We start from the raw sequence: 576,716 nt of genomic DNA, 5'->3' as shown, positions 1-576,716 counted from the left end.
CAAGGCAACTCGGTCCAGGGTGCCTAAACCCCCTCCCACACCCCTGTGGTAACCCAGACAGAATGGCACCACTTTGGAGGGTCTCTGTACAGAGCCTGCCAAAAGTGGAACAAAGGGCTCGACCTTTGGTTTAGGAGTTACAGAGACAAACACAGACGCCATTTTACAAACCGAGTTCTGGCAGAAAATACCATCCGGTAATCTTATTTAAGATAAGTAGATCGGTGGTACGTTAGAGATTAACGAGAAAAAGTATCAATCTCCAACAATGGGACGAATACCATAGAGTTAGGTTCGGGGTCGAACATAACAAGTAGTTTCCACTGCCACCAGCCAAAACTCGACGAGGGGCGACGGGACAGTGCCCCCTTGAGTAACAGATCCAGGAGTAATCGAATTACCCCTACTAGCACGATCACAATAAGATGGTTTGTACTAGTTCTGTTAGTAAATTTAGGTCTAGTAAAGCCAATGGTGACTTTACATGCCCGGGGAGACAGTAGTCAGTCCCCGGGTATGGAGTCTATGGTGGAGGTCCGCTAGGACATCCCCGTGTTACGGCACATAGGGTGCGGTGTAACACACATAGAAAAACATATGAGACCCTATGGAGTAAAAGACCCCATAGCCCATAGAACACATTGGCCCTCATTACGACCCTGGCGGAAAGTGACTGACCTGACCGCCATAGCGTAAATAGCGTTTCCGCCATTGCACGACGGAGCAAAGTGCGTCTAATTCCGACCCATCGGGCACGAGCACTACGCCATGGCGGAAGTGCAAAGTCCGCGATGGCGGAAATGTCCCCAAAACGGCCCTCACCGCCGCCGTATGGCGCCCTAGGTGCAATTCCGCCACCCATCTTAGCGGTCACCGCAATGAGCGGCAATCGGAAAGTACGGTGACCGTAAATATACGGAAACGGAAGTAAAAACATGGTCCCGGAACGGGAAACAGCACGCCGTACACCTATAAAATCACAATTTCCACACAACCATTAAAAATACTACCCTGAGACTCATCCCAACCCGTCATCCACCCTAGTGAAAGCAACAAAAATGGGAAAAGTAGCGAAAAAAGCGTGCGACCGCAAGCGGCAGGTCCACTTCTCCCGTGAGGAACTCACCGTGCTCACAGAGACCGTCCAGGAGAATGCTGCCGTCGTCTTCTCGACGCAAATGACCAGGACGGCACTTGCGAACAAGAAGGCCATATGGGCCCTGGTGGCACAGCGGGTAAGTGCGGTGGGGACCGCACCCCGCAACCCACAGCAATGCAGAAAGCGATGGGACGACTTGCGGATACGCGTACGGAGCATACTATCCGCCAACCGTAACATTGCCACAGCTACCGGGGGAGGATCGGAATCACCCATCAAGTTGACCCCCTGGGAAGAAATCTGTGCCTCCACCATTGGAATGGAGAGTATAGAGGGAGTCGGAGGGATGGAGAAAGGAGTGCAGACATCCGAAGAATCAGGTAGGTGGGCCAAATAAAACAATGCTAAATCCACAATGTCCAATCATGTGAAGTACCATGTGTCCACATAGTGCAACAGTAACACATGTCCAGGAGAACGTCCACATACATTGGCCTGATAGCGCACTTTAAAAGTCACATTAAATACATAAATAATTAAAAATCCTAAAAACACCCTCTACACGTGCAGCAGGCACACCCTAACTGCAGGCTGCAAAACAACTGCATCCTCAATCCACACAAAAATGAAACCACCTCCAAGGCCCCAACCCAAATCACCCTCAGGTACCACCCCAATGCATGTGATACATTGCCATTCCAATTTCCACAGACCCATTAATAACGCTGGCACTCCTTTACTCCACCACAGGGTCCGATTCAAACGACGAGCTCCAGGACACCCCTACCAGCACACCTGCAAAGAGGGCCAAGACCAACGGCCAAAGACCCTCCCCACCTCAGCTGCATGGATCAAGACACGGCAGCAGCACAAATCAAGTGGCAGCACACAGGAGGGAACTTCAACAGGCACCCCAGCAGCCAGCATGCCCACAACAGCACCACCACAGGTCCCCCCAATGGATGCCATAGAAGGCACTGCTTCTGGTGGCAGCAGCACCATAGGTGACACTGCATTAATGGCAGCATGCTCCGACACAGAAAACGGGGATGTCGAAGTAAGATCCATCCATGACCTGTCTCAATCCCCCTGTTTGTTCCATCCCGTACACCATGAGGATACCACGCAGGGGCACCCACAAGACGACGACTGGCCATCCCCCACAAGCCCTGTGGCAAGGCAACATGAGGTGACCAGCCCCTCTGTGACACCACCGCAAATGGCCATGGCACAGCAGAGGCAACAGTCCCTCGACCAGGTGATCGTGCAACAGCAGCAACTGGCCACGCTCCTCAAGGACCATGCTGATGAATGTGGGGGTACTAAGGCAGCCATAGAAACATCAACTGAGACACTTAGGGCAGAAATGGAGAGAAGTACAGAGACACTAAGGGCACAAATGGAGAGAAGCACCGAGAGCCTGAGAGTACAAATGGAGAGAAGCACCGAGAGCCTGAGAGTACAAATGGAGAGAAGCACCGAGAGCCTGAGGGGGGAACTGCATGCGACGTCCAAAGACGTATGTGCTTAACTTGCCGCTGTGCGCCGTGTGCTCACTGAGCTCTCACAAACCCTTAGGGACATGCATGGACGTGAGCAGGCAGAGACATCATCCGTTGCAAGTTCCGTCCAGGGCAGCCCCCAACGTAGATCTGGGAGGAACCTGCGCTCCACAGGCAGGGGTGCCCCTGATACCCGGAGAGGGGGCTTGCAATAGCGTCTGCCCACTGACAATGAGCATCTTCGGACACTAGTGTTCGGGGGGGAGGTAGGAGGGTGGAGGGGGTGTGTTGGGCTCACTTGGGTGGCGGGTCGATGGGGTGTGTAACATAATTTCACATATGCTATAAACAATGCACGATCATCCAATGAGATGTGTGGACATTGATCTTTGTGTACGAGGCCTTTATAGGCGTAAAGTCCATATTGTGCATGTTCCAGACACACACAGTGCCACAAGTCCCGTGTCCATGTATCAGCCACCAGGCGTGAGTGCTAGAAGCATGCATCTATGATATGCTGACGAATGTCACGGCCCTCCTGTGCCTCGCGGACTCCTTGAGGTGCTGCCACATCCCCATCCTCATCATGACCATCTTCAGGTGCTTGCAGTTCTGCGTCAGGGGGCATGGGCACATTTCTACGTACGCACATGTTGTGTAGCATGACACATGCCATTACCATCTTTGCAACCTTCTCATGGCGGTACAGGAGTGCCCCGCCAGACCTGCTGAAGCAGCGGAAACGAGTCTTCAGTAGGCCGATTGCCTGTTCTATGACTACACGGGTACGTGAGTGGGCATGGTTGTAGTCCTCCTCATGCTGGTTCTGTGGGTTCCGGAGTGTTGTAAGGAGCCATCTCTTCAGTGGATACCCGGCATCACCTGTATGTGGACAATAAAGGATGTTTGTGGAATGACATTGCTACGTACGCACCCCCCCCCTTCCTGCCAGGTCATTGCCGCATCACATACCCCACATTATCATGCATGAAATGAGACTCACCGAGTAGCCAGGATCTGTTCCCTGCGTGTCGCTCCATGTAGCGTGGTATTGTAGAGTTCCTCAAGACCATAGAATCATGGGTTGATCCAGGAAATCGGGCACAACAATGTGTAATGATCCTGTTGGAGTCACACACCATTTGTACATTAAGAGAATGAAATTGTTTTCGGTTGCGGTACTGGGCCTCCATGGCATGTGGGACGACCAATTCCACATGGGTGCAGTCGATGGCACCAATGCAACCCGGTATGCCGCCAAGTGCATGGAATCCCACTTTTGTGTTCGTAATTTCCTGCTCCGAGCGTGGTAGAGAGATGTAGTCGTCTGCGTGCTTCAGGAGGGCATCGAGCACTTGCAATAGTGTCCGTGAGAACACTGGCTGTGAAATGCCATGCAACTGTCCGACTGTGTGCTGGTAGGTGCCTGTGGCCAGGAAGTGGAGTACAGACACCAACTTCAGTAGGGGTGGGATGGCGGTTGGGCTATCTATCATGCTGACAAGGTCAGCCTGTGTCATGTCCACAATGGCGGTTATGGTGTCCCGGTCCAAACGGTAGAGGGTGTGGATCTGCTCAGCAGTGAGGTTGAACGGATGTGCTCGGAGGCGTGGGATTGCGGGCTGCCTGTGTGGTGGTAGTGGCTGTGCTGGCAGCCCTTGCTGGCCCTGCCTTGCCCTCCTCCTCCTCCTGCGTCTCCTCTGTGCGGCCGGTTGTTGTAGTAGTTGGTGTTCGTCTTCTTCTTGAAGTTGGAGTACTTGCAGTGCTATCAGGTCCCCCAGGGCCAACATCGCTAGTCCTGCCGGTAGCATTTTGGAGTGGGTGTGGTTGTGGGAGGGGGTTGGGTGTGCAATTTATGTGTTTTCAGGCTGTATAGCCTCCACCTGTGGTGATTCATTCCACCTGTGCAAGCTGCAATCCCCTTTGGGCGAGCACGTCCCGCACACAACGCTGCAATTCGACGAATGGCATCTTGCTATTACAATCATGTATTTGTTCCCGATGGCAGTGAAATATTGGTTCATATGTTCATTCTGCTATGGTCCCATTGTTTTACATACTATCTTTGCAGTCGCGAACAAACTTGTGAAGGCTCAGTGGAATGTAGTACTCGATTAACGGTGGACCCTCATGCAGCACTGTACCGAGGTTCACCGACGGGCGGGGCGTCCCATTTGTGAGTGAAGCCAGTTGCCATTTTCACACACTGCCGCACTACATGGATGAATTTGTGATTTCAAGCGGTCACAGATGCCTTTTCGACGTGATGTTGCAAATGAGGAATTCGAAGGACGGCGCTTTCGGTTTTCAGCTAGCGGCGAGGAGATGCCCACAGGTCTGACTGCAAATATAACGTTCTATTGTTCAATGTCCTTGGGACAGGGGCCATGGCGAGAATGCAATGATTGATATGAATAGTATGGGATGCGCAATAGCGTAGTGGACGATGAGGCCGGACGTTCCCAAATACATGTTACTTCACAACACTGGAATTACGGGCTGGAGCACAGTGGATTTTGCAGACTGCATAACGCACAGACTCAATGGAAATTTCACATGTTATGTGAGTATAAAATCAGGCGTTTTCATACCGGGATGAGGGAATGATGTATGGATGCATGGACAGATGATTTAATAGAGAGTTTGCCATGTACAGGGCTTTTTGGAATCTATCCACCTCCCCTGCGCTATGTGATGCAGAGCTGCCATAGTGGGACCATCGTCTATCTGCCCTTGTTGAACCCTCCCTGTCTCGACGCGCCTTCAAACACTTGTGTCTATGCACGTTATTAATCCCATCTAATGGATTCTGTTTTAACAGACGCATGCACACAAACACTCGTTTGTAATAGTGTTTTCACCTCGATTTATATAGTTATGATTCGCAAGTGGTTTTTGGGTGGAAATAATCCTTTGGAGTGGGCTAGCATGCATATGGCTGTGGATTTAGTGTGATCATTGAAGTGAGTAATTCAAATGAAGTTCTGATGCCCATACTATTCTTTTTCATTTCATTTGGGTGACAGGTATCTCCTCCCCTTTTGCCACTGCCATCTGTATGCCACTCCTGCAGATGGATTTTACTCCCGACACCTGCTGCTTCGTGTTAATTAGTGGAGCACCATTATGATCTTATGGGACGATCGCCAATGGGCCACATGCCCTTACGCAGTACTAGTGGCTAGGAGCAACATATCGGCCTTTCCGCTGGACTAGTGCCTACCTAATGGGACGGCCCTGCGGTTCTAGGCGCTTCCATGTTGCCTTTTTGAACGTGAATGTAGCCCCTGTGTACCATGAAGGAACAGGGCGTCACACAAGAAGAAGCTGGTCATTTATTGCGGATGCAGCCCACAATAATGAAATATATTTTGGAGTTCATGACCTAATGGCTGTATGGGCTTGGTGATTTTGTTGTGCATTAAATTTCTATTCTGATATTAACCGTGTAGCGTTCTTCTTTGCAAGTGATGTAGCATATTCCTATTTGTGGAGCGATGTATTGTGAGGAGATCTGCATTGGGTTCCAGCTTCGGAGTATAGTTGCGTGGTACTGTACTGGGCGCGTTTGCCTACGAAGCCCAGTGAGGTCAGGGATAGGGGCTGCCATTATGACTGTTTTAATGTTGTCATGCTCAGGGGCGGGGGATTAGCTTTTGTGTAACAGATGCCGGTCAGCCAGGTGGATTGGTGGAATGATGTGATTATCAGAATATGGCTGGTCACAGGTGCCTGTGTTTGCGTGCGTTTCTTGGAGGGAGACTGAGGTCATGTCCATTTGAATAGCTTCTGTATTCGTGCCATCTGTGCCCTGCAGCTCCCATTGGCCCCTCTTGAGATGAGCCTGGCTGCTCAGTCACTCTGCCAACTTGTGTGGTACATGCTTATGCTGATGGTTGGTTTGTTTACTGGCAGGAGTACAGGGCTGGTGCAGTCTCACTCAGGATACTGCTTTGAATGTTGCCTTACACTGGTGTCAGTCGATGGGGGGGCCTGTTTTTGTTTGTCTCATTTTTCTGTTCATGTTGCTGGACTTGACCCTTCACATGCCTGTGCTGCATCAGTGCGGCAATGGTGCCATGGCAAATATGGATGGCCACTCACAAGGCACTTGGAGCCCCTAGATTCATTTGTTCGTTGGCATGCATGGGTGACTTGTACATTTCACTGGTTGCATTGTGTGACTTCATTGCACCTACGAGGAGTTGTGCAATGTGGCCAGGGAGTGGTGTCCAGGCACTCAGTAGGGCCGTTTACGGTTGGTTCGCGATGCCGTACTTCTCACCATGGCGGAATGGTACTTTCCACCATGCTTGATGGCGTTAGGTACATGTCCGCTAGGGTCAGAATTCGCGTACCGTTGCGCCATGGTGGTAATTACGGTTTGGCATGGCGCGCGTACTTTGTGCAGTTAGCGTTGGCGTTCACTACGGTGACGGGTCATAATCGCACCGAGCGCTATTCGATGGCGGTATTGCATTTCCGCCATCGTTTTTCGATTTCCGCCAGGGTCGTAATGAGGGCCATTGACATTCAAAGGACTTACACACATTCATGTCCAAGAGTGGGAGGAAAACAGTCTCACTCTTGGCAGGATGGAAAAAAACAAACTCCAGAAATCCAGCAAAGCTGCTGGGGGACTCACTAGGTTAGGAAATTCAGCCTAAACAGAGAATTCTCCCTAACAAGCCTCAGCTGCCCCTGCAGCCTCCCCAGCCTGCCTACGCGGGGCAGCAGATGACCTAGCTGCCCCTGATCCACGTGGCCTGATGACACCAACGTTCACCGGCGCACGTGGCCTAGACCTGCTGACCTGGAAGTCAGCCATGGAGTCACCCTGTGCCAGGTCTGGTTCCACAGTGGGCTGGTCCAACAAGGGCTGAGCATGGATGGTGTCAGCCACGTTAACCTCAACGAGGGGGGGGGCATGGGTGTCCATGACTGCTCCTCCACACATGGGGGGCTAGGGGCACCCTGCAAGTCACAGCCACATCCGCTACCAGATCCACCACGGCCACCACTTGGGGCTCAGCCACCTTTGCCACCCTTACGGCTTGTTCGCCTCCCAGCCATGGCACTGATGTTATTGTGTGTATGGGAGTCGATGTGAACTATTGTCCTGGGCAATTGGGGGTCAAAGGGGTGGGGAAAGATGATGGGTCACGCAACGCACAGGCACCCCAAAAAAGGGAAGTAAGGTGCATGCAACCCCTCCTAGACCACGTGCCTGGAAAAATAAACCTGCACTACGCTGTGGCACCCAGAAACACAAGAATGAACGTATGCGTGTCACACGCAGCCTAGAATGACCTCTGAAGGGGTACGCGACACACAGGGCAAGCACAGATGTTAAATACGTGCGCGACTCACCGTCTGCCAGGAACAAAAGCGTGAAAAATATGCGCGTGTGTGCGTTGGCAACACCCCCGCCAAAAGAAGAATTGTACGCTGTCTGATGAGACAGGACAACAGTAGAAGGGAACGCTGTTTGAGGAAACAGGCCCAGGAAAAAAAGGAAAAGAGAAAAAGCTGTCAGAGGTAACAGGGAGTACGAACTGGAAACGTGAAGTAAATCGCGTGTGAACCGACAAGAAGTACAGATTTCACCCACTTGCTCTCCACGAAAAGCACGTACAAGGAAATGGCGTTCTACACGTACCTTTTATACACACGTCACAGACGCGCATACGCGGTGAGGCCATTTCCACCAATTACACGCTTTGACACTCAGACGTGTATCTCTTTTTTTTTACATGCGCCATTCTCAACAGCCATGCACGTGACGTCACAGCTGCGTGCATGGGGGCCTTTGGGCCAATGAAATCGCGTGTGCGTACAGACGCGCTTACGCGCTAGGGGCCTTCCCTCGAATTACATGCAGACGTGCAGGATTTTCACGTGCTAAATCACTCCGTATCAAGCTGGCCACGCGTAAGCACATGGAAGACCACGCTCCTGCCCAGAAAGCCGATTTACTGCCCCCCAGAGCCCCGAGCACGCTCTCACCTGCCACCTGCTGCTGCCTGACTGCCTGCTGCCCACGTGCCCTGCCATTTGCTGCCTGCACATCAGCCAGGGGTGCTGTTGCTGTGACCACCCCTGCTGGAACCGAAGACTCCCGAATGGGATTCCATCGCTCCACAGCCCAGCCTCAGGACCCAGTTGCCCACCCACTCCTGCCTCTGGGGTTGTCATGTCGGGCACTGCAACATCTGGCACCACTGACAACCCCCGGCCAGAGAGGCAGAGGGGCAACAGCTTCAGTTCCAGGGAAGTTGGTGTCCTGGCGGAGCAAGTCCTGGGGCAGTATGATGCCCTCTACGGAAGTGTGCGCGCCGACAAGGAAGGACGGACTCGGATCTGGACGGACATCGTGACTGCCATCAACGCGGAGGGGGTGGCAGTCCGCGACTTCCAACATGTCAAGAAGCGCTGGGAGGACTTCAGGTCCAGGACCCTGAACAAGGCCCGGCGCCTCTTGAAGGCAGCGGATGCCAAGGGGCACCGGGGCCACTTGTCGGAAGATCAGATGAGGGTCCTGGAACGCATATCCCCAGCGCTCCATGTCCAGGTCCTTGAGAGGCAGACCCGTCTGGAGTCGAGCGGTCAGTGTACATGCATCATGATTGTAAGCTGTGCGTGTGGTGATGTGCCAGTAGTGTGGCGGTTGCACATCTGTTTGTATGGGGCCGAGTATGGGTGGGGGTGTACAGGACCGTGAGGCTAACACATGCGAGCGCTGTCATGTGTGAGACATGGATGGTGCTTGTGTGTGTAGGCTTGCATGCCAAATGCGGTTGTGTGGGCACACATGTTTGTATGAATGTGTATGTAAGTAGTCATTTTCGTGATGTCACTCATGTATGTTGTTTTCAGCTGCATGTATCAGCACTGTGTACATGTACATGTGTGTGTATTTGACAAGGGTGCAACAGTGATGCAACATGGATGCATGTGACAGCGGGATGTGGAAGCCTGATTGGCAGATGTGACATGGATGCCCATCGGAACACTGCGACAGTTGGTTGAGGTGTACACATGCATGCAAGTGTGGTGGTGTGGTGCATGTGTAGTGCACTCCCTGTGTTGCATGTGATGTCTGGCTCACCTTTGCCTGCTCATGCTGTTGTATGTGTATGGATGGTGCTGGCAGTTGCGATGTGGCTGTGGTATGGCTCATGTGTGCATGTAGAAATGACATGTGTGTTGCCAATTGTGAAGCCATGTCTGAGGTTTGCCAATGCCACTCATGTGCAACTGTCATGTGTGTATGTGTCCATTGTACAGTGCCCTGATGCCTGTGTTTTATTTCTCCCTGTCTGCAGCGTCGACTGATGAAGAGGGCGGAGAAGGTGCTGTGGAGCACAGCGGCGGGGATCGCACCGCCAGCCGGAGACGCAAGGCCCGGCTCCCCTCCCAGGTTGTGATCTCGTCGGGGAGTGAGGAGTCCGGTGCCGCGTCCCAGGCCGCAGCTGCCGGGGGGAGGTCCAAGATGCAGAGGTTGGAGTTGGACTCTTCAGCAGCAGAAGGGGCAGCTGGGACCCCACAGGCCCAACGGGGGAAGATGGCACGGAGTCATCCAGGTTGGTGGGGGGTTTGGTGGAGGAGGAGGCCATGCAAGCAACAGAGACGGGGTCTGGAGGTGGGGATTCCACTGGTGCTAGTGGTGCAGTGCAGGACCAGGGACAGGAGGCAGCACAGGTCACCGCGGAGGTGCCTGTGTGCAATCCTTTCCCTGATCCTGTCACTGCATCATCTTGCACCAGCAGGGATGCCTACGTCCAGACCTGTTTTCAGGCAGGGGATGAGCTCACGACAACTGGCCTTCCCCTGCCTGCGGACATGGCTATCCGGGTCCAGGTTGAGCCTGTCCTGACAGGTGTGGCGTTGCGTCAACGGGCCATGCTAGGTGACCTGCAGTCTTTTCATGAGGAGACTTCATGTCATCTCGAATGACTCGTTGACCGCGTCGGCCTACTGGGACAGGTCACCCAGGCCGGATTCCTCAGTTTGATGGGGCTTGCTCAGACCCCCTCCTCAACTAAACCCCCTATGCGCCAGTCATCCTTCGTGCCATCTTCCCACCCATCAGTCACCTGGGTGCCCTGTGGAGCTGCCTCTGACGGTGCGGCCAGGCTGGTGGAGGAGGCATCCCTGCCACAGCCGGGAGTCGGACGTCCAGCAGGGGTGGCCACATCAACGACTGCACCCCAGCCAGCGGAGGATGTGCAGGCAGCAGGAGGCAGTGCACGGGCAGAGGCGCAGCAGCAGCAGCAACGTGGTGGGAGCCATGATGGCTCGGGGCCTTCGACATCGGAGGGGCAGGCATCGGCCGGAGGGCAGGAGGACCCAGGAAGGGAAGTGTCTTCCATTTGGCAGCGGTTGGGCCACGCCATAGATGCGGAGAGGCAGCGGGCGGAAGAGGCACGGCTCACGATGGTCAGGGCGGAGAACTCCATGCGGAGGGCCCTGAGGCGGGCCGAGTGCCTTGAGGCAATCCGCAGGGAGTTTGGGGGGAACATGTGGACGGCCCTGCCGACCCTCGGGGCCATGGAGGAGGAGCGCCTCCGGGACATTGAGCGGGAGTTCGATGATGCCCTGGCCCGGAACATCCCAAAGTGAGCCGTCGGACTAGCCCGCTGCCCTTATAAATAGTTCTGTAGTTAGTGTTAGGTTTCCTTTGGTTTAGCATTTTTTTTGGACCTTTTGGACAATGGGCCACATTTTTGTATATAGGTTTTTTTTTTAGGTAGTGTTATTCGATAGGTTTCATTTCTTCGTTTGGGATCATGGACCCTGGATTGTTTATCTGTATATAGTTGACTTTTGTATTTTCATTTTTTTTAATGATTTCACCATGGAGCAATTTCCATTGGATTTACTTTTGTGGACTATGACTTTGGACACCTTTCGTTTGCATTATGATTTGTGGTTTTGCATTATTTCACGTACCTGCTGTTTTTTTTAAAAAAAATCCATTATTGTTTGTTTATTTTTGATTCAATTTATGTTGCGTTTAATACATAATTTTTCTTCAAACTTCAATGTGTAGTATCATCTCATTGGTTTCATGCATATCATGATATGAGTTTTGACATTCACTGACACCCATTGGGTGTATGTGAGGGACATGTGTTAATTTCCAAACTTGCAATTGGGGTTCTATCATGTTTTTGCCATTTCTAAGTGGGTGGATGCAATACTCAGGTGGGTGTTTGGCATTTGGAGGCTGCCCATAAGGGCCAGGGATCTAGATTGTGGTGACATGTTGGCTGGGGTACATGAGTGGGGGCTTGGTGGAGGCTGACCCTGGTGGCAGTGGGGTGGGGGTGATGGGAGACATGAGTGGGGGCCTGGTGGAGGCTGCCCCTGCAATGCTGGGGGATGGTGGTGAAGGGAGACATGAGTGGGGGCCTGGTGGAGGCTGCCCCTGCACTACTGGGGAGTGGGGGTGGTGGGAGACATGAGTGGGGGCCTGGTGGAGGCTGGCCCTGCACTGCTGGGGGGTGGGGGTGATAGGGGACATGAGTGGGGGCCTGGTGGAGTCTTCCCCTGCAATGCTGGGGGGTGGGGGTGATGGGAGACATGAGTGGGGGCCTGGTGGAGGGTGCTCCTGCACTGCTGGGGGGTGGGGGTGATGGGAGACATGAGTGGGGGCCTGGTGGAGGCTGCCCCTGCACTGCTGGGGGGTGGGGGTGGTGGGAGACATGAGTGGGGGCCTGGTGGAGGCTGCCCCTGCAATGCTGGGGGGTGGGAGTGAAGGGAGACATGAGTGGGGGCCTGGTGGAGGCTGCCCCTGGTGGCAGTGGGGTGGTGGTGGTGGGAGACATGGGTGGGGGCCTGGTGGAGGCTGCCCCTGGTAGCAGTGGGGTGGGGGTGATGGGAGACATGAGTGGGGGCCTGGTGGAGGCTGCCCCTGCACTGCTGGGGGTGGGGGTGGTGGGAGACATGAGTAGGGGCCTGGTGGAGGCTGGCCCTGCACTGCTTGGGGGTGGGGGTGATGGGAGACATGAGTGGGGGCCTGGTGGAGGGTGCCCCTGCACTGCTGGGGTGGTGGGGCTGGTGGGAGACATGAGCGGGGGCCTGGTGGAGGCTGGCCCTGCACTGCTGGGGGCTGGGGGTGATAGGGGACATGAGTGGGGGCCTGGTGGAGTCTGCTCCTGCAATGCTGGGGGGTGGGGGTGATGGGAGACATGAGTGGGGGCCTTGTGGAGGCGGCCCCTGGTGGCTGGGGGGTGGGGGTGGTGGGAGACATGAGTGGGGGCCTGGTGGAGGCTGCCCCTGCACTGCTGGGGGGTGGGGGTGATAGGGGACATGAGTGGGGGCCTGGTGGAGTCTGCCCCTGCACTGCTGGGGGGTGGGGGTGATGGGAGACATGAGTGGGGGCCTGGTGGAGGCTGCCCCTGGTGGCAGTGAGGTGGTGGTGGGAGACATGAGTGGGGGCCTGGTGGAGGCTGCCCCTGGTGGCAGTGGGGTGGGGTGATGGGAGACATGAGTGGGGGCCTGGTGGAGGCTGCACCTGCACTGCTGGGGGTGGGGGTGGTGGGAGACATGAGTGGGGGCCTGGTGGAGTCGGCCCCTGCAATGCTGGGGGGTGGGGGTGATGGGAGATATGAGTGGGGGCCTGGTGGCGGCTGCCCTTGTGGCTGGGGGGTGGGGTGGTGTGAGACATGAGTGGGGGCCTGGTGGAGGCTGCCCCTGCACTGCTGGGGGGTGGGGGTGATAGGGGATATGAGTGGGGGCCTGGTGGAGTCTGCCCCTGCACTGCTGGGGGGTGGGGGTGATGGGAGACATGAGTGGGGTCCTGGTGGAGGCTGCCCCTGGTGGCAGTGGGGTGGTGGTGGTGGGAGACATGAGTGGGGGCCTGGTGGAGGCTGCCCCTGGTGGCAGTGGGGTGGGGTGATGGGAGACATGAGTGGGGGCGTGGTGGAGGCTGCCCCTGCACTGCTGGGGGGTGGGGGTGATGGGAGACATGAGTGGGGGCCTGGTGGAGGCTGGCCCTGCACTGCTGGGGGGTGGGGGTGATAGGGGACATGAGTGGGGGCCTGGTGGAGTCTACCCCTGCAATGCTGGGGGGTGGGGGTGATGGGAGACATGAGTGGGGGCCTGGTGGAGGCTGCCCCTGGTGGCTGGGGGTGGGGGTGGTGGGAGACATGAGTGGGGGCCTGGTGGAGGCTGCCCCTGCACTGCTTGGGGGTGGGGGTGATAGGGGACATGAGTGGGGGCCTGGTGGAGTCTGCCCCTGCACTGCTAGGGGGTGGGGGTGATGGGAGACATGAGTGGGGGCCTGGTGGAGGGTGCCCCTGCACTGCTGGGGGGTGGGGGTGATGGGAGACATGAGTGGGGGCGTGGTGGAGGCTGACCCTGCACTGCTGGGGGGTGGGGGTGGTGGGAGACAAGAGTGGGGGCCTGGTGGAGGCTGCCCCTGCAATGCTGAGGGGTGGGAGTAAAGGGAGACATGAGTGGGGGCCTGGTGGCGGCTGCCCCTGGTGGCAGTGGGGTGGTGGTGGTGGGAGACATGAGTGGGGGCCTGGTGGAGGCTGCCCCTGGTAGCAGTGGGGTGGGGGTGATGGGAGACATGAGTGGGGGCCTGGTGGAGGCTGCCCCTGCACTGCTGGGGGTGGGGGTGGTGGGAGACATGAGTGGGGGCCTGGTGGAGGCTGGCCCTGCACTGCTTGGGGGTGGGGGTGATGGGAGACATGAGTGGGGGCCTGGTGGAGGGTGCCCCTGCACTGCTGGGGGGGTGGGGGTGGTGGGAGACATGAGCGGGGGCCTGGTGGAGGCTGGCCCTGCACTGCTGGAGGCTGGGGGTGATAGGGGACATGAGTGGGGGCCTGGTGGAGTCTGCCCCTGCAATGCTGCGGGGTGGGGGTGATGGGAGACATGAGTGGAGGCGGCCCCTGGTGGCTGGTGGGTGGGGGTGGTGGGAGACATGAGTGGGGGCCTGGTGGAGGCTGCCCCTGCACTGCTGGGGGGTGGGGGTGATAGGGGACATGAGTGGGGGCCTGGTGGAATCTGCCCCTGCACTGCTGGGGGGTGGGGGTGATGGGAGACATGAGTGGGGGCCTGGTGGAGGCTGCCCCTGGTGGCAGTGAGGTGGTGGTGGTGGGAGACATGAGTGGGGGCCTGGTGGAGGCTGCCCCTGGTGGCAGTGGGGTGGGGGTGATGGGAGACATGAATGGGGGCCTGGTGGAGGCTGCACCTGCACTGCTGGGGGGTGGGGGTGGTGGGAGACATGAGTGGGGGCCTGGTGGAGTCTGCCCCTGCAATGCTGGGCGTGATGGGAGACATGAGTGGGGGCCTGGTGGCAGCTGCCCTTGTGGCTGGGGGGTGGGGGTGGTGGGAGACATGAGTGGGGGCCTGGTGGAGGCTGCCCCTGCACTGCTGGGGGTTGGGGGTGATAGGGGATATGAGTGGGGGCCTGGTGGAGTCTGCCCCTGCACTGCTGGGGGGTGGGGGTGATGGGAGACATGAGTGGGGGCCTGGTGGAGGCTGCCCCTGGTGGCAGCGGGGTGGTGGTGGTGGGAGACATGAGTGGGGGCCTGGTGGAGGCTGCCCCTGGTGGCAGTGGGGTGGGGGTGATGGGAGACATGAGTGGGGGCCTGGTGGAGGCTGCCCCTGCACTGCTGGGGGGTGGGGGTGATGGGAGACATGAGTGGGGGCCTGGTGGAGGCTGGCCCTGCACTGCTGGGGGGTGGGGGTGATAGGGGACATGAGTGGGGGCCTGGTGGAGTCTGCCCCTGCAATGCTGGGGGGTGGGGGTGATGGGAGACATGAGTGGGGGCCTGGTGGAGGCTGCCCCTGGTGGCTGGGGGTGGGGGTGGTGAGAGACATGAGTGGGGGCCTGGTGGAGGCTGCCCCTGCACTGCTGGGGGGTGGGGGTGATAGGGGACATGAGTGGGGGCCTGGTGGAGTCTGCCCCTGCACTGTTGGGGGTGGGGGTGATGGGAAACATGAGTGGGGGCCTGGTGGAGGCTGCCCCTGGTGGCAGTGGGGTCATGGTGGTGGGAGACATGAGTGGGGGCCTGGTGGAGGCTGCCCCTGGTGGCAGTGGGGTGGGGGTGATGGGCGACATGAGTGGGGGCCTGGTGTAGGCTGCCCCTGCACTGCTGGGGTGTGGGGGTGATGGGAGACATGAGTGGGGCCCTGGTGGAGGCTGGCCCTGCACTGCTGGGGGGTGGGGGTGATAGGGGACATGAGTGGGGGCCTGGTGGAGTCTACCCCTGCAATGCTGGGGGGTGGGGGTGATGGGAGACATGAGTGGGGGCCTGGTGGAGGCTGCCCCTGGTGGCTGGGGGTGGGGGTGGTGGGAGACATGAGTGGGGGCCTGGTGGAGGCTGCCCCTGCACTGCTTGGGGGTGGGGGTGATAGGGGACATGAGTGGGGGCCTGGTGGAGTCTGCCCCTGCACTGCTAGGGGGTGGGGGTGATGGGAGACATGAGTGGGGGCCTGGTGGAGGGTGCCCCTGCACTGCTGGGGGGTGGGGGTGATGGGAGACATGAGTGGGGGCGTGGTGGAGGCTGACCCTGCACTGCTGGGGGGTGGGGGTGGTGGGAGACAAGAGTGGGGGCCTGGTGGAGGCTGCCCCTGCAATGCTGGGGGGTGGGAGTAAAGGGAGACATGAGTGGGGGCCTGGTGGAGGCTGCCCCTGGTGGCAGTGGGGTGGTGGTGGTGGGAGACATGAGTGGGGGCCTGGTGGAGGCTGCCCCTGGTAGCAGTGGGGTGGGGGTGATGGGAGACATGAGTGGGGGCCTGGTGGAGGCTGCCCCTGCACTGCTGGGGGTGGGGGTGGTGGGAGACATGAGTGGGGGGCTGGTGGAGGCTGGCCCTGCACTGCTTGGGGGTGGGGGTGGTGGGAGACATGAGTGGGGGCCTGGTGGAGGGTGCCCCTGCACTGCTGGGGGGGTGGGGGTGGTGGGAGACATGAGCGGGGGCCTGGTGGAGGCTGGCCCTGCACTGCTGGAGGCTGGGGGTGATAGGGGACATGAGTGGGGGCCTGGTGGAGTCTGCCCCTGCAATGCTGCGGGGTGGGGGTGATGGGAGACATGAGTGGGGGCCTTGTGGAGGCGGCCCCTGGTGGCTGGTGGGTGGGGGTGGTGGGAGACATGAGTGGGGGCCTGGTGGAGGCTGCCCCTGCACTGCTGGGGGGTGGGGGTGATAGGGGACATGAGTGGGGGCCTGGTGGAATCTGCCCCTGCACTGCTGGGGGGTGGGGGTGATGGGAGACATGAGTGGGGGCCTGGTGGAGGCTGCCCCTGGTGGCAGTGAGGTGGTGGTGGTGGGAGACATGAGTGGGGGCCTGGTGGAGGCTGCCCCTGGTGGCAGTGGGGTGGGGGTGATGGGAGACATGAATGGGGGCCTGGTGGAGGCTGCACCTGCACTGCTGGGGGGTGGGGGTGGTGGGAGACATGAGTGGGGGCCTGGTGGAGTCTGCCCCTGCAATGCTGGGGGTGATGGGAGACATGAGTGGGGGCCTGGTGGCAGCTGCCCTTGTGGCTGGGGGGTGGGGGTGGTGGGAGACATGAGTGGGGGCCTGGTGGAGGCTGCCCCTGCACTGCTGGGGGTTGGGGGTGATAGGGGATATGAGTGGGGGCCTGGTGGAGTCTGCCCCTGCACTGCTGGGGGGTGGGGGTGATGGGAGACATGAGTGGGGGCCTGGTGGAGGCTGCCCCTGGTGGCAGTGGGGTGGTGGTGGTGGGAGACATGAGTGGGGGCCTGGTGGAGGCTGCCCCTGGTGGCAGTGGGGTGGGGGTGATGGGAGACATGAGTGGGGGCCTGGTGGAGGCTGCCCCTGCACTGCTGGGGGGTGGGGGTGATGGGAGACATGAGTGGGGGCCTGGTGGAGGCTGGCCCTGCACTGCTGGGGGGTGGGGGTGATAGGGGACATGAGTGGGGGCCTGGTGGAGTCTGCCCCTGCAATGCTGGGGGGTGGGGGTGATGGGAGACATGAGTGGGGGCCTGGTGGAGGCTGCCCCTGGTGGCTGGGGGTGGGGGTGGTGAGAGACATGAGTGGGGGCCTGGTGGAGGCTGCCTCTGCACTGCTGGGGGGTGGGGGTGATAGGGGACATGAGTGGGGGCCTGGTGGAGTCTGCCCCTGCACTGCTGGGGGGTGGGGGTGATGGGAAACATGAGTGGGGGCCTGGTGGAGGCTGCCCCTGGTGGCAGTGGGGTCATGGTGGTGGGAGACATGAGTGGGGGCCTGGTGGAGGCTGCCCCTGGTGGCAGTGGGGTGGGGGTGATGGGCGACATGAGTGGGGGCCTGGTGTAGGCTGCCCCTGCACTGCTGGGGTGTGGGGGTGATGGGAGACATGAGTGGGGCCCTGGTGGAGGCTGCCCCTGCACTGCTGGGGGGTGGGGGTGGTGGGAGACATGAGTGGGGGCCTGGTGGAGGCTGGCCCTGCACTGCTGGGGGATAGGGGTGATGTGAGACATGAGTGGGGGCCTGGTGGAGGCTGCCCCTGGTGGCAGTGGGGTGGGGGTGGTGGGAGACATGAGTGGGGGCCTGGTGGAGGCTGCCCCTGGTGGCTGGGGGGTGGGGGTGGTGTGAGACATGAGTGGGGGCCTGGTGGAGGTTGCCCCTGCAATGCTGGGGGGTGGGGGTGAAGGGAGACATGAGTGGGTGCCTGGTGGAGGGGGCCCCTGCACTGCTTTGGGGTGGGGGCGATGGGAGACATGAGTGGGGGCCTGGTGGAGGCTGCCCCTGCACTGCGCTGGGGGGTGGGGGTGATGGGAGACATGAGTGGGGGCCTGGTGGAGGCTACCCCTGGTGGCTGGGGGGTGGGGTGGTGGGAGACATGAGTGGGGGCCTGGTGGAGGCTGCCCCTGGTGGCTGGGGGGTGGGGGTGATGGGAGACATGAGTGGGGGCCTGGTGGAGGGTGCCCCTGCACTGCTGGGGGGTGGGGGTGATGGGAGACATGAGTGGGGGCCTGGTGGAGGCTGCCCCTGCACTGCTGGGCGAGTGGGGTGATAGGGGACATGAGTGGGGGCCTGGTGGAGGCTGCCCCTGGTGGCTGGGGGGTGGGGGTGATGGGAGACATGAGTGGGGGCCTGGTGGAGGCTGCCCCTGGTGGCTGGGGGTGCAGGGGGACATGCGTTGGTGGGCAGTAGTGCAAGGTGACATGTGGGTTGGCTGGGGGCAAGGCCATGGTGGATGGGGTGCCTGCAGGACATGTGCAGGGTAGGCCCTTGTGGTGTGGCCCACCTGCAGGGGCCGTGGAGGGTGTAGAGGGAACACCTGGGAGGACCCACACGTGCAATTCACGTGTGGTGCTCCCCACGCACCCCTGTAATGCACGTACCCTGATGGAATCGCGTGTGATACTTCCTGCGCACCCCTGAAATACAAGTACCCTGCTGTTTTAGCGTGTGATACTTCCCGCGCACCCCTGGAATACAAGTACCCTGATGGAATCGTGTGTGATACTTTCCACGCACCCCTGGGATACACGTACCCTGCTGATTTTGCGTGTGATACTTCCCGCGCACCCCTGAAATACACGTACCCTGCTGCTTTTGCGTGTGATACTTCCCGTGCACCCCTGAGATACACGTACCCTGCTGCTTTTGCGTGTGATACTTCCCGCGCACCCCTGAAATACATTTACCCTCCTGCAATTGCATGTGATACTTCCCGCGCACCCCTGGAATACACGTACCCTGCTGTTTTTGTGTGTGTTACTTCCCACGCACCCCTAATGTACACGTACCCAGGACAATCGCGTGTGGAACTTCCTGCGAACCACTGAAATACACGTTCCCCGCTTGGCGTTTGCTGTTTGCCAGCCCTGCGAACTGGTTCAGGGTTAGCGCAGCCCTTTGCGATGATTTGGGGATTTTGAAGGCTTTTCCTTGCGCGAGGGCGTTCTTGGGGGCGTAACTGGCGCTGCTGCAGAGTCGCTGAGCCACTCTGCGCCACGGCTAGTTTCGGAGTGAAAAATCCATGAATACGCTGTGCGATGAAAAGGATTTTTTCGCACGCGGCTGGCGCAGTGTATCGCACGGGGACACTGTGCGCCAGCCGCGTGCACCATTTTTGTGCAAATTTCTATGAATTACCCTGTTAATGTCCGCGGACATTATGAGTGTTCTTAGAACACTTTCAACTTGCCAGCGAACAATACGGACAGCGTTTTCAGGACACCCCCTACAAACATTTCAGAACAACGCGATAGTTCTTACAACACTTTCAACTTGACAACGAACAATACGGACAGTGTCCTCAGGACACCCCCATTTTGTTTATTTGCGAACATTTCAGGACACTGTGAGTGTTCTTAGAACACATTCAACTTGCCAGCGAACAATACGGACTACGCCGTCAGGACACCCCCTACGAACATTCCAGGACACTGCGAGTGTTCTTAGAAACGTCTTCAGAACACCCCCATTTTGTTTATTTGCGAACATTTCAGGACACCGCGAGTGTTCTTAGAACACATTCAACTTGACAGAGAACAATACGGAAAGCGTCCTCAGGACACCCCCTACGAACATTCCCCAACACTGCGAGTGTTCTTAGAAGCTTCTTCAGAACACCACCATCTTGTTTATTTTGCGAACATTTCAGGACACTGCGAGTGTTCTTAGAACACATTCAACTTGACAACGAACAATAAGGACAGTGTCCTCAGAACACCCCCATTTTGTTTATCTGCGAACATTTCAGGACACCATGAGTGTGCTAAGAACACATTCAACTTGACAGAGAACAATATGAACAGCATCTTCAGGACACCCCCTACGAACATGTCAGAACAACGCGAGAGTTCTTAGAACACATTTAACTTGACATAGAACAATACGGACAGCGTCCTCAGGACACCCCCATTTTGTTTATTTGCGAACATTTCAGGACACTGCGAGTGTTCTTAGAACACATTCAACTTGCCAGCGAACAATACGGACTACGCCTTCAGGACACCCCCTGCGAACATTCCAGGACACCGGGAGTGTTCTTAGAAACGTCTTCAGAACACCCCCATGTTGTTTATTTGCAAACATTTCAGGACACCGCGAGTGTTCTTAGAACACATTCAACTTGACAGAGAACAATACGGACAGCGTCTTCAGGACACCCCCTACGAACATTCCCCGGACACCGCGAGTGTTCTTAGAAGTGTCGTCAGAACACCACCATCTTGTTTATTTGCGAACATTTCAGGACACCGCGAGTTTTCATAGAACACATTCAACTTGACAGAGAACAATACGGACAGCGTCCTCGGGACACCCCCATTTTGTTTATTTGCGAACATTTCAGGACACCGCGAGTGTTCTTAGAACACATTCAACTTGTCAGCCACAACCCCCATTCATATTTGCGAACATTTCAGGACACAGCGAGTGTTCGACAACGTCTTCAGAACACCCCCATTTTGTGTATTTGCGAACATTTCAGGACGCTGCGAGTGTTCTTAGAACATATTCAACTTGACAATGAACAATACGGACAGCGTCCTCAGGACACCCCCATTTTGTTTATTTGCGAACATTTCAGGACACTGCGAGTGTTCTTAGAACAGTTTCAGTTTGCTTGCGAACAAAACGGACACATATTGAGTCCTCAGAACACCCCCATTCAGTTTATTTAGAACATTTCAGAACACCCGTGATGTCCGCAGACAAATCGAACACAAAAAGAACGTCTAACACATAAAAAACACAACTTTCATCCTATCTCATACACTCCCACCCTCCACAAACACTCCTACACACCAACACACTCTACTAAATACAAATTTTGAACAAAGTTTCACCGCGCTGTCCGCGGATGACCGCAAATCCAAGATGGCGGGCGCTACCGAAAATCTGACGCGCTTCACGCTCCACGCCGTCCAATCAGCCAACACGTTGCATGTCCGCGAACGTCACGCATGCCGATTGGCCAATCAGGACACTGTCCACGGAGCGAACAGGGAAGTGTGTCCGCGGACCAAACACAGATATCACTAATTTTTTTTACCTACTTTTTGGTCATTTAAAAAAAAACCTACGGACGAATTTTCACCAAATTTGCAAAAGCACGCTTACGGGACCATGCCGCTGCTCCTGGTCCAAATTTGGTGAAAATCCGTCCAGCGGTTTGGGCTGTAGACGCGAGCAAAAAAAATTTCCCATTCTGTCTATGGGAAAAAAATAAGTTTTGGGACCCCCCCTATAACTTTGCCCCCCCTGGACGAATCCTCACCAAACTTTGCAAATCAAAAAAATTCAGAGTGACCCAAATACTTACGGTAGTGGCCATGTAGTTATGGTTAAGTTGCTGTTTCCATAGGAGGAGCACTTTTTGGGCGGCTTATAACTTCGCTCTCCCTGGACGGATCCTTACCAAACTTTGCAAAAAAAGTAGTTGGGTCACTCTGAATTTTTTTGCAAAGTTTGGTGAGGATTCGTCCGGGGGGGAAAAATTATAGGGGGGGTCCCAAAACTTTTTTTTTCCCCATAGACTGAATGGGAAAAAACTTTGCGCACGGCTACAGTCCGAACCGCTGGACGGATTTACACCAAATTTGCGGCAGGAGCGGCGGCCTGGTCCCAAAAGCGTGCATTTGTAAATTTGGTGTAAATCTGTCCAGTAGTTTTTTTAAAAATGACCAAAATGTAAGGCAAACAAATTCGTGATATCTGCGTTCGCTTCGCGGACGGACTTCCCTGTTCGCTCCGCGGACAGCACCCCGATTGGCCCATGGGCTTGCGTCATGTCCGCGGACATGTGACGTGTTCGCTGATTGGACGGCGAGGGGCGTGGAGCGCGTCAGATTTTCTGTGGCGCCCGCCATCTTGTATTCGCAGTCGACCACGTACAGCGCAGTGAAACGTGGATAAAAAATTGTATTTAGTGCAGTGTGTTGGTGTGTAAGAGTGTTTGGGGAGGGTTGGGGAGTATGAGATAGGTTCAATGATTCGTTTTTTTATGTGCTAGACCTTTTTGTTGCGTTCGATTTGTCCGCGGAGAACACGGCTGTTCTGACATTTTGTAAATAAACTAAATGGTCGGGTGTTTAACGGAGTATGTGTCATTTTTGTTCGCAAGCAAGGTAAAAATGAGCTATTAACACTCGCGGTGTACTTAATTGTTCGTAAATACACAAACTGGGGGTGTCCTCAGGACGCTGTCCGTATTGTAATCTGTCTAGTTGAAGGTGTTCTAAGAACACTCGCAGTGTCCCGAAATGGTTGCAATTACACAAAATGGGGGTGTTCTGAGAACGTTGTTTGTATTGTTCATTGTCAGGGTGTAAGTGTTTTAAGAGCACTCCTATTGTTCGCTAATAGTACAATTTCCTAGGGGCGTCAACCGACTTTTTGTCCACTAAAGAAACGATAAATCCGGCTGTTGTGCGTCGACATTATGTGATAATCCTATGACTGGCGCTATTGAACTGGCTGACTTGCTTTTGCGACACTAAATCATATCTCCCGCCCCTAAACCTGATATTATCAAAGCATTCATATTCCCCGTCTTTCTCCGTGACGTTACAGGGTGCGTAATGAAATGCGCCCAGTCGTCTCCAGTACTACGCGACTTTACACAGAACCCGGAAGACAACACACATTATCTCACAACACAGCGCGCCACAATTAAGAATATGAAACTGTGATTTAAAAGCAAAGAGCAAGATTGTAAATGTTGTAAAGTACATTTATTTGACATCAAATGTTTAGAGAATATTCAGCAATTTGCTATTGTCTCTGCTGTCGATCAGCAAAAGTTCATGTTGAGACACGCGTTGTTCCTTTGCGGTAGATAGGCTGTTGGTTTATGATAAAAGCAGTAAATGGTCTCTCTGATAATAGGAAGGTTGCTAAAACAACGAGCCATTAGACCACTGTATTGGTTGGTATGTTGTTTGTAGCCGCTAGTACTGCGTAAGGGCATATTGGTCCTTGGCGATTGTCCCATAAAATGGTGAGGGTCATGAAGTTGCATATTTGGACTTGCACCTGGCAGTTGAAGACCCCATCCGCTGGAGTCTGTAAATCGTGACATAGACAAAATGGGGCCACGTACCTGTTTTAAAAAACATAAATTAGTCTCACCAGCCGATCTTCATTAAAAATCATCATTTTATTTATTAGGGCGTGAAACTATTTGCTATCGAAGATAGTGCAACAGAGTATGTTAATAATAAAATAATAATATTTTCCCATTCATATAGCGCTAAGAACTGTGAGGTATGTAAGCGGTGCTTATTATTAACCACAGTGTGTGGTGCTCATTTATCGACCATGGAAGGATGAAAGGCTGAGTTTCGCCTTGCCGGGATTCGAACTTGCGTTAGGAAGCTGTGCACGGATGTCAAAGCGAGCGCTGTACTCACTGTGCCACTTGACAGGCTACAGTGAAGTGGCACAGCGAGTAGAGCGTTTGACCGCCTATAGACCGGTTAAATTATTTATATGAACCCACTCTGTATCGTCTGCCTTTTTCAGAGCCCTCTAAACGACAGGGGATCAATTCGGCGGTGATAGTGCACGGTAGAAAACATTATGCCACTTTCAACGAACAAGTTCAAATTCAGCTGTCTTTAATGCTACGCTATTGTAATTATATTTGGTATAAAGTAATCTAAAGGGTTACTTACAGTACAATTGCAATTTCCATTGTCTACGAGTGGTGCAGTCCCAAAATACGACTCTGCGTGTGCCAACGATCTTTCGCATAGTGATATAATATGTAAAAGTGGTTTCGTTTCAGAAATTTCATCTTTATCTTATTTTACGTTTTAGCAATACTCCTTCAAGAGAAGTCTTTCATCACAATCTCTGTCTGTCAAGGTCAAAACACAATACAACCTTATAGTCTGCTTCGTGAGCCTCTCCGGGGCCCGAGAAAAAAATGGAAGCAGCTGACCTTCACTGTGAACGAGCATAAATTCTTACTTTGCAACATTCTGTGTAAAGCCATCTGTAGAAGTTGGTTTTTGCACGCCATGTTTGTATATTTTTTGCGTGATATTAAAAAAAGTTTGTTTAAAGGACATTATGGTTCTAAGTACAGCCGAAAGACCCCTGAAAATAGCAAGTTATGGTAAGCTATGAAAAATAACTTGCGCCAACACCATGCACTGCTAAGACTAACACCCAGGACATCAAAGATGACATCGCAAATGTCATTGATGAAATCACTGATGACATCACATGTGTATGTACTTTTCATGGAATTTGTGTACTAGGTATTTTTATTATAATGTTCCGAAAAAAGTGTCAAGGATATTGCAATAAATATCATACTGTTATTAGTGCTTTGAACGATGCATTTATATCAATAAATAGCATTGTATTATGGGATTCTATGTAGTATACTGAGCTACTAATGGAGAAAGATAGCATTGTGTGCAGAGAACAAGATAAAAGTATAATATTTGTAATGTTAATATGTAGAATAATGAAATGATAATTGTCCTGTATGCTCATATTTGTATACATTATACTCACTCTCCATAGAGTGAATGGGAAAAACATTTTGCTCGCGTCTACAGCCCAAACCGCTGGACGGATTTCCACCAAATTTGGACCAGGAGCAGCGGCTTGGTCCCGAAAGCGTGCTTTTGCAAATTTGGTGAAAATTCGTCCAGTAGTTTTTTTTTGGCCATGCACCCAAGACTCTATGCCCTGGCAGCAACCACCGCAGCATATCACATTCATATTTGTTTGTAACTTTGGGTGAAAAACAAATGTATAAGGAACAAAGGTATTAGATACTATGGATGTGATGTGCTGCTATGGTTGTCCTTATTATTGTATACTTACTGTTTGGTCTAGTAATGGGAGTCCATGTTTTTCTTCTTCATTTCTGTGATAAAAGAAAATAGCATGTTAGTATTAGTATTTTGTAATGACTTATTACATTGTATAAGCAATATGTTTTTATTTTGTTTCGACCCTCATATTTAGTAGAGTACAAATCAGAGTACTGTGCAATTTGCTCAGTTTCTGTATTTGTTGCTAAAATCATTGGGTCTGTGGGAGAAAAAAAAATCCATGTTGGATTTAAAAAAAAACCTTTTTCTGTTATGCTACAGTTTATTTGTTTGTTTGTTTTCAGTGTTCACTTGTTGTTTCTGGCTAATGCTTTATACTTTGCTTTGTTGTATTTTTTTTGGAACAGTAACAGATTCTTCATTTGTTTTGATATTATAAAATTTTGGAGCAGTTAGATACCAATTGGCGTATTCTAACTGTCTATTTTTTAATATATTTTAGTGGTTTTCATTTACCTATTTGGATATTGTTAAATTTTGGGACAGTTAGATACCAATTGGCGTATTCTAACTGTGTATTTATTAGCCTAATTTAGTGGTATTCATTTATCTGATTAGTTGTTGTAGAATATTTGAGCTGTTAGATAGCTTTTGGAGTATTCTAACAGTTTATATTATTTTAACACATATTTATAATTTTGGGACAGTTAGATACCAATTGGGGTAGTCTAACTGTGTATTTTTTGGTCTAATTTAGTGGTATTCATGTATCTGATTAGTTGTTGTAGAATCTTTGAGCAGTTAGATAGCTTTTGGAGTAATCTAACAGTTTATATTTTTGTAACACAAATTTACTTAAAGGTTTAAATACAGTTTATTTATCAAATTTTGGTTTTAAGAACATCAAATAAGCATTTGTAAGATTTGCTGGTAATCTCTGCTTTAGAGTAATGGTACTATCATTACATTCAAACCATCCACATTTCTTTTTTATGTATGCAGTGTAGTGCCTTGAATTGGTTGTGGCTCCTGCCTGGTAGATTATACCTATTGTTGTGAAGGTTTTCTTACCAAGTGATATTTGACCATGTGTGAATCCAGTCAGCTTGCAGTTGTTTTTGGTACCATCTGCATTGTAACGTAGAAGCATTAGTATTACGTATTTACTATGTGTTTGTATTACTAACGTGGAGCGATTATCTGAATTGCAGGTAGAGCATAATCTACCATTGTTTGCATTTTGTACAAGTTGCTGAAATGGAATGGATTCACAATTTGGTATTGATATATATATGAAGCGTTCATTGGGGATTTCTTCTTGTGTCACATTGTTGCAGAGAGTGCATGTATGTTTCCACATGTATGAAATCTGAAAGAGTTCATTTATAGGTATGTTTTTGTTTTCCAGTACTTGTAGTAAGTACATTAGAAATTCTTGTGGATCTTCCTGTGAGTTTATAGTGAATTTCACCATTCCAGCACAGTAGTCCAATTGTCGTCTTATTCCAAAAACACTACATGTGTTGTCAGGATTGTTTGCTGCATTTCTGTGAAGTACTAACATTTGCAAACACAATGGGTCTGTACTGTGTGAGTAAATGTTGTCAACAATTGGTGGTAATTGAAATAGAATATTCATTGCTACATTTGCATAGCAACTTACACCAACTATATTTGAGAATTTAAATGGTCCAGGTAGTTCTGTATCTAACTGCTTTTTTTGGAGTTTGTCTTCCTTCTTTAAAGAAGTACCTGGTTTACTTTCTCTAATTGATTCTTTTTTGTTTGTGGTACTTGATGAAGTATTAGTTTCTTTTACTCTCTTTGGAGGATTTGCAGTGACGTCCTGTTGCATTTCTGTTTGATTTAGTTTTCTTTTACAACGTTTTAGTTTTTGTGGAACAGAATATGTGTTTAGATGGGGAGTGTATAGTGAGCGAAATCTATTATATTCTAAAATGCAAGGAATATCAGCGTTTACTTTACTTGCATCAAAGTTGATTAGAAATAGACCGTCAAGTGTACGTAAGCGTGATAGTGCTACGTAGCTCATGCCTTCTTTAAAGACTGTGTTACCAATATCTATCATTGCTTTGTCTAGGGTAAGACCTTGTGATTTATGAATTGTGACTGCGTATGCAAGAGTTAGAGAAAATTGTTCTCTGCGTACATACATATCTTTGAAGAGAAGGAATCTAGCTGTTGAGCGTCCTATCCGTTTTACTTCTGAAAGTTTGTCAAAGAGTATATTGACAAACTGAATTTTGTTGTCACGTGGGTATGTTTGAAAGCCAACAACTGTACCCAGTGCTCCATTAACTAGTCCTTGGTCCACGTCAAGGTTACGTTTAAGCATTACTCTGCAATTTAAGGATAATTTTAACATCTTTTCTAAGCCTGCTGTGTTTGAGATTGATTTTTCTAAATTATTTAGTCTTGTTGTGGCTTGGTCACACATGGGTAGTGTCATACCATGTACATCTAGTTTGTCTGTGGCGCTAATTTCCATTATTGGTTGCCTTTCTTTACTTAGCATGATTTCATTGAATTTGAAACAGCTTGCAAGATTTGGCATTAAGGCCATATAATTGACATTTTTGTGGGCTAATTGTTCCATAACAACTGTAGCACATGCATTATCGCCATAAAGTGCATTAATGTGCCGGGTTTTCAATGTTGCTTCTGCTTCTTTAGAAATTATACCAACTCTCAAACTTTTTAAAATGTTGGCATAAGTTAGATCTGCAGATTGGCGCATGTTTTCTGTTAATTCTCTGTATTGGAAATGTTGCCAAAGGTTGACATTTCCAATGCTGCCAACAGTTTTACGGCAGAGTTTGTGCCCTAATGTTTTAAAAATAGGTTCACCTTTTACTGGTGTTAATTGAAGCAGATCTCCAAAAACAATAATGTGTTTTCCTGCAAAGAGCTCTTCATAGTCTGTTTTGAGTACTTCTTGTAATCTGAGGTGAATCAAAGCTAACATCAGGTTGGAGACCATGCTCACTTCATCTATTAGTAGCATTTTCATTTGTTTCAATACTCTGCGTAATTCCATTGCAGCTTCTGCAGAAAGTTTGTTATAGTCTAATTTGTTCTGGTGTTCTACTGGTAATAGTAGTAATCGGTGTAATGTAACACCACCTATGTTGTAGGCAGCTACACCTGTGGGGGCAGTGACAACAGCTGACAGTTTGTGGTTTGTCAATTGTTGAAGGAACTTACTAATGATTTTGATTAGGAATGTTTTGCCAGAACCAGCTTCACCACTGACGTACAGTAGTATAGGTTTATAATTATGGCAGGAACATTCTTTATTTTCATTTTTTACACCATGTGCAATTTGTTTTGTTACTTCTTGAAAAATGCTACTTTGCTCATTGTTTAGTTTTGATTGTAGTATAGTTAAGTCTTCCTTATCTTCATACTGACACATGGTGTTTTCTACTTCTATCATAGCTAATTCTGCCTCATTTGTTATTAGTGGTTCTCCCAGTGGTTCTTGGCTTCCTGTTACAGAAGGTTGACTACTGTCAGGAGTATCCTTATCTATTTGAGCTTGGAGTTCTTCTTCATGTTGCTGTTCATTGTGCAACATTGTTTTGTACTGTGTAAAGTTTACATCAGTTATAGTGCTTTCATTTGCTTTGAAAGCATCCTCATATGAGTCATAGTTATCTAGTAATTGTTCTTCTTTTCTCCATGGTTTGAAGAGTTGTAGCAGGGTCATCTAATATACTTCTTTATGTTGAGGAGTCTTCAATGACAATTTGATATGATTAATTAAATTTGGTTTAGTGAGTTTAACTAAGCTGCCTTCACAGTTTGTCACTCTATATTTACCTTTTTTTTCATCGGGTTTCATATTATGTGTGAATGTGTAGTTTTGGGCTATTTGGTATAGACACATGTTTTCCAAAGTATTACTTCTGTTTGGGTAGTATGTGTCCAATTAATTGTTTTTTAAAATGTCTTGGATGTTGGGATCATGTTTGGCTATTGTTTCTATATCTTCATATGATTTTAGAACTCTTTTTCTAGATTTAGCTGGACCAAGACTTAGCCATACTATATTTTCAGATTTACCATACAATGAAGTACCAGTTAAAGGATCAGATGCTTCATAAGATCCACATTCTCTATGGGTGAGCATTTTTATGCCCAAGCTGTATCATTTCTGAGATACTGTTTTATCTGATGACAGGTCATTCCAGAGGTCTTGGAGCTATGTCTTTTCTGCTTTAGTTAAGTATGCTGTGACATATCGTGCAACTGCAGTAGAATTGTCTGCAATGCACTGCACATCTATGTTTGAATTCCATAAGTGGGCAATGATTGCATTATAATCATTGATATATTTTTCTTCTTCTTTTCTTTTTATGTAATATGTATTTTTAGGTGACTTTCCTTTAACAGTATGTCTAACTGAAGACATGAGGTTGTTTACTTGATCTGTATTTGTAACTGGTCTAGGGAAACCAAATCGGCATTTGGTGTAGTATTTGCCTTTGTTTTTGTATTTGCGAAGACAATATTTTCCACATTTGTGTCATTGAAATTGTAAAATTTGTGCACAAAGATCACTATTTGTGGCTTCTGATGGAATTTGACAAGTGACATATTTTTCAATAAACTGTAAAACAGTGGCATCACTGTCTTGACCAAATTTAGGAGCATCTTTAATCCATAAAAGCATGTGGATATGTGGTGCTCCTCTGGCTTGGTATTCTTTTCTCCAAAAGAAGTGTTGCACTTCTCCAAGGGGAGGAACAGTTTTATAACAAATAAAGTGTAGCATAGCAATGAAGCGATGGTGAAAATATCTTGAAACATTAACAGGATCCAAAGAACAAAGTTCTCCAGGTGTTAGAATATCTATGTTTGTTTTGTTTTTATTTGATATGCGTAGGAAATCATGTAAATCTTCCCATGCATATTCTGCACAACTTAATGTAACAAACCAAGTGGGTGGGCCAAGGTTTCTGATCATACAACGTACATCTCCATGACGTCGAAACCAGCACTCTTTAGTACCACGCATATTTGCTAATAGATTTGTAATATTTGATTGTAAAACCTCATCCTTTTGTTGCACTTTCTCTAATAATTGTGTAGCTGTCATATTTTGAAAGTGTGATCCTGATTTTAATATGTGTGCAACTCCGTAACATAAAGTTGCTAGTTCACTTTCAAAGAGTAAGTGGAATATGTATTCCACATTTTGTCTAAATCTGGGATCTTCAGAATACATCCGTAATGAGCGGTATTCTGAAGCTGATATTTGAATAGGTCTATCATCCTACCTTCCTCCTTTGCCAGTTGGAAAGAGTAGAGGAAAAGCACGTGCTTCTATACTTTTTTCCCATATACTGATTGGCGATCCTTTTGTTTGACGCATTTGGTAAGTTTCCAGTACATCTTGTACGGTGTCATTACAGTGCAAAGGATGAATTGTATACTGGTCTAAAGTATTTGATATTGTAGCAGGATCTAGTCGCTCAAATTGACCAGCTTCTTGTGTTTCTTGAATTATTTCAGTTGTATCTTTCAAGTTTTCTTCAATATTAATTTCTTTGTAAAATTCATTATTCTCTTTAAGATATTGGAAGGCTTGTCTAACTTTATATAAATCTACCAGCTGTTGCCATATTTTTTTTGTCTTTTGTAGGTACTCCATTTACTAATATAATTAAAGATTGCTGCATTGGACGTTGCACTCCTAGAGTATGCACATTTTCTTTTAGATTTAATGGTAAATAAACTACTTTTCCATGAATGGCTTTTACCAATTCAGAGGGAGGTAATTTTGCTGTTTTTGGTTGAAGGCGTATTATTGCTTGAAATGGGTGCACTGTTTGAATTATGATGCTCTCATATAAATTAAGTTGTTGTAGAGGTTTTGGTACTGGGTATAATTCCAAATTATTTGTGATAGAACGTGAAGGAGTTTGGTTGTTGTCAAGTTGTGTAGTGCAATAACTGCAAAGTATTAAGGGCTCAGATATTTCATATTTGTTTTCTGCTAGAAGGTAGAGAGCTAATTCAAACCATTTAGAATCTTCATTGTCTTCTATTTTGTATGATAGGTCCACAGTTTTTGTGTTACTTTTATAAAAAAATTCTACGGCAACATACACATACATGGTTTGGTACTTCAGCTGATGTACTTTTAAATTTTAGTATTTCTTTTTTGTATGTGTTTAGCAAAAGGTTGCCCTGTGTAGAATTGTTGCTTAATTGGTTTAAAGCTATTTCATTCTGTAAATGGCTTTCACTTCCAAAATATTTTTTCTGGATATAGTGAATTTCTTCAAGTAGGTCTTTTGCTGTACCATGTAGAAGGATGTTATTTAACTTTGCTAGTGCTAAAGCAGGACTTCTAGCATAGTACAGTTTATAGACTTACAGGGTAATTCATAGAATTTCGCAGAAAAGTGTCGCAAGCGGCTGGCGCAGAGTGTCCGCGTGCGATTGACTGCGCCAGGCACGTGCGCTAAAACCGATTTCCGCGCACAGCGTATTCATGGATTTCAGGCTCCCAAACCAGCCGTGGCGCAGAGTATCGCAGCGACCCTGCAGCAGCGCCAGTAACGCCCCCAAGAACGCCCTCGCGCAAGGAAAAGCCATCAAAATCGCTAAATCATCGCAAAGGGCAGCGCTAACCCTGGACCAGTCCACAGGGCTGCCAAACAAGGAACGCAAAGCGGGTAACGTGCATATCAGGGGTACGCGTGAAGTTTTACACGCGATTAGCCAGGGCACGTGTATCACAGGGGTACGCAGGAATTATCACACGCGATTTGGCTGGGTACGTATATTACAGGGGTGCGCGGGAATTATCACACGCGATTTGGCTGGGTACGTGTATTCCAGGGGTGCGCGGGAATTATCACACGCGATTTGGCTGGGTACGTGTATTCCAGGGGTGCGCGGGAATTATCACACGCGATTTGGCTGGGTAGGTGTATTACAGGGGTACACGGGAAGTTCTACACGCGATTCGGCTGGGTACGTGTATTACAGGGGTGCGCGGGAATTCTCACATGCGATTTGGCCAGGTACGTGTATTACAGGGGTGCGTGGGAATTATCACACGCGATTTGGCTTGGTACGTGTATTACAGGGGTGCGTGGGAAGTTGTACACGCGATTGGCCAGGGTACGTGTATTACAGGGGTATGTGGGAATTATCACACGCGATTTGGCTGGGTACGTGTATTACAGGGGTACACGGGAAGTTCTACACGCGATTCGGCTGGGTACGTGTATTACAGGGGTGCGCGGGAATTCTCACATGCGATTTGGCCAGGTACGTGTATTACAGGGGTGCGTGGGAATTATCACACGCGATTTGGCTTGGTACGTGTATTACAGGGGTGCGTGGGAAGTTCTACACGCGATTGGCCAGGGTACGTGTATTACAGGGGTATGTGGGAATGATCACACGCGATTTGGCTGGGTACGTGTATTACAGGGGTACACGGGAAGTTCTACACGCGATTCGGCTGGGTACGTGTATTACAGGGGTGCGCGGGAATTCTCACATGCGATTTGGCCAGGTACGTGTATTACAGGGGTGTGCGGGAATTATCACACGCAATTAGGCTGGGTGGGTCCTCACAGGTGTTCCCTGTACACCCTCCACAGCCCCTGCAGGCAGCCCACAAAACAGGGGACTACCCTGCACACCTGCTCATGTCCCCCTGCACCCCCACCCCCCAGCCACCAGGGTCACCCTCCACCAGGCCCCCACTCATGTCACCCACCACCCCCACCCCCCAGCCACCAGGGTCACCCTCCACCAGGCCCCCACTCATGTCTCCCACCACCCCCACCCCCCAGCCACCAGGGTCACCCTCCACCAGGCCCCCACTCATGTCACCCACCACCCCCACCCCCCAGCCACCAGGGTCACCCTCCACCAGGCCCCCACTCATGTCTCCCACCACCCCCACCCCCCAGCCACCAGGGTCACCCTCCACCAGGCCCCCACTCATGTCACCCACCACCCCCACCCCCCAGCCACCAGGGTCACCCTCCACCAGGCCCCCACTCATGTCTCCCACCACCCCCACCCCCCAGCCACCAGGGTCACCCTCCACCAGGCCCCCACTCATGTCACCCACCACCCCCACCCCCCAGCCACCAGGGTCACCCTCCACCAGGCCCCCACTCATGTCTCCCACCACCCCCACCCCCCAGCAGTGCAGGGGCAGCCTCCACCAGGCCCCCACTCATGTCACCCACCACCCCCACCCCCCAGCCACCAGGGTCACCCTCCACCAGGCCCCCACTCATGTCACCCACCACCCCCACCCCCCAGCCACCAGGGGCACCCTCCACCAGGCCCCCACTCATGTCTCCCACCACCCCCACCCCCCAGCAGTGCAGGGGCACCCTCCACCAGGCCCCCACTCATGTCTACCACCACCCCCACCCCCCAGCAGTGCAGGGGCAGCCTCCACCAGGCCCCCACTCATGTCACCCACCACCCCCACCCCCCAGCCACCAGGGTCACCCTCCACCAGGCCCCCACTCATGTCTCCCACCACCCCCACCCCCCAGCAGTGCAGGGGCAGCCTCCACCAGGCCCCCACTCATGTCTCCCACCACCCCCACCCCCCAGCCACCAGGGTCACCCTCCACCAGGCCCCCACTCATATCACCCACCACCCCCACCCCCCAGCCACCAGGGTCACCTTCCACCAGGCCCCCACTCATGTCTCCCACCACCCCCACCCCCCAGCAGTGCAGGGGCAGCCTCCACCAGGCCCCCACTCATGTCACCCACCACCCCCACCCCCCAGCCACCAGGGTCACCCTCCACCAGGCCCCCACTCATGTCACCCACCACCCCCACCCCCCAGCCACCAGGGTCACCCTCCACCAGGCCCCCACTCATGTCTCCCACCACCCCCACCCCCCAGCAGTGCAGGGTCACCCTCCACCAGGCCCCCACTCATGTCACCCACCACCCCCACCCCCCAGCCACCAGGGTCACCCTCCACCAGGCCCCCACTCATGTCACCCACCACCCCCACCCCCCAGCCACCAGGGTCACCCTCCACCAGGCCCCCACTCATGTCTCCCACCACCCCCACCCCCCAGCAGTGCAGGGGCAGCCTCCACCAGGCCCCCACTCATGTCACCCACCACCCCCACCCCCCAGCCACCAGGGTCACCCTCCACCAGGCCCCCACTCATGTCACCCACCACCCCCACCCCCCAGCCACCAGGGTCACCCTCCACCAGGCCCCCACTCATGTCTCCCACCACCCCCACCCCCCAGCCACCAGGGTCACCCTCCACCAGGCCCCCACTCATGTCTCCCACCACCCCCACCCCCCAGCCACCAGGGTCACCCTCCACCAGGCTCCCACTCATGTCTCCCACCACCCCCACCCCCCAGCCACCAGGGTCACCCTCCACCAGGCCCCCACTCATGTCTCCCACCACCCCCACCCCCCAGCCACCAGGGTCACCCTCCACCAGGCCCCCACTCATGTCTCCCACCACCCCCACCCCCCAGCCACCAGGGTCACCCTCCACCAGGCCCCCACTCATGTCAACCACCACCCCCACCCCCCAGCAGTGCAGGGGCAGCCTCCACCAGGCCCCCACTCATGTCCCCTATCACCCCCACCCCCCCGCCACCAGGGGCACCCTCCACCAGGCCCCCACTCATGTCTCCCACCACCCCCACCCCCCAGCAGTGCAGGGGCAGCCTCCACCAGGCCCCCACTCATGTCCCCTATCACCCCCACCCCCCCGCCACCAGGGGCACCCTCCACCAGGCCCCCACTCATGTCTCCCACCACCCCCACCCCCCAGCCACCAGGGTCACCCTCCACCAGGCCCCCGCTCAGGTCACCCACCACCCCCACCCCCCAGCCACCAGGGTCACCCTCCACCAGGCCCCCACTCATGTCTCCCACCACCCCCACCCCCCAGCCACCAGGGTCACCCTCCACCAGGCCCCCACTCATGTCTCCCACCACCCCCACCCCCCAGCCACCAGGGTCACCCTCCACCAGGCCCCCACTCATGTCTCCCACCACCCCCACCCCCCAGCAGTGCAGGGGCAGCCTCCACCAGGCCCCCACTCATGTCTCCCACCACCCCCACCCCCCAGCAGTGCAGGGGCAGCCTCCACCAGGCCCCCACTCATGTCTCCCACCACCCCCACCCCCCAGCAGTGCAGGGGCAGCCTCCACCAGGCCCCCACTCATGTCACCCACCACCCCCACCCCCCAGCCACCAGGGTCACCCTCCACCAGGCCCCCACTCATGTCACCCACCACCCCCACCCCCCAGCCACCAGGGTCACCCTCCACCAGGCCCCCACTCATGTCTCCCACCACCCCCACCCCCCAGCCACCAGGGTCACCCTCCACCAGGCCCCCACTCATGTCTCCCACCACCCCCACCCCCAAGCAGTGCAGGGGCAGCCTCCACCAGGCCCCCACTCATGTCTCCCACCACCCCCACCCCCCAGCAGTGCAGGGGCAGCCTCCACCAGGCCCCCACTCATGTCTCCCACCACCCCCACCCCCCAGCCACCAGGGTCACCCTCCACCAGGCCCCCACTCATGTCACCCACCACCCCCACCCCCCAGCCACCAGGATCACCCTCCACCAGGTCCCCACTCATGTCTCCCACCACCCCCACCCCCCAGCAGTGCAGGGGCAGCCTCCACCAGGCCCCCACTTATGTCACCCACCACCCCCACCCCCCAGCCACCAGGGTCACCCTCCACCAGGCCCCCACTCATGTCACCCACCACCCCCACCCCCCAGCCACCAGGGGCACCCTCCACCAGGCCCCCACTCATGTCTCCCACCACCCCCACCCCCCTCCCACCATGTGCAGCCCCCACCAGGTCCTCACAATGTGCGTATTGGTCAGCCTCCACAGCCAAAAAGCCCTACCAAGTAACCCATTCACCCACATGGAAATGGAAATCACATGTTACACCCCCAATGTTCATGAAGCAAATGAACCCATGTCCGTCACACACATATTTTCCAATTGAATGGGAAAACACACAACATGACATGCATGAAACCAATGAGATGAAACCACACAGTGAACAATATAAAAAAAAATGTATTAGAAAAAAATACGAATGCTAAAGAAAGAAAACTAACTACAATGTAAATGTGAAAAAAGAAGCTGCATGTCCGCATAAAAACACAAAACTAGAAAATCTAATCCAAAAAATTTTGTCCAAAGTCAAATGTCAAAACTCTCCGTGCAACAAAGAACTATGTACAAAAATAACAAGGGTCCATCATCACAACAGAACTAAGGAAACCTCCTAAAAAACCTACCTAAATATCAACTATATACAAAAAGTGGAGCAGTGTCCGTCGACTCCAAATCATAAGAAAAAACAAAGGAAACCTAAAACTAAAGAACTATATACAAAGGCGGCGGGCAAGTCCAGCGGCTCACTCTGTGGTGTTCCGGGCCAGGGCATCATCGAACTCCTGTTCGATGTCCCGGAGGCGGTCCAGTTCCATGGCCCCGAGGGTACGCAGGGACGACGCCGTGTCCTCCTCCAACCCCCTGCGGATAGCCTCGAGGCACTCGGCCCGCCTCAGGGCCCTCCGCATGGAGTTCTCCGCCCTGACCATTGTGAGCCGCGCCTCTTCCGCCCGCCGCCGCTCCGCACCTATGGCGTGGCCCAACCGCTGCCACACGGAAGACACTCTCTGTCCTGGGTCCTCCTGCCCTCCGGCCGATGCCTGCCCCTCCGATGTCGAAGGCCCCGAGCCTTCATGGCTCCCACCATCTTGCTGCTGCTGCTGCTCTGCCTCTGCCCGTGCACTGCCTCCTGCTGCCTGCACATCCTCCGCCGGCTGGGGTGCACCTGTTGATGTGGCCACCCCTGCTGGACGTCCGACTCCCGACTGTGGCAGGGATGCCTCCTCCACCAGCCTGGCCGCACTGTCAGAGGCAGCTCCACAGGGCACCCAGGTGACTGATGGGTGGGAAGATGGCACAGAGGACGACTGGCGCGTAGGGGGTCCAGTTGAGGAGGGGGTCGGAACAAGCCCCATCAGACGGAGGAATCCGGTCTGGGTGACCTGTCCCAGCAGGCTGACGTGGTCAACGAGCCATTCGAGATGACGTGCAGTCTCTCCATGAAAAGACTGCAGGTCACCTCGCATGGCCCGTTGACGCAACGCCACACCAGCCAGGACAGGCTCAACCCGGACCTGGATAGCCACGTCCGCAGGCAGAGGAAGGCCAGTTGACGTCAGCTCATCCCCTGCCTGAAAACGGGTCTGGACGTAGGCATCCCTGCTGGTGCAAGATGATGCAGGGACAGGATCGGGGACAGGATTGCACACAGGCACCTCCGCGGCCGCCTGTGCTGCCTCCTGTCCCTGGTCCTGGACTGCACCACTAGCACCAGTGGGATCCCCACCTCCAGACCCCGTCTCTGGTGCTTGCACGGCCTCCTCCTCCACCAGACCCCCCACCAACCTGGATGACTCCGTGCCATCTTCCCCTGTTGGGCCCTGTGGGGTCCCAGCTGCCCCTTCTGCTGCCGAGGAGTCCAACTGCAACCTCCGCCTCTTGGACCTCCCCCTGGCAGCTGCGGCCTGGGACGCGGCACCGGACTCCTCACTCCCCGACGAGATGACAACACGGGAGGGGAGCCGGGCCTTGCGTCTCCGGCTGGCGGTCGGATCCCCGCCGCTGTGCTCCACAGCACCTTCTCCGCCCTCTTCATCAGTTGACGCTGCAGACAGGGAGAAACAAAACACAGGCATCAGGGCACTGTACAATGGACACATACACGCATGACAGTTTCACATGAGTGGCATTGGCAAACCTCAGACATGTCATCACAATCCCCAACACACATGTCATTGCAACTGGCACACATGAGCCATACCACAGCCATATCGCAACTGCCACCACCATCCCTACACATACAACAGCATCAGCAGCCAAAGGGGAGCCATACATCACATGCAACACAGGAAGTGCACCACACATGTACACACACCACCACACTTGCATGCATGTCTACACCTCTGCCAAGTGTCGCACTGTTCAGACGGGCATCCATGTCACATCTGCCAATCAGGCTTCCACATACCGCTGTCACATGCATCCATGTAGCATCACTGTTGCACCTTTGACAAATACACACACATGCACATGTACACAGTGCTCATACATGCAGCCGAAAACAACATACATGCCTGACATCACGGACATGTCTACTTACATACACATTCATCCAAACATGTGTGCACGCACAACTGCATTTGCCATGCAAGCCCACACACACAAGCACCATCCATGTCTCACACATTACAGCCCTCGCATGTGTCAGCCCCACGGCCCTGTACACCCCCACCCATACTCCACCCCATACAAACAGATGTGCAACCGGCACAATGGGGAATGATCACCACACGCCCTGCTCACAACCAGGATGCATGTACACTCACCGCTCGACTCCAGACGGCTCTGCTTCTCTAGGACCTGGACGTGGAGCGCTGGGGATATGCGTTCCAGGACCCCCATCTGTTCTTCCGACAAGTGGCCCCGGCGCCCCTTGGCATCCGCTGCCTTCAAGAGGCGCCGGGCCTTGTTCAGGGTCCTGGACCTGAAGTCCTCCCAGCGCTTCCTGACATGTTGTAAGTCCCGGACTGCCACCCCCTCCGCGTTGATGGCAGTCACGATGTCAGTCCAGATCCGAGTCCGTCCTTCCTTGTCGGCGCGGGAACTTCCAAAGAGGGCATCATACTGCCCCAGGACTTGCTCCACCAGGACACCAACTTCGGTGGCACTGAAGCTGGTGCCCCTCTGCCTCTCTGGCCGGGGGTTGTCAGTGGTCGCAGATGGTGTTAGCCCCGACATGACAACCCCAGAGGCAGGAGTGGGTGGGCAACTGGGTCCTGGGGCTGGGCTGTGGAGCGATGGAATTCCAGTCGGGAGTCTTCTGTTCCAGCAGGGGTGGTCACAGCAACAGCACCCCTGGCTGATGTGCAGGCAGCAAATGGCAGTGCACGTGGGCAGCAGGCAGTCAGGCAGCAGCAGATAGCAGGTGGGAGCGTGCTCGGGGCTCTGGGGGGCAGTAATTCGGCCTTCTGGGCAGGAGCGTGGTCTCCCGTGTGCTCACGCGTGGCCAGCTTGGTACGGAGTGAATTGGCACATGAAAATCCTGCACGTCAGCGTGAAAACCGAGGAAAGGCCCTTAGCGCGTAAGCGCGTCAGCACGCATACGCGATTCCATTGGACCAAAGGCCCTCAGCGCGTAGGCGCGTCTGTGACGTGACCCGCACGGGTGTTTCCCACACAGCACGTGATGACAGCACACGTGGAAAGACTGCACGTCAGAGTCTCATTGCGTGTGATTGGTGGAAATGGCCGTACACCGGGATACAGGTGCGCTGACGTACTTGCGTGTGTAAGTGTCCGCGCACACCTCATATACACGTACATAGGCCAATCGCGTGTACACGCACTTTTGTCCAATTACACGCGATGAGACTCTGACGTGCAGTCTTTCCACGTGTGCTCTGTCATCACGTGCTGTGTGGGAAACACCCGTGCGGGTCACGTCACAGACGCGCCTACGCGCTGAGGGCCTTTGGTCCAATGGAATCGCGTATGCGTGCTGACGCGCTTACGCGCTAAGGGCCTTTCCTCGGTTTTCACGCTGACGTGCAGGATTTTCACGTGCCAATTCACTCCGTACCAAGCTGGCCACGCGTGAGCACACGGGAGACCACGCTCCTGCCCAGAAGGCCGAATTACTGCCCCCCAGAGCCCCGAGCACGCTCCCACCTGCTATCTGCTGCTGCCTGACTGCCTGACTGCCTGCTGCCCACGTGCACTGCCATTTGCTGCCTGCACATCAGCCAGGGGTGCTGTTGCTGTGACCACCCCTGCTGGAACAGAAGACTCCCGACTGGAATTCCATCGCTCCACAGCCCAGCCCCAGGACCCAGTTGCCCACCCACTCCTGCCTCTGGGGTTGTCATGTCGGGGCTAACACCATCTGTGACCACTGACAACCCCCGGCCAGAGAGGCAGAGGGGCACCAGCTTCAGTGCCACCGAAGTTGGTGTCCTGGTGGAGCAAGTCCTGGGGCAGTATGATGCCCTCTTTGGAAGTTCCCGCGCCGACAAGGAAGGACGGACTCGGATCTGGACTGACATCGTGACTGCCATCAACGCGGAGGGGGTGGCAGTCCGGGACTTACAACATGTCAGGAAGCGCTGGGAGGACTTCAGGTCCAGGACCCTGAACAAGGCCCGGCGCCTCTTGAAGGCAGCGGATGCCAAGGGGCGCCGGGGCCACTTGTCGGAAGAACAGATGGGGGTCCTGGAACGCATATCCCCAGCGCTCCACGTCCAGGTCCTAGAGAAGCAGAGCCGTCTGGAGTCGAGCGGTGAGTGTACATGCATCCTGGTTGTGAGCAGGGCGTGTGGTGATCATTCCCCATTGTGCCGGTTGCACATCTGTTTGTATGGGGTGGAGTATGGGTGGGGGTGTACAGGGCCGTGGGGCTGACACATGTGAGGGCTGTAATGTGTGAGACATGGATGGTGCTTGTGTGTGTGGGCTTGCATGGCAAATGCAGTTGTGCGTGCACACATGTTTGGATGAATGTGTATGTAAGTAGACATGTCCGTGATGTCAGGCATGTATGTTGTTTTCGGCTGCATGTATGAGCACTGTGTACATGTGCATGTGTGTGTATTTGTCAAAGGTGCAACAGTGATGCTACATGGATGCATGTGACAGCGGTATGTGGAAGCCTGATTGGCAGATGTGACATGGATGCCCGTCTGAACAGTGCGACACTTGGCAGAGGTGTAGACATGCATGCAAGTGTGGTGGTGTGTGTACATGTGTGGTGCACTTCCTGTGTTGCATGTGATGTATGGCTCCCCTTTGGCTGCTGATGCTGTTGTATGTGTAGGGATGGTGGTGGCAGTTGCGATATGGCTGTGGTATGGCTCATGTGTGCCAGTTGCAATGACATGTGTGTTGGGGATTGTGATGACATGTCTGAGGTTTGCCAATGCCACTCATGTGCAACTGTCGTGCGTGTATGTGTCCATTGTACAGTGCCCTGATGCCTGTGTTTTGTTTCTCCCTGTCTGCAGCGTCAACTGATGAAGAGGGCGGAGAAGGTGCTGTGGAGCACAGCGGCGGGGATCCGACCGCCAGCCGGAGACGCAAGGCCCGGCTCCCCTCCCGTGTTGTCATCTCGTCGGGGAGTGAGGAGTCCGGTGCCGCGTCCCAGGCCGCAGCTGCCGGGGGGAGGTCCAAGAGGCGGAGGTTGCAGTTGGACTCCTCGGCAACAGAAGGGGCAGCTGGGACCCCACAGGGCCCAACAGGGGAAGATGGCACGGAGTCATCCAGGTTGGTGGGGGGTTTGGTGGAGGAGGGGGCCGCGCAAGCACCAGAGACAGGGTCTGGAGGTGGGGATCCCACTGGTGCTAGTGGTGCAGTGCAGGACCAGGGACAGGAGGCAGCACAGGCGGCCGCGGAGGTGCCTGTGTGCAATCCTGTCCCCGATCCTGTCCCTGCATCATCTTGCACCAGCAGGGATGCCTACGTCCAGACCCGTTTTCAGGCAGGGGATGAGCTGACGTCAACTGGCCTTCCTCTGCCTGCGGACGTGGCCATCCAGGTCCGGGTTGAGCCTGTCCTGGCTGGTGTGGCGTTGCGTCAACGGGCCATGCGAGGTGACCTGCAGTCTTTTCATGGAGAGACTGCACGTCATCTCGAATGGCTCGTTGACCACGTCAGCCTGCTGGGACAGGTCACCCAGGCCGGATTCCGCTGTCTGATGGGGCTTGCTCCGACCCCCTCCTCAACTGGACCCCCTACGCGCCAGTCGTCCTCTGTGCCATCTTCCCACCCATCAGTCACCTGGGTGCCCTGTGGAGCTGCCTCTGACAGTGCGGCCAGGCTGGTGGAGGAGGCATCCCTGCCACAGTCGGGAGTCGGACGTCCAGCAGGGGTGGCCACATCAACAGGTGCACCCCAGCCGGCGGAGGATGTGCAGGCAGCAGGAGGCAGTGCACGGGCAGAGGCAGAGCAGCAGCAGCAGCAAGATGGTGGGAGCCATGAAGGCTCGGGGCCTTCGACATCGGAGGGGCAGGCATCGGCCGGAGGGCAGGAGGACCCAGGACAGAGAGTGTCTTCCGTGTGGCAGCGGTTGGGCCACGCCATAGGTGCGGAGCGGCGGCGGGCGGAAGAGGCGCGGCTCACAATGGTCAGGGCGGAGAACTCCATGCGGAGGGCCCTGAGGCGGGCCGAGTGCCTCGAGGCAATCCGCAGGGGGTTGGAGGAGGACACGGCGTCGTCCCTGCGGACCCTCGGGGCCATGGAACTGGACCGCCTCCGGGACATCGAACAGGAGTTCGATGATGCCCTGGCCCGGAACACCACAGAGTGAGCCGCTGGACTTGCCCGCCGCCTTTGTATATAGTTCTTTAGTTTTAGGTTTCCTTTCGTTCTTATTATTATTTGGAGTCGACGGACACTGCTCCACTTTTTGTATATAGTTGATATTTAGGTAGGTTTTTTAGGAGGTTTCCTTAGTTCAGTTGTGATGATGGACCCTTGTTATTTTTGTACATAGTTCTTTGTTGCATGGAGAGTTTTTACATTTCACTTTGGACATAATTTTTTTGATTTGATTTTCTAGTTTTGTGTTATTATGCGGACATGCAGCTTATTTTTTCACATTTACATTGTAGTTAGTTTTCTTTCTTTGGCATTTGTATTTTTTTCAATACATTTTTTTTTCCATTGTTCACTGTGTGGTTTCATCTCATTGGTTTCATGCATGTCATGTTGTGTGTTTTCCCATTCAATTTGAAAATATGTGTGTGACGGACATGGGTTCATTTGCTTCATGTACATTGGGGGTGTAACATGTGATTTCCATTTCCATGTGGGTGAATGGGTTACTTGGTAGGGCTTTTTGGCTGTGGAGGCTGACCATTACGCACATAATTGGGGATTGTGAGGACCTGGTGGGGGCTGCACATGGTGGCAGGGGGGTGGGGGTGCAGGGGGACATGAGTGGGGGCCTGGTGGAGGTTGAGCCTGCACTGCTGGGGGGTGGGGGTGGTGGGAGACATGAGTGGGGGCCTGGTGGAGGCTGCCCCTGGTGGCTGGGGGGTGGGGGTGGTGGGTGACATGAGTGGGGGCCTGGTGGAGGGTGCCCCTGGTGGCTGGGGGGTGGGGGTGGTGGGAGACATGAGTGGGGGCCTGGTGGAGGGTGACCCTGCACTGCTGCGGTGTGGGGGTGATGGGAGACATGAGTGGGGGCCTGGTGGAGGGTGACCCTGGTGGCTGGGGGTGATAGGGGACATGAGTGGGGGCCTGGTGGAGGGTGACCCTGGTGGCTGGGGGGTGGGGGTGGTGGTAGACATGAGTGGGGGCCTGGTGGAGGGTGACCCTGCACTGCTGGGGTGTGGGGGTGGTGGGAGACATGAGTGGGGCCCTGGTGGAGGGTGACCCTGCACTGCTGGGGGATGGGGGTGGTGGTAGACATGAGTGGGGGCCTGCTGGAGGGTGACCCTGCACTGCTGGGGTGTGGGGGTGGTGGGTGACATGAGTTGGAAAAGGGTTGGGGGCCTGCTGGCAGGTGCCCCACAGTGCTGGGTGGTGGGGGTGGTGGGAGACATGAGTTGGACATGGGTGGGGGCCTACTGGCAGGTGCCCCACAGTGCTGGGGGGTGGGGGTGGTGGGGGACATGAGTTGGACATGGGTGGGGGCCTACTGGCAGGTGCCCCACAGTGCTGGGGGGTGGGGGTGGTGGGGGACATGAGTTGGACATGGGTGGGGGACTGCTGGCAGGTGCCCCACAGTGCTGGGGGGTGGGGGTGGTGGGAGACATGAGTTGGACATGGGTGGGGGCCTGCTGGCAGGTGCCCCACAGTGCTGGGGGGTGGGGGTGGTGGGAGACATGAGTGGGGCCCTGGTGGAGGGTGACCCTGGTGGCTGGGGGGTGGGGGTGGTGGGAGACATGAGTTGGACATGGGTGGGGGCCTGCTGGCAGGTGCCCCACAGTGCTGGGGGGTGGGGGTGGTGGGAGACATGAGTGGGGCCCTGGTGGAGGGTGACCCTGGTGGCTGGGGGGTGGGGGTGGTGGGAGACATGAGTTGGACATGGGTGGGGGCCTACTGGCAGGTGCCCCACAGTGCTGGGGGGTGGGGGTGGTGGGAGACATGAGTTGGACATGGGTGGGGGCCTGCTGGCAGGTGCCCCACAGTGCTGGGGGGTGGGGGTGGTGGGAGACATGAGTGGGGCCCTGGTGGAGGGTGACCCTGGTGGCTGGGGGGTGGGGGTGGTGGGAGACATGAGTTGGACATGGGTGGGGGCCTACTGGCAGGTGCCCCACAGTGCTGGGGGGTGGGGGTGGTGGGAGACATGAGTTGGACATGGGTGGGGGCCTGCTGGCAGGTGCCCCACAGTGCTGGGGGGTGGGGGTGGTGGGAGACATGAGTGGGGCCCTGGTGGAGGGTGACCCTGGTGGCTGGGGGGTGGGGGTGGTGGGAGACATGAGTTGGACATGGGTGGGGGCCTACTGGCAGGTGCCCCACAGTGCTGGGGGGTGGGGGTGGTGGGGGACATGAGTTGGACATGGGTGGGGGACTGCTGGCATGTGCCCCACAGTGCTGGGGGGTGGGGGTGCAAGGGGACATGTGTTGGTGTTCATTAGTTCAAGGAGACATGTGCCTTTGCTGGGGGGCATGCCCATGTTGGGTGGGCTGCCTGCGGGACATGACCAGGGATGCAGGGTAGTCCCCTGTGGTGTGGGCTGCCTGCAGGGGCCGTGGAGGGTGTACAGGGTACACCTGGGAGGACCCACACTGTCAAATCACATGTGGGACTCCCCGGCACCCCTGAAATACACATACCGTGCAGAAATCGCGTGTAAAACTTCCCGCGCACCCCTGAAATACACGCGCCCAGGCTATTCGCGTGTAAAACTTCCCGCGCACCCCTGAAATACACGCGCCCAGGCTATTCGCGTGTAAAACTTCCCGCGCACCCCTGAAATACACGCGCCCAGGCTATTCGCGTGTGGAACTTCCCGCGCACCCCTGAAATGCACGGGCCCAGGCTATTCGCGTGTGGAACTCCCCGCGCACCCCTGAAATACACGCGCCCAGGCTATTCGCGTGTGGAACTTCCCGCGCACCCCTGAAATACACGCGCCCAGGCTATTCGCGTGTGGAACTTCCCGCGCACCCCTGAAATACACGCGCCCAGGCTATTCGCGTGTGGAACTTCCCGCGCACCCCTCAAATTCACGCGCCCAGGCTATTCGCGTGTGGAACTTCCCGCGAACCCCTGAAATACACGCGCCCAGGCTATTCGCGTGTGGAACTTCCCGCGCACCCCTGAAATACACGCGCCCAGGCTATTCGCGTGTGGAACTTCCCGCGCACCCCTGAAATACACGCGCCCAGGCTATTCGCGTGTGGAACTTCCCGCGAACCCCTGAAATACATGCGCCCAGGCTATTCGCGTGTGGAACTTCCCGCGAACCCCTGTAATACACGTAGCCCGCTCCCCCAGGCCCGATCGCGTGAGGAACTTCCCGCGCACCCCTCAAATTCACGCGCCCAGGCTATTCGCGTGTGAAACTTCACGTGAACCCCTGAAATACACGTAGCACGCTCCCCCAGGCCCGATCGCGTGAGGAACTTCACGCGAACCCCTGTAATACACGTAGCCTGCTCCCCCAGGCCCGATCGCGTGTGGAACTTCCCGCGCACCCCTCAAATTCACGCGCCCAGGCTATTCGCGTGTGAAACTTCACGCGAACCCCTGAAATACACGTAGCACGCTCCCCCAGGCCCGATCGCGTGAGGAACTTCACGCGAACCCCTGTAATACACGTAGCCCGCTCCCCCAGGCCCGATCGCGTGTGGAACTTCACGCGAACCCCTGAAATACACGTAGCCCGCTCCCCCAGGCCCGATCGCGTGAGGAACTTCACGCGAACCCCTGTAATACACGTAGCCCGCTCCCCCAGGCCCGATCGCGTGTGGAACTTCCCGCGCACCCCTCAAATTCACGTCCCCAGGCTATTCGCGTGTGAAACTTCACGCGAACCCCTGAAATACACGTAGCACGCTCCCCCAGGCCCGATCGCGTGAGGAACTTCACGCGAACCCCTGTAATACACGTAGCCCGCTCCCCCAGGCCCGATCGCGTGTGGAACTTCACGCGAACCCCTGAAATACACGTAGCCTGCTCCCCCAGGCCCGATCGCGTGAGGAACTTCACGCGAACCCCTGTAATACACGTAGCCCGCTCCCCCAGGCCCGATCGCGTGAGGAACTTCACGCGAACCCCTGAAATACACGTAGCCCGCTCCCCCAGGCCCGATCGCGTGAGGAACTTCACGCGAACCCCTGTAATACACGTAGCCCGCTCCCCCAGGCCCGATCGCGTGTGGAACTTCCCGCGCACCCCTCAAATTCACGTCCCCAGGCTATTCGCGTGTGAAACTTCACGCGAACCCCTGAAATACACGTAGCACGCTCCCCCAGGCCCGATCGCGTGAGGAACTTCACGCGAACCCCTGTAATACACGTAGCCCGCTCCCCCAGGCCCGATCGCGTGTGGAACTTCACGCGAACCCCTGAAATACACGTAGCCCGCTCCCCCAGGCCCGATCGCGTGAGGAACTTCACGCGAACCCCTGTAATACACGTAGCCAGCTCCCCCAGGCCCGATCGCGTGAGGAACTTCACGCGAACCCCTGTAATACACGTAGCCCGCTCCCCCAGGCCCGATCGCGTGAATAACTTCAAGCAAACCCCTGTGATGCACGTACCCTGCAAATCGCGTGTGACACTTCCCGCGCACCCCGGTATACATGCACACGTATTTTTTGTCAGCGGGTGTCCGTGTTTGTGGGTACCCCTTTGCACGTCATGCACGTCATTTTTCCTGGAGGGCCACAGTATGGGACATTCATCATGGCAGTATATAGGTGCTATTTGTTGGAGCACCTTTTGGCGCACATTTCTTACAGCCGCAGAGACGCTACCGCCTCCTTTCTTGTGGCGGTCGTGTTTGTGCCTGTGCGCTGGTTTGAGCGTGCGCTTTTTTCCCCTATTCTATTCCATGAATACGTGTTGTAGGCGAGCGTGTGGGCGTTCCGCGCACTTGTGCCCTGTACTTCCCCCGTGACGCCCACGTTTTGGCAAGTTGTTCCCCATTCCGAGTGTTACGCCCGTGTTCCGCCTACTTTTATTGCGTGCGCTGCGCTATGTGCGAATTTCGCTGTGGCCTGTGCGATTTTCGCTGTGACCTGGCGCACGCTGTTAGATGGCCTGTGCGCCAACGTGCGCCAACGTGCGCCGCGCACTTTTTTATCGCACATCCGCTGGTTTTCTCGCGCACGGCCTTCCATGAATCGACGTGCGCTGCTTTTCGTGCGATTTTCGCACTTGCACTGCGATTTTCGCTATTCCACTGCGATTCGCACGTTTTTGCCCACTTGCGCCGCGCTAATTATTCCATGAATCGGCCTCTAGATTTCTTATAGTTGAATGATGTGTTGATATCCTTTTGATATCATGGAAAGTGGTTTTACAAGTAGGTCCTGTAATGCAGGCCAATGAATGTCCTTGTAGTCCTGTGTACTTGCGCACTGGACAGGTATCTATATTTTGCAGTAATTTAATTTTGATTTTGTCTTTGCTTTTTACATATTTATTGAGGAATTGGTGTAAAGATTTGAAACATTGTTTGGGAATGTTACACATTGACGTGCATGGCCATTTGTACACTAGACGTTCTGATTCAGTTGAATGGAGGGGTAATTCTAAGTTTTCAGGGCATATTTTTGTAAGGAGTACTTCTTGTTCAATTATGGTATTATTCACTTTTTCATAACCTCGACCACTGCTATTTATGGCAATTGTATTCGTTTGCTTTTGTTTGTACGCGTCTTCATTAAAATATGGTTCTGTGCTCGTAGTGTGATTCCATTCACCTCCGCAGATACTTAAGAAGTTCTTTCTGTTGACATTTCGCTTATTGAGAAGCCTTTTTTGTAATTTAGTTATTAGTTTTGTTAGTGGTTTCATTTTGTTTAACAGTAAAATAAATACATTTCTTTTGAGAAGAATTGCACTGTCCATCAATGCTTCTAAGATTAATTTCCTACGATAGGTTTTAAGCTTTGAACCTGATTTCTCTCCTGTTTTTATAAGATTTTGAAGGACTTTGTGACAGTATATTTTGGCTAAAATACTTTTCTTGGTATGCTTACTTTGCACTATATTAAAATTTGAAGAAGTAGTTTTATCTGTACTGATAGGTGATTTTCTGGTAATTGTTTTTTGGTTTGTTTTACATTTTGATAGAGGAAGTGAAGTTGTTGTACTTGAAACTTCTTGCGTTTCACTAAATGATTGTATTAGCTGTTTTGTTTCAACTTTTTTTACAAATTCTGCTAGAGATGGATGCTTATGTTGGACACCTTTATTTTCATTTGCTCTAATTTTGCGTTGCTTTCTACGGAGTTGTCTTTTGGTAGGCATTCTTTAGGGTCTGTTGAAAAAAATAAAGAAGATATGGGTTGGGGTGTTCTGGAATGTATGTGTGCTGTGTGCATGAGTGTTTCAGTAAGATGATAAAGATGTATGTAATGGTGTGTGATTGTGCATTGGGAACTAAAACTAGTAGTGGTAGGTATTCTTGAATTTATGTGTCACTAAATTGGGGTTCAGATGACAAAAAAAAAGTAAGCTATTGGTGTGGAAAAGTACAAATAGTAAATGTAATGTATACAATTAAAACAGTTGTTTGTTCTATAATATGAAAATTGTAGTGGTTCAGTTGGCTAATTTTTGTGTCCAAAAATAGAAATTTGTGGGCCATTCTGGTTGTAAATCGCTGTTTACGACATGGAAATTTTTGGACAAAATGGTACAAAATCTCTATTTTAAGAAACCAAAATAGCTGGTATTAAGGTTATAGTATATTTGATTAATAATATAAATAATATGGTGATATTTTACTTACTTTTTTTTTAAATTAACAGGTAACTTCTTAGTTTTTCTTTCTTCTTCGAATTCGGCTGCTTCTTTTCAGGAAACTGGTCTTCACTGCAACTGTGAAAGCTTCAAATTAGTAACTTTGTTTGTATATATTAGTGAATACCACTATTTCTGTAAGTAAACTGTTCTAGGTAATAGCGCCTCAATGTCATGTCTAATTTAAAGTAATTAAGTAAATAAATAAATAAAAACAAAAAATATGAAATTGTATAAGTATTTTTATAAAGGTTTAAACATAGATTGTGTTTGCATGCAATTTTGTTTGAATATATGTAGTCTATATATTTCATTTAAAAAATGTTAGTTTAACATGATTTGAGTGTGTGTGTATAAAGAAAGTAAAAAGTATAAAGGTGTATAAGTGGTAGTTGATTTTAGGAAATTGAAAAAAGTACAGTAAATTCATTTTACAGATCTACCATAGCTCTCAACTCACACACTTTTGGCGGGTGTCACACGCCTTGTAAAGGGCAGACTCACCCGCCAAGCCTCCTGCACGCCCATTCATTCCAATGGGCGTCTCACCCGCTAAAAACAAAATCGGGTGATTTCACCCGCCTGTAAAACAAAAATGGTTGAGAGCTATGTCATGTACTATACAGAAAATATGCATACCTGAAGTTTGTGTTCATTCATATGGATATGCATGGAGCTGCAAGTAGAAATCTTGAAGACTTGTCCAGTATTTGTGGTAGATGCTGCTTGCCAATGATATGACACTTGTACTCAGAGAGATTCAGAGTACATTTGCAGTGCTGATCTATGATGATGCAGTTAGATGTAGAGGTCTTGAATGTGATTGGTGCATGGTCATGTGATTTTTGAGGTACATCCAATGAGGGAATGGCAGAGAGAGTGTAGTGGAAATGGTAGAAGGGCTGTTCATGTTACGATATGTCCGCGGACATGGCGGTAGTTCCAGGACATCGGCAGTTACATCCGGGGATTTTTGGGTTCAGAAGTCATGCAAATGAGAATAAGCACTGAAAGGGATTGGTCAGGAAAGTTTGGTGGGTGTGTTGTGCCAGGAGAGATTTTCTGAGATACTCTTTTTGCTGAGAGAACAAAAGATAGCTATGGCTGTGTGTTTCAGAAAACAGATTGTTTGGATTTTAGGAGATTCGTGGATACATTGGTTGAAGGTGCATGCAGAAAGCTGTGGAGTAGCTGTAGATCTTGGATTCCCACATGTGGAAGTACACTGGCATGGAGTACGTGGAATGAAGTAGTTGGATTTGCTACCTCTCTGTGCTACTTTGGAGACAGAGCAACATCCAGACATAATTGTAATTCATTGTGGAGGGAACAGTTTAGGGCATGTGACTGGAATTCTTTTGCAATTTGCTATGAAAGAAGGACTGAGGAAGGTTATGGACATGTTTCCTAATTCGCAAGTGATATTTTCACGGATTGCGCAGAGACAAATGTGGCTTCGTTCTTCTTCATTTGGTCCACAAATGGAAAAAGCAAGGTGCAATGTTAATAAGGCTGTTTGTGGCTTTCTAAGAGATTTTGGCATGTCTTCTTTTCACAATGAAAATATTATGTTTTGTAGTACATACATTTTTCGCAGAGTTGGAGTCCATCTTACTTATGCTGGCAATCAGATTTTTCTGAGAAATGTACAAAATGCATTGCGACCTTTTTTGGAATTACAACAACGATTTTGAAGTAGATGTTAAGCATTTACAATTTTTGACTTACAAACACCACCCAAAGGCTCTTTTCAGAGCCACCACTTCTTTCCAGAGAAAATTACAATGTTTGTGATGGAGTAGTAACCCAATTTTTTTAATGTTCGCGAACTGTTCGCGGACTTCTAAAAAATACAAAGAGCCCTGCTTCATTTATTTTCACTTGTATTTTTTAACTGGGAAAGGCGGCTCTGAAAAGAGCCTTTTTTTTTTTGATTTTTGTAATTTTGTATTTTTTTTGTTTTATCAGACACGACACACTAGGAGAGGAGGGTAAAGGAGGGTAAAGGGGGGGACACCAACCACAGGGATAAGAAAGGGCGAGCTGAGAGAGGAAGATGTAGGGTGGGTTTTATTTGGGTAGTGAGCAGGTCTTCTCGTGCTCTGAGACGAAAGTCTCAAAAGCACTCCGAAGTCGCTCCCCCCTGCAGAGTACTGTGTCACAGTACATACATACAACTGTGACCCTCGAAAGGTAAGGGTCATCAGCATTCTGTATGGCCTGTGAGGCAGCTTGAGAAAGACGCTGTCCCACAGAGGTGGTCCTTGTGGTGACAGGATCAGAAACAGAGATGAAGTAGAGGAAATCAACCTGCTATGTTCTTCGCAAGGTACAACCCTGCGAATAGCCCCAGAGTGAAATGACCTCAGGTGTCGCTTCATAGTAGTGGTCCCAAAGCTGTAGTTACCGTGCTTCCCGCGACTGAGTATCATTTTGCACTCATTGCAGGTAACATGGTTCGCACGAGCCTTAGGACCATTCCCATGAATGGTAAATAACCGCCACACCCAAGACTCACGCCTAGTGCGGGTAGTAGGGATTTCCTCTACCTCATTCTCATCATCCTCTTCTTCCTCCTCCGCATCCTCAGTCCTGTTCCCCTCTTCAGGCCCTTGGGGAGGTGGTGGTGGTGGAGGGGGTGGTGGTGGTGCTGAAGCAGGTGCAGCACCAAGTGGCAGTTCAGCAGCCAAGGATGCCATGTCGATGATGGTGTAGTCTGCAGGTGGCAGCAAAAATCACTGTGTTCTGAAGAATAGCCAGCAACACAATGGGAATAAGCTCTTGGACGTGTTTTTTTATAGGGGTGCTTGTGCGCGGTCCGCGGACATGCGCACTGTGCGCGGACAGATCGAACACAAAAAAAGGATCGGAAAGTTTCAAAAGGTATATAGAAACTCAAGATTGCTATGTGGGACTTGTGGCATGGTGAGATTTTATTGAAAAATATTATGGATTAACTGAAAATGTACTTTTAAATTGTTTGTGGACACGAACAGTGTCCGCATTTCAGGACACACGATGAGCGTGGGCGCGGTGATATGATCTGTTTGCGAACTAGTCTGCGAAGGAAGCGCCTGTCCGCAGGACACCAAGTGCACGGAGATTGGTTAGAGCATGCGCATTGATGTCCTATGGACACTGTTCGGGTTCTGAAGTAATTAAAAGTTCTTAGAACAGTTTAAACTTGGTAGCGAACAGTAAGGACAGATATAGTGTTCTTCAGGACATGTGTAATTTAGTTTATGTACGAACATTTCAGGACACCAATTGTGTTCTTAGAACACTTTCAATTGGGTAGCGAACACTACGAACAGTTGTACTGTTGTTTAGGGCACATCATTTTCGTTTATTTACGAACATTTCAGGACACCAATTGTGTTTTTAGGACAGTTTTAAGTTGATAGCGAACATTACGGACAGATATAGTGTTCTTTAGAACACTTTAATTTTTGTTTCTTTACGAACATTTCAGGACACTACGAGTGTTCTTAGAACATTTTCAACTTGCATGAGAACATTACGGACAGATGTAGTGTCCTCAGGACAGTTACATTTTCGTTTCTTTACGAACATTTTCGAACAACCGCGGTGTGCGTGGACACCTAAATTGGTTTTATTACAAGGAAGTGAAAGTAATTACAACACAATATAAGAAAAGTAATTTTATTTCATATATATATACAATTATGACTGGGAAGGTGGGGCAGAAACGGAAACAAAAACAGGAGAATTAGGGATTTCTAGATAACTGGGATCAGGTGAAGAAGGGAAGGAAATGTCATCGAAACGCTTTGGTCCATAGACAGGGTTTGGGGTTAACTGCGTGGGATAGGGTGAGGGGGGACAAGTGCAGGTTGGACAATGGTGTGCTGTTGGGGGTTTCACATAATTTTCCACAAAGTTTTTCAAATCCATAAATTTTTGCATAAGGTCGTCCATTTTTTGATGAATCTGCTGTAGAGTGATATCCTCTGATTGTTGTTGTGAGATGCTTGGAATTTTTGTATGGTCTGTAATAAAAAAAAATGTATATGTTAAATGTATACAAAATAATATTTATTAATTGGTTTATATAGTAAAGTGTGTACCATTAGGTGGACTATTTTCTAACATGTCCTTTTGTGGGAAATGCTCCTCTAGCCAGTCGAGAGTACTACACATTTCTGTGAGAAAACAAAAAAGTAATATGTTTTTTTTTCTAATATAGAAAGTTTATAAATATATGAGTAGAAAGAAGTGCACTTACTATGTCTGGTGAGATATGCAATCAGTAGTGTATACGTCTGGTCTTGCTGTTGGTTGTGGAGCGTCTGTGAGGTAATTATGGTGGAAGCCACTTTATCTTCTTTTGGTATATTCCTTTTTAAAACATATTGTATTTACATGAATGGTTAGTGTGTTACATATATGGGTAACATTTTTTAAGTATTACTACATATACTTTGTATGTGTGCTGCTTTGTGAATTTGTTAAATGTTCCTATGTTATGATATAACTATTACACATACCTCCCCAGAGTTTTTAGGTGGTGGTACTGTTCTCCGAACATGTCCGCGAACATTAAATAAGTTCGCGGACATCAAGTTCATAAGAAGATATCTAGTCAGTTCCATATGACATGTATATAAAGTCAAAGTCATTATTGTTAAGTTGTGCTATTAAAAAACTATGAAATTCAGTGAAAAAACTTTGTTAAAGGGACGTTATGGTTAAGTTGCGCTACTAAAAACCTATGAAATTCAGTGAAAAAAACTTTGTTAAAGGGACGTTATGGTTAAGTTGCGCTACTAAAAACCTATGTAATTCAGTGAAAAAACTTTGTTAAAGGGACGTTATGGTTCCAAGTAAAACCGAAAAATCCTTGATATTCGCCAGTTATGGTAAGCTAAGCAACCATAACTCGCGCCACCACCGTGCACTGCTAAGACTAACACCCAGGACATCAAAGATGACATCACAAATGTCATTGATGACATCACTGATGACATCACATGTCTGGCTCACTATTTTTTCTTTTGCTGACATATCTAGGCCACATGGTTTTCTTCAGTAACAGTCAGAAACTAAGAATTTTATTTTATTTGTAGACGTATCCTTCTAGGAGGTTCTTACAGTAATTCCCTTAGAGTACAGTCACATCATATGAAACATATACATATGGGAAAACACAAGCTTGAAAGACAGCAATCCGTTTTGTGCATAAAGATAATCACTAGACTTATGAGCACCTTCTGATAGTTCTGTTTTTTTTTTATGGCTGTACTTTCCCTGTATATGGTCATATTTGTATACATTGTACTCACACTACTTTCCTTAGGGTACAATCACATCAAGTGATACATCTACATAGGGTAAATAGCAGCTTTGAATCAGAGCAATCATTTATTTGCATGAAACTAATCAGTTTAGTTATGAATTGTTTCTGCTACTACTTGTGCTTTTTTGCTAACTTCACTTTCCCTGTATATACCCATATTGGTATGTGTTCTTGTCTCTTTGTGTTTTGTCTATAGTAATGTAATTATGTAATACATGGGTTTTATTAGCTACTTATACATATTTCACAGTACACAAAAATCTATTAAGAAAACAATTATCATTTCATTATTTAACATATTAACATTACGAATAGTATACCTTCATCTTCTACGGTGCACACAATGCTATGTTTCTGCATGAGTAGCTTAGTGTACTAGATAGAATCCCATAATAGAATGCTATTTATATCAATGCATCGTTCAATGCACTAATTAGGGTATGATATTTATTGCAATGATCCTTGACACTTTTTTCGCAACATTATAATAAGAATCCCTAGTACTCATATTTGATGAAAAGTACATACACATGTGATGTCATCAGTGATGTCATCAATGACATTTGTGATGTCATCTTTGATGTCCTGGGTGTTAGTCTTAGCAGTGCACGGTGGTGGCGCGAGTTATGGTTGCTTAGCTTACCATAACTGGCGAATTTCAAGGGTTTTTCGGTTTTACTTGGAACTATAACGTCCCTTTAACAAAGTTTTTTCACTGAATTTCATAGGTTTTTAGTAGCGCAACTTAACCATAACGTCCCTTTAACAAAGTTTTTTTCACTGAATATATATATATATATATGTATATATATATATATATATATATATATATATATATATACATATATATATATCTGTGTGTGTGTGTGTTGCATATTCTTTTTTTTCAGCTTGATGCAAAATTTGTGCATTTTAATAAATTGCTGTAGCCCACATATATATATATCTGTGTGTGTGTGTGTTGCATATTCTTTTTTTTCAGCTTGATGCAAAATTTGTGCATTTTAATAAATTGCTGTAGCCCAAACAATGATGTTGGCAACTAAAACATAACCCGCATATTGAACTGGGGGAACCTCCACCAGTGATGGTTCCACCGTAGCAGTAAAGATTATTGAAGGATCAAAAAAGTCCTAACGTTTTTATGTCATCATGCACCATATTTATAACGGTTGCTCCTTTGTCATAAATACTTGAGACAGAGATCAAATTTCGGACATGCAAGTCCAACTCAGAAATACATAATAAGAAACCTTTCCTTATGCAGTAATTCTTTGAACTGTGCAAAACAGGTTCTGGTGATCATCTTACAAATATGCTCCAGCAGTTACTGTCGGTGCTTCTAGCGTAAGGTTCAAGACTGCCTTTGAGACTGGGCATTTGACAGGGAGGAACTTTGGTTCTCGATGGCCATGGCGATTGGGGGCTCGGGGACACAGCGGATCATCTGTTAGCTGATGCTCCCTAGTGCGTGCATTGACAGAACAATGCAGAACTATAGAGAGTATTCACAGTACCCATTTGTTTTTTGTTTTTGTTTTTTCACTCAGACCTTTTGTATTCCAGACGTGTGGATTTCCAGCTTGCATGTGCCATGTTCACAGATGTGGTGAATGTGACTTATGAGATCAAATGGAGCTTACCTTCCTTCCTGCATGTTGAAATACGTGTTTTTGTCTCCTCTCTAATAAATCTTTTCTTCATTAACCAGCTGCCTCGAACTTCTATCACCTGCCTGTAACACTGGAGCTTATTTGCCTTCAGAGCTGCTCTCCGGGTTGATGTCAACATACCTCTGGGCAGTTCTATGGCACATTGTCTCTGTACACACCAAGAAGGTAACCATGTAATGCTGTCCGTCTACTCGTCTTTTTTGTCTCCAGGTGGGTGGAAATGGGTTAAGTAATTGATATTTTATTCGGTTTGCTTATTATATGGGGGGTACTGATTCTGTATATTCCTGTTTATTCTTACAGCTAGGGAAGGTGTTTGTTTACACTCCCACCCACCCTTTCACCTTACCATTTGGGGGAAAGATGCTGCTGCTCTCCCTTCCCCCAAAAAGTCTAGGTGAAAACTCACATTGCTTTCTTGAAGGACCCCCAAGGTTGGTTGACTCAAAACTACTGTAGTTGTACTTGCATAGGTGCACAGCGATGAGTACTAGATTAAAGCATGTGTCAATAATTTTGTTGATAAGTAAAGGCTACGATGGCAAGGAGCACCTCAGATTTGCACTTGATACATTATACCTGATTCAAAAAGCCTAAAACTAGAGATGTTCCGGAATCTATGAGATGCTCATGTGCAATTGTGGTTCAACACAATTTGGTCTAGGAAATCTAAGAGATTCTCCATTCTGATCTAGATTTGCTACGGTGTCAGAATTTGTGAATTCTGAAGAAGGTAGCAAGTGCAAATATTAGATATTCCTGGGCATATGAACATTTTCTCTAGTACAAATCTTAGAAGTAAGACTCAAAGGGTCTGATTTACACAAGTCTTTTACAATGGTGTAATCCCATTTGAAATCATTTGTGCAATTATGCCCAAGAGAGGACAGGAAATGTGTACTCTCTAGAGAGGATATTAGGTGCAGGGACCCTGCAACAACTGTGCTCTTCTAGGAACCTGCTCGATGGGCTAGCCCCTTTGACCCTCTTCTTCCTGCCACCCTGTACAGCTGTACCCTTCCTTTCTGCCCCTCTGTATCCCACCCCCGCTGTATATCTGTTCTGTTATTACCTGTAAAGTGCTCTGTAATGTAGCAGTATTGTTGCATACCTGTGTAAACTCTACATTGCTTCTCGAAACTAGGTCTGCACTCAATAAATAGCACAATAATAATTACTATAATAATAAAAGGAAACCTTAGAAAAGTAAGTTCCCTAATTTGGTAACTTGCGTCTCCTGCACACTATCACTGGCACAATTACTAAGCCCAACGTTCTAGGAAATTTTACCTCAGTATAAGATTGCTAATAAGTAATTCAATATGTTTTTGATCACCAGTATATTGCATAATGTTCAATTTGCAATAGTGCCCCAAAAATTCACATCCAAGTCGCTTGTCTTCAATTCAAGTCATTTTATTGCCCAACGCGTTTCGAAACTGTCTATCTCTTCTTCAGGGGCTATAATGACAGGTATTTACTCAATTCAAGATATTTGTACAATTTCGGAATAACATAGCTGCATTTTTAGATGAATAAAACTAGACCGCATTTACTCATTGTTCCAGTAAAAATCCAGAGTGGGAGCTTTCAACAGCAAGACAATGGGCCTCATTACGAGTCCGCCGGTCTGGAGTTAACGTAACCATACCGTCACTGTTTACCGGATCAGTGTATTCTAACCTTCGAACCCAGAAATACCACCACCAGAAACAGCCAACGTGCAGTCAACGCACCCGAAAACTGCGTCGGCACAGAAACCCCCCGTTACCGGCAATACGTAACACTGTACGCATTACAAGTAGCACGGACATGGAAACTCTGCCATAAAAATGGTGGAAACTCCATGGACACAGTGGCGGTATCGGCGCCACCACAGACATGACGTTAAACAGTGCCTGGTGAGCTGAATCAGTCCACAGGTGGACCCAGCAGGCCACTGGGAGTTTACATAGGGGCCACACCCACACCCAGGCCAACTCAAAACACAACTATGCAGGCAGCTGCAGTAGCAGCATTGGGACTGGGTCTATTGAACCTACAGGCAGCACTGCACATGGTGGCAGTGATGGTGCAGGGGAGGAGGAAGCGGAGGAGGAGGAGGCGCAGGCGGCAGCTAGCAAACCCTGCACCCATGCCAAACCCAATTGTGCAGGGGGCACGGCCCTGCAGGCAGCCTGCAATACCCTGCATCAGGGCCTCACCGTGGAACCTGACTCGAGGAGAGATCCACACATTATACCGGCTGGACTGTCCAACAATCATGTACATCACCACCATGATTGAGGATGACATCAGCAGCTGCATTGGCATTTCGACCACAACCCCCCTTCTGAAGGTGGTGTCGGTACTGCATTTTCTTGGCACTGTAACATATCAGCACACTGTTGGTGAGCTGCACGGGCTCTCACAACCCTGTTTTTCAAGAATACTGGGCCAGGTACTGGATGCCCTGCTGCGCCATGTGTCGGAACACATCACCTTACCCCGTACCCTTCCACAGGTCATTGCCACCAGTTGGCCTTCCATGCCGTTGCAGCCATGCCAAATTGCATTGGTGCAGTAGACTGCACCCACATAGAGTTCACAGTACCACATGCAATGGAGATGGTGTACCGCAATAGGAAACTGTACCACTCACTGAATGTACAGATGGTATGTGACGCTGGACACGTGATAACACATTGCTGCACACATTTCCTGGGGTCAACACATGACTCAATGGTCTTGCGGAATTCGGCATTGCCACGGTACATGGAACGCTATGCTGGACAATGCACATGGCTATTGGGTGAGTACAACTGCCAATGCACGGGGCCTGTGAAAGGGGGGTGCCCAGGGCAATGGCCTGTGTGACTGGCCTGCTACAACTGCAAATGCATCACCCCCTGTCCCATGCAGTGGACAGTCACCACAACCCACACATCACAAAGCTAGACATGACAGGTAGCCACAGTGTGCCCGTACACACCCTGACAAAGGAGATGCACAACCAAGACTAGTACAAGCTCATACAACTTGAGCCACTTGATAGAGCCACCCACACTATGCACCACTGCCCCCCAATGCACATGATGTGTGCACATGAGACATACTGCATCTACCACTTCATCACAGTCTATTGACTGACTCCTCCATGTGTGTACATCACTGCACAATGCCTTACCCGCCAACCACTACTGGGCGCAAGGGCAACTCCATATGCACAGCAAGTTGTTGGGAAAGTCCAAAAGCCAATGTGGACAACCATGAACCATTAATGGTAATCACACCACTGGTCAGACCACTGCTTGGATGATTGACAAATGACAAATGATTGCACTGCATCTGTTAAAGACATGTATACCACAGACACTGACATGTCCCCTCCATTTACATCCCATGAAGGTGATGCAGGATATTCACTCATGCCATGGCTGATGACACCCGTACAGAGGTCAAGGAACAGGCATTAGGAGGCATACAATAGGGCACACGTCTGCACACGTGGCATGATCGAAAGGACATTTGGACTACTGAAGGCCAGGTTCCGCTGCTTGAGCAGATCTGGTGGATCACTGCTGTACAACCCAGTGAAGATGGGTAAAATAGTGCTTGTGTGTGCCATGCTGCACAATCTGCACATGCACAGGAACATTCCGATGCCCCCAGACACAGAGGATGATGATGGAGTTGATGATGAAGATGGGGATGGAGATGGGTATGGGGATGGGATGGCTGCACACCCTCGTGTGGGGGGCACAAGATGGACAACATGCACAGGATACACTCATACGCATTTACTTTTGAGAGACTGCACATGAACAGCATTGCATGTATATGAAGATGCAGGTAAAAAAATGGATTGATTGCAAATTACATTACAGATGTCCACTCATGAAAGTGTTTTCAAAGGTGATTTATTTTTAACAAAGCAGGAAAGAAGGTGAATTGGATAGGAAAGCTGTACACCCATGCCCACCCACCACCCAAACGTACCCACCCCCAAAACACTAACCCCATAATGGACCTCCCCCATCACCCAAAAATACCCACCCCCAACCAGGCCCCAAAACACTAACACTAACCCCATAATGGACCTCTGCCACCACCCAAACGTACCCACCCGCATACACCCATTGTGTCCCTGAATGTCTTCTGGACAGCCATTCCCACATGACACTATTTCCGGGGGCGCTTGTGCGCATGAGCATCCTTGCCGGAGGATCCAGTCAGCCGAATAGAGCGCCTCCGTGGGCTGGCAGTGGTGGAGCTTGATGAGGTGGTGCTACTGTTGGCACACGTCCATGAAAGGCCTGCTGGGCAACCAACATGGACTCTGCAATGGTGAATGTGACATTGTTGCCTTCCCGGACATGGCAGTTCAAGGTGACAATGGTGGTGGCGAAACGACCAATGGCCCTAGAGAGCCAACGCACCGATGTGGCATTGCTCTCTCGCTGCAGCCTCACCTCCACCCACTGCAGTCTTTCCTCCTCCAGCTGCTGCCTGGCCTCCTCCAGCTGCTATTCCACACGCTGAGTTAGGGTGGCCTGCTGTTCCTCCATATGCTGCATGCGGGCACTTAGCTTTGCCATGGAGGGCATTGGTGACCTCATGGGACTGTGCATTGAGAGGGGGCTGATCTCTAGGTTGTAGAGGGATGCCAGGTCATTCATGTTGTCCCCCTCCCCCTGCCCCCCTACTTCAGCCTGCATGGCTGGGGCACTGTCATCAGTGGATTCAGCTTCCTCCGCAGTGCAGATGGTCTGCAGGATGGGATCTTTGGCCGTGGTGGGTGTGTGATCCACTTGTGTGACTGCAGGCTGCATGGGATGGTGGCAGCGGCTGGTCCATCCGTGCCAGATGCAGCTGGTGACTGTGTTCCAGAGCAACTTACCTCATCCTCCTGGGCAGGAGTGCTGCGTTGGCTACGTGCAGGTGGACGTTGCGTTGCCTGTTGGGCATTGCCGCTGTCACTTGACACGGCTGTGGGGATACAGAGGGCATGTTGTTAGTTGTGTGGTGGTAGTTGATGGGTCCATCACATGCATCAAACTGGACAATCTTTGAGCACTTGCATGTACACACATATGACTGTTGATGCACTCAGGTGTATGTGTCTCAGCTTGTACTCAGTCACGCACTGTGTGCATGTCCAGGGGCCATGTATTGGGGGTGTGTTACTTCTCATCTGGGTTATGAGTGGGTCCATTGGGTCACTCCTGTCCTGGCTGGGGGGGTGGTTATCAGTGGGTCCACTGGGTCACTCCTGCCCTGGCTGGGGGGGGGGGTTATCAGAGGGTCCATTGGGTCACTCCTGCACTGGCTGGGTGGGGGGTTTATCAGTGGGTCCATTGGGTCACTCCTGCCCTGATGGGGGAGTTATCAGTGGGTCCATTGGGTCATTCCTGCCCTGGCTGGGGGGGTTATCAGTGGGTCCATTGGGTCACTACTGCCCTCGCTGGGGGGGTTTTCAGTGGGTCCATTGGGTCATTCCTGCCCTTGCTGGATGGGGGTTATCAGTGGGTCCATTGGGTTACTCCTGCCCTGGCTGGGGGGGTATCAGTGGGTCCATTGGGTCACTCCTGGGTTCCATACACACTCATGGCTTTGTACTCTGTGCACTTACCGGCATCTACAGGTGGGCTCACTCCTGCCTCTGCGTCGCCAATGCTGTGTATGCCCTCAGGGTGGAGGACACTGCTGCAGCGCTCCTCCCATGACTCCAGTTTCAGTGGGGATACAGGGCCTCCACCAGTGCCAGTGCTGTGCTGGCAGTGTGCAGCAATGAGGTTGTGCACTCTGAGCCTGAGGTCATCCCACCTCTTGCGGCAGTCCTTTATGCTGCGTGTTGTCGCCCCTACTGCTGTGCACTTGCATGCTGCTTCAGCCCACACCTCCTTACAGCGTTGCTGGGTGGCACGCTGCTGGTCTGTGCTGAAAAGCATTTCCGCATGCTGCACTATATGGTCCACAAGCACTGTCAGATTTGCTTCACTGAAGCGCTGCTTATGCTGTCTTCGTGCTGGGATCCTGGATGCCATGGTGGTTGATGGTTTTTGCTGCTCAGGGAGGTGATCTGGCCTGTGTTGTCTGAGGATGGCAGTGGATTGTGGTTTAAATAATGGCCACCTCTCTGTTTCCGGTTGTCATGGTCATGGTATTTCCGCTTCCGATGATTCCGTTTCCGTCGGGGGTGGCCACGGGTTTTGCAGTGCTTTTTGTGGCAGAATGTCCGTTTGCGTGGGTGTTTACGTAACGAGGGTGACACCGTTTCCACATTGGTGTCGTGTGCGTGACCAACAAGCCGTAATAGGCTGTTCACTCCGCAACCTTGCGGACGTGAAAACTGTGTCACCGTCGTCACGGAATCACTGCATTCTGGACCGGCGAACTCGTAATGAGGCCCAATGTGTGTCTTTCCTGCACCACATTACAGTCAAGGAAATACCATTGGGCAAAGAGAAGTACAGTATAATTGATGGGAGTAATGACAGTGTATTACAAGGGTGATCTTGTGCAGTACACTCACTGACCCATCCTACCCCATGCATTTATTAGAAACACGTATAAGACACTGAAAGGAAACTTGTGTTTCTTTGCAGATGCTACTTAAATTCTGCAGTGGAGTTGACAGCAATGAAGACGTTGAAAAAATGAAAGATTTTAATGTATGTTTTAATTGATTCTTCTGCAAATATTTTACATATTCCATATTATAAAGTCAAATCAACACCTGTAAACCTGTAAAAGTAATAGGAAGTAACAAACACATTAATTAAGCTTGTTTCATGCTATGTAGATTTTTCCTGAAATAGCTGACATCATAATGAAAGGTGAATGCTAGACTACAATTTACACTTCTATTTTTTGTTTCGTGAAAATTGAGAGAATAAAAATAACAAACATATTTCTTTTTTTTAAGCATGTCTAATGAGAAATTCAAAAAAAACAAACTGACTTATGTATCAATTTGGAGTTGTTAGGTAAGATTTTCATAGCAATGATAAATCTTCCTGAGTGGTGTCAACCCCAGAACTTTTTGCTTTTACTGGTGGATTATTTCTCCTTATACCTCTGTGAGTAGCAACCTTTTTCCACCCTGAGAGAATATTTTACACTTTGTATTGGTGTCATTTTTAAAACTTTCAATAGTGTCTTTTAAAAGTTATCATCTTTGACAACTTTTTGGCAAAGGTGCCTATTGTTGCTGGGTTGCCCTAGGGGCTCCCCTTTTAACGTTCTCTGCCTAACCTTGTGCGAACTACAGTTCCCAAAAGTAGAAAGAATCTTTGGATCCCTTTTACATTTTATTAAGTGAGATCAGCACCCCCCCCCCCACCTTATGTGGAGTGCTGGGGAGATACTAAGTATCCCCTTTCTCATTTTAAATGTAACATTTATGTTACAAGGACAAACAATGGTGACAGTGAATCTTTTTATTAATTCGGTGCACCTTTACCGCATGCTGTTTGCACAGCCCCAGTAAAGGCACCATTGGGTGATCCTTTTTATCAAAATGGCCCCTGTCTTATTTTTTCACCATTTTAGTATGCTTTTCCTTTCTTGGTCCTTCCCCTGACACCCAGGGTGGGAAATTCCTTTGTGTGATTTTTATCTTCGGCAAGAGTCCTGTGGATTCCCCATCCAGGCTCCAGAGTGTCTTTGAAGGCAGGAAGCAAGGGTTCTGTAGCCCTTTGTCTTCCAGCCTGATTACAAGATTCCAGTTCAAACTAGGAGGCTGGCTGTGCGGAAAGGATTTTCAACCCACCAAGTTTGAATGTTGCAAGGCTGGTTGATTGGCTTGGTTTCTGCAAACAAGTCTGATCCGGGAAGCTGAAGAGGTAGTAGACCACTGGAACAAAAAAAGAAGAGGAAGATGAAAAATGTGAGATGAAACGATTTGCAGCGACTGGAGAGCCTGCTGTGTAACCAGAGCCTGTTGTGGGCCTACCTCCCAATCAACCTGGGGACTCTCACAATGACTGAGAGCCTAATGAGACCTACCAGACTCAAGAAGACCTGCATTTTGAGCTATCCCTTACCATGCTGTATCCTTGTTGGGCAGCAATACCCCAAAACCCTGGGACCTCATGCCATTGTGCTTTGCAGAGTCTTCTGAATCTGAATCTCACTGAACATTTGTGAGAATCCTGCTGAATCTCCAGAGGCATGATTATAGTCTGAAAATTCCCTTTACCAGAGTAACAGACCTTGCAAACAATGCAAATCAACCAACGATATTCTGTCTTCTTCTGTGCTCCTGAAAAAGGCAGCAAATCCACAGAGCCACATCCAGCTATGATGAAAACCTTGCCTAGAGTTTTTCCTGAGATCCTTTCTGTAAAAGTCTGTCCAGTGTCATGCCTTCTGTCTTCTTGATGAAGGAATTCAACAGCCAGTGTTTTGCCTTCAGATCTTGAAGTCCTCCTGCTGCAAAATCTTCTGTGCTGAGGTACTGTGTTGGCTTGGGTATTTACTTACCTTAGTCTCTTCTGATTCCTGTGTAGTTTTGGGGTGTTTTCTGTGATTGGGAGGCCTCTCATCCAGTTCACCCATGCCCATTGCTGGAATCCTCCTAGAGAGTCTTCTGTGAAGCCCCTGGACCATCAACTAACTCTAAAGTAAAGTAATTACTTGTTCTAATGACCCCCCTAGTAGCCACCCTTCTGCCACTGAGAACACTCATGCTTCAAGAATAATGGAAAGACTTCTAATGATTGGGCCTTTTGCCTAGGAAAGAGAATATGGGCCTCATTACGACCCTGGCGGTCCCGTAATGAAGGGTGCCGATACGGGACCCGCACCCTTCATTACGGGAGCGCCTATTATGAGGTTCCCTTTGCGGACCCGGAACAGACGTCTGGTAAAACCAGACGTCCTTTCTGGGTCCCGCGAGGGGAAGAGGGAGCTAATAACGGTCCATTTGTAATGTGCCCGTTATTACCTCCCTCCCCATTCCATTCAGCCCTATGGGAGCTCAAATGGGAATGGGGAATGGTTCCTTCAAGGAAGAATTACCGGGTCCTCCAATGTTGGAATGATCCAGTAATTCCCCATTGAAGGGTCCGGGTATTGGAGCCGGTATGGAGGCAGCCATGGCGGTAATAGCACCATGGCTACCTCCATACTCGTTATGAGGCCCTATGTGTTTTAAAGTTACATACTTGCAAAATAAGTTGGTTGGTAACTGTAACTCCGAGAGTGTGACAGTTTTAAAAGTGATTATTTACCTTAGAAATGTTCTGCCTTTCTGAAAAGTATATATAATATTGTTTTACTTGCCTTAGAAATGTTTTGCCATTCTGAAAAGTATGTTTAACATCTTTCTTTCCTTAGAAACTGTTTTTCCATTCTAACAGAAAGGTTCTATTATTCACCTGTGATTTGGTTGTGCCTCTTCTCAAAAGTAATGCTATTCATGTTAGGATAAATGTATGAGTGTCAGCCAACTGGGTCTTGCTTCCCCAGACATGTTGTTAGCCTCTCCAGAATAAGCCTGCATTAGGTTTTACCTACCTAGAATAACTTTGAGTCATTCATAAAGTTTAACACTGGGTTTTGGTTTTCCTGGTCTGTTGTAGACACACACAAAAACAGTCTTAGGTTTATACCTGCCTCTAAGTTGCTTATAGCTCCTGTAAAAAGTGCACCGGTTTTATTTACCTTGAGTATACCTGTGTTATCCTTAAATAAGTTATAGTTATTGCTTCCCTTAGTCTGTGAACTGTATTAAACTGTAATTGAATATTACACCCAAAGGTCCAACTCCCCTAGAATAACGGTGTTATCCTGAATCAGAGTTATAGGTTTATACTGTTCCTAGAATCTGTGTTTCACCAGATCAGAAAAGTATATTGTCCTGTTGATATTACTATGTGATTTCTTGCTGAGCATCATAGTACAACTAATAGGGTCTACTACCCTGGTATTACTAAAAGTAATCTATTAGTAACTATTGGTTTGACTTCCCTAGAACTCCTGTTAGGTGTTCCCAATAAGGTTATATGCTTTGGTCTGTGTACCTTCAAGCATAGTGTTGTGTTTTTATAATTGTGGTTATATATAATGTGACAGTACTTCTTTCCCCCAAGATTTATCTGGGCCTACTTGTATTTAAATCAACTATTTATTTTTACAATACATACGGTCCGATTCATGGAATTATTTGCATGGAAAATAGGGGACTTGTACACGAAATCACGCGCAAGCACCCATTTGTCAATTCATGGAACTGAATGTGCTGGGTTTACCAGGGATTTGCTAGGAATCTGTGCCAGTCCAACATGTTACTGCGACACCACGAATGCCTTGCGCGAGACTCCAAGCGAAGGCACGCCCATGTCTGCTCAGTCACCTAAAAAGGGGGCAGAACACGTGGAATGGGGAACAACAAGAAAAAATATGGGCAAACGAGGGAAGTACCACAGTAAAATCCACGCAACGCCCATATGTGCGCTAAAAATGCATATTCATGGAATTGAACAGGGCTCGCTGGCATGCAAAAAATAAGTGCAAATCCTGAAACACGTACGCCACGCGATAGCTGGCGTAAACGTCACCCCGCACAAAAGCAAATGCATAAAAAGCCCACGTGATCAACCAATGCACGCATACAGCTGCAATGAATGTACCATTTGTTGCAGCAGTGATCGTGGGACACCGCAGGAGGAGAAGGATGCCCAGGGCCCAGATTTTTCTACCTAGCACCAGTCTTTTTGGGATGCCTGATGACCAGGTCCATGGCAGGTATAGGTTTCCACCTCATATCATGGTAGACCTGGTCACGTGGGAAAATGACCTTACATCACACACTCTGTGCTCTGAAGCACTGAGCCTCTTGGAAAAAGTGCTCAATGTACTGCATTTTTTGGCCACAGGGTCATTTCAGCAGACAACTGCCATAGTTGTGGATATTTCACAGCCCACGCATTCACACTGCCTAAACCAGGTGTTGGCAATAATGACTGCACGCCCCTCAGTCTGCAGGCACATCTATATGCCGTAACACCTGCAGAAAGGCAGGCGTGGTCCAGGACTTTTATGTGGTGGCGCAATTCCCTAAAGTGCTTGGTGCCATTGATTGCACCCATGTTGCTCTACGTCCACCTAGGGCTACAGAGCACATATATCGCAATCACAAGCACTCACATTCCATCAGCGTACAAGTTGTATCTGATGCCAAGAGCAACATTACTTCTGTATATGCGAACTATCCAGGTCCAGCCATGATAGTTTCATATTTAGAATGTCACCCCTATACCGGGCCCTGGTAGGCATGGGAACACCTGGCTCATTGGTGAGTATAAATGGCCCTGCACATGCATGCATGTCACACACAGACGAATACACACCAGTGACAAATATTATCACCTCTACAGGGGACAGTGCCTACCCTCTGAACACGTACATGATGATGCCAATACGGAACCCTGCCACACCGCCCCAAGTAAGATACAACGCAGCCCATATTGCAACTTGGGCCATAGTGGATTGCACATTGAGAGTGCTCAAGTCACGTTTCTGCTCCCTTGACCACTCTGGTGGTGAGTTGCTATATTAACCACCACTAGTGTGCAGGATCATTGTGGCAGCATGTGTCTTGCACAATTTTGCAGTACAGCGTGGAGTACCTGTGGACATTGTGGTGCCCCCACATCCCCAACCACATGCACGCTGATTGCGCATGGCAGGTCAAAGGGCATGTGGTGAGGCTGCCCATAACCAGCTTGTGGCTACATTTTTCACCTAAAATCCAATCCCTGTGGAGTAAACATTCCAGGTGCCATTCAATGATGACAAAGGGCCAATCATCTGTGCCCACCAAACCATCCTGGGAATGTGTCCCTGAAAGTGCAACTTTGTGTGCATCCCTTAACTACATTCATTTTGGGTTTCCAAAAGAAACACATAGATGAGGGAGTATGCTACTAACACCATGCCAAACTAGACATCAAATCGCCTGTCTGTCACATAAACCGTCCCATATGTGATGTAAAATTATCACCAGACTGTGCCATGTTATGTAATGTCAAAGGAGATAGATAAATGGGCAATACATAATACACATGTCTTAAAGCGCTCAACAGTGCATGGAACAAGAACAAAAATAACACCTGCTGATATACATCCATAATATTCAGAACAGGAACAGTAATTGCATACTGTACGATTAGCAGTGGATGTAACAGTGAATCTGTCGGACAGAGATTCATCATATTTTCACAAGTGCATCAATGTGCCATCATGCAGGGACCGAGGACAAGGTGGAATAGACAGACACCATACCTGCCTGGTTGCAATCAGAAGGAGCAAGTGCACAGATGTTCAGAGGGGTATGGTATTCGGAGGGTGGCAACAAGTTCAGGGGTGGTTCAAGTACAACAAGTCAGTGGCTGCTCGATTAAGTGCAGAAAAATGCAACTCTCTCTGGTCATTCTCCAAGTGCAGTGATGATTACACTAGTCCAGGTCACGGAGGCAACTGCCCCACAAATTGCTGGGGTTGACAGGGGCAAGTGTGACCTTGAGGCACATCAAGCAGACAGACATCAAGCAGCAAGGACAAAAGGAATGGAGAGAGTGAGAGGGATTGCTTAGCAGGGAAGAGGGAGAGAGAAGGAAGAGTAGAAGATGAAACAGAGAAAGTAATAAAATGAGTCCCCAAACAGAGGGCGGCAGGATGGGTATCCCAGAGGCTGGCTCCTGCTGACGATAAAGATCCCCTGGAAAAAATATCCATCAATAACTGCCTCACCAGAAGAAGGTTGGAGTAACATGATGAAATGGCTCTGGAGGGACAGCATTGAGGACTGAACATTAGCAGATAGGGAGCAAGCAGGCCTCACAAATCACAGTGCACAATGCATACTTCCTATGACTCAACACTGTCTGCCACAGCTAGCCAGTGGAGGAAAATCAGTGGCAGACAGATGTGGTCCCATCGCCTTGACGTCAAGCATACAACTTGCAGTCTTCTTCTGAATGAATTAGAAGCATGGAGTTGGTGCAATAGGCAGTAGCAGTAGTGTAGCCTGGAGAGTAACACAGCACGTGTAACATTGCACCACTTTGTGATGTTGTGGAAGTGTACATTAACTGTGTGCATCAAGACCGGCAAGTCGGACTCCTTCACAATCACACAAATATGTGGCAGTAATGGAAGGGGGTAGTTGAACATTAAGGCAACATTCCCGCCCTGGAATGAGTGTGCGGGAGTGAGAACATATAGGAAGGACTTAGTCAATGGCAGAAGTAGGCTGCAGTGGAGTCAATAGGGACATGCACATTTGTATATGGCGCACATCCAAGGTCATTTTGAGGGCACCAGTCCAGGATGGCTGTGTGGCAGACATGGTGAACAAGGGTGAAAGTGTGTCACTAGGAGCAGTGCTGAAGAGTACTCTCTCCTCATCATAGCACATTCATCATAATGAAAATTGTCCAAATATGCGTTGCAGCAGGTAAACGTATATGTCAATGATGCATAGAAAAGGAATGGACACCTGCATGATGCCACAGGTGGCAGCTGAAGTACGGCAGAAGAAAGGACACAGTATGGAGTTTTCATTGAGTATGTTTTCATGAATAAAATAAGCAAGTACACTGTCCGTTCATGGATCATCAAAAGGGGGATGGAATGCATCACTGTGAAAATCAAATTAAACATCAAGCATGATGAGGACAGCAGGGCATTACGAATGGAGGGGTGCCACCATTCATCATGTGACCCTAGTGGCTGTTGCTCCGGACTGTTAAAAGGCACACTGATGTTGAGCAACATCCACAAGAATGCCTTAATGGGCGTACATTTGTGTGTGGACCAACTTCTCTAGCAGTTTCTCCCAGAAGACTATCAAGCTATTCACCAGTATGTTGGTGGTCAGGAAGGCTGTGCATATGTCATATTAGCAATGTTGTGCAGAAGTGAGTGCCTGATGGAGGATTGAAACTAAACACCAGTAAAGGAGAATATGCATAAACCAGAAAGATCATTAGACCTAGAGAAGTTTGCAATGACGGTTCTGTAGGAGCAGCTGTACACCAATAGGGATAACACCTTCATGTACTTGTCAACTTGGTTGAGTACCTCAGGGGAGATGTGAGTGAATGAGGAGAATGAATAATGATGAGGGTGAGTGTCAGGGTGCATCGAGGTGTGGAGGGTTGTGTATGAAGTGTCTGTCAGTAGGTGGTTCATTCAGTCATGTGTATTATCAAGACATATGTGGTGCGTGCGCATAACAAAGGTACTGTGAAGGTTGTCTAGGAGAATATACAGTGGATGTCTTCACAATAAATCAGCCACTCACCTCTTGCTCCTCCGCCAGAACCCTGCTTGATTGAACAAAGTACATCTGCACACGGATGGAGCCTCAAGGGAAGACATAAGCCAACAACAACAAGCAAACATATACAATCCTAAACATTCAAATAATAGTAAAAGTACACAGTAAACCATCAGAACATGGCCAATGCAGACTTCATTGTCACTGCATACCAACAGTGTAATGCTGCATCTATTCCAATGCTGCGCCACCATGCACCTAGATGCCTTGCACTAGAAGCTGCATACACCATGTTGCCTCATGCCGGAGAAAAGGAAGAAAACCCACTAACAATACGAAATCTGATGTGCTGTAAAACCAAATAGCTTACATACCAGCAGACATAGCAACAAGTTTGTGGATTCACAATGCAAGAGCACACACTAATAGCTGAATAATAAAATTGACCCGGCAAATGTGAGTAACATCCCTAATCCCACAATGCCTGATAGGGATCAGATATGTCCCTCATTCGCCTGATAAAATTTGAATGAGGCACACCTTAGCACAAACATCTGCACCTGCCACAGTCCACAAACTGTCGACAATGCTACACACTCCCAAACTACCATGAAAGCCAGACACACAGTTAGAAAGCACAGTTATCATAATCAGTGAACATTGGACCCAGCACTCCATCTGATTAACATGACCATAACCATCATAGGAATCACCCCTGAGTGATCAATTCCACCCTCGAGCAATAGTGATAGAGGCCAAGGTAAGTAAATCCAGAGTGAACACACACAGTGCCCGCTCCCATTCAAACACCACCAAAGTGTCAGAAAATGCCATGCACTCACCTGTCTTGGAACTCACCTGCCTTGCATACGATGCACACCATCGGGAGACACTTTACCTAAATTGAATGCAATGCAGAGTAACAGCACAAACTACAAGCATATACATGATCATAATTGTTCATCGAAAGAAAATATGCATAGAACACAGATTGCAGGAGCAACACAGGGTGAATGATTATAGAAATGGATTTGTACAGGAGTACAGTGTACCACCCCAGAGAGAGGGAGAGAGAGAGTGACACAGGGAGTGAATACCAATTAAATTACAGATCAAGGAGTTCATGGCCTGGTTTTACGATATACAATGACATGCTGTACAGCACAGTCGGTGCACCCATTGAGGTATCCACGTAGGTAGTTTACACAGTGACATGAGCTCTGATTGAAGTACCACAACGCCATATGAGCATGAAAATGACATGTAAGACAACCGAAACATGCAGCAAAGATGCACAAATATGAAGCATGCCCAACATGCTAGAAAGTGCAAATTACTGTGTCTGCATATTGTAAATCCCACATGATCTTCACCAGTAAGTGTGTTTCCTATTTCGTCAGAGGAAGGACAGTGTCTGGTGAAGAGCATGAGGAGTGTTGACTTTGAATGGTGCAGTATATCTCACCCGGGACAGCAGTCACCGCCACATCACGGATTACTGGAACAACATGGGAGAACATATTAAAACACCCATTGTGCAGTATCATTGACACAGCACACACATGCCATGGAACAACACACCTATAATTACCTGCACGTGCCATCCTGTGCACCGCCATGGAAACATGCTAGATGACTTCACTAGGCATGCCTGGACATACACCACTGCACATGGATAGTCCATCAGGAGTTAATGGCATACCTCAAGGGCAATCAATACAAAAATTAACAAAGAACACAATCAGGAAAGGGCAAAACAAAATATGATATGCCAACATCTGGCCAGAGGGGTGGAAAAAAATATGTCCATCTTGGATCCGGATGTGGGTGGGGTGCACCACCCAGGAGGGCTGAGGGGCAGGGGGCGTGTCAACTCCCACATGGGTGGATGTTGAAAAAAAACAATTCCCTCCATGGGCTCATGGACCGCATGCCTATCTTGGTTTGGGAGGGCTGTCACTGCTGTGGCCACCTTCCTGTGTAGAATCCGAAGAAGGTAGTGGCAAGGAAGGGTGACCATGTAGAGCCCTGGCCTGGTCCTCAATGACATCGGCCAGGCGGGACGTCGATGAATGCATCTGCAACATGAAGCCTCGGAGGTCTGCATGGAACACCTCGGAGGTCCGGATGGATGGAGTTCCTCCGAGATGGTATGACTCAACAGTTGCATCTGATGTTGGTACTGTTTACTGCGGGCTGCCTCTAGAACTTCCATTGAAGCTCTGAGAGCCAGAAAATCTTACCTCAGGGATTCCCTGTGGGCCCGACCCTCTTTAAGCAGGGATGGCTGCAGAGACCTCAGTTAGGCCCGTCGTCCCCTGCTGCTGGCCTCTATGTACAGCCTATGTGAGTGGCATGTGAACCGCAATGCCTGCAGCTGGTGTTCTACCTGTGTTGCTGGGGGGATTATGGAATTGGCCACCCTATACATGCCCTGAGCCAACATCTCATAGGAAGCACCTTGTTGTTGTGCAATACTATACATGGACTTCTCCCACACTGTCTCCCCAGCCGCAACACGTCAACAACTTGTGCAGGCCCCACACCTGCCTGAGCCAAGGGAGCATGGCCTTTGATGTGATACCGCTGTCTTTGGCTGCAGGACTGCATCCCTCCCTTTGGTCATCTGTCCCAGGACCAGAAACCAAGACTGTGGACCATGACCCTGCCGCCGTAACTACCACAGATGGACGATACAACACTGGCTGGCCCTGTGAGGGGACGTGATCCCCTTCAGACGCACTTGCTACAGCTGCTCCAACACTTGATGCACTCACCTCCGACAACATTGAGTAATGGACATCCAGTTCACCATCAGAGTTACTGGCTTCATCTGAGTCAGATACATACTGAGACATGCCCCAGATGGCCTGTAGCACCAGTGGATTTTCAGGGGATGCCACAACACATGCTCCACTGGTGCTCTGTGCCGGCTCAGGTTCCCGTTCCTCCCCAACCTCCTCCCCTGCATCTAGTGCTTCATCACATGCACATTGACACATAAAGACATGAAGAATCATGTTAAATGTTAATCATGTTTCCATCGACTACATACATAGGTATCACAATACTGTCCTGCAACACATTGCCATGCATGTTACCATGCCATTATTTGCATACACACACTATGTACAGTAGAGTGTAACATGCTACTTGTGATTCATCAAGTGGATATGCAACATGCCATTAAGGTACATGAAAACATGTCCACACATAATCACAGCCAAGTACACTACAATTACATCTAACTCCAGTGTACCACTGGCACAGCAAGGGCACACAATGTGGAAATTCCCCAAGTGTGGAGTCCCAGGTGTGTGATATGGAGAGAGTAATGACATGTGCTGGGAGATAGGAAGAGGGGACAGTGACACACAAGAGTGACAGGGTGATGGACCCATGAAGTGTGTGTTGAGTGTGGCAGGTCAACAGGGATGACTCCTGACAAATATTTCACAAGGGGATCACTGCCACAGCTGTGGCTGGGATTTGCACAGTGTAGCAAAATGCTATGTCCCTCTTGGCACAATGTCATGGCTGCTGCCAGTGTTCATGGAACACATCGGTAGCATGAAATCACTTTCGGACATGTGTGGATGGACCCTCTACTACATGCAGTGCATGATGTGTGGCACATGCTTCACATACAACCATTTGACTGGCATAGCTAAGTCACTGACATCACTGATGTAAATACCTAGATGCCACATTGTCTTGGCATGCCGGAAATGTCTTTACGTATCTGACGGTTGTTGATTACTACTGTCCCAAAGCCATGTTCAACAGATGTGCAGCTCATGGCTTGTACGCACTCTGTAGTACGCCAAGCACGGGCCAGTACACCATGACATGGTTCACCCATGACAGTCATACAAATGCAGGCAGAAGTTCTACACAATCATCCCAATTAATTTAATCTGTATATACATGTTCAGGATGCACACGCTTGATCACTCACCGGACATTTCCTCATAATCTGGCTGGCCTCCCACACCTTGCACCTGATCCACATGAATCAACTCACCCATGGCCTCTTCATGTGGTGTGAGCTCCTGCTCCTGTGCTGATCCACCTCCAGTCACCAGAGCAGAGGCGAGGTTGGCACCCAGTTTATGTTTGGTTTGACGGTGGAGGTCATTCCACTGCTTCATGACCTCACAAGCGGTGCGCCTCTCATTCCCCAAGGCATTGATGATGCGTGACTCGCTGCCAGTGTACCATACGCTGAGCAGGCGTATGTGTGCTCCCTGGCTGCGTGCACATGTCATGGTGGTGTTCGCACATGTACTGCACGAGGATTTGAAGTTCTTCATCATTGAAGCTCCTCTTCCTCGATGTGGTGGTGTCCTGTGCCGTGCTTAGGGATTCAGTCTTTCCCTGTTCTGCACGCTTTTGCCTCTTGTCATGAGGTGCACACCCTGTGTGGCTGGGACCACTCAGGGCAGCAGGGGCTGGACTACTAGTGGCCTGGGCCATGCCATCACCCATTGCTATTGGGTCAGTTACTGGCCCTGCAGGTCCCTCAATATGGGAGCTCGGGGCAGGGCCTTTACCCGGATGTCCATTACCCTTTGGGGCATGGGCAGCATCTGCCTCTGCATGTCCATGTACCTAGGCTGGGACGACTACAGCTATCACAGAAGATCCCTGACCCGGGGTGTTGGGGACAGCAGCTGCATCTGCAGGTGCCTAACCCTGGGTGGTGGGAAGAGCAGATGACCCTGCAGCTACCTGACCCTGGGTGTTGGGGAGAGCAGATGATCCTGCAGCTCCCTGACCCTGTTGGGGTTGGGGCAGAGCTCTCTCTGCATGTCCCCGACCCCGGCCACCTCTGGCACCTTTCCCTCTTGTGGCCTTCCCACTCATGGTACAGATGGATTTGTACAATGGAAGGCACACCAAGCAATTGTCCTGGGCAATCGGAGTGAGGGGGCAGGGTATGTGATGTAAAATGTACTAGTGTGGTCCAGCAAGGCTCAATATTACCCCTGGTGAAAATAAGAATGGGACGCATAATGCACAGGCACCCCAAATATCAAAAATGCCTTTACCCGACCTCTTGGTAGCTCCCTTGAAAAGAAAAAGCATTATGCGGTACGCTGTGGCACACAGCAACACAAAAAATGTGTATGCAAAGCCCAGGAAAGCAACAGTGATGTTAATAATGGGGGTACGCGATACACAGGGGCACCCAGAGTATGAATAATGTGTACGCAACTCACTGTTAGCCTGTGCGCTGAGGCAAATCCCCCACCAAAATAAGAAGTTTGCACTGTCACAGTAGTGAAAATATTATGTGGCACTCCAAAAATCCCTGAAGTCCACACGTCCGTCCGCTCCAATTCATATGTGCGGTTTAATGTTCTCTGTACTCCTTTATCCTGAATCTGAACGCCAACGCCCAGCGGGTGTCACGTGTACGCACTAAATTCAAACGCGCATAGTAACTGTCACTCTGTTTCCCGCTGCCCACACGAGAGACATGTAAGATCCCCGCTTCTGCCTATGAGCCTTTTCTACCTGCCTCCCACTGCCCTGAGCTGCCTTCTATGAGCCATCTGATACTGCCTGCCCACTGTGTGTGCCTGCTGCCCACCTTCCATTCAATTTGAGTGCCTGCTGTCCAGCTCTTGCTAAGGCTCCTGTCCTTGGCCCTGTGACCACCGCCACTGATTCCAGAGACTCCCGATGTGCCATTCCATCACCACTGCTCCACAGCCCAGCCCCAGGATCATCTTGCCCAGCCACACCTGCCTCAGGGGTTTCCATGTCTCAAGCAACATCTTCTGAGGTGAGTGGCAAACCAACAGTAGCGAGGCAGAGGGCTGTCAACTTGATTGCCAGGGAAGTTCACATCCTAGTGGAGCATGTCCTGCATGTCATGGAAGCTGATCTGGGACCGGATTGTGGATGCCATAAATGCAGAGGTGGTGGCATCCCATGACTACCACCATGTGCAGATGCTCTGGGAGGACCTGAAATCCAGGACCCACAGGGGCTGAAATAACCACACCGACATGTGAGTCCTGGAGAAGTTCTACCCAGCGCTGCACACTGAAGTGAGTGTCCCCCAAAAAGGCATTTAACACTCCACAATGAGAGTCAGTGATGGACACACCCCAGGTGTGAATGAGACCAAGACCAAGTGTGGGTGAAGTCAAAAAGTAAAAGTTTATCTAAATCAATATAGGGCAAGCAGAGAACTCTGCAAACGCTGACAGTGCTCTGCCAAACAACTGCAAACATTCACATTTATTACAAAGTTGCATCATAGATGATGTAAGGTATCGGGGGCACATAAATTGTGGGGATTGGGTGATAAAGACTAGACACTATGTAATCTTTAGACCTGGTGCTCCTGGATTGGCGGAGGTCCACGTGGTGCCAGCATGATGCTTGCAGGTCATCTGGGCTCATCGGGGTGGGGCTCTGGTCTTCATTAATTTTGATGGTTGATTGATACATCTTGACTATTCTAACATTTGCACTTGCGGCCACACATACTTATTGATTGGTAATTGTAAATCACTATGCCCAGTAAAATCCTACAAATCGTTATTCTAACATCACAAGAAAAAATGACACGTAACCTGAAGGCAAGCATTTCATTGTTTTAGAGACAAATTACTATTTGAGGGGTGAGCAAAAGGTGGGTTTAGGTCACTTGTAATGGGGCACATTCCAGGAATCCATCTGTTATTTTCCTTACGTTAGATCTAGCAGATGGACATCTTTATAGTATGTTAGTATAAGAGTGAATATATGGCAATCAGTCGAGGTTGGGGTGAACTGGACTGCTTTCCAGTCAGAGAGGCGGTGGGATGAGAAGGGCCTGGGGGCCCAGGAGGGCAACTACCTAGTGCTGAATGCAGGGGGTGGGGGGTTGAGGGATTACAATCATAGCATTGCATCGCCAGTAGGCCCAAGGCTTCACATCTCAGCCTGGCCAGATGGGGAGAGGGGTGGGGGCTGGTATGCAGCACTGCTACAGAGGGGAGAAGAGGCCTTATATTGTTGCTGGCCGTGCCTTGTTTAGTTGGGCAGGGAACATATATACACACACACACACACAAAAACACACACACACACACACCATATGCATGAGGTAGGAACAGGTTAATTTGTGTGTAAGTGCAATAACAGGGTGTACAATGTTACATGATTCAATTCTCAGCAAATATATATATATATATATATTCAGTGAAAAAACTTTGTTAAGGGGAAGTCATGGTTAAGTTGTGCTGATAAAAACCTATGAAATTCAGTGCAAAAACGTTGTCAAAGGGACGTTATGGTTCCAAGTAAAACCGAAAAACCCTTGAAATTCGCCAGTTATGGTAAGCTAAGCAACCATAACTCGCGCCACCACCGTGCACTGCTAAGACTAACACCCAGGACATCAAAGATGACATCACAAATGTCATTGATGACATCACTGATGACATCACATGTGTATGTACTTTTCATGAAATATGTGTACAAGGGATTCTTATTATAGTGTTGCGAAACAAGTGTCAAGGATCATTGCAATAAATATCATACCCTAATTAGTGCATTGAACGATGCATTGATATAAATAGCATTCTATTATGGGGTTCTATCTAGTGTACTAAGCAACTCATACAGAAACATAACATTGTGTGCAGTGTACAAGATGAAGGTATAATATTCGTAATGTTAATATGTTGAATAATGATATGATAATTGTTTTCTTAATAGATTTTTGTCTACTGTGAAATATGTAATAAGTAGCTAATAAAACACATGTATTTCATAATTGCATTACTATAGACAAAACACAAAGACACAAGAACACATACCAATATGGGTATATACAGGGAAAGTGAAGTTAGCAAAAAAGCACAAGTAGTAGCAGAAGCAATTCATAATTTTACTGATTATTTTCATGCAAATAAATGATTGCTCTGTTTCAAAGCTGCTATTTACCCTATGTATATGTATCACTTGATGTGATTGGACCCTAAGGAAAGTAGTGTGAGTACAATGAATACAAATATGACCATGTACAGGGAAAGTACAGCCATAAAAAAAAACAATAGAACTATCAGAAAGTGCTCATAAGTCTATTGATTATCTTTATGCACAAAAAGGATTGCTGTCTTTCAAGCTTGTGTCTTCCCGTATGTATATGTTTCATATGATGTGACTGGACTCTAAGGGAATTACTGTAAGAACCTACTTGAAGGATATGTCTACAAATATAATAACATTTTTAGTTTCTGACTGTTACTGAAGAAAACCATGTGGCCTAGATATCTCAGCAAAAGAAAAAAGAGTGAGCCAGACATGTGATGTCATCAGTGATGTCATCAATGACATTTGTGATGTCATCTTTGATGTCCTGGGTGTTAGTCTTAGCAGTGCACAGGGGTGGCGTGAGTTCTGGTTGCTTAGCTTACCATAACTTGCGAATTTCAAGGGTTTTTCGGTTTTACTTGGAACCATAATGTCCCTTTGACAAAGTTTTTGCACTGAATTTCATAGGTTTTCATCAGCGCAAATTAACCATAACGTCCCTTTAACGAAGTTTTTTCACTGAATTTCAAGGGTTTTAGCAGCGCAACTTAACCATAACGTCCCTTTAACAAAGTTTTTTCACTGAATTTCATAGGATTTTAACAGCGCAATTTAACCATAACGTCCCTTTAACAACGTTTTTTCACTGAATTTCTTAGGTTTTTAGTAGTGCAACTTAACCATAACATTCATTTAAGAAAGTTTTTTCACTGAATTTCATAGGATTTTAGTAGTGCAACTTAACAATAATGACTTTGACCTTATATACATATCATATGGAACTGACTGAATCTCTTCTACTGTACTTGATGTTCGCAAACTCATTTAATGTTCGCGGACATGTTCGAAGAACAGTACCACTACCTAAAAACTCTGGGGGGGTATGTTTGATTGTTATATCATAACATAGGAACATTTAACACATTCAAAAAGAAGCACACAAACACATTATATGTACTAATACATAAGAAAAGTAACCCATATATACAACACACTAACCATTCATTTAAATGCACTATGTTCTAAAATGGAATATACCACAAGAAAATAAATTGGCTTCCAACATAATTACCTCACAAACACGACAGAACTGAGAACAAGAGCAGACCCACTGAGTACATAGGACATATCTTACCTGAAATAGTAAGTGTACTTAATTGTATTCATATATTTATAAACTTAAGTATGTCGATTATACAATGTAATAAGTCATTACAAAATACTAATACTGACATGCTATTTTCTTTTATCACAGAAGTTAACAAGAAATACATGTACTTCGGTTACTAGACCAAACAGTAAGTATACAATAATAAGGAGAACCATAGCAGCATATGACATCCATAGTATCTAATACCTTTGTTCATTGTATATTTGTTTTTCACCCAAAGTTATAAGCAAATATGAATGTGATATGCTGCAGTGGTTGTTGCCAGGGCATAGAGTCTTGGGTGCATGGCCAAATGGCCAAATGGCCATGCACCCAAGACTCTATGCCCTGGCAACAACCACCGCAGCGTATCACATCCATAGAGTCAAACATTTCAACTATGGTCTATGGAAGCTTTTAATGTCCGCGGACATTCTGACTGTTCTTAGAACACTTTCAACTTGCCAGCGAACAATACGGACAGCGTTTTCAGGACACCCCCTACGAACATTTCAGAACAATGCGATAGTTCTTAGAACACTTTCAACTTGACAACGAACAATACGGACAGTGTCCTCAGAACACCCCCATTTCGTTTATTTGTGGACATTTCAGGACACCATGAGTGTTCTAAGAACACATTCAACTTGCCATCGAACAATATGAACAGCATCTTCAGGACACCCCCTACGAACATTTCAGAACAACGCGAGAGTTCTTAAAACACTTTAAACTTGACAAAGAGCAATACGGACAGCGTCCTCAGGACACCCCCATTTTGTTTATTTGCGAACATTTCAGTACACCGCGAGTGTTCTTAGAACACATTCAACTTTCCAGCGAACAATACAGACTACGCCTTCAGGACACCCCCTACGAACATTCCAGGACACCGCAAGTGTTCTTAGAAACGTCTTCAGAACACCCCCATTTTGTTTATTTGCGAACATTTCAGGACACCGCGAGTGTTCTTAGAACACATTCAACTTGACAGAGAACAATACGGACAGCGTCCTCAGGACGCCCCCATTTTGTTTATTTGCGAACATTTCAGGACACCGCGAGTGTTCTTAGAAGCGTCTCAAAACACCACCATCTTGTTTATTTTCGAACATTTCAGGACACCGCGAGTGTTCTTAGAACACATTCAACTTGACAGAGAACAATACGGACGGCGTCCTCAGGACACCCCCATTTTGTTTATTTGCGAACATTTCAGGACACCGCGAGAGTTCTTAGAACACATTCAACTTGCCAGCCACAACCCCCATTCATATTTGCAAACATTTCAGGTCACAGCGAGTGTTCGACAACGTCTTCAGAACACCCCCATTTTGTGTACTTGCGAACATTTCAGGACACCGCGAGTGTTCTTAGAACACATTCAACTTAACAGAGAACAATACGGAGAGCGTCCTCAGGACACCCCCTACGAACATTCCCCGGACACCGCGAGTGTTCTTAGAAACGTCTTCAGAACACCCCCATTTTGTTTATTTGCGAACATTTCAGGACACCGCGGGTGTTCTTAGAAGACATTCAACTTGCAAGCCACAACCCCCATTCACATTTGCGAACATTTCAGGACACAGCGAGTGTTCGACATCGTCTTCAGAACACCCCCATTTTGTGCATTTGCAAACATTTCAGGACACGGCGAGTGTTCTTAGAACACACTCAACTTGACAGAGAACAATACGAACAGCGTCCTCAGGACAACCCCTACGAACATTCCCCGGACACCGCGAGTGTTCTTAGAAGCATCTTCAGAACACCACCATCTTGTTTATTTGCGACCATTTCAGGACACCGCGAGTGTTCTTAGTACACATTCAACTTGACAGAGAACAATACAGACAGCGTCCTAAGGACACCCCTATTTTGTTTATTTGCGAACATTTCAGGACACCGCGAGTGTTCTTAGAACACATTCAACTTGCCAGCCACAACCCCCCATTCATATTTGCGAACATTTCAGGACACAGCGAGTGTTTAACAACAGCTTCAGAACACCCCATTTTGTGCATTTGCGAACATTTCAGGACACCGCAAGTGTTCTTAGAACATATTCAACTTGACAACGAACAATACGGACAGCGTCCTCAGGACACCCCCATTTTGTTTATTTGCGAACATTTCAGGACACTGCGAGTGTTCTTAGAAAAGTTTCAGTTTGCTTGCGAACAAAACGGACACATATTGAGTCCTCAGAACACCCCCCATTCAGTTTATTTAGAACATTTCAGAACACCCGTTTTGTCCGCAGACAAATCGAACTCAAAAAGAACGTCTAACACATAAAAAACACAACTTTCATCTCATACACTCCCACCCTCCCCAAACACTCCTAAACACCAACACACTCGTCCGCGGACGACCGCAAATCCAGGATGGCGGGCGCTATCAAAAATCTGACGTGCTTCACGCTCCACGCCATCCAATCAGCGAACACGTTGCATGTCCGCGAACATCACGCAAGCCGATTGGCCAATCAGGACGCTGTCCGCGGAGCGAACAGGGAAGTGTGTCTGCGGACCGAACACAGATATCACTAATTTTTTTTACCTACTTTTTGGTCATTTAAAAAAAAACTACTGGACGGATTTTCACCAAATTTGCAAAAGCACGCTTTCGGGACCAAGCCGCTGCTCCTGGTCCAAATTTGGTGAAAATCCATCCAGCGGTTTGGGCTGTAGATGCGAGCAAAATTTTGTTCCCATTCAGTCTATGGGAAAAAAAAAAGTTTTGGGACCCCCCCTATAACTTTGCTCCCCCGGACGAATCCTCACCAAACTTTGCAAAAAAATTCAGAGTGACCCAAATACTTTTTTTTGCAAAGTTTGGTGAGGATTCGTCCAGGGAGAGCAAAGTTATAAGCCGCCCAAAAAGTGCTCTTCCTATGGAAACACCAACTTAACCATAACTACATGGCCACTACCGTGGCCATGTAATATATATATATATTCAGTGAAAAAAACTTTGTTAAAGGGACGTTATGGTTAAGTTGCGCTACTAAAAACCTATGAAATTCAGTGAAAAAACTTTGTTAAAGGGACGTTATGGTTCCAAGTAAAACCGAAAAACCCTTGAAATTCGGCAGTTATGGTAAGCTAAGCAACCATAACTCGCGCTGCCACCGTGCACTGCTAAGACTAACACCCAGGACATCAAAGATAACATCACAAATGTCATTGATGACATCACTGATGACATCACATGTCTGGCTCACTATTTTATCTTTTGCTGACATATCTAGGCCACATGGTTTTCTTCAGTAACAGTCAGAAACTAAGAATTTTATTTTATTTGTAGACATATCCTTCTAGTAGGTTCTTACAGTAATTCCCTTAGAGTACAGTCACATCATATGAAACATATACATATGGGAAAAAAAAAGTTTGAAAGACAGCAATCCTTTTTGTGCGTAAAGATAATCACTCGACTTATGAGCACTTTCTGATGGTTCTGTTGTTTTTTTTATGGCTGTACTTTCCCTGTATATGGTCATATTTGTATACATTGTACTCACACTACTTTCCTTAGGGTCCAATCACATCAAGTGATACATATACATAGGGTAAATAGCAGCTTTGAAACAGAGCAATCATTTATTTGCATGAAACTAATCAGTTAAGTTATAAATTGTTTCTGCTACTACTTGTGCTTTTTTGCTAACTTCACTTTCCCTGTATATATCCATATTGGTATGTGTTCTTGTGTCTTTGTGTTTTGTCTATAGTAATGCAATTATGTAATACATGGGTTTTTTTAGCTACTTATTACATATTTCACAGTACACAAAAATCTGTTAAGAAAACAATTATCATTTCATTATTCAACATATTAACATTACGAATATCATACCTTCATCTTGTACGCTGCACACAATGTTATGTTTCTGTATGAGTAGCTTAGTATACTAGATAGAACCCCATAATAGGATGCTATTTATATCAATGCATCGTTCAATGCACTTATTAGGGTATATTTCTTCCAATGATTCTTGACACTTTTTTCGCAACATAATAAGAATCCCTTCTACACATATTTCATGAGAAGTACATACACATGTGATGTCATCAGTGATGTCATCAATGACATTTGTGATGTCATCTTTGATGTCCTGGGTGTTAGTCTTAGCAGTGCACGGTGGCGGCGCAAGTTATGGTTGCTTAGCTTACCATAACTGCCGAATTTCAAGGGTTTTTCGGTTTTACTTGGAACCATAACGTCCCTTTAACAAAGTTTTTTCACTGAATTTCATAGGATTTTAGTAGCGCAACTTAACCACAACGTCCCTTTAACAAAGTTTTTTTCACTGAATTTCATAGGTTTTTAGTAGCGCAACTTAACCATAACGTCCCTTTAACAAAGTTTTTTTCACTGAATTTCATAGGTTTTTAGTAGCAAAACTTAACAATAATGACTTTGACTTTATATACATGTCATATGGAACTGACTAGATCTCTTCTTATGAACTTGATGTCCGCGAACTTATTTAATGTTCGCGGACATGTTTGGAGAACAGTACCACTACCTAAAAACTGTGGGGGGGGTTGGGGGGGTATGTTTGATTGTTATATCATAATATAAGAACAATTAACAAATTCAAAAAGCAGCACACAAGCACATTATATATAGTAATACATAAGAAATGTAACCCATATATGTAACACACTAACCATTCATTTAAATACAATATGTTCTGAAATGGAATATACCACAAGAACATAAATTGGCTTCCAACATAATTACCTCACAGACACAACAGAACTGAGAACAAGACCAGACCCACTGAATACATAGGACTTATCTTACCAGAAATAGTAAGTGTACTTCATTTTACTCATATATTTATAAACTTTCTGTATTAGATTAAAAAATATATTATCTTTTCTTTTTTTTTCTCACAGAAATGTCTAGTACTCTGGAATGGCTAGAGGACAATTTCCCACATGAAGAAATGTCACAAGATAGTGAAACTAATGGTAAACACTTTATAATATAAACCATTTAAATATTATTATTTTGTATACATTTAACATATATATATATTTTTTTTTATACAGAGCATAACAAAATAGAAACTACCTCTGAAGAAGCTGTTATGGAAAACACGCTTGACAACATAAAAGAAAAAATTGATTTACTGTTGACCAATTTTAATAATTTGAAAACTTTTGTTGAAGATCATTTTAAAACAAAAACGTCATACCATTGCCCCACATGTACTTGTCTCCTCACCATATCCCAGTCAATTATCCCCAAACCCGCTCCATAATCCAAAACGTTTTGATGAGATTTCCATCCCTTCCTCACCTAATACCAATCATGTTGAAACCCCAAATTCTCCCGTTTTTGTTTCTGTTTCTGCCTCACCTGTCATAAATTATGAATATATGTTAAATAAAGTTTAATTTTTATATTGTATTGTGAATAGTTTCTGTTTTTTTTTTTAAAAAACAATATAAGTGCCCGCGGACAGTGCGAGTGTTCTGAAATGTTCGTACATAAACGAAAATGGAGGTGTCCTGAAGAACACCACACCTGTTCGTACTGTTCGCTAGCAAGTTGAAACTGTTCTAAGAACACACGTGCTGTCCTGAAATGTTCGTAAAGAAACAAAAATTAAAGTGTTCTAAGGAACGCTATATCTGTCCGTAATGTTCGCTATCAACTTAAAACTGTCCTAAGAACACAACTGGTGTCCTGAAATGTTCGTAAATAAACAAAAATGATGTGTCCTGAACAACAGTACAACTGTTCGTAGTGTTCGCTACCCAATTGAAAGTGTTCTAAGAACACAATTGGTGTCCTGAAATGTTCATACATAAACTAAATTACACGTGTCCTGAAGAACACTATATCTGTCCTTACTGTTCGCTACCAAGTTTAAACTATTCTAAGAACACACGCGGTGTCCTGAAATGTTCGTTTCACGTGTGACGCACTTTTAATTACTTCAGAACCCGAACAGTGTCCGTAGGACATCAATGCGCATGCGCTAACCAATCTCCGTGCACTTGGTGTCCTGCAGACAGGCGCTTCCTTCGCAGACTAGTTCGCAAACAGATCATATGTCCGCGCCCACGCTCATCGTGTGTCCTGAAATGCGGACACTGTTTGTGTCTCCGAACAATTTAAAAGTACATTTTCAGTTAATCCATAATATTTGTCAATAAAATCTCACCATGCCACAAGTCCCACATAGCAATCTTGAGTTTCTATATACCTTTTGAAACTTTCCGATCCTTTTTTTGTGTTCGATCTGTCCGCGCACAGTGCGCATGTCCGCGGACCGCGTACAAGCACCCCTATAAAAGACCACGCCCAAGAGCTTATTCCCATTGTGTTTCTGGCTATTCTTCATAACACAGTGATTTTTGCTGCGACCTGCAGACTACACCATCATTGACATGGCATCCTTGGCTGCTGAACTGCCACTTGGTGCTGCACCTGCTTCAGCACCACCACCACCTCCCCAAGGGCCTGAAGAGGGGAACAGGACTGAGGATGCGGAGGAGGAAGAAGAGGATGATGAGAATGAGGTAGAGGAAATCCCTACTACCCGCACTAGGCGTGAGTCTTGGGTGTGGCGGTTATTTACCATTCATGGGAATGGACCTAAGGCTTGTGCGAACCATGTTACCTGCAATGAGTGCAAAATGATACTCAGTCGCAGGAAGCACGGTAACTACAGCTTTGGGACCACTACTATGAAGCGACACCTGAGGTCATTTCACTCTGGGGCTATTCGCAGGGTTGTACCTTGCGAAGAACGTAGCAGGTTGATTTCCTCTACTTCATCCTCTGTTTCTGATCCTGTCACCACAAGGACCACCTCTGTGGGACAGCGTCTTTCTCAAGCTGCCTCACAGGCCATACAGAATGCTGATGACCCTTACCTTTCGAGGGTCACAGTTGTATGTATGTACTGTGACACAGTACTCTGCAGGGGGAGCGACTTCTGAGTGCTTTTGAGACTATCGTCTCAGAGCACGAGAAGACCTGCTCACTACCCAAATAAAACCCACTCTACATCTTCCTCTCTCAGCTCGCCCTTTCTTATCCCTGTGGTTGGTGTCCCCCCTTTACCCTCCTTTACCCTCCTCTCCTAGTGTGTCGTGTCTGAAAAACCAAAAAAAATACAAAATTACAAAAATCAAAAAAAAATAAGGCTCTTTTCAGAGCCGCCTTTCCCAGTTAAAAAATAGAAGTGAAAATAAATGAAGCAGGGCTCTTTGTATTTTTTAGAAGTCCGCGAACAGTTCACGAACATTAAAAAAATTGGGTTACTACTCCATCACAAACATTGTAATTTTCTCTGGAAAGAAGTGGTGGCTCTGAAAAGAGCCTTTGGTTGGTGTTTGTAAGTCAAAAATTGTAAATGCTTAACATCTACTTCAAAATCGTTGTTGTAATTCCAAAAAAGGTCGCAATGCATTTTGTACATTTCTCAGAAAAATCTGATTGCCAGCATAAGTAAGATGGACTCCATCTCTGCGAAAAATGTATGTACTACAAAACATAATATTTTCATTGTGAAAAGAAGACATGCCAAAATCTCTTAGAAAGCCACAAACAGCCTTATTAACATTGCGCCTTGCTTTTTCCATTTGTGGACCAAATGAAGAAGAACGAAGCCACATTTGTCTCTGCGCAATCCGTGAAAATATCACTTGAGAATTAGGAAACATGTCCATAACCTTCCTCAGTCCTTCTTTCATAGCAAATTGCAAAAAAATTCCAGTCACATGCCCTAAACTGTTCCCTCCACAATGAATTACAATTATGTCTGGATGTTGCTCTGTCTCCAAAGTAGCACAGAGATAGCAAATCCAACCACTTCATTCCACGTACTCCATGCCAGTGTACTTCCACATGTGGGAATCCAAGATCTACAGCTACTCCACAGCTTTCTGCATGCACCTTCAACCAATGTATCTACGAATCTCCTAAATTCCAAACAATCTGTTTTCTGAAATACACAGCCATAGCTATCTTTTGTTCTCTCAGCAAAAAGAGTATCTCAGAAAATCTCTCCTGGCACAACACACCCACCAAACTTTCCTGACCAATCCCTTTCAGTACTTATTCTCATTTGCATGACTTCTGAACCCAAAAATCCCCGGATGTAACTCCCGATGTCCGGGAACTACCGCCATGTCCGCGGAGATATCGTAACATGAACAGCCCTTCTACCATTTCCACTACACTCTCTCTGCCATTCCCTCATTGGATGTACCTCAAAAATCACATGACCATGCACCAATCACATTCAAGACCTCTACATCTAACTGCATCATCATAGATCAGCACTGCAAATGTACTCTGAATCTCTCTGAGTACAAGTGTCATATCATTGGCAAGCAGCATCTACCACAAATACTGTACAAGTCTTCAAGATTTCTACTTGCAGCTCCATGCATATCCATATGCATGAACACAAACTTCAGGTATGCATATTTTCTGTATAGTAGATGACATAGCTCTCAACCATTTTTGTTTTACAGGCGGGTGAAATCACCCGGTTTTGTTTTTAGCGGGTGAGACGCCCATTGGAATGAATGGGCGTGCAGGAGGCTTGGCGGGTGAGTCTGCCCTTTACAAGGCGTGTGACACCCGCCAAAAGCGTGTGAGTTGAGAGCTATGGTAGATGAACACATTTTCAAACAGACTTTTACCTTGTAAAATCTGTAAAATGAATTTACTGTACTTTTTTCAATTTCCTAAAATCAACTACCACTTATACACCTTTATACGTTTTACTTTCTTTATACACACACACTCAAATCATGTTAAACTAACATTTTTTAAATGAAATATATAGACTACATATATTCAAACAAAATTGCATGCAAACACAATCTATGTTTAAACCTTTATAAAAATACTTATACAATTTCATATTTTTTGTTTTTATTTATTTATTTACTTAATTACTTTAAATTAGACATGACATTGAGGCGCTATTACCTAGAACAGTTTACTTACAGAAATAGTGGTATTCACTAATATATTATAAATTTCACAAGACATAGTAAAGATATTTTATTTTTGCTACAGTTAGTCATTCAATACAATTTGTTCATTAAGAACATATCATATGTACTGAACTGATGCAATGTATCTTATGTAAATAAATTAGTTTAATGGTTTTACAGAAGGCACTGAGGATTTCAATTAAAAAAATCAATATCTAAATTAAAAACAGTGCTATATACAAACAGAGTTACTAATTTGAAGCTTTTACAGTTGCAGTGAAGACCAGTTTCCTGAAAAGAAGCAGCCGAATTCGAAGAAGAAAGAAAAACTAAGAAGTTACCTGTTAATTTTAAAAAAAAAGTAAGTAAAATATCACCATATTATTTATATTATTAATCAAATATACTATAACATTAATACCAGCTATTTTGGTTTCTTAAAATAGAGATTTTGTACCATTTTGTCCAAAAATGTCCATGTCGTAAACAGCGATTTACAACCAGAATGGCCCACAAATTTCTATTTTTGGACACACAAATTAGCCCACTGAACCACTACAATTTTCATATTATAGAACAAACAACTGTTTTAATTGTATACATTACATTTAGTATTTGTACTTTTCCACACCACTAGCTTACTTTTTTTGTCATCTGAACCCTAGTTTAGTGACACATAAATTCAAGAATACCTATCCCTACTAGTTTTAGTTCCCAATGCACAATCACACACCATTACATACATCTTTATCATCTTACTCAAACACTCATACACACAGCACACATACATTCCCGAACACCCCAACCCATATCTTCTTTATTTTTTTCAACAGAGCCTAAAGAATGCCTACCAAAAGACAACTCCGTAGAAAGCAACGCAAAATTAGAGCAAATGAAAATAAAGGTGTCCAACATAAGCATCCATCTCTAGCAGAATTTGTAAAAAAAGTTGAAACAAAACAGCTAATAAAATCATTTAGTGAAACACAAGAAGTTTCAAGTACAACAACTTTGCTTCCTCTATCAAAATGTAAAACAAACCAAAAAACAATTAACAGAAAATCAGCTATCAGTACAGATAAAACTACTTCTTCAAATTTTAATATAGTGCAAAGTAAGCATACCAAGAAAAGTATTTTAGCCAAAATATACCGTCAGAAAGTCTTTCAAAATCTTATAAAAACAGGAGAGAAATCAGGTTCAAAGCTTAAAACCTATCGTAGGAAATTAATCTTAGAAGCATTGATGGACAGTGCAATTCTTCTCAAAAGAAATGTATTTATTTTACTGTTAAACAAAATGAAACCACTAACAAAACTAATAACTAAATTACAAAAAAGACTTCTCAATAAGCGAAATGTCAACAGAAAGAACTTCTTAAGTATCTGCGGAGGTGAATGGAATCACACTACGAGCACAGAACCATACTTTTATGAAGAAGCGTACAAACAAAAACAAACAAATACAATTGCCATAAATAGCAGTGGTTGAGGTTATGAAAAAGTGAATAATACCATAATGGAACAAGAAGTACTCCTTACAAAAATATGCAATGAAAACTTAGAATTACCCCTCCATTCAACTGAATCAGAACGTCTAGTGTACAAATGGCCATGCACGTCAATGTGTAACATTCCCAAACAATGTTTCAAATCTTTACACCAATTCCTCAATAAATATGTAAAAAGCAAAGACAAAATCAAAATTAAATTACTGCAAAATATAGATACCTGTCCAGTGCGCAAGTACACAGGACTACAAGGACATTCATTGGCCTGCATTACAGGACCTACTTGTAAAACCACTTTCCATGATATCAAAAGGATATCAACACATCATTCAACTATAAGAAATCTAGTCTATAAACTGTACTATGCTAAAAGTCCTGCTTTAGCACTAGCAAAGTTAAATAACATCCTTCTACATGGTACAGCAAAAGACCTACTTGAAGAAATTCACTATATCCAGAAAAATTATTTTGGAAGTGAAAGCCATTTACAGAATGAAATAGCTTTAAACCAATTAAGCAACAATTCTACACATGGCAACCTTTTGCTAAACACATATAAAAAAGAAATACTAAAATTTAAAAGTACATCAGCTGAAGTACCAAACCATGTATGTGTATGTTGCCGTAGAATTTTTTATAAAAGTAACACAAAAACTGTGGACCTATCATACAAAATAGAAGACAATGAAGATTCTAAATGGTTTGAATTAGCTCTCTACCTTCTAGCAGAAAACAAATATGAAATAATTGAGCCCTTAATACTTTGCAGTTATTGCACTACAAAACTTGACAACAACTAAACTCCTTCACGTTCTATCACAAATAATTTGTAATTATACCGAGTACCAAAACCTCTACAACAACTTAATTTATACGAGAGCATCATAATTCAAACAGTACACCCATTTCAAGCAATAATATGCCTTCAACCAAAAACAGCAAAATTACCTCCCTCTGAATTTGTAAAAGGCATTCGTGGAAAAGTAGTTTATTTACCATTAAATCTAAAAGAAAATGTGCATACTCTAGGAGTGCAACGTCCAATGCAGCAATCGTTAATGATATTAGTAAATGGAGTACCTACAAAAGACAAAAAAATATGGCAACAGCTGGTAGATTTATATAAAGTTAGACAAGCCTTCCAATATCTTAAAGAGAATAATGAATATTGCAAAGAAATTAATATTGAAGAAAACTTGAAAGATACAACTGAAATAATTCAAGAAATACATGAAGCTTGTCAATTTGAGCTACTAGATCCTGCTACAATATCAAATACTTTAGACCAGTATACAATTCATCCTTTGCACTGTAATGACACCGTACAAGATGTACTGGAAACTTACCAAATGCGTCAAACAAAAGGATCGCCAATCAGTATATGGGAAAAAAGTATAGAAGCACGTGCTTTTCCTCTACTCTTTCCAAATGGCAAAGGAGGAAGGTATGATGATAGACCTATTCAAATATCAGCTTCAGAATACCGCTCATTACGGATGTATTCTGAAGCTCCCAGATTTAGACAAAATGTGGAATACATATTCCACCTACTCTTTGAAAGTGAACTAGCAACTTTATGTTACGGAGTTGCACACATATTAAAATCAGGATCACACTTTCAAAATATGACAGCTACACAATTATTAGAGAAAGTGCAACAAAAGGATGAGGTTTTACAATCAAATATTACAAATCTATTAGCAAATATGCGTTGTACTAAAGAGTACTGGTTTCAACGTCATGGAGATGTACGTTGTATGATCAGAAACCTTGGCCCACCCACTTGGTTTGTTACATTAAGTTGTGCAGAATATGCATGGGAAGATTTACATGATTTCCTATGCATATCAAATAAAAACAAAACAAACAGAGATATTCTAACACCTGGAGAACTTTGTTCTTTGGATCCTGTTAATGTTTCAAGATATTTTCACCATCGCTTCATTCCTATGCTACATTTTATTTGTAATAAAACTGTTCCTCCCCTTGGAGAAGTGCAACACTTCTTTTGGAGAAAAGAATACCAAGCCAGAGGAGCACCACATATCCACATGCTTTTATGGATTAAAGATGCTCCTAAATTTGGTCAAGACAGTGATGTCACTGTTTTACAGTTTATTGAAAAATATGTCACTTGTGAAATTCCATCAGAAGCCACAAATAGTGATCTTTGTGCACAAATTTTACAATTTCAAAGACACAAATGTGGAAAATATTGTCGTTGCAAATACAAAAATAAAGGCAAATACTACACCAAAAGCGGATTTGGTTTCCCTAGACCAGTTACAAATACAGGTCAAGTAAACAACCTCATGTCTTCAGTTAGACATACTGTTAAAGGAAAGTCACCTAAAAATACATATTACATAAAAAGAAAAGAAGAAGAAAAATATATCAATGATTATAATGCAATCATTGCCCACTTATGGAATGCAAACATAGATGTGCAGTACATTGCAGACAATTCTACTGCAGTTGCACGATATGTCACAGCATACTTAACTAAAGCAGAAAAGACAGAGCTCCAAGACCTCTGGAATGACCTGTCATCAGATAAAACAGTATTTCATAAATTATACAGCTTGCGCATAAAAATGCTCACCCCTAGAGAATGTGGATCTTATGAAGCAGCTGATCGTTTAACTGGTACTTCATTGTATGGTAAATCTGAAAATATAGTATGGCTAAGTCTTGGTCCAGCTAAATCTAGAAAAAGAGTTTGAAAATCATATGAAGATATAGAAACAATAGCCAAACATGATCCCAACAGCCAAGACATTTTAAAAAACAATTTATTGGACACATACTACCCAAACAGAAGTAATACTTTGGAAAACATGTGTCTATACCAAATAGCCCAAAACTACACATACAAAAATAATATGAAACCCGATGAAAAAAAAGGTAAATATAGAGTGACAGACTGTGAAGGCAGCTTAGTTAAACTCACTAAACCAAATTTAATTAATCATATCAAATTGTCATTGAAGACTCCTCAACATAAAGAAGTATATTACATGTCCCTGCAACAACTCTTCAAACCATGGAGAAAAGAAGAACAATTACTAGATAACTATGACTCATATGAGGATGCTTTCAAAGCAAATGAAAGCACTATAACTGATGTAAACTTTACACAGTACAAAACAATGTTGCACAATGAACAGCAACATGAAGAAGAACTCCAAGCTCAACTAGATAAGGATACTCCTGACAGTAGTCAACCTTCTGTAACAGGAAGCCAAGAACCACTGGGAGAACCACTAATAACAAATGAGGCAGAATTAGCTATGATAGAAGTAGAAAACACCATGTGTCAGTATGAAGATAAGGAAGACTTAACTATACTACAATGAAAACTAAACAATGAGCAAAGTAGCATTTTTCAAGAAGTAACAAAACAAATTGCACATGGTGTAAAACATGAAAATAAAGAATGTTCCTGCCATAATTTTAAACCTATACTACTGTACGTCAGTGGTGAAGCTGGTTCTGGCAAAACATTCCTAATCAAAATCATTAGTAAGTTCCTTCAACAATTGACAAACAACAAACTGTCAGCTGTTGTCACTGCCCCCACAGGTTTAGCTGCCTACAACATAGGTGGTGTTACATTACACTGATTACTACTATTACCAGTAGAACACCAGAACAGATTAGACTATTACAAACTTTCTGCAGAAGCTGCAATGGAATTACGCAGAGTATTTAAAAAAATTAAAATGCTACTAATAGATGAAGTGAGCATGGTCTCCAACCTGATGTTAGCTTTGATTCACCTCAGATTACAAGAAGTACGCAAAACAAACTATGAAGAGCTCTTTGCAGGAAAACACATTATTGTTTTTGGAGATCTGCTTCAATTAACACCAGTAAAAGGTGAACGTATTTTTAAAACATTAGGGCACAAACTCTGCCGTAAAACTGTTGGCAGCATTGGAAATGTCAACCTTTGGCAACATTTCCAATACAGAGAATTAACAGAAAAAATGCGCCAATCTGCAGATCTAACTTATGCCAACATTTTAAAAAGTTTGAGAGTTGGTATACTTTCTAAAGAAGCAGAAGCAACATTGAAAACCCGGCACATTAATGCACTTTATGGCGATAATGCATGTGCTACAGATGTTATGGAACAATTAGCCCACAAAAATTTCAATTGTATGGCCTTAATGCCAACTCTTGCAAGCTGTTTCAAATTCAATGAAATCATGCTAAGTAAAGAAATGCAACCAATAATTGAAATTAGCGCCACAGACAAACTAGATGTACATGGTATGACACTACCCATGTGTGACCAAGCCACAACAAGACTAAATAATTTAGAAAAATCAATCTCAAACACAGCAGGCTTAGAAAAGATGTCAAAATTATCCTTAAATTGCAGAGTAATGCTTAAACGTAACCTTGACGTGGACCAAGGACTAGTTAATGGAGCACTGGGTACAGTTGTTGGCTTTCAAACATACCCATGTGACAACAAAATTCAGTTTGTCAATATACTCTTTGACAAACTTTCAGAAATAAAACGGATAGGACGCTCAACAGCTAGATTCCTTCTCTTCAAAGATATGTATGTACGCAGAGAACAATTTTCTCTAACTCTTGCATACGCAGTCACAATTCATAAATCACAAGGTCTTACCCTAGACAAAGCAATGATAGATATTGGTAACACAGTCTTTAAAGAAGGCATGAGCTACGTAGCACTATCACGCTTACGTACACTTGACGGTCTATTTCTAATCAACTTAGATGCAAGTAAAGTAAACGCTGATATTCCTTGCATTTTAGAATATAATAGACTTTGCTCACTATACACTCCCCATCTAAACACATATTCTGTTCGACAAAAACTAAAACGTTGTAAAAGAAAACTAAATCAAACAGAAATGCAACAGTACGTCACTGCAAATCCTCCAAAGAGAGTAAAAGAAACTAATACTTCATCAAGTACCACAAACAAAAAAGAATCAATTAGAGAAAGTAAACCAGGTACTTCTTTAAAGAAGGAAGACAAACTCCAAAAAAAGCAGTTAGATACAGAACTACCTGGACCATTTAAATTCTCAAATATAGTTGGTGTAAGTTGCTATGCAAATGTAGCAATGAATATTCTATTTCAATTACCACCAATTGTTGACAACATTTACTCACACAGTACAGACCCATTGTGTTTGCAAATGTTAGTACTTCACAGAAATGCAGCAAACAATCCTGACAACACATGTAGTGTTTTTGGAATAAGACGACAATTGGACTACTGTGCTGGAATGGTGAAATTCACTATAAACTCACAGGAAGATCCACAAGAATTTCTAATGTACTTACTACAAGTACTGGAAAACAAAAACATACCTATAAATGAAATCTTTCAGATTTCATACATCTGGAAACATACATGCTCTCTCTGCAACAATGTGACACAAGAAGAAATCCCCAATGAACGCTTCATATATATATATCAATACCAAATTGTGAATCCATTCCATTTCAGCAACTTGTACAAAATGCAAACCATGGTAGATTATGCTCTACCTGCAATTCAGATAATCGCTCCACCTTAGTAATACAAACACATAGTAAATACGTAATACTAATGCTTCTACGTTACAATGCAGATGGTACCAAAAACAACTGCAAGCTGACTGGATTCACACATGGTCAAATATCACTTGGTAAGAAAACCTTCACAACAATAGGTATAATCTACCACGCAGGAGCCACAACCAATTCAGGGCACTACACTGCATACATAAAAAAGAAATGTGGATGGTTTGAATGTAATGATAGTACCATTACTCTAAAGCAGAGATTACCAGCAAATCTTACAAACGCTTATTTGATGTTCTTAAAACCAAAATTTGATAAATAACTGTATTTAAACCTTTAAGTAAATTTGTGTTACAAAAATATAAACTGTTAGAAAACTCCAAAAGCTATCTAACTGCTCAAAGATTCTACAACAACTAATCAGATACATGAATACCACTAAATTAGACCAAAAAATACACAGTTAGAATACCCCAATTGGTATCTAACTGTCCCAAAATTATAAATTTGTGTTAAAATAATATAAACTGTTAGAATACTCCAAAAGCTATCTAACAGCTCAAAGATTCTACAACAACTAATCAGATAAATGAATACCACTAAATTAGGCCAAAAAATACACAGTTAGAATACGCCAATTGGTATCTAACTGTCCCAAAATTTAACAATATCCAAATAGGTAAATGAAAACCACTAAAATATATTAAAATAATAGACAGTTAGAATACGCCAATTGGTATCTAACTGCTCCAAAATTTTATAATATCAAAACAAATGAAGAATCTGTTACTGTTCCAAAAAAAATACAACAAAGCAAAGTATAAAGCATTAGCCAGAAACAACAAGTGAACACTGAAAACAAACAAACAAATAAACTGTAGCATAACAGAAAAAGGGTTTTTTTTAAAATCCAACATGGATTTGTTTTTCTCCCACAGACCCAATGATTTTAGCAACAAATACAGAAACTGAGCAAATTGCACAGTACTCTGATTTGTACTCTACTAAATATGAGGGTCGAAAAAAAATAAAAGTATATTGCTTATACAATGTAATAAGTCATTACAAAATACTAATACTAACATGCTATTTTCTTTTATCACAGACATGAAGAAGAAAAACATGGACTCCCATTACTAGACCAAACAGTAAGTATACAATAATAAGGACAACCATAGCAGCACATCACATCCATAGTATCTAATACCTTTGTTCCTTATACATTTGTTTTTCACCGAAAGTTATAAACAAATATGAATGTGATATGCTGCGGTGGTTGTTGCCAGGGCATAGAGTCTTGGGTGCATGGCCAAATGGCCATGCACCCAAGACTCTATGCCCTGGCAACAACCACCGCAGCATATCACATCCATAGAGTCAAACATTTCAACTATGATCTATGGCAAACTTTTAATGTCCGCGAACAATATGAGTGTTCTTAGAACACTTTGAACTTGCCAGCGAACAATACGGACACCGTTTTCAGGACACCCCCTACGAACATTTCAGAACAACGCGATAGTTCTTAGAACACTTTCAACTTAACAACGAACAATACAGACAGCGTCCTAAGGACACCCCCTACGAACATTCCAGGACACCGGGAGTGTTCTCAAAAACGTCTTCAGAACACCTCATCTTGTTTATTTGCGAACATTTCAGGACACCGCGAGTGTTCTTAGGACACATTCAACTTGACAAAGAACAATACGGACAGCGTCCTCAGGACACCCCCTACGAACACTGCCCGGACACCGGGAGTGTTCTTAGAAGCGTCTTCAGAACACCACCATCTTGTTTATTTGCAAACATTTCAGGACACCGCGAGTGTTCTTAGGACACATTCAACTTGACAAAGAACAATACGGACAGCGTCCTCAGGACACCCCCTATGAACACTCCCCGGACACTGCGAGTGTTCTTAGAAGCGTCTTCAGAACACCCCCATTTTGTTTATTTGCAAACATTTCAGGACACCACGAGTGTTCTTAGGCAGACTCAACTTGACAGAGAACAATACGGAGAACGTCCTCAGGACACCCGCTACGAACACTCCCCGGACACCGCAAGTGTTCTTAGAAGCGTCTTTAGAACACCCCCATTTTGTTTATTTGCGAACATTTCAGGACACCGTGCGTGTTCTTAGAACACATTCAACTTGACAGAAAACAATACGGACAGCGTCCTCAGGACACCACCTATGAACACTCCCCGGACACCGCAAGTGTTCTTAGAACAGTTTCACTTTGCTTGCGAACAAAACGGACACATATTGACTCCTTAGAACACCCCCTAGTCAGTTTATTTAGAAAATTTCAGAACACCCCTGATGTCCGCAAACAAATCGAACACAAAAAGAACGTCTAACACATAAAAAACACAACTTTCATCCTATCTCACACACTCCCACCCTCCCCAAACACTCCTACACACCAACACACTCTACAAAATACACATTTTGAAAAAAAGTTTCACCGCGCTGTCCGGGGACGTCTGCAAATCCAATATGGCGGGCGCTACCGAAAAATCTGACGCGCTTCACGCTCCACGCCGTCCAATCAGCGAACACTTTGCATGTCCGCGAACATCACGCAAGACGATTGGCCAATCAGGACACTTTCCGCAGAGCGAACAGGGAAGTGTATCCGCAAACCGAACACAGATATCACTATTTTTTTTTTACCTACTTTTTGGTCATTTTAAAAAAAAACTACTGGACGGATTTTCACCAAATTTGCAAAAGCACGCTTTCGGGACCAAGCCGCTGCGCCTGGTCCAAATTTGGTGAAAATCCGTCCAGCGGTTTGGGCTGTAGACGCGAGCAAAATTTTTTTCCCATTCACTCTATGGAGAGTGAGTATAATGTATACAAATATGAGCATTTAGAGGGAAGGTAGAGTAATAAAAATAAAACTATGACAAAGTGCTGATAACCATAATGATTATCTTCATGCACAGAAAGGATTGCTCTCTTTCAAGCCTGTATCTTCCGCTATGTACATGTTTCATATGATGTGACATGACCCCAAGTCTACAAATATAGTACCTTTTCAATTTTTACTTCCTGACTGTTACTGTAGAAAACTATGTGGCTTCGATATGTCAGTAAAGGATAAAAAGGGAGAGCCAGCCATGTGATGTCATCAGTTATGTCATCAATGACATTTGTGATGTCATCTTTGATGTCCTGGGTGTTAGTGTTAGCAGTGCACGGTGGCACGAGTTATGGTTGCTTTTGTTACCATAACTGGCGAATTTCAAGGGTTTTTTGGTTTTACTTGGAACCATAATGTCCCTTTAACAAAGTTTTTTCACTGAATTTCATAGGTTTTTAGTAGCACAACTTAACCATAATATCCCTGACATGTAACATAGAACATACTAACCCCCTCGTAGAGATTTTCATGTCCGCGGACTACCGCCATGTCCGCGGACACATCGAAAATCTGAGCGTGGTGAATGTAAATTTAAATAGTGTGCCCCATTTCCCCTTTGAAGTTAGCTCTGAAAAGAGCCGTTTTTTTTTTTTTACAGATGCTTGACAGACACCTGTTATTTTATATTTTTTTTCTTGTTTTTTTTTCTTACTTTACTCCTAAAATCTTCACATAACCTTCTCCAAAGCAACCCTTGCATTCCAAAATAGAAAGGCATTTCCGGTAAAAGATAAAGAAATGCCATCTTCTTTAAAATTAACAGCATTACTGGCATCAATATTCTCATTGTTACAGAAGAACATACCAGCTCTAAGCATGAAGGCACACATGCCTCGGTTGATGACACACCTAGCAAAGTTTTGCTGAGGACAAAAAACTGAACTATTGTCCCATATTGCCCTAGGTAGTAATCCAGAAAAAATTACTTTCGCATTTGGAAGGATCTTCATTACGGCTTGAACCAAGCGCTCCAAATCAGCCAACAAAGTAGGGGCACTGACGTTGCCCAAATGGAAAGCAACATAGTGCAAAACTACCACATGCGGACTGTTCATCGTGGCCATATCCGCACAAACTTGTACAATTCTCTGTACATTGCAATCAGACACAGTGCTCCACACCACCTCCACACCTTTCACATCAAAGTTCTTTGCAACATGCCTGCATTCAGCGTACTGCTGTAAACCATGCACAAACATATCTCCGAGCACCAACACCCTGACTTTCTCCATTTCTGCCATCTTCACCACACACAGTCTCTTTCACACAAATCCACAACCTCGACATCTGATTGGCTGATCCGTACAGTCTTCTTTCCATGTTGGATTTCCTGGAAAAACCCGGATTTACCACGCCCTGTCCACGAACAGCCGTGGTGTCCGCGGACGGCGTCCACTTTACTCTCTGTACCATTCCCTCATTGCATACAGCTAAGCAATCACACAATACGAATAACGTCCTCAGAACACCCCCATTTTGTGAATTTTCGAACATTTCAGGACAATTATCATTTCATTATTCTACATATTAACATTACAAATATTATACTTTTATCTTGTACTCTGCACACAATGCTATCTTTCTCCATTAGTAGCTCAGTATACTACATAGAATCCCATAATACAATGCTATTTATTGATATAAATGCATCGTTCAAAGCACTAATAACGGTATGATATTTATTGCAATATCCTTGACACTTTTTTCGGAACATTACAATAAAAATCCCTAGTACACAAATTCCATGAAAAGTACATACACATGTGATGTCATCAGTGATTTCATCAATGACATTTGCGATGTCATCTTTGATGTCCTGGGTGTTAGTCTTAGCAGTGCATGGTGTTGGCGCAAGTTATTTTTCATAGCTTACCATAACTTGCTATTTTCAGGGGTCTTTCGGCTGTACTTAGAACCATAACGTCCTTTAAACAAACTTTTTTTAATATCACGCAAACAATATACAAACATGGCGTGCAAAAACCAACTTCTACAGATGGCTTTACACAGAATGTTGCAAAGTAAGAATTTATGCTCGTTCACAGTGAAGGTCAACTGCTTCCATTTTTTTCTCGGGCCCCGGAGAGGCTCACGAAGCAGACGATAAGGTTGTATTGTGTTTTGACCTTGACAGACAGAGATTGTGATGAAAGACTTCTCTTGAAGGAGTGTTGCTAAAACGTAAGAGAAGATAAAGATGAAATTTCTGAAACGAAACCACTTTTACATATTATATCACTATGCGAAAGATCGTTGGCACACGCAGAGTCGTATTTTGGGACTGCACCACTCGTACACAATGGAAATTGCAATTGTACTGTAAGTAACCCTTTAGATTACTTTATACCAAATATAATTACAATAGCGTAGCATTAAAGACCGCTGAAGTTGAACGTGTTCGTTGAAAGTGGCATAATGTTTTCTACCGCGCACTATCACCGCAGAATTGATCCCCTGTCAATTAGAGGGCTCTGAAGAAGGCAGACGACACAGAGTGGGTTAATATAAATAATTTAACCGGTCTATAGGCGGTCAAGCGCTCTACTCGCTGTGCCACTTCACTGTAGCCTGTCAAGCGGCACAGCGAGTACAGCGCTCGCTTTGACATCCGTGCACAGCTTGCTAACGCAAGTTCGAATCCCGGCAAGGCAAAACTCAGCCTTTCATCCTTCCGTGGTCGATAAATGAGCACCACACACCGTGGTTAATAATAAGCACCGCTTACATACCTCACAGTTATTAGCGCTATATGAATGGGAAAATATTATTATTTTATTATTAACATACTCTGTTGCACTATCTTCGATAGCAAATAGTTTCACGCCCTAATAAATAAAATGATGATTTTTAATGAAGATTGGCTGGTGAAACTAATTTATGTTTTTTAAAACAGGTACGTGGCTCCATTTTGTCTATGTCACGATTTACAGACTCCAGCGGATGGGGTCTTCAACTGCCAGGTGCAAGTCCAAATATGCAACTTCATGACCCTCACCATTTTATGGGACAATCGCCAAGGACCAATATGCCCTTACGCAGTACTAGCGGCTACAAACAACATACCAACCAATACGGTGGTCTAATGGCTTGTTGTTGGAGCAACCTTCCGATTATCAGAGAGACCATTTACTGCTTTTATCATAAACCAACAGCCTATCTACCGCAAAGGAACAACGCGTGGCTCCAAATAAACTTTTGCTGATCGACAGCAGAGACAATAGCAAATCGCTGAATATTCACTAAACATCTCATGTGAAATAAATGTACTTTACCAAATGTACAATCCTGCTGTTTACTTTTAAATCACAGTTTCAGATTCCGAATTGTGGTGCACTGAGTTGTAAGCTGATCTAACACTCTCTGTACCGCAAAGGAACATTGTGTGTCTCAACATGAACTTTTGCGGATCGACAACAAAGACAAATGCAAATTGCTGAATATTCTCTAAACATTTGATGTCAAATAAATGTACTTTACAACATTTACAATCTTGCTCTTTGCTTTTAAATCACAGTTTCATATTCTGAATTGTGGCGTGCTGTGTTGTGACATAATGTGTGTTGTCTTCCGGGTTCTGTGTAAAGTCGCGTAGTACTGGAGACGACTGGGCACGTTTCATTACGCACCCTGTAACGTCACGGAGAAAGGCGGGGAATATGAATGCTTTGATAATATCAGGCTTAGGGGCGGGAGATATGATTTAGTGTCGCAAAAGCAAGTCAGCCAGGTGAATAGCGCCAGTCATAGGATTATCACATAATGTCGACTCACACCAGCCGGATTTATCGTTTCTTTAGTGGACAAAAAGTCGGTTGACGCCCCTAGGAAATTGTACTATTAGCGAACAAAAGGAGTGCTCTTAAAACACTTTCACCCTGACAACGAACAATACAAACAACGTTCTCAGAACAGCCCCATTTTGTGTAATTGCAACCATTTCGGGAGACTGCGAGTTTTCTTAGAACACATTCAACTAGACAGATTACAATACAGACAGCGTCCTGAGGACACCCCCAGTTTGTGTATTTACGAACAATTAAGTACACCGCGAGTGTTCATAGCTCATTTTTACCTTCCTTGCGAACAAAAATGACACATACTCCGTTAAACACCCCACCATTTAGTTTATTTACAAAATGTCAGAACAGCCGTGTTCTCCGTGGACAAATCGAACGCAACAAAAAGGTCTAGCACATAAAAAAACGAAGCATTGAACCTATCTCATACTCCCCAACCCTCCCCAAACACTCTTACACACCAACACACGGCACTAAATACAATTTTTTATCCATGTTTCACTGCGCTGTACGCGGTCGACTGCGAATACAAGATGGCGGGTGCCACAGAAAATCTGACGCGCTCCACGCCCCTCGCCATCCAATAAGCGAACACGTCGCATGTCCGCAGACATGACGCAAGCCCATGGGCCAATCGGGGTGCTGTCCGCGGAGCGAACAGGGAAGTCCGTCCGCAAAGAGAACGCAGATATCACTAATTTATTTGCCTTAGATTTTGGTCATTTTTAAAAAAACTACTGGACAGATTTATACCAAATTTACAAAAGCACGCTTTTGGGACCAGGCCGCCGCTCCTGCCGCAAATTTGGTGTAAATCCGTCCAGCGGTTCGGGCTGTAGCCGTGCGCAAAGTTTTTTCCCATTCAGTCTATGGGAAAAAAAAAGTTTTGGGACCCCCCCTATAACTTTTCCCCCCCTGGACGAATCCTCACCAAACTTTGCAAAAAAATTCAGAGTGACCCAACTACTTTTAGGCAAAGTTTGGTGAGGATCCGTCCAGGGAGAGCGAAGTTATAAGCCGCCCAAAAAGTGCTCTTCCTATGGAAACAGCAACTTAACCATAACTACATGGCCACTACCGTGGCCATGTAATATATATATATATATATATATATATATATATATATATATATATTACATGGACGGATTTACACCAAATTTGCGTTGCGGCAGGAGCGGGGGCTTGGTCCCGAAAGCGTGCTTTTGCAAATTTGGTGTAAATCCGTCCAGTAGTTTTTTTTAAAATGACCAAAATGTAAGGCAAAAAAATGTGTCATATCTCCGTTCGCTTTGCGGATGGACTTCCCTGTTCGCTCCACGGACAGTGTCCTGATTGGCCGAGCGGCTTATATCCGACGTGTTCGCTGTTTGGACGGCGTGGTGCGTGAAGCGCGTCAGATTTTCTGTGGCGCCCGCCATCTTGCATTTGCAGATGACTGCGGACAGCGAGGTGAAACTTGGTTTAAAAATTGTATTTAGTGGAGTGTGTTGGTGTGCAAGAGTGTTTGGGGAGGGTAGGGGAATATGAGATAGGTGCAATGTTGTATTTTTTTTATGTGCCAGACGCTTTTGTTGTGTTCGATTTGTCTGCGGACAACACGGCTGTTCTGAAATGTTCGTAAATAAACAGAATGGAATCGGTGTCAAGTTGAAAGTGTTCTAAGAAGATGCGTGAGGTCCTGGAATTTTCGCAGGGAGTGTCCTGAAGACGTTGTCTGTATTGTTCGTTGTCAAGCTAAAAGTGTTCTAAGAACACTCACTGTGTCCTGAAATGTTCGTACATAAAGAAAATGAGGGTGTCCTGATGATGCTGTCCGTATCGTCCTCTGGCAAGTTGAATGTGTTCTAGGAACTTCCTTGTGTCCGCGGACATTAAAATGGTTCAAATGCTTGAATCTATGGGTGTGATATGCTGCGGTGGTTGTGGCCAGGGTATAGAATGTTGGGTGCATGGCCATTCGGCCATGCACCCAAGACTCTATGCCCTGGCCACAACCACCGCAGCATATCACACTCATATGCCATGCACCCAAGAGTCTATGTCCTGGCCACAAGCACCGCAGCATATCACACTCATAGTGGCTTATAAGTTTGGGTCAAAATCAAATTTATAAGGAACAATGTTATAAGCCAGTATGGGTGTGATATGCTGCGATGGTTGTATTTATCATGTTATACTTACTATTTGGTTTAGTAACGGGAGTCCATGTTTTTCTTGTTTATTTCTGTGAGAAAAGAACATAGTATGTTAGTATTAGTATTTTATAAAGACTTATTACATTGTACAATCACAATTATTTCTTTTTTTTTACCCTCATATTTAGTAGATGACAAACCAGAGTACTGTGCAATTTGCTCAGTTTCTGTGTTTGTTGCTAAAATCATTGGGTCTGTGGGAGAAAAATAATCCATGCTGGATTTAAAAAAAACCTTTTTCTGTTATGCAACAGTTTATTTTTTGTTTGTTTTCAGTGTTTACTTTTTGTTTCTGGCTAATGCTTTATACATTGGGTTGTTCCAGTTTTTGGGAGCAGTAAGATATTAGGTATTTGTTTGGATATTGAAAAATTTTGGAGCAGTTAGATACCAGTAGGCGTATTGTAACTGTTTATTTTTTTATATAATTTTGTGGTATTGCTTTATCTATTTAGATATTTCTAAATTTTGGGACAGTTAGATACCAATTGGTGTATTCTAACTATCAATTTTTTGCTCTTATTTGGATATTTCTAAAGTTTGGGACAGTTAGATACCAATTGGCGTATTCTAACTGTCTATTTTTTGCTCTATTTGAGTGGTATTAATTTATCTGATTAGTTGTAGCATCTTTGGGCAGTTAGATAGCTTTTGGAATATTGTGACAGTTTATATTATTTTGCTACAAGTGTACTTAAGGTTTAAGTACAGTTTAGTTATCAAATTTTGGTTTTAAGAACATTAAATAAGCGTTTGTAAGATTTGCTGGTAATCTCTGCTTTAGAGTAACGGTACTATCATTACATTCAAACCATCCACATTTCTTTTTGATATATGCAGTTTAGTGCCCTGAGTTGTTTGTGGCTCCTTCGTGGTAGATTATACCTATTGTTGTGAAGGTTTTCCTACCAAGTGATATTTGACCATGTGTGAATCCAGTCAGCTTGCAGTTCTTTTTGGTACCATCTGTATTGTAACCTAGAAGCATTAGTATTACGTATTTACTATGTGTTTGTATTACTAACGTGGAGCGATTATCTGAATTGCAGGTCGAACATAATCTACCGTGGTTTGCATTTTGTACAAGTTGCTGAAATGGAACGGATTCACAATTAGGTATTGATATATACACAAAGCGCTCATTGGGGATTTGTTCTTGTGTCACACTGTTGCAGAGAGTGCATGTATGTTTCCACATGTATGAAATCTGGAAGATTTCAATTATAGGTATGTTTTTGTTTTCCAGTACTAATAGTAAGTACATTAGAAATTCTTGTGGATCTTCCTGTGAGGTTATAGTGAATTTCACCATTCCAGCACAGTAGTCCAATTGTTGTCTTATTCCATAAACACTATACGTGTTGTCAGGATTGTTTGCTGCATTTCTGTGAAGTACTAACATTTGCAAACACAATGGGTCTGTACTGTGTAAGTAAATGTTCTCAACAATTGGTGGTAATTGAAATAGAATATTCATTGCTACATTTGCATAGCAACTTACACCAACTATATTTGAGAGTTTAAATGGTCCAGGTAGTTCTGTATCTGACGGCTTTTTTTGGAGTGTGTCTTCCTTCTTTGAAGAAGTACCTGGTTTACTTTCCCTAATTGATTCTTTTTTGCTTGTGGCACTTGATGAAGTATTACTTTCTTTTACTCTCTTTGGAGGATTTGCAGTGACATCCTGTTGCTTTTCTGTTTGATTTATTTTTCTTTTATAATGTTTTACTTTTTGTGGAACAGAATATGTGTTTAGATGGGGAGTGTATAGTGAACGAAGTCTATTGTATTCTAAAATGCAAGGAATATCAGCGTTTATTTTACTTGCATCAAAGTTGATTAGAAATAGACCCTCAAGTGTACGTAAGCGGGATAGTGCTACGTAGCTCATGCCTTCTTTAAAGACTGTGTTCCCAATGTCTATCATTGCTTTGTCTAGGGTAAGGCCTTGTGATTTATGAATGGTGACTGCATATGCAAGAGTTAGAGAAAATTGTTCTCTGCTTACATACATGTCTTTGAAGAGAAGGAATCGAGCTGTCGAGCATCCTATTCTTTTTACTTCTGAAAGTTTGTCAAAGAGAATATTGACAAACTGAATTTTGTTGTCATGTGGGTATGTTTGAAAGCCAACAACTGTACCCACTGCTCCATTAACAAGCCCTTGGTCCACGTCAAGGTTATGTTTCAGCATTACTCTGCAATTTAAGGTTAATTTTAATATCTTTTCCAAGCCTGCTGTGTTTGAGATTGATTTTTCTAAACTATTTAGTCTTGTTGTGGCTTGGTCACACATGGGTAGTGTCATTCCATGTACATCTAGTTTGTCTGTGGTGCTAATTTCCATTATTGTTTGCATTTCATTACTTAACATTATTTCATTGAATTTGAAACAGCTTGCAAGAGTTGGCATTAAGGCCATACAATTGACATTTTTGTGGGTTAATTGTTCCATAACATCTGTAGCACATGCATTATCACCATGAAGTGCATGAATGTGCCGGGTTTTCAATATTGCTTCTGCATCTTTAGAAAGTATACCAACTCTAATACTTTTTAAGATGTTGGCATAAGTGAGATCTGCAGATTGGCGCATGTTTTCTGTTAATTCTCTGTATTGGAAATGTTGCCAAAGGTTGACATTTCCAATGCTGCCAACAGTTTTACGGCAGAGTTTGTGTCCTAATGTTTTAAAAATAGGCTCACCTTTTAATGGTGTCAATTGAAGAAGATCTCCGAAAACAATAATGTGTTTTCCTGCAAAGAGCTCTTCATAGTTTGTTTTGAGTACTTCTTGTAATCTGAGGTGAATCAAAACCAACATTAGGTTGGACACCATGCTCACTTCATCTATTATTAGCATTTTCATGTGTATCAATACTCTGCATAGTTCCATTGTAGCTTCTGCAGAAAGTGTGTAATAATCTGATTTGTTTTGGTGTTCTACTGGCAGGGGTAGTAATCGGTGTAAAGTGACACCACCTATGTTGTAGGCAGCTAAACCTTTGGGGGCAGTGACAACAGCTGACAGTTTGTTGTTTGTCAATTGTTGAATGAACTTACTGATGATTTTGATTAGGAATGTTTTGCCAGAACCAGCTTCACCACTGACATACAATAGTATAGGTTTGTAATTTTGACAGGTGCATTCTTTGTTTTCATGTTGTACACCATGTGCAATTTCTTTTTTTACTTCTTGAAAAATGCTAAATTGCTCATTGTTTAGCTTCGATTGTAGTATAGTTAAGTCTTCTTTTTCCTCATACTGAAACGTGGTGTTTTCTACTTCTATCATAGCTAATTCTGCCTCATTTGTTATTAGTGGGTCTCCCAGTGGTTCTTGGCTTCCTGTGATAGAAGGTTGACTACTGTCAGGAGTGTCCTTATCTAGTTGGGCCTGGAGTTCTTCTTCGTGTTGCTGTTCATTGTGCAACATTGTTTTGTACTGTGCAAAGTTTACATCAGTTATACTGCTTTCATTTGCTTTGAAAGCATCTTCATATGAGTCATAGTTATCTAGTATTTCTTCTTCTTTCCTCCATGGTTTAAAGAGTTGTAGCAGGGACATGTGATATACTTCTTTATGTTGAGGAGTCTTAAATGACAATTTGATATGATTATTTAAATTTGGTTTGGTGAGTTTTACTAAGCTGCCTTCACAGTTTGTCACTTTGTAGTTACGGTTTTGTTCATCAGGTTTTATATTATTTTTGTATGTGTAGTTTTGGGCTATGTGGTATAGGCTCATGGTTTCCAAAGTGGTACTCCTGTTTGGGTAGTATGTGTCCAATAAATTGTTTTTTAAAATGTCTTGGCTGTTGGGATCTTGTTTGGCTATTGTTTCTATATCTTCATATGATTTTAGAACTTTTTTTCTAGATTTAGCTGAACCAAGACTTAGCCATACTATATTTGCAGATTTACCATACAATGCAATACCAGTTAATCGATCGTCTGCTTCATAGGATCCACATTCTCTATGGGACAGCATTTTTATGCCCAAGCTGTATAATTTCTGAGACACTGTTTTATCTGATGACAGGTCATTGCAGAGGTCTTGGGGCTCTGTCTTTTCTGATTTGGTTAAGTATGCTGTGACATATCGTGCAACTGCAGTATAATTGTCTGCAATGTACTGCACATCTATGTTTGCATTCCATAAGTGGGCAATGATTGCATTGTAATCATTGATATATTTTTCTTCTTCTTTTCTTTTTATGCAATATGTATTTTTAGGTGACGTACCTTTAACACTATGTCTAACTGAAGACATGAGGTTGTTCACTTGACCTGTATTTGTAACTGGTCTAGGGAAACCAAATCGGCATTTGGTGTAGTATTTCCCTTTGTTTTTGTTTTTGTATTTGTGACGACAATATTTTCCACCTTTGTTTCTTTGAATTGTAAAATGTGTGCATGAAGATCACTATTTGTGGCTTCTGATGGAATTTCACAAGTGACATATTTTTCAATAAACTGTAAAATAGTGGCATCACTGTCTAGACCAAATTTAGGAGCATCTTTAATCCATAAAAGCATGTGGACATGTGGTGCTCCTCTGGCTTGGTATTCTTTTCTCCAAAAGAAGTGTTGCACTTCTCCAAGGGGAGGAACAGGTTTGTTACAAATAAAATGTAGCATAGCAATGAAGCGATGGTGAAAATATCTTGAAACATTAACAGGATCCTGTGAACAAAGTTCTCCAGGTGTTAGTATATCTATGTTTGATTTGTTTTCATTTGATATGCGTAGGAAAGCATGTAAATCTTCCCATGCATATTCTGCACAACTTAATGTAACAAACCAAGTGGGTGGGCCAAGGTTTCTGATCATACAACGTACATCTCCATGGCGTCGAAACCAGTACTCTTTAGTACCACATATATTTGCTAATATATTTGTAAGATTTTCTTGTAAAACATCATCTTTGTGTTGAACTTTTTGTAATAATTGTGTAGCTGTCATATTTTGAAATGTGATCCTGATTTTAATATGTGTGCAACTCCGTAACATAAAGTTGCTAGTTCACTTTCAAAGAGTAGGTGGAATATGTATTCCACATTTTGTCGAAATCTAGGATCTTCAGAATACATTCGTAATGAACGATATTCTGATGCTGATATTTGAATAGGTCTATCATAGTATCTTCCTCCTTTGCCAGTAGGAAAGAGTAGAGGAAAAGCACGTGCTTCTATACTTTTTTCCCATATGCTGATTGGTGATCCTTTTGTTTGACGCATTTGGTACGTTTCCAGTGCATCTTCTATGGTGTCATTAGAGTGCAATGGATGAATTGTATAATGGTCTAAAGTTTTTGATATTGTTGCAGGATCTAGGAGCTCAAATTGACCAGCTTCTTGTGTCTCTTGAATTATTTCAGTTGTATCTTTCAAGTTTTCTTCAATATGAATTTCTTTGTAATATTCATTATTCTCTTTAAGATATTGCAGGGCTTCTCTAACTTTATGTAAATCTACCAGTTGTTGCCAAATTTTTCTGTCTTTTGTAGGTACTCCATTTACCAAGATAATTAAAGATTGCTGCTCTGGATGTTGCACTCCTAGAGTGTGCACATTTTCTTTTAGATCTAATGGTAAATACACTACTTTTCCACGAATACCTTTTACTAATTCAGAGAGAGGTAATTTTGCAGTTTTTGGTTGAAGGCGTATTATTGCTTGAAATGGGTGCACTGTTTGAATTATGATGCTCTCATATAAATTAAGTTGTTGAAGGGGTTTTGGTAGTGGATATAATTCCAAGTTATTTGTGATAGCACGTGAAGGAGTTTGGTTGTTGTCAAGTTTTGTAGTGCAGTAACTGCAAAGTATTATGGGGTCAGTTTTTTCTTATTTGTTTTCTGCTATACGGTAGAGAGCTAATTCAAACCATTTAGAATCTTCATTGTCTTCTAATTTGTATGATAGGACTACAGTTTTTGTGTTACTTTTATAAAAAATTCTGCGGCAACATACACACACGTGGTTTGGTACTTCAGCTGAAGTACTTTCAAATTTTAGTATTTCTTTTTTGTATGTGTGTAGTGAAAGGTTGCCATGTGCAGATTTGTTTCGAAGTTCTTTTACAGCTAATTCATCTTGTAAGTGGGTTTCACTTCCAAAATATTTTGTCTGGATATAGTCGATTTCTTCTAGCAGGTCTTTTGCTGTACCATGTAGAAGAATGTTATTTAAATTGGCTAGTGCTAAAGCAGGACTTTTAGCATAGTACAGTTTATAAACTAAATTTCTTATACTTCCATGATGTGTTGATATCCTTTTGATATCATGGAAGGGTGTTTTGCAAGTAGGTCCTGTAATGCAGGCCAATGAATGTCCTTGTAGTCCTGTGTACTTGCGTACTGGACAAGCATCCATATTTTGCAGTAGTTTAATTTTGATTTTATCTTTGCTTTTCACATATTAATTGAGGAATTGGCGTAAAGACTTGAACATTTTTTTGGGAATGTTACACATTGACGTGCATGGCCATTTGTACACTAGATGTTATGATTCAGTTGAATGGAGGGGTAAATCTACGTTTTCAGGGCATATTTTTGTAAGGAGTACTTCTTGTTCCATTATGGTTTTATTAACTTTTTCATAACCTCGAACACTGCTATGTATGGCAATTGTATTTGTTTGCTTTTGTTTGTAGGCGTCTTCATTAAAGTATGGTTCTGTGCTTGTAGTGTGACTCCATTCACCTCCACAGATATATAAGAAGTTATTTCTGTTGACATTTAGTTTCTTTCGAAGTCTTTTTTGTAATTTAGTTATTAGTTTTGTTAGTGGTTTCATTCTGTTTAACACTAAAATAAATAACTTTCTTTTAAGAAGAAGTGCACTGTCTATCAACGCTTCTAAGATTACTTTCAAACGATAGGTTTGAAGTGTTGAACCTGGTTTCTCTCCTGGTTTTATAAGATTTTGAAGGACTTTGTGACGGAACATTTTGGCTAAAATACTTTTCTTGGTATGCTTACTTTGTACTATATCAAGATTTATAGAAGAAGGTTTATTTGTAGTGATAGTTGATTTTCTGTTAATTGTTTTTTGGGTTGTTTTACTTTTTGATAGAGGAGGCAAAGTTTTTGTACTAGAAACTTCTTCTGTTTCACTACATGACTGTATTAGCTGTTGTGTTTCAACTTTTTTTTACAAATTCTGCTGTAGATGGATGTTTATGTTGGAGACTAGACTTTTCTTTTCATTTTCTCTACTTATGCGTTCCTTTCTACGGAGTTGCTTTTTGGTAGGCATGCTTTAGGGTCTGTTGAAAAAAATACAGAAGGTATGGGTTGGGGTGTTCTGCAATGCATGTGTGTTGTGTGCATGAGTGTTTGAGTGAGATGATAAAGATGGTGTGTGATTGTGCATTGGCAAGTACAACTGCTAGGGATGGGTATTCTTGAATTAATGTGTTAATAAACTGGGGTTCAGATGACAGAATAAAGTAAGCCAGTGGTGTGGAGAAGTATAAATAGTATATCTAAAGCTATACAATTAAAACAGTTGTTTCTTCTACAACATCTAAATTCTAGTGGCTGAGTTGGGTCATTTGTGTGGCTAAAAATAGGAATTTGTGGGCCATTCTGCCAGTAAATCACTGTTTAAGACGGGAGGATTTTTGGTCAGAATGGTGCAGAAGCTCTATTTTTAGACACAGAAGTAGCATGAATTAACATTAGAGTGTGTTTGAGTAATAATTCAAATATTATGGTAACAATATACTTAGTTTTTTCTAAAATGAGCAGTTTGCTTCTTAGTTGTTCTTTGTAATTCAAATTCGGCTGCTTATTTTCAGGAGAATGGTCTTCACTGCAATTGTAAAAAAAAGAAATTAATAATAAATAAAAATAATTCGGTGTGTATATAGCACTGTTTTTAATTTAGACAGATTTTTTTAAATTGAAATGCTCAGCGCCTTCTTCAAAACCATTAAAACTATCTTATGACTATCTGTAGGAAAGTAAATATCTTTACTATGGCTTGTCAAAATCATAATGTACCACTGTATACCACTATTCCTGTAACTAAGCTTTTCCACGTAATAGTGAGTCCATGTGAAAGCCTGCTTTTCCACGTAAGAGGGAGTCAATGTCATAGCCTGCTTGTCCTATATAAATGTAAGTAATTATATAAACTAAAAAAATTAAAACCAAGTATGTGTTTGTACAAATATTATTCTTTGAGATTTGATGATAGAGTGTGCATGTAATTTTGTTTGATCAAATGTAGTCTATATATTTTATTTCAAAAATGTTAGTTTAACATTATTTGCGTGTGTGTGTGTGTACGAAGAAATTAAACGGTATAATGGACTGTAAGCCACAGTTCATTTTAGGAGAATTGTAGATTCATCTTACAGATTATACAAGGTAAAAGTCGTTTAGAAAATGTGTTTGTGTACTGTATAGAAAATATGCATACCTGTAGTTTGTGTTCATGCATATGGATATGGACGAAGCTGCAAGTAGAAATCTTGGAAACTTGTCTAGTATTTCTCGTAGATCGTGCTTGCCAATGGTATGAGACTTGTAGTCCGAGAGTTTCACCGTACATTTGCAGTGCTGATCTATGATGATGCAGTTACATGTAGAGGTCTTGGATTTGATTGGTGGATGGGCATGTGATTTCGTAGCTACATCCAATGAGAGAATGGCACAGAGAGTGAAGTGGAAATGATAGAATGGCTGTCCATGTTATGATATGTTCGCGGATATGGCGGTAGTTCTAGGACACCGTGTATTACATCCGGGGAATTTGGGGATGGGAGGCATGCAAATGAGATTGAATGTAGCAAGGGATTGATCAGTAAAGTTTAGTGAGTGTGTTGTGCTAGGAGAGGTTTTCTCAGATATTCTTTTTGCTGAGAGAAGAACAGATAGCTATGGCTGAGTGTTTTAAAACACAGATTGTGTGGATTTTGGGAGACTCGTGGATGTATTGGTTGAAGGTGCATGCAGAAAGCTGTGGAGTATCTATAGATCTTGGATTCCCACATGTGGAAGTGCACTGGCATGGAGTCCGTGGAATGAAGTGGCTGGACTTGCTGCCTCTCTGTGCAACTTTGAAGATAGAGGAACATCCAGACATAATTGTAGTTCATTGTGGAGGGAACAGTTTAGGACATGTGTCTGGAATTTCTTTGCAATTTGCAATGAAAGAAGGACTTCAGAAGATCATGGACATGTTTCCAAACTCCAAAGTAATTTTTTCACGGATTGCGCAGAGACAAATGTGGCTTCGTTCTTTCTCATATGGTTCACAAATGGAGAAAGCAAGGCGTAATGTCAATAAGGCTGTTTGTGCCTTCCTAAGAGATTTTGGCATGTCCTCTTTTCACAATGAAAATATTATGTTTCGTAGTACATACATTTTTAGCAGAGATGGTGTCCATCTTGCCTTTTCCTACAATCAGATTTTTCTGAGAAATGTACAAAATGCATTGCAACCTTTTTTTAGAAATGCAGCATGCATTTCGAAGTAGGTGTTATGTATTTATAATTTTTGACATACAAACACCTCCCAAAGGCTCTTTTCATAGCCACCACTTCCTCCCAGAGAAAAATGCAATGGTTACAATAGGGTAGCATCCCAATTTTTTTTTTATGTTCGCGAACTGTCCGCGGACTTTCAAGAAATAGAAAGGGCCCTGCGTTATTTATCTTTACTTCTGTTTTTTAACTGTGAAAGGCGGCTCTGAAAAGAGCCTTATTTTTTTTTTGATTTTTGTTATTTTGTATTTTTTTGGGTTTTTTACACACGACACACTAGGAGAGGAGGGGAAAGGAGGGTAAAAGGGGGGACACCAACCACAGGGATAAGAAAGGGCGAGCTGAGAGAGGAAGATGTAGAGTGTGTTTTATTTGGGTAGTGAGCAGGTCTTCTCGTTCTCTGAGACCATAGTCTCAAAAGCACTGCGAAGTCGCTCCCCCCTGCAGAGTACTGTGTCACAGTACATACATACAACTGTGACCCTCGAAAGGTAAGGGTCATCAGAATTCTGTATGGCCTGTGAGGCAGCTTGAGGAAGATGCTGTCCCAGAGAGGTGTTCCTTGTGGTGACAGGATCAAAAACGGAGAATGAAGTAGAGGCATTCAACCTACTACGCTCTTCGCAAGGTACAACCTTGCGAATGACCCCAGTGTGGAATGAGTTCAGGTGTTGCTTCATGGTCGTAGTCCCAAAGCTATACGAACCATGCCTCCCGTGACTGAGTACCATTTTGCACTCATTGCAGGTGACACGGTTCGCACGAGCCTTAGGACCATTCCCATGAACGGTAAACAACCGCCACACCCAAGAATCACGCCGAGGGCGGGTAGCAGGGTTTTCCTCTACCTCATTCTCGTCATCCTCTTCTTCCTCCTCTGTATCCTCACTCCTGCTCCCCTCTTCAGGCCCTTGGGAAGGTGGTGTTGGTGGAAAGGGTGGGGGTGGTGCTGAGGCAGATACAGCACCAGGTGGCAGCATTGGAGCCACAGAAGCCATCAGGTTGAAGATGGAAATCTGCAGGTTGCAGCAAAAATCTCTGTGCTCTGTAGAATAGCCAGAAACACAATGAGAATGAGCTCTAGGGCGTGGTCTTTTAAAGGGGTGCTTGTGCGCAGTTCGCGGACATGTGCGCCGTCCGCAAGGTAGATCGAACACCAAAAAAGGTTCAAAAAGTCGCAAAAACTATGTGGAAATTTAGGATTAGTATATGGGATTTGTGGTATGTTGAGTTTTTAATGAGAAATATTGTGGATTACTTGGAAATGTACTTTTAAAGTGTTCGGGGAAATGAACAGTGTCCGCATTCACATGATTGTTTCATGAGCATGTTCGCTAAGGTAGCAGCTGTCCGCAGGACACCCAATGTACGGACATTTTTTTGCGTATGCGTGTTGATGTTCTACGGACAGTGTTCAGGTCCTGAACTAATTAAAAGTGTGTCACACGTAAAACGAACAGTTACGGACAGCCGTTTGTTCTTAGCACAGTTTAATTTACTTGTGCACAATACGGACAGACATAGCGTCTCAAGAACACCTCCATTTTCGTTAATTTAGGAACAATTCAGGACACTACAAGTGTTCTTAGAACAGTTTCAACTTGTTAGCTAACACTATGAACAGGCATAGTGTTCTTAAGGACATCTCCATTTTTGTTTATTTACGAACATTTCCGAACAACCGCGCTGTCCGTGAACACCTAAATTGGTTTTACCACAAAGAACTGAAAGTAATTACAACACAATATAAAAAAGTAACTTTATATAACATTTTAATATTAACATATATAAACAATTTATGACTGAGAAGGTGGGGCATAAACGGAAACAAAAACAGGAGAATTAGGGTTTTCAATATAAGTGGGATCAGGTGAAGAAGGGATGGAAATCTCATCAGGTGGGACAATGGTATGTTGTTGGTGGTTTTAGGTGATCTTCCACAAAGTTCTTTAAATCCATAAAATTTGCCATAAGTTGGTCCATTTTGTGGATAATGTGTTCAAGAGTGTTATCCACTGCTTCTTTTTCTTTGGAAGTTGCAATTTTTGTAGGGTCTTTAAAACAAAAAAAATGTATATGTTGAATGTATACAAAATAATATTTATTAATTGGTTTATATAGTAATGTGTGTACCATTAGGTGGACTATCTTCTAACATTTTATCTCGTGGGAGATGGTCCTCTAGCCAGTCCAGAGTACTACACATTTCTGTGAGAAAACAAAGAAGTAATATGTTTTTTTTTTTCTAATATAGAAAGTTTATAAATATATGAGTAAAATGAAGTGCACTTACTATTTCTGGTAAGATATGTAATCAATAGTCTATACGTCTGGTCTTGCTGTTAGTTGTGGAGGGTCTGTGAGGTAATTATGTTGGAAGCTACTTTATCTTCTTTTGGTATATTCCATTTTAGAACATATTGTATTTAAATGAATGGTTAGTGTGTTACATATATGGGTTACATTTCTTAAGTATTACTACATATACTTTGTATGTGTGCTGCTTTGTGAATTTGTTAAATGTTCCTATGTTATGATATGACAATTACACATACCCCTCCCAGAGTTTTTAGGTGCTGGTACTGTTGTCCGAAAATGTCCGCGGAACGTCAAATTCAGTAGAAAGGGTTCAATATGTTCCATATTACATGTACATAAAGTCAAAGTTATTATTGTTAAGTTGTGCTACTAAAAAACTATGAAATTCAGTAAAAAAACTTTGTTAAAGGGACGTTATGGTTAAGTTGCGCTACTAAAAACCTATGAAATTCAGTGAAAAAACGTTGTTAAAAGGGACGTTATGGTTCAAAGTAAAACCGAAAAACCCCTGAAATTCGGCAGTTATGGTAAGATAAGCAACCATAACTCGCGCCACCGTGCACTGATAACACTAACACCCAGGACATCAAAGATGACATCACAAATGTCATTGATGACATCACTGATGACATCACATGTGCATTTACTTTTCATGAAAAGTCTGTAGGAGGGATTCTTATAATGTTGACCAAAAAGTGTGAAGGATCATTTGAATAAATATCATGAGCTAATTAGTGCATTAAGCAATGCATTGATATAAATAGCATTCTATTATGAAGTTCTATCCAATATACTAAGCGACTCATGCAGAAACTTAGGCAGTGTGTGCAGTATACATGAAGGTGCGATATTCATAATCTTGCCATGTAGAATAGTGAAATGATAACTGCTTTCTTAGTAGAGTTTTGCGTACTGTGAAACATGTAATAAGTAGCTAATAAAACCCACTTAATACATAATAACACTTAATACAGACAACACACAAAGAGACAACAACACATACAAATATGAGTATATACAGGGACAGAGAATTAAGTTAAAAAGCAGAAGTAGTAGCAGAAAGAGTTCATAACCTAACTGATTATCTTTATGCAGAGAAATGGCTGCTCTGTTTCAAAGCTGCTACTTACTGTATGTATGTGTATCAAATGATGTCAGTGAACCCTAAGGAAAGGAGTGTGAGTACAATGTATACAAATATGAACATATACAGGGAAGGTATAGTAATAAAAATAAAACTATGAGAAAGTGCTGATAACTCTAATGATTATCTTCATGCACAGAAAGGATTGCTCTCTTTCAAGCCTGTGTCTTCCGCTATATATATGTTCCATATGATATGACTTGACCCTAAGTCTACAAATATAGTACCTTTTCAATTTTTACTTCCTGACTGTTACTGAAGAAAACTATGTGGCTTAGATATGTCAGTAAAGGAAAGGAAAAAAAGGGAGAGCCAGCCATGTGATGTCATCAGTGATGTCATCAATGACATTTGTGATGTCATCTTTGATGTCCTGGGTGTTAGTGTTAGCAGTGCACAGTGGCGCGAGTTATGGTTGCTTATCTTACCATAACTGCCGAATTTCAGGGGTTTTTCGGTTTTACTTTGAACCATAACGTCCCTTTAACATAGTCTGAATGCTTGGCGAGAATGGAGGGGGGTATGAAGACCTTTCCTCCCATACAACACCCAGGTCACCAATTTGCAGCAACGTCTGGAGTCGTCAGGTTAGTGCCCATGTGTTGCTGGTCTCCACAGTGCATGTGCATGATCGTGTATGGTGTGAGTGTGCACCTGGGGTTTACAGCAAGTATGCCTCTTGTATGGATGTCTGTATGCATGTCCCAGACAGTGCTCTACATGTGTTCAGTGAACCATGTGTGATTACAATGGTCTTACATTATTTATTTATTCGCATTTGTTTAGCGCACAGGCAGCCCAATGGGCATCGTGGCGCTTGTTACAGAAATGAAAATGACTTGTTTTACATACATTGAAGTCATTACTTAGTTGCAAGAGAAGAAACAGAAGATATGAAGAGGACTAGTTGTACATACATTGAAATACTTTCTTAGTTGCAATCAAGAGAAGAGAAGTAGCTACAGGAGAGGAGGAGGAGAGAGGAGAGGAGGAGGAGAGAGTAAACAACATGAGGAGAGGGAGTTAGTTAAACAAGGTGGTTTTCAGCTTTTTTCAGAAGGCAGAGAGAGAGGTTTCTGCTCTAGGTGTGCTAGGTAGTGCGTTCCATAGCTCAGGGGCAATGTAGAGGAAACTTATTCCACCTGCTCTAGCTCGATTGATGCGTGGGACCTTCCGTTGGTTGGAGTGGCATTGCCTAGTTGGTCTGGTGGAGAGAGAATTGGTTAGCGTATCAGACAGGTATGATGGTGCGGACAGGTTGATACATTTGTGTGCAGTGGTAAGTATTTTGAATGTAATGCGCTCTTTGACAGGAAGCCAGTGTGCTGCCTTTCTGGCTTGCGCAATGTGGTCCCTTTTAGGTATATTGAGGGCTTCTCTTAGAGCATTATTCTGTGTGGTTTGGAGTTTATTGAGATTGGAGTTGGAGGTGCCAGCCAGTAGCGCATTACAGTAATCTAGTTTGGCTCCAATGGTGGCTCTGGCAATAGAAAGGCAATTATCTTTGGTTAGGAAAGGTTTGATGGCATTAATGAGCTTAGGGCTCAAGGTGGAGGCTGAAAAAATGTAGTTCACTTGTTTGTCCATAGAAAGAGAGGCGTCGATGTGGACTCCTAGTGTTTTTACAGGAGGTAGAACTGGGATGACACAATTGTCTATGCAGAAATTGGTGTAAAGTGGGTCGAGGTTAGTGAGAGTGGATTTTTGCCCCAGGATGAGAATTTCAGTCTTGTCTCCGTTGAGACATAGGCCGTTAGTGGCCATCCATGCTTGCGTATATGTTCTGGAGGGTGGCTGCATCCTGATGGTATAGTCCTGTGAGCGGGAGGAGTACTTGGGTATCGTCCGCGTAGTTGGTGTATGCGATCCCAAGAGCGTCCAGTTTGTCAAAGAGTGGCTTGGTAAACAGATTATAAAAGGTAGGAGCCGTACATGAGTCCTGAGGGACTCCATACCTGATGGTCGTAGGCTCTGCATTAGCTATATTAGAGAACACTTTCATTACTCTTCCTTCGAGGAAGGAGGTGATCCAGTTTGTGGCTTGTTTGGAGAAATGTGCGGCCTGAGTGAGATGGTTCGTAAGGGTGGCATGATCGACTAAATCAAATGGCGCCGAGAGGTCTAGGAGGAGCAGAAGGGCCGGCTTGCATTTGTCTAGAATTAGGGTAATTTGGTTCTTCAGATCTAGTAGAGCGGTTTCAGTGCCATGACCTTTGCGGAATCCAGACTGCCTTTTACCTAGGATAGAGTTGTTTTCCAGGTAGGACTGTATCTGCATGTGTGCTGCTTTATCTAGGATTTTCAAAAGAAATGGGACCGTAGTAATGGGCCGGTAGTTGTTAGGTTGGGTAGGATCCAGGGTTGGTTTCTTTAAGAGCGGACGCACCCATGCCTCTTTAATGCTGTCAGGGACTAAGCCCGTCTTGAATGAGGCATTGATGAAAGCTGTGATGATCGGTGTGAGGGGTGCCGCACACTCTTTAATGATGTTGGGGGGGCATATATCGCCTTTGCCTTGAGATGGTTTGAGCTGTATGAGGATGTGGAGAGCATCTGCTTCGGTGATTGGAGAAAAATTGAATTGGGGGGTGTTCTTACCTTTAGCGGTATTGGCGGAGTGGGTCTGTTGGGGGTGCAGAGCCTTAAAGTGTTCTGCTATTTTGTTTTGAAGAAGGTCTATTTTATTTAACATCGCTGTTTGGATGCTATTACACCAGGCTTCATCCTTAACAATCTCATCTGCACAGATTGGGGGGACGGTGAGCTCTTTACAGATGGTGAAAAGCTCTTTTGAGTGGGAGTTAGCTTCCAGGATACGTTTATTGTAGGTTTCTGACTTGGCCTTAAATATGGCACTTTTGCATTTTTTAGAAATGCAAAGAAAGTCTACTTTGGTGGCATCACAGGGATTGGCCTGCCATGTTTTGAGGGCTAGGCGCTTACATTGGCGTAGCTTTAATAGGTCCTCAGTGAACCATGAGTTGGAATGAAACGATTTTTTTTCTTTTTTGTTTTCAAGAGGAGCTGCAGAGTTGATGGCATGGGTGAGAGTGTCTTTAAAGATATCTGCTAGAATGTTGGGGTCAGAGGAGAAAGGAGGTGCTAGGCATGGGTTGTTGAGAAGGGGACGTATATTGTCTGCTGTAAGTTTTTTGGCACTTCTGGCTAACTTGGCCAGTACGGATATAAGTGTTTTGGAGTATACGGATATGGGGATGCAGAATTGAAGGCAGTTGTGATCAGACCATGGGAGGGATGTGTTGGAGTTGAGGGTGGAGCCACAGTTGTGATCTGCCGCCCAATCTAAGATACAGCCTTTATTATGGGTAGGGGCAGTAACTAACTATCAGAATCCTAGATCTGTGAGATTTCTGGCGAGAGTGGTAGCTGCTTTGTCAAGTTTATCATTGTATCCAAGGTTTAGGTCTCCTAGAAGCAGAGTTCTGGAAGTTTGTTTGATGTTTTTACCAAGGAGATGGTTGACTATGCCTGTGAAGTTATTGACAGGGCCTGGGGGTCTATATATGACATGAATGTTAACTGTATCTTTAGGGGAGAGGGTGAGTTTGGCTGAGAGGATGTCAGTAGTGTCTTCCCCGGTAGTGGGAGTCTGTCCTAGTGCTAGGGAGTCTTTGAAAATTAGTGCAACCCCACCTCCAGTTTTAGCAATTCTGTCCTGTCTTAAGATAGAGTAACCTGGCGGTACAGCTAGGCTGATAGTAGGGCCAGAAGCGGAATGCAACCAAGTTTCAGTTATGGCTAACAAATCTAGGTCTTGGCTGGTAATAGTATCATTGACTTCTAAAGCGTTAGCATTGTGTGTTGTACTGCAGCATTTCACAACGTGAACATGGTTTGTTACATGTGTCTGAGACGTGTCCATGTGAGAGGTGTGACAGATAAAATGGTGTTGTCAACTTCATGTGCATGCATGGTGTTCACGTGTATCTGTCTAAGATGTGACTCTATGACTGGCCATCACTCCTGGAAGGAGGTAACTGGTGTTTTTCGATGTGCTACCTAGTTATGTTGTGTGATTGTTGTTTAGGGGACTCTTATGTGATTGCTCAGTGCACTGCTTGAGGACTGTCAGGTGATGTGTGTGCATGACATGTGTATGAGCCCATGATGTATGTGTGTGTAGCATGCACAATTGATAGGTTGTGACAGTGCCATGTCCATGGACGTGATTGTCTGTTGTGAAGGACATACATGTATGTGTATGAAGGTACATTGCATGTACCTGTGTGTTGTGGAGGGTGATGATGGTTGCACCCTTTATCAGGGTACTTAATGCAAATGTATTTTGATGTGAAGCACACATTGGTGCAATAGCCTGAGGTTTGTGTGCTATGTCTCCTTATCTGCAGTTTCTTTGGAAGATGAGGGCGGATACAGTGCTCTTAACTCAGGCAGAAGAGATGCTCCTACCAGGCATAGTTGCAAGGCCCAGCCACACTCCCTGGACACAACATCATCGGGGAGCAAGGTGGCTGGTGCCGCGTCTGGACGATCGACCACAGCTTCTGTGGGAAAGTCCAAGAGGGCAAAGGTGGACATGGACTCCTCGGCAGTGGAGGGCACAGGTGAGCAGACACAGGGACCTTCCACTGCGGAATACACTTGGGAGGCATCCAGGATGGCGAGTAAGAAGGAGGAGGATGGGGCCATTGTAACCCAGTCCATGCAGTCAGGCGGGGGTGGTGAGGTGGGTGTGACTGCTGCAGTCCTGACTCAGGGGCATGTGGCTGTGCAGGTCACCATGGAGGTGCCTCTGCTAAATCCTGTCCCTGTGTCAGCACCTGCAGCAGTATGCACCTGCCGGTATGTCGCTTCCCGGACCCAGCACCAGGTATTGAATGCTTCCACCCAAACCGACACCCCAATGCCGGCGGATGTTGCCATTCGAGACAAAGTGGTACCTCAGCTGGTCGGTATTGGTAGGCGTACCAGCGACATACGTGATGAGGTGTGGGCTTCCTGTTGAGTGCTTGCACATCATCACAATGACGTCTGGCGTCTAGTCAACTGGCTAGCAGCATTCCTGGTCTCGAGTGAGCTGCGTGGGCTGAACACTGTTGCAACCCCCTCCTTGTCTTGCTCCTCTGTACTCCAGCTGTCCACCAAGCGCCTTCGGGCCCAGATTCCACCAGTGCCCCCTGTGCACCAGTCCCACCCATGTTGGCCTGTCTGGTGGGAAAAAAATCCCTGCATGAGTTGACAGTCGACAGTGGATCAGCTGAGGTGGTCACCATGCCGATCCAGGCAATGACAGTAGCAATGGCAATGGTGTGAGAGCAGGCAACCAGGAGCAGTGCACGGGCCAGAAAACCCCGGATAGTGTCATCAGGCTAAAGGGTGTCCATACGAAGCAGGAACCAGGCGCTATGGCAGCACCAGGCTTTGAGGAGGAAGCTTATGTACTCAGGGCATACCATCCTAAGAGAGCAGGTATCCGGCGTCAGGCAGTATGCAAATGTGGACCTCAGATCGAGGATGTCTTTCGTGTTTGTGCGATATGGGCAGCAAATCGGGGCAGAGAGGCATCAGGCTCAGGAGGCGTTGGGCAAGGAGGTGGGCTGCCTCCCTCGAGGAGAGCATGGAGGCCCGCCTGGGGGAAGTGGATGCAGTGCTCGATGATGCCCTGGCCCAGACATTGAGTGAGATTGGTGAGGAGGAGTATTAGCCTCTGCCTGTGAGCATAGTTTTTTAGATGTAGGTTTCAGTTGATTTTTTTATTAATTGGAGCTTGGATTTTTACTCCATTTTTTTTTAACGTAGCTATTTATGTGTAGGCTTCTTTTTATTTATGTTTTTATTTGGAGTGGACACTGGACTATCCTCCTTGTTTATTTTGTATATAGTTTTTTAGTGTGTTTTTTATTGATCCTGTTCACCATGCATTATTGGTATTTATTATTTTATTGTATAGTAAATATTTTTATACACATGAACATCTTTATATTTATAATTTTTACATGGACATTTTTGAAATTTTGATTTACAGTCTGTATGTAAGTAATAAAACTGTTAAATATATTTATTTTTTTCTCTCACGGTCATTGTTTGTCACAGTTCTTTTTGCAGTGTGCCGGTTTGTTAGTCCATTTAGTAGCCCAGATAATGACCATTACTAGTCAAGTGTGTGGTTCCTTACATGCATGTGTCTTGTTCAGGGTTTATTTGTGGCATGAGTATACACATATGGCTGGCCAGTTGTGGTGTGCGGAGTGGGAGTTTGGGTGTGCATGGTCTAATGGCATTTCCTTTCACATGTACAGCATCACTGTGTACTAACCCTCACTGTGTTTGTGAGAGAGGTGGGTGGGGTGACTGTGGGAGTGTTACATGTTCAGGATATTGCCACATGATTTGCTTGATGCTGTGTAACACACATGCAGTGCTTTCCCCTTCACCAGCATTTGTTTGTTCACTTATCATTATCTCTGGTGTTGGTCGACCTCTTGCACTGGCATACAATATTGGTATTTCTTTGTACTTACACATTGGCTGCCCAATGCAGCTGTCTCTGTGCGTGGTGCATTTTCTGATTGCCATGTCCTTCACACATGGGTGAACCAGTGATGCATTTATTAGGAAATCTCTTTTAGAAATAGCAGCTCAATGAGGGTCAGGCTCTGACACACCTGGCCAGTGTTTGTTAATGTGGCACACATTGAGGGTGGTTTTAATTGTTATTGTAGGACTATTTGTCCCTGAGGATTGATGACATGACATTATTACATGGCCAGCAGGGCCTCACTATAACATTAATTTGTTACATGTGTATGTTGGGAGATGGTTGCGGACAGCCATTGTGTTTGAGCATCTGCAACACTCAGGAATGTGGCCCAGGTAAATGCATTAATTATGGTTTTCAGGATACATGTGCCGGTGGATATTCTGGGTGGTGTCACAACACGGCAGTCAAGGTGCACTACACACAATCGATGGACTGATGATGTATCACTATGTCAGGGTACAGCATGCATGTGATGGACCATCTGGAGGGGGCTGCCTGCAGGGTGAGGTCACAAATGATTGGGGCTGGGGTGTCTGGTCTGGAGGGGGCTGCCTGCAGGGTGGGGTCACGGGTGATGGGGTGGGGTGTCCCATCTGGTGGGGGCTGACTGCAGGGTGTTTTCATGGGTGATGGGTCTAGGGGTGTCCCATCTGGAGGGGGCTGCCTGCAGGGTTTGGTCACGGGTGATGGGGGTGGGGATGTCCTGTCTGGAGGGGGCTGCCTGCAGGGGGGGGTCATGTGTGATGGGGGCTGGGGCATCCCATGTGGAGGGGGCTGCCTGCAGGGTGGGGTCACGGGTGATGGGGGGTGGGCTGCCTGCAGGGTGTGGTCACGGGTAAGGGGGGCTGGGGTGGGGGTGTACCACCTGGTGTGGGCTGCCAGCAGGGTGTGGTCATGGGAGATGGAGGCTGGGGTCCTCTATTATTCTGCTGTTTATTACTACGGGCACCACACAGGACTCAGTCTGCATTTGGCAGCAGAGGGATCCACCCGGATGGCCATCGTACACACATTTTTTCTGATAAGTTGAATTAGGATTTGTTCACTTAAGATAAGCCTCCTGTTTTGTCGGAGGTACAGCTGGGTGACACAGCATACTAGACGCTATTGCTGGTGCCGAACAGCCGACTTCTCTTGTCAAATGAACTCTCTATGAATGCTCTTCCAGACCTGCTACCTAAGGTAGTTTCTCGCTCTGCACCATGCAGTGAGCTAGCCGACAACCTTTTAGAGCTTTTGTTGTCATCCTTATCTAATACATCCTCATTGACTGATGACATGAAAAGAACATTTACTAAACTAATCTCGGAGAGCGGTCAACTCGACCCAACAGTTGAACAAACCGGTGAATCGTGCAGTGAATATTTTGCCCTAGAGACCACGAAGTCAGTCTGAAATAACTAATACAGAAAATTCTGTTCATACTGTACCTAGGGCAAATCGAGATAATTGTATCGCCAACTTTCCTCATCATGACAGTGCAAACATCAGGACTATTATAGACGTGCTTCTGAACACTAGGTCTTTGAACAAACACGCTATAGATGTTTACAATCACACACAGGAATACAACATTGCCTTACTATGCCTGTCAGAGACCTGGCACAAAGATTGTGGTGGGGCTAAAATTAACCTGGCAACACCTGAGGGATACGACTTCTTCCAGAACTGAAAACATGGTAACAGGGAGGTGTTGCTATCCTGGCAAGGAAAGGATATCATCTTTGTGTAGCCCCAATCGTTTGCAATGACTGTGACAATCGTCACCTTAAATTAAACCCTACTTTCAATAGCTGCATTAATATCATCCTTCTTTATCGAACCCCAGAGGAAATGCCTAATTTCAATAACGATATTGCACAAATGCTAGGGCCTTTAAATGGAACCAATTGCGCAACCCTTCTTTTGGGAGATCTAAATTGCTGGCGTGGCAACGCCGTTGATAAGGATGCCATAAACCTGGAACAAAATCTTAACAACATTAGGCCTCATTCCGAGGTTGGCTGTAAGGGGTTAACGGCACCGGTAAGGGTGCCGGTGCCGATAACCCCTTACTGCCGCATTACGAGGTCCTTTAGCGGGTCCCGCTAAGGGCTGCTAGTTTTACCAGGCTCCCTTAGTGGGAGCCGCTAAAGGACCAGTGAGCTAATAACGGGCCCGTTATTAATGGGCCTGTTGTTAGCTCCCTCCCCATTCCCATTGAGCCCTATGGGGGCTCGAATGGGAATGGGGATGGATTCCCTGAATGGGGAAATAGTGGGTCCTCCAAGGTTGGAATGGCCCGGTATTTCCCCATTCAGGGAACCCGGACCCAGTATGCGGTATGGGGGTAGCCGTGGCGCTAATAGCACCATGGCTACCTCCATACTCGTAATGACCCCCATTGAGTTTCAAGTTTGCAATAGTGAACCCATGTATAACAAAGGGAACATCTTAGATTGTGTCAATGTATAACAAAGGGAAGATCTTAGATTGGTTTGTATCGCAAAACCTTAACATTGACATAATCACTACTAGACCATGTATTCGGTCTGACCACTCCTTTGTTGAGTTCCACATGCTGCTCCAGGACAACCCACTAAAGCAAGCTAACATTCCCAAAAGTGTTATCAGTCAGAGGTACAAGATAATTCACACCTTGGCCCTCCAGGAATGTATATACAAGCTTCTGGAGTCCACCTCGGACTCTGATTCTCCATGCACTTTGGCAGCTGTGTATAGAATTCACATGACACACATGCTAGATGGTATTGCCCCCATACAGAAAAAAAGGATTAAGGGATGGTACTCAACACACCGCTTGAATCACATCAAATCTCTGTACTCTTAAAAAGAAAGAGAGGTAGGTGGAATGCAACCAGCAGAAAACCAACTCAGGACACTCAAAACTGTATGTTACAACTAAGAAGCTTAGAGAAACTGTTTTAATGAACACATGTATATGACCGGGAACAACACTAAACATCTTTTCGAGATATTAAAAATGTTGGAAAAACCTTAAGCACAAATACAGCTTTTCAGTCTAACTAACTAACTTATAGCCAGGAATCAACAAGCATTTTTTGACAAAATTATCACTGCCCGTGATAAAATGAAAACACATCTGGCGGCTGATTCTCACACTAGCGAGCGTTTCTCTTTTGTTGATTCACAATATCACCCTCAAGATTCTAAGTAAAACTCAAACTCCCTGACTTTCAGATCTAGGTCCATTATGTTGGCTGAAATGGAAAGAGCCTTGAGTGAAATGTATCCAACCCCCTGTTTTGACCGGCCGTAGAAATAAAGAGCATCTTTTCAACTTATCTTGTGAGGTTTGTAAATGCATCCTTTAACCATGACTGCGTCCTGGACTCCATAAAAGTGGTCACAGTCACCTCACAGTCACCTCATTTTTAAAAAAGCATGATTAAATCATGAATAAGCAACACACCTCAGGCCTGTCACCAACACCTACTTTTTGCTAAAACAATAAGAGACAAAATAGCAACAGCTCAATTTCAAGAACATATTTCAAGAACATCTAGACTCCACATCTAAGCTTCACATAGGACAATCAGGCTTTCACTCATGCCATAGTACTGAGAGTGTTCTGCTAGTCCTACAGATGCACACGTTTGGTATTCTGGATAATGGCAAAACTGGGCTGCTGGTATTACTGGATCTACCGGCAGCCTTTGACCTCCTAGACCATGAGTGCCTCCTAAACACTCTTACCTTTGTGGGTAATTCTTCACAAAGCACTGTGTTCTGGATTTGTTCTTTTTAAAGCAACCAGGGGCCCACGGTTCATGGATGAGATGACACCTCAGATTCTGCCCCCACATCATGTGTAGTACCCCAGGGTGCATGTATGTCACCAGCATTGTTCAACATCTATATAAAGCCACTCTGCAACCGTCTAACTGAGATGGGTGTACAGTTTACCAATTACGCTGATGACACACAATTGCTACTTGAATTTCATGAAGTCTACGAAACAGATGCTACTAACCTCATGCATATTTACAAGTTCATCAAACAATGGATGTCGACTCATTGGATGTGCCTTAACAGCTCAAAGACACAGTTATTCATCTTTGTTTCAGCCCAGGTCAGAGCCAAACTAGATCTCATATGCTCTAGCTATACCATTGAGGACGGTAACATCTAAAAACTTGAACAAGTAAAAACGCTCGGGGGTCGATTCATGGAGCAAACGTGCGCCGAAAATCCCAGCGCAAGCAGGCGCAAGGTGGCGCAAGCGTGAGAAACCCAGGGCACGCGTGCGATTCAAGGAAGACGCTGCGCGTGTTTCCCCCTGTCCGTGCGCAAAATCCTGCCATGGCGCACGCGGGCACACACGACATGCGCTACGCGCACAGCAAAAGCGCACATAGCGCGGCGCACACAACCAAAGTGGGCGGAACAGTGGGCGTAACACGCGGAATGGGGAATAACGCGTGAAAAAGAAGGCGTAACTTGGGAAGTACTGCAGGGAACTACACGGAACGCCCACACGCACGTGAATAACCCGTATTAATGGATTGAAATATGGGAAACCCGCGCACGGCAAAAGACGCACACAGGCGTCAACGCGTCCGCCACATGAAGGCAAGTGGAAGCGTCCCCGCGCACAGTATAAAAGTGTGCGCAAACAACAAACACGTATATACAGCTACGATTAATGCCCCATTTGTCGCAGCACTGATCGTGGGACACCGCAGGAGGAGGAGAATTGCCAGGGCACGCATTTTCGCACCACGGACAAGCCTTTTTGGGATGCCTGACGACCAGGTCTACAGCAGGTATAGGTTTCCACCCCATATCATCCTAGACCTGGTCAGGGAGTGGGAAGATGACCTTACATCCCCCACCCTTTGCTCCCAAGCAATGAGCCCCTTGGAGAAGGTGCTCAATGTCCTGCATTTCTTGGCCACTGGGTCATTTCAGCGGACTACTGCCATAGTGGGGGGGGGTCTCACAGGCCACGCAGTCACGCTGCCTACACCAGGTACTGGCAATCATGACAGCGCGCCCCTCGGTCCGCAGGCACATATACATGCCCAGAACACCCGCAGAAAGGCAGGCCGTTGTCCTGGATTTTTTCAGGGTGGCACACTTCCCCAAAGTGCTTGGTGCCATAGATTGCACCCATGTGGCCCTACGTCCACCTAGGGCCACTGAGCACATCTACCGAAACCGCAAGCACTGGCTTTCCATCAATGTACAGGTGGAATGCGATGCAAAGGGAATCATCACCTCTGTCTATGCAAACTACCCTGGCTACACCCATGACAGTTTCATATACAGAATGTCCGCCCTGAGCCGGGCCCTGGAAGCATGGCAACACCTGGCTCCTAGGTGAGTACAAATGCATTACAAAAGTTGTAGATGTAACATAACAATGAAAGCCTGTCTACATGCACATTGTGCATTGCAAAATCAACACTGCAGCTTCTGTGTGCTGTGTCCAACTCCTGCAACACACTGCTCAGCGCACAGCACAGTGAACAGCCATTGTGTGCGATGCACACCCTGAGCATCACATCTAAGCGACAAACCACATCAAAAAGCAAATTAGGCATGTACAGTATCCATAATTGGTCACAGAACATGTGCTGCAGGGACACAGTGGGCACCAGAAGGCAAACAGAGTGTACACGTGGATATCCAAGGGTGGTTGTACATGTAGTGCATCATAGTGCAAGTGTGTGAGTCAGTAAGGACTTGCACTCAACATATGCATGTGCAAGTAAGTGACCATCAGTGTCCTCTACACATCACATGTGAACATTCACCATGTGTACACCCCAGCATGTCAAACCACAACTATCCCCTCACACCTGAAAGGTAAACAAAACACATGAACAGGCATTGATCAGCAGAACACAACATGTACATAGGATACCACCATTACACAGGGTTCCCATCACACTGCAGGACAAGGCAACTATCAACAACAACCCCCCTCCCTCACAAATGACCATGACCCACTGAACAACTGCACCTGGGTCATGGAGTCTTCAACCCTCAATTTCACCTGGCCACAGGATCACCCTTCCCCTTCGTCACCATCTCCCACCTTGTGTGTAAAAAGGTGCCTGCAACCTCAGAGTCCACCCTCATTTGCAAAATCACAAAATCCAAGCCAGAAAAACGAACCAGAACACCCTCCAGTAGATGACTTGACGTAGCAGTACCTCACAAAGGCCAAGTACTATCACAATGATGTAACAACCAAGGTAGCACAGTTAAACAATGTCACAACAGGATGTGAACCATGTGTGGTACATAACATAGAATGATGCACCATGAATGGATGTGTACTATCACAGGTCCCGTGTACAGGGGCAGGAGTGGCACGAAACAACCACCCCCACCGTGGCACGGGTGCCTGCAAGGTCAAACTCACACAGGCCTCTGAGACCCTGGTGGGGAAGGAGGGTCAGGGATATGCAGTCGGGGCAGGTGTTGGCACACTGGATAACTGGAATGAGTGGCAGGAGAGGGGAGGAGGAATGACACATGAAAGTAGGGAAAGCACGAAAATGTACTACCTGCATGAACAAATACACAATCCGAACAAACTTGGACATCATTGTCATGGCCTTCTGTAGTCCAGGCTTAGGAATGGCACGAACCAACCACCCCCTCTAGGGTTTTGGCGCCTGCAAGTTTGGGGCTTATACAGGCATCCGCAACCCCAGCGGGGAAAGAGGGTTAGGGAACGTTGCTTGGATAGGTACGGGAAGCAGGAACACCGGGTAGAGGGTACAGGTTTTAAAATTGGATAGGACTCCGGGTGATTAGGGGAAAACAAACATACCAAATCGAATTACACATTCATCCATGCATTAGTGCACCCCCCAGCAAGCCTATGCAGAGCAGTTTGAAAGAAAAACAACAAGACACTTAGCTCTGGTTTTGAGTGCTGGCCTCCTGCCTGTGCACTCTCAGGTCCGGTTACAGGAGCACTGCAATGCTGCAAAGAGAGCCACAGTTAATAATCTGTCCGTGCCCATAACACAAAAACACACCACCAAATATGCCCCATAGCAACAAACTACTCTACAAACAGACAATCTGGTGTAGATGCTTCGTACCCATATGTAACATTACCCCTGTGATGGGTCATACACAGTCAATGCATTAAGTCAGCCGCCGGTGGGTGCGTGGCAAATGGAACACCAATGTGTCACAATTCACAAAACATGCAATGTTCCCTGGGTAAGCAGACAGACCCATATAGCAAGGCATGACTTCAGAACAAGTTGTGTTCCACCATGACCGAAACAAAGTAGGCAGTGCATGTATGAAAATGTACATGGAAATGAAATGCACTGCACCCGAGTATGTCCCTTGCTGTATGTCCCTGTGAGCTGCCCCTTTCCATGTCTCGGAAGGCTACATGGTTGATACAAGTGCCTCGATGGACCTTGTTGTACCTGAGGGTATGTGCCACTGCCCCTGCAGGTGTCCCAGACAACCTTACAATCAACAGCCATCAGTCCACCAACACATCTAAGCTGCATTGTGTGCTTCAACACCAATATTAGTCCAGGCACACCCTCAGTGCTGTTACTAAGCCTGCATGTGCAACTCGCCTGGTGCAAGCTTTGCTGTGTTGTGGCCCCCCTGTGCTGCTCACCTTGCCTCGAGTTCCTTGGAACACGTCAGCAGTTCTAGGATGTAAGTCTGCAATCCCTGTGCCTCTGCTTGTGCACACATGTGCATGTGGGCACCAACAAATGTGTCCAGAATTCAGATGTCCAATGGGCCATGTCTGCTGGCAAAGGTGGTCTGGAGGCTCATCCCCCTGCAGAAAGGGCATGAAACACATGATTAATGCTTTAAAGTCATCTGTGTGTGTCTCTTCAGGCATCCCATTACTGGACCATGTCAGAGACTTGCATCAGAAATCACACCATCAGTCCATCTTTCACATCCAAAGTGTGGAACACACTATCTACGGCATGAATTGCAACAAGCACGTGTACAGTAAATATAAGAAACATACTACACAATGCATAGCAATGAATGTACACATTAATCATGAAACACCCCATCTAGCAAAAGCTGAACAGTGGACAATAACAACGCAATCATCCCCACTAGAGGTGTCAACACAAGTCACACAGCACCAGACATGCCACAGATATGACAGTCCAAAGCCCTTGTGTAATAGGCTGTCATACCGAACCATCCTTGCGAGCCGATGGATAAGGGAGGCAGGAGTGGCATATGTGAGTCAAGGACCCCAAGCAGCAAACACATACACAAGACAAGCCTGAAGGGCCCAGATGGAACAGACAGTAGATGCCTTCAAAAGCCACAAAGCACCGCACGTCACATGAAAGCACAATAGACAAGCAATTTAAACTATATTAACTAATTACACTAACTATGAAAAACCTACATTACCTAATTAAACTAACTATCAAACATAAACTTAACTAACTAAACTAAAAGAAAAATCAAAAATGGCCACATATGACCCGGGGGGAGGGGAGGCACCCAGGAGGGGGGAGGTACAGGTTGCTGCTCAACACCCACATGCGATGATGCTGAGCCAAAAAAAAACCTCCATGGGCTCAACGCCTGCACAGCCCGACCTATGTGGGAGGTAGATGGTCGTCCGAGTCTGGCTCATCCTGGAAAGGAGGACGTGGCACAGTAGCCTGGCCACGCCTAGCCGCAGCTTGCCCCTCATCGGCAGCAAGTCTGCCAGACGGGTGAGCCTGGTTCTGTGTGGCGATGTGACGTAGGTCTGCATGCAGAACCTCACGTGATACACGTGCTTCCTCTTGCAAGGTAGCACGTGTAACACGCAGTTCCTCCTGCAAGGCCTGGCTGGACAACCGCTGCACCTCCCGGCAAGCCTGTAGCTCAGCCGAGATGGTACGCTCAAGTTGTGCAAACCTCTCCTCTGCCCGTTGCCTCTGGGACATCATAAGGACACCCAGAGTGGATTTGAGGGAAGCATACTCCTCCCTCAGGGCATCCATGTGCGCCTCTGTATGAGCAGCAATTGCTTGACGCAGAGACGACATTTCAGCCTGGCGTGCCCTGTCTGAGGCCACCATGCCCAGCCTGAGCGAGCGGGCCGTGGACCGTGCCGCCTGCTGCTGGAGAAGCACCTGCCTAGCAGGGGGGAGCACAGATCGGGCCACACACTCCATGCTCTCAGCGATGTTCTCCATTGCTGCCCCCTGCCGTTCTGAATTGGCAGTCATGTCTTGCTCCCACTCAGTATACTGCGGTTGCGCGCGGCGATTGCGTTGCCGGGCTTGACCCCTGCGGGACCCAAGAACCGGGGGTCCACGCTGTGTTGGCACCGCCTGCGGCTGCACGACTACATGCCCCTGTCGACGTGATGTCCCAGGCACTTCAGTGACTGGTGTGGAGGGTGACCCTGCGTCCCGATCCACCACGGGCAGAGGAACCAAGACTGTCTGATCCCTCAGTGCAGGTTTCGCGGACAGAGGAGTGTCCACATCAGAATCACTCACCCCTGACACATGGACTTGATGCTCATCCAACTCAACATGGACGTCAGAGTCGTCATCAAGGCTGGACTCATAGGCAGCCAGAGACAAGATGGACTGTAGCACTTGGGGGTTTTCGTGGCCTACCACCCCACGACCCCCACTTGTGCCGGGTTGATGTAGTGGTAACAACCCTGTGTCTGGCATGACAACACCATCCCCCGCCTCCATTGCGTCATCACCTGAAAAATAGAGAGAAAAAAGGTCACTGCACATGTCAGAAGCAAACAACACACACCGACAACAAACGCATCAGGCAGACATGTGACATACAACATATAACCTGGCATGCATGCTGGGTCAACTTTGAATTGCTTCTGTGATCAGACCTGTTGAATGGTGGCAGTTTCCATGGAAGTGGGTCTATGCAGTGCAGAAAATGTGTACGCCACTCACAACCTACATGTACAAGGACTCCATGGTGTGTGTCAGGAAATGTGAAGGCAGTGCAATGTCAAAATCAGGCATCACTTGCATTGTGCATTCAATGTGTACCATATCTAGAAGCCAAGCACCCCTCCACCCAAATACAAAAGCAGGGATTCCTAGCATGGTATCAAAAGTCTGACCATACACCTGTGTATTGACAGGCAGTGTTGACTGGCATCAACAGCTCAATGTGATTCAAGGGACAACACTGCAAATGATGATGGGACAGTAAGCAGGACACATGATGAAAACTCTGGAGGCCGACCACGTGTGAAGAAGACACAACAACAGTTGGACAGAGTCATTGGCCATTAAACAGGCTGAGGCCTGTGAGCTACACAGATTGTCAGACCCTAAACATGTGTGCAATGCAGTACTGACCCACAGTTGACATGGGAAGGCTGATGAGATGCCATGCAATGTATGTCACCCAGGACTTGTATTACAGTGATCATCCAGTCAAGGACACATAGGGGCATGCGTGCAATGCACATGGAGCATGAATGGGCACTCATGTCCCTGCGGGACATCTGACCTATGCACAGTACAAGTGAGATACCCTGCATCAAGTACTAAGGCTCTACCACACGGCATATGTCTGGCAGATTGTACGCTGGAAGTTAGCATCTACACAGGACGCATGAACAGGAAAGTACACATTGGCAAGATTGAAGCAGACCAGTGCAAAGGTGGAACTGGGGTGCAGAGTGGCGGAGGAGGGGCAAGGGAGCATGCCTACAAAGAGTCCCCGCATGCAGGCAGAGGAGACATGCACGTCAGTCGTGCAATGACATTGTGCCTGGGCTGAGAGGAAGGTCACCCCACGCCACATGCAGAAGGGCCAGTGAGCTGGAACATGGACCGGAGGGGCATACTTGTAACCAGCATGTCAGTAGGCTGCAATAGTGGTGATGCGGACAGTCCCCGTCTGCTCCACATGTCCACCATCCAGCAGAGCAGACATGCATCACGGAAGCATTGCATTGCTTACACATCAGAACCATGTACACGTCACATGTAGTGGCAATCATGCACAACACATCCCAGAAGTGAAACACACGCGTCCTCAACAAACACGCATCAACACTCACTGGACTGGGCATCAAAGTACAGCATCTCTCCCACTCCTTCGACCAATTCAGGTAGTATGAACTTCGCAACGAGTGCCTCATGCAGAGTGAGCTCTTCCTCCTCTGGTGCAGGCCCACCGCCAGTCACCAGAGTCAAGTTGTAATTAGAGGCACGCTTAGCCTTAGTGCTGCGTTTGATGTCATTCCAACGCTTTTTGCACTCTTGCGCCATGCGCACCTCATGGACCGAATGAACTGACATGTTCCGCAACATGCTTCCATTGGTAGTCTGACTATTGGCACCCACTAGCATGTCACGGCTGTGGCCCTTCACGTAGCCCACGAGGAAGTCAAGTTCCTGCTTGCAGAAAGGCTTTTTCCTCGACGTGCAGGAGGTCGTGGCTGTGTGTGGGGTCCCAGCATGTGCTACAGGTGCAACCTTCCTCCTCTTGGACTGTGGCGCAGACCCTGGCTGGCTAATGCCGCCCTGACCAGTATGGCCAGTGGGTTCGGTGGATTGAGCCAAGGGAGTGGCAGGTGGAGGGACGACCAAAGGCCTGACTTGTGTCAGTGGCAGCTGGGTTCCTTCTAATGGACCCTGCGCAGCAACATCAGCTGTGACAGGGTCATTGACCGCAACGGTCCTGGTTGGCAGATCACAACCAGGGTGTTGTTGGGTGCATCTGCCCCTGCACTTGCCAACACCCGGCTGTTCGGGGCAGCAGATGACATAAAGATGTTAACAGCCCCCATGCACCTGCAAGGCTGTATGTGACCCCGGTGATGTAGTGACGGGTCACGCAACGCTCAGGCACCCCAAAACTGCAGTAAAACCGTGCACGCAACCCTGCAGCCTATGTGCGTGGAATCAACCACCCGCAGTACGCGGTAGCACCCAGTAACACGAATAACGCATACGCGTGGGACACGCAGGCTACTATGACATCGAAAATAGGTGCGATACACAGGGGCACCCGCAGTGGGAAAAATAGCATGTGCGACTCACCGTCTGACTAGAGGGATGCAGAAAAACACGCGTAGCCAATACCCCTGCCAAAAGAAGAGATACGACCTTGATAGCTGTGCAGTTGTGATGGCGCGCGAAACAACAGGAAGCAGCAACACACGACGGTCTCCACGAAAGGCACGTACAGCGAACTGCTGGCCCCGCTCACCTTTAACCCGTGCTGAGGGAAACGCCCGCGTGCATCACGTCACTTACACGCATGGGCCATTTCCTCGGATTATACGCGGACGTGTAGTTTTTCACGCGCGCGGAAACGCCCATGCACGCCTGCGCGCGTCACATCACAGAGGCACTTGCGCTTGAAGGGCCTTCTGTCCAATGAAATTGCGTATGCGTGCAGATGCGCTTACGCGCTAAGGGCCTTTCCTCGAATTACAGGCTGATGTGCAGAATTTTCACGTGCCAAATCACTCTGTATCAAGCTGGCCATGCGTAAGGACACGAAGACGACGCTCCTGCCAAAAGGCTGAATTACTGCCCCCCAGAGCCCTGAGCAGCCTCCCACGAGCCATCTGCTGCTGCCTGCCTGCCTGCCTGCCTGCCTGCTGCCACCATGCCCTGCCATTTGGTGCCTGCACATCAGCCATCTGCAGGGGTTCAGTTGCTGTGTCCACCCCTGCTGGAACAGAAGACTCCCGACTGGGATACCATCGCTCCACAGCCCAGCCCCAGGACCCAGTTGCCCACCCACGCCTGCCTCGGGGGTGGCCATGTCGGGGCAAACACCATCCGAGACCACTGGCGACCCCCAGCCAGAGGGGCAGAGGGCCACCAGCTTCGGTCAGAAGGAAGTTGGTGTCCTGGTGGAGCATGTCCTGGGGCATTATGATGCCCTCTTCGGATCATCATGCACCGACAAGGATGGACGGGACAGGATCTGGACAGACATCGTGACTGCCATCAACGCGGAGGGGGTGGCAGTCCGCGACTTCCGATATGTCAAGAAGCGCTGGGAGGTCTTCAGGTCCAGGACCCTCAACAAGGCCCGGCGCCTCTTGAAGGCAGCGGATGCTAAGGGGTGCCGGGGCCACTTGTCGGAAGATCAGATGAGGGTCCTGGAACGCATATCCCCAGTGCTCCACGTCCAGGTCCTTGAGAGGCAGACCCGTCTGGAGTCGAGCAGTAAGTAGCCAGGCATTGCTGTGTGAGACAGGGCATGTTGTAGTGTGCTGGTTGTCTGATACTTGCCTGTATGTGTGACATAGGCCAGGTACGCATGTGTGTGTGCAGGGACATCATGGTCATGCATGTGAGACCAGTAATGTGTGAAGCACATGGTTGGTGTATGTGTTTAAATGCTACATGGGGAGCACTATGCGGAATGGACACATGAGAGCATGCCAGTCTCTGTTCCTGGACATGGGTGGGGGTGAGGGATGGGTGATGATGCCATGTACATATGTGGTTTCCATGTCTGTGTGTCTGACCTGCGTGTCTGTGACTTGTGAATGCCATGGATGCATGACACATGTCTGTGTGAATGTTCAGATCCACTGATGCAGCCTAGCGATCCTTGCATCCACTGTGTCTGGGGTGTACGAGTCCAGATGGATGAAAGTACAGTGAAGTGTGTGAATGTGATAGGCATGACCCATGATGCATGTGAGTTCAAAAACAACATTGTATGTTTCAAGAGTCCCTTGGACATGTTTGCTTATGTCCATAGCATGCGCCATGCCTGTTACTGCATGTGTTTTGCCTGCACTGACCCATGTGTTGTGGAGGGACATGATGGAAGTGATCTTTGACAGTGCCACTCATCTGCTATTGCTTGCTTCCTGTCTAGGGGACCATTGTACAGTACCCTGATGCTTGTGTTCTATGTCTCCCTCTACGCAGCGCAAAGTGAAGAAGAGGGCGGAGACGGCGCTGTGGAGCCAAGCGGCGGGGATGCCCCACGGCTGCAGCAGAAGGGGTGGGTGAGCCCCCACAGGGGCTTGCTACGGCGGAAGACGGTGTGGAGCCATCCAGGTTGGTGGTTTCCACAGAGGAGGAGGAGGCCGCTACTGAGCCGCACATGGGGCCTTGTGGGGGCAACCCTGCTGGTGCAAGTGGTGCAGTCCAGGGGCAGGGGCAGGAGGCAGCACAGGTTGCCGTGGAGGTGCATGTGCATGTCACTGTCGCTGACACTGTGACTGCACCACCATGCACCAGCAGCGATGCCCCATCCCAGGCCCGTCCGCAGGTAGGGGGGATGTCCATGTCATCTGACTCCCCTCCACCTGCGGACGAGGGGACCCCTGGCCGTATGGAGAAGGTCCTGATTGGTGTCGCGTTGCGCACGGGTGTCATTCGTGATGAGGTGCTTGCTTCCCGGGGGGAGCACGCACGTCATCACGAAGAGCACCGTGCCAACGTGGCCCAGTCGGGAGCGGTCGTGGTCGGGGGTCTCATACATGTGTCGGGCACTTTGGCGACCCTCTCCTCCTCTGTGGAGGCTATGCGCCAGTCGTTCTCCATGCCGTCTTCCAGCCCAGATGCCACCAGGGCCCCCTGTGGACCTACCCCGACAATGCAGCCAACTCGGTGGGGATCCCATCCCTGCCACAGTCGGGAGTCGGAGGTCCAGCAGGGGTGGACACACCAGCAACTGGACCCCAGCAGACGGAGGATGTGACGGCATCATCGGGCAGGGCACGTGCACAACGTTGTCAGTGGATTCCATCAGCCTGGATGCCGTCGTGCTGGCACAAGCAGTTGCTAAGAGGCAGCGGCAGGCTCGACGTGGGAGGCATCATGGCTCGGGCCATCAACATCAGGGTTGCAAGCATCGGCCGGAGGGCAGGAGAACCCTGGAATGGGAGTGGCTTCCGTGTGGGAGCGGTTGGGCCAGCAGATAGGTGCGGAGCGGCAACGGGCAGAGGAGGAACGGCTCACAATGGTCAGGGCGGAGAACTCCATGCGGAGGGCGCTGAGGCGGGCTGAGTGCCTCAAGGGTCTTCGCAGGGAGTTGGAGCTGGACACTGCTTTATCCCTGCGAGACCTCGGGCCAGGGAACATGCCCGCCTCCAAGCCATTGAACAGGAGTTCGATGATGCCCTGGCCCATGACAACATCCAGTGAGCCGTTGGACTAGCCCGCTGCCCTTGTAAACAGTTAGGTAGTTAGTGTTAGGTTTCCTTTGCTTTTTTCTTGATTTTGGACCTTTTGGACAATGGCCAACATTTTTGTATATAGTTTTTTTATTACGTAGTATTTTTAGATAGGTTTCATTTCTTCAGTTGGGATCATGGACCCTGGATTGTTTATCTGTATATAGTTGACTGTTGGATTATGGATTTTTTTTTTGATTTACCCATGGAGCAATGGTTTTTGGTTTTGTTTTTCCCTTGGATGTACTTTTTTGAACTGTGACTTTGGACACCTTTCCTTTGGATTATGATTTGTGGTTTTTCATTATTTTACAAACATGCTGCTTTTTTATTTTAATTCCCATTGGCATTTGTTTATTTTTAATCCCATTTATGTTGCTTTTAATACATTTTTTCCATCAAACTTCAATGTGTAGTATCATATCATTGGTTTCATGCATGTCATGATATGGGTTTTGACATTCACTTACACCCATTGTGTGTATGTGAGGGACATGTGTTCATTTACATACTTGCCATTGGGGTTGTATCATGTAATTGGCAATTCTGAGTGGGTGGATGCAATACTTGGGTGGGTGTTTGGCATGTGGAGGCTGCCCATAAGGGCCAGGGATCAAGATTGTGATGACGTGTTGGCTGGGGGACATGTGTCAGGGCCTGCTGGCAGGTGCCTCGCAATGGTGGGGGTGCAGGGAGACAGGAGTGGGGGCTTGGTGGAGGGTGCCTCGCAATGCTGGGGTTTGGGGGTGCAGAGGGACATGAGTGGGACATGAGTGGGGGCCTGCTGGCAGGTGCCTCGCAATGGTGGGGGGTGGGGGTGCAGGGGGACATGAGTGGGACATGAGTGGGGGCTTGCTGGCAGGTGCCTCGCAATGGTGGGGGTGGGGGTGCAGGGGTACATGAGTGGGACATGAGTGGGGGCCTGCTGGCAGGTGCCTCGCAATGCTGGGGGGTGGGGGTGCAGGGGGACATGAGTGGGGGCCTGCTGGCAGGTGCCTCGCAATGCTGGGGGGTGGGCGTGCAGGGGGACATGAGTGGGACATGATTGGGGGCCTGCTGGCAGGTGCCTCGTAATGCTGGGAGGTGGGGGTGCAGGGGAACATGAGTGGGACATGAGTGGGGGCCTGCTGGCAGGTGCCTCGCAATGCTGGGGGGTGGGGGTGCAGGGGGGCATGAGTGGGACATGTGTGGGGGCCTGGTGGAGGGTGCCCCTGACTGGTGGGGGGTGGGGGTGCTGGGAGACAGGAGTGGGGGCCTGGTGGAGGGTGCCCCTGACTGGTGGGGGGTGGGGGTGCAGGGAGACAGGAGTGGAGGCCTGGTGGAGGGTGCCCCTGACTGGTGGGGGGTGGTGGTGCTGGGAGACAGGAGTGGGGGCCTGCTGGCAGGTGCCTCACAATGCTGGGGGGTGGGGGTCCTGAGAGACATGTGTGGGGGCCTGGTGGATGGTACCCCTGACTGGTGGGGGGTGGGGGTGCAGGGAGACAGGAGTGGGGGCCTGGTGGAGGGTGCCCCTGACTGGTGGGGTATGGGGGTGCAGTGAGACAGGAGTGGGGGCCTGGTGGAGGGTGCCCCTGACTGGCGGGGGGTGGGGTACTGGGAGACAGGAGTGGGGGCCTGGTGGAGGGTGCCCCTGACTGGTGGGGTGTGGGGGTGCTGGGAGACATGTGTGGGGGGCCTGGTGGAGGGTGCCCCTGACTGGTGGGGGTGGGGGTGCAGGGAGACAGGAGTGGGGGCCTGGTGGAGGGTGCCCCTGACTGGTGGGGCGTGGGGGTGCTGGGAGACAGGAGTGGGGGCCTGCTGGCAGGTGCCTCGCAATGCTGGGGGGTGGCGGTGCTGGGAGACATGTGTGGCGGCCTGGTGGAGGGTGCCCCTGACTGGTGGGGGGTGGGGGTGCAGGGAGACAGGAGTGGGGGCCTGGTGGAGGGTGTCCCTGACTGGTGGGGGGTGGGGGTGGGGAGACAGGAGTGGGGACCTGGTGGAGGGTGCCCCTGACTGGTGGGGGTGGGGGTTCTGGGAGACATGTGTGGGGGCCTGGTGGAGGGTGCCCCTGACTGGTGGGAGGGTGGGGGTGCTGGGAGACAGGAGTGGGGGCCTGGTGGAGGATGCCCCTGACTGGTGGGGGGTGGGGGTGCTGGGAGAAAGGAGTGGGGGCCTGCTGGCAGATGCCCTGCACTGCTGGGGGGTGGGGGTGCTGGGAGACATGCATTGTTTATCAGTAGTGCAAGGTGACATGTGGGTTGGCTGGGGGGCATGCCCGTGGTCGATGGGCTGCATGCGGGACATGAGCAGGGGTGCAGGGTAGTCCCCCGTGGTGTGGAACCCCTGAAATACACGTACCCTGCTGAAAAACGCGTGTGAGACGTCCCGGGCACCCCGCAATACATGTACCCTGCTGAATTTGCATGTGAGACTTCCCGCGCACCCCTGAAATACACGTACCCTGCTGAATTTGCTTGTGAGACTTCCCGCGCACCCCTGAAATACACGTACCCTGCTGAATTTGCTTGTGAAACTTCCCGCACACCCCAGGAATACACGTACCCAGGACATTCGCATGTGGAACTTCCCGCGCACCCCTGAAATACACGTACCCTGCTGAATTTGCGTGTGAAACTTCCTGCGCACCCCGAAATACACGTACACAGGACATTCGCGTGTGGAACTTCCCGCACACCCCTGAAATACACACACCCTGCTGAATTCGCGTGTGAAACTTCCTGCGCACCCCAAAATACACGTACCCAGGACATTCACGTGTGGAACTTCCCGCGGAACCCTGAAATACACGTACCCAGCTGAAATCGCCTGTGGAACTTCCCGCGGACCCCTGAAATACACATACCCTGCTGAATTTGCGTGTGAAACTTCCCGCGCACCCCGAAATACACGTACCCAGGACATTCGCGTGTGGAACTTCCTGCGCACCCCTGAAATACACGTACCCTGCTGAATTTACGTGTGAAACTTCCCGCACACCCCGAAATACACGTACCCAGGACATTCGCATGTGGAACTTCCCGTGCACCCCTGAAATACACGTACCCTGCTGAAATCGCGTGTGGAACTTTCCGCGCACCCCTGATATACACGTACCCTGATGGAATCGCATGTGGAACTTCCCGCGCACCCCTGAAATACACGTACCCTGATGGAATCACGTGTGAAACTTCCCGCACACCCCGAAATACACGTACCCAGGACATTCGCGTGTGGAACTTCCCGCGCACCCCTGAAATACATGTACCCTGCTGAAATCGCGTGTGGAACTTCCCACGCACCCCTGAAATACACGTACACTGATGGAATCGCGTGTGAAACTTCCCGCGCACCCCTGAAATACACCTACCCTGCTTAATTTGCGTGTGAAACTTCCCGCGCACCCCAGTAATACACGTACCCCGCTTGCACAGGGCCAATCACGTGTGAAACTTCCTGCGCACCCCAATAATACATGTACCCAGCTGAAATCACGTGAGAAACTTCCCGCGCACCCCAGTGATACACGTACCCCGCTTGCCGTGCTGGTACAGGGTTAGCGCAGCCCTTTGCGCTGGATTGGGGATTTTGATGGCTTTTCCCTGCGCAAGGGGCGTTCTTGTGGGCCTAACTGGTGCTGCTGCAGGGTCGCTGCGCCACTGTGCGCCACGGCTGGTTTTGGTGGCTGGAATCCATGAATACGCTGTGCGCGGAAATTTATTTTAGCGCACGAGGCTGGCGCAGGGATTCGCACGCGCACACTGTGCACCAGCCGCATGCGCCACTTGTGCGCTGAATTCTATGAATTACCCCCTCAGTGTTTTCACTTGGTGCTGACACACATATTAATTACGTGGATAACAAATTATTATTATTGTTGTTTTTCGATACTAAAGATCTTTACAACAGTCTTTAAAAATATTTTATACAGTGACATTATTTACTTTTAAAAACAACATACCAGCTAAAATAAAAAAAAAACTAATACATGCAAAGGAAAACTACCAGACAGTAATAATTTACACATCACTCCTTGGAATCATAGTGCTATCAGAAGCATGATTTGCCACATCACAACACATTAGCACCTATTCCGATATGATATGGAATGCTATGAATGAGTTAAAATCGATAATTCCCCAATCTGGGTAAGGAATAATTCTTATACTTTCATTCTTTTGCTTAATACATTATCACCTCATCTGCCGATCCCACTAGGCAAACTTTCTTACAACTTAAGTTCGTTTCAATGACATCTAATAAATGGGCCAAATCAATGATCAAAGGAATTCTAAACCCCCACATACATTGTATCCAGAACATTTCACATTTCTAACCAGTTGTTTCATTTAGGTATTTCGTCAAGTTACTTTGCCGAAAAAAACACAATATACCACAAGATGTTTCAATGTTTCTTTTTGTAGATTTTTACAGAATCTACATCCATCTACTGCCAAAGCTAAACTGTTAGACCATTTCTTGATGCGCTCTAGTGTTGGAAAGAGGTTGAATTTAAACCTCATATAAAGGGTGCACATTTTATACCCAGGACACTGTCTAAGATATGGCAATAAGAGTATCTGTTTGTGACGCAATTTTGAATACTCTTTTAATGAGGTATATGACCCAATTTTATACGAATTCACTGCCCAGTCATATTGCATTAACTTCAACTTGACGATTGAGGACGTTTTATTAAATCGTCACTGTCCATTGCTAACTATTCTAGCTTTTCTTCACAACTTTTTCCTGCCTCAACCACCGATGTTGGGACACCCTTCTTTAACATGTTTCCAAAATCTTCATAAAGGGAATTTGGCAATGGATCTGACATTTTTGCATGGGAAGAGAGCTTACGCCATAGATATTTAGTGGCCAAGGATGTAAGTCCCAATTCATGTATAATGACGGAATTAGGGAGCGATGTAGGTAAATGTGGTACTTTCTTCCATACTTTACGTTGGATTTTATTAAGCATGTGACCAATTTCCAAGCAGCACAGGTCTAATCCATATATAATGATTGCTTCTACTTTAAGAGTGTAGAAGTCAATCAAAGGCATCAAAGAGAAATGGCAAACTTTTGAGTAGATTAGTTTCATTTGGGCAATCAGAGGCATAACTTTGGTAGAGATTTCTACCTGCCATTTATCGATCGAATCCGAGTTATTCAAATTATACCCCAATTAAATCATACCCAAAGCATGTGGAATCGGCAATCCATTGATGTTCCATTGATATCTAATAATCTTTGTCTTATTTGTGAACACCAAGATATGTGATTTCTTTGGGTTTAGCTGCAAGTTGCGATTCTCACAAAATTCTACTAGGCGTTCTAGTTTATTTTGGAGCCCAAAAGGCGTAAGATCAAATAATATCAAATCATCCGCGAAGGCCAACCAGTCGAAACAGAGATCGCGCAGTTTAATCGCAAAAGAATTACAAGTTGACCAAAGTGTAGCGATCTCAGATAAATACAGGTTGAACAATGTGGCTGCAAGGTTACAGCCTTGCTTTACTCCTATATAGGTGGAAATAGGAGGTGTCAAAGAGCCTACCTCGTCGATCTTAATCCTGTAATTTGTGTTGGTATGTAGCATTATAATCATTGCTATAAGATAAGGTGGAATTAGAAGATCTTGCATCCTTTGCCATAATAACTGTCTGATTACAGAATCAAATGCCCCAGATATGTCCACTAGAGCCATGTATATAGGTCCATGTCCTTTCTTCCTAGCAGATTTTAATAGATGTGCCAACAGGGTTGCATTCAATTGTGTGCCCATTCCTTTACGGAAGCCAGTTTGATACCGTGAGATGATTTTATGTTTTATGATGAAGGCATTTAGATCTTTTAATATTAAAGTAACAAAAATCTTTGGTGAGACATCAATTAACGCTATGGGTCTAAAGTTGGTGGGGTCGTTCAGCGGACCCTTTTTGTGTAATGGTATTACAATCGCGGTTACCCACGACTGGGGTACTTTCTTAGAATGGAATAGACATTCCAACCGCTTTAATATGAATTTTGCCCATAGCAACGGGTCATCTTTTATGACACACAGTGGAATGCCATCTGGCCCAGCAGCCTTTGAGGGTTTTAATTTCGCTATTATGAGAATAATGTCATTCAAATCCCAGGGACATTTCACTGGAAGCCTAGTAACCATATCCAAGGTTTGTAACCCACTGAATTTCTGTGGCAAAGCATACTTCTTCTTATAAAAATCACTCCAGGCTTCGCCGCTTACTGCAGAGCATAAAGCCGGCTGTCCTTTTAAGAGAGGATCTTTCAGTATTAACCAAATTTCTCTGGAGTTTTTTTGATAAAATTCAGGATCATTTTTTGATTAGTTTTCGATAATCATTTGTTTAACATCATTTTTATAGCTTGTAAGAATTTTTTTTTCTGAATCGCATAACCACGTGTCTCATTAGATGATTTGAGCAGATTACGAATTTCGTTATTTTTTTGCAATTTCCACATTACAGCTGATCTTATAGTTATTCTGCTTAACCATTAGTCGTTGCTTTGCCAAGTTATCAATATGACCACGTATCATGCACTCATTCTAGCCTTTCCCAGGCAGTAAGGACGGCCCTAGACATCATTTCTGCATTTATTTTTACAGTGTCACTATTGACCAAATAATTTAGTTGCCTGTATAAATTGGTATTCCACCTGATGGAAAGTGCTTTTCGGTCTATCTCCATCAAAGACAATGCCGGCATGGCTTCATACATCGGTAAGTTACAAGACAACTGACACTCCAATATGCAGTGATCACTTAGGTGTGATTGTATAATATTGCAGCTTGTTGTAAATGCAACTAATGGCTCCGAGATCACCAGATAGTCAATCGTTGAAAATTTCATCCCACGAGACCAAGTGTATGTATGATCTTTTTGCACGAAAGGTACTACATGCATATCCCATTCATTAAGGAAGTTTCTCCATAATTGCCCCCTTTCAAAGGCTGATATTTCGTACAGGTTGGTCCCTGTGTCCGTCCCCACCAGTTTTGTGTTAAGATTCAAATTAAAATCTCCACCCATAATGATTTGTGCATTTGGAGCGTCTATTGCAACCTGTAGGAATACAGAGTTCACTTTTTCAATGATCGTCTCTACAGATATTATCATTGGATTCCAATACATTGCAATTAATATCATGTGAGAATGCAATCGATCTTTTGTTGTCACTTCTACAACTAATATATCTGAGGCAGAATAAACTTGACACACCTTAGCAAAATAAAAATGTCTCACAAAAATGGCAAGACCACCGAATGGACGCCCTTGTGTACCTCTTGTCGCATGAGCACAAAAGACCAAATAGCCTTCTAAATAAATATCTTGGATTGCCATGGTTTCCTGTAATATAATTATTGCTGGTAATTGGGCAAGTGAAGTATTCTGAAACCATTGCTCAAGGTTGTTAAATCCACAGCAATTCCAAGAATTTATAACCACTACATTATTTTATTGTTTTTTTTTTAGCTGGAGTATCACCAATTAGTGTTTTCATGAGTGGTTCAAGCCATGCCAGGCTTGTGGCAATTTGCGCAACTGTTTCATATTGTATTCTGATTTTTTCTTGCAAAGATGCAAACTGAGTATCACGATCTTCTGTGACATTATTATTTTGTGGCATTGTGGCCTGATTTTCCACAAAATGAGTAGCATTTTCCAACGAGTTATTCATAGATAACTCATAACCGAGCAATTGAAAATCTTTTACGTGTTGCCATATTAAAGTAGCAATAATAGTGTTTTGATATTTAAATAACATCCGACCATTGGACACATACGGTAAACAAATCCAGTCAATGTCGTTAGAGACCAAATTGCACAATGCTGGTATTTGATGGAACACTTTCATCAGTGATGCTCGATTTAAATTGGGTTTGTCTACTTTCATTGGATCCAACGTCCAACCCATTACCAATTTCATTTCAGGTCCCAAAGCATTGTAATATGTCCATCTATCAGCTCTCTCGCCATCCAAAGACGAAGTGGGTGCCATAGACTGCCATTTTTGCTGTACCTCTGAGACCCCCTGCATAGCCTGCAAATTAACAAGCTCATCCTCCTGAATACATGCAAAATCGTTCTCATCCTGGCTTGTTTGTTTGGGAATACTTCTATTCATGAATGTGTTCGGGACACATGGATTAGCGAGGGGGTCTGCCACATTTTGTGGGTTTTGGGCTAAAGAAGTTATTTTTTTATCCATTTTTTCAAAAAAGCGCTGTAAATGTGTTTGTATGAGAATGGGGGTCGATAACACATTATCCTCTTTTACAGTTTCCACATTTTGTTTCATAGCCCCATCTTCAAGAATTTTTTTTGTATTCTTCTCTACGCTTGATGGAACAATATTTATTGGCGTAGCCTCAGTTATTCCTAGTACAGCTTGACTTTCAATGTTAAGTTGCGTTATGTCAATGTTAGTTTCATCCTTTAATGTGCTGTTATTATTATTTTTTTGTTCCCTTTTTTCTGTCTGTTGCACCATCAACATTGACTTTTTATTTTTTTCATTTTGCTTTGTGTTGTGTAGGACACTAATTGAGTGGAAGAATTTTGCGAAACAGCATTTTTTTGCCTTTTCGGAGCTTTCGCATGTAATTTTTTAGCTTTGCGAGATATGAAGAAGATACTCTGATTTCCATTGCCTGCCTCAGCTAAGGTGTCAATACAAGCATGTCCCTTCTGGGCAAAATCTGTATTTCGATCAATCAGATCTGTAAGCGCAGAGGGGCTATCAGGAGTACGTTTTGATGGAAAGAGATTTAACTCTTCGCCTGATGTGAGGACCTCAGCCATCCTCTCTTCCGATATTAAGTTTGTCGCAAAAATTATCTTTTCTAGGGCCAATATTTTTCGTGTTGGAGTTTAGCAATCTCCGCATATGGTGGAATCTGATTTGAGTTCTCGGCCTTAGTGCCGTTCATTGTGTTTATTTACATAAGTTCAACTTTTTCTACGTTATCAGTTTGAGAAGACACCACAGATTTCCTTATCCACCTTGACTCACTAACAAACATCCAGGAGAACGACATACTTTTTTCTTTTGACGTACAAAGTCTCTATACATCAATTCCGCATCAGGATGGATTAGAGGCCCTAGAGTGGGCACTTTTGAATAACAACTGTGAAGCCAACAAAACTTTCATATTGGAATTGAGTAAAATCATATTGGTTAACAATTACTTCAGGAATAAATCACAATTCTACCTCCAAGCATCAGGAACATCGATGGGCTCATCGATGGCCCCAGCCTACGCTAACTTATTTATGTTTTACCTAGAGAGCAAACACATATTGAACGAACAAAGATGGCAACAAAACTTGATAACATGGAAGAGATACATAGATGATATTTTTGTCATCTGGAGAGGATCAAAAGAAGACCTGGGAACCTTTCTTGATTACATCAATAACGTGCACAATCAGATTAAGTTTACAATAGAGGTGGGAGAACCTGAATTACACTTCTTAGATGTTGAACTAAGGATTGGACCTGAAGGAAAGGTAATTACGAGTATTTACCACAAACCTACAGATGTGAACAATGCATTACATTATCTGAGTCATCATCCAGATCATTTGAAAAATAATTTACCTTATAGCCAATTTCTACGGCTCAAAAGGATAACGTCAGATAGAACAAAATTACAATCAGCGAATCAAGCACTATCAGACAAATACAACAAAAGAGGTTATCCTAGTGACATTATTGCAAAGGCTAAAACCAAAGTGGATGAACTGGAAAGAAAGGATCTTCTCATTAATAAGAACAAATCTAAGGACATTCCGTTCCTCCATACATTGAGATACTCTTCCCAAAGTCACCATATCACCAGGATCATCAAGAAAAATTGGAACATCATTAAAATGGATCCAAAACTAGATAGGTGGTTCCCAAAACCACCCCTCATTGCATACAAAAGGGGTAGAAATTTTAAAGATTAATTGGTGAAAGCAGAAAAAACAAAACAAGATAAACAACAGACCTTGTAGAAGAGAAAGACAGGCACATTCCCGTGCCTAAATTGTTGCAATTGCAACAATGTGATGAGAGGGAATAATGTGAGACACCCCAATAGTGGACATAAAATCTGTCTGAATGATTACACCACTTGTGATACGAAATCAGTGATTTATGGCCTGAGTTGCCCCGTGGCATCTTTTATGTGGGACAAACGATCAGAAAGGCGAAAGAAAGTTGGAACGAACATAAAACTAACATCCATACCAACAGTGTAAAATCTCCTGTTGCTGGGGATTTTGCCCAAAATAAACACACCATAGCCCAACTCAAAGTAATTATCCTCAAAGAGGTAAAAAAATCACCAAGATGGGGTGATCACAGCAGACATATGAGTCAGAGAGAATTATACTGGATTGAGAAACTGAATAGCCTCTCCCCCAATGGAATGAATGAAGAGAATAATCTGGGCGTTTTCTTATAACGGTGAGAACTAGTTAAACAGTACAAGTTACCAAATGCCTAACAATGTGGGACAATTAAGGTGCTCAAAGCTGTTTAAACCATGGTTGATAAGTGTGGGCATTGCAAATAGAATGGAGAAGGTTGATGAATTGGGAGTAAATTGATATGCATTGAGTAATGAAGAGATACATTACTTTGAATAACTAGGTGGACACTTATATGTCAATTTTAAGGCTGGCTGGGTACGTGTATTTCGGTGTTGCGGGGGAATGCTACACGTGATATGGCCATGTGGGTCCCCCCAGGTGTTCCCTCTACACCCTCCACGGCCCCTGCAGGCAGCCCACAGCACAGGGTACTACCCTGCACCCCTGCTCATGTCCCACAGGCAACCCATCCACCATGGCCATGCCCACCAGCCAACCCACATGTCACCTTGCACCACTGATCACCAACACATGTCTCCCACCACCCCACCCCCCAGCCACCAGGGGCAGCCTCCACCAGGTCCCCACTCATGTCTCCCACCACCCCCACCCCCCAGCCACCAGGGGCAGCCTCCACCAGGCCCCCACTCATGTCCCCTATTACCCCCACCCCCCCACAGTGCAGGGGCACTCTTCACCAGGCCCCCACTCATGTCTCCCACCACCCCCACCCCCCGGCAGTCAGGGGCAGCCTCCACCAGGCCCCCACTCATGTCTCCCACCACCCCCAGCCACCAGGGGCACCCTCCTCCAGGCCCCCACCCATGTCTCCCACCACCCCCACCCCCCCAGCCACCAGGGGCACCCTCCACCAGGCCCCCACCCATGTCTCCCACCACCCCTACCCCCCAGCAGTCAGGGGCAGCCTCCACCAGGCCCCCACTCATGTCTCCCACCACCCCCCACCCCCCAGCCACCAGGGGCACCCTCTACCAGGCCCCCACTCATGTCTCCCACCACCCCCCAGCCGCCAGGGGCACCCTCTACCAGGCCCCCACCCATGTCTCCCACCACCCCCTACCCCCCAGCAGTCAGGGGCAGCCTCCACCAGGACCCCACCCATGTCTCCCACCACCCCCTACCCCCCAGCAGTCAGGGGCAGCCTCCACCAGGCCCCCACTCATGTCTCCCACCACCCCCACCCCCCAGCCACCAGGGGCAGCCTCCACCAGGCCCCCACTCATGTCCCCTATTACCCCCACCCCCACGCAGTGCAGGGGCACCCTCCACCAGGCCCCCACTCATGTCTCCCATTACCCCCACCTCCCAGCCACCAGGGGCACCCACCACCAGGCCCCCACCCATGTCTCCCACCACCCCCACCCCCCAGCAGTCAGGGGCAGCCTCCACCAGGCCCCCACTCATGTCTCCGACCACCCCCACCCCCCAGCCACCAGGGGCACCCTCCACCAGGCCCCCACCAATGTCTCCCACCACCCCCTACCCCCCAGCAGTCAGGGGCAGCCTCCACCAGGCCCCCACTCATATCTCCCACCACCCCCACCCCCCAGCCACCAGGGGCAGCCTCCACCAGGCCCCCACTCATGTTCCCTATTACCCCTACCCCCCGCAGTGCAGGGGCACCCTCCACCAGGCCCCCACTCATGTCTCCCACCACCCCTACCCCCCAGCCACCAGGGGCAGCCTCCAACAGGCCCCCGCTCATGTCCTCTATTGCCCCCACCCCCCAGCAGTGCAGGGGCAGCCTCCAACAGGCCCCCACTCATGTCCCCTATTACCCCCACCCCCCAGCAGTGCAGGGGCAGCCTCCAACAGGCCCCCACTCATGTCCCCTATTACCCCACCCCCCAGCAGTGCAGGGGCAGCCTCCAACAGGCCCCCACTCATGTCTCCTATTATCCCCACCCCCCAGCAGTGCAGGGGCAGTCTCCAACAGGCCCCCACTCATGTCCCCTATTACCCCCACCCCCCCGCAGTGCAGGGGCACCCTCCACCAGGCCCCCACTCATGTCTCCCACCACCCCCACCCCCCAGCAGTCAGGGGCAGCCTCCACCAGGCCCCCACTCATGTCTCCCACCACCCCCATCCCCCAGCCACCATGGGCAGCCTCCACCAGGCCCCCACTCATGTATCCGACCACCGCCCAACCCCCAGCCACCAGGGGCACCCTCCACCAGGCCCCCACTCATGTCTGCCACCACCCCCACCCCCCAGCCACCAGGGGCAGCCTCCACCAGGCCCCCACTCATGTCCCCTATTACCCCCACCCCCCGCAGTGCAGGGGCACCCTCCACCAGGCCCCCACTCATGTCTCCCACCACCCCCAACCCCCAGCAGTCAGGGGCACCCTCCACCAGGCCCCCACCCATGTCTCCCACCACCCCCTACCCCCCAGCAGTCAGGGGCAGCCTCCACCAGGCCCCCACCCATGTCTCCCACCACCCCCTACCCCCCAGCAGTCAGGGACAGCCTCCACCAGGCCCCCACTCATGTCTCCCACCACCCCCACCCCCCAGCCACCAGGGGCAGCCTCCACCAGGCCCCCACTCATGTCTCCCACCACCCCCACCCCCCAGCCACCAGGGGCACACTCCGCCAGGCCACCACCCATGTCTCCCACCACCCCCTACTCCCCAGCAGTCAGGGGCAGCCTCCACCAGGCCCCCACCCATGTCTCCCACCACCCCCTACCCCCCAGCAGTCAGGGGCAGCCTCCACCAGGCCCCCACTCATGTCTCCCACCAGCCCCACCCCCCAGCTACCAGGGGCAGCCTCCACCAGGCCCCCACTCATGTCTCCTATTACCCCCACCCCCCGCAGTGCAGGGGCACCCTCCACCAGGCCGCCACTCATGTCTCCCACCACCCCCACCCCCCCAGCCACCAGGGGCAGCCTCCACCAGGCCCCCACTCATGTCTCCCACCACCCCCACCCCCCAGCCACCAGGGGCAGCCTCCACCAGGCCCCCACTCATGTCCCCTATTACCCCCACCCCCCCGCAGTGCAGGGGAAGCCTCCAACAGGCCCCCACTCATGTCCCCTATTACCCCCACCCCCCAGCAGTGCAGGGGCAGCCTCCAACAGGCCCCCACTCATGTCCCCTATTACCCGCACCCCCAGCAGTGCAGGGGCAGCCTCCAACAGGCCCCCACTCATGTCTCCCACCACCCCCACCCCCCAGCAGTGCAGGGGCAGCCTCCACCAGGCCCCCACTCATGTCTCCCACCACCCCCACACCCCAGCCACCAGGGGCACCCTCCACCAGGCCCCCACTCATGTCTCCCACCACCCCCACCCCCCAGCCACCAGGGACACCCTCCACCAGGCCCCCACCCATGTCTCCCACCACCCCAACCCCCCAGCCACCAGGGGCACCCTCCACCAGGCCCCCACTCATGTCTCCCACCACCCCCACCCCCCAGCCACCAGGGGCAGCCTCCACCAGGCCCCCACTCATGTCCTCTATTACCCCCACCCCCCGCAGTGCAGGGGCAGCCTCCACCATGCCCCCACCCATATCTCCCACCACCCCCTACCCCCCAGCAGTCAGGGGCAGCCTCCACCAGGCCCCCACCCATGTCTCCAACCACCCCCACCCCCCAGCCGTGCAATTTGCCTGGGTACGTGTACTTTGTGGTGCACGTGAAGTTCCACACGCGATTGTACGTGTACTTCGGGGTGAGCGTGAACTTCCACACGCGATTTGCCTGATTACGTGTATTACTGGGGGTGCGCGCGAACTTCCACACGCGATTTGCCTGGGTACGTGTATTACTGGGAGTGCGCGTGAACTTCCACACGCGATTTGCCTGGGTACGTGTATTACTGGGGGTGCGCGTGAACTTCCACACGCGGTTTACCTGGGTACGTGTACTTCGGGGTGTGCGTGAACTTCCAAGCGCGATTGGGCCTGTGAGAGTGGGTCACATGTATTCCAGGGGTGGGCGGGAATATTTACCTGCGACGGTGCCTGTGAGAGTGTGCTACGTGTATTCCTGGTGTGGGCGGGAAGATTCACACGTTCGCCTACGATGTGCGGAAAAAGGGTCCAATCCTGACACACGTACGCCAGCATGAAGCAGGCGTACGTCGACCCGCGCAGCATAAAAGTGCGCGAAAACCACAAACAAGCTCATACGCCAGGATGAATATACCATTCCTAGCAGCAGTGGCCGTGGGTTACCAAAGGAGGAGGAGGAGGATAGTGAGGGCCCGAATTTTCACTCCCAGAACAAGCCTTTTTGGGATGCCTGATGACCAGGTGTATGGGAGGTAGAGGTTTCCCCCACACATAATACTGGACCTGGTCAGTGAGTGGGAGGATGACCTCACATCACCCACCCTGTGCTCCCAAGCACTCAGCCCACTGGAGAAGGTCCTCAATGTACTGCACTTCTTGGCCACAGGATCATTTCAGCGGACAAGTGCTATAGTGGGTGGGGTGTCGCAGGCCACGCAGTCACGCTGCCTACACCAGGTCTTGAACATCATCACTGCACGCCCATCAGTCCGTAGGCACATATACCTGCCCAGGACACCTGCAGAAAGGCAGGCTGCCACCCTCGATTTCTACGGTGTGGCACAATTTCCAAAAGTGCTAGGTGCCATTTACTGCACCCATGTGGCACTACGTCCCCCCACGGCATCTGAGCACATCTATAGGAACCGCAAGCACTGGCATTCCATCAACGTGCAGGTAGTATGTAATGCTAAGGGAATCATCACCTCAGTATATGCCAACTATCCAGGGTCCACCCACGACAGCTTCATTTACCGAATGTCTACCCTAAACCGGGACCTCGAAGCTGGGCTGCATGGTGATACATGGCTGCTTGGTGAGTATGAATGCCACTGCACATGCATGCATGTCAGATGCAGAGTTATGTCACTACCCCACTAATGATACCCATCACCTCCTCACCAGGGGACAGTGCCTACCCTCTGAGCACCCACATGATGACGCCAATTCTGTAACGCTCACCTGATTCTCGCAGAGGCGCCGGTCTTGACTGGGCGACTACCGTATCTTCAAAGGTGATGTGTAGCACCCGGTTGGCTCTTTGGGCTGGACCTCTGTGCACTGTATGCCTGACGTGTAGAGTAAGATGTCTGCAGATAGAAAATATGGGGTTAATGAACTGGGGTTATTGGGGTGTCCCTATCTCTTTCCTCTTCTCCTCTCCTGTAGACCCCCAAAGGTTAACGCTCTCACCTTAGGTAAGTGAATGCCGAGCTCTCCATCTGCCTCGGGGCAGGGTGCTGTAACCAGTTTCTTCACTGGATAGGTAGCACAGGCCTCTTGACTTCAGAGGACTGCTGTCTGTCGTTTACTGCACGAACGGTAAGTTTCGAGTCATTCAAATGTCTTTAAAGTCTTTAGTAATGATGTCTCTTGTTTTGCAGGGTTCCGGCGATGGCGGATGACGGGCTGAAGTGAGTTGAAGATGGAGCCCGTGTGATGAATAGAAGCGCCTGGAAGCACGTAAGTAAGCGCTTGTTGCCTGCTTCACTATGCGCTCTAACTGTCTTTTTATTTTGCAGGTACGAGTTCGGAGCGGCTGCAGGGTGCCGGAATACCCACTGGATTAGATGTGGAAAAGAGTAATGGCACGTGAGTATTAAAGTTCCCCAATGTCTTTAAACGCACCTTGTTTTGTCTTTCAGATGCGGGATGCAGCGCCGAAGGCCTCCGGAGCGTGCGAGGAGTTGGTAAACTTTTGTCTTTCAGATGCCGGAATGCAGTGTGAAGACCTCCGGAGCGCACAAAGAGTAGGTAAGCCTTTGCCTTTCAGATGCCGGAATGCTAACCTGTTCTTTCTTGTCTTTATAGGTGTTGCTGAAGACTGGATTCAGGATGGTAAGCCTTTGCCTTTCAGATGCCGGAATGCTAACCTGTTCTTTCTTGTCTTTATAGGTGTTGCTAAAGACTGGATTCAGGATGGTAAGCCTTTTTCCTTAGGCCCAGGACCAGATGCAGAAGACACGATGAGCGTTCTGCTGCAGAGGTTGCAGAATAACGCAAAGCAAGATTCATCCACGGGGTGTGGTTTAAATAGCCTCCTGTAGTGCTTATGTGTCTCCTTCCACAGCCACGCCTAAGTAAGAAAAGAATTCCTGATAAGAAAAGAGTTCCTGCCTTCCATAAGAGTTCCAGTGTTCAGAATCTAGGGAGTGGCTCCAGCCCCACCCAACAGGAAAAGTAGTTCCAAACAGAAGAGGATCAGAGGCTCAACTGGCAGGCAAGTAAGCAGCATGGTCTGCTGAAGGTAAGTCCACCCAAGCATTATGAGCCCGGCGCTTCCAGCGCTGGGACTGGGCATATTTATGAGCCTGGTGCCACTGGCGCCAGGACTGGGTCCAAAAGGTCCCAATTGGGACTGGTTGGCACTCGGAACCTGGGTTATGGATCTGCTTCCAAGGGAGTTGGGAAAACCCTGACCTTTTGGAAGCAGAGATCATGACAGTACCCCCCCTCAAGGCCCCTCCCAAACCGGGCTTCTCCGGGGGTTTTGGCTCGTCAGGAAATGTTCGGTGAAATCTTTTGATTAGGCGAGGAGCGTGGACATATTCAGCAGGTTCCCAGGATCTCTCTTGGGGGCCGTAGCCTTTCCAGTCAATTAGGTAGAATAGTTTAGATTTGGAGATCTTGGAGTCCAGAATGCTTTTGACTTCAAACTCGAGTTCTCCATCCACTAGGATAGGTTTTGGAGATTTGGTTAGTCGGGTTTGAGGTTGCACGGGTTTTAATAGAGAGACGTGGAAGACCGGATGTATCTTCATGTGCGGGGGCAAGTCCAACTTGACCGCTACTGGGTTTACTATGGTAGTGATGGAATAGGGACCAAGGTATCTTGGGTTGAATGTGCGTGGCCCTTTTAGAGATAGATATTTGGTGGATAACCCGACTTGATCCCCTACTTGATAGTGAGGGGCTTCCTTCCGATGTTGATCTGCTCCTTTCTTGTATTGTTCTTTAGCCCTTTGAAGGTGAGAAACAGCTTCCTTAAAGGCTTGGGTGATTGTAGAATGCAGGTAGTCTACTGCTGGTGTTTCAAGATCTTGGAGGGGATCCAACTCCGAGGTTCGAGGGTGACTGCCGTACAAAAGAAAAAACGGGGTTTTCCCAGTTCCCGAATGGACAGAGTTATTGTAGGCATACTCGGCTATCCAAAGGATATCTTTCCAAGTTTTTTCAGTTTGTTGCAGCATGCAGCGTAAATACTGTTCCAGAGTTTGATTGGTCCTCTCGGTTTGTCCGTCGGTCTGAGGGTGGTGACTGGTCGATAGTCTCACATCAATTTGAGCCGACCGACAGCAACTTCGCCAAAAATGAGAAATAAATTGACTACCTCGATCCGAAATTAGAACCGAAGGAAAACCGTGCAGTCGGACGATGTTTTCGAGAAATTCTCGGGCCAGAGTTGCTGCTGTTGGCAAGCCTTTGAGCGGAATGAAATGCGCCATCTTGGAGAATAAGTCCACGATTACTAGAATTGTATTGTATCCGGAGCATGGAGGTAGATCGGTGATGAAGTCCATAGAAAGCGTATGCCAAGGGCGAGGTGGGATGTCAATAGGGCGTAAGAGGCCTGCTGGTCTTTCCTTTTGACTCTTGTTTTGGGCGCATACTCCACAGGACATTATAAAGTCTCTGATATCTTTTTTCCAAGACGGCCACCAGAAGTAGCGCTTGATCTTTTCTGAGGTCTTGGCTATACCGGGATGACCTTCCATTAAAGAGTCGTGATAACAAGAGATTACTTTTTTCTGTAAATCTGTGCTGGGTAGGTATAATCGTTCTTGGAAATACAATAAGTTGTCCTTTACTGCAAAGTCCTTTCCCTGCAGATGCCAATTCTGTATGTCTGCTGGAGTTACAAGTTGCCTGGCTTTATCCTTAACTTCCTCTATGGATTCTGTGGCGATTACACCCAGAATTCTTTGTTCGGGAATGATTGGTACAGGTTTAGGGTTGACCAAGTGTTCTTCCACTCCCATCCGAGAAAGGGCATCGGCTTTACCGTTCTTTGTACCAGGTCGATAGGTAATTATGAAGTCAAACTCGGCAAAGAATAATGCCCAACAGAGTTGTCTAGAGGATTGGGCTTTTGCGGTCTTCAAATATTGCAGGTTTTGGTGATCCGTAATCACAGTAACGGTGTGTCGGGCCCCCAGCAGATAATGCCGCCAAGCCTTAAAGGCAGACTTGATAGCCAGAAGTTCCTTGTCAGTAATCTTGTAATTGATTTCAGGAGGCGAGAATTTGCGGGACCAAAATGCCACGGGATGCAACTGATTGGTTACCGGGTCCTTTTGTAATAGAACTGCCCCCATGGCAAGGCTTGAAGCATCAGTTTCCACGATGTAGGGGAGTTCGGGGCGAGGGTGTTTTAAGATTGGTGCAGAGATAAATTTAGTCTTCAAATCCTGGAAAGCTTGTTCCGCCTCGGTAGACCATTCAAAACGTTTGTTTTTCTTTAACAAGGCAGTGATGGGCTGGACTATTCGAGAGAATTCGGGGATAAACCTGTGGTAAAAGTTAGCGAAGCCTAACATGCTTTGCACACCTTTTACGGAGGATGGTGATGGCCATTTGAGAACTGCATCGACCTTCTTTGAATCCATACGCACTCCGCCAGGTGATAATATGAATCCCAAGAATTCAACTTCAGTCACGTTGAAAACACATTTTTCCAACTTAGCGAAAAGTTTGTGTTGACGCAATCTTTCGAGGACCATTTTCACGTGTTTCCGATGTTCAGATTCCGATGAAGAATAAACGAGGATGTCGTCAATGTAAACAACAACACATACATCTATGAGCTCTCTGAGGACATCGTTCATAAAATATTGAAAGGCGGCCGGGGCATTGCAAAGTCCGAAGGGCATGACCTGATATTCAAATAGCCCATACTTGGTGCGGAAGGCCGTCTTCCATTCATCGCCCTCTTTTACTCGTACCAAGTGGTAAGCTCCTCTAAGATCCAGCTTTGTATATATGCATGCTTTTCTGACTTGGTCCAGGAGTTCAGGGATCAAAGGTAACGGATATCTATTCTTAACGGTGATCTGGTTCAGGGAGCGATAATCGATACAAGTTCTAAGGTCTCCTTCCTTTTTTGGAACGAAGAACAAAGCTGAAGAAGCAGGGGACTTGGAAGGACGAATAAACCCATTTGCCAGGTATTGATCCAGGTATTGTCGAAGGTGAAGGTTCTCAGGCTCGGTGAGGGCATAAATTCTACTACAAGGAGGAGTAGATCCAGGTATCAGGTCTATCTGGCAGTCATAAGACCTATGAGGAGGTAGAGAGTTAGCCTGATCCTTCCGGAAAACATCTTGGTATTCTAGGTATTCGGGAGGTAACTGGGGAGTCTCTGAAGAAATTGCGGCCAGTGCAACACCAGGTGGAGGGTGACAAGTAGAGACACATTCTGGAAACTGGACCGTTCTTGCTCGCCAATCGATCAGAGGATTGTGTTTCTCTAACCAAGGTATTCCTAGAATAATCTGAAACTGAGGGGCCTTGATCACATCGAACACGATCTTCTCATGGTGTCCATCTTGACTTACTAGCGTCACCTCTTGAGTGGTATGCGTTACTGGCCCGGAGGCTATCTCCGTACCATCCACCGTAGTAATGACGTCCTTTACAGCCTTGGGACAAAGAGTTAGATTCATCCTCAAAACCATTTCATGATCCACATAATTGCCGATGGCACCGCTGTCGACGTAAGCTTCAATTGCATGTAATCGATCCGGATTATCAGGGCTAATGAGGACCATAGGTATCACGAAATGCGAGGTCACGGAACTGGTTTTCACGCTCGGCAAGAGGACCAATATTCTTGTCGGGCGAGGTCGTTTCCCTGCTCAGAGTTTGTAACTTTGGTAACTGCAGCTCCTACTGCCTTCTTGGCAGGTTTCACCGGACAGTCTCGAAGAAAGTGCCCTGAGTTTCCTAATATAGGCATAATTGCAACTGTTTCCTCCTTTCCCGCTCCCTTTGTGTTAGAGGACCTTTCAGACCCCCTATTTGCATGGGTTCCCCGGAGTCTACTCCTTTGGAAGGAGTTGGCGGTTTGGAAAATACTCGAGCATCAAACTTGGAACGATCGGCATTCCTGTTCTGCAGCCTGTGATCTATTTGAACGACCAAGTCTATATAATCCGAACAGTCTTGTGGGGGATTCACTACTTGGGCTAAAACGTCTTTGAGCTCTCCACGTAGACCTCTATAAAACAGCGTAATCCTTTTGTCCTCAGGCCATTGAGTTTCCACTATTAGTCTATTGAAAGATGCAATATAAGCCAAAAGGTCTTGATTACCCTGTCGCAACGAAAGAAGCTCATTGTCCAAGGCCTGCTGTTAAGACGGATTTCTGAACTCTGTCCTGGTGGCGCAGAGGTTCAGAAGGCCAACCTAATAACTTGGAACAGGGTAACCTCTGGACAAGCCAGACCAATCAAGGTAGCGATCGCGGCGGTCAAGACTAGGTCTCAAGAGGGGTGAGGGTGACTGAAAGCCCACAGTGAGCACACAAAGCAAGAGCGCTTACAAAATACTCCAAACAGTTGTTTATATCAAAAATAGATACACATTTATTATAAGGCCTTGAAACTAATAACCACAGTAAAAGCAGCAATATACAACGATATTAAACCAACACATACACTATCCACCCAATATATATACAGAATACACAGTTTCACAGCATTAGCAGCACGAAATATGTTATCCACCTGCAGGGGAAGGAAAACAGGCAGTGCGAACCAATGCGTGTGATATGTCCGCCTTCTGAGGCCCCTAACTAGATGGTAGTCCAATCCCTACGAAGAGTGGAGCCTAGCGCTCAAAAGTACCTGCACACGCCGGTGCCAATGGGCAGAAGGTGAAGCTCTTCGGAGGACGTTGGACAGCTCTGAAGGGCGCCCTAATGAAGGAGAACACGGTCCGCGACTCTAGCGCAGCCTCCACTGTGAGGCAGAAGCAGGGCGCGAGTACGGACAAGGGGTGCTGTATTCACAGCGGGGAAAAGCAAGGGGCACTGCAGGAGGGCGACCAGATCCTAGCTAATCTACTCACCGGTCCCCGAAGCAAGCAGGCCCGAGCTTCTCCTCGATAGATGCAGCTTCTGGCAGGTTCTGAAGAGCAGGGAACGTCTCGTCGTCGTGCAGAGTAAAAAGACGTCCCGATCGAAGAAACAAGCACAGTTTTGTCGCCACGGCAGGGCAACGGAACGGCCGGGTGTATTCGAGCCAAATGAGCACCGTTCACCTCTAGCTTAGGGTTGCTAAGCAAACGAAGCGTGTGAGCGTGCCCCGGACTCAGAATACCACCCAACCTGTCGGCGATTACAGAGCAGGACTCCTTAGTAAGCTGGTCAGTCAACTGGATGGCCCAGAGACACTTCCGAAGGCTTACGGCAGGAGTTGATGAAGGTGCCGGGAATAGCTGGTCCTGCTATTCCAATAGGTCGAAGCGCCAGTACAGGCCTTCTTGTTCGATCTTAGGTGGAAAGGGCTTCACCGGACGACAGCAATGAGGAGCAGAAGTTCTTCAGGGGGTCACCAGCGATTCCTCGGTCCAGCCTCGTGTTCGCAGGATACTTGGCTCCTGTATCCCTGGGTTCGTAAGAACTCAGGAGATCGACCTGGCAGTGGTGTTTCCAGCTCCCTCTTATCCACGGTTCCCTTCGCGCCAAAACGGAGGGGAGCCAATGGGAGATCCGCTCATCAACACACATACCATACGTGGACCAATCACGGACCACAGTGGTCCCAGGCATTCACACCACCCTAGACTCTCTGGCACCCAGGATGTGTATTGGGACCAGACAGCCCAGCCCACATCCTGGGGGCACTCAAACGACATGTAGAAGCCCGCGAAAGCAACCGTGTTTCGCGGGAAACTACATGCCCAAATAAGGAAGGCCCCGGGTCGCCTGACCCGGGGGAAGGTAAAGGGAGCAAGACGGACAGTGGACGAGACAAAGGAGCCTCGTGGTCCGGCCATTTTGGGTAGCCGGGCCACCCTTTTGTGTTCGCGGCAAAAAGGTGCTCAGAACGGCAAAAGGAGCTCAAAATAAACCAAATGATCGCTGCCACCAGCCCAGTCCCTGAATGACTTGCACCGATCCAAAAACCATCCTACAAGAGTGTCTAGGGTCTGCAGAAGGCTAGAGACCCAAGAGAGCTGTAACTTAGCTTACAGTGCCCTCTTGTGTCGTGTTGCACTAAAATGGCGACACGATAAAAGAAACTACGGGAAACAGCGTTCCCCGGTACTGACTGTCTTAAGGGCATGTCAGTTTCCCCGTAAGAAAGGAGCGAAAGCCCAGAGGAGTACGGCAGAAGGCTGTACTTCTCTGGCAAAGTCAACAACAAGGTTAAAAACAATAGCAAAAAGTTTAGGGGTTGCCACATGGAAGGAAAGTTCCCTACAATAACGAAATCTTTCCTAACACTCGCCCCTCCCAGACTATGGACAGGGGGAACTAATCCACCCCTGGATGAGTCTCTTGTTCAGGTCGGTAAAACATTCTGGACAACCCATCAGCATTGCTATGTTGGACACCTGGCCTATGCTCAATAGTGAAGTCGAAGCCTTGTAGACTTATGGACCACCTAAGCAACTTTGGATTCTCCCCCTTCATGTTCATTAGCCACTTTAACGGCTTATGGTCAGTCTGCACAGTGAAGTGGGTCCCATAGAGGTAGGGCCGCAGCTTCCTTAGGGCCCACACAACAGAGAAACATTCTTTCTCTACCGTGGACCATCTGAGCTCTCTGTCCTTAAGCTGGCGACTAATAAAACCGATAGGGTGTTCCTTACCCTTCTCATCTACTTGTGATAGTACAGCTCCTATCCCAGTGTCAGAGGCATCCGTCTGCACGATAAAAGGTCTTTGATAATCAGGGGCCCTGAGCACAGGGGCCTGGCACAAGGAGTCTTTCAAGCCATTGAAGGCCTTCTCACACTCGTCAGTCCAAGTTACCTTCTTGGGTTTCTTCGGAGTTGTGAGGGCAGTCAGAGGAGCAGCTATGGTGCCATAGTCTGCCATAAAATTGCGGTAATAACCCGTGAGTCCTAAGAAGGCTCTCACTTGGGTTTGTGTAGTGGGGGTAGGCCAGTCTTGTACTGCTTGTACTTTACTGGGGAGAGGCTGTATCCTTCCCCCACCTACTTCATGCCCAAGGTAAACCACTGAGCCTTGTCCAATCTGGCATTTACTCGCCTTTATGGTCAAGTGGGCTTTCTGAAGAGCCTGGAGCACAATCCCGAGGTGTTTCACATGGTCTTCCCAGGTGGCACTGAAAACTGCTATATCGTCTAGATATGCAAGACAGAATTCGTCCAACCCATTCAACACATGATTCACAAGCCTCTGGAAAGTGGCAGGTGCATTCTTCAATCCGAACGGCATTACCCGGAATTGGTAAAGCCCGTCGGGAGTTGAAAATGCTGTCTTCTCCTTGGCATGTTCTGCTAAAGCTATTTGCCAATAGCCCGCAGTCAGGTCAAACGTGCTGAGGTACTTGGAGGCACCCAAGGTATCCACCAGCTCGTCAGTTCGAGGCAAGGGGTGAGCGTCTGTCTTGGTGACAGCATTCAGAGCCCTGTAATCCACGCAGAACCTCAATTCAGAAGTGCCTGCCTTTGGAACCAATACCACAGGACTGGACCAAGGACTACTAGAGGGTTCAATCACCCCAAGGTCTAACATCTTGTTGACCTCGGTCTTAATATAAGACCGTACTTTATCCGACATCCTGTATCCCCTACTTTTGGTAGGTACACTGTCTCCTGTGTCAATGTTATGTTTGCACCAAGGTGTCAAACCAGGCGACTGTGAAAACAGGGGGGAAAACTGCCTAAGCAAACTTTTCACCTCAGCCTGCTGATCAGAAGTCAGGTGAGGGGCCACTCGGACACCCTCAACGGAGCTATCTGAAGGACCGCTTTGGAACAGGTCGGGGAGAGGTTCTGACTCCTCTTCCTCGACGTCTGACGCCAGTAGCAGTGCTGCGATTTCGACTCTTGGGCCGAAAGCCTTCAGCCTATTCATGTGATACACTTTGGGAGCCTGTCCAGGCCTTCCAAGGTCCACTGAATAGTTAACCTCACCCAGGGGCTCCACCACTGGGTAAGGGCCTGACCATTTGTCCTGTAAAGCTCGAGGCCTTATGAGATTCATGATCAGGACTTGCTGACCAAGTATAAAGTTGATGAGGGAAGATGTCTGGTCGTACCAATGTTTCACCAGCGCTTGCCCTGCCTTCAATTTATCACTAGTCAAGCCTATCAGAAGTACCATCCGTTTTCTGAGCCCTAGCACATAATCAACTACATTGGTAGTAACAGGGGGAGTGGGCATTTCCCATCCCTCCTTGACGATGGCTAAGGGTCCCCGTACGGGATGACCGAACAGAAGTTCGAAGGGGTTGAAGCCAACACCCTCCTGTGGTACCTCTCGGTAGGCAAACAGTAAGCATGAAACAAGAAGATCCCATTTTCTTCTCTGAGGCTCCTCCAGAGCCCCAATCATGCTTTTTAACGTCCTGTTAAGACGCCCCCCCAGACCATCGGTCTGGGGGCGGTATGCAGAAGAGAACCTGTAGGTGACCCCAGATTCTTTCCACATAGCCTGCCTATACTTCGACATAAAGTTGCTGCCATGATCCGACACAACTTCTTTAGGGAAGCCAACCCTAGTAAACATGCCGAGTAAAGCTTCTGCAACTGGCTTGGCAGTTACAGTTGTAAATGGGACGGCCTCAGGATACCTGGTTGCATGGTCGACCAGCACCAGGATAAACCTATTGCCTGAGGATGTTTGCGGGTCAAGGGGACCAACCATGTCGATCCCTACCCTTTCAAATGGTACCCCCACAACTGGGAGCGGTACCAACGGAGCTTGGATTGTCGCACCAACCTTACCAGACAACTGGCAGGCGGCACAACTCCTGCAGTGACTTTCTACTTGCTCCCCCATCTTGGGCCAGTAGAAGTGCATGGATAACCTTTGCTTGGTCCTCCTCATACCAAGGTGACCAGCAAGGGGAACGACATGCGCCAACTGCAGGAGGAAGGGCCTAACAGCAAGGGAAACCACCAACCTCCTATGGTCTCCTTCTGTAGACTCTGTGGGCTCACTATAAAGGAGTCCACCTTCCTGGTAAATCCTTTGCAACCCAGGAGGTTCACCCTCAAGCTGGGAGCAGGCCTGTCTCCTTAGGCCTTCCAGAGATGGGCACTCACGTTGGCCCTTACTGAAGTCGTCCCTATCAGGACCTCCTTCAACTAACAAGTCTTTTAGTTCAGGATGGTCGTTGGGGTCGAACACTTCCGGCATCGCCACCTCCTCGTCAGGCTCGGGCGATTGACCAACTCCCTCCACCGTAGTGGTAGGCGAGCTCGGGGGAATATTCTCTTTCCCCCGTCGGGACTTGTTGACTCCTTTCGCCTTGGGTTTCCCCTTCGGCTGGGGCGGCGTATTGGACTTGGCCAATGCTGCCCGTGCTTGAGACCGTGTGTAGGGTCTTTCGGCAGTGTCTCCTACGAGCCCTAGAGCTCTGAGATCATTGCCCAACAAGACCTTTCCCGGGACGTTTCTCTGAATGCTCACTGGAATCCTAACTGCTGTACCATTTAAAGTTAGATTAACAGGGATCACGGGAAACATACGGAGGGGGCCGTCAGCCAACTTAGTGGGCATCAGAGTAGCTCTGGCAACTTCCTCTGAGTCTACCAAGGTAGAATCCACTACAGTTCGACTGCACCCACTATCCCTAAGAGCTGGAGTATCCACTCCATTGATCAGCACACTGTCATTAAAGTAGTGCTTGGTATTATCCGGAATCCTAGCATACGCCTCTGCGACTTTAGGCTCCCAGGAACCCAGGGACACTAAAACTACCTCAGCCTCTATTCCGCTGGGAAACGAGTCTGAGGAGAAGGATGCTCCTGTAATCTCTTCTTCCTCGTAGGAGGAGAAGGCCAGATTAGCGGAGTGGACCCCCAAAGGTCTAACCTTACAACGGGGATCCCCCTTCACATGGTCAGTTGCTCCACAAGAAAAACAAGTCCCATTGGGTCTGTTTACGTAGGGAGGCTTATTATAACCAGAGTTCTGTTTCGGAGGCGAACCTCCGCTACCCTGTGAGTTCTCGTATGGCTTACCCTTATTTTTCTTTTTGTGGCCCTTATGGGAAGAAGATTTAGCAGATTCCCCACCCTCCATATCTTTGGACTTTTTCCCTTCCTCCTGCTTACCAGGATGAGTTTTGTCCTTATGGGACACTCGATGTGACACCCATAAGTCTGCTGCAATGGCCAGCTTCTTAGGATCTATCTCCTTCGAATCGGCCAAATGCTGCTTAAGCTCCGGGGAAGAAGAAGCAAAAATGTGTTCCAGCATGACCAGATTGATCATGCCTTCGAAGGTAGAAACCTTATAACCTTCAACCCAGCCAGTTAAGTTTTTCAGGGACTCAGCTACATACGACACCCAAGTACCACCTTCCTTTTTCTTATACTCTCTAAACCTTTTCAAATATTGGGTCGGAGTCTTCCCAAACTTTAAAATGAGAGTCTGCTTCAACATTGCAAAATCAGCGCGCTCAGCCTTCGACATTTCCATAATGGCACTGCAACCAGAATGGGGCAGTCTGCTGAGTAACCATGCAATCTTATCCGCATTATCAACCTCTTGAACCTCGCATGCATACTCAAACGCATTTAACCAGTCCATAATGTCATTTCGTTCCTCATACACACTGAGCAGATCTTTTGGAAACCGTGGATGAGAGGAAGCCCCAGAACCAAGTCCAGGACCCTTGGACCCATTTGCGAACTGAAGCTTGGCCAGTTCCAACTGGTGATCCCTGTCTTTTTGTTTTTCTGCCTGGTCGATTTTCAGTTTGGCTATGCTGAATTCAAGCTCCTGCTGCCTAAACCGCAGCTCTTGCTTCTTGAATTCAAGCATAGCCTCCCCATCAACACTGGCAGAGGAAACGTTAGACATTACATCCTCCCTGTCCTCGTGGTCGTGATGGATCAGTGCAGCGGCAGAACCGTCGGTTCTGCCAGTGAGAGCAGCCCCACCACCTTCTGCACTGTCCTCGGAAGTTATAGCGTCAAGCTGCGCTTCTTGCCACGCCACGATTCTCTGGATCATTTCCAATTTAGTGCCTTGAGAGGAAACCCCTCTCTCCGCACACATCTTCTTCAATGTTTCAGATTTCGAAGCATTTAAGGTTAATAAAGTATTCGTTTCCATACTGTTGATAGGATTATGGCCTTTTTAACGTTATATTCAATACTATACTGCGTGTCCTGGTTGGAATAACCTGAAAACGCCTTAGCTCGTGCGCAACACTGGATACCTTCAGTCGTATCCCACCGCTGTACACCAATTTGTTAAGACGGATTTCTGAACTCTGTCCTGGTGGCGCAGAGGTTCAGAAGGCCAACCTAATTACTTGGAACAGGGTAACCTCTGGACAAGCCAGACCAATCAAGGTAGCGATCGCGGCGGTCAAGACTAGGTCTCAAGAGGGGTGAGGGTGACTGAAAGCCCACAGTGAGCACACAAAGCAAGAGCGCTTACAAAATACTCCAAACAGTTGTTTATATCAAAAATAGATACACATTTATTATAAGGCCTTGAAACTAATAACCACAGTAAAAGCAGCAATATACAACGATATTAAACCAACACATACACTATCCACCCAATATATATACAGAATACACAGTTTCACAGCATTAGCAGCACGAAATATGTTATCCACCTGCAGGGGAAGGAAAACAGGCAGTGCGAACCAATGCGTGTGATATGTCCGCCTTCTGAGGCCCCTAACTAGATGGTAGTCCAATCCCTACGAAGAGTGGAGCCTAGCGCTCAAAAGTACCTGCACACGCCGGTGCCAATGGGCAGAAGGTGAAGCTCTTCGGAGGACGTTGGACAGCTCTGAAGGGCGCCCTAATGAAGGAGAACACGGTCCGCGACTCTAGCGCAGCCTCCACTGTGAGGCAGAAGCAGGGCGCGAGTACGGACAAGGGGTGCTGTATTCACAGCGGGGAAAAGCAAGGGGCACTACAGGAGGGCGACCAGATCCTAGCTAATCTACTCACCGGTCCCCGAAGCAAGCAGGCCCGAGCTTCTCCTCGATAGATGCAGCTTCTGGCAGGTTCTGAAGAGCAGGGAACGTCTCGTCGTCGTGCAGAGTAAAAAGACGTCCCGATCGAAGAAACAAGCACAGTTTTGTCGCCACGGCAGGGCAACGGAACGGCCGGGTGTATTCGAGCCAAATGAGCACCGTTCACCTCTAGCTTAGGGTTGCTAAGCAAACGAAGCGTGTGAGCGTGCCCCGGACTCAGAATACCACCCAACCTGTCGGCGATTACAGAGCAGGACTCCTTAGTAAGCTGGTCAGTCAACTGGATGGCCCAGAGACACTTCCGAAGGCTTACGGCAGGAGTTGATGAAGGTGCCGGGAATAGCTGGTCCTGCTATTCCAATAGGTCGAAGCGCCAGTACAGGCCTTCTTGTTCGATCTTAGGTGGAAAGGGCTTCACCGGACGACAGCAATGAGGAGCAGAAGTTCTTCAGGGGGTCACCAGCGATTCCTCGGTCCAGCCTCGTGTTCGCAGGATACTTGGCTCCTGTATCCCTGGGTTCGTAAGAACTCAGGAGATCGACCTGGCAGTGGTGTTTCCAGCTCCCTCTTATCCACGGTTCCCTTCGCGCCAAAACGGAGGGGAGCCAATGGGAGATCCGCTCATCAACACACATACCATACGTGGACCAATCACGGACCACAGTGGTCCCAGGCATTCACACCACCCTAGACTCTCTGGCACCCAGGATGTGTATTGGGACCAGACAGCCCAGCCCACATCCTGGGGGCACTCAAACGACATGTAGAAGCCCGCGAAAGCAACCGTGTTTCGCGGGAAACTACATGCCCAAATAAGGAAGGCCCCGGGTCGCCTGACCCGGGGGAAGGTAAAGGGAGCAAGACGGACAGTGGACGAGACAAAGGAGCGTCGTGGTCCGGCCATTTTGGGTAGCCGGGCCACCCTTTTGTGTTCGCGGCAAAAAGGTGCTCAGAACGGCAAAAGGAGCTCAAAATAAACCAAATGATCGCTGCCACCAGCCCAGTCCCTGAATGACTTGCACCGATCCAAAAACCATCCTACAAGAGTGTCTAGGGTCTGCAGAAGGCTAGAGACCCAAGAGAGCTGTAACTTAGCTTACAGTGCCCTCTTGTGTCGTGTTGCACTAAAATGGCGACACGATAAAAGAAACTACGGGAAACAGCGTTCCCCGGTACTGACTGTCTTAAGGGCATGTCAGTTTCCCCGTAAGAAAGGAGCGAAAGCCCAGAGGAGTACGGCAGAAGGCTGTACTTCTCTGGCAAAGTCAACAACAAGGTTAAAAACAATAGCAAAAAGTTTAGGGGTTGCCACATGGAAGGAAAGTTCCCTACAATAACGAAATCTTTCCTAACACCTGCCCCTGTGAATGTCTTGCGAACAGTTTTTCCATACTAAGCTGAAAGGCTTGAAAATCATGGAGAACCGGATCATCTTGATTAACTAGAGGGATCGACCAGTCTGCCGCATTGCCACTAAGGTACGAAAGTACAAAAGCTACTTTTGCTTGATCAGTTGGAAAGGCTGCTGGCCGGCATAAGAAGTGCAACCGGCACTGATTGATAAATACTGCAAACCTCTTTGGGTCACCAGAAAATCGTTCGGGCGGAGCCAGAGGTACATTCCCAGGTAGGTTGATCTGCAATGGATTCATAGAGGATGTTGAAGGAAGATTTGCCCCTGATGCGGGTAACGGGGTCTGTCCGGCTTGTGACTGTAGCACTTGTCTAGCAAGATTGTCTGTTCTCTCCTTGGAAATAATTAGTTCCCTTCTTAGAGCATTCGTTTCCTGACGAGCTGCATGCACTTCTGCCCTTAGTTCCCCAAGTAACCGGGCTAGGGGGTCAGTATCCGAGGTTTCCATAGCGCCTGGGCGAGAGTTTTGCGGTAGGCTTTGCGTTCTGTAACGCTCACCTGATTCTCGCAGAGGCGCCGGTCTTGACTGGGCGACTACCGTATCTTCAAAGGTGATGTGTAGCACCCGGTTGGCTCTTTGGGCTGGACCTCTGTGCACTGTATGCCTGACGTGTAGAGTAAGATGTCTGCAGATAGAAAATATGGGGTTAATGAACTGGGGTTATTGGGGTGTCCCTATCTCTTTCCTCTTCTCCTCTCCTGTAGACCCCCAAAGGTTAACGCTCTCACCTTAGGTAAGTGAATGCCGAGCTCTCCATCTGCCTCGGGGCAGGGTGCTGTAACCAGTTTCTTCACTGGATAGGTAGCGCAGGCCTCTTGACTTCAGAGGACTGCTGTCCGTCGTTTACTGCACGAACGGTAAGTTTCGAGTCATTCAAATGTCTTTAAAGTCTTTAGTAATGATGTCTCTTGTTTTGCAGGGTTCCGGCGATGGCGGATGACGGGCTGAAGTGAGTTGAAGATGGAGCCCGTGTGATGAATAGAAGCGCCTGGAAGCACGTAAGTAAGCGCTTGTTGCCTGCTTCACTATGCGCTCTAAATGTCTTTTTATTTTGCAGGTACGAGTTCGGAGCGGCTGCAGGGTGCCGGAATACCCACTGGATTAGATGTGGAAAAGAGTAATGGCACGTGAGTATTAAAGTTCCCCAATGTCTTTAAACGCACCTTGTTTTGTCTTTCAGATGCGGGATGCAGCGCCTAAGGCCTCCGGAGCGTGCGAAGAGTTGGTAAACTTTTGTCTTTCAGATGCCGGAATGCAGTGTGAAGACCTCCGGAGCGCACAAAGAGTAGGCAAGCCTTTGCCTTTCAGATGCCGGAATGCTAACCTGTTCTTTCTTGTCTTTATAGGTGTTGCTGAAGACTGGATTCAGGATGGTAAGCCTTTGCCTTTCAGATGCCGGAATGCTAACCTGTTCTTTCTTGTCTTTATAGGTGTTGCTGAAGACTGGATTCAGGATGGTAAGCCTTTTTCCTTAGGCCCAGGACCGGATGCAGAAGACACAATGAGCGTTCTGCTGCAGAGGTTGCAGAATAACGCAAAGCAAGATTCATCCACCGGGTGTGGTTTAAATAGCCTCCTGTAGTGCTTAGGTGTCTCCTTCCACAGCCACGCCTAAGTAAGAAAAGAGTTCCTGATAAGAAAAGAGTTCCTGCCTTCCAGAAGAGTTCCAGTGTTCAGAATCTAGGGAGTGGCTCCAGCCCCACCCAACAGGAAAAGTAGTTCCAAACAGAAGAGGATCAGAGGCTCAACTGGCAGGCAAGTAAGCAGCATGGTCTGCTGAAGGTAAGTCCACCCAAGCATTATGAGCCCGGCGCTTCCAGCGCTGGGACTGGGCATATTTATGAGCCTGGTGCCACTGGCGCCAGGACTGGGTCCAAAAGGTCCCAATTGGGACTGGTTGGCACTCGGAACCTGGGTTATGGATCTGCTTCCAAGGGAGTTGGGAAAACCCTGACCTTTTGGAAGCAGAGATCATGACAAATTCGGAACCCCATCACGCCTCCAGAGGTAAGATACAACACAGTCCATATTGCAACCCGGGGCATAGTGGAGCGCACATTCGGAGTGCTCAAGTCACGCTTCCGCTCCCTTGACCGGTCTGGCGGGCAGCTGTTATACGCGCCCCCACTAGTGTGCAGGATCATAGTGGCAGCATGTGTCCTGCACAATGTTGCAACACGCCGGGGCCTGGCCGTGGACATGGGGGTGCCCCCACATTCCCAACCACATGCACGCCCGCTGCGCATGGGAGGGGAGAGGGCACGGGGTGAGGCAGCCCGTACGCAGCTGGTGGCTAATTACTTCACATAGAAATCACACCCCAGTGGAGTGCACACAGGCCTGGCACATACCATCTGATAAGCAATGATGACTCGACCTGACAATTAAGACGAACAAAGGGACTGTCAACTGTCAGAACCATAGCAGCCTGAGATTGTTCATGTGGAAGTGTCACAATGTGTGCATCCCTACCTACACAAACACCACCAATGTAGTGTCATGAAAAGACACTTCCATGCTGCAGAAATGAATACCCACTTGCAAAATACTACATGAAAACAGTGCCATGTCACCCATCCCCTCCATGGCACGGCCACACACCACACCATGGCATGTCATGCAATGTGAGAGGAAAGAAATGAATCCCCACAACATGCCCCAAGTGTCAGCAGCTACAGTGTCCCTAATGGAAACCTGTCCACACATGAAATGCTCACAGTAATGCAGGAGCTACAGCCCACATTACCGAATACTTACCAATAATACCAATCACCTACACAACCTCCAACCCACCTTAAACATGACATTACAGACTTAAAAATTAGCTAGCCTCACCACCTGATGATGACAGCCCTCCGAACACTTGCAAGTACACAGTGTTAGCGCCACGCAAGAGTGTAGGTGCACTGCTTACAACATGGACTCCAGTTCCAAGGTGGACCGCATTGTGAAGACATGAGGAATGGACCTGCAAATATGGAGGATGAGATGGATGCAGAGGCACATATAAATACACCACGCAGTGTACAATACAACAACAATATGCACTATGAATGTATACACAGTATTGACTACAGACTGCCCACACAGCTCATGGGAGTCCAATGTCACCATGTACGTCAATGTCACTTGGGCACACCCTTTGCAAGCCCATAGAAACGGGAAGCAGGAGCGGTGTGTGTGACAAAAACCCAAGCATCTGAACCAAATCCATGACAAGCCTGCATGTGCCCAGCCACAATGCAGCGTATGCCCACGGGAGCCACACAAGGCAACACACTGTCCCAAAAAAAATAAAAAAAATAAATAAAAAAAAAATAAAAAAAAAACAAAAAAATGACCATTAATGGGCCCGGGGGTTTGGGGAGGCCACCCATGAGGTCCGAGGACAGGGTGCACACCAAAACCCACCTGTGTGGATCTTGCGAAAAAAAAACACCTCCATGGGCTCATGGCCCACACGGCTACCCTATTGTGGGATTATCACTGCTGTCGCTATTCTCACCCTGTGCAGCTGCATCCGGAGGTGGTGGCACTATAGGAGGCAGCCCACGCAAGGCCCTAGTTTTTTCCTCCATGGCTGCAAGCATGCGGGTGTGGTAGGTCTCGTTCTGGAGGATGAGTGTGCGGAGGTCCCCATGCAACAACTCACGGGATGCCCGGACCTCTGCCCTAGTTGCCTGCATCTCAGCTGAGAGCGTACGGGTGAGACGCTCCAGCTGCTGTTCTGTCCTTCGGTTTGTTGAAGCCTCAAGCTCAACAAGAGTCGTCCTGAGGTGAAGGAGTTCCAGCCTCAGGGCTTCCCTGTGGCCCTGGGACTCTATGGAGATGGCTTCCTGCAGAGTCGCCAGTGCCGCCCGCCTGTCCCTGTTGGATGCCAACATGTCCTCCCTGTGTGACTGGCAGATGGAGTCGGTTGCCTGCTGTAGTTGCTCCATCAGCCTTTTGGGGGGGACAATGGAAGTGGCCACCCTATCCATGGCCTGAGCCATCATCTCTGATGATGCTGCCTGTTGGGTTGCCATACCGTAAATGGATTGCTCCCATGCGGTATTGCCAGGTGGTGTACGGCCACCACGTCGGCGGGCACCACACCTGTCTGGGGCAAGACGAACTGCGCCTTGCGGTGCCGGCACTGCCTGAGGCTGCAGGACTGCATTCCCCCTCTGATCTGCTGGCCCAGGAACAGGATCAGATGTCGTGGAGTGTGACCCTGCATCCGTAACCACCAAAGGCGTACTTGCCAACACTGACATCCCCATTGAGGGTTCTAACCCTGGTGCAGGTGGGTCGGACAGAACAGAATCCCTCCCAGGAACACTCACCTGCGACGGCACGTAGGTCTCATCATCCGAATCAACACCTGAGTACAGCTCGGGGGAGGTGCAGCCAGAGACACCCCTTTAGAGCACGACCTGCAGCAGTTGTGGGTTCTCACCCACCACCACACCACATCCCTCACTGGTGGACGGTCGGCCCTCAGACCCCTCCTGGGTCTGCACCATCTCCACAACCCCAGCAGTATCAGGTGCGTCTTCCCCTGCAAAGACATAAAAGAAAACAAATGGAAACAGGCATTAGCACCATGGCACACAATGAGGGCTGAGAGGCTACAGAAACAGTACTTGATTGACACATGTCCCACATGACTAAAACACTTCCATGCATGCACCGTCACTGCGTGTGATTGGGAGGCAGATGCCACACATTGATGACACCAAGATGGAATATGAACACATTTGCTGCATGCTGCCTAGCAGTGCCATCACACATTGGCCAGTGATTGGCAGGTCAAATGCACATGCCATCACACAGATGGCATGTACCCTAGCCATGAAGTGAAGAGGGAGAGGAGGTCACCAATTGTTCATTCAGTCCAGTTTGTTCATATGATTGATTATTTTCATTGTAATGGTTCTAATGTTTAACATGCAGCTGCCAGTCAAAAATGGTCCTATAGCACAGGGACATGTCCAAACTAATCATGTCCACGAAACTGAGCCAGTCCACTGTACCATAGCCATGTCAGACATGTGACAATAGGACTGAGAAATCCCGAGTAAAAGTGGTGGTATGCAAACAATCTGCCTGAATATGCAGAGGTAAATAAGCAGTGTAGTGGCAATATGACACTCCAAGGGCAACTGGCGTGGTGTTGGGCTGGATGTCTAATGTTGGCCGAAGGGATGCTGCTATACCCAAATGCTGGTGCCAAGAATGTTTAGGAAGAGGCACATGGGTGAGCCGAACCACTCAGGCACACACACCCTCCCCTGGCACACAAACAGAAGCCCTCCCACACACAACATGCACATGGATGACACACACATGCATGTGCACTCACCGGACATTGCCTCGTAATCTGCCACTACTCCCACGCCTTGGATCTGTTCCTCCGTGACTTAGGTCCCAGCAACCTGCTCATGTGGAGTGAGTTCTATGTCGTCTGCTGGAGACCCACCTCCAGTCACTAGAGTTGCGGCATGACTTGAGGCCAGCTTATTCTTTGCCCTGCGCTTCAGGTCATTCCAGCGCTTGTAGCAATCATTAGCTGTGCGCCTCACGATTCCAAGGGCATTTATGATGTCCGCAATGGTCTGCCAGTGTGCCTGACCTTGTGCAGGTGTGGTCTTGGATCCTGCAACAATCACCATTTCGCGGTCATGTGCGGACACATACTCTACAAGTGCATTCAGTTCGGCCTCATTGAAGCTGGGCTTCCTTGATGGGCCGGACTGTGTAGCCGTGTCTGGGGCATCAGCCTCTACTGGACAAGCACTCTTCCTCTTCCACTTGGAAGGTGGTGGGGATCCGGAGTGTCCTGCGCCGCTCTGGACACTAGGGGCAGGAGCGTGGGATTGCACACTCAGCATGGGAGTTGGTGCAGGCATTAGCTCAAGTGTGATGGTGTCAGGGGGAATGTCAGCATGATGGACTTGGACCGACACTGTCCTGGCTGGGTGTGTGAGAGGTGGGGTGGATGGAGCCGCAGCTGCCCCTGCAGCCTCCCCAGCCTGCCTACGTGTTAGGCGGAAACCTGTGCAGTTCCCTCTGGGACCACTGCAAAAGATTTAGGACTACAGGCATTGGCGGTGAACCCACTTAGTAGCAGTCTGCAATACACAGATTCACGTGGTAGCTGTGGCTGAGCAGTCAGACTTCTCTCAAGAAAAGTTGAGCAGTATGTGGAGTATACAAAATAGGACAATTCTTCACAGCAAGACAAGCAAACACCCAACAAAGCTTAGTGTAAAGATATTAAGGAATTTATTTATAACTGAACATCTATGAAAAACAATAAGGCAAATCACGGCAAACAAATCAAACACAATTACTCTACGAAGTAGACGATCAATCCCCCTAGCAATATCGACAACTCTAGGTTCTACCGGTACCACTTATTTTCAGACTGAGGTGTATACCTCAACCCAGATGACACTCGAATATTAGTTAGGACGGGAGAGAAAAAGATAGGCAGGTCATGAAATCAACACAGTTCAATCCTAGCGGATAAAATGCAAGGCAGGAAGGCAAGAATCACAATAGATCGTAAAGTTCAGAGGCCAGGCCCACTCGGAGAGAGGCAAGGCGCGATGTCCCAAAAAGTCTCTAGTGGAGATGCATTCAAGTCCTTATAGCAAATTGTTATCGGCAGGTTGAACCAGTTCAGAACAAAGGATGAGAAAAGCTTGGAGGCGACCCAACGGAACAGAGAGGATTAAGATACCTCACTCGAACCGATCGAAAGGGAAGCCAGGCGGACACGGTACCTTGTTGTGGAGGGCAGCTCCGGCGGGGGCAGTTGTTCCTGGTGGTGGATGCACGTCGGGTCTTTGCCAAGAGTAGAGATGATCTTGTCGTGGAAGAAAATGAAGTCTGGTGCACCACCAGGGAAGAGACCAGCAGCGGACTGCTCCGTCACAAGGCACCACCTTTTGGTCGCGGTACAGGGGTAGTGGCTATCCGGTTGCCGGGGTGCTCTGCACGGGCAATTCGACCACTGCGTCCTGAGGCAAATAAAAAGCAAAGGGGACTGGTTATTCCCACCAGCCAGGGGAAGAGACTCTCCGGCAGGGAGATCTCCTCTGTCGTCGGGAAGTGGTGAGTCGGTTCTGCAGGGCTCCACCGGAGGTGTCGTCATGCAGGTTGGCTCAGCGTTACCCTCGTCGGATTCTTAGGTCCTGTGGCGACTTCTGAAGATCCAGTCCCAAAAGGCCTGCTTTTATGCAGAAAACCCCCATTCATTCAGCCTAGCTGTCAATCAACACATGCTAAGTGGTGAGCGGAAGGCACACCACCAGGGCCAATCACTCCAGAGTGCGACCGGAGTTGGCAAGGCAACTCGGTCCAGGGTGCCTAAACCCCCTCCCACACTCCTGTGGTAACCCAGACAGAATGGCAAAACTTTGGAGGGTCTCTGTACAGAGGCCCGCCAAAAGTGGGACAAAGGGCTCAACCTTTGGTTTAGGAGTCACAGAGACGAACACAGACGCCATTTTACAAACCGAGTTCTGGCAGAAAATACCATCCGATAAACCTATTTAAGATAAGTAGATCGGTGGTACGTTAGAGATTAACGAGAAAAAGTATCAATCTCCAACAATGGGACGAATCCCATAGGGTTATGCTCGGGGTCGAACATAACAAGTAGTTTCCACTGCCACCAGCCAAAACTCGACGAGGGGGGACGGGACAGTGCCCCCTCGAGTAACAGGTCTAGGAGTAATCGAATTACCCCTACTAGTACGTCCACAATAAGATGGTTTGTACTAGTCCTGTTAGTAAATTTAGGTCTAGTAAAGCCAATGGTGACTTTACATGCCCGGGGAGACAGTAGTCAGTCCCCAGGTATGTAGTCTATGGTGGGGGTCCGCTAGGACGCCCCAGTGTTACGGCATGTAGGGTGCGGTGTAACACACATAGAAAAACATATGAGACCCTATGGAGTAAAAGACCCCATAGCCCATCGAACACATTGACATTTCAAAGGAATTACACACACATACATGTCCAAGAGTGGGAGAAAAGAGTCTCACTCTTGGCAGGATGGAAAAAAACAAACTCCAGAAATCCAGCAAAGCTGCTGGGGGACTCACTAGGTTAGGAAATTCAGCCTAAACAGAGAATTCTCCCTAACACTACGCGTGGCAGCAGATGACCTAGCTGCCCCTGATCCACGTGGCCTGATGACACCAACGTTCACCGGCGCACGTGGCCTAGACCTGCTGACCTGGAAGTCAGCCATGGAGTCACCCTGTGCCAGGTCTGGTTCCACAGTGGGCTGGTCCAACAAGGGCTGAGCATGGATGGTTCAGCCACGGTAACCTCAATCGGGGGGGGGCATGGGTGTCCCTGACTGCTCCTCCACACATGGGGGGCTAGGGGCACCCTGCAAGTCACGGCCACGTCCCCTACCGGATCCACCACGGCCACCACTTGGGGCTCAGCCACCTTTGCCACCCTTACGGCTTGTTCGCCTCCCAGCCATGGCACTGATGTTATTGTGCGTATGGGAGTTGATGTGAACTATTGTCCTGGGCAATTGGGGGTCAAAGGGCTTGGGTACCAGATGGTAATCGTACCCTAGTGCTCTAGCAAGGCTGTATGTCACCCCTGGGGAAAGATGACGGGTCACGCAACGCACAGGCAGCCCAAAAAAGGGAAGTAAGGTGCACGCAACCCCTCCTAGACCACGTGCGTGGAAAAAAAAACCTGCACTACGCTGTGGCACCCAGGAATACAAGAATGAACGTATGCGTGTCACACGCAGCCTAGAATGACCTTTGAAGGGGTACGCGCACACGGGGCAAGCACAGATGTTAGATACGTGCGAGACTCACCGTCTGCCAGGAACAAAAGCGTGAAAAATATGCGTGTGCGCGTTGGCAACACCCCCGCCAAAAGAAGAATTGTACGCTGTCTGAGGAGACAGGACAACAGTAGTAGGGAAGCTGTTTGAGGAAACAGGCCCAGGAAAAAGAGGAAAAGAGAAAAAACTGTCAGAGGTAACAGGGAGTACGAACTGGAAACGCCGTGAAGTAAATCGCGTGTGAACCGACAAGAAGTACAGATTTCACCCACTCGCTCTCCACGAAAAGCACGTACAAGGAAATGGCGCCTACACGTACCTTTTATACACATGTCACAGACGTGCATACGCAATAAGGCCATTACCACCAATTACGCGCTTTGACACTCGGACGTGTATCTCTTAATTTTTACACGCGCCATTCTCTACGGCCATGCGCGTGACGTCACAGCTGCGCATGGTGGCCTTTGGGCCAATGAAATGAAACTGCACGTCCGAGTGTCATCGCGTGTAATCGGAGGGAAGTGAGCGTACACGGGATTGGCCTGGGTACGTGTATTTCTGGGGTGCGCAGGAAGTTCCACACGCGATTGGTGGAAATCCACGTGTGCTCTGTCATCACGTGTAATGAGGGAAACACCCGCGCGCCTCACGTCAGAGACGCGCTCACGCGCTAAGGGCCTTTGGTCCAATGAAATCGCATATGCGTGCTGACGTGCTTACGCGCTAAGGTCCTTTCCTTGATTTACACGCAGACGTGCAGGATTTTCACGTGCCAAATCACTCTGTATCAAGCTGGCCACGCGTAAGTACACGTAAGACCACGCTCCTGCCCCAAATGCCAAATTACTGCCCCCCAGAGCCCCGAGCAGCCTCCCACGAGCCATCTGCTGCTGCCTGCCTGCCTGCCTGCCTGCTGCCACCGTGCCCTGCCATTTGGTGCCTGCACATCAGCCATCTGCAGGGGTCCATTTGCTGTGTCCACCCCTGCTGGAACAGAAGACTCCCGACTGGGATACCATCGCTCCACAGCCCAGCCCCAGGACCCAGTTACCCACCCACTCCTGCCTCTGGGGTTACCATGTCGGGCACTGCTACATCTGGCACCACTGGCAACCCCCGGCCAGAGAGGCAGAGGGGCACCAGCTTCAGTGCCACCGAAGTTGGTGTCCTGGTGGAGCAAGTCCTGGGGCAGTATGATGCCCTCTTCGGAAGTAAGCGCGCCAACAAGGAAGGACGGACTCGGATCTGGATGGACATCGTGACTGCCATCAACGCGGAGGGGGTGGCAGTCCGTGACTACCAACATGTCAAGAAGCGCTAGGATGACTGCAGGTCCAGGACCCTCTTGAAGGCCCAGCACCTCGTGGAGGGGGGCCGGGGCCGCATGAGTACCATCCAGATGAGGGTCCTGGAACGCGTAGGCCCAGTGCTCCACGGCCAGATCCTTGAGAGGCAGACCCGTCTGGAGTTGAGCGGTAAGTGGCCAAGCATTGCTGTGTGAGACAGGGCATGTCGCAGTGTGCTGGTTGTCTGATACTTGCCTGTATGTGTGACATAGCCCATGTATGCATGTGTGTGTGCAGGGACGTCATGCATGTGAGACCAGTAATGTGTGAACCACACGGTTGGTGCATGTGTTCAAATGCAACATGGGTTGCCCTATGCGGAATGGCCACATGAAAGCATGCCAGTCTCTGTTCCTGGACATGGGTGAGGGATGGGTGCTGATGCCAGATACATATATGCTGTCCATGTCTGTGTGTCTGACCAGCGTGTCTGTGACTTGTGAATGCCTGGGATGCATGACACATGTCTGTCGCAATGTTCCGGTTCACTGATGCAGCCTAGTCATCCTTGTATCCACTGTGTCTGTGGTGTACGAGGCCAGATGGATGAAACTAGGGTGAAGTGTGTGCATGTGATAGGCATGGCACATGAGGCATGTGAGTTCCAAAACAACAGTGTATGTTTAAAGAATAACTTGGACATGTATGCTAATGTCCATAGCATGCACCATGCCTGTTACCGCATGTGTTTTACCTGCACTGAGCCATGTGTTGTGGAGGGACATGATGGAAGTGATCTTTGACAGTGCCACTCATCTGCTATTGCTTCCTGTCTAGGGGACCATTGTACAGTACCCTGATGCTTGTGTTCTATGTCTCCCTCTAAACAGTGCAACGTGAAGAAGAGGGCGGAGACGGCTCTGTGGAGCAAAGCGGCAGGGATGCCCCCACGGCTGCAGCGGAAGGGGTGGGTGAGCCCACACAGGGGCTTGCAACGGCGGAAGACGGGGTGGAGCCATCCAGGTTGGTAGTTTCCACAGAGGAGGAGGAGGCCGCTACTGAGGCGCACATGGGGCCTGGTGGGGGCATCCCTGCTGGTGCAAGTGTTGCAGTCCAGGGGCAGGGGCAGGAGGCAGCACATGTCGCCGTGGAGGGGCCTGTGCATGTCACTGTCCCTGACACTGTGACTGCACCACCATGCACCAGCAGGGATGCCCCATCCCAGGCCCGTCCGCAGGTAGGGGGGATGTCCATGTCATCTGACTCCCCTCCACTTGCGTACGAGGGGACCCCTGGCCGTATGGAGAAGGTCCTGATTGGTGTCGTGTTGCGCACAGGTGCAATTCGTGATGAGATGCGTGCTTCCCGGGAGGAGCATGCACGTCATCACGGAGAGCACCGTGCCGACGTGGCCCAGTTGGGAACGGCCATGGTCGGGGGTTTCCTACATGTGTCGGCCAATCTGGCGACCCTCTCCTCCTCTGTGGAGACTATGCACCAGTCGTTCTCCATGCCGTCTTCCGGCCCAGATGCCACCAGGGCCCCCTGTGGACCTGCCCCGAAGAAATTCAGCCGGCTCGGTGGGGATCCCATCCCTGCCACAGTCGGGAGTCGGTGGTCCAGCAGGGGTGGACACACCAGCAACTGGACCCCAGCAGATGGAGGATGTGACGGCATTATCGGGCAGGGCACGTGCACGACGGCGTCGGTGGATACCATCAGCCTGGATGCCGTCGTGCTGGCACAGGCAGTTGCGTCGGAGGCAGCGGCAGGCTCGACGTGGGAGGCATCATGGCTCGGGGCCATCAACATCAGGGGTGCAGGCATCGGCCGGAGGGCAGGAGAAACCTGGAATGGGAGTGGCTTCCGTGTGGGAGCGGTTGGGCCAGCGGATAGGTGCGGAGCGGCAGCGGGCAGAGGAGGAACGGCTCACAATGGTCAGGGCGGAGAACTCCATGCGGAGGGCGCTGAGGCGGGCTGAGTGCCTCGAGGGTCTTCGCAGGGAGTTGGAGCTGGACACTGCTTTATCCCTGCGAGACCTCGGGGCCAGGGAACATGCCCAACTCCAAGCCATTGAACAGGAGTTCGATGATGCCCTGGCCCATGACAACATCCAGTGAACCGTTGGACTAGCCCGCTGCCCATGTAAATAGTTATGTAGTTAGTGTTAGGTTTCCTTTGTTTTTGCTTTTTCTTTGGACCTTTTGGACAATGGGCCACATTTTTGTATATAGTTATTTTTTATTAGGTAGTGTTGTTAGATAGGTTTCATTTCTTTTGTTGGGATCATGGACCCTGGCTTGTTCACCTGTACATAGTTCACTGTTGGATTTTCTTTTCTTTTTACTATTTACCCATGGAGCAATGGCTTTCTATTATAATTTCACATTGGATTTTATTTTCAGGACTGTGACTTTGGACACCATTCCTTTGGATTCTGATTTTTGGTTTTGCATTTTTTCATTGGACATGCTTCTTTTTACTTTTTTTACATTCCCATTTCTGTTAGTTTATTTTTGATTCAATTCTTGTTTTCTTTAATACATATTTTTAGATCAAACTTCAATGTGTAGTATCATCTCATTGGTTTCATGCATATCATGATACGGGTTTGGAGATTCACTGACACCCATTGGGTGTATGTGAGGGACATGTGTTTGTTTCCAAACTTGCAATTGCAGTTCTATCATGTTATTTCCATTTCTGAGTGGGTGGATGCAAAACTCGGATGGGTGTTTTGCATTTGGAGGCTGACCATGGGGACAGGGGATCTAGATTGTGATGGCATGTTGGCTGGGGAACATGAGTTGGACATGAGTGGGGGCCTGCTGGCAGGTGCCCCAAGGTGCTGGGGGTTGGGGGCACAGGGGAACATGAGTTGGACATGAGTGGGGGCCTGCTGGCAGGTGCCCCACAGTGCTGGGGGGTGGGGGTGCAGGGGAACATGAGTTGGACATGAGTGGGGGCCTGCTGGCAGGTGCCCCACAGTGCTGGGGGTGGGGGTGCAGGGGACATGAGTTGGACATGAGTGGGGGCCTGCTGGCAGGTGCCCCACAGTGGTGGGGGGTGGGGGTGCAGGAGAACATGAGTTGGACATGAGTGGGGGCCTGGTGGAGGCTGCCCCTGGTGGCTGGGGGTGGGGTGGTGGGAGACATGAGTGGGGGCCTGGTGGAGGCTGCCCCTGACTGCTGGGGGGTAGGGGGTGGTGGGAGACATGAGTGGGGGCCTGGTGGAGGCTGCCCCTGACTGCTTGGGGGTAGGAGGTGGTGGGAGACATGAGTGGGGGCCTGGTGGAGGCTGCCCCTGCACTGCTGGGGGGTGGGGTTGCAGGGGGACATGAGTGGGGGCCTGGTGGAATCTGCCCCTGGTGGCTGGGGGGTGGGGGTGGTGGTAGACATGGGTGGGGCCTGGTGGAGGCTGCCCCTGGTGGCTGGGGGGTGGGGGTGGTGGTAGACATGGGTGGGGGCCTGGTGGAGGCTACCCCTGACTGCTGGGGGGTAGGGGGTGGTGGGAGACATGAGTGGGGGCCTGGTGGAGGCTGCCCCTGACTGCTGGGGGGTAGGGGGTGGTGGAAGACATGAGTGGGGGCCTGGTGGAGGCTGCCCCTGCACTGCTGGGGGGTGGGGTTGCAGGGGGACATGAGTGGGGGCCTGGTGGAATCTGCCCCTGGTGGCTGGGGGGTGGGGGTGGTGGTAGACATGGGTGGGGCCTGGTGGAGGCTGCCCCTGGTGGCTGGGGGGTGGGGGTGGTGGGAGACATGAGTGGGGGCCTGGTGGAGGCTGCCCCTGCACTGCTGGGGGATGGGGTGATAGGGGACATGAGTGGGGGCCTGTTGGAGGCTGCCCCTGCACTGCTGGGGGGTGGGGGTGGTGGGAGACATGAGTGGGGCCCTGGTGGAGGTTGCCCCTGGTGGCTGGGGGGTGGGGTGGTGGTAGACATGGGTGGGGGCCTGGTGGAAGCTGCCCCTGCACTGCTGGGGGGTGGGGGGTGGTGGGAGACATGAGTGGGGGCCTGGTGGAGGCTGCCCCTGACTGCTGGGGGTAGGGGGTGGTGGGAGACATGGGTGGGGGCCTGGTGGAGGGTGCCCCTGGTGGCTGGGTGGGGGGGTGGTGGGAGACATGAGTGGGGGCCTGGTGGAGGCTGCCCCTGAATGATGGGCGGTGGGGGTGGTGGGAGACATGGGTGGGGGCCTGGTGGAGGCTGCCCCTGCACTGCTGGGGGGTGGGGGTAATAGGGGACATGAGTGGGGGCCTGTTGGAGGCTGCCCCTGCACTGCTGGGGGGTGGGGGTGATGGGAGACATGAGTGGGGGCCTGGTGGAGGCTGCCCCTGGTGGCTGGGGGGTGGGGGTGGTGGTAGACATGGTTGGGGGCCTGGTGGAGGCTGCCCCTGCACTGCTGGGGGGTGGGGCTGGTGGGAGTCATGAGTGGGGGCCTGCTGGAGGGTGCCCCTGCACTGCGGGGGGGTGGGGGTAATAGGGGACATGAGTGGGGGTTTGGTGGAGGCTTCCCCTGGTGGCTGGGGGGTGGGGGTGGTGGGAGACATGAGTGGGGGCCTGGTGGAGGCTGCCCCTGGTGGCTGGGGGTGGGGGTGGTGGGAGACATGAGTGGGGGCCTGGTGGAGGCTGCCCCTGACTGCTGGGGGGTAGAGGGTGGTGGGAGACATGGGTGGGGGCCTGGTGGAGGCTGTCCCTGTCTGCTGGGGGGTAGGGGGTGGTGGGAAACATGGGTGGGGGCCTGGTGGAGGGTGCCCCTGGTGGCTGGGGGGTGGGGGGTGGTGGGAGACATGAGTGGGGGCCTGGTGGAGGCTGCCCCTGACTGCTGGGGGGTAGGGGGTGGTGGGAGAAATGGGTGGGGGCCTGGTGGAGGGTGCCCCTGGTGGCTGGGGGGTGGGGGTGGTGGGAGACATGAGTGGGGGCCTGGTGGAGGCTGCCCCTGACTTCTGGGGGGTGGGGGTGGTGGGAAGCATGGGTGGGGGCCTGGTGGAGGGTGCCCCTGGTGGCTGGGGGGTGGGGGGTGGTGGGAGACATGAGTGGGGGCCTGGTGGAGGCTGCCCCCGACTGCTGGGGGGTGGGGGTGGTGGGAGACATGGGTGGGGGCCTGGTGGAGGGTGCCCCTGGTGGCTAGGGGGTAGGGGGTGGTGGGAGACATGAGTGGGGGCCTGGTGGAGGCTGCCCCTGACTGCTGGGGGGTAGGGGTGGTGGGAGAGATGGGTGGGGGCCTGGTGGAGGCTGCACCTGGTGGCTGGGGGGTGGGGGTGGTGGGAGACATGAGTGGGGGCCTGGTGGAGGGTGCCCCTGGTGGCTGGGGGGTGGGGGGTGGTGGGAGACATGAGTGGTGGCCTGGTGGAGGGTGCCCCTGCACTGCGGGGGGATGGGGGTAATAGGGGACATGAGTGGGGGCCTGGTGGAGGCTGCCCCTGCACTGCTGGGGGGTGGGGGTGGTGGGAGACATGAGTGGGGGCCTGGTGGTATCTGCCCCTGGTGGCTGGGGGGTGGGGGTGGTGGGGGACATGAGTGCGGGCCTGGTGGAGGCTGCCCCTGTGTTAGGGAGAATTCTCTGTTTAGGCTGAATTTCCTAACCTAGTGAGTCCCCCAGCAGCTTTGCTGGATTTCGGGAGTTTGTTTTTTTTCCATCCTGCCAAGAGTGAGACTCTTTTTCTCCCACTCTTGGACATGTAGGTGTGTAATTCCTTCAAATGTCAATGTGTTCAATGCCCTATGGGGTCTTTTACTCCATAGGGTCTCATATGTTTTTCTATGTGTGTTACACCGCACCCTACGTGCCGTAACACGGGGGCGTCCTAGCGGATCCCCCACCATAGACTCCATACCCGGGGACTGACTACTGTCTCCCCGGGCATGTAAAGTCACAATTGGCTTTACTAGACCTAAATTTACTAACAGAACTAGTATAAACCATCTTATTGTGGACGTACTAGTAGGGGTAATTCGATTACGCCTGGATCTGTTACTCGAGGGGGCACTGTCCCGCCCCCCCTCGTCGAGTTTTGGCTGGTGGCAGTGGAAACTACTTGTTATGTTCGTTCCCGAACATAACCCTATGGGATTCGTCCCATTGTTGGAGATTGATACTTTTTCTCGTTAATCTCTAACGTGCCACCGATCTACTTATCTTAAATAGGTTTATCGGATGGTATTTTCTGCCAGAACTCGGTTTGTAAAATGGCGTCTGTGTTCGTCTCTGTGACTCCTAAACCAAAGGTCGAGCCCTTTGTTCCACTTTTGGCGGGCTCTGTACGGAGACCCTCCAAAGTGGTGCCATTCTGTCTGGGTTACCACAGGAGTGTGGGAGGGGGTTAAGGCACCCTGGACCGAGTTGCCTTGCCAACTCCGGTTGCACTCTGGAGTGATTGGCCCAAGTGGTGAGCCTTCCCACTCACCACTTAGCATGTGTTGATTGACAGCTAGGCTGAATGAATGGGGGTTTTCTGCATAAAAGCAGGGCTTTTGGGACTGGATCTTGAGAAGTCGCCACAGGACCTAAGAATCCGACGAGGGTAACGCTGAGCCGACCTGCACGACGACACCTCCGGTGGAGCCCTGCGGAACGGACTCACCACTTCCCGACGACAGAGGAGATCTCCCTGCCGGAGAGTCTCTTCCCCTGACTGGTGGGAACAACCAGTCCCCTTTGCTTTTTATTCGCCTCAGGACGCAGTGGTCGAATTGCGCGTGCAGCGCACCTCGGCAACCGGATAGCCACTACCCCTGAACCGCGACCAAAAGGTGGTGCCTTGTGACTGAGCACTCCGCGGCTGTTCTCTTCCCTGGTGGTGCACCGGACTTCATTTTTTTCGACGATGAGTTCATCTCTACTCTTGGCAAAGACCCGACGTGCACCCACCACCAGGAACAACTGCCCCCGCCGGAGCTGCCCTCCACAACAAGGTATCGTGTCCGCCTGGCTTCCCTTTCGATCGGTTCGAGTGAGGTGTCTTAATCCGCTCCGTTCATTGGGTCGCCTCCAAGCTTTTCTCACTGTTTGTTCTGAACTGGTTTAATCTACCGATAACAATTTGCTATAAAGACTTGAATGCATCTCCACTAGAGACTTTTTGGGACATCGTGCCTTGCCTCTATCCGAGTGGGCCTGGCCTCTGAACTTTACGATCTATTGTGATTCTTGCCTTCCTGCCTTGCATTTTATCCGCTTGGATTGAACTGTGTTGATTTCATAACCTGCCTATCTTTTTCTCTCCCGTCCTAACTAATATTCGAGTGTCATCTGGGTTGAGGTATACACCTCTGTCTGAAAATAAGTAGTACCGGTAGAACCTAGAGTTGTCGATATTGCTAGGGGGATTGATCGTTTCTACTTCGTAGAGTAATAGTGTTTGATTTGTTTGCCGTGATTTGCCTTAGTTTTTTCCATAGATGTTTCATTATAAATAAATACCGTAATACCTTTACACTAAGCCTTGTTGCGTGTTTGCTTGTCTTGCTGTGAAGAATTGCCCTATTTTGTATACTCCACATACTGCTCAACTCTTCTTGAGGGAAGTCTGACTGCTCAGCCACAGCTACCAAGTGAATCTGTGTGGTACAGACTGCTACCAAGTGGGTTCACCGCCAAACGCCTGTAGTCCTAAATCTTTTGCAGTGATCCCAGAGGGAACTGCACAGGTTTCCGCCTAACACTGGTGGGCAGCGGTGGGATTTGTATCGAGTATACAGTTTAGAGTGCTTTTCGACACGGTAGGATAACTAACCACAAAACTTTGCACAAAAAGCAACTTTCAAAAAAAACATGTCTTTGATGGAAACTTACAGTCAAGAGTCTTTGTCAAGTGAAAATACTGAGAGTCTGCGAGCTCACTGTAGGCAAGAGAATCTTCCTTTAAGAGGCAAGAAGTTAAAACTAATCGAGAGATTGCTGGCGAACCAAAGTCTGGGTACTGGTTCAGAGGAACCAATCTCTCCAGCGACTGTAGATAACAGTGATGGTGTTGATCTGAATCGTAATTCTGATGATAGCGATGAGGAGACTGACAAGGACGGAGAGGCTAACGAAACTGTCTCCCCTGCTCCTCTACCTGCCTTACCAGCTGTGCCTACGGGGAACAGACCAGTTCCCACAAGTAACCCTGCTTATTTTGAACTTGAAAAAATGAAGCTCGAACAAGAATATAAACGGTTCTTGGCTCAATCTGAACGAAAACAAGAGCTCGAGTTCAGACGGATGAATGCCCAGGCTGAATAGAAGCAAGCTGAGTTAAGACTCAGAGAAATAGAACTTAATCACGAGTTAGAGATGAAAAAGTTGTCTATGGAAAATGCTTCTCTCTCCTCTGGTTCCTCTAGGAGCTTCAGTCTCAAAAGACCCCGGATGCCGAAGGAATTAGTGGGTATGTATGAACCGAGATTGGATGTGTTGGATTGGTTGAAACTGTTTGAATACAATCATGGGCTCCAGGACATCAGCGGGAATGCTTTGCCCCCCTGGTTGTTCTCTAGGCTCCCTCCTGTTGCGACTGATGTGGTAATGGAGTTGGGGGAGGCGGATAAGACGGATTACGAAAGTGTGAAACTAGCTTTAATAGCTAGATTCGGGAAGACCCCTTCCCAGTATCTTAAGAGGTTTAGAACCCTCAAAAAGCATGATGGTACCCCTTGGGCTACCTGGGTGAGTGAAGGGTTGAAAAACTTAGAGGGATGGATTAAGGGTTACAAAGTGAACACTTATGAGGGTATGAGAAATCTTTTTATGTTGGAGTTTATTTATGATGCCTGTTCTCCTGAGCTCAGACAGCACTTGGCTGATTCGAAGGAACTGGATTCCAGGGAGCTAGCTAAGGCTGCTGACTTGTGGGTTGCCAACAGGGCTACTCATAAGGATTCTGGGGCAACTCAGAAAAAGGATGAGGGAAAACAGCCTAAAAAAGACTCAAAAGAGAATTCTAATAACTCCCATTCCAAAGAGGGCCCCAAACAAAACCAGAAGGGTAAGCCACTGGGAAAACCACAGCAGAATAGTGTGTCTTCTGGTGCCAAACCGGAAGGAGGTCAGAAGAAGCCACCATTCCAGAAAGCATTCGGTAAATGCTTTGTTTGTGGCTCGACTGACCACGTGAAAGGAGATCCCAGATGTAAGGGTAAACCTTCAGGGGTCCAGCTTGTCTCCTTAGCCTTCGCTCCAGAGGAGGAAGTCCAAATGGCAAGTGGAAACTTTCTACTGCTAGCTGACAAACCCATTGGAGTCTCAGCCAGCGTTTCGTTAGTATCTCTGGGGTTGTGGGAACAACAGAATTTAGATGTCTATAATTCTATCCCTGATAATACTAAAGAGTATTATATGGACAGTGTCCAGGTGAATGGTCAGGAGACTCCTGCAATTAGGGATACTGGGGCCAGCATAACTGTGGTGGATAAATCGTTTTTTCAGGCCGAGGATGTTGCTAAGGCACCCAAACGCCTCACCAAGTTAGCTGGAGGGCCTGTGCAGATGCTTCCCCAATTACTAGTTCTCATCCAGTGTAACAACATGACTGTGAAGATACCTGTCAGCATACAGAGTGAGGTACCAGGACGCGTACTGTTGGGTAACGATTTGAAAACTCTCGGAGTTGTATCGCATACTCCCAGACCGCCTAGTAAACGGTTACAGGAGCTAACCAGACCTGCAAGAGAGAGGACCATGCGCGGTACTCTCGGGGAGATGATGAAGAAAGAAATCACTCCTGCTCCACTGGAATTGTCGGCCGCTGTCTCCAAGACATCAGAAGCAAAAGGGAAACCTAAGGCTTCTACCCCGACCACAGCAGCCCGCATTCCAGTGCAGCCAACACGGACTTCCCAGCGGTTTTCCAAAGTTACACCCGTAACCCCACCTCCAGCTGAGGCTGAGAGGGAGGTACAACCCTGTGTGGTAGAATTAGACTCTGAGGAAGAGCTAATGGAAGGCCAGGAACTCATTGGAGATCTGGATCCTGTTGACCATCCTGAGCTGCAGTCTTTACTGGCAGAAGGTGGACCCAGCAGGGCAGACTTCAGTAAGGGACAGAGAGAATGTCCAACTCTGGAAGGTCTTCGCCACCAGGCAGAAGCTCAGGCTGAAGGGCAAGAGCCTGGGAAATACATGTTGAACTGGGAAGATGGCCTCTTCTACAGTGAACCGACCGAGTCTGCACCTGGAGACTACAAACGACTTGTAGTACCCCAAGAGAACAGACCACAGTTCTTGCAGTTAGCCCACGAGATTCCTTTGGCTGGTCACTTGAGTTTCAAGAAGACTAAGGAAAGGCTCTCGCTCTACTTGTATTGGCCAAAGATGGGGGCCGAAGTAGAAAAATACTGCAGGAGCTGCCACACCTGCCAGATCTCTGGTAAGGTTGGCTCCAAGAATGTGGCACCTTTAGTGCCTCTCCCAGTTGTGGGAGTCCCATTTCAGAGAGTAGGGATTGACATCGTTGGTCCCCTTGATCCTCCAACTCCTCAGGCAACAGGTTTATACTTGTTGTAGTAGACCATGCTACTAGGTATCCTGAGGCAATTCCTATGAGGACTGTTACACCTCTGGCTGTGGCTAAGGCCCTCCTTGGTATTTTTACTAGGGTCGGGTTTCCTAAGAAAGTAATCTCTGACAGGGGGTCAAACTTTATGTCCCACTACATGAAAGCCATGTGGAAAACCTGTGGAGTTACTTACAAGTTCTCAACGGCTTACCACCCACAAACCAATGGGTTGGTAGAACGAATCAACTGAACCATGAAGAGCATGATAGGTGCTTTAGAGGAACCCCTTAAGCGTAAGTGGGACCTTCTACTGCCGTGCCTTCTCTTTGCTTATAGAGAAGTCCCTCAGGAGGGAGTAGGTTACTCTCCCTTCGAACTACTCTATGGTCATCCCATCAGAGGTCCATTGGCCCTGATTAAGGAGGGGTTGGAGAGTGCTCCTTCCCCCAAGCCAGTTAGAGTGACTGACTACGTGATAGGTCTCCGGAGGAGAATGTCGCACATGATGACAGAAGCAAGCGATAACTTGAAAGCTGGACAAGCACTGGTCAAGCACTGGCACGATCAAAAGGCTAACATGGTTGAGTTCGCTCAAGTCCAGCTTGTTCTTGTTATGATCCCAACAAGGCAGAGGGCCTTGCAAGATAAGTGGATGGGACCCTTCCGAGTAGTGGGTAAACTCGGGGAGGTTAACTATCTGGTGGACTTGGGCAATCCCAAGGAGGCTCCGACAGTCTTTCACACCAACCGACTTAAAGCGTATGTCTTGCGACCTGATGTAGGAGCGTTGCTTCTAGCGTCATCCGAGGAAGAAGAAGAGAGTGAAGCTCTTCCGGATCTCCTCAGAGGCTTACCTTTAGATGAAAAAATTGAAGGAGTAAATTTCTCCTCCAATCTGACACCCGAGCAACAAGAAGAGTGCAAATCTATGTTGAATCAGTTTGCCTCTCTGTTCTCGCTTTCACCAGGCTTGACCCCTTGGGGCCAGCACGACATACTCACTGGTGACTGTCTGCCAGTCAAAAGCAGAGGATACCGCATGTCAGAAAACGTACGAACCCACATCAAAAGTGAGGTCAGCAAGATGCTCGATCTCGGGGTAATAGAGCCCTCTACTAGTCCATGGTCTAGCCCAGTCGTGTTAGTACCAAAGGCCGGATTTAAAGAACTTAGATTCTGCATGGATTATAGAGCTCTTAATGCAGTCACCAAGACTGATGCCCACCCTTTGCCAAGAACAGATGAGTTGGTGGATAAACTTGGCACCGCCAAGTTCCTCAGCACATTTGACTTGACGTCAGGCTATTGGCAAATAGCCCTGACAGACCATGCCAAGGAGAAAACTGCATTTTCTACCCCCTTTGGCTTATACCAGTTTAAGGTAATGCCTTTCGGACTGAAGAATGCACCTGCTACGTTTCAAGGATGGTAAACCAGGTTCTAAATGGGATGGAGGACTTCTGCATGGCATACTTGGATGACATCACAGTGTTCAGTAATTCCTGGGAAGAACATGTAACCCACCTGAGAGATGTTTTGCAGGCTCTTGGACGAGCCAATCTGACCATAAAGGCGAGCAAATGCCAAATTGGACAGAGTAAGGTAGTCTATCTTGGGCATGAGGTAGGCGGTGGAGAGATAAGGCCTTTGCTCAGTAAAATTGAAGCTGTGCAAAATTGGACAACACCGACTACTCAACCCAGGTGAGAGCCTTCCTAGGCCTCACTGGGTATTACAGGAATTTCATAGAGAACTATGGGACCATAGCTTCTCCACTGAATGTCATCCCCTCGCCCAAATTCCCAAAAAAAGGTTAAATGGAACGAGGAGTGCAAGCAGGCTTTTGAAAACCTGAAAAAGGCTCTTTGCCAAGCCCCAGTACTCAGAGCTCCTGATTACCGCCAACACTTCATTGTGCAGACAGATGCTTCAAATGTAGGAATAGGTGCCGTACTCAGTCAACTGGATGGGAAGGGTAGGGAGCACCCCGTTTGCTTCATCAGCCGCAAGCTGAAGGATCCTGAAACAAGGTGGGCAACAATCGAAAGAGAGTGCTTTGCTATCGTTTGGGCGCTGAAGAAGTTTAGGCCGTACTTGTATGGTTCTACTTTTGTCATTCAGACTGACCACCAACCCTTGAGAGGGTTAATGCAAATGAAAGGGGAAAACCCAAAACTACTGAGATGGTCGATCTGCCTGCAAGGGTTTGATTTCACCATTGAGCACTGGTCAGGATGTCACCACCAAAATGCTGATGGTCTCTCTAGGATGTAAGTCATCGACTAGAGGTATGAGATTCATCCAGGAGTGGATTAAATCCTCCTGTCCCTTAGTCTGGGGGGAGTGAGTGTTAGGGAGAATTATCTGTTTAGGCTGAATTTCCTAACCTAGTGAGTCCCCCAGCAGCTTTGCTGGATTTCGGGAGTTTGTTTTTTTCCATCCTGCCAAGAGTGAGACTCTTTTTCTCCCACTCTTGGACGTGTAGGTGTGTAGTTCCTTCAAATGTCAATGTGTTCTATGGGCTATGGGGTCTTTTACTCCATAGGGTCTCATATGTTTTTCTATGTGTGTTACACCGCACCCTACGTGCCGTAACACAGGGAGCATCCTAGCCGATCCCCCACCATAGACTCCATACCCGGGGACTGACTACTGTCTCCCCGGGCATGTAAAGTCACCATTGGCTTTACTAGACCTACATTTACTAACAGAACTAGTACAAACCATCTTATTGTGGACGTACTAGTAGGGGTAATTCGATTACGCCTGGATCTGTTACTCGAGGGGGCACTGTCCCGTCCCCCCTCGTCGAGTTTTGGCTGGTGGCAGTGGAAACTGCTTGTTATGTTCGTCCCCGAACATAACCCTATGGGATTCGCCCATTGTTGGAGATTGATACTTTTTCTCGTTAATATCTAACGTGCCACCGATCTACTTATCTTAAATAGGTTTATCGGATGGTATTTTCTGCCAGAACTCGGTTTGTAAAATGGCTTCTGTGTTCGTCTCTGTGACTCCTAAACCAAAGGTCGAGCCCTTTTTTCCACTTTTGGCGGGCTCTGTACGGAGACCCTCCAAAGTGGTGCCATTCTGTCTGGGTGACCACAGGGGTGTGGGAAGGGATTTAGGCACCCTGGACTGAGTTGCCTTGCCAACTCCGGTCGCACTCTGGAGTGATTGGCCCAAGTGGTGAGCCTTCCCGCTCACCACTTAGCATGTGTTGATTGACAGCTAGGCTGAATGAATGGGGGTTTTCTGCATAAAAACAGGGCTTTTGGGACTGGATCCTGAGAAGTCGCCACAGGAGCTAAGAATCCGACGAGGGTAACGCTGAGCCGACCTGCACGACGACACCTCCGGTGGAGCCCTGCGGAACGGACTCACCACTTCCCGACGACAGAGGAGATCTCTCTGCCGGAGAGTCTCTTCCCCTGACTGGTGGGAACAACCAGTCCCCTTTGCTTTTTATTCACCTCAGGACGCAGTGGTCGAATTGCCCGTGCAGCGCACCTCGGCAACCGGATAGCCACTACCCCTGAACTGCGACCAAAAGGTGGTGCCTTGTGACGGAGCACTCCGCGGCTGGTCTCTTCCCTGGTGGTGCACCGGACTTCATTTTTTTTTCGACGACGAGATCATCTCTACTCTTGGCAAAGACCCGACGTGCACCCACCACCAGGACCAACTGCCCCCGCCGGAGCTGCCCTCCACAACAAGGTACCGTGTCCGCCTGGCTTCCCTTTCGATCGGTTCGAGTGAGGTGTCTTAATCCTCTCCGTTCCGTTGGGTCGCCTCCAAGCTTTTCTCACTCTTTGTTCTGAACTGGTTCAATCTACCGATAACAATTTGCTATAAAGACTTGAATGCAGCTCCACTAGAGACTTTTTGGGACATCGCGCCTTGCCTCTCTCCGAGTGGGCCTGGCCTCTGAACTTTACGATCTATTGTGATTCTTGCCTTCCTGCCTTGCATTTTATCCGCTTGGATTGAACTGTGTTGATTTCATAACCTGCCTATCTTTTTCTCTCCCGTCCTAACTCATATTTGAGTGTCATCTGGGTTGAGGTATACACCTCTGTCTGAAAATAAGTGGTACCGGTAGAACCTAGAGTTGTCGATATTGCTAGGGGGATTGATCGTTTCTACTTCGTAGAGTAATAGTGTTTGATTTATTTGCCGTGATTTGCCTTAGTATTTTCCATAGATGTTTCATTATAAATAAATACCGTAATATCTTTACACTAAGCCTTGTTGCGTGTTTGCTTGTCTTGCTGTGAAGAATTGCCCTATTTTGTATACTCCACATACTGCTCAACACTTCTTGAGGGAAGTCTGACTGCTCAGCCACAGCTACCAAGTGAATCTGTGTGGTACAGACTGCTACCAAGTGGGTTCACCGCCAAACGCCTGTAGTCCTAAATCTTTTGCAGTGGTCTCAGAGGGAACTGCACAGGTTTCCGCCTAACACCCTGCACTGCTGGGGGGTGGGGTTGCAGGGGGACATGAGTGGGGGCCTTGTGGAATCTGCCCCTGGGTGCTGGGGGATGGGGGTGGTGGTAGACATGGGTGGGGGCCTGGTGGAGGCTGCCCCTGGTGGCTGGGGGTGGGGGTGGTGGTAGACATGGGTGGGGGCCTGGTGGTGGCTGCCCCTGCACTGCTGGGGGGTGGGGGTGGTGGGAGACATGAGTGGGGGCCTGTTGGAGGCTGCCCCTGCACTGCTGGGGGGTAGGGGTGGTGGGAGACATGAGTGGGGGCCTGGTGGAGGCTGCCCCTGACTGCTAGGGGGTGGGGGTGGTGGGAGACATGAGTGGGGGCCTGGTGGAGGCTGCCCCTGACTGCTGGGGGGTAGGGGGTGGTGGGAGACATGAGTGGGGCCTGGTGGATGGTGCCCCTGCACTGCGAAAGGTTGGGGGTAATAGGGGACATGAGTGGGGGCCTGGTGGAGGGTGCCCCTGGTGGCTGGGGGTTGGGGGGTGGTGGGAGACATGAGTGGGGGCCTGGTGGAGGCTGCCCCTGACTGCTAGGGGGTGGGGGTGGTGGGAGACATGAGTGGGTGCCTGGTGGAGGCTGCCCTGACTGCTGGGGGGTGCGGGTGGTGGGAGACATGATTGGGGGCCTGGTGGAGGCTGCCCCTGCACTGCTGGGCGGTGGGGGTAATAGGGGACATGAGTGGGGGCCTGTTGGAGGCTGCCCCTGCACTGCTGGGGGGTGGGGGTGGTGGGAGACATGAGTGGGGGCCTGGTGGAGGCTGCCCCTGGTGGCTGGGGGGTGGGGGTGGTGGTAGACATGGGTGGGGGCCTCGTGGAGGCTGCCCCTGCACTGCTGGGGGGTGGGGGTGGTGGGAGACATGCATTGTTGATCAGTAGTGCAAGGTGACATGTGGGTTGGCTGGGGGGCATGCCCATGGTGTATGGGCTGCGTGCGGGACATGAGCAGGGGTGCAGGGTAGTCCCCTGTGGTGTGGGCTGCCTGCAGGGGCCGTGGAGGTTGTAGAGCGAACACCTGGGAGGACCCACACGGCCAATTCACGTGTAGTACTCCCCAGAACCCCTGAAATACACGTACCCTGCTGAAATTGCGTGTGGAACTTCCCGCGCACCCCTGAAATGCACGTACCCTGCTCGCACGGGGCCAATCGCACGTGGAACTTCCCGCACACCCCTGAAATACACGTACCCTGCTCGCACGGGGCCAATTGCGTGTGGAACTTCCCTTGCACCCCTGAAATACACATACCCTGCTGAAATCGCGTGTGGAACTTCCCGTGCACCCCTGAAATACACGTACCCTGCTGGAATCGCGTGTGAATCTTCCCACGAACCCCTGTAATACACGTTCCCCGCTTGGCGTTTGCTGTTTACCAGCCCTGTGAACTGGTCCAGGGTTAGCGCAGCCCTTTGCGATTATTTGGGGATTTTGAAGGCTTTTCCTTGCGCGAGGGTGTTGTTGGGGGCGTAACTGGCACTCCTGCAGGGTCGCTGCGCCACGCTGCACCACGGGGGGTGGGGGTGGTGGGAGACATGAGTGGGGGCCTGGTGGAGGCTGCCCCTGATTGATGGGGGGTAGGGGGTGGTGGGAGACATGAGTGGGGGCCTGGTGGATGGTGCACCTGCGCTGCGGGAGGGTGGGGGTAATAGGGGACATGAGTGGGGGCCTGGTGGAGGGTGCCCCTGGTGGCTGGGGGGTGGGGGCTGGTGGGAGACATGAGTGGGGGCCTGGTGGAGGCTGCCCCTGACTGCTGGGGGCTAGGGGGTGGTGGGAGACATGAGTGGGGGCCTGGTGGAGGCTGCCCCTGCACTGCTGGGGGGTGGGGGTGGTGGGAGACATGCATTGTTGATCAGTAGTGCAAGGTGACATGTGGGCTGGCTGGGGGGCATGCCCATGGTGTATGGGCTGCGTGCGGGACATGAGCAGGGGTGCAGGGTAGTCCCCCGTGGTGTGGGCTGCCTGCAGGGGCCGTGGAGGTTGTAGAGCGAACACCTGGGAGGACCCACACGGCCAATTCACGTGTAGTACTCCCCAGAAACCCTGAAATACACGTACCCTGCTGAAATTGCGTGTGGAACTTCCCGCGCACCCCTGAAATACACGTACCCTGCTCGCACGGGGCCAATTGCGCGTGGAACTTCCCGCGCACCCCTGAAATACACGTACCCTGCTCGCACGGGGCCAATCGCATGTGGAACTTCCCTCGCACCCCTGAAATACACGTACCCTGCTGAAATCACGTGTGGAACTTCCCGCGCACCCCTGGAATACACGTACCCTGCTCGCACGGAGCCAATCGTGTGTGGAACTTCCTGCGCACCGCTGAAATACACATACCCTGCTGAAATCGCGTGTGGAACTTCCCGCGCACCCATGAAATACACGTACCCTGCTGGAATTGCGTGTGATACTTCCCACGAACCCCTGTAATACACGTTCCCCGCTTGGTGGGAGACATGCATTGTTGATCAGTAGTGCAAGGTGACATGTGGGCTGGCTGGGGGGCATGCCCATGGTGTATGGGCTGCGTGCGGGACATGAGCAGGGGTGCAGGGTAGTCCCCCGTGGTGTGGGCTGCCTGCAGGGGCCGTGGAGGTTGTAGAGCGAACACCTGGGAGGACCCACACGGCCAATTCACGTGTAGTACTCCCCAGAACCCCTGAAATACACGTACCCTGCTGAAATTGCGTGTGGAACTTCCCGCGCAGCCCTGAAATACACGTACCCTGCTCGCACGGGGCCAATTGCGCGTGGAACTTCCCGCGCACCCCTGAAATACACGTACCCTGCTCGCATGGGGCAAATCGCGTGTGGAACTCCCCAGAACCCCTGAAATACACGTACCCTGCTGAAATTGCGTGTGGAACTTCCCGTGCACCCCTGAAATACACGTACCCTGCTCGCACGGGGCCAATTGCGTGTGGAACTTCCCTTGCACCCCTGAAATACACATACCCTGCTGAAATCGCGTGTGGAACTTCCCGTGCACCCTGAAATACACGTACCCTGCTGGAATCGCGTGTGAATCTTCCCACGAACCCCTGTAATACACGTTCCCCGCTTGGCGTTTGCTGTTTACCAGCCCTGTGAACTGGTCCAGGGTTAGCGCAGCCCTTTGCGATTATTTGGGGATTTTGAAGGCTTTTCCTTGCGCGAGGGTGTTGTTGGGGGCGTAACTGGCACTCCTGCAGGGTCGCTGCGCCACGCTGCGCCACGGGGGGTGGGGGTGGTGGGAGACATGAGTGGGGGCCTGGTGGAGGCTGCCCCTGACTGCTGGGGGGTAGGGGGTGGTGGGAGACATGAGTGGGGGCCTGGTGGATGGTGCACCTGCGCTGCGGGAGGGTGGGGGTAATAGGGGACATGAGTGGGGGCCTGGTGGAGGGTGCCCCTGGTGGCTGGGGGGTGGGGGCTGGTGGGAGACATGAGTGGGGGCCTGGTGGAGGCTGCCCCTGACTGCTAGGGGGTGGGGGTGGTGGGAGACATGAGTGGGGGCCTGGTGGAGGCTGCCCTGACTGCTGGGGGGTGGGGGTGGTGGGAGACATGAGTGGGGGCCTGGTGGAGGCTGCCCCTGCACTGCTGGGCGGTGGGGGTAATAGGGGACATGAGTGGGGGCCTGTTGGAGGCTGCCCCTGCACTGCTGGGGGGTGGGGGTGGTGGGAGACATGAGTGGGGGCCTGGTGGAGGCTGCCCCTGGTGGCTGGGGGGTGGGGGTGGTGGTAGACATGGGTGGGGGCCTGGTGGAGGCTGCCCCTGCACTGCTGGGGGGTGGGGGTGGTGGGAGACATGCATTGTTGATCAGTAGTGCAAGGTGACATGTGGGCTGGCTGGGGGGCATGCCCATGGTGTATGGGCTGCGTGCGGGACATGAGCAGGGGTGCAGGGTAGTCCCCCGTGGTGTGGGCTGCCTGCAGGGGCCGTGGAGGTTGTAGAGCGAACACCTGGGAGGACCCACACGGCCAATTCACGTGTAGTACTCCCCAGAACCCCTGAAATACACGTACCCTGCTGAAATTGCATGTGGAACTTCCCGCGCACCCCTGAAATACACGTACCCTGCTCGCACGGGGCCAATTGCGCGTGGAACTTCCCGCGCACCCCTGAAATACACGTACCCTGCTCGCATGGGGCAAATCGCGTGTGGAACTTCCCTCGCACCCCTGAAATACACGTACCCTGCTGAAATCACGTGTGGAACTTCCCGCGCACCCCTGGAATACACGTACCCTGCTCGCACGGAGCCAATCGTGTGTGGAACTTCCTGCGCACCCCTGAAATACACATACCCTGCTGAAATCGCGTGTGGAACTTCCCGCGCACCGCTGAAATACACGTACCCTGCTGGAATTGCGTGTGATACTTCCCACGAACCCCTGTAATACACGTTCCCCGCTTGGGGTTTGCTGTTTACCAGCCCTGTGAACTGGTCCAGGGTTAGCGCAGCCCTTTGCGATTATTTGGGGATTTTGAAGGCTTTTCCTTGCGCGAGGGTGTTCTTGGGGGCGTAACTGGCGCTGCTGCAGGGTTGCTGCGCCACGCTGCGCCACGGGGGGTGGGGGTGGTGGGAGACATGAGTGGGGGCCTGGTGGAGGCTGCCCCTGACTGCTGGGGGGTAGGGGGTGGTGGGAGACATGAGTGGGGGCCTGGTGGATGGTGCACCTGCGCTGCGGGAGGGTGGGGGTAATAGGGGACATGAGTGGGGGCCTGGTGGAGGGTGCCCCTGGTGGCTGGGGGGTGGGGGCTGGTGGGAGACATGAGTGGGGGCCTGGTGGAGGCTGCCCCTGACTGCTAGGGGGTGGGGGTGGTGGGAGACATGAGTGGGGGCCTGGTGGAGGCTGCCCTGACTGCTGGGGGGTGGGGGTGGTGGGAGACATGAGTGGGGGCCTGGTGGAGGCTGCCCCTGCACTGCTGGGCGGTGGGGGTAATAGGGGACATGAGTGGGGGCCTGTTGGAGGCTGCCCCTGCACTGCTGGGGGGTGGGGGTGGTGGGAGACATGAGTGGGGGCCTGGTGGAGGCTGCCCCTGGTGGCTGGGGGGTGGGGGTGGTGGTAGACATGGGTGGGGGCCTGGTGGAGGCTGCCCCTGCACTGCTGGGGGGTGGGGGTGGTGGGAGACATGCATTGTTGATCAGTAGTGCAAGGTGACATGTGGGCTGGCTGGGGGGCATGCCCATGGTGTATGGGCTGCGTGCGGGACATGAGCAGGGGTGCAGGGTAGTCCCCCGTGGTGTGGGCTGCCTGCAGGGGCCGTGGAGGTTGTAGAGCGAACACCTGGGAGGACCCACACGGCCAATTCACGTGTAGTACTCCCCAGAACCCCTGAAATACACGTACCCTGCTGAAATTGCGTGTTGAACTTCCCGCGCACCCCTGAAATACACGTACCCTGCTCGCACGGGGCCAATTGCGCGTGGAACTTCCCGCGCACCCCTGAAATACACGTACCCTGCTCGCACGGGGCCAATCGCGTGTGGAACTTCCCTCGCACCCCTGAAATACACGTACCCTGCTGAAATCACGTGTGGAACTTCCCGCGCACCCCTGGAATACACGTACCCTGCTCGCACGGAGCCAATCGTGTGTGGAACTTCCTGCGCACCCCTGAAATACACATACCCTGCTGAAATCGCGTGTGGAACTTCCCGCGCACCCCTGAAATACACGTACCCTGCTGGAATTGCGTGTGATACCTCCCACGAACCCCTGTAATACACGTTCCCCGCTTGGGGTTTGCTGTTTACCAGCCCTGTGAACTGGTCCAGGGTTAGCGCAGCCCTTTGCGATTATTTGGGGATTTTGAAGGCTTTTCCTTGCGCGAGGGTGTTCTTGGGGGCGTAACTGGCGCTGCTGCAGGGTTGCTGCGCCACGCTGCGCCACGGCTGGTTTTGGATGCGAAAATCCATGAATACGCTGTGCGCGGAAATCGATTTTAGCGCATGCGGCTGACACAGACATTCGCACGAGCATGCTGTGCGCCACTCGCGTGTGCCACTTTTGTGCGATTTTCTATGAATTACCCTGTTAGTATGTATATCTCTGGGAACAGTAGATAGATTGTGAGCATGCTGGACTTCAATATAATCATCATATGTGAAACAGATGCTGATATCTGTTAACTAATACCACTGTTGAATACAGCTCCTTTATACATTTCTTTACTTTTTCGGGATGTAGCCACGCCCCTTTTCTATCAGGTGACTGAGGCATTAAAATTTAGAACCTAAAGTTAATTGCTAACATTCAGTCTTAATTTGGATCTATGTTTTTTCAAAAATACATTTCATATACATTTAAGAAAATGTGTTTCGAATGTATTACCCTAGGTCCAAACAGAGGGGCGATAAATAACCAATGCGGTGTTACAGATAAAGAGAAAAAAGTAAATAGCATGACGTCTTCGCACGCTAACGCGATGTCATCGTCGCGCACTTACGCGATGACGTCTTTACTTCACGTAAATATAACGGCGGCCATCTTGGTGATACCGCTGTTACAAGCTACAGGAAATGCAGTTCAAACAAGAGCATCTCTTTTGATATAAGATAAAGAGGCCCTTAGTCATAATGGACTTGAGCATACTTAATGTAGAGAATAGCATGGTGAATGGCCTACTGGCCTATTTAAACAGGATTTGGATTTGTTCTTATATTTCTGCAGGCACGCCCCGTTATGGTTGTGGATGCCAGAGTTAGACATTTTTCCAACATTTAAAAGGAACTGCTTTTGGAAATCTTGTACGTTCCTACTTCATTACACGTGGAAGGACAAAAGTTGACCACCCAGGTAAGCTGGTAGTTACCAGCTCTATACCCACAGAATGTTTTTAATGGCATCAACAATAGCTGTTTATATCCTAACGTTAAGTATATGAGATAAGGGTATCCTTAGATGATCTGTTTTCAACCCACAGGAGCGCTTACACTTTGGAATGGGCCGTTTTGGCTACATACTGGAAGACTGAACATGCGCAATTGGCTAGAGACTATACTTTTCCTTCGGCATTGAACATCTGATGGTTCAGGTAATTACTGGTACAGACTTTCTAATTGTATTATAAAGACCATATAGTTGGTTGTTTTTAGATAAACACTCCCCATTAGGGCTGGGACTCACAATCTCTCTCATCCCCTTTTTAGGATAGAAAATGCAAATCAAGATGGCATATGAATATTAAATTGTGAACAGACCAAGACACAAACAGGTGATTATATATAAGGTATTATCCAGTCATGACAGACAGGGATTGATTTACATCAATATTACGAATATTATCAATATGGTAATACTCTTCATTTATCTATTGTTTCACATAGACATATGAATAAAGAAAAGTCGAGTAGACATCTTCTGAAGGAGGGGCTATATTCTCCCGGAAACGCGTAAAGAGTTTTTTTTGCACGCCAATGGATTGGGCACTGTAAATAACACTCAGAACAACACAAGTCACTGTGAAAATTTGACTAAGTGTTGGTACAAAGTGCAAATTGTCTACTTTTTGACATATAAATTGTTGTATATAGATTGGTTTACTGAGACTATGAATTAATAGCCATTATCTGAATTGTGAATTACACTTGACAAATTTGATTTATGTTCAATGATACTGTTGAAAATATATAATTGAATTGCTGTTCTTTTTTTAAAAAAAACCCTAGTTATGGGCAGAAAATGCAGTGATGACAAGTTCATCTTTATATAAAAGTTCTTTATTTTTAAACATTTCATGAGTATTTGCTTGTCTTTGCAACATTAGGGTGTGCAGGGTACGGGAGTGTTCCACAAGTGTGTGGACACCTGCTGTTCTCACATAGTTTGGTACAACCCAGTGTCAGGGTTGATATTCTCCCCCGCACCCCACTAAATATCTTAACAAAGTTACTTAATACTAAACAGGTGTGCTCTAGGCAATATATATTGCAGTCACTTTAGCCCCTGCCATTATTTTACCCAGGATTGAATACTGTAATGCACTTCTAGCGAGTGCAAGTAAAGGTTGCCTTCACAGGCTTCAAGTCATACAAAATGATGCTCATCGCATAGCAATAGCTGTTCCCGCTGATCCCTTATCTCTACCATCAGGAAAGATATGCACTGGCTACCATTAGGCAACTCTAATGCACAAATGGCTGTACGTTAAGGCCCCTATCTACCCTTCAAATATGAGCCTAAGAAGGACCATCAATAGAGCAGCTCTAGTTTGCTCTACTGCACTAGAACAAGACAGGCAAAGGGAAAAGATAGCTCCTTCCCAGTGCAGGCAACTTCCATTTGCAACACTTTGCCACAGAATGTATAACAGAAACCAATGTCTTCTCGTTTTGAAACTTTTAAAAACCATACTTTTTAGCTAGGGTTTCCACTGGATGACTTTTTGTTCTGTTTTGTCATGTCTTTGATGTCCCTGATTTATGTGTCTATGTGCACCTTGATGCCTGCAGGCTATGGCGCATTACAACCATATAGATAAATAAATAAATGTATATATCCATTACAAAAAACCTTAGTTAAAATGTTTTTAAGTTATGCAGATTTAACACAACAATTCCCTTGCAATTCAGCAAAGTCATGACACGATTAACCCAGAGTGCTCCTGTTAATGTCCCCCATAATGCCATTTTGTATGTCATTGTGAATCCCTTCTATTATAGTATGTATGTGCTCATGGGCTTTGCAATGAGAACGTGCTGAGTTAAGCTGGTCATGACTTTCCACATACACTGAATTTCAAGGGTTTCATTGCGTTAAATCTGGGTAACTGAACTACAACTTACCTTTAGTGAATTTCAAGGGTTTTGGTATACCATCGTTTTTTACGGGTCACTGTATATTTTAAAACACTACTGGCTGTTTCCACTGTACATGTTCCCCCAATATGCATATTTTGGACCCACTAAGTGGACACAGCCCTTGTGTCTACTAGCCAGGGCCTTTGGCCATGCCCACTGTATATTTTAAAACACTACTGGGGCACTTGGCATGGCCTTCGGCCATGCCCATTGTCCTTATTCCACCAATATGTTTCTTTTGGACCGACTTGGTGGCCACAGCCATTTGCCATTGCCACTATTCATGTGTTTTGGGCCCTTCTGCTGTGCCCACTGTATATTTTAAAACACTACCTAGCCACTAGCCATGGCCTTTGGCCGTGTCCACTGAACATGTTTCCCCAATTTGATTCTTTTGGACCCACTGCTTGGCCGTGGCCGATGTGTCTGGGGCAAACTAGCCAGGGCCTTCAGACCTGGCTAGTGAGCACAGCCTTTCTGCTTACTGGCCAGGGCCATATTGCACCTCGTGACATGTTACCCAATAGGTTACCCCACACATGACTGTAAAATGCAACTTTTTTCTTTTTAATCTCATTAATTTAATTCTCTCTTGTTTAACAAAATGACGTTTTTTATCCCATGACCATGGTTATTTCAGCAATGAGCTACTAATAACCCTGAATATTTTGAAAATATTCACGGTTATTTGATATATGATGCAGTTCCAAAAAATAACCTTGAACATGAACAATAATCTCGGATGTAAAAATTAAACTCGAATATGAAATAAATAACCCCAAAAATGTGAAATCTTTCAAGCTCTTTACTTGGTCCCCAGACCCCCCGCCCCCAATTTTCCAGTTCCACATGTTGTCCTCTTAGCCCTCCCCATCTCTAGTCTGACGACATTTCATCCTTTTTCCTCCTTGAAATGGCATTTTCTTAACTTTTTCTTTTTTGTATAACCTCAAATATGACCCCGAATATCTCATTCGTTGGGGGGAAAAAAAGATGGCAACTTTTTCATTTCTGAAAAGCCTCTCTGCTGCAAAGCACCATGCAAGATATCTCTATAATTTTGGGAGAAGTTGGCAACCCTTCCCCGTCAAAAATTTCAAAAAGGTTCTGGATACAAAAACCCTAAAACCCCCTGGAACTCGAGTTAACACTTCGTGCCCAAGTTGTTTCGTACCTGATCCTATTCCATCCATCAGTTTTCACTGTGTGGTCTGACAATTACTTTTTTATTTTTAATGCATCTTCCCAAAATGTCCAGTCTGGAGTGCTGTGCATACAAATGTGTTTGTAAAATGTCTGCCAAAACCCTTGTATGAGTCAAAGGTAATTAGAAAATAATGTTTTGGATTCCCTCTGGTACTTAACATGAGCTTTAACTATAGTGTGGTGACCACTGCACTATAATGTACCTATGCAAAACCAGACACCGGCTATGTGAAGATGGCAAGAGAGGGCTGGCACACTTTCATGGCTTCTAAATCTGTGTAAACTAATGGGGCAAAGAAGCAAATTAGGCCAACATACACCACTGCTAAGTATCAAAAAAGAGGCTTCCTTCATTGATTTCAATCCATTAAAATCAGGGGATTACACACACACACATATATATTTTAAGGTCGCAACAGTGACGCTGTAGTTATGGTTAGGTGGCTTTCCCATAGGAAAATCGATTTTGAGCACCGTATAACTTTGGCGCCGGAGACAACACACAACGTTGTCAAAAAGATATACAGCCTGATTTACAAAGCTTTTCCTATGGGAGTCTTTTGTAAATCAGGCCCTTTGACTTGACTATGAAAGATTTTGCAAAGTCGTGTACAGTTTTGTCAAGGGCGCTAAAGTTGTCGGCGAGGTCCCAAACTTTTTGAAATCCAGATAGACTTGAAAGGGATACATGTTCTGCTTGTGGCTGCAGCCTGAAACACTCGATGGATTTGCACCAGGAGTGGCGACCTGGTCCCTAAAGTGTGCTTTTGCAAATTTGGTGTTAATCCGTGCAGTACATTTTTTTTTAAATACTCAAATTTGGGCACAAAATGTTTGTGATATCTCAGTTCAGTCCACTGACTCATTTCCTGATTCAGTGTCCGGGGATGCCTCTGGACCACTAAGGGAGCCACAAAATCTTCTCAGACAGTACGTAAAGGCATTGCTTGGTCAATTGAGAAACGTGATGTGCATCGAAATTCATCCAGTGTTTTATTTCTTTTTAAGTGACAAAAATGTATATACAAAAAATAGTTACATAAGTTAGTGACCTGAGGCATGGCCAGTGGCCAGATTGTCAGAGACATGGCCATGCTCAAGGCATCTCCTAGACAACCAATGCAACAAAGATGCATGGACTCTGGCCATTTTGAGTGAGTAACATGATGAGCTCCAGATACCACATACATAGCCCATATGCTAACTGGGCTAAGCCTCTGGTCATGTCCAGTGGACAATATGCCTGGGTCAATGCCTTCAGCTATGTCGCCTACACCCAAATCAAAAGATGTGCCCAATAGGCTTTGCCTGTGGCAAACCCCAGTGGGCATTTTGTCTGGGGTTTGACCTTTGGACATGCCCCTGGCACATCAAACCCTGGATGTGCCCAAAGGTCCTGACCTGCAGGCATGATCAGTGGCCAGTCTACCAAGGTTTGGCCCTCTGTCATATTAGAGGTAAACCCACGCAGATGTACCCACAATTGATAGTCTGTGGTTCTGTCCAATGGCCACTTTCACAGCACAGTTTTTGGCAATGCCCATTGAACCTAAGCCACACATTGTTGGCTGGCCTGCAGCCAAGCCTGGTCAAACCTATTTTCCTGCTGGCACCTCTAGCATTATGTACTCAGTATATAGGAATGAGCTGTCTTTGCAGGTCCCAGTCTGGACCCACACATGGTGTTCAGGCTCAAACAAGGTCCAAGGCCTGGCTGAAATATGGTTACACAGTTTGAATCTCACAGACTCTTTAATGAAACGTGATATTTGGGTTGGTTCCATATATATATATATATCTGCCATATACAGCACAAGGGGCTTTGTATACCCCTCTGTGACTCTGTTGAGCTTTCTAACAGTCAGCAAGTCCCAAAGAGCAGCAATACACCAACAAACAGGCTCTCTGTCTTTTGATTAACCAGTTTAGTTGCCCCTAAGATTTTTGAATGAGTCTTGTGTCCGTGGACAGGAAATGGCCTATTAGGTCACCAAAAGTGCCTGGCGGCTGCAAACAATCATAGTTCTATCTACTCAAAGTATACCTCACATAGTCAATGACACCAAAGTTGAAAACATCTGCTCTTTATTTGGCAACCACTGACTCTTTAATATATAACGTTTGTTCTCGTCCACCACATTTATCATGCTGCTGATTCTCTGGGATTCTAAACGCTCTTGCCAGTTTGATCCATGTCTATCAATGTTTGACATTAGGTACATGAGCAGAGCGACTAGAGGGACATCGCAAAATGAAAACTATACTTTGCTATGCACAAGATGAACAAGCAAACACAAAGCACACCTAAATGCACAAGCAGACACCTCAAAATGATACATTTACCGTATAATACACTATATAATCTGCGATCCCAGCACACAGACCAGCACCCAGCACACAGACTGACACCACAAACAACACAACACACAAACAACACACACACCAAAGGCACACTCGCTCTCATACACACAACCCTACGCACTATGACAAATTCATACACTTGGAGGAATATTATGTCACTTTAGATGCCTTGCTGGTCCAGGGTCCACCACCTGTTCTGTGATGCTGCCCTCCTAGGATCGATATGGTAGATCCCCCAGGCTCTGCCAGCTAGGCCTGGCCAGCTGTTTAATGAAAAACTATTTTGTGGAGTGGGAACATATGGAATCCTCTGTATGGACTTTGTAGATTTAAAAAAGCATAGTTGGGACAAAACTTGAAACTCTACAATGCCAAATCACTGAGAACATCACATTCATTTAGTAGGCAAAGGAGAAAACCATACAATTGAGAACCCCACATGCATTCACTACATTTTAATGAAGGCCAAATCACGGATAACCCTGCATGAATTTATTAAGTAGTGAAGAACGATGAAGCATTACGTTCATTTACAAGGCAGAAGAGAAAACCATAGCATTGAGAAACCCACATGCATTCACTACACTTTGATGAAGGCCAAACCAAGGATAACCCCAAATGCAATTATTAAGCATTGAAGAACGCTAAAGCACAGGTAACACTAATTACATTTAGTAGAGAGAAGAGGAGTACTTAGTAGTGAGAACCCAATGTTCACTTAGTAAGTGGAGGAGCAGGTTAAATCATTAAGACCCCATGTGCATAGGAGAAAACTAAAAAACTTAGTTCCCTACTTGAATTTAGTAGGAAAAGAAGAAGTACATAGAACTCAGAACCCTACATGAAATTAGTAAGCATAAGAGAAGGCAAAAGTACAAGGATCCCATGCATAATTATTTAACGGAAGTTGTGAATTACATTAACAAGTCAGAATCTATTACAGTACTCAAACATGGTAGAGCATGGTGTAAGGGTTGGGTGATGTGGGATGAATTGACCCACTCCGCTGTGCTATGCGGCATCACCCTGCCAGTTATGGGGAAAGAAAAGGCAACAATGGCGGCAAAACCCTTGGGAGTGCCAAAAACCTACAAAAACCTACCAAAACCGTGTGCTTCAGCACACAAAAAGAGGGATGCACAACCTGCCACCCATGGGGCATGTGCGGTGGAATTGAGCACACCCTGCAGAAATGTGCCAGTGGGTCCCATGACCAGCAAACAGAGTGCAGACTGAGAAGCAGCACTTTGCAAAGGAAACCCCAAAATGTGCCTACAAACGTCTGTTGCTTTGTTGCTAAAAACTCCAAAATGCCTATAGCACAACACTTTGAACATTCACAATCTTGCCTGGTGCTAAAATTAATGTTTCAATTGAAACATTGTGAAACATACAAAGTCAGAAAACTGACAGCCTTTATGCCAAAATCTGGGTGCAGTACCCGGGCTGCCTGAATGACATTTGTCAGAGGAGACTGATGAAACTTTAAACGTGAGCTAGAATTCAAGAGCGTGCTGGATTAGCAAACAGAAAAAAAGGATTGTTGCCAAAAAGGAATACAGATTTTAGTTGTGTTTTTGATTCCATAGATTTTAAGTGCAAGAAAGAAATGTATTTGTATGTGATGCAACAAATGTGGCTTTTGCTAGGTTTAAAAGTTAATCAGCTTGGCTGAAGCTGCAAAAAACTGGAAAAGCAGGTTTTTCTCCTGGAAGGAGGGCCGTCCTCTCAGCAGAAACTCGCAGGGAGGTGTTAATTGCAGGTTAGAGCAGAATCTTCTCTACAGAAGGCAAAGGAACAATGACAAAGTTGCAGCACAGGAAATTGGAAGTGTGAAAAGGGGTCACAAATGGCCTCTGGAAGGAACAAGCCAGGAGGGGGATGCCTTGGACTGCAGGGAGACAAAAAGAGGTGGAGCCAGGTGACCATCTGTTGCTAAACATGAACAAAGAACACATTTTAAAAGACATAACTTGCTATTCAAAATGCTGAAAAATATAAAAATGACAGAGTTGTTAATTTCATTTCTATCTGCAGGTGTGAAGAGGCGGCAGAACTGTGTGACATGTTCTCGACAGGAATGGCAAGATATGTGATTTTATGCAAAATGTATTACTGTTAGAATTGTGAAAATGTACACGCCTATCCCTATGTTAAACATGCACATTTGTCGGAAGTTGCATGAAATCTGGAAACTGTGTGCATAGAGAAAAAGACAACATTCTGTAGCAGGTTAAAAGAAGATCCTACAGCTGCGAGACTTTGATGAAAAGATGCTACACAAAATATGGCATATTTGTGTGTGATGTACATAAAGGTGACTAATGTAGAAATGTGTGTTAAGTGTAAAATCCGATTTTGAGACCAGTGGCTAAAGGGAGGTCTCTGAAAGCAAAACATAAAATGTGACATCAGCTGGCCTTGATCCAATCACCCCAAATGCAAGGCGGAGATGAAGTGTTACCCTATCTCAGCTCAAAGGGGCAAACTTAGCTAAGCCGGCCCACACACCCCCTTTATGATGTCATTTTAGAGCATAAATAGAGACAGCTGACAGCACATAGGGACAGACAGATCCACACACTTTCCTGATGCTGGTGGAGCACCCTGCTGCTGAAATCTACATCTTCCTTGATCCAGACTCTAGAAACTTGGCAAAGCAAAGTCTTGTTGCATAGCTGAACCATTCCCAGATAGGCCTCAAATTCTAGAACAGAACCCCAAAAGCCTAGGGGAAGCATCATAATACAGCTGGGTGTGCTGTTAATGCTTGCCTGCTGAATTGAAATATCCTCAGAACCATGAAGTGCAGATCCCATCCAGTCCTGTGCCGTGCTGTGACCAGAGCGCCTTGCTAACCCTGTGCAGTCCGATGAGCCCAGCTGTCAGTCCCTGATAGAATCCTGACAGTCCGCAATCCTGACGGTCCAGAATCCTGACGGTCCAAAATCTTAAATCCATTGTTTTGTGAGTATTAACAGGAAGCTAGAAACTGTTGATTCCCGTGCAGTATCTTGTCCCCTCCTAACATCTGAACTATCCTTACTTCCATAATCAGTAATATTGTTTAAATCCTTAATGAATTCTTATTCAGTCTATCTGTAAAAGCATTCTTCCCCTAGTCATTTTGTCAACTTTGATCTATTAATTTCACTCGAGTGACCAGACTAGTGCTCCAAGGTGGACAGCGAGGAACCAGGACTGAGTCGCAAGTCAATCCTGCCTCTTACTTCTGCCGTCCTGGTGGCTTAGCTTGGATGCTCTAGTCCATAGTCAATATTAATCTGATTTTAAAACTGAAGCCTCTTTCCATTCTCGTGCCTATCCGCAAAAACAACCTTTACTAAAACCTCTATAACTCCCTCAGATTTTGTGATAGAAACAACATTTTAACTCCTACCTGTACTTAACATCCATAGCTATCCATATCCATCAAATCAGTGTGATTCCCCTGTTTTCGTGAATATCTCACACAGAAAGATTTGCTGCAAATTCCCATTTTGAGAAATTTTTACATGTGTAAAATAGCTTTCATTTGTTTCCAACCTGGACTTTCTGATTTCAAATGTTTTCTTTGGACTAAATCATTCCTGGTGATTGTGTGCAACTGTTCAAATCTGCTTGCATAAGAATTTAGAATAATTTAAGCATTTTTCCACAATTTTAGAGTTCTTGCTCAGCCACTTTAAAAATCATTCTGACAATTGAAAAGCCCACTTAGTTTTTCTCTTTCTGTGTAAGGTGGGAAGGGGGTTGTGAGACACTGTTTGATCTGTACCTGTCCTGAATGCCTGCTCTCTCCTTCCATCTCTTTGCATTGCCTAGTGGGGGTCGAGAGGTGTTGCAGGGAGAACCTCCAACCATAGTGCTATCTGATCTGGCCCAACACAAAAGTATTATTTTCTGTGCAGCATTTGTTTTGCTCATTACTTATTTCTAGTGTATTAAAGATATTTAATATATAATAAATTTAAATATTTTATTTGACCTCATGGTCAAATCATCCCCACCTACACCTGCCCTGGTGCACCCCAACCCTGCTTCTCCTGCACCACACAACACCACCCCCGCCTCATCCCAACCCCCGCACAATCTACAGTGTGCCCTTATCAACACTAGATCCATCCCTGCCCATGCCACTGAAATCCCCAAACTCTTAATCAATCTGGATCTCGACATCCTAGCCATCACCGAGACCTGGCTTCATAGTGCTGCCTGGCCAGCCCTCAACCTTGCCGTCCCACAGGGCTACTCCATCATCAGGCAAGACCGCCTTTCCTCAGTAGGAGGTGGGGTAGAACTCATCTTGAAAGATCACCTAGAGGCCAGACAAATCACCTCTAACCTGGGTGACACCATAGACTCCCTAGCTATAAAAATCGCCCTCTACCCCAACTCCACCATCACCTTCTACCGCCCATATGGCCCACTATTGGAGTTCCATGAGAACCTTCTACATCGCCTAACAGAGAACCTAAAACTCACCTCCAAAAGCATCCTTTTAAGTGACCTCAATCTAGGATACAACGACAAAAAGGATAAGCCAGCTAAATCTCTATCACTAGCCCTAAAGGAACTAGGCTTTGACCAAAAAATAACCTCACCCACACACAAAAAAGGCCACACACTTGATTGGGTAGCTGACCACAACTGTCAAATCGACATTAGCTCCATCACCCCGACTCCTTGGTCAGACCACCACATCATTCACGTCTTCATCCCGTCGCATTTAACACTAAAAAGCCCAACCCTACCACCCCAGCACTGGCAAGATGTGCCAAAATTCTTACTAAAGATAAGATCTTACCACACCTAAGCGTCCTCTCTACAGATCTCAAGTCCTCCGACCCGTCAGAGCTAGCATATATCTACAAGAGCACCATAAGCACTGCCATTGACGCCATCGCCCCCCTACAGAATAAAAAAGCCAAAACAGTGAAGCACTCAAATACATGGTTCTCCACTGAACTTAAAGAACTCCACTCTCAGAAAAGGAAAGCACTGAACACCTGGCACAAATCCCCCTCCCCAGCCACCCTATCCGCCTACAAAAAATCACCTCCCAATACAAAAAAGCCATAATCACAGCCAAGACAGCCTCCCACAATGAAAGAATTGAATGCAAGCACTGAATCCAAAGAACTCTTCGCCATATTCAAAGAACTCACTACACCAGCCACCAAATCACAAGATATTGTTGAAGACCAAACCTGGTGCAACTTCATACAATCTGCCCTGTTGGACAAAATCTAACACCTTCAAGCAGAAATCAAGGAGCACCATAATAACCTATCACAGCACCTCAAATCTACGACCACCACCAACCACCTGCCCACCCCCAGCACTGGGTGCCCTTCCGCCAAAGCCCCCACAATCCCTTTCAAATTCAGGGAGGTTACAGAATCAGGGAGGTTACAGAACATGAAGTTATTGAGATAATGAACAAGATTAAACCATCCAACTGCAAAGGAGACCCATGCCCAGCCAGTCTTATTAAATACTGCACTGAAACGCTCGCCCCCTTCCTCAAATCTTTCATTAATGCCTCCTTCAACACCAACACAGTTCCAGACAGCCTATAAGAAGCCTGGTTACGCCTGCTTCTAAAAAAAACTACTCTTGATCCAGAAGTGGCTAATAACCATAGGCCCATCACCACCGTGCCTTTCCTGCTCAAGATCCTGGGTAAAGTTGCCTACACGCAAATTCAGGAATATCCTGAAACCAACCATATATTTGGCAAAAGACAGTCAGGCTTCCTACCAGGTCACAGGACAGAGTCAGCCCTACTCGATTTAAAAATACAACTTGGAGACATCATGGACAAAGGAAAACCGGCACTCCTTCTCCTATTAGATCTGTCCAGTGCCTTTGACCTTGTCAACCATGATATTTTACGCATACACCTAACAAATGAAGCACACTTCTCCCCAGAAGCTATCGCATGGGTGGCCTCATTTCTAAATGGTAGACTCATGAAGGTCTTTTCAGACACTGCCTTGTCAACCCCTACTATCATCCACTGCGGCGTCCCCCAGGGCTCCTGTACTGCCCCTACTCTCTACAATATATTTACCCTTCCACTCTTCAATGACCTCAACTGTCACAACATAGCGTACACCAACTATGCAGACGATACGCAACTACTACTCCCACTAACTGGCACCTATGAAGAAGTTGTGACAGCCCTAACCAATATTTACACAGCTATCCAAACCTGGATGGCTGCCAACAGCCTCTGCTTAAATGGGGATAAAACTGAGATTCTCATAGTAGGGACCAGCGAAACTCTCAACAAACTCCCCCCACAATATAAATCCTTCAACATTGACAACTCCACCATCACAGTCTCCAAGACTGTCAAAACCCTAGGTGTTCACCTAGATGCTTCGCTATCCATGTCCCGCCAGGTCAACGCCATAGCCTCATCCTCAGCGCTCACCACCAAGGTGATCAACGCTGTCAAGCCTTTTCTCTCCACTAAAAACTGCCTATCCATCGCTAGAGCCACAATAGGTACCAAACTGGACTACTGTAATGCCCTTTTCCTAGGCACCTCTGCCCACAACATAAAAAAAGCTCCAAATCATGCAAAACAACGCGCTCTGGGCAGCACTGACCATTCCCAAAAGGGAACACATCTCTCAAGCAAGGAAAGATGCCCACTGGCTACCGGTAAAGGAATGCATACTCTTTAAAGCCATGGCCATCACACATAGATGCCTCACACTGGATGCTCCACCCTATCACGCAGAAGGAATCACCCTCAATGCCTCCATCAGACCCACTAGAGCCCACCGTACCAACCTGATCTATGTTCCCATGTTCCAAAGATCCAGGGCTGGAGGATCCAGCTTCCAACACCTTGCACCCAAAAACTGGAATGCCTTACCAACTTCACTAAGGAATGAAAAATCTCACACCAACTTCTATTCCGCTAAAGTTTAACCACATGTACAGTTATGCCTGCACTGTAACCACAGCAAAGCATAACCCTCTAACCCGCTCGGTGTCGTACCACCTATCAATGTGCTATTGCAACCAACTGTTACTCTGTTACTCTGTACCTATGTATATTTAAGCTTAAGCCTGCTGTAACAGCGCCACCATGCCTCAGGGCAGATCTGCACGCTGTATAAATGCAAATAATTAAAAATATTATTTTATGTTCTGTCACCCCATTGGTGATTGTTGTATCTATTAAAATATATATTGTGATTTTGATCTTAAATAAATAAATAAATAATACCTTTTACAAACCAGCCTGATTCCTGGTCCAGCATGACCAGGGGTATTTTTAAGTAAGGGTTGTGATATGAGTGGTACATCTTTCAAATAATTGAATCCATATATCAAATACGTTTTTTCATTGCACTGTACACTAGGCCGAGAGCAGAGTTTATTGCCTGATTGAAATCGTTAATAGTGACAAATGTATCTGTTGGGCTTTTTTAGTATGTTGAACTCTGGGTAGCCACACCCCTTAATTAATAGCTGTAGATATCTTCCTCTTAAAAAACAGGGGTGTCTTTTAAAAAAAAAAGTGGGGCATTGGGAAAACATGTTGTTGCACATGCAGCACCGTTGCACTGGCTTCAGGTGCTGGAGGATGGAATGCACAAGGATGAGAAGGCAGTTGAGGTACCACTATCCGAGGCACAAGACAAAAATCCATGATGAAGAAGAAGAGATAATTCCTGAAAATTGCCCACCTCTGATTTCCTTAGAAACATATGGCAATAGGAACATGACAAAGGAGCTGCCTCACACCAAGAGTCAAGTCTGAGACACAGACAACTCTTCTTTGATGATACCAAAGAGAGCAAGTGAGCAGGTATAAAAAGAAGGTGCAGGCATGGAAAACCCCATGTTATTATCAAGAGCAAGCACCGGACACAGGAAACATACATCAGACAATCTCTGTAGACCAGTTGACAATATTTTTCAACAACAGTGTGGAAAAATATGCAAGTCCAACTTTGCAGTTTTCCCATCAACAGCACCAGCTCTTCAGTCAACAATATCTACACATCATCCACTACAAAATGCACCAATCAGACCCTAGAAGATGGTGAGTAAGGTCCAGACTACCAAAAATCAGGAGTATAGAATTATGTTAAGTCTGCAAAGTGGTAGGCTCATCTTTCCACCTGAAATATATGCAAGAAAAGTGTCTAATGATGGACGTTGGTTACAAAACTGGTCACTCTTCTCTGTGGGTTGACATAAGACTGCACCATCCATATGCTTGCCAAAAGAAAAGGGAGACAGAGCAGACTCCCGTCACCCCCCAACCACATGCAGTTGGCACTTTTGGTCCACTACGCAACACCATTAAACCAAACAATGTTGCTAATGTATAGATCTTAAATGGCCATGTTGGAACACTATTGTTGCTTAAATATACCACAGTATTTATACTCAGTGCACCAGCCCATCATTTCTGAAGCGTTTGAGGATGTCAACAAATATCACAAATGATATAGAAAGCTGTGTCAGGTCAATGGCAACCTAGCTGCAATGATATGAAATGAGAGGTTATTTATAACGTGCTTAATACCTAGAGGTTTCTAAGCACGGACCCAGGGATCAAACCTGTGGTGTTCCCTGTCGTCTTGCTTCCAAAGGCATGCACGTTGCCCCTGAGCTATCCTCCCGAGACAATGTTGGCAATTGATATTCTCCCCTACACCATTTTAAAAACATGTGGATTCAAATGGCTCCTTTCACTTATTGATCCACACTGGGACAATCTGATACAGCACTTATTCACTCACAGTTTAGCACCACACTTCTAGACTGTGTTGAAGAGGCAGTGGGAATGGCACAAGACTAGAAAGAGGGTAAGAAAGTCCAATACACATGTGTACACGTTTTCAAGGCAAATATGTAATTGCAATTGCTGTGGACTACATTACCTTCCCCCATACCTCTCTTCGGTAAAACCCAGCACAGCCGCAGGACACCTTGTGTATGGAAAGTTTGGCATCAAGTCCCACATAGACTTTGATCTCTGGCAGAACGTAACAGTTTTTGCTGCATATTGTCTTGCTCCTCATGATTTAGAAGCAGGCTTTGTGGCAACTGACCGTGGATCTGATGTTTTAGCTGCCCTGAGGGTAGGCCAAACCATGCACATATCCTGCTTTCCAAACATTATCCATCTTTTGGTGCCCCACTTCATAAGCCAGTAACCACAAATAGATGAACGGGTAAGGGTGGCACAGAAGACATGCCCCGACGTTAGCCATTTCTACAGTTCAGTTATGCTACCAGCTTCCTCACAAACAGATGAAAACTACAATGCCAAGCCAGTGGAATTTAACCTGGCACGTGGTGGAGCCTTTGTGGGAACAGTGCACAGGAGTGACCAACTACTTCAATAGCCAGCAAGTGGAGGGTGCCTACTTAACACTTAATGCTGACACATTTACAAATGTTGGACAATATGTGTTCTTTCCAGCAGCCATATGAAATGGCAACCAATAGGGAAAGCCTGTAGTCTACATCACTCTGCAATGTACTGCCATCAACCTTCTGCTGATGCAGATACAGTATTACTGGTTATGAGTTTAATATCAACCGTGTGGCAGGATCCATGACTTGATTGTATGAATTTGAATATGAAGGAACTCTTGGCATTTTTCTTGATACATGGTGTATAGTCAAATTGTCAACCTTCAAATAGCATTTTTGTGATGATGAGAAAAATGTGGTGGGCTGTAATTTGCAAGGAGACATGCCACCCATATGCAAGGAAGAACTCACATGATGTTTAAATGCTTGAATGGAAGACAAAGAGACAAACAAATGTCATAGACAAACCTATGAATATGGGTTGCCACCTCTGCCAAGAACGTTACCTGAGAATGCAAACCTATTCTCCACAACTCCTAAAACTAGGCCAGGCTGCACCAAGGGGAGCTTTCAGAGAGTGAAACATTATGAAATACTGTAAGAGCTACACATTCTCCAGAACCTAGGAAACTTGTCTTTTTATTTGGAGAGAATTGTTGGGGGAGGATTTGTAGAGCTGAACTCTTCTGCCTCAATGTCAAAGATTGAGGGAGTCCTCGAGTTAGGGGATACAGAACTTGAGGATGAGGAGCAGATGAACAATAAGAAACACAAGAGGGGAAAGAGAAAGTAGTTTAGGAGGAGGGATATTGATTAAGAAAAGTGATTAGGCTAAGAAATTTGAGATGGTGTTTGAGGAAGGGAAAGGGTTTTGAAATTGAGGATGGGTTAACCTATTTCTCAATCCCCAAATGGGAGAGCCTGTAGCCCTTTCTACACTGACCACCAGTGAAGGGTTAAGTGCATGTCCACTACGAGTGAGCATTTTTCTTCACCAGATACTGCATCTAAAAATCATGGAAGTCATTTAAAATTAAAACACCACTTAATGAATCCCACCAATACAATGTTGAAATTCTGCAGCTTCCCAACTGTGCATTGTATCAAAGCAAAACGGAATGTCTAAAAAACCTGTCTCTTGGCAGAGAATGAATCTGCCAGACATGTTAAGTATCAAGTTACCTTAGCACACAGACAATTGAGAAAAATGAAGAATTGAAAAAGCTAACCAAGTCTGTTTACAAGATCCAAATCACATACTGGGAATGCAGAAGCTCTCAGAACAGTACAAGCAACAACGGGAAGAAACACACATGGAGTATTGGCATCCAAGATGATGGCAGGCCAGGTTTAGATGTGTTTCCACCCACAAGCCCAAAGCAGACTGCGACGAATTGTGGGGTTTTGTCACTTCTCCCCAGAGGTTTGGCCTTTCCTTGTGAGGCTAGGGAGGTGAGCCTGCTATGCAACATTACCCATAGGGGTGACAGTATGTGGGGCCTCACAGGGAGAGACTCCCCTTTTGGGGACACATACTCCTTTTTCGATAAGGAACTCCTTGAAACCCTTACTTATGGGCCATCAGAGCCATGAAGGATTCAGACAAATCTATTAGACAAGCCACTGTTTGTTATTGTAAGATTACACCACACATTCAACTTGCAGAAATATTTGATGAAAATACTGAGAGGAAGAAGAAAGGTGAGTGAGTAATGCCAATCACTCAATAGTTGGAAAACCACCAAACTGGGATGATGAAGCATGAAAGAACAAGAGAGAATGTTCAGCAGAAAGAAGAAAGTGACTTTGATGCTCTGCTTTGGAGGACCCAGAAAGCTAACCTAAAACTTGAAGGACTATGCAAAGGGTGTGAAACCTGAGTTCTAATCAGCAAAGATGTGGCAGCTGCTGAGAACAATGCAATCTTCTGTTGGGAGTATATTGCTGTGGGTGTAACTAGAAGGCAAAGAGAGAACAAAGAGTTGAGCTGTTCAGGGAAAGAGAACCCTGAGCGAAGGAGAACCAGCAGAATGCTGTAATTCAGGGAAAGAGAACCCTGAGCGAAGGAGAACCAGCAGAATGCTGTAACCTCTGGAAGGTGGACTGTTCAGTCCAAGAGCAATGCAAGACTGTTCGACGTTGGGCCACGAAGAAGACCCAAGAGTGAAAACAGTATCCGTTCAGACTCCAAGTGTTGTCCTGATCCTGGAGAAAGGCGCAGTTGTGCTAGCCATGAACAAGAAGTTAATGGGAGAGGCGGAGACCCATGAGGGGATACAGGAACCAAGGCCACACACAACCTACTTGTTCCAGTGAAAGGAGAAGTTTTTGAAAGTGTGAGAATATCTACCACACCCAGCTTACTCATCTCAGTGACAGGACAAGTGTTTTGCATGAGTGAGAATAACTACGGCATCCAGCCTACTCATCCCAGTGAAAGAACAGGTGCTCATAAGAGTGAGAACCAATACGGCATTAAGCCTACTCATTCCAGTGAAAGGACACATTTTTGTAAGAGTGAGAATAAACATGACATTTATCCTACTCGTCCCAATGAAAGAACACGTGTTCTTGAATGTGAGAACCACTACAACAATCAACCTTCTCATCCAATTGGGAGGACAAGGGCCTATAAAAGTGAAAATAACTCTGAGATTCTGTTTACTCATCTCAGTGAAGGATCTAATACCCATCAGAAGGAAAACCAGTCAAACCTGTCTCATTCAATACAACAGGACAGGAACTGGACAGGGTAGCACATATAGTTGATTGGACTGCTTTATTCAATCTAAGGAGAAGGCAGTTTGTCATTCAAGATGAATGTGATATGAGACATATTGATTATGCAGAAGTAACAAACAAGAAAAATACAGACACTTCAAGTAAGCATAGTACAAATAGACCTAGAAAAGTTGCAGCACAGACTACAGTGATACAGTATGCAGATAACCTCCTCGTGTGTAGCACCATAGAAGAACAATGTAGACATGATTCAGTGACACTTTTGATGCTATTTGCAAAAAAAGGGGTACAATTTTGACAAAGATAAACTTCGATACTGTCAGAAAGAGGTAGTGTACCTAGGGCAGATAATATCATCAGCAGAGAGAATGGTTTCCCCAGAAACAGCAGCAGCAGTGCAAGTACACCATAGCCAAGTACCACCATGAAGCAGATGTAGCAGTTCTTGGGCCTGTGCAATTCATTCTGGTCCTATACTTTTGATTTTTCTACCTACACCAAACCCCTCTTACAGGGGTTGAAGGAAACACAGAAAGGGAAGAGTTCCCATATTTTGAACAGCAGAAATGATTGAATCGTTCAAGGAATTAAAGAATGCCCTCAGTAACACACCGGTTTTAGCAACCATACATTATACCAAACAGTTTTTTTCTTTTCACACATTTTCATAGTCAAGGGATGGTGGCTGTCCTAACCCAGACAACTTCACTGGGACACAAGACTTTGGGTTATTACAGGTGCCTTCTAAAGCAAGTCATGCATTGACATCTTGCATGTGAGCAAGCAATTGCCATCCGAAAATTGCCTAGCATTACTATAGACTTCCCAGGGATGCTCTGTGTGGAGCATGCAGTGTTTGCTATCCTGGAAAAATCAAAGTCTTCCCTTACCACCCAAGCGAGGCTCTGGTTATGAAGTAATTGTTTCAAATCATTCAATTAAGACAGTGAGGTGTCACATTTTTAATCCAGCAACATTTCTTGCAGAACCAATTCAGCCAGGCCACTATGTGCACAATTGTACTACATATCAGGACACATTCGATGTTCTAACTCATGTTAAGAAAGTCCCGTTAGAAGAAGGAGAGATACCTTGAATTGATAGGTCATTAAATATTGATCAGCACGTAGGACATTGGTAGACAAGAGTGGCATGGGTCAGCTATGAGGATGGGGAGTTTGAAGTCATATCGAAAATGAGACTGCTTACCACACTATTCTGTGCAAGCAGCAGGACTTGTGACAATAACCCATTAAGTGGCAAGAACGATTATGCTTGACCTTTGTGCATATACTTGCATAATAACGTGGCAGTTAAGGGGTTAATAACAGAAATGGAAATATCTAAAGGATGTTGTGTCACCATTTATTCAGATTCTGCATATCTCACATCAACAGCACACTGAGGGTTGGCCATATGGAAGACAAGAGAGTTTAAGAAATTGGAAGGAACACCGGTGCAACATGTAGATTAACTTTCCAGATTAATTGAAATACTGCCACTTCATTCAGCATTAGCAGTTGTGAAGTGTGCAGCCCATACCAAAGGTACAGATGTAATATCTCAGGGCAATGATGTAGCCGACACAGCAGCAAAAGAAGCAGCACACTTCCACACTTTACAGAAAAAGTTCCCACTCAAACACATATTCCAAGACAGCAAGTACAAATTACTTAACACTATAATGCTCTACCTGTGGCTCGGATAATAGAGTTGCAGGGATGTGCCTCTGAGCAAGAGCAAGGACCATGGGCAAAGAGAGGGTGTTCTTTATCCCCAACAAATGTAATATTATGGAGACAGAATATTGCAGGGAAGCCCATTAAACCCCAGTAGATGGTTCAGATTGCCCTCGAACAATTGTATTACCCAGCACACACATCAGAAGAGTACATTACAGCTAACTTATAAGAGTTTTTCTTTTTTTCCAAATTTGCAGGAACCTGTGGCAGAGTTAATTCCAATTGCCAACATTACACCGCAAGTAACCTATTGAAAATGATTAAGGCAACATTTACCCACTCTTCAGGGCCTTTTCGACAAATTCATAAATATAATGTAGATATGGTTGGCTGATGCAAACACCTTCACAACTTGATTGTTGTGGTGTGCCCATCCTCTCGTTGGTTCGAAATAGGTCCATGTTCCCACCCAAATGCGTAATCTGCAGATATATTCCTTGTGTATAAGTAAAAGATTAAAAGATATTGAGGCTTAATACCACATAATAGAAATACGCCAGTCACAAGTCCAAAGGTACCATGTACATTTATTAACAAACAGCTTTCTGGCTCTCAACACCCCACAGTGTATGCTAGCAGACACCATGAGATGATAACATGCTGGACATCTCAAAAACACAAGTATTTATAAAGGTCTTCCACAATCCCGGACACATCATCCAGCCCCACTTTGTGTAATACATTTACTATGGTTCCTGGCCGATCCACATAACTAAGTTATGCTTAAACATCTTTGAATAGTTTACTGTTTTCCTTTAAACATTTCACATGGTTTCCAAATATAAGACATAAAGGTAACATTCCTTATTTTGCTCGCTTATATTTGTCTATCATTTGTTCTTGAGTTTAAAGTCAACTTAGTTTCAAGGAGTGAAAAACAAAGATTTCTGCAAAAGCACATGTTCAGCTATTCATCATTCTACTTTGCTGTTTGAACGGGGAAGACACTGTTGGTACAGATGGTATCTAATCTAAATTACTGATAAGTACACATTTTGTTTAGCTCCAAGGTTCCTTCAGTGTAGGACAAACAATCCACCTTAGCAGCTTCAACATGCTTATCTACGTTGACATCATGGAAACAGTACAAAGCTCATTTTGCTCTGCTGGAGCCGAAACACAAATTCTAACATGGAACAGAAAGCAAGAGGTGATCAAAAATGGCAGATAACTCAAAATGGCAGTGTAGTTGGCCTGTTTCAGGTTCATTCAATGCGATTTGCAGTGCAATGCGAATGTGCTTATGCCAAAGTTTACTATGAGGCGGTATTCATGCAAAATATACTTTTACACAAGGTGTACCCACAATGGGGCATTTGCGAGAAGTTGAGGTCCGACAATGGGCCAAATTATTTGAACAACCTTGTCAAAGAAATAACATCCTTATTGGGCATCCAGCATAAAATATGTTCAGCTTAACATCCAAGGCTGACAGAATAGTGGAGCGTCTCATTGGCTAACTAAAAAAACGCTTCGCGAAGATCTGTGAAACACTTCACAAGAGATTTCTGTATTGCTTGCCTTTAACTATATTTGCTTTGCAGAACCAGCCTGGTTCCAATTATCATCCACCCCGGCATGAGATTATTATGGGCAGTAGGCTGCAAGCACTGCTTACTCCTGTTTTCGCAGCTTCTGATGCTCACAGTTCAGCAGATATTTTGGGAGATGAGTTTCAGGGATAGCTTAGCTTACCAAATCTATTAAGTTCATATCCGAACAAACATCTTGGGCCCTTCCAAAGATGGCTAGCCGCATCAACAACAGACACACCGATGCCACAAGAAGAAGCATAACTGCTACAGCAACCAAAACTTTACTCGGGCAACAACATTTTCATCAAGATCTTTATTAGAAAGTGGAACCATCCTAGGTTCTTGGGCCAATTCAAAGTGACCTAAGCCACAACAACCGACGTGAATGTTGCTAGTAATGGAGCATGGCTCCATTTCTCAGACTTCTGGATAGACAAAGGCAATAACCCCTTTGCAGGAGAAGAAAAGGGGGGAGGGAAACAAGGGAGGTATAGGCCAGCTTACTAGACTTTTGTTAATCTTTAAGGGCGAGTAGGATCTCCCTTTTTAGCATCACAGCAGAGTAGACCCAGGGGAGTAAAGAATTAAATGTTATGTTTTATTGTTGTTTTCTTTCTGTTTTCTCTTTAATTTTGTTAAAACAAGAATGGATTTTGACAAAATATAGCGGAACTAGGGATGAGCATCACACTCACACCAACAACATGTGGTATAGCCAGTGGGTAGAGAGATGGTAAATGATACTTGCTATGTCTGCAACCTGTTTCCAAATGTGACAGGCACACCCAAACTCTTTATCCCATGGGAAGTAACAGCACAGACTGCACACTGTTTAGTTCACCTTGCCTTATGCATGGGTTAAGGGGCTGTTCCAGGAACCAGGGTTCCCTGCTTTGAGGGGCACAGGGTACGAGTAGAGTCAGTGGAAAAGGGAGATGTTGTTTATGGCATTAATTATATCAAGCTGAAGAAGATTGCTGAAAAGGAAGAAACAAAGTATGTTGTCTTGCATAACTAAACAAAGGGACCAAGGAGAGGGAAGCTTTCATTTACAACACAACACATGCTTTCCTGCAAAATAGAAACAGGACATGAGTTGCCTTGGTGTAGGACAAGACCACAATTACATTTAGAGGGTATTGTTTTTTATGAGGGCGAGTGGGTCAAAGGGCTCAACCAGTGTAGTGCAGATGGATTAGTGGGATTCTCAGACGAAGGAGCCATACATATCAACAATACTTGTTTTAGCATTTGGGAAAGTAATATACATACACTTACTTGTATAGATGAAAATACGCAATGTGTCAAAAAACATGCACTTACAAAATCTTCCTTGTGTTTCAGATCCAAGGTTGGTGTTATAGTGGGAGTAAATAAAAGGTGCATAAGAACAATGGAGCTCCCCAGCCTATGAGGAGGAACAGCAGCACTAATGGACCAGTACTGTGCATGTGACACCCTTGCATATACCCAAATCCCACCATGTTGGTCCATAGTTCGTTCCCTTGTTACCCTGCACTCACCAGCATTGGTAATACCACATTCTGATATTGGTTCATTTACTGAACATCCTGTTATTCTAGATGTATATCACAAGTGGAAGAGGTGGTTCCTGAACTTGTAAAGACATTGCAATAATATTTATTTTCCCCAGGTATCCTCTGATAGATTAGCAGCAATACCTACGGAATATATTGTCTCTACAACAAAACAACTACTGTTGTCAAGTCACTTCTTGTTCCAGGTATACAGACAGTGGCCAATGTCAAATGGATTCAGATAACAAGGGTGGAGCTGTTGCAGCTGCCCAATCACAGAGAGGTGGATTAAAATGTGAACAGGGAAAAACTGTTAGCAGGTAGGTTGACCAGTCTGCAGAATAGGTTTGTGTTCTACATGATAACAGCCGTGGAAGGAGGAGTTTGTGCGGAGATCTGAGGTTCTTGTTGCACATACATGCCCTCAAATGATGCTGAAATTGGAAGCTTGACTGAAGCTCTCAATGCAGTGAACAAACTCCACACTAGTTTGGAGAAGGAAAGCATCAGGGTGGTCGAAGATGACTGGTATACCACTATTTTTTCGTGTGTGCCGACCTGGTTCAGAAATATAAAAAAGGTGCTAGTTCCTATCCTTGAAGTGGTGCTTATTGTTCTTTGTGTGCCCAATGATAGTTGAATAGATAGAAACAAGTGAGGCATTTGAGTTTACATGTTATTGGATGTAGATGACTAAGAAGGACTGATTAAATGGGTGTTATGAGGATGAAAGTTGTGACAGAGCACAGTTATGTGAGTAGCAGTAGACTGGATGTTGTCTATCCGGAGTTGACCTACAGCCCTTAAGGAGAGGGTTGTGAGGTGTGAAAACTGGAGCTTGGTGGAGTAACTCAGTGCCAGTGCATTGTTTTGTAGATTTTCTTTCTCTTGGTACCATTGTCATGAATGGTGTATGTATATATTACCTGTATTATGTGTATGCTTTATTAAGAATTATGTTATTGTGACGCTCACCTGGCTCCCACAGGGGCATCGATCTGAACTGGACAGCTGCAGTCTCCACCAATGTGACGCATAGTGCTGAGATGACGGACTGGACTGGCCCACCTAGCTTCGTTTGCTTGGCCCGTAGGAATATTCTTCTACAAATGGAGAAAGGGAATAAACCACCCGTGCAGTTGAGCGTTAACACCCTCCCACTCCCGCTGTTCTCCCCACTGATCACCTTTGATGTCCCCTCTTATAGTCTCACCTGATGGTTTGGAAAGATGAGCTCTCCATCCTGCATTGAGCGCAGGGGCGCGTAGATAATCAGTTGCTTCACTGGCCGAAGGAATTGGTGAGTTCCAGAACAATATTGACTCTGAGATTCGCGGCAAGACACCGTAAGTATGTAGTTCGTAAGAGTTCAAATGTCTGACTTTCACTCTTGTCCGATTCCTTGCAGGTTGCAGCTTGACCCTAGCGAAGAGTTCCTCGTGGCAACCGGTAAAATTCAGGTAAGGATTTGTATTATCCAACACAGTTCGATAAAATAATGTCAATATGTAACCTGTTGCTTTCTCCCATATTCAGGCGCTGAGAGAAAATATGAAGTCTCAGGGAATAATGCCTCCGGCGGTAAAATCAGGTAAGTCTATTGTGGTGAGGAGGTTTCCCCTTGTTTGTCCCTTTGTTTCACCTTGCTGTCCTTTTGTTTCCCCTTAGGGGACGGGGTCCGGCGAGGATGCAGTGGAAGCTGCGCCGACCCATGAAGAGGAATAGTACCCCCAGTGGTAAAATCAGGTAAGTCTATGGGGGGGTAACTAATATTGCCTCTGTGTATTCCCTTGGCTCACCTTGCTGTTCTTGTCTTCCCCTTAGGTGTCGCAGGGCGGCGGGAACATGCAGGAGGATGCGGTGGAATGTGAATATGCTGCGAAGGTCGTGAGTTCAGCACGGCGCTGCAGCAGGCGAGGCGATGCACATAAAATAACTTCTTTCTTCCAGCTCGAAGACGCGATGGATCGGGAATTCAGGTAAGGATCAAAGGTATTGCTCTTGTTCTAACCTTTTCTGCTTCTCTCTCCTTTTTTCTAGGAGCTCCAGACTCGTAGCAGGCGTGGTAGAAGACTGGATGCAGACTTGCAGGCACGGTGAGCGTTACGCTGCTGGATGCAGAATAACGCGAAGCGTGTGCTGCTCTTCGGGTGTGGTTTAAATAGGAACCAAAGTAGTCCCAGGTAAGTATTCCTCCCCAGCCCCACCCGAGTAAAACATAGTCCCTAGGTAAAGTAGTCCCTTCCAAGCCTCTTTTGGCTTGGAGTTCTTGCAGCATGGTCTGCATCAGGTAAGTTTGCAGCATGGTCTGCATCAGGTACGTTTTAATCTATGAGCCTGGCACCTATGGCGCCAGGACTGACTCTCCATATGAGCCTGGTGCCATAGACGCCAGGACTGCACCCAAATAGCCCCTAGTAGGGGTTGTTGGGCTTGCTTGGGATAACTTGATGCCTGCTTCCGGGGTTGCTGGACTTGGTCTGGGTCCCCGGGGGTAGGCATCATGACAGTTATGTAAGAAAGGTGTAGTGTGGTGTATAAAAGTAGCTCACGTTTCATTTAGGTTTAGCATTGAAAAATGTATGGTCCCAAGCACATACATATTAGAAATTGGCAAACTTAATGGCCAGTTAATTACATTCTACGTTTTGTAGGTTAGTTTTGGTATATGAGCTGTTCAGGTTGTATTTCACATTAGTTAAGCAGTTAAAGGTGAGGTGTAGAAAGGACATTACTTTGTACTGCAGGATTGTTGGTAGGAGTGATGGTTGATAACTTTGTGAAGGTTTGGGGTGTAAATGGGGGTTCTCTGAGTTTGTGAGTATGTATATCCTCCACAATGGGGTCGGAGGTTTCTCCCCAGGCGAACGTCGAAAAATGGGGTATAATGTGTGTAATCTGCAGCATAATTTCACAAAAGCAGTACCCTTAGAACATTTGGTTTTTGATGCAATAGAATATTTTGAAGCAAGTTGTACTGCATATAGTTTTTACTAATATGTTGTACAAACATTATCTTCTTTATACTGAATTTGTCAATGTGGAACATGGGTGCGTACATTGGGCATAGAGGCTTTAACCATACATGTCATCCTAAAGAGTTCTTGTTTAATGTACATTTGCTAATCAGAGGCATCAAAGCAGACCATCCTGAAACATTGATGCCTTTCCCTGGCTGTTATTATTGATGGATTGACCTCCTTTGCTGGCTGCCCTCTGAGGTGTTTACTTCAGCATATGTGGTGTTTCTGCTTCTGGTATGAGCATTTCTGGAAGCAATGGTACATGACTGGTTTTCTCAATTGCAATTTTGTTGTGTTGTTACATCCAGTAATTACTGTTACTGCATGTGTGGCAGCAAAGGTCTAAGCATCCAGTACAACTCTCTTTACCACATATGGTATCAGTCTTTACCAGATTGATTTTCTGCAGACATTGTATCACCATCATCTTTGAATAAAACACTGAGTACATTATTTTCACCTCTCTTCATAAACATGTGACAACATTCCTGAGAATAATACCACTGTAGTTGAAAGAGGATAAGCAATCAGTAGTCTCCTTGCACTACCCAGAGCTTTGCCGCCCTGGCTGCACATACTCAGAGCATTTGTGCCCTGTTTTCCCCTTGGCTCTCCTTTGCACTTCCTCCCTCCTTTTCTCGTTGCACTTTTTTTTCTTGCACTGCCATGATCTGAATGACACAAGGCTTAGTAAGATTGCTTGTCTTGTCTGCCCTCTGTCTTCCCTCCCTTGTCTTGTCACGCCTCGAAACACTTGTGTATAGGCATGTCATAAATGTCCTATGCTATCATATCATTTGGGATGTTCTTGGGGATATATTTCATAATTGTAGGTCATATGATAACTGTCCACCTCCAGTTAGACTTGACCCATCACCCCCAATCTCACAGGCAGCCCCACTTCAACCCTCACCCTTACAAAGGAACTAACTCTGGAACCTCTCAGTCACTCCCTTGTCACTCTCTATGTTTCACTTACCAAAGAGACATGCCATTTGTCCCATGTCTATTACCATGAATGCATCCATAGTACTGTTTCACAGTACCATGAAGTCCTGTCTGGATCTAGGGATCCTGGTGAAACAGGGTGTGCAGGTCATCTCTCCATCACTTCTAATCGGTACATTTAGGGTTTGCTATTGTTTACAGTTGTGGAGGACATGCTTCCTTCCAATGAGTGACACATATGGCATATCACACATGTGTGCAGTTCAGGAAACCATTGGTGTTTTGGGAACTGGTCAATGATGTAAAATAATAATTGTATATCATTGGTTGCCCATGGGATTTTGGGTAGCCAATTGTTCTGTTGCATGGTGTAGTGGAGCTATTACCACCTTTGTCAGTATGTGTGGAAATGATGGCTGTATCAGGTCATGAACCATGTCAACAGTGTATTTCGAGGAGTCTGTTTAAAACAATGGCCTGTAGCTAACAACTTCAAATGGTGTGACATGGCAGTGTATATAATTCCTTTGCATTCAAGGTCTCTCTCAATGTGTTGGAGTATGTAGATGATGGTGGGCTGGTGCAGCTAATACGGTCTCCTGATTTTATACGCTGTTTGTCCCTATAGGGACAGCCTGACCCTGTGTATGTATGGCCATCATGGTTTCCTCCTTACTTGCAGGGCCATCTGTGGCATGAATGATATTATGCCTTTAATCAGTAGGGGCAGCTCCACAAGATACAACAGGATGGTTCAACCACGTTGTATAGTACTCTGAGTCTTCTCTGAGGTGCAGGTAGGTGTGTCAAATTCACAGTGGGTCAAGTTGATGTACCTCTGCTTCCTTTCAGAGCAGTCATGTCCACAGCCCTAGTGATGGAGGTTATTTTGGTGTTTTAATGTGCTATATTTGCCATTGGAGGTAGACCAAATTGCTGATTTTCCAGCATCTGTTGTGTCAGGTTATCTACATCCTGTTTTTTCCAAATCCTGACTTCTCTGTTGTGGCATGTTATGGGTTTCAACATATCACACCCTTTTTTCTGGATGTGGTGTGGATGTCGAATTATTATGTTATTAAAGAGGTTTGTTAAGAATGTTTTCTGGGGCTGGTTCGGACATATGGCCATTGAAAATTTAGTAGAGTAGGGATGGACAGTGAAGGGAGGACATACATGCTGTTGTCTTCTTGTTGATTAGCAGCAGTAGTTATAAGCTAGTAGGTGAAAGTCAGGATAGTGGATTAGGCCCTCCATTTGGGAAATGCATAGGGTTCTCTGTTTTCCTTACTGGCTTCGACACCCCTAGGTGCCCAAATCTGTAGGTTTCCCACACAAACAAAATGTGCTGTGCCAAAAGGCTTGGGGTTACCAGTGGGTTACCCTTTTCCTTTTGCGCCTCGGTAGGTGCACCCACACATGTGAGGTACCATTTTCGTCAGGACACCTGTGGGAATGCGAGAAGGCATGACATCTGTTGTTGGCGACGTGTTTCAGTGAGTGGACACAGGGAAATGTCTCTGAAATTGGCTGGAAATTAAGACAATTTTCAGACATTTTGGCCTGGCCACCCACCGAAACACACCACCAACAACACATGACCTAACTTCCCGCATCTCCACATGTGTCACAATGAAAATGGTACCCCACATGTGTGGGTGCACCTACCGGGGGTGCAAAAAGAAAAGGATAACCCACTGGTAACCCCAAGCCTTTCGGCACAGCACATTTTGTTCATGTGGGCAACCTACAGATTTGGGCCTAGGGTGTTGAAGCCAGCAAGGAAAACAGGGAACCCGATGCATTTCCCAGAAGAGGACACCCGTGGGAATCCACAGAGGTCTGCCTTACAGAAATTGGCCCAGAATGTATTACCCAGAACCCCGGCAAAGACCTACATGGGGGAAAGGGTGCCCATAGCCAGGGATATTACCGCCGACTTTGCTGGAGCCCTGGCTGCCCTGCGTTACAACTTCTCTCCACCAGGGAGTCCCGGCAGTGTGCCAATACCTCCCCGAAGGGAAAAGCTGTAATGCAGCCCAGCCGCAACTCTAGGACGGTTGGAGGTGATGTCCCTGGTCTTGGATATCCATGTACCATGAGGGTGTAGCGTCCCCTAAGCACAGCAGCAGCTCCAGGGAGCCCCGGCAGGATCCCCATTCCTACCCAGAGGTGACATCTGTAACGTAGCACAGGCAGAGGTGGAGCCTGAGCTTGCAGACGGACAACCCACATGGGAGGGATCCGCTCCTAGGGTAACACCAATGTTCTGCTGGCATGGGGGGCAATATGTGGCTTGCCCCTGATATTGTGTCCCAGCCCACCAACATATCTGCCCAGATGGTCCATTCCCACCCACAACATCAACAATCCATTCCCAGTTTCACCCACCCCACTGACAGTGGGCCCTAACCATACAATAATAAAAAACAGTACTCACATAACGTTGCAGCTGCTCACGTAGAAAAAGCTGTAAACTAAACAAAAAACATGTGTTACCTACGGTCACACCACCAAAAACAAATCATTTTCAAGCATGCCCCACCCCTTGCAAGTCATCCCTGGTGGTCTGCTGAACCTCATACCCTCACTGAAAACCCATTTGCCCCTTCCTATGGGCAGATATCTGCCTCCAGGGAGGCCTGCATGAGGTACCCTGCCACCTATTTTGGTGAGGGGAGAGAGGGCCCCCAGAAATTGTGGGACAGGCCCCCAGTGGGGGGCAGTAAGGTTTGGGCACCCCGGGGCCAGATTGGCACACCAATGTGCCCCTCTGCACCAAGGCGAGTTTAGTAAACAAAGAAAATAATTCAAAATGGCAGGCTGCCCTTTAGCGGTGGCCTGAGGGGTACTCTACACCGCTGGGGAATTTTCTAATGTGAAGGGGGGTGCACCGCTCCACCCCCACCCCAATTGGAGGAGCAGCGCATCTCATGTAGCCCTCGCTGGGGGCAGATAAGGGGGGGCTGTCCTGCATTCCTCCCTGGGCTCAGGCCTCCCTTCCTAGGAGCAGATATCTGGTCCCAGGGAGGGCTGTATGACATGGCACCCACTCCATTGCCTTGGTGCAGAGGGGCACATTGGTGTGACAATCTGGCCCCTGGGTGCCCAAACCTTACTGCCCCACCCACTGGGAGGCCTGTTCCACAGTTTTTGAGGCCCCTCTCCCCCTTCACCTCAAATGGGTGGCGGGGGCACCTCATGTAGGTCTCCCTGGGCCTCTGACAAACAGCTGCGTGAGGTACACCCCCTCCATTTGGAGTGGGGGGGAGAGGGCCCCCAAGAATTGTGGGACAGGCCCCCCAGTGGTTGGGGCAGTAAGGTTTGGGCACTCCGGGCAGATTGGCACACCAATGTGCCCCTCTGTGAAAAGGCAAGTTTAGTAAACAAAGAAAATAATTCAACATGGCAGGCTGCCCTTTAGTGGGCGCTGAGGAGCACCTTACACCACCAGATCATTTTCTAATGAACTGGGGGCTGACCTAAGAGCAGACCACTGCCCCCAGGGAGGGCTGCATGACATGACCCCCATGTCCATTTTGGGTGGGGGTGACAACCCCTTTCCATAAAAAAAATATTCCCTGGTGGTCCAGTGGGGGGGCACTCCCCCAACACCAGCCATGATAATTGTTTATTTTTTGTTTTTATATTTTCCCCCACCGCTGGGGGCAGAGGTCAACCATCCACCCCCAGGTGTTTCCATACATGTGGCCCCATGCTTTGGGGCCACAGGGGGAGGGGGGCGCTTACCTAGTAAGCTTCCCCCCTCTCCCCACCTCTGTAACACATCCCTGGTGTCTAGTGGCCATTGCTGCCCCCGGATCGAGCACCCTGCGCCCGATCTGGGAGCAGCAATGCTTACAAACAGGGTGTCATTGGAAAGGGGAGAATCTCCCCTTTCCAAGGACACCGCCACACAAAAGAATCCCTGGTGTCTAGCGGTCCCCACCCCTCCCCCCTTCCCATACCTTATTTGGAGCAGCTTTTTATTTTTATTTTTTTGGCCCCCCACCCCTGGGGCAGATGGTCACCCATCCGCCCCAGGGGTTTCCATACATGTGGCCCCATGCTTTGGGGCCACGGAGGAGGGAGCGCATACCTAGTAAGCTGCCTCACTCCCCCACCTCTGTAGCACATCCCTGGTGTCTAGTGGCCTTTGCTGCCCCCGGATCGAGAGCCCTGTGCCCGATCCGGGGGCAGCAATGCTTAGAAAAAGGGTGTTATTGGAAAGGGGAGAATCTCCCCTTTCCAACAACACGCTCTCCATCACGCTCTACATCACATATTTTTTCTTTTCTTTTTTTTATGCCCCCACCCTTGGGGGCAGATGGTCACCTGTCTGCCCCAGGGGTTTTTATGTATGTGCCCCCATGCTTTGGGGCCTCTGGGTGGAGGGGGCCTCTTACATAGTAAGCGCCCCCCCACACTGTAAAGACATCCCTGATGTCTAGTGGGCATTGCGGGGCATGGATCGAGCGTTCTACGTCCTCTCCGCGGCCAACAATGCTGTCACAAAGGGTGTCATTGGAAAGGGTGGAATCTCCCCTTTCTAATGACACCTCCCTCGATCTCCAGGTTGAAATACAGCTGGAGATCGAGGGCGAGCAAGGTGGAGACTCACCTTGTGTTTTCACTGCAGCAGCCCGAAACGGCTGCTGCGGTGAAAATTACTTTCACTTTCACATCGGCGTGCTTTACGCACACCAACGTGAAACTGAAGGTAATCCAAGCCTCCTGTCAGTGAGGTGGGACCTCCCCCTCACATAACCCGGGGGTTGGATCACACAAATCAAGGTGCCAACAAGGACAAGCTATCTCGTCCTATGCACTACTGAGGTAATGTCAAGGACGAGATAACTTGCCCTTGGCACTTAAGGGGTTAAATAAACTTAAGGAATTGCTTAAATTGACTACACCATTCTGTACAAATATACAAACAGTTCTTGTGCTTACACATGACAACTTTTGTTACATTTTTGATGGATAGTGGAAACACACTTCTCATACTCAAACATTTTTTAATGAGAAGAGTTACAGTCAAGGAACGAATGCTCCACTAGCTTTTGATGAAAGTGGCCATAGCTATGAAGTCCGAAATGGTATGATTTCTAATATAGAAGAAATCATACAGTGTATTAATATGAAAATGGAAACTGTAGGTCAGTAAAAAATGAAACGAAAGAAGGATAGTGAGGCATGGACAATTCTTTTGCTATATTGATACGTTTTCTTGTAAAGTTTTAAAGAAATTTTTGCAAGTATGGCACAAAAATGATTATGTTCAAAGACAGAGCAATATGCTACAAAGAATAGATTACTGTAAAGTTCATTAAAACGCAGGACTTTTGGGTCACTCTCTAGCTTTTCTAGATAAAAGTAGATGTAAGAGTTAGATTCATCAAAATACGGATTTTGGCTGCACGTCACACTAAAATAAGATACCTTCAAGTTAAACTCTATGAGTGCAAAACACCAAGTATGTCTCTAGCAATTTTAGATCAAAAAATGTTGACTGAAACTGTAGAAAGTTTAGTTTCTGCAATGCAAATTATAACTATGCATTTAAAAGAGTATGTGTACCTAGGTGAAATACTTACAGGGAGTGGAAATGGAGATGCTTTCACAGGATCCGATTTTTCAACAGTATAAAAGAAGTATTGCAATGTTTGAGTTGTCTTCTACTGAAAGACCTGACATTGTTTGTGTATCTTGTCGACCCAATTTGTATAAGTCTCAAGTGTAACGAGTCTATGTTGAGTATAAAATTAAACAAATTGTAGAAGATGTTTGGAAAGAACATTTTCCATATTTGTTTGAAGAAGAACAATTTGACACAAGTGATGCATTGTATGTTTATAGACACTGGTTTGGATTTTATAATCAAACCCATATTCCACCAAGAAGTCTCTTAAACAATATGTTAGTGTCTGATATCCCTCGTGTGCTTCAAAAAATGAACACATTTGACGTGATTGCATTGCAAACTATTCATCCTTTTCAGGTTATTGTTAGACTGCAAACAAAGATGTCAAATCTGCCTAAGGAGTCATTAGTGCAAGGTGTGAGAGCAAAGTTGTGTATTTAACCCTGAGTTTTGAAGTAAATGTTAATAATCTAAGAGTGAAGCATGACATAGCAGATTCTTTGTTTGTTTTAGTAAATGGTGTTGCCACTAAAGATAAGAGGATTTGGCAACAGCTTATCAATATTGGAAAAGTGAAAAACGCATTGGCTTTTCTATTGGAGCACAATGATTTATTCAAAGGCAGACTGACTGTACCAGGCTATTCTATGCTTGATGTTGAGTCAACAAACAAAAGCAGTGAAGGTAAGTATCAGCGTCTGTTGCAGAAGGGAATAGTTTGCATGAACATTACACTGTTGATCCTGTACACTCACATGAAGTCATGGGCAACAGTTTAGAATTGTATCAAATGAAAGCAACGAAAGGTGCACCAATTAGTTTCTGGGAAATGGCATTGGAAGCCGATTGTTTTCCTATGTTTTTTCCATGTTATACTGGAGGGAGATTGGATGATCTGAAGGTGCAAATCTTTGCTTAGAATATCATTGTATACAATTGTATTCAGAAGATTCACGATTCAGCACCAATGTTGAATATATGTTTCACTTATTGTATGAAAGTGAATTTTCACCATTATGTTATGCTGTTGCTCATACACTTCAGACCAGAACTAGATTTCAAAACATTTCTGCATATGAGATGCTGCAACAGGTAAAAGAAAACTTGGGATCTCCAACCTGGTTTGTGACTTTATGTTGTGTTGAGAATGGTTGGGATGATCTTGCAGAGTGGATTTGGGCAACTAATGCAGAGAAGGACAACATAGAAAACAGACACCAGGAGAAATGTGTTTTATGGAACCTGTAAGTGTATCACAGTTTTTTTCATAACACAATTTTAGCCCTGTTGCACTTTATATGTAATAAAGAAAATGGTCCACTTGGCCCTGTAGAATATTTCTTTTGGAGGAAAGAATACCAGGCATGTGGGGATCCACATATACATATGCTGTTGTGGATTAAAGATACTCCTCAGTTTGGTAAGGAAAGGGATGGCTGTGTGATGGAGTTCATTGAACAATATGTTACTTGTTTTATTCCAGTTCAGCATGTGAATGCAGATCTAGGAAACAAGGTGGAAAGGTTTCAAAAGCATTAATGTGGAAAGTACTGTCAAAGAAAATACAAAAGTAAAGACAAGTATTACACTCAGTGCAGATATGGCTTTCCAAGGCTTGTGACACCAGTTGCTCGAGTGGATAGTTAAATGTCATCTGTTCAACGCCATGTTACTATTAAGTCACTGAGAAATACCTATCATTTAAAAAGAAATAAGGAATGCCAATGTATTAAGGATTACAATCCCGTCATTGCCCAGCCATGGAATGCAAATACTGATGTACAGATTATTGCTGATAATTCAACAGCTGTTGCTCATTATGTTGCAGCATACATGACAAAAGTAGAAAAGAGCAATGCAGTTGAAGTATGGGCAGATTTATCATCAGATGAAAGTCTCAGTCAGAAAAGTGTAATCTTTGGTTTGAAGATGCCTTCACATTGAGAGACAGCTAGCTATGAAGCTGCAGATTGGCTTACTAGTTTGCCTCTCTATGGATGTAGTGTTAATGTAGTTTGGTTAAGTCTTGGACCAGCTAGTACTAGAAATCGGGTGCTGAAGCCTTTGACTGAAATTGTGCAGTTTGCAGAAGCAGCACCTGACAGTACAGAGATTTTGAAAACCGACTGGATTGATATATATTATCCAAATTGTTCTGAAATCCTGCAGGATCTTTGTTTATATGAAGTATCAGAATTCTACTCATATCAAAATATTGAAGCAAACAGTGACAGAGGATGGTTTAAAGTACATGGATGTATTGTCTGTCTAGTGAGACATAAAAAAGGCCAGTCTCATTAACCACATGAAACTGTCTTAAGAGAAAAGGGAATTATTTTCTTTTTGTATTTTGCAGTTCTTCCCATGGCGTGCAGAGAGTGATTCAATTCAAAGATTTGAAACTTTTGAAAAAACATTTTTACAAAAAAATGCTTAATTACATAGCACAAATGTGAGAAGTACTTGGAGTTACTGGAGAAAGAACTAAGTCAAGAAGAACTTTTGGCAGCTGAATTGGCAAAAGAGACTCCTGAGGGCAGTCAAGATTCTGAAGCAGGAAGTCAAAATTTTCTTGGTGAGCCAATTATTCAAACTGATGTTGAGCTTGTTATGGAGGAATTGCAATGCAATAAATTAAAGTTGCAGATGTGAATTGTGATGATATTGTTAGTAAACTTAATATAGAGCAAAACAAAGTTTATCGTACAATTAAAGATATGTTCTTACATCGTTTACTGCATGACAAGAATGAATGCTCTTGTGTGCAATACAAACCTGTGTTGTTGTATGTTAGTGGGCAAGCAGGAAAAGGTACATCATTTTTTAATTAATGCAATAAGAGCTATGATCCAACATGTAAAGGTTTCCTCTTTGTCATGTATTGTAACTGCTCCAACAGGTTTACCAGCATTTAATGTAGGAAATGGTACTTTACATTGCCTGTTGATGTTACCAGTGGGCCATGACAACAAACTAGAGTATCGAAAACTTGACTCAAGGGCATCACAAGAAGTAGGAATAGTTCTTAGAAAATGAATTACTTTGATTGTCGATGAAGTAAGTATGGTGTCTAACTTGATGCAAGCTTTCATTCACTTGCAAATGCAAGAGGTTTTGAAGGCTGACTACAACATTTTGTTTGAACGTAAATGTGTACTTGTTTTTGGAGACTTGTTACAATTAACTCCTATTAAAGGTCATCCAGTTTTCAGAATACTGCAATCTAAGGATGCTCAAAACAAAATAGGAAGTATTGGTAATTTTAACCGTTGAAATTGTTTTGAATTCCAGGGACTTACAATTAATGTGAGGCAATCTGGAGATTTTCAGGCCGATTCAAGGAATAATTAGCGCGGCGCAAGTGGGCAAAAACGTGCGAATCGCAGTGCAAGTGCGAAAATCGCACGAAAAGCAGCGCACATCGATTCATGGAAGGGCGTGCGTGAAAAAACCATGTGATGTGCGCTAAAAAAGTACGCGGCGCACGTTGGCGCAAAGGCCATCTAACAGCAAGCGCCAGGTCACAGCGAAAATCGCACAGGCCATAGCGAAAATCGCACATAGCGCGGCGCACGCAACAAAAGTAGGCGGAACACGGGGCGTAACACTCGGAATGAGGAACAACTTGCCAAAATGTGGGCGTCACGGGGGAAGTACAGGGTGCAAGTGCGCAGAACGCCGACCGCTCGCCTACAACATGTATTCATGGAATAGAATAGGGCAAAACAGCGCACGGTCAAACCAGCGCACAGACACAAACACGACCGCCACAAGAAAGCAGGCGGTAGCGTCCCTGCGCCTGTAAAAAATGTGCGCCAAAAGGTGCGCCAACAAATAGCACCTATATACAGCTATGATGAATGTCCCATACTGTGGCCCTCCAGGACAAATGACGTGCAAAGGGCTACCCACAAACACGGACACCTGCTGACAGAAAAATAACGTGTGTGTGTATTTCGGGCTGCGCGGGAAGTTTCACACGCAAATTGGCTGGGTACGTGGATTCCAGGGGTGCGCGGGAAGTACCACACGCGATTTGGCTGGGTACGTGGATTCCAGGGGTGCGCGGGAAGTTCCACATGCGATTTGGCCGGGTACGTGGATTTCAGGGGTGCGCGGGAAGTTCAACACGTGATTTGGCTGGGTATGTGGATTTCAGGGGTGCGCGGGAAGTTCCACACGCGATCTGGCCGGGTACGTGGATTTCAGGGGTGCGCGGGAAGTTCAACACGCGATTTGGCTGGGTACGTGGATTTCAGGGATGCGCGTGAAGTTTCACACGTGATTTGGCTGGTTACGTGGATTCCAGGGGTGCGCGGGAAGTCTCACATGCGATTTGGCTGGGTACGTGTATTTCGGTGTTGCGGGGGAATGCTACACGTGATATGGTCATGTGGGTCCCCCCAGGTGTTCCCTCTACACCCTCCACGGCCCCTGCAGGCAGCCCACACCACAGGGTACTACCCTGCACCCCTGCTCATGTCCCACAGGCAACCCATCCACCATGGCCATGCCCACCAGCCACCCACATGTCACCTTGCACCACTGATCACCAACACATGTCTCCCACCACCCCCTACCCCCCTGCAGTGCAGGGGCACCCTCCACCAGGCCCCCACCCATGTCTCCCACCACCCCCTACCCCCCAGCAGTCAGGGGCAGCCTCCACCAGGCCCCCACCCATGTCTCCCACCACCCCCTACCCCCCAGCCACCAGGGGCAGCCTCCATCAGGCCCCCACCCATGTCTCCCACCACCCCCTAGCCCCCAGCAGTCAGGGGCAGCCTCCACCAGGCCCCCTCTCATGTCTCCCACCACCCCCACCCCCCAGCTATCAGGGGCAGCCTCCACCAGGCCCACACTCATGTCCCCTATTACCCCCCCCCACAGTGCAGGGGCAACCTCCACCAGGCCCCCACCTATGTCTCCCACCACCTCCACCCCCTAGCCACCAGGGGCAGCCTCCACCAGCCCCCACTCATGTCCCCTATTACCCCCACACCCCGCAGTGCAGGGGGACCCTCTACCAGGCCCCCACTCATGCCCCTTATCACCCCCACCCCCGCAGTGCAGGGGCAGCCTCCACCAGGCCCCCACTCATGTCTCCCACTACCCCCACCCCCCAGCCACCAGGGGCAGCCTCCATCGGCAGCCTCCATCAGGCCCCCACCCATGTCTCCCACCACCCCCACCCCCCAGCCACCAGGGGCAGCCTCCACCAGGCCCCCACCCATGTCTCCCACCAACCCCACCCCCCAGCCACCAGGGGCAGCCTCCACCAGGCCCCCACCCATGTCTCCCACCACCCCACCCCTCAGCCACCAGGGGCAGCCTCCACCAGGCCCCCACTCATGTCTCCCACCACCCCCACCCCCCAGCCACCAGGGGCAGCCTCCACCAGGCCCCCACTCATGTCTCTCACCACCCCCACCCCCAGCCACCAGGGGCAGCCTCCACCAGGACCCCACTCATGTCCCCTATTACTCCCACCCTCCCAGAGTGCAGGGGAACCCTCCACCAGGCCCCCACTCATGTCTCCCACCACCCCCACCCCCCAGCCACCAGGGGCAGCCTCCACCAGGCCCCCACCCATGTCTCCCACCACCCTCACCCCCCAGCCACCAGGGGCAGCCTCCACCAGGCCCCCACTCATGTCCCCTATTACCCCCACCCCCCCGCAGTGCAGGGGAACCCTCCGCCAGGCCCCCACTCATGTCCCCTATCGCCCCCACCCCCCACAGTGCAGGGGCAGCCTCCACCAGACCCCTACTCCTGTCTCCCACCACCCCCAGCAGTTAGGGGCAGCCTCCACCAAGCCCCCACTCATGTCCCTATCACCCCCACCCCCCGCAGTGAAGGGGCAGCCTCCACCAGGCCCCCACTCATGTCTCCCACCACCCCCACCCCCCAGCCACCAGGGGCAGCCTCCACCAGGCCCCCACCCATGTCTCCCACCACCCCCACCCCCAGCCACCAGGGGCAGCCTCCACCAGGCCCCCAATCATGTCTACCACCACCCCCACCCCCCAGCCACCAGGGGCAGCCTCCACCAGGCACCCACTCATGTCTCCCACCACCCCCACCCCCCAGCCACCAGGGGTAGCCTCCACCAGGCCCCCACTTATATCCCCTATTACCGCCACCCCCCTGCAGTGCAGGGGAACCCTCCACCAGGCCCCCACTCATGTTTCCCACCACCCCCACCCCCCAGCCTCCAGGGGCAGCCTCCACCAGGCCCCCACCCATGTCTCCCACCACCCCCACGCCCCAGCCACCAGGGGCAGCCTCCACTAGGCCCCCACTCATGTCCCCTATCACCCCCACCCCCCCGCAGTGCAGGGGAACCCTCCACCAGGCCCCACTCATGTCCCCTATCACCCCCACCCCCCGCAGTGCAGGGGCAGCCTCCACCAGGCCCCCACTCATGTCTCCCACCACCCCCACCCCCCAGCAGTCAGGGGCAGCCTCCACCAAGCCCCCACTCATGTCCCCTATCACCCCCACCCCCCCGCAGTGCAGGGGCAGCCTCCAACAGGCCCCCACTCATGTCTCCCACGACCCCCACCCCCCAGCCACCAGGGGCAGCCTCCACCAGGCCCCCACCCATGTCTCCCACCACCCCCACCCCCCAGCCACCAGGGGCAGCCTCCACCAGGCCCCCACCCATGTCCCCTATCACCCCCACCCCCCGCAGTGAAGGGGCAGCCTCCACCAGGCCCCCACTCATGTCTCCCACCACCCCCACCCCCCATCCACCAGGGGCAGCCTCCACCAGGCCCCCAATCATGTCTACCACCACCCCCACCCCCCAGCCACCAGGGGCAGCCTCCACCAGGCACCCACTCATGTCTCCCACCACCCCCACCCCCCAGCCACCAGGGGTAGCCTCCACCAGGCCCCCACTTATATCCCCTATTACCGCCACCCCCCTGCAGTGCAGGGGAACCCTCCACCAGGCCCCCACTCATGTTTCCCACCACCCCCACCCCCCAGCCTCCAGGGGCAGCCTCCACCAGGCCCCCACCCATGTCTCCCACCACCCCCATGCCCCAGCCACCAGGGGCAGCCTCCACTAGGCCCCCACTCATGTCCCCTATCACCCCCACCCCCCCGCAGTGCAGGGGAACCCTCCACCAGGCCCCACTCATGTCCCCTATCACCCCCACCCCCCGCAGTGCAGGGGTAGCCTCCACCAGGCCCCCACTCATGTCTCCCACCACCCCCACCCCCCAGCAGTCAGGGGCAGCCTCCACCAAGCCCCCACTCATGTCCCCTATCACCCCCACCCCCCGCAGTGCAGGGGCAGCCTCCACCAGGCCCCCACTCATGTCTCCCACGACCCCCACCCCCCAGCCACCAGGGGCAGCCTCCACCAGGCCCCCACCCATGTCTCCCACCACCCCCACCCCCCAGCCACCAGGGGCAGCCTCCACCAGGCCCCCACCCATGTCCCCTATCACCCCAACCCCCCCGCAGTGCAGGGGCAGCCTCCACCAGGCCCCCACCCATGTCTCCCACCACCCCCACCCCCCAGCCACCAGGGGCAGCCTCCACCAGGCCCCCACTCATGTCTCCCACCACCCCCACCCCCCAGCCACCAGGGGCAGCCTCCACCAGGCCCCCACCCATGTCTCCCACCACCCCCTACCCCCCAGCAGTCAGGGGCAGCCTCCACCAGGCCCCCACCCATGTCTCCCACCACCCCCTACCCCCAGCAGTCAGGGGCAGCCTCCACCAGGCCCCCACTCATGTCTCCCACCACCCCCACCCCCCAGCCACTAGGGACAGCCTCCACCAGGCCCCCACCCATCTCCCACCACCCTCTAGCCCACAGCAGTCAGGGGCAGCCTCCACCAGGCCCCCACTCATGTCTCCCACCACCCCCACCCCCCAGCTATCAGGGGCAGCCTCCACCAGGCCCACACTCATGTCCCCTATTACCCCCCCCCCCCGCAGTACAGGGGCAGCCTCCACCAGGCCCCCACCTATGTCTCCCACCACCTCCACCCCCCAGCCACCAGGGGAAGCCTCCACCAGGCCCCCACTCATGTCCCCTATTACCCCCACCCCCCCGCAGTGCAGGGGGACCCTCCACCAGGCCCCCACTCATGCCCCCTATCACCCCCACCCCCGCAGTGCAGGGGCAGCCTCCACCAGGCCCCCACTCATGTCTCCCACCACCCCCGCCCCCCAGCCACCAGGGGCAGCCTCCATCGGCAGCCTCCATCAGGCCCCCACCCATGTCTCCCACCACCCCCACCCCCCAGCCACCAGGGGCAGCCTCCACCAGGCCCCCACCCATGTCCCCTATCACCCCCACCCCCCGCAGTGCAGGGGCAGCCTCCACCAGGCCCCCACCCATGTCTCCCACCACCCCCACCCCCCAGCCACCAGGGGCAGCCTCCACCAGGCCCCCACCCATGCCTCCCACCACCCCACCCCTCAGCCACCAGGGGCAGCCTCCACCAGGCCCCCACACATGTCTCCCACCACCCCCAACCCCCAGCCATCAGGGGCAGCCTCCACCAGGCCCCCACTCATGTCTCTCACCACCCCCACCCCCAGCCACCAGGGGCAGCCTCCACCAGGACCCCACTCATGTCCCCTATTACTCCCACCCTCCCGGAGTGCAGGGGAACCCTCCACCAGGCCCCCACTCATGTCTCCCACCACCCCCACCCCCCAGCCACCAGGGGCAGCCTCCACCAGGCCCCCACCCATGTCTCCCACCACCCCCAACCCCCAGCCACAAGGGGCAGCCTCCACCAGGCCCCCACTCATGTCCCCTATTACCCCCACCCCCCCGCAGTGCAGGGGAACCCTCCACCAGGCCCCCACTCATGTCCCCTATCGCCCCCACCCCCCGCAGTGCAGGGGCAGCCTCCACCAGGCCCCCACTCATGTCTCCCACCACCCCCACCCCCCAGCAGTCAGGGGCAGCCTCCACCAAGCCCCCACTCATGTCCCCTATCACCCCCACCCCCCGCAGTGCAGGGGCAGCCTCCACCAGGCTCCCACCCATGTCTCCCACCACCCCCACCCCCCAGCCACCAGGGGCAGCCTCCACCAGGCCCCCAATCATGTCTACCACCACCCCCACCCCCCAGCCACCAGGGGCAGCCTCCACCAGGCACCCACTCATGTCTCCCACTACCCCCACCCCCCAGCCACCAGGGGCAGCTTCCACCAGGCCCCCACTTATGTCCCCTATTACCGCCACCCCCCTGCAGTGCAGGGGAACCCTCCACCAGGCCCCCACTCATGTCTCCCACCACCCCCACCCCCCAGCCTCCAGGGGCCGCCTCCACCAGGCTCCCACCCATGTCTCCCACCACCCCCACCCCCCAGCCACCAGGGGCAGCCTCCACCAGGCCCCCAATCATGTCTACCACCACCCCCACCCCCCAGCCACTAGGGGCAGCCTCCACCAGGCACCCACTCATGTCTCCCACCACCCCAACCCCCCAGCCACCAGGGGCAGCTTCCACCAGGCCCCCACTTATGTCCCCTATTACCGCCACCCCCCTGCAGTGCAGGGGAACCCTCCACCAGGCCCCCACTCATGTCCCCTATTACCCCCCCCGCAGTGCAGGGGAACCCTCCACCAGGCCCCACTCATGTCCCCTATCACCCCCACCCCCCGCAGTGCAGGGGCAGCCTCCACCAGGCCCCCACTCATGTCTCCCACCACCCCCACCCCCCAGCAGTCAGAGGCAGCCTCCACCAAGCCCCCACTCATGTCCCCTATCACCCCCACCCCCCCGCAGTGCAGGGGCAGCCTCCACCAGGCCCCCACTCATGTCTCCCACCACCCCCACCCCCCAGCCACCAGGGGCAGCCTCCACCAGGCCCCCACCCATGTCTCCCACCACCCCCACCCCCCAGCCACCAGGGGCACCCTCCACCAGGCCCCCACCCATGTGTCCCACCACCCCCTACCCCCGCAGTGCAGGGGAACCTTCCACCAGGCCCCCACTCATGTCTCCCACCACCCCCCAGCCGTGCAATTCGTCTGGGTACGTGTACTTTGTGGTGCGCGTGAAGTTCCACATCCGATTGTATGTGTACTTCGTGGTGCGCGTGAACTTCCACACGCGATTTGCCTAGGTACGTGTATTACTGGGGGTGCGCGTGAACTTACACACGCGATTTGCCTTGGTACGTGTATTACTGGGGGTGCGCGTGAACTTCCACACGCGATTTGTCTGGGTACGTGTACTTCGGGGTGCGCGTGAACTTCCACACGCGATTGGGCCTGTGAGAGTGGGTCACATGGATTCCAGGGGTGGGCGGGAATATTTACCCGCGACTGTGCCTGTGAGAGCGTGCTACGTGTATTCCTGGTGTGGGCGTGAAGATTCACACGTTCGCCTACGACGTGCCGAAAAAGTGTCCAATCCTGACACACATACGCCAGCATGAAGACCCGCGCAGCATAAAAGTGCACGCAAACCACAAACAAGCTCATACGCCAGGATGAATATACCATTCCTAGCAGCAGTGGCCGTGGGTTACCAAAGGAGGAGGAGGAGGATAGTGAGGGCCCGAATTTTCACTCCCAGAACCAGCCTTTTTGGGATGCCTGATGACCAGGTGTATGGGAGGTACAGGTTTCCCCCACACATTATACTGGACCTGGTCAGTGAGTGGGAGGATGACCTCACATCACCAACCCTGTGCTCCCAAGCACTCAGCCCCCTGGAGAAGGTCCTCAATGTACTGCACTTCTTGGCCACAGGATCATTTCAGCCGACAAGTGCCATAGTGGGTGGGGTGTCACAGGCCACGCAGTCGGGCTGCCTACACCAGGTCTTGAACATCATTACTGCACGCCCATCAGTCCGTAGGCACATATACCTGCCCAGGACACCTGCAGAAAGGCAGGCTGCCACCCTCGATTTCTACGGTGTGGCACAATTTCCAAAAGTGCTAGGTGTCATTGACTGCACCCATGTGGCACTACGTCCCCCCAGGGCATCTGAGCACATCTATAGGAACCGCAAGCAATGGCATTCCATCAACGTGCAGGTAGTATGTAATGCTAAGGGAATCATCACCTCAGTATATGCCAACTATCCAGGGTCCACCCACGACAGCTTCATTTACCGAATGTCTACCCTAAGCCGGGACCTAGAAGCTGGCCGGCATGGTGATACATGGCTGCTTGGTGAGTATGAATGCTACTGCACATGCATGCATGTTAGATGCAGAGTTATGTCACTACCCCACTAATGATACCCATCACCTCCTCACCAGGAACAGTGCCTACCCTCTGAGCACCCACATGATGACGCCAATTCGAAACCCCATCACGCCTCTAGAGGTAAGATACAACACAGCCCATATTGCAACCCGGGGCATAGTGGAGCGCACATTCGGAGTGTTCAAGTCACGCTTTTGCTCCCTTGACCGGTCTGGCGGGCAGCTGTTATATGCACCCCCAGTAGTGTGCAGGATCATAGTGGCAGCATGTGTCCTGCACAATGTTGCAACACGCTGGGGCCTGGCCGTGGACATGGTGGTGCCCCCACATCCCCAACCACATGCACGCCCGCTGCACATGGGAGGGGAGAGGGCACGGGGTGAGGCAGCCTGTACGCAGCTGGTGGCTAATTACTTCACATAGAAATCACACCCCAGTGGAGTGCACACAGGCCTGGTACATACCATCTGATAAGCAATGATGACTCGACCTGACAATTAAGACAAACAAAGGGACTGTCAACTGTCAGAACCATAGCAGCCTGAGATTGTTCATGTGGAAGTGTCACAATGTGTGCATCCCTACCTACACAAACACCACCAGTGCAGTGTCATGAAAAGACACTTCCATGCTGCAGAAATGAATACCCACTTGCAAAATACTACATGAAAACAGTGCCATGTCACCCACCCCCTCCACGGCATGGCCACACAACACACCATGGCATGTCATGCAATGTGAGTGGAAAGAAATGAATCCCCATAACATGCCCCAAGTGTCAGCAGCTACAGTGTCCCTAATGGAAACATGTCCACACATGAAATGCTCACAGTAATGCAGGACCTACAGCCCACATTACCAAATACTTACCAATAATGCCAATCACCTGCACAACCTCCTACCTACCTTAAACATGACATTACAGACTTGAAAATTTGCTAGCCTCACCACCTGATGATGACAGCCCTCCCAACACTTGCAAGTATACAGTGTTAGCGCCACGCAAGAGTGTAGGTGCACTGCTTACAACATGGACTCCAGTTCCAAGGTGGACCACATTGTGAAGACATGAGGAATGGACCTGCAAATATGGAGGATGAGATGGATGCAGAGGCACATATCAATACACCACGCAGTGTACAAAACAACAACAATATGCACTATGAATGTATACACAGTATTGACTACAGACTGCCCACACAGCTCATAGGAGTCCAATGTCACCATGTACCTCAATGTCACTTGGGCACACCCTTTGCAAGCCCATGGAAACGGGAAGCAGGAGGGGTGTGTGTGTGACAAAAACCAAAGTATCTGAACCAAATCCATGACAAGCCTGCATGTGCCCAGCCACAATGCAGCGTAAGCCCACGGGAGCCACACAAGGCAACACACTGTCCCAAAAAAAATAAATAAATAAAAAAAAAAGGCCATTAATGGGCCCGGGGGGGTTGGGGAGGCCACCCAGGAGGTCCGAGGTCATGGTGCACACCAAAACCCACCTGTGTGGATCTTGCGAAAAAAAAAAAAAAAACACCTCCATGGGCTCATGGCCCACACGGCTACCCTATTGTGGGAGTATCACTGCTGTCGCTATTCTCACCCTGTGCAGCTGCATCCGGAGGTGGTGGCACTATGGGAGGCAGCCCACGCAAGGCCCAAGTCTGTTCCTCCATGGCTGCAAGCATGCGTGTGTGGTAGGTCTCGTTCTGGAGGATGAGTGTGCGGAGGTCCCCATGCAACAACTCACGGGATGTCCGGACCTCCGCCCTAGTTGCCTGCATCTCAGCTGAGAGCGTATGGGTGAGACGCTCCAGCTGCTGTTCTGTCCTTCGGTCTGTTGAAGCCTCAAGCTCAACAAGAGTCGTCCTGAGGTGAAGGAGTTCCAGCCTCAGGGCTTCCCTGTGGCCCTGAGACTCTATGGAGATGGCTTCCTGCAGAGTCGCCAGTGCCGCCCGCCTGTCCCTGTTGGACGCCAACATGTCCTCCCTGTGTGACTGGCAGATGGAGTCGGTTGCCTGCTGTATTCGCTCCATCAGCCTTTCGGGGGGACAATGGAAGTGGCCACCCTATCCATGGCCTGAGCCATCATCTCTGATGATGCTGCCTGTTGGGTTGACATACCGTAAATGGATTGCTACCATGCGGTATTGCCAGGTGGCTTACTGCCACTACGTCGGCGGGCACCACACCTGTCTGGGGCAAGGCGAACTGCACCTTGCTGTGCCGGCACTGCCTGAGGCTGCAGGACTGCATTCCCCCTCTGATCTGCTGGCCCAGGACCAGGATCAGATGTCGCGGAGTGTGACCCTGCATCCGTAACCACCAAAGGCGTACCTGCCAACACTGACATCCCCATTGAGGATTCTAACCCTGGTGCAGGTGGGTCGGACAGAAAAGAATCCCTCCCAGGAACACTCACCTGTGACGGCACATAGGTCTCATCATCCGAATCAACACCTGAGTACAGCTCGGGGGAGGTGCAGGAGGAAACACCCCTTGAGAGCACGACCTGCAGCAGTTGTGGGTTCTCACCCACCACCACACCACGTCCCTCACTGGTGGTCGGTCGGCCCTCAGACCCCTCCTGGGTCTGCACCATCTCCACAACCCCAACAGTATCAGGTGCGTCTTCCCCTGCAAAGACATAAAAGAAAACAAATGGAAACAGGCATTAGCACTATGGCACACAATGAGTGCTGAGAGGCTACAGAAACAGTACTTGATTGACACATGTCCCACATGACTAAAACACTCCCATGCATGCACCTCACTGCGTGTGATGGGGAGGCAGATGCCACACATTGATGACACCAAGATGGAAGATGAACACATTTGCTGCATGCTGCCTAGCAGTGCCATCACACATTGGCCAGTGATTGGCAGGTCAAATACACATGCCATCACACAGATGGCATGTACCCTAGCCATGAAGTGAAGAGGGAGAGGAGGTCACCAATTGTTCATTTAGTCCAGTTTGTTCATATGATTGATTATTTTCATTGTAATGGTTCTAATGTTTAACATGCAGCTGCCAGTCAAAAATGGTCCTATAGCACAGGGACATGTCCAAACTAATCATGTCCACGAAACTGAGCCAGTCCACTGTACCATAGCCATGTCAGACATGTGACAATAGGACTGAGAAATCCCGAGTAAAAGTGGTGGTATGCAAACAATCTGCCTGAATTAACAGAGGTAAATAAGCAACAGTGTAGTGGCAAGATGACACTCCAAGGGCAACTGGCGTGGTGTTGGGCTGGATGTCTAATGTTGGCCGAAGAGATGCTGCTATACCCAAATGCTGGTGGCAAAAATGTTTAGGAAGAGGCACATGGGTGAGCCGAACCACTCAGGCACACACACCCTCCCCTGGCACACAAACAGAAGCCCTCCCACGCACAACATGCACATGGATGACACACACATGCATGTGCACTCACCGGACAATGCTTCGTAATCTGCCACTACTCCCACGCCTTGGATCTGTTCCTCCGTGACGTAGGTCCCAGCAACCTGCTCATGTGGAGTGAATTCTATGTCGTCTGCTGGAGACCCACCTCCAGTCACTAGAGTTGCGGCATGACTTGAGGCCAGCTTATTCTTTGCCCTGCGCTTCAGGTCATTACAGCGCTTGTAGCAACCATTATATTCCAAGGGCACTTATGATGTCTGCAATGATCTGCCAGTGTGCCTGACGTTGTGCAGGTGTGGTTTTGGATCCTGCAACAATCACCATTTTGCGGTCATGTGCGGACACATATTCTACAAGTGCATTCAGTTCGGCCTCATTGAAGCTGGGCTTCCTTGACGGGCCAGACTGTGTAGCCGTGTCTGGGGCATCAGCCTCTACTGGACGAGCACTCTTCCTCTTCCGCTTGGAAGGTTTTGGGGATCCGGAGTGTCCTGCGCTGCTCTGGACACTAGGGGCAGGAGCGTGGGATTGCACACTCAGCATGGGAGTTGGTGCAGGCATTATCTCAAGTGTGATGGTGTCAGGGTGAATGTCAGCATGATGGACTTGGACCGACACTGTCCTGGCTAGGTGTGTGAGAGGTGGGGTGGATGGTGCCGCAGCTGCCCCTGCAGCCTCCTCAGCCTGCCTACGCGGGGCAGCAGATGACCTAGCTGCCCCTGATCCATGTGGCCTGATGAGACCAACGTTCACCGGCGCACGTGTCCTAGACCTGCTGACTTGGAAGTCAGCCATGGAGTCACCCTGTGCCAGGTCTGGTTCCACGGTGGGCTGGTCCAACAAGGGCTGAGCATGGATGGTGTCAGCCACGGTAACCTCAACCAGGGGGGGGGGGCATGGGTGTCCCTGACTGCTCCTCCACACATGGGGCACTAGGGGCACCCTGTAAATCACGGCCACGTCCCCTACCGGATCCACCACGGCCACCACTTGGGGCTCGGCCACCTTTGCCACCCTTACGGCTTGTTCGCCTCCCAGCCATGGCACTGATGTTATTGTGCGTATGGGAGTTGATGTGAACTATTGTCCTGGGCAATTGGGGGTCAAAGGGCTTGGATACCAGATGGTAATCATACTCTAGTGCTCTAGCAAGGCTGTGTGTCACCCCTGGGGAAAGATGACGGGTCACGCAACGCACAGGCACCCCAAAAAAGGGAAGTAAGGTGCACGCAACCCCTCCTAGACCACGTGCGTTGAAAGAACACCTGCATTACGCTGTGGCACCCAGGAACACAAGAATGAACGTATGCGTGTCACACGCAGCCTAGAATGACCTCTGAAGGGGTATGCGACACACGGGGCAAGCACAGATGTTAGATACATGCGCGACTCACTGTCTGCCAGGAACAAAAGCGTGAAAAATATGCTTGTGTGCGCGTTGGCAACACCCCCGCCAAAAGAAGAATTGTACGCTGTCTGAGGATACAGGACAACAGTAGTAGGGACGCTGTTTGAGGAAACAGGCCCAGGAAAAAGAGGAAAAGAGAAAAAACTGTCAGAGGTAACAGGGAGTACGAACTGGAAACGCCGTGAAGTAAATCACGTGTGAGCCGACAAGAAGTACAGATTTCACCCACTCGCTCTCCACGAAAAGCACGTACAAGGAAATGGCGTCCTACACGTACCTTTTATACACACGTCACAGACGTGCATACGCAATGAGGCCAATCCCACCAATTACGCGCTTTGACACTCGGACGTGTATCTCTTCATTTTTACGCGCCATTCTCTACGGCCATGCGCGTGACGTCACAGCTGCGCATGGTGGCCTTTGGGCCAATGAAATCGCAAATGCGAGCACACGTGGTAAAACTGCACGTCCGAGTGTCATCGCGTGTATTCGGAAGGAAGTGAGCGTACACGCGATTGGCCTGGGTATGTGTATTACTGGGGGTGCGCAGGAAGTTCCACACGCGATTGGTGGAAATCCACGTGTGCTCTGTCATCACGTGTAATGAGGGGAACACCCGTGCGCCTCCCGTCACAGACGCGCTCACGCGCTAAGGGCCTTTGGTCCAATGAAATCGCATATGTGTGCTGATGTGCATACGCGCTTAGGGCCTTTCCTCGATTTACACGCAGACGTGCTGGATTTTCACGTGCCAAATCACTCCGTATCAAGCTGGCCACGCGTAAGCACACGGAAGACCACGCTCCTGCCCAGAAGGCCGAACTACTGCCCCCCAGAGCCCCGAGCACATTCCCACCTGCCATCTGCTGCTGCCTGACTGCCTGCTGCCCACGTGCCCTGCCATTTGCTGCCTGCACATCAGCCAGGGGTGCTGTTGCTGTGACCACCCCTGCTGGAACCGAAGACTCCCGACTGGGATTACATCGCTCCACAGCCCAGCCCCAGGACCGAGTTGCCCACCCACTCCTGCCTCTGGGGTTGTCATGTCGGGGCAAACACCATCTGAGACCACTGACAACCCCCGGCCAGAGAGGCAGAGGGGCACCAGCTTCAGTGCCACCGAAGTTGGGGTCCTGGTGGAGCAAGTCCTGGGGCAGTATGATGCCCTCTTTGGAAGTTCCCGCGCCGACAAGGAAGGACGGACTCGGATCTGGACTGACATCGTGACTGCCATCAACGCGGAGGGGGTGGCAGTCCGCGACTTCCAACATGTCAAGAAGCGCTTGGAGGACTTCAGGTCCAGGACCCTGAACAAGGCCCGGCGCCTCTTGAAGGCAGCGGATGCCAAGGGGCGCCGGGGCCACTTGTCGGAAGAACAGATGAGGGTCCTGGAATGCATATCCCCAGCGCTCCACGTCCAGGTCCTTGAGAGGCTGACCCGTCTGGAGTCGAGCGGTAAGTGTACATGCATCCTGATTGTGAGCTGTGCGTGTGGTGATTTTTCAGTAGTGTGCAGGTTGCACATCTGTTTTATGGGGTCGAGTATGGGTGGTGGTGTACAGGGCCGTGGGGCCAACACATGCGAGGGCTGGTATGTGTGAGACATGGATGGTGCTTGTGTGTGTAGGCTTGCATGCCAAATGCAGTTGTGTGGGCACACATGTTTGGATGAATGTGTATGTAAGTAGACATGTCCGTGATGTCACGCATGTATGTTGTTTTCAGCTGCATATATCAGCACTGTGTACATGTGCATGTGTGTGTATTTGACAAGGGTGCAAGAGTGATGCAACATGGATGCATGTGACAGCGGTATGTGGAAGCCTGATGGGCAGATGTGACATGGATGCCCATCTGAACACTGCGACACTTGGCAGAGGTGTACACATGCATGCAAGTGTGGTGGTGTGCTTTACATGTGTGGTGCACTTTCTGATGTCTGGCTCACCTTTGCCTGCTCATGCTATTGTATGTGTTTGGATGGTGCTGGCAGTTGCGATATGGCTGTGCTATGGCTCATGTGTGCGAGTTGAAATGACATGCGTGTTGGCGATTGTGATGCCATGTCTGAGGTTTGCCAATGCCACTATGTACAACTGTCATGTGTGTATGTGTCCATTGTACAGTGCCCTGATGCCTGTGCTTCATTTCTCCCTGTCTGCAGCGTCAACTGATGAAGAGGGCGGAGAAGCTGCTGTGGAGCACAGCGGCGGGGATGCCACCGCCAGCCGGAGACGCAAGGCCTGGCTCCCCTCCCATGTTGTAATCTCGTCGGGGAGTGAGGAGTCCGGTGCCGCGTCCCAGGCCGGGGGGAGGTCCAAGAGGAGGAGGTTGGAGTTGGACTCCTCGGCAGCAGAAGGGGCAGCTGGGACCCCACAGGGCCCAACAGGGGAAGATGGCACGGAGTCATCCAGGTTGGTGGGGGGTTTGGTGGAGGAGGAGGCCGTGCGAGCACCAGAGACGGGGTCTGGAGGTGGGGATCCCACTGGTGCTAGTGGTGCAGTGCAGGACCAGGGACAGGAGGCAGCACAGGCCGCCGCGGATGTGCCTGTGTGCAATCCTGTCCCTGATCCTGTCCCTGCATCATCTTGCACCAGCAGGGATGCCTACGTTCAGACCCGTTTTCAGGCAGGGGATGAGCTCACGACAACTGGCCTTCCTCTGCCTGCGGACGTGGCTATCCGGGTCCGGGTTGAGCCTGTTCTGAGTGGTGTGGCGTTGCGTCAACGGGCCATGCGAGGTGACCTGCAGTCTTTTCATGAGGAGCCTGCACGTCATCTCGAATGGCTCGTTGACCACGTCAGCCTGCTGGGACAGGTCAGTGGCCGGATTCCTCTGTATGATGGGGCTTGCTACGACCCCCTCCTCAACTGAACCCCCTACACGCCAGTCGTCCTCCGTGCCATCTCCCCACCCATCAGTCACCTGGGTGCCCTGTGGAGCTGCCTCTGACGGTGCAGGCAGGCTGGTGGAGGAGGCATCCCTGCCACAGTCGGGAGTCAGACGTCCAGCAGGGGTGGCCACGTCAACGACTGCACCCCAGCCGGCGGAGGATGTGCAGGCAGCAGGAGGCAGTGCACGGGCAGAGGCACAGCAGCAGCAGCAACGTGGTGGGAGCCATGAAGGCTCGGGGCCTTCAACATCGGAGGGGCAGGCATCGGCCGGAGGGCAGGAGGACCCAGGACAGAGAGTGTCTTCCGTGTGGCAGCGGTTGGGCCATGCCATAGATGCGGAGCGGCAGCGGGCGGAAGAGGCACGGTTCACAATGGTCAGGGCGGAGAACTCCATGCGGAGGGCCCTGAGGCGGGCAGAGTGCCTCGGGGCAATCCACAGAGGTTTGGAGGTGGACACGTCAACGGCCCTGGGGACCCTCGGGGACATGGAGGAGGACCGCCTCTGGGACATTGAGCAAGAGTTCGATGATGCCCTGGCCCGGGACATCCACAAGTGAGCCGTCGAACTAGCCCGCTGCCCTTGTACATAGTTATGTAGGTAGTGTTAGGTTTCATTTTTTTTAGGATTTATTTTGGACCTTTCGGACATTGGCCACATTTTTGTATATAGTTTATTTTATTAGTCAGTGTAGTTAGATAGGTTTCCTTTCTGTTGTTGGGATAATGGACCCTGGCTTGTTCGTATGTACATAGTTCACTGTTGGATTGTATTTTTCTTTCGCATTTTCACCATGGAGCAATGGCTTTCTATTTTTTTCCCATTGGATTTTGATTTCTGGACAGTGACTTTGGACACCATTACTTAGGATTTTTATTTATGGTTTTGTTTTTTTTTCACGGACATGCTTCTTTTCATTTTTGTACATTCACATTTCTGTTTCTTTATTTTTGATTCTAATTATTTTTCCTTCAATACATATTTTTTTATCACACTTCAATGTGTAGTATCATCTCATTGGTTTAATGCATATCATGATATGGCTTTTGAGATTCACTGACACCCATTGGGTGTATGTGAGGGAAATGTGTTTGTTTTGGAACTTGCAATTGATGTTCTGTCATGTAATTGGCAATTATGAGTGGGTGGATGCAATACTCGGGTGGGTGTTTTGCATTTGGAGGCTGACCATAGGGACCAGGGATCTAGATTGTGATGACATGTTGGCTGGGGAACATGAGTTGGACATGAGTGGGGGCCTGCTGGCAGGTGCCCCACAGTGCTGGGGGGTGGGGGTGCAGGGGTACATGAGTTGGACATGGTGCGGGCCTGCTGGCAGGTGCCCCACAGTGCTGGGGTGTGGGGGTGCAGGGGTACATGAGTTGGACATGAGTGGGGGCCTGCTGGCAGGTGCCCCACAGTGCTGGGGGGTGGGGGTGCAGGGGTACATGAGTTGGACATGGTGGGGGCCTGCTGGCAGGTGCCCCACAGTGCTGGGGGGTGGGGGTGCAGGGGTACATGAGTTGGACATGAGTGGGGGCCTGCTGGCAGGTGCCCCACACTGCTGGGGGGTGGGGGTGCAGGGGTGCATGATTTGGACATGGTGGGGGCCTGCTGGCAGGTGCCCCACAGTGCTGGGGGGTGGGGGTGAAGGGGTACATGAGTTGGACATGAGTGGGGGCCTGCTGGCAGGTGCCCCACAGTGGTGGGGGGTGGGGGTGCAGGGGTACATGAGTTGGACATGGTGGGGGCCTGCTGGCAGGTGCCCCACAGTGCTGGGGGGTGGGGGTGAAGGGGTACATGAGTTGGACATGAGTGGGGGCCTGCTGGCAGGTGCCCCACAGTGGTGGGGGGTGGGGGTGCAGGGGTACATGAGTTGGACATGGTGGGGGCCTGCTGGCAGGTGCCCCACAGTGCTGGGGGGTGGGGGTGCAGGGGTACATGAGTTGGACATGAGTGGGGGCCTGGTGGAGGCTGCCCCTGGTGGCTGGGGGGTGGGGGTGGTGGGAGACATTAGTGGGGGCCTGGTGGGGGCTGCCCCTGGTGGCTGGGGGGTGGGGGTGGTGGGAGACATGAGTGGGGGCCTGGTGGAGGCTGCCCCTGGTGGCTGGGGGGTGGGAGTAGTGGGAGACATGAGTGGGGACCTGGTGGAGGCTGCCCCTGCACTGCGTGGGGTGGCGGTGATAGGGGACATGAGTGGGGGCTTGGTGGAGGCTGCCCCTGACTGCTGGGGGGGTGGGGGTGGTGGGAGACATGAGTGGAGGCCTGGTGGAGGCGGCCCCTGCACTGCGGGGGGTGGGAGTGATAGGGGACATGAGTGGGGGCCTGGTGGAGGCTGCCCCTGGTGGCTGGGGGGTGGGGGTGGTGGGAGACATGAGTGGGGGCCTGGTGGGGGCTGCCCCTGGTGGCTGGGGGGTGGGGGTGGTGGGAGACATGAGTGGGGGCCTGGTGGAGGCTGCCCCTGGTGGCTGGGGGGTGGGAGTAGTGGGAGACATGAGTGGGGACCTGGTGGAGGCTGCCCCTGCACTGCGTGGGGTGGCGGTGATAGGGGACATGAGTGGGGGCTTGGTGGAGGCTGCCCCTGACTGCTGGGGGGGTGGGGGTGGTGGGAGACATGAGTGGAGGCCTGGTGGAGGCGGCCCCTGCACTGCGGGGGGTGGGAGTGATAGGGGACATGAGTGGGGGCCTGGTGGAGGGTTCCCCTGCACTGCGGGGGGTTGGGGTGATAGGGGACATGAGTGGGGGCCTGGTGGAGGCTGCCCCTGGTGGCTGGGGGGTGGGGGTGGTGGGAGACATGAGTGGGGGCCTGGTGGAGGCTGCCCCTGGTGGCTGGGGGGTGGGGGTGGTGGGAGACATGAGTGGGGGCCTGGTGGAGGGTTCCCCTGCACTGCAGGGGGGTGGGGATAATAGGGGACATGAGTGGGGGCCTGGTGGAGGCTGCCCCTGGTGGCTGGGGGGTGGGGGTGGTGGGAGACATGAGTGGGGGCCTGGTGGAGGCTGTGTCACGATGCCCACTCCCGGGGAGCCGGCAGAGGCCCTGCGTCCCCGAAAGCGGACATCAAGTCCCCGTGGAAGGTCCCAGCAACCCCTTATAGGGGCCCTTTGGACAGCGTCCTGGCGCTTATGGCACCAGGCTCATAGAAAACATCAGTCCTGGCGCCATAGGCGCCAGGCTCATTATGAAAGTGTTTGGGTGCACTTACCTGATGCAGACCATGCTGCAGAATCCCGGCCTCCTTGAGGCCTGAAAGGAACTACTTTACCTGTGGGACTCATTTACCACCCGGGCATGGTCGGGGAAGGATACATACCTGATTGGAGGAAGGACACATTCTGGGAACTTCTTCCAAGGCTATTTAAACCACACCCGATCAGCCACACGTGCTTCGCGTTGTTCTGCATCTAGCAGCTGGACGCTCACCATGTCTGCTCCTGCATCTTGACTTCTGCCACACCTGCCAGCCTCCTGAATCACCTGCAAAGGAAGGGAACAAGAGAACAGAAGAAGGAAAAGGCCTCATCTGCTAAATCTGCATACCAGAGACATTTCGCCGACAATCCTGAAAAGGAAGACATTTATTTTTAAAAGCACATCGCATCGATCGCTGCAGCGCTGCATTCTACTCACCTTTACAGGGCGCCTCCATGTTCAGCAGCGGCCATCCCGATTCGCAGTTGCGCCCCCGCGCCTAGGGAGAAAAAGACAAGAACAAAGGTGAGAGAAAGAAGGGAAAAGGGAAGCTAAAACTCCATGTTAAGACTTACCTGTTGGGTCATTCCCTTTTCATTTCATGTCCGCGCCACATCCAGGCATTTTCGGACCCCGGCCCCTAAGGGGAAGAAGACATCAGCGTTAATGAGTGAATGAAAAGACATTACCAAAACACTCATTAAAGACTTACCTGATTTCCACAAGGATTTCACCGCTCACCTCGGGTCGGTGCCTGTTCCCCGGCATTCCGTACCCCGGCCCCTATGGGGAAAAAGACACTAGTATTAGAACATTAATGCATGGACACAAGGGGAACCACTTATAGAAAAACTTACTTGGAAGCCAAGCAAGTTTGGTTCTCACCCATCCAAAAATCCAGTGACGTAACTGGATACCAACGCGCCCCTGCATCAGAAGCAGGATGGAGAGCTCGTCCTTCCAGAGGTGGGACGCTACGGGGAAGCACAGAAGGGTTTTGAGGAGGGTGAGAGGGGTAAGTGGGAGGCCGATTGCATTACCCTGCAGACAGTTAACCCCCTATTCTCACCTACAGAAGGATACTTCTGCGAGTCAGACAAGCCAGATCTGGGGCCCGATCCAGTCCGTCTTCCGAACCCTGCGCATCACCTTAGACGAGGTCACAGCAGCGCGAACCAGGCCAGCGCCCCCGTGGGAGTCAGGTGAGCGTTACAGAATGCAAAGCCTTCCTACAAATTCCCACCCAGGCGCTATGGAAACTTCTGAGACTGATCAGTTGGCCCAATTACTGGGGGCATTACGGGCCGAAGTACATGCCGCTCGTCAAGAGACTAATGCCCTCAAGAGGGAATTAATAATATCAAAGGAAAGAACTGATGATCTGGCCAGACAGCTTTTTCAAGGTCAAGCTGGACAAACTCCTCTAGCCTGTTCCGGAGGGAACCCCGCTCCTGTGGTTCCCAGTAACCCTGTGCGGATTAATCTACCTGGAAACATGCCGCTGGCCCCACCTGAACGCTTTGCTGGGGACCCCAAACGATTCGCCGTATTCATGAATCAGTGTCGTTCGCACTTCCTATGCAGACCTGGGGCCTTCCCTAATGATCAGACCAAAGTAGCCTTTGTATTGTCATATCTCAGCGGCTATGCTGCCGATTGGTCAGTTCCACTGGTTACTCAAGATGACCCGATTCTCCGTGATTTTCAAGGATTTCAAGCAAGCATGGAAAGGTTATTTGCTCGACACTCTCAGGGGCAGGCTCTGGATGACGAACTTCTATCCCTGCGACAGGGCAATCAGGACTTCCTATCCTATATTGCAACCTTTAATAGACTAATTGTGGAAACGGGATGGCCAGAGGATAAAAGAGTCACGTTATTTTATCGAGGTCTACGCGGAGAACTTAAAGATGTCTTGGCCCAAGTTGAATGCACAGAATATATAGACTTAGTGGTCCAATTGGATCACAGACTTCAAAACAGAAAAACAGATTGGCCCAGGTTTGAGACCCGGGTGTTGGTCAAGACCCACGCTAACCCCAAGGGAGTTAATGTCTCTGAGCCTATGCAAATTGTAGGGGTTAAAGAACCCTTAACTCAAAAGGAACGTGAAAGGAGGCGGCAGTTAAAATTATGTCTTTATTGTGGGAACTCTGGACACTTTCTACGAGATTGCCCGGCAAAACCACCCCGAAAAGCAGTAGGAGCCGCTGATAAAAAGCATGAAGACTCTGTTTCGGGAAACGACTCAGCCCGACAAGCGTAGTGGTCCGCTTGCCGAGCTTGAAAACTAACTCTCAGACCTCGCATTTCATTGTGCCAATGGTTCTCGTAGATCCAGAAAAGCCTAAGCGGTTGCATGCAATAAAGGCATACATCGATAGTGGGGCTATTGGAAACTATGTGGATCGTGAATTGGCCTCTAGGATTAACCTCCCTCTCCGTCCTAAAACCAGCAAAGAAGTCATCACCACAGTCGATGGAACCGAAATTGCCTCTGGACCGTTAATACATTCCACTACTGGGGTGACTCTTATTGGTCCTGACGGCCATCAGGAGGCAGTTGTGTTTGATGTAATCAAGGCTCCACAGTTTCAGGTTATTCTTGGAATTCCTTGGTTAGAGACACATAATCCTCGAATTGATTGGTGAGCTAAGAGAATAACCTTCCCGAATTGTGCACAAACATGCTACCCAGAAAACCTGAAGATTAATCTAGCATCTGTAACCTCTGCCTTCATGCAATTACCTCCGGAATACCAGGACTTTCAGGACGTCTACCAAAAGGAACAGGCCAACACGTTACCTCCTCACCGATCGTACGATTGCCAAATCGATCTGGTGCCCGGTGCACAACCCCCTTGTAGCAGGATTTATGCCCTTACCGAACCTGAGAACCTGCATTTGAGAAGAAAAAGAGACATGTATTGCTACCTGTCTGTCCACAGTGCACTCCAATGGAAAGAAAATCCCCCAAATCAAATTCAATCATTATTTAATTAAAGTAAACAGTCTAATTCACAATTTAAAACAAAATAACACACAAAGTGTAATCTCAAATTGGTCAATGAATAAATCAAATACGAATTCCACAGTCCATTTGTTTAAAAAGGAAAAACAAGATTTTTACTACTCTTTTTTCGATTTCAAAAAGGGAAAACTTATGTCATTAGTATTTCTCAATGTATACGCATAAATACAATCCATTTAGACAAAATAATGTCAAGTAAATTCCTCATTCACATAATTAATGAAGAAAAGACGAAGAACGCTGGCACATACTCCAAGACACTTCTTTCTGAGAGTCTTATGAGCATCAAGTTCGGTATCAAATTCTCCCTACAAAGGAGCAATATTGTGTGGACCAGACACTCCCCGGCCCTTTTTCCAAATGTCCATCAACGCCCAAATCCAGCAATTTGCAGTTTATCAATCCCAAAAGGTACCAATTAAATAGAGTTTCTTAGCCCACGCGTTTCGGACTGTAAATCAGTCCATCTTCAGGGCAGCAGATACCAATGGTTCCAGGACATATGTTCATTCTCAATTGTAAAACCTCGTAAACTCTGAGGCGGGGTCTATGTTCCTAAACTTAGTAACCAACTCAACTGTGGGTGCTGCACTGCCACTGCAGACTTTCACAGTATAACCCGAATGGGTAACGCCAATGTCCTCCCAAGGCGGGTCCACTTCAAAGAAAAAAGTTTGTTCCCTTAGTCCGGTGTATCCGTCGTAATTCCTTGCGTCCGGCGAGGGAGTGCATCTCTGCATTTGAGACAATATTTGGATCAATACCTCGCCAATGGTTTTATTCGCCCGTCAAAGTCCCCGGCATCCTCGGCTTTGTTCTTCGTGCCTAAAAAAGAAGGCGACCTTAGAACTTGTATCGATTACCGCGCATTGAACCAGATAACGGTTAAAAACCGTTATCCTCTGCCTCTGATTCCTGAACTCTTTGACCAGGTGAAGGACGCTTGCATATACACCAAGTTAGATCTCCGGGGGACATATCATCTGGTGCGAGTAAAAGAAGGCGACAAATGGAAAACAGCCTTCCGTACAAAATATGGATTATTCGAATACCAGGTAATGCCTTTCGGGTTGTGCAATGCACCTGCTGCCTTCCAATTCTTCATGAATGATGTCCTTCGGGAACTCATCGATGTTTGTGTTGTCGTCTATATCGATGCCATTCTAGTGTACTCCTCTTCAGAATCTGATCACAGAAAACATGTTAGGGCAGTTCTGGACAAAACTGCGCCAACACAAACTATTTTCTAAACTGGAGAAATGTGTTTTCCATACCACAGAAGTTGAGTTTCTCTGTTTCATCCTGACACCCAAAGGAGTCCGAATGGACTCAAGAAAAGTGGATGCCATCCTCAAATGGCCATCACCTAGCTCTGTAAAAGGGGTTCAAAGCATGCTCGGCTTTGCCAATTTCTATCGCAGGTTTATCCCGGAATTTTCACGCATAGTACAACCCATTACTGCACTCTTGAGGAAAAATAAACAATTTGAATGGTCAGAAGAAGCCGAGCAGGCCTTCCAGGATTTAAAAGCTAAGTTTACCTCCGCACCTATATTGAAACACCCACATCCAGATCTCCCGTATGTCGTCAAAACTGACGCATCCAGCCTAGCCATGGGAGCAGTTCTGTCTCAAAGAGATCCTGAAACCAACCAACTGCACCCCGTAGCATTTTGGTCCAGAAAATTCTCGGCACCAGAGATTAATTACGTAATCACTGACAAAGAACTGTTAGCCATAAAGTCCGCTTTTAAAGCCTGGCTGCATTACCTGCTTGGCGCTCGACATACCATCACGGTGATCACTGATCACAGGAATTTACAGTATTTGAAAACCGGCAAGGCTCAGTCATCACGGCAGCTCCGATGGGCTTTGTTTTTCGCTGAATTTGATTTCGTGATTACCTATCGACCTGGCTGCAAGAACGGCAAAGCAGACGCCTTATCCCGAATTGAAATGGGAGAATCTGATACAAACTCATAACCAGTACCAATAATTCCCGAACAGAGAATTCTAGGCATGACTTCGTTACAGACGCTTGAAGACATTCAAGTCAGAGTGAAACAACTCCTGGACCCTACAGTCCTACAAGATTGGATACAAAAGGGATCAGACTTTACCATAGATAATGGTTTACCTTATTACCAAGGACGCTTATTCCTGCCGCACAAGGATTTACACGAACTAGTTATTTCAGGTTATCATGATACATTAATAGAGGGACACCCCGGTATTACCAAGACAATGGAAAAGGTGAAACGACAATTCTGGTGGCCCTCTTGGCGAAAAGATGTTAAATCTTTTGTGATGTCCTGTGGGTTTGTGCCCAAAATAAAGGTCAAAAGAAAAGACCAGCCGGTCTCCTTCAACCTCTAGACATACCGCCAGCACCCTGGCACACCCTATCAATGGATTTTATTACGGAATTGCCTCTTTGTTCGGGATACAATACCATTCTGGTAATTGTGGATTTGTTTTCCAAAATGGCCCACTTCATTCCTTTGAAAGGTTTACCTCCAGCTTCTGTCCTAGCCAAAGAATTCCTCGAAAATATTGTTCGGCTACGTGGATTCCCATCTATACTAATCTCTGACCGGGGAAGCCAATTCATTTCCCACTTCTGGCGCAAATGTTGTCAAATGGCACAAATCGATGTAAGATTATCGACCAGTCACCACCCTCAGACCGATGGTCAGACCGAGAGGACAAATCAGACCCTTGAGCAGTACTTACGGTGTATGTTACAGCAATCTGAAAGCAACTGGAAAGACATTCTTTGGATAGCCGAATATGCATATAATAATTCGGTACGCTCTGGAACTGGCCATAGTCCTTTTTATACCTTGTTTGGACATCACCCTCGAACCTCAAACCTCGACTCACCTCAGAACCTCGGACTGCCCGCAGTAGAACATCTGCATTCTACCATTACCCGAGCCTTCAAAGAGGCAACCACGCATTTGCAACAAGCCAAGAGAAAATACAGGGAGAATGCTGACCTACATCGGAGTGAAGCACCTCCGTATCACATTGGGGATCAAGTGTGGTTAGCTACCAGACATTTACCGCTCAAAGGGCATCGAACTTTTAACCCAAAATATCTGGGACCTTATTCTATTACGGCAATAATTAACCCAGTAGCGGTTAAACTCGATTTACCAGCTAATATGCGAATTCACCCTGTTTTTCATGTGTCACTTCTGAAACCAGTGGTCCCCGGAACCCGACTACTCAAACCTCCAGAACCTATTCAAATAGATGGGGAACCCGAATTCGAAGTGAAGAACATTTTAGATTAAAAAATGTTTAGGTCAAAGCTTTTCTACCTAATTGATTGGAAGGGGTACGGACCTAAGGAGAGGTCGTGGGAACCCAGTGACCATGTGCATGCACCTCGATTAGTCAGAAAATTCCACCGACGCTTCCCAAACAAACCAAAACCCCCGGAGGGAACAACCTTGGGAGGGACGTTGGGGGGGAGTGCTATCACGATGCCCGCTCCCGGGGAGCCGGCTCAGGCCCTGCCTCCCTGAAAGCGGACATCAAGTCCCCGGGGAAGGTCCCAGCAACCCCTTATAGGGGCCCTTTGGACAGCGTCCTGGCGCTTATGGCACCAGGCTCATAGAAAATGTCATTCCTGGCGCCATCGCCAGGCTCATTATGGAAGTGTTTGGGTGCACTTACCTGATGCAGACCATGCTGCAGAAGCCTGGCCTCCTTGAGGCCTGAAAGGAACTACCTGTGGGACTCATTTACCACCCGAGCATGGTCGGGGAAGGATACATACCTGATTGGAGGAAGGACACATTCTGGGAACTTCTTCCAAGGCTATTTAAACCACACCCGATCAGCCACACGTGCTTCGCGTTGTTCTGCATCTAGCAGCTGGACGCTCACCGTGTCTGCTCCTGCATCTTGACTTCTGGCACACCTGCCAGCATCCTGAATCACCTGCAAAGGAAGGGAACAAGAGAACAGAAGAAGGAAAAGGCTTCACCTGCTAAATCTGCATCCCAGAGACATTTCGCCGACAATCCTGAAAAGAAAGAAATTTATTTTTAAAAGCACATCGCATCGATCGCTGCAGCGCCGCATTCTACTCACCTTTACAGGGCGCCTCCATGTTCAGCAGCGACCATCCGGATTCGCAGTCGCGCCCCCGCGCCTAGGGAGAAAAAGACAAGAACAAAGGTGAGAGAAAGAAGGGAAAAGGGAAGCTAAAACTCCAAGTTAAGACTTACCTGTTGGGTCATTCCCTTTTCATTTCGGGTCCGCGCCGCATCCAGGCATTCTTGGACCCCGGCCCCTAAGGGGAAAAAGACATCAGCGTTAATGAGTGAATGAAAAGACATTACCACAACACTCATTAAAGACTTACCTGATTTCCAAAAGGATTTCACCGCTCACCTCGGGTCGGTGCCTGTTCCCCGGCATTCCGTACCCCGGCCCCTATGGGGAAAAAGACACTAGCATTAGAACATTAATGCATGGACACAAGGGGAACCACTTATAGAAAAACTTACCTGGAAGCCAAGCAAGTTTGGTTCTCACCCATCCGAAAATCCAGTGACGTAACTGGATACCAACGCGCCCCTGCATCAGAAGCAGGATGGAGAGCTCGTCCTTCCAGACCCTAAGGTGAGACGCTACGGGGAAGCACAGAAGGGTTTTGAGGAGGGTGAGAGGGGTAAGTGGGAGGCCGATTGCATTACCCCGCAGACAGTTAACCCCCTATTCTCACCTACAGAAGGATACTTCTGCGAGTCAGACAAGCCAGATCTGGGGCCCGATCCAGTCCGTTTTCCGAACCCTGCGCATCACCTTAGACGAGGTCACAGCAGCGCGAACCAGGCCAGCGCCCCCGTGGGAGTCAGGTGAGCGTTACAGGCTGCCCCTGGTGGCTGGGGGGTGGGGATGGTGGGAGACATGAGTGGGGGTCTGGTGGAGGCTGCCCCTGGGGGCTGGGGGTGGGGGTGGTGGGAGACATGAGTGGGGGTCTGGTGGAGGCTGCCCCTGCACTGAGGGGGGGTGGGGGTGATAGGGGACATGAGTGGGGGTTTGGTGGAGGCTGCCCCTGACTGCTGGGGGGTGGAGGTGGTGGGAGACATGAGTGGGGGCCTGGTGGAGGCTGGTCCCTGCACTGCGGGGGGGGTGATAGGGGACATGAGTGGGGGCCTGGTGGAGGGTTCCCCTGCACTGCGGGGGGGGTGGGGGTAATAGGGGACATGAGTGGGGGCCTGGTGGAGGCAGCCCCTTGTGGCTGGGTGGTGGGGGTGGTGGGAGACATGGGTGGGGACCTGGTCGAGGCTGCCCCTGGTGGCTCAGGGGTGGGGGTGATGGGAGACATGAGTGGGGGCCTGGTGGAGGGTTCCCCTGCACTGCGGGGGTGGGGGTAATAGGGGACATGAGTGGGGGCCTGGTGGAGGCTGCCCCTGGTGGCTGGGGGGTGGGGGTGGTGGGAGACATGAGTGGGGGCCTGGTGGAGGCTGCCCCTGGTGGCTGGGGGGTGGGGGTGGTGGGAGACATGGGTGGGGGCCTGGTGGAGGCTGCCCCTGGTGGCTGGGGGGTGGGGGTGGTGGGAGACATGGGTGGGGGCCTGGTGGAGGCTGCCCCTGCACTGCGGGGGTGGGGTGATAGGGGACATGGGTGGGGGCCTGGTGGAGGCTGCCCCTGGTGGCTGGGGGGTGGGGGTGGTGGGAGACATGGGTGGGGCATGGTGGAGGCTGCCCCTGGTGGCTGGGGGGTGGGGGTGGTGGGAGACATGAGTGGGGGCCTGGTGGAGGCTGCCCCTGCACTGCGGGGGGTGGGGGTGATAGGGGACATGAGTGGGGGCCTGGTGGAGGCTGCCCCTGCTGGCTGGGGGATGGGGGTGGTGGGAGACATAAGTGGGGGCCTGGTGGAGGCTGCCCCTGGTGGCTGGGGGGTAGGGGTGGTGGGAGACATGTGTGGGGGCCTGGTGGAGGCTGCCCCTGACTGCTGGGGGGTGGGGGTGGTGGGAGACATGGGTGGGGGCCTGGTGGAGGCTTCCCCTGGTGGCTGGGGGGTGGGGGTGGTGGGAGACATGAGTGGGGGCCTGGTGGAGGCTGCCCCTGCACTGCGGGGGGTGGGGGTGATATGGGACATGAGTGGGGGCTTGGTGGAGGATGCCCCTGACTGCTGGGGGGTAGGGGTGGTGGGAAACATGAGTGGGGGCCTGGTGGAGGCTGCCCCTGCACTGCGGGGTGGGGGTGATAGGGGACATGAGTGGGGGCTTGGTGGAGGCTGCCCATGACTGCTGGGGGGTGGGGGTGGTGGGAGACATGAGTGGGGCCTGGTGGAGGGTTCCCCTGCACTGCAGGGGGGTGGGGGTAATAGGGGACATGCGTGGGGGCCTGGTGGAGGCTGCCCCTGGTGGCTGGGGTGTGGGGGTGGTGGGAGACATTCGTCGGGGCCTGGTGGAGGCTGCCCCTGGGGGGTGGGGGCGGTGGGAGACATGAGTGGGGGCCTGGTGGAGGCTGCCCCTGCACTGCGGGGGGGGTGATAGGGGACATGAGTGGGGGCTTGGTGGAGGCTGCCCCTGACTGCTGGGGGGTGGGGGTGGTGGGAGACATGAGTGGGGGCTTGGTGGAGGCTGCCCCTGACTGCGGGGGGTGGGGGTGGTGGGAGACATGAGTGGGGGCCTGGTGGAGGCTGCCCCTGGTGGCTGGGGGGTGGGGGTGGTGGTAGACATGGTTGGGGGCCTGGTGCACTGCGGGGGGTTGGGGGTGATAGGGGACATGAGTGGGGGCTTGGTGGAGGCTGCCCCTGACTGCTGGGGGGTGGGGGTGGTGGAAGACATGAGTGGGGGCTTAGTGGAGGCTGCCCCTGACTGCTGGGGGGTGGGGGTGGTGGGAGACATGAGTGGGGGCTTGGTGGAGGCTGCCCCTGACTGCGGGGGGTGGGGGTGGTGGGAGACATGAGTGGGAGCTTGGTGGAGGCTGCCCCTGCACTGCGGGGGGTGGGGGTGATAGGGGACATGAGTGGGGGCTTGGTGGAGGCTGCCCCTGGTGGCTGGGGGGTGGGGGTGCAGGGGTACATGGGTGGGGGCCTGGTGGAGGCTGCCCCTGGTGGCTGGGGGCTGGGGGTGGTGGGAGACATGGGTGGGGGCCTGGTGGAGGCTGCCCCTGCACTTCGGGGGGGTGGGGGTGATAGGGGACATGAGTGGGGGCCTGGTGGAGGCTGACCCTGGTGTCTGGGGGGGTGGGAGACATGAGTGGGGGCCTGGTGGAGGCTGCTCCTGGTGGCTTGGGGGTGGGGGTGGTGGGAGACATGGGTGGGGGCCTGGTGGAAGCTGCCCCTGCACTGCGGAGGGTGGGGGTGATAGGGGACATGAGTGGGGGCCTGGTGGAGGCTGCCCCTGGTGGCTGGGGGCTGGGGGTGGTGGGAGACATGAGTGGGGGCCTGTTGGAGGCTGCCCCTGGTGGCTGGGGGGTGGGGGTGGTGGGAGACATGCATTGTTGATCAGTGGTGCAAGGTGACATGTGGGTTGGCTGGGGGCATGCCCATGGTGGATGGGCTGCCTGTGGGACATGGGCAGGGGTGCACGGTAGTCCCCCGTGGTGTGGGCTGCCTGCAGGGGCCGTGGAGGTTGTGGAGCGTACACCTGGGAGGACCCACACGGCCAATTCACGTGTAGTACTCCCCAGAACCCCTGAAATACACGTACCCTGCTGTAATTGCGTGTGGAACTTCCCGCGCACCCCTGCAATACATGTACCCTGCTGAAATCGTGTGTGGAACTTCCCGCGCACCCCTGCAATACACGTACCCTGCTGGAATCACGTGTGGAACTTCCCGCGCACCCCTGCAATACACGTACCCTGATGGAATCGCGTGTGGAACTTCCCGCGCACGCCTGGTATACACGTACCCTGCTCGCATGGGGCCAATCGCGTGTGGAACTTGCCGCGCACCCCTGAAATACACGTACCCTGATGGAATCGCATGTGGAACTTCCCGCGCACCCCTGGAATACACGTACCCTGCTCGCACGGGGCCAATCGCGTGTGGAACTTCCCGCGATCCCCTGAAATACACGTACCCAGCTGACTTTGCGTATGATACTTCCGGCGCACCCCTGATGCACACGTACACAGGACAATCGCGTTTGGAACTTCCCGCGAACCACTGAAATACACGGTCCCCGCTTGGCGTTTGCTGTTTGCCAGCCCTGTGAACTGGTCCAGGGTTGGCGCAGCCCTTTGCGATTATTTGGGGATTTTGAGGGCTTTTCCTTGCGCGAGGGCATTCTTGGGGGCGTAACTGGCGCTGCTGCAGGGTCGCTGCGTCATGCTGCGCCACGGCTGGTTTTGGATGCTAAAATCCATGAATACTCTGTGCGCGGAAATTGTTTTTAGCGCAAGCGGCTGGCACAGACATTCGCACGGGCATGCTGTGCGGCAGTCGCGTGCGCCACTTTTCTGCGATTTTCTATGAATTACCCTGTTGGTATGAAGCAATGCTTAATAAGATTGATATAGGTATTCTTGAGGAAAATGGGAACACAGTTTTCAAGGGAAGACTGATTTCCAACATGTTTCATGTAGATTGCAGTCCATCTGATGTCATGTTGACTCTTAAGGAAAGAAACATGTTTTGTGTTGCTTTGATGTGCACTTGCAGAGTGTAACAAGTGCAACTCTACAATGCTACTTTCAGAGAAGCAAAACATTGTAGAGATACAACCCTGTGATGTTTTAGATGGTTATTTTAGAAGCTCAATTAGTTCAACTAGAGAATTCCATTTTTAAAACAGCAGGTCTGGAGGGAGTTTTAAAACTGTGCATCAATGCACGAGTAGTATTATATGTAGAAATTGGTCTAGTAAATGGAGCAATGGGAAGAGTGATTCCATTTCACACTTTTCCTCACAGTACAAGTAATGAACATATTGAAGTTAAGTTTTATTGTGTAGAAGTAATTCACTTGATTTTGCTGAGCTCTGCACATTTCATGCTTTTTAGGGACACCTTTGTGAAAAGAGCACAGTTTCCATTGTGCTCTGATTATGCAATAACTATTCATAAATCACAAGGGTGGACTTTAGAAGCAGTACTTACTGACATTGGTCATACAGTGTTTAAAGAAGGAATGTCATATGAAGCTTTGTTATGTGTGGAAAAATATAGAAGGTATATTTTGATAAACTTTGATGAAAGGAAAGTGACAGCTGACACTTCTTGCATTGAAGAATATAATAGGTTGCGTGTACTGTATGTTCCTCACCTGAACCATATACCTGTACCTGTGAAGCACTCATCCAGGAAATGTAAGGAGTCAAATAAAATAAAATTGAATGTTCTTCCCTACTCCCTATCTCTCCCAATGCCCACACCCTTGGCCTCCACATTGATTCTAATCTCTCTCTCTCTCCCATCATATCTCTCTCACTGCCAGGTCCTGCCGCTTCCACCTTTATAATATCCACACCATTTTCCCTTTCCTAACTTTCCATGCTACCAAACTTCTAGTCACCTCTCTCGTCTTCTCTAGACTCTTCTACTGTTCCACCTTCTTTTTCAGACTCCCTCTACTCACTTAATCCCCCCTTAAATCTATCTACCACTCTGATATTCGTTCCCTCTTCTCTCTCCCAACAAGTCCATCTCCTCTTCTCTCTCCTCCTTAGGTTGGCTCCCCTTTCACTCCCAGCTCAAATTTAATTTCCTCTTTCTCGTCCTCAAATCTCTCTATGGCCTTGCTCCACCCTACCTTTCCTCCCTCCTTTCTTTCTATACCCCTTCTCGCCCTCTCCACTCTGCTGAACATTTCCTACTCACTTCTCCTCCTTCACCCTGTGCCCCATCCCGCTTTCAGTTCTTTCCAACTACTTTCCCTTTTCCACTGGAACTGTCTCCCTGTCCCTATCCCTTCTATCTCCTCCTATCATTCTTTTTGCACCTCTCTAAAATCCTATCTCCTCCATTCCCCACCCTGACATCTTCTGCTACCTCTCTCATCTCAGCCCTACCACCCATCCTTACTCCTTCTTGTTCTTTCTCTTACTACATCCTTACAATACTCATGTTACAAAACAGCGTTCAAGTTATCTGTTGTAAATTGTTGCAAGTATTGCTTTCTGTTACTTGATTCACAGGTTTTCAATGCTTATTGTATTTACTACTGTCTTCTTGTAAAGCGCTTTGGCATAAACCGCTGTATAAAAATGTAATACATACAAAATACAAATACAAATGATATCAGTCCTTGTAAGACTAAAAAACAAAGGAATTTAATGGAGTTGGAGAGTCATTCAACTATAACATACTTTCATTGAAGATTTAGTAATTAAACAGGAATTGAATGATATCGTAATGCAGTTTCTGTATGTTGTTTGAAATGACTCCATTGCAGCAGGAAATAGCTTCCAGAGCAGAGAAGCAGCTATGTGTGGGACTTCTTAAAATATCTGTAGATGAAAATTCGCACAGTTTTCTTTCTGCAATGTCAATCCAAAATGTAGAAGCTGTTGCACGTGGAAATCAACAATGTTCTCAAATTACACAGTCAAGACTTTGTAATGAATGTCTTTGAGTTATTAGTGAAATAAACTGTTAATGTAGATAGGTATGAAGGAATTTGTTATGAGTGGAATCTTATGTGTCCAAATTGTAAGAAAGGTTATTCTACTCCAGATCTTTGTGAGATTTGTGTATCTGCAGGTGCCTGATCAGAAAAGTGTAAAATGTTCTCATCTTGTAACTAAAGCATTCCATGACAGGCAATGCAGTCACTGTGTTTGTAATTTACAAACAACAGTGTTTGTAATTTACAATCAATATGTAAAAAAAATAGTTTGTAATAAGTATGCATTGATTATGTTTCAAAGAAATAAGGTAGATGGTAAGAAAATTAACATGTCAATAATGGATTTAGTAAATAGTCAAGCTAATGTTAGTAAGAACACTTTTAAAGCATGTGCAATTATTTTTCATGAGGGGGCATCCAATGAATCTGGAACTTTCATGACATGGGTTCATACATAAGCTAATTGGCTTGGTTGTAATGACTCTATAATCACAAACCATGCTACATTGGCAAAGGGTTTAAAGAATGCTTACTTAATGTTGTTAGAAGCAACATTTTAAAACATGTGTGATACAAATTTGAAATAGAGTAATAGGCTAATAAGTGTTTCATGTAAAGTAGGGCATGGTTTGTTGCTAGGATGCTTTTTTTTAAACAGTACTAAATAAATGTATATGTAGTATTGTGAAGACTATATAATTTAGAAGAGAAAATATAATTCTTCAATTGTCTACTTCTGATTTATCATGTACAACACTGTATATTTTAATATGTACGTACACTTGTACTCTATAAGTGTAAAGTTACATAAATGGTTCCATGTATATTATTTAGAGTGTGATGGAGTGTAGAAGCTGATGACTGTTTACATATGAAACAAGTAAACAATAGGTTGTAGATACAAAAACATATTTTGCAATTAAATTACAAAATCACAATAACTGACTGAATAGGTTAGTTTATTAAATGTAGAAATATGTTCTATGTGCAGTGTGGAGTTTTTAGAAAAGTCGGATAACCTATTCACTCATTAAGTCATATATGTTCTTTAACTTTAAAAAAGAAGAGGAAGAGAATGAGGTAGTGAAAGGCCACACTACCAGCTGCCAACGTGGGTCTTGGGTGTGTAGGCTATTTACCAATTTTGGTTGGTTAGCCAAGGCACGTGTGGCCAAGGTTCACTGCACTGAGTCATGGCAAGCCTGGGCTGTACAGCTATGGCACCACCTCCATGCGGTGACACCTGAGGTTGAACCACAAGGCAGCAGCTTGCAGGGTCGTCCCCTTTGAACAGGGTAGCAAGTTGAGTTCCTCTGCAGCATCCTATGCATCTGCTTCTGTCACCACAAGGGATACTCCTGTGGGGCAGTGGATCCGTGAGCCAGCCTCGCAGGCCATACACACCGCAGCAGACCCTTACCTGTCAAAGGTCACTGTATTGGGTAGGTACTGCAATGCGGTACTCTGAAGGGGTGAACAATTCTGGAGTGCTTTTGAGGCTACAGTCTGGGAGCACGAGGGAAAGTGCTCCCTACCTCCATGATGCCCACCCAACATCTTCCTCTCTCCACCTGCCCCTTTGTCCCTGTAGGTGATGTTTCTTCCCTACTCTCCCATCCCTTTCTGTTCCCTTCCCTTCCTTAACTGTTGTGTGAAAAACCCACAAAAATATTAAAAAACCCGAAACACTGCTCTTTTCACGTCCACCTTTCATAGATTAAAAATAGAAGTATTCAAGAAATGGTGCAGGCACCTGTGCTGTCCATGAAGTCTGCGGACAAAGCGGTAGTCTGCGGTCTTCTAAAAATGTACGTGGTGGCTGTGATGCTGGAAATGCATCGGAGGGACAGGGCCTCCATATCCTTGTCCTTTACTGATTTTTATTGTGTGTTCTGTCTTGTTTTCCACGCAGGAGTTCATGTGGGACTCCTGGCGGTGCAGCTCTCTCTTTTGGTTTGGTGTACAGGCCCATTGGATACTCTTATGGCACCCATGGGTGGGGGTACAACCATGTGCCCCTACTGTATGTTTTTAGGCACTTGTGTGTGGCCCACAGAGCAGTGTATGGGCTGGTGGCAGCTCCATGCTGAATTTGACAGCTGCTCTGAGTATCCTCCATTTTGGGATACCCAGGCCCTGCCATTGGAATTAGTTGATTCCTGATAGGAAACAAGATAGCCCCTGTGGCCTCTTGCTTTCTATTGCCTGTTACCTTGTTTTCCCAAAGTCCTGGGAAGCCCTGACTCTGTCTTTTCCCCCTGACCGGCTGTTGGGTGGAAGTTCCATATATGGTGTTGTTGTGAAGTCCAGGTCAGACTGGCTGGAGCCTTCCCAGTGACTGTATATTGTGGGTACACCCTGTGGGTGGGACCTGGATGAATGGAGTGCGTGACGAATATGCATTCTGTGTTGTTGGTGTTTAGTATCTAGTGTTTGACACAATGACTGAGAGAGCCCTGCCCGAAACTGGTATGAATGCAGTGTGGAGTGTTGAATGGCTGGGTACTTGTCCCAATACACATAACTTGTTGTGACTGTCTGGAGAGGAGTGAATGGCTTGAATGCACTATGCACCTTATTGGATTCCTGCCTGCATGAATGCCCTTCTGACCGATTGGTTGCCTGAGTGTGACCCAGCAGAATGAATGGGAGATTCAACTAGTATATCTGGGGGCCTTTCACTGCTAGAATTCATGTTCAGAAGCTGAAGTCCACTACGATGAGTAACTGGAGTAAACCTGAAGCTTGACCATGAGGCCCTGCTGGAAGAGAAGAATTGCTGTTGCTCTCCTTCATCAATCTGAAAGCTGCTGTGTCTCCAAGGACTGACCCAGAGAGGACCTGGTAAGGCCACCTCTTCGCGAGCTACGATGGACCATTGTGCACCAGCTGATCTTTGCCAAAGCTCCCTAGTAGACAAAACTACGACAGGCTGTCCACCGGAGACGGGGACTGCCGCGGAATCCCAAAGAGAAGCGCCCGGACGGTTGTCCATGACCATTGACGACTGCCATCGCCGACCGGAGCCACAGCGCTCCCGTTTGCCTAAGAACTTCATTTGATCCTAGGATGCTCTCGTCTGCATTGCCGCCCGCTTTATCCCGCTGGAGAAGGCCTGACCGTCGACGTGCCGAGGCGCATCCGCCGGTGGGTTTCCCACCACCTAAAGACTACAGAGATGCCGACTACTCGACGCCCTTGCTGGGCCACAGTTCTTCATCATGTCTTTGCAGTCCAGAACTATCGTCACCGAAGTGTCCCGCACGCCTCTTCCTTGCAGGACGCCAACGCTCCATCGTTGACGAGCACCGCTAGGAATGAAGCTGCCACTTCACCGCCGTAGTTCACCCTGTTCTCCGTCGGACGTTCGATGACCCGTGACTCCTGCCTTAAAGGGATGGCACTCAAGAAGGGCCATTTACTCCCCAACGACGAACACTACAATTCCAGGTATATTGGGGCTGTAGAACTATTGTAGACGGAAAAAAGACTCATAGGACAATATATGGACTGGGCTTGTTATATATATTTGCTTTACAAGTTGCCCAGGTGGGGGGATCTCCACACAGAATTGTGCCTATTTGGTAAAGGCCAGTATTCTGCCAATTGTTCAACCATCTTGTTTTCCTTCCCCTCTCTACTGCTGGTTTCCTCTTTATTGACCTGGGTGACATTTTGACAGTACAGTTTATGCACTTTAATGAGATCTGATAATAATTGTGGTACCACTTTAGAACAGTATATATTTACCATTATTGATTTTCTGAGCACAAAGTGAGTTATTGTGATAGTGTACATAACCTTGAATATTAATTATATAAAGACTGTGTTTTAACTGATACAGTGTGTGGACATTCCTTTGTGGGGCCTTGGGGACTACACTGTACTTAAGAACCAGCCTGCATAGAGAGCAGAAGTGCAGTCACCCCCCTCCAGTCTTTACAGTGGCACCATTAAAAACATTGCATTGTTTTCCAGGAGAAAGTGGTGGCTCTCAAAAGGGAGTTTTTTGTTGTTTTTTAGAAAGTTTTTTTGACGTTTTCAGATAAAGTAGACAATACCTACTAAGAAGTGCATGCTATATGTGCAAGAAGGGCTGCAAAGCATGTTGGATATTTCACAAAAAAACTGATTGCCAGCATCAGTAAAATGTACTCCATCTCAGCGAAAAATGTTGCTGCGACGAATAAAATGTTCATTGTGGAAGGAGGACATGCCAACATCTTGCAAAAATGCACAAACAACCGTGTTGACATTGCACCATGCTTTCTCCATTTGCAGACCAAATTAAGAAGAGAGCAGCCACACCTGTCTCTGCGCAATGCGAGAAAAAATTGCTTGGGAGTTTGGAAACATGTCGATGACTTTCCCAAGAGTCTCCTTCATCGCAAACTGCAGTGAGATTTTGGTAACGTGGCCTAATCTGTTCCCTCCACAATGAACAATAATAATGGCTGGATGATGGTGCGTCACCAAAGTGCTGCAAAGGAGAACCAAATCCAGCCACTTCATGCCACGCATTCCATGCCAGTGCAGATCCACATGGTGTAATCCAAGATTTGCAGCCACAGTGCTCTGCATAACATGCAACCAATGTATCCAAGAGTCCCCCAAAATCCAGACACTCTGCCTCCTAAAACACACAGCCGTAGCCATAGCCGTAGCCATCAGCACTCCTCTCAGCAAACAGAGCCTCTGCCACACTCTCTCCTTCCACACCACAACGAGCAAACCTTATTTGCCAATCCCCTGGCCTCCACAGTCCCATTTCCATGTCTGCCATCCTCAAAAGTCCTGGATGTGGCACCTGTGACCTGTGAACAACCGCAGTATTTGCGGATAAAGCGTCCAATTCAAAGGGGTGGGGAGAGAAATTTAACCCAGGATAGGAGATTTCCTCTGTATTTTTTTTCAGTGCTAGTAAACAAATACCTTTTGTTTTCTAGTTTTGGGTTCTTTTTTCTCTTCTTTTCCTCCTTACTGCCTTACATCAACCTCTGCAAAGCATCCGGTAAATTATGAAAAAAAATATTTCCAAGGAGGGACAACGAAACACCTTCTGGTGTGAAATAGTGCAGTCTAAGGGAATCAATGTTCTCATTAGCGAAAACAAACAACTGAGCATGTCACAAACATACACCCATTCCTCTATTAATGAGTCACCTTCTAGCATTTTGCTGGGGACAAAGGACATTGTGGTTGTTTCATTATGCTATAGATGGTATTTCGGAGGAAAAAACACCTTTGCATTAGGGAAAAGCAGCATCAGTTCTACCACCAGCAACTTCAGTACAGAAACCAAACTTGGAGCACTGACGTAGCCCCAAATGCTCTCCTCCACAGTGTATCACCTGAACATCAGGACTACCAAAAGTAGCCATGTCTCTGCACAGTGCAAGCAGTCCTTGCAAATTGCAGCCAGGCACACTGTACCACAATCCATACACTAGGTCTCGGCCTCTCTCCAACACCAGCCATCTTCACTACACAACCAACACAGCAATGAAAAAAAAGTATGATCCGCCTTCTTATAAAGCACAACTTCAACACCGTATTGGCTAATCCCCACAGTCCCATTTCCATGGCAGGTATGCTGATAAGCCCCAGAAGTGGCACGCCCTGTCTGCGGACTACTGCAGGGTCCACCAACCCTGTAGCACAGGGGCAGCATGTCTTCCCTTTCCACTTCACTCTTTGCAGCACTCCCTCATTTCCTACTGTTAAGCAGTCACACACCCATCCAACAATCACAGCCAAGAACTCTACATCTAACTCTGTCATCACAGTTCAACACTTTAGATGTACAGTTGAACACTCAGAGTACAGATCTCCTGTAATTCCAAAGCACCTCCATCAAAAAGTACTGCAAAACTCTCCACAGTGTCTGATTCCAGATTCATCCACCTCTGCATCCATCAATACAAACTACAGGTATGCATATATTTTGTAGAGTACATTTGCAACTCTGTTACAAATGTATATGAACAGGCTGCCTGTCACTTAGCCTGCATAACCTACTGAATAATAGTACTCTCATGTGTCCCATCTCCGGACATCAAGTGGCAGTTACTTACAATGCTGTGTGCTTTCAAGGTTTTCTTTTAATGCCCACTTGCATAACAACTGCAAACCACTTATTTCAATTTTATCAGCACTCTCTCTGATGTTTTTGTAAAACAAAAAAGAGAACCACATTGGGGACGTTTGCTCTGCAAGTTCAAGTGCCAGATCCTGTGTGAAATGCCCAGAATGCACGGCAAGTACATACATTGCAAAATTACTAAAAATGCAACATTGGAAGGAAAGCAAAGAAAAGCATGTTTACATTGGCAACAGTGCTAACTGTACACTTGAATAAATAAATGAAAGAACACAAACTAATGTCTGCACTTATATAACAAGCATCTATGTGTGGGAAAGTTAATAAAACTCCACACATGGTCACCCTACTAGGACTTCCACTAATCCATTTCCAAAGCAAGAAGTGCAACAGCAACACAAACACTTGCAAAAGTGCAGCCCCATAGGGCACACTACACCACTGGCCCCCATAGCAATGATGGTGATAACCCCAAGTCCCCAATCCTATGCAGTGCTGTGCAATTGGCCACACACACTAACTCTTCCTACACACAATTCCTCCTGCAATTTAAAATAATGTGCTCTCCTAGAGAAATTACTGTTCATTTAACACACATACCCACTAACTTCCTTATTTCACAATTGAATTAAAGAAAAACCTCCTGAAAGCCAGTCACATCTCTACTGGAAGATAAAACCCAGAAGAAACCTACTCTTCACATCCAGCAAAGTAAGTGCAATACTGTAGTAGTGTTCTGCCTGCTACTCAGATAGTGCAGTGTTCTTGTATTCTAGCCTACAAAATTCTACCCAACCCCACAGCACACACTTTACTCTTACTAATTGCACCTCTGCAGGTCCACCTTTTGTATTGTCATCTGAACACCAGTATGGCAACATCCACTAGTTGTGTGAACACATTGTAATGTCCTTACTTATTCAGGCACGGTACACTGTCATACACACTGAACAAAACCTTTCACATCTGAATACACACACATACCAGTACAACTTGCCCAACCAGAAGTAACAGTGCATTCCACAATCACCCCCCCCCCCCCATGTATGCCTACCCTCATATTCAGACACTCATGCACAGGGCACACAAATGAATTGCACAACTTCCAAACCCACACTTTCCTTTTTTCTCGAACAGACACAAGAGCATGCCTAACAAAAAGCAACTCTGTAGAAAACAGTGCAGAAATAGAGCAGATAAAACTAAACACATTCAAAATAGCCCTCCGCCTCTACCAGAGTTTGTATGAAAAGTTCAAACAAAACAATTAATACAGTCACTTGGCAAAACTGAACTAGCTAGCAGAAAAGAAAGTATGACCCCTCTTCCAAAACGTAAAACTAAAAAAAAAATGTACTAAGAAAAATGCAAATATCGGTAGTGCTAACACTGCATCTATCAATGTTAACGTAGCCAGAAGTAAGCATTCCAAAAAAAATAATTTACAAAAAATGTTCCACCATAGAGTACTTCAGAACCTTATAAAGACAGGGGAGAAATCACACTTAAGCCTTGAAACTTACAACAGAAAACTGATGCTGGAAACTCTAATAGACAGTGCAATGCTCCTCAAACGGAAATTGTTTGGATTAATTTTAAACAGAATGAAACCACTAACAAAAATAATTATTAAACTACAAAAATGTCAATGTGCCCACAATAATGGAGGAGAGGAATCGACACTCTCCCCCGAACCACAGAAGCCGAATGAATTCGACCCTCCACCCGTGGTTGGCACAGGTGCCTGATTATAGACACAGGACACCACGTGGCAGCCAATGGGGGGAAGAGGAGTTAGGAAGAGGTTGTGGATAGGGTAGGGATGTAGGAACACCGGATAGAGGGTTAGGGAATTCCTAAGGTGGATAGGAAAGGGGAAGCACAGGGAAAAAACCTCCTTATCTAGTTCTTTTCCTAAACTAAACGCATAGGTTATGCGCTATGAATCTTGCCTCCCGCCTACCTCCAAAATCGTATAAACACACCTTAATACGTGTGAACATGTAACAAGATAAACATATAGCAAGCATAGATGAACACCAACAATGGAATTAGATTCCATACATGAAATACATAACACATGGACCGTTGGGCAAGCTGAAGCAACACTGAACACATATGGCCATAATGTACACGTGCCAAGACAGGGACACAGAACACTGGTGTGCCTAATCAGCCTTGAACCCTGAATGTCCTGTACTGTATGTTGCTGATTTAACAATCCGAAACATGGTCCACACTCTGTTGTGTGCCTTTGAACACACGGGTATTAATCATCGACATCCTGAAAACACACACTTTGCTATAAAACTCGTAATGTGCCCAGGACTTATCTGAGTTCCGAGCAGCCCCACGGGACCACTCGGAGTCTGAAGAAAATGCCGTAACCAATGTCAGCCAGCCCGCCCGCATTCCTCCTGCTTCCAGTATTTACCAGAGTAATGTACCCATTACTTATCTGAGCTCTGAGCGGCCCCACGGGACCACTCAGAGTCTGAAGAAAACGCTGTAGCCAGTTCGCCCGCTTCGTATTGCTCCAAAGTTTTACGGGCTGTAAGGAAAGCTTCGCTCGCGTCTCGCTCCGACCGCACCCATCCAGAAACACAAAATAAGTCACACCTGCGGCTGCGAGCGTGTTGGCTTTATGCTGCCCTTCATTACTTGCAGCTGGCAACGTGCGGCAACTTGCGCTGAACTACAGGTCCTCCCCGGAATGCTGGGAAATGTAGTTCTCTTTACCAATGCTTCAATAAGCAAACTTAGTTACTTCCCGGCGGCACCAGCCCTTATTCCTGACAAAAAAGTACTTTGCAACATAGGCAATGTCAACATAGATACCTTTTCAAACTTCTGAGCAGGTTTGTGGCTTCACACAACCAGCACATAGACATATTTTAATGAAGAGGCATACAAACAAGAGCAAAGAAAGCCAATTGCCATACATAGCAGTGGCCAAGGGTATGAAACGGTAGACAACAGCATTTTGGCAGAGGACACATTCATTGAAAGAATATCCCCAACAAACATACAAGAAACTCTCCATTGCACCAAACCAATCTATCCCATCTACAAATGGCCGTACACTTCAATGTGTAATGTACGAAAACAATCCTTCAAATCTTTATGCCAATTCTTCAATCAGTATGTGAAAGCAAAAGAGAAAATGAGAATGAAAATTTTGCACACTATGGACTCCTGTCCAGTGTGCAAATACACAGGACTCTGAGGACATTAATTAACCTGCATTTCCAGACCTGCTTGCAAAAGTACCTTGCTCCACATCAAAATGTTAGCAGCACACCATTCCATTGTACAAAATCTCATCGAGAGACTGTTTTATGCAAACAGTCCTGTTTTAGAACTGAAGCATTTAACTCACATTCTCCTACATGGCACAGCCAAAGAACTCTGAAGAAATAGACCACATCCAAAGCAAATATTTGGAAAGTCAAGAGCACTTACAAAATCCAGTAACTTTAGAATAGAGTAGCAACAACCTCACAGATGGCAACCTTCTAATACACATATACAAAAAAGAAATAAAAAAGTTTAAAAGCACATCTGCTAAAGAACCAAACTAGGTATGTGTGTGTTGTCGCAAAACATGTTAAACAAAGACCACCAAGACTGTAGCATACAAAATGGCAGACAAGGAGGCATCCCAATGGTTCCAAATAGCTCTCTACCTTATAGCAGAAAACAAATATGAAATTACTAACCCCTCAATACTTTGCACATACTGCACTGCAAAGCTTGATAATAACCAAATGCCTGCAAATGCCTGCACAACTAATAACCTGGAAATATGTCCAATTCAAAAACAGCTTAATTTGTATGAGAGCATTATAATCCAAACAGTGCACCAATTTCAAGTTATAATACACCTTCAACATAAAGCAGCCAAACTACCGCCTTATGAATAATTAAAAGGCATGTGTGGCAAAGTAGTTTATTTGCCACTTGTTCTTAAAGACATTGTGGACATCATAGGAGTGCAACAGCCAATAGATCAATCTCTGATTATCCTAGTGAATGGTGTGCCTACAAAAGACAAACAAATTTGGAAGCAACTAGTACACTTAAATAAAGTGAGAAAAGCCCTATAATATCTTAAAGAGAATGAATACTACAAAGAAATAAACATTGAAGAAAACCTGAGAGAAACCACCAAAATAATTCAGGATACCACCCACTGCACTCCAAAAACAGCATAGACGATGCACTAGAAACATATCAAATGCTGCAAGCCAAATGATCTCCAATCAGCATTTGGGAAAAAAGTGTAGAAGCACAAGTCTTTCCTCTCCTCTTTCCTACAGGGAAAGGGGGAAGGTATGATGAAAGATGCGCACAAATAACAGCATCAGAATACCACTCATTACGAATGTATTCTGAAGACCCCAGATTCAGCCAACATGTTGAATACATATTCCACCTCCTGTTTGAAAGTGAACTAGTGACTCTATGTTACAGAGTTGTACACATATTGAAAACAGATGAAGTTTTTCAGTCAAGTATCACAAATCTCTTGGCAAACATGCTTGGTATGAAAGAATACTGGTTCTGATGGCACGCAGATGTACGGTGTATGCTTCGGAACCTTGGGCCACCCACATGATTTGTCACTGTAAGTTGTGCTGAGTATACATGGGAAGACTTGCATGACTTCCTTGAAAATAAAGCAGGAATAGACATGAAAACAGCAGGAGAACACTGTTCTCTTGACTGTGTAAATGGGTCAAGGCACTTTTATGACCGCTTTATTGCCATGCTGCACTTCATCTTTAATTTAAAAAATCCTCCCTTCGGAGAAGTGTGACACTTCTTTTGGAGAAAAGAATCTCAATACAGAGGAGCACCAGACATCCACATCCATTTGTGGATAAAAGATGCTCCTAAATTTGGTCAGGACAGTGATGCCACTGTTTTGGAGATAATTCACAAATATGTCACTTACGAAATCCCTTCTGAAAGCACACATAGTGAGCAACATGCACAGATTTTGCAGTTTCAAAGACATAAATGTGGCAAGTTTTGTTGACACAGACATAAAAACAAAGGCACATACCCCACCAAATGCAGCTTTGGTTTCCCTAGACCAGTTTCAGCAAAAGGACAAGTAAACAGCTTAATGTCTTCTGTTAGACATAGTGTGAAAGGCAAATCATCTAAAAACAGATACTGCATTAAAAGAAGTGAAGTATCAAAGTATATGAATGATTACAATGCAATCATTGCCCTCTTGTGGAATGCAAACATAGATGTGCAGTACATTATAGACAATTCCACTGCTGTTTCACGATATGTCACAGCTTACTTAACCAATGCTGAGAAAACAGAGCTGAAAGACCTCTGGGATGGCATATCATCTGACAAAACACTGTCCAAAAAAAGTACCGCTTTGGCATAAAAATGCTCTACCATGGTTAATGTGGTTGCTATAAAGCTGCAGACCATTTAACAGGCACATCCTTATATGGCAAACCAGAAAACAGTGGGGGTCATTATGTCCGGGGCGCAAAGGGATACCGGGCACCGGTAATGACATTGTTGCCGGTAATCCCTTTGTGCCCTATTCCGAGGTCTCTTTGCGGGTCCTTCCTTAACGACTGGTTTTAGGAGGCGTTAAGGACGGGACCTGTAGAGGGATACAGAGGTCAAAAACAGTACCGTAATTTGCAGTACCGTTATTGCCGCCTTCCCCCTTCCCATTGAGCTCTATGGGGGCTCAAATGGGAATGGGGAATGGCATTTGAAATGGGGACTTACCGGTCCTGCAAAGGGCGAAATGACCGGTAAGTCCCCATACCACCACGTCAGTGGCGGTACCGGTATGGGTGCCTGTCATGGCGCTAATAGCGTCAACATATGATGGCGCTAATAGCGCCATGACTAGCACCAACCTCGGAATGAGAGCCATTGTCTTGCTAAGACTTGGTCCTGCTACATCCAGAAAAAGAGTGCTCAAATCGTACCAAGACGTAGAAAAAATGGTGAACATATGAAGATGCTTCTAATGCAAGTGAAAGTAGTATAACAGACATCAATTTCAAACTGTACAAAAACATGTTGTACAATAAACGCCAACAAGAGGAAGAAGTTCAAGCGCAACTAAATGAAATCACTCCTGAGAGCAGTCAAACTACTCCTACAGGAAGTCAAGAACCACTTGGAGAGCCACTTATAGTAAATGATGCAGGATTAGCCATGACTGAAGTAGAAAACACCATGTGTCAGTATGAGGAATCTGAAGAGAACTTTGTTCGACTGAAATCACAACTCAATGGAGAACAACATTGCATTTTCCTGAAAGTAACAAACAAAATTGAACATTGTGTACAGCACGAAACTAAAACTTGTAGGTGTAAAAATGATAAATCTGTATTCCTGCATGTAAGTGGTGAGGCAGGTTCAGGAAAAACATCTTAATAAAAATCATCAGCAAGTTCATCCAAAAATTAACAACAACAAGCATCCAGCTGTTGGAACAGCCCCCACAGGTCTAGCTGCCCACAACATAGGTGGTGTTACTTTACACCAATTGCCACTCCTTCCAGTAGAACACCAAAACAAATTAGAATACTACACATTTTCAGCAGAAGCTGCTATGGAGCTATGCAGAATTCTGAAACAAATGAAAATGCTCCTAGTAGATAAGGTGAGCATTTTCTCCAACCTAATGTTGGCTTTGATTCACCTCAGATTGCAAGAAGTCCTTAAAAGGAACTAAAAACAACTCTTTGGAGGAAAACACGTTATTGTTTTTAGATATCTTCTTCATTTAACACTAGTGAAAATTGAAACTATGTTTAAAACCTTAGAACACAAACTGTGCCCTAACCAATTTGGCAGCATAGGAAATGTAAATCTATGACAACATTTCCAATACAAAGAACTAACTGAAAACATGCTTCAATCTGCAGACCTCATCTATGCAAACATTTTGAGAAGCATTCGGATTGGTGTTCTTTCTAAGGATGCACAGTCTATATGTCATAGTAGACTCATACATGAGTGATGCGGGCATAACACATCTGCTACTGATGTCATGGAACAATTAGCACACAAACATGTGAAATGTATGTCCTTAATGCCAACCCTAGCAAGCTGTGCACAATACAATGACACAATGTTAGAAAAAGAAATGCAACCAATAGTGTGAATGAACTAAACAGACAAATTGGAAGTACACAGTATGACACTGCCTATGGGTCAACAAGCCAGAGCACGGCTAAATAGCTTATAAAACTCTATCTCCAACGTAGCTGGTTTGGGGAAAATATTAACATTGTTTTTGAACTGTAGAGTAATGCTAAAACGTAAACTTGACGTGGAGCAAGGTTTAGTTACTAGACCATTTGGTACAGTTGCTGGCTTCCAGGCATATCCATGAGACAACAACATTCAGTTTGTCAACATCCACTTTGACAAACTTTCAGAAGTTAAAAGGATAGCACGCTAAACAGACAGATTCCTTCTTTTTAAAGACATGTATGTACAAAGAGAACAGTTTTCTCTGTCTCTTGCACATGCATTCACTATTCATAAATCGCAAGGTCTAACCCTAGATCAGGCATTGATTGACATTGGCAGAAATGTCTTTAAAGAAGGCCTGAGTTACATAGCACTGTTACAGCTACGTACATTTGAAGGACTATTTCTAGCCAATTTTGATGGAAACAAGGTCAAAGCTGACATTCCTTGCATCATAGAGTACAACAAACTACGTGCACTTTACACACCCATCTCGATATGTACCCTGTTCCTCAAAAAGGAAAACCTGTTCAAAGAAAAGTAATGCAAACAGAATTTATAAGAGATCTCCCAACAGTACCAGCAAAGAAGCTGACTCGTGACCCTCTAATTCTGGCTAACTATTGCACTATCTCCCTCCTATCTTTTGAGATGAACCTACTCAAATCTTTGGTGTCCCCTCTTTTGATCAAGTTCTGTGAGTCTGCTTCTCTGCCTGATGACATTCGGTCAGACTTTAGACCTGGCCAGGGCACTGAGACGATTCTGGTCTCGTGATTAACGATCTGACTGATTACTGTTCAGGGTGGAATGGCGGCACTGATTTTGTTAGACCTCTCAGCCGCCTTTGATACTATCAACCACTCCATCCTGATCAGTCATCTAGCTGCCGTGGGCATGGCGGTTTCAGTCCTTGCCTTGTTTCGTCTGATCAGTCACAGCGTCTTTTGCTTCAGCCGTTCCTCACTGCTATCTCACCTTTGTTGTGTGGGTTTCCACAAGGCTCCGCCCTGTTCCCCACCCTTTTTAACATCTATATTTGGCCTCTTATTGCTCTCATCCACACCAACAGCTTTAGATGTTACTCATATGCTGATGACACACAGATCTTGGTTAGGTTGGATCTTCTTCATCAGGCTGAGACTGCATAGAGGCCGTGGGTTGCTGGATGTCCAGAAATTAGCTCAAAATAAATGGCTGCAAAACCGATGTCTTGGTTGTGGGTTCTTCTTCTCCTGCCTCCTCTTGCACTTCTGCCTTTGGCCTTCTTCTTTTGGCTCTTTCCTGCTGCTGCTTCTGTGGTCAAGAACCTGGGTGTTAAGCTCTCCACTTCCCTGTCTTTGGCTCCTCAGGTCGGTGCAGTTTGCCAAGTGGGCCACTTCCAGCTGATAATCCTTAGGAAGGTCTTTCAATTCATTCCTCTCCATTTGCGTGCACCAGTGGTTTCTACTCTTGTCCTGTGCAAGATTGATTATTGCAACACTTTTTACCTGGATCAGCCAGATTACCTGTTATGCCACTTGCAGGTTCTCCAGAACTCGGCTGCTCGTATTGTCACTGGCACACGTTTTTGGGAACGTATTTCCCCTGTTTTGAGATCTCTTCACTTGCTGCCGGTGGCCAGACGTGTCCATTTTAAGTCCTTGTGCCTGGTGCATTTTATGGTGTTGACCCTAAGTACCTTTAGCAGAAATGTCTGCAGTATGCCCCTTCTTGTGCACTTCGCTCTGCAAACCATTTTATCCTGGTGTTCCCAGGTTTCATCTTGCCAGAACTGGTGGCCGTTCCTTCTCTGTTCGAGCGGCTGTTCTCTGGAATGGCCTCCCTGTCTCTCTGTGTACGGTATCTGCGCATTTGCAATTCTGAAACGCCCTAAAAACATTATTGTTTTAGTTAATTTGCCATGGTTCCTAATCATGGGTTTCTTCTTTAGCGCCATGTTGCCTTTTTGGTTTTGTTTGCGCTGCATCCCCACATGGTGGGTGTAGAAAAAAATGTAACATAACATAACATAACAAAGAATTTGAAAACAGCTGCTACTCCATCAAATAACACAACCAGAAAATGATGTATTGAAAATGCAAATGCACATCCAACAGCACTACCAAAGTGAAGTATGTCTTCAAAAAAAGAAAAGTGGAGCTCCAGCAAATGACTCAGACACAGAAATGTTGGGTTCATTCAAATTTTCCAACACATCTGGTGTAAATTGCTATCCAAATGTAGCAATCCCTATGCTGTTGCAATTGCCACCAATTGTTGAAAACATTACTTGAACGCCACAGACCAGTTGTGTTTGCAAATGGATCACCGACAAAAAAAAAAAGAATGATAAAAATATATACATTCAAAGATGGTGATCAGATAAAGAAAAGATAAAGATTTCTTTTAAAAAAGAGAAAAAAAGGGGTGGTTTTAAAAGAAATATATCATGATAAAAAATGGAAATGGGACCACTGATAAAAGATGATGAGATCTGATAAAACATTTTTTTTTTAAATTCTGAAAAATGTATGATGTTTATTGATGTATTGAAACACCATTAATGTATCTGTGGTTGGAAATGTTGTTTTTTCCATGAAGCTGGAGTATGTACATAATTCATGACACCTGAGGTTTAATGTGTATCATGGGCATTTATTTCAAATATGGACATTTCAATTGTGAGTACACATATTTTTTTATTTTTTGAAAGATGGTTTTAGTTTCTCTTGCAGTGATATCCCAGGGGAACCTAGCAGTAGAAAAAGGAGGGAGACGTAGGTAGATGTAGGAATACTGTATATGGGGGCAGAAAGTGTGCCATGGCATTTCATTCAGAGGAGGCAGTGAACAGTGGAAAAGGGCACATTCCAAGTGGAAATACACATCCTTGTGTGTTTAAAATACCAAGAGTTCATGATAAACAGGTCATCTTTCTGGCTTGCACTGCATACATACTAAACTAAACTAACCTATTAATACCCTCACCCTATAATTGATAACATGTCTGTAACAAAGCAGTACAAATCAGGCACAGTTGGCAGGTCAGAATTGAAGTGTTTTTTCTGCAGTTTAAAACAAGCAAGTATTCACTGGCTGTGCAATTTCTTGAGGCATGGTACAGATTGCGAAAAAGGAATGTGCTTTGCTGAGAATCAGTATTGTTAAGCCAGGGCCAGGGCTGAAAGGAAGGGAAAGTATCATTTTGTTGTCCTACAGTAATATCACGTGGGGTTCAGTGGTATGATTCAGAAAGGGGAAGGATTCAATTTGAATACTGTTGTAATTGGCTCGCGCTTTCGCGTGCCTTCTGATTCCTGCATTATTACAAATACCAGCAGCAGGCTTTAAAGCTGACACACATAGAGGGTAGAGCAGAGGTCATTCATAGAAGAATCCAGGCAGACGAGCAGTGGAGAGGAGCGAAGGTTCTTTCCAGGCAGCAGATTGACAGGGGTTTCCAGGCAGGCCATAGACGGGGAAGCGGTTATTCTGGTATAGAGTTTGTATCCCTGTGGGCTGGAGGTCGCGACTGCATTAGTTGCCAAGCTGACACAGAGAAGGGTATTCCAAAAATAACAAAGTGAAAAATCTTCCATGAATAAGGTAAGCATGAAAGTAAAATCGTGAGGGAATGAATGGAGTTTTCATTTGTCAGCCAGAAGTTTAAATGTGCATGTGTTCCATGCCACAAACAAATGTATTTCTAAAAGATACAAGGGTTTGTTATTAGTGTGGCGTATCTCAAATCCCACAGGACAAGGTTGGGGAAACTGGTCATAGTTCATTATCATTGAATGGTGTTTATTTCTGAAACAGTTTTTTTAACTGCTTTTTCACATTCACACTACTGAATATTGTCATGTAATGATTGCTGCATACCCGTGGTAAGTTGTCTATGAAGATAAACACACTTTAACAAAAAAAATAAACATTTTGTGTGTGAAACATTTTTGTGATATTTGAGTCACTGTGTTTAAGCTTCTTATAATGGCAAGAGGGGAAAGGATTTTATGACCATGATACATTGTGGGCTGTTCTTAGACAGAGTGTGAGTACGGTGTTCCGGCTGTGCATGCTTACAGCTGAACAAATCTGCTAAAGGCAGTAGTACAGCCTCGTAAATAAGTTGCTGGAGTGACAGTTATCACTGTCCAGTTTTCACATGTTCTAAGCTTAATAATCTGCATTTAGAGTTGAACCTAAATAGAATACAGGCAGCAGAGGGAAGTCTTGTCACATCATAGAGGGCATCATCAGAATAACGCAATACCACTTTACCACCATGAGAAAATACCCTGAGATTCTGTAATACCCTTCTGACAAAATCCCTAACAATGCCACAGACCAGTTGTGTTTGGAAATGCTACTCCTTCAAAGAAATGCAACAAACAATCCTGAGAACACTTAGAGTGCCTCAGGAATAAGGCAGGAATTGGACTACTGTGCAGGAATGGTGACATTCACTATGAACACACAAGAAGACCCACAATAATGTCTAATATACTTACTACAAGTGATCAAAAGTAAAAACATACCTGTAAATGAAATCTTCCAGATTTCATATATGTAGAAACATACATGCACTCCCTTCAGCCAAGTGGTGCAGGAACAAGTCCCTAATGAATGCTCTGTGCATGTATCTATACCCAATTGGGAATACATTCCAATTCAGCAGCTGCTGCAAAATGCAAATCATGGCATATCATGCACTGTTTTCAATTCAGACCATTGTTTCACCTTACACATAAATTCACAGAGCCAATACATCATACTACTGATTTTAAGATGCAACGCAGATGGTACCAAAACAACTGCAAGCTTACTAGCCTAACACAGGCAAGTATCGCTTGGCAAGAGAACCTTCACAACAGTAGGCATAATATACCATACAGGTGCCACAAGCAGTGCAGGTCACTCTACTGCATACATAAAAAGACATGTGGGTGGTTTGAATGCAATGATACTTCCATTACTCTGAAGCAGAGATTACCAGCAAATCTGACAAATGCCTACTTACTATTCCTGAAAACAAAATGTGCTCACTGATCTACAAAAATAGCATAGGCTACTGCCTGATGACCACCAACAGCTATGTAACTGCAATGGAAAAATACCCTTCTACCTGTGTAACTGTAAGAACTTAACATACACCAACTGGCTCGTAAGCACATCAGTTCCGCTGCTGTACAGTTTTTTCCCCAATGACAGAATGATTATAAACACAGAATCAACAATTGTGGAAAACACACACTAATATTGTTTCACCCAAAGTACTTAAAAAGTACTAAGTTTGAGGGTCTTCAAACTGTCCTCACTAACCTGTAACACTACAATAAGCTAACCACTCTATAACTATGCCCATACCACGGCAATGAATATGGCAACTGCCATCTAACTGCACCCATAATACTACAATGTCACTTGGAAAACTTAAATCCGCCAACCAGATTTTTTTTTTATCATAGATAATGAAAAAAAATGTTCTCCTGCATTTCCACATACAACAAAGACAATTTGTGCCCGCAGTGACACAATATTGAAATGTGCTATTGCCACATCAATGGTATTCTGTCACTGTGTTCCAAAAAGTATGCACTGCCTCAACAATGTGTACTGTGAGTATACGCTTACTGGTGTCATGCTTATTTGCAATGGACAAATTGCATGTCTATACCCATTTTTGTGCAATGCTTATGCGGTAGTGGCCGTGTAGTTATGGTTAAATTGTTCATCTCATAGGAAGAGCACTTTTTGCTCCCCCTATGATGAATCCTTACCAAACTTAGCAAATAAAGTATATGGCCCCCTCTGAATTTTTGTGGCAAGTTTGGTGAGGTTTCGTGAAGGGGGGGCAAAGTTGTAGGGGGGTTCCTAACATTTTTTTTAATAGATGCAATGGAAAACAAAATGTGCTCACGCCTACAGCCGAAACCGCTGGATGGATTTTCAGCAAATTATTCACTCCACGGACCGTAGTTTCATTGGCCTGCAGTATGATGTGATCTCGGTGAACGTTGCACGCAGCCGGTGGTTGGCTTGAGGGAAGTGTGCTCTGCGTCAAAGTTTTCAAGAAACGCTGTCATGGTGCAGAGGATAGTGCAGTGGCCGAAGGATCTGGAAAATGGAGAGTACGGAATTGGTGGGGGGAGTGAAAAGTGGGTAATGTGAAATATGTGTTTACGTGGAAGAAGACGGAGGAGTTCCTGTAGTGGTCGCGCGTACTATCTTAGCTGGCGGGTACCTACATAGGCGAGTCATTTGTGCTGTTATTGGAGGCAGGTGGCGCAACAGCCCCATACATTGTGCCACCACTTGTTTGCGGACACCTACCTCGGTGGAGAGTGGTGGCATGTTTTTGTGTTTTAGAAGGGGAACATTTTGTCCATGACATAGGTTGGAAGGTAGAACAGGTGGGTATGCTAAGCAGATGGAATGTGGTAGTTGGACACATGGTGGTATGCATGGATTAAGGAACTTGTGTTGGGTAAGTAAAAGGATTACAACATTGGCTGCATGGAGTAAGGACGTAGACATTGGGGCATGTAGTGAAGAGCGTAGCCTTTTACCATACCCACCGCAGTAACACAAGTCTGGGTGTACATCCGGTGCAGGGTGGTGTTTGCGTAGTGCGGTGTGTGCAAATTGATTGCAGTAGACTAGTGTTGCGAACCAATTGTGGGCACTTTGGCTGTGGCACTTTAGTTTCGGAATGGAAGTGGGGACAGCTACAGTATGTGAATGAAAGTGCACAGTGGTGCAGGAGAGAGTGTTTTCTTTCTACATTATGGTAAGTGGTGTTGTTTGCTGCTGTATAGGTACATGGCGGTGTGCAGGTTGTGTAGTAGTGTTGGTGGTAGTCCTGTGTATGTAGATAGTTGAAGTTGGTCATGTGGTTGAATGGATGATGCAATTATATAGCAGTGATAGTGCTGAAGGTGTATACTGTTGGGTGCATGGCCCAAGGGTGCATGGCCCAAGGCCGTAGGCCATGCATTGAAAGCGCTAGGACTCTAGGACACACACGGCACTAATGCATTTAGGAGTGTGCAGTAGTTACACGTTGGTGAATGGATGGTGACATTATGTACAAGTGAGACTGTTGAAGGCGTAGACTGTTGATGGGATGAGCGAAGGCCATAGGCCGAAGGCCATGCACTCAAGAGGCTAGACCTTTACAACAAATATGGTACTAATACATTTTGCAATGTGAAGCACATAGAGGGTGGTGACCTGTAAGAAAAAGAGTGTGCATCACATTTCAAACACAATAAAGCAGAGAAAGTGAGCTGTCATGGCTGCATGTTTGGTTTTGATGCTTAGACCCTGTTACAAAATGGAAAAGTATTTAATGTGTAGTTGGAGATGGTTTTTGAAAAGCAATACAGTGTGGGAAGTGGGCACTGGGTTTGTATACTGTTACTATGACAGAGGATATTGTACAAGTGTACTTTAATTGTGATATGTAACTATGCTGTGTGATGTTTTGTGGCACTAGGGCCAATCTTGCGCAACAGTGGTGGGTAGGTTGACAGAGATACCATACTTTGTCAATGGGTCTGGGTAGGGTTGGTGGTATGTTTGTGCATCTTACTTATAGCTACCTCTCTTAGTGAATGGGTGCAATGTAGAGGTTCTGTATGTGATTGCTGGATGCGTGTGCAGGTCACCTCTTTGCGGCCACCTCTTTCTGTGGTAAGTGGTGGCAGGTAGAGTGTAGAAGGGGAATGATGTGCAAATAGGTTGGATGGTAGTACGGGCGGGTGTGTTATGTGGATGGAATGCAGTACTTGGGCATATGGTGGCATGCATGGGTTAAGGAAGCTGTGTTGGGTTTGTGGAAGGATTATAATATTGGCTGCATGGACTAGGGCCGTAGACCATAGGTCATGCAGTGAAGAGCGTAGGCCTTTACCATACCTAGTGCAGTAAAGGAAGTGTGGGTGTACATCTGGTGCAGGGTGGTGCTTGCGTAGTGCAGTGTGTGCTAATTTATTGCAGTAGGCTAGTGTTGCGAACTGAATGTGGCATCGTTGGCAGTGGAACTATAGTTTGGGAATGGAAGTGGAGAGGCCCATAGTGTGTGAATGAAAGCGCACAGGGGTGTAGGACACAGTGTTTTCATTCTACATTATGGTAAGTGGTGCACATTGTAGCTGCATAGGTCAATGGTGGTGCGTAGGTTGGGTACTATTGCTGGTGATACTGCTGTGTATGTGGACAGTCCTGAACGTGTAGACTGTTGGGTGTCTAGCTGAAGGGCATAGGCAATGCACTGAAGAGGCTCGGACTTTAGGATACACAGGGTAGTAAGGCATTTTAGAGGCTGCAGCAGGCAGAGGGTTGTGAGCTGTAAGGAATGGGTGTGGAGCACATTTCAGACACAATACAGGAAAAAGAGTGAACTGCTATGACTGCTTGTGTGGTTTTGCTGGTGAGGACACTGTTACTACATGGTAAACTTTTTGATGTGTACTTGGAGATGGTGTTGGGAAAAGTGATGCAGTGTGGGCAGTTGGTGCTGGGTGTGCATACTGTCACTATGGAGTTGTGGTGCCTGTGTTGAAGGGGTAGCCTATTGGGTGTATGGCCGAAGGTGGTAGGCTGTAGACCATGGATTGAAGAGCGTTGGACTTTGGGAAATCCACACCACTAATGCAATGCTAACTGTGCATCGGGTAGACAGTGATGACCTGTAAAGAATGGTTGTACAGTACGTTGCAGATGACATAGAGCAGTAGAAATGAGCTGGCAGGAGTGCAGGTTTGGTACCGCAGGTAAGGTGGATGGTAGAATATGGTAAAGTTTTGGATGTGTGATTGGATATGGTGCAATGAAAAGTCACGCAGTGTGCCCGCTTGGTGCAGTGTGTGCATACTGGCAGTATGGCACAGGGTGTGGTAGAAGTGCAGCTTATTTGGGTTCTTTACTATGATGTGTGCAGAATTGTTGAGGTAGGGCCAATGTTGTCGTGGGTAGGGGTGAGCGAGGCTATGGTATGTTTGTGGATTGTGGTAATTCTCCAATGTTGTGGTTAGGTTGCTAGTGAAACAGTACTTTGTCAATGGAAGTGGGTATGGGTGAGCGAGGCTATGGTATGTTTGTGGATTGTGGTAATTGTAACCTGTTTTCGTCCATGGGTGCTTTATGGAGTGAGGGAGATGGGTTGAAGTGCTGCTATGTATGTTACATTTGTGTACTATGTTTGCTGCCTGTAGGGCCGTATGCATGCATTCAAAGTGTTGTTGTGGGTGTGCGCAAGGGTGCAGTGTTGTGTGCATGGCGAAGGGTGTGCTGAGTGTGCCGGCAGATTATTGTGGATGGTGAAATAGGGCATTGTGTAGGAAAAATGTATAGTGGAGGGGCTTTGAAAGCAATGGGAACATGTTCTCAGAGTGCTAAAGGGGACACATGGAGTTGTGTACAGAAATGGTAGTGTGCTATGCAGAGTTTCAGTATGTGGTTGGTGTAGGTGTTTTTGAAAATTGGATAGTTGTGAATAGGCGCCAGTAAGGGACTGTTAGAGAAATCAAGTGCAAAGGGAAGAAGTATTTTGTGTGCTTTACTGGGGTGGTGGCCTTAGCTGTAGCTGGGAAAGTGCACGTACCACATCATGGCTTTATGAGCATGGATCCTTAACAAATGAAATTGCGGGGATTATCCAATGAGGATTGCAGGGTGTGGTTTAACTGACGAGGTGGTGACTTATTTACCGAAAGGTAGATGTACTGAGGTCAGTGGACATGCATAGACGGCGAGTGCTTATAGTTGGTGAGAGCTTTGTGAACCATGTACACAGTTATGCCGTGGAAAGAGGCTCTCAGTTGGAAGGAGTGCAGGCTTTTTGGGCCACAGTTTATGAGTGGGGTTTCGGCTGCATGGAGCTTCTTTGCAAACATGTGGCTCTGTTGGTACTGTGGATGCGGTGGCCGTGCATTTTGGAGGACTACATTCAGGGCAAATGTGTTCATTTTTGCTTGTTTATTTAAAGAGATTGATGACAGCTGTGATGCCGATCTTTCCTAGAGCAATGGTGATTTTCTCAGCGATCACACCTAGACGAAAATGGTAGCATGCAGGTGTCAGTTGACCACAGCTGGAGTTTGAGCGACATTGGATAAATAGAAGCATGTGCGACTTTATGTCCAGTGTTGGGATGTTCTGCACAGACTATGACAGCATTAATAACCAGCAAGAGTTCCAGTGGTTCCAGGGAAATGGCATTTTTTTTGTAACTTCCATTGGCAATGCTGTTGTGTTTGCCACTGTGCACAAAGCTTTGCAGAGAATCCTATAGAAATGGTACATAACGGGTCATCTTCAGTGGGAAAAACATTCAGGAAGAGAAGCAAACAGAAACTGACAGAAAAAGAAGAGAAAAAAAATGTATGATTGCACGTACATAATGAAAACACAACAAACAGGCAAAAAAATATAAGTGTTTTTACACACCATCCTACACACACAATCCCCAACCCTTTATTTCATCACACCACCCCTTTTCAATCCCCCCACCTCTAGTGTCTAGCACGTTAGTGCCGTGCAATGCACGGTACTGTGAGGATTCGACATGGCACATCCGGTTGTTTTTAGGATTGCAGCTATAGCAATGGCACCAAAGAGGCAACGCAATTGGGCAATGTACTTACTGGTTGTGGTGTTTACACAAACAGAGTGATGGAAGGTTTGGTTGTACAGATAAATGTTGGAAGCTATGGTGAGCGTGTGCAAGGTAAGGGAAATGCATCATGTTTGAATGCATGAACTGAACGCACTTGTGTAACGTAGTTTCAATACATTCCCTGCTGCTTTTGTGGGATCACTTTTCCGACATGTGTAGTACATGCATTACAAACACCATATTGTGAAGTGTATAGCCTACGTGGCAGCAATGAAGTTGTTATACACGCAGTGTGTGCATCATATCATATGATGTCCTATGGTACTTCCTGCTGTTTGTATTGTGCCTACATACAAGTGTGTAAAGGAGCGCTGATGAAAGGGACGCATATAAGGGTGTGGTGGGAAGAGGATAGTGGAAAGGGAAGAAGGACTGTTTATGAATTGTTCGGGTGCAGCTCTAACGGTACTTTGCGTGGCGCACATGCTATATTCTGTGCTTTTGAACATGCTAGCCAACAGAAATGCGATTGTTGGAATTCTCCAATAGGGTGGTTAGAGTGTGCGTCACAGGAAAAGGCGGCCATATTTTTATTCATTCCTGTGTGTAGTGAGTCGGGCAGAGATGGCGAAATGCAAACTTTTACAGTGGGTGATCGCTTTGTGCTCGATCTGCTCTAGTATGCCGTGGAAAGAGGCCTTAATGGCAATTTCAATTTGGACAAATTAGAGACTTTGTGGCGCGGTCTCACTGTCCGTAGTTTCCACCATTTGGTTGAAGAATGTCGACGAGTGGCCACTTTAGGTACTGTGGACGTAGTGATAGTACATTATGGAGAATTGCTTTTGGGTTCAATAGCTTGTGCAAGTGTATGCCGTCAACTGAAAAAGATGATGAAAGAAGTGATGCACATTTTTTCCCACTGCGAAGGTGCTTTTCTCCTGTATACCACCAAGTTCAGCATATAACTATTGCAATGAATGTTGTCGGCAGCCAGAGGTCGGAAGGCTTCTTCTCAACAGAAGTTTTAGCAACTTTTTGCATGCTGCTGGTATGTGCTCCTGTACAAATGAGAACTTTGGCAATCGATATGTCCACTTTCTTAATGGAAGTGGCATTTCATTGTCGCACAGTGTCAATGACATTTGGTTTTCGAATCTACAGGCTGCACTGAAGACGTTATTGTAAGAATTTGAGGTACAGTGCAACAAAGAAAAACCATTATGAAAGGCTGCAAAAGGAGTTGTTACTGTGGAAGTTGTTTTAAAAAAAAAAAACAAGACAGCTTTCTTTAAAAGCCACCAGTACAAAGGACATCCCCTACCTTGGTTGATATTTATTCCCCTACTCTTGCGCGTGCACATCAGCAAAAAATCACAGACACTGCCACTGTTGCAGGGTTGTAAGTGTAATATGCGCTGATTTTGTAAAAATGTGCATATTCTGTTTGAGATTGTGGAGGACACAGGATTGCACAATAAGCTTTCTGCATGTGCAATGCACACCCAACGTGCTATACAGTATGTTTGTTAACCATACTTCAGAGGGTGAGCTTATGGCTGTGTGTTGTACGAGGGACAGCGTATGCTCTGTGGGTGAATGGCACATACATTACTTGACAGTCTATGCAAAATTGCGTCCGATGGGAGTTGTGTGCAGTGTATCATGTGGGTTTGAATATGTATGGAACACCTACACTGAAGTGATTGCTTTTGGTTTCTTTGTGTGAGAGTTTGGTGACACTCAATGTAGATGACATTATTGTTGTTGATTGTGTAGGGAGAAATGCACACCATGTAACACAACATATAGTGGCGTTTGTGCTGAGGGAGGCAGAGGGCAGGAAATGATCCTGTATCCGATCTCCTGCATAATTGTGTTTCTCAATATGCAGCCACCCATTTAGGGATGTTATTTTTAATTTGGCGCCAAAATGGACACAGTGCAGTATATTGTTCAGAAGTGTCTTTTACAACTTGTGCCATTGTTCTACTATACAAATGGCATTCTATCTTTTATCAGCGCAAGCATTTTTCCCCCACAAATAGTGTTCTTTTTTCTAAACTGCATGTTCCTTTTGTGCCTGCTGTACACTCATTGCTTTGGTGCCCTTTTTGGAAGTGCAGGAACAATGTTTGTGTTTGTTGTTGCGCTCTTACACCCTTCAAAACGCACTGCAACACGCACAACCATTTCTTTCATTTGGTACCTATTTCTACCTATTTCAACTGCAGGGTTTTCCACACTACCACTGTTCCTTCCATTTAGCAAACAACTGTATGGAGGGTCTACGATGTGCGTCACACTTACTCCCTTCAATGCCACTTGCTTTGCCACATTCTAAAAGGAGAATTTTGTGATAATCACGTACAAAAATCATTCCTAAAGGAACGTTACGATACATCTGTGTTATTTGAAACATAGCATAATTTCTAAATACAATATGCTAAAGGAAACTTACGTTTACAGTGCCCTACTAAAAAGCTATGAAATTCACTAACAAAAAACATTGTTAAAGGGACGTTATGGTTAAGTTGCACAACTAAAAAACCTATGAAATTCAATGGAAAAACTTTCGACGTTATGGTTACTGGTAAAACCTAAAACCCCTAAACCCCAAAAAAGAGGGTTCCATGCTTGTGATGTCATCAGTCATGTCAAAAATGACATTTGTGATGTCATCTTTGATGTCTTGGGTGTTAGTCCTTGCAGTGCAGAGTGGTAGTGTGAGTTAGGGTTGTTTAGCGTACCATAACTTGTGAATTTCCAGGGCTTTTAGGATTTACCTGTAACCATAACGTCCCTGTAAGAACATTTTTCCATTGAATTTCATAGGTTTTGTAGTGCTGCAACATAACCATAATGTCCGTTTAACAACGTTTTTGCTACATATTACATGGCCACGGTAGTGGCCATGTAGTTATGGTTAAGTTGCTGTTTCCATAGGAAGAGCACTTTTTGGGCAGCTTATAACTTCGTTCTCCCTGGACGAATCCTCACCAAACTTTGCAAAAAAAGTATTTGGGTCACTGAATTTTTTTGCAAAGGTTGGTGAGGATTCGTCCAGGGGGGGCAAAGTTATAGGGGGGGTCCCAAAACTTGTTTTTTCCCATAGACATAATGGGAAAAACCTTTGCTCACGCCTACAGTCCAAAACGCTGGACGGATTTACACCAAATTTGCGGCAGGAGTGGTGGCTTGATCCCGAAAGCGTGCTTTGCTTTATTTGGTGTAAATCCGTCAAGTAGTTTTTAATAAAATGACAAAAATGTAAGTGAAAAAAATTAGTGATATCTGTGTTCGCTTTGCGGACACACTTCCCTGTTTGCTCCGCGGAAAGGACGGTGATTGGGCAAGCAGCTAGCGTGATGTCCGCGGACATCTGACATGCTCTCTCATTGGATGCGGTGAAAGCGTGCAGTGCGTCTGGCTTCAGAGACGCCCGCCATCTTTGTTCCTCGCATGAGAGGCTTTGTATCCCGCCTGCACAGTAAGTCCCCCACCCCCGCTCATGCCTGTGTCTGTCTCCTGTTCCTCCCACACCCCCGCTCATGCCCCGTGTGTCCTTCTTGTCACCGCCACTCATGCTCCGTGTCTTCCCTTTTCCTCCAGCCCCCCGCTCACGCAATTGGCACACGGTGGCCAGCGCAGGGCCGAGGAGCGGGAACTGCCGCCTGCACACGAACTCTGTGTGTCTTTCTCCCTGCCGCCCACCCCCGCTCATGTCCGTGTGTCTTTCTACCCTCCCGCCCACCCCCGCTCATTTCCGTGTGTCTTTCGCCCTCCCGCCCACCCCCCGCTCATGTCCGTGTGTCTTTCTCCCTCCCGCCCACCCCCCGCTCATGTCCGTGTGTCTTTCTCCCTCCCGCCCACCCCCCGCTCATGTCTGTGTGTCTCTCCCCACCCGCCGCCCACCCCCGCTCATGTCCGTGTGTCTCTCCCCACCCGCCGCCCACCCCCCGCTCATGTCCCGTGTGTCTTCTCCCCACCGGCCGCCCACCCCCCACTCATGTCCCGTGTGTCTCTAAACCCACCCGCCGCCCACCCCCCGCTCATGTCCCGTGTGTCTTCTCCCCACCGGCCGCCCACCCCCCACTCATGTCCCGTGTGTCTCTAAACCCACTTGCCGCCCAACCCCCGCTCATGCCCTGTGTGTCTCTCCCCCTCCCGCCCACTCCCCGCTCATGCCCCGTGTGTGTCTCCCCCTCCCGCCCACCCCCGCTCATGTCCAGTGTGTCTCTCCCCCTCCCGCCCACCCGCCTCTCATGCCCCGTGTGTGTATCGCCCTCCCGCCCACCCCCCGCTCATGCCCCGTGTGTCTCTCCCCCTCCCGCCCACCCCCCTGTTAGGGAGAATTCTCTGTTTAGGCTGAATTTCCTAACCTAGTGAGTCCCCCAGCAGCTTTGCTGGATTTCTGGAGTTTGTTTTTTCCATCCTGCCAAGAGTGAGACTCTTTTCTCCCACTCTTGGACATGTATGTGTGTGTAATTCCTTTGAAATGTCAATGTGTTCGATGGGCTATGGGGTCTTTTACTCCATAGGGTCTCATATGTTTTTCTATGTGTGTTACACCGCACCCTACGTGCCGTAACACTGGGGCATCCTAGCGGGCCCCCACCATAGACTCCATACCCGGGGACTGACTACTGCCTCCCCGGGCATGTAAAGTCACCATTGGCTTTACTAGACCTAAATTTACTAACAGGACTAGTACAAACCATCTTATTGTGGACGTACCAGTAGGGGTACTTCGATGACTCCTAGACCTGTTACTCGAGGGGGCACTGTCCCGTCCCCCCTCGTCCAGTTTTGGCTGGTGGCAGTGGAAACTACTTGTTATGTTCGACCCCGAGCATAACCCTATGGGATTCGTCCCATTGTTGGAGATTGATACTTTTTCTCGTTAATCTCTAACGTACCACCGATCTACTTATCGTAAATAAGTTTATCGGATGGTATTTTCTGCCAGAACTCGGTTTGTAAAATGGCGTCTGTGTTCGTCTCTGTGACTCCTAAACCAAAGGTTGAGCCCTTTGTTCCACTTTTGGCGGGCCTCTGTACAGAGACCCTCCAAAGTGGTGCCATTCTGTCTGGGTTACGTCAGGGGTGTGGGAGGGGGTTTAGGCACCCTGGACCGAGTTGCCTTGCCAACTCAGGTCGCACTCTGGAGTGATTGGCCCAAGTGGTGAGCGTTCCCGCTCACCACTTAGCATGTGTTGATTGACAGCTAGGCTGAATGAATGGGGGTTTTCTGCATAAAAGCAGGGCTTTTGGGACTGGATCTTCAGAAGTCGCCACAGGACCTAAGAATCCGACGAGGGTAACGCTGAGCCGACCTGCACGACGACACCTCCGGTGGAGCCCTGCGGAACCGACTCACCACTTCCCGACGACAGAGGAGATCTCCCTGCCGGAGAGTATCTTCGCCTGTCTGGTGGGAACAACCAGTCCCCTTTGCTTTTTATTCGCCTCAGGACGCAGTGGTCAAATTTCCCGTGCAGAGCACCCCGGCAACCGGATAGCCACTACCCCTGAACCGCGACCAAAAGGTGGTGCCTTGTGACAGAGCACTCCGCGGCTGGTCTCTTCCCTGGTGGTGCACCGCACTTCATTTTCTTCGACGACGAGATCATACCTACTCTTGGCAAAGACCCGCCGTGCATCCACCACCAGGAACAACTGCCCCCGCCGGAGCTGCCCTCCACAACAAGGTACCGTGTCCGCCTGGCTTCCCTTTCGATCGGTTCGAGTGAGGTGTCTTAATCCTCTCCGTTCCGTTGGGTCGCCTCCAAGCTTTTCTCATCCTTTGTTCTGAACTGGTTCAACCTGCCAATAACAATTTGCTATACAGACTTGAATGCATCTACACTAGAGACTTTTTGGGACATCGCGCCTTGCCTCTCTCCGAGTGGGCCTGGCCTTTGAACTTTACGATCTATTGTGGTTCTTGCCTTCTTGCCTTGCATTTTATCTGCGTAGGATTGAACTGTGTTGATTTCATGACCTGCCTATCTTTTTCTCTCCCGTCCTAACTAATATTCGAGTGTCATCTGGGTTGAGGTATACACCTCTGTCTGAAAATAAGTGATACCGGTAGAACCTAGAGTTGTCGAAATATTGCTAGGGGGATTGACCGTTTTCGACTTCGTAGAGTAATTGTGTTTGATTTGTTTGCCGTGATTTGCCTTAGTGTTTTTCATAGATGTTCTGTTATAAATAAATGCCTTAATATCTTTACACTAAGCCTCGTTGCGTGTTTGCTTGTCTTGCTGTGAAGAATTGCCCTATTTTGTATACTCCACATACTGCTCAACTTTTCTTGAGAGAAGTCTGACTGCTCAGCCACAGCTACCACGTGAATCTGTGTGGTACAGACTGCAACCAAGTGGGTTCACCGCCAACGCCTGTAGTCCTAAATCTTTTGCAGTGGTCCCAGAGGGAACTGCACAGGTTTCTGCCTAACACCCCCGCTCATGCCCCATGTGTCTCTCCCCCTCCCGCCCACCCCCCTCTCATGCCCCGTGTGTCTCTCTCCCCTTCCCCCCACCCCCGCTCATGCCTCGTTTGTCTCTCTCCCTTCCGCCCACCCCCACTCTTGCCCCGTGTGTCTTTCCCCCTCCGGCCCACCCCCGCTCTTGCCCCGTGTCTTTCCTCCTCCCGGCCACCCCTGCTCTTGCCCCGTGTCTTTCCCCCCTCCCCCCACCCCTGCTCTTGCCCCATGTCTTTCCCCCTCTCGCCCACCCCCGCTCATGCTGTGTGTGTCTCTCCCCCTCCTGCCCACCCCGCTCATGTCTTTTGTGTCTCTCCCCCTCTCGCTCATGCCCTGTGTGCCTCTCCCCCTCTCCCCCACCCCCGCTCATGCCCCGTGTGTCCCTCTCCCTCCCCTAACCCCCGCTCATGCCCCGAGGGTCTCTCTCCCTCCCCCAACCCCCGCTCATGCCCCGTGTGTCACTCTCCCCTTTCCCCCACCCCCCGCTCATGCCCCGTGTCTGTCTTCTGTTCCCCCCGCTCATGCCCTGTGCCTGTCTCCTGTACTCCCCACCCCCCGCTCATGCCCGTTTCTGTCTCCTGTTCCCCTCATGTGCCGTGTCTGTCTCCTGTTGCCCCCCACACCCCCCGCTCATGCCCCGTGTTGTCTCCTGTTCTCCTCACCCCCCGCTCATGCCCCGTGTCTGTGTCCTGTTCCCCCACACCCCGCTCATGCCCCGTGTCTATCTCCTGTTGCCCCACCAACCCCCGCTCATGCCCCGTGTCTGTCTCCTGTTCCCCCCACCCGCTCATGCCCCGTGTCTGTCTCCTGTTCCCCCCACCGCTCATGCCCCGTGTCTCTCTCTTGTTGACCCCCACCACCCCGCTCATGCCACGTGTCTGTCTCCTGTTCTCCCCACCCCCCGCTCATGCCCCGTGTCTGTCTCCTGTTCCTCCCACCCCCCGCTCATGCCCCGTGTCTGTCTCCTGTTGCCCCCCACCCCCCCGCTCATGCCCTGTGTCTGTTCTCCCCACCCCCCGCTCATGCCCCATGTCTGTCTCCTGTTCCCCCCACCCCTTGCTCATGCCCCATGTCTGTCTTCTGTTCTTATGACCCCCCGCTCATGCCCCGTGTTTATCCTGTTGCCCCCCACCCCTGCTCAAGCCCCGTGTCTCTCCTGTTGCCCCCCACCCCCCGCACATGCCCCGTGTCTGTCTCCTGTTCTCCCCACCCCCGCTCATGCTCCGTGTCTGTCTCCTGTTCTCCCTACCCCCCGCTCATGCCCCGTGTCTGTCTCCTGTTGCCCCCCACCCCCCGCTCATGCCCCGTGTCTGTCTCCTGTCACCCCCCGCTCATGCCCCGTGTCTGTCTCCTGTTGCCCCCCACCACCGCTCATGCCCCGTGTTTCCTTCCTTTTCCCCCCACCCCCTGCTCATGCCATGTTTGTACCCTGTTCCCTCTCACCCCCCGCTCATGCCCATGTGTCTCCCCTGTTCCCCCCCACCACCCACTGATGCCCTGTTGTGTTCTTTATACACCCCGCCTTCCCTTTCCATGGTGGCCATCTTGGTAAAAGATTTTACTTCCTGTAGGAAGCAAAATCTTTTTGGTTTTTTTACCACCCGCCGTTCCCACTTTGAGGACATAAGATGTTAGTGGTCTTCATCTATTGAAAAGGATGTTATGGTTAAGTTGCACTAATAAAAACCTATGAAATTCACTGAAAAAACTTTGTTAAAGGGACGTTTTGGTTAAGTTGCGCTACTAAAAACCTATGAAATTCAGTGAAAAAACTTTGTCAAAGGGACGTTATGGTTCCAAGTAAAACTGAAAAACCCTTGAAATTCGCCAGTTATGGTAAGCTAAGCAACCATAACTCGCGCCACCACCGCGCACTGCTAAGACTACCACCCAGGACATCAAAGATGACATCACAAATGTCATTGATGACATCACTGATGACATCACATGTCTGGCTCACTCTTTTTTCTTTTGCTGACATATCTAGGCCACCTGGTTTTCTTCAGTAACCGTCAGAAACTAAAAATTTTATTTTATTCGTAGACGTATCCTTCAAGTAGGTTCTTACAGTAATTCCCTTAGAGTCCAGTCACATCATATGAAACATATACATACGGGAAGACACAAACTTGAAAGACAGCAATCCTTTTTGTGCATAAAGATAATCAATAGACTTATGAACACTTTCTGATAGTTCTGGTTTTTTTTTATGGCTGTACTTTCCCTGTATATGGTCATATTTGTATACATTGTACTCACATTACTTTCCTTAGGGTCCAATGACATCAAGTGAGACATACACATAGGGTAAATAGCTTTGAAACAGAGCAATCATTTATTTGCATGAAAATAATCAGTTAAGTTATGAATTGTTTGTGCTACTACTTGTGCTTTTCTGCTAACTTCACTTTCCCTGTATATACCCATATTGGTATGTGTTCTTGTGTCTTTGTGTTTTGTCTATAGTAATGCAATTATGTAATACATGTGTTTTATTAGCTAGTATTACATTTTTCACAGTACACAAAAATCTATTAAGAAAACAATTATCATTTCATTATTCAACATATTAACATTACAAATATTATACCTTCATCTTGTACGCTGCACACAATGTTATGTTTCTGTATGAGTAGCCTAGTATACTAGATAAAACCCCATAATAGAATGCTATTTATATCAATGCATCGTTCAATGCACTAATTAGGGTATGATATTTATTGCAATGATCCTTGACACTTGTTTCGCAACATTATAATAAGAATCCCTTGTACACATATTTCATGAAAAGTACATACACATGTGATGTCATCAGTGATGTCATCAATGACATTTGTGATGTCATCTTTGATGTCCTGGGTGTTAGTCTTAGCAGTGCACGGTAGTGGCATGAGTTATGGTTGCTTAGTTTACCATAACGGGCGAATTTTAAGGGTTTTTCGGTTTTTACTTGGAACCATAACATCCATTTGACAAAGTTTTTTCACAGAATTTCATAGGTTTTTAGTAGCGCAACTTAACCATAACGTCCCTTTAACAAAGTTTTTTCACTGAATATATATATATATTACATGGCCACAGTAGTGGCCAAGTAGTTATGGTTAAGTTGGTGTTTCCATAGGAAGAGTACTTTTTGGGCGGCTTATAACTTCGCTCTCCATGGACGAATCCTCACCAAACTTTGCAAAAAAAGTATTTGTGTCACTCTAAATTTTTTTTGCAAAGTTTGGTGAGTATTTGTCCAGGGGGGGCAAAGTTGTAGGTGGGGGTCCCAAAATTTTTTTTTCCCATAGACATAATGGGAAAAAAACTTTGCTCACGCCTACAGCCCAAACCGCTGGACGGATTTACACCAAATTTGCGGCAGGAGTGGCGGCTTGGTCCCAAAAGCGTGCTTTGCTTTATTTGGTGTAAATCCGTCCATTTTTAAAAAATGACAAAAATGTAAGTGAAAAAAAATAGTGATATCTGTGTTCGCTTCGCGGACACACTTCCCTGTTCGCTCCACGGACAGGACGGTGATTGGGCAAGCAGCTTGCGTGATGTCCGCGGACATCTGACATGCTCTCTCATTGGATGCGGTGAAAGCGTGCAGTGCGTCTGGCTTCAGAGACGCCCGCCATCTTTGTTCCTCACCGCCTGCACAGTAAGTCTTGTGTCTGTCTCCTGTTCCTCCCACCCCCGCTCATGCCCCGTGTTTCCTTCTTGTCCCCCCCACCCCCACTCATGATCCGTGTCTCCCCTGTTCCTCCAGCCCCCCGCTCACGCCATCGGCACACGGTGGCCAGCGGAAGGGCCGAGGAGCGGGATCTGCCACCTGCACACGAAAGCCGTGTGTCTCTCTCCCTCTCTCCCCACCCCGTGCCCATGCCCCGTGTGTCTCTCGAACCTCCCTCCCACCCCCGCTCATACCCCATGTGTCTCTCTCCCTCCCCCCCGCTCATGCTCCGTGTGTCTCTCTCCCTCCCCCCACCCCCCGCTCATGCCCTGTGTGTCTCTCTCCCCTTCCCCCCACCCCCCCACTAATGCCCTGTGTGTCTCTCTCCCTCCCCCCCACCCCCACTCATGCACCGTGTGTCTCTCCCCCTCCCGCCCACCCCATGCTCATGCCCCGTGTGTCTCTCTCCCTCCGCCCCACCCCCGCTCACGCCCCGTGTGTCTCTCTCCCTCCCCTCCACCCCCGCTCATGCCCCGTGTGTCTCTTTCCCTCCCCCCACCCCCCGCTCATGCCCTGTGTGTCTCTCTCCCCTTCCCCATACCCCCGCTCTTGCCTCGTGTGTTGCGCTCGCTCCACCCCACCCCCGCTCATGCCCCGTGTGTCTCTCCCCCTCCCGCCCACCCCATGCTCATGCCTCGTGTGTCTCTCTCCCTCCGCCCCACCCCCGCTCACGCCCCGTGTGTCTCTCTCCCTCCCCACACCCCCGCTCATGCCCCGTGTGTCTCTCTCCCTCCCCTCCACCCCCGCTCATGCCCCGTGTGTCTCTTTCCCTCCCCCATCCCGCTCATGCCCCGTGTGTCTCTCCCCCTCCTGCCCACCCCGCTCATGCCCCGTGTCTCTCCCCCTCCCCCCACCCCCGCTCATGCCCCGTGTGTCTCTCCCCCTCCCGCCCACCCCCCGCTCATGCCCTGTGTTGCTCCCCCTCCCTCCCACCCACCGCTCATGCCCCGTGTGTCTCTCCCCCTCCCGGCAACCCTCCGCTAATGCCCTGTGTGTCTCTCTCCCTCCCCCCCACCCCCGCTCATGCACCGTGTGTCTCTCTCTCTCCCCCCCACCACTGCCCCGTGTCTCTCTCCCTCCCCTCCACCCCCGCTCATGCCCCATGTCTCTCTCCCCCCCGCCCCCGCTCATGCCCCATGTGTCTCTCTCCCTCCCCACCACCCCTGCTCATGCCCCGTGTCTCTCTCCCTCCCCTCCACTCCCGCTCATGCCCCATGTCTCTCTCCCCTTCCCCCCACCCCCCGCTCATGCCTCGTGTGTCTCTCTCCCTCCCCCCTACCCCCGCTCTTGCCCCGTGTGTCTCTCTCCCTCCTCCCCACCCCCGCTCATGCCCCATGTGTCTCTCCCCCTCCCGCCCACCCCCCGCTCATGACCCATGTGTCTCTCCCCCTCCCGCCCACCCCCCGCTCATGACCCGTGTGTCTCTCTCCCTCCCCCCACCCCCGCTCATGCCCCGTGTCTCTCTCCCTCCCCTCTACCCCCGCTCATGCCCCGTGTCTCTCTTCCCTTCCCCCCACCCCCGCTCATGCCCCGTGTCTCTCTCCCCTTCCCCCACCCCCTGCTCATGCCTCGTGTGTCTCTCTCCCTCCCCCCTCCCCCGCTCATGCCCTGTGTGTCACTCCACCTCCTGCCCACCCCCGCTCTCGTGCTGTGTGTCTTTCCCCCTCCCACCCCCGCTCATGCCCCGTGTGTCTCTCCCCCTCCCCTCCACCCCCGCTCAGGCCCCGTGTGTCTCTTTCCCTCCCCCCACCCCCCGCTCATGCCCTGTGTGTCTCTCTCCCCTACCCCCACCCCCGCTCATGCCTCGTGTGTCGCTCTGTCTCCTCCCCGCCCCCGCTCATGCCCCGTGTGTCTCTCCCCCTCCCGCCCACCCCATGCCCCGTGTGTCTCTCTCCCTCCGCCCCACCCCCGCTCACGCCCCGTGTGTCTCTCTCCCTCGCCACACCCCCGCTCATGCCCCGTGTGTCTCTCTCCCTCCCCTCCACCCCCGCTCATGCCCTGTGTGTCTCTTTCCCTCCCCCCACCCCGCTCATGCCCCGTGTGTCTCTCTCCCTCCCCCCAACCCCGCTCATGCCCCGTGTGTCTCTCCCCCTCCCGCCCACCCCGCTCATGCCCCGTGTCTCTCCCCCTCCCCCCACCCCCGCTCATGCCCCGTGTGTCTCTCCCCCTACCGCCCACCCCCCGCTCATGCCCTGTGTGTCTCTCCCCCCCCTCCCACCCACCGCTCATGCCCCGTGTGTCTCTCCCCCTCCCGCCCAGCCTCCGCTCATGCCCCGTGTGTCTCTCTCCCCCCCCCCACCCCCGCTCATGCCCCGTGTGTCTCTCTCCCTCCCCCCCACCCCTGCCACGTGTCTCTCTCCCTCCCCTCCACCCCCGCTCATGCCCCATGTCTCTCGACCTCCCCCCACCCCCGCTCATGCCCCGTGTGTCTCTCTCCCTCCCCTCCACCCCCGCTCATGCCCCGTGTCTCTCTCCCCTTCCCCCCACCCCCCCGCTCATGCCCCGTGTGTCTCTCTCCCTTCCCTCCACTCCCGCTCATGCCCCCTGTCTCTCTCCCCTTCCCCCCACCCCCCGCTCATACCTCGTGTGTCTCTCCCCCTCCCGCCCACCCTCCGCTAATGCCCCGTGTGTCTCTCTCCCTCCCCCCACCCCCGCTCATGCCCCGTGTGTCTCTCTCTCTCCCCCCCACCCCTGCCCCGTGTCTCTCTCCCTCCCCTCCACCCCCGCTCATGCCCCATGTCTCTCTCCCTACCCCCCACCCCCGCTCATGCCCCGTGTGTCTCTCTCCCTCCCCACCACCCCCGCTCATGCCCCGTGTCTCTCTCCCTCCCCTCCACTCCCGCTCATGCCCCGTGTCTCTCTCCCCTTCCCCCACCCCCCGCTCATGCCTCGTGTGTCTCTCTCCCTCCCCCCTACCCCCGCTTTTGCCCCGTGTGTCTCTCTCCCTCCTCCCCACCCCCGCTCATGCCCCATGTGTCTCTCCCCCTCCCGCCCACCCCCCGCTCATGACCCATGTGTCTCTCCCCCTCCCGCCCACCCCCCGCTCATGACCCGTGTGTCTCTCTCCCTCCCCCCACCCCCGCTCATGCCCCGTGTCTCTCTCTCTCCCCTCTACCCCCGCTCATGCCCCGTGTCTCTCTTCCCTTCCCCCCACCCTCGCTCATGCCCCGTGTCTCTCTCCCCTTCCCCCACCCCCTGCTCATGCCTCGTGTGTCTCTCTCCCTCCCCCCTCCCCCGCTCATGCCCTGTGTGTCACTCCACCTCCTGCCCACCCCCGCTCTTGCGCTGTGTGTCTTTCCCCCTCCCACCCCCGCTCATGCCCCGTGTGTCTCTCCCCCTCCCCTCCACCCCCGCTCATGCCCCGTGTGTCTCTTTCCCTCCCCCCACCCCCCGCTCATGCCCTGTGTGTCTCTCTCCCCTACCCCCTCCCCCGCTCATGCCCCGTGTGTCTCTCCCCCTCCCGCCCACCCCATGCCCCGTGTGTCTCTCTCCCTCCGCCCCACCCCCGCTCACGCCCCGTGTGTCTCTCTCCCTCCCCACACCCCCGCTCATGACCCGTGTGTCTCTCTCCCTCCCCTCCACCCCCGCTCATGCCCCGTGTGTCTCTTTCCCTCCCCCCCACCCCGCTCATGCCCCGTGTGTCTCTCTCCCTCCCCCCAACCCCGCTCATGCCCCGTGTGTCTCTCCCCCTCCCGCCCACCCCGCTCATGCCCGTGTCTCTCCCCCTCCCCCCACCCCCGCTCATGCCCCGTGTGTCTCTCCCCCTACCGCCCACCCCCCGCTCATGCCCTGTGTGTCTCTCCCCCTCCCTCCCACCCACCGCTCATGCCCCGTGTGTCTCTCCCCCTCCCGCCCAGCCTCCACTCATGCCCCGTGTGTCTCTCTCCCTCCCCCCCCACCCCCGCTCATGCCCCGTGTGTCTCTCTCCCTCCACCTCACCCCTGCCGCGTGTCTCTCTCCCTCCCCTCCACCCCCGCTCATGCCCCATGTCTCTCGACCTCCCCCCACCCCCGCTCATGCCCCGTGTGTCTCTCTCCCTCCCCTCCACCCCCGCTCATGCCCCGTGTCTCTCTCCCCTTCCCCCCACCCCCCGCTCATGCCCCGTGTGTCTCTCTCCCTTCCCTCCACTCCCGCTCATGCCCCGTGTCTCTCTCCCCTTCCCCCCACCCCCCGCTCATGCCTCGTGTGTCTCTCTCCCTCCCCCCCACCCCCGCTCTTGCCCCGTGTGTCTCTCTCCCTCCTCCCCACCCCCGCTCATGCCCCATGTGTCTCTCCCCCTCTGCCTACCCCCGCTCATGCCCCGTGTTTCTCTCCCCCTATTGCCCATCCCCCGCTCATGCCCCATGTACTCTCCCCCTCCCGCCCACCCCCCGCTCATGACCCATGTGTCTATCCCAACCCCGCCCACCCCTGCTCATGCCCCATGTGTCTCTCCCCCTCCCGCCCACCCCCCACTCATGCCCCATGTGTCTCTCCCCCTCCCGCCCACCCCCCGCTCATGACCCGTGTGTCTCTCTCCCTCCCCCCACCCCCGCTCATGCCCCGTGTCTCTCTCCCTCCCCTCTACCCCCGCTCATGCCCCGTGTCTCTCTTCCCTTCCCCCCACCCCCCGCTCATGCCTCGTGTGTCTCTCTCCCTCCTCCCACCCCCGCTCATGCCCCGTGTCTCTCTCCCTCCCCTCCACCCCCGCTCATGCCCCGTGTCTCTCTCCCCTTCCCCCACCCCCTGCTCATGCCTCGTGTGTCTCTCTCCCTCCCCCCTCCCCCGCTCATGCCCTGTGTGTCTCTCCACCTCCTGCCCACCCCCGCTCTTGCGCTGTGTGTCTTTCCCCCTCCCACCCCCGCTCATGCCCTGTGTGTCTCTCCCCCTCCCGCCCACCCTCCGCTCATGCCCCGTGTGTCTCTCCCCTTCCCCCCACCCCCGCTCATGCCCCGTGTGTCTCTCCCCTTCCCCCCACCCCCGCTCATGCCCCGTGTGTCTTTCTCCCTCCTTCCCACCCCTGCTCATGCCCCGTGTCTCTCCCCTTCCCCCCACCCCTGCTCATGCCTCGTGTGTCTCTCTCCCTCCCCCCCACCCCCGCTCATGCCCCATGTGTCTCTCTCCCTCCCCCCAACCCCCGCTCCTGCCCCGTGTGTCTCTCCCCTAACACCCACCCCCCGCTCATGCCTCATGTGTCTCTCCCCCTCACGCCCATCCCCCCGCTCATGCCCTGTGTGTCTCTCCCCCTCCCGCCCACCCCCCGCTCATGCCCCGTGTGTCTCTCCCCCTCCCGCCCACCACCCGCTCATGCCCCGTGTGTCTCTCCCTCCCCCCAACCCCCTGCTCATGCCCCGTGTGTCTCTCTCCCTCCCCCCATCCCCACTCAAGCCCTTTGTGTCTCTCTCCCCTTCCCACCACCCCCTGCTCATGCCCCGTGTGTCTCTCTCCTTCCCCCCCACGCCCGCTCATGCCCTGTGTGTCTCTCCCCCTCCCGCCCACCACCCGCTCATGCCCCGTGTGTCTCTCTCCCTCCCCCACCCCCCGCTCATGCCCCGTGTCTGTCTCCTGTTCCCCTCATGCCCCGTGTCTGTTCTCTCCACCCCCCGCTCATGCCCCGTGTCTGTTGTTCCCCTCACCCCCCGCTCATGCTCTGTGTCTGTCTCCTGTTCCCCCCACCCCCCGCTCATGCCCGGTGTCTCTCCTGTTGCCCCCCACCCCCTGCTCATGCCCTGTGTCTGTCTCCTGTTGCCCCCAGCCCCCGCTCATGCCCCCTGTCTGTCTCCTGTTCTCCCCACCCCCCGCTCATGCCCCGTGCCTGTCTCCTGTTGCCCCCCACCCCCCCGCTCATGGCCTGTGTCTGTCTCCTGTTCCCTCCCACCCCCCGCTCATGCCCCGTGTCTGTCTCCTGTTGCCTCCCACCCCTCGCTCATGCCCCATGTCTGTCTCCTGTTGACCCCCACCCCCCGCTCATGCCCCGTGTCTGTCTCCTGTTGCCCCCCACCCCCCGCTCGTGCCCCGTGTCTGTCTCTGTTGTTCCCCCCACCCCCCGCTGATGCCCTGCGTCTGTCTCTTGTTCCTACCACCCCCGCTCATGCCCTGTGTCTCTTTCCTGTTGCCCCCCACCCCCGGCTCATTCCCCGTGTCTGTCTCCTGTACCCCCCCAACCCCCGCTCATGCCCCGTGTCTGTCTCCTGTACCCCCCCACCCCCCGCTCATGCCCCGTGTCTGTCTCCTGTTCCCCCCACCCGCTCATGCCCCGTGTCTCTCTCCTGTTGCCCCCCACTCATGCCCCATGTCTGTCTCCTTTTCCCCCCACCCGCGCATGCCCTGTGTCTCTCTCCTGTTGCCCCCTGCTCATGCCCCGTGTCTGTATCCTGTACCCCCCCACCCACCAGCTCATGCCCCGTGTCTCTCTCCTGTTGCCCCCCACCCCCTGCTCATGTCCCGTGTCTGTCTCCTGTACCCCCCCACCCCCCGCTCATGCCCCGTGTCTCTCTTCTGTCGCCCCCCACCCCCCAGCTCATGCCCCGTGTCTGTCTCCTGTTCCCCCCACCCCCCACCCATGCCCCGTGTCTGTCTCCTGACCCCCACTCCGCGCTCATGCCCCGTGTCTCTCTCCTGTAGCCCCCCCACCCCCCCGCTCATGCCCCATGTCTGTCTCCTGTTGCCCCCCACCCACCCCACTCATGCCCCGTGTCTGTCTCCTGTTCTCGACACCCCCGCTCATGCCCCGTGTCTGTCTCCTGTTCCCCCATCCCCCGCTCATGCCCCGTGTCTGTCTCCTGTTCTCCCCACCCCCCCGCTCATGCCCCGTGTCTGTCTCCTGTTCTCCCCACCCCCCGCTCATGCCCTGTGTCTGTCTCCTGTTGGCCCCACCCCCCGCTCATGCCCCGTGTCTGTCTCCTGTTGCCCCCGACCCCACGCTCATGCCCCGTGTATCTCTCGTGTTCCCCCCACCCCCCACTCATGCCCCGTGTTTCCCTCGTGTTACCCCCTACCCCCCCGCTCATGCCACATGTCTCCCTCGTGTTCCCCCCACCCCCCGCTCATGCCTCGTGCCTGTCACCTGTTGCCCCCCACCCCCCGCTCATGGCCTGTGTCTGTCTCCTGTTCCCTCCCACCCCCCGCTCATGCCCCGTGTCTGTCTCCTGTTGCCTCCCACCCCCCGCTCATGCCCCGTGTCTGTCTCCTGTTACCCCCCACCCTGCGCTCATGCCCCTTGTCTGTCTCCTGTTGCCCCCCACCCCCGCTCATGCCCCGTGTCTGTCTCTGTTGTTCTCCCCACCCCCCGCTGATGCCCCGTGTCTGTCTCCTGTTCCCACCACCCCCCGCTCATGCCCCGTGTCTCTCTCCTGTTGCCCCCCCGCTCATGCCCCATGTCTGTATCCTGTACCCCCCCACCCACCAGTTCATGCCCTGTGTCTCTCTCCTGTTGCCCCCCACCCCCTGCTCATGTCCCGTGTCTGTCTCCTGTACCCCCCCACCCCCCGCTCATGCCCCGTGTCTCTCTCCTGTCGCCCCCCACCCCCCTGCTCATGCCCCGTGTCTGTCTTCAGTTCCCCCCACCCCTGCTCATGCCCCGTTACTGTCTCCTGTTCCCCCCACCCCCCGCTCATGCCCCGTGTCTGTCTCTTGTTGCCCCCACCCATGCCCCGTGTCTGTCTCCTGTACCCCCCACTTCGCGCTCATGCCCGTGTCTCTCTCCTGTTGCCCCCCACAACCCCGCTCATGCCCCGTGTCTGTCTCCTGTTGCCCCCCACCCCCCTGCTCATGGCCCGTGCCTGTCTCCTGTTCTCCCCACACCTGCTCATGCCCCGTATCTGTCTCCTGTTCCCCATCCCCCGCTCATGCCCCGTGTCTGTCTCCTGTTCTCCCCACCCCCCGCTCATGCCCCGTGTCTGTCTCCTGTTCTCCCCACCACCCGCTCATGCCCCGTGTCTCTCTCCTGTTGGCCCCACCCCCGCTCATGCCCCGTGTCTGTCTCCTGTTGCCCCCAAACCCCCGCTCATGCCCTGTGTCTCCCTCGTGTTCCCCCCTGTTAGGCGGAGACTTGTGCAGTTCCCTCTGGGACCACTGCAAAAGATTTAGGACTACAGGTGTTTGGCGGTGAACCCACTTGGTAGCAGTCTGTACCACACAGATTCACTTGGTAGCTGTGGCTGAGCAGTCAGACTTCCCTCAAGAAGAGATGAGCAGTATGTGGAGTATACAAAATAGGGCAATTCTTCCCAGCAAGACAAGCAAACACGCAACGAGGCTTAGTGTAAAGATATTAAGGTATTTATTTATAACGAAACGTCTATTAAAAACACTATGGCACTTTCACGGCAAACAAATCCAACACAATTACTCTACGAAGCAGAAACGATCAATCCCCCTAGCAATATTTCCACAAGTCTAGGTTCTACCGACACAACTTATTTACAGACAGAGGTATTTACCTCAACCTAGATGGCACTCTAATATTAGTTAGGACGGGAGAGAAAAAGATAGGCAGGTTACGAAATCAACACAGTTCAATACTTCACGGGTAAAATGTACGGTAAGAAGGCAAGAACCACAATAGATCATAAAGTTCAGAGGCCAGGCCCACTCAGAGAGAGGCAAGGCGATATGTCCCAAAAAGTCTCTAGTGGAGATGCATTCAAGTCTTTGTAGCAAATTGTTATCGGCAGATTGAACCAGTTCAGAACAATAAATGAGAAAAGCTTGGAAGCGACCCAACGGAAAGGAGAGGATTAAGAAACCTCACCAGAACTGATCGAAAGGGAAGCCAGGTGGACACGGTACCTTGTTGTGGAGGGCAGCTTTCGGCAGGGGAAGTTGTTCCTGGTGGTGGATGCACGTCGGGTCTTTGCCAAGAGTAGAGATGTTCTCGTCGTCGAAGAAAAGTGAAGTCCGGTGCACCACCAGGGAAGAGACCAGCCGCGGAGTGCTCCGTCACAAGGCACCACCTTTTGGTCGCGGTACAGGGGTAGTGGCTATCCGGTTGCCGAGGTGCGCTGCACGGGCAATTCGACCACTGCGTCCTGAGGCGAATAAAAAGCAAAGGGGACTGGTTGTTCCCACCAGTCAGGGGAAGAGACTCTCCGGCAGGGAGATCTCCTCTGTCGTCGGGAAGTGGTGAGTCGGCTCAGCAGGGCTCCACCGGAGGTGTCGTCGTGCAGGTCGGCTCAGCGTTACCCTCGTTGGATTCTTAGGTCCTGTGGCGACTTCTGAAGATCCAGTCCCAAAAGCCCTGCTTTTATGCAGAAAACCCCCATTCATTCAGCCTAGCTGTCAATCAACACATGTTAAGTGGTGAGCGGGGAGGCTCACCACTTGGGCCAATCACTCCAGAGTGCGACCGGAGTTGGAAGGCAACTCGGTCCAGGGTGCCTAAACCCCCTCCCACACCCCTGTGGTAACCCAGACAGAATGGCACCACTTTGGAGGGTCTCTGTACAGAGCCCGCCAAAAGTGGAACAAAGGGCTCAACCTTTGGTTTAGGAGTCACAGAGACGAACACAGACGCCATTTTAAAAACCGAGTTCTGGCAGAAAATACCATCCGATAAACTTATTTACGATAAGTAGATCGGTGGTACGTTAGAGATTAACGAGGAAAAGTATCAATCTCCAACAATGGGACGAATCCCATAGGGTTAGGTTCGGGGTCGAACATAACAAGTAGTTTCCACTGCCACCAGCCAAAACTCGACGAGGGGGGACGGGACAGTGCCCCCTCGAGTAACAGATCCAGGAGTAATCGAATTACCCCTACTAGTACATCCACAATAAGATGGTTTTTACTAGTTCTGTTAGTAAATTTAGGTCTACTAAAGCCAATGGTGACTTTACATGCCCGGGGAGACAGTAGTCAGTCCCCGGGTATGGAGTCTATGGTGGAGGTCCGCTAGGACGCCCCAGTGCTACGGCACATAGGGTGCGGTGTAACACACATAGAAAAACATATGAGACCCTATGGAGTAAAAGACCCCATAGCCCATAGAACACATTGACATTCAAAGGAATTACACACATACATGTCCAAGAGTGGGAGGAAAAGAGTCTCACTCTTGGCAGGATGGAAAAAAACAAACTCCCGAAATCCAGCAAAGCTGCTGGGGGACTCACTAGGTTAGGAAATTCAGCCTAAACAGAGAATTCTCCCTAACACTCGCCCCCCCCCAGACTAAGGGACAGGAGGATTTAATCCACTCCTGGATGAATCTCATACCTCTAGTCGATGACATACATCCTAGAGAGACCATCAGCATTTTGTTGGTGACATCCTGACCTGTGCTCAATGGTGAAATCAAACCCTTGCAGGCAGATCGACCATCTCAATAGTTTTGGGTTTTCCCCTTTCATTTGCATTAACCATCTCAAGGGTTGGTGGTCAGTCTGAATGACAAAAGTAGAACCATACAAGTACGGCCTAAACTTCTTCAGAGCCCACACGATAGCAAAGCACTCTCTTTCGATTGTTGCCCACCTTGTTTCAGGATCCTTCAGCTTGCGGCTAATGAAGCAAACGGGGTGCTCCCTACCTTTCCCATCCAGTTGACTGAGTACGGCACCTATTCCTACATTTGAAGCATCTGTCTGCACAATGAAGTGTTGGCGGTAATCAGGAGCTCTGAGTACTGGGGCTTGGCAAAGAGCCTTTTTCAGGTTTTCAAAAGCCTGATTGCACTCCTCGTTCCATCTAACCTTCTTAGGAAATTTGGGCGAGGAGATGACATTCAGTGGAGAAGCTATGGGCCCATAGTTCTCTATGAAATTCCTGTAATACCCAGTGAGGCCTAGGAAGGCTCTCACCTGGGTTTGAGTAGTCGGTGTTGTCCAATTTTGCACAGCTTCAATTTTACTCAGCAAAGGCCTTATTTCTCCACCGCCTAACTCATGCCCAAGATAGACTACCTTACTCTGACCAATTTGGCATTTGCTCGCCTTTATAGTCAGATTGGCTCGTCCAAGAGCCTGCAAAACATCTCTCAGGTGGGTTACATGTTCTTCCCAGGAATTGCTGAACACTGCGATGTCATCCAAGTATGCCATGCAGAAGTCCTCCATCCCATTCAGAACCTGGTTTATCATCTGTTGAAACGTAGCAGGTGCATTCTTCAATCCGAAAGGCATTACCTTAAACTGGTATAAGCCAACGGGGGTAGAAAATGCAGTTTTCTCCTTGGCATGGTCTGTCAGGGCTATTTGCCAATAGCCTGACGTCAAGTCAAATGTGCTGAGGAACTTGGCGGCGCCAAGTTTATCCACCAACTCATCTGTTCTTGGCAAAGGGTGGGCATCAGTCTTGGTGACTGCATTAAGAGCTCTATAATCCACGCAGAATCTAAGTTCTTTAGATCCGGCCTTTGGTACTAACACAACTGGGCTAGACCATGGACTAGTAGAGGGCTCTATTACCCCGAGATCAAGCATCTTGCTGACCTCACCTTTGATGTGGGTTCGTACGTTTTCTGACATGCGGTATCCTCTGCTTTTGACTGGCAGACAGTCACCAGTGAGTATGTCATGCTGGCCCCAAGGGGTCAAGCCTGGTGAAAGCTAGAACAGAGAGGCAAACTGATTCAACATAGATTTGCACTCTTCTTGTTGCTCGGGTGTCAGATTGGAGGAGAGATTTACTCCTTCAATTTTTTCATCTAAAGGTAAGCCTCTGAGGAGATCCGGAAGAGCTTCACTCTCTTCTTCTTCCTCGGATGACGCTAGAAGCAACGCTGCTACATCAGGTCGTGAGACATACGCTTTAAGTCGGTTGGTGTGAAAGACTGTCGGAGCCTCCTTGGGATTGCCCAAGTCCACCAGATAGTTAACCTCTCCGAGTTTACCCACAACTCGGAAGGGTCCCATCCACTTATCTTGCAAGGCCCTCTGCCTTGTTGGGATCATAACAAGAACGAGCTGGTCTTGAGCGAACTCAACCATGTTAGCCTTTTGATCGTGCCAGTGCTTGACCAATGCTTGTCCAGCTTTCAAGTTATCGCTTGCTTCCGTCATCATGTGCGACATTCTCCTCCGGAGACCTATCACGTAGTCAGTCACTCTGACTGGCTTGGGGGAAGGAGCACTCTCCAACCCCTCCTTAATCAGGGCCAATGGACCTCTGACGGGATGACCATAGAGTAGTTCGAAGGGCGAGTAACCTACGCCCTCCTGAGGGACTTCTCTATAAGCAAAGAGAAGGCATGGCAGTAGAAGGTCCCACTTACGCTTAAGGGGTTCCTCTAAAGCACCTATCATGCTCTTAATGGTTCGGTTGAACCGTTCTACCAACCCATTGGTTTGTGGGTGGTAAGCTGTTGAGAACTTGTAAGTAACTCCACAGGTTTTCCACATGGCTTTCATGTAGTTGGACATAAAGTTTGACCCCCTGTCAGAGATTACTTCCTTAGGAAACCCGACCCTAGGAAAAAATACCAAGGAGGGCCTTAGCCACAGCCGGAGCTGTAACAGTCCTCATAGGAATTGCCTCAGGATACCTAGTAGCATGGTCTACTACAACAAGTATAAACCTGTTGCCTGAGGAGGTTGGAGGATCAAGGGGACCAACAATGTCAATCCCTACTCTCTCAAATGGGACTCCCACAACTGGGAGAGGCACTAAAGGTGCCACATTCTTGGAGCCAACCTTACCAGAGATCTGGCAGGTGTGGCAGCTCCTGCAGTGTGTTTCTACTTCGGCCTCCTTCTTCGGCCAATAGAAGTAGAGAGAGAGCCTTTCCTTAGTCTTCTTGAAACTCAAGTGACCAGCCAAAGAAATCTCGTGGGATAACTGCAAGAACTGTGGTCTGTTCGCTTGGGGTACTACAAGTCGTTTATAGTCTCCAGGTGCAGACTCGGTCGGTTCACTGTAGAAGAGGCCATCTTCCCAGTGCAACCTGTATTTCCCAGGCTCTTGCCCTTCAGCCTGAGCTTCTGCCTGGTGGTGAAGACCTTCCAGAGTTGGACATTCTCTCTGTCCCTTACTGAAGTCTGCCCTGCTGGGTCCACCTTCTGCCAGTAAAGACTGCAGCTCAGGATGGTCAACAGGATCCAGATCTCCAATGAGTTCCTGGCCTTCCATTAGCTCTTCCTCAGAGTCTAATTCTACCACACAGGATTGTACCTCCCTCTCAGCCTCGGCTGGAGTTGGAGTTATGGGTGTAACTTTGGAGAACCGCAGGCAAGACCGTGTTGGCTGCACTGGAATGCTGGCTGCTGGTTTCGGGATAGAAGTCTTAGGTTTCCCTTTCGCTTCTGATTTCTTGGAGACAGCGGCCGACAATTCCAGTGGAGCAGGAGTGATTTCTTTCTTCATCATCTCCTGGAGAGTACTGCGCATGGTCCTCTCTCTTGCAGGTCTGGTTAGCTCCTGTAACCATTTACTAGGAGGTCTTGGAGTATGCGATACAACTCCGAGAGTTTTCAAATCGTTACCCAACAGTACGCGTCCTGGTACCTCACTCTGTATGCTGACAGGTATCTTCACAGTCATGTCGTTACACTGGATGAGAACTGGTAATTGGGGAAGCATCTGCACAGGCCCTCTAGCTAACTTGGTGAAGCGTTTGGGTGCCTTAGCAACATCCGCAGCCTGAAAAAACGATTTATCCACCACAGTTATGCTGGCCCCAGTGTCCCTAATGGCAGGAGTCTCCTGACCATTCACCTGGACACTGTCCTTATAATACTCTTTAGTATTATCGGGGATAGAATTATAGACATCTAAATTCTGTTGTTACCACAACCCCAGAGATACTAAAGAAATGCTGGCTGAGACTCCAATGGGTTCGTCAGCTAGCAGTAGAAAGTTTCCACTTGCCATTTGGACTTCCTCCTCTGGAGCGAAGGCTAAGGAGACAAGCTGGACCCCTGAAGGTTTACCCTTACATCTGGGATCTCCTTCCACGTGGTCAGTCGAGCCACAAACAAAGCATTTACCGAATGCTTTCTGGAATGGTGGCTTGTTCTGACCTCCTTCCGGTTTGGCACCAGAAGACACACTATTCTGCTGTGGTTTTCCTTGTGGCTTACCCTTCTGGTTTTGTTTGGGGCCCTCTTTGGAATGCGAGTTATTAGAATTCCCTTTTGAGTCTTTTTTAGGCTGTTTTCCCCCATCCTTTTTCTGAGTTGCCCCAGAATCTTTATGAGTAGCCCTGTTGGCAACCCACAAGTCAGCAGCCTTAGCTAGCTTCCGGGAATCCAATTCCTTCAAATCAGCCAAGTTCTGTCTGAGCTCAGGAGAACAGCCATCATAAATAGACTCCAACATAAAAAGATTCCTCATACCCTCATAAGTGTTCACTTTGTAACCCTTAATCCATCCCTCTAAGTTCTTCAACCCTTCACTCACCCAGGTAGCCCAAGGGGTACCATCATGCTTTTTGAGGGTTCTAAACCTCTTAAGATACTGGGAAGGGGTCTTCCCGAATCTAGCTATTAAAGCTAGTTTCACACTTTCGTAATCCGTCTTATCCGCCTCCCCCAACTCCATTACCACATCAGTTGCAACAGGAGGGAGCCTAGAGAACAACCAGGGAAGTAAAGCATTCCCGGTGATGTCCTGGAGCCCATGATTGTATTCAAACAGTTTCAACCAATCCAACACATCCAATCTCGGTTCATACATACCCACTAATTCCTTCGGCATCCGGGGTCTTTTGGGACTGGAGCTCTTAGAGGAACCAGAGGATAGAGAAGCATTTTCCATAGACAACTTTTTCATCTCTAACTCGTGATTAAGTTCTATTTCCCTGAGTCTTAACTCAGCTTGCTTCTGCTCAGCCTGGGCATTCATCCGTCTGAACTTGAGCTCTTGGTTTTGTTCAGATTGACTGACCACAAAAGTGATTGGTGGAAGGTTTCGAATGAATCTAAACCACTGGCAATTGCTCTGGGCCAACCTTCCACACCACCGTTTTTTAGCCCGTCTGCGCCATTGCAAAAGGGGACCAGCCATGTGCAAATCAGTCAGCAGCAGCCGCCACCGAAGGTAGCAGCCCAGCCCGAACTGCTAGGCCAGGTCCCCTCTGCACAGAAAACCAAGCAACCCCAGACATGTTTCAGCCTTGTTGGACCTCCTCAGTGAGGTGCAGCCTGGTTCCCTGGGGCGCAGCGAGCAAGGGTCCCAAGTCTGGGCATACCCTCTCTCACAAGGAGAAACAAACTGACCACAAAAGTGATGGGTGGAAGGTTTCGAATGAATCTAAACCACTGGCAATTGCTCTGGGCCAACCTTCCACACCACCGTTTTTAGCCCGTCTGCGCCATTGCAAAAGGGGACCAGCCATGTGCAAATCAGTCAGCAGCTGCCGCCACCGAAGGTAGCAGCCCAGCCCGAACTGCTAGGCCAGGTCCCCTCTGCACAGAAAACCAAGCAACCCCAGACATGTTTCGGCCTTGTTGGACCTCCTCAGTGAGGTGCAGCCTGGTTCCCTGTGGCGCAGCGAGCAAGGGACCCATGTCTGGGCATACCCTCTCTCACAAGAAGAAACAAACTGACCACAAAAGTGATGGGTGGAAGGTTTCGAATGAATCTAAACCACTGGCAATTGCTCTGGGCCAACCTTCCACACCACCGTTTTTTAGCCCGTCTGCGCCATTGCAAAAGGGGACCAGCCATGTGCAAATCAGTCAGCAGCTGCCGCCACCGAAGGTAGCAGCCCAGCCCGAACTGCTAGGCCAGGTCCCCTCTGCACAGAAAACCAAGCAACCCCAGACATGTTTTGGCCTTGTTGGACCTTCTCTGTGAGGTGCAGCCTGGTTCCCTGTGGCGCAGCGAGTAAGGGACCCACGTCTGGGCATACCCTCTCTCACAAGGAGAAACAAGCTGACCACAAAAGTGATGGGTGGAAGGTTTCGAATCAGTCTAAACCTTCCAACCATCACCTCTTTGTTTTTGCTTTGTCACCCCGAGTGGGACGGGTATGCCCAGACGTGGGTCCTGTGCCTGCTGGGCCTAGAGACCCAAGCTACTCCTCACTGATGAGCCCCAACAAGGGTGAAACATGTTTGGGGATGCTTGTGGTCTCGTGCAGAAGGGATGTGACCTAGCAGTTCGGGCTGGACTTCCCCTTTTGGGGTGGGGCCAAGCCTGATTTGCATATGGTCTTTCCCCTTCTGTAATGGCTTGGCAGGCGAAGAACGATGGTCTGGAGGGTTGCCCCGAGCAATGCCAGTGGTTAAGATTCAGTCTAAACCTTCCAACCATCACCTCTTTGTTTTTGCTTTGTCACCCCGAGTGGGACGGGTATGCCCAGACGTGGGTCCCGTGCCTGCTGGGCCTAGAGACCCAAGCTACTCCTCACTGATGAGCCCCAACAAGGGTGAAACATGTTTGGGGATGCTTGTGGTCTCGTGCAGAAGGGATGTGACCTAGCAGTTCGGGCTGGACTTCCCCTTTTGGGGTGGGGCCAAGCCTGATTTGCATATGGTCTTTCCCCTTCTGTAATGGCTTGGCAGGCAAAGAACGATGGTCTGGAGGGTTGCCCCGAGCAATGCCAGTGGTTAAGGTTCAGTCTAAACCTTCCAACCATCACCTCTTTGTTTTTGCTTTGTCACCCCGAGTGGGACGGGTATGCCCAGACGTGGGTCCCGTGCCTGCTGGGCCTAGAGACCCAGGCTACTCCTCACTGATGAGCCCCAACAAGGGTGAAACATGTTTGGGGATGCTTGTGGTCTCGTGCAGAAGGGATGTGACCTAGCAGTTCGGGCTGGACTTCCCCTTTTGGGGTGGGGCCAAACCTGATTTGCATATGGTCTTTCCCCTTCTGTAATGGCTTGGCAGGCGAAGAACGATGGTCTGGAGGGTTGCCCCGAGCAATGCCAGTGGTTAAGATTCAGTCTAAACCTTCCAACCATCACCTCTTTGTTTTTGCTTTGTCACCCCGAGTGGGACGGGTATGCCCAGACGTGGGTCCCGTGCCTGCTGGGCCTAGAGACCCAAGCTACTCCTCACTGATGAGCCCCAACAAGGGTGAAACATGTTTGGGGATGCTTGTGGTCTCGTGCAGAAGGGATGTGACCTAGCAGTTTGGGCTGGACTTCCCCTTTTGGGGTGGGGCCAAGCCTGATTTGCATATGGTCTTTCCCCTTCTGTAATGGCTTGGCAGGCGAAGAACGATGGTCTGGAGGGTTGCCCCGAGCAATGCCAGTGGTTAAGAATCAGTCTAAACCTTCCAACCATCTCCTCTTTGTTTTTGCTTTGTCACCCCGAGTGGGACGGGTATGCCCAGACGTGGGTCCCGTGCCTGCTGGGCCTAGAGACCCAAGCTACTCCTCACTGATGAGCCCCAACAAGGGTGAAACATGTTTGGGGATGCTTGTGGTCTCGTGCAGAAGGGATGTGACCTAGCAGTTCGGGCTGGACTTCCCCTTTTGGGGTGGGGCCAAGCCTGATTTGCATATGGTCTTTCCCCTTCTGTAATGGCTTGGCAGGCGAAGAACGATGGTCTGGAGGGTTGCCCCGAGCAATGCCAGTGGTTAAGATTCAGTCTAAACCTTCCAACCATCACCTCTTTGTTTTTGCTTTGTCACCCCGAGTGGGACGGGTATGCCCAGACGTGGGTCCCGTGCCTGCTGGGCCTAGAGACCCAAGCTACTCCTCACTGATGAGCCCCAACAAGGGTGAAACATGTTTGGGGATGCTTGTGGTCTCGTGCAGAAGGGATGTGACCTAGCAGTTTGGGCTGGACTTCCCCTTTTGGGGTGGGGCCAAGCCTGATTTGCATATGGTCTTTCCCCTTCTGTAATGGCTTGGCAGGCGAAGAACGATGGTCTGGAGGGATGCCCTGAGCAATGCCAGTGGTTAAGATTCAGTCTAAACCTTCCAACCATCACCTCTTTGTTTTTGCTTTGTCACCCCGAGTGGGACGGGTATGCCCAGACGTGGGTCCCGTGCCTGCTGGGCCTAGAGACCCAAGCTACTCCTCACTGATGAGCCCCAACAAGGGTGAAACATGTTTGGGGATGCTTGTGGTCTCGTGCAGAAGGGATGTGACCTAGCAGTTCGGGCTGGACTTCCCCTTTTGGGGTGGGGCCAAGCCTGATTTGCATATGGTCTTTCCCCTTCTGTAATGGCTTGGCAGGCGAAGAACGATGGTCTGGAGGGTTGCCCCGAGCAATGCCAGTGGTTAAGATTCAGTCTAAACCTTCCAACCATCACCTCTTTGTTTTTGCTTTGTCACCCCAAGTGGGACGGGTATGCCCAGACGTGGGTCCCGGGCCTGCTGGGCCTAGAGACCCAAGCTACTCCTCACTGATGAGCCCCAACAAGGGTGAAACATGTTTGGGGATGCTTGTGGTCTCGTGCAGAAGGGATGTGACCTAGCAGTTCGGGCTGGACTTCCTCTTTTGGGGTGGGGCCAAGCCTGATTTGCATATGGTCTTTCCCCTTCTGCAATGGCTTGGCAGGCGAAGAACAATGGTCTGGAGGGTTGCCTCGAGCAATGCCAGTGGTTAAGATTCAGTCTAAACCTTCCAACCATCACCTCTTTGTTTTTGCTTCGTTCAGATTGAGCCAAGAACCGTTTGTATTCTATTTCGAGCTTCATTTTTTCAAGTTCAAAATAAGCAGGGTTACTTGTGGGACCTGGTATGGGCTCCGTAGGCACAGCTGGGAAGGCGGGTAGAGGAGCAGGGGAGACAGTTTCGTTAGCCTCGCCGTCCTCGTCAGCCCCTTCATCGCTATCATCAGAATTACAATTTAGATCAACACCATTACTGTTATCTACATTTGCTGGAGAGCTTGGTTCCTCTGAACCAGTACCCAGACTTTGGTTCGCCAGCAATCTCTCGATTAGTTCTAACTTCTTGCCTCTTACAGAAAGATTCTCTTGCCTACAGAGAACTCGCAAACTCTCAGTATTTTCACTTGACAAGGACTCTTGACTGTAAGTTTCCATCGTAGACATGTTTTTGAAAGTTGCTTTTTGTGCAAAGTTTTGTGGTTAGTTATCCTACAGTGTCGAAAAGCACTCTAAACTGTATACTCGATACAAATCCCACCGCTGTACACCAGTGTTAGGCGGAGACCTGTGCAGTTCCCTCTGGGACCACTGCAAAAGATTTAGGACTACAGGTGTTTGGCGGTGAACCCACTTGGTAGCAGTCTGTACTACACAGATTCACTTGGTAGCTGTGGCTGAGCAGTCAGACTTCCCTCAAGAAGAGTTGAGCAGTATGTGGAGTATACAAAATAGGGCAATTCTTCCCAGCAAGACAAGCAAACACGCAACAAGGCTTAGTGTAAAGATATTAAGGTATTTATTTATAACGAAACGTCTATTAAAAACACTATGGCACTTTCACGGCAAACAAATCCAACACAATTACTCTACGAAGCAGAAACGATCAATCCCCCTAGCAATATTTCGACAAGTCTAGGTTCTACCGACACCACTTATTTACAGACAGAGGTGTATAACTCAACCTAGATGGCACTCTAATATTAGTTAGGACGGGAGAGAAAAAGATAGGCAGGTTATGAAATCAACACAGTTCAATACTTCACAGGTAAAATGTACGGTAAGAAGGCAAGAACCACAATAGATCATAAAGTTCAGAGGCCAGGCCCACTCGGAGAGATGCAAGGCGATATGTCCCAAAAAGTCTCTAGTGGAGATGCATTCAAGTCTTTGTAGCAAATTGTTATCGGCAGATTGAACCAGTTCAGAACAATAAATGAGAAAAGCTTGGAGGCGACCCAACGGAAAGGAGAGGATTAAGACACCTCACTCGAACTGATCGAAAGGGAAGCCAGGCGGACACAGTACCTTGTTGTGGAGGGCCGTTCCGGCGGGGGCAATTGTTCCTGGTGGTGGATGCACGTCGGGTCTTTGCCAAGAGTAGAGATGTTCTCGTCGTCGAAGAAAAGTGAAGTCCGGTGCACCACCAGGGAAGAGACCAGCCGCGGAGTGCTCCGTCACAAGGCACCACCTTTTGGTCGTGGTAAAGGGGTAGTGGCTATCCGGTTGCCAAGGTGCGCTGCACGGGCAATTCGACCACTGCGTCCTGAGGCGAATAAAAAGCAAAGGGGACTGGTTGTTCCCACCAGTCAGGGGAAGAGACTCTCCGGCAGGGAGATCTCCTCTGTCGTCGCGAAGTGGTGAGTCGGCTCAGCAGGGGTCCACCGGAGGTGTCGTCGTGCAGGTCGGCTCAGCGTTACCCTCGTCGGATTCTTATGTCCTGTGGTGACTTCTGAAGATCCAGTCCCAACAGCCCTGCTTTTATGCAGAAAACCCTCATTCATTCAGCCTAGCTGTCAATCAACACATGCTAAGTGGTGAGCGGGGAGGCTCACCACTTGGGCCAATCACTCCAGAGTGCGACCGGAGTTGGCAAGGCAACTCGGTCCAGGGTGCCTAAACCCCCTCCCACACCCCTGTGGTAACCCAGACAGAATGGCACCACTTTGGAGGGTCTCTGTACAGAGCCCGCCAAAAGTGGAACAAAGGGCTCAACCTTTGGTTTAGGAGTCACAGAGACGAACACAGACGCCATTTTAAAAACCGAGTTCTGGCAGAAAATACCATCCGATAAACTTATTTACGATAAGTAGACCGGTGGTACGTTAGAGATTAACGAGGAAAAGTATCAATCTCCAACAATGGGACGAATCCCAAAGGGTTAGGTTCGGGGTCGAACATAACAAGTAGTTTCCACTGCCACCAGCCAAAACTCGACGAGGGGGGACGGGACAGTGCCCCCTCGAGTAACAGATCCAGGAGTAATCGAATTACCCCTACTAGTACGTCCACAATAAGATGGTTTGTACTAGTTCTGTTAGTAAATTTAGGTCTAGTAAAGCCAATGGTGACTTTACATGCCCGGGGAGACAGTAGTCAGTCCCCGGGTATGGAGTCTATGGTGGAGGTCCGCTAGGACGCCCCAGTGCTACGGCACATAGGGTGCGTTGTAACACACATAGAAAAACATATGAGACCCTATGGAGTAAAAGACCCCATAGCCCATAGAACACATTGACATTCAAAGGAATTACACACATACATGTCCAGGAGTGGGAGGAAAAGAGTCTCACTCTTGGCAGGATGGAAAAAAACAAACTCCTGAAATCCAGCAAAGCTGCTGGGGGACTCACTAGGTTAGGAAATTCAGCCTAAACAGAGAATTCTCCCTAACACCCCCACCCCCGCTCATGCCCCGTGTTTCCCTCGTGTTACCCCCTACCCCCCCTCATGCCCCGTGTCTCCCTCGTGTTCCTCCCCACCCCCGCTCATACCCCGTGTCTCCCTCATGTTCCTCCCCACCCGCTGCTCATGCCCCGTGTCTCTCTCGTGTTCCACCCACCCCCGCTAATGCCCTGTTGTGTTCTTTATACACCCGCCTTCCCTTTCCATGGTGGCCATCTTGGTAAAAGATTTTCTTTCCTACACCGGAACGCCGCGGTGTAGGAAGGAAAATCTTCTTTTTTGTTTTTTACCACCCGGCGTTCCCACTTTGAGGACATAAGATGTTAGTGGTCTTCATCTATTGAAAAGGATGTTATGGTGACGTTGCACTAATAAAAACCTTTAAAATTTAGTTAAAAAAAAATGTCACAGGGACGTTATGGTTAAGTTGCACTAATAAAAACCTATGAAATTCAATGAAAAAACTTTGTTAAAGGGACGTTATGGTTAAGTTGCGCTACTAAAAACCTATGAAATTCAGTGAAAAAACGTTGTCAAAGGGACGTTATAGTTCCAAGTAAAACCGAAAAACCCTTGAAATTCGCCAGTTATGGGAAGCTAAGCAACCATAACTCGTGCCACCACGGTGCACTGCTAAGACTAATACCCAGGACATCAAAGATGACATCACAAATGTCATTGATGACATCACTGATGACATCACATGTCTGGCTCACTCTTTTTTCTTTTTGCTGACATATGTAGGCCACATGGTTTTCTTCAGTAACAGTCAGAAACTAAAAATGTAATTTTATATGTAGACGTATCCTTCAAGTAGGTTCTTACAGCAATTCCCTTAGAGTCCAGTCACATCATATGAAACATATACATACGGGAAGACACAAGCTTGAAAGACAGCAATCCTTTTTGTGCATTAAGATAATCAATAGACTTATGAGCACTTTCTGATAATTCTGTTTTTTTTTTTTTATGGCTGTACTTTCCCTGTATATGGACATATTTGTATACATTGTACTCACACTACTTTCCTTAGGGTCCAATCACATCAAGTGATACATATACCTAGGGTAAATAGCAGCTTTTAAACAGATCAATCATTTATTGGCATGAAAATAATCAGTTAAATTATTAATTGTTTCTGCTACTACTTGTGCTTTTTTGCTAACTTCACTTTCCCTGTATATACCCATATTGGTATGTGTTCTCGTGTCTTTGTGTTTTGTCTATAGTAATGCAATTATGTAATACATGTGTTTTATTAACTACTTATTACATATTTCACAGTACACAAAAATCTATTAAGAAAACAATTATCATTTCATTATTCAACATATTAACATTACGAATATTATACCTTCATCTTGTACACTGCACACAATGTTATGTTTCTGTATGAGTAGCTTAGTATACTAGATAGAACCCCATAATAGAATGCTATTTATATCAATGCATCGTTCAATGCACTAATTAGGGTATCATATTTCTTGCAATGATCCTTGACACTTGCTTCGCAACATTATAATAAGAATCCCTTGTACACATATTTCATGAAAAATACATACACATGTGATGTCATCAATGATGTCATCAATGGCATTCGTGATGTCATCTTTGATTTCCTGGGTGTTAGTCTTAGCAGTGCGCGGTGGTGGCGCGAGTTATGGTTGCTTAGCTTACCATAACTGGCGAATTTCAAGGGTTTTTCGGTTTTACTTGGAACCATAACATCTCTTTGACAAAGTTTTTTCACTGAATTTCATAGGTTTTTAGTAGCTCAACTTAACCATAACATCCCTTTAACAAAGGTTTTTCACTGAATATATATATATATATATTGCATGGCCACGGTAGTGGCCATTTAGTTACGGTTAAGTTGGTGTTTCCATAGGAAGAGCACTTTTTGGGCGGCTTATAACTTCGCTCTCCCTGGACGAATCCTCACCAAACTTTGCAAAAGAAGTATATGGCCCACTCTGAATTCTTTTTGCAAAGTTTGGTGAGGATTCGTCCGGGGGGGAAAAGTTATATGGGGGTCCCAAAACTTTTGTTTTTTCCCATAGACATAATGGGAAAAAACTTTGCTCACGCCTACAGCCCAAACCGCTGGACGGATTTACACCAAATTTGAAGCAGGAGTGGCGGATTGGTCCCAAAAGCGTGCTTTGCTTTATTTGGTGTAAATTCGTCCAGTAGTTTTTTATAAAATGACAAAAATGTAAGTGAAAAAAATTTGTGATATCTGTGTTCGCTTCGCGGACACACTTCCCTGTTCGCTCCGCAGACAGGATGGTGATTGGGCAAGCAGCTTCCGTGATGTCTGCGGACATCTGACATGCTCTCTCATTGGATGTGGTGAAAGCGTGCAGTGCGCCTGGCTTCAGAGACGCCCGCCATCTTTGTTCCTCGCATGAGAGGCTTTGTCTGCAGGAGCGGGATCTGCCGCCTGCACAGTAAGTCCGCCCCCGCCCGTGTCTGTCTCCTGTTCCTCCCACCCCCGCTCATGCCCCGTGTGTCCTTCTTGTCCCCCCCACTGCCCACTCATGCTCCATGTCTCCCCTGTTCCTCCAGCCCCCCGCTCACGCTATCGGCACACGATGGCCAGCGGAGGGCCGAGGAGCGGGATCTACCGGCTGCACACGAACGCCGTGTGTCTCTCTCCTCCCCCACACACCCCGCTCATGCCCTGTGTGTCTCTCTCGCTCCCTCCTACCCCCCGCTCATGCCACGTGTGTCTCTCTCCCTCCCCCCACCCCCCACTCATGCCTCGTGTGTCTCTCTCCCTCCCCCCACCCCCGAACATGCCCAGTGTGTCTCTCCCCCTCCCGCCAACCCCATGCTCATGCCCCATGTGTCTCTCTCCATCCCCCCCACCCCCGCTCATGCCCCGTGTGTCTCTCTACCTCCCCCCACCCCCGCTCATGCCCCGTGTGTCTCTCTCCCTCCCCCCCACCCCTGCTCATGCCCCGTGTGTCTCTCCCCTCCCCCACCCCCGCTCATGCCCCGTGTGTCTCTCTCCCTCCCCCCACCCCACTCATGCCCCGTGTGTCTCTCTACTCCCCCCACCCCCCGCTCATGCCCCGTGTGTCTCTCCCCCTCCCGCCCACCCCCCGCTCATACCACGTGTGTCTCTCTACCTCCCACCCCCGCTCAAGCCCCGTGTGTCTCTCTCCCTCACTCCCACCCCCCGCTCATGCCCCGTGTGTCTCTCTCCCTCCTCCCCACCCCCTGCTCATGCCCCTTGTGTCTCTCTCCCTCCCCCCACCCCCGCTCATTCCCCGTGTGTCTCTCCCTCTCCCTCCCACCCCCCGCTCATGCCCCGTGTGAGGAATTATCCAGTCTTGGGTGCATGGACAAGACCAAATTTATAAGCACCTTAGTTATAAGCTATTATGGGTGTGGTATGCTGCGATGGTTGTGGCCCGGGCCTTGAGTCTTGGGTGCATGGTCATGACCAAATTTATAAACACTGAAGTAACTATGGGTGTGATTTGCTGCAATGGTTATATTTATTATAATATGCTTACTGTTTGGTTTAGTAACTGGAGTACATGTATTCCTTGTTAATTTCTGTGATAAACGAAAAGATCATGTTAGTATTGGTATTTTGTAACGACTTATAACATTGAATAATCAACATTTTTTTTTTACCCTCATATTTAGTAGATTACAAACCAGTGTACTGTGCAATTTGCTCAGTTTCTGTGTTTGTTGCTAAAATCATTGGGCCTGTGGGAAAAAAAAATCCATATTGGATAAAAAAAATAAAATTTTTTTTTGTTATGCTACAGTCTAGTTGTTTGTTAGTTTTCAGTGCTCACTTGTTGTTTCTGGCTAATGTTCTATATGTTGGCTTGCTGCAGATTCTTGGAGCAGTTAGATACCTGTTGACATATTGTAACTGTCTATCTTTTGTTATAATGAAGTGGTATTGATTTATCTGTATGGATATTGTAAAATCTTGGGGCAGTTAGATACCAGTTGGCGTATTCTAACTGTCTATTTTTTGTTATAATGTAGTGGTATTGATTTATCTGTTTGGTTATTGAAAATCTTGGGGCAGTTAGAAACCAGTTGGCGTATTCTAAATGTTTATTTTTTAATATAATTAAGTGGTATTCATGTATCTGTTTAGTTGTTGTAGAATCTTGGGGCAGTTAGATACCTGTTGGCATATTCTAACTGTCTATTTTTTGTTATAATTAAGTGTTATTGATTTATCTATTTGGTTATTGTAAAATCTTGGGGCAGTTAGATACCAGTTGGCGTATTCTAACTGTCTATTTTTTTTAATATAATTTAGTGGTATTCATTTATCTGTTTAGTTGTTGTAGAATCTTGGGGCAGTTAGATAGCTGTTGGCATATTCCAACAGTTTATAGTTTTTTAATAGAAGTTTTGTTAATGTTTAAGTACAGTTTATTTAATACATTTTGGTTTTAAGAAGATTAAATAAGCATTTGTAAGATTTGCTGGTAATCTCTTCTTTAGAGTAATGGTGCTATCATTACATTCAAACCATCCACATTTTTTTTATATATATGCAGTTTAGTGACCTGCATTGGTTGGGGCTCTTGTGTGGTAGATTATACCTATTGTTGTGAAGGTTTTCTTACCAAGTGATACTTGACCATGTGTGAATCCAGTCAGCTTGCAGTTCTTTTTGGTGCCATCTGCATTGTAACGTAGAAGCATTAGAATTACGTATTTACTATGTGTTTGTATTAGTAAGGTGGAGCGATTATCCGAATTGCAGGTAGTACATAATCTACCATGGTTTGCATTGTTTACAAGTTGCTGAAATGGAACGGATTCACAATTAGGTATTGATACATACACGAAACGCTCATTGGGGATTTGTTCTTGTGTCACATTGTTGCAGAGAGTGCATGTATGTTTCCACATGTATGAAATCTAGAAGATTTCATTTATAGGTATGTTTTTGTTTTCCAGTATTTGTAGTAAGTACATTAGAAATTATTGAGGATCTTCCTGTAAGTTTATAGTGAATTTCACCATTCCAGCACAGTAGTCCAATTGTTGTTTTATTCCAAAAAACACTATGGCCCTCATTAGGACCCTGGCGCTAAGGGGTTTGCGCCAGCGTTAGCTGCGCCGACCCCTTACCGCCAACTACGAGTTCCCATAGCGCCATGGTCATTTTTCCGCCCGCTTTTTGCGGGCGTAAAAATCCATGGCGCTATGGGACCTCGGTGTTAATTACGCCACCGTAGTGTACGGTGGCGTAATTAACACCTTCCCCACTCCCATTGAGCCCTATGGGGCCGAAATGGGAATGGGGAAGGGTAAATGGGTCAATGGGGACTTACCGCCCCGCCGACCTCGGAATGGGGCGGTAAGTCCGCCATCCGCCATGGCGTAAAGGGACTTTGCGCCATGGCGGAAAAGTCCGCCGATGGCGGAAAAAATCCGCCAGGGTCGTAATGAGGGCCTATATGTGTTGTTGTCAGGATTGTTTGTTGAGTTTCTATGAAGTACTAACATTTGCAAACACAATTGGTCTGTCCTGTGTAAGTAAATGTTGTCAACAATTGGCGGTAATTGAAATAGAATATTCATTGCTACATTTGCGTAGCAATTTACACCAATTACATTTGAAAGTTTAAATGGACCAGGTAGTTCTGTATCTGAGTGCTTTCACTCAAGAGACCGTCAAGTGTAGGTAAGCGTGATAGTGCTACGTAGCTCATGCCTTCTTTAAAGACTGTGTTACCAATATCTATCAGTGCTTTGTCTAGGGTAAGACCTTGTGATTTATGAATGGTGACTGCGTATGCAAGAGCTAGAGAAAATTGTTCTCTGCATACATACATGTCTTTGAAGAGAAGGAATCAAGCTTTTGAGCGTCCTATCCTTTTCACTTCTGAAAGTATGTCAAAGAGAATATTGACAAACTGAATGTTGTTGTCACGTGGGTATGTTTGAAAGCCAATAACTTTACCCAGTGCTCCATTAACTAGTCCTTGATCCACATCAAGTTTACGTTTAAGCATTACTCTGCAATTTAAGGATAATTTTAATATTTTTTCCAATCCAGCTGTGTTGGAGATTGAATGTTCTAAACTGTTTAGTCTTGTTGTGGGTTGATCACACATGGGTAGTGTCATACCATGTATGTCTAGTTTGTTTGTGGTGCTAATTTCAATTATTGGTTGCATTTCTTATTTTAACATTGTTTCATTGAATTCGAAACAGCTTGTAAGAGTTGGCATTAAGGCCATACAATTGACATTTTTGTGGGCTAATTGCTCCATAACATCCGTAGCACATGCATTATCGCCATAAAGTGCATCAATGTGCCGAGTTTTCAATATTGCTTGTGCTTCTTGAGATAGTATACCAACTCTAATACTTTTTAAGATGTTGGCATAAGTGAGATCTGCAGATTACTGCATGTTGTCTGTTAATTCTCTGTATTGGAAATGTTGCCAAAGGTTGACATTTCCTATGCTGCCAACAGTTTTACGGCAGAGTTTGTGTCCTAATGTTTTAAAAATAGGCTCACCTTTCACTGGTGTCAATTGAAAAAGATCTCTGAAAACAATAATGTGTTTTCTTCCAAAGAGCTCTTTGTAGTTTGTTTTGAGTACTTCTTGTAATGTGAGGTGAATCAAAGCCAACATTAGGTTGGAGACCATGCTCACTTCATCTATTAGTAGCATTTTCATTTGTTTTAATACTCTGGGTAGTTCCTTTGCAGCTTCTGTAGAAAGTTTGTAATAGTCTAATTTGTTTTGATGTTCTACTGTCAGGAGTAGTAATTGGTGTAAAGTGACACCACCTATGTTGTAGGCAGCTAAACCTGTGGGGGCAGTGACAACAGCTGACAGTTTGTTGTTTGTCAATTGTTGAAGGAATTTGCTAATGATTTTTATTAAGAATGTTTTGCCTGAACCAACTTTACCACTGACGTACAGTACTATCGGTTTGTAATTTTGGCAGGTGCATTCTTTATTTTCATGTTGTACACCATATGCAATTTCTTTTGTTACTTCTTGAAAAATGCTACCTTGCTCATTGTTTAGTTTTGATTGTAGTATAGTTAAGTCTTCTTTATCTTCATACTGACACATGGTGTTTTCTACTTCCGTCATAACTAATTCTGCCTCATTTGTTATTAGTGGCTGTCCCAGTGGTTCTTGGCTTCCTGTTACAGAAGGTTGACTACTGCCAGGAGTGTCCTTATCTAGTTGGGCCTGGAGTTCTTCTTCGTGTTGCTGTTCATTGTGCAACATTGTTTTGTAGTGTGTAAGCTTTACTTCGGTTATAGTGCTTTCATTTGCTTTGAAAGCGTCTTTGTAGGAGTCATAGTTATCTAGTATTTCTTCTTCTTTTCTCCATGGTTTAAAGAGTTGTATCAGGGACATGTAATATAGTTCTTTATGTTGAGGAGTCTTTAATGACAATTTGATATGATTAATTAAATTTGGTTTGGTGAGTTTTACTAAGCTGCCTTCACAATTTGACACTCTGTATCTACCTTTTTTCATCGGGTTTTATATTATTTTTGTATGTGAAGTTTTGGGCTATGTGGAATAGACACATGGGGCCTCATTATGAGGTTGGAGGTAGCCATGGCGCTATTAGCGCCATGGCTGCCTCCAAAATCCTTCCAACTCCCGCCTGGTGAATAGAGTAATTACCGGTCCATTCCAAGGTCGGAGGGACCAGTAATTCCCCATTCACCAGGGCCATTCCCCATTTCCATTTGAGCCCCCATAGGGCTCAATGGGAAGGGGGAAGGCATCATTAATGGTACCGCAAATTGCGGTACCGTTATTGACCCCGGTGTCCCTTTGCGGGTCCCGTCTTTAACGCCTGCAAAAACCAGGAAGGACCCACAAAGGGTACTCGTAGGGAGGTAAGGGATTACTGGCACCGGTGCCCTTACCAGTGCCGGTAATCCCTTACCTCCCACCTCGTAATGAGGTCAATGGTTTCAAAAGTGGTACTTCTGTTTGGGTAGTATGTGTCCAGCAAATAGTTTTTTAAAAAGGCTGTTGGGATTATGTTTGGCTATTGTTTCTATGTCGTCGTATGATTTTAGAACTCTTTTTCTAGATTTAGCAGGACCAAGACTTAGCCATACTATATTTTCAGATTTTCCATACAAAGCAGTACTGGTTAAACGATCTGCTGCTTCATAGGAGCCACATTCTCTATGGGAGAGCATTTTTATGCCCAAGCTGTATCATTTCTGAGACAGTGTTTTGTCTGATGACAGGTCATTCCAGAGGTCTTGGAGCTCTGTTTTTTCTGCTTTGGTTAAGTATGCTGTAACATATTGTGCAACTGCAGTGGAATTGTCTGCAATGTACTGCACATCTATGTTTGCATTCCATAAGTGGGCAATGATTGCATTGTAATCATTGATATATTTTTCTTCTTCTGTTCTTTTTATGTATTATGTATTTTTAGGTGATTTACCTTTAACACTATTGTCCTCATTACAACCTCGTCGGTAGCCATGCCGCTATTGGCGGCAGGGCTGCCGCCGAAATCGCCTGGTAATTCCTCCCTCCAAAGAGCCAGACCCGGTCCTTCCCCATTCCAATTTCAGCCCCATAGAGCTGAATGGGAATGGGAGAGGGAGCAAACAACGGACCATTACGAGTTGGCCCGTTGTTTGCTCCCACTTCCCCTCGCGGGACCCGGTAAGCACGCCTGGTTTTACCAGGTTTTACCAGGCGTGCTTACCGTGTCCCGCGAGGGGACCTCGCAATGTGGCAGAACAGGTTTAATGGGTCTGCATTCTTTTGCCTGTTCTGCCAGGGTCGTAATGAGGCCCTATATCTAATTTAAGACATGAAGTTGTTTACTTGACCTGTTTTTGTAACTGGTCTAGGCAAACCAAAGGTGCATTTGGTGTAGTACTTCCCTTTGTTTTTGTATTTCAGTGGTTTCCTTCAAGTTTTCTTCAATATTAATTTCTTTGTAGCACTCATTATTGTTTTTTACACATTGCAAGGCGTGACTAACTTTATATAAATCTACCAGTTGTTGCAAAATTTTTTTTGTCTTTTGTAGGTACACCATTTACTAAGATAATTAAAGATTGCTCCATTGGACGTTGCACTCCCAGAGTGTGCACATTTTGTTTTAGATCTAACGGTAAATACACTACTTTTCCACAAATTGCTGTTTTTGGTTGAAGGAATATTATTGCTTCAAAGGGGTGCACTGTTTGAATTATGATGCTCTCATATAAATTGAGTTGTTGTAGGGGTTTTAGTAGTGGAAATAATTCCAAATTATTTGTGATAGCACGTGAAGGAGTTTGGTTGTTGTCAAGTTTTGTAGTGCAGTAACTGCAAAGTACTAAGGGGTCAGTTATTTCGTATTTGTTTTCTGCTATAAGGTAGAGAGCTAATTCAAACAATTTAGAATCTTCATTGTCTTCTATTTTGTATGTTAGGTCTACAGTTTTTGTGTTACTTTTTTATAAAAGTAACACAAAAACTATAAAAATTATAAAAAGTTCTGCGACAACATACACACACATGGTTTGGTACTTCAGCAGATGTACTTTTAAATTTCAGCATTTCTTTTTTGTATGTGTGTAATATAAGGTTGCCATGCATAGAATTGTTGCTAATTTGTTTTAAATCTATTTCATTCTGTAAGTGGCTTTCACTTCCAAAATATTTTTTCTGCATATAGTCGATTTCTTCAAGTAGGTCTTTTGCTGTACCATGTAAAAGAATGTTATTTAAATTGGCTAGTGATACAGCAGGACTTTAGCATAGTACAGATTATAGACTAGATTTCTGATAGTTGAATGATGTGTTGATATCATTTTGATATGATAAAAGGTGGTTTTGCAAGTAGGTCGTGAAATGCAGGCCAATGAATGTCCTTGTAGTCCTGTGTACTTGCGCACTGGACAGGTATCCATATTTTGCAGTAGTTTAATTTTGATTTTGTCTTTGCCTTTCACATACTGATTGAGGAATTGGCGTAAAGACTTGAAAGATTTTTTGGGAATGTTACACATTGACGTGCATGGCCATTTGTATACTAAACGTTCTGATTAAGTTGAATTTTTGTAAGCAGTATTTCTAGTTCCATTATGGTATTATTAACTTTTTCTAACCTCGTCCACTGCTATGTATGGCAATCGTATTTGTTTGCTTTTGCTTGTATGCTTCTTCATTAAAATATGGTTCTGTGCTTGTAGTGTGACTCCACTCACTCCACAGATATTTAAGAAGTTATTTTTGTTGACATTTCGTTTATTGAGAAGTCTTTTTTGTAATTTTGTCAATAGTTTTGTTAGTGGTGTCATTTTGTTTAACACTAAAATAAATAACTTTCTTTTCAGAAGGATTGCACTGTCTATCAACGCTTCTAAGAGTAATTTCCTACGGTAGGTTTTAAGGGTTGTGCATGATTTCTCTCCTGTTTTTATAAGATGTTGAAGGACTCTGTGGCGGAACATATTTGCTAGAATACTTTTTTGGTACGCTTACTTGGCACTATAGCAAGATTTATAGGAGCAGTTTTATCAGTAGTGGTAGCTGAATTCTTGTTAATGGTTTTCTGTTTCGTTTTACATTTTGATAGAGGATGCAAAGTTTCTGTACTTGAAGCTTGTTTTGTTTCACTAAATGCCTGTATTAGCTGTTTTGTTTGAACTTTTTTTTACAAATTCTGCTGGAGATGGATGCTTATTTTGGACACTTCTATTTTTATTTGCTCTACTTCTGCATTGCTTTCTACGGACTTGATTTTTGGTAGGCATTCTTTAGGGTCTGTTGAAAAAAATAAAGAAGGTATGGGTTGGGGTGTTCTGCAATGTATGTGTGCTGTGTGCATGAGTGTCTGAGTATGATGACAAAGATGTATGTGATGGTGTGTGATTGTGCATTGGGCAACTACAACTAGTTGGGATGGGTATACTTGAATTTATTTGCTAATAAACTGGGGTTCAGATGACAGTAGAAGGTAAGCTAGTGGTGAGGAGAAGCACAAATAGTAAATCTAATGGTATACAATAAAAAACAGTTGTTTGTTCTATAATATTAAAATTCTAGGGGTTGAGTTATGTCATTTGTGCGCCGAAAAATGAGAATTTGTGCGCCATTCTGCCTGTTAATCTATGTTTAACAAATGGGGATTTGTGGACAGAATGGTGCACAATCTCTGTTTTTAGGCGCAGAAATAGCATGAATTAACCCTACAGTGTGTCTGGGTAATAGTACAAATATTATGGTGGTATTTAACTTACTTTTTTTGTGGAATGAGCAGGTTTCTTCTTAGTTGTTGTTTGTACTTCATATTCTGCTGCTGCTTTTCAGGGGAGTGGTCTTCACTGCAATTGTAAATGAAACAAATTAGTAATGTTGTTTGTATATAGCACTGATGCTAATTTAGACATTGATTTTTATGTTTTTGTACAAGTATTGTTGTTTGATATTTGAACATAGTGTGTGCATGCAATTTTGTTTGACTATGTGCACTCCTTATATTTTACTTTAAATATTTTAGTTCAACATGCTTTGTAAATGTGTGTGTAAAAAGAAATTAAATAGCAGATAGGTTTGGAAGTGACAGTTGATTGTAGCAGTTTTGAAAAATGACATTAAGTTCATTTTATAGGTTATACAAGCTAAAAGTAAGTTAATCTGTTTATATGAATGTATAAGAATTGTACATGTACTATACAGAAAATATGCATACCTGTAGTTTGTGTTCATGCATAAGGATATGCATGCAGCTACAAGTAGAAATCTTGGAGACTTGTACAGTATTTCTTGTAGAAGGTGCTTTCCAATGATATGACACTTGTACTCAGAGTGATTAATAGTACATTTGAAGTGCTGATCTATGACGATGGAGTTAGATGTAGAGGTACTGGATGTGATTGGTGGATGGGCGTGTGACTGCTTAGCTATATCCAATGAGGGAATGGCACAGAGAGTGAAATGGAAATGGTAGAAGGACCGTCCATGTTACGATATGTCCGCGGACATGGCGGTAGCCGGCCGACATTGCGTGTTACATCCAGGAATTTTGGGGTGGGGAGGCATGCAAATGAGAATGAGCAGAGCAAGGGATTGGTCAGTAAATTTTAGTGGGTGTGTTGTGCCAGGAGAGAGTTTGTCAGATACTGTTTTTCCTGAGAGAAGAACAGATAGCTATGGCTGTGTGTTTCAGAAAACAGATTGTTTGGATTTTGGGAGACTCGTGGATACATTGGTTGAAGGTGCATGCAGAAAGCTGTGGAATAGCTGTAGATCTTGGATGCTACCTCTCTGTGCTACTTTGGAGACAGAGCATCATCCAGACATAATTGTAATTCATTGTGGAGGGAAAAGTTTAGGACATGTGTCTGGAATTTCTTTGCAATTTGCAATGAAAGAAGGACTTGGGAAGGTCATGGACATGTTTCCAAATTCTCAAGTAATTTTTTCTCGGATTGCGGAGAGACAGATGTGGCTGCATTCTTCTTCATTTGGTCCACAAATGGAGAAAGCGAGGCGCAATGTCAATAAGGCTGTTTGTGCCTTTCTAAGAGATGTTGGCATGTCCTCTTTTCACAATGAAAATATTATGTTTCGTAGCACATACATTTTTCGCAGAGATGGAGTCCATCTTACTTATGCTGGCAATCAGATTTTTCTGAGCAATGTACAAAATGCATTGCGACCTTTTTTGGAATTACAGCATCCATTTTGTAGTAGGTGTTGACCATTTCAAGTTTTTCAAACGCAAACAAACACCACCAAAAGGCTCTTTTCAGAGCCACAACTTCCTCCCAGACAAAACTGCAATGGTTATGATAGGGCAGCACCCTAAAATTTTAGATGTTCGCGGACTGTCTGCGGACTTCTAAAAAATACACAGGGCCCTGCTTCATTTATTTTCCACATCTATTTTTAAACTGTGAGAGGTGGCTCTGAAAAGAGCCTTTTCTCTTTTGATTTTTGTTTTTTTATATTTTTTTGGTTTTTTTTATACACAACACACTAGGAGAGGAGGGAAAAGGAGGGTAAGGGGGGACACCAACCACGGGGATAAGAAAGGGTGGGTGGAGAGAGGAAGATGTAGAGTAGGCCTTACTTAGTTAGTGAGCAGGTCTTCTCGTGCTCTGAGACCAGAGTCTCAAAACCACTTTGAAGTCTCTCCCCCCTGCAGAGTACTGCAGAGTACTGCGTCACAGTACATACACACAACTATGACCCTCGAAAGGTAATGGGCATCAGCATTGCGAATGGCCTGTGAGGCAGCTGGAGGAATATGCTGTCCCACAGGAGTGTTTCTTGTGATGACAGGATCAGAAACGGAGGATGTAGTAGAGGAAGTCAACCTACTACGCTCTTCGCAAGGTACAACCTTGCGAATGGCCCAGCGTTGAACGACCTTAGGTGTTGCTTCATAGTAATGGTACCAAAGCTGTACGAACCAAGCCTCCCGCGACTGAGCACCATTTTGCACTCTTTGCAGGTGACTTGGTTTGCACACGCCTTAGGTCCGTTACCATGAATGGTAAATAACCGCCACACGCAAGACTCACGGCGAGTGCTGGTAGGCGGGAGTTCCTCTACCTCATTTTCATCATCCTCTTCATCCTCCTCTGCATCCTCACTCCTGTTCCCCTCTTCAGTCCCTTGGGGAGGTGGTGGTGGTGGAGGGAGCGGGGGTGGTGCTTAGGCAGATGTAGCACCAGGTGGCAGTAGTGCAGCCATGGATGCCATCAGGTTTCAGAAATAAATCTGGAAAATTGGCAGCAGAAATGCACTGTGTTCTGTAAGATAGCCAGAAACACAATGAGGATGAGCTCTGGGGTGTGGCCTTTTATAGGTGTGCTTGTGCGTGGTTCGCGGACACCCGCGCTGTCCACGGACAGATTGAACACCAAAGAAAGTTTCAAAAAAGTCTGAAAAAGTATGTAGAAAGTCAGGATTACTGTCTGGGACTTGTGCTATGGTGATTGATTTATTATTGAAAAATATTGTGGATTGCCTCAAAAGGTAGTTTTAAATTGTTCGGGGACACGAACAGTGTCTGCAGTCAGAACACACGCTCAGTGTGGGCGCGGTCACAAAATAGCTTTGCGAACATGTCCGCGAAGGGAAGCAGTGTCCGCAGGACACTAAATGCACGGGAACTGTTTTGCGCATGCGTGTTGGTGTTCTACGGACACTGTTCAGGTCCTGAAACTAATTAAAAGTGTGACACAAGTGAAACGAACAGTTATGAACAGGCGTTTGTTCTTAGAACAGTTTCAATCTGCTTGCGAAGAATACGGACAGGCATAGCGTCCTCAGGACACCCCCATTTTGTTTATTTATGAACATGTCAGGACACCGCATGTGTTCTTAGAGTAGTTTCAACTCGCTTGCAAACAATACAGACAGCGTCCTCAGGACACCCCATTTTGATTATTTACGAACATTTCAGGATATTGCCTGTGTTCTTAGAACAGTTTCAACTCGCCTGCGAACAATACGGACAGACATAGAGGCCGATTCATGGAATAATTAGCGCGGCGCAAGTGGCCAAAAACGTGCGAATCGCAGTGGAATAGCGAAAATCGCAGTGCAAGTGCGAGAATCGCACGAAAAGCAGCGCACATCGATTCATGGAAGGCCGTGCGCGAGAAAACCATCGGATGTGCGATAATAAAGTGCGCGGCGCACGTTAGCGCACAGGCCATCTAACTGCGTGCGCCAGGTCACAGCGAAAATCGCACAGGCCACAGCGAAAATCGCACATAGCACGGCGCACGCTACAAAAGTAGGCGGAACATGGGGCGTAACACTCGGAATGGGGAACAACTTGCCAAAATGTGGGCGTCACGGGGGAAGTACAGGGTACAAGTGCGCGGAACGCCCACACGCTCGCCTACAACACGTATTCATGGAATAGAATAGGGCAAAAAAGCGCACGCTCAAACCAGCGCACAGGCACAAACACGACCGCCACAAGAACGCAGGCGGTAGCGTCTCTGCGCCTGTAAGAAATGTGCGCCAAAAGGTGCGGCAAAAAATAGCACCTATATACTGCCATGATGAATGTCCCATACTGTGGCCCTCCAGGACAAATGACGTGCAAAGGGGTACCCACAAACACGGACACCCGCTGACAAAAAATACGTGTGCGTGTACACCGGGGTGCGCGGGAAGTCTCACGCGCGAATTGGCAGGGCATGTGAATTCCAGGGGTTTGCGGGAAGTTCCACACGCGATTTGTCAGGGTACGTGGATTACAGGGGTGCGCGGGAAGTTCCACACGCGATTTGGCCGTGTACGTGGATTCCAGGGGTGCGCGGGAAGTTCCACACGCGATTTGGCCGGGTACGTGGATTTCAGGGGTGCGCGGGAAGTTCCACACGCGATTTGTCAGGGTACGTGGATTTCAGTGGTGCGCGGGAAGTTCCACACGCGATTTGGCCGTGTACGTGGATTTCAGGGGTGCGCGGGAAGTACCACACGCGATTTGGCCGGGTACGTGGATTTCAGGGGTGCGCGGGAAGTTCCACACGCGATTTGGCCGTGTACGTGGATTTCAGGGGTGCGCGGGAAGTCCCACACGCGATTTGGCTGGGTAAGTGGATTTCAGGTGTGCGCGGGAAGTTCCACACGCGATTTGTCAGGGTACGTGGATTTCAGTTGTGCGCTGGAAATTCCACACACGATTTGGCTGTGTGCTCCCAGGTATTCCCTGTACACCCTCCACGGCCCCTGCAGGCAGCACACACCACAGGGGACTACCCTGCACACCTGCTCATGTCACCCAGCACCCCCACCCCCCAGCATCCAGGGGCACCCTCCACCAGGCCCCCACTCATGTCCCCCTGCACCCCCCAGCATCCAGGGGCACCCTCCACCAGGCCCCCACTCATGTCTCCCACCCACCCCCACCCCCCAGCCACCAGCAGTGCAGGGCCACCCTCCACCAGGCCCCCACTCATGTCCCCCTGCACCCCACCCCCCAGCATCCAGGGGCACCCTCCACCAGGCCCCCACTCATGGCCCCTATCACCCCCACCCCCCCCCCCGCCACCAGGGGCAGCCTCCACCAGGCACCCACACATGTCTCCCACCACCCCCACCCCCCAGCAGTGCAGGGGCACCCTCCACCAGGCCCCCACTCATGTCTCCCACCACCCCCACCCCCCAGCACTGCAGGGGCACCCTCCACCAGGCCCCCACTCATGTCTCCCACCACCCCCACCCCCCAGCCACCAGGGGCACCCTCCACCAGGCCCCCACTCATGTCCCCCTGCACCCCCACCCCCCAGCATCCAGGGGCACCCTCCACCAGGCCCCCACTCATGGCCCCTATCACCCCCACCCCCCGCCACCAGGGGCAGCCTCCACCAGGCCCCCACTCATTTCTCCCACCACCCCCACCCCCCAGCCACCATGGGCAGCCCCCACCAGGCCCCCACTCATGTCTCCCATCCACCCCCACCCCCCAGCCACCAAGGGCAGCCCCCACCAGGCCCCCACTCATGTCTCCCACCCACCCCCACCCCCCAGCCACCATGGGCAGCCCCCACCAGGCCCCCACTCATGGCCCCTATCACCCCCACCCCCCGCCACCAGGGGCAGCCTCCACCAGGCCCCCAATCATTTCTCCCACCACCCCCACCCCCCAGCCACCATGGGCAGCCCCCAAGAGGCCCCCACTCATGTCTCCCATCCACCCCCACCCCCCAGCCACCATGGGCAGCCCCCACCAGGCCCCCACTCATGTCTCCCACCCACCCCCACCCCCCAGCCACCATGGGCAGCCCCCACCAGGCCCCCACTCATGTCCCCTATCACCCCCACTCCCCAGCCACCAGGGGCACCCTCCACCAGGCCCCCACTCATGTCTCCCACCACCCCCACCCCCCAGCAGTGCAGGGGTAGCCTCCACCAGGCCCCCACTCATGTCTCCCACCACCCCCACCCCCCAGCCACCAGGGGCACCCTCCACTAGGCCCCCACTCATGTCTCCTACCACCCCCACCCCCCAGCCACCAGGGGCACCCTCCACCAGGCCCCCACTCATGTCTCCCACCACCCCCACCCCCCAGCAGTGCAGGGGCACCCTCCACCAGGCCCCCACTCATGTCCCCCTGCACCCCCACCCCCGGGCATCCAGGGGCACCCTCCACCAGGCCCCCACTCATGTCTCCCACCACCCCCACCCCCCAGCAGTGCAGGGGTACCCTCCACCAGGCCCCCACTCATGTCTCCCACCACCCCCTCCCCCCAGCAGTGCAGGGGCACCCTCCACCAGGCCCCCACTCATGTCTCCCACCACCCCCACCACCCAGCCACCAGGGGCAGCCTCCACCAGGCCCCCACTCATGTCTACCACCACCCCCACCCCCCAGCCACCAGGGGCACCCTCCACCAGGCCCCCACTCATGTCTCCCACCACCCCCACCCCCCAGCAGTGCAGGGGGGGCACCCTCCACCAGGCCCCCACTCATGTCTACCACCACCCCCACCCCCCAGCCACCATGGGCCGCCTCCACCAGGCCCCCACTCATGTCCCCCTGCACCCAGGTCCTCACAATCACCAACCATGTGCGTAATGGTCAGCCTCCCCAGCCAAAAGGCCCTACCAAGTAACTCATTCACCCACATGGAAATGAAAATTACATGTTACACCCCCAACGTACATAAAGCAAATGAACCCATGTCTGTCACACACAATGGTTGCAAATGAATTTGAAAACACCCAACATGACATGCATGAAACCAATGAGATGATACCACACAGTGAAGTATGAAAACAAAAATGTATTTTAAAAATATGAATGCAAATGAAATGAAACAAACTACAATGCCAATGAAAAAAAGAAAAGGTGCATGTCCGTCCCAAAAAATGAAAAACACAAAATCCCATAAAAATGTACTTCACACGCTCGCCTACAACACGCGCAACGCATAAATTTGCGCACTAACAAAATAACAAGCTCAGACCCAGGATGAACATACCGTTCCTAGCAGCAGTAGGTGTGGGCTACCAAAGGAGGAGGAGGAGGATAGTCAGGGCCAGAATATTCACACCCAGAACCAGCCTTTTCGGGATGCCTGATGACCAGGTGTATGGGAGGTACAGGTTTCCACCACACATAATACTGGACCTGGTGAGTGAGTGGGAGGATGACCTCACATCACCCACCCTGTGCTCCCAAGCACTCAGCCCCCTGGAGAAGGTCCTCAATGTACTGCACTTCTTAGCCACTGGATCATTTCAGCGGACAAGTGCCATAGTGGGTGGGGTATCGCAGGCCACCCAGTCACGCTGCCTACACCAGGTCTTGAACATCATCACTGCACGCCCATCAGTCCGCAGGCACATATACCTGCCCAGAACACCTGCAGAAAGGCATGCTGCCGCCCTGGATTTTTACGGTGTGGCACGATTCCCCAAAGTGCTAGGTGCCATCGACTGCACCCATGTGGCTCTACGTCCCCCCAGGGCATCAGAGCACATCTATAGGAACCGCAAGCACTGGCATTCCATCAACATGCAGGTAGTATGTAATGCCAAGGGAATCATCCTCAGTATATGCCAACTATCCCGGCTCCACCCACGACAGCTTCATTTACCGAATGTCCACCCTAAGCCGGGACCTAGAAGCTGGGCGGCATGGCGATACATGGCTGCTTGGTGAGTATGAATGCCACTGCACATGAATGCATGTCAGATACTGAGCAAGGTCACAACCCCACCAATGATACCAATCACCACCTCCACAGGGGACAGTGCCTACCCTCTCAGCCCCCACATGATGATGCCAATTCGGAACCCCACCACGCCACCCCAGGTAAGATATAACACAGCCCACATTACAACCAGGGGCATAGTGGAGCGCACATTCGGAGTGCTAAAGTCACTCTTTTGCTCCCTTGACCGTTCTGGCGGGCAGCTGTTGTACGCTCCCCCAGTAGTGTGCAGGATCATAGTGGCAGCATGTGTCCTGCACAACGTTGCAATACGCCGGGGCCTGGCCGTGGACATGGTGGTGGCCCCACATCCCCAACCACATGCACAGCCGCTGCGCATGGGAGGGGAAAGGGCACGGGGGGAGGCAGCCCGTACACAGCTAGTGGCTAATTACTTCACATAGAAATCACACCCCTGTGGAGTGCACACTGCCCTGGCACATTCCATCTGACAATCAATGATGACTCAACCTGACACTGATCCTGAATGTCTGGAGAATCAACCGTGAAAACCATATCAGCCTGAGATTGTTCACCTGGAAGTGTTACAATGTGTGCATCCCTACCCACACAGACACCACCAATGCAGTTTTGTGAAGAAACACATTCAAGCAGCTAAAATGAATACCCACTTGCAAAATGCAACAAGAGGACAGTGCCATGTCAGCCGACCCATCCCCAGCACCGCCACACGACACACCGTGCCATGTCATGCTATTTGCAGGTAAACAAAGTAATCCCCACAACATGACACTAGTGTCACAATGTACAGTGTCCCTAATTGAAACTTGCAACAACTGAAATGCTCACAGTAATGCAGGACCAACAACAAACTTGAGCAGGTACTACCATTAACATGACATCACAAATGTAATAAATTAGTAGTCTCACCACCTGGAAATGCCTGCACTCCCACCACTACCAACTGTGCAGTGTTGGCGCCATGTAGAGTTGTAGGTGCACTGCTGCCAACATGGACCCCATCTCCAAACTAGAGGGCCTTGTGTGGACATGAGGAAGGGACCTGCAAATTGGGAGGTAGACACAGATGATGAGTTACACATCAATGCAACATGCAGTGTACAACACAACAGCAATATGCACTAGGAATGTATACACAGTATTGACTAGACTACCCACACATGTAGTGGGAGTCCAATGTCACCATGTACGTCAATGTCACTTGGGCACACCCTTTACAAGCCCATGGAAACGGGAAGCAGGAGGGGTGTGTGTGACTCAAACCCAAGCATCTGAACCAAATACATGACAAGCCTGCATGTGCCCAGCCACAATGCAGCGTATGCCCACAGGAACCACGGAAGGCAACAAATTGTCCCAAAAAAATTGGGAAAAAAATAATTAAAAATAAAAATAAAAATAAAAATAAAAATAAAAAAAATAAAAAATGGCCATTGATGGGCCCGGGGGGGTTGGGGAGGCCACCCAGGAGGTCCGAGGACAGGGTGCACACCAAAACCCACCTGTGTGGATCCTGGGGAAAAAAAACACCTCAATGGGCTCATGGCCCACACGGCTACCCTATTGTGGGAGTATCACTGCTGTCGCTATTATCACCCTGTGCAGCTGCATCCGGAGGTGGTTGCACTATGGGAGGCAGCCCACGCAAGGCCCTAGTCTGCTCCTCCATGGCTGCAAGCATGCGGGTGTGGTAGGTCTCGTTCTGGAGGATGAGTGTGCGGAGGTCCCCATGCAACAACTCACGGGATGCCCGGACCTCCGCCCTCGTTGCCTGCATCTCAGCTGAGAGCGTACGGGTGAGACGCTCCAGCTGCTGTTCTGTCCTTTGGTGTGTTGAAGCCTCAAGCTCAACAAGAGTCGTCCTGAGGTGAAGGAGCTCCTGCCTCAGGGCTTCCCTGTGGCCCTGGGACTCTATGGAGATGGCCTCCTGCAGAGTCGCCAGTGCCGCCCGCCTGTCCCTGTTGGACGCCAACATGTCCTCCCTGTGTGACTGGCAGATGGAGTCGGTTGCCTGCTGTAGTCGCTCCATCAGCCTGTTAGGCGGAAACCTGTGCAGTTCCCTCTGGGACCACTGCAAAAGATTTAGGACTACAGGTGTTGCGATGAACCCACTTGGTAGCAGTCTGTACCACACAGATTCAATTGGTAGCTGTGGCTGAGCAGTCAGACTTCTCTCAAGAAAAGTTGGTCAGTATAGGGAGCATACAAGATAGGGTAATTCTCTGCAGCAAAACGAGTAAACACGCAACCAGGCTTTAGTATAAAGATAGTAAGTTATTTATTGATAACAGCACGTCTATGAAAAATACTAAAGCAAACCACGGCAAATAATTCAAAATACAATTACTCTGCAGAATGGAATAAGCTCAATCCCCTGAAACACACTATCGACAACTCTAGGTTCTACGGCACCACTTATTTTCAGACAGAGGTGTATACCTCAACCCAGATGACACTCGAATATTTAGTGAGGAAGGGAGAGAAGAGAAAGGCAGGTAACGAAGTCAACACGGTTCGCACTGAAGCGGGTAAAAAATGCACGGCAAGAAAGCATTAATCACACTAGATCATACAGTTCGGCGGCCAGGCCCACTCGGTGAGAGGCAAGGCACGATGTCCTGGAAAGTCTCTACGGGTGATGCATTCAAGTCTCGTTTAGCAAATTGGTTAGCGACAGGTGGAACCAGTTCAGAACAAAGAGTGAATAAAGCTTGGAGGCAACCCAACGGAACGGAGAGGAATCAGATACCTCACACGAACCGATCGAAAAGGGAAGCCAGGCGGTTACGGTACCTTGTTGTGGAAGACAGCTCCGACGGGGGCAGTTGTTCCTGGTGGTGGATGCACGACGGGTCTTGGCCAAGAGAAGAGATGCTCTCGTCGTCGAAGAGAAGATGTCCGGTGCACCACCAGGGAAGAAACCAGCCGCGGAGTGCTTCGTCACAAGGCACCACCTTTCGATCACGGTGCAGGAGTAGTGGCTGTCCGGTTGCCGGGTGCTCTGCACGGGCAATTCGACCACTGCGTCCTGGGCGACCAAAAAAGCACAAAGAAGAAGAAGACTGGTTGTTCCCACCAGCCAGGGAAAGAGCCTCTCCGGCAGGGAGATCTCTTCTGTCGTCGGGAGATGGTGAGACGATTCCGCAGGGCTCCACCGGAGGTGTCGTCGTGCAGGTCGAGTCAATGTTACCCTCGTCGGATTCTTTAGGTCCAGTGGTGACTTCCTGAAGATCCAGTCCCAAAGGCCCTGCTTTTATGCAGACGTCCCCCATTCATTCAGCCTAGCTTGTCAATCAACACATGCTAAGTGGTGAGCGGGAAGGCTCACCACCTGGGCCAATCACTTCAGAGTGCGACCTGAGTTGGCAAGGCAACTCGGTCCAGGGTGTCTAAACCCCCTCCCACACCCCTGAGGTAACCCAGACAGAATGGCGCCACCTTCGCGGGTCTCTGTCCAGAGGCCCGCCAAAAGTGGAACAAAGGGCTCAACCTTTGGTTTAGGAGTCACAGAGAAAAACACAGACGCCATTTTACAACCCGAGTTCTGGCAGAAAATACCACTCGATAAACCTATTTAAGATAAGTAGATCGGTGGTACGTTGGAGATTAACGAAAAACAGTATCAATCTTCAACAATGGGACGAATCCCATAGGGTTATGCTCGGGGTCGAACATAACAAGTAGTTTCCACTGCCACCAGCCAAAACTCGACGAGGAGGGACGGGACAGTGCCCCCTCGAGTAACAGATCCAGGAGTAATCGTATTACCCCTACTAGCACGTCCACAATAAGATGGTTGGTACTAGTTCTGTTAGTAAATTTAGGTCTAGTAAAGCCAATGGTGACTTTACATGCCCGGGGAGACAGTAGTCAGTCCCCGGGTATGGAGTCTATGGTGGGGGGACCCGCTAGGGCGCCCCCGTGTCACGACACGTAGGGTGCAGAGTGACACACATAGAAAAACTTATGAGACCCTATGGAGTAAAAGACCCCATAGCCCATCGAACACATTGACATCTCAAAGGAATTACACACATACATGTCCAAGAGTGAGAGGAAAAGGGTCACACTCTTGGCAGGATGGGAAAAACAAACTCCAGAAATCCAGCAAAGCTGCTGGGGGACTCACTAGGTTAGGAAATTCAGCCTAAACAGAGAATTCTCCCTAACACAGCCTTTCAGGGGGGACAATGGAAGTGGCCACCCTATCCATGGCCTGAGCCATCATCTCGGATGATGCTGCCTGTTGGGTTGCCATACCGTAAATGGATTGCTCCCATGCGGTATTGCCAGGTGGCGTACGGCCACCACGTCGGCGGGCACCACACCTGTCTGGGGCAAGGCGAACTGCGCCTTGCTGTGCCGGCACTGCCTGAGGCTGCAGGACTGCATTCCCCCTCTGATCTGCTGGCCCAGGAACAGGATCAGATGTCGCGGAGTGTGACCCTGCATCCGTAACCACCAAAGGCGTAGCTGCCAACACTGACATCCCCATTGAGGGTTCTGACCCTGGTGCAGGTGGGTGGGACAGAACAGAATCCCTCCCTGGAACATTCACCTGCGACGGCACGTAGGTTTCATCATCCGAATCAACACCTGAGTACAGCTCGGGGGAGGTGCAGCCAGAGACACCCCTTGAGAGCACGACCTGCAGCACTTGTGGGTTCTCACCCACCACCACACCACGTCCCTCACTGGTGGTTGGTCGGCCCTCGGACCCCTCCTGGGTCTGCACCATCTCCACAACCCCAGCAGTATCAGGTGCGTCTTCCCCTGCAAAGACATAAAAACAAAGAAATGGAAACAGGCATTAGCACCATGGCACACAATGAGGGCTGAGAAGCAAGAGAACCAGTACTTGATTGACACATGTCCCACATGACTAAAACCCTCCCATGCATGCACCCTCACTGCGTATGAAGGGGAGGCAAATGGCACACATTGATGACACCAAGATGGAAGATGAACACATTTTCTGCATGCTGCCTGGCAGTGGCATCACACATTGGCCTGTGATTGCCAGGTGAAACACACATGCCATCACACAGATGGCATGTACCATTGCTATTGAGTGAAGATGGAGAGGAGGGCAGCACCTATTCATTCAGTCCAGTTCCCGCATGTAATAGCTTTTCTAATTCAAACAGGTCAGATTTTTCACCTGGAGCTGCCAGTCCAAAATGGTCCAATTGCACAGGGACATGCGCAGGATGTATTGCATGAAGCACATGGCTGACCCATATGACTCAGGCGCACACACTCTCACCTGGCACACAAACAGAAGCCCTCACACACACACCATGCACATGGATGACACACACATGCATGTGCACTCACCGGACAATGCCTCGTAATCAGGCAGATCTCCCACGCCTTGGATCTGTTCCTCCGTGACGTAGGTCCCAGCGACTGACTCATGTGGAGTGAGTTCCATGTCTACTACTGGAGACCCACCTCCAGTCACTAGAGTTGCGGCATGACTTGAGGACAGCTTACTCTTTGCCCTGTGCTTTAGGTCATTCCAGCGCTTATAGCAATCATTGGCTGTGCGCCTCACGATTCCAAGGGCACTTACGATGTCCGCAACGGTCTGCCAGTGTGCCTGGCGTTGTGCAGGTGTGGTCTTGGATCCTGCAACAATGACCATCTCGTTATCATGTGCGGACACATACTCGACAAGTGCATTCAGTTCGTCATCCGTGAAGCTGGGCTTCCTCGACGGGCCGGACTGTGTAGCCGTGTCTGGGGCATCAGCCTGTGCCGGACGAGCACTCTTCCTCTTCCGCTTGGAAGGTGGTGGTGATCCTGAGTGTCCTGCGCTGCTCTGGACACTAGGGGCAGGAGCCCTGGTGGACTCTGTATCAGGAGTGTGGGATTGCACACTCAGCATGGGAGTTGGTGCAGGCATTGGCTCAAGTGTAATGGTGTCAGGGGGAATGTCAACAGGATGGACTAGGACCGACACTGTCCTGGCTGGGTGTGTGAGAGCTGGGGTGGATGGAGCCGCAGCTGGCCCTGCAGCCTCTCCACCCTGCCTACTTGGGGCAGCAGATGACCTTGCTGCCCCAGATGCACGTGGCATGATGACATCAACGTGCACCAGCACACGTGTCATAGGCCTGCTGACCTGGAAGTCAGCCATGGAGTCAGCCAGGTCTGGTGCCACAATGGGCTGGTCCAACAAGGGCTGAGCATTGATGGTGTCAGCCACATCAGCCTCAACAGGAGGGGGGGGGGATTATGGGTGCCCTTGACTGGTCCTCCACACATGGGGGGACAGGCTCACCCTGCAAGTAACGACCACGTCCCCTACCGGATCCACCACGGCCACCACTTGTGGCTCTTCCACCTTTGCCACCCTTACGGAATCCTCGCCTCCCAGCCATGGCACTGAGGTTAATGTGCGTATGGGAGTGGCTGTAAACTATTGTCCTGGGCAATTGGGGGTCAAAGGGGTTGGGTACCAGATGGTAATTGTACCCTAGTGCTCTAGCAAGGCTGAATGTAACCCCTGGGGAAAGATGACGGGTCACGCTACGCACAGGAGCCCCAAAAAAGGGAGATGACGTGCACGCAACCCCTCCTAGACCACGTGTGCAGAAAGAAAAACCTGCACTACGCTGTGGCACCCAGTAACACAAGAATGAACGTATGCGTGTCACACGCAGCCTAGAATGACCTCTGAAGGGGTAGGCTACACACGGGGCAAGCACAGATGTTAGATACGTGCGTGACTCACCGTCTGCCAGGTAAAAGAGCGTGAAAAAGGAGCGCGTTTGGTTGGCAACACCCCCGCCAAAAGAAGATTTGTACGCTGTCTGAGGAGACAGGACAACAGTAGAAGGGAACACTGTTTGAGGGAACAGGCCCAGGTAAACCAGTAAAAGAGAAAAAAGAGAAAAAGCTGTCAGAGGTAACAGGGAATACGAACTTGAAACGCCGTGAAGTAAATCGCGTGTGAAACGACAAGAAGTACAGAATTCACCCACTCGCTCTCCACGAAAAGCACGTACAAGGAAATGGTGTTCTACACGTACCTTTTATACAGGCCCACACGTCCAGCGTCACTTACGCGGCGTGTACGCGCTAGGGCCATTTCCACCAATTACACGCTTTGTCACTGCCGCGTGTACGCGCTAGGCCCATTCCCACCAATTACACGCTTTGACACTGGGACGTGTCTTTCATTTTTTTAACACGCAACATTTTCAAACATGTGCCCAATTCAACGTGCACGTGACTTCATAGACGCGCATACGCTGGCGACGCCTTTACGCGCTAAGGGCCTTTGGTCCAATGACATCGCATATGCGTGCTGCCGTGCATACGCGCATGGCCCTTTCCTCGTATTACACGCGGACGTGCAGTTTTTCACGCGCGCTGAAATGCGCATGCACGTCTGTACGCGTCACGTCACAGGGGCGCTTGCGCTTGAGGGGCCTTTTGTCCAATGAAAATGCGTATGCGTGCAGACGCGCTTACGCGCTAAGGGCCTTTCCTCGAATTACACGCTGACGTACAGATTTTTCACGTGCCAAATCACTCCGTATCAAGCTGGCCACGCGTATGCACACGGAAGACCACGCTCCTGCCCAGAAGGCCGAACTACTGCCCCCCAGAGCCCCGAGCACGCTCCCACCTGTCATCTGCTGCTGCCTGACTGCCTGCTGCCCACGTGCACTGCCATTTGCTGCCTGCACATCAGCCAGGGATGCTGTTGCTGTGACCACCCCTGCTGGAACCGAAGACTCCTGACTGGGATTCCATCGCTCCACAGCCCAGCCCCAGGAGCAGTTGCCCACCCACTCCTGCCTCTGGGGTTATCATGTCGGGGCAAACACCATCTGTGACCACTGACAACCCCCGGCCAGAGAGGCAGAGGGGCACCAGCTTCAGTGCCACCGAAGTTGGTGTCCTGGTGGAGCAAGTCCTGGGGCAGTATGATGCCCTCTTCGGAAGTTCCCGCGCCGACAAGGAAGGACGGACTCGGATCTGGACTGACATCGTGACTGCCATCAATGCGGAGGGGGTGGCAGTCCGCGATTTACAACATGTCAGGAAGCGCTGGGAGGACTTCAGGTCCAGGACCCTGAACAAGGCCCGGCGCCTCTTGAAGGCAGCGGATGCCAAGGGGCGCCGGGGCCACTTGTCGGAAGAACAGATGAGGGTCCTGGAACGCATATCCCCAGCGCTCCACGTCCAGGTCCTAGAGAAGCAGACCCATCTGGAGTCGAGCGGTGAGTGTACATGCATCCTGATTGTGAGCTGTGCGTGTGGTGATTATTCGGTAGTGTGCAGGTTGCACATCTGTTTGTATGGGGTCGAGTATGGCTGGGGGTGTACAGGGCCGTGGGGCTGACACATGCGAGGGTTGTAATGTGTGAGACATGGATGGTGCTTGTGTGTGTAGGCTTGCATGCCAAATGCAGTTGTGTGGGCACACATGTTTGGATGAATGTGTATGTAAGTAGACATGTCCGTGATGTCACTCATGTATGTTGTTTTCGGCTGCATGTATCAGCACTGTGTACATGTGCATGTGTGTGTATTTCACAAGGGTGCAACAGTGATGCAACATGGATGCATGTGACAGCGGTATGTGGAAGCCTGATTGGCAGATGTGACATGGATGCCCGTCTGAACAGTGCGACACTTGGCAGAGGTGTACACATGCATGCAAGTGTGATGGTGTGTGTAAATGTGTGGTGCACTTCCTGTGTTGCATGTGATGTCGGGCTCACCTTTGGCTGCTCATGCTGTTGTATGTGTAGGGATGGTGGTGGCAGTTGCGATATGGCTGTGGTATGGCTCATGTGTGCGAGTTGAAATGACATGTGTGTTGGGGATTGTGATGACATGTCTGAGGTTTGCCAATGCCACTCATGTGCAACTGTCATGTGTGTATGTGTCCATTGTACAGTGCCCTGATGCCTGTGTTTTGTTTCTCCCTGTCTGCAGCGTCAACTGATGAAGAGGGCGGAGAAGGTGATGTGGAGCACAGCGGCGGGGATCCCACCGCCAGCCGGAGACGCAAGGCCCGGCTCCCCTCCCGTGTTGTCATCTCATCGGGGAGTGAGGAGTCCGGTGCCGCGTCCCAGGCCGCAGCTGCCGTGGGGAGGTCCAAGAGGCGGAGGTTGGAATTGGACTCCTCGGCAGCAGAAGGGGCAGCTGGGACCCCACAGGCCCAACAGGGGAAGATGGCACAGAGTCATCCAGGTTGGTGGGGGGTTTGGTGGAGGCCGTGCAAGCACCAGAGACGGGGTCTGGAGGTGGGGATCCCACTGGTGCTAGTGGTGCAGTGCAGGACCACGGACAGGAGGCAGCACAGGCCGCCGCGGAGGTGCCTGTGTGCAATCCTGTCCCCGATGCTGTCCCTGCATCATCTTGCACCAGCAGGGATGCCTACGTCCAGACCCGTTTTCAGGCAGGGGATGAGCTGACGTCAACTGGCCTTCCTCTGCCTGCGGACGTGGCTATCCAGGTCCGGGTTGAGCCTGTCACGCTACGCACAGGAGCCCCAAAAAAGGGAGATGACGTGCACGCAACCCCTCCTAGACCACGTGTGCAGAAAGAAAAACCTGCACTACGCTGTGGCACCCAGTAACACAAGAATGAACGTATGCGTGTCACACGCAGCCTAGAATGACCTCTGAAGGGGTAGGCTACACATGGGGCAAGCACAGATGTTAGATACGTGCGTGACTCACCGTCTGCCAGGTAAAAGAGCGTGAAAAAGGAGCGCGTTTGGTTGGCAACACCCCCGCCAAAAGAAGATTTGTACGCTGTCTGAGGAGACAGGACAACAGTAGAAGGGAACACTGTTTGAGGGAACAGGCCCAGGTAAACCAGTAAAAGAGAAAAAAGAGAAAAAGCTGTCAGAGGTAACAGGGAATACGAACTTGAAACGCCGTGAAGTAAATCGCGTGTGAAACGACAAGAAGTACAGAATTCACCCACTCGCTCTCCACGAAAAGCACGTACAAGGAAATGGTGTTCTACACATACCTTTTATACAGGCCCACACGTCCAGCGTCACTTACGCGGCGTGTACGCGCTAGGGCCATTTCCACCAATTACACGCTTTGTCACTGCCGCGTGTACGCGCTAGGCCCATTCCCACCAATTACACGCTTTGACACTGGGACGTGTCTTTCATTTTTTTAACACGCAACATTTTCAAACATGTGCCCAATTCAACGTGCACGTGACTTCATAGACGCGCATACGCTGGCGACGCCTTTACGCGCTAAGGGCCTTTGGTCCAATGACATCGCATATGCGTGCTGCCGTGCATACGCGCATGGCCCTTTCCTCGTATTACACGCGGACGTGCAGTTTTTCACACGCGCTGAAATGCGCATACACGTCTGTACGCGTCACGTCACAGGGGCGCTTGCGCTTGAGGGGCCTTCTGTCCAATGAAAATGCGTATGCGTGCAGACGCGCTTACGCGCTAAGGGCCTTTCCTCGAATTACACGCTGACGTACAGATTTTTCACGTGCCAAATCACTCCGTATCAAGCTGGCCACGCGCATGCACACGGAAGACCACGCTCCTGCCCAGAAGGCCGAACTACTGCCCCCCAGAGCCCCGAGCACGCTCCCACCTGTCATCTGCTGCTGCCTGACTGCCTGCTGCCCACGTGCACTGCCATTTGCTGCCTGCACATCAGCCAGGGGTGCTGTTGCTGTGACCACCCCTGCTGGAACCGAAGACTCCCGACTGGGATTCCATCGCTCCACAGCCCAGCCCCAGGACCCAGTTGCCCACCCACTCCTGCCTCTGGGGTTGTCATGTCGGGGCAAACACCATCTGTGACCACTGACAACCCCCGGCCAGAGAGGCAGAGGGGCACCAGCTTCAGTGCCACCGAAGTTGGTGTCCTGGTGGAGCAAGTCCTGGGGCAGTATGATGCCCTCTTCGGAAGTTCCCGCGCCGCCAAGGAAGGACGGACTCGGATCTGGACTGACATCGTGACTGCCATCAATGCGGAGGGGGTGGCAGTCCGCGACTTACAACATGTCAGGAAGCGCTGGGAGGACTTCAGGTCCAGGACCCTGAACAAGGCCCGGCGCCTCTTGAAGGCAGCGGATGCCAAGGGGCGCCGGGGCCACTTGTCGGAAGAACAGATGAGGGTCCTGGAACGCATATCCCCAGCGCTCCACGTCCAGGTCCTAGAGAAGCAGACCCGTCTGGAGTCGAGCGGTGAGTGTACATGCATCCTGATTGTGAGCTGTGCGTGTGGTGATTATTCGGTAGTGTGCAGGTTGCACATCTGTTTGTATGGGGTCGAGTATGGCTGGGGGTGTACAGGGCCGTGGGGCTGACACATGCGAGGGCTGTAATGTGTGAGACATGGATGGTGCTTGTGTGTGTAGGCTTGCATGCCAAATGCGGTTGTGTGGGCACACATGTTTGGATGAATGTGTATGTAAGTAGACATGTCCGTGATGTCACGCATGTATGTTGTTGTCGGCTGCATGTATCAGCACTGTGTACATGTGCATGTGTGTGTATTTGACAAGGGTGCAACAGTGATGCAACATGGATGCATGTGACAGCGGTATGTGGAAGCCTGATTGGCAGATGTGACATGGATGCCCGTCTGAACAGTGCGACACTTGGTAGAGGTGTACACATGCATGCAAGTGTGGTGGTGTGTGTACATGTGTGGTGCACTTCCTGTGTTGCATGTGATGTCGGGCTCACCTTTGGCTGCTCATGCTGTTGTATGTGTAGGGATGGTGGTGGCAGTTGCGATATGGCTGTGGTATGGCTCATGTGTGCGAGTTGAAATGACATGTGTGTTGGGGATTGTGATGACATGTCTGAGGTTTGCCAATGCCACTCATGTGCAACTGTCATGTGTGTATGTGTCCATTGTACAGTGCCCTGATGCCTGTGTTTTGTTTCTCCCTGTCTGCAGCGTCAACTGATGAAGAGGGCGGAGAAGGTGCTGTGGAGCACAGCGGCGGGGATCCCACCGCCAGCCGGAGACGCAAGGCCTGGCTCCCCTCCCATGTTGTCATCTCGTCGGGGAGTGAGGAGTCCGGTGCCGCGTCCCAGCCCGCAGCTGCCGTGGGGAGGTCCAAGAAGCGGAGGTTGGAATTGGACTCCTCGGCAGCAGAAGGGGCAGCTGGGACCCCACAGGGCCCAACAGGGGAAGATGGCACAGAGTCATCCAGGTTGGTGGGGGGTTTGGTGGAGGAGGAGGCCGTGCAAGCACCAGAGACAGGGTCTGGAGGTGGGGATCCCACTGGTGCTAGTGGTGCAGTGCAGGACCAGGGACAGGAGGCAGCACAGGCTGCCGCGGAGGTGCCTGTGTGCAATCCTGTCCCCGATGCTGTCCCTGCATCATCTTGCACCAGCAGGGATGCCTACGTCCAAACCCGTTTTCAGGCAGGGGATGAGCTGACGTCAACTGGCCTTCCTCTGCCTGCGGACGTGGCTATCCAGGTCCGGGTTGAGCCTGTCACGCTACGCACAGGAGCCCCAAAAAAGGGAGATGACGTGCACGCAACCCCTCCTAGACCACGTGTGCAGAAAGAAAAACCTGCACTACGCTGTGGCACCCAGTAACAAAAGAATGAACGTATGCGTGTCACACGCAGCCTAGAATGACCTCTGAAGGGGTAGGCTACACACGGGGCAAGCACAGATGTTAGATACGTGCGTGACTCACCGTCTGCCAGGTAAAAGAGCGTGAAAAAGGAGCGCGTTTGGTTGGCAACACCCCCGCCAAAAGAAGATTTGTACGCTGTCTGAGGAGACAGGACAACAGTAGAAGGGAACACTGTTTGAGGGAACAGGCCCAGGTAAACCAGTAAAAGAGAAAAAGCTGTCAGAGGTAACAGGGAATACGAACTTGAAACGCCGTGAAGTAAATCTCGGGTGAAACGACAAGAAGTACAGAATTCACCCACTCGCTCTCCACGAAAAGCACGTACAAGGAAATGGTGTTCTACACGTACCTTTTATACAGGCCCACACGTCCAGCGTCACTTACGCGGCATGTACGCGCTAGGGCCATTTCCACCAATTACACGCTTTGTCACTGCCGCGTGTACGCGCTAGGCCCATTCCCACCAATTACACGCTTTGACACTGGGACGTGTCTTTCATTTTTTTAACACGCAACATTTTCAAACATGTGCCCAATTCAACGTGCACGTGACTTCATAGACGCGCATACGCTGGCAACGCCTTTACGCGCTAAGGGCCTTTGGTCCAATGACATCGCATATGCGTGCTGCCGTGCATACGCGCATGGCCCTTTCCTCGTATTACACGCACGTGCAGTTTTTCACGCGCGCTGAAATGCGCATGCACGTCTGTACGCGTCACGTCACAGGGGCGCTTGCGCTTGAAAGGCCTTCTGTCCAATGAAAATGTGTATGCGTGCAGACGCGCTTACGCGCTAAGGGCCTTTCCTCGAATTACACGCTGACGTACAGATTTTTCACGTGCCAAATCACTCCGTATCAAGCTGGCCACGCGTATGCACACGGAAGACCACGCTCCTGCCCAGAAGGCCGAACTACTGCCCCCCAGAGCCCCGAGCACGCTCCCACCTGTCATCTGCTGCTGCCTGACTGCCTGCTGCCCACGTGCACTGCCATTTGCTGCCTGCACATCAGCCAGGGGTGCTGTTGCTGTGACCACCCCTGCTGGAACCGAAGACTCCCGACTGGGATTCCATCGCTCCACAGCCCAGCCCCAGGACCCAGTTGCCCACCCACTCCTGCCTCTGGGGTTGTCATGTTGGGGCAAACACCATCTGTGACCACTGACAACCCCCGGCCAGAGAGGCAGAGGGGCACCAGCTTCAGTGCCACCGAAGTTGGTGTCCTGGTGGAGCAAGTCCTGGGGCAGTATGATGCCCTCTTCGGAAGTTCCCGCGCCGACAAGGAAGGACGGACTCGGATCTGGACTGACATCGTGACTGCCATCAATGCGGAGGGGGTGGCAGTCCGCGACTTACAACATGTCAGGAAGCGCTGGGAGGACTTCAGGTCCAGGACCCTGAACAAGGCCCGGCGCCTCTTGAAGGCAGCGGATGCCAAGGGGCGCCGGGGCCACTTGTCGGAAGAACAGATGAGGGTCCTGGAACGCATATCCCCAGCGCTCCACGTCCAGGTCCTAGAGAAGCAGACCCGTCTGGAGTCGAGCGGTGAGTGTACATGCATCCTGATTGTGAGCTGTGCGTGTAGTGATTATTCGGTAGTGTGCAGGTTGCACATCTGTTTGTATGGGGTCGAGTATGGCTGGGGGTGTACAGGGCCATGGGGCTGACACATGCGAGGGCTGTAATGTGTGAGACATGGATGGTGCTTGTGTGTGTAGGCTTGCATGCCAAATGCAGTTGTGTGGGCACACATGTTTGGATGAATGTGTATGTAAGTAGACATGTCCGTGATGTCACGCATGTATGTTGTTTTCGGCTGCATGTATCAGCACTGTGTACATGTGCATGTGTGTGTATTTGACAAGGGTGCAACAGTGATGCAACATGGATGCATGTGACAGCGGTATGTGGAAGCCTGATTGGCAGATGTGACATGGATGCCCGTCTGAACAGTGCGACACTTGGCAGAGGTGTACACATGCATGCAAGTGTGGTGGTGTGTGTACATGTGTGGTGTACTTCCTGTGTTGCATGCGATGTCGGGCTCACCTTTGGCTGATCATGCTGTTGTATGTGTAGGGATGGTGGTGGCAGTTGCGATATGGCTGTGGTATGGCTCATGTGTGCGAGTTGAAATGACATGTGTGTTGGGGATTGTGATGACATGTCTGAGGTTTGCCAATGCCACTCATGTGCAACTGTCATGTGTGTATGTGTCCATTGTACAGTGCCCTGATGCCTGTGTTTTGTTTCTCCCTGTCTGCAGCGTCAACTGATGAAGAGGGCGGAGAAGGTGCTGTGGAGCACAGCGGCGGGGATCCCACCGCCAGCCGGAGACGCAAGGCCCGGCTCCCCTCCCGTGTTGTCATCTCGTCGGGGAGTGAGGAGTCCGGTGCCGCGTCCCAGGCAGCAGCTGCCGTGGGGAGGTCCAAGAGGCGGAGGTTGGAGTTGGACTCCTCGGCAGCAGAAGGGGCAGCTGGGACCCCACAGGGCCCAACAGGGGAAGATGGCACAGAGTCATCCAGGTTGGTGGGGGGTTTGGTGGAGGAGGAGGCCGTGCAAGCACCAGAGACGGGGTCTGGAGGTGGGGATCCCACTGGTGCTAGTGGTGCAGTGCAGGACCAGGGACAGGAGGCAGCACAGGCCGCCGCGGAGGTGCCTGTGTGCAATCCTGTCCCCGATCCTGTCCCTGCATCATCTTGCACCAGCAGGGATGCCTACGTCCAGACCCGTTTTCAGGCAGGGGATGAGCTGACGTCAACTGGCCTTCCTCTGCCTGCGGACGTGGCTATCCAGGTCCGGGTTGAGCCTGTCCTGGCTGGTGTGGCGTTGCGTCAACGGGCCATGCGAGGTGACCTGCAGTCTTTTCATGGAGAGACTGCACGTCATCTCCAATGGCTCGTTGACCACGTCAGCCTGCTGGGACAGGTCACCCAGGCCGGATTCCTCCGTCTGATGGGGCTTGCTCCGACCCCCTCCTCAACTGGACCCCCTACGCGCCAGTCGTCCTCTGTGCCATCTTCCCACCCATCAGTCACCTGGGTGCCCTGTGGAGCTGCCTCTGACGGTGCGGCCAGGCTGGTGGAGGAGGCATCCCTGCCACAGTCGGGAGTCGGACGTCCAGCAGGGGTGGCCACACCTACGACTGCACCCCAGCCGGCGGAGGATGTGCAGGCAGCAGGAGGCAGTGCACGGGCAGAGGCAGAGCAGCAGCAGCAACATGGTGGGAGCCATGAAGGCTCGGGGCCTTCGACATCGGAGGGGCAGGCATTGGCCGGAGGGCAGGAGGACCCAGGACAGAGAGTGTCTTCCGTGTGGCAGCGGTTGGGCCACGCCATAGGTGCGGAGCGGCGGCGGGCGGAAGAGGCGCGGCTCACAATGGTCAGGGCGGAGAACTCCATGCGGAGTGATCCACTGGACTTGCCCGCTGCCTTTGTATATAGTTCTTTAGTTTTAGGTTTCCTTTGTTTGTTCTTATGATTTGGAGTCGACGGACACTGCTCCACTTTTTGTATATAGTTGCATTTTAGTTAGGGTTTTTTGTAGGATTGCTTTGTTCATTTGGGCTCATGGACCCTTGGAAGTATTGTACATAGTTCTTCATTGGATTGATTTTATTTTTCATTTGACTTTGGACAGCATTTTTTTGGATTAGGATTTGGTGTTTTTATTTTTTTAAACGGACATGCAGCTTATCTTTTTTTCATTGCCATTGTAGTTTGTTTCACTTCTTTTGCATTCTTATTTTTTTTAATACAATTTTGTTTTCATACTTCACTGTGGGGTATCATCTCATTGGTTTCATGCATGTCATGTTGGGTGTTTTCCCATTCAATTGCAACCATTGTGTGTGACGGACATGGGTTCATTAGCTTTATGAACATTGGGGGTGTAACATGTAATTTCCATTTCCATGTGGGTGAATGGGTTACTTGGTAGGGCTTTTTGGCTGTGGAGGCTGACCATAACGCACATGATTGGGGATTGTGAGGACCTGGTGGAGGCTGCCCATGGTGGCTGGGGGGTGGGGGTGCAGGGGGACATGAGTGGGGGCCTGGTGGAGGGTGCCCCTGGTGGCTGGGGGGTGGGGGTGGTGGGAGACATGAGTGGGGGCCTGGTGGAGGCTGCCCCTGGTGGCTGGGGGGTGGGGGTGGTGGGAGACATGAGTGGGGGCCTGGTGGAGGGTGCCCCTGGTGGCTGGGGGGTGGGGGTGGTGGGAGACATGAGTGGGGGCCTGGTGGAGGCTGCCCCTGCACTGCTGGGGGGTGGGGGTGGTGGGAGACATGGGTGGGGGCCTGGTGGAGGGTGCCCCTGCACTGCTGGGGGGTGGGGGTGGTGGGAGACATGAGTGGGGGCCTGGTGGAGGGTGCCCCTGCACTTGCGGGGGGTGGCGGTGGTGGGAGACATGAGTGGGGGCCTGGTGGAGGCTGCCCCTGGTGGCTGGGGGGTGGGGGTGGTGGGAGACATGAGTGGGGGCCTGGTGGAGGCTGCCCCTGGATGCTGGGGGGTGGGGGTGCAGGGGGACATGAGTGGGGGCCTGGTGGAGGCTGCCCCTGCACTGCTGGGGAGTGGGGTGGTGGGAGACATGAGTGGGGGCCTGGTGGAGGGTGCCCCTGCACTGCTGGGGTGTGGGGGTGATAGGAGACATGGGTGGGGGCCTGGTGGAGGGTGCCCCTGGTGGCTGGGGGGTGGGGGTGGTGGGAGACATGAGTGGGGGCCTGGTGGAGGGTGCCCCTGCACTGCTGTGGGGTGGGGGTGATAGGGGACATGGGTGGGGGCCTGGTGGAGGGTGCCCCTGGTGGCTGGGGGGTGGGGGTGCAGGGGGACATGAGTGGGGGCCTGGTGGAGGGTGCCCCTGGTGGCTGGGGGGTGGGGGTGATAGGGGCCATGGGTGGGGGCCTGGTGGAGGGTGCCCCTGGATTCTGGGGGGTGGGGGTGCAGGGGGACATGAGTGGGGGCCTGGTGGAGGCTGCCCCTGCACTGCTGGGGGGTGGGGGTGGTGGGAGACATGAGTGGGGGCCTGGTGGAGGGTGCCCCTGCACTGCTGGGGGGTGGGGGTGGTGGGAGACATGAGTGGGGGCCTGGTGGAGGGTGCCCCTGCACTGCTGGGGGGTGGGGGTGGTGGGAGACATGAGTGGGGGCCTGGTGGAGGGTGCCCCTGCACTGCTGGGGGGTGGGGGTGGTGGGAGACATGAGTGGGGGCCTGGTGGAGGGTGCCCCTGGTGGCTGGGGGGGTAGGGTGGTGGGAGACATGAGTGGGGGCCTGGTGGAGGGTGCCCCTGGTGGCTGGGGGGTGGGGGTGATAGGGGCCATGGGTGGGGGCCTGGTGGAGGGTGCCCCTGGATGCTGGGGGTGGGGGTGCAGGGGGACATGAGTGGGGGCCTGGTGGAGGCTGCCCCTGCACTGCTGGGGGGTGGGGGTGGTGGGAGACATGGGTGGGGGCCTGGTGGAGGGTGCCCCTGGTGGCTGGGTGGTGGGGGTGGTGGGAGACATGAGTGGGGGCCTGGTGGAGGCTGCCCCTGGTGGCTGGGGGGTGGGGGTGGTGGGAGACATGAGTGGGGGCCTGGTGGAGGCTGCCCCTGGTGGCTGGGTGGTGGGGGTGGTGGGAGACATGAGTGTGGGCCTGGTGGAGGGTGCCCCTGCACTGCTGGGGGGTGGGGGTGTTGGGAGACATAAGTGGGGGCCTGGTGTAGGGTGCCCCTGCACTGCTGGGGGGTGGGGGTGGTGGTAGACATGAGTGGGGGCCTGGTGAAGGGTGCCCCTGGTGGCTGGGGGGTGGGGGTGCAGGGGGACATGAGTGGGGGCCTGGTGGAGGGTGCACCTGGTGGCTGGGGGGTGGGGGTGATAGGGGCCATGGGTGGGGGCCTGGTGGAGGGTGCCCCTGGATGCTGGGGGGTGGGGGTGCAGGGGGACATGAGTGGGGGCCTGGTGGAGGCTTCCCCTGCACTGCTGGGGGGTGGGGGTGGTGGGAGACATGAGTGGGGGCCTGGTGGAGGGTGGCCCTGCACTGCTGGGGGGTGGGGGTGTTGGGAGACATGAGTGGGGGCCTGGTGGAGGGTGCCCCTGCACTGCTGGGGGGTGGGGGTGGTGGGAGACATGAGTGGGGGCCTGGTGGAGGGTGCCCCTGCACTGCTGGGGGGTGGGGGTGGTGGGAGACATGAGTGGGGGCCTGGTGGAGGTTGCCCCTGGTGGCTGGGGGGTGGGGGTGGTGGGAGACATGAGTGGAGGCCTGGTGGAAGCTGCCCCTGGTGGCTGGGGGGTGGGGGTGGTGGGAGACATGAGTGGGGGCCTGGTGGAGGGTGCCCCTGGTGGCTGGGGGTGATAGGGGCCATGGGTGGGGGCCTGGTGGAGGGTGCCCCTGGATGCTGGGGGGTGGGGGTGCAGGGGGACAAGAGTGGGGGCCTGCTGGAGGCTGCCCCTGCACTGCTGGGGGGTGGGGGTGGTGGGAGACATGGGTGGGGGCCTGGTGGAGGGTGCCCCTGGTGGCTGGGTGGTGGGGGTGGTGGGAGACATGAGTGGGGGCCTGGTGGAGGCTGCCCCTGGTGGCTCGGGGGTGGGGGTGGCGGGAGACATGAGTGGGGGCCTGGTGGAGGCTGCCCCTGGTGGCTGGGTGGTGGGGGTGGTGGGAGACATGAGTGTGGGCCTGGTGGATGGTGCCCCTGCACTGCTGGGGGGTGGGGGTGGTGGGAGACATGAGTGGGGGCCTGGTGGAGGGTGCCCCTGCACTGCTGGGGGGTGGGGGTGGGGGAGACATGAGTGGGGGCCTGGTGGAGGGTGCCCCTGGTGGCTGGGGGGTGGGGGTGGTGGGAGACATGAGTGGGGGCCTGGTGGAGGGTGGCCCTGCACTGCTGGGGGGTGGGGGTGTTGGGAGACATGAGTGGGGGCCTGGTGGAGGGTGCCCCTGCACTGCTGGGGGGTGGGGGTGGTGGGAGACATGAGTGGGGGCCTGGTGGAGGCTGCCCCTACACTGCTGGGGGGTGGGGGTGGTGGGAGACATGAGTGGGGGCCTGGTGGAGGGTGCCTCTGGTGGCTGGGTGGTGGGGGTGGTGGGAGACATGAGTGGGGGCCTGGTGGAGGCTGCCCCTGGTGGCTGGGGGGTGGGGGTGGTGGGAGACATGAGTGGGGGCCTGGTGGAGGGTGCCCCTGGTGGCTGGGGGTGATAGGGGCCATGGGTGGGGGCCTGGTGGAGGGTGCCCCTGGATGCTGGGGGGTGGGGGTGCAGGGGGACATGAGTGGGGGCCTGCTGGAGGCTGCCCCTGCACTGCTGGGGGGTGGGGGTGGTGGGAGACATGGGTGGGGGCCTGGTGGAGGGTGCCCCTGGTGGCTGGGTGGTGGGGGTGGTGGGAGACATGAGTGGGGGCCTGGTGGAGGCTGCCCCTGGTGGCTCGGGGGTGGGGGTGGTGGGAGACATGAGTGGGGGCCTGGTGGAGGCTGCCCCTGGTGGCTGGGTGGTGGGGGTGGTGGGAGACATGAGTGTGGGCCTGGTGGACGGTGCCCCTGCACTGCTGGGGGGTGGGGGTGGTGGGAGACATGAGTGGGGGCCTGGTGGAGGGTGCCCCTGCACTGCTGGGGGGTGGGGGTGGTGGGAGACATGAGTGGGGGCCTGGTGGAGGGTGCCCCTGGTGGCTGGGGGGTGGGGGTGGTGGGAGACATGAGTGGGGGCCTGGTGGAGGCTGCCCCTGCACTGCTGGGGGGTGGGGGTGGTGGGAGACATGAGTGGGGGCCTGGTGGAGGCTGCCCCTGCACTGCTGGGGGGTGGGGTTGGTGGGAGACATGAGTGGGGGCCTGGTGGAGGGTGCCCCTGCACTGCTGGGGGGTGGGGGTGGTGGGAGACATGGGTGGGGGCCTGGTGGAGGGTGCCCCTGGTGGCTGGGTGGTGGTGGTGGTGGGAGACATGAGTGGGGGCCTGGTGGAGGCTGCCCCTGGTGGCTGGGGGGTGGGGGTGGTGGGAGACATGAGTGGGGGCCTGGTGGAGGGTGCCGCTGGTGGCTGGGGGGTGGGGGTGGTGGGAGACATGAGTGGGGGCCTGGTGGAGGGTGCCCCTGGTGGCTGGGGGGTGGGGGTGGTGGGAGACATGGGTGGGGGCCTGGTGGAGGGTGCCCCTGCACTGCTGGGGAGTGGGGGTGGTGGGAGACATGAGTGGGGGCCTGGTGGAGGGTGCCCCTGCACTGCTGGGGGGTGGGGGTGGTGGGAGACATGAGTGGGGGCCTGGTGGAGGGTGCCCCTGCACTGCTGGGGGGTGGGGGTGATAGGGGACATGGGTGGGGGCCTGGTGGAGGGTGCCCCTGGTGGCTGGGGGGTGGGGGTGCAGGGGGACATGAGTGGGGGCCTGGTGGAGGCTGCCCCTGGTGGCTGGGGGGTGGGGGTGGTGGGAGACATGAGTGGGGGCCTGGTGGAGGGTGCCCCTGGTGGCTGGGGGGTGGGGGTGATAGGGGCCATGGGTAGGGGCCAGGTGGAGGGTGCCCCTGGATGCTGGGGGGTGGGGGTGCAGGGGGACATGAGTGGGGGCCTGGTGGAGGGTGCCCCTGGTGGCTGGGTGGTGGGGGTGGTGGGAGACATGAGTGGGGGCCTGGTGGAGGCTGCCCCTGGTGGCTGGGGGGTGGGGGTAGTGGGAGACATGAGTGGGGGCCTGGTGGAGGGTGCCCCTGGTGACTGGGTGGTGGGGGTGGTGGGAGACATGAGTGGGGGCCTGGTGGAGGGTGCCCCTGCACTGCTGGGGGGTGGGGGTGGTGGGAGACATGAGTGGGGGCCTGGTGGAGGGTGCCCCTGCACTGCTGGGGGGTGGGGGTGGTGGGAGACATGAGTGGGGGCCTGGTGGAGGGTGCCCCTGCAATGCTGGGGGGTGGGGGGGGGTGGTGGGAGACATGAGTGGGGGCCTGGTGGAGGGTGCCCCTGCACTGCTGGGGGGTGGGGGTGGTGGGAGACATGAGTGTGGGCCTGGTGGAGGGTGCCCCTGCACTGCTGGGGGGTGGGGGTGGTGGGAGACATGAGTGGGGGCCTGGTGGAGGGTGCCCCTGGTGGCTGGGGGGTGGGGGTGGTGGGAGACATGAGTGGGGGCCTGGTGGAGGCTGCCCCTGGTGGCTCGGGGGTGGGGGTGGCGGGAGACATGAGTGGGGGCCTGGTGGTGGCTGCCCCTGGTGGCTGGGTGGTGGGGGTGGTGGGAGACATGAGTGTGGGCCTGGTGGATGGTGCCCCTGCACTGCTGGGGGGTGGGGGTGGTGGGAGACATGAGTGGGGGCCTGGTGGAGGGTGCCCCTGCACTGCTGGGGGGTGGGGGTGGTGGGAGACATGAGTGGGGGCCTGGTGGAGGGTGCCCGTGGTGGCTGGGGGGTGGGGGTGGTGGGAGACATGAGTGGGGGCCTGGTGGAGGGTGGCCCTGCACTGCTGGGGGGTGGGGGTGTTGGGAGACATGAGTGGGGGCCTGGTGGAGGGTGCCCCTGCACTGCTGGGGGGTGGGGGTGGTGGGAGACATGAGTGGGGGCCTGGTGGAGGGTGCCCCTGCACTGCTGGGGGGTGGGGGTGGTGGGAGACATGAGTGGGGGCCTGGTGGAGGGTGCCTCTGGTGGCTGGGGGGTGGGGGTGGTGGGAGACATGAGTGGGGGCCTGGTGGAGGCTGCCCCTGGTGGCTGGGGGGTGGGGGTGGTGGGAGACATGAGTGGGGGCCTGGTGGAGGGTGCCCCTGGTGGCTGGGGGTGATAGGGGCCATGGGTGGGGGCCTGGTGGAGGGTGCCCCTGGATGCTGGGGGGTGGGGGTGCAGGGGGACATGAGTGGGGGCCTGCTGGAGGCTGCCCCTGCACTGCTGGGGGGTGGGGGTGGTGGGAGACATGGGTGGGGGCCTGGTGGAGGGTGCCCCTGGTGGCTGGGTGGTGGGGGTGGTGGGAGACATGAGTGGGGGCCTGGTGGAGGCTGCCCCGGGTGGCTCGGGGGTGGGGGTGGTGGGAGACATGAGTGGGGGCCTGGTGGAGGCTGCCCCTGGTGGCTGGGTGGTGGGGGTGGTGGGAGACATGAGTGTGGGCCTGGTGGATGGTGCCCCTGCACTGCTGGGGGGTGGCGGTGGTGGGAGACATGAGTGGGGGCCTGGTGGAGGGTGCCCCTGCACTGCTGGGGGGTGGGGGTGGTGGGAGACATGAGTGGGGGCCTGGTGGAGGGTGCCCCTGCACTGCTGGGGGGTGGGGGTGGTGGGAGACATGAGTGGGGGCCTGGTGGAGGGTGCCACTGCACTGCTGGTGGGTGGGGGTGGTGGGAGACATGAGTGGGGGCCTGGTGGAGGGTGCCCCTGGTGGCTGGGGGGTGGGGGTGGTGGGAGACATGAGTGGGGGCCTGGTGGAAGCTGCCCCTGCACTGCTGGGGGGTGGGGGTGGTGGGAGACATGAGTGGGGGCCTGGTGGAGGCTGCCCCTGCACTGCTGGGGGGTGGGGTTGGTGGGAGACATGAGTGGGGGCCTGGTGGAGGGTGCCCCTGCACTGCTGGGGGGTGGGGGTGGTGGGAGACATGGGTGGGGGCCTGGTGGAGGGTGCCCCTGGTGGCTGGGTGGTGGTGGTGGTGGGAGACATGAGTGGGGGCCTGGTGGAGGCTGCCCCTGGTGGCTGGGGGGTGGGGGTGGTGGGAGACATGAGTGGGGGCCTGGTGGAGGGTGCCGCTGGTGGCTGGGGGGTGGGGGTGGTGGGAGACATGAGTGGGGGCCTGGTGGAGGGTGCCCCTGGTGGCTGGGGGGTGGGGGTGGTGGGAGACATGGGTGGGGGCCTGGTGGAGGGTGCCCCTGCACTGCTGGGGAGTGGGGGTGGTGGGAGACATGAGTGGGGGCCTGGTGGAGGGTTCCCCTGCACTGCTGGGGGGTGGGGGTGGTGGGAGACATGAGTGGGGGCCTGGTGGAGGGTGCCCCTGCACTGCTGGGGGGTGGGGGTGATAGGGGACATGGGTGGGGGCCTGGTGGAGGGTGCCCCTGGTGGCTGGGGGGTGGGGGTGCAGGGGGACATGAGTGGGGGCCTGGTGGAGGCTGCCCCTGGTGGCTGGGTGGTGGGGGTGGTGGGAGACATGAGTGTGGGCCTGGTGGATGGTGCCCCTGCACTGCTGGGGGGTGGGGGTGGTGGGAGACATGAGTGGGGGCCTGGTGGAGGGTGCCCCTGCACTGCTGGGGGGTGGGGGTGGTGGGAGACATGAGTGGGGGCCTGGTGGAGGGTGCCCCTGCACTGCTGGGGGGTGGGGGTGGTGGGAGACATGAGTGGGGGCCTGGTGGAGGGTGCCACTGCACTGCTGGTGGGTGGGGGTGGTGGGAGACATGAGTGGGGGCCTGGTGGAGGGTGCCCCTGGGGGGTGGGGGTGGTGGGAGACATGAGTGGGGGCCTGGTGGAAGCTGCCCCTGCACTGCTGGGGGGTGGGGGTGGTGGGAGACATGAGTGGGGGCCTGGTGGAGGCTGCCCCTGCACTGCTGGGGGGTGGGGTTGGTGGGAGACATGAGTGGGGGCCTGGTGGAGGGTGCCCCTGCACTGCTGGGGGGTGGGGGTGGTGGGAGACATGGGTGGGGGCCTGGTGGAGGGTGCCCCTGGTGGCTGGGTGGTGGTGGTGGTGGGAGACATGAGTGGGGGCCTGGTGGAGGCTGCCCCTGGTGGCTGGGGGGTGGGGGTGGTGGGAGACATGAGTGGGGGCCTGGTGGAGGGTGCCGCTGGTGGCTGGGGGGTGGGGGTGGTGGGAGACATGAGTGGAGGCCTGGTGGAGGGTGCCCCTGGTGGCTGGGGGGTGGGGGTGGTGGGAGACATGGGTGGGGGCCTGGTGGAGGGTGCCCCTGCACTGCTGGGGAGTGGGGGTGGTGGGAGACATGAGTGGGGGCCTGGTGGAGGGTTCCCCTGCACTGCTGGGGGGTGGGGGTGGTGGGAGACATGAGTGGGGGCCTGGTGGAGGGTGCCCCTGCACTGCTGGGGGGTGGGGGTGATAGGGGACATGGGTGGGGGCCTGGTGGAGGGTGCCCCTGGTGGCTGGGGGGTGGGGGTGCAGGGGGACATGAGTGGGGGCCTGGTGGAGGCTGCCCCTGGTGGCTGGGGGGTGGCGGTGGTGGGAGACATGAGTGGGGGCCTGGTGGAGGGTGCCCCTGGTGGCTGGGGGGTGGGGGTGATAGGGGCCATGGGTAGGGGCCAGGTGGAGGGTGCCCATGGATGCTGGGGGTGGGGGTGCAGGGGGACATGAGTGGGGGCCTGGTGGAGGCTGCCCCTGCACTGCTGGGGGGTGGGGGTGGTGGGAGACATGGGTGGGGGCCTGGTGGAGGGTGCCCCTGGTGGCTGGGTGGTGGGGGTGGTGGGAGACATGAGTGGGGGCCTGGTGGAGGCTGCCCCTGGTGGCTGGGGGGTGGGGGTAGTGGGAGACATGAGTGGGGGCCTGGTGGAGGGTGCCCCTGGTGGCTGGGTGGTGGGGGTGGTGGGAGACATGAGTGGGGGCCTGGTGGAGGGTGCCCCTGCACTGCTGGGGGGTGGGGGTGGTGGGAGACATGAGTGGGGGCCTGGTGGAGGGTGCCCCTGCACTGCTGGGGGGTGGGGGTGGTGGGAGACATGAGTGGGGGCCTGGTGGAGGGTGCCCCTGCAATGCTGGGGGGTGGGGGGGGGGTGGGAGACATGAGTGGGGGCCTGGTGGAGGGTGCCCCTGCACTGCTGGGGGGTGGGGGTGGTGGGAGACATGAGTGTGGGCCTGGTGGAGGGTGCCCCTGCACTGCTGGGGGGTGGGGGTGGTGGGAGACATGAGTGGGGGCCTGGTGGAGGGTGCCCCTGGTGGCTGGGGGGTGGGGGTGGTGGGAGACATGAGTGGGGGCCTGGTGGAGGCTGCCCCTGCACTGCTGGGGGGTGGGGGTGGTGGGAGACATGCATTGTTGATCAGTAGTGCAAGGTGACATGTGGGTTGGCTGGGGGGCATGCCCATGGTGGATGGGCTGCCTGCGGGACATGAGCAGGGGTGCAGGGTAGTCCCCCGTGGTGTGGGCTGCCTGCAGGGGCCGTGGAGGTTGTGGAGCGTACACCTGGGAGGACCCACACGGCCAATTCACGTGTAGTACTCCCCAGAACCCCTGAAATACACATACCCTGCTGAAATCGCGTGTGGAACTTCCCGCGCACCCCTGAAATACACGTACCCTGCTGAAATCGCATGTGGAACTTCCCGCGCACCCATGGAAAACACGTACCCTGCTCGCACTGGGCCAATCGCGTGTGGAACTTCCCGCGCACCCCTGAAATACACGTACCCTGCTGAAATCGCGTGTGGAACTTCCCGCGCACCCCTGAAATACACGTACCCTGATGGAATCGCGTGTGGAACTTCCCGCGCACCCCTGGAATACACGTACCCTGCTGAAATCGCGTGTGGTATTCCCGCGCACCCATGGAATACACGTACCCTGCTCGCACTGGCCCAATCGCATGTGGAACTTCCCACGCACCCCTGAAATACATGTACCCTGCTGAAATCGCGTGTGGAACTTCCCGCGCACCCCTGGAATACACGTTCCCTGCTGAAATCGCGTGTGGAACTTCCCGCGCACCCATGGAATACACGTACCCTGCTCGCACTGGGCCAATCGCGTGTGGAACTTCCCGCGCACCCCTGAAATACACGTACCCTGCTGGAATCGCGTGTGGAACTTCCCGCGCACCCCTGGAATACACGTACCCTGCTGAAATCGCGTGTGGTACTTCCCGCGCACCCATGGAATACACGTACCCTGCTCGCACTGGCCCAATCGCGTGTGGAACTTCCCGCGCACCCCTGAAATACACGTACCCTGCTGTAATCGCGTGTGGAACTTCCCGCGCACCCCTGGAATACACGTACCCTGCTGAAATCGCGTGTGGAACTTCCCGCGCACCCATGGAATACACGTACCCTGCTTGCACGGGTCCAAACGCGTGTGGAACTTCCCGCGCACCCCTGAAATACACGTTCCTCGCTTGGCGTTTGCTGTTTGCCAGCCCGGTGAACTGGTCCAGGGTTAGCGCAGCCCTTTGCGATGATTTAGCGATTTTGATGGCTTTTCCTTGCGCGAGGGCGTTCTTGGGGGCGTTACTGGCGCTGCTGCAGGGTCGCTGCGATTCTCTGCGCCACGGCTGGTTTGGGAGCCTAAAATCCATGAATACGCTGTGCGCGGAAATCAGTTTTAGCGCACGTGCCTGGCGCAGACAATCGCACGCGGACACTCTGCGCCAGCCACTTGCGACACTTTTCTGCGAAATTCTATGAATTACCCTGATAGTGTCCTGAGAACACCCCCATTTTGTTTATTTATGAACATCCGGAACACTTGATGTGTTCTTAGAACAGTTTCAACCTGCCTACGAACAGCACGGACAGGTCTAGCGTTCTCAGGACACCCCCATTTTGTTTATTTATGAACTTTTCAGGACACCGCGTGTGCTAGTTTGGTTACAGACATCCTGGACACCGAATGTGTTCTTAGAACAGTTTGGACTTGTTTGCGAACATTACAGACTTAGAACATGTCCATTTTGGTTAATTGCGGATATCCCGGACATCTTGTGTGTTCTTAGAACAGTTTCAACTTGCTAGCGAACAGTACGGACAGGTATAGTGTTCTTAGGACACCTCCATTTTCGTTTCTTCACAGACATTCCGGACACCTGCCCTGTCCGCGGACACCTCAACTGCTTTTAAAAAAAAACAAAACAAGAAATGAATTAGGGCACAATATAATTATTTTACTTTATTATATATGGATGTTACATTTATGACAGATAAGGTGAAGCAGAAACTGAGACAAACACAGGAGAATTTGGGGTTTCAAGAGGATTTATATGAGGTGAAGAAGGGATGGAAGTCTCATCAAAACGTTTTTGTTCATGGAGAGGGTTTGCAGATAATTGACTGGGATATGGTGATGGGGACAGGTAAATGTGGGACTATGGTATCTATTTTTTTTGTTTCAAGTGATCCTCCTCAAAGTTTTTTAAATTGTTGAAATTTTCCATGAGTAGGTTCATTTTTTTCCCATGTGCTGGAGAGTATTTCTTTGTGTTTACTATTTTCAATGTTTGTATGGTCAGTACAAAAAAAATGTATATGTTAAATGTATATAAAATAATATTTATTAATTGGTTTATATAGAAAAGTGTCTACCATTAGGTTCACTATCTTCAGACATTTCCTCATGTGGGAAATGCTCCTATAGCCACTCCAGAGTACTAGACATTTCTGTGATAAAAAAAAAAAACATCACTTTTTTTGTATCTAATATAGAAAGTTTACAAATATATGAGTAAAATGCAGTACACTTACTAGCTTCTGGTAAGGTGTGTTCTTACTGGTCTGTAGATCTGCTGTTTCTCTTAGTTGTGGAGTTTCTGTGAGGTAATCATGTTGGAAGCCTATCTTTCTTCTTTTGGTATATTCCATGTTAGAACATATTGTATTTAAATGAACGGTTGATGTGTTATATATATGGGTTACACTTCTTACGTATTACTACATATAATGTATATGTGTGCTGGTTTGTGAATTTGTGCAGTGTTCATATGTTATGATATAACAATTAAAGATACCCCCCAGACTTTTTGGGTAGTGCTGCTGTTGTCCGCACATGTCCGCGGACATTAGAAGAGTTTGCAGACATCAAATTCAGTAGAGGGGGTTCAGTATGTTCCATGTTACATGTACATAAAGTCAGAGATATTATTGTTAAGCTGTGCTACTAAAAACCTATGAAATTCAGTAGAAAAACTTTGTTAAAGGGACGTTATGGTTAAGCTGCGATACTAAAAACCTATGAAATTCAGTAAAAAAACTTTGTTAAAGGGACGTTATGGTTAGGTTGCGCTACTAAAAACCTATGATTCCCAGTAAAACCGAAAACCCCCTGAAATTCACCAGTTATGGTAAGTTAAACAACCATAAATCGCGCCACCACTCTGCACTGCTAAGACTAACACCCAGGACTTCAACGATGACACAACAGAGCCGTTTTTTGGGGGGGGGTTGCAGATGCCTGACAGACACCTGTTATTTTGTATTTTTTTGGTGGTATTTTCTTCTTATTTTACAACTAAAATCTTCACATAACCTTCTCCAAAGCAACCCTTACATTCCAAACAGCATGGCATTTCGCAAAAAAGAAACACCATCTGCTTCAAAATAAGCAGCATTACTCGAATCAATATTCTCGTTGTTACAGAAAAACATACTAGCTATAAGCATGAAAGCATGCATGCCTCGATTGATTGCACGCCTAGCAATGTTTTGCTGAGGACAAAAAACAGAACTATTGTCCCATATTGCCCTAGGTAGTAATCCAGAAAAAATTACTTTCACATATGGAAGGATGTTGATTACTGCATGAACCAACTGTTCCAAATCTGCCAACAAAGTAGGGGAACTCACGTAGCCCAAATGGATAGCACCATAGTGCAAACCTACCAGATGGGGACTATTCATCCTACACATGTCTTCACAAACTTGGAGAATTGCCTCTACATTGCAATCAGGCACAATGCTCCACACTACCTCCACTCCTCTAACATCGAAATTGTTTGCCGCACGCCTGCATTGAGAATACTGCTGTAAACCATACAAAAACATATCTCCGAGCACCAACACCCTGACTTTCTCCACCTCTGCCATCTTCACTACACACACTAACTTTCTACACAAATCCACAACATCAACCTCTATTGGCTGATCCCTACAGTCCCCATTCCATGCTGGATTTGCTGGAAAACCCTGTATGTCCACGCGGTACGTAACTCTTAGCCAGCCCTTCTACACCTTCTACACTTTCCACATCACGCTTGGTTCCATTCCCTCATTGGATACAGGTAAGCAGTCACACAACCATCCACCAATCACATTCAAGACCTCTACATCTAACTCCATCATCAGAGTTCCGCACTTCAAATGTACTGTTGATCACTCTGAGTACAAGTCTCATATCATTGGAAAGCACCTATTACAAAAACTACTGTACAAGTCTCGAAGATTTCTACTTACAGCTCCATGCATATCCACATGCATGATTACAAACTACAGGTATGCATATTTTATTCAGGGTACATGTACAACTCTTATGAATCCATATAAACAGAGTAATGCCAGTAAATCTGCATAGCCTATACATAGAGGCCAACGCTCCCGATTTATGCGCAAGACTCCTGATTGTTCATTGAAAAATTGCACCATTTTTTACTGTCTCCCACCTAAATTAATGCTAATTCAAATGCAATCCTATGAGAAAAATAAATGTTCCCGATTGCTGTGGTGAAATCTCCCTCTCAGGTGCTCCCGATTGTTGGCATGTCTACCTATAAGATGAAATTATTCAAATGTTTCCCATCTACTATAATCAACTATCACTTCCAAACCTATCTGCTATCTACAACACAGCTGTAAAAAAACAAGTGAATTTCATGAACTTAAAATTCTACTCATTTGCAAATCATGTTGAACTAACATACTGTAAATAAAACATAAAGGCTGCACATAGTCAAATGAAATGCATGCATACACTATGTTCAGATATCAAACAAGAATACTACCACAAAAACATAAAAATCAATGTGTACATTAACATCAATGCTATAAACACACATTACTAACTTCTTTCTTTTACAATTGCAGCGAAGACCACTCTCCTGAAAATCAGCAGCATCTAAACTACAAACAACATATCCGAAGAAACCTGCTCGTTCCACAAAAAAAGAGTAAGTACAATACTACTTTTCTATTCTTACTGTTCCTCAAAGACACTATGTAGTTCATTCATGTAATTTGCGCACCAAAAAAACAGCTATTTCTCAACCATTCTGACCACAAATTCCCATTTATTTAACAGACATTAGCAGGCAGAATGGCACACAAATCCCTGTTTTAATTTTATACCATTAAGTTTACTTTTTAATGCTTCTCCTCACCACTAGCTCACTTTCTACTCTCATCTGAACCGCACTGTAGTAACACACAAACAGAAGAATAGCCTTCGTAAATCATTGTAACTGCCCAATGCACAATCACACACCACCACAAACATCTTTCCCATCAAACTCATACACTCATGCACACAGCACACATACATTGCAAAACAGACCAACCCATACCTTCTTTTTTTTTTCAACGGACCCCAAAGAATGCATACCAAAGAGCAAGTCCATAGAAAGCAACACAGAAATAGAGCAAATGAAAATAAAAGTGTCCAAAATAAGCATCCATCTCTACCAGAGTTTGTACAAAACGTTCAAACAAAACAGTGAATGCAGTCATTTAGCGAAACAAAACAAGCTTTTAGTACAGAAACTTTGCCTCCTCTATCAAAATGTAAAACGAAACAAAAAATGCTTAACAAGAATTTGGCTACCACTACTGCTAAAACTGCTCCTATAAATCTTGATATACTAGCAACTAACCATACCTAAAAAATGTTCCGCCACAGAGTCCTTCAGAATCGTATAAAAACAGGAGCAACATCATGCACAACCCTTAAAACGTACTGTAGAAAATTAATCCTAGAAACTCTCATAGACAGTGCAATCCTTCTCAAAAGGAAGCTATTTATTTTAGTTTTAAACAGGATGAAACCACTAACAAAACTAACTACTAAACTACAAAAAAAAACTGCTCAATAAATGGAATGTCAACAAAAATAACTTCTTAAATATCTGTGGAGGTGAATGGAGTCACACCACGACCACAGAACCATATTTTAATGAAGAAGCATACAAACAAAACCAAACAAACACAATTGCCATCCAAAGCAGTGGACGAGATTATGAAAAAATTAATAATACCATAATGGAACAAGAAGCACTGCTTACAAAAATATCCCCAGAAAACCCAGAATTACCTCTCCATTTGACTGAACCAGAACGCCCAGTATACAAATGGCCATGCACGTCAATGTGTAACATTCCCAACAAATCTTTCAAATCTTTACGCCAGTTCCTCAATCAGTATGTGAAAGGTAAAGACAAAATCAAAATGAAAGTGCTGCAAAATATGGATACCTGTCCAGTGTGCAAATACGCAGGACTACAAGGACTTTCATTAGCCTGCATTTCAGGACCTATTTGCAAAAGCACCTTCCATGATATCAAAATGATATCAACACATCATTCAACTATAAGAAATGTAGTCTATATACTGTACTATGCTAAAGTCCTGCTTTAGAACTAGCCAATTTAAATAACACTAAAACACCTAAAGACCTACAAGAAGAAATCGACTGTATCCAGAGAAATTTTGGGAAGTGAAAGCCACTTACAAAATGCAATAGCTTTACAGCAGACTAACAACAATTCTGCACATGGCAAACTTCTACTACACACATACAAAAAAAAAAATACTAAAATTTAAAAGTACATCCGCTGAAATACCAAACCATGCGTGTGTGTGTTGCTGCAGAACTTTTTCCAAAAGTAACACACAAACTATAGACGTAACACACAAAATAGAAGACAATGAAGATTCCAAATGGTTTGCATTAGCTCTCTGCCTTGTAGCAGAAAACAAATACGAAATAACTGACCCCTTAATACATTGCAGTTACTGCACTACAAAACTTGACAACAACCAAACTCCTTCACGTGCTATCACAAATAACTTGGAATTATTCCCACTACCAAAACACCTGCAAAAACTCATTTTATATGAGAGCATCATAATTCAAACAGTGCACCCATTTCCAGCAATAATACGCCTTCAACCAAAAACAGCAAAATTGCCTCCCTCTGAATTAGTGAAAGGCATTTGTGGCAAAGTAGTTTATTTACCATTAGATCTGACAGAAAATGTGCACACTCTAGGAGTGCAACTTGCAATAGAGCAATCTTTAATTATGTAAAAGGTGTACCAACAAAAGACACAACATTTTGGCAACAACTCGAGCAACAACTCGTGGACTTACATACATTTAGACAAGCCTTGCAATATCTAAAAGATAATATTGAATACTACGAAGAAATAAATATTGAAGAAAACTTAAGGGAAACTGAAATAATTCAAGAGTCACCAGAACCTGGTCAATTCAAACTTGTAGATCCTGCTACAGTATCCAATATTTTAGACCATTATACAATTCATCCATTACACTCTAATGACATCATAGATGATGCACTAGAAACGACCAAATGCGACAAACCAAAGGATCACCAGTAAGCATATGGGAAAAAAGTATAGAAGCACATGCTTTTCCTCTACTATTTCCTACTGGCAAAGGAGGAAGGTACGATGATAGACCCACACAGATAACAGCATCAGACTACAGCTCATTACGAATGTATTCTGAAGATCCCAGATTTAGACAAAATGTGGAATACATATTCCACCTACTCTTTGAAAGTGAACTAGCAACTCTATGTTAGGGAGTTGCACACATATTGAAATCAGGAACCCACTTTCAAAATATGTCAGCTACGCAACTAATACAAAAAGTGCCAGAAAAAGATGAGGTTTTACAATCATGCATTACAAATCTGTTTATACTTGTTCCGATGTCATGGATATGTACGTTGTATGATCAGAAACCTTGGCCCACCCACTTGGTTTGTTACATTAAGTTGTGCAGAATATGCATGGGAAGAATTACATGATTTCCTATGCATATCAAACAAAAATAAAACAAATATAGATATACTAACACCTGGAGAACTTTGCTCTCTAGATCCTGTTAATGTTTCAAGATATTTCCACCATTGTTTCATTGCTATGCTACAATTTATTTGTAATAAAACTGTTCCTCCCCTCGGAGAAGTGCAACACTTCTTTTGGAGAAAAGAATACCAAGCCAGAGGAGCACCACATATCCACATGCTTTTGTGGATTAAAGATGCTCCCAAATTTGGTCAGGACAGTGATGCCACTGTTTTGCAGTCCATCCAAAAATATGTCACTTGTGAAATCCCTTCACAAATGAGACAAAGTGACCTTCATGCACAAATTGTAGAATTTCAAAGACACAAATGTGGCAAATATTGTTGTTGCAAATACAAAAACAAAGGGAAATACTACACCAAATGCCGATTTGGTTTCCCTAGACCAGTTACAGAAACAGGTGAAGTGAACAACTTCATGTTTTCAGTTAGACATTGGGCCTCATTACGACCCAGGCGGTAAGTTACTGCCTGGGCCGTGACTTTACCACCATGGCGTAAACTACGTTTACGCCATGGTGGTTGGCGGACTTACCGCCCCATTCCGACCTTGGCGGGGCGGTAAGTCCCCAATCCCCATTTACCCTTCCCCATTCCCATTTTTGCCCCATAGGGTATAATGGGAGTGGGGAAGGCGTTAATTACGCCACCGTAAATTACGGTGGCGTAATTAACTCCATGGTCCCTTAGCGCCATGGATCTTAACACCTGCTAAAAGCAGGTGTTAAAAGTGCCATGGCGCTAAGGGACCTCGTACTCAGGCGGTAAGGGTCGGCGCTGTTAACGCTGCCGTTAACCCCTTACCGCCTGGGTCGTAATGAGGCCCACAGTGTTCAAGGTAAATCACCTAAGAACATGTATTAAATAAAAAGAACAGAAGAATCAAAATATATCAATGATTACAATGCAATCATTGTCCTCTTATGGAATCCAAACATAGATGTACAGTAATTTGCAGACAATTCCACTGCAGTTTCATGATATGTCACAGCCTACTCAACAAAAGCAGAAAAAACAGAGCTTCAAGACCTCTGGAATGACCTAGTATCAGTCAAAACACTATCTCAGAAATTGTACAGCTTAGGCATAAAAATGCTCTATCATAGAGAATGTGGCTCCTATGAAGCTGCAGATCGTTTAAACGGTGCTGCTTTGAATGGAAAATCTGAAAATATAGTATGGCTATGTCTTGGTCCTGCTAAATCTAGAAAAAGAGTTTGCAAATCATATGAGGACATAGTAACAATAGCCAAAAATTATCCCAACAGCCAAGACATTTTGAAAAACAATTTACCAGACACATACTATCCGAACAGGAATACCACTTTGGAAACCATGTGTCTATACCACATAGCCCAAAACTTTGCATACAAAAATAATATAAAACCCAATGAAAAAAAAGGTAGATATAGAGTGACAGATTGTGAAGGCAGCTTAGTGAAATTTACCAAATGAAGCTTAATTAATCATATCAAATTGGCATTAAAAACTCCTCAATAGAAAGAACTATATTACATGTCCCTGCTACAACTTTTTAAATCATGGAGAAGAGAAGAAGAGATACTAGACAACTATGATTCTCATGACGATGCTTTCAAAGCAAATGAAAGCACTATCACCGATATAAACTTTACACAGTACAAAACAATGTTGCACAATGAACAGCAACACAAAGAAGAACTCCAGGCCCAACTAGATAAGGACACTTCTGACAGTAGTCAACCTTCTGTAACAGGAAGCCAAGAACCACGTGGACAGCCACTAATAGCAAATGAGGCAGAATTAGCTATGACAAAAGTAGAAAACACCATGTGTCACTATGAAGAAGATACAGAAGACTTAACTGTACTACAATCAAAACTTAACAAAGACCAGCGCACCATTTTTGAAGAAGTAACAAAAGAAATTGCACATGGTGTACAAAACAAAAACAAAGAATGTACCTGCTAAAATTACAAACCTATACTACTATACGTCAGTGGTGAAGCTGGTTCTGGCAAAACATTCTTAATCAAAATCAGCAGCAAATTCCTTCAACAATTGACAAACAACAAACTGTCAGCTGTTGTAACTTCCCCACAGGTTTAGCTGCCTAAAACATAGGTGGTGTCACTTTACACCGATTACTACTCCTTACAGTCGAACACCAAAACAAATTAGACTATTACAAATGTTCTACAGAAGCTGCAATGGAACTACGCAGAGTGTTAAAACAAATGAAAATGCTACTAATAGTTGAAGTGAGCATGGTCTCCAACCTAATGTTGGCTTTGATTCACCTCAGATTGCAAGAAGTACTTAAAACAAACTACGATGAACTCTTTGGAGGAAAACACATTATTGTTTTCGGAGATCTTCTTCAATTGACACCAGTGAAATGTGAACCTATTTTAAAACCCTAGGACACAAACTCTGCCGTTAAACTGTTGGCAGCATAGGAAATGTCAACCTTTGGCAACATTTCCAATACAGAGAATTAACAGAAAACATGCGCCAATCTGCAGACCTCACTTACGCCAACATTTTAAAAAGTATTAGAGTTGGTGTACTATCTCAAGAAGCACAAGCAATATTAAAAACCCAGCACATCAATGCACTTTATGGCGATAACTCATGTGCTACTGATGTTATGGAGCAATTAGCGCACACAAATGTCAATTGTATGTCCTTAATGCCAACTCTTGCAAGCTGTTCCAAATTCAATGAAACAATGTTGAAAAAAGAAATGCAACCAATAATTTGCTCCACAGACAAACTGGACGTACATGGTATGACACTACCCATGTGTCAACAAGCCACAACAAGACTAAATACCTTAGAAAATTCTATCTCCAACACAGCTGGTTTGGAGAAAATATTAAAATTATCCTTAAACTGTAGAGTAATGCTTAAACGTAACCTTGACGTGGAGCATGGACTAGTTAATGGAGCACTGGGTACAGTTCTTGGCTTTCAAACATACCCACGTGACAACAGCATTAGGTTTGTCAATATTCTCTTTGACAAACTTTCAGAAGTAAAAAGGATAGGGCGCTCAACAGCTTGATTCCTTTTCTTCAAAGACATGTATGTACGCAGAGAGCAATTTGCTCTAACTCTAACATATGAAGTCAGCATTCATAAATCCCAAGGTCTTACCCTAGACAAAGCATTGATAGATATTGGTAACACAGTCTTTAAAGAAGGCATGAGCTACATAGCACTATCACGCTTACGTACACTTGAGGGTCTATTTCTAATCAACTTTGATGCAAGTAAAGTAAACACTGATATTCCTTGCATTTTAGAATACAATACACTACGTTCACTATACACCCCTATCTTAAAACATATCCTGTTCCACAAAAAGGAAAACATTGTAAAAGAAAACTAATTCAAACAGAAATGCGAAAGGATCTGACTGCAAATCCTCCAAAGAGAGTAAAAGAAGCTAATACTTCATCAATTACCACAACCATAGAAGAACCTATTAGTCAAAGTAACTCAGGTACTTCTTCAAAGAAGCAACACACACTCCGAAAAATTGACTTGGACACAGAACTATCTGGTCCATTCAAATTTTCAAATATAACTGGTGTAAGTTGTCACGCAAATGTAGCAGTGAATATTCTATTTCAATTGCCACCAATTGTTGACAAGATTTACTTACACAGTACAGAACAATTGTGTTTGCAAATGTTTGTCCTTCATAGCAACGCAACAAACAATCCTGACAACACGTATAGTGTTCACGGAATAAGACAAGAATTGGACTACTGTGATGGAATGGTGAAATTCACTATAAACTCACAGGAAAATCCACAAGTATTTCTAATGTACTTACTACAAGTACTGGAAAACAAAAACATACCTATAAATTAAATCTTCCAGATTTCATACATGTGGAATCATACATGCACTCTCTGCAACAATGTGACACAAGAACAAATCCCCAATGAGCGCTTTGTGTATGTATCAATACCTTATTGTGAATCCGTTCCATTTCAGCAACTTGTACAAAATGCAAACCATGGTAGATTATGTACTACCTGCAATTCGGATAATCGCTCCACCTTACTAATACAAACACATAGTAACTATGTAATACTAATGCTTCTATGTTACAATGCAGATGGTACCAAAAACAACTGCAAGCTGACTGGATTCACACATGGTCAAGTATCACTTGGTAAGAAAACCTTCACAACAATAGGTATAATATACCACACAGGAGCCACAACCAATGCAGGTCACTATATTGCATATATAAAAAAAATGTGGATGGTTCGAATGTGATGATAGTACCATTACTCTAAAGCAGAGATTACCTGCAAATCTTACAAATACTTATTTAATCTTCTTAAAACCAAAATGTATTAACTAAACTGTACTTAAACATTAACTAAACTTCTATTAAAAAACTATAAACTGTTACAATATGCCAACAGCTATATAACTGCCCCAAGATTCTACAACAACTAAACAGATAAATGAATACTACTAAATTATATCTAAAAATACATATTTGGAATACGCCAACTGGTATCTAACTGCCCCAAGATTTTACAATAACCAAACAGATAAATCAATACCACTTCATTATATAAAAACTATAAACAGTTACAATATGCCAACTGGTATCTAACTGACCCAAAATTTTACAATATCCAAACAGATAAATCAATACCACTTCATTATAACAAATAATAGACTGTTAGAATATGTCAACATGTTTCTAACTGCTCCAAAAATCTGCAACAAGCCAATATATAGAGCATTAGCCAGAAACAACAAGTGAACACTGAAAACAAACAAACAGACTGTAGCATAACAAAAAAAGGTTTTATTTTAATCCAACATGGATTTTTTTTCTCCCACAGACCCAATGATTTTAGCAACAAACACAGAAACTGAGCAAATTGCACAGTACACTGGTTTGTAATCTACTAAATATGAGGGTAAAAAAAAATGTTGATTATTCAATGTTATAAGTCGTTACAAAATACCAAAACTAACATGACCTTTTCTTTTATCGCAGAAATGAACAAGAAATACATGTACTCCAGTTACTAAACCAAACAGTAAGTATATTATAATAAGTACAACCATCACAGCAAATCACACCCATAGTGACTTATGTATGTTTGTTTGTTTGTTTTATTTATATCAAACACCTGACCCGGAGGTAATTGGATGCGAGAGGATAGTAATGGTTACAGGCATATTATAGACAGTTGAATACAACAGTACAGTTTAAACATTCAGGGAAAAATTACAGTGGTACATATAGGTACATATATACATAATAAACATTATACATATTATTCATAGGTCATAGCAGTAGTATAGGATGGATGATATATACTAGCTGTGCAGACCACCTAGCGGTCAGTGGTGTCAAGAGCTGTTATTTTATGTTTTGTTGAATAACTTTGGTGCTTATAAATTTGCTCTTGTCCATGCACCCAAGACTCTGTGCCCTGGCCACAACCACCACTGCATATCACTCCCATAGTGGCTTATAATTGTGTTGCTTATAAATTTGTTCTTGGATCCCAAAGTTATAAGCCACTATGGGTGTGATATGCTGCGGTGGTTGTGGCCAGGGCATAGAGTCATGGGTGCATGGACAAGACCAAATTTATAAGCACCAAAGTTATTCAACAAAACATAAAATAACAGCTCTTGACACCACTGACCGCTAGGTGGACTGTGGGTGGTCTGCATATCACACCCATAGAGTCATACATTTTAACTATGCCATATGGGCACTTTTAATGTACGCAGACATGAGTGTTCTTAGAACAGTTTCATCTTGCCTACGAAAAGTACAGACAGGCATAGCGTCCTCAGGACACCCCCATTTTGTTTATTTATGAACATCCCAGGACACATGATGTGTTCTTAGAACACTTTCATCTTGCCAGCGAACAATACGGACAGCGTCCTCAGGACACCCCCATTTCGTCCATTGACGAACATTTCAGGACACTGCATGTGTTATTAGAACAGTTTCAACTTGCCTGCGAACAAAACGGACAGGCATACCGTCCTAAGGACACACCCATTTCATTTATTTTCGAACATTTCAGGACACCACGTGTGTTCCTAGGACACAGTACGGACAGGTATAGCGTACTCACGACACCTGTTTATTTACGAACATCCCAGAACACATAATGTGTTATTAGAACAATTTCAACTTGCCAGCGAACAATACGGACAGCATCCTCAGGACACACCGATTTTGTTTATTTTCGAACATTTCAGGACACCGCGAGTGTTCTTAGAACAGTTGCAGCTTGCTTGCGAACAATACCTACAAGCGTAGTGTCCTCAGAACACCCCCATTTTGTTTATTTACAAACATCCCAGGACACTTTATGTGTTCTTAGAACAATTTGGACTTGCTTGCAAACAGTACGGACAGGCATACCGTCCTCAGGACACCCCCATTTTGTTTATTGACGAACATCCCAGAACACATGATGTGTTCTTAGAACAGATTCAACTTGCCTGCGAACAAAACAGACAGGCTGACCGTCCTCAGAACACACCCATTTTGTTTTTTTTTTAACATTTCAGGACACCGCGAGTGTTCTTAGAACAGTTTCAGCTTGCTTGCGAACAATACGTACAGGCATAGTGTTCTCAGGACACTCCCCATTTCGTTTATTTAGAACATTTCAGGACATCTGCGTTGTCCGCGGACAAAGCGTACACAACAGGGGGTCTACCACCTAAATAAATACAACATTGAACCCATCTCTTACTCCCCCACCCTCCCCAAACAGTTTTACACACCAACACACTCTGCTAAATACTATTTTTCCACCAAGTTTCACTGTGCTGTCCGCGGATGTCCGCGAATCCAAGATGGTGGGCGTTCCTGAAAATCTGACGCGCTTCACGCTCTTCACCGTCCAATCAGTGAACACGTTGCATGTCCGCGGACATGACGCTAGCCAGTTGACCAATCAGGACACTGTCCGCGGCGCGAACAGGGAAATGTGTCCGCGGACCGAACATAGATATCACACATTTTTTGTGACCTACTTTTTGACATTTTTTTTTAAAACTACTGGACAGATTTTCACCAAATTTCGGGACCAAGCCACTGCTCCTGGTCCAAATTTGGTGAAAATCCGTCCAGCGGTTTGGGTTGTAGACGTGAGCAAAGTTTTTTCCCCATTCAGTCTATGGGAAAAAAATAAGTTTTGGGACCCCCCCTATAACTTTGCCCCCCCTGGACCAAACTTTGCATATACTTTTTTTGCAAAGTTTGGGGAGGATTCGGCCAGGGTGAGCGAAGTTATAAGCCACCCAAAAGGGCTCTTCCTATGGAAACAGCAACTTAACCATAACTACCATGGCTGTGTAATACACAACAAATATACACACACATATATATCTATACAAACACAGACACACACACATGCATGTAAACACACACAGACACACCCACCACTTGCGCAAGCTAATTCCTTACAAGAACCCAGGGTAATTGGTACATGTGTGTCCAGTAGTCATGCAGGAGCAGTGAATCATGTTCAGAACATCTCCTGAGAAAATGCTCGTTTCAATCTAAACATGACCAGACAGTTGCTTTTCACGCAGGTGATAATCCTTCCCTGTGAGCACCAAGTGGAAGATCTGAGTATACAGTGGTAATCATTGAAAGCAGAGAAAGTGCTTCTTCGGTGTTAGCGTCTCAGACTCTTCCCATGTGAGGGTACTAGAGAAAAAATGAGGGCCACATTATAGATGGTGCAACATCCGCACACCCATGCCTATCAGGCTGATGCACTTTGTATGCCTCTGGTTCAGGTCAGCCCACTCGTTCTAGAACAGAAGTGGCGGCCACAGATGTGGAGGCAACTACCTTGCCCGCTCCTTATAGATGCCCCATTCGTAAGTGTGCGTAGACCTTTTGGATGAGGAATTATGAGATGCAACTCTTGCCTCTTTTCCCTTTATCCTCTTCCCTCTTCCTTTTTGCAGAGGAGAGTGATGGAGAGGAAACATAAACAACATCAAGGCCACAGCACGGGATGCTCTTGGAACGCGCTTAAGTGCTTTGCTGCATTTGCGCTCCCTTTATAGATCAAGGAAATCAGAAAATGTGCATTTGTCTGATGCTGAGAGAAAGCCGATTGGTGGATCTAATTCATACAGCGCGAAACAGGGAAAGATAAAATAAAATGGTGCCGGATAAGGATTCATTAGCTCATCGTTATCGCACTCTTTGTCTGCTTGTGCATGGACAATTTTTTCCAATTATTTTCGATATGGTTGAAAGGGCTGAAATTGGGACGTGGTATTTATAATGGTGGTTATTAAGATGAGATGCTTTCCCAGATCCCCTCCATTAATATTGTCTCAGTTAAGACAAAGAGGTTGCAGAGCCAAAGTAAGAAAGCGAGGGGAAGTGATGTATTAACAGGCATACAGGAAAAGCATAGATACGAACACAGTGAGAAGCACATGCATTGCACAGGCTTATGAATTAAAATGAAGATCATGAATGAGGCCTTTTGTGAGATGCAGGAGATAAAATACTATGGCGCACAAGGACATTCGCATACATCATGGGAGATAGAAACTGTCATATCAAGACTAGCAGTGATGAGAGCAGGAAAGATGTTTAGTGAGAGAAAGGAAGCAAGCAAATGGGGAAAGGCACATTCAAAAACACGTGTAAATAAACATTATATACAGAGAGAGAATGAGAGTAAGTGATGCATAGATCTAGGGAAAGGCACAGACAGACCGATGAGCTAAGTTGTAATGATACCAATTAGCGATGGTGTGACTAATGACAGCCCAGGCCAAAAAAAGGGTCAAGCCGGACTCCCCATTTGGGGCTCTCGCCTGCGCGAGGCACATACTGATCGACGAGCGCCATCATAGCTGCCCGCCTACCCTGGTGCACTGTAGAGTTTTGTGACACCCCCTGGTAGAGATGGGTTGATTGTGGACGAAACCCTCTTGCACCCTCCTAGAGGGTCCCACATGGAAACAATGCATATTGTATATTAGCACATGGAGATCGTTATTGAAATGCTCTCAGCTAATGAGAATGTTGAGAGTACAGTCAATAACTACGAACATTGGGCCTCATTAGACAGTAGGCGGTAAGTGCACTTACCGCCTACTGTTAAACCCTTACCGCCTTACTACAAGGTCCCTTTGCGGGACCCAACTTTAACGGCTGGTCTAGACCAGCCGTTAAGGAACAGGCCCGCAAAGGGACCTTGGTGCTAATTACGGTACTGCAATTTGCGGTACCGTAATTAGCGCCTTTCCCATTCCCATTGAGCCCTATGGGGGCAAAAATGGGAAGGGGGAAGTGCCTTGGTGAATGGGGAATTACCGCCCCCACTCACCTTGGAGTAGGGCAGTAATCCCGCCATCCACCAAGGCGGACACGGTAAAATACTGGCGGCAACCATGGCGCTATTAGCGCCATGGTTACCACCTACCGTGTAATGAGGCCCATTCACTTCTAATGCATGCACAGGTTAAACCTGTTTCAGATTAACTAAATTGCAGTTCAAAGGCTTACCTTGTGAAGACAGCCATGGAATTTAAGTACTTCAAAATAAAACCACATTAAATGTACTAACACAGTTTGTCTATTTACTTTACCGACTCTTAAAGTACAATTGTTTACTTCACCTCCAAACCTTCAAAACATATATTACTACTAGGGCTATGTGCTAATAGTCTTATACATATCTGGAGGTGTCACTATCGCTTGAGATAATGACCCTTCTCCAACTTATAGCCCTTGGCTTTGCCTGGGTCCATAACTTGGCGGCAGGTCATTATCCTGTGTTAATGGCCTTCCTTCAATCTATAAGGTTATAATATATCTTTATCAGACAGACAAACCCCTCAAATCTGCTGTCTCTAAGCATTGTTTTGTAATTGTTTTTTGATCTGGTCTCATTTCATATTGGTGTTGTTTCTGAGTGTCACTTATTTGTTGCCTCTTTTCTGTTGCTGTAGTTTGTGGATGTGGCAGGTTGCTGGCCCGTTAAGTGTGATTAAGCTTGTCTACGACCACCACTGTGCTGAGATATGGTGGATCTGCCAGCCCCTGATGTCACCTAGGGCTGCATCCAGGCTCTACTCTGCTGCCCCCACCTGCAGCCGTCCATCAGGGTGTTACTCACCATGCTTGCCTGCTACCTTTCTGTGGACTCCCTCCCAATTTATTTATTCATGTATTTATTAGTTTCATTTATTGTTTGCTTGTTAGGTGCTTACACAGAAAGTAAAATACTGTTTCAAAGTGCCCACGGGGCAGGGAAGGGAAGAGGGGAGTGAATACATTACAAACACGATATTTAATAAGAGCAGTGGATGGAAAAGGAAGGAAGCACCACCATACTGTGCCTTGTGAATATTCAGAATTAGCAAATGCAGCAAGGAAGAAGGAAGAGGGTGTCAGTGCCGGGGAGTCCGGGCTCATGGGCGAACCACTGATGAAGTACTTGGGTTTTTGAGTGCTACATAACCAGGGGCCACATTAGGAGAAAGTGCAAAACCTCCAAGGTGGAGGGAGTGCCGAGGCAAGTGCTGAGGGAAGAATGGAGCTGGGCAGATTGGGGGTGGGAGAACAGGTGCCCTGAGGATGCATAAGGGCCCGGGGCACCAAGCACAACAACTGTGGGATTAGCAGAGAAACGAGGAAGGGAAGGAGGAGGCAAAGAGTACATTTTTGAACAGCTTCCAGAATTGAAGGAAGTCCTGCTCAAGGCACAAAGGCAGGGGAAGGCTGTGCCATAGGAAGGAGCCAGCTAAGGAAAGCGATCGACCACCTACCCTCTGTTTCGCAAAACGCTTTACACACAAAGAGTTGGTGCCAGAGGAATGTAGAGGTTTGGATGGAGAGTATTTAGTAAGATAAAGTTATAGATAGTGTGGTCCGCAGCCCCAGACAGCCTTGTGGATGATGCAGAGGGATTTGAATTTAATGCCTGTAGCAACCGGGTGCCAGTGAAGACATTTTAGGGTGGGAGAGATGCGGTCCCTTGGCTTAAGGCCAAGGATAACTTTTGTTTCTGTATTCTGGATTAGCTGGATGAGTCGCAGAGTTGAAGAAGGTAGATTCAGGAGGAGGCTATTGCAATAGTCAAGCCTAGAGAGAACCAGGGCTCAGGTAACATAGAGCCTCTGGGGGAAAGTGAGAAAACAAGAGAATTCCCTTGAAAAGAAAGAGCTGAAAGTTGGACTTCTTGGAAATGTCCTGAAAGTGAGGGAGGAAGAAGAGAGAGGGGTTGAAGATGACTCCAAGGTTTCTGGCTTATTTATTTCAGAAGAAGGAGCAGGGGGAGAGCCCAATGAGGAAAGCCAGAATGAAGGGAAGAAGGAGGGAATAGGAGTCTCGATGGAAGGATCTCTGTTTTTCAGGCATTGAGGCAGAGATGGTTGGAGGTGCACCAGAACTGGATGGCAGATAGGCAGTCAGGGATGATGGAGGGTGCAAGAGCGTCAGCAGGAAGTTGGAAAAAGAGCTGTGTGTTGTCTGCATAAAACTTGACGCTGGAGGAGAAGGAGGAGATGAGGCGTGCAAGCAGAGCAAAGTAGATGTTAAAGAGCCAAGAGAAGAGGATAGAACCCTGGGGCACACCAAAGGTGGAGATGGACGTAGGGGAGGAGAAGGTGCCCAGGATGACTTGGGAAGAACAGTCACTAAGGAAGGATGTCAGCCAGTCCAGTGCCCGCTCCGAGATACCAAGGGTATCGTGAAGCCTTTGTATGAATATGGAATGGTTGACTGTGTCAAAGGCAGAGGAGATATCGAGAAGGATGAGGACAGCAGGGGAGTTGGAGTCCAGAGATGCGAGCAGTACTTCATAGGTGTTCAGAAGAACAGTTTTAGTGCCTCTGGATGCTCGGAATACAGATTGATGGTTGTGGATACCATCAACAATTTCATTGTGATAGCTGAGTTGGGGCAATGCCAACCTTTCCAGGAGAAGGGGGTGATGGAAATAGGGCAGTATTTGGCAGGGCAGGTAGGGTCTGCTGAAGGTTTTTTCAGGAGTGGGTGCAAAATGGGGTGCTTAAGGGAGGAGCAGAAGGATCCAGTGACAAAATAGTTATTGCAGAAATCAACCAGTGCTGGGAGCAAGAGAGCCAATGTTATCCTTAATGGTCCTCGATGAGCAAGGGGAGACCTGTTGGAAAGATGGAAGTTGCTGAGAGTAGAGTCAGAGGTAGTATCAGGGGAAGAGGGGTCCCATTGTAGGAAGGAAATTCCTTTTTCTCTTTAGTACAAAGCGTAGCCGCTTTGGTAACCTGTGGCCTTATGAACCCCTTCCAGGGACAACACCGGGGGAAATGACCCTGCGCCCACACTAATGGGCCTCGCTTCACTTGGCCCGCTAACTGGGGCCATGGGCCGTTACCCCCAGGTTTTCCCATTTGAACGGGTACATAACAATACATTATTTACCATCAAGATGGAGCCCCAGGGCCATCTGCTATTGGGCTCCATCATTGCCATTTTCCAGCATGCAGTACAGACATCACACAGCTATATCCGAAGATTGATACTTTATAAGGAATCTATGACTGGGGTACTCACTTGGTGTCACTGCAGAAGGGAACTCCTTCTACTTAGTCAAACTTAATCTAACAAATAGAGAATTGGTGCTATTTTCCCTTTTCTTCCCTCACAATTGTGGCCTAGAAGTATGCTTTCTTTCTTAACTCACTATCACCCTGTCTTTGATTCTCTGTACTTGTTGTTCTGTGGTCACTCTTATCACTGTCATAAATAGAACATTACTCACTCCTACAATAATTTCCCATCTTTCTTAAACCAAATTGAATACAGGACCCAGTCATCTCAATGCTTTAGGGTATGAAACACCTTTGCTGCCTCTGATTTAGCTCCCTTAAAGAGTTTTGTTCATGTAGCTGCATGTTTTCTAGAGAATTCATGAAAATATATTTGCATTCCTCTTATCCTTAAATGTTTGTGCTGGCTTCTGTTGTGGGATTCAGCATACGGTGTGTTGCCTACCCTTTAACACTCTTGCCTGTGGTCATCCAGACTACCAAGCAGATGAAGTAAAGCTTGCCATTGGGGCTCAGGTAGCAATCACAATGGAGCTCTACGGGAGTGGTCTGCAACCTGTGTGTCAACACTACTGGGCATCGAGTATGTCCTGCTGCCCGCAATGGCCACTACCACCATCATTCAAGGTCATATTGGAGGTTTGTTGTGACGCCAGGGCTGTAGGATCACAACCTTCAAGATTTTGTATGTGCTGAGCCATGTGGCTACATGCTGGAAGCCACAGTCTAAGGAAACCAGAAGCAGGAAGGAGAAGATAGATCAAATGCACTGTGGAAAGGGATCACAGCGCTCAACATCAATCTTGTGAGTCTGCGGTGCAGCGTTTTACTTTAGTCTTTCTTTGTACCAAATATTACTTCTGCCTGACTCAGCTTGTGTTCCGACCCTGTAATCATGACACTTGCTGCAGATCATCTGGTTTGTTATCATTGACAGTAGCTTGGATTACCCTCCGACATTGCTGTTTCAATGATACAATGACCCCATCTAATGAACGTATAGCATGTTGGGATTGCCTTTTGTATTGCACTCCCGAGATAGTGTTCAGATGACAGATGGTACCTGTGTTATGCATCTTTTCTTGTTTATCTGCACTGGGACACTTGGTCTGGGTATTTCAATACCTGTTGTGGACACTGATAGGGACCTTTGACTCTAGTAGTAACATGCTTGGAAACTATTGCCTGAGTGTCAGATCCCCAGTGACTTTTCCTCTGAATGGACGTTTGGGCCATTGTGTGCATCCTTGTGACAACCAAGAGGCCCCTTAGTCCTTTTTTGGTCATCCTGCCATCCAGGGTGGGATTCCTATTATGATCTATCTGCTGGACTTGTCTCACGCTTCTTGAGGCTGGAGTGCAGGTAGGGTCGTTATCTATTTTCTTGCTGATTATTTCTCTCTATCATCTTAGTAGCCTTCCTCTAGGATCCACTACCTTTGCTCCATGGACACACCTTTTTCTAGCCCTGGTTCCTGATACTGTGGCTCGCCAGACCTTTGGATTACGACTCCTATGATCCCACACGGTTGACTGTAATCTCTAGGGCTTAAATGGAGTTGCGTTCCAAAACATCTGAAGAGCGGAACGTAGAAAATTCAGATTGCAGTTTTGAAAATCATCATTATCTCAGAGAATCCTCTCTGCTAATCATCGAGGCAAAGGAACTCCCTGCCAAATGTGATAGCCCTCCTTCTGCCTTGATGCTATGCATATATGGACTTTTGATTTTTTGTTTTTGTTTCTTCATTGTAATTATATTCTTGCCTTGTGTTTGCTTTTTCATTGGTTGTGTCTGATGCCTCATGTAAATTGACCCATATTAATCAGTGCAAGCAAACAGCATTGGTGGGGTAAAAGCACTCGGTACATTTATTATTAAAAAATGAATGCATCTGACAGCGATCCCAGTAAACATCCTGCACACATTATCACATGCCTTTAACTATGCTAATGGTTCCCCATTTGAAGGTATCGCAGAGTTTCATCCCCAGGAGGTTTTTTTAAATATTGTTTTCGATGAAATATTTTTAAAAACAAGTTATTAAAATATACGGTGATGAAGTAAGGGGCTTTAAGAGGTAGGGAGGGGGTTCTGTAGGGTTCTAATATAGGGAAGGGGGCTCGCCTGAGGGACCCCCCGAAATATAAAAAAATAAATTGATGACTTTCTTGGAAATAATTTAGTCGAAAACAATATTTTGAAAAAACCCATGTTGATGTACGGCCATAGAACCCATTTGAAGAAGCAAGGGTAAAGCCATCCAAAGACAGAGGCTGTTAAATGGGAAGAGGTGCTCATACAACGCGAGAGGGGGAACTAGAGTGCATAAATATGGACGGAGATTCAACCTGAACTGCTCCTAAAGGGATACGGGCGGGGATAAAAAGACAACCAGAAACACGACACAAAGATCCATTCAGGTGGAGGAGCACACAGTGCGGGGGAGGACGCATGCGCATCACACACACATTCCGACTGACAGCAACGCTGAAGCCATTTCATATTAAAAAGGAAGGATTTCCTTTCTGCGCATTCGATTCCCTAAACGGCAGCCTGGCCTGAACGAAGAGGCAGCGGTCCATGCGCTGTGCAGTGATCCATTCAGACCGACACATGGATGCACAGACTGCTGGCAACATGGGGCAAGGCAGATTGTGAAAGTAGCGTGCGCTCTGTGTAAGGCCCTGGTGAGGCGGGGCTGATTTGATGAGGCCGATAACGGGGTGTACAATCTAGGTATGACTAGCAATCGAAACCGAGCGTGACTGCTTGGGTGGGATAGCAAGGCATGGCTAAGGGGATGTCATAGTATCAAAGCACGGCGGAAGTGCTGCCAGCAGAGCAGCAGATCAAGGTGTTGCGCTACAGATCTGCCATTTTACAAGGTATTATGACATGGAACCGAATGGATGAGTCTTCACCTCAGTTTGTATTCTGTGTGATCGCATGAGAACTAAGCTGCACACCCCCTGGAAGTATACTGTCAGTATTTTAGCCAACATCTGTCAGTATGCTTTGCTTTAACCACAGCGTTGTGCTATCTTGGGTCTGCAGCAATTGTAAACTATGGTGAACAGTGTGTTTCCAGCTGTGCTACAGCATCCTGTGCACATCAAACCACATTTATTTTCAGTTGCCCAGTGGTCAGAATCTTCCAAGAACTTGAACAGGTGTTGGAATGAACACACCCGTAGCCGAGCAGTCCGGACTCATTTTCCAGACGTAGAAAGTCGTGTTTCTGTATTGTCTGAAAATCCACAGCTTGATCACTTTTTTATTATGCGTTTTCTTTTCCCTGCTTACTTGCTCCACTTTTGCTGGTATCAGGTAATAAAATCGCGGCAATAATGTCCCCGGTAAAAAAAACTGCAGCAAAAATGCTGTGGTTTGACCCGGTAAAGGTATACCTCATTATACCATTTTAGGTGAGCGAGGGTTGCGGGTGGTGTCCCCCGCTCCCCTTAAATGGTATAATGGGCCGGGGTTGCGGATGGGGGCGCAAAAAACCGCTGCATTTTTGCCGTGATATTTTGTATTCACAGCCATTTTTGCTGCGATTTTAAGACATGGGACCCTTTTGCTTTGCATCCATGTAGAAAGAAGTCCTCCATCATGAAGAGGATAGGCACCCAGCAGTTATTCGAGACCAAGATATGGCACGATTACACATACAATGAAACATTAAGCTGTAACCTCATATGATCCTGAAAGACCGAGCTGCCCTTGTAAGGTGTAATCAGTGACTACTCGTGTGTATAGGTTCCTTTCTGATTTGGCGATTTCCTGTGTCTGCTGGGTGCTGTCTGTTTCTGCCAGTTGATATTGAGAGCTGGATCCTACTTGTGTCCTTCACAATCTAGGCAGGTCCACTTTGCATCTCTTCCATGACCAAGATATGCACTGTTTATTGATATCTCTTCCCTTAATCTCTTGGATCTTGCCAATTTACAGAACCCTATGGGCGCTTAGCTAGCAGACCATCATGGCTGTTTACAAGGGTCAGACCTCCGTCATCCAGTCTACCCCAGCTCCATTAATCAGCACTTGCCCTCGGGCACCCGTCACCGACTAGCCTGAACCTGGTCCACCCCATCCTCGCACTAGCTGCCCCTTTCCCCTGTCTCCCCTGGCACTTGCCCTCACTGGCTCCCCTCAGCATTTGCCCAGCCCCTGGCGCCCCAGCCTTCCTGAACTTCTTCCCTCCCCTTCCTTTATTCTCAGCCGTCCCTTCCTGACCTGGCCCCTCTGCAGCACTTATTCGCACTGCACTTGCATGGTCCGAATGTCACAAGGCCTAGAAGGACCATACATTGTTGTTGTTGTCTCCCTTGTCTCGCCCGCCCCCTTGCCTTGTGGCGCCTGGAAACAATTGTGTATAGGCGCCTTACAAATGTCCAGTAAATACATACACTGTACAGTGATTTCACTCGATACTTCCTAGCAAACTAATATGCTCAGACTCTACAGAACATCCCGGAATAATAACCCAAGCTTGAGTTCACTTGCCTTCTCTGCCTCCCCAGGTCTTCTATCAAATGTGTTTGCTTGTAAATTGGGCCTCAGTGTCCCACCATGACATTCATGCCGACAAAAAAAAAAATAATAATAACTGAGTTAATAACATAAATATGAATATTATCTCATATCAATTCTATTTGCATTTTCTCAAATTTGTGGCTGCCTCAGTGTCTCACTATGACATTCATGCCGACAAAAAAAAATAATAATAACTGAGTTAAAAACATAAATATGAATATTATCTCATATCAATTCTATTTGCATTTTCTCAAATTTGTGGCTGCCTCAGTGTCCCACTATGACATTCATGCCGACAAAAAAAAAATAATAATTATAACTGAGTTAAAAACATAAATATGAATGTTATCTCATATCAATTCTATTTGCATTTTCTCAAATTTGTGGCTGCATTACTTTCTGTTTCCCTGGCACTTAATCCGATTAAAATATTGCAAGTGATTATACATTAAGGGCCTGAATCGCAGAGCATTTCCCCATGAGATTGTGCCATTTTAAAGCACTTATGTGAATCAGGCACTGGAGTAACTTTGCTGACAATGTTGGGGGGTACATGACATCTGAAGAAAAGGTGCCCAAGCGAAATGAATGGGGACAAACTGGTGTGCCATGAAAGTTGGGGCGAGGGGGTAAAACACCCCCCCCCATAAAGTTACACCAATGGAATCAGGCACTAAGGCCTTCTTATTGTTTGGGCTTGCTTATCAGGAAGAGAAGACACAGAACGCATCAGCATTCTCCTTCATGGTCAGCTGTGTGGGAGAGCTATTGTTTCCCACATTGGGTGGAAAATGACACTAGAATCTGGGTTGTAGTGCCCTGTGCAGAAAAGGCATTCCATTTACCGCTGTTTGTGAATTTGCGCATGTCACTGATCAGTGTAGAAACATGGAGCCATCATTATTAAGGATCACAATCGATTATGTCTGCTTTATTTGGGAAAAAAAAATCAGACAGTGTCAATGGGAGTCCCAGCATGCCTGCATACATCAAAATCTAACGTGGGTGGCAAAGTTGTCAGACTCCCTCCACAGAGCAATGAAATGCATAGTAAGGGTTTCAAACTCAGTAGTCTGCCCATTACGAAAATGATCTTGAGGTGGAGAAATATGCCGAGAGATTGTGTGTGCACCTTTCAGCCTGTGAAGCTCTTTTCTGCACAAAGGAACATTTGGTAGCTATTTTTCTATTAATTAAATATGCAACATCCTCCGTTGTCAATTGTATCCAAGTGTATGCAAGCAGTGCAGGGACCGGCATGGTGCGGGGCTTTGGCTACGTTTGCATGGCAACTTCTGTTTCCTGTGATTGCATGGCGCAGTCTCACATTGCGCTGGGTCATGGGTGGCGGTGAGTTTTTTGAGAATTTTGGTTGCCGCAGGTCCAGTGGTTATTCTGTGAATACGACCTTGTTTGCACTTAATGGGGCGTGTTTGTGCATTTACTGCGTGCCTCTCTCCCCACGGCCATGTTATCCCTAATTTCTCTGTTTTAATGAGGGGGTTTGCATATTCCTCCCTTTCGTGTCCTTTGCGCTGGCCAGTCCTGCACAACTCACACAGGGCGTGCAGATGTGGTGCACAGTGCTGGATTCCAGCGCAGAGGCAGATTTTTAAATCGTTGAGTTTCTTTTTACGCAGCGCATGGTGCCTTTTATTGGCGCAATGTACTTTTTTTGCGCAGCACAATTTATTCTGTAAATCAGGCCCTAGGGCTTCAAAAGGATGCATGAGTACAAATATGAAGGGTGGGAGAACAGCACTGTTAATTTGCCGACTGACACAAATAATACTGAAGATGTATGCCACATTCAATTCATCTGTGCATTACAGTGTGTCCAGATCAAAATTGTTGTGGATGACTTTATTCACTCCAGTACAAAGAAGAAGTAGTAATACTGTGTGTATGTTTTCCTGTTCTGTTCTTCTGAAGTGAAAAGTGACGTGAGTAATTGTTAGTGATTAACAATCATGCATAGTACTTCCAAATAATTGATCCTGTAGAGCATTCTGTTTCAATGTCTGCTTTGAAATTCAGAATGAATCATACAAAATAGCACAGGGAATAAATATATGTAACTATTAGCTTTTTTAATTGACAGCATTACTTAGTGAATATAACATCCCTCCTGTATATGGAGAGTATGTTTGACTCGACTCTGCGCTTCCATTAAAGAGCCTTTATTCAGTTAATTGTCATATAGCCTGGGCTCTACATTTGAATGACAGCTGCTGCATTTTCTAGCATTTCTTTCCAGAAGCTGTAAAGTGCATTCAGAAGATTCTCACCTTTGAAGACAATGCTGCTTCTAATGTGCTATACCAAATGCATTATTTTGCTAAAGCTATTGGACCAATTTAAAACGCGTTTTGAATGGGGTTTTCCCACGATTCTGTAAAGCCGTCCAAAATGTCTTTGCGGAAATAGGCTATGTTTTTATGTCCACTTAAACAAACAAATGTAGACAAAGCATTGCTGGATATGTACTCAGTCTGCAGCGGGGGCAGTTGGCATTATGTATTTTGTGTTGGTTGGTCGTTTGTTAATTAACCTTTTAAGGGACTCCAAAGACACTTGTAAGGTTCGTTATACCATTGAAGAAAGATGCCTTTCGTCAGGTGCTGCACTTCTTGCTAATCGATGGGGGATGCTCCACAGGCCAGCTTAACCTCCTGGACGGTTCTTGTGTTCGAGACATATCTGTTGGTGATGATCAGGCCCTCGGTTTTTATTTTTGCAGCATTTCCGTCTTGATTCATCCGTGTTTAATGTCTACTCAGTTTATCTTATTCGTCTACATTTATATGTTTTTCTTTGTGAAAACCAAGTCACAACTAGTAGTTTCCCACATATATTAAAATGAAAAAATGAAGTTTCCTTGAGACAATGCTCGCAGAGCTGGGTTCATGTACATCAATCCACAAACAGTGTTCACATTAAAACGCGTGGCCTGCTCTTGCTGTGGACTGGAGGAACATCTCTGCAGTCACTTAAGGTTTTGAAATGGAAAGAAATTAACGTGTACCCTCTCTCTGTTGTGTTACTTTCCAAAGACATTGGACTAAAGGGCATGCTTGACAACCCCGAGAGCTATGAAAATACCTTATTTCTTCTTTTTTTCCATTTATTTTTACACATTTTTACTGAAAGGAAACAAAGCGAAAACTGGGAGCCTTAATTATGAAGCAATAACTGTGCTGTTGTTTTCTTTTTTTTGTGGAATGTGGGTGTCTCCCATGTACGTGTGTTTGTAGAGTCAGATCTATGTGGATGATGATTACCGGTCCTCATTTTGGGCAACTCTTGGGTTCGGAATGTATGCTATGTTCTTCACAGACGCACAGGTACATTCGTTTGTTGTCATTGACTAGTGCAAAGCCAACATTTGCTGCCTTGAATGGAATTTGGCTCAGTTGGTACCTCTAACGTATTTAAGATAAACGTCATCATTATAGTATATGGTTCTCAGTACATGCTCATCCAGATATTCTTGTCTCACTCTCATGGTTTGCAAAGATGTCCCTGTCAACCATCGCCTTCCTTGTCATAACACAGAAGTGAGCCATGAGCATTTTTAAGATGTGGATAAAAGAGCTGAAGAATAGTTGGCAATCTTCAAGTTGGGGTAGACATGGCAAGGATGTTGAAGTCCTTGCATGGGTTACTGGAACATTCCATGTGTTTTTCTTTTAGCATTTTATTGTGTTTGTTGGATCCCATTGTCTGAATACCAGGAATCAGGATTAATAAGGGTTTTATCCAGAAGCACTATCTTGGCTCACTCCAAAAAGTCTAAGGGTCTGATTCACAGAAGGGTTTTATAATGGTGCAATCCCATAGGAAAACACTTTGTGAATCAGACCCTAGATCTTTCAATGTACGGTACTGCCCTTCTGATAGGACGGCCAATCAGTAACAACCGGTTGAACCTTCTCAGATAGAGTGCTGCGCAGGTCATGTGGGAGAGACTGTAAAAATCAAAAACCTAAATTACCACAGTAATGCAAGTTGAAGGTTGGGTTTTCAGAAAATCTAGCACACAACACACATAGCTCATGTGTCCATTTCTAGCATCAGTGCTTACTGGGATCAAGATCATACTTGTGCGTGTCACAGTCTTTGCAGACAGCACAAGAGGATGTTGTTGATCTGCATATAATGGGGTAGAAGAGGAAGTTATTTCCCAGATAGGTTGATGATTTGTAGGGCCTCTATTGCTTCCTGAGCCAGGTCTGGTACAGACGTAGCTTGCAGGGAATCTGCTGTGACAGTCATGGGCCAGAGGATCACAATCCAACAAAACACATACACACACACACACACACACACACACACATCTCTCTCTCTCTCTCTCCCTCTCTCTCTCTAAAGAGAGAGAGAGGGAGAGAGAGAGAGAGAGAGAGAGAGAGAGATGTGAGGGTGTATATAGCCTGAGCGCTTTTTGATTTTTAATACACAATGATGCTAGTAATTCCATCTCAGAAAGGGAGATGCTAATTGGAACTCACTGTCATCTTGGTTCACGCTGAGAAGCATAATGTTAAAATGTAATTCTGTTGGGATTGTCTACTGTCTACTGACCCCTGCTCCCTAGCAGGCAGCCGTCTTGTAATTTGGCAAAATGGACGTTGCAGAGTGACATGTGCATTCCTGCAACAGTCAGTTGGTACCCATAGTTTTAACATTCAGCCGAGTGTGGACAAACCCCGAGTAGCTGAGATGTATGTTGCAATCTAATGCCGTTTCAGTATTCGAACTGCTCCACCATGCTGATGCAGAATAAAGGATGCCAATGCACTCTGGGATGACACATACACATCTGAGGCCTGTGAATAGTGGCACAATTCAAAACACTCAATTTTTATAAACAACTATACACATTGCTTATAGAAAAATGTCTGAGAGAAATATATTTTCTAGCTTGAAATGATTCATAGATTGGTTTGTTTGGCATTTCTGTGCTAAGAGCTAATGGAATTGTACTCTGAACTGAGACGTGTGTCTAACTGCCTAGAAGTGTATTGACAGTTGGCTATTGTATATGAAGCTGTGCACTACAATGAGCCATCTACTTTAGCAACTCAGAATAATGTTTGTGGTCAAAATAAAAGTGAATTTAGGTTTGCCCATCCACATACATAACAGATACCTGAGTTTAGCATTTGCCTAGACCGTTGCCTGCGACTATGTGTATGGGGATTGAGAAAGCATCCTATTTTGATGAGTTTGTAAGCTTTAAAGCCTTAAAGTAACATACCGCTTATGCATGTGCTAGTTATTGATGGTCATTGGGCATTTGGCCACCTGGTACTTTGTTCCCATGGAGAACAGGGGTGCCACTATGCCTATCATGAAGTTGTCAAGTCAACATAGTCATCTACCAGTGTCACTGGTCCGATTTCTAGAATCCTTCTTTGGTACATTCCTAAACCCACACACATGTATTTTGTATTTATTTCCAATTACATAGTTCATGTAAATTGAAATGTCCACGGAAAAATAAAGCAGACATCACACATTTAGGTGCAGTGTAAAGAGAAATAGCACATAAAAACGTGACTTTGATACTCTACACAGATTATGGAAATAGACAACGACATTGGACAATCTGTGGAGGTTCATACTAACCACAGGACAGGCGAAGATTGGATCAGTGTTGTGTAGAAGGACTTAAAAGAGGATAACATTGCGTAACATTTGGGTAAGCAGTTTTTCAGTGCAATCATAGGTAGAAGTGAACAGGATCTATGGGCAACTGATATTCTCCACTTCTATTTTTACTGCACATAGTTCCATCTAATTTGTACGAATATTTGCATAGTTCCAAAACTACTCTTTATGCAGTTAACACACACCTCGTTGTTGTATTTGATAGGTTTTGGATACGTTTTGTAAACTAATCATTTCACTTGGGCACCTACTGAGCTGGTGGGAGATGAAATAATGAGTAAGACCTTGTCAAGTGCTGATTTCTAACTTTGTTTGTGGCTGCAAAGGGTCTGTATAGAGCACATGCTGTGCTTAAAGTGGCACATTTTTGGAACTATGCTTACAAGTTACAAGAATTCATTGCATTGTGATTGCATTTCAATGTTCTTCAAAGCTGTCTGCTTGGGCATTAACTTGTCCTCCCGTTCATATATGTATTGTTCATAATCTGCACATGTATAGTTCACATACATACAAATGATCACGGGTGACTTTGGGGTCCTCATCAGGATCTCACGGCTGTTGCACAAAGGAAGAGGGGCAGGTTTGACCAAAACATTTTCCGCCGTCAAAAGGCCAGAGCAATCCTTCTGTTGATAATTTTATTTTTGGAAACCTAAAGCTCATGTACCAATAGTTTGGTTTTACTTGAGTTATTAGAAACTCATAGAGTGCAAAACTATGAAACAGTATACAATATCCACACGGGTGCGGAACATATCAATAACTGATATTCCACAGTCCTGACAAATGTCTATAATTTCTCAATTCGGTTGACGTAACACTGCCAAAGCTCTCCTAGCAGATATGTGACTGGATTGAAATCTGTTTTGACCAAAAAGAACAAAAGAAAAACAATCCAGCAGCAGGACTCACTTATATAGGCAATCCCTGCAACTGCAACGTCTATCTGTCCTATCTCCACCAACCCTTTAACACATGTGTTGCCCCATGCTCCCCGAGTCATATTTCCACCACTTTATTGTTACAATTCTATATCTGAGGCCCACAGCGGGAACACAGTAACGAGAAGAACAATCCAGCTGTGACGCCAGACTTAAAGACCAATGAGAGCTACTTAAAATGTGAGATGTCTGAACATGTGCCTGGTTCCAAGAACATTCACGTAACTGTAAAGCGGTGCAGTGACTAAAACTGCAGACAATATTTTGGAATGGAACCTTTCCATGTCAGACTATGTGAAGATTACCAAAGTAATTAGAAGTTGACACAGATGCTGAAACAATGGGCACCTTTCAACCAACGGCGGAGGGGCAACACATTGAAGCATGATATCTTACCAGTACATCATCCCACTTACTGTTCTGCACATTTCAGATTGCAATTGACTAATTCTTTTGCTGTCTATTTGTCTGTGATATGCATTCTACATAAGTGAGAAGTGTGCTTCTGGTGGAGGATGAATGAAATGGTTTTAATATAACATGAAACTGCACCAGAGACTTACACAAAATGGGAAATCCAGAAAGCTTTTTGTGGATGAAGATCATACTATTAAACACTCTTAATCATGCCCTGCCATGTGTGAAACCTTCTAAGAAAACAACAGTGCAGTCAGTTGGCAGAGTTTTGGGTGCAGAGCGGGCCTGTTTGCAGTTAGGAGTTGCGTTATCTATTGCTTCAGTTTCACGTTTTGAGGCACTGACAAGGAGGAGTTTTACAATAAAAACCGGAGCACATGCGAGAAGTGCCCAGACAAGTGAAGTCACTGGGCTTGACAGTCAGACGACAGACGACTAACGGTGGTGTGGAAGGTATTACAGGAGTTAAGACAAGCACCTTCCCTGATTTTTGTTTGATTGACTGTAACATCATCTCCTCCTGCTCTAAGTTTTGTACATCGCTATATTCAAGCCATTTTTGACTTAATGAAGCTTGACCAGGTTTTGGGGGGTGCCATTTAGGAGCAGCAACCTGCTCTCTCAGTTTGACTATATACTGACGTTGTGCATCAGAAAATGAATTACTAGGTTGAAGCAAAACTAGGTTGTGGGGGCTGCCAGGTAGGAGAGGCTGCCTGCTATCCAGGGTTGAATATCTACCGACGCTGTGCTTTCCCCTGTCTTAATTTTGCATTGAAAATCATATTAGCACCTGGCTGCTGCTGCTTCTGCTCCTGGTCTGTTGTGGCCACCATGGAAAAAGAAGAGGGGTTCTGTATGGAGCCCCGACTTCCAGATCCATGGCGGCCATCTTGATGTTTTTTCATTAATTGAACAGGACGCTGTGAGGCGTCCTGTTCATTGAATGGAAATATAATGCTCTCAGCACCCCAGGTTACCGAATTGGCAAGCCGGGTTGCGAATAGCGTTAAGACCCAATCTGGCCTGCCAGATCAGGTCTTAACGCTTAGTTACTTTGACTACGCATGATGAGTTTGTGAAGGCAGCCAATTTATAAAGTTGCCTGTTTAACTGTTCTGTCTAATTTAGCACAGCTTTATCAATTGCTTTACTTATGCCTTCAAAGAACAATACCTACCAACTACAGAGTGGAACCAGGGGAAGGCGAGCTATACAATCAAAAAAGGAAAAAGCCCAGTTATATAGTGTACTGACAAGCCTGTTTCTATTGTGACACATTTAATGAGATTATACCGGTGGGGAAAATAGCAGACTATTTTCAGCCATATAGTAGTAAGAGGGATACAATCCCCAGGCCTTCCTCATCTAGCAGCAATATACCACTGACTGGCACTGCAGAGGGCCATATGGAGTTCACATTGCAGCCACCCATTGGCAATAATTAATTGTTAGAGTTGTGGCGTAGTTGAAAAAGTCCAAGTACTCCTATTCAATGCTCAGAAGACATTGGAAATATTATAGGAACACATCTATCTGAATCTCCAGACATAGAAAGGAAAGCGGATTCTATATATGATGACCCAAATGAAGATAGTCTGTCCAGTTGCTCAAATAGTGCATTGGAGTGTGATAATACACTACTATTACTAAAGATCTCTGTACCCTCTGTTCAAATATTACACGTGAATACAAATCTCTGTGTAAAGATGTATTTAGAATAGTTCATATTATATTACAAAATAGTTTGGGCAATGTCCCTGTGGGGGCCTTCCTAAATAAATCAGTCACTACTATTGAGTATGACAGCAGGAATGAGATGGAGGTAGGGACTAAGGATATAGCTCTCCCTGCCACTGATCATGAATGCAAGACTTCTCCTGCTTGACCTGTAGTAAAAAATCCTTCTAAAAAATGTCTCCCCTATTTCGATCCAACATAGTGAGAGACATAATAAGAAAAGGGCATGGTGGAGGTGTAGTAAACCACTTAATGAAAAGGGTGGCATGAAGAACATCAAGATGCCCCCTCCCCCCCACCAACCTCTCTCAGAGGAATAATGTGAGTTTCATGGCTGCTATTGAGACATCTTAAGTTAACTGTGTACAACAAGGATCGGTTTGTACTAATTCAGATGACAGAGGTCTCTTTGAAGACGTCAAGTAAAAACCCATCTTGTACACAAGATCGCTGACTAAAGAGGAACGACAGGCAGCAAAGTTATTCAGAATCTGTGCACGATATCTCTATTACTTCTGAGGTAACAAGTATGGCTGCTGCTGATATAAATGTCCAACCTACTACAGAAGAACCCACATTTAATGAAGAGCCTAAGGATACATGGATAGCCTCTTCATCATGTTGAAATAAGAATAATATGGAGAGGATTAGCCCAATAATTATATGGAATATAAGTGGATGTAATGTGATTAAAATTATCAAATTGTCTGCTACTAAAGACAGCCTATTTTTATATTAGCTCAAGATCCTACAGCTACTACACCATATCCCACACTTGCGACAGGTTTTTACCAGATATATTAGTATGGTTGAACTTTATGAATCTGCTAATGATACTAATTGGTCTAAAGATGACCTCCTCTCCACCATTATTGCAGAATTTGGTTTATCTTATACACATGAGTTTTTTAAAATGGGATTTGAAGTACTTCTTGTGGATGATGCTATGAGAGAGCTCAAGGTTGATTCTTCATTGAGTAAGCAGGTCCTACTAATCTTAGAATTGCTAAAATTCCTGGTGGGCAAATGGTGCAGGAATTGAATTCTAATGTTAAAAGATTCAATTTAATTGGCAAGGATTTAGAATGGAATTGGCTTCCTGTGGTACTCTTAAAGAAAAACAAGATTGAACTGGAAAGGGGATGGATAGAGTAGCACCTGAAAATGGTAACACACAATTTGTTTTCACATCATGGAATTCTAGCGGCTTCCATTCCTTTTTAAGTAAAGTGGAGGGCTTTAATATGCTGTATCCTTGATTTGTATGTCTTTCAAGAGGCATGGCTAAATAGTGATTTGTTAATGGATGACTATCCTATTGTTCACAGACATGCTCAAGGAATAAGGGAGGGCAGACCTTTTGGTGGATTTATAATGGGTGCTAGAGTAGATTTTAATCTTGCTGACTATTTACCTCATTTGAAGAACCAAAATATAATGGCTGGAATTTTAACACTTCTGTCTACCTTAAGGCATTTGCAAATGGTAATAATACATATATACTCTCCCCTGAGGGATATGCACTTGAAAGCCATCATGGAATATATAGAAATTGTTTTAGCAAACTGGCAACATGAATTTCCTTAACAACATTATGTTATCCTACGTGATATTAAAATGCATTGCCTCTATATGGGATAGCTGCCTGTCTGATGGATTTAATTAGAAGTCAGCCTAATCTTGTTTGGCTATGCCATTAGATGAATATGTTATATTTGAACCCATTGGATAGTGATTCTACTTCTACTTTTTTTTGTGTGGCGTAATGTTTTTTATAAATCTAGGACTGATCATATCTTTTCTTCATGTGTGCTAAAACAATTATTTGCAGGGCATGAATCAGTTGTTAATGATCTTAGTGACCATGTGATTTTAAAATGTGTATTACATATACAAGATAACAAACATAGAAAATATATAAAGAGAAATGCATGCGGCAATTCCCAATTAAACAGATTGCACTGGAATAATAAATATTGAAAAATGTAACTATCTGGTAAAGCACAATCTTTCACATGGATCCTATAATATGAATAATATTGAAAAGGCCTCTCTAAAGTGGCTAAAGTATGACGAGCAGACAATCATTTGGAAGACATTGGATTTGCTTATTGAATCACAGAAATGGAGGACTAGTCTGCAAGTCAATTCTAACCACGTCTATGATATAGTGATTGCTAAAAGAAAACACAATCTGAACTCCAGGATCTAAGATATAAAGAAATATACTGGAGATCCCAAATTAAGAACACTGAGAATTAGGTGACTCCACACTCAGTACAAGAGCTGGTTAAGAAAGCATAAACAATCTGTGGAGAGTACCCAATGGCAAATTGTTTTTACAGCTCTTCAATGTTAGGATAACTGTAAATTCTGGTACAATGTGCATAGACATATAAATAGTAAAAGCAACATAGAGATCAATCCAATTTCTGAAAATCATTGGTGGAACATGTCAGTCGATTCTACTGCAAAGAGTAGCCTCAGACGTTATCTGCTGAGTTTAAAATGTATAGACGTTCTAAGACCCATGGGGTGAGTCTGCCTGGTATTCTTTCACCACAATTGACATAATGGAAAGTATCTGAAAACTAAAATTCGTGCATCACCTGGGCCTGACAGGCTTTAAAATGCAATAATGAAATGAGTCCCTGAATTATGGCCACATTTGCTAAAGAATGTATGTATAAAGATAGTTATTACTGACAACATTCTTGACAGTTGGAAATGCTCCAACTTATTAAACACGTCTGAGAAACAATGCTAGGAATTATCTAATGTTAGCTACGACTGATTCTAGCTCTAAAAACATATCTTCCATTCTGCTGAGTGGGCTATCAGCCATGCTATTTTGAAACCCCAGCAGACAGAATTTCGAAAATGGCTTGGTACAATGTATACTATTTAGATGCTTCCTTGTTTGATTAGATCTAATATTGTTGTGAAGTATTCAGAATTATACATATGTTATGTGGATTTTGCAGCTGCATTGGAAACCATCTCTCAGGACCTTCTTTGGTGTAAGTTGGGTTGTTGGGGTTATGATGCCAATATTCTCGATATAATCAAGCATTTGTATAAAGAGACCACTGTTAGGGTTAGATTAAACCATAATGGGATCCTCTTTTCCCCTATAGATACTAAACAGGCATTACATCAGGTGTGTGTTTTGGCCCCTGCTTTATATAATTTGAATGCAGCTGATCTAAATGATGTTTTCAAAGGGTGTACAAATATCCCCCCATGTGTGCTTGAACCCTATAACATGGCTATCCTACATTGATGACATCATTATTATTGATAAAACAGCAGTTGACCTTCCGGGTAGTCTGGCCAAGCTATTTATTATTCAAAAGCAAATAATCTAACCATCAATCTAAATTAAACAAATATTATGGTGATTAATAGCAAAGAAAGAAGTGGTGAACATTTTAATTGAAGGATTGAAGATAGCATTATTGAGGTAGTTGAGGATTGTATATGTATATAGGTGTCCCTATTAATAACCAATTAACACTCTCATATGCACCATTACTACACAATATGTAAAACATTCTGAGTAATAAACACTTTTACTACTTCACGTGGATAATACCCTATGAAAGGAATGCTTAAAATATATATAGTGAGAGTATGATTCCAGGGATTTTTTTAATGGTTTGGAAGCATTTTATGTGCATGAGATATCCTGGGTAACCCAATTACAAGATACACTCTGGCACTCTTTCTTGGGTTGACCCATTTCTGTAACAATTGAAGCCATGCTGTGTGAATTAGGTTTGACTTCTTTACCCACTTTCTGGAGAATAGTATGAAGCACTTTATTTCTGACATTTATAGAGGGTGATCATGATTCTGAGATGCTGAATACTCCTTTTAATAACATGATGAATGGTTCCTGAACTGCTAATACTTTTTGTAAGAACTTCATTCAGTCAAATCTTATCACTAATGTATTGATTTGAAAACTGATACCTCCTCTAGCTTAGGTTATTCTGTAAATGAAATGTGATGTAAGGGCAAGCTCTGGGGTTGAGAATGGCTACTGTAAAAAATGTCTATGAAAACTAGATATACAGAATGTGTAAAACAGAGTTTTAACTTCCCTGAATGTTTTATCTATTTGATTAAATATAGTAATATTCAATTGAGATACTTCATTGTGCAATGAAGATTTAATGTTTTACACACTCTCGGAATTATTGGTGCTTGCATGGAGGAAAATAGATAAAAAATGTGACTTTTCAGATTATGCAAGGGGCAATTAGAAACAACGAGACATGTTTTAACTTGCTGTTTCAAATTTCTGACAGATATGAGAAAGGATATACAGATTTTGTCAGCTCTTTAAGTCGTATAGAGACTGACCCATTTTGGTGGTCTATCTGTTTAGGAGAATCCTTGGTTATGACGGCTTCTGCTTTTTATATATGGAAGGAATTTGAGGAGAAAACCTCTTGTGTTTCTTATTAGAATTAACATGTATGTGAAAATCTTGAATCCCAAATGGATAGTTTATAATTTCATATTATAATGAAATCATATTTTCTTACTATAATGTTATGATGTATGTATTTTTACGAAGTTCAAGTGTGGTTAGTTTTTGTATTGTGAAATATGTAATGTGTAAAAGGTTTGATATGTAAACCAAATGAACAAAGAAATGTTATTAAAGTGAAATGAAATGTGGTGAAAAAGGGATGGTCATTTGAGATTTGAATAACTCAAGATAATGAAATATGATGTTTGATATATGCGTAGTGTTGGCAAATGATTGTTTGAAATTGGTGCCGGGATTTCAAAAGGGTCTCAGGATTTTTAAATACTTCTTTTGGGGAATGTACGTCTACCCAGCAGAAGAAATGGCAAGAACCTGGGGCAGAACCAGGTTTGAAGACCACCAATAAATCTCAAGGTCGGAGCTCTCCTGTACTCCATCTATTTGCTGGATCTCTAGTTCTCAGGCACATTATGTCACTAGTGGCCACAGTGCTGTGTTAAAGACTTGAATCGGCTCTGCTGTTTTGTTAAAGTATGTTGTGCAAGCACTTTTGGGTCACATAATACCAATATCAAGCAAATAACAGATAACAATTACAATATTTCAGATTTCTCTCACAGATCATCTACAGATGCTTATATATTGAACACCTAACATACGACAGTCTTCATGCTGCCCTAGCCTGACCCTAAGGGCAGTGCATCACCCATTTCTTTGACTATTCATAACCTTCAGACCACTATTATTTGTTTCCCAGGTGGCAGCACAGATAAAGACATAGAGAAACGGTGCATTAAATTACTCCAGGTGTGTTAGTCAATGTTTATTTGGATACACACAAAGTTATTCATAAAATAACCATCTATACAACATTTTATGCACCTAAAACCTTTCAAACTATGATTTTTTGTCGCAGTTTTGGTGAAGACCATTTTCCTGAGCCCAGCTTTGGTGCTGCAGTAAAACACAATTACTGCTCCCGCTTTCTTATGCAGGGGGCACCCTGGCAAACCCTCTTCACTACCTAGACCCCTCCTCTTCACCCATCCCCCTTGTTTTGTCTTGTGTGGTGGACACCACAAAGCTGGCATTCCCCACAATTACAGTAAAATAACCAAATAAAAAACACTAATGGACACACCCCAGTAGGGAATGAGACCAGGACCAAGTGCAGGTGAGGTAAAAGACAAGTCTTTATATAAAGTACAATGGGGCACGCAGAGGACTCTGCTTACTCCGAGAGCGCTCTGCCCAAACAACAGAAAATACATGTCATATTACAAAAACACGTCATCTATGACGTGCGCTATAGGGGATACATGTAATCATGGCCATTGGACGAATGAGGCAGGACCTTATCTAAGCTGTAGGGGTGGTGCCCTCAGATTGGTCGGTGTTGGACTCGTAACTTTGTGGAGCACGTGGGTCAGCTGGTCTCATCTGGGAGGGGTGCAGGGTCAGGCGATGTCGATGTTGCAGTGATGTAAACTATCTGACATTTGTCCTTTGTGGCCACGCATACCCTGAACATTATTTATAAATCTCGACATATGCTACATATCAGTGAACTTTTAACCTGGGCAGTAAAAGTAAGAGAACATGGGTTCAGACCCTAATCTAACACAATATTTCAATGACACATTCATCAGGTATCCCCATGGATCTATTGAGAGGATGGTTTATTGTTTGTTAGTACGAAGAGAATATATTGCCACACATGGGATAATTACTTGGGTGTTCACTGGGATAGCACACAGGTGAAGGGCATGCAACTGTTAAATCAAAAGGCTTTGGGGTGAGGGGGCATGTAGTCTATATTTATTTCAGAGGGGTCTGTTGGTGCAGAGGCAGGTTTGTGGAGACAAATGTTTTTTTCCAGAACCAGGCTCCGGCCTGGTCATTCACAGGGCAGTGATGTAAAAGGGAAGGAGAGAGATACTTCTCGCGGCCAAGTTTCAGTGAGAACAGGACAGCTGCGGAGACGGCAGAGGGGAGGAGGTGGGGGATTGTCTTGCTGATTGTGCGCGGACACTGAAGGGGAGAGTTGCAGGCTGGCTTCTAATGTTTAAGTGTGGCCTAACATAAAATGGAGTCAGTAACTAAACAAAATGGAGTCTTGTGGCGTGCATGCCATGCACTGCTATGTGTCTTTCAATGGGTACCGCATACCTTGGGCAGAGGCACGTGGTCAACTATGGAATGAGCATATCATGTGCACTCAAATAGGAATGAATGGAGCCCTGGGAGACCCTTCCTCCCTTACACACCCCAGCAACCCCCTTCCACCTGCCGGCCCCATTCCTTACCCTCTCGCAACTCCCTTCCTTTTCTCTGTCCCCAGCAGCCCCATGGAAAGCCAAACTTCATCCACAGCTGATCTCACCTTATCACCTTACCTTTGGTGTCCAGCCAATGCTACTTCCTGCTCCTCTGTAAGCGTGTGCAATTAGTGCATGCACTATTCAATGACAGCCTACTGTTCAAGAATGGCGGCCTGCTGAGAAATATAGATTGGTGAAAGTGGGAATTCCCAAGCACAGGATAAAGATATATAATGCATTACATTCTTATTGTATTCTTCATCTGAGGAATTATTCAAGCTCTTCCCCATAGTGCTTTTTCAGATAAGATTTTACTATGTATAAAGTGTGCCACAGGGACAGGTATGTGACGCTTTCAAGAGGGGATGAGGACCCCTCACAGCCTGTGGTGGGGGCCTATCAGGGTGTCCACCATGGCTAGTCTTGTACCAGAAGCAGGATGTGGGACATGGGGGTTTGGGGCAGTCTCTGTCCCTTTATATGTATGACTGCTTGCATGACATGAGCTCTACCATTTATTGCCCCATGCCTGTACTGAACAATTATAGAAAGTGGAGAGCAGCCAGACCTCAGAGAAGCCCACACAACAGACCAGCAGATCCACATGCTACATGATACAGGTCAGAATGAAGGACATCATTTGTCCGACCAGCATGCCAGCAAAATCTGTGCATCATGCAAAGCTCCTGTTGATGATTCCCTCACCTGTGCCAGGGCTGAGGAGTGGGTCCCTGGGAAAACCATTATAATCAGTATTCAGTAACTCCTTGCATGCACTTTAACTGTGCCTGTGATAACGGCAGGCCACCATTACCAAAGGCAGGTATGCCTGTGTATACAAAAGGGGCGGGACTTAAACCCCTTATATGTGTTTGCTGAACTGAGCCCCCTTCCCTGCGGCAAAGAAAGCCAGTGGTTGCCCCAGGGAACTAGGTCAAGAGAAGATGGAATAGATAAAGGGGCACAAGAAACAGGAAAGTGTGGGTTAAATGTGTGAGATCAATGGAGGACAAGGAGGATCAACAGGTGAAGGGGAAAAAGGATGGTGCGGAGTGTGTTGCAAAGCATTTCTGAAGAAGTGTACAAAGTGAGACATCGGTGGTGAAAGGAAGAGGTACTTGTGTGTGAGTGTCCATGAAAGGAGTGATTGTGATGACTAGGAGAGTGAGAGGAGGATGACTTTGGTAGAAGGTGTGGGAGAAGAGTAGGAGTAGTGCATTGCAAAGAAAGTAGTAGTGCTGTGTAGAGGGAAGGAAACTAGAATGAAAGGAAAGGAAGGATATCATTTCAGGTAGAGGTGGACAATGGATTGGAAGTAAAGGATCAAGATGGGCCTGGGTGTCTGAAATACACCTATTATTGCACATACCTGCTTTGGGGAACCTTTGTTGTGGACCAGTTCTAGTATTCCCTCAGGGATATACCTAGGAAGGGTGCTTTCCTTAAGCCATCGCTACTAGTCAGGCAGAACTTTAGATGGAAGTGGTTACTGATGTCTAGAGATCATCCTGGGGTTGAGGGTAGTCTGGGCTAGGGAGAGAATGTCCTGCACAAGACGAGAGAGTGAGTAACGTCCCTTTGCGAGCCTTTTTTTATGATTGTTCTAATGAAAACAATTGAAGTAGGATATCAGATATTAGAATGAAGGTTCCATAGTGCTGGCAATGGGAAATCCTAGAGTGGCCAGTATTAGCTGTTGATATTGACTGACTGGATTTCATCTCTGTATGGTAGATCTCATTTCTAATAGCACATCCTATTCTGTAGATCATTAGTGCACTAAACTGCTAGATTTCCTAGGTAATCTACAAAAGTGCATCTCTGACAACGAAAATGGCAAAACATAAAGATATTGGCAACATGTGGTACTCATCCTTACCGGAATCAATTCAAACAATGCTAAGATAACATGAGCCCCGAACCTCCATCTAGAAAATAATCAAAATCAAAACATGTCAGACTCAGTTATAAGAACGCTCTCTTAAAATCTAAACAAGATCATTACGATAACCATCGCAAAAACACAGAACACTACACTAGGAACATATTTTAAATGTAAGAAAGGCTAAAAAACGCGTATAATAAAGTTCCAAGTATCATGTAGAGCCTGTACAGTTCTGACAATGTTAAAACAGTCCTGGGTTACGCCGTCTTGAATAAATGCATTCTGCACCTTAAACTCTGTACCAATTAACATCCCAATGCAAACTACCCTTTCTGACTGAAGGTACTTGGTAAAGTTGATACTCAGCAACTTCAATCACATCTGAAGATAATCTGTTGCTAGGAGACCATCAATCGGGTTTTCTCCCATCCAGAGGCACTGATTTATACTCTTTGATATTAAGGACCCCTCCTCGAAATTATGGATCACGACCATATAGCTGTTTTAATTTTACTACATTTATCAGATGAGTGTGACACGTTGGATCATACTGTACTCCTATCGACAAAAATGGAGAAACGGTTAGTCAGTCCTGCAATAAAAGTAAACAGGTGTTAATTTAACCGCATGGGTGATAACATCCAGTGTCACTTCTGAATACGGTTGTCCTGATGAAGACCTATTTCAACTAAAGAGAGGTCAAATAATCTACGCTTGTGTGGCTGAAACACAGTGTGTCAATGATTATATTGTATTGAAGGGTGGTGAAGTTGGTCCCACATTGTCTATCAGTTCTAGTGTTGTGAATTTAGTATCAAAACATGATGGCGGTTGATGTATTATTTGTGTTTATTTTTTCAATTAATGAAATGTGTCACTTGTTTATTTGTATGTTAATACCGTTATGTGTTCACAAAACGTGTGCTATGGGCCATGGCTTATTATAAATAAAGTATACATATATCTTTGTATAAATAGTTATTGATTTATGTCATGTTTCAATATTTGAATTAACTTTGGATTAAATAGTGAGAAGATTATATGCTATAAAGTTATAAAGTTCCAGTCATTGGCTATTGTTTTATGCATCATTCTGTACTTCTAAATCATAGCGAAAAAACAATTAATGGCTCAACAGGTAGTTAAAATTGGATTGCAGAGTTCCTAACAAATTGAACCTTAAGATTAATGCTGGGTAATTCTGCTTCTAACATTGCTCCAAATACATGTGGAGTTCCACAGAGAAATGGTATATCCCCTCTACTGTTTACCATCTATATAAAACCATGTCATGATCTTTCGGTTGAATTGGGTGCGATTTTCAAAAATTATGAGGAAGACACCCATATTATTTTTTTTAAAGGAGGGAGACTACAAAATGTATTTGATCTAATTCATTTTCAGTGAAATTGAGATATGGATGACTGATAATGGGCTGTGTCACAACCAAGACACAACTTACGTTTTATAATTGCCACCCAAGTGCTATAGAAGAACAATCAGGGCATACTATCACCACCCAACATAAAGTGAACAGTTTAGGGGTGCTATTACATTTTTCTCTTGTGATGGTTCCCCAAACCCATTAGATAATTATCTCCTGCAACTGATATATAATGCTACTGAGACAACTCAAACCCCTTTTATCTATTGAACTTTGTTCATATATTGCTCGCTCTTTAACATGATCAAAATTAGATTATTGCAGTTGTTTATATGCTGGAACCTCGGATTGCTTATTACAATGCCTGCAAGTCCTTCAAAGCACAACTGCTCAGATTGTCATGAGCTCCTCTAGACATGCTCATATCTCATGGGTTCTTCGTAAACTACAGTGGCTCCCCATTAAGCCCAGAATGAACTTCTGGCTGCAACACCTAAAGCCATTGTTGGCTCTGCATCCACTTACATTAAGCAACAATGAAAGCTTCATTCCTCCTCTCTCCCTCAGAGATCTGTTACCAAATAAAAAATAAATAAATAATCATTTTGCATTTATATAGCGCTACGAACCCCCAGGTATCTGAGCACTGCTTATTATTACCCACGTGTGTGGTGCTCGTTTATCAACCTCGAAAGGATGAAAGGCGGAGTTTGGCCCTGCCGGGCTGCGTTAGCAAGCTCTGAACGGATGTCAAAGCAAGCGCTCTACTCGCTGTGCCACTTGACCGGCGTCATAAATGATTTCTATTGGTAGATTTAATAGATATAGAACTTTGGGAAAACGGTTAATGATATTAAACTTTGGAACTCCTTGCCACTACATATCGGTTTGATCAAGGAACTCTAAGCATTCTGAAAGAAAGGGGAAACCTTCCCGTTTTAACATGATCCATCTCTTCATGGAATGTTTTCAGTTTTCTCCTTCTTACCTGTTACAAGGCGGAGTGATGTTATACCCTTGGATGGGGGAGGGAGTGGTGGGAGTAGAGCCATTCTCTTCCTATGTATACAAGACAATATAAAAACAAATATTTCCAAAGATTAAAGTTTTAATGGGACTGATACAGAACAGACCAACACCTTTGCTGAAGATCAGTTTAGGCATGGCTTTTAAAAAAAAACATGGTGTTAATCACATTTCCGCTGGTCTACTGTATGTGTTCCTTGGACGCTCCATTCAACAAGTGAAATTGATGGTCTCAGTGCTTTGGCTGCAGATTTTTGGGAGAAAAGGGCCTGGTGATAGCACATATGTATGGATGGCCTCTTCCTCTGATTCTGATCAGTCACTCACCACACTCTGCAGATAGAGATCAAAGATTCCCTGCCTAGAAAACCAGCCTCTGAATGTTTTCTCGGGCATTGAACTGCACTACTGATGTTCATGCGGTAGTATATTCTCTTTGTTTTTGTTTTCAAAGTGGACATCTGCAGTGACGCAGTGGATGTCACTTTTTCACGTTCACTCACATGAATTGCGTCACTTTCCTGCTGACGCACGAAAACCAGGGACGGGTTGTGTAAATGAACCCACCACGTGGCCATCAAAATGATCCAAACCCTCTCAGCATATGCACCACATGCCAACACTACAGTGTGGGGTTCTCGTTTAGAGCTCACTGTTTTTAGAGCCTAGACAAATGAATAAAGATAAATTCGATCATCGTGGGCCAGATTTGAAAGGAATTTTCAATGGGATTGCACAATTGTAAAACGCTTTTGTAAATGAGGACATTATGCTTACACGTAAATTGCACATGTAGCTGCACAGGATTTTCCATAGTATAGATGCAGGCGTACATGTAATGGGATACATCATAAAGTACAGAGCATTTGAAAGGTTTAAACACAAAATACACACACAGAAGAGAAGGGGTTGATTTTCATGTAATTAATGGCTAACCACAAGACTGAAGGTCAATTGATTTGTAATTTTCACTCGAACACCGAGAAAAATATACCTATATTTTTCCCCCTCTAAAAAGTGCTGTTTTCTGTGTTCCTTTTACAGGATTTTGAATGGTGAAAATACTAATTGCATGAGATTGATTTCGTCCCTGTGAATGTTTCTCCGGTAATTAATACATTTATTTTAAAAAAAAAGTCATACACTGTGTTTGCATGTACATACCACAGTGAAAAAAAAACAACAACACTACATTACTTTAACATGATCATGATACACACATGCATTAAAATGTATGCATGTTTCCGAGATCCACCATTTTGTTTTCATGTGTCTTTGCTCCTGGCTCTGGTCTATTTCCACACTCGCTCTGCCCTCCCCCCTCCCTTTGTCTTGGTTCTTATTTGTACATTCTACCTCCCCTTACTTTCTCCAGTGACAGGATGCTTTGAATGTGTATTGCAGCTTCCAGGCAGGCAGCAGATCTATGCTGCTTGCAGTTTGTTCTCTTGCTCTCTCATTCTCTCCCCCTGCTGACTATTCCCAGCGGCACAAGCATTTCCCTTTCCTTGTCTCCCGCTCTCTCTCCTTTATCGACTGCCATGGATATAATCTCAGGCTTTTTAATCCAGAGCAGACAACAGTTCACACAGTTCAGAAGGAAATGGAGCTGCAGAAACACATTAAATAATTAAAAGTTGTAAACTGTGAAGGAGAAGCAGGAGGAGATAAGGTGGATAGCTTTCCGAGGACAGCTCAAGCAAAAAAAAAGTAAAAGAATAGGAATGAGTGGCAGCAGGAAATGCACACCACGTCCGCCAAGAGTGACAGCAGAAGCAGCGCACACAAGCGCTCTCCTTTCAAGTCCGCCCACACGGGCCTTAAATAGGGAGGAAGCCACACATACAGGAGGCTCATTCAAAAACAGGACTGAGGACCATGTAAGCTGCACTTGATGGCCCCCAAAACAACAAAAAATAAGCATTTATTGTACTTGAGAATGACATTTGCGCGTCACTCGATTTTACTGGGCGATTTTTGGCCCAACTTCTCTCTTATACACACCAAGGCTCTGAGAAGCTGTTTATAGGTTTTACTACTAGTTGGTTGCTTGTCGTTTAAAAGGGGTGAAAGTCCTCACATCCTCAGACCAGAAGCACACCGTGAAGAGGACGGGAGTGTGACCTAGGCTCACTTTCAATCGCATAGATGCAGAGGTGCCTGTCCTTCACTGTAGCAGTTTGGGCTTGCATGTTTGGCTGCCTATTCGGTGGACCAATGGTATATTGGTGGCCAGGGTTAAAATCCGGTGTGCACCTCTTCAACTGGGAAAATGCAGCTTGGTAAATATCTCATCAACTAGGTGACCCCAAAATTAACTGGGCCCCATGGTTCTGATCTTCACTATTTCCTGATTTACTGATTTTTTTATTGGATATTCAAATTGTTTGGGTGTTGCGTGACCGAAATAAGCACAGGATATAAGTATGTGCTGTTGGTTATTTTTTGCCTCCATTTTTCCCTTCTGTTTTAAGAATATATGGTGCCAACCTTTATTACATATGTTGATTTCTAACTACTGTCGCTGTATGGTGCTTTTTTTTAAAATAGATGATTGAGAGATGACACGAACCTACTACATAGATATATACACACTACCTATATGCTTGTTGAAGTCATGCTGCCACAACGTAAAATAGTATTTCATATTTCACTTCATTCAGATCAGCATCCTTGCTTTAAAGCATCTCTACCTGACTTCAGTAAAAAACAAAAAACTGTTGTTGTCCTCTTTTCGGAGAAGTACCAATTGATAACATTTACTTGGTTTAGATCACTGTTGTGATGGATTTGTGTATGTGTACATTTCTTTATTTATTGGCTTTTTTATGGCATGAAACACTAGACAATTCCAATTTGAAGAGTGATCATTCACAGGAGCTAATTTTGAGTGAATTCTTAATTGAAAGGTGAGGAGCAATTGGGCCTCATTATAACGGTGGCAGCCACGGTATGAACGGTGTTGGTAAGGCACCGGCACCGTTCATACCGTGCCGCTGCATTACGAGTTCTGCTTGCGGGTTCCAGACAGCCTGCCCTGTCTTACCTGGCAGACTGTGCGGCACCCGCGAGCAGAACTCGTAATGCCGCTGGCACCGTTAGCAACGGTGCCGGCGCATCCATGCTACCCACCCCTATTCTGCCCTATGGGGCAGAATGGGGATCAGGAGCCCGTAAAAACCGCCACCCGCGAAGGGGCGATTACCGGCCCTTTCATCTCGTAATGGGCCGGTTATTACCCAATCGCGGGAGGCGGTGGCAGTAGCGAGCATGGCGGTAGGCATGGCTACTGCCATGATCGTAATGAAGCCCATTGTGTTTGCACTGCAAAGGAAATGGCACCTGACCACAAAATGTTCATCATTTACACAGCAGAATGCAAGATTCAGGGCAAAAGCTGCCTTAACACGTGTATGCTTCCTTTTTGCTGCACTTTTGCACTCTGTCGTGCAAAATGAGTACATACTGCCTGACATTCCTGTATGCTAGGCATCATTTACCTTTAATTGTGAGTGCTGCTTGCCATGCTCACACGGCAAACAGTGCTCGAAATTACAATTAAACCCTAACCAACATGCTTGCATCAGGGTTTAATTTCCATTGGGAATGCTGATTACCATCCATGGTAAGGAGCGTTCCCTATTTAAATAAAACCCTGATGGACATGCAAGCATGTCTGTCAGGGTTTTATTGTAATTGTAGGTGCAGACTGCGAGCATTGTAGGCAGCATGCGCAATGTATCCCTATGGGGTCTGCCTGCTTTATAATGACCAATAAGTATAAGTTGACAAGGAGAATAGGATAAGTGCAACAACAAAATAAAATGTGGTCACATAAGTTGTGGCAAAGCCATAAAAGCAACACTCTTAATGCAACACTCAATGTTCCTACGGTAAAGATACATTGGATTTGGATAATCGGGCCAACATATACTATCAATTCAAACTAAGTTTCCTGTTGGTTGGGTAATTAATTTCTCGGTAAGTTGATAGGCAATAGTTAGGGATTGAGGCCAAAGTTGAGATGCTTTCCTAAACATAAAGATGTTATGTGTTTGCTGCAACCCAAGATGATTGCCAAAAGATTTAAGGATGTGTGGAGAACATTCCAGAGGGAGAAGCCTTTGACTGTACATGTTTTGTTAATCAACTTCTGTTTCCTGCATGGAAAGCATTGAGTACCTTTTGTGTTTAAGGTACACTGGACCTTTCCTCTAATAGGTCCCGCAAAAGGCAGATGATGCATGCAGAAAATGGAAGTGACTGCAAGGAGACAAAGCTTGATGTAATATTGCCACAGAGCTTAACGCCAACAGCAAGTCTAACTACTGTATATTTATACTGTCTCCTTAGCACAGGAGCTATGCATGTTAGCATAGATCCCTCAACCCCACCCCATGCTTCCAAGACAAAAGAACATTGCTACCCCATTGCCTGATGAACCTATTGTCAACCAATATGAAATTTAAGGGTGCAGACGTACGAGTCTGACACAGTGGTGGCATGCTTGTTGGCAAATACTTTTATTATAAAAGAAAAGACAAGGAAAACCCTATCTTGCCCTCTTCCTTGACTTATTTCTATGAGGGATTTCCCTGCCTCATGAAAACTCTAAGGACTATGTCAAGATGTTGTGTAGAGTAAAACTACCACGGTCCTGTTTCCAAACCTATTTCCATCCCTTAGGCTAAACTAAGTGAAACTTGGTTTCTTGATCCAGAGGGATGCTTCTCACTTTCTGGATACAGACCTACAATGTTCCATTCTTGATGAGACACACAATAAGTGACTCTTTAAACACAGTTCCTAAGTATCAAAGGGGGGTCTCTTCCCCTTGGTTTTATCTTTAATTTACAAACCTACTGTTAAGTCTGGTTCACTATCCTGTCAAACTTAACGGTAGACCTTCTTCTCAACACACACATTTCCCAAGTATCAAAGGAGTTATTCCCTTTCACTTGTAATTTCTCCAGCTCAAATATTGTAGTGTGAAGTCTGGTGCACTATCCTGCCCCACTTGACTATATAGTTTGGAGTTCCAAATATGCCTCCTTCTTGTAGTGGGTCCTCAACCCCTTTGTTCAGCTTCTTATCTTCAGCTCAAAGATTGTAGCATCAAGTCTGGCTCACTATCTAGCCAGACTTGACTATATATCTTGGAATTTCCAAAAGTGTCTCTTTCTTATAGTGAGTCATCAATCCCTTTGGTCCCCTTCTTACACCTTTTATTCTCTAATATTTGTGTCCCAGGTCGCCCTGTGTTGTCTCAGGGTCTCCTCAACTGGTTCTATTTCTTTAGAATTGGGACTTCTCAAGACTGTGACAAATGAGAATTAGCACAATAACTTAATTAGTTAGCATAGTTTCATTTTTATTTTTATTTTATGATGCCCTTAAACTGACACTTGTTTCGGCTGATTTCATACTTTTTCAAAACCGGGCATAATCAAGATTTTGCGGTATCATATGTCATGGGTTTGATCCCTCATTGTCTTGCTTCTGATGCAAACTCAGGAGTGTGTCGGCTCTTACTGGCTTATAGAGGAGTCGCCGCTCGACCAGCTTTTCTTAAAACCAGCCTTTGTTCTTTTCATGGTTCTATTTCTTGTTTCTCTATTGTGTGCATCCCTAAACCCTTTACTTTATCTTGGGATCGTCACAACATGCTCTGGGCACCAGCACCTTGCCTACAGATTCCTTAGATCCATGTGTTTATTTGCCTCTGTCAAGGTCAACCAACCTCATATGGGTTTCACACCTTGCTGTGCTATGTTTGTGGTTTCTTTCCCCATGCCTCAATCCATGTCCAACTGAACAGACCAGGTACACTCTCCTGCCAGGTACTGTTCCACATAGGATATTTTGTAAAATGTATTCCTGCTTCTACAGTGTGTACATTATCCCTTTCTATCTCTTGGGATATTGTTTGTGGGTCCACCACCCCTGTTCCTCTCGATGTCCCAGTGAACAGACCCTGCGTACTCTACTGCCAGGTACTGTTCCACATAGGATATTCTGAAAAATGTGTTCCTGCTTCTACAGTTTGTTTTATCCCTTTCTGCCCCTCTGGATATTGTTTGCAGGGTCTATACCCCTGCGTTGCTCAATGTCCCACTGAACAGACCAGGTGTTGTTTCATGCCAGATACTGTTCCACATAGAATACTTTGCATCTTTCGTTCCAGCTTATGCAGTTTCTTTGTTATGCCTTTCTGCCCCTCAGGATATTGTTTGCGGGTTCTCTACGCCTGCTTTACTCAATGTCACACTGAACATCACTGGTGTACTGCCAGGTACTATTCCACAAAGGATACTAGGTAAAGTTTGTTCCAGCATCTACAGTTTGTTTATTATGCCTTTCTATCCCTCAGTATATTGGTAGGTGTCAATTAATCTTTTTCAGTACGCTCTGTGTAATACAATTCAGCCCAACCTTTTCCCTACCTTGGGGAAATGCAGAAGCGGTCTCTGGTCTGTCTTGGTAGTGAAGCGATGCTTCAGCATTTGGAGTCCTGCTCTCTGTGGCTATACATCGACATGCTCTCTCTCGCATCCTCGACTGTGCGTCTTTCTCTTGCTTTGGATTCTTCGGTTGGGTTTCCTCTCTCCCTGTCACCGGATAGGTTTCAGCTCCACGGAACCTCTGGAGACACTCACCCCTTCTCTGCAGCATCTTGTTCTATTTCCCTCGGGTCTCTCATCGAGGAACCAGCTCCACCAGGGCTAGCTTGGCAATCTACACAGTCCTTCCTTGCTTTTTATGACTAGAGTGGATTTTAGCAGACTGTACCCCATTTGTATTTGTTGGTTCCGCAGTGAGCTTTTGCCTCCTTGCCTGATGTTCTTTGTCTCAGTGATGGGTTCAATGTGATATTTATTCTTTGAGGGCGAGTGGGAAGATGGGAAAACAGATAGCTTTGAGGCAGTGAAAGAAAATGTTGGCTTACGTATTACCTTTAAATGACAATGTACTCTGTCAACTTGCTGCCTCACTGTGTTACGGAAGCTGAAAAGAAACAGAATACACCACCTCTCAATTATATACGACACACTGCTAACGTATGTACAACTAAAAGTACCTTCTTCACAGGCAAAATAGTGTTATGCTAGGAATAATATATGATAACCAAGTGTTAAGTATACAAGTGTAGCACGATAAGAAGCACGCAGAGTAGCCTGATTTCAACTCTCACTTTTCAAATTCTTGATGCTGAACTCACCACAAGAATCCTATTAGGCAGCTGACAACAGACATGAAATCTCAGAGAAACAATCAACACAAGCGTGATATTGAGCATTATGTGTGGAATGACTAGTTACAATTTTACTGGAGCCAAATCCTGGAATAGATGAAAAAGGTTGCATGCTGCTAAACATTGGAGATACATTTATTTCTGGGAAACATACAAAAGATGTCCAAAAATGAACATCACAATGGGAAAATAATGTCTACTCAGACACAGGCATGTGACAAAAATATTCATGTTTGCTAAGTTACTGAACAAGCCAACGAAAACACTTTCAATGGAAGTGTGCCAAGAAGTTTACAAGATCTGGAAGCAACTTTCAACTTGATCTGCAGAACATGTATAAGCAATTTGGGAGATGACTGGTCTTGAATGAGGAGTGGGATGACTGGTCTTGAATGATGAGTGTGATAGTGTGTGGGCTGAAGAGCTGACAATTTGTTGATTATTCTATTCACATTGAGGTGTAGAGAATATGCTAATCTGTGTGGTCCTTACTCACTCATTAAATAACTATTGAAGCCAAATAGAGGAATAATAAGTAACCACATGGATGAATCGTACGCCACAACTGCTGAAATACCCACATCAATGTACAGTTCATGTTTTTGTTTTGTTTTGTCCCATTTTCTTCTCTAATTTATTTCCTTGGTTTACAGTTTCATAATTTGTTCCCTGTTTGCTCATTGTTTATTCAAAACCTGACAATAAAAAACGTTTTTTTTAATAAAAAGAAGCAAAGACATATGGGCCTCATTACGAGGTTGCCAGTAAAACCCCCCTGTAACACCATTACTGCGCCTGACAGCCCTGTGCTACTGGGATATCACAGGCAGTGGCGGTACAGTAAGTTCCCATTCCCATGGAGTCCCATGGGACTCCATGGAAATGGGACACCTGAAGTACCGGCACTGTATCAGTTCCACTGCTTCAGTGATAAGTCCGCCGTTAGGGGCCTGAACTCCCGGCAAGTCCGGCCTGCCAGGAGATCCGTGGCCCCCACCTGCAGACTCAAAGGGAACCAGTCCGTAAAAGGTGCCGGTAACTTTTTACCAGCACCTTAATTACGGGCCGGCTCACTTGTAATGAGGGCCGTACACCTGAAATCTGACGTAGAGATAGACTGACCTATGACAGAAAGATCATAGTCTGGACAACATGTCTCAACACAGTCAACCATCCACAGGAAATGTTCAGGATTGGCGGAAGGTCCAAAGCTTCCCAGAACAAGGTATACCATTTTGTTATAGTAAATCTTTGCCTCTGATCATAGCTACTATCACAGATCCTACTGTCTCCCTAAGGAAGCATGGGATTTTTCAAGATGATTAACATAATCTACGTTATGAAAGGCCCTGTAGCTTGATGGCTGTACTAAACACAGTATCACACCTCCTACTGTTCAAACCCATTTATTCGGGCCCTTTCTGGTGAAAACCTTACATTTATTCATGAGCATTGCAATTTATGAGCTACTGCATCAGCTGTACCTTCTAAAGTACCCGCATATCCTAGCTGTGTGTAAGCCCATAAGCCAGGTTAGGAGCACCAAACTCAAGTAGCTTTATGGGACTGGCTAGGACATTACAGAAATCATGCAATGGCTCAACAGTTTCAAGATGCCCCTTTGTGCGTCCTGGAATGTTTTACCACACCAGTGCAAAGCACATACATGGAAGAGGATATTTAATTATCAAGACAACTAAGTATTCTACAGCTTAATTGAGCTACAATTGGAGGTCAAAGTGTATGCTGATCCAGGTCTAAGAACATTCCCAGAGTTTTATGCAGTGAAATATGGACTTGAAAGTTAAACTAACACCTCTTACATTGTCTTTCATTCTCACCCACATCCTGGCAGTTTCAACATGCACAGTCTGTGTTGCCTTTAGATGAGGTGTCAATGTTTCTTTTCAGTGTCAATCTTCACTTCAGCTCTAATGAACTCTTCAGTCTCCTAGTCGTATTGCTCTTGCAACTTACTGTACGTTCTCATTTGTCTTGCTTCTATGACCTTATTTAAGGCTGGCAATAGGCTATTAATTCATTTCTGTACTCTTCAATACTTTTTTAACTAAAACAACACGTTATACATGTCTGGATGTACATTTACAATTCACAAAATATCGACTTCGCCATACACAACTCTCAGTGATGCATATGTTATGTTATGATAGCTGAATTTGTAAAACATGCTTTCACTGAAGGGCATCCTGGTGCTAGGAGACACACAGACAGACTACACAAAAACAATACTTAAAAGAGGAGTGTTTTCATAAGCGTCTAAGTTCCAAATGATTTTGAATGCACCAAAAGACATGGGGTAGAGAGTTCCACAATTCATTAGCAGCAAATGAGAAAGTGCGACCCCCTACCCTGCACAGTTTAACTCAGGAACCAAAACAAGGCAGTCACTACTGAACAGAAAACCCAACCAGGAAGGTGCAGAACACATTTGTCCTGAAGTTAATCTGCTCCATGACAATATTATACCTGGTGTTCCTGGCAGAGGGATTTAAATTCAATTTGCCTGGCCGCTGGGAGTCAGGTGGGTGAGCGCAAAACAGTGGTGATGTGAGTACCATAAGGGGAGTTGGTGTCCACTTGGGCAGCAAGATTTTGCAACAATTGGAACCAGTGGAAAAAACCATAGGTTACGCTAAAAACAAAGTGTTGTAATAGTCTATTTGACTTAGAACCAGTGAGGCCACTACTGGAGGGTGTATATGATTATGCAGAAATGGCAGAACCTTGCGCAATATCCTAAGGTGAAAGTAAACAGCTTTAAAGACTGCACCTACTTGAGAAGCCATCAACAGCGAAGAGGAAAGAAACACCCCTAGACTCTTAACCACCGTGACTAGCAGGGGAAAATCACCCAGTGCCGAAGGCCAGAAATTGGGAGTCAGAAGTGTAAGGTTAGGAGAATCAACAACCAGAGCCTCCAAACATACAAGAGGCTGGATGTAAATGTTGAAAACCATAGGAGACAAGGCAGAGCCCTGTGGGACCCCACACATTGATGAGCAAAGGGAGAAGAAAAGGGGGCATAGAGAGTGATTAGTCCCTATCAGTAGGGAAAAAAAGTGTACCACACCAGGACAGGCCCAGAAGGCCTGCCAAGGCCAGGCGGAGCAGCAGGATCGAGTCTTCAGTCATTGAACATACCCTATTCACCTACCTTTCCTATACATATGTATATGTATGGCAAATGTTGATGTGAAGACTCCCACATTTGCTTGCTTAAAGTTCAAGGTAATCATATATTATAGTACTATACAAAAATATTTACTTTTCCCTGTGCTCCACTTTAGGCATCGCTGAAGGATCATAGACGTGCTTCTTCAGCAAGATGACAAGAGGACAGTATGGCATTTAAAAGCAATACTGTGGGTGGGTGTCAGCATATGTGTCAATGATTGTGCTTGCCGGGCTCTGACATAGAAGTCGATGAAGGTAAGGTTATTAAATGTACCCTCTTCTCCTACCTTTCATACCCCACTCACCACTTACTTCCTCACCATAACCAGATTCTCTCTGTAACCACTGTAAACCCATCTTCCTCTTCCTTTCTGCACTCTATCTTACACTACTCTCCCTCACTCTACTGTACCACAATACACTCTCCCCATGCTTTATCAACTCAATCACCAACTCTCCCTCATCCCACTCACCTACACTTCCTGACCCCACTGTAACTCAAACCAAGTATCCAATCTATCATGCATCCCACTACAACACCCTGCACCACATTATATCTAATGCAAGTCATCCAATGGTGTTCACCCAACTATTCCTCACCACACTTTGTACCACCCTAGTCTACCTTAAACAACATTTCATCGCCATTCTCTGCCTTATCACAAACACTGAACTCTAATTCACACGCCTCACCAAATCTACCTCACTCTATGCTTCCCCACCTCAACACATATTTTCTCACCCATTCTATCTCACTCATCCAATCACCCAACTGTACATCACTCCATATAATTCACTCTATGGAATATGAACTCATATATTTGAGCTTTTCGCAAAAACCACTAAGTGGATCTCAGCGAGTGCAGCCCTCACCAACGGCAATACAGCCTTTGCCCTTTTCTCTCAGTTCTATTCCTGTGCCCAGCACAGAGGCATGAAACAGAGGGTTTGCACCCCACTCACATAATGTTTAAACAAAGAAAATAATGTATAAAAAAAGTTTCATCACAGCCCAATAGAAGAACTTAGCTGTGCCCACTCACTGCCTACTCAATATAATATCTTATCAGGGATTAATACAGGGGACGGGGGTTGCAATAGAGACCCTGTAAACATCTACTCTGTCATACCTCCCCCTGCCCCATTCTATCCCATGTTTGCTAGAACACTTGTTTTACTATGCAAGTATAATATCAAACTTAGAACAAGAGTTTGTAAACATGAACAATGTATGCACATTCAGTGAGTCCAAGAATTATGGATGAGGGGTTGGAATGGCCAACATCATCTGGCATTCCATTGAGGTCTGATGAGCACCCTACTTGTTTCAGAGGTAAAGTTTCCTCTCCCTTTAAGTGGGAGCTACACTAACATTTAGACAAGGAAGAGCTGAGAGGGAATCTGGGTCTCTAGGTAAGGATATCTGTGCACAATCATCTCTATAGAATTAAATATATGGGATATTCAGTGATAAAACTTTTTTAAAGAGGCGTTTTGGTTAAGTTAGTTAAAAACCCATGGAATTCAGTGGAAACATGTTGTTGGCATCACATATCTGGGCCACTTGTTTTTGTTTACTGACATGATTATACTAGTTTATTGTTTGTACTGTCACTGAGAATTTCCAAAGTTTAAAAGGTGTTATACATCTGCACATTAACCTTTGTATATGTTCTCAATGTACTTTCCTTAAGGTCTGGTCTCAGCTCATGGTGCACATACATGGGGCAATAAGCAGGCCTCAAACAAACACAATGGGCCTCATTACAAGTGAGGCGGAACGGGTTAACGGGACCCGCTAAAGGAGGCGGACCCGTTAAACCCATTACGCCTCATTACAAGCTCCCCTCGCGGGACCCGGTAGGTAATGCCTGGTCAAACCAGGTGTGCTTACTGGGTCTCGCGAGGGGAAGAGGGAGCACACAACGGGCCGCTCGTAATCGGCCCGTTGTTTGCTCCCTCCCCCATTCCCATTCAGCCCTATGGGGGCTGAAATGGGAATGGGGAAGGTCCGGGCCCGGGTTCCTGGATGGAGGAATTACCGGGCCCTCCGAACTCGGAATGGCCCGGTAATTCCCCATTCTGGGAACCCGGACCGGGACCCAATTTTGGCAGCAGCCATGCCGCCAATAGCAGCATGGCTACCGCCAAAATGGTAATGAGGCCCAATGTATTTGTATACATGAAGATACACTTTAATTTTATTAACCTTTTCTAGTGATGCTGGTTCCTTCTTCCATCATTTAGTTTCACTGTATGTGCCTCTGATTTGTATGCATTGTGAGTCTTTATATGTATTGTTTGTGCTAGCACAAGTGTGTAGTAAGTCTTGAATTGTTAGCTAGTTATTACATGTTTAACATTACTGAAAATTCTGATAAGGCCACATTCATTATTTTACTATCCAAAATTGCAAGTAAATAAATATTGTACTTCTATGGTGCATGCTGCAGCCATTGCCTAGGTTTATGTATGATTAGGTTCCTGTATTAACTAACACACTCCTATACAATGTTTTGTTTCGATGAGTACATTCTTTAATAGATTAAGTAGTACATGATAGGTGTCCCGATCACACCTGACATGCTGTTACCAATATTATAAACACAACCCCTTGTATGGACTTTTCATATTTGATGCCATCAGTGATTTCATTAATTACATGTGAGATGGTATCTTTGATGTCCTGGGTGTTAGGCTTAGCAGTGCATGGTGGTGGTGCAAGTTATGGTTGCTTAGCTTACCATAGCTGCTGGGTTTATGAGGTTTTTTAGTTTTACTTGTAACCATTACGTCCTTTTACCAAAGATTTTCACTGCATTTGACACGTTTTTATTAGTGCAACTTACCCATAACATCCCATTAACAAAGTTTTTTCACTGAATTTAATGTTTTTTAGTGCAACTTAACAATAACTCCCTTTAGCAACGTTTATTTACAGTGAATTTCATAGATTATTGCTAGTGCACCTTTCCTCTGCTACAAGTCCCTTATATTGTACTCCCCCCCACCCCAATGTGGCAACTATTGAGTTCGCAAGCAGCATAGTATTACATTTGCAAGGCTTAAAGTCATGGGGGAGTCCCAAAAAAGATGTAACCATCAACAAACAAACAGATGTACCTAAAATCACAAGTAATGTTTACAACATGTAAGTATACCTTTTTGTACAAATACGTTTAGAAATACTATTTATTTTAGGTAACACACATTGCAATGGAATGCACCTATCACAAACCATAACTGTACACTTTATATAATCTCCCGAGTACATCTCTGGACACAGATTGAAAAAAACAGGTGCTTACTGGACAACACATTCTCACTAAACAGTAAGTGCATTGCATTTATTTTTCTTTCATTAGCTTCCATTACATAAACATGAAGCCCTTTTTTCTATCACGGAAATGGCAAGCCCACTAGAATGGTTGGAAGAGAACTTCCCAAGAGATGAAATGAGCGATGCCAATATCTCCAATGGTATGCAATACATATTTTACTGTCAACAAATAATGTACTTTGTACCCATCATACTAAAATGATTATTTCTATTTATGTTACAGTACATAGTGTTTGTGACAGTTTCATCATTTACAGTCCCAACAATCGGAAACAGAAGTCGTATCCCCAAATGGAAATACTGAAATCAAGAACTTGACAACAAAATTGGATAAACTAAGTTATGTTGTCAATGAACTTGTGCAATACGTGCAAAAAACCTGATAAAAATGTTTCTGGTCACTGTCTCACTTGTACCTGTACCCGTTGTCCCAGGCAATCACCCCCATCCAATTCTGAACATTTTACTTAAAGACGATTTGATGAAACCTCCATCCCAAACTTCCCTCATGATTATTCTACACAAATGCCTAATTTACCCATGTATGTTTCCCATCACTTTCTTACATATTTTATTTACTAAAAATATTTTCTTTATTGTGGCATTCCCTTGTTTTTTAAAAAGTCCATTTATGAATCCGTAGACCATGCAATATTAGACATGTCCGTTTTCATGTGATGCACTTTTAATTAGTCCGTGGACATAGCACCAGTTCTACAAACATACTGCCTGCAGGGTGTCCGGGGACACAAGTCGGGTCGCGGATGTCCGTGGATGTCATCATGTGACCGCACCCGCACAGTGTGATGCTGCAATCTATGGACGGTGTCCGACAATGCAGACAGTTTAAAAGTGCTTTTCCAGCCAATCTATGGAGTTTCAAGTAGAAACTTTACTCTTGCACAGCTTGCTGGCCCATTCTACGTTGATCTGATTGCTCTTTACAACTTTCCAATGCCTATTTTTGAATAGGTAGTTCCAAACAGCACGACTGTCTCGGATGGTTCTTCTAAAGGGACTCACCTATTACTTTTCCTCATTCTCAATCTAGCTGACCAGGAGAGAGCATCTGGAGGGCACCTGCTTTGCAAATATCTGAAAACCTTCTGCAATCACATCTCCTATGGATAACTTTGTTTCCCAAGCACCCCCACCACCACCTCACCAAACAGCAGGGCCAAAAGAGGGGAACAGGTGTGGGCATACAGAGGAGGATCAAGAAGAAAAAGAGGATGAAGTGGAAAAAGTCCTTGTCACCAGTACTCGGAGTGAGTCCTGAGTGTGGCAATTTTTCACCACTGTTGGAAATGTCTCAAAGGCACATGCAAGCAAGGTTCAATGCACTGAGTGCAAAGTTGTACTCAGTCGTGGTAAACCTTCCATGAGTTGCTAATCCAAATTGGCCCAATGGAGTGCTCTTAGAGAGGCAATGCCTTTCAAAAGTAAGAGCAGGTTCACTTCCTCCACCCCATCACCTTCATCTGCTCCTGTCGCCACAAAATATTTCGGCCCTATCAAATTTAATTTTCTCATTATGGAACGATGTCATGACAACATCGTGAACAAAAGCACACACAGCTTTATTGTAGTTGCACCTCGTTTTTTCTATTTGCAGACCTAATGAACTGGAATGCATCCACATCTGTCTCTGGGCAATTCATGAAAACATTATTTTGGAATGAGGGAAAATCTCCTTCAACTTTCCCAATGTCTCCTTCACTGTGAACTGCAATGAGATTCCAGTCACGTTCCCCAAACTGTTCCCACCACAATAATTGATAATAATGTCTGAATACTTCAATTGAACCATATTTGCACAAAATGGGAACATGTCCAGCCACATCATGTCACACACTCCACACTAGAACACTTCCAATTCAGGAAATCCAAGAATTTTGGCTATACCACAATGTTCAGCATACACGTTCACCCAGTGGACCCAAAACCCAAGAGTCCACTAAATCCAAACACTCTGCCAGCTGAAAGACATTGCCATGGCCATTTTTGATCCTATCACAACTCCTGCTAACCTCTTTTCCTGTACCCCACACCCAGGAAACCGGATTGGCTGATCCCCCATTGTCTGTGGACACCTCGACTGCCCACGTCCTCGGCCCTCCCCTCTCCGTGCCAGGCAGAACCAAAACACACCTAAGTGGCATGTGCCGTCCACGAACCACCATGGTACCTGCGGACATGTCATCCAATTGAACGGAGCGGGGAGGAAAATTAAACACAATGGGCCTCATTACACGGATGGTGGTGAACCATGGCGCTATTAGTGCCATGGTTCATGCCGGTAAAATACCAGCACTGCCTTGGTGGAAAGGGGAATTACCGCCCTATTCCAAGGTTGGCGGGGCGGTAATTCCCCCTTCCACCATTGTCCTTCCCCATTCCCATTTTTGCCCCATAGGGCTCTATGGGAATGGGGAAGATGCCAATTACGGTACAGCAAATTGCGGTACCGTAATTAGCTCCCTGGTCGCTTTGCGGGTTGGTTTTTAACGCCTGCAAAACGCAGGTGTTAAATTCCCCAACCCGCAAAGGGACCTCGTAGTAAGGCGGTAAGGATTTACCGGTACCGGTAAAATACCGGTACCGGTAAACCCTTACCGCCATCCGTGTAATGAGGCCCAATGTAAGTTATTTAATCTTTAGAAGTGGCACTGAAAATAACCTATTTTTGGGGGGTTTGTAAACAAACACTTTTTTTTCTTGTTTTGCTTTTATCTTTTTATTTCTTTACAGGAACCTCTTCAATGCATTCCTTACATTCTAAAGGAAAATTATATTGCCAACATCTGTGAAGTGAATTCCATGTGGACAAAAATAATCACACCCTTAGAATTGATATTATCATTCTCAAAAGATGACATTTCTGTAGCATAGAAATAAGCAGATACACCTTTATTGACAATGGGCCTCATTCCGAGTACGGCGCTAACCAATGGCGCTATTAACGCCTTGGTTGACGCCGTACCCGGAACGGCAGCGCCTTGGTGGATGGCGGAATCACCGCCCCATTCCAAGGTTGGCGGGGCGGTGATTCCCCATTCACCAAGGCTCTTCCCCATTCCCAAATGAGCCCCGATAGGGCTCAATGGGAATGGGGAAGATGCAAATAACGGTGACCGTTCATTACGGTCACCGTTATTGGCTTGGGGGCCCCTTTGCGCCCTCGACTTTAACACCTGCTCAAAGCAGGCGTTAAAGGCGAGGGCGCAGAGGGAACTCGGAGTATGGCGGTAAGGGAATACCGCCACCGGTCTCGTTACCGGTGGCCGCTATCCCTTACCGCCATACTCGGAATGAGGCCCAATCTGTCTTGATTTTTCAATTTGAGGATTGAAAAAGTGCGTTGGATATCTCCATGTACATCTCTGATTTTTTTCGGAAAAAAATTATCTGAGTAGCAGAAACAGTTGCATTAGGCTTTAAAAAAAAAAAATCCTTCATGGCAACTTGCAAAGACACTGGAGTCTCAAACCCCAAACTGTCCCCTCCACAATTGACAATAACAATATATGAATATTTGAAGAGAGCCTTATTCTCCCAAAATGAAAGCAAGCTTGTCCATTTTGAACCACCAACTGTATGCCAGGAAACTTCCACTTCTGCCAATACAATATTTCCAAGGAGGCCCTGATTATCAGCTTATACCTCATTGACCGAATTGAATAGTCCCCCACAATCCCACCTTCTCAAACACATGCCCTAGCCTTTATCACTGCTCTCACAATTCCTGCAAACAAAACTCCAACTACCCTCTCTTCCTGCACAACACACCAGCAAAGCTGATTGGCTACTCCCCACAGTTCCGTTTCCATGCCAGGCATCCACAAAAGACCTGGATGTGGCACGTGCCGTCTGCAGACTGCCGCAACATCTGGTGACCAGCTTGCACCCTTTCCCCTTCCATGTTCTTAACACTCCCTCATTGGCTGATTTCAAAGAATCACAGATCCATCCACAAATCACATCCAAAACCTCTATACCTAACCCTGTCATCTCTCATCAACACTTCATATGTACACATCTCCCATTAATAAAAGACATCAGCATGAAAAACTACTGTGCAACTACCAAATATTTCTATTTTCAAGTTCAGCAAGCTCTGCATCTAAGTAAATATAGTCCAGGTATGCTTATATTTTTTTAATTCTTTTCTTGAACTCGTTCACAAATACGCTTAACATGACCAAGTGGTGTGTTCACCGCGAAATGCGTCATTTTTGTGCTTACTTTTCTTTTTGTCCATGACATTTTAAAACCAATAAAGGAATTACCTATTGCCTGGCTCATCTCTGGTGATTGGACTCAGCGTACGGAGTGGATTTCTACCCTGGACTGATCTTTGGAGTGCACTCCAAACACTTTATATCAAGTATAACGCTTTCAATAAGCATGTTGGGCCTCATTACGGGTCTGACGGTAACCGTGCCGGTGATACAGGCGGGTTGCTTCCCGACCCATAATGATTTACCAGTGCCTGACTACCCAATAACACCAGGGGATTACAACCCTGGTGGACCGGAAAGTCATGTGCTGGGAAATTGTAAGTCCCCATTTCCATAGAGTCCCAGGACTCTATGGATTGGGATCCACAGAAGTATTGGCATTGTTAGACCTGTAATATGCTGGTCGTGAAACAACCATGCCGGTAAGCTTACTGTTACCATTGTTTCTGGACAGGAAGGCTCCGAATAAGCCACATTGGGCCTCATTACGAGTCACCCGGTATGGAAATAACAGTGGCGGTAAATCCACCCACACCGTTGTTTCCATACCGGGTGATCTCGAGTCCTGACCTGGCGGGTTTAACACCACCCGCCGGCAGGTGGACGTGGAAACACCGGCACCATCACGAGATGGTGCCGGTGTTTCCACTTCCCCATTCCCATTGTGTCCCATGGGACTCAATGGGAATGGGGATTTACCGAATTCCGCCTCCGGAATTCCCGGGTCACCAGGGTCGTAATACCCTGGTAATTCCGGGAATCACGGAGGCGGAATGGTAATACGAGTCCGGCGGTCACATGCCGGAATTTCAGGCACGGTTACCGCTGGACTCGTAATGAGGCCCATTATCTTTTTTAACCACTCTAGAAAATGCCAGGCAGTGCAGCATTCATCACCTGCTCAAATGAAGCAGCAAACAATTACAATGCTCTGCATTTCAAGATGTTTCTTTGTACAAGCATTTTGATGAAAGTAAAAACATGCATATGTGCATATACAGCAGCACTCTGTCACTTTTCCATAAAATAAAGGAACACCAAATAAAATAGATCTGTGTACCATTTTCAAATACCACTTAGTGTCTCACAGTTTGATATCTTGGCAGCACATGCATACATCCCAACATTGCTCATTCCAATGTATAGGTCCTTCTTAAGTCTTTATTTTCCTTTGCATTCTGTCAGTTACAATGGACTTTGCCCACTATAAAGTTGAAACTACAAGTCCCAGAATGCAAATCAAAAAACACAACTAAACCTCACAATTTGAAACTGTGACATGTATTCCAATTAAACATATGGAATGCTGTGCTTTTCTAAATATTTATTTGGAAGCCTTTTTTAGAAAATAAAAAATGCATATCTGCATTTCCAGCAGCAGTGTATTACTTTTTCATAAAACAAAACAAAAGCATGCAATATTGATTTGTACACCATTTGTAATTGGCGCTCAGTGTGTGCCAGTTTAATATATTAACAGTACATGCGTACTTCCTAACAGAACCCATTCCGATCTTCAGCTGCTTATACAGTCCTACTTTTTTTTCTTCTCTACATTCTGTGACTTGTACTCCAACGTTTATAATGGTACAAGTGGAACTAATGCAAACAAAACCTCTGTGACTACATAAACACTTATAGATTATAATACATCAAGTTGGCTATTCATGTACTCCTAACACATTAAACGTATGCACAACAACTGCCATTTAAAGTGTACTACAAATCATTTTCATCAACTTTTCTTCGCTTTTACAAATTTTTACAGAGCTTCTGCAAATCCACATACACAATTCTTACATTTCAAAAAAATTCTCATAAATGCAACCTTTTTTAACCATCCACCAATTTCATAAACTGTTTCCCCACCATTCCATTACCAATATAACTTTTCCTTCATAACAGTATTTCACCTTTAGCACATATGTCAACTAACTTTCTTTTATAAATACAGGAAAGTAACACATCACTGTAATCAAGAACTGAAAAACCAATACTCTTTGCATCCGACAAAGCAAGTAGTTTATCGGAGAAGAGTTATGTATGTTACTACCGCAACACAGTGCCACTATATATATTACCCTAGACTACTTTTTCAAACCAAAATTTCTTTCATTCTAGTCCATTATATTCCACCATGCACACTCCTACTATTCCCATCTACAGACCACCATTGCAACACCCACTCTGTTCCTCAAAACAGCACAATTCCCATGCAGATTCCATTGCACTACTACGGCCTACCTCACTAACTCAACACCATCACACATTTATATATTTGTATTCCCACAACCTTTCCAACCACACTTAATATACCACTTCACAATCAAACAGTACTCTATTAATCTTTAAAATCACACCGACACATCCATGCACCATACATGCCTATACATTGCACAACTTCCCAAAACAGCCTTTCTCTTTTCCCAACAGACACAATAAAATGCCTACTCAACAGGAACGTAAAAAGAAAGAAACACAGTAAGTACACATCATAGTCATCCACCTCTAAAACAATTAATAGAAAACCTTAAAACAAAAGAGCTAGTAACCTCATTCAACAGATCTAAACCAACCATGACTAAAGAAGGCAAAGCTCCTCTTGCAAAAGTAAAACATTTTGGTCAAAGAAAAATGCACCTACTAACAAGCCCTATCCTCTATCTACCAATGTTAATATAGTCAAAGTAGAACAATCCAAATACGTTATGGTACAAAAAGAATTTCACCGTAGAGTTCTTCACAATCTTATAAAAACATCTGAAAAGTCACAATCTTCCCTTAAAAACGACTGCAGAAGAGTAATCCTGCAAGCTGTAATTGATAGCGCTTTTCAACTAAAGAGAAAATTGTTTATATTGATTTTAAACAAAATGAAACCACTAACTAAATTAATCAATACAGAGGGCCTCATTACAAATCAGACGTTCCGGAAATAACGGTGGCGGTAAACCACCCGCCACCGTTGTTTCCGGACCACCTGATCCCGACTCCTGCAGGCGGGAGGTGATGTTCCCGCCAGGTTTGACCTGGCGGGTTTAACACCGCCCGCCTGCAGGCGGACGAGGAAACACCGGCAGCATTACGAGATGCTGCCGGTGTTTCCATGATCCCCATTCCCAAAGAGTCCCATAGGACTCAATGGGAATGCGGATTAACACCATTCCGCCTCCGTGATTCCCAGAAAACCGGGGTTGTAATGCCCCGGTAATTCCGGGAATCACGGAGGCGGAATGGTAATACGAGTCCAGCGGAAACCAGGCAGTTTTACCGCGTCGGTTACCGCCGGACTCGTAATGAGGCACCGAGACTTTTTCAAACTTCTGTGATGGTGAATGGATGCACACACGCAGCACAGAACCAGACTTCAATGGTGAAGCTTATAAAGAAGAAAAAGAAAAAACAATGTATTTATTTTTATTTATTTGCATTTATAAAGCGCTCACACAGCCCAAGGGCATTGAGGTGTTGCAAGATTATGGGCCTCATTACAAGAATGGAGGAAGCCATGGAGCTATTAGCTCCATGGCTGCCTCCGTTCTGGGCTCCATTACCGGGTTACTGCAATGGGGACTAACCGGGTTACTCCAACATAGGAGGACCCGGTAATTCCTCCTTGCAGGAATCCATCCCCATTCCCATTTGAGCCCCCATAGGGCTTAATGGGAATGGGGAGGGAGGTAATAACAGGCAGATTACATCTGGCCCACTATTGGCTCCCTTTTCCCCTCGAGGGACCTGGAAAGCATGCCTGGTTTTACCAGGTGTGCGATGCGGGTCCCACAATGGGAAGCTCGTAATCAGCACTCCCAGAATGAAGGGGGCTGGTCCCGTACCGCCCCCCTTCGTTACGGGAGCACTAGCCTTATAATGAGGCCCTATGTCTTAGTTGCAGAACATAAGTGGGCGGTTAGGTTACATTAGCCTGCAAAATACATGTGTTATTTAAAGTTCTTTAGGTAAGTGGCTTGGTTACATTCGCCCTTCATAGGTTAACTAAGCATGCAAGGTTACAGTATGCAGTCTTAGTTACATTGGTTGTACACGTGTGAGCAGCAGTGGGTTTACATGTTAAGCCGCAGTCATATGCAGAGTATAGTTGTTTGGTTAGGGAGATCAGAGTCAGAGTGGAACAATGGGTTTCCCTAGGCATGTACGCATGATGGAGAGGAATTATCAGTTTTAAGCAAACAATTTAGTTTTGATAGCCTTGCGGAAGGCGAGATGAGAGGTTTTACTTATGATGGAGTGAGGTAGTGAGTTCCATTGCCCAGAGGCAATGAATGTGAAGCTGACGCCACCGCCTCTGGCACATTTAATTCTTGGGACATTCAGTAGGTTGGCATATGGTGTTCTTGTGGGTCTTGCAGCAAGAGGCAGGATGGCTCTGTGGGAGAGGTAGGGAGGCGCAGTGTGGTGGATGCATTTATGTAATGGTGAGTGTTTTGAACAAGATGTGGTGATGGACCGGCAGCCAGTGTGCTTGTTGTCTGCCTGCAGAGATATGTTCCCTTTTGGAGATGCCCAGTGCTGTGCAGAGGGTGTTATTCTGAATGGTTTGTAATTTTACTAAGTTTTTTATTGGGATTCCTGTTTAGAGAACATAACAATAGTCCAGCCTTGAGCCCATGCAATTGTAAGACAGTTGGTGGTGGATAGGAATTGAACAATGGCATTGATGAGTTTGGAATAGCAGGCTGCAGAGGTGGTGATTGCGCTCACTTGTTGGACATGGTTAGTTTAGTATCCAAGTAGACTCCCAGTGTTTTGACTGAGTGGGAGACTGGGATGGTGATGTTGTCGATAGTGAATGATAGGTACTTGTCATCAAGAATGGTGCAGGAGTCAGTGGGGACTAGCAGTAGTAATTGCCTAGGCAAAAGTTGTCGAAGGTATGAAATGTTGAATCAATCTATTATGGAAAAAACAATCCCCAACAATCTTCGAAACAAATGCTCCTTGCAGCCAAACAAACCATCCAGTGTACAAATTGACATGCAGCTCAATGTGTAATGTATGCAACAATCCTTTAAATATTCAGGGTAATTCTTTAATCACTATGTAAAATTAAAAGACAACAGTAAAATGAAAACTTTACAAGCCATACACTCATGCCCAGTGGGCAGCCACACTGGTCTGTGAGGACATTCATCAGCCTGCACTGTGGGAACTGCTTGCTAAAGAACTTTCCACCACATCGGAAAGTTATTTACACACCATTCCATTCCACTATACTAAGTCCTCCCCTGGAATGAAAAATGCAAATAACATTCTCCTACAAGGAGCAGCCAAAGAACTCCTTTGAGGAATAGAGCACATTCAACGTAAATACTTTGGAACTGAAGGTGACTTATATAATTCTACACCTTCAGAAAACATTACAGAAAACCTAATAAACACCAACATCGTAGAAAACACATACAAAAAAAGAAATAGCTAAGTTTCAAAACACATCAGTAGACGCAGCTAACAAAATGGAAGACAATGAAGAATCCCAATGGTTGCAAATAGCTTTATAACTAAAAGTTGAAGGTACATACAAAATAACTAACCCCTCACGAGTCTGCACGTACTGCAAAACAAAGCTTTACAATAACCAATTGGCATCATGTGCTATCACTAATAACCTAGAAATATTCCCACTTCCAAAAGCTATCTAACAGCTTAACGTGTACGAGAACATTATAGTACAAACAGTGCACGCATTTCAAGCTATGATAATCCTTCAACCAAACACAACCACATTACCTCCAACCAAGCTGTTAAAGGGTATCTGTGGCAAAATAATACATTTGCCATTAGACCTAAAGGAAAATGTTAAAACTCTAGGACTACAACAGCCAATAGATCAATCTTTGATAATACAAGTTAATGTGCCAACAAAAGACAAAAAAATGTGGCAACAACTAGTCAACTTAAACAAAGGTAGACAAGCCCTTCAGTATCTAAAAGAAAACAATGAATACTACAAATATATAAATCTAGAGGAAAACTCAAAACAAACCAGCCACATCATTCTAGACTCACCAGAAACTGACCAATTTGAATGTGTAGATCCTGTTACTGCATCCAGCATTTAAGATCAATATACCATTCACCCACTGCACTCCAAAGACACAATTGATGATGCATTAGAAACATATAAAATGCATGAAGCCAAAGTATCCCCAGTGAGCATATGGGAAAAAGTATAGAAGCACTTTCCTACAGGAAAAGGAGGAAGATATGATGAAAGGTCCACATAATTTAGTGCATCAGGATATTGTGCTTTACAAATGTATTCTGAAGACCCCAGATTCAGGCAAAATGTTGAATACATTTTCCAATTCCTCTTCGAAAGTGCACTAGCAACTTTATCTTATGGAGTTGCACCCACATTAAAAACAGACTCTAACTTTTTAACATATCTGTTAACCAAATACTTAAAAAAATAAAAGACAAAGATGAAGTTGAGAATCACAGATCTCTTGGCAAACATGCGTGGTCCAAAACAATACTGATTCCACAGTCATGCTGATGTACCTTGTATGCTAATGAACCTTGGCCCACCCAAATAGCTTTTTTATTTTAAGTTGTGCAGAATACGCATGGGATGACTTGCACAATTTCTTACGCACTGCAAACCAAAATAATGATGGGATAGACATAAAAACACTCAGAGAACTCTGTTTTCTTGACCCTGTAAATATATCAAGGTACTTTTACCATCGCTTCATAGCCATGCTGCATTTTATCTGCAATATGCTACCCCTCCACTCAGAGAAGTGCAACAATTCTTTTGGAGAATAGAATATCAATCACGAGGAGTGCCACACATCCACATGCTTTTGTAGATAAAAGATGCTCCAGAATTTTGCCATGATTCTGACTCCACAGTTTTACAAATTATTGAAAAATACATTACCTGTGACATCCCTTCAGAAACCACACAAAGTGACCTACATACACAAGTGTTATGCTTCCAAAAACATAAATGTGGCAAATACTGCCGACGTAGATATAAAACAAATGGAAATACTAAACCAAATGTCGCTTTGGTTTCCCTGGACCAGTGTGCAAAAAAGGACAAGTTAATAGCTTGATGTCTTCTGTTAGACACAGCATAAAAGGCAAATCCCCTAAAAATACATACAACATTAGAAGGGATGAAGCATCCAAATACATCAATGATTACAATGTGTTAGGCAGAATTATATGCAGTACCATTTGGGAACACCACACACAATTAAGACTAAAAGTGACAGTACAAATTCACCTTTGGTACAAGCCTGTACTGCGCAGTAAAGTGGTAGTGATGGCTGAGCAGCCAGACTTATCTCAAGAGTAAAGTGAGCAGTATCAATAGTTACACAAAGGACATCAATTACTATGATTCAAACAAACACTGACTCAAGGTTTCTGAGTAAAAGAATATACATTTATTTACACATCAGTTATAAAAACATTTCACTATTTTCAAGCAGTTGAAAAATCACAATCTTAATACACTACACCACACCTAACAGATTCTGGACAAGTTAGGCTCAAAATGAAGTGTGAGCAAAATGGCACTCCAGTAATTAAAAGGGAGGGAAACACAAAGTTAGACAGAAGTTGAGCAGCACCAACAAGTAAGTAAGCAGGGCAATCTAGAAAAAGGAACTACAGTGAGGAAATCAAATCAGGAGGCCTGGCCCAAAGCCAATGGACCAAAGTCTTTGCAGAGGATAACACAGTTCAGGGTAGTTTGCGTTTAAGTCTTTGCAAAGAGTTCAGAATGAAGTTGGTTGGACGAACAGTTACTTTAAACAATAAAGAAGGACAAGCCCTCGGATTGGCGAAAGATTTCACACACTTTCACTGCAGCTGGACGAAACAAACAACTGGGTTAGCACAGTACCTTTAGAGCAGAAGAATTCTGTAGCTGAGGCAGACGTTCCTGGCAGGTCCTGCAGGCTCACGGTTCATGAAGAGACTGTCGGACTGACAAGAAGGAGGAAGACTGGAGGGTCCTGCACTGCCCAGGGAAGAAACCAGCAGCAGAGCAAAGCAATGAATAAAAGGTGCGCTCCTTAAAACCCAAGCAGGGTCCGATCCTCCTGGCTATCCGGTTCACTGTAGCTGTGCACAGAAAATTCAACAAGAGGTGGGAGGCGTGGCTAACAGTTTGGCGAACTGGTTGTTCCCACCAGCTAAAGGGGAGAAGATTCCTTGCAGATCTTCCCAGTGGTCGATCTTTGGAGATTCGGACCCACAGCATGGCTTCACAGGGAGGTTCACTCATGGTAGAGGTCCTCTTCTGTCAGCTTCTCTTTGGTTCTCTCGATCCAGTGGCTAATCTGCCTTCTCAGTCCGAGAGACCTGCTTTCTATTCAGTTTTACCCGATTCACACAGCCTGGTTGTCAATCACACAGCAGAGTGGCTGTCCTGGCGGTACAGTCACCCAACCAATCAAACAGGAGTGTGACTTGGAAAACCAAGGGAACCCATGGCAGCGGTCCTAAAACCCCTCCCTCACATCCTGCCTACCTAGACTTTCTGGTGCCTAAGGAGGGCTTCCGTGCAGAGGCCTGCCAAAGGTCGGCGAACAAAGGGACCAAACCTGGTTTGGCACACAGAATAAAACACGAGAAAGACCTTTACAAAAAGAAAGGGTGAATAAACCCAGCTGGAACCAAATAAAACATATATGGTCCAGTGGGTTTAAGTTTGAGGCTCCTAAAATAGCCTAAAAGAATACCAAGGCTATTTAAAATCACCATGGTAGGAAAAATAGGGTAGATACCACTGCTCAATGTAAGATAGTGTGTACTAGGTCTGTGGTTTTAAAAAGATTATTAAAGTCAATGTCAACTTTACATGTTCTGAGAGACAGTAGTCAGTCCCAGAAAATGGAGTGAGAGTTGGGAAGTCTAAAAAGACAACCCTGTATCACTGCACTGAAGGTGCTGTGTAACACACAGTCAAAAGATGATGCCTATGGAGTAGGTGAGGCTCCATAGTCTATGCACACAAAAATGTTAAACACAGACAGCAAAACACAGGTAACTCTTATCAGGTAAAACAAAAGAATCCTAGAAATCCAGCAAAGCTGCAGAGGGACTCAGTAGGTAAGGGAAATTAGCCATTTTGAATAATTCTCCCTAACACTCGCCCCGCCCCCCCACAGACTAAGGGACAGGAGGATTTAATCCACTCCTGGATGAATCCCTTCACTCTAGTCAGTTAAAAACATCCTAGAGAGACCATCAGCATGTTGCTGGTAACATCCTACTCTGTTCTCAATGGTGAAATCAAACCCTTGCAGGCAGATTGACCATCTTAGAAGTTTTGGGTTTTCATTTGCATTAACCATCTCAAGGGTTGGTGATCTGTTTGAATCACAAAAGTAGATCCATACAAGTATTTTCTAAACTTCTTCTAAGACCACACGATGGCAAAGCATTCATGCTCTATGGTTGCCCACCTTGTTTCTGGTTCCTTCAGTTTCCTACTGATGAAGCAAATGGGGTGCTCCCTACCTTTCTCATCCAGTTGACTACAGACTGCACCTATACTTGTATTGGATGCATCTGTCGCACAATGAAGGGTTGGTGATAATTAGGAGCTCTTAGGACTGGAGCTTGACAAAGGGCTTTCTTCAGGTTTTCAAAGGCTTGAGTGCACTCCTCATTCCATCTAACCTTTTAAGGGAATTTTGGGGAGGAGATCACATTTAAGGGAGAAGCTATGGACCCATAGTTCCCTATGAAATTCCTGTAGTACCCAGTGAGACCTAGGAAGGCTCTTACTTGGGTTTGAGCAGTAGGGGTGGCCCAGTTTTGTACAGCTTGTTCTTTGCAAGGCAATGGCCTTATTTCACCTCTTCCTACCTCATGACCAAGGTAGACCACTTTGCTCTCACCAATTTGACATTTGGTTGTGTTTATGGTCAGACGGGTCTGCTCAAGAGCCTGCAAACCATATCCTAAGTGGTCAACATGTTCTTTCCAAGTAGGGCTGAACACTGCAATGTCATCCAAGTTTGCCATGCAGAAGTCCTCCATCCCATTCAGAACTTAATTGACCATCCTTTGGAATGTAGCAGGGGCATTCTTTAATCCAAAAGGTATAACCTTAAACTGGTAGAGGCCTGCTGGGGGTTGAGAATGCAGTTTTCCCCTTGGCATGGTCCGTCAGGGCTATTTGCCAATAGCCTGATGTCATATCACATGTACTGAGGTACTTGGCTGCACCAGGTTTATCCACCAGTTCATCTGTCCTTGGCAAAGCATGGGCATCAGTCTTGGTGACTGCATTTAGAGCGCTATAGTCCACACAGAATCTCAACTCCTTGGATCCTGCCCTTGGTACTAGAACAACTGGACTAGACCATGGACTTGTAGAGGGCTCTATAACCCCAAGATCAAGCATCTTGTTGACCGCTCCTTTGATGTGGGATCTCACATGTTCTGGCATTCTGTAACCTCTGTTTTTCACAGGTAAACAGTCACCAGTGAGGATATCATGCTGGTCCCAAGGGGTCAAGCTGGTGAAAGTGAAAACAGGGAGGCAAACTGATTTAACAGAACTTTGCACTCCTCCTGTTGTTCAGAGTTGAGAAGAGAGATTAACCCCTTCTATGTTCCCATCTAAAGGCTGGCCTCTGTGGTGGTCAGGTAGAGGTTCATTCTCCTCCTCCTCTTGAGCTGAAGCTAGAAGCAAAGCTCCCATTTCTGGTCTCGAGACATATGACTTCAAACGGTTGGTGTGAAAGACTCTGGGAGCCTCCTTAGGTCTGCCTAAGTCTACCAAATAGTTCAACCTTGATGGGTCCGATCTATTTTCCCTGCAAGGACCTCTGCCTTGTTGGCATGATAACTAATACAAGCTGGTCTTGAATAAACTCAATCATGCTGGCCTTCTGGTCATTCCAATGTTTGACCAGAGCCTGAACTGCTTTTAAGTTATGCCTAGCTTCTGCCATCATGTGTGACATTCTCTTCTGGAGACCAATCACATAGTCAGTCACTCTGACTGGATTGGGGGAAGTAGCACTCTCCAACCCCTCCTTAATCAGGGTCAATAGACCTCTGACTGGATGGTCATAGAGAAGTTCAAAGGGACTGTTACCTACTCCCTACTGAGGGACTTCTCTATAAGCATAGAGAAGGCATGGCAGTAGAAGGTCCAACTTTTTTACGGGGTTCCTCTAAAGCACCTATCATGCTTTTCATACTATGATTAAACCTCCCTACCAGTCCATTTGTCTGTGGATGGTAGGCTGTAGAGAACGTGTACGTGACACCACAGTTTTTCCACATGGCTTGCATGTAGTGGGACATACAATTGGATCCCCTGTTGGATATCACTTCCTTAGGAAACCCTACTCTGGTAAAAATACCAAGTAGAGCTTTAGCCACAGCCTGAGCCATAACAGTTCTCATAGGTATTGCTTCAGAATACCTAGTAGCATGGTCTACTACAACCAGGATAAACCTGATTCCTGAAGACATGGGAGGGTCAAGGGGACCAACATGTTGATGACCACCCTATCAAAAGGAACTCCCACCACTGGGAGAGGCACCAGGGGTGCCACATTCCTGTCTCCACTCTTGCCAGAGGTTTGGCAAGTGTGACAGCTCCTAAAGAATTTGTCAACTTCTGAACCCATTTTAGGATAGTAGAAGTATAAAGAGAGCCTTTCCTTGGTCTTTTTGAAACTCAAATGACCAGCCAAAGGTATCTCATGGGCCAACTGTAGGAAATGGAGTCTGTTTTCTAGGGGCACTACAAGTCTTTTGCAGTCCCCAGGGATAGACTTAGTCGGTTCACTGTAGAAAAGGCCATCTTCCCAGCTCAACATATGCTTTCCAACTTCTTGCCCATCATGTTGAGAAGCTGCCTGTTGTCGAAGACCTTTCAGAGTAGGACACTCTCTTAGTCCTCTGCTGGAGTCTGCCCTGTTGGGTCCACCTTCTGCCAGTAAAGACTGCAGCTCAGGATGATCAACAGGGTGAAGATCTCCAACTAAAACAATGTCTTCCTCCAGATCTGACTCTTCAGAAACTGGATCAACCACACAGGGTTGTACCTCACACTCTGCCTCAGCAGGTGGATGAGTCAAAGGTGTGACTTTGGACAATCTTGGGGATGTCCTTGTTGGTAGCACAGGGGTGCTGTCTGTCTTTTTCCTTGAGGTCTTGGGTTTCCCCTTTGCCTCTTTCTTTCCAGAAATAGCAGTGAGCAACTCCTTTGAAGTGGGAGTGATAGCTTCCTCTATCAACTCCTCTGGAGAGCCTCTCAAGGTCCTCTCCCTTGCAGGCCTAGTGAGCTCCTGTTTCCTTTTACTAGGAGGCCTGGGGATACTAGACACAACTCCAAGAGCTTTCAGGTCCTTACCCAACAGGACTCTCCCAGGAACTTTACTCTGCACACGACCAGATATTTTGACAGTCATATCATTACACTGGATGAGAGCTGGTAACTGGGGAAGAATTTGCACAAAGCCTTCAGCTAACTTGGTTAGGCATTTGGGTGCCTTAGCAACATCCTCCACCTTGAAAAATGTTTTATCAACCACAGTTATGCTGGCTCCAGTGTCTCTGATGGCAGGAGTCTCCTGGCCATTCACAAGAACTCTATCTTTATAATACTCTTTAGTATTATCTGGGATGGAATTATAGACATCTAAATTCTGTTGTTCCCACAAGCCCAGGGACATTAAAGAAACACTAGCTGACACTCTAATGGGTTCATCAGCCAGTAGGTGAAAGTTTCCACTTGCCATATGTATTTCTTCCTCTTGGGAGAAGGCTAAGGAGACAGTGTGGACCCTTGAAGGTTTACCCTTACATCTGCTATCCCCTTTGACACGGTCAGTTGCCCCACAAACATGACATTTCCCAAATATTTTGATGAATCGGGGTTTGTTCTGACCTCCATCTGGTTTGGGTCCAGGTGGTGCACTAGCCTGATTCGGTTTCCCTTGTGGTTTACACTTATATTGCTGTTTGGGCCCTTTTTTTGGATTTGAGGTATTTGAATTTTCCTTGTTATCTTTCTTTGGCTGCTTTCCCTCATCCTTCTTCTGAGTTGCCCCAGAATCCTTGTGAGTAGCCCTGTTGGCAACCCACAAATCAGCAACCTTAAATAACATCTTTGGATATATCTCCTTAGAATCAGGCATGTGCTGTCTCAGCTCAGGAGAGCAGGCACCATAAATTGACTCCAACATAACAAGATGTCTTATACCTTCATAACTGTTTACTCTGTAACCCGTAACCCAACCATCTAAGTTTTTCAAACATTCACATACCCAGGTAGCCCAAGGTGTACCATCATACTTTTCGAGGGTCCTAAACCTCTTAAGGCACTGGGAAGGGGTCTTCACAAATCTAGCAATTACAGCTAGCTTCACACACTCATAATCCATCCTATCCACCTCCCCAACTCCATCACAACATCAGATGCAACAGTGGGTAGCCCAGAGAAGAGCCAAGGAAGCACCTGATTCCCTGTAATGTCTTGAATCCCATGGTTATATTCAAACATTGCCAACCAATCCAAAATATCAAGCCTAGTCTTATACATACCCACCATTTTTTTAGGCATATGGGGTCTCTTAGGACTGGAAGACCTAGAAGACTCTGGGATGGGAAGCATTTCCAAAGACAACTTTTTCATTTCTAAGGCATGATTCATCTCCATTTCTCTGAGTTTAAGTTCTTGATGCTTTTGTTCAGTTTGAGCATTTAAATGTTTAAATTCCAATTGAAGCCTTATCTTTTCTAGAACAATGAATTCAGGACTTATTGTAGGACCTGTAGGGGTCCCAGTGGACAAAGGTTGAGGCTGCTGAGCAGGTAAAGGAGCAGCAACCCCTACATTGTGGGACACACATGTTTCATCTAACTCATCAATAATAGACACATTATCATCCTCACCATTTTCCACATTTACTGAGGGGTTAGGTATTTCAGACCCACCATCCAGACTTTGTTTCTCTAACAACCTTTCAATCAATTCAGACTTTTAGCCTTTAACAGAGAGATTCCTATCTCTACATAGTTTTTTCAGATAATCCACAGTGTAACTAAGGAGGGTCTCCTGACTGTATCTTTCCATATTAGACATGATTAATATTGCTTTTTAGTGATGTTTAGCCTTGTGATTAGTTGATCCAAGGTAATAGCAGCACTCTAACAGGGTAATTCATAGAATTTTGCACAAAAGTGGCGCACGCGTCTGGCTCACAGTGTGCGCGTGTGAATGTCTGCGCCAGCTGCGTGCGCTAAAATCGATTTCCGCACACACCGTATTCATGGATTTTAGCCTCCAAAACCAGCCGTGGCGCAGAGTGGCGCAGCAACCCTGCAGCAGCTCCAGTTACGCCCCCAAGAACGCCCTCGCTCAAGGAAAAGCCATCATAATTCACAATTCAGCGCAAAGGGCTGCGCTAACCCTGGACCAGTTTACAGGGCTGCCAAACAGCAAACGCCAAGCGGGGAACGTGTATTACTGGGGTGCCCCTGAAGTTTCACACGCGAAAGGGCCTGTGCGAGTGGGATACATGTATTACTGGGGTTCGCGGGAAGTTTCACACGCAATTTCAGCAGGGTACGTGTATTACGGGGTTTGCAGGAACTTTCACATGCAAAAGGGCCTGTGCGAGTGGGGTACGTGTATTACGGGGATGCACGGGAAGTTTCACATGCGAATGGGCTGGGTACGTGTATTTCAGGGGTGCACGGGAAGTTTCACACGCGATTGGCCTGGGTACGTGTATTTTGGGGGTGCGTGGGAAGTTTCACACGCGATTGGGCTGGGTACGTGTACTTCGGGGGTGCGTGGGAAGTGTCACACGCGATTGGCCTGGGCACGTGTATTTCAGGGGTGCGTGGGAAGTGTCAAACGCGATTGGCCTGGGTACGTGTATTTCAGGAGTGCGTGGGAAGTTTCACACGCGATTGGCCTGGGTATGTGTATTTCCGGGGTGCGCGGGAAGTTTCACACGCCATTGGCCTGGGTACGTGTATTTCGGGGGTGTGCGGGAAGTGTCACACGCGATTTGGCTTGGTACATGTATTTCGGGGGTGCGCGGGAAGTGTCACACGCGATTGGCCTGGGTACGTGTATTTCGGGGGTGCGCGGGAAGTTTCACACGTGATTGGGCTGGGTACGTGTATTTCAGGGGTGCACGGGAAGTTTCACATGCGATTGGGCTGGGTACGTGTATTTCAGGGGTTCGTGGGCAGTTTCACACGTGATTGGAGTAGGGTACGTGTATTACTGGGCTGCGCATGAAGTTTCACACGCGATTTTGCTGTCAGAGCAGGGAACGCGTATTTCGGGGGTACGCGGGGAGTTCTACACATGAATTGGCAGTGTGCCAGTAGGCCCCCACACATGTCCCCCAGCACCCCCACCCCCCAGTAGTCAGGGGCACCTGCCAGCAGGCCCCACATATGTCCTCCAGCATCCCCACACCCCAGCAGTGCAGAGCACCTGCCAGCAGGCCCCCACTCATGTCCCACACATGTCCCCCTGCACCCCCACCCCCCAGCAGTCAGGGGCACCTGCCAGCAGGCCCCCACACATGTCCCCCTGCACCCCCATCCCCCCAGCAGTCAGGGGCACCTGCCAGCAGGCCCCCACTCATGTACCACACATGTCCCCTGCGCCCCCAGCAGTCAGGGGCACCTGCCAGCAGGCCCCCACACATGTCCCCCTGCACCCCCACCCCCCAGAAGTCAGGGGAACCTGCCAGCAGGCCCCCACACATGTTCCCCTGCACCCCCAGCCCCCAGCAATCAGGGGCACCTGCCAGCAGGCCCCCACTCATGTCCCCCAGCACCCCCACCCCCCAGCAGTGCAGGGGCACCGGCCAGCATGCCCCCACAAATGTCCCCCAGGACCCCCACCCCCAAGCAGTCAGGGGCACCTGCCAGCAGGCCCCCACACATGTCCCCCAGCACCCCCACCCCCCAGCAGTGCAGGGCACCTGCCAGCAGGCCCCCACACATATCCCCCAGCACCCCCAACCCCCCAGCAGTCAGGGGCACCTGCCAGCAGGCCCCCACACATGTCCCCCAGCACTCCCACACCCCAGCAGTGCAGGGTACCTGCCAGCAGGCCCCCACTCATGTCCCACACATGTCCCCCTGCACCCCCACCCCCCAGCAGTCAGGGGCACCTGCCAGCAGGCCCCCACACATATCCCCCTGCACCCCCACACTCCAGCAGTCAGGGGCACCTGCCAGCAGGCGCCCACACATGTCCCCCAGCACCCCCACCCCCCAGCAGTGCAGGGCACCTGCCAGCAGGCCCCCACACATATCCCCCAGCAACCCCAACCCCCCAGCAGTCAGGGGCACCTGCCAGCAGGCCCCCACACATGTCCCCCAGCACTCCCACACCCCAGCAGTGCAGGGTACCTGCCAGCAGGCCCCCACTCATGTCCCACACATGTCCCCCTGCACCCCCACCCCCCAGCAGTCAGGGGCACCTGCCAGCAGGCCCCCACACATATCCCCCTCCACCCCCACACCCCAGCAGTCAGGGGCACCTGCCAGCAGGCCCCCACACATGTCCCCCAGCACCCCCACCCCCCAGCAGTGCAGGGGCACCGGCCAGCTTGCCCCCACAAATGTCCCCCAGGACCCCCACCCCCCCATCAGTCAGGGGCACCTGCCAGCAGGCCCCCACACATGTCCCCCAGCACTCCCACACCCCAGCAGTGCAGGGTACCTGCCAGCAGGCCCCCACTCATGTCCCACACATGTCCCCCTGCACCCCCACCCCCCAGCAGTCAGGGGCACCTGCCAGCAGGCCCCCACACATATCCCCCTGCACCCCCACACCCCAGCAGTCAGGGGCACCTGCCAGCAGGCCCCCACACATGTCCCCCAGCACCACCACCCCCCCGCAGTCACGGGTACCTGCCAGCAGGCCCCCACACATGTCCCCCAGCACTCCCACCCCCCAGCAGTCAGGGGCACCTGCCAGCAGGCCCCGACTCAAGTCCCACACATGTCCCCCTGCACCCCCACCCCCCAGCAGTCAGGGGCACCTGCCAGCAGGCCCCCACTCATGTCCCACACATGTCCCCCTGCACTCCCACACCCCAGCACTGAGGGGCACGTGCCAGCAGGCCCCCACTCATGTCCCACATATGTCCCCCTAGACCCCCACCCCCCCAGCAGTCAGGGGCACCTGCCAGCAGGCCCCCACTAATGTACCACACATGTCCCCCTGCACCCCCACCCCCCAGTAGTCAGGGGCACCTGCCAGCAGGCCACCACACAGGTCCCCCTGCACCCCCACCCCCCAGCAGTGAGGGGTACCTGCCAGCAGGTCCCCACTCATGTCTCCCAGCACCCCCACCCCCCAGCAATGCAGGGGCACCTGCCAGCAGGCCCCCACTCATGTCCCACACATGTCCCCCTGCACCCCCACCCCCCAGTAGTCAGGGGCACCTGCCAGCAGGCCCCCACACATGTCCCCCCCGACAGGTCATCACACTCCAGACCCATGCCCCTCATGGCCACCCAAATCCCACCCCAGTCCAAACACCCCACATTGAATTCCCAAAGTCATGATAGAAAATACATAACCAGCATGGCCATGAATCAATGTCCATCAGACCCACGCAATGGTGACACATGACTGTGAAAAAATCAACATTGTGACATGCACAAAACAAAAGAGATAAGACCACATCAGTAAAGTATATAATAAATGTGAATTCAATAATTAACCAAATGAATAAAAAAAACACACAATAATGGAAATAATGAAGAAAAAGCTGCATGTCCAAAATATTCAAAAAAAAATGTGTGAAAGCAGAATCCAAATCAATCCAAAAGCCAAATGGGTCCAAAGAGTCTGTCCGTCCAACCAAATCTAAAGTGCAAAAATAAGACACATCCATTGATCCATGGTAAAAAAGAAACTTAAATTAAGTGAAATCCAGTGTAGAACTATATACAAAGTACAAATCCAGGGTCCATGAGCCCAACCATTGAAAGGAAACCTACAAAAACCCTACCTAATGAAAAAATATATACAAAAAGGTGGGGCATTGTCCAAGCACCCCAAATGAAATGAAAACCAAAAGGAAACCTAACACTAATTAACTAAATACAATGGCAGCGGGCTAGTCCGACGGCTCACCTCCTGATTTCCCGGGCCAGGGCATCATCGAACTCCTGCTCGATGTCCTGGAGGCGGTCCTCTTCTAAGGCCCCGAGGGTTCGCAGGGACGATGACATCCGGACCTTCAGGTCCCTGCGAATTGCCTCGAGGCACTCGGCCCGCCTCAGAGCCCTTTGCATGGAGTAATCCACCTTGACCATCGTGAGCCGTGCCTCTTCTGCCCGCTCCGCATCTATAGCATGGCCTAACCGCTGCCCCACGGAACACACTTCCCGTCCTGGGTCCTCCTGCCCTCCGGCCGATGCCTGCCCCTCCGATGTCAAAGGCCCCTAGCCATCATGGCTCCCACCTTTTTGCTGCTGCTGCTGTGCCTGTGCCCGTGCCCTGGCTCCTGCTGCCTGCACATCCTCCTCCGGTTGGGGTGCAGTTGTTGAGGTGGCCACCCCTGCTGGATGTCCGACTCCTGACTGTGGCAGAGATGTGTCCTCCACCAGCCTGGCCGCACGATCAGAGGCAGCTCCGCAGGGTACCCAGGTGATACATGGGTGGGAAGATGGCACGGAGGAGGAGTGGCACATAGGGGGTTCAGGTGAGGAGGGGGTCGAAGCAAGGTTCACCAAACGGAGGAATCCGGCCTGAGTGACCTGTCCCAGTAGGCTGACGTGGTCAATGAGCCATTTGAGATGACGTGCAGTCTCCCCATGAAAAGACTGCAGGTCACCTCGCATGTCCCGTTGACACAATGCCACCCCCCCCAGGACAGGCTCAACCCGGTCTCGGATAGCCACGTCCGCAGGGAGAGGAAGGCCAGTTGTTGTAAGAGGATCCCCTCCCTGAAAACGGGTCTGGACGTAGGCATCCCTGCTGGTGCGGGATGATGCAGTCACAGGATCGGGGACAGGATTACACACAGGCACCTCCGCGGCGGCCTGTGCTGCCTCCTGTACCTGCCCCTGCACTGCACCACTCTCACCAGTGGAATCCCCACCTCCAGACCCCGTCTCTGCCCCTTGCGCGGCCTCCTCCTCCACCAAACCCCCCACCAACCTGGATGACTCTGTGCCATCTTCCTTCGTCGGACCGTGTGGGGTCTCAGCTGCCCCTTCTGCTGCCGAGGAGTCCAACTCCGACCTCCGCCTCTTGGACCTACCCTCTGCCGCTGCGGCCTGGGACGCGGCACCGGACTCCTCACTCCCTGACGAGATCACAACCTAGGAGGGGAGCCGGGCCTTGCGTCTCCGGCTGGTGGTGTGATCCCCGCCGCTGTGCTCCATAGCACCCTCTCCGCCCTCTTCATCAGTTGACGCTGCAGACAGGGAGAGATAGGAGACAGGCATCAGGACACTGTACAATGGACTGATACACACATGCCAGTTGCACATGAGTGGCAGTGTCAAACTTCAGACATGGCATCACAATCCCCAACATACATGGCAGGTCAACTCACACACCTGAGCAATTCCACAGCCATATGGCAACAGCCAGCACCATCCATACACATACAACAGCATGAGCAGCCAAAGGTGAGCCAGACATCGCATGAAACACAGGGAGTGCACTATACATGCACACACGCCACCACACTTACATGCATGTGTACACCTCCACCAACTGTCGCAGTGATGAGATTGGCATCCATGTGACATCTGGCAATCAGTCTTCTACATATCAGTGTCCCAAGCATCCATGTTGCATCACTGTTGCACCCTGGTGAAATACACACATATGCACATGTACACTGTGCAGATACATGCAGCTGGAACCGACATCCATGTGTGACACCACAACCATGCCAACTTACATACACAGTCATTCAAGCATGTGTGCTCACACATCTGCATTTGGCATGCAAGCTTACACACATAAGCACCATCCATGTGTCTCACACATGAGAGGACTCGCATGTGTTAGCCTCACGGCCCTGTACATACACATCCATACATGGCCCTACAAAACCACATGTGCAACCTGCACACTACTGGCACACCACCACACGCACAGCTTACAATCAGTATGCATGTACAATTACCGCTCGACTCCAGACGGGTCTGCCTCTCAAGGACCTGGACGTGGAGCGCTGGGGATATGCATTCCAGGACCCTCATTTGATGTTCCGACAGGTGGCCCCGGCGCCCCTTAGCATCGGCTGCCTTCAAGAGGCGCTGGGCCTTGTTGAGGGTCCTGGACCTGAAGTCCTCCCAGCGCTTCTTGACATGTTGGAATTTTCAGACTGCCACCCCCTCCGCGTTGATGGCAGTCACGATGTCCGTCCAGATCCTGGTCCGTCCTTCCTTGTCGGCATGCAAACTTCCGAAGAGGGCATCATACTGCCCCAGGACTTGCTCCACCAGGACACCAACTTCGGTGGCAGTGAAGCTGGTGGCCCTCTGCCTCTCTGGCTGGGGGTTGCCAGTTGTCTCAGATGGTGTTGTGCCTGACATGGCAACCCCAGAGGGGTTTTGCAGGGGATGACGCACTTGATGCTGTTGAGGTTGAGGAGATGGTGCAGACCCAGGAGGAATCTCAGGCACGACCGGGCACCATTGGGGGACGTGTTGTGGTGGTGGGTGAGAACTCAATCTTGCCGCAGAACATTCTATCGAGGGGTGCCTCTGGGTGCACCTCCCCAGACCTCTATTCAGGTGCTGATTCCGATGATGAGACCTATGTGGCGTTGCAGGTAAGTGTTTTTGGCAGGGATTCTGTTCTGTACAACCCACCTGTACCAGGGGTAGAACCCTCTATGGGGATGTCAGTGTTGGTAAATCCGCCTTTAGCGGTTACGGATGCAGGGTCACACTCCACAACATCTGATCCTGTTCCTGGGCCAGCAGATCAGAGGGGGAATGCAGTCCAGCAGCCTCAGGCAGTGCCGCCACAGCAAGGAACAGATCGCCTTGACCCAAACAGGTGTGGTGCCCGCCGACGCAGTAACCGTACGCCACCAGGCAATACTGCATGGGAACAATCCATTTACGGTATGGCAACCCAACAGGCAGCATCAGTTGAGATGATGGCTCAAGCAATGGAGAGGGTGGCCACTTCCATTGTCCCCCCTGAAAGGCAGATGGAGCTACTAAAGCAGGCAACAGACTCCATTTGCCAATCATACAGGGAGGACATGTTGGCGTCCAACAGGGACAGACGGGCGGCACTGGAGACTCTACGCCAATCGATATCAATAGAATCCCAGGGCCACAGGGAAGCCATGAGGGTAGAACTCCATCACCTCAGGGAGACTCTTGTTGACCTTGAGGCTTCCACTAACTTGAGGACAGAACAGCAGTTGGAGCGGCTCACACGTTCATTCTCAGCTGAAATGCAGGCAACTCGGGAGGAGATCCGTGCATCACGTCAGGTGCTGCATGGGGATCTCCGCACTATAATCCTCCAAAACGAGACCTTCCACACCCGCATGCTTGCTGCCATGGAGGACCATACCAGGGCTTTGCGTGGGCTGCCTTCCATTGCACCACCACCTCCTGTGGCAGCACCACCTCCTGTGGCAGCAGCAGAGGGTGATGATAGCGACAGCAGCAGTTCTCCCACATTGGCATAGCGGTGAGGCCATGAGCCCATGTAGGTGTTTTTTTCCCCAACATCCACACAGGTGGATGTTGGTGCGCACCCTATCCTCGGACCTCCTGGGTGGCCTCCCCCCCTGACCACCACATGGACATTTTTGATTTTTGATTTTTTTTTTTTTGCAGTGTGTTGCCTTGTGTGGCTCCCGTGGGCATCCACTGTATTCCGGCTGGGCACATGCAGGCTTGTCCTGAGTTTGGGTTAGATGCTTGGATTTGTGAGACACACACCCCTCCTGCTTCCCGTTTCCATGGGCTTGCAAAGGGTGTGCCCAAATGACATTGACTTACACGGTGACGTAGGACTCCCATGAGCTGTGTGGGCAGTCTGTAGTCAATACTGTGTATACATTCCTAGTGGATATTGTTGTTGAATTGTACACTGCATGGTGTATTGCTATGTGCTTGTGAATCCATGTCTTTCGCCTAATTTGCAGGTTAATTCCTCATGTCTTCGCAAGGCCGTCTACTTTGGAGATGGAGTTCATGTTGTAAGCACTGCACTTGGACATTTGCGTGGCAGCAGCACTGGACAGTTGGAAGTGGCCGATGTGCTGGCATGATCAGGTTGTAAGACTACCACTACTTTAACTTAGTACTATCATGTTTATGCTATGTTTGAGGTTGTGTGGCTGCATTGTATTGTTGGTAAGTATTTGGTCATGTGTGTTGTTAGTTCTACATTTCTGGGAGCATATTGTGTGTGGGCAGTTTCCATTGAGGGCACTATACTTTGACACTTGTGTGATGTTTTGGGGATTGCTTTGTTTGCTCTCACATAGCATGACATGCTATTGTGTGTTGGGTGGCGGTGCTGGGGAGGGGTTGGGTGACATGGCACTGTTGTCATGTTGTATTTTGCAAGGGGGTAATGATTTTTGCAGCATAGAAGTGTGCCTTTTGATGACACAGCATTGGTGGTGTTTGTGTAGGTAGGGCACACAATGTAACACTTCCAGGTGACCAATCTCAGGCTGGTATGGTTGTGACAGTTGACTGTCCCCTATGTCATCATCATTGATTGTCAGCTGGCATGTGCCAGGGCTGTGTGCACTCCACAGGGGAGTGATTTTAGGTGAAGTAATTATCCACCAGCTGTGTACGGGCTGCCTCACCCCATGCCCTTTCCCCTCCCATGCGCAGCAGGCGTGCTTGTGGTTGGGGATGTGGGGGCACCACCATGTCCATGGGCAGGCCCCGGCGTGTTGCAACGTTGTACAGGACACATGCTGCCACTATGATCCTGCACACCACTGGGGGAGCGGGAGCGTATAACAGCTTCCCGCCAGAGCGGTCAGGGGAGCGAAAGCGTGACTTGAGCACTCCGAATGTGCGCTCCACTATGCCCCGGGTTGCAACGTGGGCTGTGTTGTATCTTACCTCGGGTGGCGTGGTGGGGTTCCGAATTGGCGTCATCATGTGGGTGCTCAGTGGGTAGGCACTTCCCCTGGGGAGGTGGTGATGGGTATCATTAGTGGGGTTGTGACATTGCTCAGTATCTGACATGCATGCATGTGCTGTGGCATTTATACTCACCAAGCAGCCATGTGTCGCCATGCCGCCCAGTTTCTAGGTCCCGATTTAGGGTTGACATTCTGTAGATGAAACTGTCGTGGGTGGATAGTTGGCATACACTGAGGTGATGATTCCCTTGGCATCACATACTACCTGCACGTTGATGGAATGCCAGTGCTTGGGGTTTCTATAGATGTGCTCAGATGCCCTGGGGGGACGTAGAGCCACATGGGTGCAATCAATGGCACCTAGCACTAAATTGTGCCACCCCGTAGAAATCCTGGATGGCAGCCTGCCTTTCTGCAGGTGTTCTGGGCAGGTATATGTGCCTGCAGACTGAGGGGCGTCCAGTGATGATGGCCAAGACCTGGTGTAGACAGCGTGACTGCGTGGCCTGTGACACCCCCCCACTATGGCATTTGTCCGCAGAAATGATCCAGTGGCCAAGAAGTGCAGTACATTAAGGACCTTTTCCAGGGGGCTGAGTGCTTGGGAGCACAGAGTGGGTGAACTGAGGTCATCCTCCCACTCACTGAACAGGTCGAGTATTATGTGAGGTGGAAACCTGTACCTCCCATACACCTGGTCATCAGGCATCCCAAAAATGCTTATTCTGGGTGTAAGAATTCTGGCCCTGACTATCCTCCTCCTCCTCCTGCGGTATCCCACGGCCACTGCTGCTAGGAACGGTATATTCATCCTGGCGTCTGAGCTTGTTTGTTGTTTGCGCGCACTTTTATGCTGCGCGGGTCGACATACGCCTGCTTCCTGCTGGCGTACGTCTTTCCGAATTGGCGCATCTTTTTTGGCGCATGCCTTAGCCCCGTTCGATTCCATTAATACGTGTTGTAGGCGAGCGTGTGGCCGTTCCATGCACTGCCTCCTGTACTTCCCCGCCCACCCCAGTAATACACGTACCCCGCTCGCCGAGGCCCAATCGCGTGAAAAACTTCCTGCGACCCCCTCAAATACACGTACCCCATTCGCCCATGCCCAATCGCGTGTGAAACTTCCCGCGCACCCCCGAAATACACGCACACGCTATTTTTGACACAGCGGGTGTCTGTGTTTGTCGCGTACCGCTTTGCACGTCATTTGTCCTAGAGGGCCACAGTATGGGACATTCATCAGAGCTGTATATACGTGCTTTTTGTTAGCGCACATTTTTATAATGCGCATGTGCACTACTGCCTGCCTTCGTGTGGCGGACGTGTGTTGATGTACATAGTTGACTTTTGGTTTGTGTCATGAGATCGCCATTTCACTGCTGGGGGGTGGGGTTGCTGGGGGACATGAGTGGGGGCCTGCTGGCAGGTGCCCCTCACTGCTGGGGGGTGGGGGTGCAAGGGGACATGAGTGGGACATGAATGGGGGCCTGCTTGCAGGTGACCTGCACTGCTGGGGTGTGAGGGTGCAAGGGCACATGAGTGGGACATGAGTGGGGGCCTGCTGGCAGGTGCCCTGCACTGCTGGGGGGTGGGGGTGCTGGGGGACATAAGTGGGGGCCTGCTGGCAGGTGCCCCTCAGTGCTGGGGGGTGGGGGTGCTGGGGGACATGAGTGGGGGCTTTCTGGAAGGTACCCTGCACTGCTGGGGGGTGGGGGTGCAAGGAGACATGAGTGGGACATGAGTGGGGGCCTGCTGGCAGGTGCCCTGCACTGCTGGGGGTTGGGGGTGCTGGGGGACATGAGTGAGGGCCTGCTGGCAGGTGCCCATGAATGCTGGGGGGTGGGGGTGCTGGGGGACATGAGTGGAGGCCTGCTGGCAGGTGCCCTGCACTGCTGGGGGGTGCTGGGGGACATGAGTGGGGGCCTGCTGGCAGGTGCCCCTCAGTGCTGGGGGTGGGGGGGCAAGGGGACATGAGTGGGACATGAGTGGGGGCCATGCTGGCAGGTGCCCTGCACTGCTGGGGGTGGAGGTGCTGGGGGACATGAGTGGGGGCCTGCTGGCAGGTGCCTTGCACTGCTGGGGGGTAGTGGTGCAAGGGTACATGAGTGGAATATGAGTGGGGGCCTGCTGGCAGGTGCCCTGCACTGCTGGGGGAAGGGGGGTGCAAGGGGACATGAGTGGGACATGAGTGGGGGCCTGATGGCAGGTGTCCTGCACTGCTGGGGGGTGGGGGTTCTGGGGGACATGAGTGGGGGCCTGCTGGCAGGTGCCCCTCACTGCTGGGGGGTGGGGATGCTGGGGACATGAGTGGGGGATTGCTGGCAGGTGCCCTGCACTGCTGGGGGGTGGGGTGCTGGGGGACATGAGTGGGAGCATGCTGGCAGGTGGCCTGCACTGCTGGGGGGTGGGGGTGCAAGGGGACATGCGTGGGGGCCTGCTGGCAGGTGCCCTGCACTGCTGGGGGGTGGGGGTGCTGGGGGACATGAGTGGGGGCCTGCTGGCAGGTGCCCCTCACTGCTGGGGGGTGGGGATGCTGGGGACATGAGTGGGGGCCTGCTGGCAGGTGCCCTGCACTGCTGGGGGGTGGGGTGCTGGGGGACATGCGTGGGGGCCTGCTGGCTGGTGCCCCTCAGTGCTGGGGGGTGGGGATTCTGAGGGACATGAGTGGGGGCCTGCTGGCAGGTGCCCTGCACTGCTGGGGGGTGGGGGTGCAAGGGAACATGAGTGGGACATGAGTGGGTGCCTCCTGGCAGGTGCCCTGCACTGCTGGGGGTGGGGTTGCTGGGGGACATGAGTGGGGGCCTGCTGGCAGGTGCCCCTCACTGCTGGGGGGTGGGGGCGCTGGGGGACATGAGTGGGGGCCTCCTGGCAGGTGCCTTGCACTGCTGGGGGGTGGGGGTGCAAGGGGACATGAGTGGGACATGAGTGGAGGCCTTCTGGCAGGTACCCTGCACTGCTGGGGGTTGGGGGTGGTGGGGGACATGAGTGGGGGCCTGCTGGCAGGTGCCCCTCACTGCTGGGGGGTGGGGGTGCTGGGGGACATGAGTGGGGGCCTGCTGGCAGGTACCCTGCACTGCTGGGGGGTGGGGGTGCTGGGGCCATGAGTGGGGGCCTGCTGGCAGGCGCCCCTCAGTGCTGGGGGGTGGGGGTGGAGGGGGTCATGCGTTGGTGATCAGTAGTGGCAGCTGACATGTGGCTTGCCTGGGGGGCATGCCCATGGTGGATGGGCTGCCTGCGGGACATGACCAGGGGTGCAGGGTAGTCCCCTGTGGTGTGGGCTGCCTGCAGGGGCCGTGGAGGGTGTAGAGCGAACACCTGGGAGGAGCCACACTGCTAATTGACGTGTAGGACTCCACGGCACCCCCGAAATACACGTACCCTGCTGAAATCGCGTGTGAGACTTCCTGCGAACCACAGATTTACACGTACCCAGGCCAATCACGTGTGAAACTTCACGTGAACCCCAGGAATACATGCACCCTACTCTCACAGGGCCTATCGCGTGTGAAACTTCCCGCGAACCCCAGATTTACTCGTACCCCGCTCGCCCATGGCCAATCGCGTGTGAAACTTCCTGCGCACCCCCGAAATACACACACACGCTATTTTTGACACAGCGGGTGTCATTGTTTGTCGCGTACCTCTTTGCACGTCATTTGTCCTAGAGGGCCACAGTATGGGACATTCATCAGAGCTGTATATACGTGCTTTTTGTTAGCGTACATTTTGGCGCACATTTTTTTCATGCGCAGGGATGCTACCGCTTGCCTTCGTGTGGCGGACGTGTTTAGGCCTGTGCGTGTCTTTGCCCGTGTGCTGGTTTGCTCTATTCGATTCCATGAATATGTGTTGTAGGCGAGCGTGTGGGCGTTCCGCACACTTGCCTCCTGTACTTCCCCCGTGACACCCACATTTTCACGCGTTGTTCCCCATTCCGTGTGTCACGCCCCATCTTACGCATACTTTTGTTATGTGCGCCGTGCTATGTGCGCTTTCGCTGTGGCCGTAGCGCACGCTGTTAGATGACCTGTGCACCGGTGTGCGCCACACAGATTTTCAGCGCACATCCCAGATTTTACTCGCGCCCGGACTTCCATGAATCAATGTGCGCGGGTTTCGCTGCGATTATACCACTTGCATTGCGATATTCGCAATTGTACTGCGATTCGCACGGTTTTGCACGCTTGCGCAGGAATTTTCAGCGCACATTAATTCCATGAATCGGCCTGTAAGTGTAATCACTGTACTTGATCCTCACCGCTGTATACCAGTGTTAGGCCGAATTATATGCAGTACCCTTTGTGAACACCACACACAATTAAGACTACGGGCCTCATTACGACCCAGGCGGTAAGTTACCGCCTGGGCCGTGACTTTACCACGATGGCGTAAACTACGTTTACGCCATGGTGGTTGGCGGATTTACCGCCCCATTCCGACCTTGGCGGGGCGGTAAGTCCCCAATCCCCATTTACCCTTCCCCATTCCCATTTTTGCCCCATAGGGCATAATGGGAGTGGGGAAGGCGTTAATTACGCCACCGTAAATTACGGTGGCATAATTAACTCCATGGTCCCTTAGCGCCATGGATTTTAACACCTGCTAAAAGCAGGTGTTAAAAGCTCCATGGCGCTAAGGGACCTCGTACTCAGGCGGTAAGGGTTGGCGCTGTTTACGCTGCCATAAACCCCTTACCGCCTGGGTCGTAATGAGGCCCTACAAGTGACAGTACAAATTCACCTTTGGTACAAGCCTGTACTATGCAGTAAAGTGGTAGTGATGGCTAAGCAGCCAGACTTATCTCAAGAGTAAAGTGAGCAGTATCAATAGTTACACAAAGGACAGTGATTACTATGATTCAAACCAACACTGACTCAAGGTTTCTGAGTAGAAGAATATACATTTATTTACCCATCAGTTATAAAACATTTCTCGATTATCAAGCAATTCAAAAATCACGATCTTAAATACACTACACCACATCCAATAGATTCTGGACAATTTAGGCTTAAAATGAAGTGTGAGCAAAATGGCACTCCAGTAATTAAAAGGGAGGGAAAGACAAAGTTAGACAGAAATTAAGCAGCACCAACAAGTAAGTAAGCAGGGCAATCTAGAAAAAGGAACTGCATTGAGGAAATCAAATCAAGAGGCCTGGGCCAAAGTCAATGGACCAAAGTCTTTGCAGAGGATCATACAGTCCAGGGTAGTTTGCAGATACGTATTTGCCAAGAGTTCAGAACGAAGTTGGTCGGACAAACAGTTACTTTAAACAATAAAGAAGGACAAGCCCTCAGATTGGTAAAAGATTTCACACAATTTCACTGTGGCTGGACAAAACGAACAACCGGGTTAGCACGGTACCGTTAGAGCAGAAGAATATTGTAGCTGAGGCAGACGTTCCTGGCAGGTCCTGCAGACTCACGGTTCATGAAGAGACTGTCGGACTGACAAGAAGGAGGATGACTGGAGGGTCCTGCACTGCCCAGGGAAGAAACCAGCAGCAGAGCAAAGCAACAAATAAAAGGTGTACTCCTTAAAACCCAAGCAGGGTCCGATCTACATGGCTATCCGGTTCACTGTAGTTGTGCACGGGAAATTCAACCAGATGGAGGCCTGGCTTGCAGTTTGGCGAACTGGTTGTTCCCACCAGCTCAAGGGGAGAAGATTCCTTGCAGATCTTTCCTGTCGTCGAAGTTTGGAGATTCTGACCCGCAGCAGGGCTTCACCGGGAGGTTCAGTCGTGGTAGACGTCCTCTTCTGTCAGCTTCTTTTTGGTTCTCTCGATCCAGTGGCTACTCTGCCTTCTCAGTCTCAAAGACCTGCTTTTTATGCAGTTTTCCCCCTTTCACACAGCCTAGCTGTCAATCACACAGCAGGGTGGCTGTCCTGGTGGGACAGTTACCTAGCCAATCAGACAGGAGTGCGACATGGGTTACCAAGGGAACCCATGGCAAGGGTCCTAAAACCCCTTCCTCACATCCTGCCTACTCAGACTTTCAGGTGCCTAATGAGTGCTTCTATGCAGAAGCCCACCAGAGGTCGGCAAACAAAGGGACCAAATCTGGTTTGGCGCACAGAGTACAACACGAGAAAGACCTTTACAAAAAGAAATGGTGAATAAACCCAGGCGGAACCAAATCAAAACATATATGGTCCAGCGGGTTTATGTTCGAGACTACTAAGATAGCCTAAAACAATACCAAGGCCATTTAAAATAACCCCAATAGGAAAACTAGGGTAGATACCACTGCCACCAGCTGAATCTTAATGAAAAGGGAACGAAACAATGTTCCATGAGATACATACAAAAAGGGATAGCTATTAACCCTTTCCAGTACTCTATGTAAGATAGTCTGTACTGGGTCTGTGGTTTTAAAAAGACTAATAAAGTCAATGGCAACTTTAAATGTTCTGGGAGACCGTAGTCAGTCCCAGAAAATAGAGTCTGATTTGGGATGTCTAAAAAGATAACCTTGTGTCACTGCACTGAAGGTGATGTGTAACACACAGTAAAAAGATGATGCCTATGGAGTAGGTGAGATGCCAGAGTCTATGAACACAACAATGTTAAACAGACACAGCAAAACACATGTAAGAGTGGGAAAAAGGCTCACACTCTTACCAGGTGAAAATAATAAATCCTAGAAATCCAGCAACTGTGTTGAGGGACTCAGTAGGTAAGGGAAATTAGCCATTTTGGAGAATTCTCCCTAACACAATGAAATCATTGCCCTCTTGTGGAATGCAAACATGGACATGAAATACATTTCAGACAATTTGACTGCAGTTGCAAGTTATGTCAAAGCCTATCTCAGCAAAGCTGAGAATAAAGAGCTTAATTACCTCGGGGATGACATATCATCTGACTAAATACTATCACAGAAATTGTACTGCTTAGTATAAAAATGTACTCCCATAGAGAATTGTGGGTCCTACGACACTGCAGACAATTTCACAGGTACAGCCTCATATGGCAAATGTGAGCAGATTGTTTGGCTGAACCTTGGACCAGCCTCATCCCAAAAAGGAGAACAGAATCCTACCAAGAGAGAGAAAATATAGCCACAAATGATCCAAACAGCCAGGAAATTAAAAAAAAAAAAACTATTTACTTGACACATACTACCCAAACAGAAGTAATACTTTGGAAAACAAGTGTCTTTACGACATTGCTCAAAACGACACCTACAAAAACAATGTCACAGCAAATGAGATGAATGGCAAATATTCAGTTTCAACTTGTGAAGGAAGCCTAGTGAAACTAACTAAACCCAGTCCAATTAAACATGTAAAGTTATCATGTAAAACTCCACAACATAGAGAACTTTATTGCATGGCCCTACTCCAACTTTTTAAACCTGGAGAAAAGAAAAATAATTATTAGGTCACTATTAGTACTTTGAAGGTGCATTTAAAGAAAATGAATGTAGTGCGTCAGTGGGGCCAAGGAAGGGCAATCTGGGTGTGCTCAGCCCTGATAATGTACAAGTGCTGGTCAGTGTGTGGGATGGTACATCCAGCACCACGGAGTGTGCAAATGCATGTAAATGGTGAGACGACATGTGCTGAACCCAAAGAATTGGGAAGCAACATGTGTAGTGATCTGGTGATTCCTGCCAAGCACTGCAATGGTTGGAGCAGCTGCAAGTGGCTGAATGGAAATCATATTTCTGTACATAAGCACCATATGGCACATGTGTACACTGCATGGCGGACACTGGTATGTGCATGCTGCAGGGAGTGATTGCAGATGTCTTCCGCCCATCTGGCTCCGCAAGGGGCGCAACGGCATATGAGTGGTCCTATTTTCAAACCAAACCATTAGGACACAAACAATGCTGTAATGCTCTCGGCAATATTGGAAATATAAATCTCTGTCAACATTTTCACTACAAAGAACTAACTTAAAACATGTGCCAGTCTAAAGTCCTCACATATGCTAACATTTTAAATTTAAAAAACATTAGAACTGGGCTGCTTACTAAAGATGCTAAATCTATCTTAAATAGTAGACTAATCAATGAGCTGAATGGGCGAAACACATATGCTCCTGATGTCAAGGAACAATTAACACAGCCAAATCTAAAATGCATGTCCTTAATGCCAATGCTTGCAAGCTGTAGTCAATTCAATAAAACAATGTTGAAATAAGCAATGCAACCTATACTGCATATCAAATCCACAGACAAACTAGAAGTGAATGGCATGAAACTTCCTATGTGTCAACAAGTAACAGCACAACTAAATAGCTTAGAAAAATGTATCTCGAACACAGCCGGATTGGAGAAAATATTACCATCGTGTCTAAACTGCAGAATAATTGTAAAACGTAACCTTGACGTAGCCAAGGCTTAGTCAATGGAGCAGTTGGTACAGTTGTTGGCTTCCAGACATATCCACATGACAACAACATTCAGTTTGTCAATATCCACTTTGCCAAACTAGCAGAGGTTAAACAAATTGGCCGAACAAAAGGACATTTCCTTCTTTTCGAAGACATGTATGTACACTTAGAGCAATTGTCTCTGTCATTTGCATATGCTGTCACTTTTCGCAAATCACAAGGTCTAACCCTAGAGGAAGCATTGATTGAAACTGGCAGCACAGTCGTTAAAGAAAGTATGAGTGCCATAGCACTTTCACTTCTGTGTACACTCAATGGTCTATTCCTAGTTAACTTTGATGCAAACAAAGTCAATGCTGACATTCCTTTCATCCTGGAATACAACAAACTAAGGGACTATACACCCCCAATCTAAATATGTACCCTGTACCTAAAAAATAAACCTTTTAATATACAAATAATGGAAACAGAAGCTTTAGCACCTTTCACAACAATACCACCAAAACACAAATGACCAACTCCGGCATAAAACAATAAAACCACAAATCTATCTAGTACAACGTCAAGTTCACATTCATCAGAAAAGAAAGACACACATGTCTCTTCTGCACAAGCATCTGCGGGATCATCTAATAATCCACAAACAGAACTCACTGGCCCATTTAAATTCACAAACACAACTGGAGTATATTATCATGCTAATGTGACAATTCATCTTATCTTTCCATTGCCACCAATTGTTCACAACATTTACTTAAACATCACAGACCAGTTGTGTTTGCAAATGCTTGTCCTTCACAGAAATGCCACAAATAATCCTGACAATAGTTACAGTGTATCAGGTATAAGGGAAGAATTGGACTATTGTGCAGGAATGGTCAAATTTACCATGAATAAACAAGAAGATACAAACAAATTCCTAATGTACTCACTACAAGTACTGGAAACCAAAAACATCCCTATAAATGAAATCCTATGGATTTCATACACTTGGAAACATGCTTGCACCATCTGCAACCATGTTTCACAAGACCACATCCCTAATGAACAATTTCTATAAGTAGCCATACCAAATTGTGAATCCATTCCATTTTACCAGCTTCTTCAGAATGCAAATTTGGCATATTATGCCCTTTTTGCAATTCAGACAATCGTTCCACCATACATATAAACTCACATAGCCAATATGTCATACTAATGCTTCAAAGGTACAATGCAGATGGTACCAAAAAAACAAAAATAACGGTAAGCTTACAGGCTTCACACATGGAAATAAAACCTTCACAACAGTAGGCATAGTATACCACACTGGTGACACAACCACTTCATGGCAGCACACTGCATATGTGAAAAGAAAAAGTCATTGGTTTGAATGTAGCAATACCTCAGTTACGCCAAAACATAGATTACCAGAAAATTTAACAAATGCCTACTTAATGTTCCTTCAACCCAAAGAAGTCACTAAACTGTAACACAATTAACAGTTAGATTACGCCTGCAGGTATCTAAATACATACATAAAAATGCAAAAACACCCTTCATTGCAAAGCACTGAAAATATGCTTCTAACCTCTAATGTAGTTGCAGTACGCCAACAGGCATGTAATTATTTCATGCATACCCTCAATTACAACATACTTCAAACAGCAGTGTGTCATACACTAATGTTGTAGCAAGCATAGTACTTCAAATGTACTGTTTTTCATGGTCTAAAAACGAAATTGTATATTAAAAACTATATATAAAAACTGTATACCAATACAATGTCTCAACTATCATGCTTAACCATGCTTAACCAATTTTTTTTGTATTCCACAGACAAGAAACCACAGGAGGCAGTTGCATCACGCTAAAACACTAAGTAGCCAAAGCAATCTTAATAAAGTAAATATTCTGTGAACACTACCCAGTTATAATTACTGTATACAATCCAATTACATAATTCCTCCATATTACAAACACTTTGTACTCACACTACATTACGTACAATTAGTGTTCACATATTCCTACTAGAGCAATTCTTTCCATACTCCGATCACATTAATTATAATTACAATACACGTATTACTACTGTGGTCATTTTACCCAGTACACATATTCTGGGGGGCCACTCAACACAATTCAATTAACTGTATGATAGGTATGCTTCATACACGGTCTTCCAATATAACTCCCCCCAACCCCTTTGTGATTGAAGTGGTGTCCGTGGACAACAAAATTGACCGCCAGCCCAGCGGCTTTTGCAGACCCTTTTTTCCCCGCCAATCTGTCTCTGGTCTGTTGCAGCTGCCCACGGATCCAACATGACGGGTGGTTCCAAAAATGTGATGCACCTCACGCTCTCCACCATTCAATCAGCGAGCATGTCCAATGTTCCCGGACATCACGTCTGCATCATGTCAGTCCCTGGGCCAATTAGAGAAACAGCGAAATGAGACCAAACAGGGAAACTAGTCCACGGACCAAACCCAGATATCACTAATTTCTTTTGCCCTACTTTTTGGTTGTATTAAAAAAAAACTACTTGACGGATTTACACTAAATTTATTAAAGCATGCTTTCAGACCAAAGCTGCCACTCCTGCTGCAAATATGGTGAAAATCCGTCCAACGGTTTGGGCTGCAGATGTGGGCACATTTTCTTTCCATTGTGTCTATGGGAAAAACCACACATTTTGGGACCCCCTATAACTTTGCCCCCCACACCCCACCTTGATGAAATCTCACCAAACTTTCCAGGATCAATCTGACAGGGCCATATAACATTTAGAAACATTTGGTGAGGAGCCCAAAAAGTGTTCTTCCTATGGGTTGAGCAACTTAACCATAACTACAGGGCGCTACCGCAGGCCCCATAATATAAGCATATGAGTATTGATGAGTTGCTGAATGCATTATTTATTGAATCATTTCAAAATAACATTGATTTAGTGCATTGAAATCTGGTACCCAGTGGATTGAGGGGATCACCCGTTGAATGATACATCTGTCCAATTGATGTGACACCCACTAGGCTTGAAACCTTGTCTCCAAACTATTAGTCCAGTCTTGAGTCCAGTCCTCACTTCTAGTTTGGTTTATGGCCTACCCTATGACTCCCCCTTTGGACTTACCTCTGATCCATACAGATGATAAATGAGGTCAGAAAACCACACTGCTCATACAAAACAGTGAGACAAAGTGAAAGTGGTTGTGGACAAGAGACCTTAAATCTTAGAGAGCAGCAATGTTAGTGCATCAAAAACACTATAGGTCCCAGAATGAGATCTACTAGTCCTCTGCCTTGACACTTACATGACCTGTGTATGTCTTGTGAGTTAGGCATGAAAGAACATCGTGCTAGTCACATATGCAGTTCATCAACCATGTACGTGAGGCAGGCCATATTAGTTCACATGCCACTCAAGGACTTGCTGGGCAGAAGCTAAGCTAAACAGTTGTAGTTGTCCAGTCACTGGCCTGACCGCTGACATTGATCAGCCATCACTGGTCAAGCCTTACTACTGTGTATTGATTTGTTAGTGTTCTTGTTGCTTTTCTGGCCATGCTGATGATTTCTTTGGTGCTCCCATCACCCAGGCTCCTATACATATTTCCTCGGGTGGCTAAACAATTTGATTGCCATGGGCAGCTCTTAGAGTATAAAGCCACAATAACTGTCCTATCCTAAGAAACAAAATTAGACGTATGCACCTGAGAGTGATGTTTGTAAATATCACAATTTTTAATCAGTTTAACCTGCCATCTCACCAACACATTTTGGCACCATTTTGGGCACATGTTATCTCAAATGCACATCACATACAGCCAGCAAAGAAATTGTTTAACACTTTACCACTAGATATTCAAAGTATTTTGAAGAACTAGCACCTGTATGTGCTGGCCTTGGCATATGATAAACCACATAGGCATTCATGTGTCTGTGCATCCCTGTAAAACCTTTGGATGAATGCTTGAACTCCTGCTTAGTCAACCCTTAATTGGCCTTTCTGTATATATTAATTCATTTACCTTTTATTTAAGAATTGTACAGCACCCATGTCGACTGGCAGCCAATGGGAGTGTTTATTTGTAATTTGTGGATAGCTCATGACTCTTCCAACTTAATCAATCCATGCTTCCGCACCAGCCTATGCATTGACTTTTCCATTGACAATGGCCTTCACATGAGTGCTTTCCCTTGGCTTAGTGCATCTCCACAACTTTTTCAAAATGTTCCTCCTCCTTTTAACTCATTTGGCACAAATCACACTTAATCCCTGTGAGTTTTGCTCTCATAGGATCATGCCTCTTTTTCCAGAACCTGATTCACTACCTAAGTCAAAACGACCACAAAAGCAGCTTCTTGCAGCATCAACCAAGGGAGGTTAGAGCAATCATCCCTAATATGTGCCTCAATATACATGTTTTTATTAAGAAAGGTTTAATGGGACGATTCATCAACATCTTTATACAATGCATTATTTAATTTAATGCATACATTCACAAAATGAGTTAATGATGTTAAGTGACTATAATTCAGCAATCCCACTAAGTCAGTGCCTCGTCTGGGACGCCCAAGGGAAGCCCTTATTTATATATTGTTATGACAAGTTATACTCTGGATGATAAACCCTTATATAACACCCCTCTCTTTGAATCCCCCTGACCTCACTGAGCCAAGAAGTAGGTTTGTTTTGCAATTTAAAAGATTTATTGGAAAAATTAAACAATATATATATATCACACTTTGATGAATAAATTAATATTTGATAGCACACTTAGGCATATGACAGTGATCAACAATGGATGATGTTACACCAGCACACTGATTTAATTACTTAAGAGTTAGTATAGGAAGGAAAAGGTAACTGAGAATGCTTTTATGGTTTCAAGGAAAAACAATGATGGAAAGAATGCTGTACAGAAATAAACTGATAGGGTTTCACAAGAGATAATACGTACCCTTTTCCCCTGGTGGCAATTCACTCCCCCCCTATGCAATATAAAAAGATGGAAAGAAGAGCACACAGCTCTCAGGAATACAATCAAATGTAGTTCAGTTCCCGTTCCCCCCAGCAAGCTTAGAGAAACAGGGATGATTTTAAAACACAGGCAAAATACTTTAAGTGTGATTTGCAAAGAATGGAAAAATATGCAAAAAATTATTTTAATTCCCGGTAGGAGGTTCAGGGTAGGTGATAGCTACTTAAGATTAGTTCAAGTCACAGTGGCGATGCTCCATGAGGGATTAGCAGGTTGAAAACGAATATTAGCAGTTCAAGCAAAAGCGGCTATTTTGACAGAAAATGAAATTGAGCGAAATGACAATCCGCGGCATTCTTTCCGAATGTGTCGAGTGCGATTATGGAATAACTATAAGGAATAGTAAGTAGGCTTGTAGACCTACTGGTCTCTGGTTCTGGCAAAAGTCTGGATCAAGGGGATTCTGGATACAGCACTGCTTTCTGGGTACTGGCACAGGGTTCTAGCCAGAATCAAACAGCTCAGCCCGGCTGCTTGAATAATTTGCAAAAGATTTTGAGGCCTGCTGAAGAGGATTCAGCTTGTGGATTGGCCCCTGCTTTAAGTTCTGGCTTGGTTCTGGATCTATCTGGAGTTGAGTTCTGGATTTTGAAGTCGTCCAGCAAAATGCTTCGCAAGAAAGTGGAAAGTGAATCCTTGCCTGTCCAAAGCAGTCTCCTTTTATGTGTTTTGAAAATGGGTGTGTGCGTGGACATAACTAAACCTGCCCCTCACAACTATTCATTGGCCAAGCTCTCCTCTCTCTCTTGATTGGGGGAAGGAATGAAGTGTAATCAGGCATCAATTTTATGGCATACAGAAAGAACACTCCCCTTTGCATTTACTTAGAAAAATCAATTTTACCCAAAACCCATATTTCCCAGATACACAGTTTGTTGAAATTATATGTACACATTGCAGATGGATTAAGGTACATTCTTGCCCAACTCTGATCTTTCTAAGAGCTTGGGTTAAGACATGACAACATTTTTTCGTTTTTGGTAGCTTTAGCAACATTGTTTTTTCCTGAAAATTTACACAGACCTGCACCCCTTCCCTGAGCATATTACTGTAAATTACTATGTCTCTATCCTAAACACAGTGTCTGCAATATTAATAAATAGCGGGGTTCGGTCCCAGAACACCGCACAAAGTGGAGTTTGGTTTCAAATCGTGAGGGCATTTTCCATATTAAGGACCCCCAAATTGTACATTTCTGTGAGCTTAATACAAGATTTTATAAGCAATTCAATCAAACATACATTTGCCCTTAATTGAATTCACATACCAGTCTGGCCCGCCCCCAGAAGCTTGGTGGATCAGAGATCACAGGCCTCTCCATCCTCCAGAAGACTGTTTACAGTCCACATCCAAAATCAGCATACCCCATTCAATTGAAAGGGTCTATTGTGTTGTGTCCTGCAGGCTGCAGTGGAACCTCCTCCCTCTCAATCAACAGGGCCATGTGATATCCTGGGCTGTTGATTGTGTCTCTGAGGTGTTAATGGTTCTCAGGAAAAGCAAGTCTTTTGAACTTTTAATGACACAAGACCCCCTTCTGTTCACTGCACAGTTCTGCAAGACAGCTCTCCTGTCAGGATTTATAGAGCGCCAGCTCCGGTTAGTGTCCAATGCCGGTACTGCACCTATTTTTGACAGCTGTCTTGAATTAATACATTTCCAAAAGAAAGGATTTTACTTGATAGTATATGATCCTTGCTTCACATGGCATTGATGTGGATCTGCAGTAGAGTAAAGTAACACACTCAACCAGAGTTGGATTTTTGTTTGGTGGTTTCGGGTCCATGATCTTAGCAATTTTTGACATTAATAAAAACAGATTTTGTACAAAACCATCTTTCTTTGCACTGGTGGGTGGCAGGTCGGCGACCATTTTGGTGTGCGCAAAAACTGCACAGTTTTCCTGGATTCTGGTGCAAATGTGGGCTTTTCCGCCATCTTAGACTTTCTGAGCCCACAGCCCCAAATGTTGTAGCCTAATAATTCAAACGTGGGTCAAGACACCCAACAAGCATATCAAGGAGAGTAGAGAGAGCAAATCCTTTTCCAAAAATAATGTATTGCTTGGATTAAATAATCATCTAAAATGCTGTCGCATTCCTCATCAAATAAAAAAAGAAAAATCAAAACCAAATTATTGAATTACATTTTACAAAAACCATGAACAATCAATAGATTTGATTACATAAGCAGATCCAAGGAGGGAATGAGTATCTTCCATCCATCTGATTAAAGTAAATAACATTAACAACATATTAACATCAGTGAATCAGAACCTTACATGCATACAGTAATTATGATTGTATTTGTATGAAAACACATTTTAAAAGTTAAGGTTATCTAGAAAAAGGCATTGTCTGTAAACATTGGGAATGCTAATGTTAAGGTTCAACATATTATTAAGCATAAAACCAACAACTACCATTAACGTGTCAAGTTTAAATAAGCAGCCATTCACCATCACTATATGCACTAAACTCCAATCCAAATCAAAGGCGGTCAGATAATTTTTCAAAAATGTTGATTTCAATACTGGCTTTGTTTGTTTCGTATTGTGTTAATGTTGGTTTTATGTTTGACAAATTCTGACTTGAGTAATGTGACCATTGGGTGTAAATTGTGTTGGCAAATTAGGTTGAAGTAACAAGGTTATGCTTGTTTTATTCTCAATTGTATGCATACTGCTTGTTTGGTGTTGGCAGATTGAGATTGTTCCAGGCAGGCAGCTTCTGCAAATATTTTTATTGGTCTTTGTGTAATATTTTGAGAATGAGCCACATACATGCAGTACATGCAACATACCACAGAGAGGTTTTTATTTTTGGTGATGTATCAATATAGTAATGTTTAACTTTATAACCAAAGAAGAAGATTGATGCATACTATATGGATACCACATAAGAATATTCCATAAAGTTTGGATTGTTCAATTAGTACTAGGGCAGACATTGCCCTAGTGCAAAACACACGTTTAGTACATGTATGCACCATGGTAAACAGCCTTACCAGTAAAACCATTGCCCTGGTGCAGAGTGCAATGATATCATATTTGTTTTTTACACTTGCACCAGTGCATTGTTTCTGTAAAACGGCCACCGTGTTTGCATATCGATGAGTCATGGATTATTCTAGAAGTATATTTAGGGGAAAGTGAAAGTAATTTAATATGAACTATTAAGGATCATGTAACTGCTCTACAGTTACCATGTTTTTTTGTAGATTACTACATTTAATACATTGACAAGGGCACCTTTATTATTTGATGTGTATACATTTGACACATGGTTGATGTGTAAAGCTTTTGTGTGTTAGAAGGATTTAAAGTAAAGTAATTCACTTCTCAGTTATTTTTGTGTTTGTTAGTCAGTCGAGTTTGTCAAAGTAGTCATGTATAATCATTTGTATTGTGTTTGATTTTTTTTTTGTAGATTGTGGTTGCAGTTTAGATTAAGGATTTGGAAATCATTTGAAACTTTTAAAAGCGACATGGATTTTCATTAGGTGAACTCACCCGGTGAAGTCATGTCTCTTATTTTAAATTTCACAAAAGCAATGTCTCTTTTCACATGTTATATAACATTGTTGTATGTGTATGGAGACATGCTTTACGTCTTTAAAATGTATCTATATAGAGTTGTATGGGATGCTTAAATAATTGCCTCTTAGGGTTCCCTTCCCCAAGCTCAGGCCCCTTCCAACTTCCAGATATAAAGTCAGTGCTATCAGGATGCTTTCTTAGGTAGGCCTCTCAGGGATCCCTTCCCTATGCTCAAGCCTCTTCCAGCTTTCAACAAAAAAATGAAAAAAATATATCACAGTTCCATTTTGGTTTCACAGGGAGCCCTTCCCCAAGCTTAGGTCTGTTTAATTCCAAACACAAGTTTAGCTGGCCAGAATATGCCTTTTCCTTACACACAGTCTTTCTTATACACAATCCTTTCATGGGGTAGAATCAGAGGCTTGGGAACATGCCAGGCTCTTTGCTTCCCCTCAGCAAGACCACTCTGATCCTTTGCCCCTTACACTTGTCTTCATTTGCACTTTTTATCTTCAGGTGCTTCCTGCACCACTTTCATCTATTCCTTTCCTTTTGTCATGCAAACTTGCACTATCCTTTATTCCCTATCTTTGTTGTGCCTCCTGCATGCTTCTTTCACTCTCACATGAACCCCGCCATTTGTTTCCTTCTTTCTGGATTGCTCGCAAACTTTTTTGAAAGTTCAACTTTTCAACTATTTTCAAAGGCTTCTGGCCCACTTTCCACTCATATCACTTTATTTTCCAAGTTAATTTCAGTTTTTATTTCACACACACACAGACAGAAGTCTCTGTGGGTTCACGCTCAAACTGTTACTTGTACCTTAACATTGTTGAAATCTTCCCTTCAGGTTCAATCGAACATTCACACAAATACCCATTTCTACTGGTACTTTGTATCGCGCTCTTCACAACCTGACTCTGCAATGTTCTCAGACTCACCAGGCTGACTTCTGCACTTCAGCTCCACAACAACTCTACATCCTGAGGTCAGGGTCTCACCCGGCCGCCCCTCAGATACTCCTGGGCTGTCTCACCAGCCCAGGGGAATGAGCATTCACCTTCGTAGATATGGCAGGGGACAACCACGTCTCTCGGCTCCCATGCACAGACCCTTCTTGGCTCCTGGGTGACACGCCTCCCTCTCCACTCTTCTGCGCTCTCATACTGCAGCTTCACAGCGTCTCCACATCCCAGTCTCTGGCCTCTGGGCCTGGGCAACTCTGGCACCTCGGCTCTTCTCCCAGCTAATTCTCCAACTCGCTTCCCTACTTGCTCTCCTATCTGTGAACGACCACACCTTTTATAGTGAAAACAACTGTTAAGTGGAGTCAGGTGTGAATGTCACTACTAAATGCCTGACCCTGCCTGACTCTATTACTGGGACAATGTGAGTTCTTTGTAGGGTAGGTTTCCCTTATTTTCCCCATGGTATTCCTATGGGTAAACTTTACTGATCTTAGTTACCTCTCCCTGGTCTCAGTATTTGTTGGAAATGGGAGGGGGAGATGTGGTGAGATTGGTATAACCCATAAAGGCTGAGGGAGAATAGGTTGGGGTATTTTTGGGCCTGGGAAAATACCATGTCTCGCCCTTAGATATCCCCCTACCAATCCCACGTGACCCTCCACTCAGGTCATCCTCCCTCACTTGTCCACCCCCCCATGATCCAAAAGTGATGGCCATTCCCTGGAGTGCTGAATGGAAGATCCCGAGGGAGTGGGTGGTAGAATACTGTCAGGTTTCTCACATACCCTTTCCCTATGTGGTGTGGACTGAATTGCTTTACAGGGAAACCTCAGAAGGAAACTACATTTACTTGTTCTTTGCCCTTTCGATGTTCCACTGAGAAGCAATAAGGTTGTAAGTCCACAAACCACTGCATAACTCTTAGGTTGGACTCTGCTTTGACTGATCCATATTAGGGGGAATCGATCCATGATCAACCTAAACGTTCAGCCCAATAAGTAATACTTAAGATGTGTTATGGCTCACTTAATTGCCAAGGCTGCATGTTTGATCACTGAATAGTTATTTTCCCTGGGGAACAATTCAGCTAGTGAACAGATTGGGGTGGTCTAGCCCATCATGGATCTGGGACATTACTGTACCTAAACCATTCAAAGAAACACCAGTTTGTAAAATAAAGTCCTTAGAAAAGCCTGTCACCTTGAGAATAAGGCTTTGACATAATGTTTGTTTGAGGACCCGATAACATATTTCATCCTCCTTATCCAAAATAAGTTTCTGGATTTCTGCGTTTCATAGTTTGTCGGTCAATTTGGCTGTTTTATCAGAAACATTAGGTATGAACCATCGATAATAACCAACTAACCCAGGAAAGATCGTATATCCTTTTTGGTCTTGGGCATTGGGGACTCTAAAACAGCTTTAACATTTTCATCCTGATATTGAATACTGACATTCCTAACAAAGAACCCTAGGTATTTTATGGGAGGTAGGGCTAACTTGCATTTCCTCAGGTTGGCTGTTAACCCTGCCTTTTGCAAGGCTCTTATTACAGTGTATAGCTGTATAAGTGCTCTACCCAGGTTGGATTGTGGATTACAATGCCGTTGATGTATGCCCCACAAAATTCTGAATAACCTTGGAGAATCTTATCCATCAGTCTTTGGAAAGTTGCTGGGGCACCATACAACCCAAAGTGTTGAACTGAATTAGACATATTGCGGTGCCAAACTAGTATTTTATTTATCTGGTCTATGTAGGGCAACTTGCCAGTTCCCTTTGGTTAAGTCTAGCGTGGACAAATAGACAGCACTAACAAATTTGTCAATAAGATCGCCAATACGAGGACTTGGGTGGGCGTCAAAGGCTGAGATGTTGTTCACCTCTCGGAAAGTCTATACAGAACCTCCAACTTTTGTCTGGCTTCTCCACTAACACAATAGGGGAGGACCAAGGACTGGTAGAAGGCTCAATTATGTTGCCCTGGAGAATTTTCTCTACTTATTTTGATGAAAACATTTCTACAGGCCTCAGGTAGTCGATCTGGTTTGAGATGAAATACGTATTATATGATATGGCATTTGATATGGTATTTATAACTCGCCTATACACAGGTGGCACCTAGCATACAGGGGTGTAAATGTGATGTAATATTACTTTCATCCTGCCAGGTTCTTCATGGAACACATCCAAGAAGATATTTCTGTTGGGTCTGAGTAAAATTAGAGGAAATTAGAATATTGTTGTTTACCTCGTCCGGTATTAGACAAGATAACATTGTGGCATTAGATTCAGAGTTGTTCTCTTTCCACACTTTTAAGAGGTTCATATGATAAATGTATGTCTATTGGCAATGGTCTGGCTGAGCGATCTTATTATTACAGGTCCTGTCTTGTTCAATACCTTGTATGGCCCAGGCCATTTAGAAATAAGCTTGTTATCTGAAGTAGGGAGAAACACAAAGACATTTTGTTTGATGGAAAAAGATCCAAGTGATGTCTTCTTATCATTGGACACTTCTGTTGACATTTGGATCTACCAGGTGACCTTGAACTAGAGCTTGAACAGTTGCCATATGTTCTTTTTTCCGAGCGGCTCTCTAGGACAATGGTATTAGAATTCCTTCCCTTTCCTCCCATTTTTCATGAAGCATATCTTAAACATCCCTGGGTCTTACCCATATAATATTTTGAAGGGTGAGAATCCAGTGGAGGCTTGAGGGGTTTTTCTTATGGCAAACAGAGCCCACAAAATCATCTGATCTCAATTGGTTCCATCCTTGTCAAGCAGATTTTTAAGAATGGTCTTAAGGTTTTTATTAAATCGTTCAACTTATCTGTCCATTTGGGGTGGTAAACGGACGTCCTCAAGATGGTTATATGAAGTAGCTTTTTTGCTTCCCCCATGAGCTTACTAATACAGGTGGCGCGCTGATCTGTTCAGATTTACTTAGGGAAGTCCACTGGAGAGAAGAAGGGAAGTAAATGCTTGCGTATCTGCTGAGTGGTGTTATTATGCAGGGGGAATGCCTCTGGGTATCAGGTGGCTTAAACAAGTATCAGCAACACATGTTTGTTCTCTAGCTTAGATATTTTGAGGGGGCCAATGATTTCCATGCCAATCGTTGAAAATGGTACTTTGATTATGGGTAATGGATTTAAGGTGGCTGGAGGAGGTACATGATTACTGGTATGCTGACATATTTTACTGGTTTGAATGAAATGTTTTATGTCAACATGTATCCCTGGCTAATAGAACTTGTTGGCCAAATGAGCCTGAGTGTTGGCTTGACCAAAATGTCCTCCTGGAATATCTGACTGTGCAATCTAAAGCACCATAAGTTTGTGACATTGGGGAACCGCTAGTATTTTGGCATCACTTCAGAAGTAAAATCCCCTCTATACAGTAATCCTTTCTTTAAAAAGAAAAATTGCCCTCCTCCCTTCTGACCCTCAGACTCAGGTACAACCTGTAGGAAGAGTTCAGTGAGTAAATTATAATTCCGCAGAACAAAGGCTAAGTTGGGGAGCATATCAGAGCTATCGTCATGGATGGCTGGGGTTTGGGTAGAACCAGGACGAGCATCAGCTTCCCCAAAGCTAAAAGCCCCTCTTTCAGTACCACCTCTCTCTGTGTTTAATCTAGGGATAGGCAACATCACTCTTTCATGTATTCCCCTGGGCTATTTGGTCTCCTGCTTGGATCTGGAGTAGTATCTTCACATCCCCTTTAAAATCAGAATTGATCACCAAGCTCAGGACATTGATGCCAAACTTCCACACAAATACTGACTTGGGTGCCAACCTGATATATGTTCCGGGAGGTGGAATAAGAACAAGACCACTAGGGGTAATATTTCTTTCTTTTCATGGGATGATTTCTGTCCGGCTACTACAAATATCAAACCGAAGAGACCATTTAGTGGCCAATGTGAGGTCTGAAGCTCTATCACTTAACTTCTCATATTTCAGGGTGCCCCAACTTGTTTCAGTTGAGTTGCATCGCACTCTGACACCATATGTGAGACAGGCATGGTATCAAGAGAGGCACAGACCCAAAAGGGTTTGTTTTAAAACCTTTATTGACTAACATTCTGGGGTTGGTGTAATGCCTGACTGTCCCTAACTCTAAAGTGAACGTTCCCTTAACTGATATTTCAAATGGCCGTTGTTGTCTAATAGTATTAAAAAAGTCTGTCTGTTTCTAAACCTATGCTTGCACACACTCTTTTACAAAAAATGTTATATGTAGTCTTTTGAAAAGAAAAATGGTGGTTCAACATAAATGGGATGGTCTTCTCATTGGGTGCAATTTGGTCAGTCACAAACACGAGTTCAATCAAGAGGGCTGTTCATAAGACATTCTGCACAGGCCCTTACAGTTCATTCAAATACATTCAGTGTCCTTGAGTTCCTTGGTGTTCCCTTCCCCAGGCTTCAACTTATTCAAGTTTCAAAAGCCACAAAATAAATGTAACACAGTTCCCATTGAAGTACCTTCTGGTTCCCTTCCCCATGCTTCAATCCTTCAAACACTTTAAAGAAAACCAATAAGTCTCCAACATAGTTGGGTCTCTTATGCTTCCATTCCCCAAGCTCAGGCCCCTTCCAACTTTCAGATATAAAGTCGATGCTATCAGGATGCTTTCTTTGGTAGGCCTCTCAGGGTTCCCTTGCCCGGGCTTAGGCCCCTTCCAGCTTTCAACATAGAGTTGATTTTAACAGAATGAACTTTGCTTTCCTCAATAGGCCTCTCAGGGTTCCCTTCCCAAAGCTCAGGCCTCTTCCAGCTTTCAACACAAAAAAAATAATATTTCACATTTCCTTTTTGGTTTCACAGTGTGCCCTTCCGCAAGTTTAAGCCCATCTAATTCCAAGCACAGGTTTAGCTGGTCAGGATATGCCTTTTCCTTGCATACCATCTTTTTTATACACAATCCTATCATGGGGTATAATCAGAGGCTTTTGAAAATTCCAATATCTTTGCTTTTTCTCAGCATGAAAACTCTGATCCTTTGCCCCTCTCTTTGTTGCCTTCCTTTACACTTTTTATCTTCAGGTGCTTCCTGCACCACTTACATCTATTCCTTTCCTTTTTGTCATGCAAACTTGCATTATCCTTTATTCCTTATCTCAGTTGTGTCTCTTGCACGCTTCTTTCACCCTCATGTGCACCCCGACACGTGCACCCCGACACTTATTTCTGGGTGGCTCGCACCTCTTAAACTATTTTCACAGGGTTTGGGCCCATTTTCCACTCATATCACTTTATTTTCCAAGTTCATTTAATTTGTTATTTCACACACAGGAGTCTCCCTGGGTTAGAACTTGCACTGTTACTTGTATCTTTCCATTATTGAAATCTTCCCTTCTGGTTCAATCAAACATTCACACAAACACAGTCCTCTTTCAAACTCGTTTCTAGTGTTACTTTGCGTCACACTCTTCACAACACGGCTCTGCAATGCTCTACGACTCACTGGGCTGACTTCTGCGCTTCAGCTTCACAATCACTCCTCATTACAAGGTCAGGGTCTCAAGGCCTGCCCTGAAGAGGCTCCTGGGTTGTCTCACCAGCCCAGAGGAACAAGTATTTGTCTTTGTAGGTTCTGCAGGGGACCAGCAAGTGTCTCGGCTTCCATGCATGGACCCTTCTTGGCTCCCTAGAGACACTCATCCCTCTCCACGTTTCTGCTCTCTCAAACTGCAGCTTCTCAGCATCTCGGCATCCCAGTCTCTGGCCTCTGGTCCTGGGCAGCTCTGGCGCTTCTGCTCGTATCCCAGCTAGCTCTACTGCTTACTTCCCTACGTGTTCTCTCATCTGTGCACAACCACACCTTTTATAGTGAAAACCACAGTAAAGTGGAGTCAGCTGTGAATGATCACTACTAAATACCTGACCCTACCTGACTCTATTATTGGGACAATCTGAGTTCCTTCTAGGGTAGGTTTCCCTTATTTTCCCCATATTATTCCTCTGGTTAATCTTTACTGATCTTAGTTGCCTCCTCCTCATCTCAGTGTGTGTTGGTAATGGGGAGAGTGAGATGGGGCGAGATTGCAGATACCCCATAAAGGCTAAGGGAGAGTTGGTTGGGGTATTGTTGGGACTCGGTAAATACCATGTCTCGCCCTTAGGTATCCTCCTCTCAATCCCTCGTGACCCCCGACACAGGTGATCCTCCCTCGCGTGTCCACCCCAAGGGTCAGGATCTAAAAGAGATGGCCCTTGCCTGGCCACAGGAAAGGACGATCCTGAGGGAGTGTGTGGGAGCAGACTGTCAGGTGTCTCACACTTTGCAGTTAATATGTGTGTAGTACAATATTACTTGGTGCTCCTATATTATCTGCATGAATGTTTTATGTATAAGTGTTAATTAATGTTGCCATTTAATATTTTATGTACTGGAAGTTAGTCATACACATTTGAAAATTCACATTCCTCACTTGTGAATTATCAATTAAAACAACTGGTTTTAGAATCAATAATTGACATCACATTAAACAAAAAAGAAAGTGATAATAGTTAGATTAAACAGAATTAAATCAATTACATTATTTTAAAAAACTACAAACAAATCAACACTCAGGCACATGCATAATGTCAATATAGATAACGTTTGTGCTGGTGAATGGCATTGCAACACTTGCCCAACACCCTACTTTAATGAAGTAGCATACAGCCAACAACAAACAAATCCAATTACCATAGATGCATATGCAAGAGGCTATGAAATAATAAGAGAAACTATTATGAAAAAAGAACATTATTTTTTTTAATAGATCTTCCCATACAAATGTTCAAGAAAATGTTCAACATGTCCAAACAGTTCATTCATCTACAAATGGTAATGCAGCTCAGTATGCAATGTGTGCCAACCGTTGTTGACATTTTCCTGAGCAATTTGCTAAACTAAATGACAAAAGTAGAATCAGAACTATACCAAATATCCACTGCACATCCACACCAGAATACAAGGGGATTCTTTAAGCTGCAATTCAGGATCATCCTGTAAAAGCACCTTCCTCACTTAAAAATGTTAACAAGACACCATTCTACAATTCACACTGTTGTACATATATTGTACAGTAATACCTGTCAAGCTCTAGCATTTAAAAAACGGAATGCCACTCTACGAACTGTAACAGAGCAAGAATTCCTGTGACACATAGAGGACCAACAAAATAAATATTGTGCTTCTGCAGTACAAGCAGAAAATTCAACAAACTTACAAAGTTGCGACCAACAATGTTTAATCACTCTGGTGCTTTCTAACAACTACAAGAAAGACATAGCAAAGTTTCAAACTATTGAAGCTGAAATTCCAGAAAAAAGTGTGTCTCTTTTGGAAAAGACATTTCTACAAACTGCAAAGACAGTAGATATTTGCCACACAATTGAAAGCAGTGATAATCAAAATAGTTCCAAGTGGCCTTATTTCTAACAGAAGACATTGAAAACAACACAACAGACCCCTTACTATGCACATATTGCAATAACAAACATGTGATGACAATCAAAATTGCATTTTAAGCTATTTATAATAATATTCCCACTTCCAATTGCCCTCCAACTACTTATAGTTTCTATCTACAAATCTGAGTAAAATGAACTAAAAGAACCTCTGGGATGACATATCACCTGAACAAAATACATTCACAAAATGTGTAGAGCGTTGCTCTCATAGAGATAATGTGGGTTATTAGAACCTGCAGATCATTTAAAAAGTACAGCCATGTATGGAAAATCTGAAAATATTCTTTGATTGAACCTTGGTACAACTTCCCCTTGAAAAACAGTACTTAAATCATACCAAGAAATTAAATATCTAGCACAAAAAAAACAAAAGGCAAGACATCTTAAAAAATGTATGATCTCATTGACACATACTATCCAAGCAGATGTCCTGCTTTGGAAAAAAAATGTGTTTGTATGAAATAGCACAAGAATACACATACAAAAATATTATCAAGGCAATCAAAGCAGCAGGACAATATTTAATATTATATTGTGAACAAAGACTAAAAAGAGTTTCAAAACCCACTCTGATTAACCATGTTAAACTATCCTGTAAATCTGCACACCACAAATACATGTTTTACATGGCCCTACTACAACTATTAAAATCTTGTAGAAAAGAGGAAGAATTATTAGGTGACCATGATACGTTTGAAGCTGCATTTGAAGCGCAAGTGAAAACAGCAAGAATAATTACACATTTAAACAATACAAAGACATGTTAGATGATGAACATCATCAAGAAGAAGAGATAGAAAAATAAATTGGTAAAGAAAACCACAAAGCCAGTCATCCACCTATTTTAGGAAGCCAAGGACCACTGGGAGAACTACTAATTCAAAATAAAGCAGAAATAGGAAAAACTGAAGTAGAAAAAAACATGGACCCTAATTTATTGAAAAATTGCAAAGTCTATGCAAAGTACTTAGCGTGTAAAAAAATGTTGTGTCTACTTGCGCGCAAGTGTTTATTTTGCATGTTCCACGTTTTCATGGAATCAAAAGTGCAAAGTAAGCTGACGCACAAATAAAATCGAGTTGCACTTGGAATGCCCACAACACGCCCCCAAGCAAAGAAAAACCAGAGACAAATAACTGTTGGGCCTACGTTTTCAACACCATCCAGCACGCTGCCGTCCCCCGTAACTCCCAGTTCCCAAGCAACTCAAGGCAGCACCCCGGTGAAACTGTGTACCCACCCCATAATTCAAGGCAGCACACCGGCAAAACTGCATGCAGTCCCCATGCAACTCAAGGCACCACCCCGGCTAAACTGCATGCGGTCCCCCGTAAATCAAGGCAGCATCCCGTCGAAACTCCAGACTGTCCCCACACAACCCAAGGCAGCACCCTGGTGATACAGTGGTCCATCCCTACGCAACTCAAAGCAGCACCCCAGCGAAACTGCGGACTTTCACCATGCAACTCAAGGCAGCCCCCTAGCGAAACTGCTTGCCTTCACCCCTAGTTTCAAGCCACCTAAACAGCTGGACTATACCGCTAAGTCATAGCAACCCCCTCACTTCATGACAGCACCCACCACCTCCTGACCTCTAATACACCCCCCAGGTAGTCCCCTGCCAGTACACCCCCTGCACACCCCTCTGACATCTGCCACATCCCACAGGCAGCCCCCTGACTTCCAGAACAACCCCAGGCAGTCCCCTGCCAGTGCACCCCCTCCCTATACCCCTCCGTCATTCGCAACAACCCCTGGGCAGCCCCCTGAGGGAACACCCCCTGCCCACTCCCCCACGACCTCCACCACAACATCCAGGCAGCCATCTCCCAGTACACTCCCCTCAACATACCTACTGGCCTCCACCACAATTCCTAGGCAGCCCCCTGCCAGTACACCCATCTCCCCACACCTCCCTGACCTCCACAACAACCCCGAGGTGGCCCCCTGCCAGTACTTCCCCCTTCACACACCCCTGACCTCAGCCGCAACCCCCAGGGAGCCCCCTGCCAGTACACCCCCTTCCCACACTCCCCTGTGCCGCAACCCCCAGGCAGCCCCCTGCCAGTACACCCCATCCCCATCCCTTTGCCACAACCCCCAGGCAGTCCACTCAAGTCCTGCCACCCCCAACTCACCTCTGCTCACTATCCCAGGCAGTTCCCTCAGGTCCTGCCACCCTCACTCACCTCTGGCCACTACCCCAGGCTGCCCCTCAAGTACTGCCCCCCCCCCACCAGCCCACTCACCTCCACTCACTACCCCAGGCTGCCCTTAAAGTCCTGCCTCCAACCACCACACCCACTCACCTCCGCCCACTAACCCAGGCTGCCCCATCAGGTCCTGCGGCTCCCACCAGCGCCACCCACATCCACCCATCACCCCAAGATGCCCCCTTAAATCCTGCCACCCACCACCAACCCCACTCACCTCTAACCATTGCTATAGGCTTCCCCCTCAGGTCCTGCCAACCCCCCCACCAGTCCCACTCATCTCTGCACTCTACCCCAAGCTGCCTCTTCAAATCGTGCCACCCCCCACAAGCCCCACTCACCTCCACCCACTAATGCAGGCAGGCCCTGCTAAATTACACCCCACCAGTCAATTGTTGAACCACATCTTACCTCACATCCTCTGGTCTGCCTCCAGCATGAAGTACACCGACCACATATCCTCCTCCAACTGGAACAAATGGGAGCACTGCTGCATAATCCATGTCTGTAGCTCCTTACATGACTTCCTGTTACAGCACACTCAGTTGAACATCAACAGGGAAGCAAAATGTAGCACCACCTAGAGTTTGCCCACACCATATATGTGTGACATTGGGCCTCATTCCGAGGCTGACGCTATCCATGGAGTAAATAGCACCATGGTAAGCAACCATGGAGCTATTTACTCCATGGAAATCCGGCATGGTGAATGGAGTAATTACCGGTCCATTCCAAGGTTGGAGGGACCGGTAATTCCCCATTCACCATACCGGTTCCCCATCCCCATTCCTGCCCCCATAGGGCTCAATGAGAATGGGGAAGGAGTAAATTACGGCACCGTAAATTACTGTGCCGTAATTTACTCCAAGGTCCCTTTGCGGGTTGGATTTTTAACGCCTGCTAAAAGCAGGCGTTAAATGCCAACCCGCAAAAGGGAACTCAGAATATGGTGGTAAGTGTTAACGGTCACCGTTGCCATTAACGGTGACCGTTAACCCTTACCGCCAGCCTCGGAATGAGGCCCATAGTAATGCTACAGAATGTAATGTTACATATTATTGTGCCCACATGCCATTGCAATGGCTTCAAAGTGCTGTAGGTGAATGCCCTTGGAGGGCCCACATCTGAGACATCAGAGATTGTGCTGAGTCATTTGAAATGCATGTGTAGAAAGGAAGGATGGAAAGTAGTCAGGTAGGTACACAGTTGTGGTAAAGAGAGTTGAGGTAAAGAGAGTGTGCGAGCCAGACAATGTGGACAGCCAGACAAATTAATCAATCTCCTAAATATGCAGCATTTGAGTGCAGATGTGCAGCATGATATGTGAGCAGGTAGTGCGTGATTGCAGATGTGTGTGTATGTGGTCATGCTTTGGCAGGGTTACAGCTACCGAATATCGAGTGCATGCACAAGTGATGAGCGCAGCCCACACATCCAATGTGCGGCCCAAACCCATGTGACAGTCACAGAAGAAATGCATTTGGGCACCTTGGAAAAAGTGATTTTGCACATGGACAAAGAGACTTCAAGAAGTGTGGTATCAAGATCCATACACTTGTATTAGAAACATTTACAGTACAATTAAGAAAAATGGAGAAGGGTAAAATGTCCAGAAATGAAAATAAAATAAAAGTCCAAAATGAAACCGAAAACTATAGAACTATATAAACAGGCAGGGGGCTTAAATTTCCTTCAATGCTTCCACTATGGCAGAGTCACTCTCATCTTCTTCTGCATTGAGGCGGGCCAGTGTTCTTACCTGGAGGGATTGCTGACCCTCTTCCATCCACCTCGCCTGCTCCTTTGCATCCCTGCAAGCATCCTGCACGATGTCTGCTCACTTTATTGTCCACCTCTCTGCCACCTGTGACCTGTTCTTGGCTATGGACGCCTCCCTAGCCTGCTCCCTCTCCACCATCAGCTGCCTCTGGCACTCTGCTCGGACACACTCCATCTGCCGAAGACGCCTCCTTTCCTCCTGCCAGATATTTCCCATCTGCTGCCTAATTTGCCTCCTCAGTGTGGAATGGCCCTATATTTACTGCCTCTGCACACTCCTTGTCTGCTGCTGCCTGGAAGAGTGTACGTTGCGTAGGTACCTCCTCCAACTGGATGGCACTTGTCGAGGACGAACAGAACCCGCACTGTCCTGAAACGCCTGCTGTCCCTCCACTGCCTGTTCCAGTGTTGGAGCAGGGAAACTAACCACCTCATGTGACATACTTGGGACTATCACCTCAGGCAGGAACATAGGCACAACCAGACCAGATGATGTGGGTATGAATGGCGCACAGGGGACCATGGTGTTATGCAGCATGGAACGCACCTTGGAGGATGACTGGAGCACAGAGAAGGAAGTGGTGAAGGAAGCCACTGCACGCCCAGAACTGAGAGACCACCGAGGAGCAGTGCAGTTGACAGCTTTCCCAGGAAGCAGCTCATCAACTTGTGATGCTTAGACAGCTGCTCATGATTAGCTGTAATAGTATCGGAAATCGATGAGGGCTGCCTCATAGGAGCAGCTAGCAGGGCCTGCACCACATCTTGGCTGACCACCTCGGTCTCAAGGAGGGCCTCAGTCTGGGTGGACGCATTCACAAAGGTGGTCACTGCCACAGCAAATGGGACAGGAGGGTGTGCAGAAACCTCCACGGTGGACTGCACATACTCATATATTTGGGCCTGCCGTGCAGCCTGGACACCCTCCTGGATGCCCCCACCATACCCTGTGGGCTGACCTGCAGTTGTCTCCTCCTCCACACCCAACTCCATCACTGTGGATGACTTCAGAGAGTCTTATGCCCCCTAAATGGCCCCTGTGTTCCCCAACCCTGTCCGAGAGCTGCTGAGGTGTGCCCCGCCACATTCACCTCCTGGGGCTTACCGTCGGCAGCCTCGCTAGATGGTACTGCCACTCCCCCAGCCAAGTCACCCTCAAGAAGGTGGTGTCAATGGGGACTGGCTGGGGTGTGTGCCTGGGTATGGTTGGTCAGTCCCTTCCACTCCACAGCAACGCTTCAGGCCTCTTCATGAACTGCATCAACTGTGGAAAATGGGATAAAGAACATTGGCATCAGTCATCAGTGTCAAAGCATGCGTGGCATACACAACATTAATAGTAACATTAATTCAGCATGGGTCAACCAGCAATTTACACACACACACACACACACACACTTGCATGCCCATGCAATCCACATGACTACTGACACACGGGTGTAGGGACAATGATGACTCACAGTCATGACAAATGCACATGTAAACCCAGCACAATGTCTTGTGGCCACAAACACATTTCTAAAAACATGCAATGGCACTATACCAGTGCCAAAGTGACACAAGTTTGACATGCAGCCAGGGCCATGGGGAGTGAAACTAGGCACCTGTCCACCCAATTACAGGTAGCAACATGCATCCCTGACAGCTTGACCTGTAAGTGTTCAACATGTACCAGCACACATTTCTGAGGAACAAGCGCTTATGCTGTTTGCCCCAGCACATACATATGGCTTGATCAAAAGTCACCTTGGGCTTCATATACTGTTGTATGACACATCACAGCACCAGCATGAGAATCACAGATAGCTATGCACGTGTGTCACTCTCAACAGATGTATTTGGATGGACTCACTTGCAGATGTGCAACATACAGAGTTGCCCTGCAGGTATGTACCTTAAATGGCCACAACATCATAACCCGCATCTTTAATGTCTCGCCACTTGTTCTCAAAATCTGACATTTCTCTTGCACGAGTACACCAAGTCACCAAGGACAAACTGCATATACTAACGCATGTCCAATAAATATATGTCTGCCACCACATACACCCAGCATTGGCAAGAGACTGCATGCCACTGTGGATCACTGCAATACACATGCTGTATACAGAAGAGGGCACCTGCTATCATTCATGCCCATGCATGACACACATACTCTGTAGACATGGGTACTCACCAGCGGCTTCCAGATGTCATTTCCACTCACAGATCTGGGCGTGAAGTTCTGGGTAGAACCTCAGGAGGACCACCAACTGGTTTGGTGACATCTGGTGGCAGCCTGCACGATGCACCTCCACGGTGGGCTCCGTCATAACGGTTGCCACTGCCTTTGAATGACTCCGGATCTTGAGGTCCTCCCAGTGCTCATCATGGTCTCAGTGAATGGACTTGATTCCCCTCTGCATTGATGGGAGCCGTGATCATCTCCCAGATCTGTTGTCATCTGTCGTGTCCCAGCTGCATTGCTGGGTGGATGAGGACATCATAATTAGCCAGGATCTGATCAAACAGGATGCCAACTTCGCTGGTGGTGAAGCAGGTAGCCCTCTGCCTCACAGACTTGGGGATGCCACTCTCAGAAGATGAGGAAGATGGTGCAGACATGGCAACCCCTGAGACAGGTGTGGCTCAGCTGAGTCCTGGATATGTGCTGTGGATCTGTGTTGGAGGTGGTAGGGAGAGTTGGAAGTTCAAAGTTACCAGATGAGGTGGGACCAGGGCCAATACAGGAAAACATGCAATGGCTGAACAGCTGGCACTCCAAAACAGTGCTGGTTGATAGCAGGCACACATACTCTATCCGGCAACAGCAGATGTCAGAGTATTGGAGGTAATACAGGGCAGGAGGAGGGAAATTAAATCACACAGAGGGAGTAGAAACTCTGGTTCACATCTCACGTCTGAGGCAGCAGATAGCAGAGTAAAGTCCCATAGCATTTAAATTACGTGCTACTCGCTGCACACAGCCCTCCTGTGCTGCTTACATGGTGCACAGCTATGGCAGGGATATTTAAGAGGGGCAAGGTGCATCACTGGTTGTGCACGAGAAGGTACAAAGACGGGGGATTGAGTGTCACTGATAAGCATTTGGGGGTGCTACACAAGCCATTCCTCATTTAACATGTACCACATTTTTGGTTTTGGGGGTTACCTCCGCCCATATGCACATGTATTCTTTTCATTTTGAGGCTTTCTGTGTGTCGCATAACAATGTTTTGCGTTTGGGGTGCCTTGGAGTTTTGCAGCACCACCAATATAAGTAGTCCATCACATAGACTGTTTCATATTTCATTTTGTATCATATTTGTGTGGATGCTTTTAATTTTACCTACACCATGTGTGGGAAGTTTCCAAAAAGGCAAGGGAGAAGAATGTGATGTGGTGAGGCCACATGTACCCAGGCCCCAGGTTGACATGGTGATCTTCAGCCCACAGGTGACCCGACGCCTTGACGTGGACATGTGGGGGGCCTACATGTGACCCAGCACCACCAAGGGCCACTAGGGCCAAGAGGGGACTCCTTGAAGAGCAGGAAGGGGCTCCACCCCTAGAATAGGCAAAGGATAAGAGTCTGCCAAGAAAGAGGCACTTCACAGATAAGGAGTTGAGATCCTGAAAACATATGTGACAGAACACTGTTTTGAGCTCTACCCCTTAGCGGACAGCACCCATAATCCTGCCAAGCGAATGGCAAAGCTGGCATCTGCCCAGGCCAACAGTGGGGGGCCACCAGAGGAGAAGCAGCTGACTCCATTCGAAGAGTCCACAAGTAAACTCATTAGCAGTGAGCAGGTACAAGGCGGTGGAGGCATGGACGCCTATACGGACACATCGAGTGTGTGGCATTTGTGTCTATTGTATGTGTCGATAATAGTATTTTTATGCCCATATATGTGTTGTAGTACATTTGGCTGCATTTGGCAGCCGTCGATGACCAATGCATATTTAGGAGAGTGTACACGTCTGTCACATGTCCTGCTTTGTGCAAGGTGGCAGTGTGTTTCCATGCATGGCACGTGTTGATGTCACAGTACACATCACTGTCTGCTTGCCTTCACTGATGTGCCAGTACTTGTATGCAGGACTGTTTCTAGCCAAATTGGTGCCCAGTGCAAGACCATATGGTGTGCCCCTCTGACTGGCACATATCACCCCCAAGCCACACCTCTGTGTAACGCAAAGAAAAAAAAAGAAAAACAATTCCACATCAATGAATCATTGCTAAACTAATGGACCCAGTCCCTTTGCATTGTACATCAAGTACATTACAAACCATACATGGTGTCGAAAAAGCAGTTGCTGCTGAGGTGCATGTTCATACTGTCACCAGCTCTTAGGGAAACGCCTTGCCGGAATGCATTTCCAAACTGCATGTACTGACACATTGTGGTGTGACTAGCCTGCTGGGGTCTGAGCACCCATGGAACACTGCCCTGTGTTTTAGAGGTTATGTTTAAACAACCTCAGTTGTATATAAGTTGTATATCGCAAGGGGCGACACTAGACCAACCATCAGAATAATTTGCAGATTGAGGGTCATCTTTCCAAGGTGGACAGTCTGGTACTCTCCTTTTGTACTGTCTGAAGATAACCATATGAGAAAGGGCAATGGGAATAATTGTAACAATGACGTAACAATTGTTCTTGTCTGCTTTGCACAAAATAAATATGCATCTTGGATTTGATACATTGATCAGAGAACTCTAGAGTCCATTTGCCAGTCCGTGATGATAAGGTTGCATGTATGAATCCGTGAATACATGACAGAAACATGGATTGGTGCTGACATCACTGTTCACAACATTCATCCTAACATTGCAATTTCTGTATCCATGAAACTGTCGGGGGGAAATTCTGCCGGGGTCGGCCGGGCCGTCAGTAGACCTCCGGGCAGGGAGGCCCCAACTCCTCCCGTATATCCCAAAAGAGATAGAGTATGAGACACATGCAAGAAGCAAGGTGACTCTGCTGTTTATTAGACAAAACGGCAGGGATGGGTCAAGGATCGTACGCGTCCGTCCTGACACACACACAATCGCGGGGCTCGCAGGCCCTTTTTACCTTAGTATGACGCGCTACTTGCGTCACCTTAGAAAGTTTAGCAAAAAACCTATTTCCACTCTGGATTGGTTACTCGAGTGGTAGGGTTAGTATAGCATACATATAGAGAACGGTGTTAGTGGTTGAGGGTTAGTCAGGTGGTATACTTGGGCTGTCCCTTCAATTTGATACATGAAAATTGTTACATGAAGACCTCTGAGGATTGGTCAATGTTAATGGCGTCAGTGATAAGAGCCCCATGTTCTGATTGGTCCGCTCGCGAGCCTCCCAGTCTGAGACTATCGCTGTTCCCAGCTCGCGGTGCACCTGTCATTTGCAACAATGTTTTACTATGGGTAGGTGTAAACAATGTGAGGATTTATTCATATGTTGGGAGGTCGACTACTCCCACTGCTGCAGATGTCCAATGAGTCTTTTAATTGTATCTGCCTGTGTCTTGAAACGTGGGATTCAGGCGTCTCCTTCCTCCTAGGCTTGGCATCCTGTCAGGTTTGGCTTTGTCACGTGAGGTGGGACCGTGTTTGAGGCAAAATTCAGCACAATTAATATTGTTTTTCCCACTGTGTGCCTGGTTTATCTTGCAGGGGCCACCTTGGCGTTGGCTTGCGGCGTGCGAGATTGCAACATCGTGCCCTTGGCAGTGTGCTTTCGCCGGGCTCATTCTGCAGGGTCAGCAACCGAGCTCTTGCTCATTCAATGTTCATGGAAGCTTTTGCTTGCGGCCTACTTGGGCCTGGTGCATAGGTGAAACCGTTTGATGCAGAGCGCTTTAGGTTACGGTATCATATTGCTCTATCCTCAGTATCGTGTCTCCGTTATATTCTTCATTATGGTACATGGTTCTTAGAAGAAGCGTGAGCAAGCCTTTTTAGATAAGTTCATTATGCGTCTTGCGTTTCTGCATTTTGAGAGCCTATGTGGAAAATAATAAAGATGCACGTCCGTGGGTATGTCTGCCGCCTACGTCATAGCACTGAGTATGTTCTTCGTGTGGATTGGTGTGGGAGTGTCCGGTGTGCATGTTTGCACAGGTGTGCTGACCGTTGGCTAGGTCGTCATGGCATCTCTAACGACGTGTAGGTTTAGTCAAGTTGATCCATGCCGCAGGTGTCGGCATGGACAGGGCAGGCTGCTGGGCAGGTAGGTGGGCACATCCGTATGTTCCTGTACCAGGGTATTTGGTCGTCTGGTAGATAGGCAAACTCCTCTCGTGGCGGGTGTCTAGGCCGTGATCCTCTAGGCCAAGCGCGAGAGGGGAAGGGCGGGAGCCTGTTCTTCCATTCTCCCACTTCAGTCCCCCCTCTGGTCGACTTGTCGACCACAAACATATCCTTTTCTTTATCTCCTCTTACTCTCCATATTTTAGTTATTCCTCCCAAATGTCCATAGTGGTTAACATGGTCTTCAAATGACCAATACATATATGCACAGGTTCCTCCAGGAGTGCAGTATACCCATTTCCCTATGTAGCTCCTTGGGTTTCTTGGGTTTTCGAGCTTCACAGATGGTGGGTCAAGGTGGTTGGTGATGATCTGGTTGCGCAACTTCTCTCTATCTTTTATGATTGTGCCTGTGTGTTTGCCGTCCTCTGTTGGCATCAAGAGGTGCATACCAACCATTTCGATCATCTCGTCTGTGGTGCGTGCCTTCCGGGCCTTCCAAAATCTTATTATGATCAGTGTAGCTCCAGCCAAAATAGTACATCCAACTATAATCTTCAGTCCATCTGACAGCCAAGATGGCATCCATGACCATAATATTGAAAACCAGCTCTCATCCTTTTTCACACCTTTACTTTCATCCATCATTTTTGAGTGCATCTGGGCCAATTGTAAAACTGCTTCTGTCAGTGTACCATTGTCAGCATCGTTGGCAGGGATGAATGTGCAGCATGATTGTCCTATTTTAGCGCAAACTCCTCCTTCCATTGCTGTGAGGAGGTCCAGTACATATCTGTTCTGAAGTGCTACCATCCTCACAGCTCGCAGTTCCTCTTTTATGGCATTGAATCCATTTACCGTAGAATTAATAGTCATCATTAGTTCCCATCGAGTTATCTGGAGCCATTTTGCGTTTGCGTAAGCCTGTACTCCTGGATGTATTATCGAGGAGAAGAACATTGCTGCTCTGCTGAATAGTCTGTGGTCCGGTGGAATTGAAGTGAGTGCTGTTTCCGACCTTCCCCATAGGTAATTTCCTGTCAGAGGTTCTCCTTGTCTTTTCTTTCTATTCAGGACAGTATTATTGCCGTCGGTTTTGCTCTCTGGCCCCTTCTGAGGTTGTACAGATCACTTCTTCCTTTTGTTCCCTTTATCCATTTTGGGGAAGTTCGCCATATTGACATGTTTCTGGGGTACCACTAGTGATGGTACATTAACGTGCACCATTGTGCATATACCATTCCACAGAGGGGGCATTGTGTGGAATGCCTTTTTTCCACAGGCCCAGTAATGGTCCATTACTACTGCTGTTCCTGCTCCCCCCTCAGGTAACTCCATCACGCTTTCACAGTTGGTGTTGTATCCTACGTCCACCTCCCCTTTATGTTGGTAGCATACCTTAGGCGCAGTTAGTGGCAGTATTGTTATTGGGTCTTCATCCTTCTCCATCCACGTGAGCATGGGTACGTACTTGACCCAAGTCATCCAACATCTATGGTTGTATCCATCAATAGTTGAAATATTTTCTCTTGTTACCATGTTGCTGCCAACCACTCCTATGTCCCATTTGTTGTTCATGTACACCTTCCCTGTTATTATCACCAGTGGTCTTTCCCAACATCCGTTTTTACCAGGGACTTCAGTGGCGTACCAATCACATGGTAGGTACTGTAGTGTTACTTTCTTTGTTTCTCCTTTTTCAGGACCACGTGTTATGTATCTGAATCCTTCAGCATGTAAACTGCTCTTGTGGTAACTCAAATAAGTCTTGAGGAAGTTGTTTTCATATGGATATGTATCTTGTGTTTTCCACACCAGTTGCACCACTGTCCCTTGAAATCTTCCTTTCGTCTGGAACAGTGCCAGGTATATTATACATCCTGCTATTTTTTCATCTATCTCCGTGGCAACAAATGTTCGAGAAGCGCTCATGGCGTATGGGATTAATGAGCAAACGTAGCAGCTGTCTTCTGTTGTCTGTTTACCTATGTGGGTCATGTGTTGGTACCATATGTTGTTTGAGATGTGTGCTGAATCTTGTATGTAGTTGTCAATACATTTATTATCTGAGTATGTGCTGCGTTTAACTCTATTTTCCTTGTGTGGGATTTTACTAGTATCACCTGACGTAACACCTGTTGCAGCTGGGGGTGGGGGTGTATTAGGTTTGGGTACAGCAATAATATCGATAGCATAGCTGTACTGCCATACAGAGGCAGCCAAGAACCCGGTGATCATTAAAATCCCTATCAATTTTATTACAGATGCTAATTTCACCGGCATTTTGCTCTTACCTTGCTGCAGTCCGGCAGCTTATTCTTGCGACGTTACAGTTGCCCGCCTGAAAATTCTTAATATGCTTGTTATTAGTGTTAGTTGTCGTTTATAAGCTCTCCCTATCAAGTAGTCATTCAGTGCCCAGGCGAAGAGCTGTTCCCACGCCAATCTAAGTGATCTATCTCTTAGGGCAGGCAAGTATGGTTGGAGGTGGGGCATTGAATGTTCTATTGCCAAGAGGAATGCTGTGTAGTAGACACGTACCCTCCTTCTTTTCAGGTACGTTGGCCTTTTTATTTCATATACAAATTGGTGTGACAATTCTTCCAGGTAATTATCGTCTGAGGGTACCATCTACTCCTGGGCAGTGAATTGGTTAGTTATCTACTTTCTTAGTAGTACAATAATACGCTGTACCTGCATGTGCGAGAGAAAAGAAAGAGAACATTCAGGTGTTTACATGTGTATTTGTGCAAGACAATGTCCTTCAGTTCAGTTATTACTACAGTGGGTAGGGGGTCAATGGGTAGAGGGTTTGGGGCTCAACTGGCGGAAGTCTCTTTACTCTTTAATCGTGTAACCATGGGGTGGGCGGTATGGGGATCATCCTTTTCTTTTCTAGTAGTTGTCTCTGGGGAATCTGAGGGGTGGCAGGGTATGGGGACACTTAGGCCGTTAGTTGTGGTAGAAGTCTCTTCCTCCGTTGGTGACGCTGTTGTTGTTCTTCCAGTGGCCCTGTCGGTGGCGCTGGGGCGGGTCTGGAGTTTGTAGATCTTTACGTCGTGTAGGTGGTTCCAGGCACGTTTGTCCTGTAGCTTTACTGCTCTCGTTGATACCTCCTCTACCAGATGGGGCCAGTGAAGCGTGGGCTGTTCCACTTTCTGTTGAAATTGCGAAGTAGTACGTGGTCACCTTTAGCAACTTTGCACAGTCTTTCCTTTTCCAATTCTTTATCCGCGTCTTCTTGTTGATCGCTGTTAGACCCGCCCCGCGTGCGCTCGAGCTGTTGAGACACAAACACTACACTAGTAATCAAAGAAGACACATATTGGTACATTTCATCACCAAGGACATTTGCAGTACTCTCGTGGTCGGTAAATGCTCTTGATGTTGGCGTTAGGGGAAGGCGCATTTGACGTCCGGTAACCACCTCGTGAGGGGTGATGTGGTGGTCGGAACCTGGTCTATTTCTTAGCTCAAATAGGGCTAGTGGAAGGCAATACAACCAACTCTTCTTTGTTGTTTGCTGTATTTTTGCAATTGCCTCCTTTAATAGGCCATTCAGGCGTTCACATATACCGTTGGCCTGTGGGTGGTATGCACATGCAAATTTATGCTTGATGTTCAGTAAGGATGTGATGTGCTGGAACATTTCGTTTGCGAAATGTGGGCCATTATCTGACCTCAGTACCTCGCACACTCCCCACCTGGGAAGACCTCTCTCACTAAGAATTTAGCTGCTCTGAATGCATCTGGGTGTGAACAGGGCCCTGCTTCAATCCACCTCGAGAATGGGCATACTACTACAATCCTATACCTATTTCCTTGACATACGTTGATCATATCAACATAGTCAATATGGAGATGTCGGAAGGGTCCCTCTGGCCGGGGTATAGTAGCTCTTTTCACCTTCAGAGTGTGACCGGCCGTAAACTGTTGACATGTGAGACAATTGCTGATAAAATTTGACACATGAGAATTTATCTCGGGGCAGAACCAGTCTTCCCTAATTCGTGCTGCAATTACTTCCTTGCCTGTGTGGGCTGGGTGGTGTAGTTGGCTCAGGGCGGTGTTCAATAGTGCCAGTGGTATTACAATCTTTCCAGTGTCACCCTGGCGCCATAGTGCGTCAGTTGGTGACATTGTGCATCCTCTTTTTACCCATATTTCTTTTTCTGCCATTGGTGCAGCCGCTTGTAGCTCCATTATCTGTGTGGCTGGGAGATGGGTGTACCCTTCTCTTATCAACATCTCCTTAGCCATTCCCCTCCCTCTCCCTCTCTTTGACTCTGGGGGGTTCCATATCTCACCAAAATATGCAGCATACTTCGCATGTGCGTCTGCTGCTGCATTCCCTTTTGAAATGTGGTCTTCACCATTGGTGTGTGCGGTGCATTTGACCAAAGCTAATTCTTGGGGTCATTTATTGCTTCAATTAGTTCAGCCAATAGGAGGGCATGTTGCACTGGATTGCCTTCAGCTCTCCTAAACCCTCTTCTTCTCCATTTCGACAGCCCTGAGTGGACAGTGGACGTAACATATGCGCTGTCGGAATATATGGTCACTCGTTTGTCAAAGCTTTCCTTTAACGCCAAGATTAGTGCAATTAATTCTGCTGCTTGAGCGGAATAATGCTGTGGTAGTTGTACCCATTTCATTGCCACACACACCTGTACCTCCATCATTTTTACCACTGCTGCCCCAGTCCTCCTTATACCATCCCTTTGGTCGATAGTTGATGACCCATCAATGAACAGGAGCTCACCTCCCTCTAGTGCGTTTTCTTCAATCTTTCTAGTACATGAGTACATTTCAGTTATTTGCGTACAATCGTGGGCATAATCTCCTTCCTCAATTACTTCTGCTAGGAACCTTGCAGGGTTGACCGTGCTACATCTAACAATTGATAGTTCAGCTCTGGATAAGATGATCTCATAACCTGATGCCCTTTGCGTGGTTAGGGTGGACTTAGGTTTATTCAATATTACAAATAGTGCATGTTCCACAAACAGTGTAGTTGGGCACCCCATGGTGATTGCTGATGCTTTCTCTACCGCAAAAGCAGCTGCGGCGAGACCTTGTTCGCAAGGGAAATGACCTAACATCACAGGATCTAAGTGGCCGCTGTAAAATGCTACTGGTTTGTAGCCCATGCTTGTTTTTTGAGCCAACACTGCTTTCATTACTGCTGAGTCGCAATGTGAAAACATAAAGAATTGTCGCTCATAGTCTGGGGTTGCCAGTACCGCAGCAGTTGATATCGCATCTTTCAGTTCATCAAAAGCCTCTTTCATTTCCATTGTCCACCCCAACTTTTTCTCCCCTTTATTAGCTTCCTTTAACGCCTCAAGCAGGGGTCCTATGTATGAGCTGTAATCAAATACCCATGCTCTACAGTAGTTGCACAGACCCAGGAACTGCTGCAGTTCCCTCACTGTTTGTGGCACTGGCGTTTTTGAAATGGCCTGTGCTCTTTGTGGTGCAATCTTTCTTCCATGTTGGGATATGAGCTGACCAATGTAAAGTACCTGTTCTTGACAGTACTGTGGGCCTCATTACGACCCTGGCGGTAATCGCCCATCATTACCGCCATGGCGTAATGAGCGTTTACGCCGTGGGACGATGGCGTAAAGAGCGCCACATCACGACCCATCGCGCACGAGCATTATGCCATGGCGGTAATGCAATTAACGCCATGGCGGAAAAGGCCCCTACCGCCATCGCTAAGCGAGCAAGGTGCCCTTCCGCCAGCGTAAGTAGCGGCCACCGTAATTTACGACCACCGTAATTTACGACCACCGTAATTTACGGCCACCGTAATTAGCGGCGGCCGTAAAAGGCCAAACCGGAAATAGCGTCATCGCGCCGGAACGGGAAGCAGCCCGTCGGCCATCTTTAAAAACACAATCCATCGCCATCCTACCAAACAACACCAGACCCAACCCTGACACCTGTCCCAACCAAACACCCACCCATCCAAGTACCCGAAAATGCCAAAATCTGTGAAAAAGGCATGTGACCGCCAGCGCCAGGAGCGATTCAGCCGGGAGGAACTCTGCATGCTAGCGGAGACCCTGCAGGACAACGCAGGTGTTGTATTCTCCCCTGAAATGACCAGGACAGCAATCGGGAAGAAGAAGGCCATCTGGGCCCTGGTGGCTGAGCGCGTCAGCGCGGTGGGGACCGTACCCCGCACCCCACAGCAGTGCCGGAAGCGCTGGGATGACCTGCGCATACGGGTCAGAGCCGTCATCTCGGCAAACCGCAACCTTGCCCAGGGAACCGGTGGAGGGTCGGAATCCCCCCTGAAACTCCAACCGTGGGAGGAGATCTGTGCTACCACCATCGGCATGGAATCCATCGAAGGCGTTGGAGGGATGGAAAGGGGAGCCCCGACATCAGGTGATGAAGGTAGGTGCCTCATACAAGACATGCCATAGTCACAGCAGTCCAATCATGTGTAGCACAAGGTTGCCCTAGAGTGTAAATGCAACACAAATCAATACTGCCCATAGCCACATGCGAGCACCACCCTGCATACACTGCTGGCACCCGCATACCTGCATCCACATACCACACCAAAAGGAGACAACCTGCATGGCACTGCCTGAAATCTGCCTCATCCACTGGCCAAAATAATGTCAACCATTGTCATTCAGAAGTCCGTAGACCCATCAATAACGCCCTCCCACCTTTGCTCCACCACAGGCACAGAATCACACCCAGAGGACCAGGACACCCCTGCGCCGAAGAGAGCGAAGTCCAACGACAACCTCCCTGCACCCTCAACCTCAGCTGCAGTGAGGCAGACCCCACGACAATCAGGTCCCACTGCAGGCATACCGGAGGTCCCACCGGCAAGCACCCCTGTTGTCAGCAGGCCAGCAGCAGCTGCTCCACCTCCACCGACATTGCCTGCCACAGAAGGCAGGGGGTCAGCGGCCAGCAGCAACATCGGGGAGACAGCTGCAACAGCTGCATGTTCTGACTCGGACATGGAGCAGGAGGTCAGAAGCCCCACTGACCAACTACATTCCCCCTGTTTCTCAGACGCCAGCCCCCATGAGGGTGACACACAGGGGCACACTGAGGCAGAGGAGTGGCCTTCCACCCCATGCCCTGTCCACACTCCACAGGAGGGGACCAGCCCCTCCATCACTCCACCTGCACTGGCCATGGGCCAGCACGGCCAGCCGTCCCTCGAGGACATCACTCAGCGGCAGCATCAACTGTCCGCAATGCTGGATGAGCATGCCGCGGAATGTGTGGGGGCTAGGTTCAGCATTGAACAGGCCACGGAGACACTAAGGGCGGAAGTGGCGCGGAGCACTGCCACCCTGAGGGATGCCATGCAGGCCATGTCCAGGGACATCTGTGCCGAACTTGCGGGCTTGCGTCGTGCGGTCACTGACCTCACCCACACACGACAGGAGCTGCATGCACATGGGCAGCCAGGGACATCCTCCACTGCCAGTTCTGCACAGAGCAGCCCCGTGCGCCGTTCTGGACGCAACCTGCGCTCCACAGCCAGGGGTGCCCCGGGTGCCGGGAGAGGGGGCTTGTGACGGCCTGTGGACACGGCCACAGGCATCTGTTGACAGCTACATGGGTTGTGTTGGGGTGTGCAGGGGGGATGTGGGAGGTGGGAGGGGGTGTGTTGGGGTGTGCAGGGGGGAGGTGGGAGGTGGGAGGGGGTGTGTTGGGGTGTGCAGGGGGGAGGTGGGAGGTGGGAGGGGGTGTGTTGGGGTGTGCAGGTGGGAGGTGGGAGGTGGGAGGGGGTGTGTTGGGGTGTGCAGGGGGGAGGTGGGAGGGGGTGTGTTGGGGTGTGCAGGGGGGAGGTGGGAGGGGGTGTGACACGACAGTTCATAGTTCCAATACACTTTTTTGTTTCAAAAAAAGAAATGTGTGGACATTTTCATTGCGTATGTGTGCTTTATTGGTGTACAGTCCACAGCGTGCATGTCCCAGAGACACACAGTGCCCCAAGTGCAGTCTCCATGCCATAAACACCAGCCGTGTGTGCTAGAAGCAGTGGTCAATGATACTTTGGCGCATGGCACGCCCCTCCTGTGCATCGCCTCCTCCATGTGGTGGCGCCCCATCTGCACCCTCCTCATCCTCATCGTCAGGTGGTTGCAGTTCTGCGTCAGGGGGCAGGGGCACATTCCGTCTGACGCACATATTGTGCAGCATGACACATGCCATGACGATCTTTGCCACCTTCTCATGGCCATACAGGAGTGCCCCACCAGACCTGCTGAGGCTTCGGAACCGTGCCTTCAGGAGGCCAAATGTCTGCTCTATGACCACACGAGTACGTGTATGTGCACGGTTGAAGTCCTCCTCGTGCTGGTTCTGCGGGTTCCGGACTGGCGTGAGGAGCCACCTCTTCAGGGGATAGGCTGCATCACCTGTATGTAGGCGAGAATGTATGTGTCAGTCATGTTGTCTGATCAGGAACATGATGTTCCACCATGGCTGGCATGGAACTATTACCTTGGCTCACTTCTACATGCACTAATTGATTCACACTATGCAACCAGTATATGCTCATTGCTGCCATGGCCTGTTTTGCATGCCATCACCCTATGTATGCAGAGGGGTTTTGTGCATTGTGGGTGCCCTTCCTCTGTATCCGTTCTCTGTGTTACTCACAGCCAGGTGGAGTATGCATCTTCCCCCCCCCCCTTTCTGCCAGGTGGAGTATGCATCTTCCCCCCCCCTTTCTGCCAGGTGGAGTATGCATCTCCCCCCCCCTTTCTGCCAGGTGGAGTATGCATCTCCCCCCCCCTTTCTGCCAGGTGGAGTATGCATCCCCCCCCCCCTTTCTGCCAGGTGGAGTATGCACTGGTACGTCATTCCCATGCCCACTTCCATGACATTGCACTCACCGAGTAGCCAGGATCTTGGGCCTGCATGTCGCTCCATGTAGCGTGGTATTGTGGAGTTCCTCAGGACCATTGAATCATGGGTTGATCCGGGGAATCGGGCACAACAATGTGTGATGATCTTGTTGGAGTCACAGACCATTTGCACGTTGATAGAGTGGAACTGTTTCCGGTTGCGGTACGGTACCTCCATGGCACGTGGAACCACCAATTCCACATGGGTGCAGTCGATGGCACCAATGCAACCGGGTATGCTGGCTAGTGCATGGAAACCCCCTTTGGTGTTTGCAATCTCCTGGGCAGTCCGTGGTAATGAGATGTGGTCGTCTGTGTGCTTGAGGAGGGCATCGAGCACTTGGATGAGTGTTCGTGAGAATAATGGTTGTGAAATGCCATGCAGGTGCCCCACTGTGTGCTGGTAGGTGCCTGTGGCAAGGAAGTGGAGTACAGCCACTACCTTCAGTAGGGGGGGGATGGCGGTTGGACTTTCTATCATGCTGACGATGTCGTCGTGTGTCATGTCTACGATGGCGGTGATGGTGTCCCGGTCCAAACGGTACAGGGTGTGGATCTGCTCAGCAGTGAGGTTGTTTGGATTGGCTCTGATGCGTGGGATTGGGGGCTGCCTGCGTGGTGGCACTGGCTGTGCTGGTGGGGCTTGCTGGGCCTGCCTTGCCCTCCTTCTCCTCCTGCGTCTCCTCTGTGCTGCCTGTTGTTGTTGTTGTTGCTGTTGTAGTAGCACATGCATTGCTATCAGGTCCTCCAGCCCCAACATTGCTAGTCGTATTGCCATCATTGTGGAGTGTGACTGGGTGTGGGTAGGGGTGGGGTGTGCTCTTTTTGTACTCCCCTGAGTCTGTATTGCCTTCACCTGTGCTGTTTCTGTGCACCTGTGGCAGCTGCATTCACTTGAATTGGCCCTTTACGGTTGGTTCGCGATTGCGTTATTTGCACCATGGCGGTAAGGTACTTAGCGGCCTCGGTGATGGCGTTAGGTGCATGTCCGCTTGGGTCGGCATTTGCGTACCTTTCCGCCATGGCGCTAAGTACGGTGTGGCCGGTCGCGTGCGCGCACCCTTAGCGCAGTTAGCGGCAGCGTTAACTAGGATGCCGCTATTGGCATCGTAGTTTACGGTCAGGAGTCATGATCGGACCTGGCGGAAAACGATGGCGGTAACCATTTACCGCCATCGTTTTTCACTTACCGCCAGGGTCCTAATGAGGCCCAGTAACTTTTCCATGTCTACCTTGTAACCTTTTTCAGCCAATATTGTCAGCATCTTTAATGAGTCCTCTCTGCATGTTCTTTCGTTTGTACTGCAAATTATTATGTCGTCGACATACTGCAACACTGTGCTTTCCACTTCAATGTTACCCAAATCCATCTGTATTACTCTGTTGAAGATTGAGGGTGATTCGCAGTACCCTTGTGGCAATCTGGTGTGTTTCCACTTTGTGTTTCTGTAAGTGAAGCTTGTCAGATCTTGTGAGTCTGGGTGCAATGGTATTGAGAAAAAAGCATTTTTAAGGTCGATCACTGTAAATCGTGATGCTTCTGCTGGAATGCCACACAATATTGTGGCCGGGTTTGCGGCTATGGGGTATTCTGCTTCTACTATGTTGTCAAGGGCCTGAGATCCTGTATGAAGCGCCAAGACCCCCCTCTAGCCTTGCTCACTGGGTATACAGCCGTGTTACATGGTGATTCTGAGGGGACCAATATGCCATTATCTATAAGGGCCGTTATGGTTTCATATGTGCCCTCATCTGCCTCTTTTGATAGTGGGTACTGTTTCACTCTGGGGAGTATTGCACCTTTTTTCAATTTTATCCTTACTCCCCCTATACTTTTTATGCACCCCACGTCATAGGGGCTAGTAGTCCATAATGATGTGGGTACTTTTGTCATATCCTCCTCACGAAGGGAACTGGGGTGGATGTGGGTGCCTCGAGTGCCATTGCAATTTTCTGTGCCACTTGTTTGTACGCCACTCTTAGCCATATTTCCACACTCATCATAAACACCATTTCACCTTCCTCCTTTTCTTCTGAGAACAGCTCCTCATCTGACACCTGGGTGAGTCTACATCCTTCTGCTAGTGCTATCACTGCCCTCCATGCTCTTCCTTCTCTGTCTTGGGCATGTACAGCAATGTAATCAGCTGTTGCTATAATGCTCTCAATGTCCACTGGAACCACCTTTCCTTCTGGTTCATTAACTGGTGTTTCTGGTCTGAACAAATAGGCTGCTGGCCTCCTCCAGATCTTTCCCTCTACCCTGGCATCCATGCAAATGCCATGTCTGTCCCGTACTGGAAGAGTTCGCCATCTACTGGCTCAGCCCTAATCGCTGTCTGTCCGCAGTATGCTTGCATAATCTGTCGTGCCGTGAGCATGTTAATTCCTGGAGTAGAGCAAATTATGCCGTCCTCCGTAAAGGAGATCGTCATATTCAACCTGTTCATGATGTCTCTCCCCAGTATATTTACTGGTGAGGCACTATAATATAAAAGTGGGACTGACATGTCATAATCTCCTATAGATAAGGGAATGTTATCAGTAAAAGGAACCAACCCTCTAGCCCCAGAGAATCCTTGGGTGTTCATGGCTTCGCCCGACATCTTAAATTTACCTTCCCTTATGCAAGACCGGGTCGCCCCGGTGTCAACAAGGAATGATAATTTTTTGTCACCTATCGTTACCTCTATGCGTGGTTCCTCCGCACTATTAGGTGTTACCGACAGGATGGGACACACCAAGGCCGTCTGTGGGCTGTCCTATTGAGGGTACAACGATTGACCATTTCCTGTGTAAGGGTTGTGTCCCAGGACCGTCACCCTACCCAGTTGTGTTTGTTGTGCTTGGGGTTGTTGTGTTATCGCTACCTGTTGTTGTGGCAGTGAATATGTCTGTGGCTGTTGTTGTGTTATTAGTTGTTGCTGTTCATTTCCCTGTTGCAACGTCTGCTGTTGCTGTATGCCCTGCTGTTCCTGTGTGGGCCTTGGTTGTCCCTGTTCGCTCCATGATGGTGTTCCTGGTCTTACTCTACACGTGCGTGACATGTGCCCTACTAATCCACAACTCCAACACACCGGTGGTTCCCTACTCTGCCATGGAAAGCTTCCTGTGTTGTCCTGGTATACTGGTTGCCCGGTGGGGTAGAAATTTCTAAGTCCTCCCACCCGCTGTTGTGTGTTATATCCGTATCCTCTCCCTCTCATAATTCCTCCTCTTCCCCTGTTGTAATTATAATACCCAGCTCCTGGCATTGAGTATCCTCCTCCCATGTTGGTCGTGTATGGTTGGAGTGGCGGCACCTGTTGTGTTATAGTCTGTGAGGGTTGTATTTGGGAGGGATCTTGTGCAGCCACTACTTGTGTGGGGCTTTGGGTCATTGTTGTAGGTGTAGTTATTAGTGCCCCTTCCATTGTGTATTTAGTAAGTTTTTTCTGTACTAGTTTAGCCTCTTCCGTTTTCCTGTCCTCTTCCTTTTGTTTCATTTTTCCTTGCCATGTCCTGCAATGATGCACTACTATTGTCAGTTGTATTTCTGTCCATGCTTTTGCTTCCATTCCCACTACTTTCTTCAGTTGTTTCTGAACTCCTTCTGGGAGCCCTTGTACTAGTATATGATAAAATATTGCTGGTGTTTTGTCCCATTGTTCTCTAGTTTCCATGCGCCACTTCTCTTGGATTTCCTGGATATAATCAACAGGATCTTCGTTCTCACGCATCTTGCGTGAGGTAATTGCTCCTATGTCTGATGTGTCTGGGTACTGTACCCTCAGTGCCTGCCATAGTGCATGTCTGCAGTTTGCGAATGGTGCCCCATCGTGCGATGTGTTTACTATTGTTACCCCAGGGAATCCCGCTCTCTTCCAAATGTCATCCGCTGCATCCCCTAATATCGATATTAGAAGGCCCTTTACATCTCCCACTGCCAGTTTCTGTCCTGCGGTGTGTTTTTCCATTTCATATATCCATTTACCCGCACCTCCACTTAATGATGGGAGCCTGCACTTTATATTCTCTTTGTCTGTATGCTTCCAAGGGACGTACTGTGGTCTAACCCCTCCCCTCTCCAGAAGTGGCATTAAGTTGTGTCTCGTTTTACTCCTTGGGTTCCATAAAATCGAGTCCTCACACCCCTCCTCTTCTTCCCTCTCTCCTACATCGTCAATTCCGTCCGTATTTCCCCTGCTCGTAACTCTTTCTTCTCCATCTTTTCCCCTTCTTCCATCATTTCCTGTATTTAATGTGGGCGTGTGTATTCGTCCTTCCTGCCTGCGTCTAGGGAGGTCTCTAAGCCGGCCTGCATAGGGTGTCAGTTCGTTTGTGAAGGGCGCAAGTTTGATTGTACGTAATGAGCGTGAGGTGGTTGAGCATGTAGGGTGGGATGGGAGAGGGTGTGATGGTGACGGTGTGGCTTCATGTGTCTGTCTTTCCGCTATTCCTTGCTCTTCCTCCTCACTTCTCTCCAGTTCATCCTTTCTCCTACAGATCCATGGTGAGTCTGTATTGGTCCGGGTGGTGTATAGTTTATCTAGGCTTTCCCTTTCACTGTTTCTTCCCTCCTTCTCCATTCCTTCTTCTTCCTCACTACAAAAGTCATTCATAAACGGCAGCCCCCACTCTGTCTTTTTCCCCTTGATTGTTACTGTTTTTAAGTCTATTAGGTCCGGTTCTCCCTTTTCTCCTTTACCAACCGCTCCCCTTTGCGCTGATGTTGTTGCTACTTCTGTGTCTCTATATACATACCCCCTTACTTCACTCTCCCTTCTCCTATCTTCTCTTTCCCCTTCATTTCTCTCCTCCATCTCTCTACCAATTTCCTCCCTTTTCCTTTTTAATTCCTCCATTACTTCACTACTCACCTTTTCCAATATCCTTTCATCCTCTTTCTTCCTTTCCCATCTCACCCTCTCCCTTTCTAATATACTCTCTATCACCCTCCCTTCTTTGTATTTCTTAGTCGTTTCTGATAATAATCTCTTCTTCCACATTGCCATTTCTTTTTCTTTCTCTTCTTCTTCCCTTTTCCTCTCTCGTAGCACTGCTCTTGATACCCTTTCTGCTGCTGCTTTTACCCTTTCAGCTTCTCTCCTTTGCTCCTCAGTTCGTTCCCTTATTTTTTCCAATTTGTTCTTACCTTCTTTCCTTTCCCTCGCTCTCTCTCTTTCCTCCCTCTCGAGCTGTTTGATCAGTTCATTCTGCTCATCCCTTAACTCTGCTAGTCGTTCCTCCAAAATCTCTTCATATTGTCGTAACAGCTCTTCCCCTCTCATTCCACTCTCCCTGGTATTATCCTCGTCTATTTTCCTTACTACCTCCTTCTCTTCTCCTGTTAATGAACCTCGTAATTTTAATAGTATCTGCGCAGCTACCCACTCATCATGTCCTATTTCCACAGTTTGTTCTTCTCCAGTCCTCCCCTCCCCTGCTGGCATCTTCCTATGAGCCACGTATGGTGGCGGGCTGTATGCCGGGTTCGAGTACCCCTCAGCCGCCCTTAACTGTCCTCTTTCTATTTCTCCTAATTCGCTTAAAGGGTACAACCCCCCTCCCTCTGTTTTCACTACCTTTGCTAGGGGTATATCGTTGCTCTGTTCCTTTTTTATTTCATTTTCTTTTGAGTTATTATTCTTTTCTCCTCCCTCTTGTCCGTTCCTCGTGTTCTTTGGGTCTTCACTCCCCTTTTTCCCATTCTCTCCTTCCTCCTTAATCTCTTTTTCTTCCGGTATTTCCCCCACAGTGAACAGTCCATTTGGTCCTGGTCGGGACCCCTGGAACATCCTCCATAAGTTAAACACCTCCACGTGGTGTGTCAACTTCTTCCCTTTGTATGTATTATGCAGATGGTTTAATAGTGAATGTTGGGTATATGGATCGAAGCTACCATTAGGCGGCCATGGTGTTATCATTTTGTTGTCCGTCCCCTGTGTCCATTCTATGCTATACTTGATCAGTTTCTCCCTATGGGGTGACAGTGTTGTACATATGTGTTGTAGTGGGGTAGTGAGGGTGTTCCCCCACCCTCCCGATCCTGTCCCGTATGACATAGTAGCGCTTCACTTGTTATCCTTCCCCTATTTGGTAGCTATTATCTTACTAACACTTCCAATACACAGCCTTATACCTTTACCTGGCCCCGTAAGTTTGGGGACTTGCGATAGTCCGCTAAGGAAAATTATTAAAATATAGTATTTACATTAGTATATTTTCTTCTTTCTTTCTTCCTTTACACAACACCCTTACGGCCCCCTGCGGCCGAGGTGCACGTAGCCCCCTGCGGCTGCGTACCCCTTGTGACGTTCTTATACAGTCGTCCTATTTTCATTTGCTCCTCCTCCTTCTTCTACACTTGCCGTGGCCGGCGTTCTCCGTGCACAGCCACGTCCCCCGTTTCGCCTTTCCCCGATCAACTCATTACCGTTTATCTCCGTTTCCACTCCCTTACCACAGTTCTCTTCCCCACCACTCTCAGAAAGAAAGATGCCTTGTGCTCGGGATATCCTATGAAAGCCCTACTGGTGACGTCACCGATCTCTTCGAACTAAAGTTCTTCATATATTCTTTAAGTCCAAAATACACTTGCAATCTACCCCCGTTAATCCTCACAGCTGTCTTCCTGTCACTCCTGGAACAAGGTAATCAATAATATAATCGGACTGCGCACGCTGCGTCGCCTCGCGTGTGATACGCCCCTCGACAGGAGGGCTTAACCAGCCAATTATCTTCCGTATTGGGCAACTAACTAGCTACCGCCTACAGGGAAACGTCATCTACCTATCGAGTTTCTTGCTCGAACAATAGGGATCCTCATCTACTCATTGATCAATAAATGCCAAATCGTAGGAAACCACACACAGACACCCTTACACGTAGTCGCGACCTAGGCCAATCAGTGTCTACGAGCGGCCGCATGTGATGTTTTCGTGCTCCACCTCCCTCTCTCGCGTAACGTAGCCGACTGCTCTCGCACTCGTTCGGCTACCATTCATTTCATTGCCTACACTAAATTGTCAAACCTTCGCCGTGCACCTGTGCAACACCTCCCACCTCCCGTATTTAATTCCTCCCCCCTCCCTCACAATTTCACATTGCTTGTTGTGCGTGGCATGCTCACCAAGTTCTCTTGATGCGGGGCCGCTCGACTGCGTGCACCCCTCCAAGTGGCTCGCCACCTCCCCTCGTCTGGACCACATCTGGACACTCGCCAACCGCGGGCGGGATACTTCTCAACCGGCTCCCGAAGGCCAATATCCGGATTGCGCTGTCCGGTCTTCTCGCAGTTCCGCAATGGTCCTGTAGTCCTCAGAAGGGGGCAACGGCAGAGGGGGCTGCGCCGCCGGGCCTCCTCGCAACGGGAGTACCTGGAAAAATAAAAATAAAAAAGCAGATCTTAAACAGATCTCAGCAGTGCCTCCAACTTGTCGGGGGGAAATTCTGCCGGGGTCGGCCGGGCCGTCCGTAGACCTCCGGGCAGGGAGGCCCCAACTCCTCCCGTATATCCCAAACAAGATTTTTTATGAGACACACGCAAGAAGCAAGGTGACTCTGCTGTTTATTAGACAAAACGGCAGGGATGGGTCAAGGATCAGACGCGTCCGTCCTGACACACACACAATCGTGGGGCTCGCAGGCCCTTTTTACCTTAGTATGACGCGCTACTTGCGTCACCTTAGAAAGTTTAGCAAAAAACCTATTTCCACTCTGGATTGGTTACTCGAGTGGTAGGGTTAGTATAGCATACATATAGAGAACGGTGTTAGTGGTTGAGGGTTAGTCAGGTGGTTTACTTGGGCTGTCCCTTCAATTTGATACATGAAAATTGTTACATGAAGACCTCTGAGGATTGGTCAATGTTAATGGCGTCAGTGATAAGAGCCCCATGTTCTGATTGGTCCGCTCGCGAGCCTCCCAGTCTGAGACTATCGCTGTTCCCAGCTCGCGGTGCACCTGTCATTTGCAACAATGTTTTACTATGGGTAGGTGTAAACAATGTGAGGATTTATTCATATGTTGGGAGGTTGACTACTCCCACTGCTGCAGATGTCCAATGAGTCTTTTAATTGTATCTGCCTGTGTCTTGAAACGTGGGATTCAGGCGTCTCCTTCCTCCTGGGCTTGGCATCCTGTCAGGTTTGGCTTTGTCACGTGAGGTGGGACCGTGTTTGAGGCAAAATTCAGCACAATTGATATTGTTTTTCCCACTGTGTGCCTGGTTTATCTTGCAGGTGCGACCTTGGCGTCGGCTTGCGGCGTGCGAGATTGCAACATCGTGCCCTTGGAAGTGTGCTTTCGCCGGGCTCATTCTGCAGGGTCAGCAACCGAGCTCTTGCTCATTCAATGTTCATGGAAGCTTTTGCTTGCGGCCTACTTGGGCCTGGTGCATAGGTGAAACCGTTTGATGCAGAGCGCTTTAGGTTACGGTATCATATTGCTCTATCCTCAGTATCGTGTCTCCGTTATATTCTTCATTATGGTACATGGTTCTTAGAAGAAGCGTGAGCAAGCCTTTTTAGATAAGTTCATTATGCGTCTTGCGTTTCTGCATTTTGAGAGCCTATGTGGAAAATAATAAAGATGCACGTCCGTGGGTATGTCTGTCGCCTACGTCATAGCACTGAGTATGTTCTTCGTGTGGTTTGGTGTGGGAGTGTCCGGTGTGCATGTTTGCACAGGTGTGCTGACCGTTGGCTAGGTCGTCATGGCATCTCTAACGACGTGTAGGTTTAGTCGAGTTGATCCATGCCGCAGGTGTCGGTATGGACAGGGCGGGCTGCTGGGCAGGTAGGTGGGCACATCCGTATGTTCCTGTACCAGGGTATTTGGTCGTCTGGTAGATAGGCAAACTCCTCTCGTGGCGGGTGTCTAGGCCGTGATCCTCTAGGCCAAGCGCGAGAGGGGAAGGGCGGGAGCCTGTTCTTCCATTCTCCCACTTCAAAACATACATGCTTCTCCTGACATGTAAATGAATTGGTTAATGGTAGGAATTTACAGCCACATTGCTACTCAGATGGGGTATGAGGGCTCTTTTGCTCCTTGTTTCAGGAGAATTACTGATGAGGATATCCTGGGTCTCAGCCTGGGTGTGACCAGTCACAAATACAGAAACAACTGAATAATGATCATGGACAGGGATAGGTGCACCACAAGTAACACCCGACAGGAGGGACACATGTATGGAATGATTCTTCCACTTATGAACATTATCCTCACCATTAATGTCCTGATGAAGCATTTCAAAAAGAAAACAGCAACTGATATTTCCTATGGGGTCCACATTTCCCCAGACACTGACTCCTCACCATTGTGCTTGCCTCAGTGATATTTCCTGCACGAGCTGGCATTCAAATCTTTTATTAGTGTGGGCCTGCGTCCATTAAATATCTTGGTGTGGCACAGTTGTAAGGGTGTTTAGCCCATTGGAGGTTAAATTTGAGGGAACATCTGTGATTGATTCATGTGTTAAGTGTGGGGACAGTATGGTACACTTTTTATAGCTGCATATGTCAACATTCCCAGAATGCTATTGTATGGACAAGTGACACAGAACTTGCTGAATGGACGATCAAGTTGGGAGGTGTAAGGACCCCCCCAAGTACATTCAGCACAAAGGAGACCTAATACTCATGCAGTAGTGGGGCGCCGTCCTCCTTGCCCTTCCCTGGTTACAGCAGAAAAGGGGCTACTGCAAGACACATTAGGACTCTATTTTGTGTACCTCCAGACTCCATTTTTGGACTAGGCAGCATCCCAAGCCCTGGGAATTCTTCTCTCCCAGTGCTCGAAGTGAGTGGGAGCGGTCGTGAATGGTGCTCCCCTACTTTTTAAAATTACCTTTTACAGCTCCCATACTTTCATTTTAAAAAGAAACCATTCCGGAATGGTTTCGTTTTAAAATAAAAGTGTAGGAAGAAGTTGAAACTTGCCCTTTCAGTGCACTGCACTGAACGTTCCCTTAAACAGCTGGTGCAAGTGTTTGCTGGTGTGTATTTTGTGTGGGAGGGGATGTAATGATAGGGTTTGTGGGTAGTGGGTGCAGGCCAGCAGGGAACATAATTCCACTACTTCTTTTCGTACACTTTGACAACTGTTCTCTCCCATTTGCAGCACCGAGCACCACGCATACTGACAACTCTAACCTCCTCCTCCCATGTCTATGCCACACAGGCTCATTTCTCATGGATGCTCTGGTTCGAATTGTTGCAAACAGAAACTGTTTCACCGGGGGTGAATTTCAACTTGTGGCCCATCCGTCCTCACTAATCTGCTCCTGCTTCTCTCACCCCACCCTTGGAAGTTATTGCTGGCACAACTTTTTGCCCCTCCATGGTTTCTTTGATGTAGCAGAAGTGTGACCATTTCCAACTGACCACCCTAGAGTGCCCCCAATATAACTGGTCTCATGTCATCATATATCCCACCTAAAACCAACACCTATCAATCCACTCACTCAGGCATTGGAGCGTCATGGCAAATAAATCCTAGATCAAGCACACTGATAAAGCACCTGGAGGGCAAGACTCTCATCTCTCTCACTTCTACAAAGGCCCGATTTATTGGTGCCCCCACATTTTAGTACATGCTTTATATTCTGCATTATTCACTGCATTTCTGGAGATAGTATGTAGCTTAATTAGACAGACTGAGCTCTCTTTGTGGTAAAGATCCGACCTTCACAACGCCCAGATGAGCCCAGCTGACCACGTGCCGCTCTGAATAACAGCCCTGCACCAGCCAATCATGTGGAGCCGGCCCATATACTGCCAGACTGTATCTTTGTCTTCCTCCAATCTCACTGCAGCTTGATGTACCTATAGGGACATGTCACTAGTGACGTTTCCAAAGCTTATAATGTACTGTTCTTGTATTGTTTGGCAGCATGCTCTCGAGGCAGCAGAGTCCTCTGCATGTATTATCCTTATAAATCTTTGTTTTACTCACAACTTTTCTCTTGGTCTCGTTCCCTACTCGGGTGTGTACTTTTATTATGAGTATGTATTTGTATTTTGGGGAATGACCACATTCACTTGGTGACCCCAGCTACGTGATTGCGGGTGCTCTGAGAAAGACCCCTGTGCCGTGCAGCGTGATCTGGACCGCCCCCATCAAGACCACTTTTCTTCTTCTTTCCTTCTTTCCTTCATATGGCCATTAGGTTTTTATAGAGGTAACAGAATAAGGAGGATAATACAGGAACCTAGCTCTGAAAGGGGGTGGAAGGTGTTGAGGCATAGTACTTTTTTGACAAGTACAGGGATAAAAGTGGAAGTAAAAAAGGAAACACGTAGGAGTCTTGTTTATTGAGTAGACTCCGGAGATATTAGCAAACTCTTTTTCTTGTACGAACAACTTTCTAAGAGGTCGCCCAGGAGGGGCCCAGAGAGGTGAATGTGAAGGATGAATGTGGGTGAACAATCTAACAATTTTCGTAAAGGGGTAGGGTCATGTAGAGCAAGGTGTAAGTGAAATGTTTTAAAACTGTGATGTTATAAGTTTTTTTTGCAACCTAAGGTCTGTTGATGCACTTCTAGTGTTACCACCACACACGCACGCAAGCAGTGAACCAGTTAGAATCATGGAAGCAAATACACCTTTGATGCATATTTGACAGCACCTCCCTCTGTACAGCGAAAAGATAAAAAAATATCATGACCAGTGGCTTACTGAGATTAACGGGGAGGGGTTATCCTAAGTCTGGCCGGTAGGAGGATCAGTTGACAAAAGGGTACTAGATCTTGTGACAACATATTTGTTAGCCAAATATAAGGAGAAACAACTCCAAAACAGAAGTGAAGTCTTAGATCGTTGAAGGATGTTAGAAGTAATGCCTCCTGCAAATAGCACGGAAAAGGAAGCGCCACCTGAGGCGGTATCTGGCCTGACAGGTCGGGGGGAGAAAGTGAGGGAGGGGAGCCCAAAAAATTGGACCCCCTGCTAACTAGGCCTGCAGAAGGATATAGTGACCCATCGTATCTACCACAGCCTAGCGCACCCTCAACACCTGCTGCAGCACCTCCACCCCCTTATCATCGAGAGGTGTGTTTGGTCCCACATGTGCACCATGAGTAAACATTGCACGTCTAACTAGGGAATTAGAAGCACAACTAACCCCCACACAAGCAGAATTAACCTTTCTGAGAACACTTTGTGATAGGAGTCAAATGTTGCCACGGGGCAGGGAGACACCATCACCATCTCCATCAAAGAACTCCTCCAATTTGACAGAAGATGAGTGGAAGCCGGGGGTATTTTTCTTCCACCATAGCAATACACCAATAAAAGTAGTACGAGTAGAGCAAGGGATCGACAAAACAAGTGATGAACAAGGACGTGCAGCATCTGACAGGGAAATAGAAGAATGTTGGAGCGATTTAGATGAATATGATTAAGGAGTGGCCAGAGCAGGCTTGCCGCTGCCACTTCAAACACAACCGGGGGAAGGGGAGCCGCTGAGGGAAAGATGGCAGGGATGACTCAGGAGCAGGGAAGGGAACATGGTATTGACAAAAAAAGAACGTATTAAAGATATATAAGACAAAGGGAAAGACAAAGTTACAGATGCCCCTCATTCACAAAGAGAGGGACTCATTATGTGCCCTGTGCGTTGAATGACAAAACAAATCCGTTAAAAGCATTGCCTCCGCTTTCGGGAGGGGCGAGTAAGTGGATATATGCCTTCGAGAAAAACACTGCAGGGGTCCCACTGGCCATAGGAGATGTTAAAAGCTTGCTAATGTCCGCCGTGGGTGACCAAGCAGACGGGTGTGGGTGAAGGCGGGGTTCCCGGGAGTAACAATCGATTGTGACCGCCATGACTGGTCGCCTTTCAATAACGTAAGGGCCCAGGTATGGGATGCACCGTGAAGAATCTTTGCTGACACCCCTGACTTACACTCTGTGATACAATGCACAATGGGGGACGAGGAAGATGCTGTGCTGTACATTCTTCAGGTGCAGGTCATGTGGAGGGCGGAGAAGGGCCCCAATTGGGACCAGTCAACCTCCCTTTTTTATTTCATAATTAAAAGTGGCCTCCCGAAGGAGGTACAGAAGGCCCTATATAAAATTGTGGGGATAGATGCCAAGAGGTGGCCTGACATACAGAGTATCATAGTACACCACTGTAGGAGGATCAAAGAAACAGAGAATTACATTGCAGTGAGAAGGTTGGGGATGAAACAAAGCTTGTGCAAAACGAACTGGTGAAGGTTGCAGCGGTAACCTCCGGCCCTACCTCTGAGAGGCAGGGGGTCAGTAGCTTTACAGGCAAGGATGGCAGCAACGTGGGCAGCAAACGGGCCGGAGCAATGGGCTGGAGAGGAGCAGTATGAGGGGCCCCAATGGAAGGGAAGGCCTGGAGGAGGAAGAGGTGGGTGCAGAGGACATAGAGGAGGGTATGGAGAGCAAGGGCTTCGAGGAGGGGGACAAGGCACATGTTGTACACATGGACAGTGATGCCACTGTTCAAGGGAATGTTGCACTCAAACCATGGGGTACTACCAAAATATGCAATGCTTTGGCAATGAGCAACAGTTTGGGCAATCCCACCCAGGCAGCCAGTATCGATTGCCAATGGGAGGTAACAGACAACAGGAACAATGTGACAACAATTATCAACCAGGGCTTCAACAATCACAGCAAGGACACCAAGCTCCACCACCAGGGATACAACAGCGACTAACATGTGAAAACATAATGGGGAACACACACACAAATCCTTTCGTCACTACAGCAAATGGCGCACCAGCGCCCTTTCATGGAACAGCCGTGGTGGGAGAAAGCATTTTCGCCTTTCCAGGCACAAACACCCATCCAGATTATGACAGCCCACAGAGAGCACTTGCGTGTCCAGTCCTATCAACTACCCTAGGTCCAGACGAGGAACCACAGGTGGGGGCGGAGATAGGAAACAAACAGTTCATCTTTATGGTGGATTCAGGGCAGGAAAAATCGTGCCTCCTGGAAGGACGGTTTCCACTGTCAGGCAAAATTTTGGAAACGCAGGGATTCTCTGGGGCAATTTTGAAGGTTCCCTACACTAAAGATTTGGATGTAACGGTAGGAGGAAAAACAGTGCGAGCACCCCTACTATACCATGAAGACTCGCCAATAAGTCTGCTAGGGAGGGATCTTCTTAGTAAGCTCAATAACGGGAGTATGCCCGCTCGGGGAAATGTTAATGATTAACACCATGACAAATGAAGTAGCGGTGAGGGGGGTCCCGATGAATGCAGACATGTTTATCGAGGCAATACAGGTCCTAGCAAGAGTGGTGCCGGAAATAACATGAAAAGAATGGAGAGTATCCTCTGATTTTATTTTCTGCCCAGTGGCGGCTGCGGAGATTGTACCAGGTAACGTCCTCTATTTGGACCTACAGGGAGTACAAATATCAGCTAGACGTATTGTGTCAATAGGACTGGGCATGCATGGATGTGAATGGAGGACAGTGTTATGCATAGACGCAAACGTAGCACTTCACGATTTGACTGATGAGGAATTGTTCACTGACGATGTCCATGACGGGGAAATCATAATGGACATTTGCATGCCATGTGACCAACTGTAAAAGACATGCAAAAGTTTCTTGGCATATGAAATTACTGCCGAGCCTGAATACTTGACTATGCAGCATACACACGCCCCCTACTTCAGGCACTGAGGGAGGCACAAAAGGAGAGCACAGTACTAAAATGGACACAAGAGATGATCACAGCATTTTATCAATTAAAAGATCTAATTTCAATGGCATCAGTTCTGGCAACTCCCAATTATGATCAGGAAATCTACCTATTTTTACACTGTCCTGGCACACTCATGACAGCAGTACTGACACAAAAAACATCATTAGGTCACAAGCCATTGGCCTACTACAAGGGCACTTTGGATTCTGTGATGCAAGGGCATTACGCGTGTGAACAAGCTCTCTCAGCTGCCGCTTTTGCGATTGGAAAATGCGCTACCATAGTGATGGGGTGCTATGATATGATATGGCATTTGTAACGCGCCTATACACAAGTGTTTCAAGGCGCGACGAGGCAGGGAGGGGGGAACAGGGGGAAGACAGACAACGATCCTACTAGGCCAGGTGTCATTCAGATCGCGCAAGTGCAGGGGTAGGGGGAAGGGAAGAAGTGCAAGGGGGAGAGGGGGGAATTACAAGGGGGGGAGGGGGAAGTGCAGTACAAGGTAAGTAGAATAAAATAAATAATAAATAAATAAATAAGGAGGGCCAGCTGGTGGCAAGTGCAAGGAAAGTGCAGGTAAGTGCTGGGAAGGGGGGGCTGGAGGGATACAGAGACAGTCCCGCAGTGCAGGGGTTGCTCTGCAACACTATTTGTTGAACAATCATTGTTTGCTATACTTGAGTGATCGAAAATCACACTCACTACACAACGGGTTACTGCATATGAAATAATAATTTCGAGCTCAAATATACATGTGGTGCGTTGCAACACTGTAAACTCAGCCACCTTTATCAGAGAGCCATGCACAGTAGAAGACATGCAGGAACATGACTGTGCCACCTATAAGGGGGAGGGTGACAAAATTCCGAAGGCAAGTGAAAATGCTCTAGGGGAAGGTGAAGTGTACTTTGTGGATGGGTCTGCATCCATTGACACAGAGACAGGTCAAAAGCATGTGGGTGCAGCAGTAGTGAGGTTGGAAGGGGAAGAATATGAGATAATAGCGCAAAAGAGACTCCCCTCACATTATTCAGCAAAGGCAGCAGAATTGTTAGCGCTTATTAAAGCATTACACACAGCAAAAGAATGCATAGTAACAATCTACTAAGATTCTGCGTACGTGACGACCACAGTACATGTTGCGTTATCATGATGGCAGAGAAGGGGTTTCATGAGGGCAGACAGATCCCCAGTACAACACGCACAGTTATTAAATGACCTAATAGAAGCATTAGCAGAGCCCTGACTGATTGCTTTGGCAAAATGTCAGGCCCACACCACTAACAATAAAGTCATCTCATTAGGAAACGCAACAGCAAGCTCTGCTGCAAAACAGGCAGCATACTTTCACAAACCCCAAGCAGTAGAATGTATTCTTAAAAATAACACACAGGAAAACAAGGAAGAGGGATATAACTCAGTGCCCATTTCACAGATAATTGAGCTATAAAAACGTGCACCACATGATGAGCAAGAAATATGAGAGAGGAGGATCTCCTCTGGCAGCAAGAAAAAACAGGAAAAGAAGTAATGCCTGTAGAGCTATTACACATAGCATTCCAACAGCTCCACTTCCCCGCACACACCTCAAAACAACACATAGCCGCAGATATTCAAGAAGAATGGTTTGCTCCAAACCTCCAGGAACACCTGAATCAAATGACAATAGAGTGTATCGCTTGCAAACATACAACTTTGGGATGTCACTCAGAACCTTGCAGGGCCCACTCCCTCGGCCCAGTGGACCTTTCTGAGAACTACACATAGATTACACAGACATGGGGGAAAGGTGCAACGGGGCAAGATACCTCATAGCAGTAATTTGTCCTTTTTCTCACTCGGTGGAAGCAGGTCCTTGTGCACACCCAGATGTGAAATGTGCCACCAAATTTTTGGGAATTGTATGATGTCACAATTCCCACGGTGGGGCATTGTGACATCATACGGTCAGATAATGGGACCCATTTTGTAAATTGCCTTTTCAAAGAATTAACATCCCTGTTAGGAATAAAACACAAACTATGTCCAATTTACCACCTGCAAGAGAACAGAGTGGTTGAAAAAATAAACGGCCTCCTCAAAAAAAGATTGTCCAAACTGTGCCACACCCTAAAGAAGAATTGGGCATACTGCTTAGCCCTAGCTCTGTTTCAACTGAGAACTCAGCCAAGCAAGACCATCATTTCTCCCCGCATGAAATTGTGACAGGGAGACACATTCAAACACCACTGTCGCCAGTAAGAAGAACATCTGATGCTCATAGAGTTGCCACAGTAATGGGGGACTAATTTAAGGAGTATCTGACACAAATCACAAGAGCAGTTGGAAGTATAGCTAAACAAATAGCCTCACCATTCACTCGGGAAGGGGAAACAGACATCAACACACCAGCAGCAGACAGTCCAACTTCTCAGTTAATGCCCAGAGAATTTGTGTATGTGTGCAGCTTCATGCAGAGATGGAACTCTCGAAAATGTCATGGCCCTTATGAGGTGATATACTGCACACCTTCCGCAGTGAAAGTTAAGGGGCTGAACTATTGGATACACCTATCTGATGTCAGGAAAGCGCATGACAGCACAGTGCCTGAAGGAGAACAGCTGCAACAGCAAGAAAGGGCTGTACCATGATGAGAAAAAAAATGAATATTGATGTAAATATCAGTAATAAGAGGCAAATGTGGATATGAATATAATGTAAAGTTCCTTTATAAAAGTGGTTAAATCTCTCTCTCTCACACTCTCTCTCTCTCTCTATTTCTCTCTTTCTCTCTATTTCTCTCCTCTTTTCTTTTTGTTAGTAAATTGTAAGTGTACTTAACCTATTGATTTGCCCTCTTCAGGTTAAAATATTGCAGAAACGAGGGCCCTCAATGACAACGGACGTAGATAGAAATAGGGAAAATATTAGCACTACTAGAGCATATTCATACAAATACAGGCTTTACTTTGTTGCAATAGGGTTTTCTATTATGTTGTTTTGCTTAGGTTTGTACTGGAGCCTGACTTTTATTCTTGATGGTATAAAAGAGGGGGGATGGGGTAAAACTGGTACAGGAGGGAACCCACCTCATCTGGAATGGGTTTAAAGTAATTTGGGTCCATAATGTCTCCACAAATCTTAATCTCTACGCAAGAATCACACTGTTAAGACCCCACTGGTCACCTATTCTGCAATGAATTATGATGAGAATGCTTTGAAGGATTATAATGCTGACAATTCAATGTGTGATGTATCAGTATCCCTATATGTACACACTCAAGCAACCGACAAACCTACCTCAAATGGCGAGTACATGCACTTTATAGCCTAAACCTTGACCTCACAAATGTATTCTATGCCACAACCGAACATAATGATGAAATGTGGTCAGGCATGTGGTCAGGCATTTTTCCCATATGGTATCAAAGGTTGATGAAGTTACACAATGATCTAGGGGGGAACAGAAGCCAGAAAAGGGGGGCGGCAGAAGGTAAAAGATATGACGCCTTCCACGGCCTGTGATTAAATGCAGTAGAAGACCCCTGCCACCCTGATCAGTCCAATAAATGGTTCTCTGATATGAGTGCTATGGCTAAACAGGCAACAAATGAAAGTTGCTATGTTTGCTCTTTAATACCCCATGCGTATGGTACGCCCAATTTCCTCAAACCCCAGGAAGCGCGTTTAGCTGATACCCAATCTCTTGTTTCTCTGACTGTTTGTAGGATCAAAGTACCTTCAAGCCCACACAGTAACGTTACAGCTGCTGCAAAATGAGAAATCCTGTCATAGCAAACCCCAAGGAGTACTCTGTTTGAAGGAGCCGTTTTTTGGTATAAAAGGGACAATGTTTGCAGTAAAGAGGTGGCAAGCAGAAATGGTAATGTGCAAAGCAGAAGCACTGCGAGGACTATCAGAGGATAAAATCCAATGGGTCAAAAAAACATGCTCTCCAATTTGGTCTCAGCACATCGCTAAACTGACATGGGTAACAGCTCTCGAAAAACCCATCAAGATCCAACGAGAAGTACGATATCAGCTTTGCTTTCACAGAGAAAGAAAAGTGCCCATGGGATCAAACAAACACTGCAACAAAACACTCATCCTCCCCACATGAAGAAAGGCACAGCAGCCTTAATAGACACCTACTAGGTATGCGGCAAGCAAGCGTAGCTCATCTTCCACCATCATGGAGGGTGCCGTGGCCACACTGCATTCAGCCCTGATGGTAATTCCAGAGAGCCATGTCCAGGGGGAGAGGGTGCCCGCCAGAATGTCTCCTGCAACCCAGTCAACAACCGAAGAACCCCCCACATATGACATCCTGTTGGAGGATGAGCTGTAGGATAGAGTGTCTCGCAAAAGGAGAGCATCAAACTACATTTCCAGCACAAATTCTGGATCAGTACAAGCTCTTCAATACTGCGCTGACATTTATTGCATCACTCATACCAAGCATCCAGGCACGAGCCAACGCCAAATGGCTCCAAATAGTGAGGTGGGAGCTGATCCAGCTGGCAAAAGACACTGAAGAGGGTTTCAACCTCATCAAAGTGGAACTTAGAGCCCTGTGGTTGATGACCATGCAAAACCGCTATGTCCTGGACATCCTCACAGCTATGATGGGAGTGTTTGCCAAAAAATCGGGAGTACATGTTGCACATTTGTGCCTTCTGCCAACGCTGACAATGGGACCCTATTGCACATGATCACTGCAGTTTACAACATCGGGGAAAGAATGAAGAAGGAAGGAGGGGTGCAACCAAGGGACTGGTTTGACTTAATTTGTGACTAGATTCCCTCCTGCTTCAGAACAACCACGAAAATACTTGTCCCTGCTATAGTGTTTTTTTACTGATTTTTTGTTTGTGTCAGGTAAGCGTTCGATGCTGTGCAAAATCCATGCCTAGTAGTGCAATGATGATGGTGACAACGGGCAGTCCAGTAAAGGTGCAGAAAATTAAAGATGCACAAATACAGACAGGAGATAACCCTGAACCCAAATTTCACATGACAGCAGTATATCGTAACACCAATGATAGGGTAGACAGCTTGTACCACACAACTATCAAAGGACCCCAGGAGTTAAAATGGTATAGGGAAGTGTGGGTGGACCTGGACGGTGATGGGGTTATTTATACATGACGTGTACTACTGATGAGTACGCCAGACGGAGTCAGAGTTTAAGAGGTGTATGCAGAGCTTGAATGACCATAAAAGGAACCCCCACTTGGGATGAGACGGTGAAGGAAGCGGAACACTGTGGCACAAAGGAGACCTAATACTCATGTAATAGTGGGGATCCGTCCTCCTTGCCCTTCCCTGGTTACAACAGAAAATGGACTACTGCAAGACACATTAGGACTCCATTTTTGTACCTCCAGACTCCATTTTTGGACTAGGCCGCATCCCGAGTCCTGATAATTCTTCTTTCCCCTTTGCAGTGCTGAGAACCACGCATACTGACAGCCCCCACCTCCTCCTCCCGTGTCTGTGCTGCCCAGGCTCATTTCTCATGGATGCTCTGGTGTGAATTGTTGCAAACAGAAACTGTATTCTTTTGTCCTTCCTCTGAGCTCATTGCCCTGTGTGTGACCGGGGGTGGATTTCGACTTGTGGCCCATCCGTCCTCACTAATATGCTCCTGCTCCTCTCACCCCCACCTTTGAAAGTTATTGCTGGCACAACCTTTTGCCTCACCATGGTTTCTTTGATGTAGCAGAAGTGTGCCCCTTCCCAACTGACCACCCTAGAGTTCCCCCAATATAACTGGTCTCATGTCATCATATATCCCGCCTAAAACCCACACCTATCAATCCACTCACTCAGGCACTGGAGCGCCGTGGCAAATAAATCCTAGATCAAGCCCACCGATAAAGCACCTGGAGGGCAAGACCCTCGTATCTCTCACTTCTACAAAGGCCTGTGTCAGGAATGTGTAAATAAGTGTCTACAATTTATAGATGCCCCCACATTATAGTTCATGGTTCATATTCTGCATTATTCACTGCATGTCTGGAGATAGTATTTAGCTTAGATTAGACAGAGTGACCTCTCCTTGTGGAAAGGACCCGACCTTCACACCACCCAGATGAGCCCAGCTGCCCATGTGCTGCTCGGAGTAACAGCCCTGCACCACCCAATCAAGTGGAGCCGGGCTATATACTGCCAGACTGTATCTATGTCTTCCACCAATCCCACTGTAACTTGATGTACCTATAGGGACATTTCACTAGTGACATTTCCAAAGCTTATAATGTACTGTTCTTGTATTGTTTGGCAGAGCGCTCTCGAGGCAGCAGAGTCCTCTGCATGTATTAGCCTTATAAATCTTGGTTTTACTCGCAACTTTTCTCTTGGTCTCATTCCCTACTGGGGTGCGTCCTTTTATTATGAGTACATATTTCTATTTGGGGGAATGACCATCTCCTTAGGTCACACAGGAACGCTGCAAATATAGGACGCAACCTGCACACACAATGTAAAATTTCACTTTCCATTGATTGAGCTGGCAGCACCCTTCACATGACAATGTCATGTAAAGCGTCACTAAATGACTGTCACTCACTCACTCACTTTTAGACAGTCATTGACTGACAGATTACATGACACTGTCATGTGGAGGGCACTTCCAACTCACACAATGGAAAATTACATTGCCTATTCATGAATTGCAACAGGTAAATGGCAGGGGTCTCAAACGCATGATGAATATTGCACAGGGTGCTGGTAGACCTTGGGTTGGCACTGATGTGGCACATCAGTCAGAAACACTCATATGTGCTTTTACTTTTTGAGGCAGCACATGAAGGCATTGGCAAACAGGGTGGTGAATTTGCCAGCTCACTAATCATTGCTGCACACATATATTGCTTCAATTGTAAATGGACTACTGTCTGCACAGTGACACAATGGACCCTGCTCCATCTGGCGATAGTTGGCATGTTGATAGTATGTAGAGTATATTGATGGAGAAGGAATGCATGGACTCCATGTCCCAATGCAGCCACTAGAGTACTTTGGCAAGGATATCCCAGTTGACCTTCTCAGGCATGCACCATATGTAGCTATGAAGTGATATTAATTAACGGTTTTCATTTGTGAAATGACAGGACATGGAAATGAAGTATGAAATGAGGTTTGACACTCGCCACATTGGCACTAGACTAGAACATGTTGTGAGAGAGGTTCTCTCTAATAAGGCTTCTGAGAATTTAGATTTGTGAATATTAACAGGTGTTTATTTAGATTTGCCGACACATGTTTCGACCATCAGAGGTTATTTTCAAGGCAAGGTATAGGTGTGATAAAACTTGTAAAAAAGTGTTTTATAGTCACGAGGGGGGAGGCGTCTGTAAGATTTCTCTGGTGGGTGCAGCATGGTTGTACATAACATGAAATACCGCACACAAAATATTTTGACATTTGTTTGGAAAATATGCACATTCTCAAATATCGTCTCGTTGCAAGTTGATGTGTTTGGTTGGAGTGTGATCGTTTGAGTGTTGCGTTTTAGGATTCCCTATTCTTTGATTATCTGTGTTTTTGGGCTGATTTGTATAGTCATTTGCAGATGGGTTTCTATGTAGTGTGAAAGTGTGCTTGGGTTAATGCTTGGTGCTTGAGAGATGGTGTTGTGTTTTATAGCAGTGACTGTGCTTGCAGAAATACGATGACACTGTGAAAGCTTGCTTTTGTGTGGTTATGATTATCATCTTCCAATGGTTGCATATTTTTGGGATGCTTTGGTTGGTGCCTGTTTGATGTTGCTGGCCTATACGTGTATGAGCGGATGCATACTTACTGTACTATTAGAGGATGGGGGCACCGTGGCAAGCTCATGTGTTTGTACATGCACGGATAAGATAATTTTGTGAAGGATTGATGGGTTGTGGCTCTGAGTATTCCCTGACATCGAGTTTACAGAGTTAGGGTATTTCGGGAGGTGCAATTGTGAAGGTGTTGGCTAATATACATGTTACAGTGTGCATGCAGAAGTACAATGCATTTTCCAATTTCATATATGTGTATGGTGAGGTGTGTGCAATCTGGTTTGGCAATTGACACATGCATTTGCACATGCCGGAATAAAATGTGATATGACAGCTATGAGGATTACCTAGTATTGGTTTAATAAAGATGGGATGATTTGGGTGGTGCCTGCGTGATGTTTTGGAATGCATTGAGTGGTGGCTGCATGATGTTTCTGGTGTATACAGAGGTGTTGGTGTGCATAAAGCAGCATGATGAGCGTTCTAATTCCAGATATGAGTATGATGAGATGCATGCACGTTCTTTAGTAAATTGACTTTGTTAAGGATTTAAAAGGGGCATCACACTCCAGACCAAGACTCTTTATACTGGCCAGGGATGCAGCGCACAATCAAAATGCTTTTAAATTTATGAATTGGGATTCAGCTTTGAGAAGGCAGCCAACCCGTCTCACACCCCCCTTTACGTACACCCTGCGTCGCAATGAACCATGAACCAGGCTGGTGTGTAATAATGAAATATTTTTTTTATTTTCATTTTGAATAAAAATCAAACACATTCAATATGGGGCAGCAATCACCAGTATGATGATAATTACACAGGAAAATGATAGAATACACGTAGGTAAACTTCTAGCACAGGAGAAACAATGCACAATTGAAAGAAAGCAAAATTACTTTTCGGGTAGTACTTTAAATGGCACCACAGTTAAGCATTCCCCCTGCAACACCCCCACAAACCCTGGAGTAGCAAGTAGTCAGGTATACTATGCACAATCTAATTGAAAATCCGACCTACCACCCCTGAATGGGAGGCAAAAATCGGATTGAGCTCCCTTGAAAAATGAGCGAAATGGCACTCAGAATTGCTAAACGTTGATTTCACATTTGCAGTTGAATGAAAAAGATCAGAATGAGTGTGGCTGTACTAAAGAAGCACGAAAACTGACAAGCTACAAGGCATTACACAATGGGCATATAGTTTAAAAAATGGACTTTGGGAAGGAAAAACCGTGCAGCAAAATCACATGTGGCAGGATTGCAATTTCTTTACTTTTACAGGTTTACAATAGTAAAACGGCTTGGAAAATGAGCTAAACAGTCAAAATTGGAATGCGATTTTAATACTAAAGGACAAAGGCACATCACAGTTATGATATGAAAGTGAAAGGGTGCTTCTGGATGAATGACAGTAAGGAATTCTTAAAGGGAAAGGAAACGGGAACAATTTCACTGGACAACTCGGCTTTGTTTGTAAAGTGATTTCTTTTACAGAAACTATATTTTAGTGACTAGATTGTTAAAGAAAGACACAGTATGTGAGGAGGTTACTGGCAATGGCAACCTATCCAAGCCACGTTCAGTTCTATATGGGAATTAATTAAATTATTCAAAATAGTACGAGGGACTTATACCACGGACTGAAATGATTAGGAAAGAATGGCGCTAACACATGGAGATTAACACAGATTTTCCTAAGGACATGATACACTGAAGATTCTCACAATTTAAGAATTCACTAGGGTATTTATGGAATTTCTTATAGAGTTTCTTATAGGGTTTGCAAATGGCAAGGTAACAGAGCAAGGGATGCAGCTTTTTGGTTACTGGGGAAGGGAGAAACTTACAAAGAACCTTGAATGGGGTAGTTTGGACAGCCAACCGGGTTTCTCGAGAGTGAGGCAAGAACTTGTCCTGTGCAGCGGTGGGCTCTCTTGGAGGGGACAGCTGGGCCTAATCTGATCACTGTAGACAGTGAGGTGCATCAGCTGGGCAAAACAGGTACCGGGGCAAAAGTCGGTCTGGCCACTGGATAATCCCAAAAAGTGTTCCATCACCTTTCCCCCTTTCTCCCTGAATTATTGGGATTTTTCTAGGGTTTGATTCTGGGTTAGAGGTTCAGCCTGGCTAAGAGGTTCTGCCTGGATCTGCTCTAAGCTACCCCTGGCCAGGCACTGGAATCTGGAATCTTGCAGGGTGAATGTGGAATGTCTGGATGTTGATTTATGAATGCTGTATTTTCTTGAATCTTGGATTTTTGAATGTTCGGACTCCCCCTATGCTTCCTCCTTATAAAGACTAGATGACATCAGAGGATTTTTCTGATGGGGCAAAACTAAGCTACACCTACCTCTAAGAATCAGATAGGTCAGCCTCTGGATGTCGCCGCCTACCTGTCAGCAGATTGGAATGAAGGCAGTGATGCATTTTAGTGTGTGTGTTTTTTTACAATATGCTTTGTTCTACCAAAGTTACTTTTGCCAAAATCAGTTACGGATCAAAACACTTGTATTTACAAATGTCATCATCAGTAAAATTAGATATGCATATTCCATATTTCACATGGGACATGTCTGTCCAAACGCCAAGTTTGTGCGATATTGTTAAGTCATTCTGGCAATCTTTCGCCATCTCACCTAAAGTTCTACATTTGTCTACATATATATATATATATATTATCACTGGGCATATTATAGTTAATTTTCAAAACTGTACCCCGTACACTTTCCCCAGAAATGACAATTTCCTCGCGTTTGCGTCCACAATATGTCAGAAGAACCTACAATGTCTTATTTTAATGGTGCACAAATGACATTTAAACGGTCATAATTTCACATTACTTTTTCTTTAGGTTACTGAAATAAATACTTTCATATCAAGAAGTCCTTTAAATCAAATGTATGGCATCCGTCACTCGAGGGTGGTCCATAAGATCACATGATCTTATGGACTTATGGAATCAGCTCTTGGCACAAGGGCTACCATAGCAACCTTTCATTCTGGCAGATGCACAGGAATAGAGGTGTCACCAGGAATTCACACTTGCCTGTGTCAAGGCCAGTTCCCCTGATCCAATGTTCTTAGCTGGAGACATGCCAGAAAGTCTGATGAGGGCGCCACATCCTACACCTTTGCCCCTTTCATGTGCCCAAGGGCTAGTCCACTTGGGGAGGGTCATTCTGTTCCCAGGGGAAGCAGGGCCCTTTGAAGCCAGTGCCTGCTGTAAGCGACTTCAATTCAACACTACAGCTAAGTCAATGCCTAGTCTGGGATGCTGATGGAAGCCCTTATTGATGTATTTTTATGTCCAGTTCATTCACTCTGGATGACAACCCTTATATAACACCCCTCTCTCAGAATCCCTCTGACCCCGCTGAGCCAAGAAGTAGGTTTGTTTTGCAAATTTAAAAGGTTTATTTGAAAATTAAACAATATATATCTATCACACTTTTATAGTAAATTAATATTTGATAGCACACTTGTGAGGATGATAGTGATCAACAATGGGTAATGTTACAGTGGTACACTCTTGTGGATGGCTTAGAAGTGATATAGAGAGGATAAAGTAGCTGAGAATGCTTTTATGGCTTCAAGGACAATGCAATGATGAATGAAAATGCGGTACAGAAAATAAACTTGATATGAATTCTACAAAAGACAATGGGCCTCATTACGACCCAGGCGGTAAGGGGTTTACGGCGCCATAAACAGCGCCGACCCTTACCGCCTGAGTACGAGGTCCCTTAGCGCCATGGCGAATTTAACACCTGCTTTTAGCAGGTGTTAAAATCCATGGCGCTAAGGGACCATGGAGTTAATTACGCCACCGTAATTTACGGTGGCGTAATTAACGCCTTCCCCACTCCCATTATGCCCTATGGGGCAAAAATGGGGAAGGGTAATGGGGATTGGGGACTTACCGCCCCGCCAAGGTCCGAATGGGGCGGTAAGTCCGCCAACCACCATGGCATAAACGTAGTTTACGCCATGGTGGTAAAGTCACGGCCCAGGCGGTAACTTACCGCCTGGGTCGTGATGAGGCCCAATGTAATCACTTTTCTTTGACAATTCACCCCCCCCCTTTCTGCAAGGTAAAGAGATGGAAGAAAAGCACACAGTTCTCAGGAATGCAATCAAATATAATTCAGTTCCCCCCTAGCAAGCTTAGAGGAAAACAGGTAGAAGTTTTAAACACAGGCCCAAAATGCTTTGAATGTGATGACAATGAAGTGAGAAATATGCTAAAATTATTTCCCTCTAGAGGTTCAGGGTGGGTGACAGCTACTTTGTATTAGTTCAGGATCACTTTAGCAATGCTCTATGAATGATTGTCAGGTTGCAAACGAATTTCAGCAAAGGAAAGCAAGGACAAATCTTTTTACACGTGGCTGAAATTAAGCAAAATGTCAAATCGCGGCAAATTTAGTCGCGTGTGTCGAGCGCAATTATGGAGGGAGTATGAGGAGTAGTTTAGAGCTTGTTGGAAAGCTTAGAATCTCAGCTTCAAAATAAAAGTTAAATCTCACTTCTATCACAAACGGTTCTGGAGATACCGCCGATTTAGTAAAGGTAGTTTTTCGGATTTGACATTTTAAAGCTCAGAATGACAGATGACAGTTTTCAGGTTTAAAGATGACAGAATGACACAATTATAGGAGGCAGTTCTAATAGGCTAAAACAGTTTGGATTAGATTATTTTAAACTAAGAGATTGGTTTTGGCACAGTGAGTACTCACACTATATTTTTGAAATAAGCCATCAATGTCTGGTCAGGTTGGACGGGACTTCCGGCGGGTGGTTCTGAAGTCCCGGCTATCTGGGTCAGCTCTGCTCTCTGGGTCTGTCAGGCACCGGTTCTGCTCACAACGGTCTGGTCTGTGGTTCTCTCTGGTTCCGGATACAGCACTGCTTTCTGGATACTGCTACAGTTTCTTGCAAAAGTTCTTGGCAAAGAATTCAAACAGCTTGCCCGGCTGTTGAATAGTTTGGTTGGTTTTGAGGCCTGCTGAAGAGAACTCAGCTTGTGGTTAAGGCCTTTGCTTTAAATTGTGGAGTCAGAGTTCTAAGTTCTGGTCTCTGCCTAGCTGGAGTCAGTCTAGGTCTCTGGAGTTCTGGATGTGAATTAGTCCGTCAGCATGCTCCGCAGAAAATGGAAAGTGAGTGTCTCTACCTGTCCCAGCAGTCTCTTTTTATGTGTTCTACAAGTGGGTGTGTGCATGGACATAACTGAGCCGGCCCCTCGCAATCTATCATCGGCCACGTCCTCCTCTCTCCCTTGATTGGGGAGCTGGGTTGTGTGTCATCTTTATGGCTTACAGAAAGACGCTCCCCTTGTCAATGTGCACACAAATCTATTTCTGATCCAAATACATATTTGCCAGATACACAATTTGATGAAATTACATGTACATATTACAGATTCCTTATGGTCCATGCTTGTCCAACTCTGATCTTCCTGGGGGCTTGCATTAAAAAATGACAACTTAATTTCGTTTTTAATTGGTTTACCAATGTTAAATCTGTATCAAAAATTAAACCAATGTACACCCTCCTTCTACACACATTCCAGTAATTTACTAGGTTTCTAGCATAAACCCGGTGTCTGTAATATCAATAAATAGCGGGGTTTCACCTCAGAACATGGTACAAAGTTGAATCAAGTCTTGAATTGTGGGTACATTTCCTAGATTGAGGTTCTCCAAATTGCACATTTTTGTAAGCTTAATACAATATTTTAGAAGCATTTAACTTAAACATATATTTGCTGCAATATGAATCCACAAAAGTGTCTGAGCCCACCCCCCAGAGACTTGGGAGCACCACATGTCTCTCCTCTCCCAGGCAGGGCTCTGTTTACAGTCCACACTGAAAATCAACATACCCCATTCAAGTGCAAGGGTCTATTGTGTCGGCTGAGGTCAGCAGGCCAGGGGGCCACTCTGCATTTGGTTAGCATGTCCATGTGATCTCCTGGGCTGTTGTATGGGTCTCTGAGGTGAGAAGGTTTCCCAGCCCCTTGGCCTGTTAATGCAATCAGATTGTCTCTGGGAACAGCAGGTGGTTAAGAGTTTTAATTAACCAGCGGGCCTTTGAAGGTTTCCATCTGTCTCAGGAGGCTGATTAGCTTCTGAAGTAGCAGTTCTTCTGTCAGAGTTTAGACCGCTAGCGCCGTTTTGTGGACAAAGCTGGTACTACACCCGTTTTTGGGATCTGTCTTGAATTAATGCATTTCAATAGAGTGGTCTTTTGCTTGATAGTATAGGATCCTTGCTTAACATTGTTTTGATGGCATCCTTACAGTAGAGTGGTGATGTGGAACCCCCCACAAGAAGGTTGTATCTTTAGAGTGGTCTTGTGCCCATGATTTTAGCAACTTTTTGACATCAATAAAAACGGATTTTGAACAGAGCCATCTTTCTTTGCACTGGTGGGTGGCAGATTAGGTGACCATTTTGGTGTGCGCAAACTGCGCAGTTCTCCTGGATTCTGGCGTGAATGTGGGTGGCGACAGCTCATCCCCACATCTACCCAGTCTATTGATTTAGTTTGTTCTGGGATAGAATAATGGGCGGCGACAGCTCATCCCCACATCTACCCAGTCTATTGATTCAACATGGGTCAAAACCCTTGACACTGCCAAACCTGTTCTGCTGGTCTCAAAGTATTTTTTTTCTTTCTTCAAACAGACACCAAGGGCCTCATTATAAGGCTGGCGCTCCCGTAATGAAGGGGGCCGGGATGGGACCGCCCCCCTTGATTCCGGGAGCGCTGATTACAAGCTTCCCATCGCAGGACCTGGATCGCACGCTTGTTTTTTTTCCAGGTCCTGCGAGGGGAAGAGGGAGGCAATAACGGGCCAGATGTAATCTGCCCGTTATTACCTCCCTCCCCATTCCCATTGAGCCCTATGGGGGCTCAAATGGGAATGGGGGATGGGTTCCTCCAAGGAGGAATTACGGGGTCCTCCTATGACGGAGAAACCTGGTAAATTCCCATTGCAGGAACCTGGTAATGGAGCCTGGAATGGAGGCAGCCATGGAGCTAATAGCTCCATGGCTGCCTCCATTCTCGTAATGAGGCCCCAAGTCTTTTTGGGAGTACATATCATGTATATTTTATAGCAAACCCCCATCTTCCATCACATTTCTGTACAGGCACAGGATATCGTTTTAACATTTCACTTTCAAAAGGCATTTTCCTGCTTGGCAAAAGCACTGTTTTACACGTGTGTTTATTTTCTTGGATGTCACTTTACAAATGCGTTTTTTCCTTGCATCTTTATTCTGAACATGTCCATAGCCCGGGTCAATTTCTAATACACAGGAATCTGTTCAACACAAGGGTTCTTTGAAAGTGACATAAGTAAAGAGAGAGAGAGAGCTTCTTCTGAAGAGATTGCCCCTCGTATTTTGTTGCTAAAAGGAAAATGTTTGCCGTCCGGCCTGGAGTGAATTCCTCTTCTATTTCCCAGATTTTACTTGACACATAATACCTTTCAGGGAAGACTGCCTTCCTTTGCTGGAGTGTAACCTGAAGATAGATGGGCATGAATGTGTCTTATCAGCAACCAAACTGTGTACTGTTGAAAAGATGAAAATAACACCAGTGCAAAGTCCTTTTAAACGCAGAACATTTTCTTTTTCAGTGGGAAGATTTAAGCTGGTAGCATAGCAGCACTGGCTTCAAATTCTTTTCTTTGGTGCACATGAAGGAAATACTTGCAGCCATTCTAAGGCTATTTTAGTTTCCATCTTGACCCATATGTGCACGAAAGACCCAGCATAGCCATTATGTTTTTAACTGCAGAGCACAGTTTTGATGCAAGGGAATAGTGCTCTGCGGAGCCAGCACAGCCATTCTTCATGTGACTGCTGAAAATGCAGTTTGGTGATGTTGGGGAAGTTCTGCTGGCCTGGAAAATTTACCACACAGATTTAGGCATAGGAAAGCACATGCATCAGTATGATGAATGTTCTAATTGAAGGTATGTTAATGATGATTTGCATGCATACTATTTCAACACTTGTAAGACCGGAAAGTGAATGTATTTTACTTACCCAACTCATTATAACTTTCATAACATCTCTGTGTGATTGGCATCCTAAACATTTCTCACACATTAGACACATGTCACTGCAATAGCCATAAATAACAGGCGCTGTACAGAATTCCATAACCAACAACAATATTCGTGGACTAGAGCACTAAAAGTAACACAAGAGTAATACAGCTCAGACAACTAGCTGTACATGACAACATATATCAAATGAAATTCTACAGGGAGACACACAAAGAAAGACCCTTCCCTGTCCCGGAAGGTTTCGTTATGATTGCCTTGTTAAAGCACATTCGTTCAAAACACCTGTCAGCACTTATGAAACATATTTATTTCAAAAATAAAATGCAATTTGAAAACTGAGAAAAATGATCTCCAATTTGGAAATGCCATGTTTGTACAATTGCATGGTGCCATTGAATAACAACACTTATATAAAGTGAGAAATATATTTGAACAGCAACGCTGCACACAATTATTGCAACACTTTGTATGGTTCAACTTAATAATATGTGTATTGATGTATGATTCCACATGTTGCTGTCTATAATGGTTTTGCAGGTGCTGCCTCCACATTCATTTATTAGGTAGCTTTCATACTTGGGGAGATGTTATCCTACAGTACAACTTCTTCTATTAAGAGGATCCAATAGCTCTCTTGCTATAGCTGACTTCGTCCTGAATGGTGGCTGTCATGGTGCTACAAATGAATTGGATCAGTACGTCTAGACTTCAGATATAAGGAGAGAATCATCTGAAGAGCTGCAAAATGGCGAGCACAAATGAGAAATCATCATCTGACACAGAACTAACAAGAACATGTCCACACCAGATCAGCGTGAGTAACTGTTCCACAATGCTTTACATTGATTTCAATTGCCAAATGCTTTAAACTGCTGAAACCCAGAGCTGTGTGGGGGCTGACTCCCTCATTAGTATTTAGTGGGGATATTATGACAGACAAAAAGCCAATGCTCACTGACATGATAATATGAGGCTTGCAGAGTGGGAGTGAAACATTGCCCCATTATTGTAATAATTGACTAATGCAATTACAACTGTTAAGTACTACTAGAGATCCCTCGCCATATTAATTTGGCATATTAGGTGGCGCTTTAGTGCCAGCTACAAGCCAAAAGTATTGCATTAAAGTACAGATAAGGAGAAGTAGCATATGCGAAGGGACACAGAGCATGTAGGTGTTGTTTGGTTATTTTCCCACCCATTGACTGCCCATAGGCATGGTAATCCCTATAGTAATTCCCACCCAGTTCCTGCCCTCCCCGCCCAAACACCTCCTCATGGGATCTCATTACTCAAGCCTTACCATCAAACATTGCATTTGAAGTGTCTGCCAGGACTTTATCAAAGCAGTCTTGTTGTAAGCATGCTACTGGCATAATAACAATGTCTAAACCAGGTGTTCCTCAGCAACACCATTTGTTAGCACTATGCTTGCAAAACAGGCACTGGCAAAGCCAACAGTGTTGGCTTGTGTATAAGTGTTAAGCAATTGGCAAGCACTGCTATTAGATGTGCAGGACCTGCACCATGCTGCACCTGCTACCAACAATAACCAGTTATATCAACAATGCCAGTGCCTGGTATGTGCCTTTGCCATGCCTACAAAAAAGCCCACTCTGTTGTCATCGCCAATGCTTGTTTTTTGTTAGACGAGGATCTGGCACTTGACCATTGATAGAGTCTGGCTAGAATTAAGAAAAGTGATAGACATGGAATGATGAATCTTCATTGACTCTAATCTAAATTATTTCACACTAAAATCAGGGTGCAAATGAATCAACAAATATACTAAATAGTTATTTTACAGGAATTCGTTGTGTGTCACTACGTAATGAAGTCTGATGGGTTGTACATATTAGTAATTGTGTACATGTAGATGGTTGTGATTATCATTGTGTTTATATGTTTCCCATAATTAGTTACCCTGGGCAAACGCGTGGGCCTAATTCACAGAAGCGTGTTGTAATGGCTCATGACCGCAGGAGCACATTCCGTGAATCAGACTAGATCATGTAATAACGCTTCTTCTTTAATTCCTTGATTTTGTCAATTGTTTTTTAATAATATAGTTATGATTTTTTCATTTATTGAGAAGATTTTGGAAGATTGATTAATCAAATATGCAGTGGAAATGTCTACATTATTGTTCTAAAATGATATGAACAAGCTGTTCTCTCGTGGCTATCATTTACCTACTGTGGGATTAACTATTGTTATTTTTGTTATTGTTATTTTGCACTTATATAGCGCCTTATATACCATTGGTATGGTCTGAAGGCGCTGGTAGGTTGAACGCCCTTGGGAACCGAAGTTCAAGTCAGTAGAGAGAGTGGGGAGGGTCAAACGGCGCGTGTGCGCACCGGGTATGTGTGCAGCTGGTGCGTTATTCGTGAAATAGCTGCTTCTTAGCGGTAGGTGTGGTGGTTGATGTCAGGGGTATGTGTTAGTTCTGGCAGGATTTATCCAGACCGACTGTGGCTGCGTTAGGCCTGAGGAGAACGCCTGGCTGGGGGGTGTGTAACCAGCGGTGTTTACTTAGAGTGATGGGGAGTGAGCGAGAAGTGTTGGTATGAGAACAGTTATACCGAATGGTGTCATAGTATCTCTGTGTTCTATTTGAGTGGTGATGTAGAGGAGAGAGTAAGCGTGGGGTGTGATATGGTGGGTTTACATGCTCTTCCAAACGTTCCCTGCATTCCAGACCATACTGGAACCAGCTACACTTCTAAATACACATAGGCTGTTTGATACGCTTCTAAATGCAACTTTTCTCAGAGAGGCTATAGGGCACAACTTCTAGATGTCACTTTCTCAGAGAGGCTATTGGGCACAACTTCTAAACGCAGCTTTTCTCAGAAAGGCTATTGGCACAACTTCTAAATACACATAGGCTATTGGGTACACTTCTTATTGCAACTTTTCTCAGAGAGGCTATTGGGTACACTTCTAAATACATAGAGGCTATTGGGCACAACTTCTAAATGCAACTTTTTTCAGAGAGGCTATTGGGCACAACTTCTAAATGCAACTTTCTCAGAGGCTATTGGGCACAACTTCTAAATGCAACTTTCTCAGAGGCTATTGGGCACAACTTCTAAATACACAGGCTATTGGGTACACTTCTAGATGCAACGTTTCTCAGAGGCTATTGGGCACAACTTCTAAATACGCATACGTTATTGGGTACACTTCTTAATGCAATTTTTCTCAGAGAGGCTATTGGGTACACTTCTAAATGCAACTTTTCTCAGTGGTAGGTGAGAGGTTATTGGGCGCAACTTGTAAATAGACATAGGCTATTGGGTACACTTCTAAATGCAGCTTTCCTCAGAGAGGCTATTGGGCACAACTTCTAAATACATAGAGGCTATTGGGCGCAACTTCTATATACACATAGGCTATTGGGTAAACTTCTAAAAGCAACATTTCTCAGAGAGGTTATTGGGCACAACTTCTAAATGCAACTTTTCTCAGAGAGGCTATTGGGCATAACTTCTAAATGCAACTTTTCTCAGAGAGGCTATTGGGCACAACTTCTAAATGCAACTTTCTTAACTACCTTAAATTAAATCATGAATTGTAAAATGATATTGATGAATATGCCTTTGGGAAATTTCTTGAATAGAGATTGACTCTTTCCGGTTCCCGCTGGGGTTTATGTGGTGAAACAACCGTACAGGGTCACTGAGTCCTTAAATTGTGGCAGACATCATGCCTGGGTCAGAGGTCAGAAATGCTGCAAATGCAGGCCACTGCAGTACTGTGCGAGTGGCACGTTCAGTCCTCTCCGACGGTGTTAATGGCATTGAAATGAATGGGTTATGATCATTAACGATGTCGATGCAGGTGCCACTCAGCTTTGACATTGGAGAAGGCAGTTGGCTAAAAGGATGCACACCTGCGAATACAGGCTGCATTGGGAACCAGGAACAGCAGACAGTGGAAAATGAAGCTACTATTAAAAAGTGATTGATGGTGGCTGAAAACTGCATTCCATGTAAACACATAACCACGGCTAATGGTCTGAAATGCAGCAGCCTCAATAGAATGGAGCGACACGAGGACCTGACGTAGAGAATGCGCCGGGCGTGGGCATCTCAGTGCTCCACCATAGAATGGGCACTTCTTCCAAACGTCGCTCGCATGAATCACTGTGAGGCAATGCCCAGCTTTTCCACTAGGCCAAATTATGCAATTCTATTTAAATCATTTTATCACACTTTTGTTTATTTTGTTTAACTGCTGCAATTGTGGTCAGCTAAAAGTAAATCGGTTAAGTTTTGTCATGAACACCAATCACTAGCAAAACCCTAACACATGCAGATCACACGCATACTCCCTCCTAGACAATGACATGGCCAGCCTCTCGCATCCAATCTAATAGCAAATTAAGAGCAGCTCGTTCAGCTGCCACTGCACGGGGCTCCACACGTCAAAAGGCATGGCGCATGGCAAATGATGCGCTGTAGTAAGACCAGGAACACACATAACTGTACATAACGCTTCAATGAATGGCCAGGTTGACATGTCTGACCTGCTTCTTTCAGAGGTACGAATTGTGAAGGGTTTTGACCCATGCTGAAGCAATAGACTGGGTAGATGTGGGAATGAGCTGCCGCTGCCCATCATTCCATCCCAGAGTCCAGGAGAACCGTGCAGTTGTGCGCATACCAAAAGCGCCAGGGGTGAAAGGTGGTGCCAAAGGAAAAAAAGTAGCACCTGTCAGAGCAAAAGCGCTTTTAAATCACCTCTGTTTCTTTGAGGGCAAGCTCCAAATGTCAAGTTCAAACATTGCAAGATAGCTAATACCGGAGACCTTTGTTCAAAAAATCCATTTTACTGATGTCAAAAATTTGCTGAAATCATGGGCACAAGACTACTCTAAAGATTCAACCTTCTTGTGGGGAGGTTCCACATAACCACTCAAATGTAAGGATGCCCATCAAAACAATAGCAAAAATCTCCAGTCAAATTCAAGACAACTCAAAAATGGATGCAATACCGGTGCTCACCACTATCAGAAAGCCGGCGTTTTAAAACCACCAGACTTTTGTGTAAAACTGAACAGATGAACCGAAACCAGGCCAAGGAAAGACTTGATACGAGGTGGATACAATGTAAAACAATATTCTGAAATGTACTGAGTGAGGAACTTCTTGAGTGGGGATCTCATAAGGTGTACTTTCGCGACCCGTATGTTAGTGCTATTAAAGTTGGCAATGGTTTTCTTATTTTATTATTTCATTCTTGTGTCGCAAGGATGTAGGTCAACACGGAGACATAGAGTCCCTCAGCTCCGTTTGTAAAGTAAGCAGTAGTTTGTTTGTGCCTACACCTCTTTGCGCCAAATTTCTGATGTAAATGAATAAAAGTACGTAGTCAAGTTTCTTCAAGTATATTTTCTTAATTTAGTTGATATATGTTCTGCCCATATGGATGACACGTGTTTCGGCGTTTCATTGGCGCCTTTTTCAAATCCGGGCTGAATGCAAGCGTAACATGTAATAAAACAAAACACAAAATATAACATATGAAATAGCATTTTAGCATATTTTGTAATACATTTAGTAGTTAGAATAGTGACTTAGGCTGTGTAGTATATCCTTTTAGCATTCTCAAATTGCATGAACACCTAAAAGTGCAGCACCTCTTAGTTACCTCAAATGGTTAAAAATAAATCCATTACAGTGACTATGTTAGTTTTTTTAAATTAAATTTGTGCAATCCGAAAAAGAAGTAAGTATGGGATGGCATGGACCTAACAATTTTTGGCTGTCAGAAAAGCATGTGAATTTGTTTTCTTACCCTTATTGAATGTAATGCGAATCTCCCTTTCCTTATTTCCGGGAATTAGTTTTTAGTTGAAGTGTATCACGGTAGTTCCAGGGTTAAATCCCACCTAGAACAAATTTGGTTGTTCTATTATGCTAACATTAGCCTTTTGACCTTCTATCGGATTGATTCTTTATGCATGATTCCCTGGCATATATTTAGACACATTTTAAACTCTAGTAAGCATGACTAGTAACATCTTTCTCATTGCATTTATGTAAAAAGTGCTATTCATATTTGCAATCCTCCAATCGCATTACATATCCTTGGTCTCATGCATTCTGTTACTCTAGCGGTCACTAGGAATTACTTTTTCAGTTACAATGACTGGTAACCGATTTGCTCCCCATTTGTGTTTACCAAAACACCCTTTCGCGTGAGTTTGAAATCCCAACCAAAATATATTTTGTTTATGCCACTCGGCATCAAGCGTGCTGAATTCTACATTGAGCATGCTTGTAGCGGTGGTCTTTCCACCCCTTAAAAGCGCTTACCTACAAAATTCTCTTGCTCATGCCTCAAGCATCGGGGGTCCTGTTTTGGTTCTGGCAAATCCTTGTTCATAAAGAGTTACAGATTGCTAGTCCCTCTTTCCTTTTGTTCATTTACAAAATTCGGCGGCCATACTTTGGGCTAAGTTTTAGTACGTAAGTCCTTTTTTCCTTTTTGATGTTTAAAATGATCTGTTGCATTTGTGTTTAGTGTAACATTGATTTGAATTTAAACTTCCGTATTTATCTTGCGCGGCTGATCTGTTACTTATTATTATGTCCAAATTTACAAAAATTAAAGTTAAAGGAGTAACTAATTTTTCACTATGTTTATTAGTATTTTATTCTCTTCCCCCCCCCGCAATCTCTTTATATTATGTATACCTAAGACAGTTTCCTGTTAGGAATGGTGCATTATGGTAACTTTAGTTTTCTTCATTGACCATTATTTTCTCACTACATTTTATTAGCATTCTTTTCACAATTTCAGAATGGTGCATTGTGGTACCTGTGGTTTGATGTAAATTTTGCCTCTCTCATCTGTTTAACTTTCATCTGATTAGCGGTTTCGCCCATATAGGATCTCCCCATGTGTATATCTAAAACATATGATTTAACAGTGCACATTCTTTTCACAATTTCAGAATAGTGCATTGTGGTACCTGTGGTTTGATGTTAATTTCGCCTCTCTCATCTGTTTAACTTTAATCTGATTAGCGGTTTCGCCCATATATAGGATCTCCCCATGTGTATATCTGAAGCATATGTTTTAACATTGCAGTATTCAATAATATTTTTCTATGGGAGATCCTATATATGGGCGAAACCGCTAATCAGATTAAAGTTAAACAGATGAGAGAGGCGAAATTAACATCAAACCACAGGTACCACAATGCACTATTCTGAAATTGTGAAAAGAATGTGCACTGTTAAATCATATGTTTTAGATATATACATGGGGAGATCCTATATGGGCGAAACCGCTAATCAGATGAAAGTTAAACAGATGAGAGAGGCAAAATTTACATCAAACCACAGGTACCACAATGCACCATTCTGAAATTGTGAAAAGAATGCTAATAAAATGTAGTGAGAAAATAATGGTCAATGAAGAAAACTAAAGTTACCATAATGCACCATTCCTAACAGGAAACTGTCTTAGGTATACATAATATAAAGAGATTGCGGGGGGGGGGAAGAGAATAAAATACTAATAAACATAGTGAAAAATTAGTTATCCTTTAACTTTAATTTTTGTAAATTTGGACATAATAATAAGTAACAGATCAGCCGCGCAAGATAAATACGGAAGTTTAAATTCAAATCAATGTTACACTAAACACAAAAAAAAAAGCTAATCAGATGAAAGTTAAACAGATGAGAGAGGCGAAATTAACATCAAACCACAGGTACCACAATGCACTATTCTGAAATTGTGAAAAGAATGTGCAATGTTAAATCATATGTTTTAGATATATACATGGGGAGATCCTATATGGGCGAAACCGCTAATCAGATGAAAGTTAAACAGATGAGAGAGGCGAAATTTACATCAAACCACAGGTACCACAATGCACCATTCTGAAATTGTAAAAAGAATGCTAATAAAATATAGTGAGAAAATAATGGTCAATGAAGAAAACTAAAGTTACCATAATGCACCATTCCCAACAGGAAACTGTCTTAGGTATACATAATATAAAGAGATTGCGGGGGGGGGGAAGGAAGAAAAAAATACTAATAAACATAGTGAAAAATTAGTTACTCCTTTAACTTTAATTTATGTAAATTTGGACATAATAATAAGTAACAGATCAGCCGCGCAAGATAAGTACGGAAGTTTAAATTCAAATCAATGTTACACTAAACACAAAATAAAAAGCTAATCAGATGAAAGTTAAACAGATGAGAGAGGCGAAATTAACATCAAACCACAGGTACCACAATGCACTATTCTGAAATTGTGAAAAGAATGTGCAATGTTAAATCATATGTTTTAGATATATACATGGGGAGATCCTATATGGGCGAAACCGCTAATCAGATGAAAGTTAAACAGATGAGAGAGGCGAAATGTACATCAAACCACAGGTACCACAATGCATCATTCTGAAATTGTAAAAAGAATGCTAATAAAATATAGTGAGAAAATAATGGTCAATGAAGAAAACTAAAGTTACCATAATGCACCATTCCCAACAGGAAACTGTCTTAGGTATACATAATATAAAGAGATTGCGGGGGGGGAAGGAAGAAAAAAATACTAATAAACATAGTGAAAAATTAGTTACTCCTTTAACTTTAATTTATGTAAATTTGGACATAATAATAAGTAACAGATCAGCCGCGCAAGATAAATACGGAAGTTTAAATTCAAATCAATGTTACACTAAACACAAATGCAACAGATCATTTTAAACATCAAAAAGGAAAAAAGGACTTACGTACTAAAACTTAGCCCAAAGTATGGCCGCCGAATTTTGTAAATGAACAAAAGGAAAGAGGGACTAGCAATCTGTAACTCTTTATGAACAAGGATTTGCCAGAACCAAAACAGGACCCCCGATGCTTGAGGCATGAGCAAGAGAATTTTGTAGGTAAGCGCTTTTAAGGGGTGGAAAGACCACCGCTACAAGCATGCTCAATGTAGAATTCAGCACGCTTGATGCCGAGTGGCATAAACAAAATATATTTTGGTTGGGATTTCAAACTCACGCGAAAGGGTGTTTTGGTAAACACAAATGGGGAGCAAATCGGTTACCAGTCATTGTAACTGAAAAAGTAATTCCTAGTGACCGCTAGAGTAACAGAATGCATGAGACCAAGGATATGTAATGCGATTGGAGGATTGCAAATATGAATAGCACTTTTTACATAAATGCAATGAGAAAGATGTTACTAGTCATGCTTACTAGAGTTTAAAATGTGTCTAAATATATTCCAGGGAATCATGCATAAAGAATCAATCCGATAGAAGGTTAAAAGGCTAATGTTAGCATAATAGAACAACCAAATTTGTTCTAGGTGGGATTTAACCCTGGAACTACCGTGATACACTTCAACTAAAAACTAATTCCCGGAAATAAGGAAAGGGAGATTCGCATTACATTCAATAAGGGTAAGAAAACAAATTCACATGCTTTTCTGACAGCCAAAAATTGTTAGGTCCATGCCATCCCATACTTACTTCTTTTTCGGATTGCACAAATTTAATTTAAAAAAACTAACATAGTCACTGTAATGGATTTATTTTTAACCATTTGAGGTAACGAAGAGGTGCTGCACTTTTAGGTGTTCATGCAATTTGAGAATGCTAAAAGGATAGACTACACAGCCTAAGTCACTATTCTAACTACTAAATGTATTACAAAATATGCTAAAATGCTATTTCATATGTTATATTTTGTGTTTTGTTTTATTACATGTTACGCTTGCATTCAGCCCGGATTTGAAAAAGGCGCCAATGAAACGCCGAAACACGTGTCATCCATATGGGCAGAACATATATCAAATAAATTAAGAAAATATACTTGAAGAAACTTGAATACGTACTTTTATTCATTTACATCAGAAATTTGGCGCAAAGAGGTGTAGGCACAAACAAACTACTGCTTATATTCTGAAATGACTTGAAGGAAGTAATTATTTAATGTATAGATAAAAAATAGCTGCATGTAAGTTGGATTTGAATGTAGAAAACTGGGAACTAAAGTGACATTTAGCTGAATTCTGCCTGACAACTACCCTCGACAGGAGAAACCTGCTCAGCCCCTCTTCCCAGGCCTAGCTGCATCCTGCTGCCCCCACCAAAAGGAGATGACACCTCTCTGATTAGATTAGGGGAGGGGCACCTGCAAGAGGTTGAACAAAACACTGTCCTGGGCTCAGTCAAATGTTATATTGGGGGGGGGTCATAAAATAGCTTCCTCTTGGGAGAAGTGGGAGGAGAAGTGCCTCTGGGAGCCACCTGAGCTGGAGGCGGGGACAGACAGAAGCTTCCCCCATGTGCTTTGGAACCTAAACCACACCCATCTGGGCCAGAGCATAATTTTAAAAAAGATGGATAATTCATAGTACGGACTTGTCAGAATTATATAAGTAATATCATTATTCTTGTGATTTTTCTGTGCACGTTTTAAGAGGCGTTAGGACCCTGTGGTGTATTCTGGGGGGTTGCTAGCGGAAAATAGGGTCTCACTCCAAATGTCTGCATGTTAAAAATCTGACACTTCATCAATTAATGTCCATACTCCTTACGCACATTTGTGTAGTTTTTGGTAAATGTCCGATATTGGTAAACCAGTCAAAAAGCGCAAAATTTTGTCATTTTTGAATTCAAGCCCCCAGGAAAATCAGAGGCGGCCAAGCATGGACCATAAGGAATATATAATGTGTACATGTAATTTCAACAAATTGTGTATCTGGGAAATATGTATTTGAATCAAATATAGATTTGTGGGCAAATTGACCAGGGAGGATCCTCTAACCCATAAACAGACCTCATCATGATGACAATCAATTTCCTTCCCCCAATCATGGGAGAGGGGAGTATTGGGCCAATGACAAGTAGAGAGGGGCAGGCTCAGTTATGCCACGCACACACCCACTTCCAAAACACATAAAAAGGAACATTGAAACCCAGGTAGAGAGATTCACTTTCCACTTTCTTGCGGGACGCTTTGCCGGGAGACTCCAGACTTCAAATCCATCAACCCCCAGAGACCAGAGATCCAGTGAGACCCGAGATCCAGAGAGACCAGAGATCCAGAGAGACCAGAACTCTGCAGTGCTGAGAGCAGAACCAGAGACCAGACCGCTGTTCAGAACCACCCGCTGGAAGTCCCGTCCAACCTGACCAGACCTTGACGGCTTATTTCAAAAATATAGTGTGAGTACTCACTGTGCAAAACCAATCTCTTCGTTTAAAATAATCTAATCCAAACTATTTTAGCCTATTAGAACTGCCTCCTAGGATCGTGTCATTCTGTCATCTTTAAAACTGAAAACTGTCATCTGTCATTCTGAGCTTTAAAATTTCAAATACGAAAAACTACTTTCACAAAATCATCCATATCTCCGGAACCGTTTGTGCTAGGAACAAGATTTAACTTTCATCTTAAAGCTAAGATTCTAGGCTTTCCAACGAACCTAGTGCCTCCATAATTATGCTCGACGCGCGCAAGTAAATTTGCCACGATTTGACATTTTGCACAATTTCAGCCACGTGTAAAAATCAGCAGCATAGAGCATTGCTAAAGTGAGCCTGAACTAATAGAAAGTATCTCTCCCTCACCCTGAACCTCCTATAGGGAATTAAAAGCTACTTTAGCATTTTTCACTTCCTGGCCACCACATTAAAAAGCACTCTTGCCCGTGTTTTAAAAAGCATACCTGTTGTCTAAGCTTGCTGGGGGGGGGGACTGAATCCCGTATTGTATTTGATTGTATTCCTGAAGACTGTGTGTGTTACTTCCATCTCCTTGCATTGCATATAGGGGGGGGTGAATTGCCACCAGGGGAAAAGTGAACATATTATCTCTTGTGAAACCATATCAGTTTATTTTCTGTACTGCATTTATTCCACCTTGCATTTCCTTGAAACCATAAAGCATTTTAGCTACCTCATCCTCTATACTACTTCTAAGTAACCAAATCAGTTTACCAGTAGAACATTATCATCCATTGTTGATCACTGTCATATTTTAAGTGTGATATCCAATATTAATTTATTATAAAAGTGTGATAGATATATTAATTTATTATAAAAGTGTGATAGATATATATTGTTATATTTCTCAAATAAACCTTTTAAATTTGCAAAACAAACCTACTTTTTGGCTCAGTGGGGTCAGGGGGATTCTAAGAGAGGGGTGTTATATAAGGGTTGTCATCCAGAGTACATGAACTGGACCTAAAAACATATCAATAAGGGTTTCCCTCAGCATCCCAGACTAAGCATTGACTTAGCTGTAGTGTTGAAGTGAAGCCGCTTAACAAAGTGGGGGCTCGTAGCCGGAGATTCTGGGTTAGATATATCACTTGTGCAGATTAATACAGTGTGCTAACTGACAGGAGACATACATCCGGTCGCATCACCACGCTGTGTTACGCTGTAAAGCACTCCTCAAAGGAACGCTCTAAGGAAACGGTCTGTTTTGCAAAAATAAAACACAAACTTCTGTAAGTCAGGAAGGAACTCAAATTCCAGAATGATGACACTGGTAGACATCAAAATAGCCAGAGAGCACCTCTTACATAAGCTATTTGTGAGAGGTGAGTGGACTCATCAGGACCAGGCGGTCTGGTTGCAGGCAATCGCGCAAAAGGTCACTGAAACAGGGTCAGATACATGGAGAGATCAGGGTCCCCTACATGTGACCCTGAGTGAACTCTATATGGCCCCCAAGGCAAAAGATGAACACAATAACATTGCCAGGATAGCGGCATATTTGTATCTATATATGGAATTCATGCAGGACAAATGTGCTGAAGGCCAAGATCTGACAAATAGGCAACAGATGGCATTAGAAAAGGCCCAATCTGACCTGGTATCTTCTGAGCAGAGGCTGCACGGGAGTCAGGAGTCAGAAAATGATAGCAGACAGTACATCACTAAAATAAAGGAGGATATGGATAGGCTGCAACAGGAAAAGGCTGACCAGGATACCAGATTTCTGGCCTTGCAGAAGGAGTACCAAGAAGGTTTGGACTCGCTTCTGCAGAGCCAGAAAAAGCTGGAGCAACAACTGGACTTCAACAGGGCATGCACAGAGCAGGTAGCCACCCTGCAAATTCGATTAGACAGAGAGAAAGAGGAAAGCAATAAATTAATTCTGAAAGACCTGGATACCTAGGCAGAGTTTGATCAGGAGCGCCAGAAAGCTGGTACCTTCCAAAGGCAAAGGGACGACCTGGCGGCACAGATGCAGGCTCTTAGTCAGGAAAGGGAGACCTTAGGCCAGGATGTCTGCCACTTAAAAAGGAAAATGGAAGAAAATCACCTGGCCCTCCAGGGACTGGGTGACCTCCAAAAAGAACACCAGAACTTGTTAGAGCACACCAGGGGGGTGGAGGATGCTCTGGCAAGAAAGGAGCAGGCCAATAGGGACACAGCTCAGGAGGTAACCCTCCTGCAGCAAAGACTGGTCCAGTACTCCAGGACCAATCAGGAGGCACAGAGAGAGAATGAGGCTATCTGCCAGCACAATGATAGGCTCCAGCAACAGGTAGCGATGCAGGAGAGACTGATAGAGTCTAGTAAGGCCTTAACTGAGGAACTGAAAGCGCAGGCTCTTGCATTGCAACAGGGAGCAGGGGCGGATAGAGATGAGGTTCGCTGGAAAAGAGAAACTCCTGAGCATAACCTCAGGTGCCCTAGTACCAGAGACCTTCATCTCTCCCAGTCCCTGGACTCTGCCACCCCCATGTCCCCTCGTGCACATGAGCCCAGGGCCACGGGGATGGCAGATTACTATCCAGCTAGGAGTATGGGGCTCATAAGCCAGTACCTCCCAGGAATGGATGGGCGGGCATCCGGGTATGGGCACCCAAGCACAGTGCAATTTAGTGCAGAACCCCAGGAGAGTAGGCCCATTAAGGGCATCCTGAAAACCTCTGCCCAGTTAGGTCAGTGGGGGGGTACCCATCAAATCCTGGCAGCAAGGTGGGATCTGAAGACTCCTCTGAGCATTACAGGACACAGGAGGCCAGGTCCCCACATTCTGCCAGCCATTCCCAGGCTCGCAGAATCCGGGAAAACCTGGAAGATCAGACAGGCACCTCTGGGAGCAGTGCTTCTGAGTCAGAGGATGAATGGACCAGGGTTACCCAAACCAAAAAGGCCAATAAGGCAAAAAGGGCCTTGCTTAAGGACCCATTGAAACAAATAAAGGCAATAAGGAGTGTCATCACGCCTTATCATAAGAACGCCAAGTATTCTGTTTGGGAACACTTGGAGCTCTATGAGCAAATGATGGAGACTTTCCATTTGAATGACAGCAGTAGCTGTATCCAGTACGTCAAATGGACCTTCTCACCAGAATACTCCAGTTTCTTTGCAGGGGTGGAGTATCAAAACCATTCAAGGTAGTCCACATACAGGGCGGCCATCTTGAAACATTTTTCTGTGCACAGAAATCCTCAAGAGGCTCACAAGGCAGCCTACAATTTGCAATGTGGGAGGATCAGGCCCCACAAGAGTTTGTGCAAGAATTAAACCATGCTTTTGCGCAGACCACCAGAAGGGTGCTCACGGATAGCAGAGAATTTATCAATACGTTTTTCCATGCCTTACCCAAATACATAATGACCCAGCTCGTGAGAGATTTTCAAGAGAAAAGATCTTTAGACTGGGTCATTGAACAGGCTACCCGGATCTATGAGGTGCAGAAGCCCATCGAAAATAAAAATAATGCGTAGAAAAACCCCAAAACCAACAGCACCCCTGGTGCTGCTAAGGTGGCAGAGGTAAAGGTTGCCCCCGTTTTAGATTTGGAGATGGGGGGGCCTAAAAACCTGCCTGCACTAAATAATTCACAGCCCAGAAGGCCCTCGGGCCAGTCACAGACAGGGAGCCGAGGAGGTAGTCCCAGAAATGGGGTCCCTCGCTCCCCTGATTGTGTAAGTCCCCGCTACAAGGGAAACCGACCCATCTAGGGTTATGTGTGGACTCCTCCGGCCCAAGTGGGGGGATCCAGCCAAGCACCTGACCCAGGGAACTTCCCTCCTAATGTCCCCCAGGAGGGCAGAAATTCACCAAATCCTGGGCAGAACTTTTTCCCCAGATATCCACCCAATATCCAGCCCCAAAATCATCCATCCTTCTTTCCCCAATTCCCTGAGCCCAGACAACCTAATCCGGGAGAGGGGAGGCCAAGGGTGGAGCGGTACCCGAATCTTCCCAACCCAGGGTATTACCAGAGAAGGGATAGCTACCCTTCCCGGGATCAGCCCAGGGGAGAAAATAGAGCCCCGTATCAGCCTCAGTGGGTTTCCCACTTAGAGCGCCAGGTCCAAAATATGGCACGGGATCTGGGTCACATACTGAGGGCTCAACAGAACCCTCAGATGAGCATGCCACCGCAGAATGCCCCAAACTCTAGACCTGGTGCTCCAGAACAATGACGGGCAGCACCCCGATAACCCACCGGTTCCCAGGGAGGAGGCACAAGGGGAAGGGGGGTGTAAAGCCTTGGAGGAAGCTTCCTTCCTAACTTGTAAACAGCCCCTGGAAAACCAGGAACCGGAAACAAAATCTCCTGCCCCTGAAAGTCTGCCTCCAAAGGAGCAGAGGGGGGATAGGAGAAACAAAGTACCCAAACAGGCCCAGTTTGTGGAGGAGGTACAGATCTTCCAATTTGAGGGAGAGGGATCCTCAGAGGATCCTGGGAAAAGGATCTTCTCCTTTAGAAATTGGGGAACTCCTCCCAAAGAAAAATGGGTCCCAAGGGATAACAATCCAGACTGGGGAGATATGGAGACTGAGCTACCGCCACCCATCATCTCATCCCAGAACCCACAATACCGAAATCCCCTGGTTCAAACCCATCCTGGTGACAGCCTCCAAAAAGGGGGGGGGTGGCCCAGAACCGGAACCAGGGGAACCCACAATGGCTCTGATCTCCAGTTGCCAACTTTTTCTTTCAGATTCCCAAAGCTCTTTACAGAATTCTGCCCAAATCTCTTCACTAGCAATGTCCAAAACCAGAAAGTTAGCCCACCAGTTGTCCAAAAATGTGCATTATCTGTGCCCTCTTGAGGAGAAGGAGGGAAGATATTATGCCCCGGTACAAGTACAGGGGCAGGGTACAATTTTGGCACTGGTGGACACTGGATCCCAAGCTACCCTTCTGTCCAAAAGGGCCTTTGATGAACTAAATGCAGGAAGGGGGAAGAATTACCGTATTCCTCTCACCTCTCTTCCTGGACAACTGCAGAACTTTGACAGGAAGGAAATTCCCGTCGAAGGGACTGCAGACTTGGACATTAAATTTGGGCGACACAAGGTGAAACACCCAGTCATAGTAGTGACCCCAGAGTGCACCCCTTGTTTACTAGGGAACGACCTCCTGAGAAGGTTGTCACCCCTAATAGATTGTGTAAACAGGGTCCTCTGGACCCAGACTAGCCGACCAATAAAATTAAAACAGAGTGTCAACCATGTTAGTTTAAAGAGCACCTGCCACATGGTTGAACAAAAATCTGACCAAGTACAATTTCACTTCCAGAACAACCAAATTCTAGACGTGACAGTAATAGCAGTAGGACAACAGACTGGTGATGGGGGGTCCTCTCTATTTCTGAAAATCAACCTTCCTTCCGGTTTAAGGTGGTATTCCACACTGGAAGGAAACACTCTGAAATTTGTTACTAATCCACAATCAGAAACTTCCACTCCTATAGTCCAGAAAGATGTGAAATCAGCGCAGAGCCTGGCTGATATTCAGCAAATTGGAGATCAGTTGTTCATCCCTGTTCAGTTAAATGATGGGAAGGACTCTGTTCTCGCTCGAGTGTGTGTGAACAACGGTAAGAGCTTCATCAGCGAAGCCATGTTCTGCCAACTCCCAAAAGATCCAGCCATTCCCACATTCAAACTGATAGACAAATGGGAAATGGACCTGGAAGCATCCAATTCCAAACATCTCCTGCCAAGCAGGTGTATGCTCAAAATCTCCATTGGCAACAAGAGAATAGTCCATAATTGTTGGGTCGTGCGAGACGTCACTGCCGCTTTTTACTTAGGCAGTGACATTCTCAATCGCTTTGCCAGTAGTTTGGACCTAATCAACTTCAAAGCTTGGTCCCGATTAGCGGATAATCCCATGGGCTTTGATGATCCAGAAAAAGCATTTAGGTCAGCTCAATTGCTACCTTATGCAGTTGAAATTCAGATTAAAGAGGAAGTCACCATCCCAGAAAGGACCCGACAATTCTCCCTGGAAGTGAAAGTTAAAAGAGGAAAAAAATTGAAAAACCCTGATGCTTATATTCATCTAAATGCTTCTCTCCAACAGCAAGGGTTAGGGGTAAACCCAACACCATTAGTCAACATAGAACATGACACCATTCCAATAGAGGTGGATAACAGCGACTTACAGAGTATTACTCTAGCCGCAGGCACCATCATTGGAATGGCGGTTGATGACCGACATTTCTCCATTGATTTAGGAAATTAACTGTTAGGACCAATCCCCAAGGACTGTTTTGACAGTGACAGGGATGACAATGCAACACCAGACAGGATTTTCACCCGGCATGGGGGGAACTTCCTGGCGTACACTTCTTGCCCTTATGGTAAGGAAGATGTGACTTGTGACTTCAGAGGGGACGAGGTGATTTTCCAGGTCCATGAGGGCTGCCTTTCCCACCTGAAGCCTCCAGTCCAAATCAGCACTCTGACCAGGGACTTCTCCACCCAGCTGGAGGAGGCCGCTGAGATAGCCAAACCAGAAGTCTTTCCAGGCTTCAGGCAGATGGTGGAAGAGAGAGTCAACCTAGCTGATGCCTGCATGACTCTGGAACAGAAGCAAAAGTTGAAACAAGTTTTCTTGGATTTCCAAGATCTCTTTGCAGTAGACTCATATGACTGTGGTCACACCGACATCCACACCACAACAATTCCCACGGACCATGGAATGACTTGTGTTTGTGAAGCAATATCGTTTGCCTCTCGCATCCATGGAGTCCCTTACTTAAATAATTAAGAACCTTGAGTCCCGGGGAATAATCTGTCCAGTACACAGCACCTTCAATAATCCGGTGCTGGGAATATAAAGTAATCTCCTATACGAGCAAAACTTTATCCTCTGTGGAGGAAAAATTCAACGATTGTGAGAAGGCACTCCTGGCAACTGTGTGGGCATTGAAGAATTACCGCCCGTTTATCCAGGGGCAACACATCATAGTGGAGACTCCACACCAGCCTCTGCAATATCTCCAAAGTGACAGAATCCGGGCCGGAAATGTGAGTAATTCCCGAATTACTTCCTGGATTCTGTCAATGCAAGGCTTTCCTGTGGAGGTCAGATATGGCCAAAACAAGAAGAGTCCCCTCGCGCAAGGTCTGGCTGACTTGCATGATTGTGCCAAAGAAAACTGTCTCGAGGACGAAAGTCTAAAAATCAAGGACAACATGGAGGCATACCTAAATTCCCCCAACAAAGTCTTTGAAGAAGACAAGTGTGAGGGAATGCCCACTGTCTATGTGGATGGATGCTCGTACCATGTTGACAACAACGGGGAAAGAGAACTGGTGGCCGGCGTAGGGAATGCATGGGTGAAGGAGTTTCCTGAACCCTCCGCTGGGTACAAAATTGGTCCCCGAAGTAGTCAGGTGGCAGAATTGATGGCTGTGCATCAAGCCATCCTCACTGCTGTCCAACATCAACTCCACGAACTGGCCATAATCACAGATTCGGATTATGTACGGAACGGGTTCGTGGAGCACCTGGTCAATTGGAAAACCAGAGGCATGTTATGTGCTAATAACAAACCCCTGAAACATGGGAAGCTAATACAAAATATTGATGATCTGGTCACATCGAATGGGATGACCATCTACTGGAAAAAGATCAAGGGTCATTCCAAAGTAGAGGGACCAGACAAAACTGGAAATGTCTTAGCTGATCAGCTAGCCAAAACCGGGGCCATCCAAGGGGATCTAATAGAAATAGAGTCCCTCTTGGGGGAAATCCAGGTCACTGCCATCACTAGGTCCCAGACCAATGCTCACAATAATCTTTCAACTGCACAATGGAGTAAGGAGACCCCTGATGCTGATTTGATTACAGCTCAGAAGGGGGATCCAATAATTGGTAAGTTTTACCAACAGATTGAGGACCCTGAGAACTTTCCCCTGACGGATACCGATTACATTGGGAAAGAGGACCTAAGAGTGTTGATGAAATGTCCAAAAAGGTTCTGAATCCAAGACGGTTTGTTGGTAAGGAAATCCCAAGCTGGCCATGATCAGTGGGTGGTCCCTACCTCATTCCGAAGCCTGATGTTAAGTCACGCCCATGATGCGGCCACCGCCGGTCATAGGGGGTTTCACACAACACTGGAAATCTTAAGAGAGGTTGCATACTGGCCACACATGGGGCAGGACCTCGACCAATATTTGAAGGGGTGCCTTGTGTGTGCACAATTTCAGCCATCATCCCTCACACACCGTGCGCCTCTCCAAAAGAGGGGATGACACTGCCATGGTCAGATTTGCAAATCGACTTTGTAGGCCCTGTAATTCGCTCGTCTAGAGGAAACAAGTAAATGTTGACCGTTACATGCTTGTTTACCAACTGGGTGGAATGTCTCTCAGCCCCAAACTGCAAGGCAGAAACAGCAGCTGCCCTGATGATTAACCACATCTTTTCCCGTTTTGGTCTATCTCAAAGGATTGAGTCAGACAGAGGTAGCCACTTCACCAGTGAAGTAATGACAAAGATGTGGGATATACTGGGGGTTAAAAGGAAGCTACATATTGCTTACAGGCCAGCTTCTTCTGGAGCAGTGGAGAGATACAACCAAACCATTGTGAGCATCTTAAAAAAGTTTGTGGCAGATTCTGGGCCAAGTTGGTATATCCGACTACCTCTGGCCCCAATGGCCATCAGATCTACCCCTTCATCTGCAACTAAAATGTCACCATTTGAGTTGATGACTGGACGCAAGATGGTGCTTCCCCAGCATTTGCTCTACAGAACCCAGGAGCAAACGTTGATAAATGCCTCCACAACTCATGAGTATGTAGAGAATTTAAGGAAACACCTCCAACATGCTTTTGCCTATGCTCAGCGGAATCTAGAAAGATCAGCTGATAGCATGAAGACCCACTACGACCTGAAAACCACCAGGAAAGTATATGATGTGGGAGACCGTGTCTATCTATACAATTTCCAAAGAAACCAGGCCAAACAGCGAAAATGTTTGCCTACGTGGAAGGGACCGTTTGAAATTATAGACAAAATCTCCCCTGTTGCATACAAGATCCACATCCCCAAAGGCAGTTTGGCAGAAGGGGAAGACAAGTGGGTCCATATTAATCAGCTAAAGTGTTGCCATCCTAGGCACACTCTGCAACAACTGGAGGAATCCTCTGGAATCCCAGAAGGGACCTCTCCAGATTAATTCAGTTCCAACCCTAAAACATCCCACATATAGTTTCTAAAATATTATGACGCTTGTAAGCCACTGTCTCTGAATTATATCTTGTTTTTCAAAATTGGAATGCTATGTCTATTAAAGTATAAATGTATATGTCGCCCCACTATATCAATAGTGGGGGAGAAATGTCTATGAATAGGTATTGCCGCTTTCCTTTGTCGTCCTAGGAGAAAGAAAACCTGGGGACTGGCCAAGGAGGACGCCCAGGGACCGGGAGTACAGACCCGAGGGGCCCGGGCTACCGCCCAATATTCCCATCAGGACCGGCGAGGACAACCGATCGATCCAACTGGGTGGAGGAAAAGATGCTGAACTGTGCCATCTACAGAATTGGAAGAAGATAATGCGGACATACCAGCACAGGGCTCAAAACCTCCTTTGCACCCGACTTCCCCTCGACTTGAATCAAAGCGTAGTCGGGCGGGGGGGTTTGTGAAGGGTTTTGACCCATGCTGAAGCAATAGACTGGGTAGATGTGGGGATGAGCTGCCGCCGCCCATCATTCCATCACAGAGTCCAGGAGAACCACGCAGTTGTGCGCATACCAAAAGTGCCAGGGGTGAAAGGTGATGCCAAAGGAAAAATAGTAGCACCTGTCAGAGCAAAAGCGCTTTTAAATCACCTCTGTTTCTTTGAGGGCAAGCTCCAAATGTCAAGTTCAAACATTGCAAGATAGCTAATACCGGAGACCTTTGTTCAAAAAATCCGTTTTACTGATGTCAAAAATTTGCTGAAATCATGGGCACAAGACCACTCTAAAGATTCAACCTTCTTGTGGGGGGGTTCCACATAACCACTCAAATGTAAGGATGCCCATCAAAACAATAGCAAAAATCTCCTGTCAAATTCAAGACAACTCAAAAATGGATGCAATACTGGTGCTCACCACTATCAAAAAGCCGGCGTTTTAAAACCACCAGACTTTTGTGTAAAACTGAACAGATGAAGCGAAACCAGGCCAAGGAAAGGCTTGCTAAGAGGTGGATACAATGTAAAACTATATTCTGAAATGACTTGAAGGAAGTAATTATTTAATGTATAGATAAAAAATAGCTGCATGTAAGTTGGATTTGAATGTAGAAAACTGGGAACTAAAGTGACATTTAGCTGAATTCTGCCTGACAACTACCCGCGACAGGAGAAACCTGCTCAGCCACTCTTCCCAGGCCTAGCTGCATCCTGCTGCCCCCACCAAAAGGAGATGACACCTCTCTGATTAGATTAGTGGAGGGGCTCCTGCAGGAAGTTGAACAAAGCACTGTCCAGGGCTCAGGCAAATGTTATATTGGGGGGGTCGTAAAATAGCTTCCTCTTGGGAGAAGTGGGAGGAGAAGTGCCTCTGGGAGCCACCTGAGCTGGAGGCGGGGACAGACAGAAGCTTCCCCCATGTGCTTTGGAACCTAAACCACACCCATCTGGGCCAGAGCATAATTTTAAAAAAGATGGATAATTCATAGTACGGACTTGTCAGAATTATATAAGTAATATCATTATTCTTGTGATTTTTCTGTGCACGTTTTAAGAGGCGTTAGGACCCTGTGGTGTATTCTGGGGGGTTGCTAGCGGAAAATAGGGTCTCACTCCAAATGTCTGCATGTTAAAAATCTGACACTTCATCAATTAATGTCCATACTCCTTGCGCACATTTGTGTAATTTTTGGTAAATGTTCGATATTGGTAAACCAGTCAAAAAGCGCAAAATGTTGTCATTTTTTAATGCAAGCCCCCAGGAAGATCAGAGGCGGACAAGCATGGACCATAAGGAATATATAATGTGTACATGTAATTTCAACAAATTGTGTATCTGGGAAATATGTATTTGAATCAAATATAGATTTGTGGGCAAATTGACCAGGGGTGGATCCCCTGACCCATAAACAGACCTCATCATGATGACAATCCATTTCCTTACCCCAATCATGGAAGAGGGGAGAATTGGGCCAATGACAAGTAGAGAGGGGCAGGCTCAGTTATGCCACGCACACACCCACTTCCAAAAAACATAAAAAGGAACATTGAAACCCAGGTAGAGAGATTCACTTTCCACTTTCTTGCGGGACGCTTTGCCGGGAGACTCCAGACTTCAAATCCATCAACCTCCAGAGACCAGAGATCCAGAGAGACCAGAGATCCAAAGAGACCAGAGATCCAGAGAGACCAGAACTGTGCAGTGCTGAGAGCAGAACCAGAGACCAGACCGCTGTTCAGAACCACCCACCGGAAGTCCCGTCCAACCTGGCCAGACCTTGACGGCTTATTTCAAAAATATAGTGTGAGTACTCACTGTGCAAAACCAATCTCTTAGTTTAAAATAATCTAATCCAAACTATTTTAGCCTATTAGAACTGCCTCCTAGAATCATGTCATTCTGTCACCTTTAAAACTGAAAACTGTCATCTATCATTCTGAGCTTTAAAATTTCAAATCCGAAAAACTACTTTCACAAACTCGTCCGTATCTCCGGAACCGTTTATGCTAGGAACGGGATTTAAGATTCATCTTAAAGCTAAGATTCTAGGCTTTCCAACGAAGCTAGTGCCTCCGTAATTACGCTTGACGGGCGTGAGTAAATTTGCCGCGATTTGACATTTTGCACAATTTCAGCCACGTGTAAAAATCAGCAGCTTCTTGCTTTCCTTTGCTAAAATTCGTTTTAACCTGCTGGTTACACATAGAGCATTGCTAAAGTGAGCCTGAACTAATATAAAGTATCTCTCCCTCAACCTGAACCTGCTATAGGGAATTAAAAGCAATTTTAGCATTTTTCACTTCCTGGCCACCACATTACAAAGCACTCTTGCCCGTGTTTTAAAAAGCATAACTGTTGTCTAAGCTTGCCTGGGGGGGAACTCAATTCCGTATTGTATTTAATTGTATTCCTGAAGACTGTGTGTGTTACTTCCATCTCCTTGCATTGCATATAGAAGGGGGGGTGAATTGCCACCAGGGGAAAAGTGAACATATTATCTCTTGTGAAACCATATCAGTTTATTTTCTGTACTGCATTTATTCCACCTTGCATTTCCTTGAAACCATAAAGCATTTCAGCTACCTCATCCTCTATACTACTTCTAAGTAACCAAATCAGTTTACCAGTAGAACATTATCCATTGTTGATCACTGTCATATTTTAAGTGTGATATCCAATATTAATTTATTATACAAGTGTGATAGATATATATTGTTATATTTCTCAAATAAACCTTTTAAATTTGCAAAACAAACCTACTTCTTGGCTCAGTGGGGTCAGGGGGATTCTAAGAGAGGAGTGTTATATAAAGGTTGTCATCCAGAGTACATGAACTGGACCTAAAAATATATCAATAAGGGTTTCCCTCAGCATCCCAGACTAGGCATTGACTTAGCTGTAGTGTTGAAGTGAAGCCGCTTAACAGAATGCAATAATAAACTAGAGCATTTGATGGTTTCCTTGGTGCTTGGCTCTCCAAGAAACATCAAGGAAAAGATAAGCGATAAGCTACATTAAATCACGTCCACCCAATGGCCAATAATTACACATAAAGTTGGGTCAGAAGGGTTGATGTTTACTTTGTTTGCTCAGGCAATGTGTATTTACTTCAGACTGTTATGAGTGGTGTAGAATTTGCAAGAAAATGTCTTAGGTCCAAATCCTGTCTCTCTCTCACATCACCCAGATTGCGTGATCGTTAGCGCAGAAGCGTACCACGATGTGCACACATTTTGGAATATTGGTAGGTTGTGTATAAAGTTTGTTTTCTCTTGCATTTTAGTTCTGTGCCAAACTGTTGTAGGAGCTGCTGTAGTAATTGGAAACAAAAGACATGGGTTCCAGTACCAGCGTCCTCCCATCACCCACAGATTTCGATTCTGGGAAATAATTTCTTGTCTCAGTGCCATTGCTCACCAATCTGGCAAATATGGCATTGCATATGTGTGATGGCTGATATTGAGTTTGCAGATCTGCAATTGTCCTTTTTTTGTGAAATTATTGGGGGATGTGATAAGAATGTGGGTAGAATTTGGAACTAGTGAACCAGTCGTGAACCAGTCCCATTTCTAATCCCAGCTCTGTCACATCAGCCCAATTGTTTGATCTTGGGAAAGTTACTTTATTACATAGTATGCCTCGGGCTGCCTATCTGGAAAGTTTGGCAATTGTGGGAGCATTGACATTGAGTTCCCTTGATCTGGCACATTTTATATGTCAAATTGGTGTCACATTTGTTAGCCAGGAGATCTGGGTTCCATTCCCAGCATTATCACATAACTCGAATGTGCTCACCTATGAGGACATAACCACATAACACCTATCTGTTCCTGAATCCCCTATCATCACCAAGGCTCTGACTTCAGTGTGGCTTAGTTTATATGAAGATGTTAGTAACCTTTGATAAGTGATATGAAAGAATGCCTTTTGACATGGGTGGCAGAATGCAATGGCATATGAAACTAGGTCGTGTGACAATGGATGTATTGTATGTATATCTGGAAACTGACTACATTGTCTGAATTAGGATGATATTAGCTACAGTGCCAGATTAATATTATTGTATTTAATCATATCATTCTTTGTGTATGGTCTACCATGATATGTTGATTATCAAATGTGATTCATAGAGTTTCCTCTCCCTCTTTAGCAACCTTTATGCATTACAAGATCACTAACTCAAAATCTATATTGCTAGAACAACGCAGTTATATCATGGTGGGGAGCATAAACAATTAAATCAATGTCACAGACAAGTCACAGATTAACCCACTCAACCTCCCACATGGAGCAGTCACAGTGGAATGAACTTGTATTTAACTGACAAAAACTCCAGATGCCCAATTGGTTGTAGCTGTTAAGATGGATATAGGATAAAGCAGGAGGCAATTCAGCGCGTTATTTTCATCATGTTAACAAATTCAGGCACGGACAATGGAAGATCACGGTAGCCTCAAGGTCAGCTCTGAGACTAAAAGAAGCCCGGGGGTCATCAATTAATCCGTGTGAATAAATTAAAATGTGTGCAAAGGTTGGTATTCCATCTCTGGAAATCTCAGGTATTTATTTAATAAATATACCTTTATTGAGGTGTTACCACCAATGTATGACAACTAGCTCAGCTTAATGCAGCTACATTCTCTTTGACTGCTCGCATACAGTTCCACATTTCAAATACAGTTCTGTTGACACTAGACTACCTAAATCATATGGAACTAAAATACGAAACCAATCAAATGCTGCAAAAGGTTCCCAAGACCCCCCACATGCATCCTGCGATATCAGTAGTTGAACTTAGTCATGTGGATTCCTTGTATGTGGAATATCGGATGCTATATGTAAGAGATCAGGAGTAAGCGTATTCCCCTAATGCTTCAGGAGATTGAAGAATTCAGCTAGTGTTTGCATTGCAAATTCATTGAGATCAATTGTGTCTTTCCCCCTGGAAACCAGAAGGGGAAGGAATTAGTCTGATTAGCCCACCTTCCATTGTGAGGGGGGTTTGGGGGAGGGCACAGACTGATTTCAGATATTTAAGGATCAAGATACATAATGCAGATGAATAGTTACCTTTCAATGACCACTAACCACCACCACAATAGGCATTAAAAGCCATTGCACATGAATGGGCAAATGTACTCTTCAAATTTATCGTATTCTTTCTGGTCGGTTGTCCTGGATCAGGTGACTCTACATCAATGTGATACCAATTTGGAGTAGGCAGTTGCACTTAAGAGAAAGTTTACAATAGTAATTTGCCAAACCGGATACCCGGATACCCACTGATGGTCAACATGTGTTAGAAATTCAAGAGAGACATTTGCGTCCATTGTCATATGTAATTACCGGTCTGTTGAATAGAAATGCAATGCGGTACACAGCTGTACCCCTCCTCTGTGCCTCTCTGGATACTACCCCCGCTGTATATCTGTTCTGTTGTTACCTCTGAAAACACTTTGTTATATATCTGTATTGTTGTATAATTCGTTAAAGCACTCCATTGCTTCTCAAAGTGAGGTCCGTGCTCAATAAATACAATAATAATAATAATAATAATAATAATAATAATAATAATAATAATAATATGGTTGTCTTCATAATTCATTATTGTTCCTTTTCACTAGAGGGAATGTACACCAACCTAATTGGTTTTAAGTGAATTTTCAGACTTAAGGACCACACAATTTGTAGTTAGTTGGTTAAAGTCCACTTTGCAGTATTTTTTTATAATACGTATTTCATAATTATTTTGTTCATATAGTGCAGACCTACCTCGGGAGCAACCAAGGCTATACAAGTCAAAGAGCAAAATATCGGTAGCAAGAATTTAACCAGTCATCAATAAACCTTAGTAATCATTATCACAGTTCAATATATGGATTTTGGTGTGTACAAATTAGCCAGAATGTACATTATAGCAAGATTGTGTTGGATGAGCCAGGTCTTAAGTACTTTCCTTAACTGAAGGAAACTTGGAGCACTGTGGATTACCAACAGAATGGAATTCCAGAGGACCACAGCATACACTGTCCTTGTTTTCTCCTTGTGAACCAGCTAGTTTTCATTCTGGTGATGGTTTTACTGCAAGCTGACTGTATGTCACCTGAGTTTTTTTGTTTGGACATCAGTTAGGCCGGTCTTTGACCGGTATTTGACTTGTAGGCGAGGCACAATGTATTGAAATGTATCCTAGCCAGTATGAGGAGCCAATGTAATTTGCACAAGGTGGGTGACATGTGGTCAAATTTGCTAGAGATGGTGATTTCCTAGAGATCATTGTAGATGGTGATGAGATGAACCAGGGCATGGTTGGCTGCATTGAGAGGAGCAAGGTAGCAGACAGGAGACCAAAGAGGAGGGGTAACCTTCATCGATACGTGAAATGCACTGCAGTTTGCACCACAGTTCATAAGCCATGGGGCAGGATGAGATGCTACTTATTATAAAGTACAGTGAGCTGATACCAATTATTTTGAGCCTTTTTCCATAACGTGCTGTTGGAAGGATAGATTACTATTCACACAAAGCCTATGCATTTTGCTACGTGCTTGAGTTGAGGGTTGAAATGATCCCAGAATGTTTCATCCATACATCTTTGCCTAGGTTCCTGCTTGTACAGTTGTCACAGGGGAAACATTCAGTCTTTTCAGGTTAAGCTGTAAGTAGGCTTAAAATACACATTTGAGTGGTTCCAAGAAATTAGATAAGGTGAGTAATATCCTTTGGACTAACCATAAGGTACAGCTGTGTATCGTCTGCATACTGGTGTAGCTCAAGTTTTGGGCCATCCGGGAGTGAACACATCAATTTTATGCTATCTTGTATGTGTATACCACTGCCTGCTATTTGGTATGGCATCAAAACACTCTTTGTAGGGTGACCTTTCTGGAGACCATAGTCTGAATAGGCAAGAGAAGGGAGAACAGCAGTAACTGCAGCAGTAATTGTAGAAAATAACTGTTTACAAACATTCAGGACTGTTCAGGAAAGTCAAAGAAGTCTTGAGTAGATACAGGGGAAGATGAAGGATGGCTACAGAAGAGGTGCATGCTCTATTGAGCTGGTAGAGACTATGTGCACAGCTGGACGAATTATATTATGGGACTTAGCTGTATTCTTTGGCACACAGCGCTATTCAAGGACATGGTGTTGGAAAAAGAAATGTAAGGAGCCTGAGGGCAACTGTCTATAGTTTAGAGCTCTTTCATACTTTGCATGCAACATACAAGCATATGATTCATGAAAGAAAGAACACATCTTGCTTTTTACATTTTTTTCAAAGAAATATTTTTCTATAAATTACATATGTTTTAATATTTGTTTGCGAATGATATTAGTGATATTAACAAAGAAAATGTTTAAGCTATGGTATAATAAAACCCTTGATAGTCAGGGAAAAGCTTTAGTTGCAGGGACGTTAAAGTAAAAACTTAACACAACAAACACCTTCACTTTGTGCCCCCTATTGCGCAGCCTATGACCACAATTATGACATCACAAATGATATCCACGATGTCATCAACAATGACATCACTGGTAACATCACTAATTATATCATCTATGACATTACTAATGATATCACTGATGGAATCATTGATTACAAGATCGATGGAACATCATTTTTGTGGGACTCTGCCACATGCCAAAGTCACAGCACTATAGAGGATGGAAGCTGAAAAACATGTATGAACCCTGAGAACCCATGCATACAATTTGTTACTCAACTTTGACACGCATGCAGTGTGCATGCACAATAGATCATACGCAGGCACATTCAGATTAAGGTCAATTGTAGAATTCATGAATGCAGCTGAACTAATTTACAAGACAGATATGCAAGATGCAAAGAATACATTGGGACCTTGTTTATTATGGCTGTCTTACGTGCTGTGTCAATTTTTACAGTTTGAAAGGTATTGTCTTGTTTTGGATGGTAATGCATTTCACTTAATTTACCAGATCTTGGAATTTTAACCACGCTCGTTCTAGTTTGACCTTTCATCAAGTCTACCTGAGGCCAAACCATTTATTTTCAACCTTGCAAGGAGACCTGTTTCGCTTAATGTGTACTGGTACCTCTCAGAAAAAAAAAAATGAAAAAAAATGGAAATATCATTTTTGGTTACTTGTATGATGTGTCCAATACAGGATGGTGGCAGCAGACACCGCCCACCATGTCCTTCCACATTCCTGCATGCACCCACGCAATATAGAGGTTGAAGATGACCAGGGTGGGAATGCAACCCTGAGGTACTCCACAGGTGATGGGTGGGTGTTCAGACCATATTGAAGGCCTGGTTGCCGCCAGATCTGTAGTATGTTTATGATTTCAGGATGTGCCAGATAATCGCATCCAGTAATGGAGCAAAGCAACACTCTTTTGAATCAGGCATCTGTCTTTCTATAAACAGATCATCTGTAGGACTGTGAGGGTGTTATATACCTAAGACGCCGAACATATGATGGATTAAAGTATGTTTGTGCAAGTTAAAATGCAATGTATGGATTTGCAGCTTAAATAAACATAAATATGTTTAAATGAAGCCATCAGTAATTTTCACTGGTATTGAAACAAATATATGTATACACAAATGCACTGGTCCTTGAAAAGTAATCTGGCACGGCAACTAGTTTTGTTCTGCATGCGAAAATAAACTCAAAAATGAAAGTAGAGTGAACAGTGAATGGAACTCCCTCTAGTTGACACATGCGCACTTGCAATTAAACAACAGTGTTCATGAGTTACATCCAATCAAATACTCTGCTGCACAAGTCAGTGTTCAGGCCCACAAATGAATAACTCATAGATCTAGGTGAAGCATTTCAGTGTGCCTTGCAATGTTGCCTTTTGGCAGCTCTGAGCCTCCTGAATGTGTCTGCGGCTATGACACTATAGACCATACAAGGACATCTGCCACCACACTCATCAACCCTTGGGAATAGAGGGACTCCCTTAAATATTGTTCACGTGCTCCACCAAGTAGCATTCAGGACAGGGCTGGGCTGTATGAACTTGTGAGACTTCTCCTTCCAACTTTTGGAAGAGCTTACCATAAAACTTTGCAAACGTCACAAAGTTGCAAAGGTTTTAGAAGGCACCAGTAAATTCCTAAAAAAAGGATTTTGTAGAAATGTAATTATGCATAGGTGATTATTAACAAGATAAAAGGTGCCCATTTGTCAATTGTGCTGCAAAAATCTGCTACTGAAATTCAAATGCATTTTTTACTTATTCTCATTGAATCGAGGAAGAAGATTCAGAGTAATATTCTTTCACAATACTATTAATTGAAAATGTTTCTTGCAAACGAGTTAATTTCAACTTTGAAAACATGATAAGAGAAATTAGCATCCCACGAACTTCAGGATGCAGCATACACTATATACCACTTCTTATGTTTTCCCTCCCTTATCTGCCCTCATAATGATGTTAAAATACATCCTCATGAGTGGAAGAAACTGTATGAATCCTTTCATCTGCTATCACATTGTTTTCCTACACAAATTACCAAATACATTTATTAAAAACAATGAGTTTATTTTTCATGAGCTTTGTTTACATTTTTGTAAGGCACGGAATGGAATGCAAATATAAGCGTTTCTTTCACACTAATTGTACTTCCGCATCATTAACTTCTAGAAATATGGTAAATTGTGCTTTGTTTTCTGCTAAATGTACTTTTGTTTGTAATAAACTTTGCAAACTGGGTGATACTTATCTTACTCTCTCTCTATATATACATATATTTATATATCTATATATATAGTAAACGGCCTGCAGTAGCGGGCGTGTAGTTATGGTTAAGTTTTTGGGTGGCTTATAACTTTGGCGCTGTTCGGCAAATCCTCACCAAACTTTGTAAATAAAGTATATGGCCACCACAGGACGATTTTGGGAAGTTTTGCACGGTTTCATAAGGGAGGGCAAAGTAATAAGGGGTCCCAAAACTTTTGAAATCCTCCTAGGCATAATGAGAAAAAAAAAAAAATTTGTGCACGCCTACAGCCCAAACAGCTGTATGGTTTTTCACCAAATGTATTTCTTGGTTCTATGTCTCTGGACTAATCAGCGGACGGCGTGGTGTTGTCAAACATCAAACACGCATGTTGATTGGGCAATTAAAAATGTGAGGTGCGTCAAAACATTTGAAACATCTGGCAGGTTGGATTTGCGGACAGCACCCATAGTCCTCAAAAGTCACAGTAAAAATATATTCTAAAAAACATTATAAATTAACAAAGCAATATCTGGGGGTCTAAGGGGTGATAACTGAATGTATTAGCAATATATAGTGTATATAATTCTGATATTTTTTAGGACTTGTTGGTTTACAAAGTCATGAGTTTTAATAATATTATTTTAGATTATTAGTATCATATATATACAAACATACTTTTGTGTAAAAGCAAGCTTTAAGCACACATTTTAGTTCAGTGAGTAGAGTTTTATGTTTCTCTCCGAGGAGAAGTTTATTATTCCCTCTACAAAATGATTAATGTTCACACCTTAATTGGTTGAGTACTCAGATTACATTCAGTATTAGTGCATTACTATTATAAAAAATGTCACCAGTCTTCTTTATATTTCCATTAATAATATATATTGCATTGTCTTTCACTGATGTTATGGTGCCTGAGTAGACATAATCAGGCATTCATGAAAGAAATCAGATAAGCAATTTTGAAGAACACATCTTGCTTTTTACATTTATTCAAACAAATATTTTTCTCTAAAGTACATATGTTTTAATATTTGTTTGTGAATGTTATTAGTGATATTAACAAAGGAAAAGTTTAAGCTATGGTATAATAAAACCCTTCATAGTCAGGGAAAAGCTTTAGTTGCAGGGACGTTAAAGTAAAAACTTAATACAACAAACACCTTCACTTTGTGCCCCCTATTGTGCAGCATAGGACCACAATTATGACATCACAAATGATATCCACGATGACATCACCAATGACATCACTGGTAACATCACTAATTACATCATCTAAGACATTACTAATGACAACACTGATGGAATCATTGATTACATTACAGCACTTACTGGCCATGGCCAGTGGCCACAGACTTTGGAGATGTCCACTGTATATTTTAACACATTAATGACCACTAGCCATAGTCTTTGGCCATATCCACTGTATATTTTAACACATTAAGGGGCCACTAGCCATGACCTTAATCCATAGCAAATGGCCACACTCTTGGGCCATGCCCACTGTATATTTCACAACACTAACCAGCCACATCCTTCAGCCGCCCAACCTGTTTATTTTAAAATATAACAGGGAAATAGCCATGGCCTTCAGCCATGGCCAGTGGCCAGGCCGTTTGCCGTGCTCACTGTATATTTTCAAACACTAATGGACCCCAAACAATGGTCTCCAGACATTGTCAGTGGTCACAACCTTCGGCTATGCCTACTTTATATTTAACAACACTAATCACCCACTAGCTATGACATTCAGCCTTAGCCAATGGTCAAAGCTTTCGATTGTGTCCACTGTATATTTTAACACATTAAGGGGCTACCATCTATGACTTTTGGCAATGACCCAGTCGCCACTTTCTTCGTCCGTGCCCACTCTATATTGTGTTAAGATTTATAAAGTGAACCACTAGCATTTCCATAGTATCCAGGCACTCAGGCAGATGTGAAAAGGAAGAAGGAATGGGGTGGATTAGTTAGTGGATGCAGAGGGAGTGGGTTTGCTTCTAGTTGGTGTTGTTTTGGTGTGTGAATCTGCATGGGTTTGTTTTGTTTGTCTGAGGTGTTTACTGTTTACTGTTTGATTTAGTGTGTTGGGTTGAGCCAGGTGTTGGAGGATGTGTACAGTTTGCTGTTTGTTTCCAAGTCTTTGTAATGGTAGAGGTTTGTGTGTGTTTTAGTTGGTGTTTGAGGGTGAGTTTGTATGAAAAAAGATAAAAGGAACATTTTAGTACAGTTAGTGGTGAGAGAAATCTGTGAAACATAATGGTGGCGTTTCATTTCTCAAAGCCTACTTTTTTTTAATGCACCATAGGAGGCATAATAAAATATATTCAAGCTGAGGGCATCCTGCTCTCTGTCAAATACATAATTAAAAACAAAATACAGTAAGGATTCCCACCAAACCAACACAAGGTAAATCTGCACCGTGTTATGCCAGCTCTTAAACAGATTTGAAGCATGCCTTTTGATTAAATCCTAATTTTCCCTTTGATGAAATGAATGCACAAAGTAAAAGAAAACAATAATTATTCCATGCCTTATCATTTTTAAAATGTCAACACCAGTCTTTCCTGGTTTGGGAGACCTGTGTCAGAAAACAAATGTAGAAAATACCATAAAGACATGTCAAACGAGTGAAACCTTATTATCAATGGAATTTTCTCAAATGTGCTGGTTCTTATGATTCCCCTTAACTGTAAGGTGACATTTGTATAGGTGTATGCATTTATACACAATAAGTGGGAAGCTTATTATATCAAACCACCAAATGAGATGTTCTGTACTGTTAACATGGCAACCATTTTTCAAATATTGCATATGCAACATGTGTTTAGCTCTCCGTGCAATTAAAGCAACATGTGGCCATTCAGTGTGACAGCCTAGTCAGTCAGCCCCTTTCCTGATTAGCAGCCTATCTTCACAAGTAATATCAGCACAACGCTGGTTACATTTGAATATTCTGCGCTTTCTGCTTTTAACTCCACTGCCTGTACCGTACAATGCAGACCAGAATGCATTTCAAATACGATAGCCTGTCTTCAGCAAACCGCCATCTACTAAATTGCATAAAGCAAATACATTTAATAGGGGATTTATTTTATGTGGACAACATGTCTTTATTGGAATATTTTGATTCACACAAAGCATCAACAAATACACTCAGTTGCATACCACAAACCTGGACACTACATGATATTCAAGGCCAAGTGCCCCAGGCCTCCAACACAACCACATCAGGATTGGGTATAACAATTGCAAACAATGGACTGAAACTAAACACGAACCCCTAACAACTCAGAGACCTTTCATTCCAATAACTTAGGGCAAGACAATACAATAAACAAAAGAGGACAGTCAGGAAAGAGAACATTTCACAAATTGCTCTCCAAAGGTCTTAGCCCTCTCACCCCTCCCAGATCCTCTACCAACAGACAAGACTCCTGCCTAAGATGTTTCACCACAATCCTCAAATCCCTCAAAACGCCAAACCACATCCTGGAGCGCAGATGGTGGGCTGAACCCTCAACTTTAAAATAGAACTTCAAACTCCCAACAGATCAAAGCCTACTGGGCAGTACTTCAGAAGGCCAAAATATATTTCTATTGGAATATAATCTCCAATGCCCCGAACACCATCAGGGATCTCCACAAGATCATTTCAGAATTGAAGGTCTCTCTTTGCACATCCTTCCCCCTACCCCACACACAAGCACTCTATGATACTCTCTTTGACCACATACACAACAGATCCATGGTAAGAAACCACACATCGGCTCTAAATTAGCATCACTCCCATCTCGTTCCCTTAAGCCCAAATCCAGGATCATAGACCAACCCACCACCTACTGGCTCTTCTCTCCCATCTCTTCCATTTCACATCCTCAATTCCTAGCAACCATCCCTCAGGATCTCCTAGATATCTCTGCCCTCCTTCTCTTCTCAAAGATATCGGGCCTCATTATGCGGTAGGTGGTAGCCATGGTGCCATTAGGGCCATGGCTGCCCCCTTACCGCATTCTGGGTCAGTGTTCCCGCAATAGGCACTTACTGGGTCATTCCGACCTTGGAGGACCCGGTAAGTCCCCATTCCGGGAACCATTCACCATTCCCATTTGAGCCCCCATACGGCTCAAATGGGAATGGGGATGGAGCTAATAACGGGCCCGCTATTAGCAGCTTTATTAGCTCCAGGCATTAGGGAAGGGACAGGCTAAGGGACTTTGTAGTAGGGCGGTAAGGGATTACCGGTACCAGTGCCCTTACCAGTGCCGGTAATCCCTTCCTACCTACCACGTAATGAGCCCCATCCTTTCATCAACCTCTGTCAGCAGCATTGCAAGATCTGTCATCAACACATTTCTCACTTCAGGCACATTCCCAGCAGTTTTTAAGACATGCCACATCAAACACCTGTTCAATAAACCCTCCCTTGACCCCCTTATACAGGACAACTGTAGACATATCTATAACAACCATTTCATAGCCAAACTAATTGACCAAACAGCCTACACCCAGCTATGCCTTTTCACTGAATCTAACCTCCTCCTCAAACCCACCCAGTCCGGGTTCAGACCCCAAAGCGGAAATTAATTGTGCATAGTTTCCATCTGGGAATATCTCAAAAAAACCACATACTTGGACGTGTGTGCCACACTTATCCTTCTCGACCACTCAGCAGCCTTTGACACCATTGACCACCACACCCTCGCAGACATACTCTACTCCCTACCATCAGGGATGCAGCATTGAAGTGGATACCCTCCGTCCTCTCCAACAAACCACACATTTGCCTCACTTCATGACTCTGCGCCCTGTCACCAACGGAGTACCAAAGGCCACCTCTCTATCATCCCTGTTCTTTAACCTGTACCTGAGCCCCCCGCGCTTATCTGTTCACATGACCTATCTCGCTAATACTACACAGATGACACCCAAATCATCTTCAAGATCCCAATGTGCACCTCCAACCCCTTCATGATCTCACTTCCTGCTTCACATAAATCAACCGCTGGATGATTGCTAACCACCTTCTTCTCAACCCCGGCAAAACTGAAATTATGACCTGCGGGAAAACTGCCCTCTTCCTCGTACCCACTCCTTGGCTGTCATCTCTAGCCCCTTCCCCCCCAGCTCCACTACATTAGAGAAAATTGGAAACAGATTGGACACTATTACATTACATCAACTCTGTACCAGAATCCTGCTATCTACACCAACACATTTTCTGATGCATCTTCCCATACTTCACATACCCTCACAGAGTCTCTGCAGTCATGACCATCATCCTCTCTTGCCGAGACTATGCCAACACGCTATACCTCGGCACCCCTGTATCACAACTGAGAAAACTCCAACAGGTCCAGAACACTGTAGCCAGGCTCCTCCTGGCCCTAGGCCCTAGTGAGTACATCACACCTGCCCTCCGTGTCCTGCACTGTCTCCCTGTCGGACGAAGGTCCACCTTCAAGGCCATGTGATCACCCACTGTGCTCTGCTCAACTCAGGTCCAGAATATATACATCACAAGCTCTCCTCCCACAGACACAAAATAAACCTGAGATCAGGCACAGCTCTGCTCCTTTTCATCCCTTCCACCAAATTGACCAGAATGGGGGATCCTCCTTCTCTGTCCAAGCTACCACAACATGGAATACTATTAATTTTAGCAACCACCACACAGAGGATCACGTCACCTCCAGAAGGAACTCAAGCCCTTTCTTTTCCCTACTTCAGCTTGACTACCTAATCCGCCTCTCAGGTGAACTTTCACAAATAGATAGGTAAGCTGGGGCATGAATGAGTAACTTGAGGAGACTCCAAGAAAATACTGGCCATGTACAGAAAGGATTCCCATAAACATGCATGACAAGACTTGCACTCCATCATAGAATCAAGTAATCAGCAAGGACTAACGAGTATGTATCACACTCCATCTCATTTGAAGATAGCTGTATCCCTAACAAGGCACAGCTAACAATCCCGCATACATCAGCAATCATCCTTTACTTGATCTAATATTGTACATCAGCTCTGCCACTAGAATGCAGATAAGCCCCAAGATATAAATTCGGTCTAGCTGGACACATAATCAGTCTCCTTGTCTTGCATACACTCCGGACAGCCCATCACATCATGCATCCACATGCCAGCTCCCCATGGGTTGCTAGCAGGGACTTAGCCACCCCTAGCTGCCTGTGTACTGGCTAAAATACATAGATGCATTCTGAAATCCTCTTACTAATTTCTCATACCTCGGTTATCCAAGCGTGTTCACCAACAGCGCTTTGAGGACATGCTAATGGCACTAGGCACTATACAAATGCCATATTGCATTACAATATTACATTACATACACCAAAGACAACTTCTGTGGCAAAGGAAGAGCATTTATGCATGTGGGGGTTGCAACGGCTCTGCATCTTGTAGAGGTCTTGTCCCACCCACAGGGGGTGCCTATAGGGGATTATTTTTATTATAATCTTCTACCGGATAGGTTATACCGGTTTTCAAATTCCTGTTTTTAAAAACGATGCTTTTGTTTGAAAAAGCAAATTTCACGCCCTATGAAATTAAACCATACGCTTAAAAAAGGTAAATACAAGAGTGTCTGAATGAAAATTCTAAATGACAGGCCAATAATGCAATTGTTACACATTTATGTAAATTGCTATGCTACTTTTTGCAGAACATTCTCCTGTTTTAGTGATCTTAACCATTTTGAAGCCTAGTCATTTTTAACATGTACTGTAAATATACATAACAAGTAAGAGGTAGAAAATAACTGTATTGGCATCGCAGGGTTTGGGTGACATTTACAAACGTCTTGGAGTTCAGCCCTGTGCTTTATCATGACTCCCTAACCGCTTGATGCTATTTGTACTGTAATACAGAGTAAAGTATACAAACATTGGAAAGGCCAGCTCCATCCAAAATATTTATTTTCACAATACACCATTACTTCAGGACATACACCTTCAAATACAGTACGTATGTGTGCTAACAGGTTTCGTTTATTTCACCTTTATCCCACATACACATCTTTAGTCATAGACATGAATATACTATATGTACTATCCAACACATTAAAATCAATATATATTATTGAAACCTAATTTCTTCCATACAACCTAAATATAATAAAATCATAAAATAGCAACTATTATTTTCCAACAGTTAAAATTCATCCCAAGCCCAGTCCAGCCCAGTAATACACCAGTGATACACTCTTCTTCTGAAAATGGGCAATCGATTCAGTTCAACCTGTGCAAACCTTTCTCCTAAGCCAGGCTCTGTTCAGATATTTCGTCACTCTGTACACTGCAACATCATCATCTATCTTTCTGCATAAAAGCATGTCTTCAGTAATCTCATACCATAATGTACAAACCTCAGTTGCAATTGTCGTGTATGCAAGTGCAGTATAGGTTGTACAATCCTGCCATTTATCAGAAACTTTGTTATCCCACTTGTTCAGATAATGGGCGAGGGGCAGTATTCCACATCCAAGCTTAATATAAAGAAAGCACATGGACGTTGGTTTCATTGAGTCGGGCTATCTCTCACAGCTTGCTAACGATTTATTCTCCCAATCCATAGTTAGTGCTGTTGAGGCAGACATATTTTCTAATAATTGTACCTTGGCATTATGATAGAAATCTATGGTTACAATTAGTTTAGTTGTATCGTTGATTCCTTCTGGGTTATCCCACAGACCTGTCTGCCCACTGCCTTTCAGTGTATCTCTGTCATGTGTGCACCAGGGAGTTGATGGCCCACCCTCCTGACCCAGGACATCCTTAAGTGCCTCTTTATAATTAACTATTTCTGGGGATGGCCAGAGTTTGGTCCAACACAACGTAGGTTTCAATGCAACAACTTGGCTAATGTTGTCATGATTCACTGTTTTCCCCCTTTCTGGACTACGTTGGTCCATCAAGCACTGCAATATCGTGTCCGGTATACTACTAACATGGCCGGTGCCATTGAGAAGTCCGCTGTCTAGTGTTTCAGCTAGATGTGCCACTTCCTAGAAAACAAACACACCCCTGCGGCTCTGCACGTCTCAATGCTACCTTTCCGAGTTACCGGTAAGTGTGTACCTAGATTTTTCCTCTACTCACGTTCTACCCTCTTTTTTTGTCATTGGTACCCTATTTCCTTCTTGGTATCCACTCAGTACCGATCCTCACACTTTCCGCTTGTGGAATCGTTCGAACCTCTTTGCTTCCAGGGCCTTTGGCCCTGATCCGTACCGTTCTCGCACTCTGTTCTCGGCACTCTGCGAGTTCCCTGATTCCTTCCTGGTTCCCAGACCCTTCCCGGTCTTTAGATTAATACTCACCTGATCTTCCTGGAACTCTGAACGTCTACCATCTCTTCGGTATCCGGTCTGCACACTGGTGACAGAGGATACTTGTCCGTACTTGGACAAATCCAGAACGACCAGAAAGAAAGAAAGACCTCCAAGAAAGAAGACTAGTTTGAGACGGCAAAAGCCTGATATTGAAACTAACATGGAGACTGCTGTCCAGGACCTCATGAGAGGAATGCAAGAGTTAACAACAGAAGTTCAGAATCTCAAAGCCGAAAATGCAGCATAAAACAGCTTGTGCTATCCAGGTACTCGGCATTCCAGGAAAGTGCCTTGGTAGGAGGCATAGTGGACAAATACGACAGTACCTCCAAGGCACTTCATTCCTTCCTTGAATCATGTCTGGTGCATTTCACATTCAAACCCTACTATTTTTCTACACCCAGGGCTAAAGTGGGATTTATAATCTCCCATCTCTCTGTAAATGCTTTAGCCTGGGCAACTCCCTTGGTGAATGCGGGAGACCCGCTCCTGGATAACTATGAAGGATTTGTGGATGCCTTCAAAACCATGTTTGACTGTCCTGAACAGTGCCCAAGAGAAGCTGTTGGAATTCCAACAAGGAAACCAATATATGTTGTCTTATGTAACCCACTTTAAGCAATTGGCTAAGGAGGCAGATTGGACCCCAGAGGCATGTTTTATCTTGTTTCGTCATGGGTTAAATGATGAAATCAATGATGAATTAGTTAGATTGGCCTGTCCAGTTTCCTTCCAGGCTCTATTAGACTTGTCCTTACAAATAGACTTCTGTATTCAAGAGAGAAAGGCAGAGAAGAGAAAAACACGGACATTACCACCAAAGGCCCCCTTGGATTATCCTAGCCCTAAAGAAACATCCACTCCTCACTCTCTGAATCCTGAACCTATACAACTCGGCTCCATGCGGGGTCCTATCTCTCCACAGGAAAGGACTTGCCGGATCAACACTGGACTCTGCATGCATTGTGCCTCTGACAAACAATATATCAACTGGGCAGCAGGGTCTTTGTTTTTAGGTTCAGGATTTTGTCTTACTCATTGTCTGTCCCGGAATGTGATGCAACCCACATCTGCGGAAACCCAAATCCCAGAACAACCACCTATTTGTGTTTCCAACATCACCCAGGTACATGAAAAATATCATCAATTTTCAGATATATTCCCAACAGCCATTTTTCAGTCACTACCTCCCCATCTACCAGAAGACTGTGCTATCGATACTTAAGTTCCTGCAGTTATACCATTTGGAAGGATGTTTATTCTTTCAGAACCTGAGAAAATAGCTCTACAAGAAAACCTGGACACCAATCTTGTGAATGGAACCATTCGTCCTTCTAAGCCTCCTGCTGTGGCCTCTTTGTTCTTTGTCCCCAGAAAGGACACCAAGTAACTCCGACCATGCCTAGACTACGGGGTCTTAATCAATGCACCCTCAAGGACTGTTATCCATTACCACTCATCTCTGACATATTGGAAGCGGTTCGTGGCGCCATAATCTTTACCAAACTCGACTTGCGGGGTGCTTGCCATTTAATCCAAATAAAGGAAGGTGATGAGTGGAAGACTGCCTTCAGGACGCCCTTCAGACATTTTGAATATTTGGTTATGCCATTTTGTCTTTCCAATGCCCCAGCGGTTTTCCAGCGCTTTATGGATAGAGTCTTTTAAGACATTCTATTCCTTTTTGTTATTGTTTACCTGGATGACATATTGATATATTCCAACGATCCCATCCTACATTAAGAACACGTGACCTTGGTTTTACAATGCCTGTGAGAGAATAAGCTGATGGCCAAACTAGAGAAGTGTATTTTTCATGTCCCTACAGTTTATTACCTGGGATTTGTTTTAAGTCCCCAAGGAATAGAAATGGATCCCGACAAGGTTGAATCTATTCTTTCGTGGCCTGCTCCCACATCAGTAAAACAGATACAACCCTTCCTGGGACTTGCACATTTTTATAGGAACTTCATTCCTACATTCTCTGCCATAGTACAACCTATAGTTGCATTGTTAAAGAAAGACATACCCTTCAACTGGTCAGTTGATCAAGAAACCGCCTTCAAAGAACTAAAACAAATGTTTACTCAAGGACCCGTCCTGGCTCAACCTGACATCAATAAACCCTTTCTGGTAGAAACTGATGCCTCAGATTACGTTATTGGGGAGTGCTAAAACAAGAATACAAGGACAAAGAAGAACATCCCATTGCATACCTATCTCGAACTTTGAATCCTAGTGAAACACATTACTCAATACTGGAGAAGGAATTGCTTGCTATCTGACAGGCTTTTACAGAGTGGCATCATCTGCTTTTGGGTGCCAAGTTCCCTGTACAAGTTCGAACTGATCATCAGAATTTAGGGGTCCTGCAATCTCTGGAGTGCAGAAACAGTTGACAGGCTTGTTGGGTGGGCCTTTATTTTGCCCAATATCAGTTTCACATTCAAAATGTACCCAGAACAACCAATATAATCGCTGATGCATTATCTAGACGTCCTGATTACAAACTGGATGAAGCCTGTGCCTTTCCCATGTTGTTTCCAGATTCTGTATTCGTAGCCCAGGCCAGCTCTCTATTGGATAACATCCACACTGAGACTCCACTTTCCGATCTCTGGAAGGATTACACCAAGAGATTGGTTATACCTACACAGACCCTGAGAACCAAGATAACAAACCTCTGTCATGATATCTTCCATTCCGGGCATCGAGGCATTAAAGCTACCCTTCGACTCATCCAAAGAAACGTTTGGTGGCCTAGAATGATTGATGATATAAAGGCATACATCAAAGCCTGTGCTGTCTGCAGTCAGTCAGAACAAGTGCAACAATAGAAAACCAGCTAGTCTTCTCCATCAACGTGTGTTGCCAGACCGGCCATGGGAGATAATTGCCACCGATTTTATCGTGGATCTACCTCCTTCCTAATGTTTCACTACCATTATGGTTAGCATCGACCTATTTTCCCATATGGCCCATTTCATTCCTTTGTATAAGTTACCTTCGGCACAAGCAATGGCAAGGATATTTTTGAATCACATATATAGACTACATAATCTCCCTTACAAAATCATTTCAGATCGTGGGCCTCAATACATTTCCCGATTTTGGAAGTACCTGTGCCAAATGTTGGGTATTCAATGTGCCCTATCTTCAGGATACCATCCTCAGTCTAACGGGATAACCAAAAGAGTAAATCAGACCCTAGAACAATACTTAAGATGCTTCGCTTCCAAAGTCCAGGATGATTGGTCAGTTTTAATTCCAGTAGCTGAATTTGCATTCAATAATTCTGACCACTCTGCTATCAAGACAAGCCCTTTCCTTTGCAGTCAAGGTTTCCATTCATCTGTTCTGCCAACTCTCCTGCCTCACTCCACCCCGGTTCCTTCTGTTGATTCCTCGATAGAGCATTTAGTCACTGTACATAAGGATGTAAAAAGACATCTAGAAAGAGCTAGGATGGATGTTAAAAGACATGCTGATACCAGGAGGAGAGCTGGTCCTATGTATGGCATTAGCAATAAGGTCCAGCTTTCTTCTATACTTTTGCCTTGACACCTACGACCCAATAAGTTTGCCCCTTGATTCTACGGGCCCTTTGCAATAAAGGTAATCATTCACCCTGTGGCATTTCGACTTCTATTACCAGAATCTAAGAAGAAGATTCATCCCGTTTTCACACTTCCTTGCTCAAACCCTATTCTTAATCCACCAGGACAGCTCTTCGACCTACCCCTGTGCTCATCAATAATCAAATTGAATTTGAGGTTTCCAGGATATGTGATTCCAGATATAGGAGAGGTTGACTGCAATACTTGGTGGAATGGAAAGGTTATCCTCCCAGTGGACGAACATGGGAACCTGTGTCCAACATGAATGCCCCCCACTTGGTACGGAGGTTCCATCTGACTCATCCAGGTAAACCTGGTGGATCGAAGTTTAACCTCTTTAGTGCCAAGGACGAGCTTTCTCGTCCTTGGGATTACCTCCCTGTTGCCAAGGACGAGATAGCTCATCCTTTCAGGCACTCTGTTTTGTGCGATCCCTGCAAAGCAGGAGTCGCACAAAACTGTAATCCAAACCCCGGGCTATGTGAGGGGCAGGTTTCTCTTCATGGCCCGGGGGTTGGATTTCCTTCAATTTCACGTCGGCGTGCATGACGAGGCAGGTATCGTTGGAAAGGGGAGATCCTCCCCTTTCCAGCGATACCTTGTGTGACAGCATTGCTGCCCGCGGATCGAGCGCAGAGCTCGATCCGCGAGCAGCAATGCCCACTAGACCACCAGGGATCTGTTTAGGGAGCGGGGGGAGGTGGGCTGCTTAGTAGGTAAGTGGCCCCCTCTCCCCAAGCCCCCAAAGCATGGTGCCACAGCTGTGGCGACCCCTGGGGGCAGAGATCATCTGCCCCCAGGGATGAAAATGAAAAGAAATAAAAATGTATACTTTTGAAGGGAGGTGGGAGGGGTTTGGGGCCCTGGAGCCCACTAAACCACCATGGATTCTGCAGCAAATGGTGTCTTTGGAAAGGGGAGATTCTTCCCTTTCCAAAGACACCATTTTACAAGCATTGCTGGTCACGGATCGGCGCAGAGCTCTCGATCCGTGACCAGCAATGACCACTAGACACCAGGTATTCGTTTGTGACGTGGGAAGGGGAGGGGGGCTGCTTACAGTAAGCAGCCCTCTCCCCCCCAGTCTCCCAAAGCATGGGGGCACATATCTAATCAACCCTGTGGGGCAGATGGCTGATCATCTGCCCCCAGGGAAGGGGAAATAAAAAAAATTGTAGGGAGGTGGGAGGGGGTTTAGGGACCTGGGGCCCACTAGACCACCACAGATTTTAGAAAAAATTGTGTTGTTGGAAAGGGGAGATTCTCCCCTTTCCAAAGACACCATTTTTGAAGCATTGCTGGTCATGGAGCAGCGCAGAGTGCTCAATCCGTGACCAGAAATGCCCACTTTACCCCCCGGGATATGCTTGTAAGGTTCTGCTTAAAGTAAGCAGCCCTACCCCCGGCCCCCAAAGCATGGGGGCACATATCTAATAAACCCTGGGGGCAGATGGCTGATCATCTGCCCCCAGGGAAGGGGACAAAAAAAATAATAATAATAAAAAAAAAAAATGTGATGGGAAGGGGGGAGGGTGTTTGGGGGCCCTAGCCACCAGGGATTTTTTGGGAAATGGTGTCCTTTGAAAGGGGAGATTCTCACCTTTTAAGGACACCCTGTGTGACAGCATTGCTGCCCGCGGATTGGGCGCAGGGCGCTCGATGCGCAGGCAACAATGCGCACTAGACACAGGGATGTCTTTGAATGGGGGGGAGGTGGGGGCAGCTTACAGTAAGCAGCTCTGGCCCCTCCCTGGCCCCCAAAGCATGGGGGCACATATGTGTACAACCCTGGGGGCAGATGGCTGATCATCTGCCCCCAGGGAAGGGGACAAAAAAAAATAATAACAATAAAAAAAAAAAGTGATGGGAACGGGGGAGAGGGTTTGGGGGCCCTAGCCACCAGGGATTTTTTCGGAAATGGTGTCCTTGGAAAGGGGAGATTCTACATTCTGAGGCGATTTGGGCATATCATTCCTCTGCCGATTCCCACAGGTGTCCTCTTTTCAGAAATGCATGGGGTTCCCTGTTTTCCTTGGTGGCTTGGACACCCGAGGCCCATATCTGTATGTTGTGCCGGTCAGCAGAGCGTCTCAAATTTAGGTGTGAAAACAGACTTGGGGTTACTTGTGTTTTAGGTTTCCCCTTGGCGGCCAGGTAGGTGAACCCACACATGTGAGGTACTGTTTATATCGGGACACCTGAGGGAACGCGGGACGGTAGGCCATGAGTTTTTGGGGGCGTGTTTCGATGGGTGAGCCGAGCGGAATGTGCGGAAAATGTGTTTTTTTCCCACATTTCGGACTTTGTGGGGGGTTTGGGTAATATATTCTGGGGTGATTTAGGCCAATCATACCTCTGCGGATTCCCACGGGTGTCCTATTTTCGGAAATGCATGGGATTCCCTGTTTTCCTTGGTGGCTTGGACACCCGAGGCCCATATCTGTATGTTGAGCCGGTCGGCAGAGCGTCTCAAAATTCAGGTGTGAAAACAGACTTGGGGTTACTTGTGTTTTAGGCTTTCCGCTTGGCGGCCAGGTAGGTGCACCCACACATGTGAGGTACCGTTTTCATCGGGACACCTGTGGGAATGCGGGACGGTAGGCCATGTGTTGTTGGGGGTGTGTTTTGATGGATGAGCCGAGCGAAATGTGCGGAAAATGCGTTTTTTCCCCACATTTCGGAATTTGCCTGGGTGTCTGGGTAATAAATTCTGGGGCGATTTGAGCATATCATACCTCTGCGGATTCCCACGGGTGTCCTCTTTTCAGAAATGAATGGGGTTCCCTGTTTTCCTTGGTGGTTGGACACCCGAGGCCCATATCTGTATTTTGTGCCGGTCGGCAGAGCGTCTCAAAATTCAGGTGCGAAAACAGACTTGGGGTTACTTGTGTTTTAGGCTTTCCCCTTGGCGGCCAGGTAGGTGCACCCACACATGTGAGGTACTGTTTTCATCGTGACACCTGTGGGAATGCGGGACGGTAGGCCATGTGTTGTTGGGGGCGTGTTTAGATGGGTGCACCGAGTGAAATGTGCAGAAAATGTGTTTTTTTCCCACGATTCGGACTTTGCGGGGTGTCTGGGTAATACATTCTGGGGCGATTTGGGCATATCATACCTCTGCGGATTCCCACAAGTGTCCTCTTTTCGGAAATGCATGGGGTTCCCTGTTTTCCTTGGGGGCTTGGACACCCGAGGCCCATATCTGTATGATGTGAGAGTGTGACATTTTAGGTGTGAAAACAGACTTGGGGTTACTTGTGTTTTAGGCTTTCCCCTTGGCGGCCAGGTAGGTGCACCCACACATGTGAGGTACCGTTTTCATTGGGACCCCTGTGGGAATGTGGGACAGTAGGCCATGTGTTGTTGGGGGCGTGTTTCGATGGGTGAGCCGAGCAAAATGTGCGGAAAATGCGTTTTATTCCCACATTTCAGAATTTGCGGGGGTGTCTGGGTAATAAATTCTGTGGCGATTTGGGCATATCATACCTCTGTGGATTCCCACGGGTGTCCTCTTTTCGGAAATGCATGGGGTTCCCTGTTTTCCTTGGTGGCTTGGACACCCGAGGCCCATATCTGTACGATGTGAGAGTGTGACATTTTAGGTGTGAAAACAGACTTGGGGTTTCTTGTGTTTTAGGCTTTCCCCTTGGCGGCCAGGTAGGTGCACCCACACATGTGAGGTACCGTTTCTATCGGGATACGTGTAGAAATGCGCGGGACGGTAGGCCATATGTTGTTGGGGGCGTGTTTCGAGGGGTGAGCCGAGCAAAATGTATGGAAAATGCATTCTTTTTTCCCACATTTCGGACTTTGCGGGGGTGTCTGGGTAATACATTCTGGGGCGATTTGGGCATATCATATCTCTGCGGATTCCCATGGGTGTCCTCTTTTCGGAAATGCATGGGGTTCCCTGTTTTCCTTGGGGGCTTGGACACCCGAGGCCCATATCTGTATGATGTGAGAGTGTGGCATTTTAGGTGTGAAAACAGACTTGGGGTTACTTGTGTTTTAGGCTTTCCCCTTGGCGGCCAGGTAGGTGCACCCACACATGTGAGGTACCTTTTTCATCGTGACACCTGTGGGAACGTGGGACGGTAGGCCATGTGTTGTTGGGGGCGTTTTTCGATGGGTGCGCTGAGCGAAATGTGCAGAAAATGTGTTTTTTTCCCCACATTTCGGACTTTGCGGGGGTGTCTGGGTAACACATTCTGGGGTGATTTGGGCATATCATACCTCTGCGGATTCCCACAAGTGTCCTCTTTTTGGAAATGCATGGGGTTCCCTGTTTTCCGTGATGGCTTGGACACCCGAGGCCCATATCTGTATGATGTGAGAGTGTGACATTTCAGGTGTGAAAACAGACTTGGGGTTACTTGTGTTTTAGGCTTTCCCCTTGGCGGCCAGGTAGGTGCACCCACACATGTGAGGTACCGTTTTCATAGGCACACCTGTGGGAATGCAGGACAGTAGGCCATGTGTTGTTGGGAGCGTGTTTTGATGGGTGAGCCGAGCAAAATGTGCAGAAAATGTGTTTTTTTCCCACATTTCAGAATTTGCAGGGGTGTCTGGGTAATACATTCTGTAGCCATTTGGGCATATCACACCTCTGCGGATTCCCACGGGTATCCTCTTTTCGGAAATGCATGGGGTTCCCTGTTTTCCTTGGTGGCTTGGACACCCGAGGCCCATATCTGTATGATGTGAGAGTGTGACATTTTAGGTGTGAAAACAGACTTGGGGTTACTTGTGTTTT

This window comes from Ambystoma mexicanum, chromosome 3q (assembly GCF_040938575.1).
Source record: "Ambystoma mexicanum isolate Mex_15411 chromosome 3q, UKY_AmexF1_1, whole genome shotgun sequence".
NCBI classification, from domain to species: Eukaryota; Metazoa; Chordata; class Amphibia; order Caudata; family Ambystomatidae; genus Ambystoma; species Ambystoma mexicanum.
The sequence above is the reverse complement of the archived record's forward strand: the minus strand, read 5'-3'. Positions refer to the sequence as shown.